Raw genomic sequence first — 576,716 nt, forward strand, 5'->3', positions numbered from 1 at the left:
ATTGCTCAACCTTGAGACTGTTTCTCCCTATATAAACAAAGTGGATTACTAATACATCTCTCAGCAAAGTATTTTGCTTACAAAGTATCTGGTGTGGAATATCAACCTGTCTAATATTGATTTTAACTCTTTATCTTTGGGGAGACGTCCCCTTGTTTTAGCTTAAAATTGATTTGTGGTTGTATAAATAAAATATATTTTATATATGAATTAGGCTGCAAGTAATTTTTAGACGATTTTCCTAGTAATCTTCAGACGATTTTCCTAATATTTTTTGATATCTAGTTTATATTAACAGTGTATATTATTAATGTTTTTTGCACTACAGTTATACACATTGTTTATGCTTAACACTTTCGCTAGAAAGTAACTATATATATTCACTTCTTAGTATCACAGTATATTTTTTCACTAATATATTGCAACACTGCTATTAGTCACATAATTTCACATATATTTTTTCTTTTAGAATAGAACACATTTGATAGACCGCCTAATTTTTAATATCCCACAGTAGGAATCTCAACACCAGTATATCTTTTCACGAACATTGGTCCAATTTCATAGATTCCATCCTCCCCCCCGCCCTTTTTTTATTGTCAATAGGATTGCGGAACCTTTATCACACATATAATATCCTGGATATGTCTAACTATTTATAATATATACTATATATACCTAATAATTGTTTTCTTATTTAGGATACCTTTAGCTTCTTTTAGCGCACTTACTACCACCTCCTAGCCAGCATACTAACCCTGATGATTGAAATGCATTTATAAAGCTGAAGAAACTGTATTTATTTAACAGTCGGATGCAATTACCTTCTTACAAAATTTGCACACTAATCTCATCTGCTTTGCATTACCTATGTTTTTTGCTTAAACAGGACTATTACTCTATTTATTATACAGAGTACTGACCTAATCCTACAGGGAGTGCAGAATTATTAGGCAAGTTGTATTTTTGAGGATTAATTTTATTATTGAACAACAACCATGTTCTCAATGAACCCAAAAAACTCATTAATATCAAAGCTGAATAGTTTTGGAAGTAGTTTTTAGTTTGTTTTTAGTTATAGCTATTTTAGGGGGATATCTGTGTGTGCAGGTGACTATTACTGTGCATAATTATTAGGCAACTTAACAAAAAACAAATATATACCCATTTCAATTATTTATTTTTACCAGTGAAACCAATATAACATCTCAACATTCACAAATATACATTTGACATTCAAAAACAAAACAAAAACAAATCAGTGACCAATATAGCCACCTTTCTTTGCAAGGACACTCAAAAGCCTGCCATCCATGGATTCTGTCAGTGTTTTGATCTGTTCACCATCAACATTGCGTGCAGCAGCAATCACAGCCTCCCAGACACTGTTCAGAGAGGTGTACTGTTTTCCCTCCTTGTAAATCTCACATTTGATGATGGACCACAGGCTCTCAATGGGGTTCAGATCAGGTGAACAAGGAGGCCATGTCATTAGATTTTCTTCTTTTATACCCTTTCTTGCCAGCCACACTGTGGAGTACTTGGACGCGGTTGATGAAGCATTGTCCTGCATGAAAATCATGTTTTTCTTGAAGGATGCAGACTTCTTCCTGTACCACTGCTTGAAGAAGGTGTCTTCCAGAAACTGGCAGTAGGACTGGGAGTTGAGCTTGACTCCATCCTCAACCCGAAAAGGCCCCACAAGCTCATCTTTGATGATACCAGCCCAAACCAGTACTCCACCTCCACCTTGCTGGCGTCTGAGTCGGACTGGAGCTCTCTGCCCTTTACCAATCCAGCCACGGGCCCATCCATCTGGCCCATCAAGACTCACTCTCATTTCATCAGTCCATAAAACCTTAGAAAAATCAGTCTTGAGATATTTCTTGGCCCAGTCTTGACGTTTCAGCTTGTGTGTCTTGTTCAGTGGTGGTCGTCTTTCATCCTTTCTTACCTTGGCCATGTCTCTGAGTATTGCACACCTTGTGCTTTTGGGCACTCCAGTGATGTTGCAGCTCTGAAATATGGCCAAACTGGTGGCAAGTGGCATCTTGGCAGCTGCACGCTTGACTTTTCTCAATTCATGGGCAGTTATTTTGCGCCTTGGTTTTTCCACACGCTTCTTGCGACCCTGTTGACTATTTTGAATGAAACGCTTGATTGTTCGATGATCACGCTTCAGAAGCTTTGCAATTTTAAGAGTGCTGCATCCCTCTGCAAGATATCTCACTATTTTTGACTTTTCTGAGCCTGTAAAGTCCTTCTTTTGACCCATTTTGCCAAAGGAAAGGAAGTTGCCTAATAATTATGCACACCTGATATAGGGTGTTGATGTCATTAGACCACACCCCTTCTCATTACAGAGATGCACATCACCTAATATGCTTAATTGGTAGTAGGCTTTCAAGCCTATACAGCTTGGAGTAAGACAACATGCATAAAGAGGATGATGTGGTCAAAATACTCATTTGCCTAATAATTCTGCACTCCCTGTATGTAAGGATTTTCCCAATATATCTAAAAAAAGCCATTTGCTCTACAAGTTGTTTGCTTTACAGATGAAAATTCTTCTCTATGAGGACTAATGGTCTTTGATTTAATTGAGACTGGGGACATCCAGTCTTTATATTTTTAATATTAGATGCACTTTAGTTTGTGTATTTAGTGACACTATAATAAAATTGTTTCATATTTTTGCATTATACATATCTTGCATATTTCTTTGAGTGAGGGGATATTTAATGAGATATATATATATATATATATATATATATATATATATATATATATATATATATATATATATATATATATATACAGGTAGCCCTCAGTTTACACCGGGGTTAGGTTCCAGGAGGAATGGTTGTAAATCAAAACCATTGCAAATTGAAACCCCGTTTATAATGTAAGTCAATGGGAAGTGAGGGGGTTAGGTTCCAGGCGCCTCTTAAAATTGTCATAAGTAACACCTAATACATTACTTTTAAAGCTTTGAAATGAAGACTTTAAATGCTAAACAGCATTATAAACCTAATAATTTAGATTGTATCATCATCAAACTAAGTTTAGTGAACAAAAACATTTGCTAACAGCACCTATTTAAATAATCACACAACAGACTGCATCATCATCAAACTAAGTTTAATGAACAAAAACGTTTTTTACTTGCATTTTTCTGCAATCAGTTCTCTGCATTGTTAGCATGTTAGATAATATTGGGTCTGCACCTATTCTATGCATTTCAATCTGCAGTGATTAATAAGCAAGAATAAGTTAGGCACCCTCACCTCAAGCAGCTGGACAAGAAGATAATAGGGAAGTGGCTGCTAAAACTTGTTGCTCGATAGCTAATGTCTGCTCTGTGTACGAAGATCAATTTCAGGCTGTTAAGTTGCATAACTTTGCTGCAAAACAAGCGGACAGCTCCACCTACTGGCTATTTTAATTAGTGCACTTTGCTTTCCAAAGCTTTTCAATGGCAGTCACATGACTGAAAAAAAGGTTGTTATTCTGAAACGGCGCAAATTGAATCGGCGTAAACTGAGGGCAACCTGTATATATACTGTATATATATATTTGTGTGTGTGTGTTTTACGGGTAAAGTCCGATCTAATATAATTCCCCCATCTACACTATTTTTTTTTTTTACTCTGCCTGGGGGGTTCAAGGAAGGCTCCCTGCCGATCCTATGGCATCCAGCCCAAGTGAACCTTGGGGAATGAGGTTTACAAGGGGGGCTTCACCCCAGACGGGGGCAAAAAAATTGTGAAGATGTGTGAATTACAGTGCATTGTATATATGTTTGATGCAGTGACTCGATGCACTCTAAAAAGATTTATCATGCTACATCGGGCTTTACCCACAGCCGCTTGGGTAATGTCAGGATTACCCAATGTAAAATAAATATCTGTACCTATATATCTATAGAAATAGATATACAGGTATAGGTATATACAGATACATATAGAAATATGTATTTACAATAAAAAAATAATATTGTCCTGTAATTTTACATTTTAAATGTATGTACAGTATGTTGTGTTTAGTGCAACTTTTTTAAAGCACTACACTCTATGAAAGGTTTTCTGTTGCGCTAATGTGACAAGCATAAAATGCGATTGTACTTTCATGACCGTGTTTCCTTTATACTTGTAATGCGCTTGGTCTTTCCGTCGCTGGTAAAAAGACGATATTGCTCACGAGCAACAATTAGCGCGCCACTTGCAATCAAGCTCATAGTAGGATTTTGAAAAAAAGCAACTGGATGGATTTTACTGGTACTGTGGTCTCTTTGAGATAAGATTGCTCCTGCACCCACATCAGAGGCATCAGCTTCAAGAACAAATTGAAGATCTGGGTTAGGATGTCTATAAATAAGTGCAGAAATGAAAGCGTATTTTAAATGATAGTCATATTTAATAAAGTGTTTCACTATGTATGTACTGTACTGTCACTTTTCAATGTTCTTCACATAGGGAAATATGTTCTATTTATTTATAAATAGAAATATACAGTATATATATAACCAAAAAAGATCATATATATATATATATATATATATATATATATATATATATTTTTAAATATATATATTTAAGAATAAATAGAACATATTCTTCTATGTGAAGAACATTGGAATGTGAAATATTAATATTTCCTGTCGGGTTAGCGAGCTTGAGAATATGCGATTGGTTTTGCACGCGAGTAAGGGTGTTGTTAGCTTTTTCTCACTTTTAACGCTCCTTTGAAGTCTATGGGGGAATACGTTATTCACACTTCGTTTTTTTGATGCCGCCGGATTAGTGCGCTCATAAATTTTTTTACTTTTAACTTCTAGTACACAAGCTCCTGGCTGCACACAAAAAAACTAATTCTAGCAGAGTTAATGAACGAGCTGGAGCGCTTCACTCGTAATATAGACCTTTGTAATTACATGACATTTTTGTTGTGTTGCTATAGAATAATATATCAGCCAAGTCTTTTTTAAAACAATACTAATTTCCTTTTTACTGCAATTATTTATAAATAGCCAAACCCCCCCCCCCCCCTACCATTTGCCTTATTTGGAGGAGCCAATCTGGGCTTTAGTCCTCAGACAAGAAGGCTAGTCCTGGATATAATGTTAGTATATAGAGTGCATTGTTTTGCAGTTGTTATCAGTTAAAGCCAATTAGGGACAGACCAATAGCAGAGTTAACCTTGAGAAGTTAGTATGGTGCAGTTTAAGTTCTGGTAATTAGAAATTGCTCAATGTTCAAAGCTAAATTAAATGAAAAGGGGCAAAATAAATAATGAAAGTATATTGCAAGGTTGTTTCATTATGCAAAACTAAAAATGTTAAATACAAATCTCAAGGTGTTTACTGTCTCTTTAAAGATGTAGAGATTGTGGAAATCAATGTATAAACCACCAGCAATAATTTCACAAGCCTAGAAAATGTTGAAGACCTTTAAGAGTGGTTGGTTACGCCACTGAAGTACTACAGTCAGTTTCTCTGTGTCCATTTAAACACTTTCAGAAGAAATAATATACCCAAAAACTTTATTCAGGTGAAGGTAATTTTTTCCAATTTTGCATATAAATAATGTTCTGAAGTGCTGAATAACTAACTTAGCAGCTTGCACATAGTCCCAAAATACATTTTTCACAAAACACTAAAACACTGCTGGATTACATAAACCGAAGAGCATTACTTGATATTCATAGGGGGATATCTATCAAGCCATCAAATTTGTTGAATTTGACGGCACCAATACGCTCGCCTAACATTGCGGCTGCGGATGTGAATACGATCACCATATTTGTAAAAAAAAAGCAGGCAAAAAAGATGCGCACCAAGTATGGGGCGATGACCATCGGACTGTTGTTAACTTACAGTCATCGTTCTCGCGTCTATTCGGCTTTTTACCAACTTTATACCCTGTCACTAAACGCCGCCACTATACTAAAATGTTTAACCCCTATCCCGCCGCTCCCAGACCCCGCCGCCACTAAATAAAGTTATTAACCCCTATCCCGCCGCTCCCGGACCCCGCCGCCACTAAATAAACGTATTAACCCCTAAAACTCTGGCCTCCCTCATCACTGCCACTAGCTAATCCTATTAACCCCTAAACCGCCAGCCCCCCACATCGCCATAAACTAAATTAAGCTATTAACCCCTAAACCTAACAACCCGCTAACTTAAATAAATTTAAACTTAGCTGTAGAATTAAAATAAACTACTCTTAAATTATTAACCTACCCTAACTATTATCCTACAATTAAATTAAACTACTAATTAAATTAACTAAATTACATATTACATATTATTTAAATATACTATATAACCTTATTAAAAATTACTAAATTACAAAAAAAAAAACATTATAAAAAAAAAGAATTACACCTAATCTAATAGCCCTATCAAAATAAAAAAGCCACCCCAAAATAAACCCCCCTTAGCCTACAATTAACTACCAATGGCACTTAAAAGGGCCTTTTGTGGGGCATTGCTCTTTTACCTGTAAAAAACAAACACCCCCCAACAATAAAACCCACCCCCCAACCAACACCCCCAAATAAAAACCCTATCTAAAATAACCTAAGCTCCCCACAAATGCCCATTTCAGGGCAATGGGGAGCTTAGGTTATTTTAGATTTTTTTTATTTGGGGGGGTTGGTTGGGTGGTGGGTTTTACTGTTGGCGGGTCTATGTATTTTTTTTTACAGGTAAAAGAGCTGATTTATTTGGGGCAATGCCTCACAAAAGGCCCTTTTAAGGGCCATTGGTAGTCTATTGTAGGCTAGGGGGGTATTTTTGGGGGGCTTTTTTATTTTGATAGGGCTATTAGATTATGTGTAATTCTTTTTTTTTTTTTTTTTTATAATGGTTGTTTTTTTTCCGTAATTTAGTGTTTTTTATTTTTTGTAACTTAGCGTTTATTTTTTTTGTAATTTAGTAATTTTTAATACGGTTATATAGTATATTTAAATAATTTGAGTAGGTTTAGGTTTTTTTAATATGTAATTTAGTTAATTTAATTGGTAGTTTAATTTAATTGTAGGATAATAGTTAGGGTAGGTTAATTAATAATTTAAAAATAATTTATTTTAATTCTACAGATAAGTTTAAATTTATTTGAAGATAGGGATGTTGTAATTTTAATTTAAAGTTAGCGAGTTGTTAGGTTTAGGGGTTAATAGCTTAATTTAGTTTATGGCGATGTGGGGGCTGGCGGTTTAGGGTTTAATAGGTTTAGTTAGTAGAAGTGATGTGGGAGGCCAGAGGTTTAGGGGTTAATACGTTTATTTAGTGGCGGCGGGGTCCGGGAGCGGCGGGATAGGGGTTAATACTTTTATTTAGGTTGCGGCAGGGTCGGGGAGCGGCAGAATAGAGGTTAATAAATCTTATTTAGGTTGTGGCGATGTTGGGGCGGCAGATTAGGGGTGTTTATACTCTGGGTTTATGTTAGGGTGTTAGGTGTAAACGTTACATGTTTTCTACCATAGAAATCAATGGGATATCTGGCAGCACCGAACATAAGCTTTCGCTGCTTTCAGACTCCCATTGATTCCTATGGAATCTGCGGCCTCCAGGGTGGCGGATTGAAAACGAGGTACGCTAGGCCGGAATAGCCGCGAGTGTACCTGTTAGCTATTTGATAACTTTGAAAAAGTGTCAAATAGAGCCGAATCTGTATTTGGACCATCTGTAATGACATAAGCATCGATCTGCGTCGGATTGAGACCGGTGGATTGTATGTTACGTTACAGATTTCAACTTTTGCCTGTCTGTAGGCTTTGATAACTAGGTCGGATCAAGCTTCCAACAATTATGCTGCAGAATTCCAGCATATTTGCGGTTGACGGCTTGATAAATATCCCCCATAGTGTCCATACCTAATGTTTAATGCAGTCTTCTATTCATCGCCCTGTTTAATACAAATTAAATAGTACACTGCACAGAAGTCTAATTTTGTAAACATACTTGATACCTTTAAACAATCAAAGGGTTTTAAAATTAAGGGTAATGAATAGTTTTCTCTGATTGTAATTCCGTTTAGGTTTCTATAGTTGATCCATGGCTGCAAACCTCCATCTTTGTCTTCAAAGAAGAAGAATCCGGCTCCTATAGAAGAAGATGGCCTGATAAATCCTCTAGCCAAGTTCCATTTAATGTATTCTTCAGGGGTCTCAGTCTCTGGTCTAGACAAAGGAAATGTTCTGTCTTTAGGAATGTTCATGTCAGTTTAGGAAATGTCCAGAAGAAGACCTAAATGCTAGGGTGAACTTAAACAACACCCTTGCACTCTGAGTTTAATCCAGGACGTGACCCCACGCCAACCTCTAAAATACAATGTACTCACGATATGGAGCTAGCCTGAGTCCAAAGTAATTCAAGATAACAGCCAAATAGACTTCTGAGTAAGGAACTGGTTTCAGGAAATGTTTTCCACAGAATCAGGAGAGCAGGGATAGTCCACTTATACTCAGACAGTGGAAGGGTAAAACAAGAAACAGTTAATAATGCAAGAGTAGGTAACTTGTTATCAGGAAGTTTGAGGGTTAACACTGTGTAGTTAGTCCATGCAGAGTTTGGCAACAGGTTATCAGGCAATTTGAAGGTTAATACTGAATAGTCAGTACTTGCAGAGTTAGACCACAGAATATCAGGTAGTTTGAGGTTTAACACTGTGTAGTCAGTCCTTGCAGAGTTTGGCAACAGGTTATCAGGCAGTTTGAAGGTTAATACTGAATAGTCAGTACTTGCAGAGTAAGACAACAGGATATCAGGTAGTTTGAAGGTTAACACAGATTAATCAGTGCTTGCAGAGATTGGCAACAGGTAAACATGCAGTTTGAGAGTTTCACAGAATAAACAGTACTTGCAGTGTTTGGCAACAGGATATCAAGCAGTTTGAAGGTTACACTGAATAAACAGTACTTGAAGAGTTTGGCAACATGTTAACATGCAGTTTGAAAGATTCACAGAATAAACAGTACTTGCAGTGTTTGGCAACAGGTTATCTGGAAGTTTGAGGGTTAACCCAGCATAGTCAGTCTTTGCAGAGTTTGGCAACAGAAAATCAGCAGTTAGAGAGTTTCCACAGTCCTCACAGGAGCCACAAAGAGAAACAACAAACACACGGGTACTGAAGAAACAGGAAGCCCGGAATAAAAAGCCTGGTAGTGACATCATCAGGAAGGGGCGCTCAGACTACCTGCCAATCAAGCACACAGAGAGGACCGCCGGAGCTTCCCAGCGGCCGAGCGTGACAGTGCCCCCTCCTCAAGGACCCCTCCGGGGGACCAGACCGGGCCTGGCAGGGTATTTCTTGTGAAAAGACTTGACAAGAGCTGGAGCATGAACATGAGAGGCTGGTTCCCAAGATCGTTCAGAGATAGGATAACCCTTCCAATGGACCAGTTAGTACAGTCGATTGCCCCATAGCTTGGAATCCAAAATCTGGCTGACTTCAAACTCAGAAGTTCCCTCTACGGAAAGTGGAGGAGGTGGTTTACTCTGGATGGATCTTGAGAGTCTTGGGTAAAGCCAGGCGGTATGCAGAAGAACAAACTTTGGAAACAATTCGAAAAGGTCCAATGTACTTAGGACCCAACTTAGTACAAGGTTGTTTTATACCTATGAATCTGGTGGATAAAAATACTCTGTCTCCAGTACGAAGTAAAGGAGCCTTACACCTTCTGCAATCAGCATATCTCTTGTGTCTTAAGGAAGAGGAAAGTAGATTTTGACGAATGAGTTGCCAGTGGTTACTGAGATTTTTCACAATACGATCTGCTCCAGGGACTTAAGTAGAACTGGTAATCATAGGAAAGGTTCTAGGTTCAAAACCATAAGCTGCCTTAAAGGGAGAGGTCTGTAATGAGGCATTATAGCGTGAGTTGTGAGCTAATTCCGTCAAAGGCAATAACTGAGACCAGTTGGAGTGGTGATGGTCTACATAATGTCTAAGAAAAGATTCCAAGGCTTGATTTACATGCTCAGTCTGTCAGGTGGATTGAGGATGATGTGCAGTAGTTTGAGATATGTTGATTCCGAAGTGCTTACAAAAAGACCTCCAAAACTTGGAAATAAATTGAACTCCGCATTCTGAGACTATGTCAGTGGGAAAACCATGTAAACTAGATATATGTAGAACAAAGAGTTCAGAAAGTCTTTGAGCTGAAGGCAAGCCTGGAAGAGGTATGAAGTGAGCAGACTTGGAGAACCGATCCACCACTACCCAAATGGTTGTATTTCCAGCAGAAACAGGAAGATCTGTAATGAAGTCCATGGATAAGTGAGACCAAGGGTAATGAGGAATAGGAAGAGGGTGTAATAGACCAAACGGTCGATGAGAAGATTGTTTGTTTGAAGCACAAGAACTACAAGCAGCAATATAATCCTTAACATCCCTCCTCATAGTGGGCCACCAAACATGCTGTTTCAGTTTCCACAAAGTATTGGTTACTCCAGGATGACCTGCTGAAATGTTGTCGTGAGCCCAACGTAGAAGCTTAAGACGTAATCCTTTGGGTACATACAGGATACCAGAAGGTAGTTTGCAAGAAGATGGTACCCGGACTTGAGCAGCATGTAAAGCCTGTACTGGAAAAGAGGATACTTGAGCCAAAACTTTGACTGGACGTAGTATAGGTTCAGAATCCAAAGGAGAAGGCTCAGAAGATTGGAACTGCCTAGATAAAGCATCTGCCTTGGAATTTTTTGAACCAGGAACATAGGAAAGTACAAAATTAAACCTGGAGAAGAACAAGGCCCACCGAGCTTGACGAGGATTGAGATGAGTAGCTTTATGGAGGTATAAAAGATTCTTATGATCTGTCAGAATGAAAAAAGGTTTACTGGTACCCTCTAACCAATGCCTCCATTCATCTAAAGCTAATTTTATAGCCAAAAGCTCCTTATTGCTCACATCATAATTTAACTTGGCAGGATTGAATTTTTTCGAAAAGAACGCCACAGGATGTAACTTGCTGGTAGTCGGATCACGTTGGGAGAGAACAGCTTCAGCTGCTATAGAAGAAGCGTCAACCTCCAAAATAAACTGGAGATCAGGAAGATGTGCAGAAGAAAATGCTGATTTTAGCATTTCAAAAGCCTGTACTGCCGAAGTGGACCAGTTCTTACAATTTTGCCCTTTCTTAGTAAGAGAAGTGAGCGGAGACGTGATGTCAGCAAAGTTCCTAATAAACTTTCTATAGTAATTGGCAAAGCCAAGAAACCTCTGCAGGGATTTGAGAGTAGTTGGTCTGGGCCAGTCCTTGATAGCCGACAGTTTAGCAGGATCCATCTCAAAACCTGATTCTGAAATGATATAACCCAAAAAGGGAATGGAACTCTGATGAAAAGAGCATTTCTCCAATTTAGCGAACAGGGAATTGTCTCGTAACCTCTGAAGTACCAGTCTTACATTATGTACATGTTCCTGTAATGTTTTGGAATAGATCAGAATGTCATCGAGATAAATGATAACAAATTGATTTAGATCATCTCTGAAGATTTTGTTAACAAAGTGCTGAAATATTGCTGGTGCATTGCACAATCCGAATGGCATTACTAGATACTCGTAGTGACCAAATCTAGTGTTAAATTCCGTCTTCCATTCGGCTCCTTTACGGATTCTGACCAAATTGTAGGCCCCATGGAGATCTAACTTGGCAAAATAGAAGCACCTTGAAGATGATCAAATAACTCAGGAATGAGCGGCAGAGTATAGCTGTTTTTGACAGTAATCTGATTCAAGGCCCGATAATCGATACAGGGACAGAGACCTCCATCTTTTTTCCCAATGAAGAAAAAACCCGCACCCACAGGTGATGAGGAAGGACGAATAAATCCTCTGGCTAAGTTGTCCTTTATGTATTCCTCAAGAGAGACATTTTCTTGACGAGAGAGGGGATAGGTCCTTCCCTTAGGTAGAGGAGCCCCTGAAAACAATTTGATAGGACAGTCAAATATCCGGTGTGGAGGTAACGTCTCAGCCTCCTTTTTAGAAAACACATCACTAAAGGCATGATAGTAATTAGGCAATGAATCAGTAACTTCCACCGTAGCTACGACAGGACAAGATGGTTTTGAGGGATTTTGCAAGCAATGTTTGAAACAGGTAGTTCCCCAGGAAATAAGTTCTCCTTTAGACTATGAGAAGACTGGATCATGAAGCTGCAACCAAGGTAACCCCAGAATCAACGGTATGTGGGGAGAAGTGATGACGTCAAAACGAATAATTTCAGAATTGAGTATGCCCACAGACAAAAGAAGAGGAATGGTAGAATTTTGTATGATACCAGAACCTAGAGGCTGTCCACTAACAGTGGTTACCTTAATTAACTGTTTCTTGGCTTGAAGAGGAATCCTGAGAGAGTTAGCAAAGCTCGAAACTTGGTGTTTCCAAAAGTGATCGTTACAGGAACAAAACGTTTAGAATTGAGGGAAGACATGGGATTCTGGCTTAACTATGTCCTTCTATCAAAAGTTAAGCCTTGGCTTTTACTGGCCGGATAGGACAGGTCTTCAGTAAATGTCCTTTGGTACCACAATGCAGACATAATCCAAGAGTACGCCTTCTATGGCGTTCAGCTTCTGACAATTTAATAGCTCCTACTTCCATGGGTTCCACAGACTCAGGAGATTGGGAATTATTATTAGACAGACTTGAGGTTTGAATAGGAGGACGAAAAGAAGATTTAACAAAGGATCTCCGATTCCTTTCTCTCTCCTGAAGACGTTCAGAATGCCGGGCGTCAAGAGTAATACACAAATTGATAAGACCCTCCAATGAATCGGGGAGTTCCCGAAATACAAGTTCATCCTTAAGGCGTTTGCAAAGTCCCTTGCGAAAGGCTGCCCGTAAGGCTCCATGGTTCCAATCAGTTTCTGTGGCTAAAGTCCTAAATTCAATTGCATATTGAGCTACCAAAAGGTATCCCTGTCTCAGATCCAACAATCCTGCCTATGCAGCTGCAGATCTCCCAGGCTTGTCAAAAACAGAAGAACAAATGGACACAAATAATTCCACATCCTGTAGTAAAGGATCATTCTTCTCTAAAAGAGGAGACACCCAGGCTAGAGCCTTACCCTTCATGAGGGATATAATAAAGGTGATTTTAGAAGTAGAATTGGAAAAACTTGAGGATTGTTTCTGAAGTGTAAACGACATTGATTAAGGAATCCATGGCATTCTTCAGGATTACCATCATATTTATCTGGAAGTGGGATTCGTGGTATATACTGTCCAACAGGTTGAGGTGGGTTAAAGACAGTATTGGAGCTAGCAGCAGCTGCAGCAGGAGTCGCCGTGGCTTGAGAAGGAGCGGAGACGTTATGTAGCAGAGCAGTAATCTGGTCAAGCTTGGAATCCAAATATTGCAAATGAGCAGAATGATTTCCTAGAAGTTGCCCTTGTAGAGCCACAGCCCTGGATAATTCATCAGGGTCCATATTATGGCCCGTTTGTACTGTCAGGTTAGGAAATGTCCAGAAGAAGACCCAAATGCTAGGGCGAACTTAAACAACACCCTTGCACTCTGAGTTTAATCCAGGACATGACCCCCCGACAACCTCTAAAAAACAATGTACTCACGATATGGAGCAAAGTTAGCCTGAGTCCAAAGTAATTCAAGATAGCAGCCAAATAGACTTCTGAGTAAGGAACTGGTTTCAGGAAATGTTTTCCACAGAATCAGGAGAGCAGGGATAGTCCACTAATACTCAGACAGAGGAAGGGTAAAACAAGAAACAGTTAATAATGCAGGAGTAGGTAACTTGTTATCAGGCAGTTTGAGGGTTAACACTGTGTAGTCAGTCCATGCAGAGTTTGGCAACAGGTTATCAGGCAGTTTGAAGGTTAATACTGAATAGTCAGTACTTGCAGAGTTAGACAACAGGATATCAGGTAGTTTGAGGGTTAACACTGTGTAGTCAGTCCTTGCAGAGTTTGGCAACAGGTTATCAGGCAGTTTGAGGGTTAATACTGAATAGTCAGTACTTGCAGAGTTAAACAACAGGATATCAGGTAGTTTAAAGGTTAACACAGATTAATCAGTACTTGCAGAGATTGGCAACAGGTTATCATGCAGTTTGAGAGTTTACACTGAATAAACAGTACTTGCAGAGTTTGGCAACAGGTAAACATGCAGTTTGAGAGTTTCACAGAATAAACAGTACTTGCAGTGTTTGGCAACAGGATATCAAGCAGTTTGAAGGTTACACTGAATAAACAGTACTTGAAGAGTTTGGCAACAGGTTAACATGCAGTTTGAAAGATTCACAGAATAAACAGTACTTGCAGTAATTGGCAACAGGTTATCAGGAAGTTTGAGGGTTAACCCAGCATAGTCAGTCTTTGCAGAGTTTGGCAACAGAAAATCAGCAGTTAGAGAGTTTCCACAGCAAAGTCCTCACAGGAGCCACAAAGAGAAACAACAAACAAACAGGCACTGAAGAAACAGGAAGCCCGGAATAAAAAGCCTGGTAGTGACATCATCAGGAAGGGTGGCTCAGACTACCTGCCAATCAAGCACACAGAGAGGACCGTCGGAGCTTCCCAGCGGCCGAGCATGACAGTTCACTCCAAGTAAGAAATTAATTTGACAGTCATAAAGTCTATGAGGCAACACTTCAGAATTCTTCTTAGAAAAGACATCAGCAAAACTTTAATATTCAAATTCAGAATTCTTGTCTATAGAGGCAAATTCCTTCTAATCACTTGAGTTCTAATGCAGTTGTTAACACAATCCTTACTTCAGGATCCCAGTTCTCCTAGCGACCAGGAAAATACTGGTTCATGCTACTGTAGCCAAGGTAATTTTAGGATAAGAGGTAAAGATCGAGTAGGAATAAAGTCAAAAGTAATAATTTCAGTGTGTAGGACTCCCAAGTAATAGAAAAAGACTAATATTCTATGAGTCCTGATCTGAGTGGTTGTCCACCGAATGTAGTAACTCAGAGGAAACTCTTTTTTTAACAAAAGATATCCCCAATTTTCTTTTGATAGAAAGATGTCCATGTATACACCTTCAGCCCATAAGTCGACAAAAGCTTCAGTACTATATTTCAGAGACTGTAAAGATCATTTTATAGGAAGGTAAAGTTGAGTAAGTTTGGAGCTCTGGGAAATATGTAGGTTTAACTCAACATCACCAAGAAGAGTTAAGCATTGCCTTTTCCTGCCTGGGTAAGGCAATCTTACTTTTTTTATTTCTGTTAAGGCTGAAATACAAACATAGACCTAAAGAACGTTGTCCTAATTTCATTGCCCTAGACAGACAAATATGGCTGAATTACAATGGTTCTTCTGAAGGCACAGTGGATTCAGGAAAACTATTAGATAAAGGGAATATGACAGCTAAGTGTATGTCAAGATTATGAGTTTTCATTGATCTGTCTTCTTCTAACTGCCTATTAGCATGCCTAGTGTCCAACTTAATGCATAGCTCAATGAAAGATTCTAAAGTGTCTGGAATTTCTCTGTACACTAATTCATCTTTCATCCAATCAGACAACCCATTATGAAAGGTAGCTCTAAAAGGCTCTACTATTCCAGTCGGTCTCTGCTGCTAAGGTGAGAAATTAAATGGTCTGAGCCATAGAAGAAGACTGGTGTGTGCAGTCAAATAGTGAAGCTTACGCTGCTGCAGCTCTGAAAGTTTTATAAAAAACAGCTTGGATAACAGACATGAAAAGCATCCTTAAGCATTTGAACTTCCTTTTCCAAGAATGGAGACTCACAATTGAGAACCTTGCCTTTCAGAAGGAATATTATAAAAGTCACTTGAGCTGACGATGAAGAAAAAGCTGCTGGATCTGTACTGAAAATTAATCAACATTAGCTTAAAAAAACTCTACATTTCTTAGGTTTACATCAAAATTTACTGGAATAGGTAACCTAGGAGCTCAATTTAGCCAAGCTACTTGTTCTGACATTTTCTAGGAGCTCATTTTAGAGAGGCAATATAAGTAATATGAATATTAACAACAGCAGAAGAGTGTGACACTTGCAAATAAGTCTTAAACAATTGAACTCTGGAGATAGGGCACATGTGCACCCATAGGCCCCTATTTAACCAGGTCTGGCAGATCAGGTCCGCAAGACCTCGCTGAATACGGAGAGCAATACGCTCTCCGTATTCAGCATTGCACCAGCAGCTCACAAGAGCTGGGCTGCCAGCAGGGGGGATGTCAATCAACCCGATCGTACTCGATCGGGTTGATTTCCGGCGATGTCTCTCCGCCTGCTCAGAGCAGGCGGACAGGTTATGGAGCAGCGGTCTTTGTGACCGCTGCTTCATAACTGCTGTTTCTGGCGAGTCTGAAGACTCACCAGAAACACGGGCCGTCAAGCTCCTTTCGGAGCTTGATAGATAGGCCCCAGTAGCTTTACTCTGATGTGTTACCACAGTAGTCACTTCTGTGGGGTCCATAATATAGCCCATATATACTATCAAAGATGTAAATGTCTGTCCAGGTAAGGACACAGAGGCTGAGAAGTGAAAGAAGTAACACTGCCTCTACACACTGGGTGAAACCCAGGATATGGCCACTAGATTCCGGTCACATGTATAGCAGAGAAGTATCTGAAGGTGGCAGCAGAGAAGAGACTTCACAAGAGTCAGGAGACTGTAGAAAGTTCAGGCAAGCCAGAGGTCAAAACCACACAAGCAGAGCCAAATCAGGAACAAGGAGAGCAGTCAGGGTAGTCAATGGTCCTCAAGCAGCAGGCAGAAGAATCATAAGAGAACAAGCAGAGGTTGGCAGCAAGTATCAAGGAGAACCAATGGTAATACAAAGTTCAGTAACAATACAATAGCACTCCCAGAACACAGTTCAATGTAAAGGCCAAGATGCCTGGCAAATGCGGCAATAATTAGATACTAACCCTGAACAAGAACATGATGATGATGCAAAAATAGATGCAATACAGCAGCAAAAAAAATTTGCCAGCAAAAGAAATGCCATGACAATATACTCCTGTAATCAATGTGCAGGCAAATTGTACATGCCGCAAATGAAATACAAATGTCCTAATACAAATTAAGATATACAATTACATTATTACATATTTGTATTTGGGAAAGACGTTAGCTTTGTAGATGAGAAAAAGCTAGTTTCCTCCTCTCTACTACAAAATCAAATAAATAGACTAAGACAAAATCATAAATGGTGGATTATTGTTAAAATTTGTAACCCTAGGATGAGGAGTTTTCAAAAGCATGATGTATCTACGTTAATTACTTTTTTATTATACAGTCATTTTTAGAAATAGCTATCTACATTATCCTTTGGTTGGCAACACAATCATTAAAATAAAATGCTACTAGTACAGCATATTTAAATAGACATTGTGCCAATCTTTTCCATGTCACCTAAAAGAGGGTGTTTAAAATTTGACAGTTTTGTTTTGCTGTTTTTTTGCTAATATTCCATTGTTGAATAAACCTATTTTTTCTGTCAACTAATACTACTGAGGGAAATATCTGTTTGTAACTTAACCCTCCACTATTTGTGTGTGTGTAGGAACCACTGGGAAAACACTTAACTTAATAGAATTTCACCATATTAGAGTATTGTATTGGCTACAATTTATTTACATTGTCCTTAAGATCCACAAGATGGCAGCAACATACATACACATACTGTAGATGGATGCTAAAATGTTAGTGCTAAATTACTAATATAATATTCTTGTAGCTCCGTCAAATGTAAAACTAATAATCTGTCAAAACAAAAAAAAAAATGATGCAGCATGGTTTGATAATAAATCAGATAAAAAAAAAGCAAAGTCAAACATATTTTTCTTTGAGCAGAATTTTAAAGAGCAGCAACCGAATAATTAAGCAAAGAGAAAACATATGTTCTACAGTTCATAATTCTTTTTAAATCTCACAACATCACAACACTAAAGCCTTGGCTGGAACTTCTAATAAAAATGGCCAAGGTGGTGGATGTGGGTTAAACAACCAAGCTGATGCACTCACCCAGTTCTGGCATAATACTCGAAATCCTTCATATGTTTCAGGGTTTGGTTACTTTGATGTTAGGTTGATCTTTAGTAGCCTATCAGGTAGATTAATTATCTTCATTCTGTATCAGCTGGTAATAATATATGTCACACCCAGCTTCCATGCCTGTCACAACATTCCTCTTTGCAGCTCTTTAAAGTGTCAGAGCTCCCATGACTGCCCCTAAAAACGTAGGGCAAAAGAAAGATGAATCTCCTTGAATTTTAAATGCAGCCAAATGCTTTTTTACTCAGCCTGCTTGTCTACCACATTACTTAAAGGGACACTGAACCCAATTTTTTTCATTTGTGATTCAGATAGAGCATGCAATTTTAAGCAACTTTCTAATTTACTTATCACTTTTTCTTCATTTCCTTTGTATCTTTATTTGAAATGCAAGAATGTAAGTTTAGATGCCGGCCCATTTTTGGTGAACAACCTGGGTTCATCCACCAATAATAAAGTGCTGTCCACAGTGCTGAACCAAAAAAAAAACAGCTTAGATGCCTTCTTTTTCAAATAAACATACCACAAGAATGAAGAAAAATTGATAATAGGAGTAAATTAGAAAGTTGCTTAAAATTGCATGCTTTATCTAAATCACAAATGAAAACATTTGGGTTCAGTGTCCCTTTAACCTGTGTCTAATACCCCAAATGTAATGGGCTTCATGCTTACTCAGTCTGCTTGTTCAAGCACTTTGTTATACAGGTGGTATACGCAACATTTCTAAAAATGTAACTTTTAGCATCACAATAAGAGTAACAGTGGCATCAATTATTCAGGTTTCAAAACACAATAAATAAATAAATAAATCTACCATGCTTTAATATTGTATACAAATGCACAGAACCTCCAAACTGGGAACATATTAGCAGAACCACAATGATATATAATTACATCAGACACCAGTATGTCAAGATGGGGGGGGGGTTACAATACAATATTAATTTCCCCAAGGTCTAAATTAAGCTACCAGCACAAGTTCAGGCTACCTATCAGTATCACAGAGCTGAGAGTATTTAGCAATTAAAGGTCACAGTATCATACAAATACAAAGGAGGTATACAGTCTTCAATTAATGGAGGAGATAAACTGCCAATAATCAGGAATCCTAGAAATTTATTGTATGGTCTCAAAAACAAAGAACCTGAGTGCACATGCAAAGGATTCTTTTAACTCACAATAAAGCTTATATATATTCCCACTGCTTTTAAAGTGCCAGTTGTTTGCAAGATTCACATAAACAAGGCAATAATAGTGATAATCCTGAATTATTGGCCATGAAGCTTGTGGGTTAGTTACTAAAGATCAGCAAAGAAAGCCTTGAATGTTCCTCTTTGCACGTGTGTCAAACCAGGGTCCTCTTAAGCAGTGTTCTCAACCACGGTCCTCAAGTACCCCCAACAGACAAGGTTTTCATTATAGCTGAACCAGTGCACAGGTGAAATAATCAGCTGATGGGTGAGAGCAGGTTAGTAACCATGGTTACTGATCAGCTGGTTATTTCACCTGTGCTCTAGTTCAGCTATAATGAAAACATGGGTTGTTGGGGGTTATTGAGGGCTGTTTTTGAGAAACCCTGCTCTAAAACATGAAGGCATTCATAAGCTACATCCGATTGTCTGGCACGCCAGTAGCAAAATATGAAGAAACAGAATTTGTCTGATTAAGTACCTGAAATGTTAGTTAAAAAAACATCCACCTCCTCTACACATCATGGAATATGAGATGTATTTTATATTATTCATCCTCAGACATCTTTTGAAATTGCATAAAAGCTCACACAACAAGGGTCCAGTACATCCTGGGCTACAGAAACATCAATCTCAATGGACCACTATTAGTCTGCAATTCGGTCATAACCTCATATGTTTCTGAAACACTAGACGTTAAAGCCTCAGCTTAAGCACAATTTGGACTATCAGCTGTCTCCCAAAACTAATAACCATTTTTGCTTGTTTTTATGCACCCGCTCTAATTGTTTTGTACTGCTTTCCAAGTGTGCACTTGTTAGTGCTATAGGAGGGTATGAAGAAGACTAGACCTTTAACTTTCCTTATCTTGCTTCCAGCCTCATAAAACAATCCTGAAATGGTATATATTGATAAGAAGCTAGATAGATAATTTCCGGATTTCCTGCATCACATTAGTTTCTCACCAAATAATTGTAGGCAATGTCCTGCTTCAACATAATATTATTGACTGTTAGAGAACTTTACACAGGATTCAGCATGAATAAATATATTTCTCTACAGTTTTTTTGTGCATATTGTGTTAGATTACATAATGATTAGTAAAGTCAGACTGTGTCAGATTAATAGTGGAAATATCATTATAGAGTCTTCTGCATTTTATAACAAAGATCAAGGCCACTTAATCCATCATACCTTAAAATGTATACTATACCCCAAAAAGAAAGATACAATTTAACATTAAATGAGGGGCAATATTAGTTCTATGACCAACACTTTAAATGTGTGTGCGGATAATACGGTTTTTTTTTTATTTGGGGATGGACTACACTACACTTTCATGCAGGACTGGAGTGACTACACATCCTATGTCATTGGCAAAACTCACAGCCCTAGCTGTTCATCTGGCAGTCAAAGAATGCTGGGTTTACATTCCAGACAAGCCTGGGTGCAAAGTCCAATAGAAGAGATTAAATAAAAAAAACACAACACAGAGGATAACATTGACTGCAATATGAAATTTAGATCTCTTAAATAATGGGGAACAATGAGAAAAAGTATCTGTATTTATATTATATTGCATAACAGACCTGTGTGAGGAAGTTATGTGAAGAGCGCTGATTTTCAAACCTGTCCTCAGGCCTCCCCAACAGGCCAGATTTTCAGGATCACCTTGGGTGAGAGCAGGTGAAATCACTACGTTTAATAATCAGCTGATTATTTCCCCTGTGCTCTAGTTCAGATATTCTGAAAATCTGGCCGGTTAGGGAAGCCTGGGGACAGGTTTGAAAACCAGTGGTGTAGAGTTATGTATGGAGTAATGTGTCAGTGATAGAAAGATATATACTTAAAGGGACACTGTACCCAAAAAATTTATTTCGTGATTCAGATTGAGCATGAAATTTTAAGCAACTTTCTAATTTACTCCTATTATCAAATTTTCTTCATTCTCTTGGTATCTTTATTTGAAATGCAAGAATGTAAGTTTAGTTTCCGGCCCATTTTTGGTGAACAACCTGAGTTGTCCTTGCTGATTGGTTTATAAATTCATCCACCAATAAAAAAGTGCTGTCCAGAGTTCTGAAACCAAAAAAAAAGCTTAGATGCCTTCTTTTTCAAATAATGATAGCAAGAGAACGAAGAAAAATTGATAATAGGAGTAAATTAGAAAGTTGCTTAAAATTGCATGCTCTTTCTGAATTACAAAAGAAAAAATTTGGGTTCAGTGTCCCTTTAAGCCTTGCAATGCTGCAGATTTTGGAATTAGATTATGTTGGCCCCATCTGAGCTGGTGGAGTTATTGTATGGTCTTTTGGTCTTAACAGTTTTAGTCCCAGTGTATTGTGCATGCTCACTTTTATAGAATAAATCTCATATGTAAATGTTAAGACACACTTGTATATGAGTATATGTGTGATAGGTTGCTTGTAACCATATTATTGTTCATATTTCAGATGGAGAATACAATTAAAAAAACTAAAATATTTTCAGTTTACTTATCTTATAAAATATACCTCTTTTTCCTTGCTACCCAGTGTTGAAACTTTTTGAATCCGTGCATACTGAGGTAGGATAGAGAGTATTCATGTCTTGAACTTTATAGGTATTGTTACAAACACTGTGGCCATATAGTGCTGAGGACAAGTGTACTCTTATGTGCTCTGATGGACAGGATCTACATTTTAACAAAAGATACAAATAGAAAGAGGTACATTTGATAATAGAAATAGGGGCCGATTTATCAAGCTCCGTATGTTAGCGAGTCTTCAGGCTCGCCGGAAACAGCAGTTATGAAGCAGCGGTCTAAAGACCGCTGCTCCATAACTTGTCCGCCTGCTCTGAGGCCGCGGACAGAAATCAACCGCTAGCGGCCGATTGGCTGCGGATCTGCAGGGGGCGGCATTGCAATAATTAATGCCGAATTGCCAACAGCGTATGCTGTCGGCATTTATAGATGTGCAGCAGACATGATACGCTACATTGTAATCATGTCTGCTCGCACTATGATAAATCTACCCCATAAACTGGATTTATTTTAAATGTATTCTGTATCTGAATAATCAATAATCAATAAGTCAAAATTAAAAATGTATGATTCAGATAGGGGATGCAATTTAAATAATACTTTGCAGCTTACTTTTATAATCAAATTCGCTTTGTTCTCTTGACATTCTTTTTTGAAAGCTAAACCTAGGCAGGCTCAAACTGATTTCTAAACTGTTAAAGGCCGCCTCTTATTTCAGAGCATTTTAACAGTTTTTCACAGACAGTGCTAGTTCATGTGTGTCATAGATAACATTGTACTCACTCCTGTGGAGTTATTTATGAGTCAGCACTAATTGACTGAAATGCAAGTCTGTCAAAAGAACTGAGATAAGGGGCAGTCTTCAGATGCATAGGCCCCTATTTAAGAAAGTTTGGCGGACCTAATCCGACAGTGCGGATCAGGTCTGCCAGACCTCGCTGAATACGGCGAGCAATACGCTCGCCGTATTCAGCATTGCACCAGCAGCTCACAAGAGCTGCTGGTGCAACGCCGCCCCCTGCAGACTCACGGCCAATGGGCCGCCAGCAGGGGGGTGTCAATCAACCCGATCGTACTCAATCAGGTTTATTTCCAGTGATTTGTCTGTCCACCTGCTCAGAGCAGGCGGACAGGTTATGGAGCAGCGGTCTTTGTAAACGCTGCTTCATAACTGCTGTTTCTGGCGAGCCTGCAGGCTCGCCAGAAACACGGGGCATCAAGCTCCATTCAGAGCTTGATAGATAGGCCCCATAGATACAAGGTAATTACAGAGGTAAAAAGTGTATTAATATAACTGTGTTGGTTACGTAAAACTGGGGAACTGTTAATAAAGGGATTATCTATCTTTTTAAACAATAAAAATATTCAAGTAGACTGTCCCTTTAATTTTTATTGCCATGTCTCAAAGACCCTTTGAAACATTTCATACAAATACTTTTTATTTCTAAGTCAGGATTTATTTTATATTTTGTCATATAATCACAGTTTTATTACTGAACAAATTAGTTCATGTTTCTAAAATGAAGTAGCAGGCAGCAGCCCCAAAGGCTTTGTTTACTTGATACAATCTGTAGAACACACATCTTTCCATCTCTAGGAACTTAGCATGGAAGAGAAGATAGCATCTGCTTCTTCAGTCAAAAGCAAATGCACACATCTTAACAACCCTCTATCAGACCTATTGCTTTGTTCTCCTGGTATCATTTGTATCTTCTTTATTAAAAATCATACTTAGGCAGGCTCAGGAGCAGAAATGCACTACTAGGAGCTAGCCACTGATTGAGACCGGCGGATCGTATGTTACGTCACAGATTTCAACTTTTGCCTGCCTGTAGGCTTTGATAACTAGGTCGGATCAAGCTTGCAACAATTATGCTGCAGAATTCCAGCATATTTGCGGTTGACGGCTTGATAAATATCCCCCATAGTGTCCATAGCTAATGTTTAATGCAGTCTTCCATTCATCGCCCTGTTTAATACAAATTCAATAGTACACTGAACAGAAGTCTAATTTTGTAAACATACTTGATACCTTTAAACAATCAAAGGGTTTTAAAATTAAGGGTAATGAATAGTTATCTCTGATTGTAATTCGGTTTAGGTTTCTATAGTTGATCCATGGCTGCAAACCTCCATCTTTGTCTTCAAAGAAGAATCCGGCTCCTATAGAAGAAGATGGCCTGATAAATCCTCTAGCCAAGTTCCATTTAATATATTCTTCAGGGGTTTCAGTCTCTGGTCTTGACAAAGGAAATGTTCTGTCTTTAGGAATGTTCACTCCAAGTAAGAAATTAATTTGACAGTCATAAAGCCTATGAGGCAACACTTCAGAATTCTTCTTAGAAAAGACATCAGCAAAACTTTAATATTCAAAGGGCAATTCAGAAGTCTTGTCTATAGAGGCAAGAGGCAAATTCCTTCTAATCACTTGGGTCTTAATTCAGTTGTTAACACAATCCTTACTTCAGGATCCCAGTTCCCCTAGCGACCAGGAAAATACTGGTTCATGCTACTGTAGCCAAGGTAATTTTAGGATAAGAGGTAAAGATCGAGTAGGAATAAAGTCAAAAGTAATAATTTCAGTGTGTAGGACTCCCAAGTAATAGAAAAAGACTAATATTCTATGAGTCCTGATCTGAGCGGTTGTCCACCGAATGTAGTAACTCAGAGGACACTCTTTTTTAACAAAAGATATCCCCAATTTTTTTTTTTTTATTTTTTTTTTAAACAAGGTTTTTATTGAGGGGAAAAAACAAACAGAGCAGGAACAATGCACCTGGAATACATTAGTCAAACATCACATGTTCAGTAAAAAGAAAAGCCTGTTATACATCACACATATTAGGAAATTATCATTACATCAGAACAAATTATAAGACAGAACCAATGTGAATAATGGTAGGTAGAATGCTCTCCAGTGAACCTTATTTCGAGACTGATCATACCCTCGTATTTTTAATTTTCTACCCCCATCATGGGGGGACTGGGAGTACAATTATTTATGAAAAATTGAAAAAGGAAGTCGTGCTGACTTAGCGAATTGTATCTATGTCTCCCCGGCCTGCGACACAGAAAAAACAGAAGAAAAACAAAAATATCAGTGAATCGATATGGCTGTACAGTTACCAAGAAAACAGATTATCAAAGTTCGTAGATTTGGAAGAGGAAGGGGGTGAGAGGAAAAAATGAAAAGGATAAGGAAAAAGACGGAAGGGAGAGAATAAAAAAAAAGAAAAAAAAAAAAGGGCTTTTCTCCACATATAGCTCTCCTTCCATAACTGAATCTGAATCCAGTCAGTCCAGATCTCCCAGTAATTATCAATGCGGTCAAGTGAACTATACACAAATTTTTCCATTGTCGCCAAGTATTGCACTACTTCGCAAACGTCCGCCAGCGAAGGCGGTTCAGTTTGCTTCCGTGCTCTAGCGATACACAGTTTAGCTGCAGAGACGATGTATATCAATAGTTGTTTAGTACATTTAGGTATCCCAGCATCAAACACATGAAAAACAACACATTGAGGGGTCAGAGTTACGGTCAGATTCATTGAGTTGAGCAAAGTTTCGACGTCTCGCCAAAGGGGTACTAGTTTCGGGCACGTCCACCATGTGTGGAGGTCAGAGCCCTCCTCTCTGCATTGTCACCAACACAGTGGAGATGCCCCCGCAAACATCTTGGACAATTTTGTGGGAACTCTATACCATTTCAATAGTAGTTTAATATAACCTTCGAAGACAGTCACACAATGTAGCGTCTTTTTCGTTAGGGTTATTGCCTTACCGATATCAGATTCAGTAAGTGTCGAATTCAGGTCCCTACACCTAGATTTAATCTGCCAAGGGAGTCCTTGAGAGTGGTCACTAAGGAGAGCCCCATAGTGAAAAGTGAGTGGTTTATAAACCCCTAATCCTCCTCGCCATCTATGTTCCCATTTAGAGGGCTGTCTGAGATTCCGCTTTGGAAAGTCCCACTATTTTATCAAGCTTAATAATCTGTAGCTTTCAAATCTCAACCACAAGTGGGAGTCGTCAATTAAATTAATAATTTGTGAAGCAGACATCAAACCACCATTTGAGTAAAAATGTTCAGTCACCATAATTTGCCTAGTATCCCAGAACTCTGAGTGAATATTAGGTAGATTCCATGTCAAGCCTCTCAGCTGATGTATAGGAGAAGGATGTGGAGCAATCTCCGAATAATGATGGAGACCATGCCACAAACAGATGTTTTGTTGGACTATAGGGTTTTCGATTTGTTTGGCTACAGATTTATAGTTTGGAACCCAAATGGCGTCCGACAGGTTTAAGCCTTGTGGCATGGACATTTCCTCCAACTCATACCAGCCCGGCTGCTCTACACGTGGGCCCCAGGCCGATATGTGTGACAGTCTCGTTGCTTCATAGTACAGAAAAATATTTGGGAAGGATACCCCACCGCTATCATATTCCCTCTGCATAGTCTTGTGACCGATCCTAGGTGTTTTACTCCCCCAAACATATTTGGTAAATATCTGAAGAATCTGTTGAAGTATGCTATGAGGGATGTTCAATGGGATGCATCTGACGATGTATAAGGCCTTTGGAAGTAAAGACATCTTAATAGTGGCCACACGCCCTAACCAGCATATCTCTCTGAAATCCCATCTGTGGATTAAAGCTTGTAGCTCTGCCAGCAATGCATCAAAATTGAGTTTAATCACAGAGCCTATATCAGCACTGAGCTTTTTACCTAAGTGTGTGAGGGAGGAAATAGACCATTGAAAATCATATCTACCTTGTAGAGTACTAAACTGTTCTTTAGGGATGTTAATGCAATATGCTTCTGTTTTAGACAAATTTATTTTATAATAACTAAGCATGCCAAATTGTTCCAGCAATGAGAAGACTGAATTAATCGAGGAAATGGGGTCAGTAAGAAGAATTGTGACATTGTCTGCATATAACACGATTTTTTCTTCTCGAGCACCATATGGGGCACCTCGAATCCGTGGTGAATCCCGAATTGCCTGTGCCAGTGGTTCCCCCAATTTTTTTTTTATAGAAAGATGTCCATGTATACACCTTCAGCCCATAAGTCGACAAAAGCTTCAGTACTATATTTCAGAGACTGTAAAGATCATTTTATAGGAAGGTAAAGTTGAGTAAGTTTGGAGGTCTGGGAAATATGTAGGTTTAACTCAACATCGCCAAGAAGAGTTAAGCATTGCCTTTTCCTGCCTAGGTAAGGCAATCTTACTTTTTTTCTTTCTGTTAAGGCTGAAATACAAACATAGACCTAAAGAACATTGTCCTAATTTCATTGCCCTAGACAGACAAATATGGCTGAATTACAATGGTTCTTCTGAAGGCACAGTGGATTCAGGAAAACTATTAGATAAAGGGAATATGACAGCTAAGTGTATGTCAGGATTATGAGTTTTCATTGATCTGTCTTCTTCTAACTGCCTATCAGCATGCCTAGTGTCCAACTTAATGCATAGCTCAATGAAAGATTCTAAAGTGTCTGGAATTTCTCTGTACACTAATTCATATTTTATCCAATCAGACAACCCATTATGAAAGGTAGCTTTTAAAGGGACAGTATACACTCATTTTCATATAACTGCATGTAATAGACACTACTATAAAGAATAAGATGCACAGATACTGATAGAAAAATCCAGTATAAAACTGTTTAAAAACTTACTTAGAAGCTGCCAGTTTAGCTCTGTTGAAAATGTAGCTGGAAAGCCCACTGCAAGTGGCAAATAAGACCCCCCCCTTCTTTTGCATATGAAAAGACCCTTTACACAAACAGGAGCAAGCTGGAGAAGGTAGCTGACCGTATTCACATAAAACTGTTGGGCTTGGTTAGGAGTCTGAAAATCAGAGCAATGTTATTTAAAAATAAGCAAAACTATACATTTATTTAAAAAAAACAACTTTATGGGCTATATAAATAGATCATCTACAAAACATTTATGCAAAGAAAAAATGAGTGTATAATGTCCCTTTAAGGCTCTACTATTCCAGTCGGTCTTTGCTGCTAAGGTGAGAAATTAAATGGTCTGAGCCATGGAAGAAGATCCCTGGTGTGTGGAGTCAAATAGTGAAGCTTACGCTGCTGCAGCTCTGAAAGTTTTATAAAACACAGCTTGGATAACAGACATGAAAAGCATCCTTAAGCATTTGATCTTCCTTTTCCAAGACTGGAGACTCACAATTGAGAACCTTGCCTTTCAGAAGGAATATTATAAAAGTCACTTGAGCTGATGATGAAGAAAAAGCTGCTGGATCTTTACTGAAATTTAATCAACATTAGCTTAAAAAAACTCTACATTCCTTAGGTTTACATCAAAATGTACTGGAATAGGTAACCTAGGAGCTCAATGTAGCCAAGCTACTTGTTCTGACATTTTCTAGGAGCTCATTTTAGAGAGGCAATATAAGTAATATGAATATTAACAACAGCAGAAGAGTGTGACACTTGCAAATAAGTCTTAAACAATTCAACTCTGGAGATAGGGCACATGTGCACCCATAAGCTTTACTCTGATGTGTTACCACAGTAGTCTGCAGGGTCCATAATATAGCCCATATATACTATCACAGATGTAAATGTCTGTCCAGGTAAGGACACAGAGGCTGAGAAGTGAAAGAAGTAACACTGCCTCTACACACTGGGTGAAACCCAGGATATGGCCACTAGATTCCGGTCACATGTATAGCAGAGAAGTATCTGAAGGTGGCAGCAGAGAAGAGACTTCACAAGAGTCAGGAGACTGTAGAAAGTCCAGGCAAGCCAGAGGTCAAAACCACACAAGCAGAGCCAAATCAGGAACAAGGAGAGCAGTCAGGGTAGTCAATGGTCCTCAAGCAGCAGGCAGAAGAATCATAAGAGAACAAGCAGAGGTTGGCAGCAAGTATCAAGGAGAACCAATGGTAATACAAAGTTCAGGAACAATACAATAGCACTCCCTGAACACAGTTCAATGTAAAGGCCAAGATGCCTGGCAAATGCGGCAATATTTAGATACTAACCCTGAACAAGAACATGATGATGATGCAAAAATAGACGCAATACAGCAGCAAAAAAAATTTGCCAGCAAAAGAAATGCCATGACAATATACTCCTGTAATCAATGTACAGGCAAATTGTACATGCCGCAAATGAAATACAAATGTCCTAATACAAATTAAGATATACAATTACATTATTACATATTTGTATTTGGGAAAGACATTAGCTTTGTAGATGAGAAAAAGCTAGTTTCCTCCTCTCTACTACAAAATCAAATAAATAGACTAAGACGAAATCATAAATGGTGGATTATTGGTAAAATTTGTAACCCTAGGATGAGGAGTTTTCAAAAGCATGATGTATCTACGTTAATTACTTTTTTATTATACAGGCTCTTTATGTCATTTTTAGAAATAGCTATCTACATTATCCTTTGGTTGGCAACACAATCATTAAAATAAAATGCTACTAGTACAGCATATTTAAATAGACATTGTGCCAATCTTTTCCATGTCACCTAAAAGAGGGTGTTTAAAATTTGACAGTTTTGTTTTGCTGTTTTTTTGCTAATATTCCATTGTTGAATAAACCTATTTTTTCTGTCAACTAATACTACTGAGGGAAATATCTGTTTGTAACTTAACCCTCCACTATTTGTGTGTGTGTAGGAACCACTGGGAAAACACTTAACTTAATAGAATTTCACCATATTACAGTATTGTATTGGCTACAATGTATTTACATTGTCCTTAAGATCCACAAGATGGCAGCAACATACATACACATACTGTAGAGCAGTGGTTCTCAACCAAAGTGACCTCAAGGCCCGGTAAATTTTAGCTAGACATGTCCGGGGCCCAGTAGTATATATATATATATATATATATATATATATATATATATATATATATATATACACACATATATATATATATATATATATATATATATATATATATATATATATATATATATATATATAGTGAGCAGCAGGGATGGGCTGATCAGCCAGGCAAATAGGGACGAGGGACCAGCAAGTAGGGGGGCCCACAAATGGTATCTCCACGGATCTTGGTGCATTCCTTAAGCTGGAGTTTTCAGTTGCCCTATCAGTAACTAAGCAAATAAGTGTGGGTTTAGTGGGGGCCCTGGCAGGGGTCTGTCGCTGTGAGGGCCATGGAGTGTGGGGTCTGGCCCTGGAGGTTGGGTGCCCTATCTCTGGCCCTTAATGTTGGGGGTCCTGGCTCTGGAGGATGAGGGGCCTGTTGGGGGCAGGAAGGCTACCATGTTCATTTGCATACAATTTAATACTTTTTGGTCAGTGTGAGACAGTGTTCCTGGGGCCTTGATTGGTCTCAGTCTGCACCTGGTTTGCAGTGGGGTAAGAGTGTGCAGTGGGGGCATGACAGGTCAGGGCCCACCAGCAGGGCTATCATGGCCCAGTACTGGGCCACGGCCCGGCTGTTGAGAAACCAGGCTGTAGAGGATGCTAAAATGTTAGTGCTAAATTACTAATATAATATTCTTGTAGCTCTGTCAAATGTCAAACTAATAATCTGTCAAAACAAAAAAAAAATGATGCAGCATGGTTTGATAATAAATCAGATAAAAAAAAGCAAAGTCAAACATATTTTTCTTTGAGCAGAATTTAAAAGAGCAGCAACTGAATAATTAAGCAAAGAGAAAACATATGTTCTACAGTTCATAATTCTTTTTAAATCTCACAACATCACAACACTAAAGCCTTGGATGGAACTTCTAATAAAAATGGCCTCTGATACCACTTAGCAAGGTGGTGGATGTGGGTTAAACAACCAAGCTGATGCACTCACCCAGTTCTGGCATAATACTCGAAATCCTTCATATGTTTCAGGGTTTGGTTACTTTGATGTTAGGTTGATCTTTAGTAGCCTATCAGGTAGATTAATTATCTTCATTCTGTATCAGCTGGTAATAATATATGTCACACCCAGCTTCCATGCCTGTCACAACATTCCTCTTTGCAGCTCTTTATGTCAGAGCTCCCATGACTGCCCCTAAAAACGTAGGGCAAAAGAAAGATGAATCTCCTTGAATTTTAAATGCAGTCAAATGCTTTTTTACTCAGCCTGGTTGTCTACCACATTACTTAAAGGGACACTGAACCCAATTTTTTTCATTTGTGATTCAGATAGAGCATGCAATTTTAAGCAACTTTCTAATTTACTTATATTATCACTTTTTCTTCATTTTCTTGGTATCTTTATTTGAAATGCAAGAATGTAAGTTTAGATGCTGGCCCATTTTTGGTGAACAACCTGGGTTTATCCACCAATAATAAAGTGCTGTCCACAGTGCTAAACCAAAAAAAAAAAAGCTTAGATGCCTTCTTTTTCAAATAAACATACCACAAGAATGAAGAAAAATTGATAATAGGAGTAAATTAGAAAGTTGCTTAAAATTGCATGCTCTATCTGAATCATGAAAGAAAAAATTTGGGTAAAATGTAATGGGCTTCATGCTTACTCAGTCTGCTTGTTCAAGCACTTTGTTATACAGGTGGTATACGCAACATTTCTAAAAATGTAACTTTTAGCATCAAAATAAGAGTAACAGTGACATCAATTATTCAGGTTTCAAAACACAATAAATAAATAAATAAATAAATCTACCATGCTTTAATATTGTATACAAATGCACAGAACCTTCAAACTGGGAACATATTAGCAGAACCACAATGATATATAATTACATCAGACACCAGTATGTCAAGATGGGGGGGGGGGTTACAATACAATATTAATCTCCCCAAGGCTTAATTAAGCTACCAGCACAAGTTCAGGCTACCTATCAGTATCACAGAGCTGAGAGTATTTAGCAATTAAAGGTCACAGTATCATACAAATACAAAGGAGGTATACAGTCTTCAATTAATGGAGGAGATAAACTGCCAATAATCAGGAATCCTAGAAATTTATTCTATGGTCTCAAAAACAAAGAACCTGAGTGCACATGCAAAGGATTCTTTTAACTCACAATAAAGCTTATATATATTCCCACTGCTTTTAAAGTGCCAGTTGTTTGCAAGATTCACATAAACAAGGCAATAATAGTGATAATCCTGAATTATTGGCCATGAAGCTTGTGGGTTAGTTACTAAAGATCAGCAAAGAAAGCCTTGAATGTTCCTCTTTGCACAAGTGTGTCAAACCAGGGTCCTCTTAAGCAGTGTTCTGAACCCCGGTCCTCAAGTACCCCCAACAGGCAAGGTTTTCATTATAGCTGAACCAGTGCACAGGTGAAATAATCAGCTGATGGGTGAGAGCAGATTAGTAACCATGGTTACTGATCAGCTGGTTATTTCACCTGTGCTCTAGTTCAGCTATAATGAAAACATGGGCTGTTGGGGGTAATTGAGGGATATTTTTGAGAAACCCTGCTCTAAAGCATGAAGGCATTCATAAGCTACATCCGATTGTCTGGCACGCCAGTAGCAAAATATGAAGAAACAGAATTTGTCTGATTAAGTACCTGAAATGTTAGTTAAAAAAACATCCACCTCCTCTACACATCGTGGAATATGAGATGCATTTTATATTATTCATCCTCAGACATCTTTTGAAATTGCATAAAAGCTCACACAACAAGGGTCCAGTACATCCTGGGCTACAGAAACATCAATCTCCATGGACCACTATTAGTCTGCAATTCGGTCATAACCTCATATGTTTCTGAAACACTAGACGTTAAAGCCTCAGCTTAAGCACAATTTGCACTATCAGCTGTCTCCCAAAACTAATAACCATTTTTGCTTGTTTTTATGCACCCGCTCTAATTGTTTTGTACTGCTTTCCAAGTGTGCACTTGTTAGTGCTATAGGAGGGTATGAAGAAGACTAGACCTTTAACTTTCCTTATCTTGCTTCCAGCCTCATAAAAAAATCCTGAAATGGTATATATTGATAAGAAGCTAGATAGATCATTTCCGGATTTTCTGCATCACATTAGTTTCTCACCAAATAATTGTAGGCAATTTCCTGCTTCAACATAATATTATTGACTGTTAGAGAACTTTACACAGGATTCAGCATGAATAAATATATTTCTCTACAGTTTTTTGTGTGCATATTGTGTTAGATTACATAATGATTAGTAAATTGTATTACCTTTGTAATCTGCCAAAATGTATAGACTTACTAAGTCAGACTGTAATACTGGAAATATCATTATAGAGTCTTCTGCATTTTATAACAAAGGTCAAGGCCCCTTAATCCATCATACCTTAAAATGTATACTATACCCCAAAAACAATTTAACATTAAATGAGGGGCAATATTAGTTCTATGACCAACACTTTAAATGTGTGTGCGGATAATATGTTGTTTTTTTTTTATTTGGGGATGGACTACACTTTCATTTAGGACTGGAGTGACTGCACATCCTATGTCATTGGCAAAACTCACAGCCCTGGCTGTTCATCTGGCAGTCAAAGAATGCTGGGTTTACATTCCAGACAAGCCTGGGTGCAAAGTCCAATAGAAGAGATGAAATAAAAAAAACACAACACAGAGGATAACATTGACTGCAATATGAAATTTAGATACTTTATAAATCACATCTCTCAAATAATGGGGAACAATGAAAAAAGTATCTGTATTTATATTATATTGCATAACAGACCTGTGTGAGGAAGTTATGTGAAGAGCGCTGATTTTCAAACCTGTCTTCAGGCCTCCCTAACAGGCCAGATTTTCAGGATCACCTTGGGTGAGAGCAGGTGAAATCACTACGTTTAATAATATGCTGATTATTTCCCCTGTGCTCTAGTTCAGATATTCTGAAAATCTGGCCGGTTAGGGAAGCCTGGGGACAGGTTTGAAAACCAGTGGTGTAGAGTTATGTATGGAGTAATGTATCAGTGATAGAAAGATATATACTTAAGCCTTGCAATGCTGCATATTTTGGAATTAGATTATGTTGGCCCCAACTGAGCTGGTGGAGTTATTGTGTGGTCTTTTGGTCTTAACAGTTTTAGTCCCAGTGTATTGTGCATACTCACTTTTATAGACTAAATCTCATATGTAAATGTTAAGACACACTTGTATATGAGTATATGTGTGATAGGTTGCTTGTAACCATATTATTGTTCATATTTCAGATGGAGCATACAATTAAAAAAACTAAAATATTTTCAGTTTACTTATCTTATAAAATATACCTCTTTTTTCTTGCTACCCAGTGTTGAAACTTTTTGAATCCGTGCATACTGAGGTAGGATAGAGAGTATTCATGTCTTGAACTTTATAGGTATTGTTACAAACACTGTGGCCATATAGTGCTGAGGAAAAGTGTACTCTTATGTGCTCTGATGGACAGGATCTACATTTTAACAAAGGATACAAATAGAAAGAGGTACATTTGATAATAGAAATAGGGGCCGATTTATCAAGCTCCGTATGTTTCCGAGTCTTCAGGCTCGCCGGAAACAGCAGTTATGAAGCAGCGGTCTAAAGACCACTTCTCTATAACTTGTCCGCCTGCAATGAGGCCGCGGACATAAATCAACCGCTAGCGGCCAATTGGCCGCGAATCTGCAGGGGGCGGCATTGCACCAGCAGTTCACAAGAACTGCTGGTGCAATGATTAATGCCGAATTGCCAACAGCGTATGCTGTCGGCATTTATCGATGTGCAACGGACATGATACGCTACATTGTATCATGTCTGCTCGCACTATGATAAATCTACCCCATAAACTGGATTTATTTTAAATGTATTCTGTATCTGAATAATCAATCAATAATCAATAAGTCAAAATTAAAATGTATGATTCAGATAGGGGATGCAATTTAAACAATACTTTGCAGTTTACTTTTATAATAAAATTTGCTTTGTTCTCTTGACATTATTTTTTGAAAGCTAAACCTAGGCAGGCTCAAACTAATTTCTAAACTGTTAAAGGCCGCCTCTTATCAGTTTTTTTAACAGTTTTTCACAGTTAGACAGTGCTAGTCCATGTGTGTCATAGATAACATTGTACTCACTCCTATGGATTTAGCACTGATTGGCTGAAATGCAAGTCTGTCAAAAGAACTGAGATAAGGGGCAGTCTTCAGATGCATAGATACAAGGTAATTACAGAGGTAAAAAGTGTATTAATATAACTTTGTTGGTTATGTAAAACTGGGGAACTGTTAATAAAGGGATTATCTATCTTTTTAAACAATAAAAATATTCAAATAGACTGTCCCTTTAATTTTTATTTCCATGTCTCAAAGACCCTTTGAAACATTTCATACAAATACTTTTTATTTCTAAGTATTGGATACATCAGGATTTATTTTATATTTTGTCATGTAATCACAGTTTTATTACTGAACAAATTAGTTCATGTTTCTAAAATGAAGTAGCAGACAGCAGCCCCAGAGGCTTTATATACTTGATACAATCTGTAGAACACACATCTTTCCATCTCTAGGAACTTAGCATGGAAGAGAGGATAGCATCTGCTTCTTCAGTCAAAAGCAAATGCACACATCTTAACAATCCTCTATCAGACCTATTGCTTTGTTCTCCTGGTATCAATTGTATCTTCTTTACTAAAAATCATACCTAGGCAGGCTCAGGAGCAGAATGCACTACTAGGAGCTATCCTCTAATTGGGTAGTGCATTGCTGCTCTCTAGGGGTCAAGTCCTACAAAAAAAAGTGTGGGAACTCACCAAGACTAACACCCTTCCTCACAATTAATGTTTTATTTATTTATATCATAGCTGAGTTAGTGCTAAGTTTAGCCATTTTTATATTTTATATTTTTTCACTATGTATGAGGTTTGTTTTGACACTACTGTTAACAGTGATTACCAGCCTTTTGCGGCGCTACGTGTTCACTACTCTACGCCGCTGTGATGATGTGTTCATTCATCACAGGAGGTGGGGATATGTAAATTAGCCATGCGGCTGCTCCCCTCGTACATCCTTGTCGGCGTTAGTGACGTAATGTACCCGCACCGGTTTGGTAATACCGGAAGTGAAGAGCATGCTTAGGGGTTTAAATAGAGGGATAAGGGTGGCGGGTAGTTAGATTGTTTGCCGGAGAATTGGAAGCAGACCCATTGAGAAAGGTGCCAGAGGCGCACCGAAACGTCTGCGGGTATTTGTGTTATGGACTCTGTCATTTGTATACAATAAAGAAACATTTTTCTACAAGACCGGTGAGTGCAGCATTATTTTACTCAGAAGGAGTGAGAGCTGGAAATGATATATATATATAACCTGGACTGTTAGAGAGGCCTAAGGACAGGTTTGAAAACCAGTGCCCTAAACTAAGGTGCCATTTATATATATATAAAGAAAATAACATCCACAGCTTAAATCCACGAAGTGGAATACTACAAGTTATCATTGAGTGTCTGTTACATACCTCATATGTTTGAGGATTGAACATGTGAGTGGCCATTTGTCTTTTTTATACAATTGTTTTTACTTTAATAAAACGATTTTACGCTATGTATCTCTCTTCTGCCTTTATTTCTGCATAATACTGCGGGGAACTTGGAGACTCTCCATCATCAGCATACAGATTCCATACTCTGAGAGGAGAAGGCAAGATAAAGAACACAGAATCCATACTCTGAGAGGAGAAGAAAAGATACAGAATACAGAATCCATACTCTGAGAGGAGAAGAAAAGATACAGAATACAGAATCCATACTCTGAGAGGAGAAGAAAAGATACAGAATACAGAATCCATACTCTGAGAGGAGAAGAAAAGATACAGAATACAGAATCCATACTCTGAGAGGAGAAGGCAAGATAAAGAATACAGAATCCATACTCTGAGAGGAGAAGACAAAAGACACACGGCCTGGCATCTACCTACACCTTTTCCGGAAGTTTCTCACTTACAAGAGGCGGCAACTTACCTCATACGATTGAGGTTTGTTCTAGTAAGTGCAATACCTACTGGATAAAGTGTGATAAGCATCTTTTTACTTGCAATATTTCCTTTTCACATTTTATTTGTGGCTGGACTTGTTTCTTTTATTGTGTTTCTAACTATACGCAGTAATACATGTATGGAACATATGTGAAAACATAGAATTGAGTGCACCTATCACAACTGGTAACCAGCATTATACCTTATCCTATCATTTACTCAATATATCCTATACTACTCTGTTGATGATTTTTCAACAACGGATACACATATTTGTATACTAATATATATAGGGAATGTGGGAATAGATCTCTATAGAGGCGCTTTTCTCAAAACCCACTACACCCTATATATATATATATGTGTGTGTGTGTGAAAAGAGAAAGAGAACAGCACTTCTGAGATAGAACAAAAGCTAGAATAACTTCCCTGCCTGTTCATTTATATTTGCAACTCAGGGTGCAGGTTCTTTTAGCACACTAAGATATATATATATATATATATATATATATATATATATATATATATACTGTATATATATTTACACTTTAGTTAATGAAAGCAAATTAAATCCAATACAATGAAGAGTTGAATGGTTGCCTTTGGGCCTGAGAATCCTCCTCTGTCACAGAGTCTCACCCATTTAAGGTGCAATAGTCCTATTTCTGCTGAGGGGAGCTAAATAACCACAGAGCAAGCCACGCAGAAATATAAGAACCATGTGTAATAAAAGATAATAAATATAATATTCAGAACATGGGTGATAATACAGCAGGACCGTTAACAGTTTTACATTTAGTGAATTGTAGGAAGTGTTACTGCCCATTACTAGATGATCTCACTATTCCTCTAACCAGACTGTGCTCCATCTCCTCCCACCAACAGCAGCAGTGTTTAATGAAGTGTTTCTGTTCTCTGTCCAGAGGAAACTTAGTGCCCCCTGCAAAAATAGTGCAGGAACTCCATTCCCATGCGTTCCCGCTCGACTTGACCCCTGCTGCTCTCTCAACAAAGGATACCAAGAAAATTACACATTTGATAATAGTACAGTAAACTGGAACATTGTTTAAAATAATATGTTCTATCTCAATTATGAAAAAAACGGGTTTCATGTCCCACAATGGGTTTCATGTCCCTATATATATATATATATATATATATATATATATATATTCCTCGTTTGCAAGAAGGCACTCACTGGTCTTAATAAAAAACAACTTTTAATTCATATATTTAAAAAGCAAGTACATCCATAACGTTTCGATGTCGTTGTGACATCTTTGTCAAATGTTCTGCTAACATCAATAAAGGACAATCATGCTCCCAAAGTAGAAAATCGCTAACAACTTACATCTATATACAACCTTATATACACATCCATATTCACATCTTCCCGCTCCGCAGTTCCTCCATCTCCCCCCTGACGTCATCACGCTCAAACCTGGGCGTGAGCGTAAGACGTCATTCGGTTCCGATTGGCTATGTGTCTCCATGGCAACCGTTTGTATACACACATTACGGTATGTCATTTCTAGCCGCTCCTACTACTGTCATCACGCAATAGCGTGCTTGGGACCCTATCATGTAGGCTGAACAGCAGGCGGTTGTCATGGGAACCCACAGCCAGGGAAAATAAAAACACCAACAAACTGTGTAAGTCCTAATATAAGGCGTATGTGTTCAGATTGGCATCGAGCGATATGACAACTTGAGGATGAAGATAAACTTCATATGAAGCACAACAGTGCTCTTCAATTAAAGATCCACAAGTGGTTTAACCTCGATCTATACCATCCCCACACATAACAGCCCCAAAAAATAAAAGGACACTTTAAACATAAATAAAATTAAAAACAATGTGACAGTTTGGCAGATATCCCCTATGCTATTAGTTTGCAATCCCTGTATGACATAGTTAACACTATATTTCTTTATTAATCATACACTTTAATATGTACACTTGGCCCTTATTTTATATATACTTTTGATAAATAGCCATCTCCTTCATGCCTGATTGGAATAGATAGAAACCAGTGTGTACCCACTAGAATGAAGATTCATGTAGGTTCCTGGAATATATTCCTACACATTGGGATGGTGAATCAGAGTCTGTGTCCATGTTCAATTTGTGGGTTATTTTGTGTAGAATGGTCCAAAATCCAGATTAGTATTTAATCCCTTTGGTATGACCGTGTCCAGCATGTGAATCCATTTAGTTTCTCTCTGGAGCAATCTATTTGCTCTGTTGCCACCTCTTGGTAGTGGTGGAATGTGGTCAATGACCATTGTTTTCATACTTGAGACACTATGCCTGTGTTGTACAAAGTGGTGTGCTACAGGCTGATCTGAATCACGCGATTTTAACGCTTCGCGTATGGCACATCGATGGTTTGCCATCATATCTCTGAAACTCGTGACCGTTTTCCCAATGTACACCAGGGAACATGGGCAAATCAGCATGTAGATGACATGTGTGCTGGTGCAGGTCAGTCGATGACGAATAGTGTAACGTTTGTTCGTATGTGGGTGTTGAAAGGTCTTCCCTCTTATCATGCCATTGCACGTCGTACAGCCACCACAGGTGTAACAGCCTTTACTTGAGGGCTTCAGCCATGTGTCTTTCTGGTAACAGCTGACTGGATCAGTCTTCACTAATAGATCACGTAGGTTATCAGCCCGTCTATGTACCATACGTGGTGGCCTGGTACCATAGAAAGGGAGCGTCATATCTGTTTCCAGGATTGGCCAGTGTTGACGTACAGATCTGGTCAGTTTCATACTCATAGGAGTATAAGTGCTGATAAAGTTCTGTTGAGTTGTGGTAATGTGTTTTGGTTTATTCACATTGGTGGCCGTGCCATCCAATAACTCCACTCTTATGTTATGGACCATTCTACTATCATAACCCCTCTTTGATAGCTTATCTTCCATCTCATCCAGTTGTTTTAGCATCGTGGGTACATCACTGTTGTTACGGATGACCCTAGTGAGTTGTGATTTTATAAGCCCTGTTTTTTGGTGCCTAGGGTGAAAGCTGTTGGCTTCCAACAAAGAGTTACGGTCAGTCTCCTTAGTATACAATGATGTACCAAATACACATTGTTCATCATCAGATACCTTAATTATATTAAGGTCCAAAAAATGTACCATAGTGTCACTGTACTCAAGTTTAAATCTGATGGGACAGTCCATGGAGTTCAAACCTGACACCCATTGCTCCAATTCAATCGCATCCCCTCTCCACACCAGGAACACGTCATCAATGTAACGTACGTAGTACCTGATGTGGGGATGGGTATAAGGTTTCATGGCCTGCTGTTCGTACCATGCCATGTACAAATTAGCATATGAGGGTGCCATGTTTGAACCCATGGCTGTCCCAGAGATTTGTAAGTAGTAGTCACGTTCGAACCTGAAATAATTCTTATCCAAACATAACATGACTAGTTCGCACAAAAATTCCACAGGTGGCCCTTCATACAGAGGATTGCCAGTCACCATGGATTTGACAGCCCCCACTCCCCCCTCATGAGGGATGGAAGTGTATAGACTGTCAACATCCATGGTGACCAACAAATCATCTGCATTTAAATCTGTGTAACTCCTAAGAGTTTGTATCAAACTTGCTGAATCCTGTAGATATGCAGGGATGCCTTTAACTACAGGTTGTAGATGGAAATCAATAAACATAGATAGACTGGATAATAGAGAATAACACTGGGATCTTTGGATGATCAGTAATTAAAAAATCAGTTTTAAGTATACCCCTGTGTCTGAAAGTTGACGTAGAGCTTCCGCCCTGTAGTTAGTATAATCCTGTATGACTATAGAGCCACTTTTATCCGCTGGGCGGATGATGATTGAATTATCATCTCTCACTTTTACTTAATTCTCGAGCTAAGATTAAAGATGATATTTACTTTTTCTTTATTACTTTTTTTCTCTTTCTTTTGTATCCCTCTGACCTGGTAACATCGGTTTTGTTGTGAAGTCCCTTTTGCATTGGCCCCTGAACTCTCAGGGGCCAATGCAAAAGGGACTTCACAACAGCAGTCTTTTTCTGGGGTGGCCACGAGATCCACGGCAAAACCGCCATTACCAGGTCAGAGGGATACAAAAGAAAGAGAAGACCACATAATAGGCGAGGGAGACACACGCAAAAAAGTAATAAAGAAAAAGTAAATATCATCTTTAATCTTAGCTCAAGAGAATTAAGTAAAAGTGAAATCTCTGTCCTTAATCGAGGTCTCTCCTTTATACCTACCCCTAAGTGTGACACTTTCAACACTATGGTAGATATTCATAAGTTTCAGAGACAACTAAAACTAAAGGAGTTCTTTAAGAATGAGACCATGGGACCTATGCCCACATTCAGGAAACCATCATCCTTTGAACCCCCTGGTACACATCATTCTATCAGGGGATTCACAAGAATGATTTGCCATGACATCAATAGCTCTAAGACAGATACTGTGTATCCTAATCTAAATGCTGAGGAAAGATTAGCAATTAAATCATTGAGAGATGATAATTCAATCATCATCCGCCCAGCGGATAAAGGTGGCTCTATAGTCATACAGGATTATACTAACTACAGGGCGGAAGCTCTACGTCAACTTTCAGACACAGGGGTATACTTAAAACTTAAGGGTAATCCTACAGCCATGTATAAAAGAGTTATAGACCAACAGATACGTATGGGTCTAGAATCAGGGATACTCTCTGAACAGGAAACTGATTTTTTAATTACTGATCATCCAAAGATCCCAGTGTTATACTTGTTGCCAAAAGTGCACAAGACCCTTGAAAATCCCCCTGGCAGACCAATTGTGCTTGCCAGGGATTCTCTATTATCCAGTCTATCTATGTTTATTGATTTCCATCTACAACCTGTAGTTAAAGGCATCCCTGCATATCTACAGGATTCAGCAAGTTTGATACAAACTCTTAGGAGTTACACATATTTAAATGCAGATGATTTGTTGGTCACCATGGATGTTGACAGTCTATACACTTCCATCCCTCATGAGGGGGGAGTGGGGGCTGTCAAATCCATGGTGACTGGCAATCCTCTGTATGAAGGGCCACCTGTGGAATTTTTGTGCGAACTAGTCATGTTATGTTTGGATAAGAATTATTTCAGGTTCGAACGTGACTACTACTTACAAATCTCTGGGACAGCCATGGGTTCAAACATGGCACCCTCATATGCTAATTTGTACATGGCATGGTACGAACAGCAGGCCATGAAACCTTATACCCATCCCCACATCAGGTACAAGGAACGTTACATTGATGACGTGTTCCTGGTGTGGAGAGGGGATGCGATTGAATTGGAGCAATGGGTGTCAGGTTTGAACTCCATGGACTGTCCCATCAGATTTAAACTTGAGTACAGTGACACTATGGTACATTTTTTGGACCTTAATATAATTAAGGTATCTGATGATGAACAATGTGTATTTGGTACATCATTGTATACTAAGGAGACTGACCGTAACTCTTTGTTGGAAGCTAACAGCTTTCACCCTAGGCACCAAAAAACAGGGCTTATAAAATCACAACTCACTAGGGTCATCCGTAACAACAGTGATGTACCCACGATGTTAAAACAACTGGATGAGATGGAAGATAAGCTATCAAAGAGGGGTTATGATAGTAGAATGGTCCATAACATAAGAGTGGAGTTATTGGATGGCACGGCCACCAATGTGAATAAACCAAAACACATTACCACAACTCAACAGAACTTTATCAGCACTTATACTCCTATGAGTATGAAACTGACCAGATCTGTACGTCAACACTGGCCAATCCTGGAAACAGATATGACGCTCCCTTTCTATGGTACCAAGCCACCACCTATGGTACATAGACGGGCTGATAACCTACGTGATCTATTAGTGAAGACTGATCCAGTCAGCTGTTACCAGAAAGACACATGGCTGAAGCCCTCAAGTAAAGGCTGTTACACCTGTGGTGGCTGTACGACGTGCAATGGCATGATAAGAGGGAAGACCTTTCAACACCCACATACGAACAAACGTTACACTATTCGTCATCGACTGACCTGCACCAGCACGCATGTCATCTACATGCTGATTTGTCCATTTTCCCTGGTGTACATTGGGAAAACGGTCACGAGTTTCAGAGATAGGATGGCAAACCATCGATGTGCCATACGCGAAGCGTTAAAATCGGGTGATTCAGATCAGCCTGTAGCACGCCACTTTGTACAACACAGGCATAGTGTCTCAAGTATGAAAACAATGGTCATTGACCACATTCCACCACTACCAAGAGGTGGCAACAGAGCAAATAGATTGCTCCAGAGAGAAACTAAATGGATTCACATGCTGGACACGGTCATACCAAAGGGATTAAATACTAATCTGGATTTTGGACCATTCTACACAAAATAACCCACAAATTGAACATGGACACAGACTCTGATTCACCATCCCAATGTGTAGGAATATATTCCAGGAACCTACATGAATCTTCATTCTAGTGGGTACACACTGGTTTCTATCTATTCCAATCAGGCATGAAGGAGATGGCTATTTATCAAAAGTATATATAAAATAAGGGCCAAGTGTACATATTAAAGTGTATGATTAATAAAGAAATATAGTGTTAACTATGTCATACAGGGATTGCAAACTATTAGCATAGGGGATATCTGCCAAACTGTCACATTGTTTATAATTTTATTTATGTTTAAAGTGACCTTTTATTTTTTTGGGGCTGTTATGTGTGGGGATGGTATAGATCGAGGTTAAACCACTTGTGGATCTTTAATTGAAGAGCACTGTTGTGCTTCATATGAAGTTTATCTTCATCCTCAAGTTGTCATATCGCTCGATGCCAATCTGAACACATACGCCTTATATTAGGACTTACACAGTTTGTTGGTGTTTTTATTTTCCCTGGCTGTGGGTTCCCATGACAACCGCCTGCTGTTCAGCCTACATGATAGGGTCCCAAGCACGCTATTGCGTGATGACAGTAGTAGGAGCGGCTAGAAATGACATACCGTAATGTGTGTATACAAACGGTTGCCATGGAGACACATAGCCAATAGGAACCGAATGACGTCTTACGCTCACGCCCACGTTTGAGCGTGATGACGTCAGGGGGGAGATGGAGGAACTGCGGAGCGGGAAGATGTGAATATGGATGTGTATATAAGGTTGTATATAGATGTAAGTTGTTAGCGATTTTCTACTTTGGGAGCATGATTGTCCTTTATTGATGTTAGCAGAACATTTGACAAAGATGTCACAACGACATCGAAACGTTATGGATGTACTTGCTTTTTAAATATATGAATTAAAAGTTGTTTTTTATTAAGACCAGTGAGTGCCTTCTTGCAAACGAGGAATGGATACAATTTATTTGAAGTGCACCCTGGCAGTTGTGGTAATGTAAGACTGTGCTTATCTCTTCTTGGAGGATATATATATATATATATATATATATATATATACACAGTATATATACACAGTATATATACACAGTATATATATATATATATATATATATATATATATATATATATACTGTATATATATATATAAGACACAGAGAAAGTCCAGCACTTACTCACTCACTTACAAGCTCTCAGCTAAGCTCTCAGCTAAGATTAAAAGCAAAAATGGAAGGGTTAGTTACCGCATTTGGCCTAGATGGGACAAGCCCAGGAACCACGTCAAGGTCCCTTCCAAAAACCTGGGACCCTAAAACAGCCACACAATGCAAGTTCTCAATCCAACAAAGTGGGACCAAGTAAAGGGTGCACAGGCTTATGTTATCACCCCAGGCATATACAAAATACAGAAGGGGACTGCACTCTCAGACTGGACCGGGTACACATCTCATGACCCTGCAACATGCTCAGCCCTGGGTGCTCACTGGAACTCACAGGAAGCTGTGCTGTTCCCAGAGTCACCATAGAACCATAGGGTAAATTACAAAACAAATTAATACAACACACAGAGAAAGTCCAGCACTCACTTACAAGCTCTCAGCTAAGATTAAAAGCAAAAATGGAAGGGTTAGTTACCGCATCTGGCCAAATGGGACATGCCCAGGTACCACATCAAGGTCCCTTCCAAAATCCTGGGACCCTAAAACAGCCACACAATGCAAGCTCTCAATCCAATAAACTGGGAACAAGTGAGGGGTGCACAGGCTTATGTAATCACCCCAGACATATACAAAACACGGAAGGGGACTGCTCTCAGACCGGACCGGGTACACATCCCATGACCCTGCAACATGCTCAGCCCTGGGTGCTCACTGGAACTCACAGGAAGCTGTGCTGTCCCCAGAGTCACAGGCAGTTAACCCCAGACAGGTCTGGGTGCAAGTACCATAGGGAAAATTACAAAACAAATTAATACAACACACAGAAAAAAGCTCAGCACTCACCTACAAGCTCTCTGCTAAAAGCAAAAAATGGAAGGGTTAGTTTTGTAATTTTCCCTATGGTTTTTGCACCCAGATCTGTCTGGGGTTAACTGCCTGTGACTCTGGGTACAGCACAGCTTCCTGTGAGTGCCAGTGAGCACCCAGGGCTGAGCATGTTGCAGGATCATGGGATGTGTACCCGTTCTGGTCTGAGAGTGCAGTCCCCTTCTGTGTTTTGTATATGTCTGGGGTGATTACAAAAACCTGTGCACCCTTCACTTGTTCCAACTTTGTTGGATCGAGAGCTTGCATTGTGTGGCTGTTTTAGGGTCCCAGGTTTTTGGAAGGGACCTTGACGTGGTACCTGGGCTTGTCCCATTTCGCCAAATGCAGAAACTAACCCTTCCATTTTTGCTTTTAATCTTAGCTGAGAGCTTGTGAGTGCTGGACTTTCTCTGTGTGTTGTATTAATTTGTTTTATAATTTTCCCTATGGTTCTTGCACCCAGACCTGTCTGGGGTTAACTGCCTGTGACTCTGGGGACAGCACATCATGGGATGTGTACCCGGTCCGGTCTGAGAGTGTAGTCCCCTTCCATGTTTTGTGTATATATATATATATATATATATATATATAATAAAGAAGAAAAGGAGTGGATGGATGGTAATATCCTGGTCAGCGCTAGTATTAAGGGGGAGTTAAAACCAAACCAAATGCTGCTAGAGACTTGCATTCTATGAGCCTCTAAACATAGAAAGAAGATCAAAATAGCAAAAAAAAGAGTGTATCCAGCGTAAAAGGCTTGTTGCAAATAAAATAATGTAAGGGATAAATAAGTTAATGTATCGGTTAAATAAAATATAAAAATCTCCAAACACAAAAGACAAATAAACAAAACAATGTATCTAAAAGTTCAGCTGTATCGCTTCCGTGGTGTTCAAAAACACACACAGTCTTAAATGTATGTGGTATCAGGGTTACGACAGAAACCTGTTGAAAGTAGCAGGTAGGGCCCACACCGGGACTTTGGATTATATCCTCCAAATGGATGGTCCACTTATCGCCACCTTCCTTGCAGCTAAAAACTCCACTTCTCGTTCCCCAATTTTTGGGTCTTTGTCCTCCATTATATCTCCGATTTTGTAGAAGGTCACCACAATAGTGAAATAACATTTTAATATTGGACACACAAGCGCAAGAAATAAGTTACACTTACAGGATAAGACCTCAATCCAAAATAAGGTAAGTACACAGCCAAAAAGAACAATAGCATAAGGCCTCACGCCAAATGCTCAGAGCACGAATACAGAAGTATGTAACACCGGGAGACCTGCTCAAGTGGGTCTCCCGGTGTACCATACTTCTGCATTCGTGCTCTGAGCATTTGGCGTGACCATACACACACAATGTACCCATATACTCACACACACTTTTAAGCCTATAGGAAATCCTTTTGTATTACCCCAATATCCTTATATAAAATCCAGCATAAATGCCTTAGTAAGCTCTGCCATTTAAAAGGATACTAAACCCACATTTGTTCTTTCATAATTCAGATAGAGCATGCAATTTTAAGCAACTTTCTAATTTACTCCTATTATTAATTTTTATTTGTTCTCTTGTTATCTTTACTTAAAAAGTAACAACCAATGCTCAAACAGCACCTTGATTTCTTTGTACCCTTAATAGGGTTCCCTGGTGACCGGTGGTGCAGAGGGGACTGCAATCCTCTCTCATATATCAATATAATGGAATTCCACAGCACCCAGGATTCATAATAAAAAGAAGAAATTTATTGAGGTACAAACAGTAGCAACGTTTTGGGAATATTTCCCTTAATCATGCATAGCATCAACAGGTGATTACAGAGCTTATATAGGGAAAATTTTAATCCTTCACATTTCTTACCACCATATATCAAACACCTTATGTTAAAAATAGCGCCATCTAGTGAAAATGACAATAATATGACTTTAATCTTAATTAAACACTACCTTATAATTAAAATAAAAACATGTATTTCAACCTGTTAATCTAATAAAAAACAATACTTAAACAGAGATTTTATAAGTTATACTTAATTAGTTATACTTTATTGTAATTTATTATTACAAAAACACTGCTAGATCAAACTCCCTATTTAAACCCATAGGGGTCATTGCATTTAATTTGTGGATCCAAAAGGATTCCTTTTGTTTTAGCAGTTGTTCCCTATTGCCTCCTCTACGTAGTTTACCTACACTGTCAATGACCTGCCATCTTAGTTGGCTGATACTGTGTCCAGCCTCTAAAAAGTGACTGGACACAGGGGCATTGATATCTCCACATCTGATATTAGACTTGTGTTGACTCATCCTATCTCTCACCTTTCTAGTTGTCTCACCTAGATAAATCCTGGAACACGGACACTTAATAAGGTAAATGACATAGGATGAGTCACACGTGTAGACGCACAAGGCTCTGACTCATCAAGTGGATCAAGTTTTTTAGAGTCAAGCGACGAAGCGGTGATGTCATCAGTCGAGGCCACATTGGGGCCGCAAGCATCGGAAAAGCCACAGCACGTCGCAGACAACCGGCGAGGGAAACCAACAAGAAGAAGATACCATAAAGCAAGTAAATAACGTTATTAACGTATCTGACTTTACATTGACTGAAAGTGAACTTGCTCTACTGAATAAGGGATTAACATTCTGCCCTGTTAAAAATATTGACCTATTTGAGCTTGATAAAGATATGTTTAAATTCTTTAGGAGTTTAAAATTGAAAGCCTTCTTCTCTAATAATGATCTAATGCATGTAAAAAACTCCTCTGTTGATAATGCAAGTAATATATTAAAACTTAAGGGCACTGGTTTGTTTAAAAAGAGCACTTTTATTCCACCAGAAGTCAATGGCAGCGTTGAAACCTTTGTAAAATTGGTAAATACTGACCTAGAAAAATTGAAAGAGCAAGTAAAATATAGGTCAAAAATATGTAAATCTAATTTACTGAGGGATTAACGGGCTGCCATTGAGGGTTTGAAATCTAAAGAAGTTACTATTCGTAGAGCTGATAAGGGTGGCGCCACTGTCTTATTAAAAAATTATTTGTACGTAACAGAAATAGAGGGTCAGCTCAAAGATAATACCACATATAGAAAGTTAAACAATAATCCTGTTTTTAACATCCAGAAGGAAATTAAATCTGTTATAAATAGAGCTATGGCAAGAAACATAATTGATAAATCATTGTATACCTATTTATTCATTGAATGGCCAAAAACCCCTATTCTGTATACAGTACCTAAGGTACATAAAAATATTGAAAGACCTCCAGGTCGCCCCATTGTGGCAGGAGTCAACTCTGTATTTACTAACATTGCCACATATTTAGACAAAATACTTCAGCCAGAGGTATTAAAGTTGACCTCATATATCAGAGATACCAGTGACTTCTTAATCAAACTTAAAAATCTATCTGTACAGAATACTAAGTATATATTATTTACTTTAGACGTGTGTAGTCTATATACAGTTATAAACCATGAAAGTGGAATTAAATCAAGTATGTATACTCTTAAAAACACAGGTCTATATACTATGTCCCAATTAGCATTTCTAGAGGAATTACTAAGGATTGTGTTATATCACAATTACTTTCTGTTTGCAGACCAATGGTATGAACAGGTAAGAGGGACAGCAATGGGTTCCAATGTCGCCCCATCATACGCCAACCTTTTTATGGGACAAATAGAACAAAGATTTGTCTATGAGAATTCACTTTTTAAACTCTATGGAGCAGCCTGGTGGCGCTTCATAGATGATGTGTTTGGCGTGTGGTGGGGTATCATTGGAACCCTCCTCTCCTTTGTTGAAGAGTTGAACAATGCAGTTAATGGTGTTAAATTCACCTTATCCTTCAGTGAGGAAAGTATAGTCTTCCTTGACACTGTGGTTTACAGGAATATTGATGGTCTTCTGAATGTGGACATTCATAAAAAACCAACAGACAGAAACACATTATTGGCTTTTGATAGCTATCACCCTAACCAATTAAAAAATTCCCTCCCACGTAGCCAAATGCTAAGAGTCAAGAGAATAGTGACAGACAGGTCTGATTGATGAAATGGCAGTCAGGTTTAAAGAAAGGGGTTATCCGGATCCTTTAATCAATAAAGAAAGGGAGAGGATCCTGGAAGAGAGACCAATCACTATTGGGAAAGAAAAACCCCCACAGCGTATGGTCTGTGTAACTCAATTTAACCCCTATAGCAAGGATATCTCCAAGATCATCTATAAGCATTGGAATGTATTGAGAAACTTTAATCCTGATATTGATGCTTTTAGGGAACCCCCAATGATGGCCTACAAAAGGGTACCTAATTTGAGAGACAAGCTAGTGAGGAGTGATGTAGGAGCAAGGAAGACAATGAACCAAAAGTATATAACAACTAAGAAAACTGGCACATATCCTTGTCTTGGATGTGCTAGCTGTAATGCAGTAATTAAAGGCAAGTTTTTTGTACATCCCCTAACAGGCAAGAAATTCAAGATCAGGGATTTCTACACGTGTGACTCATCCTATGTCATTTACCTTATTAAGTGTCCGTGTTCCAGGATTTATCTAGGTGAGACAACTAGAAAGGTAAGAGATAGGATGAGTCAACACAAGTCTAATATCAGATGTGGAGATATCAATGCCCCTGTGTCCAGTCACTTTTTAGAGGCTGGACACAGTATCAGCCAACTAAGATGGCAGGTCATTGACAGTGTAGGTAAACTACGTAGAGGAGGCAATAGGGAACAACTGCTAAAACAAAAGGAATCCTTTTGGATCCACAAATTAAATGCAATGACCCCTATGGGTTTAAATAGGGAGCTTGATCTAGCAGTGTTTTTGTAACAATAAATTACAATAAAGTATAACTAATTAAGTATAACTTATAAAATCTCTGTTTAAGTATTGTTTTTTATTAGATTAACAGGTTGAAATACATGTTTTTATTTTAATTATAAGGTAGTGTTTAATTAAGATTAAAGTCATATTATTATGTCATTTTCACTAGATGGCGCTATTTTTAACATAAGGTGTTTGATATATGGTGGTAAGAAATGTGAAGGGTTAAAATTTCATGAAAGAAAAAAATTTTGGGTTTAGTATCCCTTTAAGCTGATCTACAGTATTCATCTGTCATAATGAAAGCAAGCAGTGACTGCATATCAATGAGTTTCCATTTCACATCTCTTCCATACTTTCACACTTCGAGGCCTATTTATCAAGCCGTCAATCACAAATACGCTGGAATTCCGCAGCGTAACTGTGGCGAGCTTGATTCGCCTCATTTATCAAAGCCTACAGACCGGCAAAAGTTGAAATTTGTGACGTAACATACGATCTGCCGGTCTCAATCGGACACAGATTGATGCTTACGTCATTACAGATGTTCCAGATACAAATTCGGCACTATCTGAAAACTTTTGCTAGTTATCAAATTTCTAACAGGTAAGCTCGCCACTATTCCGGCCCAGCGTACCTGGTTTTCAATCCGCCACCCTGGAGGCTGCGGATGCCATAGGAATCAATGGGAGTCTGAAAGCAGCGAAAGCTTATATTCGATGCTGCCAGATATCCCATTGATTTCTATGCTAGAATAAAAGTAACGTTTACACCTAACACCCTATCATAAGCCCCACCCCTAATCTGCATCCCCGACATCGCCGCCACTAAATAAAATATATTAACCCCTATCCCGCCGCTCCCCGACATCGCCGCAACCTACATAATGTTATTAACCCCTATCCCGCTGCTCCCGGACCCCGCCGCCACCTAAATAAATATATTAACCCCTATCCTGCCGCTCTCAGAGCCCACCACAACTAAATAAAGTTATCAACCCCTAATCCCCTGGCCTCCAACATCACTACCACTTACTAAACCTATTAACCCCTAAACCGCCAGCCCCCCCACATCGCCATAAACTAAATTAAGCTATTAACCCCTTAACCTAACAACCCGCTAACTTTACATTAAATATTAACTCATTCCTATCTTATAATAAATTTAAACTTACCTTTAGAATTAAAATAAACTATATTAAACTAATAATTAATCTACCCTAACTATTATACTAAAATTACATTAAACTACAAATTAAATTTACTATATTATATAGTTAAATACCTAACCCTACTCAAATAATTTAAATCTACTATTAAAAATGACAAAGTTACAAAAAACTAACAACTAAGTTACACAAAATAACAAACACTAAGTTACAACCCCCCCCCCCCACTAAGTTACACAAAATAAAAAAATAAATTATCAAATATTTAAATTAATTACACCTAATCTAAGAACCCTATGAAAATAAAAAAGCCCCCCAAAATAAAAAAAAAACCTAGCCTACAATAAACTACCAATGGCCCTTAAAAGGGCCTTTTGCGGGGCATTGCCCCAAAGAAATCAGCTCTTTTACCTGTAAATAAAAATACAAACACCCCCCAACAGTAAAACCCACAACCCACATAACCAACCCCCCCAAATAAAAACCTAATCTAAAAAACTTAAGCTCCCCATTGCCCTGAAAAGGGCATTTGGATGGGCATTGCCCTTAAAAGGGCATTCTGCACTTTTTCTGCCAAACCCTAATCTAAAAATAAAACCCACCCAATAAACCCTTAAAAAAACCTAACACTAACCCCCGAAGATCCACTTACAGTTTTGAAGACCGGACATCCATCCTCAACGAAGCGGCAGAAGTCCTCAGCGAAGCCTGCGCGGAGCATCCTTTTCTTCCAACGTCTTCTTTACAATGAGGTTTCCCTTTAAATGACGTCATCCAAGATGGTGTCCCTTAGATTCAAATTGGCTAATAGAATTCTATCAGCCAATCGTAATTAAGGTTGAAAAAATCCTATTGGCTGTTGCAATCAACCAATAGGATTGAGCTTTCATCCTATTGGCTGATCCAATCAGCCAATAGGATTGAGCTTGCATCCAATCAGCCAATAGAATGCAAGCTCAATCCTTTTAGCTGATTGCAACAGCCAATAGGATTTTTTCAAACTTAATTCCGATTGGCTGATAGAATTCTATCAGGCAATCAGAATCTAAGGGACGCCATCTTGGATGACGTCATTTAAAGGGAAACTTCGGCCCGCTTGGATGAAGACTTCTGCCGGCTTCGCTGAGGACTTCTGCAGCTTCGTTGAGGATGGATGTCGGGTCTTCAAAAACTGTAAGTGGATCTTCGGGGGTTAGTCTTAAGTTTTTTTAAGGGTTTATTGGGTGGGTTTTATTTTTAGATTAGGGTTTGGGCAGAAATAGAGCTGAATGCCCATTTAAGGGCAATGCCCATCCAAATGCCCTTTTAAGGGCAATGGGGAGCTTAGGTTTTTTAGATAGAATTTTATTTGGGGGGTTTGGTTGTGTGGGTGGTGGGTTTTACTGTTGGGGGGGGGTATTTGTATTTTTTTTTTTTTACAGGTAAAAGAGCTGATTTCTTTGGGGCAATGCCCACAAAAGGCCCTTTTAAGGGCCATTGGTAGTTTATTGTAGGCTAGGGTTTTGGGTTTTTTTTATTGGGGGGGGGGGGGTATTTTCATAGGGCTCCTAGATTAGGTGTAATTAGTTTAAATATTTGATAATTTATTTTTTATTTTGTGTAACTTAGTGTTTATTTTTTTTGTAACTTAGTGTTTGTTATTTTGTGTAACTTAGTGTTTTTTAATAGTAGATTTAAATTATTTGAGTAGGGTTAGGTTTTTAACTATATAATATAGTTAATTTAATTTGTAGTTTAATGTAATTTTAGTATAATACACCAAGATTACGAGTTTTGCGGTAACAGGGGTGCATTGCTAACGAGCAGTTTCTTTTCGCCGCTCACTTAAGACAACGCTGGTATTACAGGTTTTTTAAACCTGGCGCTAGCCGCAAAAAGGTGAGCGTAGAGCAAAATTTAGCTCCACATCTCACCTCAATACCAGCGTTGCTTACAGTAGCGGTGAGCTGGCAAAACGTGCTTGTGCACGATTTCCCCATAGGAATCAATGGGGCAGAATCGGCTGAAAAAAACCTAACATCTGCAAAAAAGCAGCGTTCAGCTTCTAACGCAGCCCCATTGATTCCTATGGGGAAACAAACGTTATGTCTACACCTAACACCCTAACATGAACCCCGAGTCTAAACACCCCTAATATTACATTTATTAACCCCTAATCTGCCGCCCCCGACATCGCCGACACCTGCATAATATTATTAACCCCTAATCTGCCGATCCGGACACCGCCGCCACCTACATTATCCCTATAAACCCCTAATTTGCGGCCCCCAACATCGCCGACACCTACTTTTTATTTATTTATTAACCCCTACTCTGTCGCCCCCAATGTCGACGCCACCTAACTACACTTATTAACCCCTAATCTGCTGCCTCCAACGTCGCCGCCACTATAATAAAGTTATTAACCCCTAAATCTATGTCTAACCCTAACCCCACCTAACTTAAATATAATTTAAAATAATCTAAATAAAATTACTACAATTAAATAAATTATTCCTCTTTAAAACTAAATACTTACCTATAAAATAAACCATAAGATAGCTACAATATAACTAATAGTTACATTGTAGCTAGCTTAAGGTTTATTTTTATTTTACAGGCAACTTTGTATTTATTTTAACTAGGTACAATAGTTATTAAATAGTTATTAACTATTTAATAACTTCCTAGTTAAAATAAGTACAAATTTACATGTAAAATAAACCCTAACCTAAGTTACAATTACACCTAACACTACACGATCATTAAATTAATTTACTAAATTACCTACAATTAACTACAATTAAATAAAATAAACTAAAGTACAGAAAAAAAATAATTACAAGAATTTTAAACTAATTACACCTAATCTAATCCCCCTAATAAAATAAAAAAGCCCCCCAAAATAATAAAAATCCCTACCCTATACTAAATTACAAATAGCCCTTAAAAGGGCTTTTGCGGGGCATTGCCCCCCAAAAAAATACAATACCCCCCAACATTAAAACCCACCACCCACACACCCAACCCTACTCTAAAACCCACCCAATCCCCCCTTAATAAAACCTAACACTACCCCCTTGAAGATCACCCTACCGTGAGACGTCTTCACCCAGCTGGGCACAAGTGGTCCTCCAGAGGGGCAGAAGTCTTCATCCGATCCGGGCAGAAGAGGACCTCCAGATGGGCAGAAGTCTTCATCCAGGCAGCATCTTCTATCTACATCCATCCGGAGCGGAGCGGGTCCATCTTGAAGCCAGCCAACGCGGAACATCCATCCAGACCGACGACTACACGACGAATGACGGTTCCTTTAAATGACGTCATCCAAGATGGTGTCCCTTGAATTCCGATTGGCTGTTAGGATTCTATCAGCCAATCGGAATTAAGGTAGGAAAAATCCTATTGGCTGATCCAATCAGCCAATAGCATTGAGCTTGCATTCTATTGGCTGATTGGAACAGCCAATAGAATGCGAGCTCAATCCTATTGGCTGATTAGATCAGCCAATAGGATTGTCGGCGATGTTAGGGACGGCAGATTAGGGGTTAATAAATGTAGGTAGGTGTCGGCGATGTTAGGGACGGCAGATTAGGGGTTAATAAAATTTAACTAGTGTTTGCGAGGCGGGAGTGCGGCGGTTTAGGGGTTAATATATTTATTAAAGTGGCGGCAATGTCGGCAGATTAGGGGTTAAAAACTTTATTTAAGTGTTTCCGATGTGGGGGGGCCTCGGCTTAGGGGTTAATAGGTAGTTTATGGGTGTTAGTGTACTGTTTAGCACTTAAGAGTTTTCTGTTACAGCGTTAGCCCATAAAACTCTTAACTACTGACTTTTAAATGCAGTAGGAGCCTTGACAGGAGAGGGTCTACCGCTCACTTCTTCCAAGACTCGTAATACCGGCGTTAGGCAAGTCCCATTGAAAAGATAGGATACGCAATTTACGTAAGGGGATTTGTGGTAAGCTCGAGTCACGGAAGAAAAGTGAGCGGTACACCTGTACCTGCCAGACTCGTAATACCAGTAGGCGTTAAAAGGCAGCTTTGGGACCTTAATATAGTTTAATGTAATTTTAGTATAACAGTTAGGGTAGCTTAATTAATAGTTTAATATAGTTTAATGTAATTTTAGTATAACAGTTAGGGTAGGTTAATTAATAGTTTAATATAGTTTAATTTAAATCTAAAGGTAAGTTTAAATTTTTTATAAGATAGGGATGTTGTAATTTTAATGTATAGTTAGTGGGTTGTTAGGTTTAGGGGTTAATAGGTTAATTTAGTTTATGTCGATGTGGGGGGCTGGTGGTTTAGGGGTTAATATGTTTAGTAAGTGGTAGTGATGTGGGAGGCCAGGGGTTTAGGGGTTTATACGTTTATTTAGTTGTGGTGGGCTCCGGGAGCGGAGGGATAGGGGTTAATATATTGTTAGTTGCGGAGCGGCAGAATAGGGGTTAATAACTTTATTAGAGTTGCGGCGGGGTCTGGGAGCGGCGGGATAGGGGTTAATAACTTTATTAACATTGCGGCGGGGTCCGGGAGTGGCGGGATAGGGGTTAAACATTTTAGTATAGTGGCGGTGTTTAGTGACAAGGTATATATAAAGTTGGGAAAAAGCCGAATAGCAGCGAGATCGATGACTGTTAGTTGACAACAGTCCGCTGCTCATCGCCCCGTACTTGGTGCGCGGCTTTTTGACAACTTTTTATATAAATATGAAGAGCGTATTCAAGTCCGCGGCTGCGATGTTAGGCGATGTCAGGCGAGCGAATTGGTGCCAGCGAATGCAGCACAGTTGACGGCTTGATAAGTAGGCCTCTTCAGCTATAATTGTTTTGCACCTCCCAGATGTGTGTGATATGAGATCATTTTGCTGACTGTCCCTCCCCATACAGGATTTGGGACTATGGGAGAACAAGTGCACAGCGCCTGCTCACTGCTGTAAAGTACATCAGAACAACAGGCTAAAATTTACATAAACTCCCAAATTATGATATGAAAGAAATTATAGTTAAAAAATGTATAACTTGAATCACAGAACAAAACAGCACACATTAAAGGCAAATGTTATTTCAAATTTGGGTGCAGAAAAACACAAACACAGAGAACATCCATTCCAGCAGTTTGCTACATATAATATTCTCCATGTGTCCTGTACTATAGGGGGTTTCCATATTATAAGGTGCTTCACTTTCCTTTGTTACAGTGAATTTTAAAATAATATAAATGTTTATTCATGAAAAAAAACAGGATTGTAACATTTGTATCTGCAGCTGGCTGTAAATGTGTAAATCAGTAAATGCACATAATATTAGACTATGGGGCCGATTTATCAATGTCTGGTGGACATGATCCGCTGTAGCGGATCATGTCCGCCAGACATCGCTGCATGCCGACAGCATATGCTGTCAGCATTAAACATTGCACAAGCAGTTCTGGTAAACTGCTTGTGCAATGCCACCCCCTGTAGATTAGCGACCAATCGGCTGCTAGTCAATCAACCCGATTGTACACGATCGGGCAGATTGCAGACCGCAGCCTCAGAGGAGGCGTATGAATTAAGAAGCAGCGGTCCTAAGACCCCTGCTTCTTAACTCCTGTTTCCGGCGAGCCTGAAGGCTCACGCGGAAACAGCTGCATTGGGGCCAATTTGTGCCATGATAAATCAGCCCCTTCGCATCAAAAACATTGAGCCCACTGATTCTTGTGGGGGAAATGTGCTCTTATTCTGACCCTGCTGTCCTGACTTTACAGAGGAGCAACTTAGACAGCAATGTTAAAGGGACATTATACACTAGATTTTTATTTGCATAAGTGTTTTAGAAGTATACTGATGTATACCTACTCCAGCTTGCTCCTGTTTGTGTAAAAGTATTTTCATATGCAGAGGAAGGGGGAGGGGGGGGGAGTGTGTAATCTCTTTGGTATACAACCACTTTCAGTGGGGTATTCCAGCTTATGTTTTCAACAGAGCTTAACTGAGTGCTTCTAAGTAAGTTTTTAATATGGTTTTATACTGGATTTTTATATCAGTATCTGTGCATATTATTCTTTATAGTAGTGTATATTACATGCAGTTATATGAAAATTGATGTATACTGTCCCTTTAATAGGTTAGTTTTTTTGTTTACTTCAACAGAATTCCATGATCTAAAAGGAATTATGAGAATCCCTCCATTTTGCATAGATAAGCTACTGTCTCTAGTACCATTTATATGGAAATCTGAGCAGTCCCTAGCCAGTTTCTCGCAATGACTTGGCTGGTTGTCATAGTCTCTCTAACCCAAAATGGAGGAGGGCAGTGTCAGCTGTTAATTTCTAACCTAATCCTAATTGTTTTAGGATCTCAGGAACTTGGACCCACACCTTCCTTAATTTGTTACAACTCCACCAAATATGAATATCAGACCCCATCTGTACATACCCTCTCCAGCATGTAGCTGGTTTTTGGGGAAATCTTATTTAGCTTTACTGAGACCCTTTGTCAGCGTAACAGTAATTTGATAAAAAGTTTGTATAAGGTGACACAGCAGACTGCAGTATTCGTTACTTGAATAGTTTTTTGCCATTCAATCTCTGTGTGAACAAGCCCTATCTCTTTTTCCCATTCTTGAGCATGGAAAGATTTAACAAAAGCATCAGAATTCAAAATGGTGAAATAGTGTATAGTTAGTGCCTTGCGGAGGGGTGTACCTGAGACCCAACTCTGTTCCCAGTGCATTAATTATTTCAAGTTCTCTTTTGGGAACCCCCAAGCTAGATCCATGGAGATCAATCTAAGATACTGAAAATTAAATTTCTTGGGTATATCACAGTTAGAGTGGGCCATGGCTGAAAGTGCCAGACCTCCCATCACAAATAGATCCTGAATCTTACCAAACCCCCAAGAGTGCCAACCTTGTGGGTGAGAATCAGGAAGGCAAAATAGCAAAGCTTTAATAGAATGGGCCAGGGAAGGGTGCAGTGCAATTTGTGTCATGTGTCTTAGCTGTCTCCAATTCTTAAGGCACACTTGTATTACAGGGTTAACAACCCCATGTAGGGCATCTGCAGGTTGTGGGATCCAGATCAAGTCATCTAGGTTTAAGTTTGTAGTAATATTGCCTGCTCAAGTTGTAGCCATCTTGTATCTTTCAGTAGTTGCCCACCAGGCCGCAATGTGAGAAAACATTGCAGCTTTATAATAAAGAAGTACTTTGGGAGAAGCAAGACTCCCACTACGAATGGACTTCTGCAATTGTTGCATTGATATCCTCTGAGGTTTTCCATGCCAAATAAAATGATTAAATATAGATTGAAAGTGGTTTAACATGTAAGCGGGGACCGGGAGAGGTATGTATAGAAAGAAGTATGTCATCTTAGGAAGTAGCATCATTTTCAATGACTGAATCCTCCCTATCCACGCCAACTCAAATCTTGACCATTTAGTGGGTAGCTCCTTACATTATCGCAATAGTGGATCATAATTCGCCTGAATAACTGTTTTAGAATCTGCAGATAGGATGACTCCCAAAAGTTTCAGCTAACTAGTGGACCAATTAAGGGATAAGATTTTTTTAGACAAGATAATTAAGTCAGTGACAAATTCAAAGCCAGAGCTTCAGTCTTAGTATAATTTAGTTTATAGTGTGTCAATTTGCCAAAGTTGTCAAGAATCTTGAACACCTCTGGGAGGAAGTGTTCATCGGGATCTGTAATGAATAGAGTGATGTTGTCTGCGAACGAGGCAATTTTTTATAAGCTATCATGAATCAATAGGCCATGCACCTCAGCACTTTGTCGGATCTTAGCTGCAAGCAGCTCTATAACCAAAGTAAAAAGGAGAGGGGATAGTTGGCAGCCCTGCCTGGTCCCATTCATAATATGGAAAGATCGCAAGCAGAACCCTTCCCTCTAACCCTAGCAGAAGGAGCCGAATAAAGAGCCATAATAGTCTCAATAAAAGGAGCTGGGGACCCAAATGATCGCAATACCTCCACCATGTTGTCCCACTGCACCCTGTCAAAATCTTTCTCAGAGTCTAGTGACAGGGTGGCCAGTGGGAGATCAAGAGATGCCGACTCAGTGAAAATATTTAACAGTCTGCGGGTACTATCTAAACCTTGATGACCCAAAGTAAATCCCACTAGTGATGTCTCGAATTGTTCGCCGGCGAATAGTTCCCGGCGAACATAGCTTGTTCGCGTTCGCAACGGCGGGCAAACATATGCGATGTTCGATCCACCCCCTATTCGTCATCATTGAGTAAACTTTGACCCTGTATCTCACAGTCTGCAGACACATTCCAGCCAATCAGCAGCAGACCCTCCCTCCCAGACCCTCCCAGCTCCTGGACAGCAGCCATTTTAGATTCATTCGGAAGCTGCTTTTTTACGCCTAGATTTAGAGTTCTGCGTTAGCAGTCAAAACCAGCGTTAGGGGGTCCTAACCCTGGATTTTACCGCCCGCTGGTATTTAGAGTCAGTCAGGAAAGGGTCTAACGCTCACTTTCCAGCCGCGACTTTTCCATACCGCAGATCCCCCTACGCCAATTGCATATCCTATCTTTTCAATGGGATCTTTCTAACGCCGGTATTTAGAGTCTTGGCTGAAGTGAGCGTTAGAAATCTAACAACAAGACTCCAGCCGCAGAGAAAAGCCAGGAGTTAAGAGCTTTCTGGGCTAACGCCAGTTCATAAAGCTCTTAACTACAGTGCTCTAAGGTACACTAACACCCATAAACTACCTATGCACCCCTAAACCGAGGTCCCCTCACATCGCCGCCACTCTAATAATTTTTTTAACCCATAATCTGCCGACCGCACACCGCCGCCACCTACATTATCCCTATGTACCCCTAATCTGCTGCCCCTAACATCGCCGACCCCTACATAATATTTATTAACCCCTAATCTGCCCCCCCAACGTCGCCGCTACCTACCTACAATTATTAACCCCTAATCTGCCGACCGGACCTCACCGCTACTATAATAAAGATATTAACCCCTAATCCACCTCACTCCCGCCTCAAAAACCCTATAATAGTATTAATGACTAATCTGCCCTCCCTAACATCGCCGACACCTAACTTCAAGTATTAACCCCTAATCTGCCGACCGGACCTCGCCGCTACTCTAATAAATGTATTAACACCCAAAAGCTAAATCTAACCCTAACCCTAACACCCCCCTAAGTTAAATATAATTTAAATCTAACGAAATAAAATAAATCTTATTAAATAAATTATTCCTATTTAAAGCTAAATACTTACCTGTAAAATAAACCCTAATATAGCTACAATATAAATAATAATTACATTGTAGCTATTTTAGGATTAATATTTATTTTACAGGCAACTTTGTATTTATTTTAACCAGGTACAATAGCGAATAAATAACTATTTAATAGTTACCTAGTTAAAATAATTACAAAATTACCTGTAAAATAAATCCTAACCTAAGTTACAATTAAACCTTTTGAGGCGGGAGTGAGGCGGATTAGGGGTTAATAACTTGCCCAGTGCCACCACTCATATCTGGTGTAGCAGTAGTGTAAATTTAAAAAAAAAAAAAAACTTTTTTGACTGTGAAACATCAGTCTGCTTGTGTAATCTAATTGCAGTTGCCTGCCTGCCAGCGTGTGTGCCAGGCTCACAGCGTATACTGTGCCCACTTGCCCAGTGCCACCACTCATATCTGTTGTAACAGTAGTGTAAATTTAAAAAAAAAAAACTTTTTTGACTGTGAAACATCAGTCTGCTAGTGTAATCTAATTGCAGTTGCCTGCCTGCCAGAGTGTGTGCCAGGCTCACAGCGTATACTGTGCCCACTTGCCCAGTGCCACCACTCATATCTGTTGTAACAGTAGTGTAAATTTAAAAAAAAAAACTTTTTTGACTGTGAAACATCAGTCTGCTAGTGTAATCTAATTGCAGTTGCCTGCCTGCCAGCGTGTGTGCCAAGCCCACTTGCCCTGTGCCACCACTCATATCTGTTGTAACAGTAGTGTAAATTAAAAAAAAAAAACTTTTTTGACTGTGAAAAATCAGTCTGCTAGTGTAATCTAATTGCAGTTGCCTGCCTGCCAGCGTGTGTGCCAGGCTCACAGTGTATACTGTGACCACTTGCCCAGTGCCACCACTCATATCTGTTGTAACAGTAGTGTAAATTAAAAAAAAAAAAACTTTTTTGACTGTGAAACATCAGTCTGCTTGTGTAATCTAATTGCAGTTGCCTGCCTGCCAGCGTGTGTGCCAGGCCCACTTGCCCAGTGACTGTGAAACATCAGTCTGCTTGTGTAATCTAATTGCAGTTGCCTACCTGCCAGCGTGTGTGCCAGGCTCACAGCGTATACTGTGCCCACTTGCCCAGTGCCACCACTCATATCTGTTGTAACAGTAGTGTAAATTTAAAAAAAAAAAAAACTTTTTTGACTGTGAAACATGTTTGCTAGTGTAATCTAACTGCAGTTGCCTGCCTGCCAGCGTGTGTACCAGGCTCACAGCGTATACTGTGCTCACTTGCCCAGTGCCACCACTCATATCTGTTGTAACAGTAGTGTAAATTTAAAAAAAAAAACTTTTTTGACTGTGAAACATCAGTCTGCTTGTGTAATCTAATTGCAGTTGCCTGCCTGCCAGCGTGTGTGCCAGGCTCACAGCGTATACTGTGCTCACTTGCCCAGTGCCACCACTCATATCTGTTGTAACAGTAGTGTAAATTTAAAAAACATCAGTCTGCTAGTGTAATCTAATTGCAGTTGCCTGCCTGCCAGCGTGTGTGCCAGGCCCACTTGCCCAGTGCCACCACTCATATATGGTGTAACAGTAGTGTAAATTTAAAAAAAACTTTTTTGACAGTGAAATATCAGTCTGCTTGTGTAATCTAATTGCAGTTGCCTACCTGCCAGCGTGTGTGCCAGGCTCACAGCATATACTGCGCCCACTTGCCAAGTGCCACCACTCATATCTGTTGTAACAGTAGTGTAAATTTAAAAAAAAAAACTTTTTTGACTGTGAAACATCAGTCTGCTAGTGTAATCTAATTGCAGTTGCCTGCCTGCCAGCGTGTGTGCCAGGCCCACTTGCCCAGTGCCACCACTCATATCTGGTGTAACAGTAGTGTAAATTTAAAAAAAAAACTTTTTTGACTGTGAAACATCAGTCTGCTTGTGTAATCTAATTGCAGTTGCCTACCTGCCAGCGTGTGTGCCAGGCTCACAGCGTATACTGTGCCCACTTGCCCAGTGCCACCACTCATATCTGTTATAACAGTAGTGTAAATTAAAAAAAACAAAACTTTTTTGACTGTGAAACATCAGTCTGCTTGTGTAATCTAATTGCAGTTGCCTGCCTGCCAGCGTGTGTGCCAGGCCCACTTGCCCAGTGCCACCACTCATATCTGTTATAACAGTAGTGTAAATTAAAAAAAACAAAACTTTTTTGACTGTGAAACATCAGTCTGCTTGTGTAATCTAATTGTAGTTGCCTGCCTGCCAGCGTGTGTGCCAGGCTCACAGCGTATACTGTGCTCACTTGCCCAGTGCCACCACTCATATCTGTTGTAACAGTAGTGTAAATTTAAAAAAAAAAAACTTTTTTGACTGTGAAACATCAGTTTGCTTGTGTAATCTAATTGCAGTTGCCTGCCTGCCAGCGTGTGTGCCAGGCTCACAGCGTATACTGTGCCCACTTGCCCAGTGCCACCACTCATATCTGGTGTAACAGTAGTGTAAATTAAAAAAAACAAAACTTTTTTGACTGTGAAACATCAGTCTGCTTGTGTAATCTAATTGCAGTTGCCTGCCTGCCAGCGTGTGTGCCAGGCCCACTTGCCCAGTGCCACCACTCATATCTGGTGTAACAGTAGTGTAAATTTTTAAAAAAAACTTTTTTGACTGTGAAACATCAGTCTGCTAGTGTAATCTAATTGCAGTTGCCTGCCTGCCAGCATGTGTGCCAGGCCCACTTGCCCAGTGCCACCACTCATATCTGGTGTAACAGTAGTGTAAATTTAAAATAAAAACTTTTTTGACTGTGAAACATCAGTCTGCTTGTGTAATCTAATTGCAGTTGCCTGCCTGCCAGCGTGTGTGCCAGGCTCACAGCATATACTGTGCTCACTTGCCCAGTGCCACCACTCATATCTGTTGTAACAGTACTGTAAATTTAAAAAAAAAAACTTTTTTGACTGTGAAACATCAGTCTGCTTGTGTAATCTAATTGCAGTTGCCTGCCTGCCTGCCAGCGTGTCTGCCAGGCCCACTTGCCCAGTGCCACCACTCATATCTGGTGTAACAGTAGTGTAAATTTAAAAAATAAAACATTTTTGACTGTGAAACATCAGTCTGCTTGTGTAATCTAATTGCAGTTGCCTGCCTGCCAGCGTGTGTGCCAGGCTCACAGCGTATACTGTGCCCACTTGCCCAGTGCCACCACTTATATCTGGTGTAACAGTAGTGTAAATTTAAAAAAAAAAACTTTTTTGACTGAGAAACATCAGTCTGCTTGTGTAATCTAATTGCAGTTGCATGCCTGCCAGCGTGTGTGCCAGGAGCACTTGCCCAGTGCCACCACTCATATCTGTTGTAACAGTAGTGTAAATTAAAAAAAAAAAACTTTTTTGACTGTGAAACATCAGTCTGCTTGTGTAATCTAATTGCAGTTGCCTACCTGCCAGCGTGTGTGCCAGGCTCACAGCGTATACTGTGCACACTTGCCCAGTGCCACCACTCATATCTGGTGTAACAGTAGTGTAAATTTAAAAAAAAAAACTTTTTTGACTGAGAAACATCAGTCTGCTTGTGTAATCTAATTGCAGTTGCCTGCCTGCCAGCGTGTGTGCCAGGCCCACTTGCCCAGTGCCACCACTCATATCTGTTGTAACAGTAGTGTAAATTAAAAAAAAAAAACTTTTTTGACTGTGAAACATCAGTCTGCTTGTGTAATCTAATTGCAGTTGCCTGCCTGCCAGCGTGTGTGCCAGGCTCACAGCGTATACTGCTCCCACTTGCCCAGTGCCACCACTCATATCTGTTCTAACAGTAGTGTAAATTTAAAAAAAAAACTTTTTTGACTGTGAAACATCAGTCTGCTAGTGTAATCTAATTGCAGTTGCCTGCCTGCCAGCGTGTGTGCCAGGCCCACTTGCCCAGTGCCACCACTCATATCTGGTGTAACAGTAGTGTAAATTTAAAAAAAAAAAATTTTGACTGAGAAACATCAGTCTGCTTGTGTAATCTAATTGCAGTTGCATGCCTGCCAGCGTGTGTGCCAGGAGCACTTGCCCAGTGCCACCACTCATATCTGTTGTAACAGTAGTGTAAATTAAAAAAAAAAAACTTTTTTGACTGTGAAACATCAGTCTGCTTGTGTAATCTAATTGCAGTTGCCTGCCTGCCAGCGTGTGTGCCAGGCTCACAGCGTATACTGTGCTCACTTGCCCAGTGCCACCACTCATATCTGTTGTAACAGTAGTGTAAATTTAAAAAAAAAAAACTTTTTTGACTGTGAAACATCAGTCTGCTTGTGTAATCTAATTGCAGTTGCCTGCTTGCCAGCGTGTGTGCCAGGCTCACAGCGTATACTGTGCTCACTTGCCCAGTGCCTCCACTCATATCTGTTGTAACAGTAGTGTAGATTTAAAAAAAAATCTTTTTTGACTGCGAAACATCAGTCTGCTTGTGTAATCTAATTGTAGTTGCCTGCCTGCCAGCGTGTGTGCCAGGCTCACAGCGTATACTGTGCTCACTTGCCCAGTGCCACCACTCATATCTGTTGTAACAGTAGTGTAAATTTAAAAAAAAAAACTTTTTTGACTGTGAAACATCAGTCTGCTAGTGTAATCTAATTGCAGTTGCCTGCCTGCCAGCGTGTGTGCCAGGCCCACTTGCCCAGTGCCACCACTCATATCTGGTGTAACAGTAGTGTAAATTTAAAAAAAAAACTTTTTTGACTGTGAAACATCAGTCTGCTTGTGTAATATAATTGCAGTTGCCTGCCTGCCAGCGTGTGTGCCAGGCTCACAGCACATACTGCGCCCACTTGCCCAGTGCCACCACTCATATCTGTTGTAACAGTAGTGTAAATGTAAAAAAAAAACTTTTTTGACTGTGAAACATCAGTCTGCTTGTGTAATCTAATTGCAGTTGCCTGCCTGCCAGCGTGTGTGCCAGGCTCACAGCGTATACCGCCCACTTGCCCAGTGCCACCACTCCTATCTTGTTTAATAGTAGTGTAAGTGTACAATTAAAACAAAAAAAACTTTTTGGACTGTGAAACATCAGTCTGCTTTTTTGTGTCAGGCTCACAGCGTATACTGTGCCCACTTGCCCAGTGCCACCACTCATATCTTATTTAATAGTAGTGTAAGTGTACATTTAAAACAAAAAAAACTTTTTGGACTATGAAACATCAGTCTGCTTTTTTGTGTCAGGCTCACAGCGTATACTGTGCCCACTTGCCCAGTGCCACCACTCATATCTTGTTTAATAGTAGTGTAAGTGTAAATTTAAAAAAAATTAAACTTTTTGGACTGTGAAACATCAGTCTGCTTTTTTGTGTCAGACTCACAGCGGATACTGTGCCCACTTGCCCAGTGGCACCACTCATATCTTGTTTAATAGTAGTGTAAGTGTACATTTAAAAAAAAATGACAGGCAGAGGCAGGCCACCCCACAGGTGCTGTCGTGGTGCTGTGATTCCCTTTGGCACTAGAATAATGCCCAGTATTCAGAGGCCACGTACCATGAACTCGAAAAGTTCTGAGAACATAGTTGACTTTTTAACACAGGACACCCAATCTTCTATAGCTTCCGCTCCGAACCTTGACGCACCATCCTCCTCCAGCTTATCTTCGGGCACCTCTCAAGTTACCACTCGCCCGCCTGCCGCCACCACCAACACTAGCACCACAGCCGCTTCACTTGATCTGTCAGAGAAGTTATTTACACATCATTTGGAAGAAATGAGTGATGCGCAACCATCATTGACAGAGGATGTAGATAACAGTGATATGTCTCAGTCAGGCAGCATTACAGACATGGACGTCCGGTGTGATGATGATGATGTTGTACCCGCTGCTGCTTCCTTTGTTGATTTGTTAGATACAAGTGAAGCGGTTGATGATGACGATGCGTCCGTGGATGTCACGTGGGTGCCCGCTAGAAGAGAAGAAGAACAGGGGAAAAGTTCAGATGGGGAGACAGAGAGGAGGAGGAGACGAGTTGGAAGCAGGGGGAGGTCATTGCAAGGAGCTAGTGGCACAGTCAGACAGCATGCATCGGCACCCGGGGTCAGCCAGACATCACGCCAATCAATGCATGCTGTTGCCACCACCAGAATGCCGTCATCGCAGAGCTCAGCAGTGTGGCATTTTTTTTGTGTGTCTGCCTCTGACAACAGTGATGCCATTTGCAACCTGTGCCAAAAGAAACTGAGTCGTGGGAAGTCCAACACCCACCTAGGTACAACTGCTTTGCGAAGGCACATGATCGCACATCACAAACGCCTATGGGATCAACACATGAGTGCAAGCAGCACACAAACTCAAAGTCGCCATCCTCCTCCTGGTCCAGCATCTTCAGCCACGTCAACCACTGCTGTCCTCCTTGCCCCCTCTCAACCATCCGCCACTCCGTCTCTCTTCCGGAGCATTTCCTACTCATCTGCCCACAGTCAGGTGTCTGTCAAAGACATGTTTGAGCGTAAAAAGCCAATGTCACAAAGTCACCCCCTTGCCCGGTGTCTGACAGCTGGCTTATCTGAACTTTTAGCCCGCCAGCTTTTACCATACAAGCTGGTGGAGTCTGAGGCGTTCCAAAAATTTGTAGCTATTGGGACACCACAGTGGAAGGTACCCGGCTGAAATTTCTTTTCACAAAAGGCAATCCCCAACCTGTACTCGATTGTGCGAAAGGAAGTAATGGCATGTCTGGCACACAGTGTTGGGGCAAGGGTCCATCTGACCACTGATAGCTGGTCTGCAAAGCATGGTCAGGGCAGGTATATCACCTACACTGCGCATTGGGTAAACCTGCTGACGGCTGACAACCATGGAATGCGTGGCTCTGCAGAGTTGGTGACACCGCCACGACTTGCAGGCAGGCCTGCTGCCACCTCCTCTACTCCTCCTACTCCATCCTCTTCCATAACCTCCTCGGCTGAGTCCTCTTCTGCTGCTGTGTCTTGCTCCACATCAACGGCACCCCCCCCAGCTCCCCAGGTACTATTCCACATCCCGGATACGGCAGTGTCACGCCGTCTTGGGGTTGACTTGCCTGAAAGCAGAGAGTCACACAGGACCAGCACTCCTGTCCGCCCTGAACAGGTGGATCAGTGGCTGACTCCGCACCAACTGGCTATCGGCAAAGTGGTTTCTGACAACGGAAGTAATTTGGTGGCGGCATTGAAATTAGGCAAATTGACCCATGTGCCGTGCATGGCACATGTGTGTAATCTGATCGTACAACACTTTATGCATAAATACCCAGGCTTACAGGACGTCCTGAAGCAGGCCAGGAAGGTGTGTGGCCATTTCAGGCATTCCTACACGACCATGGCGCACTTTTCAGATATCCAGCGGCGAAACAACATGCCAGTGAGGCGCTTGATTTGCGACAGCCCGACACGTTGGAATTCAACACACCTAATGTTCGACCGCCTGCTCCAACAAGAAAAAGCCGTTAACGAGTATTTGTATGACCGGGGTGCTAGGACAGCCTCTGCGGAGCTGGGAATTTTTTTGCCACGTTACTGGACGCTCATGCGCAATGCCTGTAGGATCATGCGTCCTTTTGAGGAGGTGACAAACCTAGTCAGTCGCACCGAAGGCACCATCAGCGACATCATACCATTTGTTTTCTTCCTGGAGCGTGCCCTGTGATGAGTGCTGGATCAGGCCGTAGATGAGCGTGAAGAGGAAGAGTTGTGGTCACCATCACCACCAGAAACAGCCTTATCAGCATCGCTTGCTGGACCAGCGGCAATGCTGGAAGAGGATTGTGAGGAAGAGGAGTCAGAGGAGGAATGTGGCTTTGAGGAGGAGGAGGAGGAAGACCAACCACAACAGGCATCCCAGGGTGCTCGTTGTCACCTATCTGGTACCCATGGTGTTGTACGTGGCTGGGGGGAAGAAGATACCTTCAGTGAGATCACTGAGGACGAGGAACGGGACATGAGTAGCTCGGCATCCAACCTTGTGCAAATGGGGTCTTTCATGCTGTCGTGCCTGTTGAGGGACCCTCGTATAAAAAAGCTGAAGGAGAACGACCTGTACTGGGTGTCCACGCTACTAGACCCCCGGTATAAGCATAAAGTGCCTGAAATGTTACAGAATTACCGCAAGTCGGAAAGGATGCAGCAGTTCCAAAATAAATTAAAAAGTATGCTTTACACAGCGTATAAGGGTGATGTCACAGCACAACGGGAATCTAACAGGGGAAGAGGTGAAAGTAATCCTCCGACTCCCACGACCACGCCGGCAAGAAAAGGACGCTTTACAGACGTGTTGTTGATGGAGGACATGCGGAGCTTTTTAAGTCCTATGCATCGCCACAGCCTTTTGGGGTCTACCCTCAGAGAACGTCTCGACCGACAGGTAGCAGACTACCTCGCCTTAACTGCAGATCTCGACACTCTGAGGAGCGATGAACCCCTTGACTACTGGGTGTGCAGGCTTGACCTGTGGCCTGAGCTATCCCAATTTGCGATAGAACTTCTGGCCTGCCCCGCTTCAAGTGTCCTGTCAGAAAGGACCTTCAGTGCAGCAGGAGGTATTGTCACTGAGAAGAGAAGTCGCCTAGGTCAAAAAAGTCTAGATTACCTCACCTTTATTAAGATGAATGAGGGATGGATCCCGAAGGGACTGACATTGGGCGATACATTCGACTAAAAAAGGCCTGATGAGATGAGCTGCCTTGGGCTAAAAATGGTCCACACGCTGTTGTATTTTATCTTCGAATGCCGGATGACTTGCGTGACTTATCCGCCACCAACTAGGGTTCAAGCCGCAATGTTTTAGGGCACTTTCTGCCTGGGAAACAGCAGCGGCTGCAAAAATACCTGATTTTTCAGGCATGTGTACATGCCAAATTTTTCTGGCCTCTGGCGCTGCACTGTGGCTTCAAAAACCACACCACTCATATCTGGTGGCACAGTAGATATCACGCGCAGTGCCCCAAATTTGAAGTAGGAGGACCGACCAAGCATCTTTTTCCATCTCCCGGTTCCTAAAATCCATGCCATATACACGTCCCCTGATAGGGGACGTAACAGGGATTAAACTGATCAGAATAGTACTACTTAACACACCACTCATATCTGGTGGCACAGTAGATTGCACGCGCAGTGCCCCAAATTTGAAGTAGGAGGACCGACCAAGCATCTTTTTCCATCTCCCGGTTCCTAAAATCCATGCCATATACACTTCCCCTGATAGGGGACGTAACAGGGATTAAACTGATCAGAATAGTACTACTTAACACACCACTCATATCTGGTGGCACAGTAGATTGCACGCGCAGTGCCCCAAATTTGAAGTAGGAGGACCGACCAAGCATCTTTTTCCATCTCCCGGTTCCTAAAACCCATGCCATATACACGTCCCCTGATAGGGGACGTAACAGGGATTAAACTGATCAGAATAGTACTACTTAACACACCACTCATATCTGGTGGCACAGTAGATTGCACGTGCAGTGCCCCAAATTTGAAGTAGGAGGACCGACCAAGCATCTTTTTCCCTCTCCCGGTTCCTAAAATCCATGCCATATACACGTCCCCTGATAGGGGACGTAACAGGGATTAAACTGATCAGAATAGTACTACTTAACACACCACTCATATCTGGTGGCACAGTAGATTGCACGCGCAGTGCCCCAAATTTGAAGTAGGAGGACCGACCAAGCATCTTTTTCCATCTCCCGGTTCCTAAAATCCATGCCATATACACGTCCCCTGATAGGGGACGTAACAGGGATTAAACTGATCAGAATAGTACTACTTAACACACCACTCATATCTGGTGGCACAGTAGATTGCACGCGCAGTGCCCCAAATTTGAAGTAGGAGGACCGACCAAGCATCTTTTTCCATCTCCCGGTTCCTAAAATCCATGCCATATACACATCCCCTGATAGGGGACGTAACAGGGATTAAACTGATCAAAATAGTACTACTTAACACACCACTCATATCTGGTGGCACAGTAGATTGCACGCGGTGCGCTGACAAAATGCAGAAGGACATTTGGCAGACGGACATTTGGCCGACAGACAGAAAGCTAAATAATGTTCCGATTTCGACCGACCAAGCATCTTTTTCCATCTCCCGGTTCCTAAAATCCATGCCATATACACATCCCCTGATAGGGGACGTAACAGGGATTAAACTGATCAGAATAGTACTACTTAACACACCACTCATATCTGGTGGCACAGTAGATTGCACGTGCAGTGCCCCAAATTTGAAGTAGGAGGACCGACCAAGCATCTTTTTCCATCTCCCGGTTCCTAAAATCCATGCCATATACACGTCCCCTGATAGGGGACGTAACAGGGATTAAACTGATCAGAATAGTACTACTTAACACACCACTCATATCTGGTGGCACAGTAGATTGCACGCGCAGTGCCCCAAATTTGAAGTAGGAGGACCGACCAAGCATCTTTTTCCATCTCCCGGTTCCTAAAATCCATGCCATATACACGTCCCCTGATAGGGGACGTAACAGGGATTAAACTGATCAGAATAGTACTACTTAACACACCACTCATATCTGGTGGCACAGTAGATTGCACGCGCAGTGCCCCAAATTTGAAGTAGGAGGACCGACCAAGCATCTTTTTCCATCTCCCGGTTCCTAAAATCCATGCCATATACACATCCCCTGATAGGGGACGTAACAGGGATTAAACTGATCAAAATAGTACTACTTAACACACCACTCATATCTGGTGGCACAGTAGATTGCACTCGGTGCGCTGACAAAATGCAGAAGGACATTTGGCAGACGGACATTTGGCCGACAGACAGAAAGCTAAATAATGTTCCGATTTCGGCCGAGGGCAGATACGTTCCAGAGTGCTCTGTTCTAATCAGAGCCTCGGGCGCCGCAACTGCCCCTGGGAACCTTACCATGGGTCCCAGACCGCACGTCTTGTAATTCTCTGTCTTGGAAATTATCTATCTATCAAATCTATCTATTTATCTATCAAATCTATCTATCTATCTATCAAATGTATCTATTGCATCTATTGATCTATCTATCTAATCTATGTATCTATCTATCTATCTATCTATCTATCTATCTATCAAATCTATCTATCTCGTGGCCGGACTGTTATCTGACAGCCACTTGTGTTTCGGCCATGCCATATACATATCCATGCCATATACACGTCCCCTGATAGGGGACGTAACAGGGATTAAACTGATCAGAATAGTACTACTTAACACACCACTCATATCTGGTGGCACAGTAGATTGCACGCGCAGTGCCCCTAATTTGAAGTAGGAGGACCGACCAAGCATCTTTTTCCATCTCCCGGTTCCTAAAATCCATGCCATATACACGTCCCCTGATAGGGGACGTAACAGGGATTAAACTGATCAGAATAGTACTACTTAACACACCACTCATATCTGGTGGCACAGTAGATTGCATGCGGTGCTCTGACAAAATGCAGAAGGACATTTGGCAGACGGACATTTGGTAGACGGACATTTGGCAGACGGACATTTGGCCGACAGACAGAAAGCTAAAGAATGTTCCGATTTGGGCCGAGGGCAGATACGTTCCAGAGTGCTCTGTTCTAATCAGAGCCTCGGGCGCCGCAACTACCTCTGGGAACCTTACCATGGGTCGCAGCCCGCACGTCTTGTAATTCTCTGTCTGGGAAATTATCTATCTATCAAATCTATCTATTTATCTATCAAATCTATCTATCTATCTATTGTATATATCAAATGTATCTATTGCATCTATTGATCTATCTATCTAATCTATGTATCTATCTATCTATCTATCTCGTGGCCGGACTGTTCTGACAGCCACTTGTGTTTTGGCCATGCCATATAAATATCCATGCCATATACACGTCCCCTGATAGGGGACGTAACAGGGATTAAACTGATCAGAATAGTACTACTTAACACACCACTAATATCTGGTGGCACAGTAGATTGCACGGGCAGTGCCACAAATTTGAAGTAGGAGGACTGACCAAGCATCTTTTTCCATCTCCCGGTCCCTAAAATCCCTGCCATATACACGTCCCCTGATAGGGGACCTAACAGGGATTACACTGATAGGAATAGTAATACTTAACACACCTTATAATAACGCAGAGAGAGGAGTCTGAAGAAGAGGAGTCAGAGGAGGAAGGTGGCTTTGAGGAGGTGGAAGACCAAACACAGCAGGCGTCCCAGGGGGCTTGTTGTCACCTTTCGGGGACCCTTGGTGTTGTACGTGGCTGGGTGGAGGAAGAGACCATCAATGACATCAGTGAGGACAAGGAACGGGACATGGCTAGCTTGGTATCCAACCTTGTGCAAATGGGGAGTTTGCGGTTGTGCAAATGGACTGTTTGCGGTTGTTTGCGGTTGTTTGCGGTGCGTTAAAGGGACAGTCTAGGCCAAAATAAACTTTCATGATTCAGATAGAGCATGTAATTTTAAACAATTTTCCAATTTACTTTTATCACCAATTTTGCTTTATTCTCTTGGTATTCTTAGTTGAAAGCTTAATCTAGGAGGTTCATATGCTAATTTCTTAGACCTTGAAGCCCACCTCTTTCAGATTGCATTTTAACAGTTTTTCACCACTAGAGGGTGTTAGTTCACGTATTTCATATAGATAACACTGTGCACGAGAAGTTATCTGGGAGCAGGCATTGATTGGCTAGGCTGCAAGTCTGTCAAAAGAACTGAAAAAAGGGGCAGTTTGCAGAGGCTTAGATACAAGATAATCACAGAGGTTAAAAGTATATTATTATAAATGTGTTAGTTATGAAAAACTGGGAAATGGGTAATGAAGGGATTATCTATCTTTTAAAACAATAAAAATTCTGGTGTAGACTGTCCCTTTAAATGGGGAGTTTGGTCTGTCACTGTGAAGCGGGCGTAACCCTTACACTACCTGATCAATACAACATCATACCTGATGTTTTAAAGCACGTTATTCCAAACAATTTAGCAATGTTAGGTGATTTATGCCCTTTATGGCTTAAAAACAGACTCTGCATCAACTATGTAATTTTCCATGGGAGTTTTGCCATGGATCCCCTTCCGGCATGCCACAGTCCAGGTGTTAGTACCCTTGAAACAACTTTTCCATCACTATTGTGGCCAGAAAGAGTCCCTGTGGGTTTTAAAATTCACCTGCCTATTGAAGTCAATGGCGGTTCGCCTGGTTCGCCCGTTCGCGAACAGTTGCGGAAGTTCGTGTCCGCCGTTCGCGAACGCAAATTTTTAGGTTCGCAACATCACTAAATCCCACCTGGTCTAGATGAGTAGGTAGTGGGAGTACCTTATTCAACCTATTAGCTATGATTTTAGAATAGATTTTTACGTCTATATTAATTAGTGAGATCGGTTTATAACTTTCACACAGGCTCGGGTCCCTTCCCTGCTTAGGAATAGTAATAATCTTAGCTTTTAGAAACTCTCTAGGGAAATGACCAGACTCAAAAGCCTGGTTGAAGACCTTCACCAAAATAGGACATAGTGCAGCCGACAATCTTTTGTAGAATATAGATGAAAAGCCGTCTAGCCCTGGTACCTTATGCAATTTTAGTTCCTTAACCGAGTTTACGACTTCCTCTAGAGAAATTGGAAGGCACAAGGACTCTCTAACCTCCTCTGGTGGGACTTTTGGTAACTTAAAGGGACACTGAACCCAATTTTTTTCTTTTGTAATTCAGAAAGAGCATGCAATTTTAAGCAACTTTCTAATTTACTAATATTATCAATTTTTATTCATTCTCTTGCTATCATTATTTGAAAAACAAGACATCTAAGCTTTTTTTGGTTTCAGTACTCTGGACAGCACTTTTTATTGGTGGATGAATTTATCCACCAATCAGCAAGGACAACCCAGGTTGTTCACCAAAAATGGGCCGGCATCTAAACTTACATTCTTGCAATTCAAATAAAGATACCAAGAGAATGAAGAAAATATGATAATAGGAGTAAATTAGAAAGTTGCTTAAAATTTCATACTCAATCTGAATCACGAAAGATTTTTTTTGGGTACAGTGTCCCTTTAAGATCAGATAAGAAAATCATAATATCTTCCCTAGAGGCTATATTCCTATGCTCAGAAAGAGCAATTTGGTAAAGATGGCTGTAATATTCAACAAAATCTGATCCAATGTCATTGGGGGAATAATATTCTTCTTATTAAGGCACTCTGACGTCATTTATTGGCTAGCAAGCGATCTGCCTTATTTCCTTTGTGATATAACTTTAGCTTTAGGTACTTAAGGCTCTTCTGAACTCTTCTCAATTTCTAGTTGCTGAATGTGTTTTTTAAGATTTTGCAGATCAGCAGCATCTGAGGAAAGGGGGTACTTTTTATGGCGTTCTCTAAGGTTGGTATATTTACCGTACAGTTGTGCTAGAGTTTGACATCTACTGTTTCAATCTTGGCATTCTCTTTTGATAAAAATGCCTCTCATTTAGGCTTTAAGGGCTGACCAAACTGTCATCATGAACACCTCACTGCATCATTAAACCACAAGAGGTCAGTAATTTCCCTATTCCACTCAGTTAAGTGAATTTTCTTGCAGCCGATAGTCCGACATACGCCACCTCCCTGACCTACTCTGGGCTGCAGTCTGGTCAATGTGTACAATGACTGTGTCATGGTCTGACCACATACATGGCATAATTGTAGAGCTACAGATTATCTGCAGAGTCCATGGGTCACAAAAAGCATAATCTATTCTAGAGAAAGATGAGTGTTGGGCTAAGTAAAAGGTGTGGTCACACGCATCAGGATGTAAGGCTCTCCAAATGTCATAGAGGCAAAACTGAGACATGAGATTCCGATTTGACAGACTGTCTCGGTTCCCATCTTTATTTTTAACCTCAGTTCCTCTCCTATCTCTCAGGGGGTCCCATATCATATTGTAGTCTCCTCCCATCAGAACATGCCCTTGCTTAACCTTATCAACCTTTCCAAGTAATTTTCTGAGGAAGCTAACTTTATTTGTATTAGGCAGATATACCGCTACTATAGTATTATCAGCAATTTTTTATTTGTTTTGCACTTAAGAGGATTTTCTATAAGCGACTAGGATATACCTGGTAATCAGAATATAATAAAGCTTGTATATGTGTCAGAGGTGCTATCTCACATCAGCTGATGATAAGTTAACCCCTCTGAAGTTATTATGTGCCAAAGAGAGAGTTCAGGATCAGACACAAAGTCAGTTTTAACTCAATAGGCAGGATATAAGTATAACACAAAGATTTGTAAGATATGGTTCAGAGAAACAATGTCAATGCTTTGCAAAAGAAATCGTAAATAACAGCTTTGGCCCTGCATACAACCTGGCTCCTAGTTCCAGCATAAGTGTGTAGACGGTTCCTGCAGAGATAGGCTAACTGTAGAGGCTTGACCGTGAGCAGAGATCAGACATACAGCGTGTCTGTGTGATGTGGGCTGAAGCGGCTCTTCCCTCTGAGCTGAGAGCGGCAATAGCTGATGACGTCAGCGAGTGAGACACAGGCAGCGTCTCACTCGATGTGAAGCACAGAACTGACAGGGAGAATGTGCAGAGCGTCAGGTTACAACGGTGGTGAGTTTGGAGCCGGATTGGCTCATAGGATACACAAGGGGTTGTGTATTCAATAATCCAGCAATAAGGAATGGTAGTTCAGGATGTTAAATAGGGTAGAGAGGATGTAAGGGGCCAATAGGAAGGAGGGAAAAGAGGATCTGACACATCCCCCCCCCCAAGGAAACCCACAGCGAGGGTTTAAGGACTAGGGCGATCCGGATTCCAGCGATGAAACAGTGAAACACACCGAGGTGCAGAAACAGAGGATGCAGGTTCCCAAGAATCCTCAGCATGATCATACCCTTTCCAATGGATCAAATACTCCAAGTGACCTCCACGGCGTCTGGAGTCCAAAATAGACTGGACTTCATATTCCACATCCTGGGAAACATCATGTGAAACGGCATTAGACGGTAAATGGGCAGAAAGACATGGCTTGATCAGGGAGACATGGAAAGTGGGATGAATCTTGTATGAGTCAGGGAGTCGAAGGGTGACCGTTGCTGGGTTTCTGATTGCCAGAATTGGGAATGGACCAATGTAGAGTTTACTTAACTTCCGCGATGGGGTATGCAAGCGAAGGTTTTTGGTAGACAACCAGACTAGCTGACCAACCTGGTACTGAGGTTGAGGTGTGTGTCGCAAATCATAGAACTTTTTATGGGATGCTTGAGCATGTTTGATATTGTTCTGGGCAACAGCAAAGGTTTCTGAAATATCATTGACAGTATCGTTCACTGTCGGATTTGGTGACGGCAAGTAGGGTAGGTAGCTAATTCTAGGGTGGATACCATGATTGATAAAAAACAGACTGAACCCAGTTGATGAATTAGTGGCATTATTGTAGGCAAATTCTGCCAATGCAAGATGGTCGGCCCAAGAATCCTGTTGATTGGAACAGAAACAGCGGAGATACTGTTCCAACCACTGATTCGTGCGCTTAGCTTGCCCATTAGTCTGGGGGTGATAAGAAGTAGTGAGTTTTTGAGAAATTTGTAAAGTCCTACAAAGTAGTCTCCAAAAGCGGGAAGTGAACTGAGATCCTCTATCGGTTAAAATGACCAAGGGTAGGCCATGTAAGCGGACTCTTTGATGAACATGTCACTCGTTTGTTGTGCGGTGGGTGTGCCAACCGCCGGTAAGAAATGAGCCATTTTTGACAGGAGATCAACAACTACAAGTATGGAGGTGTAGGAGGACGATTTTGGAAGATCGACAATGAAATCCATTGCGAGGTGAGACCAGGGAGTGTTCGGGACTGGGTAAGGCTGTAGAAGGCCAACTGGGAAAGTATGAGACGGTTTGGTAGACGCACAAGTGGTACAATGAGTGATGTATTCGTGTACTGACGTGGTCATAGCAGGCCACCAGTAGTGTCGTCTAAGAAGATTCAGAGTTTTCCATTCTCCAAGGTGTCCAGTAAGAGGAGAGTCATGATGAGTATGGAGTAGAGTGGTCCTGTAGGTTGGCGGAATATAAAGCTGATTACCATGGAAGTAAAGACCATTTAGTTTCTTGTGAAGCAGATGGAAAGGTTTCGTGGGATCCTCAAGCTGAGATTTCTGGAAGGCTGGATCCGAGTTCACAATCATGCCTAAGAATTTTGAACTAGGGATGATACAGGTTGGGTTATCAGTTAAAGGTGGTCTAGTGTCTCTTCTGGATAAGGCGTCAGCCTTGCCATTACGGATCCCAGGGCGGTACATGATGATAAAATCGAAGCGAGAGAAGTACAAGTTCCACCGGAGTTGTCTGGCAGACAACGTCCTGTTTTGTTGCAAATATTGCAAATTCTTATGGTCTGTTATAATGATAGTGGGAAATTTGGCACCTTCCAAGAGGTGTCTCCACTGGTCAAATGCTGATTTTATTGCTAGCAGTTCTTTCTCCCCAACTGGATAATTTCGTTCAGCTGCAAGCATGAGCCTGGACAAGTAGGCAACAGGATGCATAGAGTCAGTGAGCGATTGTTTTTGTGACAACACTGCCCCCAGAGCGTAATCTGAAGCATCGACCTCTACAATATATTGCAAATCTGCATCAGGGAATGTAAGTATAGGTGCGGTGGTGAAATCAGTTTTCAATTTCTGAAAAACCTTTTGACAGTCCGAAGTCCAGTTGAATGGTTGAGTATGTTTTGTTAAGTCAGTAAGGGGTCTGGCAGTATGAGCGAAATTTTTAATAAATTTACGATAAAAATTAGCAAAACCGAGGAATCTTTGCACCTCTTTTCTGGTTTTTGGGGTAGGCCATTGAGTAATGGCTTGGATTTTAGAGTCATCCATCTTAATGCCTTTATTAGATATGACATAACCTAAAAATGCGACTTGCGAGCTGTTAAACTCACATTTTTCTAATTTCGCATACAATCTGTGTTCACGGAGTCGTGCTAGTACAGTTCTTACATGTGTGATATGTTCTTGTTGGTTGTCAGAGAATATAAGTATATCATCAAGATATACAACGATGAAATTGTCTAGAATTAAGCTCCCTATAATCAATGATTGGTCTAAGTGACAGGTCTTTGTTCTTTACAAAAAAGATACCAGCCCCGGCTGGAGAAGTGGAAGGTCTTATAAAACCCTTTGCAAGATTTTCTTGCAAATAAAGTTTTAAATGATCTAATTCGGGTTTGGAGAGTGGATATATGTGTCCTACAGGTATTGTTGCCCCTGGCAATAGGTCGATAGGGCAGTCATACGGCCTATGTGGGGGGAGTGTTTGTGCATCAACCTTGTTAAAGACATCTTGAAAGTCAGAATAATCGTCTGGTAATGTGTTAGTGGTTGAGAGTAATATGTTATTAATGGGGTAGCATGTTTGTGAACAATATGATGAAGATAAAATAACAGTCATATGCTCCCAATCAAAGTCAGGTTTATGTATTTGTAACCAGGAGAGCCCAAGGATAATAGGATAAAGGGGACTTGGTATAATGTTAAAGCTAATTGACTCCCGGTGTCCAGTGTTAGTGTGCATAAGCAAAGGTATGGTTTCTAAAGTTATGGGCCCTGTTGAAAGAGTAGAGCCATCCACCAAATTAATAGAGACAGGAGACTGTTTTGCTTGTGAAGGTATTTTATTACTATTTACAAGGTCAAAATCTATATAATTCCCTGAGGCGCCAGTATCGATAACTGCGTCAATCTTTATACTGTGTTGATCCCACTGTAAGGTAAGAGGTATAGATATATGAGGTCGTGTTAGCTTTGTTAAAGATAAAGTAAGTGAATTTGTAATATTCTTACCTAATTTCGTCTTCTTTAACAAAGGACAGGCATTCACATCATGCTCTGGGGCAGCGCAGTACATGCACAATCTATGTGCTCTTCTTCTTCCTTTTTCCTCTGCTGAGAGGGGGCCTCTAATGAAGCCAATATCCATGGGAGATTCAGACTCCTTAGGAAGACTTGAGGGAGGATTATAGCGTCTGTAAGAAGCTGGTGGGTTATTTGCCCTTTCTTGTTTGCGTTCGCGCAACCTTCTGTCAATAGTGGTATAGTGGATGAATAAATCTTCCAATCTCTCTGGGACACCTGTGCGTGACAGTTCGTCCTTGATGTCCTCAGAGAGTCCAGCTCTAAATTGGTGTTTAAGTGAAGGTTCATTCCACTTAGAGTCAATTGCATATATTTTAAACTGTGAGATGTAATTCTCAACTGGTTGTCTGCCTTGTCGCAGGGCCCTTAGGGAGGTTTCTGCAGACTCCTGCTTGAATGGATCATCATAGAGCAAAGAAAATGCTGTTAAGAATTCCTGTATGGAATTTAGTATGGGGTTTTGTGTTTCAAACAGGCTGTCCGCCCAAGCACGGGGCTCAGCCCTCAATTAAGAAATTGTTGTTAGAACCTTTATTCTGTCATTGTTATATGTTCTTGGTTTAAGTTCAAACAATAAAAGGCAAGCGTTTCTAAACTCTTTAAATGTAGCTCTATTACCAGTGAATTTGTCTGGTAATGAAACCTGAGGCTCAGGGAGTACTTCTGTATGTGCAGGTTTAGCTGTATAGAACTCTCTAAAACAATCTTTCAGTACCTGGTTTTCAGTTTGTATCTCCCTGAGTGTTTGAGTGATAGTATCCATACGTTGTGAAAGAGTGGTAACCTGATTTGCTAAATCATTCACATCCATAATTGCTTATAACCTCTAGATACAGGCTGGATTATTATATCAGCAAATTTTTTATTTGTTTTGCACTTAAGAGGATTTTCTATAAGCGACTAGGATATACCTGGTAATCAGAATATAATAAAGCTTGTATATGTGTCAGAGGTGCTATCTCACATCAGCTGATGATAAGTTAACCCCTCTGAAGTTATTATGTGCCAAAGAGAGAGTTCAGGATCAGACACAAAGTCAGTTTTAACTCAATAGGCAGGATATAAGTATAACACAAAGATTTGTAAGATATGGTTCAGAGAAACAATGTCAATGCTTTGCAAAAGAAATCGTAAATAACAGCTTTGGCCCTGCATACAACCTGGCTCTTAGTTCCAGCATAAGTGTGTAGACGGTTCCTGCAGAGATAGGCTAACTGTAGAGGCTTGACCGTGAGCAGAGATCAGACATACAGCGTGTCTGTGAGATGTGGGCTGAAGCGGCTCTTCCCTCTGAGCTGAGAGCGGCAATAGCTGATGACGTCAGCGAGTGAGACACAGGCAGCGTCTCACTCGATGTGAAGCACAGAACTGACAGGGAGAATGTGCAGAGTGTCAGGTTACAACGGTGGTGAGTTTGGAGCCGGATTGGCTCATAGGATACACAAGGGGTTGTGTATTCAATAATCCAGCAATAAGGAATGGTAGTTCAGGATGTTAAATAGGGTAGAGAGGATGTAAGGGGCCAATAGGAAGGAGGCAAAAGAGGATCTGACAAGTATACAGTACACAATTCAGACGGCACACACATATAATATAACGCCCAGCTGGGTCACTTTTCGTGTATATATTATCATATGCTACCTGATTGCTAATTAGAATAGACACCCCTCTCGCTTTCTTATGAAATGTGGATGAAATGGAAACAGGTTATGAGCGTGCTCCAAACTTAGTCGTACCGTCTCCTGTACAATGTGTCTCCTGTAAATATGCAATGTCAATATTGTGTGTCCCAATGCACTTTAGTAATATTTTTTTTTAGTAGGGGAGTTCAGTCCTTTTACATTCAAAGCATAGAATTTCATGGTGGAGAGGGGAAGAGAAGAAAAAAATGGGGGGGGGGGAGAGGGTGGGGTAGGGCTAGGGAGACATAAGGGGAAGATAGGGAAAGGTAAGGGAATCTCTGGTGCCTTGGTTATGGCAAAGACTCTGACTGGGAATGCAGAGGGCTTGTTAGAACCCCTAGTCGCAAATAAGGGTAGTGGGGGGGAGTTAGTGCAAGGACAGTTCCCTCCCAATCAGAATGAGAGAAAACAAAATGTATGCTTACCTGATAAATGTCTTTCTTTCAGGACATGGAGAGTCCACAACGTAATTCCAATTACTAGTGGAAGAGGAGGCAAAGAGCACCACAGCAAAGCTGTAAAGTGTCACTTTCCTTACTCATAACAGTCATTCATCCGAAGGAAAATGGAAAAAGAAGATAACACAAAGGTGTAGAGGTGCCTGAGGTTAAGTAAAAATTACTGTCTAATCTAAACGGTGTGGTCGTGGTCTCTCCATGCCTGGAAATAAATAAATTTATCAGGTAAGCATAAATTTTGTTTTCTTTCCTAAGACATGGAGAGTTCACAACGTCATTCCAATTACTAGTGGGAACCAATACCCAAGCTAGAGGACACGGAATAAATAGGGAGGGAGAATAAGACAGGCAGACCTAAACATAAGGCACCACCGCTTGAAGAACATTTCTCCAAAAAGAAGCCTCAGCTGAGGCAAAGATATCAAAATTGTAGAATTTGAAAAAAGTATACAGAGAGGACCAAGTTGCAGCCTTGCAAATCTGTTCCACAGAAGCTTCATTTTTGAAAGCCCAAGAAGAGGAGACAGCCCTAGTGGAATGAGCTGTAAGTCTCTCAGGAGGTTGCTTTCCAGCAGTCTCATAAGCAAAATGAATCATACTTCTCAACCAGAGGGACAGAAAAGTAGAAGTAGCCTTCTGACCCTCACGCTTTCCAGAGAAACAAACAAACATGGCAGAAGACTGGCGAAAATCCTTAGTAGCCTGTAGGTAGAATTTTAGAGCATGCACCACATCCAAGTTGTGCAACAGACATTCCTTATGAGAGGAAGGATTAGGACAGAGAGAAGGAACAACAATTCCTGATTAATATTTCTATCCGAAACCACCTTAGGCAGAAACCCCAATTTAGTATGAAGGATCGCCTTATCCGCATGAAAAATAAGGTAAGGAGAATCGTACTGCAAAGCTGAGAGCTCAGAAACGCTCAGAGCAGAAGAAATAGCAATAAGAAACAAAACCTTCCAAGATAACAGCTTAATATCTAGGGAATGCATTGGCTCAAATGGAGCCTGCTGCAAAACTCTAAGAACTAGGTTAAGGCTCCAAAGAGGAGCAACCGGTTTAAATACAGGCCTGATTCTAACCAGGGCCTGACAAAAGGATTGAACATCTTGCACATCCGCCAGACACTTATGTAAAAGAATAGATAATGCAGAAATCTGACCTTTCAAAGAACTGACTGACAACCGTCTTTCTCCAGACCATCCTGGAGAAAAGACAAAATTCTAGGAATCCTCCAAGAATAGCCCTTTGAGTCACACCAATAAAAGTATTTATGCATTAACTTATGGTAAATCTTACGAGTAACAGGTTTACAAGCCTGAATCATAGTATCAATGACAGACTCAGAAAACCCACGCTTAGCCAGAACTAAGCATTCAATCTTTAAGCAGTCAGCTTCAGAGAAACAAGATTTGGATGGAGGAAAGGACCCTGAGTTAGAAGGTCCTTCCTCAGAGGTAACCTCCAAGGTGGAAGAGATGACATCTTCACTAGGTCCGCAAACCAGATCCTGCGAGGCAATGCAGGAGCTATTAGAATTACAGACGCTCTCTAGTGTTTGATACGAGCAATGACTCGTGGAGGAAGAGCAAAAGGAGGAAACAGGTATGCTAGACTGAGATCCCAAGGAACCGCCAGAGCATCTATCAGGGCGGCCTGAGGATCTCTTGACCTTGAACCGTACCTTGGAAGCTTGGCGTTCTGACGAGATGCCATCAGATCCAACTCTGGCACCCCCTACTTGAGGGTTAACCTGGAGAACACTTCCGGATGGAGAGCCCACTCCCCGGGATGAAAAGTCTTTCTGCTTAGAAAATCCGTCTCCCAGTTGTCCACTCCTGGAATGTGGATGGCAGATAGAAGACAATTGTGAGCTTCTTCCCACTGCAGAATGCGAGTCACCTACTTCATGGCCAAGGAACTCCAAGTTCCTCCCTGGTGGTTGATGTAAGCCACTGAGGTGATATTGTCAGATTTTAACATGATAAACTGGGCTAAGGACAACTGAGGTTAGGCCATCAGAGCATTGAAGATCGCTCTCAACTCCAAGATGTTTATTGGGAGAGAAGACTCCTCCCGAGACCCTAGGCCCTGAGCCTTTAACGAGTCCCAGACTGCTCCCCAGCCTAGCAAGCTGGCATCCATGGTCACAATCACCCAGTAGGGTCTCCGGCAGCATGTGCCCTGAGACAGATGATCCTGAGAAATCCACCACGAGAGAGAGTCTCTTGTCAACTGGTCCAGATCTATCCTCTGAGACAGATCCAAATGGTCTCCGTTCCATTGTCTGAGCATGCATAACTGCAGAGCTCTCAAATGGAATCGAGCAAAGGGAATGTTGTACGATGGTAATAACAGAAAACAAACCAATTGGTCCCAGCATGAGTCCCAGATCAGGTATAAATGCCAGTCCTTCCATTCTTTTAACAGATGCCTGAGGAAACAGCTAGACAAGCTGAGAAACACGTTGCAATCTGTTAGTTCAATTGTTTTTAAAATTTTTGGGTGTATGTAATACTCTTTGTTTTTATACTATTTTTAAATAAATAATTGTTGTACCTTATGGAAGCCTGAGCCTGGTTTGCTTATCCCCCAACTTGGAGTTCCTGTATTCCTGCTATCTGGCTGCTGGATCAGTGTTGCTGGGCCACTGTGAGTCCCCAGCCTGCTTCATTTAGCACATATGGTGCTGCCATCCTTGTGAGTATCATATCATTACAAGATTTGCTTTCCTATTTTACCATCGCAATATTGCACTAGGAGGTGCCCCATTGTTTATGATTTTTTTTCACAGTTACAGTGGGGCAAAAAAATATTTAGTCAGCGACCAATTGTGCAAGTTCTCCCACTTAAGAAGATGAGAGAGGCCTGTAATTTTCATCATACAGGGAGTGCATAATTATTAGGCAAGTTGTATTTTTGAGGATTAATTTTATTATTGAACAACAACCATGTTCTCAATGAACCCAAAAAACTCATTAATATCAAAGCTGAATAGTTTTGGAAGTAGTTTTTAGTTTGTTTTTAGTTATAGCTATTTTAGGGGGATATCTGTGTGTGCAGGTGACTATTACTGTGCATAATTATTAGGCAACTTAACAAAAAACAAATATATACCCATTTCAATTATTTATTTTTACCAGTGAAACCAATATAACATCTCAACATTCACAAATATACATTTCTGACATTCAAAAACAAAACAAAAACAAATCAGTGACCAATATAGCCACCTTTCTTTGCAAGGACACTCAAAAGCCTGCCATCCATGGATTCTGTCAGTGTTTTGATCTGTTCACCATCAACATTGCGTGCAGCAGCAACCACAGCCTCCCAGACACTGTTCAGAGAGGTGTACTGTTTTCCCTCCTTGTAAATCTCACATTTGATGATGGACCACAGGTTCTCAATGGGGTTCAGATCAGGTGAACAAGGAGGCCACGTCATTAGATTTTCTTCTTTTATAGCCTTTCTTGTCAGCCACGCTGTAGAGTACTTGAACGCGTGTGATGGAGCATTGTCCTGCATGAAAATCATGTTTTTCTTGAAGGATGCAGACTTCTTCCTGTACCACTGCTTGAAGAAGGTGTCTTCCAGAAACTGGCAGTAGGACTGGGAGTTGAGCTTGACTCCATCCTCAACCCGAAAAGGCCCCACAAGCTCATCTTTGATGATACCAGCCCAAACCAGTACTCCACCTCCACCTTGCTGGCGTCTGAGTCGGACTGGAGCTCTCTGCCCTTTACCAATCCAGCCACGGGCCCATCCATCTGGCCCATCAAGACTCACTCTCATTTCATCAGTCCATAAAACCTTAGAAAAATCAGTCTTGAGATATTTCTTGGCCCAGTCTTGACGTTTCAGCTTGTGTGTCTTGTTCAGTGGTGGTCGTCTTTCAGCCTTTCTTACCTTGGCCATGTCTCTGAGTATTGCACACCTTGTGCTTTTGGGCACTCCAGTGATGTTGCAGCTCTGAAATATGGCCAAACTGGTGGCAAGTGGCATCTTGGCAGCTGCACGCTTGACTTTTCTCAGTTCATGGGCAGTTATTTTGCGCCTTGGTTTTTCCACACGCTTCTTGCGACCCTGTTGACTATTTTGAATGAAACGCTTGATTGTTCGATGATCACGCTTCAGAAGCTTTGCAATTTTAAGAGTGCTGCATCCCTCTGCAAGATATCTCACTATTTTTGACTTTTCTGAGCCTGTCAAGTCCTTCTTTTGACCCATTTTGCCAAAGGAAAGGAAGTTGCCTAATAATTATGCAAACCTGATATAGGGTGTTGATGTCATTAGACCACACCCCTTCTCATTACAGAGATGCACATCACCTAATATGCTTAATTGGTAGTAGGCTTTCGAGCCTATACAGCTTGGAGTAAGACAACATGCATAAAGAGGATGATGTGGTCAAAATACTCATTTGCCTGGGGGGCGGAGCCAGCAACGCATTAGAGTGGACGCACATTTCTACAGCTCCAGCTACTATCGCTTACAAATTGATTTAAAAAGCTTTTCACAGTAACCTACTTCCTCTAATTATCGGAGAACAGATAATAAGACTTCTGCTTACTATTTGGTGAAGGGCCTGATATGGCATTGATACAGCTGATCCCAGTTAGGACCGGAGGCCTACTCTGGGGCTGAGCGGATGGCGGCCATTTTCTTATCCACATGGTGAGGAAGATATCCTCTACAGATTAACCTATATTTTCCTAGGTGACATGAGACATTTCTTACTATTACCCCAATCTTCTGCATATGAGATGGTGGACGCTCATTGGATCCTAGCCGAGCTAAGCAAGCTTCTAGAGTCCTATAGACCTACTTTTACCACAGTCCCGGTCGGAGTCTCTGTTTCTGTGAATACCGGTGAAGTACAGGAGGAAGTTTGCCTATGCCTGACCGGTTGTGAAAGTGCAAGTGTGAGCGGGGATGCTTTGGGGCCCCAGCATCTACCGCATACCCCAGAACCTCTAACGAAGCTGCCTGAGTCCTTAAAAGCTGCTGCTTTTGAGAGCTGGTCACCCGATCAGCTCATGTCCTGTGAAACAGGAGTTGAACTCAGCGCTCTCTCTACATACCTGCCTTGGCCAGCGAACAGAGCTCCTGCGTGTGAGCTGCTTTGCTTTTCCCATGCTCAAGCATCTGGACTGTGCTTGGCTCCTTATGGAGGTCTCAGACGAGTAGACGCGATGCTGGTTAGGTTTGTGCCGGCTCCTCTTACCGTTGGAGGTCTTGATGTGCAGAGATGGCATGGCGGTGGACTCCTGCTTTCCCACTGTTTGATGCATTACTTCTCCGCATCACCTTTCAGACAGACATATCCCAGGAGTGGTATGGGTTAAATAAATGTTGGGACTGGACTGTTAATAATAATTGCACTTATTATTTGAAGGACCCCATCACACTTTCCCTGGTATAAGCGTCATATACCATATTGTGGACACACACCTTTTATATGTTTATAGTTTATCACTGATGTTAAGTTAAGATGCATATCCTACTGTTTGTCTCTCCTGCTTTGATACTAATTGTGCTTTGCAAATAAGGAGGGACAAATATGCTAACACTGATATTATTGTTTCATATTAAGTGCTGAACATTTCCAGGATCTTTCAATGTACTGTTGGACTTTCATCTATCATTGTGGGTCACATATGTTTGTTTTAAAGCTCATGCTACCTTATTAGAGTTCATTGTTGCAGGGTATCCTTTTCCATAGTTCTTTGGTTATTGTCCATTTCTATTTAGAGTTTTAGGGCGCAAACTCGCGGATTTGCTGATATGGCTACTACTGATGAGGGGTAGTATGTAGTGATGCAGCCAGATTTTTGTTAAAGTTACTAGAGTGGGCTGGACCCACATTGATAATACTATTTTGGACCTCCCTGCATTTTACATACATTAGCCCTATGCATGTAGTCCTTCTCTACGTTTACAATTACTGCTTACTGTATTATGTCCCCCTGTACACCTCTTACACATATTACTGAGCCTAAGTGATTTTAAATATCTTCTCATGGAACAGTCATCCTGGCACACATAATACACCATTTGGATTGCCCGCACTTTCTGGCCAGACTTTATTTTACCAGCCCTGATACCTACCCATGGTCTTTGTAGAGCCCCTATGTTTATTTATGTGTGTTGACCCTGATAGGTTCCAAATGTGTTGTCAATGTACCACCCTTTGTAGCTTTACACAACCTCTCAGGGTCGATAACTGTGGGTTTTAACCCCTCACCTTTTTTCACTTATTATGAGATATATGGGGGTTTAATGTACACGAATAAGCCTGGTCTTAAATTGATGTTTTCATAGTAACTACCGAATGTTTTAACCATCAATATAAGCAATTTACTTGTTATATTTCGCCTCACATGTACCAGCTCTACATTTATAGTTTACTGACTGCTAAACTGGTTCCTTATGTTTGAGATATGCTTTATCTTCCTCAAGCTAGTTCACCATGGTTTGACAGTTTCACAAGTAATATACTGTAGTTCGAATAAGTCTGGTCTTAAATTGATGTTTTCATAGTAACTACCGAATGTTTTAACCATCAATATAAGCAATTTACTTGTTATATTTCGCCTCACATGTACCAGCTCTACATTTATAGTTTACTGACTGCTAAACTGGTTCCTTATGTTTGAGATATGCTTTATCTTCCTCAAGCTAGTTCACCATGGTTTGACAGTTTCACAAGTAATATACTGTAGTTATTGTATTTAATTTACCACCTCCCCCCCCCCACCCCTTCATAATATACCTCCTACCCTTGGAGGGTTAACTATGTGGCTTCTCTTGCCTATGCCGCAACCAAATTGTTGTTTCTACATATTTTACCATACTATTTACACAGTGGAGTAATACTCCAATAATATCCCTTTTGTTTCTATATACCATGTTAATTGCTAACTTACTTTAAGCTTACCAACCCAGAAGTGACCATTCACACTATTCATTTTAATTTATAAAAAGAGGTTCCAATCTTTTCTATAAGATTATACATATTAAAAATTGCACTCTTCTACTTATATAGAAAATATCAAACTGTAATGTACTATTTCTACTTGTTTTTATGTTGTGTTGTTTCATATATGTTGTAACACTTTTGCACAACCTCAATAAAAAAAAAAAAAAAAAAAAAAAAAAAATACTCATTTGCCTAATAATTCTGCACTGCCTGTAGGTATATCTCAACTATGAGAGACAAAATGTGGAAACAAATCCAGACAATCACATTGTCTGATTTGGAAAGAATTTATTTGCAAATTATGGTGGAAAATAAGTATTTGGTCAATATCAAAAGTTCATCTCAATACTTTGTTATATATCCTTTGTTGGCAATGACAGAGGTCAAACGTTTTCTGTAAGTCATCACAAGGTTGTCACACACTGTTGCTGGTATGTTGGCCCATTCCTGCATGCAGATCTCCTCTAGAGCAGTGATGTTTTGGGGCTGTCGCTGGGCAACACAGACTTTCAACTCCCTCCAAAGGTTTTCTATGGGGATGAGATCTGGAGACTGGCTAGGCATCTCCAGGACCTTGAAATGCTTCTTACGAAGCCACTCCTTCGTTGCCCAGCGGTGTGTTTGGGATCATTGTCATGCTGAAAGACCCAGCCACGTTTTAACTTCAATGCCCTTGCTGATGGAAGGAGGTTTGCACTCAAAATCTCACGATACATGGCCCCATTCATTCCTTCATGTACACAGATCAGTTGTCCTGTTCCCTTTGCAGAGAAACAGCCCCAAAGCATGATGTTGCCACCCCCATGCTTCACAGTAGGTATGGTGTTCTTTGGTTGCAACTCAGCATTCTCTCTCCTCCAAACACGACGAGTTGTGTTTCTACCAAACAGTTCTACTTTGGTTTCATCTGACCATATGACATTCTCCCAATCCGCTTCAGGATCATCCAAATGCTCTCTAGCATACTTCAGATGGGCCCGGACATGTACTAGCTTAAGCAGGGGGACACGTCTGGCACTGCAGGATCTGAGTCCCTGGCGGAGTAGTGTGTTACTGATGGTAGCCTTTGTTACGTTGGTCCCAGCTCTCTGCAGGTCATTCACTAGGCCCCCCTGTGTGGTTCTGGGATGTTTGCTCACCGTTCTTGTGATCATTTTGACCCCATGGGGTGAGATCTTGTGTGGAGCCCCAGATCGAGGGAGTTTATCAGTGGTCTTGTATGTCTTCCATTTTCTAATTATTGCTCCCACAGTTGATTTCTTCACACCAAGCTGCTTGCCTATTGCAGATTCAGGCTTCCCAGCCTGGTGCAGGGCTACAATTTTGCTTCTGGTGTCCTTCGACAGCTCTTTGGTCTTCACCATAGTGGAGTTTGGAGTGTGACTGTTTGAGGTTGTGGACAGGTGTCTTTTATACTGATAACAAGTTCAAACAGGTGCCATTAATACAGGTAATGAGTGGAGGACAGAGGAGCCTCTTAAAGAAGAAGATACAGGTCTGTGAGAGCCAGAAATCTTGCTTGTTTGTAGGTGACCAAATACTTATTTTCCACCATAATATGCAAATAAATTCTTTCCAAATCAGACAATGTGATAGTCTGGATTTGTTTCCACATTTTGTCTCTCATAGTTGAGGTATACCTATGATGAAAATTACAGGCCTCTCTCATCTTCTTAAGTGGGAGAACTTGCACAATTGGTGGCTGACTAAATACTTTTTTGCCCCACTGTACCTGGATTTTTATCCGGTTGCCATATCAGTGTCGCAGGGCCACTGCGAGTCCCCAGCTTGCTTCATTTAGCACACTGGGTGCTGCTATCCTTGTGAGTATTATTTCATTACAAGACTTGTTTTCTGTTATTACCATCGCAATATTGCACTAGGAGGCGCCCTCTTTTTTGTGATCTTTTTCACAGATACCTGGATTGTGTTCGTTATTCTATGAGAGGAGCTGCCAGTTTGAACTGGCATTTCTACTACAGATGAATAAACCCCTTTTGGATGTCCTGCAATAGCTGGACTTTTGACAATAATCTCCTACTAAGACTCAGATAAGATATGGATTGATGATTGTATATGCATATGTATTCTTTTTTATTTTGCTTACCCAGTATTGCCATATATGACACGAATCACACTTGATATCCATATCCGGTAGATTTTTAATCCTATATCTTTGTACCATATTCTGTTATAGCGCCCCCTTGAGCTTGATATTTAGGTATCATAGTAGTATTTTTACCTCCATACATTGAGCCACTGATGGCCGAACAGTAGACTGTAGAGAGAGGCAAGAAGAGAGAAGTTTGGATCTTCTGACCGCCGTCAGAAAAATCTTCATAGATAGGGAATCGATGATGGTCCCTAAGAAAACCACCCTTGTAGCTAGTACAAGGAAACTCTTCTCTAGATTCACTTTCCATCCGTGGGAACGTAGAAAAGACAACAAGATCTCTGAATGAGAGTTTGCTTGTTGAAAAGATGGCTCCTAAACCAATATGTCGTCCAGGTAAAGCGCCACAGCAATTCCCTGAGACTTGACCACTGCCAAGAGAGCCCCCAGAACCTTTGAGAAGATTCTGGGAGCTGTGGCAAGGCCAAACGGAAGAGCCACAAACTGAAAGTGCTTGTCTACAAAAGCGAATCTCAGGAACTGGTGATGATCCCTGTGGATGGGAACATAAAGATACGCGTCCTTAAGGTCTATGGTCGTCATGAACTGACCCTCTTGGACCAAAGGAAGAATGGAACGTATGGTTTCCATTTTGAAGGACGGAACCCTGAGAAACTTGGTGAGACACTTGAGGTTGGAATTGGGTTGAAAAGTTCCTTCTTTTTTGGGAACCACAAACAGATTTGAATAAAATCCTAGACCCTGTTCTCTTACTTGAACTGGAACAAACACTCCCAGGGAGGATAGGTCGTGAACACACTTTAAGAATGCCTTCCTTTTTAACCTGATCCGCAGATAACCATGAGAGGAAAAATCTGCCCTTGGGAGGACAAGATTTGAATTCCATTTTGTACCCCTGAGATACTATGTCCACAGCCCAAGGATCTGGGACATCTCAAATCCATGCTAGGTGAAACAAGGAAAGACTTCCCCTCACTAGATCCGAATCTGGACCGGGGGCAGACTCTTCATGCTGATTTAGTCTCAGCAGAGGGCTTCTTTGATTGCTTTCCCTTGTTCCAAGACTGATTGAGTTTCCAAGAAGACTTGGACTGCTCCTGCTTAGAGGAAGGAGAGGAAGACTTTTGACCTTTGAAGTCATGAAAGCAACGAAAATTACTTTGACGTCCTTTAGGCCTATTCTTCTTGTCTTGCGGTAGAAAGGATTCTTTCCACCCGTAATTTCAGAAATTATCTCCGCCAGACCAGGACCAAACAGGGTCTTACCCTTGTAAGCTAATGATAGGAGCTTGGACTTGGAGGTAACGTCAGCCGACCAAGATTTCAGCCACAGAGCCCTGCGGGCTAGAACAGTGAAACCAGACATCTTGGCTCCCAGTCTAATGACTTGTATGTTAGCATCAGAGATAAAGGAATTTGCGAGTTTGAGAGCCTTAATCCTATCTTGGATCTCCTCCAACGGAGTCTCCTCTAAAATCAGATCTGATAAGGCATTGCACCAATAAGATGCTGCACTAGCTACTGTGGCAATACAAACATCGGGTTGCCATTGTAGACCCTGATGAATATACATCTTTTTTAAATAAGCCTCCAACTTTTTGTCCATGGAATCCTTAAAATGAACAGCTATCCTCAATAGGAATCATGGTTATCTTAGCCAGAGTAGAAATAGCCCCGTCTACCTTAGGCGCTGTGCGCCATGAGTCTCGAATGGAGTCAGCAACAGGAAACATCTTTTTAAAAATGGGAGATGGGGAGAAAGGTATCCCTGGCTTATCCCATTCCTGTGCAATGATCTCTGACACACGGTCTGGAACAGGAAATACTTCCACAGCGGAAGTAACATCATAGTATTTGTTAAGTTTACTAGATTTCTTAGGGTTGACAGCGACAGAAGCGTTGGAGTCGTCGAAAGTAGCTAAAACCTCCTTTAGCAGTAAGCGGAGGTGATCAAGCTAAAATCTGAAGTTTACCTCTTCAGAATCAGACAAAGGAATTATACTACCGAGGTATCCTCCTCATCAGACATGAGGAATGTCCACCTTCACGGCAGAAGATGGGACAGACACCTTACCATCTGACAAATGTTTGGATTTCCTCTTGCGTTTTCCCAACGTAGAAAAAGCAAATAATTCTGCAGATACCGCAGAGGATATCTGTGCAGCAAAATCTGAAAGCAAATAAACTCCTCCAGGAGGCTGAGAGGAACTGCAGGGCACTGTATGTGACACCATAGCGGCTTGGGACGTTTGAGGAGAAAGCTGTGGCATTGCCTGAACAGCATCATCCTGAGAGACATTTGGCACAGAGGGCAATAATTTATCTTTACACTCTAGCATTCTAGCTAAACATGTAGCACAAAATTGCATAGGCAAAACAATTTGGGCCTCAAGACATAATAAGCATTTATCAAAGGAAACAGATTATTGTTCCATGTCCATAGCTTACAAAATAAAAAATTCTCCCAACGTAAGGGAAAAATTAAAATAAAGACTACTGTCACTTTAGAAAAAGTATTTAATTTCTCAGAGCAATACACGCTAAAATAACTGATTGACAATCTGGAAAAAAACACACTCAGGACCTCTATACCTCAGATGTACTGAGGTGCCCTACCGTATTCCAGAGGCTCCACAATTAGAGACACAGAGGCAGCTCACAACCGACTCCTTCAACGAACCATGCTGAGGAGAAATGACACTGCTTTACTTCACAGGAACTGCTCAGCAAGTAAAAGCGCACGTTCCAAGGAAAAAACTGCTGAGTAAGATTAAGAGCCACTCTAATCTACAAGAAGTTACAATAAAAGCCTCCTCATCAGACTTATGTCCAAAAAATTTTGAGTCAAACTTTTCTTATGCATATTCTGACTAAATTCCCCATGAAAACACTCCACACTACAAGAGTGATTAAAAATAAAGGTGCCACAGAGTAGACATCCCCCATATGAAGGGAAAATTAACCCCTTAGTCTCCACATACTTATGTGCCTGAACACTGCCTCAGAAAATCCTATCTATAAACGATTTAATTTGTCCCAATATTGCTGCAGAGTTAACTAAGTTACTGAAGTGCAAGTCTCCAATACATAGAAGACAAAAAGCACTTACCTGCAATCTAGCTGTCCGGCAGGAAGACAGCTCGCAAGGCGTGAAAGGACACATACTCCTTACAGAGACCTGTAGATAAAAGAAAGAACAGAGTAACCAACTCTGGCTTTCTATGACTAGGGCAGCAATATGTTAGGAAAACAAAGTAAGAACCACCTCACCACTTCCTAACTGCTTAAAACCCCCCACTACTCTTACTCAAGAGATTGACGTGGACACAGATAAACCCAAATCCTTGCTTGCAGGGAAAAGTACCCCAAAAAAGGAATAATATCTTCAGACACCAAACTTCACTTCCTCTATTGACAGAGGCAAAGAGAATGACTGGGGGTTATGGGTAAGGGAAGCGACACTTAACAGCTTTGCTGTGGTGCTCTTTGCCTCCTCCTGCTGGCCAGGAGTGAATATCCCACTAGTAATTTGAATGACATTGTGGACTCTCCATGTCTTAGGAAATAAATATATACTATGCACATTGGCCAAGTTAAAGTGAAAGTAAATTTTGCAATACCCCAAGCCAGTTATAGATTCTCCTACTTGCATATATTACAGTCGCTAACTTTATATTTCCTAAAAATGTTCAGAAAAGAATATATTTTATTATGTGCACCTTTTCATGGCTTCCTCCGCTCCCTGCTCGATACCAGGTTTCTTACTGTTACACCTAAGAGCAGTCCCACCCGCTCTATACGTCATTAGCCAAGCTCGTTCTCGTGAGCCCAATTTTTTGCGCATGCGCAAGAATACGAGCTATGCTACGATACTAAACATTGTATCACTGGATTCATTGTTTAGTATCATAGTGAGGATCGTATAAGCAGTTTGCACGTAGTGCATTCCCCGACGACTCTAACGAGCAATGAGTAATTAGTATAAAAATATATCTTATCATTTCCTTAAATTTAGAACAATCAAGTTGTGCCTTCCTATGCGCATGCGGCTGTTGTGAACGCGCATCCGATACTGGATTAAAATTCAAGGATTGCCACATGCGCATAGCAACATGTGGGCGTGAAACTAACAGTTTTAGACGCCCATGGGGGACCAATTAGATTTAGGCAACAGTAAATCGTCACAACGAACAGAATTTTTTTTATAATGCGGGAGGAGAGTCGGCTAATAAGACAGATGGGTTTCATTAGAATAAACAGGTCTATAATTTAATTGGAAAAAAAATGATGAATGAAAGTGATATTAATTTTTAATGATTTATATCAACATATATTGCAGTCTACTTAAGTTTACTTTCACTTTAACTAAGTTTAATGGAAAGTGTGTATGATTGTCTCTAAAAAAATCTTTTATGGGCTGTCTCTCCATACCCCCCTATGCAATTTAACACTGAGCTCAGTTTGCTCACAAATGACATTAGGGAGTTTAAAGCACAAGTATGCACTCCGGTGCTCCCTGACTCACCTCATATATTGTCAGTAAGACTCTAAATGTAGTATCTAAATCTAAACATAGATAACTTGCACTTAAAGACAGATATGGGCGTCACTCGCCTACTTAAGATGGACCTAATGTCAGAATGGGCTGGTGTTATGTTTAAAAAAGGAAAAGAAAAATATATTTAAATACATAGTAAGTTCAACCCCAGAAGAAACCAGGTTAGAGAGAAACCATCTGGAACATAGAAACATAACATCAAGAACTAAAACTTAACAAGCGCTATCCAGGGTTCTGAAGCAAAAATGGGCCGGCTCATAAGCTTTCATTCCTGCTTTTTTAAATAAAGATACCAAGAGAACAAAGAAAAAATAAAAATAGAAGTAAATTAGAAAGTGGCTTAAAAGTGCATGCTGTTTATGAATCATGAAAGAAAAAAAATTTGGGTTCAGTATCCCATTAAGTCATTAAAGTTTAAAATTTAAAATTACGCTTCTTTTTAAAAATACTTACCATTTTGTTACTCTAAACAGACCACCGATACTCCTCCCGCATCTCCTGAAGTAATGAGCAGATCTATGACAAATCCAGGTTCCTCCAATCGTTGCGCGCCTCATGAGCTGGATGCCAAAGCTGGATTCGTCATCGATCTGCTCAATACGTAGGAGATGCGGGCGGAGGATCGGCGGTCTGTTTACAGTAACAAAATGGTAAGTATTTTAAAAAAGAAGCCTCATTGTAAACTTTAATGACTTAAAGTGCCCCTGTTTTTAAGAGTATTTTTAAAATACTGGGATTTAAATCATTAAACTTTACAATCATTTTAACACTGATAATTAAAGGGACACTGAACCCAAATGTTTTTCTTTCATGATTCAGATAAAGCATGAAATTTTAATCAACGTTCTAATTTACTCCTATTATCAATTTTTCTTTGTTCTCTTGCTATCTTTATTTTAAAAGCAGGAATGTAAATCTTAGCAGCCAGCCCATTTTAGGTTCAGCACCATGGATAGTGCTTGCTTATTGGAGGCTTACATTAACCCACCAATAAGCAAGCATAACCCAGGTTCTCAACCAAAAATGGGTTGAGAACATTCCTGCTTTTTAAATAAAGATAGCAAGAGAACTAAGAAAAAATTATAATAGGAGTAAATGAGAAAGTTAGTTAAAATTGCATGCTCTATCTGAAGCATGAAAGAAAAAATTTGGGTTTAGTGTCCCTTTAAGAGTGTTCCAATTCTGAGATTTAGGATTTTTCGTGGTAGGCTTCACAAGTTAAACTCTGCCAAATATATGTTCCTAATTGAAACGACAAGAATATAGGAACTGCAAAGCAATGTTACCTTTGTTTATTATGGTAGCAAGTCCTGATTGACTCCTCCAAATAAGACTAGTAGTGGGTTAAAGGGACATGAAATCCAACGTTTTTCTTTCATGATTCAAATAGAACATATGATTTTAAACAAATATAAAATGTACTTCTATTATCAAAATATCTTTGTTCTCTTGGTATCTTTAAAAGCAAGAAAGTAAGCTCAGGAGTGTACATGTGTCTAGAAAACTATAAGGCAGCAATTTTGCAAGAATGTTATCTATTTACAAGACCTCTAGATGGCAGCACTAATTCCTGCCATGTAGTGATCTAAACACCTACCTAGATATCTCTTTAACAAAGAATACAACAAGAACAAAGCAAATTTGATAATAGAAGTAAATTGGAAACTTTCTAAAAAGTGTATGCTCTGTCTGAATCAATAAAACAATTACAGCAAACTGTTTTAATGCATTCTTATTTTACTCTAATCTTGTATGTTAATTTATTGCAAGACTGCAGAAAAATATTATAAGCACAAGGTGTTTAATGTCCCTTTTCCTACAGCACTTAAAAAGACCTTTAGACAAAATATATGATTTAAAAATATCCAAAACTGTATTTTTGTTTGCAAATTTTACATTGGTTTGCAGTGCAAAGGGCACACCAATTGTTTATCTTAAAGTGAAGGTAAACTTGAGTGTACTCGCTCAAGTCATAGGTTATAATTTAAAAAATGAGTGAGACTTTCATTCTTGAAATCTGTAATTTATCCTTATCTTCTTAGATTTTTACATTTCAATGCTGGAACGATAAGTGCCGTTCCTCCGCCCGCCATAGTCCTCGGTTGATTGAAAAATGACTCATCTGCAATCCACTAATCGTTGTTTCCCCTCCCCAGGGGCGTGACGTTTGTGCAGAGGGGCTGAACACCCCGGGTGGGAAATGATCATTGCAAAGTTTTTTCACTATGCATAATTTAACCTTGAAGTTAGAGTTGTATGCCTCTTTAAAGGGACATCAAACACTTTGAGATGGTAATATAAAATGATAAGTTATATGTATATATATATATATAAATATAAACTCTGCAATATACTTTCATTATTTATTTTGTCCTCTTTTCCTGTAATTCCATTCTGAAATTGTGAGCTTTTCAGTTCCTGTTAGAAAATGGAAGTGCAGAGCAATGTTATATTCCACACAGCCATTGGCTGTACACTCTAGTGACCTATTTATAACGGTCCCTAATTGGCCACAGCAGAGAAAGTAATCTAAGTTACAGCAGTTCCAATTGTTTTATAGACACTAAAACGTTACACTTCATTTGTCAATATTTAAACAGCTAATTAAACATAAAAAATACATCTACTTTATTTTCATGCGTTCCTCAAGTCAGATCTTTACATTAAACATTAATATATGATCCGCATGATATATAAACTACTACAATTTACCAGGCAAGACATGACATTATATATTAAAGCGCTTTTACACCTACACATAGCTGTCTCAGAGGGAGAGCGCTCAGAATTAGTGACTGTCTCTCTGAAATAGAGACAGTTAGGATGTCTGCACCTATACCATAACTAAAATAAATCGGCTTTAAATATTCGAAGAACCCTCCGAAATATATAATAACACGTGATCGATGACTGTAGAGTTTTAAAGACAGCAGCTCCTGACACGTCACTAAAATTAAAAGGTACGTGGCGCACGGGCTGCTGGGATCAGTAGTTTGTTTCACTACCTTGTCTGCCCTGTAATTTTAATGAATGCAGCTAACTCCGCATTGAATGCTGGGAGATGTAGTTTGCAGTATTTCTCTGCTGTAGCTGTGTTTGGGCCTTAGGTTCCATCTCCCCGGTATATTATCGGCCATGGCTAGCTGCTGTGAAAAGTAGCCCACAGGTAAAGACGGAGATTTCCAGTGACAGCTTCCGTTTAACATTTCGCATGTTGTAGATGAATGACTTGTATATGTAGCAATTAAATCTGGTGAAATAGGAACAGATAAGATAAATATATTTGGCCCCACAGCTAAATGTCAGGTTATAAACTCATTACTTCCTAGTACAGTATTTGAGTTATTGTTCTTGAAAGCGTAAACTGTTTACTACATGTAATAAGTTTAATAATAGCTATTTCCAGTCAAGTGAAGATATGCCAATGCCATTGTTTTTAGCATTCTATCATAGGAGATCAGTATGTATTTTTGTTAAAGGGACAGTCTAGTCAAAATGAAACTTTTATGATTCAGATAGGGCATGCAATTTTAAACAACTTTCCAATGTACTTTTATCATCAAATTTGCTTTCTTCTTTTGGTATTCTTTGTTGAAAGCTAAACCTAAGTAGGCTCATTTGCTAATGTCTAAGCCCTAAGGCCGCCTGTTAATTCAGGTCATTTTGACAGTTTTCACAGCTAGAGGTCATTAGTTTATGTGTGCCATATAGATAACATTGTGCTCACGCATGTGGAGTTACCTAGGAGTCAGCACTGATTGGCTAAATTGCATGTCTGTCAAAAGAACTAAAATAAGGGGGCAGTTTGCAGAGGCTTAGATACAAGGTAATCACGGAGGTAAAAAGTATATTAATACCGTGTTGGTTATGGAAAATTGGGGAATGAGTAATGAAGGGATTATCTATCTTTTAAAACAATAAAAATTCTGGAGTAGACTGTCCCTTTAAACATTTTGACTCCTTGTTTACTATCAGCAAGCTTAACCAGAGGATGTTTACTTTTTAAAATCATAAACAGTTACATTTGTTTAGTGTAAACATTCCCCAGTGCAGAGTAGGAGATCTGTCTGTTAATGATGCATTCATATTAAAGTCTTATTAATTGTGTGCATTTCAGAATTAGGCAGGAACAATGGACGCTCCATGGCGTCAAGCTGGCAGAGGAAGAGGCAGAGGACGTGGTACATCTGTTAACGGGGCATACTCCCAAACCCCAGGACCTGCTCCAGCATCAGCCAGAAATGCAGCATACCCAAGGGGAGGCCAAGCGGATGGAAATGGTGCCCCCAAACCTGGAGCTAGATATGAGAATGCATCCTATGCCTCAGTTAGCAAATTAACGGGTAAAGGAAACCTCCAAACTGGGTCCAGTGGTAAGAAAGTATTACAGTACCTATAAGTCCCAAAGAACAATTCTGTCCAAGGCAAACTGTACACTGTCTTCTTGTATGTAATATACATACAAATTACAACATGTATACGCTAATTAGAAACTGTAGTATTCTAGCATTAAGCATGTGTCTATATATAATAAAGAGGCATTAAAACAAACATATTGTGGTCTTAGGGACAACAGAAAATATACAGGCACTTAAAGGGCCATTATAGTAGAAAAATGACATGCTTAGAATAGTGGTTCTCAAATGGTCTGTCACAAACTGAAGTGAGACAATGGTGGGATTGATAGTCCTATCCAAGATCTGCACAAGTGATTAAAAGTTGACTCTGAGTCTAGGCTATTCTGCTTTCTATTTCTGTTTAATTAAACCACTAGTTTAAAAAAAAATGTTAAAATATTTTTTTTTTTAAATTTTGTCTGCAAAGTGCATCGGGAAATTTTCTAAATGTTTTACAGTACACCACTAATTAATAAAGAACCACTGCCTTAGAGCATGTCATTTTAAGACTAGTGATACCGTAGAAGAACTAGTCTGGACCCACAGAGCACTGCTGGTTCTGAGCGGCAAATGCTAGTTGCATGACCCAGCTGTGTAACTAGCATTGCTAATTGGATCAGCTACGGTTTCTGCTCGCGACCATTAGTGTTTGCAGGGGTTAAACACAAAACTGTACAGGTTCACTACACGTTCTAATGAATTAGAGCATCTCATTTTTAGACTATAATGGGCCTTTAGTATGTTTTAAATATAACAATAGTTTTTCTGTTTTTACATTAAATATAATAAATGTGCATTAAAAATGTGTAGAAAAACAGCATATAACCTTTTACTTACTTAATATGAAATATAGGAAAATTTTCATCTTTTTAGACTATGGTGCTTCAATTGTAACTATAGTGATTGCTAGTTCATTTGATAAGTTATTGGTATGACTAGTTTTTGTAATTGTTTCAACAACTATTAAAGAACATTGCTAGATTCCAAATGATTTAAATCTTTTGTGTATCAAGTAAATATTCTCTCAGCAGAAACATCTAAAAAGAAATTTGAAGAAATCCAAAAAGCTAATCAGGCTGCGGTTAAAAAGTTTGCTGAAGATCACTACAGTTCCTCATCAGATGACGAAGAGGGTAATGAAGATGCAGAAGGAAAACAGAAGAAGATATTAGCTTTAACATTTACAACATACACTAATCAAACAGGTAAGTATCCACTCATGTTCAAGGGACATTGTTATTGTTAATCCCTTTATTACCCATTCCCCAGTTTTGCATAACCAACACTGTTATATTAATATACTTTTTTACCTCTGTGTTTGCAGACTGCCCCCTTATCTCAGTGCTCTTTACAAACTTGCATTTTAGCTAATTTAAAAAAAAAAAAAACTCTACAGGAGTGAGCACAATGTTATCTATATGGCACACATGGACTAGCACTGTCTAACTGTGAAAAACTATTAAAATGCACTGTGATAAGAGGCGGCCTACAGGGGATTGGAAACAGGCAGAGATTTAGAGGTTATAAAATAAATTAATATAACAATGTTGGTTGTGCAAAGCTTGGGAATGGGTAGTAAAGGTTTTATCTTTTTAAAAAATCAAGCAGACTGACCTTTTAAATCCATATTGACTGAATATGTAAGCAAACAAGGATGCAATAAAGCTAGTAATATTACCTTTTACTCAGTGCTCACTTTGGCAGAGCATGCAATTGATTCTATGTAAAAGCAGCTGACATATTTATTTTGCTTACATGATGAATAAGTAGAAGTTCTATTCTGTGGACTTTATACAATACCTGGTTAAGTACAATATAGATTTATAATGCATGTGTAGGATGCAAATTAGTTCTCCATCTTGTTTTATGCTGCCCATAATGCTCTGAATCAATTAGGGAGGCTATAACATAACACTGCATGTGAGTCCTTCGTTTTGCATACTACCCTATTTATCACACGTGGGTCTTCCTGATCTAGCCTGATCTGTTAAAGTAATGTTTGTAATCCCAGTAAGTAGGTTTTAAACTATATTTGTATATACATGTTGCAGATGGGGATACCAGTGAATTAGCACGTACCAAACAATATATGAGTGATGCTTTCCAGTCAGGAGCAGTTACGTGCTTGATCTGCATAGCTTCAGTCAAGAGAAACCAGGCTGTAAGTACTATGCTCTGTAAGTCTTAAAGGGTTTTATGGATGGTCTTAAGAGAGGAGATATGTAGTCTTGTGCTCCTTTGGAAATGTAATGTTTGGAATTCTATAAAAAATGTTTTAAGTAGGTCAGTGAAGGTTTGGGGTTAACCCCTGCCCTTCTGCTATTACTTAGCTTAGTATGCATTGTTGTCTTATTCTAATGTATGGATGGATTTATTTATTTAGCCAAAGTGCCCATGTGAGATGAATAACTTTATTCTGACTGTAGGTCTGGAGTTGCTGTGGTTGCTTTTGCATATTTCACATGCCGTGCATCCAGAAGTGGGCCAAGGACAGTGTATTCCTTGTTTCTTCTCCACTGACAGATGATGACTTTGAAAAAAAAGATTACCCGTGGCCTTGGTAAGCTATGTATAATGACAGAGAAAACATTTTGTTTATACATTTATGTTTAGAAGCCTCCAGCGCAGTTCATTGATTTAATTCAGGAATGGAAAAAACCCTGAAAGGTTTAACCACTTAATGACATGTCGGCAGTCATTTACATACCCCCATAGATGAGCCATAGATAGCGCAGGTCTTGCCGATGTGTATCTGCATGCTTCCGGAAGGAGGATTACTCAAGGTGGCCTGACAAAAATGGAAAAATTAGAGAAAAATAATATTTTGCCGTTTTTCTTTTTTTCCAAAGCGAAACAAATGTACTTTTACAGTGATAAACAATATGTTTGACATGTTAATGTATTTATGTTGAAATATTTTTTTATTGGGTTTTTTTCAGTATACACAGTCATACAAAAATACTTTAATCAAAACAAGTAGCAATTAGATATTTCTATTTTGTATCCTTCTGAGAAGCGAACAAGAAAAAGACAGAGTATATTTCAAAATTAATAATAGATCATTTAACTCTCTAACAGAACAGTAGTAATCAAAGTATTTTAAACCTACATTTCATAATGTCACCCTACATGTAGACTGTACATAGTAGACGATAACTTAGTGAGCCAAACTGTAATTATGACTTCTAACTCCAAAAGGAATATTTGCTTCAGAGAGCAATGATCCATTAGTGTTGCACTTGTGCAATGAAATAGAAGGGAAGGAATAGACAGAAAAAAAAGAAGAAAATAGGAAACAATAGAATGGTCACTCGTGGATATTTGTATAATAGAGCATGGTAGTAAATAAATTTGGCTGTCCTGAAGACTACGTTTGTTTGGAAGTCTTTCTGTATCCCCCCAGGTATTTATATATTCTGTCCTATTATATATTAAAGTTGAGGCTATATTAGCCATTTGGTGTTAGTACTTAATTTTATTTAGGACTATTTAGAAATTCGGGATCCTAGTTTTCCAATGTTTTGCTATAACAGTTTTAACCGCTGTACAAATAATCCCTATGAGTTTCATTGATGATTTATTAAGGCTCTCAATTGAAAAATTAAGTAGTGCCTGTTCTTTAGTGAGTCTGATTTGTTTACTGAAAATCTTGCTTATTGATTCGGAGGTTGAATCCCAGAGTCACTTAATTTTTGGACGTGTCCACCACAGCATATGACCCTTCTTCAGAGCAACCTCTGTAACAGGTGCGCAGAAGATTGGTTCCTGAAGCTGGGTTATTTATTTTGAATCTACTAGGATATAAATACCATCTATAGACAACTTTAATATAATTTTATTTAATATTCGCACTATAAGAGCAAGATAAACCTTTTTTTAATTATGTCTGCCCATTCTTTATTATCTTTGTTGAATTTTCCTTCTTCTTCCCTTTTTTTTATTATAAATTTTAGCTTCCTGTGGTCTTTGAATCATGACATTAACTGTAAATAATGAAACCAGGAATTTAGGAGGATAGGTGGAATATCCCGATATTAATCGAACTATAGGAGTTTGCCTTCTCTATAGACATTCGCAATACGATAAAGGCACTTATTAGCCCAAATGTTACTTATAGGGTTTCTTAGTTGTCGTAGTTATTAGGGGGGTAGCTAATGATTTGTTAGATATTAAATTTGTGGTGTAGTGTATCCCATATCTTGATAGAATTTGCAATTTAAATATATGTTGTCCATTTCTGTAATCTGTGCTTCTTTGGGACCCAGAGAAGCTGATATATTGGTGTGAGCTCTATCATTTCACTTTCTAATTGAACCCAGGCCAACTCCTGAACATTATGATTCCATAAAGCCGTTTGGGCTAGTCTTGCTGTGTTAAAGTAAGCTAGTAGATCAGGAATCCCCAAACCCCCTGTTTTCTGCTTCTCAACAAGGTGTTTCTATTAATTCTTGCCAGTTTATAGGACCAAATAAAATCTAATATGTGTTTTTGCAAGTCCTGTATGTCTTTTTTTTTTAGTACTTCTATAGGGAGTGATCTAAAGAGATATTAAATCTAAGGTAGTATTGCCATTTTACTGACTACCATTTTTCCATAAAATTATATTTGGTATCTAAATGTTTGGGGATGAATACACCTAGGTATTTTAACGCTTCAGGTGCCCATTTAAAGTCAAAATTAATCTATAGTAAAAATTTTTGTGTGGTCAGGTAAATGAACTTCTATTGCTTCACATTTTTCATTATTAATTTTTTTAACCAGACAGCACTCCAAATTTTGATAATAGATCATATAGTGGCGGTAGGGATAGCAAAGGCTTGGTTATTGTTAGTATCACGTCATCAGCAAACAAAGATAACTTATGTGTTGTTCTACCTACTTGAATTCCTGAAATGTCCTGATTATTTCTTATGCTTGCAGCTAAAAGTTCTATACTCAGTGCAAAGAGCAGGGGGGAGAGTGGGTATTCCATTGTGGATCTTTATCCTCTGCGATTGATATCCTGCTAGCTTCAGAAATGCTGTTGGAGATGTGTAGATCGCTCTTATTGCTTTTAGAAAACTACCTTCTATTCCAAAGTGGCTCAGGGTCCTAAACATGCAATCCCATAATACCCTATCAAATGCCTTCTCTGCATCCAAGGAAAGAAACAGAGAAGGCACCTTTTCCCTTGTGGTATAGTCAATCAAGTCAATAACCTTTCTAATATTGTCTCGGGCTTCCCTACCTTTAATAAATCCCACTTGATCATTAGATATCAAAGTCTTCATGTGAGGATTTAGTCTAGTTGTTAATATTTTGGTTAGAAGTTTAAGATCCAAATTGATCAGTGAGATGGGCCTGTAATTTTTACAGTGGAATTTATTTTTTCCTGGTTTAGGCACCACACTAATTCTGGCTGCTAACAAGTCTGGCAGTATTGTTCCTCTCTTTAGGGTATAATTAAAAGAGACTACTAGTTGTGGAATTAACTCCGGGGAGAATTTTTTATAATAACCACCTGAAAAGCCACCAGGGCCCGTAGCTTTTGAGCTTTTTGTTTGTTTGATAGCTATGGCCACCTCTGTATTTTAAACCTCCAATATTTCTAAAACTATATAACATTTAGAACTTTATGTAAACTCTCAAATCATTGCAATTCCTATACTCTGAAGACCAGCAAATTCTGATATACAACGCAAATATTAAGAAAATACTGATGGTACAATTCTCAAAGACAAGATAAATATGCATTTCAGTCTCTATGGTCACTGCAAGATAAAAAAGGTTTCAGCTTATTTTACTAGTGGGCTCCATATTCTTGGTATAGTTGGCCACTGCATCTCTATGAGAAAACTTACATAGAGTGGAAGCCCCCTGGCTGTCGGCTTCACAGCCAGGGGGATTTTCTTATCTCATTTTTCTTCTAGTACCTCCTCTTGAAACTTTCACTAAGGGTGACTTCTTAAAGGGACATTATACACTCAAAAAAATATGAGTTATTTAAATAAAGCACTCAAAGAAGATAAAGTTTGTAATTGACATGTATTATCAATTTTGCTTCTAAAGTGCCTAAAAATGATGATACAGTTTACATTGCTCTGACTATATTTGAATACGTCCGTAATACCAATACAGACAAAGGCTTTTTTCCTCCGTCCCTAGCTAGTCCTTACAGCCAGCCCCCATGCTGAAGCTGTCTGTGTAATGTTCAATCCCTTTACCTCTCACTTTACAAACACAGTAATCACAACAGTATGTATGTAAACAGAATGAACTGCATATGCCAGTACTAAGCAGTTTATAAAATATATTTATATATATATATATATATAAAAATCTCATTTACATAACATATATTCCAGCCAACCATCCAGAGTTGTCCATCCCTCAAACATCCCAGTAAAACGTTGGCATCAAGTACTCTAATTAGAAGAAAAAAATGAAGTAAATATTCAATAGCGAGCAGCGGTCTACCTTCAGTGCCGCTGACCCGCTGTCAATTACAATCAGATCCAGAGTGAGAGGACAGACAGTCACTGGTGCGGCAGTCTATAAGTGTGATAGACCGCGTAGCAGCATAAAGGAGCAAGCGGCGTCTGCCTTCACTGATTATGCAGCTGAGCCTGTCACACCGGGTGTAAGTGGTGGGGGGTGCTATGTTGAGAACGCCAGCTACATACAGAGACCGGAGGTGCTGCTATCTACAATGGAGTTTTTTCCATACTATTGTACTGATGGGGCTAAACTTCCACTTGACCCACTCCCTTTACAGACATCACCGATCCAGCTTGTCTTTACAACCACTCTGGAAGTTTAGCCCTATTAGTACAATAGTATGGAAAAAAACTCCATTGTAGATAGCAGCACCTCCGGTCTCTGTATGTAGCTGGCGTTCTCAACATAGCACCCCCCACCACTTACACCCGGTGTGACAGGCTCAGCTGCATAATCAGTGAAGGCAGACGCCGCTTGCTCCTTTATGCTGCTACGCGGTCTATAACACTTATAGACTGCCGCACCAGTGACTGTCTGTCCTCTCACTCTGGATCTGATTGTAATTGACAGCGGGTCAGCGGCACTGAAGGTAGACCGCTGCTCGCTATTGAATCTTTGCTTCTTTTTTTTTTTTCTAATTAGAGTACTTGATGCCAACGTTTTACTGCCTTGTTTGAGGGATGGACAACTGTGCATGGTTGGCTGGAATATATGTTATGTAAATGAGATTTTTATATATATATATAATAAACTGCTTAGTACTGGCATATGCAGTTCATTCTGTTTACATACATACTATTGTGATTACTGTGTTTGTAAAGTGAGAGGTAAAGGGATTGAACATTACACAGACAGCTTCAGCATGGGGGCTGGCTGTAAGGACTAGCTAGGGACGGAGGAAAAAAGCCTTTGTCTGTAGCTAGTGGGTATTACGGACGTATTCAAATATAGTCAGAGCAATGTAAACTTTATCATAATTTTTAGGCACTTTAGAAGCAAAATTGATAATACATGTCAATTACAAACTTTATCTTCTTTGAGTGCTTTATTTAAATAGCCCATATTTTTTGGGGTGTATAATGTCCCTTTTAACACCCCTAAAGCACTTCAGCAAGCCCATGCTTGATGCGTTTAAAATTCAACTTGTAAGATTTCTGTGTCGAAATCCATGCATTATTTTTTACATTAGTTGCAACAAAAAAAACCCTTAGCTTATTTTCATGCTTTAATTTTGGGGCATTATGAGTTTTTAGGAATAGTGTATGCAGAGAATATAGAAATGTTTATACATTTTTTTTTTTTTTGCAATTAACATTATGTAATTAATAAAAATTACATATTTTTATTAATAGTACTGAATCCCATTAGTTGAATTTGTATCTTATTTGGATCATATCTTTATTTCCTTGCATTTATGAAATTGATTAGTTGTAATTTCTTTGTCATTTATGAGTAAATACTAGAAAATGTAATCAGTTTTACTTATGTTATATTCTCTTACACAGAAGCCTTAGCAGCATTACTTAACACAACACAGAATTTTATTTTCATGATTTTTAACTATTAATAACTTTTTTAGTTGTTACTTTCAAATGACTATAAAAGTGCAAAAGAAAATGCTATAATGTTTGTATGTAGCAACCAATCAGTAGCTGGCTCCCAGAAGTGCATTGCTGCTCCTGATCAACCTAGTTATGCTTTTCAACAAAGACTGCTAAGAGAACTAAGTACATATGATCATAAACTAAATTGAAAAGTCTCTTACAATTGTATGCTCCATCTGAACCATGAAAGTTTAACTCTGACTTTCATGTCATTTTTATTTGAATTGATTTATAACATTTGTTGCTAACTGTGGAAAAAACAGTAGGTAAGAACATATTGCTGTTACATAGATGTCATTAAAACTTAAAGGGACATGAAACCCACATTTTTTTTTAATGCTTTAGAAAGAGCATGTAATTTTAAACAACTTTCCAATTTACTTCTATTATCTAATTTGTATTCATTCTCTTTATATCCTTTGTTGAAAACGCATATCTAAATAGGTTAATTTGCTTCTGATTGGTGGCTGCACATAGATGCCTTGTGTGATTGGCTCACCCATGTGCATTGCTATTTCTTCAACAAGGATAGCTAAATAATGAAGCAAATTAGATAATAGAAGTAAATTGGAATGTTGTTTAAAATTGTATTCTCTATCTAAATTATGAAAGATTTTTTTTTTTTAGTTTCATGTCCCTTTAAGTGTCTTAGAAACCACTTATACAAACATGTATAGATTGTGTTCTATGGAAAATGTGATGTATGAAATTTTTGTTATTTAAACTGTGTGTTTCTCCCCCCCCCCCCATCCTTTTAGCCCAAAGTGCCGATATGAATATAAGCGTTCACAGACACCTTGTAGATATTATTGTTACTGTGGTAAAGTGGAAGACCCCCCTTTGGATCCATGGCTTGTACCTCATTCTTGTGGACAAGTATGCGAACGACAATTTAAACCTTCTTGCGGACATAAATGTTTACTCTTGTGCCATCCAGGTAAATCACTATGACAATGCAAACAAGCCTTACCTGACAATAAGAATTGTAGAAAGGATTTAATCGTGCCATGTTTTATTATATTGTTTAATATTATTTCTTAGCAAACTCAAACTGTAAGAAATGTTTTTTTTCTTAAAAAATGAAAATTTGCTTGTGATATATTTTTTTTCAAATTAAATTTATTGGCCCAGATTACAAGTAGTGTGCTAATGCTAGCATGGGCCACAATATCAGTATCACTGGACCATGCTAAAATTAGCATGTAAATTGATATTACAAGTCTATGATAAAAGATTTACCAGAGAAGGCTTAGCGTGGCCAGTTACTTCAATGGATATGGTGACCTCACTAAATATTGCTGATATTACACATTGTAAGCAGTGTTCCATCTAATGCACTGGTTTTCAAACCTGTTCAGACCTCCCTAACAGGCCACATTTTGTGAATATCTGAACTAGAGCACAGGTGAAATAATTAGCTGATTAGTAACCATGGTTATTTTACCTGCTCTCATCCAAGGTAATCCTGAAAACCTGGCCTGTTGGGGAGGCCTGAAAACATTTTTAAAGTGACCAGTGACCTAAGGCAAGTTTTTTTAAGCGGCCCAGCAGTGAAACAGTTAATTATAGCAATTGGCAACACTATACAATGCAGACTGTAAGGTGTGGTTCCCTTATTAACTGTTTTACTGCTGGGCTGCACACAAAACTGGCCTTAGAGGGAACACTGGTTGTAAGTTGTTATTTCTTGCACTTGAGGAAAAGCCGAAATAATGCTAGAATATGTAGTGTGACCTGAGACCTGAAGTAAAGTGTAAGTGTTAAAATAAAAGTTTCACAAAACACATGTAAAACATATCAAAATACAGTATTACACTGACAGTTTCAACAAAAAATGTTTTGTAGTAAGAAAAGTGTTTTAAAGGATTTAAGGAGGGATGTGGTGTGTTTGTTTACGTATGTAAAGAGAGAGAGAGAGGTGTGTGTGTGTAAATATACACCTTGAAATATGCAATATCATTTTTAATCAATCTTAACGTTTTTATGTTTCTTAAAGTGAATGTAAACTTTGATGCTAAAGTGCCCGGTTTTTAAAAATTCGATTAAAAACAGGGGCACTTTTATTCATCAAAATTTAAATTTCACTCCTGTTGTGAAAAAAAACTTACCTTTTAATCTTAACAGATTACATTGTTGGGACCAGACAATGAATAAGGAGCTAGAACACTGACATAGCTATTGGATATATTTTATATACTTTTGTGTGGTGGGTGATACAGTATTGCCTCCTTGTACGCTGAAATGAAGAGGGACCAATAGTAATGTTTTTGCATAATGGGGAATTACCCAAAGCAGAGGTTTTTTTTTTGTTTGTTATTGTTGAGGACAGTGGCTCCTATTTTATATTCAATGAATTCAATACCAGCTTGCTATTATGCCCATTATCCAAAAAAGGTTATTACCTTCTAATGTGTTTATTCATATATTTAGAATCCTGTTTTTGCAAAGGCATGAGTTAATTAACATGACTTGTTTGGTACTCTTTAATTTTGAATTATAAAGTAACTGATTTTATCCATTTAAGAAGTACTGATCATTTTCTTCCAATTTGTTACAGTAGCTCCTGTATCTCTTTCCCAAAGAACATGATTTAAAAAAAATAAATGTAATTAACATGGTCCTTATAATGGTCATTTAATGTATTACAAATGAGTTTCCAAGCCTTTAAAATCTGCAGGTCTCTTTCTTGCCAATAAATAAATATTAGCTGTTAATTTTAATCTCTTTGAAAGTTCTTTCAACTGGAACAAATACTTTATCACCCGCAATACGATTTGCTGTGTTAAATAAAAATGAAGTATACAAGTTACAAATTGCCGTTCTATGCAAGATTGTACAGTAGTTGACACTAATGGGATAATTGAAGTATATAACTGAATACTGACAAATTGGGACACTGGTGTAGAACGATTAAAACAAGACTAAACAAGTAGTAATAAATAGGGCATTAAAATAGGTTGTCATTATTGACTAATTCCTATGCATTTCTTGTTGCTTAAAATAATGCAGTTCTTTAAAAATAACACAAAGTAACATATTAACACAAACATTTCTAAAAATACCTGCAGTGTAAAAAGTAGTATAGCAGATAATTGGCTCTTGGGATATTTTTTAAGACAAGAAAATGTTCACCAAATTTGACAGTTATCATTTATTGAAATAAATCTAATATAAATGTATAACACACATTTGCATGCGAAGACTTCTAGCCGGTTTGCCGCTGATACGGACTATGTTTGGGACAGTTATTTATTACAGAGTAACAGTTGTTTATTATGTTCAGTTTTTGGTGTCTTTTCCTTAAAGTGGTACAATTTGATTATGAACTAATCAGCAAGGCAACATCTTGGTTATACATTTATATTAGATTTATTTCAATAAATGATAACTGTCAAATTTGTACTGTCCACCGTTTTCTGTGTCCAACTTTGACCTGCATACTTCACCAGGGGCAATTTATATTTTGGGTCACGAGTTAGTGCCGGAATAAGGGTATTTCTTTCTTTTCTCTTTTTTTATTAATATTGCACATACTATTACTCCCGTGCACCAGAGTCGCAATAGTCATTTTTTGCCTCTCTGATACTCAGCCATTTTAACTATTTTCCAAATGCAGCTGGACCAACTTCTTATATATATATATATATATATATATATATATATATATATATATATAAAGTGTAGAATGATAATGCAGGCCCTATTTCCTGATATACTGTGTAACAAATATAAAAAAAATTTTTTAACGGAATTGTACTGTTCATTGCTGCTTCATAGGTCCATGCCCGCCGTGTCCGAAGATGGTCATAACGACGTGCTATTGTAAAAAGGCAAAGCCAGTTCCTCGCCGATGCAGTGCTAAAGATTGGGCTTGCCAGCAGCCTTGTGGGAGGAAACTATTGTGTCGACAGCACAAGTGTGAAGACCCCTGTCATAAAGGTAATATAATGGATGCACGTGCAGCTGCTGATCAGATTCACACGTTACCTTTAGCTGCTTTACTTATACGTTGAAATGCCAGTTCCTATGTGTTTTTTTTAAAAGGTTTTGACATTATAACAATTATACCAGATAAGTTAAAATGATATAAAACTATCAAACTGGTTTATTTTATTTTTAAAGCAAAGACAGATGGGTCTACAATCAGGGATGTCCAAACTCTGCACATCTAAGGGCCAATTAATGCTAATCCCCCCCTCACCCCTGCACATCTAAGGGCCAATACATTTGAGTAATTATATTATTCAAAACAACTACAAAAACACTTCTATTCTGAGTGTGTATTTAAAGTAACTGTAAAGTCAAAATACAACTTTTGTGATTCAGAGAGAGCATGGGATGTTAAACAACTTTCTAATTTTACTTGTATTATCCAGTTTGCTTTGTTCTTTGGTGTCCTTTGTTAATAAGCATACCTAGTTAGACTAAGGAGAATCGACGCACTACTGGGAGCTAGCTGCTTACTGGTGGCTGCATAAATATGCTTCTTGACATTGGCTCAGCAATTTATTTATTTTAGTCATGTATATTATTCTTTTTTTATATAAATTATATTTTTAAACTTGATAACAGCTTTTTTTTTAATTTAGTATCCCCCACATGTTTTGATCTCCATCTGGTTTTATACTGATGAATTAGCTTTTAAAATCAAAGTGAAGGGTCAGTGGAAAGAAATGTGGCATTTACTTCAAAGACTGTTAATTTTTCCAACAGCTGATATCCATGTAATAACCGGAGTGTTGTGTAATGGTAATGTTTCTCTCGTTCATCACATATTCTCATTATTCCTGTAAAGTCTTCTGATGTTCAGCGCAAGCAATGCTAAATATTAGGGAGACTGAAATTCAGATGTAGTTACGCTCTTATTATTTTGACACTTGGTGACATTTAGTCACTTCCCTATTATTCAAGAAGGATTGTTTTTCTTTTAATGTTTCTTCACCAACAAAACTGAATGTGAACATCTGAGCTCATAGTTCCAGGAACTCATCTTATATCACGCTGGTGTATTTTAGACACTGGGGTAAAAAGTGTCTCACCATGTACTGTATGTTCATATTGTTGGTGCAATCTGCTTTAGTTTGTTCTCGCTCTCTTCCTTCTCTTCCTTCTCTTTTTCTCACTTTTTCTTTCTTTCTCTCCCTCTGTCACATACTAGGACCCTCTTTTTTCCCACAAGTTTTAATCTCTGACACACTTCCTCCATATTGTCTCTCTCCTTTCCTCCCTCAATTAATCAATACATTAACTTTGAACCATTAAACATTGTCCTGCTAAATCTGTTGCTTTACCCCATCATGTATTTGTCAATGCTGCTCTCCATTGCGTTTTCTCTGGATGGCTTGCCCTATATTTTTCTCGGTACTTCCATATTCAAATGAATCCCCCAGTCTGTTATTCAATGCCTCTAGCCTCTTCACGATAATGAAAGTGATGGTAAACTCTCCCCTTTTTAAAATCAGATCTGGAATGTAAGCGCTATTTTAGATGGAGTTTAATTCATTAGCTGTAATGAAGATGCAGTATAACATGCTTTTTATTATAGATATGAAATTCAAATACTGCATGCTCCTCCGCCCACTTCAAAAGTAAAATTTTCTGTGAGCTAACAGATTGAATTGTTGTCCAATCAGCGCTCTCCCCATATGGCACTTTTTTTGTAGCTAGAGCATTGATTGGAGAGTAATTCAATCATTTAGCTGACAGGAAAATTTACTTTTGAAGTGGGTGGTGTAACGTGGGATATTTGAATTTCATAGCTATATTAATAACTAAGTTATAGTGCATCTTCATTGCACATGATGAATAAAACCCCATCTAAAATAGCGCTTACATTCCAGATCTGATTTTAAAAAGGGGAGAGTTTACCATCACTTGAATTCCTTCACACATGTACTGAAAGGTGTTCTAACTGTAGTTTTTACTGTCTTTTTGCAACTATAGATCTCTTTTTTCAACCTGTGAGATTATATGATCGAATAGCTGTTCTTGCACAGATGGCAGTGTATTATTGCCCTCACCTCTCTTCAGTGGATTACATTGTCCTAACTGAACTGAAGCTTAATTTATGTTGCTCATCCTCCCCAATGATTAAATGAATACCCTATACCCTACCGAATTGCCTCCCCTTATGTTTTATAAAGTCATTTATTTTATAGCTATTAAAATCTCCTCTAATCACAATTTATCTAGCATTTTAAAAGGTTAAAACCATGAGTAATCTTTTAGTAGACCTCTAAGCAGGTATGAGTGGTTAATTGCTCAGATTTAAATGTAATAGGGACTCTCTTCATTAACTCAAATGTAAATCATCATGACTAGTGTAGTTAAAGGACATACAAATCAAAACTGAAATTTATGTAACTCTGTTTCAGCTTAAAATAGAAGCATGATTGCTATATAGATACTTCAATTATACATTTTACTGTGTGTGTGTGGAGCATATGTACATATGCCCCAAGCATGCATTCAAACACCACGCCTACTCAGCATATTGCATTTATGGCGGTTCAGTTGCATCATTGCATACAAATATGTCACCGCTGACTTTCTGAGCATGTGGGTTGTTTAAGGATGCACAGGGCCTATGTACAAAAGTTTCCTATTTTACTTAGTTTTCTTGTGTAAATACGTGAAGAAAGAACTTTTGAAAGATCCAGTTTTAGCAGCACATTTTTATTGGAAATGTAGTTACTTTTTCATGACCATAAATAAAGGATGAGCTCTGACCCATAGATAAATAATATCAATACTTTTGCATTATAGGAGATTGCAGGCCTTGCCCACGAGTCAGTAAGCAAAAATGCTTATGTGGGAGGAAGATAGCGGAAAGGCTTTGTGCAAGCCCATCCTGGCAGTGTGAGCAGGTGAGTACTTTCAACTTAAATTCCTTACTTTGTCTATACATATAAGTGTGAGTACGAGCTAGCTTACAGCGAGCCTCAACTTGAGTGCCAACTACTTCTTCATACCAGTTTTACATTGTTACAATAGCTGTGAAAAGTTATAACAAACAAATGGAATGTGAAATTGTGTTTATTTCATTGTAAATTGCAGTCTCAGCTAGTGAACAGTGAGAGCATAAGAATGGAACTTTTTTTTTTCTATTTAGGTTGAGCAAATTCATTTTTCAAAAACATGTTATACATTATAAAATGTACTCTTTAATATACTTCAAAAATGAGATTAGTTGTTCTTTAAATCTTAGATAACATTTACTGTCTCATATCTTGTATCCTATAGGTCTGTGGAAAGACATTGCCTTGTAATAACCACACGTGCGAGAAGATTTGTCATGCTGGCCCATGTGGGGAATGCCCTCGGGCAGGGAATCGCTTATGTCCATGTGGAAAATCAAGTAAGCTTGTCTGAACTGTTTAGATGTGATAGCGTTCTTTTTATATTCATAAGAAAATTGCTGTTTTAATTATTAAAAAAACGTATTATGGGTTTTAAGTGGAATCTTCCTCCAAAAATAAATTCACTGAACTCTCCTGTTATGAGATACATAATGTTGACTTTTTAACTTAATGTATATTGTTGGCACTGTATCCAGCTGAAGATTTTACTAATATACACAATGTAAGGAAATCATCCACAAAACTATTGACATATGTATAAAAGTGCAGGGCTTGATATTTTTTTTTCAGCTGTCTTTTTTAAGCACAATTGTGCCATTCACAGATGGTGACTTCCTTGAAGAGCATGTGAGCTCTTTATGATCGTTACAAAGAACAAGATATTTAGCTGTTTGGCTTCTCAGATTACTACCTTTCTTTTGTAAAAATTCCAATTATCCCAATTTTTTTGTTCCCTTTTCAGTAACATATTTAATAAGTTGGCCTTTTTTACCCATTGTGATATTGGGCCCCATGTATTAAAGTGCATGCGGACAAGGTTCTCATCTTGAGAACTTTTCTGCATGGCTTCACGGCATACGGGCATCTAACCCTGTTTGTCCGCTGCTTGTATGTACCATTACCCGCTCAAGCGAGCATGTAAAGCTCGCCCCTTCGTCTTGTGTGAGAGAAGGACCTGTCAATCACCCCAAGCGAGTGAGTTCAGGGTGTTTTATCTCCGCCAACTCAGAGGTGGCAGAGACTGTAAGAAGCAGTGGTCTAATAACCGCTGCTTCTTACATTGGGGGAAACATGCTCGCATGTGCAAACCCTCCAAAGTAGCTTGCGCTGCTTAGTACATAGAGCCCATTCTCCTTATGCTTTTTGAGTTTGGTATTTCTACCCATCTGTTTTTCCTTTGCAGGAAACAGTGAGCCAATCAGCAGTGGCACTCACACAACTCTGCCAATCACCAGTTTGGGAGCGTCAGTGTTTATGGCTTCTGAGTGGGACTTTACCTTTGTGTTTGACCAGTTTGTGGTGGTCAGATACTTAAAGTTCCACAATGGCAATGCAAATATTACTTGCACTACAGTGTTTCTATAAATATATAATATCCATAAATATGAATTCTCTTACCTTAAACAAAGTAGCACAAAGACTCTGCTGCTTCCATAGATCACTCAGATAGAGGCTCTGGACGGTAAAGTAGTTTCCTGTATTACATGCGATGTGCCTTAAATTTCCTAGCAGAATGTCTTCACATAACCATGTAATTGTAAGAGTTTGCTGCCTGTTTTTCTTAACAACAAATTATTGTACAACTCTGAACTATTCTATTGTATTCTGTCATTCCAGAGTACACGTTACCTTGTACAGAAGATGTCCCTACATGTGGTGACAATTGTGACAAAGCTCTGGAGTGTGGAATCCACAAGTGCTCTCAGCGCTGTCACCGTGGACCCTGTGAAACCTGCAGACAGGTTAGGAAATGTTTTATTGTTTTTAGTTGTTCTGTATTAGTGCAATACACAGATTTTACATGAATACAACTATCGACAGTATTATTCGCAGGCAGGGTCGGTTCAAGAACTTGTGCTGCCTGGGTTCAAGAATCAAAGGTGGCCCAAAAGCTCTCCGTCCACTACAGTATAAACCTAAACATATGTTACAAATACAAATTGCTGACTGTTGTGCAAAAAAATTGCTTAAGTCCTAAAACTATATTTATAAAAACAAAAGTGTTTTTTATACCATGAAATATATGCAGACGCACTTCAATTCGATATTAGTACAATAAAGGGATACTAAAGCCACATTTTTCCTTTCATGATTCAGATTGTGCATGCAATGTTAAGCAACGTTCTAATTTACTCCTAATATAATTTTTTCTTTGTTTTCTTGCTATCTTTATTTGAAAAGCAGGAATGTAAAGCTTAGGAGCCGGCCCATTTTAGGTTTAGCACCCTGGATAGCGCTTGCTGATTGCATACTCTATCTGAATCATTAAAGAAAAAAATGTGGGTTTAGTATCCCTTTAAATATGGAGTCCTGTAATTCAAGATTTTGAAATGATCCTGGAGTGCCACAGTCTGCCCTTTCTCAGGGAAATGTTTTATAAGATTCATATCTTTATAAAGTGCGTAGGCATAGAATTCATAAGAAAAAAAAAAACACTTGTTTTTATAAATATCATTTGAGGATCATTTTTTGTTTAAGGGGCTCCTTTTTTAGATTGTTGCTTAATCCAAGGAGCGAGTGTTTGGGTATTTGTGTTTTTATAAACCTAAACATAGCAGTCTCAAATATTAAAATTCAACATTAAAAATTCTCACAAAAGGGTACAATATTAGATGATGGAAATCATATGACTCTTTAAAAAAACAAACAAACAACTATTATCTGGAATATGCTCTGCCTAAGTCCCATGGTCATACCATGTCTCCAGTTATATGGCCGGCAAACTGCATTGTCCATAATTAAAATACTTATATAAATAGTTATAATATATTAATAGTTATAAATTAACTATTATAGTATCTAATTTGTTTCATTTTCTTTGTATCCTTTGTTGAAAGGTATACCTAGGTAGACTCAGAAGCTGCTGATTGGTGGCTGCACATATATGCCTCTTGTCATTGGCTTTCAGCTACCTCCTAGTAGTGCATTACTGATTCTTTAACAAAGGATACCAAGAAAATTAAGCAAATTAGGTATTAGGAGTAAATTGGAAAGTTGTTAAAATTGTATGTTTTATCTGAACCATGAAAAAAGGGGTTTCATGCCCCTTTAAATTGGCTTTGCTAACCTTCAGTAAATGTAAGTGTGATTACATTTAAATTTGATGCTTTTTTTGTTTTTTTGCTAAGGCGAGTTTTTTTTTTTTTTTTTTTTTTTTTAAACTTTTTTTAAACCAATTAGTCATAATTCTGATCTGTGTGTGAGGATTTTGGCAAACCCCAGGTGCTAGGAATCTGTTTTAATATTTTTAAGTGACCTGCCCTGCACATAACCTAATATGGAGAGACGTACAGGTATAATTGTAACATGAGAGAAACAGATAGCAGAATAAAGAAACTTGCAAAGGTATGAGTGGTCTAGTGAGTTGTACAACTAAACTAAATGGCATGTATACGTTTATGGGTAATGTAGCAGAACAAAGGGCATATTCTAATCTGCTATAAAGTATTATCAAATTACTTATCTAGAGAAATTCACACACACGCTTATGATTCATTTTGTACAACAAAGACTTTATTAACTTTTCTAAGGGATTAAAATACGTCCCTGAAACTGAGAGCATAAATTGTGAAGCCACACAATGACCTGCTGAGATCTGTTCTTATCACGCTATCAATTAGTAAAATTTTTACTGTGAAATTAAAAATTATGAGCACTCGGCTCTGAAATATGTAGCGAGTTTATATTTATCTCTAACATCTAATGTAGTTGTCATATGTTATTGAAATAGACCCAACTTTTTTCTTTCATGATTCACAATTTTAAACATCCATCCTATGTACTTCTATTTTCTAATTTGCTTAGTTTTCTTGGCATCTTTTGATTAAAAGCATACCTAAGTAGGCTCAGGGGCTGGAATTAGCTGCTGATTGGTGGCTGCACATATATCCCTTTTGACATTGGCTTACTAATGTGTTCAGCTAGTTCCCAGTAGTGCGTTGCTGCTCCTTCAATAAAGGATGCAAAGAGAATGAAGCAAAATTGATCATTAGAAGTAAATTGGAAAGTTGTTTAAAATTGTGTACTCTATTTGAATCATATCCCTTAAAATAGCCATACTAAAATTAGATTTCATAAAATAAAAAAAAATTATATATAGTGTGTGTGTGTATGTATATAAAAAGGCTTTATTTTGTGATGTTCTGGGACCAGATACTGTCCCTTCCTCTGACAGTATTTGGTCCTGAAATGTCACAAAATAAAGCCTTTTTTGTCACTGATGTCTGAAGACCAGCGAGTGCTTAATTCCACAATTCTTATCCGATTACTACTATAGCACCCTGGCGTATAAAGTCTGATAGTGGAAGTGCATACACACTACTACTAATATATATATATATATATATATATATATATATATATATATATATATATATATATATATATATATATATACAATTGTATGCAAAAGTTTAGGCACCCCTGACAATTTCCATGATTTTCATTTATAAATAATTGGGTGTTTGGATCAGCAATTCCATTTTGATCTATAAAATAACTGAAGGACACAGTAATATTTCAGTAGTGAAATTAGGTTTATTGGATTAACAGAAAATGTGCAATATGCATCCAAACGAAATTAGACAGGTGCATAAATTTAGGCACCGTGTCATTTTGTTCATTTGAATACCTGTAATTACCTAGCACTGATTAATTGGAACACACAATTGGTTTGGTGAGCCCATTAATCCTTGAACTTCATAGACAGGTGCATCCAATCATGAGAAAAGGTATTTAAGGTGGCCAATTGCAAGTTGTTGTTCTCTTTGACTCTCCTCTGAAGAGTGGCAACATGGGGGCCTCAAAACAACTCTCAAATGACCTGAAAATAAAGATTGTTCAATATTATGGTTTATGGAAAGGCTACAAAAAGCTATCACATAGATATAAGCTGTCAGTGTCCACCGTGAGGAAATGGAAGACCACAGGCACAGTTCTTGTTAAGGCCAGAAGTGGCAGGCCAAGTAAAATATCGGAGAGGCAAAGGATGGTGAGAACGGTCTAAAACAGCCCACAGACCATCTCCAAAGACCTACAACATCATCTTGCTGCAGATGGTGTCACTGTGCATCGTTCAACAATTCAGCGCACTTTGAACAAGGAGAAGCTGTATGGGAGAGTGATGCGGAAGAAGCCTTTTCTGCACACACGCCACAAACAGAGTCCCCCGAGGTATGCAAACCCACATTTGGACAGCCAGCTTCATTTTGGAAGAAGGTGCTGTGGACTGATGAAACAAAGATTGAGTTATTTGGTCATAACAAGGGGCGTTATGCATGGCGGCAAAAAAAAACACAGGGTTCCAAGACAAACACTTGCTACCCACAGTCAAATTTGGTGGATGTTCCATCATGCTGTGGTACTGTGTGGCCAGTGCCGATACTGGGAATCTTGTTAAAGTTGAGGGTCGCATGAATTCCACTCAATATCAGAAGATGCTTGAGAATAATGTTGAGGAATCAGTCACAAAGTTGAAGTTATGCCGGGGCGGAATATTTCCACAAGACAACGACCCAAAACACTGCTCAAAATCTACTCTGACATTTATGCAGGGGAACAAGTACAGTGTTTCGGGAATGGCCATCCCAGTCCCCAGACCTAAATATAATTGAAAATCTGTGGGGTAATTTGAAGCAGGCTGTCCATGCTCGGCAACCATCAAACCTAAGTGAACTGGAGATGTTTTGCAAGGAGGAATGGTCCAAATTACCTTCATCCAGAATCCAGATACTCATTACAGGCTATAGGAAGCGTCTAGAGGCTGTTATTTCTGCTAAAGGAGGCTCTACTAAATATTGATGCAATATTTCTGTTGGGGTGCCCAAATTTATGCACCTGTCTACTTTCGTTTGGATGCATATTGCACATTTTCTGTTAATCCAATAAACCACATTTCACTACTGAAATATTACTGTGTCCTTCAGTTATTTGATAGATCAAAATGAAATTGCTGATCCAAACACCCAATTATTTATAAATGGAAATTGTCAGGGGTGCCTAAACTTTTGCATACGACTGTATATGTGTGTATATATATATATATATATATATATATATATATATATATATATATATATATATATTTACAATTAATTCGTAATGAAATGTTACAATTTTTAAGATATTAAAAATTGGTTTTGTGTTTTGTAGTTAGTTTTTGTTATATACCTAAAAGAGTGAGGAAAAAATGTTTAAATTATTGTAGGTGACTTTCCTTGACATTACCATACATGCAATGTTGTTTTCATAGTTAGAAAAAGGATTCAAATAGTAGTTACCTGAAATATAATTAAAATATATATATATATATATATATATATATATATATATATATATATATATATATATATATATATATATATATAAACCATATATATGTATTTATGTGCATTGTTTCTTCTGTTTTTACTGTCAAATGTATAACCACAAGAGGTCAGCTTATTGTCATCAGAAATCCTATTTGTCTGTATATTGTATCACAATGATTTTCATTTATCACTGTGCTCAGTTATTATAATGTGATTTTGAATATATATAAAGGCTTAGTAGTTTGGCTGTTTTTTTTTTCTTCAGCAATTAAATTGTTTATTGAACTATATTACACTTGTAAATTGTGAAAATATTTCAATATTAACTTTTGCTCTTTCTCCAATTTCTATCTAAAGGAAGTTGAAAAACAGTGTCGCTGTGGAAAACATACAAAACAAATGCCATGTCATAAGCCTTATCTCTGTGAAACCAAATGCATTAAAATAAGAGATTGCCAAAGGCACCAGTGCAAAAGAAAGGTATGTTCTTATAGAGTCATATACTATTGTTTTAAGACATCAAGATTTAGGGAAAGGGCACCAGGAAATGGCATGGAACAATGCATTGAAGGACCACAATACTGAAACCCAATCATTTTCTACTGTGATTCAGACAGAGCATACAATTTAAAAAAAAGCTTCCAATTGACTTATATTATCAAATTTTTTCTGTTCCCATGATATTCTTTGTTGAAGAGATACCTAGGCAGGTGTCTGGAGCACTACATGGCAGGAAATAGTGCAGTCATCTAGCACTCTTGCAAATGAATAACATTCTTGCATAACTGTTGCCATATAGTGCACCAGACATGTGCACTCTCCTGAGTTTACGCCCCTGCTTTTCAATAAAACATACCAAGACAGTGAAAGTAAATTCAAATTTTCTTCTTAAAAGGGAAGAATCCACAGCTGCATTCATTACTTTTGGGAATTCAGAACATGGCCACCAGGAGGAGGCAAAGACACCCCAGCCAAAGGCTTAAATACCACCCCCACTTCCCTCATCCCCCCAGTCATTCTTTGCCTTTCATCACTGGAGATTGGCAGAGAAGTGTAAAGAAGTTCGAGAGAGTCTCTTATGGAGGGTAGTACTCTTCGCAATGGGACTGGAGTTTTAATTAATCATGTCAGCCTCTCAGTGAGAGCATGGGTGAAAGTTAGAGTCCAGAGATGCAGGGAGAATTTTCCTGCGAACCCATCCCGACTCATATTAACAGCTCCTTGGTAATCAGTGTTGACGAGTTTCGCTGCCTACCTTTCTTCACTCAAGTCCATGTCAGAAGCGAGGCTACTATCTGTCGCACTTTAAGGGCCGTTTTCCTGTTCCACGGCGTAGATTCCGGTAAGATCATTTCATTTTATTTCAATACGAGATGTATTGTTAAAGAAACAAGGTAGGGTCCCAGTGGAACTCCTTTTATCTTAAATGGAATCATGGGTTAACATCTCCTGAAGGGGGTTATTGAACAGGGGGGACTTTAATCATGTTTATGTGGTTCTATCTGCAATGTGTAGCTATACTTAGGCTCTCGGCCTTTACGGAAGATAATGGCCTTCTTTTAGTACACAATCTCTCAAGATTGCACGCCCTTTTTGTGACTGGCAAGGTGTACCTCATGACGGGTGCGGTTACATTGTTTTTTTCACTTCCGTATGCTGACTGTGTGTGACCAAGAGAGTCTTGCTCTTGGGTTGTCTGATTCACAGGAGGTGGTGAGTGCCCCAGCCATTGGGGGTGTCAAAGTGTGCCAGTTAGTTTTGTCTTTTTGTATTACCAAGATTACAGAGGATTCTGATATGCGCAACACGGATGCCTCCGATACGGAGGATGTGTCTTGTGATGAATATGAAATGGCCCGGGAAATTAATGCCCATCAGTTATGTTCCGGGTGCTGTTCTAGAGTACTCTCTTCTCCTGAGTCTGGGAGCTTAGAGTGCGTTGAGCCATCCGCCTCAGAGGTTTCCATGACCTGTGAGGTGCGTGCCCAAGACGCTTTCCCGGCTACGCACGCAGGTGTCCCTATGGCCTTCACTCCTCTGGAACCTGGCTTGTTTCCGCCAGAGCTTACGGCACGGTTCCGCATGGCCATTTCTATGGCGCTGTCTCATTTATATCTCCCAAGTGAAGTATTTCTCCGATACTGTCCATGCTCCGTTAACCTAGGTCCATTGAGCGTTGGATTGCCCGATTCAGTTCGGCCTCCTGGGGAAACGTTGGCCCCTGAGGCTTCAGGGGCCCCAATCTCGGAGCCGAGGTCTTCAGCAGATTCGGCGAGGGATGATTTTGCCTTCCATTATAGGCTGGCTTGCCTTAGGGTTCTTTTAAGACATGTTTTGGCAATGTTAGAGGATCCCAGTCCTAGTGGGCAGAGGGATCCGTGGCCTTAGAAGTTGGATGGCAAAATGGATATGACATTAGGGGATGAAGCCAATCTCCTTATTGTCTTCATTTTATTTTTTATTTATGTTTTTCGGTTCCATTTCTGAGCTTGGGTGAAAGGGGCCTCTACTCGGCTGGTCCTGTTGTCTTTCTCATTAACCTTGGGCGTTCCCCCGATGGGTGCTGCCTTTCATTTTATTTTTTGATTCGGATGGATGAGTTTAATTTGTTTTTCCTTAAGCTCAGGTCTGTTAGATTTCGTTTTTATGAATGTTCTTCTCTGGAACCGATACGTGCAACTCGTGGTCACGTGGGCACTCCCTCGGGGTTGTGCACTTGTTGAATATTAGAATTTTCATTTCTAGTTAATTTATCGATCCTTCGGGACAAATTTTCTTGGACCTGGAACAGTTCCAGAGTGCTCTTATACCAGGCTTTTACTGGTTGGGTGCTTTTTCAGCCGTTACCAGGGTTCATGTCACCTTTGTGGTGCTGAGGATGCCTCTAGGCCTATTCTATGGACTCCGGGCTCAGATCTCACTGAAGTATGAGGCCTGTGGTTTATATGCAACTTCTCCGGACTGAGGGTTGTGCGTACCACTCTAAGGGTGGTCGGTTTGGGCTACTCTCCTGGGCTATGATTCCGCTTTCTACAGACGACTCTAGGTTCTTCAGGTCCCCAAGACTTAGAACCGTTATTTCCATTAAATGGAAGTTGGGACTTGTTTGGTCTGATGTGCCGGGTGATTAACGTTTTGGTTTTCACTCGAGGTTCTTCCGGATGCTGACTCTTTAGCCTAGTACGCTCTTTCTGTGATGGTGGAGCATCATCCTTCCCTACTTTTGGGGGTATAGTCTGGTCGGGTGTGCGGGCATGTTTTTTTTCTGTTCCGAGTCGTGTTACTCTGGGAGATGGTGTGCAGGGGTTCCCTGCCTTCTGTGGGAGTTGCAGCTCCAACGTTTGCCTGCTCAAGGTAGTTTTCCTTGAATAATAGCTTTTTCAAGCTCTCTGACTGTCGTCTATTCCAGCTAATACCCTCGGTCAGACTACGGTCTTTGCCATTCGGGTGTGTTGTGTCCTCAATGTTATGCTAGCCTGGAAGCTTGTCAGTAGAGGTGTCAAGGTTGGGTACGGAGGGCCGCCCTTCAAGGGTCAGGCAGTTGTCCTTTTATCCTCGATACTCCGTTTGGAGTTTTGTCGGCGCGTTGCCGTGCGTTACTTCTCTGAGATGGTGAGCAGGGCCCTGGGTTATAATTTTCATTCAGGTATTGATGTTACCCTGTCTGTGTGTGTGTCACATGTTGCTGCTTGCCTACAAGATTACTTGTGATCCATTGCACTGGGTGCTGATTCTCACACTGTTCAGGAGTCCCTCGTGACTCTTGGGTTTAAGGCTATTTAGATCGCCAAGTCTACGGACTTTAGAGGTGCGCTCCTCCTTGGAGGAGGCAGTTTAGGGTTCTCTGAGATTGGATCTTTTCATCGTCCATTGTTGAGAACCCTGGCCTTGGTCCACGTCTCTACATGGATGGGTGTGGACAGTTCAGTTCACACTTGAAGTTGTGGTCCCATGAGCCCCCTTCGTGAGAGATGCCTTTGTGACTGTAGCTCAGGCTTTAGGCCTTTCTGACCGTTCCCTACCTGTCTTCTGGTGCATTTACGATGTTCCTGTAGACTCCAAGTGCTTTTCAACTGGGTCGGCGATGTGGCCAAGGGCTCTCACTCCTATGGTAGTTTTTTTTTTTTTTTTTCCGTTGTTCATTCCCTTCTCTTCCAGAGTAGGGTTTGTCTTCTCCGGGTTCGGAGTTACCTTAGTATTGTGGAGTCCTGGGGGTCCTTGGTCCTGCCTTGCAGGGGTGTTTTCCCTTCCTGTTTTTCAGATTCCTGGGAGGGGAGCTGTGATGTAGTCTCTGGTTCCTCCGTTCCTGCAGCAGGAGGCTGAGGGTTTTGCTCCCGTGGGGGCTTCCACTATGTGTATCCAATATATGGATGCTGAGGTTTTTGGGGGACTTCTTCAATTGGGAAGTGTGCCCTTCTTTTTTTGCCCACGACTGCGTGTAGGGGGTCTCGTACCCGAGCACAATGTTTCTCCTGACTCACAGTAGCATGCCATTTGTAGCAGCGGTCTAACATGGGATTTTGTTCCTCGTTGATCCTTTTTTGTAGTCTGGGACTCTTGTTTTCGGTCTTTTAAATAGCCTTTGGGCTGGGACCGTTATCCCGAAGGGAAGGTTAGGGATCGGTTACTCTACGTAGTGTTGACCGTTCTGCTGTTGGCCCTTCCTTGAGGGAGGTCTTTGAATGTCCTCCTTTCTACCGGCGTCTGGTGCCGAGAGGGGGCGCTTCTTGGAGCCGCTATTTGGTGGGCTGTACACCCTTGGTGGTTTACAGTTGGAACCATCCACAGCGATTTGATTAGTGATGGTGTATCCAGTTATAGCTACTTGCTTTGTCTGGGAGCTGACTAGCTTGACGCGCATTTAGGAGGTTTGAGTTAGCGATGGGGTTAGCCTTCCTTTTGGAGGCTGGTCTTTGAGAGTTCCTGTTCAGATGGTTTGAGTTTCTCTGGGAGAGCTCTGTTCTAGCAGCTGGGATATTTATCCTGTTCCTGCTGTATTTGCCTATCTAGCCTACAGATCTAGATATGTTATGGAGCATCAGGGGACCCATGAATTTCCTGGAGTACCTTAGGGTATGGTATGGGCCATGAGGATTTCCTCAAGTCCTTTTGAGGACAGGTTCCCTGTGTTTGGATCCTTCTTTTGGGTCCTTGTGTTCTAGGGAGTTTGTCTCCCTGGGCGTTGCCTTTGTAAAGACAACCATGGGTTGCTTTCTAGGTGTTGAGTGGGAAAAGTTCCTTTGAATTTCCTGGTCGCAGGTTTCCTTTTGGGGGCAGATGCGGTCCTTTATCTTTTAGCCGGGTACCTTCTTGGGTGTCGTGTCCCATGGGGCAGACGCTTCAGAGGTTGTATGGACCTGACGGACTCTAGGTCTGAGTGGTCTCTAGTTCGGCTTTGCCGGTGGTGTAACTGATGTGCAGTTACCTGGCCTCGGGTTATTTCAGGCTGTGGTGCCTTTCGAAGGGGCGGCCTTTTTGTACCCACCCGTTATTTGCATTCAGTGTCTCCTAGCTTGGGTATTGTTTTCCCAATAGTAATGAATGCAGCTGTGGACTCTTCCCTTTTTAAGAAGAAAAACATAAATTATGCTTACCTGATAATTTCATTTTCTTCTGAAGGGAAAAATCCACAGCTCCCGCTCGTGTTTTTATCTATGAGGCAGTGGTACTTTTTTTTTTTTTTTTTTTTCTTCTGGCACCTTTTTTTTTTTTACCTCAATATTTCTCCTACTGTTCCTTGTTCCCTTGGCAGAATGACTGGGGGATGAGGGAAGTGGGGGAGGTATTAAATCCTTTGGGTGGGGTGTCTTTTTGCCTCCTCCTGGTGGCCAGGTTCTGAATTCCCAAAAGTAATGAATGCAGCTGTGGACTCTTCCCTTCAGAAGAAAATGAAATGATCAGGTAAGCATAATTTATGGGGGTTTTTTAAATTCCCTTGTTCTATATAAATCATGAAAAGAAAATTTGGGGGTTTCATGTCTCTTTTAAAGGTAGATAAATAGGGAAGCCGAAAACATAATACTTCAAAACCTTGTACAATTCTGCAAAGAATTGTGTCTTGAAAACCACATGCTTAGGTTGTTGGACAATAATACACCTAGTGCGAGCATGCGAGTGGCGCACTAATTCTGACTTTTTGCAGGCAATGAAAATAGTGAGCGTATTATGAGTTAAAAGTAAATGCATTCGCTCTAGTGCAATCAAATGTAGTAATGTGCTTTGGGTTCAGTGCGACTTGAGAGCTCACGTAAAGGGTAGGGGAAGAAAAAAAGTATATGTATATGTGCATTGGTACCCTTTGAAGTCAAATACCTACAAACATGAAAAATAATTTTGATTCAATATTAATATTTAATAATGGTTTTAGCTTTATATTTACTATAAATACTTCACATATTTACTATAAATACTTCACATATTCACATATTTACTATAAATACTTCACATTCTATTGTTTTTCAAATAGTGGAATATGTAAGTATTTTTAAATAGATAGATATATTCTATTTCATGTTGGGTATAGTGCTCTTAAAGGGACACTGCACCCAAATTTTTTCTTTTGTGATTCAGATAGAGCATGACATTTTAAGCAACTTTCTAATTTACTCCTATTATCAAATTTTCTTCATTATCTTGGAATCTTTATTTGAAATGCAAGAATGTAAGTTTAGATGCCGGCCCATTTTTAATGAACAACCTGGGTTGTTCTTGCTGATTAGTGGATAAATTCATCCACCAATAAATAAGTGCTGTCCAGAGGTTTGAACCACAAAAAAAAGCTTAGATGCCTTCTTTTTCAAATAAAGATAGCACGAGAACGAAGAAAAATTGATAATAGGAGTAAATTAGAAAGTTGCTTAAAATTGCTTACTCTATCTGAATCATGAAAGAAAAAAATTTGGGTTCAGTGTCCCTGTAAATAAACGCGGTTGGGTTAGCGCCTGAGTATGTGAGTTTTTGTTTTTTTCCATTTCGCAAGCTCCATTGCGCAGTTTTGATATTCGAAGTTCAACTTTTTGTGCGCCTCGGGTTTTCAATAACTCTTTACTTTCAACTTGTAATACATAGAAACATAGATATTGACTGCAGATAAGAGCCATAGGCCCAGCAAGTCTGCCCGATATTACCTAACAGTATAAACTTATTTAGTTTGTAGGATAGCTTTATGCTTATCCCATGCATTTTTAAAGTCCCCCACCGTGTTTGTCGCTGCTACCTCTTGAGGAAGTTTATTACATAAATCAATCACTCTTTCTGTAAAGAAGTGCTTCCTCAAATTACTCCTGAATCTACTACCCTTTAGCTTGAGATCATGACCCCTTGTTCTTGAATTTTCCATTTTATGGAAAATACCCACAGCCTCAGTTTTACTAAGCCCTTTAACGTACTTGAAAGTTGCTATCATATCACCTCTTTCCCTTCTCTCCTCTAAGCTATACATATTTAGGTCATTGAGCATATCCTGGTAAGTTTTATTTTTTAGACCATGTACCATTTTGGTAGCCCTCCTTTGCACAGATTCAAGTTTGTTAATATCCTTCTGAAGATATGGCCTCCAGAACTGCACACAATACTCAAGATGAGGCCTAACTAATGATCTATAAAGTGGCATACGAATCTTACTATTTCTGCTGCAAATATCTCTACCAATACATTCAAGCATTCTGCTAGCCTTACTCGCTGTATTACTACATTGTTTACTAAGTTTTAAATCATCTGAAATAATAATTCCCAAGTCCTGTTCCTCATCTGTAACAGTCAGTAAAGTGTCATTGAGTCTGTAATTAACATTTGGATTTTTCTTCCCTAAATGCATTATTTTACACTTTGCTGTGTTAAACTTTAGATCCCAGTCATTTGTCCAATCCTCCAATTGTTTTATATCACTTCTCATTTTGTCTACCCCCCCCCCCCCCTGGAACATCCACTCTGTTACAAATTTTTGTATCATTTGCAAACAGACATACTTTCCCCTGTAGCCCTTTGCTGATATCACAGATAAATATGTTAAACAAAACAGGTCCCAGAACTGACCCCTGAGGAACACCACTAGTAACAGCCCCCTCTGCTGAATGAACTCCATTTACTAAGACACTTTGTTTTCTGTCCTTAAGCCAGCATTCCACCCAGTTCACAATTTTTTAATCTAGACCAAGGAGATACAGTTTGTGAATTAGTTTATTGCATGGGACGGTGTCAAATGTTTTGCTGAAATCTAGATATGCTACATCAACTGCTCCACCCTTGTCGAATACTTTTATTACATAATCAAAGAAGTCAATTAGATTAGTCCGACATGATCTCCCTGAAGTAAAACCATGCTGACTTTGGTCCTCTAAATTGTTTGTCTTTATGTAAGTCATAATTCTTTGTTTTAAGAAGCTTTCCATTAACTTCCCTACTACTGAAGTTAAACTAACTGGCCTGTAGTTACCAGATTCTTCTCTACTGCCCTTTTTATGAAGGGGTATTACATTTGCTATTCTCCAATCATCTGGGATAGCTCCTGTTAATAGTGACTGATTAAACAGATCAGTTAATGGAACAGTTAGCACTGATCGAAGTTCTTTTAAAACCCTTGGATGAATATTATCAGGACCCACTGCCTTTTTAAAATTTATTTTTGATAATGCTAACAAAACCTCATCCTCTGTAAAAAGATTACTGTTAAGCTTGTTTCTATTTTTGGTAGCATCCCTTAATGTAGACATTCTATCTTCACAATCCTTTGTGAAAACAGAACAGAAGTAATCATTGAGACAGTCTGCAATCTGTTTATCTCCTATTATTCTACCACCAACTGATTTCAATTTTACTATTCCTTCCTTATTTTTTTCTTCTTTCATTGATATATCTACAGAATGTTTTGTCCCCATGTTTTACTGACTGTGCTATCTTCTCTTCTGCATGAGCTTTAACCTTCCTAATTAACTGCTTAGTCTTTTTTTGTTGGAGTCTCCATATTTTCATATCATCATCTGCTTGTGTGTGTCTAATTTTTATAAGCTATCTTTTTTGTCTTTACAGCATGTGCTACTTCTTTGGAAAACCAAATTGTTTTCCGCTTTCTTTTACTTTTACAGACATGTCTAATACAGTGTGCGGTTGCATCTAAAATGGCACCTTTCACAAATTCCCACTGTTCTTGAACCCCTGTAATAAGAGTTTTCACTTTTAAATAGTTTTTTAGGTATTCTCCCATTAATGAAAAATCTGCCTTCCTAAAGTCTAAAACTTTTGTTTTAGTCTGGGTGCACAGTTCCTGCACATGAATACTAAACCAAACAGATTGATCACTGGATCCTAAGTTCTCACCTACAGACACATCTGAAACTGTATCACCGTTTGTATTAGATCTAATATAGCTTCCTTACGAGTTGGTTCCTTAACTAATTGCTTAAGTGAATCCCCTAGCAGAGATTCAAGAATATACCTGCTTCTAGCTGATCTAGCAGAAGGAATCTTCCAGTCTATTTCTGGCAAATTAAAGTCCCCCAGTACTATAACCTTACCCATCATGGTCATTTTGGTTATTTCTTCTAATAACAGATTGTCCAGTTTTTCATCCTGCAATGGAGGCCTATATACAACCCCTATTCTAAACACATTTTTATCTCCAATTTCCAAAGTCACCCAAATACGTTCCACCTCATCATTTGTTCCTACAATTTCAGTAACCTTTATATTTTCATTTACATACAGAGCAACTCCTCCACTTTTCTTTCCTACTCTGTTCTTTTTAAATAACCTGTATCCAGGTATGACTATGTCCCAGTCATGCAAATCATTGTACCATGTTTCTGTTATAGCTACTAAATCCAAGTTGTCCCTAGTCTTTTTATTGAAATTAGTTCAGGTAATTTATTTCCTAAGCTGCGAGCATTTGTGCTCATGGCACAAATAATTTTTCTACTAGAAATTCTAGAGTGCAACCCAATGTGCAAAAAGCCTATGTCTAGTGAAGTTAACACGGGAGCAGAAAATAGTGCTCCACTCGTAATCTAGCCCCTAGTATGGTATTAAATAGGTATCTACCATATGTTAAAAATATACAGGCATAAATGTAACATAAATATTGCAATAATCTTTGTATTTTTTTTAAAGGTGCATTTTTATTTTTTTTCATTTGTCATGAATCCTATATAATAAAAGGCCAAGTGTATTTGTCCGAAGCTGTCATGTGCAGTAGAGACTGCACGCGAGGACAAACACACTTGGCCTACTTCACCTGGCGTGACGTGGGCCGGACCGGGCGTGGCGTGGGCGGGGCCGGATTCACCGTGAGAGATAGAGAGCTCTAAAGAGGGGGGATAGAGAGAGCAGAAGAGGGGGGATAAAGAGAGGGGGGAGAGACAGCAAAAGAGATGGGGGAGACAGCAAAAGAGATGGGGGAGACAGCAAAAGAGAGGGGGGAGAGAGCAAAAGAGGGGCATAGAGAGAGCAAAAGAGGGGGGGAGAGAGAGACCAAAAGAGAGGGAGAGAGAACACAAGGGGAGAGAGAGCACAAAAGAGGAAGAGAGAGAGCACAAAAGAGAGGGGGGAGAGAGAGCGCAAAAAGAGAAGGGGGAGAGAGAGCGCAAAAGAGTGTGGAGAGAGCGCAAAAGAGAAGGGGGGGAGAGAGCGCAAAGAAGGGGAGGGAGAGAGAGAGAGCGAGCAAAAGAGGGGAGAGAGAGCAAAAGAGGGGGGAGAGAGCAGAAGAGGGGCGGGGAAGAGAGAGCGCAAAACAGAGGGGGGATAGAGAGGGAGCAAGGGTTGGAACCGCGGTACTTAAAAAAAAATTGGCCCGTGTACACGGGCTTTAGGACTAGTTGGATTATAAATGACCAATGAAAGAAAACCTTTGCCATATCTCATATTAGGGACTGCTTATATCAGTGTATATATATGTCGTCTTATTGCACATTCTTCAATACCGTATATATTATACTATAGTTCCTACATGTACCAAGCTACTCAAGTGCTAAAATGAACCAGTCTCAGAGGAAAGGAGCTGTTGCTCGGCTTCATATCTACATGGATAGTCAAATGGGAAGAGGTGGTTGAGCCGCGTGGAATCTCAGAAAAGTGTTTCAGTGTAATGTAATTTTGATTAATAACTTTTTAGCTTAGCAAAAACTCGTTTTTAATTTGACATTTTTTTTAACCATATGCACATAATTGTATCCCCTATAACCTGTAATATTTCTGGAATTCATGACACCCAAGTTAATTTACTACCTTTAGTTTGCCAAAACCACAACATTGAGAGATTTTTTTCTAAACACTGTAAGGAAAATTAATCAAGTTGCAGGTGGACAAAGTTTTTAAGCCGATAACCTTTCTGCCCGCAACTGCCAATTGTGATGCAGCATCGTTTGGTAATATTTGAGATTGCCTCAGGGCCTGTTAATTATCCTGAACGAGCAACTCAATACATTTCCCCCTGTGTATCATCTAATTACCTGCAGTTTATTTAGTCGTCGTCCCTGTTTGTTCACAGGGGGTTGGCCACATATTTCTAACATTATACACTGATAACTTTCATATCGCGTCACATCTTGCCTGGCTGTACATTATCTGATGTCAGCTAACATATTTTTACATTGAAAAGAGTTCTCTTATAAAATGCTTTCAAATAAAGTGATAGCATGTGCTGAGCAGTGTTTTATTGATTTTCAAGATGTTTTTTTTTTACATATGGCTACTGTGTTTTTTTCCTCTTTAATAAAGCTGCTCAAACACTTACCTTATACAGAGTGTATGGTCTGCATTATCATTTCCATGATCGGTTTTGAAGTTGCTAGACTCCTATAGTGGACATACTCTAGACTTACAAATCATTATGCTACATTGCCACCTGATGAGGTGTTTACTAAAATGTTACCGTTTGTTCCATTTCCGCTTCAATGCTTTACATGCAATAAAATTCTGAATGTGCTGTTTCCATTATTTCAGTGCAGGGCAATATTAACTTTTTAAGGGATTACATTCCTAGATGGCAAAAAAGTTTTTTTTTTATGTTTTAACTATTTTATGGAAGTTTGTGTGGTTTATAAATTCACAAAAAAAATGTATGTTTAGTATGAGTTTTTTTTATTTTTTTATTATTCTACGTTATTGAATCCTACAGTGACCCAGCACTGTTACAAAATAGGTAGGACAGGACTATTAAGATTTATACAAAAAGGCTTAGTTTATAATTATAATTTATAATATAGATTGCATGTTTGGTGTCATAATTTGAGTTTTATTAGCTGTTTAGAATCCTGTAGTTAGTATCATATGATACATATATTGCATATATAGTAGTGATATAAAAATACACATAGGGAAATCTCTTCTAGAAGATTAAAAATAAAAAGTGCTACATTTTAATTAAGCCGCTGTCTAGGACAGAACTGTTAAATGGCGATTAGCCTATTTTTAAAAAACGAAATCTAGGTGCCCAAAAATAACAATAAACACTTAGTTGCTGGCAGGGTTAATGATGTCAGCTAAAGGCATTTTTTACATTGCAGCTCAATCCCATAGATATCTGCTGCAATTATGTTGTCCTAATGTATTTTAATTATCTTCCAAAACTAGGCAAAATGTCTGTTTATTTTTCCATAAGGGTCTGCAGCTTTTTAAAATGTTAAATGATTATACAGATACCAGAGCAGTCTGTATATTATGTGATCCACTAGCCCTACCTGTCTTCCCTATTATACTTCACCAAACCTCTAACTGCTCTGAACACTAGTAGTAATAATTCCACTGGATCTCATAACCTCTATTTACACTGCCACATCAATCATAATTCACCCTTTAAGAACCAATCACCTTGGCCTTGTTAACCTATATATACCCTAACTGCACTGGAACACCTATCTCCTATTAACCCAATACTCAACCACTGTTATCCATAACCACACTGGTTACCCATTTAATACTATTAACACCACCTCCTTTAACAACATTTAACCCTAACTGCACCTTTTGTTAAAGCCGGTACACATTTAATGACCAGAGCAGACCACCTATCGGCTATTAACACTGACCTTAACAACTCGTTTGTAAATGGCGTATCACTATTTCTTTGCCCTTGGCAAGTGTTGGGGTTCTTATGGGGTTTTAGTATGGGATTAGTGCAGTTGGTGAGGGCAGTAGTATAGGGATAATTGCAGTAGGTAGAGAAAACCTGTAACTTTATAATAATGTAGAATACAAGCAGGGTAAAAAAATTATACCACAGATTGGTGCACTCTCCTTATAGAATTACTGAAACAATTAGCAGGGAAGAGGGGAGACGTAAGGAATTATTTGCACTAAATTCTTCTATAAAAATGACAGCATACCACACACTTTTTTACTTTTACTGAGAGTGACCTTGTTTGTGTTTTGGTATTTTCTTTAACCTGTTTTTTTTTTAAATAGTTCCTGAAGCTTTTTCTGTACTTTACAATATTAATTATTAGGTGTCAAGGCTATATAGTGTTTAGAGCAGTAGTTGATCTGGATGATTTGTGGTTAACTGTGTTAGGGAGATTTCATATATTATAGGATTGATAGCAGCAGAAGGTTGGAGCAATTGGGGGTTAATTGCAGTGGGTGTTCAAAATGTATAAGGTTTATAATTGTAACATGTTTGGGGGTAAAGGGTTAATTAGCGCTGCAGAATCTGTTGGAGCGCTACAAATAACTGGTTATAATAATAATAATAATTGCAGTGTTTTAGCTGTAGTAAATTTGGACAGTGAACTATAGTGGTAGTCTGGTCTGTATGATGATTTCAGCAAAACTAAAACATACCTGCTAATGGTAGATAACAGTATAATAGGACCCTTTACTGCCATCTTGGGGTTCTGATTAAATTCACTTAATATTTATGATGTGATCAGAAGACTTTTCTGGTATTACTGACATATGAAACAGTTACTTATAGTATATCATATTTATATTTAATACAGCACATAATGTTCTCAGTGGGTTGGATTATGTAAGCTTTGTATCTGAAGCTAATATGTTATCTTCCGTAAACAAAACTCATATTACAAGTGAACAAAGAAAGTGGACATGTTCAATGTAATGTTGGTTCTTTTGAACTATACTATTTATCTGGATATATATTATACTGTTTCCAGCACAACAGTGTTTGCTAGAAATGATAAGATTCTGAAGAGCTATTTGCAAATCCTTCTTTTTTTTTTTCTTCTTCTAGTGCTGTCCCGGAAATTGCCCAACTTGTGATCAACAGTGCGGTCGTAGCTTAGGCTGTCGGAATCACAAGTGTCCCTCAGTGTGTCACCGAGGTGAGTTAGTAATCTGGTAGTTAAGATTCTCCTTTTCCACAAATTTGAAATTCTGATTAATTCATAATAAGGAATAAAATGGATATCTAGGTTTAGTTCATCATTTCCTTTTTCAAAACAAAAATGCACATCTTTTGCATGATAAATGTTTAAAATCATTATTATTATCGGTTATTTGTAGAGCGCCAACAGATTCCGCAGCGCTAGAAACATCTGCAGATTCTGCTCAGCGCCTTGTTTGTTTTTGTAACCTGCACAACGATGCTTAGAATTAATACAATATTATTTTATTTGCAAGTGATTTATTTTTTCCATGTTTTATTATTAAATCTTCCTATACTTGGTGGCGCACCGTGTAGCTGTTGAATAAACATACATAAACAAAACATGAATTTGTGTAAAGGCCAAACTGTAATATTAATAATATATTCATTTTTAAAATTCTTTAACCAATACCGCATCTAAAATATGATTGAATTTATTTATAACCCTGTCATGTATTTGTTTGCCACTTTGTATCTTAATCATTTGAAAGGTTACCATGAGCACTGATCTTCTTTATTAGGTTTTGTGGAGTATTTTGGCTTTGATTTGTATTTCATAAAAGGTAAACAAATAGATCAAATAGAAATGTCATAACACAATGCCAGTCCTCTTCCAAAGCCTAGATTATTGTCTGGTGTTTAGTTGGACATTCTACATTTCTTTTTTTGGTTCATTTAATTTACTTAAAGAACACATTTTACACTTAATTTGTTAAAACCGACATTATAGGGATATAAAACCCAAATGTTTTTTATTTCTTGATTTAGATAGAGCATGCAATTTTAAGCAACATTCTAAATGCATCCACCAATCAGCAAGCACTAGTGTGCTGAACCAAAATTGGGCCGGTCTTGTAAGCTTCCTTTCCTGCTTTTTCAAATAAAGATAGCAAGAGAACAAAGAAAAATTGATAATAGGAGTAAATTAGAAAGTTGCTTAAAATTGCATCCTCTATCTGAAAGAAAACATTTGGCTTCAGTTTGCCTTTAAGTGAAGCTTAAATGCACACAAATAGATCTCCATTTTCCAATACACATAATTGATATAGTGCTTCACATAAAGGTTGTCACTGTTTTGTGGATGCTTAGATTATATGTACAGTTGTAAGAAAAATTTGTGAACCCTTTTGAATTACCTGAATTTCTGCATTGATTACTCATAAAATGTGGTCTGATCATCAGCTAAGTCACAAATATAGACAAACATAATTTGACTAAACTAGTAACACACAAACAGTTGTGCTTTTTACATTTTATTGAAGATAGTGAGTAAATAAATGCACACAAAGCCTGGTTACAGACAAATCTCGAAAATGATTAAAGGACAGGACACCTGTGCAACTCTTAATTCCAATCTCATATCCTTAATAGAAATACCTGAGTCTAAATAGCTTTTGGGGAAGTTGTTAACACAGTTTCACTTATTTTTTTCTAGCCTGCACTGTGAATGATTATTCAATGTCCTCAATAAAAATGTAAAAAGTACAACTTTTTGTTAGTGGTGCTCTGAAACCGAAAATTTAGGAAGCACCTGGCCAAAAACCGAAACTGACCTTTTTAAAAAAAAAAAAAAAAAAAAAAAATTCTTGGTATAATTGTATTATATTAGACTTTTTAATTAATGTCATGAAATTAAATGAATATGAATTGAAAAAATACAAGCAAATAAAATAAAATAACCAGACTTTTATGGAAAGTGTGTCTCGCAGGTACAAACCTTCACAGCGACTGTCAGCTGTCTTATGGTTGCTGCAATGTTTTAGACCGTTTTAAACAGTTTAGACCAACTTTCAGAATGCACATATTAGCAGGATGCTTGACATCATGTACTTGCTTGTAATTTAACCGGACCCCAGGCTTATCTGAGGCAGACCACCGCTGCCAACATACTATAATAGTATTAGCAGCTGCCTGCTTTGGACCTTGCTTGCTATGCTCAGACATCTACTGGACTCATCCTCCTTGTGCCAATGCTGCTGTTTTGTCCATTGTCTAGTCTAAGGCTTCTCTCTTGCCTGTATTTATGAGGTTACCATAGACATATCATTTAGCTTCATCAATAAATCATTTATAGCTTTTTTTTCTGATTTTCCGCTCATCTCTGGCCACCATGATTTAAAAAAACTCCATTGTGACACAGCCCTAGGTCACCAGATTTTCACCATCAAACTTGTGATCTGCCTCTGAGAAGCCTGGGGTCTGGTTAAATTAATAGCAAGTACATGATGTCATGCATCCTGCTAATATGTGCATTCTGAAAGTTTGATAATTAAAAATAAATTGGAAAGTTGTTTAAAATTGCATGCCCTGGCATGCCCTGATGCTCTGTTCCGGGGGAGGAGACTGAGTGCAGGACACACTGCGAGCACGCTCTCTCTAGATCTCCACTTTAGCCACTGGCGGTAATTTTCGCGCTCAAACCCTTGTCCAGGGAGGCTACCTATCCAAGGGCAACTGGATCCCGGATCCATAGCGGTGCTTCCACAGGGCACCGCATCTCTTATTGCTTGGCCGTTACCATCATAACCCCAGTCCTCTGCGGACATTAAACAGCAAGTACCGGCTGCTCTCCCTCACCCCTCCCACCGGTGTTGCGTGAGGAGGTGAACGGGATATTGCCTTGCAGCTGGTTGCCTAAGGACTTGGGATTCCTGGAGCCAACCTAAAGAACTCACATTCCTCAAGAAGACACCTGGTCTATCAGCGGCTCAACACACCAATAAAGTGCTGTTCCAACCATTGCCTAATCTTACCGGGTTCCTTCCTGGGCCTGGACGGGACGAAGATTTGCCGCTGCTTTCCGTCCTGTGCCTGGAGAGGTGCACCTGGACCATCAGGGCGCTGACCGGTGACGTAGCTGGGTCGGCGCCGCGCTGCTCATTGGCGTGGTGCGGAAGCGACTGCTGCCTTGTGTTTCCACACACCGATGCTGCTGGTGGATTATTGGCAGCCTCCATCTACAGGTGTCGCTCAGTCATCCTGGGCTGGGAAGTAACTCGGCACTTGAACCACCGAAGAAGGAAGGAAGATATCTCAATGCTGGCTTGATCTGCCTGCCTGGTCGCTGAACGTACAGGATCTGCCAATTCCATTGCACCAAACTGCATGGTATAAGGTACTCTCTTTCTGTTGAGGTGCACACTACATAACTGCTGAATTTTGTCTGTGCACTAGATAAAGAAGTCATCTAACAGAAAGAAATCGCAAAACCCAAAGGGAAGTTTTTTTACTCTGAAAGTCACGGCAGCATAAAAGTAAAAGCACACTTTCCTATCCATTTAAATCCCCATACTTGGACAAGGAAATTAGGTGGACTAAAGTGTGATTTATTTTGCTTTTTTGCCAAGCTGCACAAGTTATTAAACTTCTCCAGTGTCTTGGCTGCATGACTTTCCCTCCTTCTCACTATAAGCTGCCTCAATAAAAAGACTGAACTATCAGAAGAACGTTTTTGATTTCAGTATACTGTCTTACAGACTAACTTTGTCCCAAATATCCCACTGTGTCCACGTTCTATCATATTTCTAACAACATACCTGTTTTGCTTTGTCATTTAAACTTAAATGTGTTGGTATATGCTACAATTTCATTCTACTTTAATCCTCAGCCAATTTTACAGTATCCTCTTTTAGAAAAACTTAGTGTGCTAGGGTCACCTTAGGATTACTAGTAAAATTGGTCCATAGAATATATTATTTTTGCCTATGAATAAATGTTCTACATGCCTTGATTGCAGAGACCCATAAACCTGGGCATAGTTATACGCCCTGCTACTCCGCTGGTAATAATTAAAAAACAGCATATATGTTATAAAAGTTTTATTCCCATCTACTGTATAGTATTGCTGTGCCTGATCTTTTAGTAGGGTGCTTGACAAAATAAGCTATAAAAAGAACCTTTGTATTTTTGAAAATTGAACTAAGGCATAATTATGTCTAGTTGAATAGGGATCTTGTTTTTTTTTTTTTTTTTTTTTTTTTTGTCTCTTTTTTAATACTACTAATGTTAATAGATTGATGTTAGATAAGGTTCTAAAAATAACTGGTAGGAGCTAAGTATTCTGAGACACTACTAAAGAAATAAAAACTTACTATTGATACCATATTATAGAAAGTAGGGCAATACAATAGTCTAGGAGTTTAACTAACTTTGTCTGACCATTCGCTGTTGTAAGGGGGAAAGAAGGAATAACACCCTACTGGAATTCTCATCACTTTTATAATCACTACTCACACAATTCCTTTTTCTTTTCCTAAATTTAATTAGGAACACTTTTTCACTTTTCCCTTGTCACTCCTCCCCCTTTTTTTTTTTTTTTTTTTCTTTCCTCCCCCATAAGCACCGATTATCACTCACTACTAAGATTAAATCCTTAGTTGTGTCATTCACTACTTCACATCACACTCCCACTTGATTCACTCCCCCTTCCCCCCCTTTTTTTTTTTTTTTTTTTCTCTCAACTTCCCCTTCACTACTTATTATAAACCTTCACAAAGCACCCCCTAAAACACATGGATAAGTATTTTCACAATTACCCGAAAAATTCCCCCCCAACAATGGCAGGAAGACAAAGGGACAAAAAAAATAAAGCAAGCTATGAAACTTCAATTGAAGTACAGACACCTTGCACAAATCCATCCGTAGGCGAGTCATTAGACATCCAAAGTATTGTAAGTAAAATCTCTGATGCTTTAGCCCCTAAATTTGAGGCCTTAAGAATAGAGATTAAGCAAGATATAGCATCTTTGACAAATGAAGTGAAACAATTCTCGCATAGACTCTCCGAAGCGGAGCAAAGGATCTCAGACCTAGAGGACACCAATATGACGTACAAAAATAATCTTGAGGTCTTAAATTTAACAGTCTCTAAAATGCAAAGTAAATTAGAAGACCTAGAAAACAGATCCAGAAGGAATAATCTGAGAATCATTGGAGTCCCCGAGGAAAAACAATTTGAGAATCTAGACAAATTCCTCACAGAGACACTACCTAATTTACTGCAATTTCCAGACTCTTTTCCAAAGATTGTAATTGAAAGGGCCCATAGGATAGGTACACCTTTATTAAGTAAAGACAACCCGAGACCAAGGCCCATAATTGCTAAAGTTTTGAACTTTCAGCATAAAGTGGCAATCTTCCAAGCTTTTCGTAAGCATCAACCTATTTTATTAGGCGATGCAAAAATTCTTATCTTTCAAGACTACTCAGTAGAAGTAGCATCCAAAAGAAGGGAGATTGCCCCAATATGCTCGAGGTTCATAAACCAAGGCATACGAGCAACCCTACTATACCCAGCAAAACTAAAAATACAAAGGGAGGGAATTACCTCTTATTTTGACTCGCCACAGGATGCAGCTAAATTCTTTGAGGAGATATTCCCCTCTGGGAAAGGCTAGGAAATAAGTTCTACAAGTCAGGTAGGACGGATACTATAAGTATCATACAATGACTAGAATAACACAAAAAATAGAGCAAAGGGGAAGCTGGGTCAAACTTCCCCTAGCAGGTTGTTTGGATAGGGATAATGTTTTATGTTTAAGTGTGATCTTGTGTTTTTTTTTCTTTTTTTTTTTTTTTTTCTTTCTTTTTCTCCTTCCCTTCCTCCCATATTATTTTTCTACTTTTAAACCCATATGGCTATGGATAATAAATTCAAATTAATTTCCTGGAATATAGGAGGCCTCACCTCCCCCATTAAACGAAAGGCAATATTAACTTTTTTGAGGAAGAATTATGCTGACTTGGCCTTCCTCCAAGAAACTCACTTAAAAGCCGAAGAAGTGTTTAAATTAAAAGCCTCGTGGGTAAAAGAAGTTATATTCTCTCCCTCTACCAATAGAAAAAGCGGGGTGGCTATCCTCCTGGGAAAAAAATTATGCTATGAGATTATACAGGTAGATACGGATCAAGAAGGAAGGTACATTATTGCAAAGTTGAAAATTAACAAAATCCTTTATACATTCTGCAATGTTTATGCCCCAAACGTTTTTAATTCGTCCTTTTGGGACGTTCTTCAAAACAGGCTTATGTTATGTGCAGCAGGATACCTAGTCATTGGTGGCGACTTTAATATGGCCCCAAAGTATCCATTGGACAGACTTAGGCAAAGCTCCCACATTATAAAAACCAAAAGAGACAATCTTGAAATAAAGCTGTTCAACAAAATCTCACATAATTTGAGGGTCACTGACATCTGGAGATTGAAAAATCCAGAGGCCAGAGACTTTACTTGTCACTCAAGGGCTCATAAATCGCTATCACGCATAGATCTGTTTTTGCTAGATGACAGGCTTGTTAATTCCAATATAACGGCAGAAATCTTTCCCATCACTATTTCGGACCATGCGCCCATCTCTTTATATTTTCTGCCAAGTCCTAATCCTCCAAGGAATATGGGCTTTCGGTTTCCCCGGCATCTAGCTACAGATAACAAGTTTAAAAATTGGCTTATAGCTAAATATCGTGATTTCATACTTCTTAATCATGAGCATATCACTAAACCTGCTATTTTCTGGGAGACAGCGAAGGCGGTCTTGCGAGGTGAGATCCTAGCGTACAACATAGCAAGAACAAAGAAACTCAAGGTAAGAGAAATAGAAGTAATGAAATCAGTTATAAATACTTATAATCATTATATTCTACGGAAAACACCGGAGAACTGGTCGAAGTACACAACTGCTTTACGAGAAAGAGATGCACTCCTCCTTTATCAATCATCTCAGAGAGACCTAAAGATGCAGGCAAAACTGTATCGTTTTGGGAGTAAAACTGGGAAGCTCCTGGCGAATCTGGTTAAGCACGATAGGGCCCCTTCACTAATTAGTTCACTACGTCATGAAGGCAATACCTATAAAACAGCTGAAGAAATTCTCGACATCTTCACTGAATACTTTAAATCTATATATGCACATAAGACCTCTGACCTTAAACAAAGGGAGGAATTCTGGGAGAAAATCCAATACCCAAGGTTAACCTCCCAAATGTTGGATCAGATCTGCGCCCCAATAACTGAGTCTGAAGTCTCTGCTTCAATAAAGAAACTCTCTCTTAATAAAACCCCGGGACCAGATGCTCTTCCAAATGAGTTCTACAAGATCCTAATGCCCGAAATAATACCTCATCTAACGTCACTATTTAATGATCTCTACATTAAAGGCAACACCCCCTCCCCTGACTTTGTGGCTTCATTCACCTCCCTTATTCTTAAACAGGGTAAAGACCCAGCTGAAAAAGAGTCTTATAGACCAATTGCCCTTCTTAACACCGACTATAAACTTTTGTCATCAATACTTGCACATAGGCTTCAATCTCATTTGCCCAGCATTATTCACGTGGATCAAGCTGGTTTCTTAAAGAAACGTAATTCCTCAGCTAAAATAAGGGAGGTGTTCCTTGTTGTAGATTATTTTAAATCAGGCGAGGGCCAGCGAGAGGGGGCTAGAGAGGGCACTCCTGACCTGGCAATTATATCAATAGATGCAGGCAAGGCATTCGACTCGGTCTACCACGACCATATAGCCTTTACTTTACAACAATTTGGTTTGACAGGTCACTTTTTGACTTTTTTTAATAATTTATACAAGAACGCTTATACGAGAATAATAGTGAATGGGTCTCCTACGCAGGCCATAAAACTAGAAAAAGGCACGAGGCAGGGCTGCCCTCTCTCGCCGCTTTTGTTCGATCTAGCTATTGAGCCTCTTGCTAATCAGGTTCGCCAGCAGATCGAAGGGATCAAGATTAGAAGAAAAACCTTGCAAATTGCACTTTATGCTGATGATGTGTTAATATATATGTCAAACACACAAAGTAATATTCCCAAACTTCTTTGGATAATTGAAAAATTCGGATCTTTCTCAGGCTATTCCGTCAATTCTGCAAAATCAGAACTCCTTTGGATTAAACAACCTAAAAAATTACCTATATCTATTCCTTTCAAAATTGTTCAGGACTCCTTTAAATATTTAGGTATTTGGATCTCGGACAATCCTCACAATTGGTATTCATTGAATATACTCCCGGTGTTGGCTAGTGTTAAAGAAGTGTTAAAAAACTGGCAGAATCTTCCACTGTCAATGTCGGGTCGTATAGCTTTGTACAAAATGTCCCTTCTCCCTAAAATTCTCTATGTTCTCCAGAATACTCCCTTACTTCTTAAAACAAAAGACATCATTGCATTCAATACTGCTTTACGAGTATTCATTTGGCAGAAGAGAAAACCGAGAATTTCATTAACTAAACTAACCCTACCGAGAGAGTACGGAGGACTGTCTCTTCCTGATCTCCGTCTCTATAATCAAGTATTCCTGGCACGAATTACGGCAGATTGGTTTACTAACAGTAATTACATTACTAACGGGGATTTAGAGAGTAATATGATTCACCCCTACTCATTGGTAGGATTGACTCATTGCAACAGCAGCACGATTCCTACTGGAATAAAAAAGATGAGCTCCATTTATAATTCAATTTCCATTTGGAGAAGGATAGGATTGGCTCTTCATATAAATATTGAAGCCTCAAAACATCTCCCTATATTAAATAATCCTCAGTTTGTAGCAGGTATCCAGTCAGCTGTATTCTCCAAATGGGCATTACTTGGACTGGTAAGACTGGAACAGGTATTGGACTTTGAGAGGAAATGTATCAAGTCCTTTGACTCTCTCAAGCAGGAGTTCGCTATTTCTAACCACGATTTCTTTGCATATTTGCAAGTGAGACATTTTGCTCTTAAGCAGGTCACTGACTATGGCTGGGAGTGGTCTATGGGAGATTTAGAAAAATGGTTGATAATATTTAAGAGTGGGCTTACATCAATTTCATACATTTATCAAACTCTAACAGCTCTTAAAGGCCCTGGTGTTTTGGAGAAACTCTACCTTAAGTGGTCCTCCCTGCTTCAGCAGGACTCTTTGGATCCAGACCTTCTCACTTTCTCGATTCAGGAAACCTGTAGGGTTACTCTTTCGGCTACGTGGAGGGAGTCACATTTAAGACTTCTCCACATGACTTATTTCACTCCTAAGAAAGGCTTTAAATGTGGTAGCTTGGAGTTCAATAAGTGCCCCAAATGTTCATTTCCATCTGCTGACCTGCTGCACATGATCTGGGACTGCCCAAAAATTCATAGTTTTTGGATGAAGGTTCAATTTTGGCTTAATAGAATAGTCAAGGTACCTTCCTTCACATTCTCCCCCAGGAGGATAGTCTTCTTTTCCGAAACTCCTACCCTACCATATCAGATTAGTAAAAGCATAAGCATGGCCATCCTCGCGGTGAGATATTTGATTTTAAAGAAATGGAAGTTAAAAGCCACCCCGAGCTTAACCGAAGTCAAAAATTGCTTAAAAAAGCAGTGTATTATTGAACAACTGGATACTGACTTGCAAAAAGATCAAGACATAAAAAACTTTTTTTCCAAATGGTCACAATTTATCAAAGCCCTCCCTGCTAATGAGATTGAACATATTATTTACCCTTTTAAAGATAGCGAATTAGTGCTATTAGGAGTATGGTAAAATCCAAGCATCAGGGTCCCCGCTGGAAGCGAACATAATCTAACCTCCCCATGTTCCTCTTTCCCCCCCCCCCCCCTTTTTTTTTTTTTTTTTTCCTTTCTTTGTTTGTGTTGTGTTTGTCGTTGTCGTCTTGTGTGTTTCAACCCCAGGGCCGGAAGATCTTTTTGTCCCCTGGCGGTAGCTGTGGCCCGTTTTATCTAAGGATGAAACTCAATAGCACCACAGCTGTTTGTCTAAAAATCAGAAAAACTTTTTTGGTTTCCACTGAGGGGTTAATTGGTCGAGAACTGGTTGTAGGCTTAGGGTATAAGGTTAGGTTTGGTCAAAATTAGAGAGAGATCTATTTCGGCTTAAATATTCCTCCTTTTTTTTTTTTTTTTTTTTTTCTTCTTCCTTTTTTTTATTTTATTATTTTATTTAATTTTTTTTTTTTTTTTTTTTTTTTTTTTTTTTTTTTACATATGAAAGGTCATCATTATGTATATGTATAATCGCATCGAAAGTTGGAACAATGCCTTATACTTTATTTTTTTGGGTTGTTTTTTTTTTTTTTTTTTAATTATTCCTAATCCGAAAGAAAGAAAAGAATAAGGAATAATCCTGTGAGTTTTTCACTTCTCTTTTTGTGTTTGTGTATACTCCTCTATTATGTAAATATTGCCTTTATCCTCATCCTTTTTTTCTTTTTGTACCCCTAAATGGATTACCAATAAAAATTATATTAAAAAAAAAATAAAAAAAAAAATAAAAAAAAAATTGCATGCCCTATCTGAATCACTAAAGTTTAATTCTGTAATTGTGACTTAGATGAAGGTCGGACCACATTTTATAAATAATCAATGCAGAAATCCGGGAAATTCAAAGATTTCACAAACATTTTCTTTCAACTGTACATATGCCCTGTGCACATGAATCAAAACACTTCTTCTGCTCAGAGACACTGTGGCATTTATTCATCGGAGATGATGCAGATTTAATAATGAACAATATAATCTCTCTGAGCATCACAGGTGCAAGGGGCACATGATCATGCGCATGCACAGTAAAAAAAATATCACTGAAAGTCATAGTTTTTACCAAAGCATTTTTGCTAATCTATGTGTATTGCAATAAATAATATATTCAAAATACATTGCAGTTAATTAATTTAATTCTTAAGATAGCCTTCTGCATATCACAGGCATCCTTTACAGTCTCTGTTACCGGTAACTTGCCGCTCCAGTCAACTATTTTTAAGGCTAGTCTAAGGCAATGCAGTTTATGAATTCAGTCAGGAACTTACCTGGTCAACATTTTGAAAGAAGACATACAGAAGTTGACAATCTTGTAGCTAAGAACAAACTATGTCAGAACCTTGAATACAATAGACAAGACAGTCTTGTAGACTGAAACAGGAACCACTTGAAGGAAACCTGCTGAGGAAGACTAACCTACTTTATAGGCGTCTTCCTCAGGAAATACCTTATAATTTATATGGCACAATATGATGTCATGCCTTCCTGTTAGGCCAGGGGTGTCCAAACTTTGCTCTCCAGACGTTTTGGAACTACATTTCCCATGATGCTCAGCTAGATAAAATGCTGGCTGAGCATCATGGGAAATGTAGTTCCAAAACCTCTGGAGAGCAAAGTTTGGACACCCCTGTGTTAGGCAGTCCAAAGACTGCTGTAGATGGCAGTGTGGAACTTGCCATGGAAGTCAGCAGAAAAAAGTTGTTTACCAGACACAAGTTGCTTTATGGCTGTAAGCACCATCTTCTGTAAGTCTGAATTCAGCTGCTGATTTATAAAGGCCTACTGTTAAAATACAAAGCTGGAGTGTCATTGAGATTTCCATAAACCTGATCAAGATGGATGATTGGATGTTTTGTTTTTGACAATTACCATCCTGTTTACAAGTTTTCATGATTTGTAAAATGGTTCTATGCTTTTTACAAATGAAAAATACAATTTAATCAGTGGACTTTGATTTTTATACAAAAATGAAGCATTAATAGGTAAAGGAATTCAGATAGCTGTGACATTACAGCAAGTTTGTATTTATATGTAAACTAACAAATTTGCCCTGTGCGCCAATTAAATTTAAGGAATTGTTTTCCATCATTAGTGAAGGATTACTGAACTCCACAGGATTAAACTATTTGCGAATAATAGCAGAGTGGATTTGCAGAATTATGTAATGACCTTTCAGTTTTTCCTTTTATTTAGTCAGCAGTTGCTGGAACAACAATTAATTGGTGAAATTCAGTAGGCTTTGTACAAATAACATATTTCACTGATAACAGGAATTGTTCATATGTGTTTCCCACATGTAGACAGAAGATGTTCTGATTTAAAAGGCAGAGACAGATTTTGTAATTTATGTTCCTAAGTCATGCTTATATAGAGTTGATTCCTAGTGTAGGTTTGCATGATTAATGTGTGAAAGATTTATTATTACCCTTCTTTATGGGTTTGGCAAGATTTGTTTGAAATGTGTTTTCTTCTGATTGGAAACTTAAAGGGCCATAATACCCAAATGTTTAAACACTTTAAAGTGATGCAGATTAGCTGTAAAAAGCTGACTAGAAAATATCTCCTGAACATCTCTATGTAAAAAAAGAAAGATATTTTACCTCAAAAGTTCCTCAGTAGCCACCTCCCATTGTAAAGGATTTCTAAGCAGCATTTTAGTGTGTCTGTCCTGGGACATCTTAGGGAATGAGCATCGTGCACTCTCATATTATTTCACCAATCAGGTAAGGGAAGCTTACTATGAAATCTCATGAGAGATAAGTCAAATCTCATGAGATCACAGTAAGAGTTCATGACCTCAGCACTGCTGATGCTGATTGGCTGCTGTTCATTTCTTCATTTTTTTTTTTTTTTTTTACCTGCAGCTGGGAGCAGCTGAGTATAACTTTTTACACAGAACTTACTCTGCTGAGCTGAGGAGATTGTGAGGTAAAATATCTTATTTTTTTACATAGAGATGCTCAGGTGATATTTTCCTGTCAGCTTTTTACAGTTATACTGCATCAGTTTCAAGTGATTTAGCATATGAGTATTATGTCCCTTTAAGCAAGCATAAATATTAGTGAAGAAGCTCAAACCATTTTTATTTAGTAATACAGCTGAGTCTTCGATAACATCCAGTGTTGACTCCCCATAGTAATATCTCATCTTCCTCTGCCTCTCATTATAAAATGTTTTTGTTTGTTAGTTTGTCAAATACTGTTGCTGTGGTATTGGCCTCTGTCAATTATTCAGTGCTAGTAAAATTAATAGCAACATAGCTGCTATTAAACAACATAGATTCTAATTAATGCTATTAGATGCTATACAATTATGTGCTATGATTATTTACTTTTATTGTAATGAAATATTATATTGTGTTAAAATATTTTTTTATTAAATTACTCTTCATTGTTATGTGTTTAAAGGGACAGTCTACCATAGAATTGTTATTGTTTAGATAATCCCTTTTTCTTCTGTTAAGTGTGATCAGTCCACGGGTCATCATTACTTCTGGGATATTACTCCTCCCCAACAGGAAGTGCAAGAGGATTCACCCAGCAGAGCTGCATATAGCTCCTCCCCTCTACGTCACTCCCAGTCATTCTCTTGCACCCAACGACTAGATAGGATGTGTGAGAGGACTATGGTGATTATACTTAGTTTTATATCTTCAATCAAAAGTTTGTTATTTTAAAATAGCACCGGAGTGTGTTATTACCTCTCTGGCAGAGTTTGAAGAAGAATCTACCAGAGTTTTTGCTATGATTTTAGCCGGAGTAGTTAAGATCATATTGCTGTTTCTCGGCCATCTGAGGAGAGGTAAACTTCAGATCAGGGGACAGCGGGCAGATGAATCTGCATAGAGGTATGTAGCAGCTTTTATTTTCTGACAATGGAATTGATGAGAAAATCCTGCCATACCGATATAATGTCATGTATGTATACTTTACACTTCAGTATTCTGGGGAATGGTACTTCACTAGAATTACACTGTAAGAAGTACATAAAGCTGTTTAATAACTAGAAATTATGTTTAACGTTTTTGCTGGAATGTAAAATCGTTTTCATTTGCTGAGGTACTGAGTGAATAAATGTTTGGGCACTTTTTTTCCACTTGGCAGTTGCTTAATCTTTTTTCTGACAGTTTCTGTTCTCTCTCACTGCTGTGTGTGAGGGGGAGGGGCCGTTTTTTGGCACTTTTGCTACGCATCAGATATTTCAGTCAGCAGCTCATTGTATTTCCTGCATGATCCGGTTCATCTCTACAGAGCTCAGGGGTCTTCAAAACTTATTTTGAGGGAGGTAATTTCTCTCAGCAGAGCTGTGAGAATTATAGTTGACTGAGATAAAAAACGTTTATTCTGTAATTTGTTTCCTGCTTTCAGAATTTGTTATCTTTGCTAATGGGATTAAACCTTTGCTAAAGTTGTGTTGTTTACAGGGATTGAGGCTATAACTGTTTCAATTTATTAATTTTCAACTGTCATAGATCTTCTGTGCTTCTTAAAGGCACAGTACGTTTTTAATATTATTCTAATTGAATTGTATTCCAAGTTGCAAGTTTATTTGCTAGTGTGTTAAACATGTCTGATTGTGTCATTTGTTGCAATGCCAAAGTGGAGCCCAATAGAAATTTATGTACTAACTGTATTGATGCTACTTTAAATAAAAGTCAATCTGTACAAATTGAACAAATTTCACCAAACAACGAGGGGAGAGTTATGCCGACTAACTCGCCTCACGTGTCAGTACCTGCATCTCCCGATCGGGAGGTGCGTGATATTGTAGCGCCGAGTACATCTGGGCGGCCATTACAAATCACATTACAGGATATGGCTACTGTTATGACTGAAGTTTTGGCTAAATTACCAGAACTAAGAGGTAAGCGTGATCACTCTGGGGTGAGAACAGAGTGCGCTGATAATATTAGGGCCATGTCAGACACTGCGTCACAGGTGGCAGAACATGAGGACGGAGAACTTCATTCTGTGGGTGACGGTTCTGATCCAAACAGACTGGATTCAGATATTTCAAATTTTAAATTTAAACTGGAAAACCTCCGTGTATTACTAGGGGAGGTGTTAGCGGCTCTGAATGATTGTAACACAGTTGCAATACCAGAGAAAATGTGTAGGTTGGATAAATATTTTGCGGTACCGGCGAGTACTGAGGTTTTTCCTATACCTAAGAGACTTACTGAAATTGTTACTAAGGAGTGGGATAGACCCGGTGTGCCGTTCTCACCCCCTCCGATATTTAGAAAAATGTTTCCAATAGACGCCACCACACGGGACTTATGGCAAACGGTCCCTAAGGTGGAGGGAGCAGTTTCTACTTTAGCTAAGCGTACCACTATCCCGGTGGAGGATAGCTGTGCTTTTTCAGATCCAATGGATAAAAAATTAGAGGGTTACCTTAAGAAAATGTTTGTTCAACAAGGTTTTATATTGCAACCCCTTGCATGCATTGCGCCGATCACGGCTGCAGCGGCATTCTGGATTGAGTCTCTGGAAGAGAACATTAGTTCAGCTACTCTGGACGACATTACGGACAGGCTTAGAGTCCTTAAACTAGCTAATTCATTCATTTCGGAGGCCGTAGTACATCTTACTAAACTTACGGCGAAGAATTCAGGATTCGCCATTCAGGCACGCAGGGCGCTGTGGCTAAAATCCTGGTCAGCTGATGTTACTTCTAAGTCTAAATTGCTTAATATACCTTTCAAAGGGCAGACCTTATTCGGGCCCGGGTTGAAAGAGATTATCGCTGACATTACAGGAGGTAAAGGCCATGCCCTGCCTCAGGACAAAGCCAAAGCCAAGACTAGACAGTCTAATTTTCGTTCCTTTCGTAATTTCAAAGCAGGAGCAGCATCAACTTCCTCTGCACCAAAACAGGAAGGAGCTGTTGCTCGCTACAGACAAGGCTGGAAACCTAACCAGTCCTGGAACAAGGGCAAGCAGACCAGGAAACCTGCTGCTGCCCCTAAAACAGCATGAATTGAGGGCCCCCGATCCGGGATCGGATCTAGTGGGGGGCAGACTTTCTCTCTTCGCCCAGGCTTGGGCAAGAGATGTCCAGGATCCCTGGGCGCTAGAGATAATATCTCAGGGATACCTTCTGGACTTCAAATACTCTCCTCCAAGAGAGAGATTTCATCTGTCAAGGTTGTCAACAATCCAGACAAAGAAAGAGGCGTTTCTACGCTGCGTACAAGAGCTCTTGTTAATGGGAGTAATCCATCCAGTTCCACGATCGGAACAGGGACAGGGGTTTTACTCAAATCTGTTTGTGGTTCCCAAAAAAGAGGGAACTTTCAGACCAATCCTGGACTTAAAGATCCTAAACAAATTCCTAAGAGTTCCATCGTTCAAGATGGAGACTATTCGGACAATTTTACCTATGGTCCAAGAGGGTCAGTACATGACCACTGTAGATTTAAAAGATGCTTACCTTCACATACCGATTCACAAGGATCATTACCGGTACCTAAGGTTTGCCTTCCTAGACAGGCATTACCAGTTTGTGGCTCTTCCATTCGGATTGGCTACAGCTCCAAGAATCTTCACAAAGGTTCTGGGTGCTCTTCTGGCGGTACTAAGACCGCGGGGAATCTCGGTAGCTCCATACCTAGACGACATTCTGATACAAGCTTCAAGCTTTCAAACTGCCAAGTCTCATACAGAGTTAGTACTGGCATTTCTAAGGTCACATGGATGGAAGGTGAACGAAAAGAAAAGTTCACTCGTTCCACTCACAAGAGTTCCCTTCCTGGGGACTCTTATAGATTCTGTAGAAATGAAGATTTACCTGACAGAGGACAGGCTAACAAGACTTCAAAGTGCTTGCCGCACCCTTCATTCCATTCAACACCCGTCAGTGGCTCAATGCATGGAGGTAATCGGCTTAATGGTAGCGGCAATGGACATAGTACCCTTTGCACGCTTACACCTCAGACCACTGCAACTGTGCATGCTAAGTCAGTGGAATGGGGATTACTCAGACTTATCCCCTTCTCTGAATCTGGATCAAGAGACCAGAAATTCTCTTCTATGGTGGCTTTCTCGGCCACATCTGTCCAGGGGGATGCCATTCAGCAGACCAGACTGGACAATTGTAACAACAGACGCCAGCCTTCTAGGTTGGGGTGCCGTCTGGAATTCTCTGAAGGCTCAGGGACAATGGAGTCAGGAGGAGAGTCTCCTGCCAATAAACATTCTGGAATTGAGAGCAGTTCTCAATGCCCTCCTGGCTTGGCCCCAGTTGACAACTCGGGGGTTCATCAGTTTTCAGTCGGACAACATCACGACTGTAGCTTACATCAACCATCAGGGAGGGACAAGAAGCTCCCTAGCTATGATGGAAGTATCAAAGATAATTCGCTGGGCAGAGTCTCACTCTTGCCACCTGTCAGCAATCCACATCCCGGGAGTGGAGAACTGGGAGGCGGATTTCTTAAGTCGTCAGACTTTTCATCCGGGGGAGTGGGAACTTCATCCGGAGGTCTTTGCCCAAATACTTCGACGTTGGGGCAAACCAGAGATAGATCTCATGGCGTCTCGACAGAACGCCAAGCTTCCTCGTTACGGGTCCAGATCCAGGGATCCAGGAGCAGTCCTGATAGATGCTCTGACAGCACCTTGGGACTTCAGGATGGCTTACGTGTTTCCACCCTTCCCGTTGCTTCCTCGATTGATTGCCAGAATCAAACAAGAGAGAGCATCAGTGATTCTAATAGCACCTGCGTGGCCACGCAGGACTTGGTATGCAGACCTGGTGGACATGTCATCCTGTCCACCTTGGTCTCTACCTCTGAAACAGGACCTTCTGATACAGGGTCCCTTCAAACATCAAAATCTAACTTCTCTGAAGCTGACTGCTTGGAAATTGAACGCTTGATTTTATCAAGACGTGGGTTTTCTGAGTCAGTTATTGATACCTTAATACAGGCTAGGAAACCTGTTACCAGAAAGATTTACCATAAGATATGGCGTAAATACCTATATTGGTGTGAATCCAAAGGTTACTCTTGGAGTAAGGTTAGGATTCCTAGGATATTGTCTTTTCTACAAGAAGGTTTAGAAAAGGGTTTATCTGCTAGTTCATTAAAGGGACAGATCTCAGCTCTGTCCATTCTGTTACACAAACGTCTGTCAGAAGTTCCTGACGTCCAGGCTTTTTGTCAGGCTTTGGCCAGGATTAAGCCTGTGTTTAAAACTGTTGCTCCACCATGGAGTTTAAACCTTGTTCTTAATGTTTTACAGGGCGTTCCGTTTGAACCCCTTCATTCCATTGATATAAAGTTGTTATCTTGGAAAGTTCTATTTTTAATGGCTATTTCCTCGGCTCGAAGAGTCTCTGAATTATCAGCCTTACATTGTGATTCTCCTTATTTGATTTTTCATTCGGATAAGGTAGTTCTGCGTACTAAACCTGGGTTCTTACCTAAGGTAGTTACTAACAGGAATATCAATCAAGAGATTGTTGTTCCTTCTTTATGCCCAAATCCTTCTTCGAAGAAGGAACGTCTACTGCACAACCTGGATGTAGTCCGTGCTCTAAAATTTTACTTACAGGCAACTAAGGAATTTCGACAAACGTCTTCTCTGTTTGTCGTTTACTCTGGGCAGAGGAGAGGTCAAAAAGCTTCTGCTACCTCTCTTTCTTTTTGGCTTCGTAGCATAATTCGTTTAGCTTATGAGACTGCTGGACAGCAGCCTCCTGAAAGAATTACAGCTCATTCTACTAGAGCTGTGGCTTCCACTTGGGCCTTCAAGAATGAGGCCTCTGTTGAGCAGATTTGCAAGGCTGCAACTTGGTCTTCGCTTCATACTTTTTCCAAATTTTACAAATTTGACACTTTTGCTTCATCGGAGGCTATTTTTGGGAGAAAGGTTCTTCAGGCAGTGGTTCCTTCTGTATAAAGAGCCTGCCTATCCCTCCCGTCATCCGTGTACTTTTGCTTTGGTATTGGTATCCCAGAAGTAATGATGACCCGTGGACTGATCACACTTAACAGAAGAAAACATAATTTATGCTTACCTGATAAATTCCTTTCTTCTGTAGTGTGATCAGTCCACGGCCCGCCCTGTTTTTAAGGCAGGTAAATATTTTTTAATTTATACTCCAGTCACCACTTCACCCTTGGCTTTTCCTTTCTCGTTGGTCCTTGGTCGAATGACTGGGAGTGACGTAGAGGGGAGGAGCTATATGCAGCTCTGCTGGGTGAATCCTCTTGCACTTCCTGTTGGGGAGGAGTAATATCCCAGAAGTAATGATGACCCGTGGACTGATCACACTACAGAAGAAAGGAATTTATCAGGTAAGCATAAATTATGTTATTACCCATTCCCCAGTTTTGCACAACCAACACAGTTATATTAATATACTTTTTACCTCTGTGATTACCTTGTATCTAAGAACCTTCTTCCAGCCCCCTGATCACATGACTGTGACTGTTTATTATCTATTGCAGTGTTTTTCAACCAGTGTGCCGTGAGAGATCCTCAGGTGTGCCCCGGCAGACTGACAACAGTGAGGGGGTGTCCCTCTTTCAAATTTTGAAATATTGGGAGATATGTGACAGGCTCATCAGGCATCATTTACAACCATGACATTGACATTCATTCACAGACAATCATTATGATTGTTTGTGAATGAATGTCAATATGTCATGTATAGTTTGTAGGAGGCATGGCATTACAGCACAGCACATATATATATATCCTGTATTAGGCTACAATGTGTGATTTTCTAAAATTTTGGGATGGTGGTGTGCCGCAGGCAAAAAAAAGGTTGCAAATCACTGAACTATTGTCTTGCAGTTAGCATTGTGTTGGGCTAAATCTTAAATAACTCCATGTGCCTGTACACAGTGTTATCTATATAGCCCATGTGTACTTTGTCTCTTTGTGATAAGAGGCAGCCCTCAAAGGTTTAGAAATTAACATATGAGTCTGCCTAGGTTTAGTTTAAACTAAGAATACTAAGAGAAAAAAGCAAATTTGATGATAAAAGTAAATTGGAAAGTTGATTAAAATTACATGTCCTATCTGAATAATGAAAGTTTAATTTTGACTAGACAGCAGAGCTGTCTATATAGCTCCTCCCTTAGCTCCACCCCCAGTCATTCTCTCTGCCTGCTTAACTGCTACGAAGGGCAAAATGAGTGTGGTGACAAAAATGTTAGTTTTTATTTTCTCAAGCAAAAGTTTGTTATTTTAAATGGTACCGGTGTGTACTATTTACTCTCTGGCAGAAAAGAGATGAAGATTTCTGCAAGGATGATGATGATCTTAGCATTTTGTAACTAAGATCCACTGCTGTTCTCACAAGGGCTGAAGAGTACAGGAAAACTTCAGTTGGGGGAACAGTTTGCAGGCTAAACTGCATTAAGGTATGTTCAGTCTATTTTTTTTCTAGACAGACTGTGTTATTTCTAGAAAAGGCTGGCAATATCCCCATGAGGGAAGGGTAAGCTGTATTCAGTAAAAGAGGAATCCAAGCTTGCATAAAGGGCTCATAGTTACTGGTGACACTAATAGGAAAAAACGTTTTGGTTTAGTTACAAATAAAACGTTTTTTGAGGGACTTTAAGGGGTCTTTGTGGCTTGTTTAACCCTTGTTATTAACCCACATGGCTAGTTTAAGAAACACTCTGTGGTGTTTTTTAGGCCCCATAACATCGAGTGAGGTGGGAGGGGCCTATTTTCAGTTGCCCAGTTTATTTACCTCAGAAGCATCCAGCTACTTCTCCAGAGATTCCTGCTGTATTTGAGGGCTGTAAAGAGGTTTTTTCCCCACAAATCGTTCCTAAAGGGCAGGTAGGCGCCACAGCAAAGCTGTGGCAAGGTGCTGAACGTTATTTTACCAGTTTTGAAGTTCTTTCAATCCGGTTTTTACATTAAGGGGTTAATTGTTTATTTGCATAGTTGTGCAAAGTTACTAAGGCTTTATGATGCTACTATAAACATTTTGTTGTGTTTACTGCTTTTTTACACTGTTTTGCAGAGTTTGTGCAGCTTTTTTTCTCTTAAAGGCACAGTACCGTTTTTGTTTAAAGTGTTATTTACATTGATTAAAGTGTTTTCCAAGCTTGCTTGTTACATTACTAGCCTGTTTAACATGTCTGACACCAAGGAGAATCCTTGTTCTATGTGTTTAGAAGCCATTGTGGAACCCCCTCTTAGAATGTGTCCCACTTGCACTGATATGTCTATAAATTATAAAGAGCATATTTTAGCACTTAAAAATATTGCAATAGATGATTCTCAGTTAGAAGGAAATGAGGGTTTAGCATCTAGCTCTCCCCAAGTGTCACAACCAGTAACGCCCGCACAAGTGACGCCAAGTACCTCTAGTGCGTCTAATTCATTTACTTCAGGGCTTATGGTCTTGGGAGGAATCTCTCTTCCCGATAAACATTCTAGTACTGAGAGCGATATTCAAAGCGCTTCAGGCGTGGCCTCAGCTAGCTGCGGCCAAATTCATCAGATTTCAGTCGGACAACATCACGACTGTAGCCTATATCAATCATCAAGGAGGAACACGGAGTTCCCTAGCGATGATGGAGGTAACCAAAATTATCCGATGGGCGCAGGATCACTCTTGCCATCTCTCAGGAATCCATATCCCAGGGGTAGAGAACTGGGAGGCGGATTTCCTAAGTCGTCAGACTTTTCATCCGGGGGAGTGGGAGCTCCATCCGGAGGTATTTGCCCAGCTGACTTAGCTATGGGGCACACCAGAATTGGATCTGATGGCGTCCCGACAGAACGCCAAACTTCCGCGTTACGGGTCCAGGTCCTGGTCCTTCAATCTGGCTTATGTATTTCCACCGTTTCCTCTCCTCCCACGTCTGGTTGCCAGAATCAAGCAGGAGAGAGCTTCAGTGATTCTGATAGTGCCTGCATGGCCACGCAGGACTTGGTATGCAGACCTGGTTGACATGTCATCTGTTCCACCGTGGACTCTGCCAATGATGCAGGACCTTCTAATCCAAGGTCCGTTCAAGCATCCAAATCTAATTTCTCTGCGTCTGACTGCTTGGAGATTGAACGCCTGATTCTATCAAAGCGTGGTTTCTCTGAGTCGGTCATTGATACACTGATTCAGGCTAGAAAGCCTGTCACCAGGAAAATCTATCATAAGATTTGGCGCAAATATCTTTGTTGGTGTGAATCCAAGGGTTACTCATGGAGTAAGATTAGGATTCCTAGAATTTTGTCTTTTCTCCAAGAAGGATTGGAGAAGGGATTATCAGCTAGTTCCTTAAAGGGACAAATATCTGCTTTGTCTATTCTTTTACACAAACGTCTGGCAGATGTCCCAGACGTTCAAGCGTTTAGTCAGGCCTTGGTCAGGATCAAGCCTGTATTTAAACCTGTTGCTCCGCCATGGAGCCTAAACTTGGTTCTTAATGTTCTTCAAGGGGTTTGAACCTATGCATTCCATAGATATTAAGCTTCTATCTTTGAAAGTTTTGTTTTTAGTAGCTATCTCTTCGTCTCGAAGAGTTTCTGAGTTATCTGCTTTACAGTGTGACTCGCCTTATCTTATTTTCCATGCAGATAAGGTGGTTTTATGTACCAAACCTGGATTCCTTCCTAAGGTTGTTTCTAATAGGAATATCAATCAGGAAATTGTTGTTCCTTTGCTGTGTCCTAATCCTTCTTCAAAGAAGGAAGGTCTGTTGCACAATCTTGATGTGGTTCGTGCTTTAAAGTTCTACTTACAAGCAACCAAAGATTTCCGTCAAACATCTTCATTGTTTGTTGTCTATTCTGGTAAGCGGAGAGGTCAAAAGGCTACGGCTACCTCTCTTTCTTTTTGGCTGCAAAGCATCATCCGTATGGCTTATGAGACTGCTGGCCAGCAGCCTCCTGAAAGAATTACTGCTCATTTTACTAGAGCAGTGGCTTCCACATGGGCTTTTAAAAATGAGGCTTCTGTTGACCAGATTTGTAAGGCGGCGACTTGGTCTTCGCTTCATACTTTTTCCAAATTTTACAAATTCGATTCTTTTGCTTCTTCGAAGGCTATTTTTGGGAGAAAGGTTCTACAAGCAGTGGTGCCTTCCGTTTAAGGAACCTGTCTTGTCCCTCCCTTCATCCGTGTCCTAAAGCTTTGGTATTGGTATCCCACAAGTATGGATGAATCCGATGCATCTTACAAGAGAAAACAGAATTTATGCTTACCTGATAAATTTCTTTCTCTTGTGATGTATCGAGTCCACGGCCCGCCCTGTCTATTTAAGACAGGTAGTATATTTTTATTTAAAAAACTTCAGTAACCACTGCACCCTATAGTTTCTCCTTTTTTTTCCTAGCCTTCGGTCGAATGACTGGGGGGTGGAGCTAAGGGAGGAGCTATATAGGCAGCTCTGCTGTGGGTGCTCTCTCTGCCACTTCCTGTAGGGAAGGAGAATATCCCACAAGTAAGGATGAATCAGTGGACTCGATACATCACAAGAGAGAAATTTATCAGGTAAGCATAAATTCAGTTTTTTTAAAATACTTAGCTTTGCGTTATGGTAAACATAATGCAGATCCTCCGCCCGCAGCTCCTGCTTTCATTAGCTTTCTCCAATCATTGTGCGCTTCAAGAGCTGGACGCCAAAGTGGGCACACAACGATTGGAGAAAGCCGGATTAGTCATCGATCTGCTAAAGAAAGCAGGAGCTGCGGGTGGAAAATCGGCATTATGTTTACCATAACACAAACATATTTTAAAAAATAAGCGTCTTTGTAAAGTTTAATGAACGAAAGTGCTCCTGTTTTTAAGAGTATTTTTAGATACCCGGCACTTATTTATTAAACTTTACAAACAATTTAAAGGGACATGGAGGCTGTACAGTCCTAAAATACTACTGCAAGGCATTTTTATAGGGCAAAGTGTGCTTCTTTTATCAGTTAATGAGTGTCATAGTAACAAACCCTGTGCATGTGCACAATAGCTGGTTGGTAGGTATGCTATGTACCCAGAATCATACTTTCCAGTCAACACCCCTATTACTGCAGAGGTTGTCACCCAATTTGGTATAGGGCAGACCATGTTTTTGCCTCTTTAAACACAATTCAATGAGCATTTATTTAATAATAGTATGCTTTTTAAGGCACTGGGAAGGAGATTGATGTATACTTTACAGATATTTTAATTAAAGGGAAATGCAAGAACATTTTTGTTTATTCATCATCATTATGTATTTGCTGCGTTACAAAAAGCTGCTTACAAAATAAATGTTTTAAAAGCACTTAAATGCATTGTTTTGGAGTTTCTTAAATGTTATTTATCTTACTTTATTTGCTGTGGCCAGTTAGGGAGATACTGTATATAAATTAGCTTCTGCACACAACAACCAATCATTGGGCAGAATGTAGGAGTGTCCAGGTTCTGAATTCCGAGGAATGAACCCTAGCACATTGTTTCTGTAATTAGGTTTTGTTTCTGATCCCAATGTAATGCTACAAACTAACTAAGGTAAAATATCATCAATATCATATTATAGCAATTGGAGAGAAGTTTTTTTAATTAGAGCGTTTACGGATGTTTAGTGAATATAGGGACCTTAAAGGCCCTTGCTTGTCACTGTTATTTGATTAATTATACCTGCATAATACTATGTGCTATACATGAATGCTTTTTCAATATAACAAGAATTGTTACTGCAATTTTCATTGAGACATGACATTGACATTTATATTTTTGTGTTAAATGATCAATTAATAAAGGTCTACATTTCAAGATGGTTTTTTGTTTTGTTTTTTAAATTATAGGCAGTTGTTACCCATGTCCAGAGACTGTTGATGTCAAATGTAACTGCAGTAAAACTGTACTTACTGTACCCTGTGGTAGAGAACGTACCACTAAACCACCCCGGTGCAAGGACGTGTGCAGGTAAATTGTTTACCAGATATAGATAGCTTTTATTTTTTGCATGCACGGTAAAAAATAAATACATTTTACTTTTGCTCAAAATGATCTTGCTGGTTAAAAAGCACTATTAAAAGTACATAATTTGATATGAAACTAAAATGGAGATAGTGCGCAACTTCTTGTGTAGGAGAGACACTCTCTGGCTGATAATAAAATCTTACATAGTTCTGTTGGTGGACAGTATTGTTGAGAATAACAAAGAACAACATATGTTTTCAGCACAGAAACATCCCAAACTGTAATAGCTTTCCATCAAAAAGCAAGGAAATTCCAAACTTAATCTGCCCCACTCCCCCCTTGGGAGCTTTGCATGACATCCTCAATGATATCACACATGACATCGTTGATGACATTGAAGGGAAACTAAACCAAAACATTTTCTTTCATGATTCAGATAGAGCATACAATTTTAAGCAACTTTCTAATTTACTCATATTATTCATTTTTCTTTGTTATCTTGCTATCTTTATCTAAAAAGCAGAAATGTAAAGTTTAGGAGCTGGCCCATTTTTGGTTCAGAACCTGGATTACACTTGCTTATTGGTGGCTAAATGTAGCCACCAATCAGCAAGCGCTATCCAGGCTGCTGCACTTAAAATGGGCTGGCTACTAAGCTTTACATTCCTGCTTTTTAAACAAAGATAGCAAGAGAACGAAGAAAAATTGATAATAAGTAAATTAGAAAGTTGCTTAAAATTGCATGCTCTATCTGAATCATTAACCCCTTAACGACCAACGTCGTACCCTCTACGACGTTGGTCGTTATGCCCTTAAGGACCAGCAACGTACCCTGTACGTCGCTGCAGTCCTGAGCTTCTCTCTGCCGCGATCTCGCTCAAAATAGCGAGATTGCGCTATTTCTGCATGCCCCACGAGTGGGGCACTGCAGAAAAATAATTGCAGAGTTGTCGATGCAGAGAGGGCCACTCTGTGGCCATGGTGCCGATCGTTGATGGATGGGAGCCAATGCAGGGAGGCGGGTGGGCGGTCCATTGCCGGTGCGTGCTCCGGATCCTGTGATGAAAGTGTCCGTGAGCACACAAGGATGCGGGGGGCGGGGCTCGGGAGTGCTCGCACGGCCATTATACTCAAGGGAAGGGGAAAGGGAGAGGGAGGGGGAAAATTGTTTGGAAAGGGATCCGGGATGGGGAGGGGGGTAGTTTATTCAGTTGGGAAGCTATACTACAGAAAAATAGGGTTTTTTATTTTATTTAAAAAAAATAATTATATGGACAACTGAGTATTGGTAAACAGCTACCAGTACCCAAGATGGCGGACAATAAGGTAGAGGGGGTAGGGTTAGAGAGCTGTTGGGGGCTAAGGGGGATCCTAAAATAAATGTTTAAAAATAAATAAATAATAAAAAAATAAAAAAAAGCCTTTTATATTAGTACTGGCAGACTTTCTGCCAGTACTCAAGATGGCGGGACAATTGTGGGATGGGGGAGGGAAGAGAGCTGTTTAGGAGGGATCAGTGGGTGGGATGCGTCAGGTGGGAGGCTGTTCTCTACTCTAAAGCTAAAATTAACCCTACAAGCTACCTAATTAACCCCTTCACTGCTGGGCATAATACACGTGTGGTACGCAGCGGCATTTAGCGGCCTTCTAATTACTCAAAAGCAATGCCAAAGCCAACTTTGTCTGCTATTTCCGGACAAACGGGATCCCAGAGAAGCATTTACAACCATTTGTGCCATGATTATTGCACTAAATGTTTGTAAATAATTTGTGAGAAACCTAATGTTTGTGAAAAAGTGAACAATTTTTTTTTTATTTGGCGGTGAAATGGTGGCATGAAATATACCAAAATGGGCCTAGATCAATACTTTGGGTTGTCTACTAAAAAAATATATACATGTCAAGGGATATTCAGGGCTTCCTGACAGATATCATAAATTTCTAAAAACACACAAAAGCACAGGGTATAATATTCATCTATCTAAAATGTCCAAGTGTATACAAACAGGGACCTCTCCTCTTAAATGGATATATATCTGCAGGATATATGAATATTTTATACCCTGTGCTTTTGTGTGTTTTTAGAAATTTATGTGATAATTTTAACCTGTGTGATATATTTTTATAGGAGCAGTTTGCTCAAATAAATGGATTATTATATTTTTATACTACTATCAGCCTCCAGGTTTCTTTGCTGTTTAGCGCTTTGACTCTACCAGTTTTATTTTGTACTTATATAATCATATATCTATTTGGGAAGAGATATATTGAGACAAAGCTAAAGATGCCTAACTATATCGCTAGTGCTATATCTTTGTCGCCTCGCAGCCACCTAAAAAAATTTCACCTCCTAGTTGCATCTCCATTTTACACACACACATGTACACATAAACACATACGTTCCTTTACCTTTCACTCCCTCATTAGCAACACTCCACATGTACACTACACACACAGAAAAATCAATTATAAAAAGTGCTACACCCCAAAAATCTCCAAAATGTTATGACTGGAAATAATGATCCAATATTCAGTCATAAAATAGATGTTAAGGTTAAAGGGATACTGAACCCACTTTTTTTTCTTTCATGATTCAGATAGAGAATGCAATGTAGCCACCAATCAGCAAGCACTACCCATATAATAGTAGTAAATTAGAAAGTTGCTTAAAATTGCATGCTTTATTTAACCCCTTAACGACCGAGGACGTGCAGGGTACGTCCTCAAAAAAAAAGGCAGTTAACGCCTGAGGACGTACCCTGCACGTCCTCGGTGTGGAAAGCAGCTGGAAGCGATCCTGCTCGCTTCCAGCTGCTTTCCGGTTATTGCAGTGATGCCTCGATATGGAGGCATCCTGCAATAACTCTAGATGGCCATCCGATGCAGAGAGAGCCACTCTGTGGCCCTCTCTGCACCGGACATCGATGGCCGGTATCGTTGTTGGGTGGGAGCCGACTTGGGAGGCGGGTGGGCGGCCATCGATGGGCCGGGTAATGTAGAGGGGGGCAGGGCTGATGGGGGCGCGCGCGCGTGCACGGGGGGCGGCGGGCGGGCGCGTGCACAGGGCGAGAGCGGGTGGGAACGCTACACTACAGAAAATATAAAAGTGTATAAAAGTTTGAGAAAGGGGTATTTTAATTTGAAAAATATAAATCGAAGGTATCTAGGAGGGGGTGCACTACAGAAAAGGGGAAAAATTAAAAAATATCATCAATTTTATTCTAAACTGGATACTGGCAGACAGCTGCCAGTACCCAAGATGGCGGCCATTAAGACAGAGGGGGAGAGTTAGAGAGCTGTTTGGTGGGGGATCAGTCAGGTTGGGGGCTAAAGGGGGGTCCTACAGAGCAGCATATGTAAATATGCCTTTTCTTTAAAAAAAAAAAAAAAAGCCCAAATATAGCTTTTATTTCTCCAACATAGGTGTGTCCGGTCCACGGCGTCATCCTTACTTGTGGGATATTCTCTTCCCCAACAGGAAATGGCAAAGAGCCCAGCAAAGCTGGTCACATGATCCCTCCTAGGCTCCGCCTACCCCAGTCATTCTCTTTGCCGTTGTACAGGCAACATCTCCACGGAGATGGCTTAGAGTTTTTTAGTGTTTAACTGTAGTTTTTATTATTCAATCAAGAGTTTGTTATTTTAAAATAGTGCTGGTATGTACTATTTACTCTGAAACAGAAAAGAGATGAAGATTTCTGTTTGTAAGAGGAAAATGATTTTAGCAACCGTTACTAAAATCGATGGCTGTTCCACACAGGACTGTTGAGAGGAATTAACTTCAGTTGGGGGAACAGTGAGCAGACTTTTGCTGCTTGAGGTATGACACATTCTAACAAGACGATGTAATGCTGGAAGCTGTCATTTTCCCTATGGGATCCGGTAAGCCATTTTTATTACAGAGTAAATAAGGGCTTCACAAGGGCTTGTTAAGACTGTAGACATTTTCTGGGCTAAATCGATTCATATATAACATATTTAGCCTTGAGGAATCATTTAATATGGGTATTTTTGTAAAATAATATCGGCAGGCACTGTTTTAGACACCTTATTCTCTAGGGGCTTTCCCTAATCATAGGCAGAGCCTCATTTTCGCGCCGGTATTGCGCACTTGTTTTTGAGAAGCATGACATGCAGTCGCATGTGTGAGGAGCTCTGATACATAAAAAAGACTTTCTGAAGGCGTCATTTGGTATCGTATTCCCCTTTGGGCTTGGTTGGGTCTCAGCAAAGCAGATACCAGGGACTGTATTGCATTTGGTGTGCAATACTTTTAAGGCTTTAAGACACTGTGGTGAAATTTTGGTGAATTTTGAACAATTCCTTCATACTTTTTCGCAATTGCAGTAATAAAGTGTGTTCAGTTTAAAATTTAAAGTGACAGTAACGGTTTTATTTTAAAACGTTTTTTGTACTTTGTTATCAAGTTTATGCCTGTTTAACATGTCTGAACTACCAGATAGACTGTGTTCTGAATGTGGGGAAGCCAAGGTTCCTTCTCATTTAAATAGATGTGATTTATGTGACACTGAAAATGATGCCCAAGATGATTCCTCAAGTGAGGGGAGTAAGCATGGTACTGCATCATTCCCTCCTTCGTCTACACCAGTCTTGCCCACTCAGGAGGCCCCTAGTACATCTAGCGCGCCAATACTCCTTACTATGCAACAATTAACGGCTGTAATGGATAATTCTATCAAAAACATTTTAGCCAAAATGCCCACTTATCAGCGTAAGCGCGACTGCTCTGTTTTAGATACTGAAGAGCATGAGGACGCTGATGATAATGGTTCTGATATGCCCCTACACCAGTCTGAGGGGGCCAGGGAGGTTTTGTCTGAGGGAGAAATTTCAGATTCAGGGAAAATTTCTCAACAAGCTGAACCCGATGTGATTACATTTAAATTTAAGTTGGAACATCTCCGCGCTCTGCTTAAGGAGGTGTTATCCACTCTGGATGATTGTGAGAATTTGATCATCCCAGAGAAACTATGTAAAATGGACAAGTTCCTAGAGGTCCCGGGGCCTCCAGAAGCTTTTCCTATACCCAAGCGGGTGGCGGACATTGTAAATAAAGAATGGGAAAGGCCCGGTATACCTTTCGTCCCTCCCCCCATATTTAAAAAATTGTTTCCCATGGTCGACCCCAGAAAGGACTTATGGCAGACAGTCCCCAAGGTCGAGGGGGCGGTTTCTACTTTAAACAAACGCACCACTATACCCATAGAAGATAGTTGTGCTTTCAAAGATCCTATGGATAAAAAATTAGAAGGTTTGCTTAAAAAGATGTTTGTTCAGCAAGGTTACCTTCTACAACCAATTTCATGCATTGTCCCTGTCACTACAGCCGCATGTTTCTGGTTCGATGAGCTAGAAAAGGCGATCGATAGTGATTCTCCTCCTTATGAGGAGATTATGGACAGAATCCGTGCTCTCAAATTGGCTAATTCTTTCACCCTAGACGCCACTTTGCAATTGGCTAGGTTAGCGGCGAAAAATTCTGGGTTTGCTATTGTGGCGCGCAGAGCGCTTTGGTTGAAATCTTGGTCAGCGGATGCGTCTTCCAAGAACAAATTGCTTAACATTCCTTTCAAGGGGAAAACGCTGTTTGGCCCTGACTTGAAAGAGATTATCTCTGATATCACTGGGGGTAAGGGCCACGCCCTTCCTCAGGATAGGTCTTTCAAGGCCAAAAATAAACCTAATTTTCGTCCCTTTCGTAGAAACGGACCAGCCCCAAGTGCTACGTCCTCTAAGCAAGAGGGTAATACTTCTCAAGCCAAGCCAGCCTGGAGACCAATGCAAGGCTGGAACAAGGGAAAGCAGGCCAAGAAGCCTGCCACTGCTACCAAGACAGCATGAAATGTTGGCCCCCGATCCGGGACCGGATCTGGTGGGGGGCAGACTCTCTCTCTTCGCTCAGGCTTGGGCAAGAGATGTTCTGGATCCTTGGGCACTAGAAATAGTCTCCCAAGGTTATCTTCTGGAATTCAAGGGGCCTCCCCCAAGGGGGAGGTTCCACAGGTCTCAATTGTCTTCAGACCACATAAAGAGACAGGCATTCTTACATTGTGTAGAAGACCTGTTAAAAATGGGAGTGATTCATCCTGTTCCATTAGGAGAACAAGGGATGGGGTTCTACTCCAATCTGTTCGTAGTTCCCAAAAAAGAGGGAACGTTCAGACCAATCTTGGATCTCAAGATCCTAAACAAGTTTCTCAAGGTTCCATCGTTCAAAATGGAAACTATTCGAACAATTCTTCCTTCCATCCAGGAAGGTCAATTCATGACCACGGTGGATTTAAAGGATGCGTATCTACATATTCCTATCCACAAGGAACATCATCGGTTCCTAAGGTTCGCATTCCTGGACAAGCATTACCAGTTCGTGGCACTTCCTTTCGGATTAGCCACTGCTCCAAGGATTTTCACAAAGGTACTAGGGTCCCTTCTAGCGGTACTAAGACCAAGGGGCATTGCAGTAGTACCTTACTTGGACGACATTCTGATTCAAGCGTCGTCCCTTCCTCAAGCAAAGGCTCACACGGACATAGTCCTGGCCTTTCTCAGATCTCACGGATGGAAAGTGAACGTAGAAAAGAGTTCTCTATCTCCGTCAACAAGGGTTCCCTTCTTGGGAACAATAATAGACTCCTTAGAAATGAGGATTTTTCTGACAGAGGCCAGAAAAACAAAACTTCTAAACTCTTGTCAAACACTTCATTCCGTTCCTCTTCCTTCCATAGCGCAGTGCATGGAAGTAATAGGTTTGATGGTAGCGGCAATGGACATAGTTCCTTTTGCGCGCATTCATCTAAGACCATTACAACTGTGCATGCTCAGTCAGTGGAATGGGGACTATACAGACTTGTCTCCGACGATTCAAGTAAATCAGAGGACCAGAGACTCACTCCGTTGGTGGCTGTCCCTGGACAACCTGTCACAAGGGATGACCTTCCGCAGACCAGAGTGGGTCATTGTCACGACCGACGCCAGTCTGATGGGCTGGGGCGCGGTCTGGGGACCCCTGAAAGCTCAGGGTCTTTGGTCTCGGGAAGAATCTCTTCTACCGATAAATATTCTGGAACTGAGAGCGATATTCAATGCTCTCAAGGCTTGGCCTCAGCTAGCAAAGGCCAAGTTCATACGGTTTCAATCAGACAACATGACGACTGTTGCGTACATCAACCATCAGGGGGGAACAAGGAGTTCCCTGGCGATGGAAGAAGTGACCAAAATCATTCAATGGGCGGAGACTCACTCCTGCCACCTGTCTGCAATCCACATTCCAGGAGTGGAAAATTGGGAAGCGGATTTTCTGAGTCGTCAGACATTACATCCGGGGGAGTGGGAACTCCATCCGGAAATCTTTGCCCAAATTACTCAATTGTGGGGCATTCCAGACATGGATCTGATGGCCTCTCGTCAGAACTTCAAGGTTCCTTGCTACGGGTCCAGATCCAGGGATCCCAAGGCGACTCTAGTAGATGCACTAGTAGCACCTTGGACCTTCAAACTAGCTTATGTATTCCCGCCGTTTCCTCTCATCCCCAGGCTGGTAGCCAGGATCAATCAGGAGAGGGCGTCGGTGATCTTGATAGCTCCTGCGTGGCCACGCAGGACTTGGTATGCAGATCTGGTGAATATGTCATCGGCTCCACCATGGAAGCTACCTTTGAGACGAGACCTTCTTGTTCAAGGTCCGTTCGAACATCCGAATCTGGTCTCACTCCAGCTGACTGCTTGGAGATTGAACGCTTGATCTTATCAAAACGAGGGTTCTCAGATTCTGTTATTGATACTCTTGTTCAGGCCAGAAAGCCTGTAACTAGAAAAATTTACCACAAAATATGGTGTGAATCTAAAGGATTCCCTTGGAACAAGGTAAAGATTCCTAAGATTCTATCCTTTCTTCAAGAAGGATTGGAGAAAGGATTATCGGCAAGTTCCTTGAAGGGACAGATTTCTGCCTTGTCTGTGTTACTTCACAAAAAGCTGGCAGCTGTGCCAGATGTTCAAGCCTTTGTTCAGGCTCTGGTTAGAATCAAGCCGGTTTACAAACCTTTGACTCCTCCTTGGAGTCTCAACTTAGTTCTTTCAGTTCTTCAGGGGGTTCCGTTTGAACCCTTGCATTCCGTTGATATTAAGTTATTATCTTGGAAAGTTTTGTTTTTGGTTGCAATTTCTTCTGCTAGAAGAGTTTCAGAATTATCTGCTCTGCAGTGTTCTCCTCCTTATCTGGTTTTCCATGCAGATAAGGTGGTTTTACGTACTAAACCTGGTTTTCTTCCGAAAGTTGTTTCTAACAAAAACATTAACCAGGAGATAGTCGTGCCTTCTTTGTGTCCGAATCCAGTTTCAAAGAAGGAACGTTTGTTGCACAATTTGGATGTTGTTCGCGCTCTAAAATTCTATTTAGATGCTACAAAGGATTTTAGACAAACATCTTCCTTGTTTGTTGTTTATTCTGGTAAAAGGAGAGGTCAAAAAGCAACTTCTACCTCTCTCTCTTTTTGGATTAAAAGCATCATCAGATTGGCTTATGAGACTGCCGGACGGCAGCCTCCTGAAAGAATCACAGCTCATTCCACTAGGGCTGTGGCTTCCACATGGGCCTTCAAGAACGAGGCTTCTGTTGATCAGATATGTAGGGCAGCGACTTGGTCTTCACTGCACACTTTTACCAAATTTTACAAGTTTGATACTTTTGCTTCTTCTGAGGCTATTTTTGGGAGAAAGGTTTTGCAAACCGTGGTGCCTTCCATTTAGGTGACCTGATTTGCTCCCTCCCTTCATCCGTGTCCTAAAGCTTTGGTATTGGTTCCCACAAGTAAGGATGACGCCGTGGACCGGACACACCTATGTTGGAGAAAACAGAATTTATGTTTACCTGATAAATTACTTTCTCCAACGGTGTGTCCGGTCCACGGCCCGCCCTGGTTTTTTAATCAGGTCTGATAATTTATTTTCTTTAACTACAGTCACCACGGTATCATATGGTTTCTCCTATGCAAATATTCCTCCTTTACGTCGGTCGAATGACTGGGGTAGGCGGAGCCTAGGAGGGATCATGTGACCAGCTTTGCTGGGCTCTTTGCCATTTCCTGTTGGGGAAGAGAATATCCCACAAGTAAGGATGACGCCGTGGACCGGACACACCGTTGGAGAAAGTAATTTATCAGGTAAACATAAATTCTGTTTTTAGTACTGGCAGTTTCTGCCAGTACTTAAGATGGCGGGGACAATTGTGGGGTGGGGGAGGGAAGAGAGCTGTTTGGGAGGGATCAGGGGGTCTGATGTTTCAGGTGGGAGGCTAAGCTCTACACTAAAGCTAAAATTAACCCTGCAAGCTCCCTACAAGCTACCTAATTAACCCCTTCACTGCTAGCCATAATACATGTGATGCGCATTTAGCGGCCTAAGTACCAAAATGCAACGCCAAAGCCATATATGTCTGCTATTTCTGAACAAAGGGGATCACAGAGAAAAATTTACAACCATTTATGCCATAATTGCACAAGCTGTTTGTAAATAATTTCAGTGAGAAACAAAAAGTTTGTGAAAAAGGGAACTTTTTTTTTTAATTTGATCGCATTTGGCGGTGAAATGGTGGCATGAAATATACCAAAATGTGCCTAGATCAATACTTTGGGTTGTCTGCTACACTAGACTAAAGCTAAAATTAACCCTACAAGCTCCCTACAAGCTCCCTAATTAACCCCTGCACTGCTGGGCATAATACACGTGTGGTGCGCAGCAGCATTTAGCGGCCTTCTAATTACCAAAAAGCAATGCCAAAGCCATATATGTCTGCTATTTCTGAACAAAGGGGATCCCAGAGAAAAATTTACAACCATTTGTGCCATAATTGCACATGCTGTTTGTAAATAATTTCAGTGAGAAACCGAAAGTTTGTGAAAAAGTGAACGATTTTTTGTATTTGATCGCATTTGGCGGTGAAATGGTGGCATGAAATATACCAAAATTGGCCTAGGTCAATACTTTGGGATGTCTTCTAAAAAAATATATACATGTCAAGGGATATTCAGGGATTCCTGAAAGATATCAGTGTCCCAATGTAACTAGCGCTAATCTTGAATAAAATGTTTTGGAAATAGCAAAGTGCTACTTGTATTTATTGCCCTATAACTTGCACAAAAAGCAAAGAAGATGTAAACATTGGGTATTTCTAAACTCAGGACAAAATTTAGAAAATATTTAGCATGGGTGTTTTTTGGTGGTTGTAGATGTGTAACAGATTTTGGGGGTCAAAGTTAGAAAAAGTGTGTTTTTTTCCATTTTTTTCTCATATTTTATAATTTTTTTTTATAATAAATTATAAGATATGATGAAAATAATGGTATCTTTGGAAAGTCCATTTAATGGCGAGAAAAACGGTATATAATATGTGTGGGTACAGTAAATGAGCAAGAGGAAAATTACAGCTAAACACAAACACCGCAAAAATGTAAAAATAGCCTTGGTCCCAAACGGACAGAAAATGAAAAAGTGCTGTGGTCATTAAGGGGTTAAATCATGAAAGAAAAAATTTGGGTTCAGTGTCCCTTTGAACTCAAATTCATCAATCCCCGTAGTAATAAAGAAGTTCCCAGTTGTTGCAGCTTGTACTTCACTCAATCGTTTCTGAAATCAGTGCATACTTTAACTTTATCCTACAAAACACAAAGAGCAGCGCGTCTTTAGCTCAAGGGTGATTTATTACATAAAAACAAGTGCAAGGCAAACAAAATGCACTTACTAGAAAAAAAAACAAATCGACTTCTCATCACATATAAAAGTCTGTTCGCCAGGTCTCCGGCCTTTCCGGGTGTTCCCCTGTACAGTGGCGCCCTTGGCTTCTGTTGCAGCTCCTAGTGCTGGGAACAATGTACTGCTCTTGGCTATGCAGTCTCTTGCTGTCTTTAGTTGCACTCGAATCTGCTCACTGAATTTTGCTCACCCACTGGACCGAGAGACCTCCTACCTCTATGCGTTTCATTCGCGTAATGTGCAAACTTTTTCAAGAAGAAAAAGCTTGCACATTAAGTGAACAAAATGGATGAGCATATTGGAGTGCAGCTACGGACACCAGGAGACTGCATAGCCGAGAGCAGTGCATTGTTTCCCGCAATAGTAGCTGCAACAGAAGCTGAGGACGCCACTGTATAGAGGAACACCCTGAGAGAACAGAAATCTAAGGGAAGGACTTTTATATGTGATGAAAAGCTGATTTGTTTTTATTCCTAGTAAGTGCATTTTGTTTGCCTTGCACTTGTGTTTATGTAATAAATCACCCTTGAGTTGTAGATGCGCTGTTCTTTGTGTGTTGTACTACATACACAGACATTTTATACATTAGGCAACTATACAGACACACTACACCCATTCACTGTATAAAATATACACTATAACACACTACACACATGCGCACACACTACAACCATATACTACAAAACTATACACACACTACACATATACTCTATACACTTATATACACACACACACTATACAAACATACACTAGAAACTCACTACACTCATACACTGTACAATCACACACACAACATACATATACTAAACCCATACACTATGCAAACACAGTGCACTCATACACACACTAAACCTATGCACACATATATTATTCACACACACACACACACACACACACACAAAACGCATACTACTTCTATACAAACACACATACACTATACACAGACACCTATACATCATACAGGCACATACAAATTCATATTACAATAAACCCCTACACTATATAGCTATATAGCCCCTAAACTACCAAAAACCCTATCGCAATAAACCCTATACACTATTAACAACTAAGACCCCCCCCCCCCAAGTTAAAAAACAAAACAAAACAGTATACTGTTAAAAAAGGCCCCTGAAATATACCCTCCATAGAGAAAGCATTCAGTGGCTTTGTGTGGTGCAGAAAACCCCCTAGGATTAACAGAAAAGTAATGCAAACTCCAAGACTTCAGAGTGGGCTGGGAATACCCAATATAGCATTATACAGACAAGCCATCTTCCTACAATGAGTAGTTGACTGGCACATACATCACAATCATATACGTTGAGTACAACTGGAACACTCCATCGCTGACACACCACACTGTGGAGAATATGCTGGAGTGTAGAGAAATCAACGAATGCGTTGGCATATACTTCACCATTGATAAAAGAAACATACAATACATGGGAACTAATATTAGCCAGAAACACAAATTTAACGTCTAGAGCCTCCCCCCTAACACCACTCATAGAAAATGGGCAATTCTCTTTAGACTCCAATGCCATACCAGAAACACCAGATAAGTCTATACGAGACATCACAATTCATATGATCACCTCGGGTGAAAAGATCATTCCACAGTCAGCACTCATTGAAAAGGGACTTGCATGTTTAAAAAGTTGGTTCACCTACCACCGAACGCATCACTATATCTCCCAACATGTACACAGCAGGAACATGGTCAGACCACTGACAAATTACTAAACTTTGTGCGTTAGACAGCCACCAATAACTCACACTCTTTCATCAATCTATAAAATCCTAACCATTAATCCCCTTGGGTATATACCTCTATATCTAGAGAGATGGGAAGATGACCTAGGAATAATTATTCTACCCCAGACAAATGTCTCCATTTTCCAAAACTTAACGAAGATATCCATATCCTTAATAGAAATTAACCTAAAACTCTTACACAGATGGTACCTGACCCCCAAGAAACTCCATCGCCTCTACCATAGCAAATCTGACCAATGCTGGAGGTGTGGTCATAAAGGAAGTAATATGGCTCACATGTGGTGGTGGTGCAATTCGATCCAAAACCTTTGGAGATTGACCTTTGCAGAAATAGAAACAATACTAGACACTCCTTTCACCTTGACCCTCTGATATGGCCAAAAAACAAACCCCCTAGGATTAAACACAAACATCATGTTAAACTATTTTATATCATGACAAACAGTATCAAATATTTAAAGGGACACTGTACCCAAAAAAAATATTTTGTGATTCAGATTGAGCATGAAATTTTAAGCAACTTTCTAATTTACTCCTATTATCAAATTTTCTTCATTCTCTTGTTATCTTTATTTAAAATGCAAGAATGTAAGTTTAGATGCCGGCCCATTTTTGGTGAACAACCTGGGTTGTCCTTGCTGATTGGTGGATAAATTCATCCTCCAATAAAAAAGTGCTGTCCAGAGTACCGAAACAAAAAAAAGCTTAGATGCCTTCTTTTTCAAATAATGATAGCAAGAGAATGAAGAAAAATTGATAATAGGAGTAAATTAGAAAGTTGCTTAAAATTGCATGCTCTTTCTGAATTACAAAAGAAAAAATTTGGGTACAGTGTCCCTTTAAAAACTGGAATAGTAAGAAAGCCCCAAACCTAAACATGTGGACACTACGAGTTTCCGAATTCCTAGAATTAGGGGAATATAGTTATATGAAAAACCCCTAAATGGATGTCTATGCTGACATACTAGATACTTGGGAAAAATATCTTAAAAGAAAAACCCCCAAACACGTGAATTTGACACAAACCTCATAACAAACATTAATAACTAACCTTATGGTCCTGTGAGTTACAAAGCAATGTTAACCACTAGAAAACGAATATGCATGCATGCGGCTGGATCGAACCAAATCAACAACCTAGTAGGACAACATAGTCCTACAACTTAAACACATTTAGCGTCCATTGAGTAGCTAGGAAGCAGCCTGCATTATCTGATTTCCTACAACAGAAGGTATATGTCTTCCTCCTAAACATCTCTGTTTTATCATTACCTTGTAAAACCAGCTGACAAAATGTTTTGTATTTCGGGGAGCTGCGTCTCCCACGCTGTACTTTTTTCGAATTTTCTAAATAAAGTCAGTTACCTAAAAAAAAAAAAAGGCCCCTAAAAAATTAAAAAGCTCCTCAAAAAACCTATTCTAAAACTAAATTAGGGTAAAAAAAATTATCTTGCCTAAAAACCCCTATCCTAAAACTAAACTAAAAAATAACAAACCCTATGTTAAAACTAAAGCCCCCCAAAAACACTAAACTGAACCCCAAGTTTTATTACTCACCATCCAAAGTCTTCTATTCTTTTCTTGATCCAACGTAATCCATATGGTAAATGGTAAATTGGTCCTCTTCTTGATCCAATGCAAATTCCAATCCAAATAAGCAAAAAGGATCCTCTTCTTTTTTTGCTCTGATAGGCAAAGGGGTCTGTAGGCAGATCTTTCTCTTCTTCTTTGTTCCTCCGTCTTCATGCTGTCCCCACAGCACACTAATTCTTGGCTGCCTGTTTCCCCCTTTTTTATAGGGGTGTCCTGGCAGTTCTATTGGCTGTTTTTAAATTAAATTTCAAATCAGCCAATAGACAGAACTTTTAAAAAAAAAATAGCCAGTTCGGAAAAAAAAACTAATTCCATTGGCGAATTTGAATTTAAAAAAAAACTTGTTTTTTCCATCTGAAATATTTCAAAAGCACTTATTCAAATGACTTTAAATTTTCCAGTTTTTTAGTGATTCCCAGTCAAATATAACTTCCACATTTCCGCCAGATATGTTATTCCAGACCAAAGCTATGGTCATCTGAAAAATCTAATTTAAAGTGGAAAACACTGACAAACTTAAACTATAATATAAGTGTACGATTACATTTTGTTTTGCTTCAGAGGCACTGCCTACTGAGAGAGACATCGTACAGTGCTTAATGATTTGATGTGCTAACTGTGGTTCTACTAACGGGCTGGGCTGTACTGGTAAAGGTGCCATGAATCTGCTTCATAAGAATTCATTTTATTTATTTAGAAGATAGCATTTTAAAACTATTTTCAGTTAAATTGATAGAAATGTTCAAACTTGAATTGTGCATAGGTGTATTTCAATTTTAAATAGAAGGATTTTTCCAATATACTTCCATTAGCAAAAATGCCAGTGTACCAGTATTCAGGCTTAGAGAGTGAAGAGTTTGTTTCATACAAGTCAATGCAGACAGTGGTGTTTGCTGGTGTAAGGGGCTCTCATAGCATATGTATGCATGCTGCTGAAAAACAGTAATAACCTTTTTAGAAACAATTTTGCTAATAGATACAATTGGGATACTGAACCCAAATTTGATGCAATTTTAAGCAACTTTCCAATTTACTCCTATTATCAATTTTTCTTCGTTCTCCTGGTATATGAAAAAGCAGGAACCTGGCCCATTTTTGGTTCAGACCCTGGATAGCGCTTGCTGATTGGTGGCTACATTTAGCCACCAATCAGCAAGTGCAACCCAGGTGCTGAACCATAGATGGGCCGGCTTGTAAGCTTACATTCCTGCTTTTTCAAATAAAGATTCTAAGAGAACAAAGACAAAATGATAATAGGAGTATATTAGAAAGTTGATTAAAATTGCATACTCTATTTGAATCGTGAAAGAAAAAATTTGGGTTCAGTATCCCTTTAAGATTTATTTGAGATAACAAATATGTACTTCAGAGAACATGAGTATCTTTATTCTCTCCTTGAAATATTATAAAGAAAGAAGCGTGTGTATGTTTATTAATGGATAGCATATACCACTAACAGAAAATATATTTTCTTTCTTTCCAAAACATTTAAATTCGCTTTCCTCCATAGTCGGCCTCCTACTTGTCATCATGAAGTCCGGGAACGTCACAAATGTCACTTTGGACCTTGCCCTCCATGTAGGCAAATATGCCAGAAATCCTTGAAAAAGTGTTGCCATTTATGCCCCATTCCTTGTCATGATGAAGCTCTAGTAAAGCAAAAAGGCCTGGTAAGATGTTAGTCTTTGGTAATTTATATGTATTTAGTCTTTTTATTTGTGTAATTGTCAAGATCCATAATACCTATTTCTTTCATAAGGTGGTGAGAGTCCACATGCCATTACTCCTGGTTAATAGGAGGAGGCAAAGATTCCCAAACTCCAAGAGTACTTCATCCCTCCCACCTCTCTGGTATACTAGTATTATATTTGCTTCTACAGGAGGAAGGTGAAGAATTGAGGTGCTCCAGGGTTCCTCAGACCAATTTTAGTCCCATTTCCCCTCAGAGAGCTGCTACTGAGAGACCGAAAGGAGATTGGAGTATGGATCTGTGACAGAATCACTCCCAGTGATGGAGTAAGTCACAAGACTGTCACAGGTGTCACATTGACCAGTTAATTAGCCTCCTCCTGCTGGGTTGTCAATATATTTCTTACAAAGATCCTCTGCTGTGACATACACAGCACTGGATGGGCTGTCTACTAGAAGCAGTCTAATTCTCCAGCTATGAGTAAGCACGGTAAAATGGGTGCATTCCAGGTAAGTAACTGACATATTTCACACTCACATGGTTAGACATACAGTCTAGCAGTATATGGGAGACTGTTTATTTTCAGCTTTTGAATCCACTTAGTGAAGTACTTTTTATTAAAAATCAAAGTATATCATTCTGCTTAGCACATTATTACCTTATGTATGGCTCAATTTATTTCAATATGTTTATATATTTAATGCTACTGTTGTTGTGCAACGCTAAAGAGGTGCACGCCCAATTCAGTTTAGCGTGCTCCCCTAATATATTTAAATAATTGGAGCAGATAGTTTATTTGCCGTTAATTTTATAAATCTGCATATGGCTAATGTTATTGTGCACGCTCCTTTACTATCTATAGCACGCACTGACTCTTTATATTTCTTACAATGCTAGAGAGGTGAGCATCCGGCTTTTAACAAACCACTTCAATGTTTTATGTTGAAAGGGTTAATACTTTTTCGGAGAGCCTGTATTTTTTACATACATACTTCTTTGATGTTTTTCTTGTATTCATCATTATGAAATCCATTAAGAGGGGTTTTAAAGTAAAATTGCTCATATTTACCACTTGCTATTTTGGGGGTCCTGTTGCTCAGGACCCTGATTATTTTATCTCTCTCTTCCGTCATTGTTTTTATATTTCACAATAAATATAGTATAGTGGTTATTTGTCTTTGTACACCGTCTGTATTTAATCCCTTTAGTAGGTAGATCCTCTGTTTCCTTATATTCCCAATTTGTAACTGTGAACATCTCCAGCTCAGTTTTGCATTTTTTGTAAGGATCACTTTATGCTAAACACATTTACGCTGCTCTTGCCTCTAAAGGAATCTGTCATCCCCTTGTTTGTACTTTACAAGGGAGTTATTCAGATTTTGCTCCAGGGTTTAATTTTTTTTTTTGTTCACTCAAAATTCTTCAGAGATGTTAGTGGTTATGGTCCTTCCAAGTAAATGCAATGAGTCTCTGACAAGCAACCTACAGTTGTTTTATCTAACCATTCTGAATCTCTAATGATCAGATCTGCTATCCGTTTGAAACTTCTTAGATCAGTAAATGCCTTTATCTGTGATGCTATTATTGACATAATTTGAATCAATTCTGAAAATATGGCTTTATCAGTTTTGACCAGAAGAGCTTAGGGACTCTAATAATCGTCAGATGGCATGGTTACTGAATATAAACTTTTTTTCCTATTTTTTCTGCAAACATTTTTTTGGTCCAGGTGTAGAAGCCTTTCTCTCCACTGTAACTAGAGGAAAAATAGTTTTCTCCCTCAGAACAAGAAGTTAAAGGGACACTAAACCCAATTTTTTTTCTTTCATGATTCAGATAGAGCATGCAATTTTAAGCAACTTTCTTATTTACTCCTAATATCAATTTGTATTCATTTTCTTGCTATCTTTATTTGAAAAGCAAGAATATAAGTTTAGAAGCCGGCCGTTTTTGGTTTACAACCTGGGTTGTCCTTGCTGATTGGACAGCACCAATAAACAAGTGCTGTCTATCGTCTGAACCAAAAATGGTCTGCACCTTAGCTTAGATGCTTAGATGCCTTCTTTTTCAAATAAAGATAGCAAGAGAATCCATTAAAGAATATAATTTGGATTTAGTGTCCCTTTGCATTTTTTTTAATTTAAAATTTCTCTTTTATTGAGGTTATAGGACGATAAAACATAACAAAATATAATTGTCAGCATAAAACAACATCAATGTTAGATTTACAGAATGTTTTCCATACATTACTGAAATATATATTTTCCATGAATACCTTAAGGATATAGTCTACCAGGTAGTACCTTAAGTCAAATGAATAGCTTACCTTCGTAGCACATTGTAAAATTATCTGTGCTGGTATTAATTATACTACTAAGGCAATACAATTCTGAAAAGATGGTAGACAGAAATCATTATCAGAAGGCAAAGGAGATGGTATATCTGCATTAAAAGTGTACTGACAGAAATGAAACCTCATTTTTAAATGTTATACAGTCCTCCCTATGATTAGTGGGTCACTTTTGGACCCCAGAATTCTTATATAAACTGGAGGATGAAAACTGCTAAAACTTAAAGGCCACTTTTTGATCTGAATGGTCAATATAGTTAGAGCATATCAATGTTATTTATATGGTATCTCAGCTGATCGTTAATAAGACTAATAACTCAGCATGTGTAGGTTGGTAAATTATCTTAGCGGGCAGTTTACACGCCTGGAAAAGGATAATAGCGTGACTTAGATTGTAGTTTTCATTGGGAGGGAATACACTTGACCGTTGTGGGTGATATATCTTTTCCTAGTTCATTGATGCTATCTATTTAACCTTAAAAGGTGGAGATGGACTTAGGTAAGCGATAAAAGAAAAAAAGAACCAATAAAATATGTGCTGGGATGTATTAAAGAATCTACACTTTTACGCCCATGTAAGCTAACATACAGGAAGTCGTATGTATAGAGTGGACAACAAGGTCCCTCACTAAAAATAAGAGATTAATAAGGTTAGGTGACCCTATGTCATACACATATGTATATATAAAGGTAATTGTTCCCTCCTATCAAATTAAAGGCGGAGCATGCTTATGTAATGATTATTTAGGCTTATTCTAAGAGGTTGCTATGACCTAAGAATCATATGGGCCTAGAAAAAGTGCTTACTCCCCAGGAATAGAGGATCATTTGGTAAGCTTATCAGTACCCCATGTGTAAGTTAGATCCAGAAGACGAAGGCTGTCACACCACACTGTCTCGGCCCCAAACAGAGCGGTGGGCCCTAGAGGTTATTAGATTAGTATACACATTCAACTGAGAGATTAGCACAATCTATTTCTCTTAGTACCTTCTGATAACAGGGTAACACTTTACATAAATAACATCCCAATCTACATTATTATTACGTGGTGGAAAAGTCCAATAAAAAAGAGTCTCTTAAATGCGGGCAAGTAGACAGCATAGCAGTTATAGGGCTATTACAACAAAGGCTGAGTTAAGTAGTGAATAGTTGTATTAGCAAGGCACCTATCCCAAATCTATTTCTCATAGCTTCCCCTGAAAAATAGGATAAAATTGTAAATGGATGATGTCCCAGTTTGTATCATTGTCCAATGCTGAGAGAGCCCAATAATAATAATAAGTCTCTTAAATGTGAATAACTAGGTAACAGAATACTAAACAAAAATTTGCATAAACAGATTATACATTCTAATGATCCAAAGTTTTTTATTATTTATTTATAACCAACAAGTGGTATTATAGGAAAAGAGAAAAAGACAACATAATAACAAAGACACCACGCAGGGTGTAATAACATGAAATACAATTGGTAAAATTGTAAGATACCACAGCATACAACAATGCACATTGCCCAGTACTATATCAGTTTATAATGAGCATGTTTGTATTTGGATCTATACAACACTTTTATCATTTGCATTAAATACTCTTCTACAAAATAAATGCTTTATTAATACCACCTGGGATTTTTTTTTATCATTGTTTGAAATAAAAAAAACAAAAAAACAAAAAGGAAACAAAACAACTCAGAGGGAGAAAAAAAAAAAAAAAAAAGGGGGAAATGATAAACCAAATAAACTGAATACCATGGAGCTCCCTTCCTCAGTCCCACCTACTAATGATCCAAAGTTAAACTTTAATGTTCAAACTCAAAGTCAGTGGGACAGCAAGTGTGCGGTTTAAAAGAGAGCCTTTGGACATCCACTACTCGCCACCTTAGGTATAGTTAAAAGTTATCAGTCATCCCACACCGGATCTCAAAAATAGATGGTGATTTTAATATATTTAGCCATAAGGCACATGCAGGAGTAAGTTTGTCCATAAAAGGCTATGTGTCTTCATGGAGTGTGTATCCATTCACCATTGACTCCCGGCATATAACTGCTCAGATGAGATGGGACCGGAGCTAATAACCCGACCGAGTCGCGTGTTCTCCATTTAGCCTCCAGCGTCAGCCCAGTGGGCACCATGCTCCGGATCTCAGGGCCTATTGAGGTTTTCCTGGGATTAGTAGGCCATGCGGGACTTGGAAGATCAGGAATCTCCATGCGGAACCACTCAGTCACAAAGTAATAGCATACCATACACTGCTTGAAACTGAGGTAGCCAGAATGCTATAATTGACTCTACTTTTACTGAGTGTACATAAATATTCATATTCAAAGGGGAGCTTAGCTTATAGGAACACCTCGACATGGGTGATATAACGGCTTAAATACTAGGCATCTATAGTTTAAAGTGTTGGCTAGTTACCTCATATACAGGTCAAAAACTAAACCAATATTAGCTTCAGCAATGGCTAGGTTTTATAAAAGATATATCAAGACCCATGTTAAATAAAAAAGAACAAATGTAGAGATACATAGACTGCTCATAGATAGAACTTTTAATAGAAGGGGGCGTCTAATATCAAATAGGTTTGGGAACTGATAAGTTTAGTGGTCCTCCTAGAAAAGTAGTATTCATGTCCCACCATTTAAAGAACAATTTATAGCTGGGGGTATGTGGGGTTTATATTGTAAGAGAGATTCTCATATTGGAACTGAAACATATCGCTGGAGTTTAACTGTGGTTTCACTGTATATAAAGCGCCAGAAGATGTAATATAACTATAAAAACACTGGTTTGTAAGGTGTATGGACATAGAAGCTACTAAATACTGTGTAAGCTGTATTGAACATATCAGCAATAACTAAAGAATCTTGACATACGTATATTCTACTCAAATACTTATAAATAAATTCCATAAGGAAGATTCTTATACTGGAGCTAGTACATATTGCTGGAGTGTAAATGGAGTTGCTCACACATCAAACAATAATTATATAAAGTACTAGAAAACAGAGTATATATGTAGAAGAAACTGTTCTGTCAAATATTGGAGTAAATAAGCAATTAGACACTGTGTAAACTGCATTGAAGTAAATACTAAATGTTAGTAATTAGCAAATTGAAAGTAATAAACTAGGATAAAAGCATATGTCTTATGGGTGAGCAGGCATAACACAGATGAGGACTTCCAGAATAAGGAGTCTGTGAGAGTAATGTACCTGTATTGCTCTCAGTAAAAGATGATTCAGCAGTCTCCTTGATATTTCTTCACCCGGTAAACTGAAGGGGGGGGAGGGTGTAAGATAGATGACAGTTATGTGCTAGGCCATTGTCAAATATTTATCTGCCCGGTCCAGCCTCTTCCAAATGATCTATGGCAGACAAATATATTTATCCATGCTCAGGATCTCCTCATATAACCAAACATATAACTTGTGATCGTGGATGTTAGGGAAATCCAATATTTTTTAGATTAGCTTATCCATTCTCAGAGCTACTGGATTTTCAGTCTATCATGGTTGCCAGTTGGACACGCCCCCCTGTTCCTTTTTAATAGTCTAGGAATCAAAAGTCAACCTCCTCTTTACAAAAACAAGTTTGTTCCAGTTCTTCCTTGAAGTCTAATTCTAAGTGGAACACCACCAAAAAATAGTCTTTTTCCTCTACAAAGACAGAATGAAAGTACTGTCCTCAATGCAGATATCCTTCTTGTAGGGGAAATATTTTGCCTTTTCGGAAGGCAGGGTCTCAAGCTGTTTAAGGGCCTTGGATTCTAAACATATTTTCTCAGGGATACAGATTAGGTTCTTCTGTTGCATGTTCCGTATGACCTTGTCTTCTGGATCTAGAACTTTTGGGAATGGTAGTTCCTGTTCTTATCTCAGAACTAGGCCAGGGTTTTGATTCCAGCCTTTTTATTGGTCCAGGAAACAAGGAGCCTTCAGGCCTATTCTAGTTTTGAAAACTTTAAACAAGTTTTCTCAAGATTCCTACTTTCAATTGGAAACAATTTATGTCTTCGATAGATTTGAATGATACTTTTCTAAATATTCCTATCCTCATAGACCATCCCCAGTTTCTACGGTTTGCCTTCCTGGGTATCTAGTTGGTTAGTTCACTTTTTTAGTCAAGCTACTGCTCCCTGTGGGGGTTTTTTGTGGGGTTTTTTTTTTTATTAAAGTTCTGGAATATTTCTGGTTAGTAATAATAGGTCATGGTATTTAAATGTCTCCATACCTGGTTGATATTTTGGTTACAAAATACAATCTATACCTTTAACAGAAGCTATTAACAAAAAAGTTCTCTTTTTCCTCAGTCCAGAGTCTTTCCTCTGAGTCATTATATACTCTATATCAAGGAGACTATCTTTTACAGTTCAAAGGAGATCGAAGTCTCAGACAACAAATATAAGATATCAGTTGATTTCAAATCCTTCAGGAGCAGCACAGAGCTTACTTGGAGGTGGCCAGTCTCCCCCAAAATTGCTTTACAGCTCATTCTATTAGTTCAGATGTCATTTCATTGACTTGGTTTCTCATGAGACCTTCTTTTTTATTTTTGTATGCTAAGTCAATAGTGTAAGGTCTAAACTCAGTTTCCTCTTAGGATCCTTTTGGGATTCCACAACAAAGCAATTTCTACCCTGGTGGAAAGCTCACCAGTTCTTCTCTGCTGGCATCCTTTGCCTATTCAACTAGGACATTAAACTTTTAAGACGCAAATCTCTCAGGTTGTGCTCCTCCTAGTGGCCAGCAGTTGAATCCCAGGAGTAATGGCTCGTGGTCTTTAACCACCATGAAAGAAATTATTTTATCAGAGAAACATACGTTTTCTTTTTAAACAAAACCTCAAAAAGTTTTGCATATGAAGAGGACCACTAACTGTAAATAAACATAAAAAATACTCGATACTTGTTACAGATGACTAAGTTGTGCTCCATTAGTTGTCCTTGGTGCATTGTCTAATCGTTAACAGTGATCATAAGCTCTGCCATAAAGTTTTCCCGAGTTAAAAGAAGTGCAGATTTTTTATTAAACCACAGTTTTGTAATATTGCATAAATAATGTATATTTTTTTTTTTTTTTTAGTAGGGACTATCTTTCTGTGTTTAATAAAAGTAACCATGTTTTCTCTTTCTTTTGCTAGCCTCAGCCAGCAGGTCCATGGGAACAGCCTTCTGAGCCAGCATTTATTCAGACCGCTTTACCTTGCCCCCCTTGCCAGGTTCCGATACCAATGTAAGTATTATGTTACCATGCATATTTGTTCTGTATATAGCCCCTATAGCACTACCTTTTTTTCTAAATCATTCTCTCCCTCTGTCTTTTTTATTTATTTGACAAACTTTGCTACATAAGGCCTGGAAAATAATACTTCTTTCTCCAACATAGGTGTGTCCGGTCCACGGCGTCATCCTTACTTGTGGGATATTCTCTTCCCCAACAGGAAATGGCAAAGAGCCCAGCAAAGCTGGTCACATGATCCCTCCTAGGCTCCGCCTACCCCAGTCATTCTCTTTGCCGTTGTACAGGCAACATCTCCACGGAGATGGCTTAGAGTTTTTTAGTGTTTAACTGTAGTTTTTATTATTCAATCAAGAGTTTGTTATTTTAAAATAGTGCTGGTATGTACTATTTACTCTGAAACAGAAAAGAGATGAAGATTTCTGTTTGTAAGAGGAAAATGATTTTAGCAACCGTTACTAAAATCGATGGCTGTTCCACACAGGACTGTTGAGAGGAATTAACTTCAGTTGAGGGAACAGTGAGCAGAATTTTACTGCTTGAGGTATGACACATTCTAACAAGACGATGTAATGCTGGAAGCTGTCATTTTCCCTATGGGATCCGGTAAGCCATTTTTATTACAGACAATAAATAAGGGCTTCACAAGGGCTTTTTAAGACTGTAGACATTTTCTGGGCTAAATCGATTCATATATAAACATATTTAGCCTTGAGGAATCATTTTAATCTGGGTATTTTGTAAAATAATATCGGCAGGCACTGTTTTGGACACCTTATTCTCTAGGGGCTTTCCCTAATCATAGGCAGAGTCTCATTTTCGCGCCGGTATTGCGCACTTGTTTTTGAGAAGCATGACATGCAGTCGCATGTGTGAGGAGCTCTGATACATAGAAAAGACTTTCTGAAGGCGTCATTTGGTATCGTATTCCCCTTTGGGCTTGGTTGGGTCTCAGCAAAGCAGATACCAGGGACTGTAAAGGGGTTAAAGATAAAAACGGCTCCGGTTCCGTTATTTTAAGGGTTAAAGCTTCCAAATTTGGTGTGCAATACTTTTAAGGCTTTAAGACACTGTGGTGAAATTTTGGTGAATTTTGAACAATTCCTTCATACTTTTTCGCAATTGCAGTAATAAAGTGTGTTCAGTTTAAAATTTAAAGTGACAGTAACGGTTTTATTTTAAAACGTTTTTTGTACTTTGTTATCAAGTTTATGCCTGTTTAACATGTCTGAACTACCAGATAGACTGTGTTCTGAATGTGGGGAAGCCAAGGTTCCTTCTCATTTAAATAGATGTGATTTATGTGACACAAAATTTAGAGAAAATGATGCCCAAGATGATTCCTCAAGTGAGGGGAGTAAGCATGGTACTGCATCATCCCCTCCTTCGTCTACACCAGTCTTGCCCACTCAGGAGGCCCCTAGTACATCTAGCGCGCCAATACTCCTTACTATGCAACAATTAACGGCTGTAATGGATAATTCTATCAAAAACATTTTAGCCAAAATGCCCACTTATCAGCGTAAGCGCGACTGCTCTGTTTTAGATAATACTGAAGAGCATGAGGACGCTGATGATATTGTTTCTGAAGGGCCCCTACACCAGTCTGAGGGGGCCAGGGAGGTTTTGTCTGAGGGAGAAATTTCAGATTCAGGGAAAATTTCTCAACAAGCTGAACCTGATGTGATTACATTTAAATTTAAGTTGGAACATCTCCGCGCTCTGCTTAAGGAGGTGTTATCCACTCTGGATGATTGTGAGAATTTGATCATCCCAGAGAAACTATGTAAAATGGACAAGTTCCTAGAGGTCCCGGGCCCCCAGAAGCTTTTCCTATACCCAAGCGGGTGGCGGACATTGTAAATAAAGAATGGGAAAGGCCCGGTATACCTTTCGTCCCTCCCCCCATATTTAAAAAATTGTTTCCTATGGTCGACCCCAGAAAGGACTTATGGCAGACAGTCCCCAAGGTCGAGGGGGCGGTTTCTACTTTAAACAAACGCACCACTATACCCATAGAAGATAGTTGTGCTTTCAAAGATCCTATGGATAAAAAATTAGAAGGTTTGCTTAAAAAGATGTTTGTTCAGCAAGGTTACCTTCTACAACCAATTTCATGCATTGTCCCTGTCACTACAGCCGCGTGTTTCTGGTTCGATGAGCTAGAAAAGGCGATCACTAGTGATTCTCCTCCTTATGAGGAGATTATGGACAGAATCCGTGCTCTCAAATTGGCTAATTCTTTCACCCTAGACGCCACTTTGCAATTGGCTAGGTTAGCGGCGAAAAATTCTGGGTTTGCTATTGTGGCGCGCAGAGCGCTTTGGTTGAAATCTTGGTCAGCGGATGCGTCTTCCAAGAACAAATTGCTTAACATTCCTTTCAAGGGGAAAACGCTGTTTGGCCCTGACTTGAAAGAGATTATCTCTGATATCACTGGGGGTAAGGGCCACGCCCTTCCTCAGGATAGGTCTTTCAAGGCCAAAAATAAACCTAATTTTCGTCCCTTTCGTAGAAACGGACCAGCCCCAAGTGCTACGTCCTCTAAGCAAGAGGGTAATACTTCTCAAGCCAAGCCAGCCTGGAGACCAATGCAAGGCTGGAACAAGGGAAAGCAGGCCAAGAAACCTGCCACTGCTACCAAGACAGCATGAAATGTTGGCCCCCGATCCGGGACCGGATCTGGTGGGGGGCAGACTCTCTCTCTTCGCTCAGGCTTGGGCAAGAGATGTTCTGGATCCTTGGGCACTAGAAATAGTCTCCCAAGGTTATCTTCTGGAATTCAAGGGGCTTCCCCCAAGGGGGAGGTTCCACAGGTCTCAATTGTCTTCAGACCACATAAAAAAACAGGCATTCTTACATTGTGTAGAAGACCTGTTAAAAATGGGAGTGATTCATCCTGTTCCATTAGGGGAACAAGGGATGGGGTTCTACTCCAATCTGTTCGTAGTTCCCAAAAAAGAGGGAACGTTCAGACCAATCTTAGATCTCAAGATCCTAAACAAGTTTCTCAAGGTTCCATCGTTCAAAATGGAAACCATTCGAACAATTCTTCCTTCCATCCAGGAAGGTCAATTCATGACCACGGTGGATTTAAAGGATGCGTATCTACATATTCCTATCCACAAGGAACATCATCGGTTCCTAAGGTTCGCATTCCTGGACAAGCATTACCAGTTCGTGGCACTTCCTTTCGGATTAGCCACTGCTCCAAGGATTTTCACAAAGGTACTAGGGTCCCTTCTAGCGGTGCTAAGACCAAGGGGCATTGCAGTAGTACCTTACTTGGACGACATTCTGATTCAAGCGTCGTCCCTTCCTCAAGCAAAGGCTCACACGGACATAGTCCTGGCCTTTCTCAGATCTCACGGATGGAAAGTGAACGTAGAAAAGAGTTCTCTATCTCCGTCAACAAGGGTTCCCTTCTTGGGAACAATAATAGACTCCTTAGAAATGAGGATTTTTCTGACAGAGGCCAGAAAAACAAAACTTCTAAACTCTTGTCAAATACTTCATTCCGTTCCTCTTCCTTCCATAGCGCAGTGCATGGAAGTAATAGGTTTGATGGTAGCGGCAATGGACATAGTTCCTTTTGCGCGCATTCATCTAAGACCATTACAACTGTGCATGCTCAGTCAGTGGAATGGGGACTATACAGACTTGTCTCCGACGATACAAGTAAATCAGAGGACCAGAGATTCACTCCGTTGGTGGCTGTCCCTGGACAACCTGTCACAAGGGATGAACTTCCGCAGGCCAGAGTGGGTCATTGTCACGACCGACGCCAGTCTGATGGGCTGGGGCGCGGTCTGGGGACCCCTGAAAGCTCAGGGTCTTTGGTCTCGGGAAGAATCTCTTCTACCGATAAATATTCTGGAACTGAGAGCGATACTCAATGCTCTCAAGGCTTGGCCTCAGCTAGCAAAGGCCAAGTTCATACGGTTTCAATCAGACAACATGACGACTGTTGCGTACATCAACCATCAGGGGGGAACAAGGAGTTCCCTGGCGATGGAAGAAGTGACCAAAATCATTCAATGGGCGGAGACTCACTCCTGCCACCTGTCTGCAATCCACATCCCAGGAGTGGAAAATTGGGAAGCGGATTTTCTGAGTCATCAGACATTACATCCGGGGGAGTGGGAACTCCATCCGGAAATCTTTGCCCAAATTACTCAACTGTGGGGCATTCCAGACATGGATCTGATGGCCTCTCGTCAGAACTTCAAGGTTCCTTGCTACGGGTCCAGATCCAGGGATCCCAAGGCGACTCTAGTAGATGCACTAGTAGCACCTTGGACCTTCAAACTAGCTTATGTATTCCCGCCGTTTCCTCTCATCCCCAGGCTGGTAGCCAGGATCAATCAGGAGAGGGCATCGGTGATCTTGATAGCTCCTGCGTGGCCACGCAGGACTTGGTATGCAGATCTGGTGAATATGTCATCGGCTCCACCATGGAAGCTACCTTTGAGACGAGACCTTCTTGTTCAAGGTCCGTTCGAACATCCGAATCTGGTCTCACTCCAACTGACTGCTTGGAGATTGAACGCTTGATCTTATCAAAACGAGGGTTCTCAGATTCTGTTATTGATACTCTTGTTCAGGCCAGAAAGCCTGTAACTAGAAAAATTTACCACAAAATATGGAAAAAATATATCTGTTGGTGTGAATCTAAAGGATTCCCTTGGGACAAGGTAAAAATTTCTAAGATTCTATCCTTTCTTCAAGAAGGATTGGAGAAAGGATTATCTGCAAGTTCCTTGAAGGGACAGATTTCTGCCTTGTCTGTGTTACTTCACAAAAAGCTGGCCGCTGTGCCAGATGTTCAAGCCTTTGTTCAGGCTCTGGTTAGAATCAAGCCTGTTTACAAACCTTTGACTCCTCCTTGGAGTCTCAACTTAGTTCTTTCAGTTCTTCAGGGGGTTCCGTTTGAACCCTTACATTCCGTTGATATTAAGTTATTATCTTGGAAAGTTTTGTTTTTGGTTGCAATTTCTTCTGCTAGAAGAGTTTCAGAATTATCTGCTCTGCAGTGTTCTCCTCCTTATCTGGTGTTCCATGCAGATAAGGTGGTTTTACGTACTAAACCTGGTTTTCTTCCGAAAGTTGTTTCTAACAAAAACATTAACCAGGAGATAGTCGTGCCTTCTTTGTGTCCGAATCCAGTTTCAAAGAAGGAACGTTTGTTGCACAATTTGGATGTTGTTCGCGCTCTAAAATTCTTTTTAGATGCTACAAAGGATTTTAGACAAACATCTTCCTTGTTTGTTGTTTATTCTGGTAAAAGGAGAGGTCAAAAAGCAACTTCTACCTCTCTCTCTTTTTGGATTAAAAGCATCATCAGATTGGCTTATGAGACTGCCGGACGGCAGCCTCCTGAAAGAATCACAGCTCATTCCACTAGGGCTGTGGCTTCCACATGGGCCTTCAAGAACGAGGCTTCTGTTGATCAGCTATGTCGGGCAGCGACTTGGTCTTCACTGCACACTTTTACCAAATTTTACAAGTTTGATACTTTTGCTTCTTCTGAGGCTATTTTTGGGAGAAAGGTTTTGCAAGCCGTGGTGCCTTCCATTTAGGTGACCTGATTTGCTCCCTCCCTTCATCCGTGTCCTAAAGCTTTGGTATTGGTTCCCACAAGTAAGGATGACGCCGTGGACCGGACACACCTATGTTGGAGAAAACAGAATTTATGTTTACCTGATAAATTACTTTCTCCAACGGTGTGTCCGGTCCACGGCCCGCCCTGGTTTTTTAATCAGGTCTGATAATTTATTTTCTTTAACTACAGTCACCACGGTATCATATGGTTTCTCCTATGCAAATATTCCTCCTTTACGTCGGTCGAATGACTGGGGTAGGCGGAGCCTAGGAGGGATCATGTGACCAGCTTTGCTGGGCTCTTTGCCATTTCCTGTTGGGGAAGAGAATATCCCACAAGTAAGGATGACGCCGTGGACCGGACACACCGTTGGAGAAAGTAATTTATCAGGTAAACATAAATTCTGTTTTTTTTATTTTAATCTTCTTCTCTTCATTTTTATTTAAAAAAAAAAAAAAAAGACGAGACCTTATTTCTAAAAAAATGGATCTAAAGCAACTCTTTCAGATTTTTGAAATGGGAATAATAATTATCTTTGCACATTTACCCCTCCACCCCCATTTTAATAAATCTTTTGATACCCTTTTCAGAGTTAATTTAAACCTTTCCATCATTTACAAGTGCTTTTAATGTTGGTTCTTTTTTAGATTTCCAGTGTCTAAAGATTAGATTCCTTCCTAATAAAATGACTTATTAATAAATCCCCCCCTCGCCCATAAACCTTTCCTATCTTTAAAAAAAGAAGAAAAAAAAGAATAGTAATGTTTCGGTTTTGTTGTATTTACTCGGCCAATATTTTATATTTGTAGTTTTGAATATTGATATAAATGTCTGTGTGTCTGCACATATAGAGATAGAATTATTGGGCAATTAGCACATCTATGCAAGTATCCCCACTTGTATTTCCCTAGTAGTACTCTGTATACATTGTCACCAATGCACCTGGGTAAGATATGCAAATTAGATATACAATAGCTTTATATGTATTTCTCTGTGTGTGTATGTATATATATATATATATATATATGTATATGTGTGTATATATATATATATATAATATAATATATATATATATATATATATATATATATATATATATATATATATATATATATTCTGTGTATAAATAAAGTATTGTTGTTCCTGCATCCTCACTTTTACATTTGACAGTTATATGAATATGTGAGAAAGCATTGAAGATATACTATTCAAATTAAATTTAAAATTTGAAATCTTATAAAAGTTTGGTGAGGGTAATCTGGATATTTGGAACAAAAAGGAAGTAAGGATCTATATAAACTAGTTATGGAATTGAATCCTTGTAGACTTTGCTCAAACTTCTGGAACGCGATTGTGCCCAAAATCTAATAATTTGTGACAATAATACCAAAACCGTGATTACACACAATTATATAGTGATGTTACACACAACTACCACTTTCATTGTGGCCTTAATTGCATCTATTACACATTCATGTCACAAAACCAGATGTTTACAAACAATGCCATTTCTAGTTTTCTATCTCTGAGCATCTCTATCTGAGCCTCTATGTCTCTGAGCATCTCTATATTTTTGTCTCTCTATTTATATATATATATATATATATATATATATATATATATATATATATATTTATATATATATATATATATATATATATTCTCTTTCTTTCTTTCTTTCTCTCTTTCTCTCTTTCTTTCTTTCTTTCTTTCTTTCTCTCTTTCTTTCTTTCTCTCTTTCTTTCTCTTTCTTTTTCTCTTTCTTTCTCTCTTTCTTTCTCTCTTTCTCTCTTTCTTTCGCTCTTTCTCTCTTTCTTTCTTTCTTTCTCTTTCTTTCTCTCTTTCTTTCTCTCTCTTTCTCTCTTTCTTTCTCTTTCTTTCTTTCTTTCTTTCTTTCTTTCTTTCTTTCTTTCTTTCTTTCTTTCTTTCTTTTTCTTTCTCTCTCTCTCTCTCTCTCTCTCTCTCTATCTATCTATCTATCTATCTATCTATACATACATACATACACACACACATACGTTTGTGTTTCTGAACATGAATTTCCTGGTGGTCTTACATTACACAGACTAGTTTCCCTTTGTAATCTCTCTGGATTTAGTACTGTAGTTAAGAGTACATTTTAAAATCTGTTTTTGTGCTTCTGTGTTTCTTTGATACCTTTTGTCAGTTTGTACAATTGCACCATCTGGGAGTCTCAGACCACATTGTGTAAGTGATGTAAAACAATACATATTTGGTCAATACACAGCATGTACATAGTATATGCAAGTAATGCATCATTTTTATACGCTTCTCTATATTATTTGCTTTGAGGTTTTTTGCTGGCTAATTTAGTCTGGTGTGGAGAATACATTTAAAATGCCCTTTTGTGCTTCAGTTTCTTTGAATAATTAATATCTCAATTACAACAGTTGCTCCATCCGAGTTTCTCAATCTACAGTTTACTATGTCAGCTTTTTCTTCTGCATTTGTAAATATTTTTTTAAACATTTTAGTTGTATCCTTTTCATTTAGTCAGGATATACACCTGGGCATTAATGCAGTGCCAAAATCACGGTAAGCTACAACAATATGCTCTCTACTGCTCATGTGTCCATATAGCTTCTCATTTTACAACCACCCATTCTCATTTTTCTATGTTCTTTGCATTATAGTATGGAATGGGAATTGAATTTAATAGACTTAGGTTCAGGTTACCTTAATATCCTCTCAGTGTTTTTATTACTTCCTATTGAGAAGGATGTTTTATGATGATGAGATGTCTGGGCTTTTGTTTTTGACATGCGGAACATTACACCGCTCATTTCAGGCAAGGCGGCTGTTTAATATATCCAGGTGCAGTCTGGATGTGGTTTATGGAGAAGATTTCTTAGATAGTTTATATATGTTTTATCTCATTCATTCATTCCTAGCTCTCGTGTCCTTAGTTTATTTTAAACATTTTTATTAGTGTTCCATAAAACATATTTACATTAAAAACCTTTTTTTATTTGATTAAAAGACATAATTATCCGTTAAAGTTTAAAATTTTAGGTTGCATTATTTTATATAGTTTATAAGATTATTAAAAGAGCAAAATTATTTTCTATACTTCCTTAATAATATATATAAAAAAACAAATATGCATTACTTGGTTTAAAAGGCAAATCTACTCCACAGTAGCTTGACAAATTTTCCTTAAAATTGAGATTTATATAAGTGACCGATTTTTTTGTTGTTTTTTTTTTGTTTAAACTCCCCATTAAAAACACATTGGGCTCGATTTATCAAACTTTGTTCAAGATCGCCGTTCCGTTCTCCGACAAGTACTCTGCATATCGCCATCGGATAGGCGCACATGTGCGCCATTATTTATCATAAAAGGGGTCGTATTTCTACGTTACTTTCCAAAGGCGAGATGTGGCGTGATATTGATAAATCTCGCCGTTATTCATATATTTGCGCCATATTTATTATTAAAAATGTGTTAAATTAAAGCGCATATGAGAAATAAATGTGAATTCTCATTGATTACTTTTTAATTTTTATTGTTCAGTTATCAATGTTACAAATTCGATGTATATATCTATATTGCTTTTCAATAAACACAAACTTTATTTATATTTCCGATAATCGCTAAAAATGTATTAAAAATTTGAATATAATAATTGTGATCATATTATCAAATTCTCTCACATATAAATCTTTGAAGGGATAGAAGTTAAATGGTAAGATTAAAATTTAATGCTGAAAATAACACAATTTTTTTATATCTACTTTATTATTTGTTGTATCAATATTTATATTATTTAAGAAAGCACATCAAGATCTCATTCCAAATTGTATTACAAATTTTATCTTTGTATTAACTTTTGAACTACTTATCTAAACATGAGCTTATGTATTTCAAAGATATAACCCAACTCTTTGATCTAACCCAACTCTTATATTTATATCCACCTCCCCCCTCAGCATTAATATAGGTTTTTTTTTTGTTTTTTTTTACAATAAAATAATTCAATGTTTTGGATTAAATAAACACACACACACCTTTAAATTGTAAAATATATGGATTTATTGAAACCCAAAATAAATGTTATTTTCACATCCTAATAATTTTTTTTATTTCAAAATGTAAAGAAATAATGTTTTGCTTTATTGTTCCTAATTAAAACGATTGATATTTTTCTCTTAAGTTTTGCACTTTTATGTATGTCCTCATCAAATTATTTTCAACTTCCAGCAGGGTATCCAAAATTTCTTTTTTGTTGATAGTTATTTCTTGATCTTCAGGCACTATACCAATGAGAAATAGAAAAATAGTTATGTCATGAATTGAATACATTTCAGTTCAGTATTACAAGATAAATAGTGTTTTATCTAATGCTAACAAGAAACACAGACAAAAGACTAATATCTTGTTAGAAGGTTTTATCTACACCTCTGTTGTTATTTAAAAGCATGTCATCTTGATAATACTGTGTACACGCACATGCATCTTTTGTTCCACACAATACTGAAAGCTAAAGATTGTTATGATACAAAAGAACTCACTCCAATCATAAAATTCCGTTACATTGGATGAATTTGATTGCAGTTCTTCTTCATGTTCAAGGTTCTGTCCTTCATCTTGAATAGCTGAAAGACATACAAAATAATTAGAACAGGAATACTTATGTAATAGAACAATGCTGATTGAAATCCATATCTCTTTTGAATAATTATTCACTAAAACAAAAGTTCTATTTTATTACAAATAATGACATATAAGGAGTGACTGAATAGACATATGAACCTACATATATTATTGTCTTGTTGTTGCTCGCTATTTGGTGAATCTTGAATCATATTATTATTTTCCTCTTCAACAATTATATCTTCAATGGCATTTTGGTTTGTATCTTCTTCAATCATGTCTATAATTAATATGATTATAGTCATTAAATAGAATAATTTTATTTATTTGTAAGATATATGTGAATTAAATCTACCTTCATTGTCACATTCATCATCAATGATGGGCATTGGCCTTCTGCGACGTTGTCGCCTCTTTTTTTTTTTTTTTTCCCTTTTTGTAAAAATTTTGAATATATAAATGTTAATATCAATGATGAGTTATCTTAATATTATACATTTTAGTAACTATATTCATACCTGTTGTAATTATAGCCTCAGACTCCAGAAAAACAGTCGGTAGTGGATCACAATCAGCTTCTGGACTGGATGGATTCCATTTTATTGGGCGCAGATAACGGGGCCTTTTTCTATTTTTGACTGTAAAAAAGTGAAATACAATTGTATTTATTTTGGTAATCGATTTTACAGTACAACATCAGACTGAAACAATTACATTGTTAATACTGTTTCACAAACCGCAATAAAGCTGAAATGGATACAAAATTTGCAATTATATTTTTGTACAAAGTTCAAGATTATGTAAAAAAGTAACAATTAATGACAGATTACAAGGTTACAAAATTGATACACAACTATTACATCAATACTTACATTTCATAACATAGCTTCTTATTAGGGTCCTTAATTTAGATTGTCTCCGGATTAGATCATTATAACGCTTCAGGCACTGTTTTCTAGTCCTATTATGGGCAGACAGACGTCTGACCCGTCGCACCATCTCTGATAAAATTGGATTTCTTTTATCCTGTTCCAATGTGAATATCCCCTTCCTTTTTTTCGGAAAATACTTTTCCATTGTATAGGTGATTATCAGTAATTCACTAATGGAAAACTTCTTGGAACGATTCATCTTCAAATGTATGTATGTATCTCTCTAACCATAAAACTCCACCCAATAACGGAACTAATTGTTATTGTAATTGCGCATTAAAATATACCCATTTTAAAAATGATTTATGTTTAAAAGAAATAAGTAATCGAGTAGAAACTTATTTATTGATCAATATTAAAGAAAAACTATTAAACTAGTGTCATCTTTTTGTATAAATATAGATTACATTTAAGTTGTTACAAAGTGCGCAATAACGTGCACTATATTTCTACAGTCGATACAAGATAACTGGCAATTGTTACAATGCGCAATAACTGTGACGATATTTCTACAGTCGATACATTTGTTTTCATAGGTTAAATTTATTTTTAGGGCTATGTTCGTTGTTACTTCAATTGATACATACAAATAGTTTCGAATTTTAAAAAAGAATGTATATAAAAATAAAGACACATCAATTTGAAAAAAATACACATTTGACCAATAGGAATAAAGTAAATTCTAATTGTGCAATCAAATTACAGTTACTAATTTTATTTAAATTATTCATTAATCTATTCATATAACGCCCCATTTCTGTAACGTTCTGGAACAAAAGTTGTTAGTGATAATTGTTCATTACTTTATTCTGACTTCGAACGAAGACACTATTCTTATTAGCGCCATTTTTTGATCTAAATTTGCGATGGCTACTGGACTAGCTGGAAAGACGAAAAGTGGCCGAAGTGTGATGTTTAGTCATCGACAGAACTGTATTTTAGTTGAAGTTGTCATCGAACATTATGATGTTATTATCGGCTATCAAACAAAATCTGTCAACCCTCAAAGAAAAAAGGCAATTTGGGAACAAATTAGTCGTGCTGTCTCAGCAGAGGGTAGTTTTCCGAAAGACGTCAGGGCCTGTCGGAAGCGGGTGAATGATTTTCGTAAGAATATTAAAAGAAAAGTATGTAAGGAAAAGCAGTTATCAAAAGGAACTGGTGGAGGCCCCGCATATAGGGCTGAACTGCTCGACTATGAACAGATGCTGTATGCCAGGATGGGGGATGCCGTCGTGGTGGGACTTGATGTCCCATCAGATACCATGGATTTTCGAGGTAAATATCTAATTGATTGCTATTAAACGAATAGTATAGTATATTCTTAACTTATATTTCATGATTCAGACAGAGCATACCCTGGTAATACATTTTTTATATTAATATTTTATATTTTTTTATTTTAATATGTATTTAACAAAGTTTGCTTGTAAGCTTGGAAGCAGGACCATTTTTGGATGAGGACCTGGATACCGCTTGTTAATTGGATGGCTACATTTAAAAAGAAACCAATCCTCAAGCGCTAAACAGGTGTCACACCCAAAAATGGCCACGCTTCTAAACTTAGATTATTTTTTTTTGGAAATGAAAGATAATCCAAAAATAAGAAAATATAAAAATTATAATAGTATTGAATTATAAAATTTTTTGGAAATTCCATGCTCTATCAGAATAATGAAAGAATAATTTACACTATACTGTTTCTTTAACATGTATTTTGTATATTCAGTTTTTCTATTTTTAATTTTAATTATTTTTTATTTTGTTTATATGTACTATAGAAGAACATGAACAGGCGTTTGAAAATGAAATAGAAAATGCCCAGGTGGACCTACCATCCAAGTCTGAGTTGACTAGTGAACATCAACAACCCTCAACATCTTCATCTGGTATAACATGCAGGGAAGAAACTACCAGTAAGTAAAAGTATATTACAAAAATGTTAATATCATTTGTATTAATGAAAAGAATGGACAATGAAATGTAATTAATATGTATTAATACGTTTCTTACTTTTCTCCTGAAAATTCTGTTTATGTAAAGAAATTTTGTTTAAAAACATATATATGAATATCAATGTATTTATTGTTACAGGTGTCAGGGGATTACTGCAAACAATGCAGGATTCGTCAATTACATTATTTGATGGTAATTATTGACCTTTTTTTTTATTTTTTTTTATTTTTTTTTATTTTTTTTATTTTTTTTATTTACATTCATAGATGAAGTAGAAATCACATTACAACCACTTGTGACTGACACAGTTTGTCAGGAGGATGATGATGATGAGACACAAATAGAGGGACAAACATCAACACAACTTGAAACACCACATGTAGAGGAATCAGAATGTGAGGAAGAGATTGAGGATGCAGAACAATGTCAGATAGATGAACCGGAGAGACCAAATGAAGTTGAAAGATTAACAGATATGGCATTGTCTTTCAGAAATGAACAAAATTAATTTTTTAAACAAATGATAGAATTAGAAAAACAGAGAAATAATATACTTCAAGAACAGTTAACTGTGCAAAAGGAGTATTATCACAAAAAGTTAGAGTTCTTGAATAGACGACATCCTGATTTATAATTCTATTGTTCATATATACCTTCAAGTTATGGGTTCTAAAATATTTAACGCAATTATAACCTTAGTTAATGTTTATTCGAGTTCACTGTTTTGATGTTAATTTTTGGTGTTTAATAAAGTTTTTTATATTATGAAAAAAAATTTTTTTATTCAAAGTAAATAACGAAACTTTTTTTTTTTTCAAAGTATTCATTTTTTATTCAAAAATAGAAAAAGATATATATAACTCTATTTTATATATATATATATATATATATATATATATATATATATATATATATATATATATATATATATATATATATATATATATACAGGGAGTGCAGAATTATTAGGCAAATGAGTATTTTGACCACATCATCCTCTTTATGCATGTTGTCTTACTCCAAGCTGTATAGGCTCGAAAGCCTACTACCAATTAAGCATATTAGGTGATGTGCATCTCTGTAATGAGAAGGGGTGTGGTCTAATGACATCAACACCCTATATCAGGTGTGCATAATTATTAGGCAACTTCCTTTCCTTTGGCAAAATGGGTCAAAAGAAGGACTTGACAGGCTCAGAAAAGTAAAAAATAGTGAGATATCTTGCAGAGGGATGCAGCACTCTTAAAATTGCAAAGCTTCTGAAGCGTGATCATCGAACAATCAAGCGTTTCATTCAAAATAGTCAACAGGGTCGCAAGAAGCGTGTGGAAAAACCAAGGCGCAAAATAACTGCCCATGAACTGAGAAAAGTCAAGCGTGCAGCTGCCAAGATGCCACTTGCCACCAGTTTGGCCATATTTCAGAGCTGCAACATCACTGGAGTGCCCAAAAGCACAAGGTGTGCAATACTCAGAGACATGGCCAAGGTAAGAAAGGCTGAAAGACGACCACCACTGAACAAGACACACAAGCTGAAACGTCAAGACTGGGCCAAGAAATATCTCAAGACTGATTTTTCTAAGGTTTTATGGACTGATGAAATGAGAGTGAGTCTTGATGGGCCAGATGGATGGGCCCGTGGCTGGATTGGTAAAGGGCAGAGAGCTCCAGTCCGACTCAGATGCCAGCAAGGTGGAGGTGGAGTACTGGTTTGGGCTGGTATCATCAAAGATGAGCTTGTGGGGCCTTTTCGGGTTGAGGATGGAGTCAAGCTCAACTCCCAGTCCTACTGCCTGTTTCTGGAAGACACCTTCTTCAAGCAGTGGTACAGGAAGAAGTCTGCATCCTTCAAGAAAAACATGATTTTCATGCAGGACAATGCTCCATCACACGCGTCCAAGTACTCCACAGCGTGGCTGGCAAGAAAGGGTATAAAAGAAGAAAATCTAATGACATGGCCTCCTTGTTCACCTGATCTGAACCCCATTGAGAACCTGTGGTCCATCATCAAATGTGAGATTTACAAGGAGGGAAAACAGTACACCTCTCTGAACAGTGTCTGGGAGGCTGTGGTTGCTGCTGCACGCAATGTTGATGGTGAACAGATCAAAACACTGACAGAATCCATGGATGGCAGGCTTTTGAGTGTCCTTGCAAAGAAAGGTGGCTATATTGGTCACTGATTTGTTTTTGTTTTGTTTTTGAATGTCAGAAATGTATATTTGTGAATGTTGAGATGTTATATTGGTTTCACTGGTAAAAATAAATAATTGAAATGGGTATATATTTGTTTTTTGTTAAGTTGCCTAATAATTATGCACAGTAATAGTCACCTGCACACACAGATATCCCCCTAAAATAGCTAAAACTAAAAACTACTTCCAAAAATATTCAGCTTTGATATTAATGAGTTTTTTGGGTTCATTGAGAACATGGTTGTTGTTCAATAATAAAATTAATCCTCAAAAATACAACTTGCCTAATAATTCTGCACTCCCTATATATATATATATATATATATATATATATATATATATATATATATGTATAAATAACACAACACAACTTTGGTAACAAACTATATAAATTCTATTTAAAAAAATAATAAAAATATATGTATATATATATATATATATATATATATATATATGTATAAATAACACAACACAACTTTGGTATCAATCTAATTACTATATACAATTCTATCTATTTTAATTATTAAAAAAACCAAGGTATTTGAATCCAATCAGAAAATTTCCTGAAAAAAAGAAAAAAGGTGTAATTAATAATATAGAACAAACAATATTAACATGTTAATACAATTTTATTAAGTAGACTTACATCTAAAAAATCGTTCAATAATTTCAAGACGATTTTCCACTCCAGCTCTTGTGGTATGTCTTGTGACAATTTCCTGAGGAACATAAACATCTTCTGGCACATCCTCCAGACACACCTCATCTATATTTATTTGGGAAATAGCTATATTATGCAGTATGCATGACACCAGAATTATGTCATTACATTTCTCTGGGGAATATTGTAGATCACCACCAGAACGGTCCAACACCCGAAATCTCATTTTCAGTACCCCGAATGTACGCTCAATAGCACTCCTTGTCAACCTGTGAGATTTGTTGAACTTGATTTCTGACCGTGTATGAGGTATTGGTACAGGTGTCAAGAGCCAAGGCCTACAGGGGTACCCGCTGTCACCTTCAAAAATATAATACAATTACAAATTAGCGACATGTAACAACAGGTTTATGAGGTTCAAATATGACATTTTATAAATAAATATAAAAAAAATTATATTCACCTAATAGCCAACCGTGTGGCATCTCTCCACGTTCAAATGCTGCAAATAAAGCAGACTGCTTTAATATGTGATAATCGTGGCATGACCCTGGAAAACCTGATCTTACTGCCCAAAACCGAAGGTTAGAGTCACATACTGCTTGAACATTGAGAGAGTGGAAGTGTTTACGATTTCGATATTGCTCCTCCCTGGTGGTCGAATTGCAATATGTGTGCAATCTATTGCACCTAGGACATTTGGAATGCCGGCAACTTGATAAAAACCAGATTTTACTTGGTGCCATTCATGTACATTCCTTGGCACATATATAAATTTATTTAGATGCTTCAAAATCGCTTTTAAGACAGTCCTCAAATGTCTACAAAAAGAAGGCTGACTCATGCCAACCACTGCACTGGACACAGCCTGAAAAGAGCCCGTGGCTAGGAAATGCAAAACTGCCAATAACTTGAGCATTCCAGGTATTGCCCTTGTTCTTCTGGTCTGTGGCTCTAGATCATTCTGTATTAGAACATATAGATTTTGTATGCTCTTCCTGTTTAGGCGAAATCTTTTTTTTATCTGATAATCAGATAATGCCTGTAGTCCACAACGAGGTAGAAAAACTCGTGGAACTCTGCAAAATCTGTTCAATTCGTCGATTTTCATGGCCCCTTGCTAAAGAAATTGCAGACAAAATCAGGAAATAATCCATCTTCTTGCGCTGAAAATATGGAGTAAATTAGATGTTCTCCTATCTCTTCATGGAGAACATTAGTAGTCGTATTAGGAGGAGAACTTTAGGCTCTCCAATGGCGCAAAATAATGATAAATATATATTTTGGAGAGAAGTAGGTCGTATTCTTGAATATACACCCTGAAAAGGGCGTTTTAAAGCTTTATTTTGCGCAAATGTGCGCCTAGGCGAGGGACATTGAAGGGCGAGAATTTTGCAGTCGTATTTCCACATTTTTCGGAGTATTTCTGATTAATAAATAGGAGATATATTACGACGGCGTGAATTAAGGCGCAAATTAAGGAGAATATGTTTGATAAATCGAGCCCATTGTTATGGTGTCAGTGAACATTAAAATACAAATTAAATGTAAGCATATGTATAATTTATACCATTCGGGTCACATTACTGGGCATATTGTTCTTTATACAATAACCTAGTCACAACTTTTAGCTAACCCTGTTTTACCACATAAATTTAAAAAAAATATTGGCTATTCAATTTCCAAACAGTGTGAATTTTAGTTCTTTGCCAACTAGGGCACTTACATTTAAACATGTTTCATGCTGTATTGTAGATTCTTCTGTTGGCTCTTCAAATGCACCCACCTTTATCTGCAGACCACCAATGTTAGGTCCCTGTACACTCACTTCTTTCAGATACAAAGCCGGCCACATTCACAACTAAATTAAGCTGGGTGGAGGGCAGTGGGCCTAATGGTGGTAGTTAAGGATAGGAATAATGATAGGAACCCTAAAATTTAGGTTACATTGCCTTAAGGTGCCCAGGCACCCTGAATGTTCATATACTGCCATGAAAGAATGTTTTCTAAAAGTGCACGTTTTGCAACGTATATATATCTAAAGTAGGTCTTCATTCATAGAAATACATGTCCAAGGGTGATTTCAAAAAGAAACTTTTTTTTATTTATTTTTTACATAAGAAATCTTTCATATTCTTTCATGACGTAATATTAAATATAGAAAATAAACTAATTCTTAAAGAAGGAGTAGTAAAAGAAAGGGATATTTGACACATGAAACATGGTATATCTCCTGTGGAGATATATAGTCCTATAAGCCAGGGGAATAATCAAAACATAACTTTTATTAGGACACAAAAAATCTAAAATAGTAGTAAACACTTTAAAACATACATAAAAAGTTACACACCCAAAAGGTGATACATCAGAGGAGATACCGGGGGTGTATGTATATGTTTATATATATATATATATATATATATATATATATATATATATATATATATATATATATATGTAATATCAGTATATGCGTATAAAATGGTATTTTGCTATCCTTATCCTCCCGCCTGGGGAACACATACCATCCCACTTAAATACTATGATTTCATGATATCCACAAGGGAGGAGATACAAGTGGTTTTCTTTCATGTAATTAGCAAGAGTCCATGAGCTAGTGACGTATGGGATATACATTCCTACCAGGAGGGGCAAAGTTTCCTAAACCTCAAAATGCCTATAAATACACCTCTCACCACACCCACAAATCAGTTTTACAAACTTTGCCTCCCGTGGAGGTGGTGAAGCAAGTTTGTGCTAGATTCTACGTTGATATGCGCTCCGCAGCAGGTTGGAGCCCGGTTTTCCTCTCAGCGTGCAGTGAATGTCAGAGGGATGTGAGGAGAGTATTGCCTATTTGAATTCAATGATCTCCTTCTACGGGGTCTATTTCATAGGTTCTCTGTTATCGGTTGTAGGGATTCATCTCTTACCTCCCTTTTCAGATCGACGATATACTCTTATATACCATTACCTCTACTGATTCTCGTTTCAGTACTGGTTTGGCTTTCTACTACATGTAGATGAGTGTCCTGGGGTAAGTAAGTCTTATTTTTGTGACACTCTAAGCTATGGTTGGGCGCTTTTATATAAAGTTCTAAATATTTGTGTTTAAACATTTATTTGCCTTGATTCAGGATGTTCAATATTCCTTATTTCAGACAGTCAGTTTCATTATTTGGGATAATGCATTTGAATAATCAAATTTTTTTCTTACCTTAAAATTTGACTTTTTTCCCTGTGGGCTGTTAGGCTCGCGGGGGCGGAAAATGCTTAATTTTATTGCGTCATTCTTGGCGCTGACTTTTTTTGGCGCAAAAAAATTTCTAAGTTATTTCCGGCGTCGTATTTGTCACCGGAAGTTGCGTCATTTTTGACGTTTTTGCGCCAAAAGTGTCGGCGTTACCGGATGTGGCGTCATTTTTGGCGCTAAAAGCATTTAGGCGCCAAATAATGTGGGCGTCTTTTTTGGCGCTAAAAAATATGGGCGTCATTATTGTCTCCACATTATTTAAGTCTCATTGTTTATTGCTTCTGGTTGCTAGAAGCTTGTTCATTGGCATTTTTTTCCCATTCCTGAAACTGTCATTTAAGGAATTTGATCAATTTTGCTTTATATGTTGTTTTTTCTATTACATATTGCAAGATATCTCAGATTGACCCTGGATTAAAGTACATTTGTTCTTTGTTGAAAAGGTGTTGATTATTTTGGATATTAAGGTAACTAGTTCTTTAAGACTAGCTGACACTATTTCTGCTTATTTATTCTTCTGTGTTTTCAGAAGTTTTTCTTTCCAATTCCTCATACTAGGGAATGGAATAGGCTGAGAATTTTCTTTTATTCCTTCTTCAAAGGTTTTAAACTATATTCTTTGCCAGCAGTTAAATTCAATTTTGAGGGTTCTCCAATTTATTGGGCCTATCTCTACTCCTACTAATTATGCTATTGTTTCTATAGCAAAATACTATTTATTTTCCTTTAGATGGTTGTATCTTATTTATGGAAAATTATTTAGTATCAGGTACTTTTCTTGGTCCTGTGATTTATTTGGATGTTGCAATTGCTTCATTTTTGTTCTGTTTACTTTAAGATCAAGTATCAGATTATGATTTATTTTAGCATTCTTAAGGGACAACATTTACTAGACTAGGTGCTGTTGCATTTGTCTTGTTGTTTTGCATTTATTGATTATGCAAGTCCACTATATTGACTGTTCCTTTAACTGGTCTATCATGCCAATAATTTCATTTGTGTCTTCATTTTATTGAATATTTTCGCAAATGAGGGTTAATCTATGTCTTTAGCTATTTTAGCTAGAAGAATTTTGTGATTTAAAAAAATAAATAAATCCATATTTCTTTTGTTCTAAGATAATCAATTATTTGTTTTATAATTGGATTCAATTCTTAACTGTTACTCTGGGCTTCAAGATTGAGTTCTAAGACTAAAACTTTAAGCTTATACTAGTTTGGTTGTTCTTATTAAGGAACGAATTCCTGAATTCTTTCCCAAGTAACATGTTTATACAGGGAGTGCAGAATTATTAGGCAAATTAGTATTTTGACCACATCATCCTCTTTATGCATGTTGTCTTACTCCAAGCTGTATAGGCTCGAAAGCCTACTACCAATTAAGCATATTAGGTGATGTGCATCTCTGTAATGAGAAGGGGTGTGGTCTAATGACATCAACACCCTATATCAGGTGTGCATAATTATTAGGCAACTTCCTTTCCTTTGGCAAAATGGGTCAAAAGAAGGACTTGACAGGCTCAGAAAAGTAAAAAATAGTGAGATATCTTGCAGAGGGATGCAGCACTCTTAAAATTGCAAAGCTTCTGAAGCGTGATCATCGAACAATCAAGCGTTTCATTCAAAATAGTCAACAGGGTCGCAAGAAGCGTGTGGAAAAACCAAGGCGCAAAATAACTGCCCATGAACTGAGAAAAGTCAAGCGTGCAGCTGCCAAAATGCCACTTGCCACCAGTTTGGCCATATTTCAGAGCTGCAACATCACTGGAGTGCCCAAAAGCACAAGGTGTGCAATACTCAGAGACATGGCCAAGGTAAGAAAGGCTGAAAGACGACCACCACTGAACAAGACACACAAGCTGAAACGTCAAGACTGGGCCAAGAAATATCTCAAGACTGATTTTTCTAAGGTTTTATGGACTGATGAAATGAGAGTGAGTCTTGATGGGCCAGATGGATGGGCCCGTGGCTGGATTGGTAAAGGGCAGAGAGCTCCAGTCCGACTCAGATGCCAGCAAGGTGGAGGTGGAGTACTGGTTTGGGCTGGTATCATCAAAGATGAGCTTGTGGGGCCTTTTCGGGTTGAGGATGGAGTCAAGCTCAACTCCCAGTCCTACTGCCAGTTTCTGGAAGACACCTTCTTCAAGCAGTGGTACAGGAAGAAGTCTGCATCCTTCAAGAAAAACATGATTTTCATGCAGGACAATGCTCCATCACACGCGTCCAAGTACTCCACAGCGTGGCTGGCAAGAAAGGGTATAAAAGAAGAAAATCTAATGACATGGCCTCCTTGTTCACCTGATCTGAACCCCATTGAGAACCTGTGGTCCATCATCAAATGTGAGATTTACAAGGAGGGAAAACAGTACACCTCTCTGAACAGTGTCTGGGAGGCTGTGGTTGCTGCTGCACGCAATGTTGATGGTGAACAGATCAAAACACTGACAGAATCCATGGATGGCAGGCTTTTGAGTGTCCTTGCAAAGAAAGGTGGCTATATTGGTCACTGATTTGTTTTTGTTTTATTTTTGAATGTATATTTGTGAATGTTGAGATGTTATATTGGTTTCACTGGTAAAAATAAATAATTGAAATGGGTATATATTTGTTTTTTGTTAAGTTGCCTAATAATTATGCACAGTAATAGTCACCTGCACACACAGATATCCCCCTAAAATAGCTATAACTAAAAACAAACTAAAAACTACTTCCAAAACTATTCAGCTTTGATATTAATGAGTTTTTTGGGTTCATTGAGAACATGGTTGTTGTTCAATAATAAAATTAATCCTCAAAAATACAACTTGCCTAATAATTCTGCACTCCCTGTAATTGGAAATTTTTCAGTTCAAAATCAGCTCCCTAATATTGCGATGTACGTGCCGTATTCCAGCTTGGCTGGCAAGGGGCAGGTTAAGACTTCTTTGAAATTTATTTGGTTCTATTCAGTCCAAATTTCTTTGATTTTATTCCAGTAAGGCTAACACTCTCTTTAAGTGTGTTTGGGTCCTATATATTTTGGGTTCTGTTGAAGCATGGCTGGGCACCCATGGGGTTCAAGTGCTGCTCAGACCTGGAATCTTCTGGGGTATTTCTTCCAGTTCCATTTTTAGGAAATGGGTTTTGGAGTTTTATTCAAACTATTCTGCCTTTTTTTGGTCAGTGATAGCATTATTTGTTTTCATTAGATACTAGGGGGGGTAGTTATCAAGCCGTCTACTTTTCTGGCTTCGCCGGCCCAATACGTCCGCCTAAGCTCGCCTACCTTCGCCGCCGCGGACCTTGAATACGTTCGCCTAAGTTATCAAATAAAGCTGTCAAAAAGCCGCGGGGCGATGAGCAGCGGACTGTGAGAGTTATCACTCATCCGATCTCGCTGCCCTTCGGCTTTTTCCCAGCTTTATTGCTAGCCTGTCACTAAGCACCCACACTAAACTGCACTGTTCTACCCCCTATACCGTCACCCCCGGAGCCCCCTGCAACTAAATAAAGTTACTAACCCCTAAACCGCCGCTCCTAGACCCTGCCGCAACTCTTATAAATGTATTAACCCCTAAACCGCCGCTCCCGGACACCGCTGCCCCCTACATTATACCTAGTAACCCCTATCCTGCCCCCCCTATACCGTCGCCCTCTATTATAAAATTATTAACCCCTATCCTGCTGATTCCGCACCTCTCCGCAACTAAATAAATAGTTTAACCCCTAAACCGCCGCTCCATGAACCCGCCGCAACCTATATTAAACCTATTAACCCCTATCCTGCCCCCCCTACACCGTCGCCACCTATAATAAATTTATTAACCCCTAATCTGCCCCCCCTACACCGTCGCCACCTATAATAAATTTATTAACCCCTATCCTGCCCCCCACTACGCCGCCGCCACTGTAATAAAATGATTAACCCCTAAACCTAAGTCTAACCCTAACGCCCCCCTAACTTAAATATTAATTAAATAAATCTAAATAAATTAACTCTTATTAACTAAATGAATCCTATTTAAAACTAAATACTTACCTTTAAAATAAACCCTAATATAGCTACAATATAAATAATAATTATATTCTAGCTATCTTAGGATTTATATTTATTTTACAGGTAACTTTGTATTTATTTTAGCTAGTTAGAATAGTTATTAAATAGTTATTAATAACTTAATAGTTATTAAGGTTGGAAAAATCTGATTGGCTGATGGAATCAGCCAATCAGATTGAGCTCGCATTCTATTGGCTGTTCCGATCAGCCAATAGAATGCGAGCTCAATCTGATTGGCTGATTGGATCAGCCAATCGGATTGAACTTGAATCTGATTGGCTGATTCCATCAGCCAATCAGATTTTCCTACCTTAATTCCGATTGGCTGATAGAATCCTATCAGCCAATCGGAATTGAGGGGACGCCATCTTGGATGACGTCCCTTAAAGGAGCCGTCATTCGTCGTAGTCCGTCGGTGAAGAAGGTGGTTCCGCGTCGGCGGAAGGAAGATTCAAGACCCGGCTTGGAAGATGACTTCGCCCGGATAGAAGACCTCTTCAGCGCCGCCTGGATGATGACTTCATCGGATGGAAGATTTCTTCAGCGCCGCTTGGAGGATTAACTTCTTCCGCTCCGGATGTCCTCTTCAGTTCCATCGGTGGCTCGGCTGAGTGAAGACGACTCAAGGTAGGATGATCTTCAGGGGATTAGTGTTAGGTTTTTGTAAGGGGGGTTTGGGTTAGATTAGGGGTATGTGGGTGGTGGGTTTTAATGTTGGGGGGGTTGTATTTTTCTTTTACAGGCAAAAGAGCTGAACTTTTTGGGGCATGCCCCCACAAATGGCCCTTTTAAGGGCTGGTAAGGTAAAAGAGCTTTGAAATTTATTTAATTTAGAATAGGGTAGGGATTTTTTTTATTTTGGGGGGGGGGGGTTGTTATTTTATTAGGGGGCTTAGATTAGGTGTAAGTAGCTTAAAATTGTTGTAATATTTTTAACATGTTTGTAACTTAATTTTTTATTTTTTGTAACTTAGCTTTTTTTATTTTTTGTACTTTAGTTAGTTTATGTAATTGTATTTAATTGTAGTTATTTGTAGGTAGTTTATTTAGTTAATTTAATGATAGTGTAGTATTAGGTTTAATTGTAACTTAGGTTAGGATTTATTTTACAGGTAATTTTGTATTTCTTTTAGCTAGGTAGTTATTAAATAGTTAATAACTATTTAATAACTATTCTAACTAGCTAAAATAAATACAAAGTTACCTGTAAAATAAATATAAATCCTAAGATAGCTATAATATAATTATTAATTACATTGTAGCTATCTTAGGGTTTATTTTACAGGTAAGTATTTAGTTTTAAATAGGAATAATTTATTAAAGTATAGTGTAGTGTTAGGTGTAATTGTAACTTAGGTTAGGATTTATTTCACAGGTACATTTCTCTTTATTTTAGCTAGGTAAGCTATTAAATAGTTAATAACTATTTAATAGTTATTGTACATGGTTAAAATAAATTGAAAGTTACCTGTAAAATAAATATAAATCCTAAGATAGCTAGAATATAATTATTATTTATATTGTAGCTATATTAGGGTTTATTTTAAAGGTAAGTATTTAGTTTTAAATAGGATTCATTTAGTTAATAAGAGTTAATTTATTTAGATTTATTTAATTAATATTTAAGTTAGGGGGGCGTTAGGGTTAGGGTTAGACTTAGGTTTAGGGGTTAATCATTTTATTACAGTGGCGGCAGCGTAGTGGGGGGCAGGATAGGGGTTAATAAATTTATTATAGGTGGCGACGGTGTAGGGGGGGCAGATTAGGGGTTAATAGATTTATTATAGGTGGCGACGGTGTAGGGGGGGCAGATTAGGGGTTAATAAGTTTAATATAGGTGGCGACGGTGTAGGGGGGCAGGATAGGGGTTAATAGGTTTAATATAGGTTGCGGCGGGTTCAGGGAGCAGCGGTTTAGGGGTTAATACATTTATTATAGTTGCGGTGGGCTCCGGGAGCGGCGGTTTAGGGGGTAATAACTTTATTTAGTTGCGGCGGTGTAGGGGGGGTCAGATTAGTGGTGTTTAGACTCGGGGTACATGTTAGGGTGTTAGTTGTAGACAGCTCCCATAGAAATCAATGGGATGTCTGTCAGCAGCGAACTTGTACTTTTGCTATGGTCAGACTCCCATTGATTCCTATGGGATCCGCCGCCTCCAGGGGTGGCGGATTGAAAACCAGGTACGCTGGGCCGTAAAAGTGCCGAGCGTACCTGCTAGTTTTCTGATAGCTAGCAAAAGTAGTGAGAATGTGCCGCACTTGTGTGCGGAACATCTGGAGTGACGTAAGAATCGATCTGTGTCGGACTGAGTCCGGCGGATCGATGCTTACGTCACAAAATTCTACTTTTGCCGGTCTCGAGCCTTTGATAACTAAGGCGAATCAGCCTCGCCACAAATACGCTGCGGAATTCCAGCGTATTTGAGGTTGACGGCTTGATAACTATCCCCCCATAAATGCATATTTTCATTTTTCTGTTTTCATTCAGATTATTTTCTGAGGATGCGGAATCTCATATGAATCACTTGCTCTTCAGGACATAGTTAGAGGTTCTTTTTTTCCAAAAGCTCTTGATTCCTCACACAAGGGTCACCTTTTTTAGGTTTCCAGATAGTTTGTGTCACTGTCTTTGTCTCTATCAGACAAGGGACAATTTTATTGTGTTCCGTTTGTCGGTACCTTTAGTCTCTATTATTTCCTTCAGTTGCTATATATGCATAGAAGTTTTAGGTCTTATGGCTACAGCATTGGATTTAATTCCGTTTGCTCATTTTCAATAGAACCTTTTCCAGTCTTTTATGCTGAATTATGGTGCAGGGATTCTAGGATTTCACATTTTAAATCTTCGAATCCTAATATTTATCTTGATTTGATGGTTAAGATCACCATCATTTAGTTCTACAGGTCTCTTCGTTTCTTTCAACCTGGACCATGATCTCTACAGATGCGAGTCTTTTTGGTTGGGAGGCTGTCTGAGGATCTCTGTCAGCACAAGGGGTTTGGAAATCTCAGGAGGCGAGATTACCATTTGATATTTTAGAACTCTGTGTTTTCTCAGAATTTTTCAGTTAGTTTCTTTTTGAAGAAGAGACGTTTAATGTTTTTCAAACAATATCACTACTATGGTGTATGTCAATCATCAGAGTAGGACTATCAGTCCTTAGGTTGTGACAGAAGTGTCTCGGATATCAGCTTGGGCTAAATCCAGCTCCTATCTAAATTCTGTGATTTTTTTTCCCAGGTATAGATATTTGGGAAGCGGATTATCTCTGTTAATCCAGCTTTTCCTCCGGGAGAATGGTCTCTCTTACCCAGATATGTTTTTCATCTCATCTGAATAAAGAACTTCCCAGGGGCCTATTAAGGTCCGGGAATCTTCAGGCGGAAGTAGTGTATGCATTGACATTTCTTTGGAATTATCTTTTTGCCTATTTCTTTCCGCCTCTAGTTCTTCTTCCAAAATTCTTATGGAGTATTTGTTTGTTATGCTGGTAGTTCCAGCATGGCCTCTCAGGTTTTGGTTTACGAATCTCATTCGGATGGCCAGTTGCCAACGTTGGACACCTCCGTTTAAACCAGACCTTTTCTTTCTCAAGGCCATTTTTTTCCATCAGGATCTCAAATCATTAAATTTGAAGGGATGGAGATTGAACGCTTGGTTTTTAGTCATAGTGGTTTTTCTGACTCATTGATTAATACTATGTTTCAGGCTCATAAAACTGTCTCTAGAAAGATTTATATTGAGTCTGGAAGACCTACTTTTCTTGGCATTCTTTTAAAATTCATAGAATTTTATTATTTTTTCAGGTTGGTTTGGATAAGATTTTGTCTTCAGTTCTTTGTAAAGGACAAATCTCTACTCTTTCTGTTCTTTTTATTACAGAAAAGATTGCTAATCATCCTGATATTCATTGTATTGTGCAGGCTTTGGTCCATATCACGCCTGTCATTAATTCAATCTCTCCTCTTTGGAGTCTCAATTTGGGCTTTACATGCTCCTCCGTTTGAAACTATGCATTTTCTAAACATTAAATTACTTTCTTGGAAAAGTATTGTTCCTTTTGGTTATTTCTTCTACTAGAAGAATTTTTGAGTTATCTGCTCCTTTTTTTGTGAATATCCTTTTCTGATTTTTTTATCAGGATAAGGCAGTGTTACTTCCTGATATTTATCACTTTTTTCAGGTTTTGATTTGTATCAAACCTGTCATTAAGCCAATTTCTTAAAGGACCAGTCAACACAGTAGATTTGCATAATCAACAAATGCAAGATAACAAGACAATGCAATAGCACTTAGTCTGAACTTCAAATGAGTAGTACATTTTTTTCTGACAATTTTAAAAGTTAGGCCTTTTTCCACTCCCCCTGTACCATGTGACAGCCATCAGCCATTCACAAATGCATACACGTACCATGTGACAGCCATCAGCCATTCACAAATGCATACACACTTATTCTTACACATGCTCAGTAGGAGCTGGTGACTCAAAAAGTTTAAATATAAAAAGAATGTGCACATTTTGTTAATGGAAGTAAATCGGAAAGTTGTTTAAAATGGCATGCTCTATCTGAATAATGAAAGTTTAATTTTGATTGAGTGTCCCTTTAATTGGCTTAATTTTCTTAATTGGGTTCTGAAGGTTTTTCAGGTTCTTCTATTTTGAGCATATGCTTGCTCTGGAAATTGTGGTTCCTTCATTGTGTCCTAATCCTAAGAATTCTAAGGAAAGATCGTTGCATTTTTTGGATGTATTTAGAGCTTTGAAATATTATGTTGAAGCTACTAAAGATTTCCGAAAGACTTCTAGTCTATTTGTTATCTTTTCCGGTTCTAGGAAAGGTCAGAAGGCCTCTGCCATTTCTTTGGCGTCTTGGTTAAAGTCTTTGATTCATCATGCTTATGTCGAGTCGGGTAAAACTCCGCCTCAAAGGATTACAGATCATTCTACTAGGTCAGTTTCTGCTTCCTGGGCGTTTAGGAATGAAGCTTCGGTTGATCAGATTTGCAAAGCAGCAACTTGGTCTTCTTTGCATACTTTTACTAAATTCTACCATTTTGTTGTGTTTTCTTCTTCTGAAGCAGTTTTTGGTAGAAAAGTACTTCAGGCAGCGGTTTCAGTTTGATTCTTCTGCTTATAATTTCAGTTTTTTTTTCATTATAAGATTTAAACTTTGTTTTGGGTGTGGATTATTTTCAGCGGAATTTATTTTATCCCTCCCTCTCTAGTGACTCTTGCGTGGAAGATCCACATCTTGGGTATTCATTATCCCATACGTCACTAGCTCATGGACTCTTGCTAATTACATGAAAGAAAACATAATTTATGTAAGAACTTACCTGATAAATTCATTTCTTTCATATTAGCAAGAGTCCATGAGGCCCACCCTTTTTTGTGGTGGTAATGTTTTTTTTTATAAAGCACAATTATTCCAATTCCTTATTTTTTATGCTTTCGCACTTTTTTCTTATCACCCCACTTCTTGGCTATGCGTTAAACTGATTTGTGGGTGTGGTGAGGGGTGTATTTATAGGCATTTTGAGGTTTGGGAAACTTTGCCCCTCCTGGTAGGAATGTATATCCCATACGTCACTAGCTCATGGACTCTTGCTAATATGAAAGAAATGAATTTATCAGGTAAGTTCTTACATAAATTATGTTTTTATCACTAGGGAAGATAAAAGTAGCAAAATAAATACAAAAAATTAGTAATCATATTCTAGTATAATTATCTACTTCCATTATAGACAGACTAAGTAAGCATCTAAAAATGAGGTACTATGACCTTGTGAGATTGCCCCTGAAGGGCGTTTCACATAACTCTTCCTCAGAGGAATACGCGCCAGCCGGAGTTGGTGGTTAATATTGCGGTAGTATGCCCGCCTCTTGGCAGTGATTGGATACTGATTTGAAATTTGCTGGATCATGATACATCGTTGAGTTTGTCACTCAAATTTGATTGACTAATAAGATTCGACATAATAATAATTATGTTGAATCTTATTGGTCAATCAAATATTAACCACCAACTCCGGCCGGCGTGCATCCCTCCGAGGAAGCGTTATGTGAAACGTTCGTCAGGGGCACTCTCATGAGGTCATAGTACCTCGTTTTTAGATGCTTGATATCGCTTGAAGTAATTTAATAAACTAGGTAAACCTATGTATTCATGATAATATAGCTGCAACTCCAGCAGGTGTGTTTCTTGCAATCTAAGCATATAACACCTTATGAGAGGTTGATAACCACAATGCTGGGTATAACAAGCAAGACCTTATGAGAGGTTGATATTGCCATCTAATAGCAGTTATAATTGATACTGTTACCCTGACTTATTATATTCATTGTCATTATCCCATTAACATTATTAACACACTGAGTTTAAGCTACTTTTAACCGTGTGTGTGTACAGTCCGGTTGGACTTTATTTATTATTTTTCATAATAAAGTTATCTTGTATGAATGTTTGAAATCTTGCAACCAATTTCCATCTTAATGGGAGGAGAGTCCACTGCTTCATTCATTACTTAATACAACCAGAAATAAGAGGGGGCGCTCTCTAACAAAAACAGAACAGTGGACTGAAGCCTGTACAACAAACAAGCTGCAATAAAGATACAGCAGTTACGTATACAGCATCACAATATCATAATGCAATCAGATACAAAATTGATAACAATAGTAGAGTAATAAAATGTCTCAAAAAGGTGGGGTAGTGCTATGCACTGGCCACAAACATGTGTGGTATCCAAACAGAAGGCACAGGATGGACGGCTGCTCTTCTCCTCTCAGATCAATCCAGATCAGGCACTAGAAATAAACACAAAACAGCCCCCTGTATGCAATGCGTTTCTCGGCTTCTAAAATATTGCAGTTTCATCAGGCATGATGAAGCCAGGACAAGGGTTAGCTAATACACCCTGAGTTATCATCCTGCAACTACCAACACATAAGGGTGCTATTGCTACATGTAAGTACCCATTTGGCATCTATGGATGTTTTTTTGCTGGTGACATTTTTCATTCATTACTTGTGGGAAATAAGATTCTGGCCACCAGGAGGAGGCAAAGACACCCCAGCCAAAGGCTTAAATACCTCCCCCACTCCCCTCATTCCACAGACATTCTTTGCCTTTCGTCACAGGAGGTTGGCAGAGCAGTGTCGGAACATTCGGAGTAGTCTCTTATGGAGGGTAGTACTCTTCAAAATGGGACTGGAGTTTTAAGTAATCCTGTCAGCCTCTCAGTGAGAGCATGAATGAAAGTTAAGAGTCCGAAGATGCAGGGAGTGCCGTCTCTGCAAAACCATCCCGACTCATGTTAACAGATTCTTGGCAATCAGCGTTGATGAGTTTCGCTGCCTGCCTTTATTCACTCAAGTCCATGTCAGGAGCGTTGCTACTAACCTGTCACACTTGAAAGGCCGTGTTCCTGTTCCATGGCGTAGATTCTGGTAAGATCGTTTCATTTATACACATATGATAACGCAAAAAGACAGGGTCACAGTGTGTCTCCTTTTATCTGTATAGAATCAAGGGTTAATATCCCTGGAAAGGGGATTATTGAACAGGGGGGGGGGATTTATGCATAATATCTTGTGTTATTGCTACGCCATGTGTGAGATGAGGCTCTAGCAATGTGCGAACAGTCAGGTGAAGATCGGCGCAGCCTTTTTTGCGCATTTTCTCTATAGTGCAGGGCCGGTCCTGCATGGTACTCCATGTGACTGGGTGTGGCCTCTCAACTTCCTCTTTCCTGATCGGTGCTTGCGGGCGACGTAATGGTTTCTCCGTGGTCCGGGTAATAGGAGGTGGTGAGTATCCCGGCCATTGGTGTATAACGGTGCCATTTAATCTATCTCAGTCCATATTAAAGGCGCAAGCTATGGAGGACTCTGAAATGTTAGAGGATACTCCCTCTTTAATTAAATCTAATACCTGTGTTTATTGTTCGGATGTACAGGTTAATTCGCCTGCTCAACTGTATTCCACATGCTTTGATAAGATTGCAATATCTAAAAAGAATAAGATATTTAGTACTACTGAGCAGTCTACCTCTGAGGGTTCTCTGTCCCGCGAGGTGCGTTCCCAACATTCATCTCCGATTACACATGTAGCTACCCAAGGCCCTACTAATCCTCCCGCGGGAGGGGCCTTGTGGCCTCCAGGTTTCGCTGCCCAGTTGCAAGAGGCGGTTTCTGTGGCCTTCCATGCCCTAGCACGCCCTGTGAAGGGAAAGACATAGCCTTCTGTCCCAGGGTCATCTACTCTGTTGGATGTCTCTGAGAAATTATCCGATGAGGAGGACGCCTCCGACTCGTTGGAGGGTGCTCTCTCTGGGACGGAATCAGTGTCTTCTAGACCTCCGGCTATGGAGGAGCCAGATTTTAAGTTTAAAATGGAGCATTTGCGCTTTTTACTCAAAGAAGTGCTTGCTACGTTGGAGGTTCCGGAACCTAAACTTCCGCAAGAACCTTCAATCCCTAAGCTAGAAAGGGTTTACAAGGACAGGGTGGTGCCTCAGATCTTCCCAGTTCTCGTGAAGATGGCTACGATTATTAAGAATGAGTGGGAGAAACTAGGCTCGCCCTTTTCTCCCTCTACCTCTTTTAAAAAGCTGTTTCCCATTCCAGACTCTCAGCTTGAGCTATGGGGGGCCATTCCTAAGGTGGATGGAGCTATCTGTACGACTATTCCCCTCGAGGATAGTTCGTCGTTCAAAGAGCCCATGGATAAAAAGTTAGAATCCATGTTGAGAAAGATGTTCAAACTCATGGGGTTTGTTTTCCAACAGGCAGCAGCGATCCCTACAGTGGCTGGAGCAGCTACCTATTGGTGTGACGTACTGTCAGCTATGGTTGAGTTGGAGACTCCCTTTGAGGAGATACAGGAAAAGATTAAGGCCTTAAGGGTGGCTAATTCTTTTATCTGTGATTCAAACATGCAGGTTATTTGCCTGAATGCCAAGACATCAGGTTCTTTGTTCTAGCCCGCAGGGCTCTATGGTTAAAGTTGTGGTCTGCTGACATGACTTCCAAGTCTAGATTACTATCCCTTCCATTTCAGGGGAAAGCTCTTTTTGGTCCAGGCCTTATATCCACGGTCACGGGAGGCAAGGGTGCTTTCCTTCCGCAGGATAAGAAGAATAAGCCTAAGGGCTCTACTTTTTGTCCCTTTCGTTCGGCCAAATCTCAGCGCCAACATTCTGCTGCGAAAACCGAGCAGTCCAAGGGATCTTGGAAGCCAGCTCAATCTTAGAACAAGTCCAAGCAGAGCAAGAAGCCCGCCGAGACAAAGTCGGCATGAAGGGGCGGGTCCCGATCCGTCGCTGGATCACATAGGGGACAGACTATCTCTGTTTGCAGAGGCTTGGATGAGAGACGTACAGGATCCTTAGGTTCTGGAGGTTACAACCCAGGGTTACAGGATAGGGTTCAAGACTCATCTGCCCAGGGGCAGATTCCTCCTGTCAAACCTATCCTCAAGTCCGGAGAAGAGAGACGCCTTTCTAGAGTGCGTGAGGGATCTCTCATCTCTCGGAGTAATCGTTCCAGTACCTCTAGCAGAAAGGGGTCTAGGGTACTATTCAAACCTTTTCATAGTCCCAAAGAAGGAGGGCATGTTCTGCCCAATTCTGGACCTTAAGTGCCTAAACAAGTTTCTGGCAGTCCCATCGTTCAAAATGTACACGATCAGATCGATCCTGCCCCTAGATCAAGAGTGGCAATTTATGACGATAATAGACTTGAAGGATGCCTACCTTCACGTGCCAATCCACAAGGACCACGTCAGGTTCCTAAGATTTGCATTTCTGGACCAACAGAGTCTTTATGAAGGTTCTGGGGGCGCTACTCGTGGTAGTGAGAGCCAGAGGTATTGCGGTGGCTCCTTATCTGGACAATATTCTGGTCCAGGCTCTGTCCTGCAGTCTCACGGAGGACCACTCGAGGGCTCTTCTTCTTCTTTGATCCCATGGATGGAATATAAACAAAGGAAAGAATTCTCTGGTTCCCAGCAACAAGGTGGAGTTCCTGGGTACGATAATAGATTCCATATCTATGAAGATATTCTTGACAGATCAGAGACGTTCCAAGATTACGTCCAGCTGTCTTGCCCTTCAGACCTCCTCAAGGCCATCAGTGGCCAGTTGTATGGAGGTGATTGGGCTCATGGTATCCAGCATAGATGTCATTCCATTCGCCAGGTTCCATCTCAGAACTCTTCAGTTATGCATGTTGAGACAATGGAACGGCGATCACTCAGATCTATCCCAATAGATCTCTCTGTGCAACCGAGTGAGGGAATCCCTCTCTTGGTGGATCCTTCTGTGACAGCTGGCCCAGGGGACATCCTTCTTGAGGCCATCCTGGGAGATTGTGACCACGGACACAAGTCTATCAGGATGGGGAGCTGTTTGGGGTGCCCGAAGGGTACAGGGCAGGTGGACTCGAGAGGAGTCAACTCTATGAATAAATATTCTGGAACTTTGAGCGATATTCAACGCTCTGAGGGCTTGGACAACATTACCTCGGTGGCTTATATAAACCATCCGTGGGGAACGAGAAGCTCCCTAGCTATCAGGGAAGTATCTCAGATTCTGAAATGGGCAAAGACTCACAGCTGTTCGCTCTCGGCGATCCACATTCCGGGTGTGGACAACTAGGAAGCCGACTTTCTCAGCAGACTATAGTTTCATCCGAGGGAATGGTCTCTCCATCCCGAGGTGTTTGCAGAGATCTGCAACAGATGGGGGACGCCGGAGATAGACCTCTAGATTCAACTTCAAGCTACCCAGATGCAGGTTGCGGTCCAGGGACCCACAGGCAGAGCTGATAGATGCCTTAGCAGTGCCTTGGGAATTCAACCTAATTTACATTTTTCCACCGTTGCCACTTCTTCCTTGAGTGGTGGCCGACATCAAACAAGAGCAAGCGTCGACCATTCTGATTACTCTTTTGTGGCCGCGGAGGACGTGGTTTGCAGATCAGCTGGGGATGTCATCGTCTCCTCCATGGAGGTTACCCTGTCAAAGAGATCTGCTGATTTAGGGTCCCTTTCTTCACCAAAATCTTGCTTCTCTGAGGCTGACTGCGTGGAGATTGAACGCCTAGTCTTGGCTAAGAGAGGGTTTTCTGAGAGAGTAATTGATACTCTCATCCAGGCCAGGAAGCCGGTCACTTGTCGCATCTATCATAAGTTGTGGATGACCTACTTATCCTGGTGTGAGGAACGTGGATATCCCTGGCACAAGGTTAAGGTATTCAGTATTCTGGCCTTTCTCCCGGATGGACTGGATTAGTGTCTTGCCTCCAGTTCCTTAAAGGGACAGATTTCGGCATTATCGGTGCTGTTACACAAGAAGCTAGTGGAGCTTCCTGATATTTAGTCCATTGTTCAGGCTCTGTCTAGGATCAGACCTGTCTCTAGGAATTCTGCTCCTCCTTGAAGCTTAAACTTGGTCCTTAAGGTTTTGCAGAGGGCTGCGTTTGAGCCTATGCATGCGCTTGACATTAAGATTCTTTCCTGGAAGGTTCTATTTCTTCTGGCTTTTGCATCGGCTTGCAGGGTCTCTGAGTTAGCGACCTTGCAATCTGAGCCCCCTTACCTGGTTTTTCACACTGATAAGGCTGTGCTTCACACTGGGTTGGGTTTTCTTCCCAAGGTGGTGTCAGATTGTAACATCAATCAGGAGATAGCAGTTTCTTCTTTGTGTCCTAACCCTTCCTCATCTAATGAGAGGTTACTGTATAACTTGGATGTGGTTCGAGCCTTGAAGTTTTATCTTCAGGCCACAAAAGATTTCAGACAGACTTCATCCTTATTTGTGGTGTATTCAGGGAAGAGTAGAGGGCCTCTCCCACTTCTCTCTTTTTGATTGAGGAGCATTATCCGTTTGGCCTATGAGACAGCGGGACATAAGCCTCCTCAGATGATTACGGCTCACTGAACTAGAGCTGTGGCCTCTTGGCCTCTGTGGAGCAGATTTGTAAGGCGGTCCTTCTTACATACTTTTAGAAATTGTGTGTTTTTGCTTCAGCAGAAGCTGTGTTTGGGAGAAAGGTTCTGCAGGCTATGGTGCCCTCAGTATAGGGTCCGCCTCCTTTTACCCTCCCGTTTTTGTTTATTCAGTGTCCACTAGAGCTTGGGTATTTGTTCGCACAAGTAATGAATGAAGCAGTGGACTCTCCTCCCATTAAGATGGAAAACATAAATTATGCTTACCTGATAATTTCATTTCCATCTGTGGGAGTAAAGTCCACTGCTCCCGCCCGTTTGCTCCGGTGGGCGGACCTAAATTTAATATTATTCTTCTGTAACCATTTATACCCTGATATTTCTCCTACTGTTCCTTGTTCCCTTGGCAGAATGACTGAGGGGAGTGGGGGAGGTATTTAAGCCTTTGACTGTGGTGTCTTTGCCTCCTACTGGTGGCCAGGTTCTTATTTCCCACAAGTAATGAATGAAGCAGTGGACTCTCCTTCCACAGATGGAAATGAAATTTTCAGGTACGCATAATTTTTTTTTTTTTTTTATATTTTACCTTTATGCTAAAAAACTCTAGAGTTTGGCAATCTGCCCTATATGCAACCCTTGTTGCATTTTTGCACACAAATTTGTATATTATTGCTGAAAACTCGAAACATTCAGGGGATAGAGAATGTAAGCACTAATATTAAACCACTTGAATTGGTGGGCCAATAACAAGAGGTATATGTACATAGCCACCAATCTCAAGCTAGATGCTAATAGTGCATTTCTGCTTCTTAGTCTACCTATGTATGCTTTTCAAAAATTTATATCATGGGAACAAAGTTAATTTGATAATAGAAGTATAATTTAAAGTCTCTTAAATTGACATGTTCTTTCTGAAACATGAAAGTTTAATTCTGACTTTCATCTCAAAACATTTGCAGCATGAATTAACAGGAACTACATATACAAAAACTATGTTCAGTCGATTGTAAATGAAAGGGCTGCGGGAGTGAGTTTGGCTTAAAGAGGGCACATCCACAAGAGAGTTGTGTTTAATTGTTTGGATTGAGGCCCAGACTGTACAAAAGGAAAAATAAGAGAACGATTACTTTGTGTAGCCAAAATGAAATTAACAGGTGTATGAAATGTGAGAGTGACAAAGCGTTTTGAGGAATCTAGTTACAGTGCAAAGTGTACCAAATTGAATGAATGGAATTAATAACTGTTTAAGAAAAGCTGAAAATATTTTTGTATAGCATGAATATCATGCGTGATTGAGACAATATGATCAATAAACATTGTGCTAAAACAGGACTCATCAGTATGGGGATCTGTTCTACACATGCAGCGGACCCCATGTAAATTGTGTAAAAAACATTGACACGAGGAGGGGCACTTTAGCCAAAACTGCTTTAGCGTGCAGCGAAACAAACAGTGACACAGAAAGGAAGAGGATGGGGTCATAAGGGTACAGTACATATGCAGGAAGAAGTCTGTACGAAGTTCACAAATTACACAAAGCCAGCAAAGGTACAAACTGGCAGGACAATCAACTAACTCAGGCAACTTTATATTTTTAAAACCGATAAAATCATGAATTTTGGAATGCAGAAATATTGTGTTTTCTAGTAAGTACTCCTTTAAGTTTGGTTTAACAATGAACACTGATTGCTGATATATAAAGGATTAAAGATGCCTTATTTTAACATATTTCTAACAAACTCAGTAGAAGCAAACTGCTTAAAAATTAAATAAAGACATGTTCACTATCAATTTGGTACATGGTGTAAAAAAAAAACCCTAAATACCGGGATTGTGACTAAAACCTGTCTGGCTTTTCCTTTAACAATAAACTATGTTTATGAGATTAATACATTTCACTTACACATAATATTTAAATGTGGTAAATTTAATAAACAATTGGCAATTATATTTAAGAGTAAGAAGCGTCTAACATACAAGGCTCTTATCCTCTAACCTATCTACACTATAGACTTATGCCTGTGGGTGGGTGGGTGCATGAAAAGAAAGATGAAGTCTGTCTATTACCTTGGTGTTATTTTTTTCCTTTCTACCTGTCTGTTCTTTAAACAGCATATTTAAAGCAATATAGCCCCACCTTGATTGTCTTGACCAATCAAACTGCTTAAATGTCCAGTTGATAAATCCCAGAAAAAGTAGCCAGCTACCTGTAGGTGTCACCCTTGTCTATGGAGTTCTTTCAAATGACATTTGACAGGACTCCAGGGCATAAGCTGTTAGCCTCCTTTGATGTTGGACAATGCTGTTTATTACCCTTGTATAAGGACATGGGCTTTATACGTCCTTTGAAGTTCCAGGAATGATATAAAGTTGGTCAGTGGTACTGACCCTCCCAAGGACTTCATAAGCTTTTAGCTTCATTTAATGACTCTGTGATAAAGACATCCTTTGAAGTTCTGTTCAGAGAAATACCATCTCTAGTTAGTTTCACTTGTCCCAAGAAACTGGTTTAGATATTAAAGGGACATTAAACACTTTGAGTTGGTAGTATAAAATGATAAATTGTATATATAAAACAGCTCTGCAATATACTTTCATTATTTATTTTGTCCTCTTTGCCTGTAATTCCATTCTGAAATTGTGAGCTTTTCAGTTCCTGTTAGAAATGGAAGTGCAGAACTCTGTTAAATCCAGCACAACCATTGGCTGCACACTCTAGTGACCTATTTATAACTGTCTCTAACTGGCCACAGCAGAGAAGGTAACACAAGTTATAACATGGCAGCTCCCAGTGTTTTATAGACACAACTAATGAAACTTTAAAAAATACATCTACATGTTACTCATGGACTAATCTTTTCTTTGAATGTATCATTCTATCTAGCATGTATTTAGTGTTTAATGATCCAAAATTATACTTATTACCCATGGGCTTTATAATAGTTGTTAGAACAGTTATTGTTCTTGTATGCGCTATACCCTGTAAGGCATAGTATGTGTGAATGCAGACCAGATTTTTACTGTCATTTTCATTAAATTAAAGAATGTTCTTTATTAAACAATTTTTGTTTTGGGGGACAGAGTTTATAATTTTAATTAAATGTTAGAAAGATTAGAATTTAAGAAATTAAACTCCACTCACAGAATTTCATTATTTTATAATCTATTTCTTTCATAAAAGTGGTGAGAGTCAAGGATTCATGATTCCTGGGAATTATACTCCTGGCCACTAGGAGGAGGCAAAGATCCCAAAATTCCCAGAGCCCTTAAAACACCTTCCACCTTACAGGAAACTAGTCTTGTCTTGGCCTTTGGAGGAAAGTGAAGAAGGAAGGTGCTCCAAGTGTTTGTGAGTATGGTGCTCAGAGCAATTTGAGGCCCAATTTTCCCCTCCAGAGAACTACTTTTTGGACAGATGTATGTCTTTGGAGTATGGGTAGTGACACAAGAACACCCTAGGGGAGTTAGTTACAGGCCTACCACAGTTGTCGCAAGGACTTGTCCCTAGCCTCCTCCTGTTAGTTCTACGTTATATTTCGATCCTCTGTTGTCTTGCGTACAGCACTGGATTGGCTATGTACTGGAAGCAGTTTCTGCTACTTATAGTAAGTCCAGTAGTATGGGTGCCTTTCAGGTAAGTGTGGGGTTAAAAAAAATAAAAAGTAGCTGGCACCTCTTTAGCCTGCGCACCGTAGATGGAACATTGTTCTCTATTCAAACCTCTTTATTGTTCCCAAGAAGGAAGGAACTTACAGACCTGTTCTTGATTTGAAAACTTTAAACAAGTTTCTCAGGGTTCCTTCTTTCAAGATAGAAACCATTCGGCCTACCACAGTTGTCGCAAGGACCGCTCCCTAGCCTCCTCCTGTTCTACGTTATATTTCGATCCTCTGTTGTCATGCGTACAGCACTGGATTTACTATGTACTGGAAGCAGTTTCTGATACATATAGTAAGTCCAGTAGTATGGGTGCCTTTCAGGTAAGTGTGGGGTTGTAAAAAAAAAAAAAACGAAGGAAGTAACTTACAGACCTGTTCTTGATTTGAAAACTTTAAACAAGTTTCTCAGGATTCCTTCTTTCAAGATATAAACCATTCACACTTTCCTTCCTCTTGTTCAAAAGGGACAACTCCTGTCCTCTATAGATCTGAAGAATGCTTATCTTCATATCCCTGCTCTCAGCGATTATCATCAAATTTTAAGCTTTTTTTTTAATTTTATATATTTTACCCTGATGCTTAGGTTGTTTGCAGGAGCCCAAGTGGAACAAGGCCACCTCCGGGGATCTATACAGGGGATCCCTGATCTAGAAAGTATGGTGAAGCAAGTGTTTCAAAAGCGGCTTAAGTTTCGGGCAGCCCAACCAAATATGTGTCATATCACCTATGTGGTCACAGTTTCTCCAGCATTTAGGAGTAGCGGTAGGGAATAATTTAGCTATTCTAGCTGGGACATAATACCAATGTGTGAGTAGTTTAAAATATGTCTCATATATGGTAATACAGTGTATAGCCTTTTTAGTTAATAGAAGCGTACGCTGCCAGACCTGGGTAGGTATAGAAATATTCAGTTTCTCCAACATAGGTGTGTCCGGTCCACGGCGTCATCCTTACTTGTGGGATATTCTCTTCCCCAACAGGAAATGGCAAAGAGCCCAGCAAAGCTGGTCACATGATCCCTCCTAGGCTCCGCCTACCCCAGTCATTCTCTTTGCCGTTGTACAGGCAACATCTCCACGGAGATGGCTTAGAGTTTTTTAGTGTTTAACTGTAGTTTTTCATTATTCAATCAAGAGTTTGTTATTTTCAAATAGTGCTGGTACGTACTATTTACTCAGAAACAGAAAAGGGATGAAGAATTCTGTTTGTATGAGGAAAATGATTTTAGCAACCGTAACTAAAATCCATGGCTGTTCCACACAGGACTGTTGAGAGCAATTAACTTCAGTTGGGGGAACAGTTTGCAGTCTCTTGCTGCTTGAGGTATGACACATTCTAACAAGACGATGTAATGCTGGAAGCTGTCATTTTCCCTATGGGATCCGGTAAGCCATGTTTATTACGATTGTAAATAAGGGCTTCACAAGGGCTTATTTAAACTGTAGACTTTTTTTGGGCTAAATCGATTGATATTAACACTTATTTAGCCTTGAGGAATCATTTATTCTGGGTATTTTGATTTAATAATATCGGCAGGCACTGTTTTAGACACCTTATTCTTTAGGGGCTTTCCCAAAGCATAGGCAGAGTCTCATTTTCGCGCCGGTGTTGCGCACTTGTTTTTGAGAGGCATGGCATGCAGTCGCATGTGAGAGGAGCTCTGATACTTATAAAAGACTTCTGAAGGCGTCATTTGGTATCGTATTCCCCTTTGGGTTTGGTTGGGTCTCAGCAAAGCAGATACCAGGGACTGTAAAGGGGTTTAAAGCTTAAAACGGCTCCGGTTCCGTTATTTTAAGGGTTAAAGCTTCCAAAATTGGTGTGCAATATTTTCAAGGCTTTAAGACGCTGTGGTGAAAATTTGGTGAATTTTGAACAATTCCTTCATGTTTTTTCGCAATTGCAGTAATAAAGTGTGTTCAGTTTAAAATTTAAAGTGACAGTAACGGTTTTATTTTAAAACGTTTTTTGTACTTTCTGATCAAGTTTATGCCTGTTTAACATGTCTGAACTACCAGATAGACTGTGTTCTGAATGTGGGGAAGCCAGAATTCCTATTCATTTAAATAAATGTGATTTATGTGATAATGACAATGATGCCCAAGATGATTCCTCAAGTGAGGGGAGTAAGCATGGTACTGCATCATTCCCTCCTTCGTCTACACGAGTCTTGCCCACTCAGGAGGCCCCTAGTACATCTAGCGCGCCAATACTCCTTAATATGCAACAATTAACGGCTGTAATGGATAATTCTGTCAAAAACATTTTAGCCAAAATGAACCCTTGTCAGCGTAAGCGTGGCTGCTCTGTTTTAGTTACTGAAGAGCATGACGACGCTGATATTAATATCTCTGAAGGGCCCCTAACCCAATCTGAGGGGGCCAGGGAGGTTTTGTCTGAGGGAGAAATTACTGATTTAGGGAACATTTCTCAGCAGGCTGAATCTGATGTGATTACATTTAAATTTAAATTGGAACATCTCCGCATTTTGCTTAAGGAGGTATTATCCACTCTGGATGATTGTGAAAATTTAGTCATCCCAGAGAAACTATGTAAATATCTTGGAAAGTTTTGTTTTTAGTTGCGATTTCTTCTGCTAGAAGAGTCTCAGAATTATCTGCTCTGCAGTGTTCTCCTCCTTATCTGGTGTTCCATGCAGATAAGGTGGTTTTACGTACTAAACCTGGTTTTCTTCCAAAAGTTGTTTCTAACAAAAACATTAACCAGGAGATTATCGTACCTTCTCTGTGTCCAAAACCAGTTTCAAAGAAGGAACGTTTGTTGCACAATTTGGATGTTGTTCGCGCTCTAAAATTCTATTTAGATGCTACAAAGGATTTTAGACAAACATCTTCCTTGTTTGTTGTTTATTCAGGTAAAAGGAGAGGTCAAAAAGCAACTTCTACCTCTCTCTCTTTTTGGATTAAAAGCATCATCAGATTGGCTTACGAGACTGCCGGACGGCAGCCTCCCGAAAGAATCACAGCTCATTCCACTAGGGCTGTGGCTTCCACATGGGCCTTCAAGAACGAGGCTTCTGTTGATCAGATATGTAGGGCAGCGACTTGGTCTTCACTGCACACTTTTACCAAATTTTACAAGTTTGATACTTTTGCTTCTTCTGAGGCTATTTTTGGGAGAAAGGTTTTGCAAGCCGTGGTGCCTTCCATTTAGGTGACCTGATTTGCTCCCTCCCTTCATCCGTGTCCTAAAGCTTTGGTATTGGTTCCCACAAGTAAGGATGACGCCGTGGACCGGACACACCTATGTTGGAGAAAACAGAATTTATGTTTACCTGATAAATTTCTTTCTCCAACGGTGTGTCCGGTCCACGGCCCGCCCTGGTTTTTTTTTTTTAATCAGGTCTGATATTTTATTTTCTTTAACTACAGTCACCACGGTACCATATGGTTTCTCCTATGCAAATATTCCTCCTTAACGTCGGTCGAATGACTGGGGTAGGCGGAGCCTAGGAGGGATCATGTGACCAGCTTTGCTGGGCTCTTTGCCATTTCCTGTTGGGGAAGAGAATATCCCACAAGTAAGGATGACGCCGTGGACCGGACACACCGTTGGAGAAAGAAATTTATCAGGTAAACATAAATTCTGTTTTTTGCTCCCATTTCATTATGTGCGGGGCTTCATCAGTAGGTGACGCCCCTTCCATTAGGCAATAGTGGATTGACATAGGTTTCCAGGTGTTTGTGAGTATGGCGCTCAGAGCAATTTGAGGCCCAATTTTCCCTCCAGAGAACTACTTTTTGGACAGATGTCTTTGGAGTATGGGTAGTGACACAAGAACACCCTAGGGGAGTTAGAGGCCTACCATAGTTGTTGCACGGACCGGTCCCTAGCCTCCTCCTGTTAGTTCTACGTTATATTTCGATCCTCTGTTGTCATGCGTACAGCACTGGATTGGCTATGTACTGGAAGCAGTTTCTGCTACTTATAGTAAGTCCAGTAGTATGGGTGCCTTTCAGTGTGCTGTTGTAAAAAAAAAAAAAAAGTACCTGGCACCTGTTTAGCCTGCGCACCATAGATGGAACATTGTTCTGTATTAAAACCTCTTTATTGTTCCCAAGAAGGAAGGAACTTACAGACCTGTTCTTGATTTGAAAACTTTAAACAAGTTTCTCAGGGTTCCTTCTTTCAAGATTGAAACCATTCGGACTTTCCTTCCTCTTGTTCAACAGGGACAAATCCTGTCCTCTATAGATCGGAAGAATGCTTATCTTCATATCCCTGTTCTCAGCGATTATCATCAAATTTTAAGCTTTTTTATTTTTAGGTGACCATGCAACGAAGTTGCAGGACAACCTATTGTTATTGTCAGGATTATTATTATTAGGTGGCCAAGCAACAAAGTTGCAGGACAACCTATTGTTATTGTCAGGATTATTATTATTATTATTCCGCCAAACTTATACTATTGCCCATAACTCTTGAACTGCTAATGCAAAGCTCTTGAAATCAGGTATGCTGGTACAGCCTATTTATCTGCTACATCTCATGCAATATTGAACTCATAGGTCATAAGGTTACGCAGCCATATTGTTTTTTGCGACAAATTTCGAAAACTGCTTAATAATCTTTATCTCTGGAACTGCTTATGTTACAGCTTTGAAACTTGCTGTGCTCAGTGCTGCTATGACCTAGATTTGCCATTGCTCAACAAAAGTGCTTAGGTCACATGATGTAGCAGCCATCTTGCATTTTGCGAAAATCTTTAAACATCTTCTCTTAAACTTCTTAGTGCATTAAAGCGCAATTTTGCACATATGCTCCTTACAAGGTCCTCTACCAAGTTTGTTCAAATTGCGATTTTTCCATAATCAACATGGCTGCTGCGAGACATTAGCCTTTTTATCGCCATTTAATTGCGTAATTTTGCACTTTATACATTAGTTTTACAATATTTAACAATATTACAGTGTAATAGACACATGATTACACACAGCCATTACCCTTAAAGACAATATTGCAGTTAAATTTCGCATTGCGCAATTGCCTTCGTGAAATAAAACATTTGCAAATTTTCATGAAACTTCTGCAAATTGTAGAGGTCTATAGTGAGCATTAGTATGTGCAGTTTGAAAGCCATACATTGCATAGCTTGGCGGCCATTTTGTTTTGTATGCGCCATTTTTAAAAACTATAAAAATCTTCTCCGAAACCACTTATGAGACAGACTTGAAATTTTGTTTATAGAGTTATCTTATGACTAAAATTCAGATTTGTTCACGAGAAGTTGATACGTCATGTGGTTTGGCAGCCATTTTGAATTGTTCAAAATTGCTTAACGATATAACATAATTTATGTAAGAACTTACCTGATAAATTCATTTCTTTCATATTAGCAAGAGTCCATGAGCTAGTGACGTATGGGATATACATTCCTACCAGGAGGGGCAAAGTTTCCCAAACCTCAAAATGCCTATAAATACACCCCTCACCACACCCACAAATCAGTTTAACGAATAGCCAAGAAGTGGGGTGATAAGAAAAAAGTGCAAAAGCATAAAAAATAAGGAATTGGAATAATTGTGCTTTATACAAAAAAATCATAACCACCACAAAAAAGGGTGGGCCTCATGGACTCTTGCTAATATGAAAGAAATGAATTTATCAGGTAAGTTCTTACATAAATTATGTTTTCTTTCATGTAATTAGCAAGAGTCCATGAGCTAGTGACGTATGGGATAATGACTACCCAAGATGTGGATCTGTCCACGCAAGAGTCACTAGAGAGGGAGGGATAAAATAAAGACAGCCAATTCCTGCTGAAAATAATCCACACCCAAAATAAAGTTTAAATGAAAACATAAGCAGAAGATTCAAACTGAAACAGCTGCAATGTACTTTTCTACCAAAAACTGCTTCAGAAGAAGAAAACACATCAAAATGGTAGAATTTAGAAAAAGTATGCAAAGAAGACCAAGTTGCTGCTTTGCAAATTTGATCAACCGAAGCTTCATTCCTAAACGCCCAGGAAGTAGAAACTGACCTAGTAGAATGAGCTGTAATCCTCTGAGGCGGAGTTTTACCCGACTCAACATAGGCATGATGAATTAAAGATTTCAACCAAGATGCCAAAGAAATGGCAGAAGCTTTCTGGCCTTTTCTAGAACCAGAAAAGATGACAAATAGACTAGAAGTCTTTCGGAAAGTCTTAGTAGCTTCAACATAATATTTCAAAGCTCTAACAACATCCAAAGAATGCAATGATTTCTCCTTAGAATTCTTAGGATTAGGGCATAATGAAGGAACTACAATTTCTCTACTAATGTTATTGGAATTCACAACCTTAGGTAAAAAATTCAAAAGAAGTTCGCAACACTGCCTTATCCTGATGAAAAATCAGAAAAGGAGACTCACAAGAAAGAGCAGACAATTCAGAGACTCTTCTGGCAGAAGAGATGGCCAAAAGGAACAAAACTTTCCAAGAAAGTAATTTAATGTCCAATGAATGCATAGGTTCAAACGGAGGAGCTTGAAGAGCCCCCAGAACCAAATTCAAACTCCAAGGAGGAGAAATTGACTCAATGACAGGTTTAATACGAACCAAGGCTTGTACAAAACAATGAATATCAGGAAGATTAGCAATCTTTCTGTGAAAAAGAACAGAAAGAGCAGAGATTTGACCTTTCAAGGAACTTGCGGACAAACCTTTATCTAAACCATCCTGAAGAAACTGTAAAATTCTCGGAATTCTAAAAGAATGCCAGGAAAAATGATGAGAAAGACACCAAGAAATATAAGTCTTCCAGACTCTATAATATATCTCTCTAGATACAGAATTACGAGCCTGTAACATAGTATTAATCACAGAGTCAGAGAAACCTTTTTGACCAAGAATCAAGCGTTCAATCTCCATACCTTTAAATTTAAGGATTTGAGATCCTGATGGAAAAAAGGACCTTGCGACAGAAGGTCTGGTCTTAACGGAAGAGTCCACGGTTGGCAAGAGGCCATCCAGACAAGATCCGCATACCAAAACCTGTGAGGCCATGCTGGAGCTACCAGCAGAACAAACAAGCATTCCTTCAGAATCTTGGAGATTACTCTTGGAAGAAGAACTAGAGGCGGAAAGATATAGGCAGGATGATACTTCCAAGGAAGTGATAATGCATCCACTGCCTCCGCCTGAGGATTCCGGGATCTGGACAGATACCTGGGAAGTTTCTTGTTTAGATGAGAAGCCATCAGATCTATTTCTGGAAGTTCCCACATTTGAACAATCTGAAGAAATACCTCTGGGTGAAGAGACCATTCGCCCGGATGCAACGTTTGGCGACTGAGATAATCCGCTTCCCAATTGTCTATTCCTGGAATATGAACCGCAGAGATTAGACAGGAGCTGGATTCCGCCCAAACCAGAATTCGAGATACTTCTTTCATAGCCAGAGGACTGTGAGTCCCTCCTTGATGATTGATGTATGCCACAGTTGTGACATTGTCTGTCTGAAAACAAATGAACGATTCTCTCTTCAGAAGAGGCCAAGACTGAAGAGCTCTGAAAAATTGCACGGAGTTCCAAAATATTGATCGGTAATCTCACCTCCTGAGATTCCCAAACCCCTTGTGCTGTCAGAGACCCCCACACAGCTCCCCAACCTGTAAGACTTGCATCTGTTGAAATTACAGTCCAGGTCGGAAGAACAAAAGAAGCCCCCTGAACTAAACGATGGTGATCTGTCCACCATGTCAGAGAGTGTCGTACAATCGGTTTTAAAGATATTAATTGAGATATCTTTGTGTAATCCCTGCACCACTGGTTCAGCATACAGAGCTGAAGAGGCCGCATGTGAAAACGAGCAAAGGGGATCGCGTCCGATGCCGCAGTCATAAGACCTAGAATTTCCATGCATAAGGCTACCGAAGGGAAAGATTGTGACTGAAGGTTTCGACAAGCTGATATCAACTTTAGATGTCTCATGTCTATCAAAGATAGAGTCATGGATACTGAATCTATCTGAAAACCTAAAAAGGTTACCTAAGTCTGAGGAATCAATGAACTTTTTGGTAAATTGATCCTCCAACCATGATGTTGAAGAAACAACACAAGTCGATTCGAATGAAATTCTGCTAAATATGAAGACTGAGCAAGTACCAAGATATCGTCCAAATAAGGAATACCACAATACCCTGTTCTCTGATTACAGACAGAAGGGCACCGAGAACCTTCGTAAAAAATTCTTGGAGCTGTAGCTAGGCCAAACGGCAGAGCCACAAACTGGTAATGCTTATCTAGGAAAGAGAATCTCAGAAACTGATAGTGATCTGGATGAATCGGAATATGCAGATATGCATCCTGTAAAACTATAGTAGACATATAATGCCCTTGTTGAACAAAAGGCAGGATAGTCCTTACAGTTACCATTTTGAATGTTGGTATCCTTACATAACGATTCAATATTTTTAGATCCAGAACTGGTCTGAAGGAATTTTCCTTCTTTTGTATAATGAAGAGATTTGAATAAAAACCTCAGTCCCTGTTCCAGAACTGGAGCTGGCAAAATTACTCCAGTCAACTCTAGATCTGAAACATATTTCAGAAATGCTTGAGCCTTCGCTGGGTTTACTGGGACACGGGAAAGAAAAAATCTCTTTGCAGGAGGCCTTATCTTGAAGACAATTCTGTACCCTTCTGAAACAATGTTCTGAATGCAAAGATTGTGAACGGAATTGATCCAAATTTCTTAGAAAAAACGTAATCTGCCCCCTACCAGCTGAGCTGGAATGAGGGCCGCACCTTCATGTGGACTTAGGAGCTGGCTTTGATTTTCTAAAAGGCTTGGATTTATTCCAGACTGGAGATGGTTTCCAAACTGATACCGCTCCTGAGGATGAAGGATCAGGTTTTTGTTCCTTGTTGTGACAAAAGGAATGAAAACGATCATTACCCTGGAAAGAAAGGGAAAGCAGAGTAGACTTAGAAGACATAACAGCATTCCAAGTCTTAACCCATAAAGCTCTTCTAGCTAAAATAGCTAGAGACATATACCTGACATCAACTCTAATGATATCAAAGATGGCATTACAAATAAAATTATTAGCATGTTGAAGAATAAAAATGCTATGAGAATTATGATCTGTTACTTGTTGCGCTAAAGCTTCTAACCAAAAGATGAAGCTGCAGCAACATCCGCTAAAGATATAGCAGGTCTAAGAAGATTACCTGAACACAAGTAAGCTTTTCTTAGAAAGGATTCAATTTTCCTATCTAAAGGATCCTTAAGGAAGTACCATCTGCCGTAGGAATAGTACGCTTAACAAGAGTAGAGACAGCCCCATCAACTTTAGGGATTTTGTCCCAAAACTCTAATCTGTCAGATGGCACAGGATATAATTGCTTAAAACGTTTAGAAGGAGTAAATGAATTACCCAAATTATTCCATTCCCTGGAAATTACTTCAGAAATAGCACTAGGGACAGGAAAAAACTTCTGGAATAACTACAGGAGATTTAAAAACCTTATCTAAACGTTTAGATTTAGTATCAAGAGGACCAGAATCCTCAATTTCTAATGCAATTAGGACTTCTTTAAGTAAAGAACGAATAAATTTCATTTTAAATAAATATGAAGATTTATCAGCATCAACCTCTGAGACAGAATCCTCTGAACCAGAAGAACCATTATCAGAATCAGAATGATGATGTTCATTTAAAAATTAATCTGAAAAATTAGAAGTTTTAAGAGACTTTTTATATTTACTAGAAGGAGGAATAACAGACATAGCCTTCTTAATGGATTTTAAAAACAAAATCTCTTATGTTATCAGGAACACTCTGAGTATTAGATGTTGACAGAACAGCAACAGGTAATGTAACAGTACTTAAAGGAAATATTATCTGCATAAACAGTTTGTCATGACGAAACAGTACAAACAACAGCTGGAGGAACAGATACCATAAGTTTACAGTAGATACACTTAGCTTTGGTAGCTCCAGCCCCAGGCAGGGATATTCCAGAAGTATCTTCTGACTCAGCTTCAACGTGGGACATCTTGCAATATGTAATAGAAAAAAACAACATATAAAGCAAAATTGATCAAATTCCTTAAATGACAGTTTCAGGAATGGGAAAAAAATGCCAGAGAATAAGCTTCTAGCAACCAGAAGCAAAAAATCAATGAGACTTAAATAATGTGGAGACAAAAGTGACGCCCATATTTTTTCGCGCCAAAAAAGACGCCCACATTATTTGGCGCCTAAATGCTTTTGGCGCCAAAAATGACGCCACATCCGGAACGCCGACACTTTTGGCGCAAAATAACGTCAAAAATGACGCAACTTCCGGCGACACGTATGACGACGGAAACAGAAAATAATTTTTGCGCCAAAAAAGTCCGCGCCAAGAATGACGCAATAAAATGAAGCATTTTCAGCCCCCGCGAGCCTAACAGCCCACAGGGAAAGTCAAATTTTTAAGGTAAGAAAAAAATGAATTATTCATATGCATTATCCCAAATATGAAACTGACTGTCTGAAATAAGGAATGTTGAACATCCTGAGTCAAGGCAAATAAATGTTTGAATACATATATTTAGAACTTTATATAAAAAGTGCCCAACCATAGCTTAGAGTGTCACAGAAAATAAGACTTACTTACCCCAGGACACTCATCTACATGTAGTAGAAAGCCAAACCAGTACTGAAACGAGAATCAGTAGAGGAAATGGTATATATAAGAGTATATCGTCGATCTGAAAAGGGAGGTAATAGATGAATCTCTACGACCGATAACAGAGAACCTATGAAATAGACCCCGTAGAAGGAGATCACTGCATTCAAATAGGCAATACTCTCCTCACATCCCTCTGACATTCACTGCACGCTGAGAGGAAAACCGGGCTCCAACCTGCTGCGGAGCGCATATCAACGTAGAATCTAGCACAAACTTACTTCACCACCTCCATAGGAGGCAAAGTTTGTATAACTGATTTGTGGGTGTGGTGAGGGGTGTATTTATAGGCATTTTGAGGTTTGGGAAACTTTGCCCCTCCTGGTAGGAATGTATATCCCATACGTCACTAGCTCATGAACTCTTGCTAATTACATGAAAGAAATTTAAATTAATAATAAAACAAAAACTGTTTTACAAAAATGCTTTAATTTTGCTATGTTGATTGACATCTATAGTGAGCACTATTGTGCGTAATATGGGGGCTGTATATCTTACGATCGGGCAGCCATCTTGGTTTACGCGAAAATTTCAAAAGTCTATTTTCTCTGCAACCGCTTATGTAAGAACTGTGAAATTTGCTGTACAGTCTTATATTGTGACCTAGATTCACAATTGCTCATTAGGAGAGAATCAGTCACATGATGCGGCAGCAATATCGGTTTTATATTTATCGTAATTATTTGTAATTCAATACTGCCTCTTTTGAGTCAATTGCTCACAAAACACAAATTACTTATGCTAAATTCTTGAAATCAGGTATGCTGATACAGCCTATTGCCCTGCTACATCTCATGCAATATTGAACTCATAGGTCATAAGGTTACGCAGCCATATTGTTTTTTGCAACAAATTTCGAGAGCTGCTTAATAATCTTTAGCTCTGGAACTGCTTATGTTACAACTTTGAAACTTGCTGTGCTTAGTGCTGCTGTGACTTAGATTTGCCATTGCTCAACAGAAGTGCCTTGGTCACATGATGCAGCAGCCATCTTGCATTTTGCAAAAATATTTAAACATCTTCTCTTAAACCGCTTAGTGCAATAAAGCGCAATTTTGCACATATGCTCCTTGCAAGGTTCTCTACCAAGTTTGTTAAAATTGCAATTTTTCCATAATCAACATGGCTGCTGTGAGACATTAACCTTTTTATCGCCATTTAATTGCGCAATTTTGCACTTTATACATTAGTTTTACAATATTTAACAATATTACAGTGTAATAGACACATGATTACACATAGCCATTACCCTTAAAGACAATATTGCAGTTAAAATTCGCATTGCGCAATCGCCTTCGTGAAATAAAACATTTGCAAATTTTCATGAAACTTCTGCAAATTGTAGAGGTCTATAGTGAGCATTAGTATGTGCAATTTAAAAGCCATACATTGCATAGCTTGGCGGCCATTTTGTTTTGTATGCGCCATTTTTAAAAACTATAAAAATCTTCTTCTCCGAAACCGTTTATGGCACAGACTTGAAATTTTGTTTATAGAGTTATCTTATGACTAACATTCAGATTTGTTCAAGAGAAGTTGATAGGTCATGTGATTTGGCAGACATTTTGAGTTGTTCAAAAATGCTTAACAGTTTTTTTAAATTAATAATAAAACAAAAACTGTTTTACAAAAATGCTTTATTTTTGCCATGTGTATTGACATCTATGGTAAGAACTATTATGCATAATATGGAGGCTGTATATCATATGATTAGGCAGCCATTTTGTTTTGCGTAAAAAATTCGAAAATCTATTTTCTCTGCAACCGCTTATGTTAGAACTGTGAAATTAGCTAAGTAACCTTATATTGTGACCTAGAATCACAGTTGTTCATGTTAAAGGAATTGTTCACAAGCTGTGGCAGCCATATTGGTTTACGCAAAAATTTCGAAAATGTGTTTTCTTTGCAACCGCTTATGTTAAAGCTGTGAAATTTGCTGTAAAACAATATCTTGTGACCTAGAGTTACATCTAATCGTGATGAATGTATTAGTCATATGGCAGGGCAGCCATCTTGAAAAACGCAAAATTTTCGAAAATGTTTTTTTTCCAACTGCTAATGTTAGAATTTTAAAAAATTCTATAAAGCTTTATATTGTGACTTAGCTGCTTGTATGCCATTGCAAAGTCAATGCGCATGCCCACCTCTATCGCTGCTTGCAGCTATATTTATTATTATTTTTTATTATTATTATTCCACCACTTTTTCAATTGCTTATAAAAACAGCATAACTCAAAAATGCTAGAGATCTATGCTGTTCATAATCCTGTGCAATATAAATCTTATAGGTCATGTGATCTAGCAGCCATATTGCTTTTTGCGACAAATTTCGACAACCGCCTGAAAATCATCTTCTCCAGAACCGCTTATGTTACAGCTGTGAAACTTGCTGTGTGTACTGCTGTACTGACCTAGAATAAAGTTTGTTCAAGAGAAGTGATTTAGTCACATGACCTAGCTGCCATTTTGAAATGTGTGAAAATATTTAAACATCTTCTCTGAAACCGCTAAGTGCAATGAAGCGCAATTTTGCACATCTGCTCCTTGCAAGGTCCTCTACTAAGTTTGTTCAAACTGTGAATTTTCCATAATCAACATGGCTGCTATGAGCCATTATCCTTTTTATTGCTGTTTAATTGCGTAAATTTGCACTTTATGCATTATGTTTACACTATTTAACTATATTACATTGTACCAGACACATGAGTACACATAGTCATGATCCCTAAAGGCAATATTGCAGTAAAAATTCGCACTGCGCAGTCTCCTTCGTGAAATAAAACATTTGCAAATTTTCATAAAACTTCTGCAAATTGTAGAGGTCTATAGTGAGCATTAGCTTGTACAATTTGAAAGCCATACAATACATAGCTTGGCGGCCATTTTGTTTCGTATGCGCTTTTTTTTAAAAACGATAAAAATCTTCTTCTTCTTCAAAACCGCTTAAGGCACACACTTGAAATTTTGTTTACAGAGTTATCTTACGACTAACATTCAGTTTTGTTGATAGGTCATGTGGTTTGGCAGCCATTTTGAATTGATCAAAAACGCTTAACGATATTTTTAAATTAATAATAAAACAAAAAACGTTTTACCAAAATGCTTTATTTTTGCCATGTTTATTGACATCTATGGTGACAATTATTGTGCATAATATGGAGGCTGTATATCATATGATCTGGCAGCCATTTTGCTTTATGCAAATATTTCAAAAATCTATTTTCTCTGCAACTGCTTATGTTAGAACTGTGAAACTTACTGCATAACCTTATATTGTGACCTAGAGTAACAGTTGTTCATGTTGAAGGAATTGGTTACACGCTGTGGCAGCTATATTGGTTTATGCGAAAATTTCGAAAATGTGTTTTCTTTCAAACCACTTATGTTAAAGCTGTGAAATTTGCTGTAAAACTAACTCTTGTGACCTAGAGTTACATCTGATCGTGAGGAAAGTATTGGTCATATGGTGGGGCAGCCATCTTGAAAAACGCAAAAATTTCGAAAATGTCTTTTCTTTCCAACTGCTAATGTTATAATTGTAAAAACTTCTGTAAAGCTTTATATTGTGACTTAGCTGCTTGTATGCCATTGCAATGTCGATGCGCATGGCCACCTCTATAGCTGTTTGCAGCTATATTTATATATTTTATTTTCTATTGAATTTTCAAAATAAAGATACAACAGTGTGCCGTTGAGCACACAACAGTTAAAAAAACACAAAAACATAAATATAATAACTGAAGAACATTCAGGACTCATATAGATCAATTCCCTTAGGGAGTTACACATAAACATATTAGATCAATTATGCTGAACCAAAAGGGAGGTGGGGAGGGTGGAGAACAAATGCGGGCAGAGTAATGGATCATTAATACTGCGTACATATGTTGTAAGTTCTGAAATAAAGGTGCTATTAATATAGGAGTTAGTGAAAGGAGGAGGGGCAGTGCAAGAGATGGGGAAAGCCAAAAGTATCAAGGCTAGAAAGCCAATGGGTGTTAAACATGGTTTTCCAATCGGACCAGATCAAAGAGGTATGAGTTTTCTAAGGAGTAAAATACATTTTTTTCCATGGAATATATATATATGCCATGACTTTAACAATTTCAGTCCAGGAGGGGGGGTTAATGTTTTCAATGATCTGGCAATGGAAAGTTTTATAGCTGAGAAGAGGTATATGCAAAGGTAACCCTGATGCTTAGGTAGTTTGCAGGAGCCCAAGTGGAACAAGGCCACCTCCGGGGATCTAGAGAAGGTATGGTGAAGCAAGTGTTTCAAAAGTGGCTTAAGTTTCGGGCAGCCCCACCAAATATGTGACATATCACCTATGTGGTTGCAGTTTCTCCAGCATTTAGGAGTAACGGTAGGGAATAATTTAGCTAATCTAGCTGGGACATAATACCAATGTGTGAGTAGTTTAAAATATGTCTCATATAAGGTAATACAGTGTATAGCCATTTTAGTTAATAGAAGTGTACGCTGCCAGACTTGGGTAGGTATAGAAATATTCAGTTTTTGCTCCCAGAGAAGGATGAAGTTTCCCTCAGCTTGTGTAAATCTTTAGTCAGTTCCTTCTACTTCTGTAGCTCTTTGTAAGGAAGTCTTAGGTATGATAATAGCAGCCTCAGATGCAATTCCATTTGTTGTTTAACATAAAGCTTTTGCAGCTTTGCATGCTTCGTCAGTGGTGCAAAAGAAGCCAATCCCTTTCCTGGAGAATCAATCATTGATACATTGTTCTGGGGGCATGCTTTGTCCTTCCAAATTGGACTGTGATCTCAACACGTTAGTCTTTCAGATTGAGGTGCAGTCTGGGGATTCCAGAGTGCACAGGGAGTTTGGGTTCTTCAGGAGGCGAAGTTGTCCATAATTATTTGGAATTTCAGGGCCCTTCAGTTTTGGCCTCTCTTGAAGAGAGAGACTTATCTATGTTTCTAGTCAGACAAATGTCACAGCAGTGGCTTACATCAATCATTAGTTGGGAAATCTCAGTTCCCTGGCAATGAGGAGGTTTTCCCGAATTCTGACTTGGGCAGAAAGCAATTCCTGTCTGATTTCTGCAGTTTATATTCCAGGGGGTTGCAATTGGAAAGCAGATTTCATCAGTGGTCAATGCCTTCACCCAGAGAAATGGTCTTTTCTCCAACATAGGTGTGTCCGGTCCACGGCGTCATCCTTACTTGTGGGATATTCTCTTCCCCAACAGGAAATGGCAAAGAGCCCAGCAAAGCTGGTCACATGATCCCTCCTAGGCTCCGCCTACCCCAGTCATTCTCTTTGCCGTTGTACAGGCAACATCTCCACGGAGATGGCTTAGAGTTTTTTAGTGTTTAACTGTAGTTTTTATTATTCAATCAAGAGTTTGTTATTTTAAAATAGTGCTGGTATGTACTATTTACTCTGAAACAGAAAAGAGATGAAGATTTCTGTTTGTATGAGGAAAATGATTTTAGCAACCGTTACTAAAATCCATGGCTGTTCCACACAGGACTGTTGAGAGGAATTAACTTCAGTTGGGGGAACAGTGAGCAGTCTTTTGCTGCTTGAGGTATGACAAATTCTAACAAGACGATGTAATGCTGGAAGCTGTCATTTTCCCTATGGGATCCGGTAAGCCATTTTTATTCAGACAGTAAATAAGGGCTTCAGAAGGGCTTATTAAGACTGTAGACATTTTCTGGGCTAAATCGATTCATATATTACACATATTTAGCCTTGAGGAATCATTTAATCTGGGTATTTTTGTTAAATAATATCGGCAGGCACTGTTTTAGACACCTTATTCTCTAGGGGCTTTCCCTAATCATAGGCAGAGCCTCATTTTCGCGCCGGTATTGCGCACTTGTTTTTGAGAAGCATGACATGCAGTCGCATGTGTGAGGAGCTCTGATACATAGAAAAGACTTTCTGAAGGCGTCATTTGGTATCGTATTCCCCTTTGGGCTTGGTTGGGTCTCAGCAAAGCAGATACCAGGGACTGTAAAGGGGTTAAAGTTAAAAACGGCTCCGGTTCCGTTATTTTAAGGGTTAAAGCTTCCAAATTTGGTGTGCAATACTTTTAAGGCTTTAAGACACTGTGGTGAAAATTTGGTGAATTTTGAACAATTCCTTCATACTTTTTCGCAATTGCAGTAATAAAGTGTGTTCAGTTTAAAATTTAAAGTGACAGTAACGGTTTTATTTTAAAACGTTTTTTGTACTTTGTTATCAAGTTTATGCCTGTTTAACATGTCTGAACTACCAGATAGACTGTGTTCTGAATGTGGGGAAGCCAAGGTTCCTTCTCAATTAAATAAATGTGATTTATGTGACACTGAAAATGATGCCCAAGATGATTCCTCAAGTGAGGGGAGTAAGCATGGTACTGCATCATTCCCTCCTTCGTCTACACGAGTCTTGCCCACTCAGGAGGCCCCTAGTACATCTAGCGCGCCAATACTCCTTACTATGCAACAATTAACGGCTGTAATGGATAATTCTATCAAAAACATTTTAGCCAAAATGCCCACTTATCAGCGTAAGCACGACTGCTCTGTTTTAGATACTGAAGAGCATGAGGACGCTGATGATAATGGTTCTGAAATGCCCCTACACCAGTCTGAGGGGGCCAGGGAGGTTTTGTCTGAGGGAGAAATTTCAGATTCAGGGAAAATTTCTCAACAAGCTGAACCCGATGTGATTACATTTAAATTTAAGTTGGAACATCTCCGCGCTCTGCTTAAGGAGGTATTATCCACTCTGGATGATTGTGAGAATTTGATCATCCCAGAGAAACTATGTAAAATGGACAAGTTCTTAGAGGTCCCGGGGCTCCCAGAAGCTTTTCCTATACCCAAGCGGGTGGCGGACATTGTAAATAAAGAATGGGAAAGGCCCGGTATACCTTTCGTCCCTCCCCCCATATTTAAAAAATTGTTTCCTATGGTCGACCCTAGAAAGGACTTATGGCAGACTGTCCCCAAGGTCGAGGGAGCGGTTTCTACTTTAAACAAACGCACCACTATACCCATAGAAGATAGTTGTGCTTTCAAAGATCCTATGGATAAAAAATTAGAAGGTTTGCTTAAAAAAATGTTTGTTCAGCAAGGTTACCTTCTACAACCAATTTCATGCATTGTCCCTGTCACTACAGCCGCGTGTTTCTGGTTCGATGAGCTAGTAAAGGCGATCAATAGTGATTCTCCTCCTTATGAGGAGATTATGGACAGAATCCGTGCTCTCAAATTGGCTAATTCTTTCACCCTAGACGCCACTTTGCAATTGGCTAGGTTAGCGGCGAAGAATTCTGGGTTTGCTATTGTGGCGCGTAGAGCGCTTTGGTTGAAATCTTGGTCAGCGGATGCGTCTTCCAAGAACAAACTCCTTAACATTCCTTTCAAGGGGAAAACGCTGTTTGGCCCTGACTTGAAAGAGATTATCTCTGATATCACTGGGGGTAAGGGCCACGCCCTTCCTCAGGATAGGTCTTTCAAGGCCAAAAATAAACCTAATTTTCGTCCCTTTCGTAGAAACGGACCAGCCCCAAGTGCTACGTCCTCTAAGCAAGAGGGTAATACTTCTCAAGCCAAGCCAGCCTGGAGACCAATGCAAGGCTGGAACAAGGGAAAGCAGGCCAAGAAACCTGCCACTGCTACCAAGACAGCATGAAATGTTGGCCCCCGATCCGGGACCGGATCTGGTGGGGGGCAGACTCTCTCTCTTCGCTCAGGCTTGGGCAAGAGATGTTCTGGATCCTTGGGCACTAGAAATAGTGTCCCAAGGTTATCTTCTGGAATTCAAGGGGCTTCCCCCAAGGGGGAGGTTCCACAGGTCTCAATTGTCTTCAGACCACATAAAGAGACAGGCATTCTTACATTGTGTAGAAGACCTGTTAAAAATGGGAGTGATTCATCCTGTTCCATTAGGAGAACAAGGGATGGGGTTCTACTCCAATCTGTTCATAGTTCCCAAAAAAGAGGGAACGTTCAGACCAATCTTAGATCTCAAGATCTTAAACAAGTTTCTCAAGGTTCCATCGTTCAAAATGGAAACCATTCGAACAATTCTTCCTTCCATCCAGGAAGGTCAATTCATGACCACGGTGGATTTAAAGGATGCGTATCTACATATTCCTATCCACAAGGAACATCATCGGTTCCTAAGGTTCGCATTCCTGGACAAGCATTACCAGTTCGTGGCGCTTCCTTTCGGATTAGCCACTGCTCCAAGGATTTTCACAAAGGTACTAGGGTCCCTTCTAGCGGTGCTAAGACCAAGGGGCATTGCAGTAGTACCTTACTTGGACGACATTCTGATTCAAGCGTCGTCCCTTCCTCAAGCAAAGGCTCACACGGACATAGTCCTGGCCTTTCTCAGATCTCACGGATGGAAAGTGAACGTGGAAAAGAGTTCTCTATCTCCGTCAACAAGGGTTCCCTTCTTGGGAACAATAATAGACTCCTTAGAAATGAGGATTTTTCTGACAGAGGCCAGAAAAACAAAACTTCTAAACTCTTGTCAAACACTTCATTCCGTTCCTCTTCCTTCCATAGCGCAGTGCATGGAAGTAATAGGTTTGATGGTAGCGGCAATGGACATAGTTCCTTTTGCGCGCATTCATCTAAGACCATTACAACTGTGCATGCTCAGTCAGTGGAATGGGGACTATACAGACTTGTCTCCGAAGATACAAGTAAATCAGAGGACCAGAGACTCACTCCGTTGGTGGCTGTCCCTGGACAACCTGTCACAAGGGATGACCTTCCGCAGACCAGAGTGGGTCATTGTCACGACCGACGCCAGTCTGATGGGCTGGGGCGCGGTCTGGGGATCCCTGAAAGCTCAGGGTCTTTGGTCTCGGGAAGAATCTCTTCTACCGATAAATATTCTGGAACTGAGAGCGATATTCAATGCTCTCAAGGCTTGGCCTCAGCTAGCAAAGGCCAAGTTCATACGGTTTCAATCAGACAACATGACGACTGTTGCGTACATCAACCATCAGGGGGGAACAAGGAGTTCCCTGGCGATGGAAGAAGTGACCAAAATCATTCAATGGGCGGAGACTCACTCCTGCCACCTGTCTGCAATCCACATCCCAGGAGTGGAAAATTGGGAAGCGGATTTTCTGAGTCGTCAGACATTACATCCGGGGGAGTGGGAACTCCATCCGGAAATCTTTGCCCAAATTACTCAACTGTGGGGCATTCCAGACATGGATCTGATGGCCTCTCGTCAGAACTTCAAGGTTCCTTGCTACGGGTCCAGATCCAGGGATCCCAAGGCGACTCTAGTAGATGCACTAGTAGCACCTTGGACCTTCAAACTAGCTTATGTATTCCCGCCGTTTCCTCTCATCCCCAGGCTGGTAGCCAGGATCAATCAGGAGAGGGCGTCGGTGATCTTGATAGCTCCTGCGTGGCCACGCAGGACTTGGTATGCAGATCTGGTGAATATGTCATCGGCTCCACCATGGAAGCTACCTTTGAGACGAGACCTTCTTGTTCAAGGTCCGTTCGAACATCCGAATCTGGTCTCACTCCAGCTGACTGCTTGGAGATTGAACGCTTGATCTTATCAAAACGAGGGTTCTCAGATTCTGTTATTGATACTCTTGTTCAGGCCAGAAAGCCTGTAACTAGAAAAATTTACCACAAAATATGGAAAAAATATATCTGTTGGTGTGAATCTAAAGGATTCCCTTGGGACAAGGTAAAGATTCCTAAGATTCTATCCTTTCTTCAAGAAGGATTGGAGAAAGGATTATCTGCAAGTTCCTTGAAGGGACAGATTTCTGCCTTGTCTGTGTTACTTCACAAAAAACTGGCAGCTGTGCCAGATGTTCAAGCCTTTGTTCAGGCTCTGGTTAGAATCAAGCCTGTTTACGAACCTTTGACTCCTCCTTGGAGTCTCAACTTAGTTCTTTCAGTTCTTCAGGGGGTTCCGTTTGAACCCTTACATTCCGTTGATATTAAGTTATTATCTTGGAAAGTTTTGTTTTTGGTTGCAATTTCTTCTGCTAGAAGAGTTTCAGAATTATCTGCTCTGCAGTGTTCTCCTCCTTATCTGGTGTTCCATGCAGATAAGGTGGTTTTACGTACTAAACCTGGTTTTCTTCCAAAAGTTGTTTCTAACAAAAACATTAACCAGGAGATAGTCGTGCCTTCTTTGTGTCCGAAACCAGTTTCGAAGAAGGAACGTTTGTTGCACAATTTGGATGTTGTTCGCGCTCTAAAATTCTATTTAGATGCTACAAAGGATTTTAGACAAACATCTTCCTTGTTTGTTGTTTATTCTGGTAAAAGGAGAGGTCAAAAAGCAACTTCTACCTCTCTCTCTTTTTGGATTAAAAGCATCATCAGATTGGCTTACGAGACTGCCGGACGGCAGCCTCCTGAAAGAATCACAGCTCATTCCACTAGGGCTGTGGCTTCCACATGGGGCCTTCAAGAACGAGGCTTCTGTTGATCAGATATGTAGGGCAGCGACTTGGTCTTCACTGCACACTTTTACCAAATTTTACAAGTTTGATACTTTTGCTTCTTCTGAGGCTATTTTTGGGAGAAAGGTTTTGCAAGCCGTGGTGCCTTCCATTTAGGTGACCTGATTTGCTCCCTCCCTTCATCCGTGTCCTAAAGCTTTGGTATTGGTTCCCACAAGTAAGGATGACGCCGTGGACCGGACACACCTATGTTGGAGAAAACAGAATTTATGTTTACCTGATAAATTACTTTCTCCAACGGTGTGTCCGGTCCACGGCCCGCCCTGGTTTTTTAATCAGGTCTGATAATTTATTTTCTTTAACTACAGTCAACACGGTATCATATGGTTTCTCCTATGCAAATATTCCTCCTTAACGTCGGTCGAATGACTGGGGTAGGCGGAGCCTAGGAGGGATCATGTGACCAGCTTTGCTGGGCTCTTTGCCATTTCCTGTTGGGGAAGAGAATATCCCACAAGTAAGGATGACGCCGTGGACCGGACACACCGTTGGAGAAAGTAATTTATCAGGTAAACATAAATTCTGTTTTTATTTGGAAATCTTTAGTCAGATTCTAGACCTATGGGGAAGTCGATCTGATGGCTTCTCCTTTTTACAAAGTATTCCCCAGATGTTTTGTAAAGGCCAGGGAAGTAGCTCTGTTTTTTTCATCTGGCTTTTTTCCACCCCTTGTTCTGTTACCAAGAGTAATAGCCAGGATCAAGCAGGAGGGATCATCACTAATCCTGATTGCTCCATCTTGGCTTCCCAGGACTTGGTTTGCAAGATGTCCAGTTGTCCTTCACTGCTTCTTCTCTGCTTTGTGACCTTCATTTTCAAGTTCTGTTTTTGTTCTTTAGGATGGTTTGGCTAAGGGTTTATCCGCCAGTTCCTTAAAGGGTCGGATCTCTGTTCTTTCTATCTTGTTTCACAAGAAGTTTGGTGAATATTCAGAAGTTAGTTATGATTAAGACTGTGATTTACCAATTTCTCCTCCTGGAATTTTATTTGGTTTTCAGAGTTTCGCAGGTTGCTTCTTTTTGAACTTATGCATGTTTTGGATATTCAGTTTTTGTCCTTGAAGGTTTTGTTTCTTTTGTCCATTTCTTCTGCTAGAAGAGTTTCTGTTTTGTCTGCTCTTTGTGGCGAGCATCCTTATCTTGTTCTTTCTTCAGAATAAGACAGTTTTGAGAACTATGTTTTACCTTTTCCCTAAGGTGGTTACTTATGTTAACATCAATTGTGAGATTGTTGTTCTCTCTTTTTGTCCTAATCCAAAGAATTTGAAGGAGATTCTCCATTATTTGGATGTGGTCAGAGCTTTGACGTTCTATTGTTCTTGTTTGTTTTTTTAGTTCTCGAAAAGGTCAGATGGCTAATGCCGTTTCATTAACCTCTTGGTTAAAGCTTTTCTTCATAAAGCTTACTTGGAGGAGGTCAGTTTCCTTCTAAATGGGTTACTGCCCATTCTATCAGTTCAGCTGCTACTTCATGGGTCTTTAAGAATGAGGCCTCTGTTGATTTAACTTGTAAGGCAGTTTTCTTACATTATTTATTTTCTAATTCTACCATTTGTATGTTTTTCCTTCTTTTGAAGCAGCTTTTGGCGGGTAAGTCCTTCAGGCAAGTGTTTCTGGGCGTTTATTATTCTTGTATGTATATTTTTTCTGCATGGAAAATATTTGGAATAGTATGTCTGGTTCCATCCAGATAACTTGTGCTCTCCATAACTTGGGTATTATTGGAGTAATGGATCATGGACTCAGGAGTCCATGAGTCCCACCCAATTCTATTGGGATTGTTTTTTTCGGGCGGCAGTTTGAGTATGCACCTCTCTTTTCTCTGTTCTTTTTTATTGTGCTTATTTTCTTTTCCTTCGTTCTTCTTTTCTAGCTTAGCTATACGTTATACTAGCTTCCAGTAAGGTGGGAGGGGTTTTAAAGGGCTCTTGTAATTTTAGGATGTTTGCTTCCTCCTAGTGGCCAAGAGTATAATTCTGAGGAGTAATGGATCATGGACTCTCATCACCATGAAAGAAATTAATTTGTCAGGTAATCATAAGATTTTGAAATGTAGTAAATCAAGTATATTTCAATTTTAACATTTAGTATTGTGTGTGTGTATATGTATGTATAAGTGTGTGTGTATGTATATGTGTGTATGTATGTATGTATGTATATACAGTATATAAATATATATATAATGTGTGTGTGTATATATATATGTATATATATATATATATATATATATATATATTTTTTTTTTTTCTTCCTTCATGTAATTAGCAAGAGTCCATGAGCTAGTGACGTATGGGATATACATTCCTACCAGGAGGGGCAAAGTTTCCCAAACCTTAAAATGCCTATAAATACACCCCTCACCACACCCACAATTCAGTTTTACAAACTTTGCCTCCCGTGGAGGTGGTGAAGTAAGTTTGTGCTAGATTCTACGTTGATATGCGCTTCACAGCAGGCTGGAGCCCGGTTTTCCTCTCAGAGTGCAGTGAATGTCAGAGGGATGTGAAGAGAGTATTGCCTATTTGAATTCAATGGTCTCCTTTTACGGGATCTATTTCATAGGTTCTCTGTTATCGGTCGTAGAGATTCATCTCTTACCTCCCTTTTCAGATCGACGATATACTCTTATATACCATTACCTCTACTGATTCTCGTTTCAGTACTGGTTTGGCTATCTGCTATATGTAGATGAGTGTCCTGGGGTAAGTCTTATTTTTTGTGACACTCTAAGCTATGGTTGGGCACTTTATACGTAAAGTTCTAAATATATGTCTTTAAACTTATATTTGCCATGATTCAGGATAATCCGTATTCCTTCTTTCAGACTGTCAGTTTCATTATTTGGGAAAATACATATGAATAAAATATTTTTTCTTACCTTAAAGAAAGTTTCTAATTGACTTTTTTTCCTTGCGGGCTGTTAGGCTCGCGGGGGCAGAAAATGCTTCAATTTATTGCGTCATTCTTGGCGCAAACTTTTTTGGCGCAAAATTTTGTCATTTCCGGCGCCATAGTTGACGCCAGAAGTTTACACGTGGTTGCGTCATTTTTGACGCGTGTGTTACAGACTTTTTTGCGCCAAAACGTCTGGCGCCAAAAAATGTGGGCGCCATACTTGTCGCCACTTTTTTTCACATTATTTAAGTCTCACTTTTTTGTTGCTTCTGGTTGCTAGAGGCTTGTTTGTTTTGCATTTTTCCCCATTACTGAAACTGTCATTTAAGGAATTTGATAATTTTGCTTTATATGTTGTTTTTTTCTATTACATATTGCAAGATTTTCCATAAATTATTCCTGGATCAGAACATACTGAGGGATTCCTGTTGACTAAGAAGTCCTACCAAAGCTAAGTTCATTTATTTTAAATGTTATGAATCTTTATCTTTAGCTATGGTTTGTAATAAGTTATCATGATAAACTTTTACATGCAGAATCCATTAGTATTTATGCTTTATGTATTGCTTTTCTTTTTACATCTTATGTACAAGATATACTTAGAAAATTTATAAGAATATTTTTCTGATTCTAGGTTAAGGCTTTGTCTGACTTTGCGCCTTCTATTAAAACCTTTTTAGGTCTTTTTCAAACTTCTTTTTGATGAAGTTTCAAATGACCAACAACATATACTGAATTATCCTTCTCTGATGATGTTTTTTCTCTTTCAGAACTTTTCTTCATCAGATATTGACACTAACAAATCTACTTTTCTCCTACATTGGTGTGTCCGGTCCACGGCTTCATCCTTACTTGTGGGATATTCTCTTCCCCTACAGGAAATGGCAAAGAGAGCACACAGCAAGAGCTGTCCATATAGCCCCCCCTCTGGCTCCGCCCCCCAGTCATTCTCTTTGCCGCTCTGAACAAGTAGCATCTCCACGAGGATGGTAAAGAGTATGTGGTGTTAGTTGTAGTTTTATTTCTTCTATCAAGAGTTTGTTATTTTAAAATAGTGCCGGTTTGTACTATTTACTCTACAACAGAAAGTGATGAAGAGTTCTGTTAAAAGAGAAGTATGATTTTAGCACCAGTAACTAAAATCCATTGCTGTTCCCACGCAGGACTGTTGAAACCAGAGAACTTCAGTTGGGGGGAACAGTTTGCAGACTTTTCTGCTCCAGGTATGACCAGTCTATTTTTTTAACAAGACATAGTAATGCTAGAAGACTGTCAGTTTTCCCTTATGGGATCGGGAAGCCATTTTCTTAGACTCATAACAGAATTAAGGCTTATAAAATGGGCTCTATGCTGGTTGACACTATTGTGGGCTAAATCGATTGGTTTATATCATATTTATATGTCATTTGGAGTGTTTTGTGTATTTGAAAACACTTTTGGGAACGTTTTTATTTCGCCTGGCAGTTGTTTAGACGCCTAATCTAGTCAGGAAGGCCCCTTCACTCTGGTATGCAGAGGGAGGAGGCCTCATTTTCGCGCCTCAGTTGCGAAGTTACTTCTAGAGGCAGTGCATGCAGCTTCATGTGAGAGGGTCCTGTGGCTAAAAAACGGACTCAGGAAGGCTTATTTCTGTGGTGAATAACCCCTAAGGAAGGTAAAAGCCGCAGCAAAGTCTGTGGCAGGGACTGTAGTGTGTTTAAACTGGTAAATTGAACAAATAGCTCCGGTTTGCTCATTTAAGGGTTTAGAGACTTGAAATTTGGTGTGCAATACTTTCAAAGCATTAAGACACTGGGGTGTAAATTTTGTAAAGATTGGATATTTCCTTCATAGTTTTTCAAACATTCAGAAATAAAGTGTGCTCTTTTTATTATTTAAAGAGACAGTAACGGTTTTGTTTAAAAACGTTTTTATTGCATTAATAGCCTGCCAAATTCTGTCTAACATGTCTGTACCTTCAGATAGCATATGTTCTGTGTGTATGGAGGCCAAGGTGGTTCCCCCTTTAAATGTATGTACAAATTGTGCCATGGCGTCCAAACAAAGTAAGGACAGTACTGTCACATTTAATAAGGTTGCCCAAGATGATTCTTCAAATGAAGGTAGTGGGGATAGCTCATCATCCTCTCCTTCTGTGTCAACACCAGTTTTGCCCGCGCAGGCGATTCCTAGTACATCTAGCGCGCCAATGCTTGTTACTATGCAGCAATTAACTGCAGTAATGGATAATTCTATAGCAAATCTTTTATCCAAACTGCCAGCATTTCCCAGAAAGCGTGATTGCTCAGTTTTAAACACAGAGGATGAGCAAGCTGACGATAATTTATCTGTTATACCCTCACATCAATCTGAATTGGCAGTGTGGGAGGGTCTGTCCAGAGAAGTTGTGCAAAATGGACAAATTCTTAGAGATCCCAGTGCACACTGATGCCTTTCCGATACCCAAGAGGGTGGCGGACATAGTGACTAAGGAGTGGGAGAAGCCAGGTATACCTTTTTGTTCCACCTCCTATATTTAAGAAAATGTTCCCCATTGTCGACCCCAGAAGGGACGCATGGCAAACGGTCCCTAAGTTTGAGGGGGCAGTTTCAACGTTAGCCAAGCGCACAACTATTCCTATTGAGGACAGTTGCGCTTTCAAAGATCCTATGGATAAAAATTGGAAGGATTGCTTAAAAAGATATTTGTTCAGCAAGGTTTCCTTCTTCAACCAATTTCGTGCATTATTCCTGTCACCACGGCAGCGTCTTTTTGGTTCGAGGAACTAGAAAATTCGCTCCAAAAGGAGACTCCATATGATGAAGTCATGGACAGAATTCACGCACTAAAGTTGGCTAATTCCTTTATTTTGGATGCTGCTTTTCAATTGGCTAAGTTAGCGGCGAAAAATTCAGGTTCTGCAATAGTGGCGCGCAGAGCTCTTTGGCTAAAATCTTGGTCGGCGGATGTGTCGTCCAAAACAAAATTGCTTAATATTCGTTTCAAGGGTAAGACCCTTTTCGGCCCGGAATTGAAAGAGATTATTTCAGACATTACTGGGGGAAAGGGCCATGCCCTCCCACAGGATAGGCCTTTCAAGGCTAAGAACAAATCTAATTTTCGTTCCTTTCGCAATTTCAGGAACGGACCGACTCCTAACTCTGCAGCCTCTAGACAAGAGGGTAACGCTTCCCAGCCTAAACCAGCATGGAAACCATTGCAAGGCTGGAACAAGGGTAAACAGGCCAAGAAGCCTGCTGCTGCTTCCAAGACAGCATGAAGGGGTAGCCCCCGATCCGGGACCGGATCTAGTAGGGGGCAGACTTTCTCTCTTTGCTCAGGCTTGGGCAAGAGATGTTCCGGATCCCTGGGCACTAGAAATAGTCTCTCAGGGGTATCTTCTAGAGTTCAAGTAACTTCCTCCAAGGGGAAGGTTCCACATGTCTCGCTTATCTTCAGACCAGATAAAGAGACAGGCATTCTTTCATTGCGTAGGAGACCTATTAAAGATGGGAGTGATACACCCAGTTCCAACAGCGGAACAAGGTCTGGGTTTTTACTCAAACCTGTTTGTAGTTCCCAAAAAAGAGGGAAATTTCAGGCCAATTCTGGATCTAAAAATTCTAAACAAATTCCTCAGAGTTCCATCATTCAAAATGGAAACCATTCGGATGATTTTACCAACAATCCAGGAGGGTCAATATATGACTACCGTGGACTTAAAGGATGCGTACCTGCATATTCCTATCCACAAAGATCATCATCAGTTCCTGAGGTTCGCCTTTCTGGACAAACATTACCAGTTCGTGGCTCTTCCATTCGGTTTAGCCACTGCTCCCAGAATTTTCACAAAGGTGCTAGGGTCCCTTCTAGCGGTTCTAAGACGAGGGGCATTGCTGTAGCACCTTACCTAGACGACATTCTAATCCAAGCGTCGTCCCTTTCCAAAGCAAGGGCTCATACAGACATTGTTTTAGCCTTTCTCAGGTCTCAAGGGTGGAAGGTGAACGTAGAAAAGAGTTCCCTGTCCCCGTCCACAAGGGTTCCCTTTCTGGGAACAATAATAGATTCTGTAGAAATGAAGATTTTCCTGACAGAGGTCAGAAAATTAAAGCTTCTAAACGCTTGTCAAGTTCTTCAATCTATTCCTCAGCCTTCCATAGCTCAGTGCATGGAGGTAATAGGATTAATGGTTGCAGCAATTGACGTGGTTCCTTTTGCTCAAATTCATCTAAGACCATTACAACTGTGCATGCTTAAACAGTGGAATGGGGATTATACAGACTTGTCTCCCCAGCTTCAAGTAGACCAGGTAACCAGAGACTCACTCCGCTGGTGGTTGACTAAGGATCACCTGTCTCAGGGAATGAGTTTCCGCAGACCAGAGTGGGTCATCGTCGCGACCGACGCCAGTCTCTTAGGCTGGGGCGCGGTCTGGGACTCCCTGAAAGCTCAGGGTTTTTGGTCTCGGGAAGAGTCTCTCCTCCCGATAAACATTTTGGAACTGAGAGCGATATTCAATGCGCTCCTGGCCTGGCCTCACCTAGCGAAGGCCAGATTCATAAGATTTCAGTCGGACAACATGACGACTGTAGCGTACATCAATCATCAGGGGGAAACAAAGAGTTCCTTGGCGATGAGAGAGGTATCCAAGATCATCAAATGGGCGGAGGATCACTCCTGCCACCTATCTGCAATTCACATCCCAGGAGTAGACAACTGGGAGGCGGATTATTTAAGTTGTCAGACTTTCCATCCGGGGGAGTGGGAACTCCACCCGGAGGTCTTTGCCCAGTTAACTCAACTATGGGGCACTCCAGATCTGATGGCGTCTCGTCAGAACTCCAAGGTTCCTCGCTACGGGTCCAGATCCAGGGATCCCAAGGCGACACTAGTGGATGCATTGGTGGCGCCTTGGTCGTTCATTCTAGCTTATGTGTTTCCACCATTCCCTCTCCTTCCCAGGCTGGTAGCCAGGATCAAACAGGAGAAGGCCTCGGTGATTCTAATAGCTCCTGCATGGCCACGCAGGACTTGGTATGCAGACCTGGTGAATATGTCATCGGCTCCACCATGGAAGCTACCTTTGAGACAGGATCTTCTAGTACAAGGTCCATTCGAACATCCAAATCTAGTCTCTCTGCAACTGACTGCTTGGAAATTGAACGCTTGATTCTATCTAAGCGCGGGTTTTCAGATTCAGTTATAGATTCTCTGGTTCAAGCCAGAAAACCTGTAACTAGGAAAATTTACCATAAGATATGGCAAAAATATATCCGTTGGTGTGAATCCAAGGGATTCTCTTGGAGTAAAATTAAAATTCCTAGGATACTTTCCTTTCTCCAAGAGGGTTTGGATAAAGGTTTGTCAGCTAGTTCCTTAAAGGGACAGATATCTGCTCTGTCTGTTTTGTTACACAAACGTCTGGCAGCCGTGCCAGATGTACAGGCGTTTGTACAGGCGTTAGAATCAAGCCTGTCTACAGACCCATGACTCCTCCTTGGAGTCTAAATTTAGTTCTTTCAGTTCTTCAGGGAGTTCCGTTTGAACCCATGCATTCCATAGATATTAAGTTACTATCTTGGAAAGTTCTGTTTTTGGTTGCTATATCTTCTGCTAGAAGAGTTTCTGAATTATCTGCTTTGCAGTGTACTTCTCCCTATCTGGTGTTCCATACAGATAAGGTAGTTTTACGTACCAAGCCTGGTTTTCTTCCAAAAGTGGTTTCCAACAGGAATATTAACCAGGAAATAGTTGTTCCTTCTCTGTGTCCGAATCCAGTTTCAAAGAAGGAACGTTTGTTACACAACCTAGATGTGGTCCGTGCTTTAAAATTCTATTTAGAAGCAACAAAGGATTTCAGACAGACATCATCCTTGTTTGTCGTTTATTCTGGTAAGAGGAGAGGGCAGAAAGCTACTGCTACCTCTCTTTCTTTTTGGATGAAAAGCATCATCCGATTGGCTTATGAGACTCCCGGACGGCAGCCTCCTGAACGAATTACAGCTCACTCTACTAGAGCTGTGGCTTCCACATGGGCCTTCAAGAACGAGGCTTCTGTTGATCAGATCTGTAAGGCAGCGACTTGGTCTTCTCTGCATACTTTTGCCAAATTTTACAAATTCGATACTTATGCTTCTTCGGAGGCTGTTTTTGGGAGAAAGGTTTTGCAAGCTGTGGTGCCTTAGGTTTAGGTAATCTGACTTGCTCCCTCCCTTCATCCGTGTCCTAAAGCTTTGGTATTGGTTCCCACAAGTAAGGATGAAGCCGTGGACCGGACACACCAATGTAGGATAAAACAGAATTTATGTTTACCTGATAAATTTCTTTCTCCTACGGTGTGTCCGGTCCACGGCCCGCCCTGGCTTTTAGTCAGGTTTAAAAAAAATGTATTCCATACACTACAGTCACCACGGCACCCTATAGTTTCTCCTTTTTCTCCTAACCGTCGGTCGAATGACTGGGGGGCGGAGCCAGAGGGGGGGCTATATGGACAGCTCTTGCTGTGTGCTCTCTTTGCCATTTCCTGTAGGGGAAGAGAATATCCCACAAGTAAGGATGAAGCCGTGGACCGGACACACCGTAGGAGAAAGAAATTTATCAGGTAAACATAAATTCTGTTTTTTATTTTTTATTAGAGTACATTTGTTTTTGGTTGAAAAGGTGTTGATTATTTTGGATATTGAGGTAACTAGTTCTTTTTCAAAACTAGCTAACATTTTATTTCTGCTTATTTTATCTTCTGTCTTCAGAGGTTTTTTTCCATTCCTTCATACTAGGGAATGGAATAGGCTGACAATTTTCTTCAAAGGTTTTAAATTATATTCTTTGCTGGCAGTTAAATTCAATTTTGAGGGTTCTCCAATTTAATGGGGCTATCTCTACTTCTGCTAAATTATGCTATTGTTTCTATAGCAAAATAGTATTTATTTTCTTTTTAAATGGTTGTATCCTATTTAAGGAAAACATTTTATTTTCAGGTACTTTTCTTGGACCTGTACTTTATTTGGATGATGTTGCTTTTGCTCCATTTTTTCTGTTTACTTTAAAGATCAAGTATCAGATTATGTATTATTTAGCATTGTTAAGGGACAAAGTCTACTGCTCATTTGAGGTTCAGACTGGGTGCTGTTGCATTTGTCTTGTTGTCTTGCATTTTTGTTTATGCAAGTCCGTTGTGTTCTGGTCCCTTAACTGGATTAACATGCTAATAATTTTATTTGTTTCTTCATTTTTATTGAATATTTTCACAAATGAGGTTTAATCTATGTCTTTAGCTGTTTTAAGCTAGAACATTTTTTGTGATTTCTAAAAAAATCCTTTTTTTTTTTTTCCAAGATAATCAATTATTTGATTCATATTGGATTCAATTCTTAACTGTTACTCTGGGCTTCAAGATTAAGTTCTTAGACTAAAACTTTAAGCTTATTTTAGTTTGGTTGTTCTTACTAAAGAACAAAATTCTAAATTCTTACCCAAGTAACATGTTTTTATTTAGAAGTTTTTTTGGTTCTATTCGGTCCAAAATAAAATTTGAAGTAAAACCGTCTGTGAGAAGTCTTTTTCTCTCTATTATATTCTAGCTATTCCAGTAAGGCTAACACTTTCCTTAATGTGTTTCAGTCCCATATATTTTGGGTAATGTTGAAGTGCGGTTGATCACCTGTTGAGGATCAAGCGCTGCTCAGATCTGGAATCTTCTGGGGTATTTATTCCAGTTCCATTTTTAGGATCTGGGTTTTGGGGTTTTATTCAAACTATTCATTGTTCCAAAGATAGAAAATCTTTTTATTATATAAATGTACCATCTTTTAGATTGGTATTTATATGGTCTATTCTGACTTTTTTTGGTCAGTGATAGCATTATTTGTTTTCATTAGATACAATAGATGCATATCTTCATTTCTGTTTTCATTCAGATTATTTTTATTTTCTGAGACTACGGAATCTCATATGATTCAATTTTGTTTTTTCAAGACATGGTTAGAGGATCTTTTTATCAAAAGCTCTTGATTCCTCACACAAGGGTCATCTTTTTTAGGTTCCCAGATAGATTGAGTCACTGTCTTTGTCTCCAACAGATAAGTGATTTTTTTCTTATTGGGTTCCGTCTGTCGGTACCTTCAGTCTCTATTATTTCCTTCAGTTGCTATATATGCATGGAAATTTAGGTCTTATGGCTGCAGCATTGGATTCATTTTCCTTTGCTCATTTTCATAGAAAACCTTTCCAGTTTTTTATGCTGCATAATGGTGCAGGGATTCTAGGATTTCACTTTTTAAATCTTCGAATTCTATGTTTATCTATCTTTGATTCGCTGGTTAAGATCACCATCATTTAGTTCTACAGGTCTCTTCGATTCTTTCAACCTGGACCATGATCTCTATAGATGCGAGTCTTTTAGGTTGGGAGGCTGTCTGAGGTTCTCTGTCAGCACAAGGGGTTTGGAAATCTCAGGAGGCGAGATTACCATTTGATATTTTGGAACTCCGTGCATTCCCAGAGTTCTTCAATTGGTTTCTTTTGAAGAAGAGACGTTTATTGTTTTTTTCAGACATTATCACATCTGTGGTGTATGTCAATCATCAGGGTGTGACTATCAGTCTTTAGACTGTGACAAAGTATCTCGGATATTTGCTTGGGCTAAATCCAGCTCTTATCTAAATTCTGGGGTCCTTTTCCCAGGTATCGACGTTTGGGAAGCGGATTATCTCTGTTAATCAAGCTTTACATCCGGGAGAATGGTCTTTACCCAGATATGTTTTTCAATTTTTCAGATATGAGGGCTTCCAGAAATAGATCTGTTGGCCTCTCGTCTTAACAAGGAATTTCCCAGGGGCCTATTTCAGGTCCGGGGATCCTCAGGCGGAAGTAGCGTATGCATTGACACTTCCTTGGAATTATCATTCTGTCTATATCTTCCGCCTCTAGTTCTTCAAAAATTCTAATGGAGCGTTCGTTTGTACTGCTGGTGGTTCCAGCATGGCCTCACAAGTTTTGGTATGCGGATCTCATTCGGATGGCCAGTTGCCAACCTTGGACATTTCCGTTAAGACCAGACCTTTTATCTCAAGGCCCATTTTTCCATCAGGATCTCAAATCATTTAATTTGAAGATATGGAGATTAAACGTTTGATTCTTAGTCATAGAGGTTTCTCTGACTCAGTGATTAATACTATGTTACAGGTTTGTAAATCTGTCTCTAGAAAGATTTATTATCGAGTTTGGAAGACTTTCATTTCTTGGTGTTCTTCTCATAAATTCTTTTGGCATTCTTTTAGAATTCCTAGAATTTTACAATTTTTCAGGTTGGTTTTGTCTGCAAGTTATTTGAAAGGACAAATCTCTACTCTTTCTGTTCTTTTTCACAGAAAGATTGCTATTCATTCTGATATTCATTGTTTGGTACAGGCTTTGGTTTGTATCAAGCCTGTCATTAAGTCAATATCTCCTCCTTGGAGTCTCAATTTGGTACTGAGGGCTTTACAGGCTCCTCCGTTTGAACCTTTGCGTTCTCTGGACATTGAAATTACTTTCTTGGAAAGTATTGTTCCTTTTGGTTATTTCTTCTGCTAGAAGAGTTTCTGAGTTTTCTGCTCTTTCTTGTGGATCTCCTTTTCTGATTTTTCATTAGGGTAAGGTAGTGTTCCTTCCTGTTATTCATTATTTTGTTCAGGCTTTGGTTCTTATCAAACCTGTCATTAAGCCAATTTCTCCTCCTTGGAGTTTTAATTTGGTTCTAAAGGCTTTACAGGCTCTTCTATTTGAGCATATGTTTTCTCTAGACATTATTTACTTTCATGGAAAGTATTGTTCTTTTTAGACATCTCTTCAGCTAGAACAATTTTTAATTATCTGTTCTTTCTTGTGAGTCTCCTTTTTCTGATTTTTTTCATCAGGATAAGGTGGTTTTTGCTATCCTCATTTAAATTTTTACCTAAAGTTGTGATTTCTATCAACATTAGGGAGGAATTATTGTCTTTTACTAAGACTTCTTTGGTAAGATTCTTACATTCTTTGGATATGGTAAGAGTTTTGTAATCTTATGTTGAAGCTATTCAGATTTCAGATAGTCTTCTAGTCTATTTGTTATCTTTTCTGGTGTAAGGAAGGTCAAAAGGCTTCTGCCATTTATTTGGCATCTTGCTTAAACTTTTGATTCATCATGCTTATTTGGAGTCGGGTGGATTCCCGCCTCGGAGGATTATGGCTCATTCTACTAGGTAAGTTTCTACTTCCTGGGCTTTTTAAGAATGAAGCTTCTGTTGATCAGATTTGCAAAGCAATGACTTGGTCTTCTTTGCATACTTTTACTATGTTCTACCATTTTGATGTTTTCTCTTCTTTAGAAGCAGTTTTGGTAGAATGGTACTTCAGGCAGCTGTTTCAGTTTGATTCTTCTGCTTATATTTTCAGTTTTTTTCATTATAAAAATTGAAACTTTTTTGATTTGGGTAGTGGATTAATTTTTCAGCGGAATTGGCTGTCTTTATTTTATCCCTCCCTCTCTAGTGACTCTTGCGTGGAAGTTCCACATCTTGTTTATTTTATTATCCCATACGTCACTAGCTCATGGACTCTTGCTAATTACATGAAAGAAAACATAATTTATGTAAGAACTTACCTGATAAATTTATTTCTTTCATATTAGCAAGAGTCCATGAGGCCCACCCTTTTTTGTGGTGGTTATGATTTTTTGTATAAAGTACAATTATTCCAATTCCTTATTTTTTTGATGCTTTCGCTCCTTTTTTATCACCCCACTTCTTGGCTATTCGTTAAACTGAATTGTGGGTGTGGTGAGGGGTGTATTTATAGGCATTTTAAGGTTTGGGAAACTTTGCCCCCCTGGTAGGAATGTATATCCCATACGTCACTAGCTCATGGACTCTTGCTAATATGAAAGAAATGAATTTATCAGGTAAGTTCTTACATAAATTATGTTTTATATATATATATATATATATATATATATATATACATATATATATATATATATATATGTGTGTGTGTGTGTATGATTAACTATTTTATTACTATTTTTTTACTGCTGTCTGTGTGGCAGCTCACTAGCTGAAGTTACTGCTTGCTATGCCTGTGAGGCAGAATGCCATGCGCAGGCAAGACACTTGGAAGGTCTTAGGGTAAAAGTAACCGGGGCCATGGATCTTGTGTGGGTTCAGCTTTGGGTTTATACCTAGTAAAAATTTTGTACAGCTGTTACATGTCTGGTGTGGAATAAACTGTGGAATTCTAACTGCATAAAGGGGGTGCTGGTGACTGTTAATAAGTGTTTCTGGCAGCCATGACTTATATGAACACATTTGTCAGGCTTTGACTTACAGCTTATTTTATATAAGTAATTGAACATGCCCTTTGTCAAGCATTATGTTGTAAAATACATTTTATACAAGCTATTTGTTGCTTCTGCTAGCGCGCTAACTGCACTCAACTTTAGCTTTTTGCGCGCGTCGGGTACTGTGCATATTACAAGTTGAAAGCTAAATTTTATAGCTTGTGCGCTAACCCGATGCATGCAAATATCTGAAGTTGGGTAATCTCCCATAAGAAAAAAAAACAACTAACACCCAACAAGTCGTGCAAATCTGATCGCGTTCTCTCAAGTGCACTAACCCAACATGAAATATTAATTTCACATTCCAATGTTCTTCACATAGAAGAATATGTTCTATTTATTCATAAATACATATACATATATATATATATATATACAGTATATATTATATATATATATATATATATGTATCGATATATACAGATATATATATATATATATAATAACTATTTAAAAAAACTTAGGCCCTGATATTCTCCAACTTGTAGAGAAATTTTAGTTCAGACTGAAAAGTAAAAGGGCAGAACTCTCCAGCACTGAGATTTTTCATTTATGTATGAGAAGGAAAGATAAGCATAGCACTGCATGAAATGAGAGTTTAGTTACACTTACACATTGTGCATTGTATTTTATATTACTTTACACTTTAGATTGGGTACTTTCATTATTATTGCATTTAAGTTTTGCACTTTAAATTTTAATCTAGCAGGGATTTTACACATTCGGATTATGCCTTGAAAGTTTCTGTGTTACTTTAATAACTTAGGATCATACTTTGTATATTTTACAAGTACATTGCACTTTGTATTTTTGACAGTTTCAAAAAGTGGGAGGGGTAGGGGTACCCACAGTATCTCTGAAGCTCTCGCACAAGTATAGTGAAAATCTCTAAGCATTTTAAACAAGCTGATCTCACTGATTTGTCTCACCAGCTGTGTGCAGGTGTATTCACTCAAAATTCATAATTTTAACAAACAAAAAAGTTATATATACTAAAATATAGACAACAGCAAGTTAACTTGTAGTGAAAATATTTCAGCTTAATTTGAAATTGATGCAAATGGAACCTTTATAACCTTTATATCAGCCCCATGGTTTCTAGAGGTACATTCTCTCTCCCATGTTAAATTTTGTATCTCAGAGAGCTTCATTACTTTCTATGGAAGGCATCTCTCATCTCTCTGGGATTTTCAGTTTCCTCCCATTTTCCTAGAAAATTCATTGAGTTCTGGACTTGGGAAGTCAGCACTATATTCTCTCTCCAAAATAGAGAATGTTTGATTATCTAGCCCATAGAAAGTAATGACACTCTCTGGGAAACTGAAGCTGACATTTTTTTAGTTTTATTTTAAATAAAAGACATGCAAAGTGCAATCTAATTTGTTTTATATACACACAGGGGTTGAAAAACCCATTCGTTCGGTGGTCCGGGACGACTACAAAGTAAGTCCGGGCGACTTGGGCACAAGAAAGACTTTTTTTTATGTTTATTTAAAATTAAATTTGTTTTGCTCAGTGTGCTCCCGGTATAGTGTAGGCAGCAAACCTCTCCAAAACTGGGCTAAGAAGGTGAGGAACAGGCACATAGAGCAGACAGTTTTTAGTCACTGGTGCTGGAAGTGGAAGGGACAAATGTGAGCACCACATACATCACGTCCCCAGCTGATCTGAAGAAGATGTTAGGCATTAAGCTGCCGTTCACTCTACATAGAGATGCTGAGAGTTTACTTCTCAGACCACCTGTATTATGAAGATGAGGTTCCATCTGAGTTTAAGCTGTACCTTCTTGTGCAGAACAAGGCAAAGCAATGAGAAGACGATTCCCTGTAGCTCTTCTATAATCTTATTAAAAAGTATTTTATATATAAGAAAAGGGAATTCATAGAAGCAAGAGGGCACAGTTGCTGTAAGTATAATTTTCCCTACTGTGTAAATCATATTGCACTACACAGCCATAAGCCCTATGTGTGAGTATTGTGAATATCAGACACAATCACACTGACATGTGTAGGATTTTATTCCATGTATCACTGTCTGATACACTCAGCTCCCCTCCTTCCAATCATACCTGCACTGACTCATACTTGGCTTTGTACACCTTAAAAATAAGTATTTCACTTGTGCAAGTTGTAATAAAATTAACCAGCTCCTCTCTGGTTTTCTTGCATCTTGTTATCTTGCTGAGGAATGCAGGAGCCATGCCCTAAACGTAGAACCTTCTACCAACTTGTTTATGGCATAACTACAAGGAGACTATAAGCTGCACTGTGCTCTGATAGTAACAGAGAGCCTGTCACAGGGTTATGGTGAGATAAAATGGATGTAATTATATTGTATATTTATATAATTATTTATTTTTTGATTTATTGAGCCAAAGGTGACCCTGCAGCAAAAAGGGCCACAGTTACAACCTGTGTTTTAAGCAAGATAATGAATTATGAAATGATGTAGAAATGAGGAATGAAAGTCTGTCTGATTAACCTCTTAACCGCCAAAATTACTTTTTGCAGCCAATGAGTTAAAGGGAAAGTCAACACCAAAATTGTTCTTGTTTTAAAAGATAGATAATCCCTTTATTACCCATTGCCCAGTTTTGCATAACCAAGACAGTTATAATAATACATGTTTTACCTCTGTGATTACCTTGTATCTAAGCCTCAGCAGACTGCCCCCTTATTTCAGTTCTTTTGACAGACTTTCCTTTTATCCAATCAGTGCTCACTCCTCGGTAAATTTGCGTGCATGAGCTCAATGTTATCTATATGAAACACACGAACTGACGCCCTCTAGTGGTGAAAAACTGTCAAAATGCATTAAGATTAGAGGTGGCCTTCAAGGTCTTAGAAATTAGCATATGAACCTCCTAGGTTTAGCTTTCAACTAAGAATACCAAGAAAACAAAGCAAAATTGGTGATAAAAGTAAATTGGAAAGTTATTTAAAATTGTACGCCCTATTTGAATCATGAAAGTTTTTTTGGACTTGACTGTCCATTTAAACTCTACAAGTATTTGTAAACAGCACTATTCATCTGAGTGATGCTACTGCATAGGAGATTTTGTCCATGCAGCGGTGTATTTAGTCTGTGTGCTACCCCACCTTTCAAAATATCATCTTTAGTGAAAGAAGGGAACCCCATTAGAGTAAATAATTTACTAGGGTGAACACTTCCTTATGTTGTACTGTTAAAGGGATACTAAACCCACATTTTTATCTCTAATGATTCAGATAGAGCATGCAATTTTAAGAAACTTTCTAATTTACTCCTTTTTATCAATTATTTTTTTTCTTTCTCTTGCTATCTTTAAAAAAAAAAAAGCAAGAATGTAAAGCTTAGTAGCCGGCCCATTTTTGGTTCAGAACCTAGGTTACGCTTGCTTATTGGTTGGCTGATTGTATTCACCAATAAGCAAGTGCTATCCAGGGTTGGCCGGCTCCTAAGCTTTACATTCCTGCTTTTTAAGTAAAGATAGTAAATTATAAATAAAGAGAACAGAGAAAAATTGATAATAGGAGTAATTTAGAAAGTTGCTTAAAACTGCATGCTCTAGCTGAATCATGAAAGAAAAAAAATTAGGGCCTAGATTTGGAGTTTGGCGGTAGCCGTGAAAACCAGCATTAGAGGCTCCTAACGCTGGTTTTAGGCTACCTCCGGTATTTGGAGTCACTCAAAAAAGGGTCTAACGCTCACTTTTCAGCCGCAACTTTTCCATACCGCAGATCCCCTTACGTCAATTGCGTATCCTATCTTTTCAATGGGATTTTTCTAACTCCGGTATTTAGAGTCGTGTCTGAAGTGAGCGTTAGAATTCTAACGACAAAACTCCAGCCGCAGAAAAAAGTCAGTAGTTAAGAGCTTTCTGGGCTAACGCTGGTTCATAAAGCTCTTAACTACTGTGCTCTAAAGTACACTAACACCCATAAACTACCTATGTACCCCTAAACCGAGGTCCCCCCACATCGGCGCCACTCGATGAAATTTTTTTAACCCCTAATCTGCCGACCGCCACCTAGGCTATACTTATGTACCCCTAATCTGCTGCCCCTAACACCGCCGACCCCTATATTATATTTATTAACCCCTAATCTGCCGACCGGAGCTCACCGCTATTCTAATAAATGTATTAACCCCTAAAGCTAAGTCTAACCCTAACACTAACACCCCCCTAAGTTAAATATAATTTTAATCTAACGAAATTAATTAACTCTTAAATAAATTATTCCTATTTAAAGCTAAATACTTACCTGTAAAATAAATCCTAATATAGCTACAATACAAATTATAATTACATTGTAGCTATTTTAGGATTAATATTTATTTTACAGGCAACTTTGTAATTATTTTAACCAGGTACAATAGCTATTAAATAGTTAAGAACACTATCAGCCAATAGAATGCGAGCTCAATCTGATTGGCTGATTGGATCAGCCAATCAGATTGAACTTGATTCTGATTGGCTGATTCCATCAGCCAATCAGAATATTCCTACCTTAATTCCGATTGGCTGATAGAATCCTATCAGCCAATCGGAATTCGAGGGACGCCATCTTGGATGACGTCCCTTAAAGGAACCGTCATTCTTCAGTTGGACGTCGCCGGAAGAAGATGGGTCCGCAGTGGAGGTCTTCAGGATGGAGCCGGTCGTCATCGGATGAAGATAGAAGATGCCGCTTGGATCAAGATGGTTGCCGGTCCGGATCGCCTCTTCTTCCCGGATAGGATGAAGACTTTGGAGCCTCTTCTGGACCTCTTCAGCCACCGGATGATGGATCGCCAGCCTCCGCTTGGGTTGGATGAAGATTTTGGAGCCAGGACGGATCGGTGATACCTGGTGAGGTGAAGACAAGGTAGGATGATCTTCAGGGGCTTAGTATTAGGTTTATTTAAGGGGGGTTTGGGTTAGATTAGGGGTATGTGGGTGGTGGGTTGTAATGTTGGGGGGGGGGGGTATTGTATGTTTTCTTTTACAGGCAAAAGAGCTGAACTTCTTGGGGCATGCCCCGCAAAGGGCCCTGTTCAGGGCTGGTAAGGTAAAAGAGCTTTGAACTTTCTTAATTTAGAATAGGGTAGGGCATTTTTTATTTTGGGGGGCTTTGTTATTTTATTAGGGGGCTTAGAGTAGGTGTAATTAGTTTAAAATTGTTGTAATATTTTTCTTATGTTTGTAAATATTTTTTTATTTTTTGTAACTTAGTTCTTTTTTATTTTTTGTACTTTAGTTAGTTTATTTCATTGTAGTTATTTGTAGATATTGTATTTAATTAATGTATTGATAGTGTAGTGTTAGGTTTAATTGTAGGTAATTGTAGGTATTTTATTTAATTAATTTAATGATAGTATAGTGTTAGGTTTAATTGTAACTTAGGTTAGGATTTATTTTACAGGTAATTTTGTAATTATTTTAACTATTTTAGCTATTAAATAGTTCTTAACTATTCAATAGCTATTGTACCTGGTTAAAATAAATACAAAGTTGCCTGTAAAATAAATATTAATCCTAAAATAGCTATAATATAATTATAATTTATATTGTAGCTATATTAGGATTTATTTTACAGGTAAGTATTTAGCTTTAAATAGGAATAATTTATTTAATAAGAGTTAATTAATTTCGTTAGATTAAAATTATATTTAACTTAGGGGGGTGTTAGTGCTAGGGTTAGACTTAGCTTTAGGGGTTAATACATTTATTAGAATAGCGGTGAGCTCCGGTCGGCAGATTAGGGGTTAATAATTGAAGTTAGGTGTCGGCGATGTTAGGGAGGGCAGACTAGGGGTTAATACTATTTATTATAGGGTTAGTGAGGCGGATTAGGGGTTAATAACTTTATTATAGTAGCGGTGCGGTCCGCTCGGCAGATTAGGGGTTAATAAGTGTAGGCAGGTGGGGGCGACGTTGTGGGCGGCAGATTAGGGGTTAATAAATATAATATAGGGGTCGGCGGTGTTAGGGGCAGCAGATTAGGGGTACATAGGGATAATGTAAGTAGCGGCGGTTTACGGAGCGGCAGATTAGGGGTTAATAATAATATGCAGGGGTCAGCGATAGCGGGGGCGGCAGATTAGGGGTTAATAAGTGTAAGGTTAGGGGTGTTTAGACTCGGGGTACATGTTAGAGTGTTAGGTGCAGACGTAGGAAGTGTTTCCGCATTGCAAACAATGGGGCTGTGTTAGGAGCTGAACGCGGCTTTTGTGCAGGTGTTAGGTTTTTTTTCAGCTCAAACAGCCCCATTGTTTCCTATGGGGGAATCGTGCACGAGCACGTTTTTGAGGCTGGCCGCGTCCGTAAGCAACTCTGGTATCGAGAGTTGAAGCTGCGTTAAATATGCTCTACGCTCCTTTTTTGGAGACTAACGCAGCCTTTATGTGGACTCTCAATACCAGAGTTTTTTTTATGGTGCGGCCAGAAAAAAGCCAGCGTTAGCTTTTCGGGTCGTTACCGACAAAACTCCAAATCTAGCCGTTGGTTTGCTATCCCTTTAAGGAGGCTTAGTTTTAAAGAGTGTTTGCATTCAGACTTGTGTGCGTGTGTCTGTATATCCCTGACTGACTGTGTCTCTATCTATTCCATCTTGATGGCATCTTAAGAAGAAAAATCTCTTTAGGTAACAGAATAAATTTATATTATTATGTTTATAACTATATACACATTGTTTTATTCTTAATACAAATGTGTAATACAAACGTATATAATCAAATGTACATTTTGAACATTCGCTGACGCGAAAATAGGAAGTTAAAAAAGCGGACTATTAAGAAATTCCATGGGACCACTTTCTTTTGGGCAAATTTTTCGACCCCTGTATGTATGTATGACACAAATGCTATGTATGTATGACACAAATGCTATGTATGTATGTATGACACAAATGCTATGTATGTATGACACAAATTCTATGTATATATGTATGTATGTATGACACAAATGCTATGTATGTATGTATGTATGACACAAATGCTATGTATGTATGACACAAATGCTATGTATGTATGTATGACACAAATGCTATGTATGTATGTATGACACAAATGTTATGTATGTATGTATGACACAAATGCTATGTATGTATGTATGACACAAATGCTATGTATGTATGACACAAATGCTATGTATGTATGTATGTATGTATGACACAAATGCTATGTATGTATGTATGTATGACACAAATGTTATGTATGTATGTATGTATGACACAAATGCTATGTATGTATGTATGACACAAATGCTATGTATGTATGTATGTATGACACAAATGCTATGTATGTATGACACAAATGCTATGTATGTATGTATGTATGACACAAATGCTATGTATGTATGTATGTATGACACAAATGCTATGTATGTATGTATGACACAAATGCTATGTATGTATGTATGACACAAATGCTATGTATGTATGACACAAATGCTATGTATGTATGTATGACACATGCTATGTATGTATGTATGACACAAATGCTATGTATGTATGTATGACACAAATGCTATGTATGTATGTATGACACAAATGCTATGTATGTATGTATCTATGACACAAATGCTATGTATGTATGTATGACACAAATGCTATGTATGTATGTATGACACAAATGCTATGTATGTATGTATGACACAAATGCTATGTATGTATGTATGTATGTATGACACAAATGCTATGTATGTATGTATGACACAAATGCTATGTATGTATGTATGTATGACACATATTCTATGTATGTATGTATGACACAAATGCTATGTATGTATGTATGACACAAATGCTATGTATGTATGTATGACACAAATGCTATGTATGTATGTATGACACAAATGCTATGTATGTATGTATGTATGACACAAATGCTATGTATGTATGTATGACACAAATGCTATGTATGTATGTATGTATGACACATATTCTATGTATGTATGTATGTATGTATGACACAAATGCTATGTATGTATGTATGACACAAATGCTATGTATGTATGTATGACACAAATGCTATGTATGTATGTATGACACAAATGCTATGTATGTATGTATGACACAAATGCTATGTATGTATGTATGTATGACACAAATGCTATGTATGTATGTATGTATGACACAAATTCTATGTATGTATGTATGTATGTATGACACAAATGATATGTATGTATGTATGTATGTATGACACAAATGCTATGTATGTATGTATGACACAAATGCTATGTATGTATGTATGACACAAATGCTATGTATGTATGTATGACACTAATGCTATGTATGTATGTATGACACAAATGCTATGTATGTATGTATGACACAAATGCTATGTATGTATGTATGACACAAATGCTATGTATGTATGTATGACACAAATGCTATGTATGTATGTATGACACAAATGCTATGTATGTATGTATGACACAAATGCTATGCATGTATGTATGTATGACACAAATGCTATGTATGTATGACACAAATGCTATGTATGTATGTATGACACAAATGCTATGTATGTATGTATGACACAAATGCTATCTATGTATGTATGTATGACACAAATGCTATGTATGTATGACACAAATGCTATGTATGTATGTATGACACAAATGCTATGTATGTATGTATGACACAAATGCTATGTATGTATGTATGTATGACACAAATGTTATGTATGTATGTATGTATGACACAAATGCTATGTATGTATGTATGTATGACACAAATGCTATGTATGTATGTATGTATGACACAAATGCTATGTATGTATGTATGACACAAATGCTATGTATGTATGACACAAATTCTATGTATGTATGTATGACACAAATGCTATGTATGTATGTATGACACAAATGCTATGTATGTATGTATGTATGACACAAATGCTATGTATGTATGTATGTATGACACAAATGCTATGCATGTATGTATGTATGACACAAATGCTATGTATGTATGTATGACACAAATGCTATGTATGTATGTATGACACAAATGCTATGTATGTATGTATGTATGACACAAATGCTATGTATGTATGTATGACACAAATGCTATGTATGTATGTATGTATGACACAAATGTTATGTATGTATGTATGTATGACACAAATGCTATATATGTATGTATGTATGACACAAATGCTATGTATGTATGTATGTATGACACAAATGCTATGTATGTATGTATGACACAAATGCTATGTATGTATGACACAAATGCTATGTATGTATGTATGTATGACACAAATGCTATGTATGTATGTATGACACAAATGCTATGTATGTATGACACAAATGCTATGTATGTATGTGACACAAATGCTATGTATGTATGTATGACACAAATGCTATGTATGTATGTATGACACAAATGCTATGTATGTATGTATGACACAAATGCTATGTATGTATGTATGACACAAATGCTATGTATGTATGTATCTAGACAAATGCTATGTATGTATGTATGTATGTATGACACAAATGCTATGTATGTATGTGACACAAATGCTATGTATGTATGTATGACACAAATGCTATGTATGTATGTATGACACAAATGCTATGTATGTATGTATGTATGACACATATGCTATGTATGTATGTATGTATGACACAAATGCTATGTATGTATGTGACACAAATGCTATGTATGTATGTATGTATGACACAAATGCTATGTATGTATGTATGACACAAATGCTATGTATGTATGTATGACACAAATGCTATGTATGTATGTATGTATGACACAAATGCTATGTATGTATGTATGTATGACACAAATGCTATGTATGTATGTATGACACAAATGCTATGTATGTATGTATGTATGACACAAATGCTATGTATGTATGTATGACACAAATGCTATGTATGTATGTATGACACAAATGCTATGTATGTATGACACAAATGCTATGTATGTATGTATGACACAAATGCTATGTATGTATGTATGACACAAATGCTATGTATGTATGTATGACACAAATGCTATGTATGTATGTATGACACAAATGCTATGTATGTATGTATCTATGACACAAATGCTATGTATGTATGTATGTATGACACAAATGCTATGTATGTATGTGACACAAATGCTATGTATGTATGTATGACACAAATGCTATGTATGTATGTATGTATGACACATATGCTATGTATGTATGTATGACACAAATGCTATGTATGTATGTATGTATGTATGACACAAATGCTATGTATGTATGTATGTATGACACAAATGCTATGTATGTATGTATGACACAAATGCTATGTATGTATGTATGTATGACACATATTCTATGTATGTATGTATGACACAAATGCTATGTATGTATGTATGACACAAATGCTATGTATGTATGTATGACACAAATGCTATGTATGTATGTATGACACAAATGCTATGTATAGTATGTATGTATGTATGACACAAATGCTAGATGTATGTATGTATGACACAAATGCTAGTATGTATGTATGTATGACACATATTCTATGTATGTATGTATGACACAATTGCTATGTATGTATGTATGACACAAATGCTATGTATGTATGTATGACACAAATGCTATGTATGTATGTATGTATGACACAAATGCTATGTATGTATGTATGACACAAATGCTATGTATGTATGTATGTATGACACAAATGCTATGTATGTATGTATGTATGACACAAATTCTATGTATGTATGTATGTATGTATGTATGACACAAATGATATGTATGTATGTATGTATGACACAAATGCTATCTATGTATGTATGTATGACACAAATGCTATGTATGTATGTATGACACAAATGCTATGTATGTAAGTATGACACAAATGCTATGTATGTATGTATGTATGACACAAATGCTATGTATGTATGTATGACACAAATGCTATGTATGTATGTATCTATGACACAAATGCTATGTATGTATCTATGACACAAATGCTATGTATGTATGTATGACACAAATGCTATGCATGTATGTATGTATGACACAAATGCTATGTATGTATGTATGACACAAATGCTATGTATGTATGTATGTATGACACAAATGCTATCTATGTATGTATGTATGACACAAATGCTATGTATGTATGACACAAATGCTATGTATGTATGACACAAATGCTATGTATGTATGTATGACACAAATGCTATGTATGTATGTATGTATGACACAAATGCTATGTATGTATGACACAAATGCTATGTATGTATGTATGTATGATACAAATGCTATGTATGTATGTATGTATGACACAAATGCTATGTATGTATGTATGTATGACACAAATGCTATGTATGTATGTATGTATGACACAAATGCTATGTATGTATGACACAAATTCTATGTATGTATGACACAAATGTTATGTATGTATGTATGACACAAATGCTATGTATGTATGTATGTATGACACAAATGCTATGTATGTATGTATGTATGTATGACACAAATGCTTGTATGTATGACACAAATGCTATGCATGTATGTATGTATGACACAAATGCTATGTATGTATGTATGACACAAATGCTATGTATGTATGTATGTATGTATGACACAAATGCTATGTATGTATGTATGTATGACACAAATGCTATATATGTATGTATGTATGACACAAATGCTATGTATGTATGTATGTATGACACAAATGCTATGTATGTATGTATGTATGTATGACACAAATGCTATGTATGTATGTATGACACAAATGCTATGTATGTATGTATGTATGACACAAATGCTATGTATGTATGTATGACACAAATGCTATGTATGTATGACACAAATGCTATGTATGTATGACACAAATGCTATGTATGTATGACACAAATGCTATGTATGTATGTATGACACAAATGCTATTTATGTATGACACAAATGCTAATGTATGTATGTATGACACAAATGCTATGTATGTATGTATCTATGACACAAATGCTATGTAGGTATGTATGTATGTATGACACAAATGCTATGTATGTATGTGACACAAATGCTATGTATGTATGTATGACACAAATGCTATGTATGTATGTATGACACAAATGCTATGTATGTATGTATGACACAAATGCTATGTATGTATGTATGTATGACACAAATGCTATGATAGTATGAACACAAATGCTATGTATGTATGTATGTATGACACATATTCTATGTATGTATGTTATGACACAAATGCTATGTATGTATGTATGACACAAATGCTATGTATGTATTATTATGACACAAATGCTATGTATGTATGTATGACCAAATGTTAATGTATGTATGTATGACACAAATGCTATGTATGTATGTATGTATGACACAAATGCTATGTATGTATGTATGTATGACACATATGCTATGTATGTATGTATGACACAAATGCTATGTATGTATGTATGACACAAATGCTGTGTATGTATGACACAAATGCTATGTATTGTATGACACAAATGCTATGTAAGTGTATGTATGACACAAATGCTATGTATGTATGTATGACACAAATGCTATGTATGTATGTATGACACAAATGCTATGTATGTATGTATCTATGACACAAATGCTATGTATGATGTATGTATGACACAAATGCTATGTATGTATGTGACACAAATGCTATGTAATGTATGTATGAGATGTATGACACAAAATGCTATGTATGTATGTATGACACAAATGCTATGTATGTATGTATGTATGACACATATGCTATGTATGTATGTATGTATGTATGACACAAATGCTATGTATGTATGTATGTATGACACAAATGCTATGTATGTATGTATGACACAAATGCTATGTATGTATGACACAAATGCTAGTGTATGTATGTATGACACAAATGCTATGATGTATGTATGTAGTGACACAAATGCTATGTATGTATGTATGACACAAATGCTATGTATGTATGTATGACACAAATGCTATGTATGTATTGTATTACACAAATTGCTATGTATGTATGACACAAATGCGTATGTATGTATGTATGACACAAATGCTATGTATGTTATGTATGACACAAATGCTATGTATGTATGTATGACACAAATGCTATGTATGTATGTATGACACAAAATGCTATGTAGGTATGTATGTATGACACAAATGCTAATGTATGTATGTGACACAAATGCTATGTATGTATGTATGACACAAATGCTATGTATGTATGTATGTATGACACATATGCTATGTATGTATGTATGACACAAATGCTATGTATGTATGTATGACACAAATGCTATGTATGTATGTATGTATGACACAAATGCTATGTATGTATGTATGACACAAATGCTATGTATGTATGTATGTATGACACATATTCTATGTATGTATGTATGTATGACACAAATGCTATGTATGTATGTATGACACAAATGCTATGTATGTATGTATGTATGTATGACACAAATGCTATGTATGTATGTATGACACAAATGCTATGTATGTATGTATGTATGTATGACACAAATGCTATGTATGTATGTATGACACAAATGCTATGTATGTATGTATGTATGACACATATTCTATGTATGTATGTATATATGTATGACACAAATGCTATGTATGTATGTATGACACAAATGCTATGTATGTATGTATGACACAAATGCTATGTATGTATGTATGACACAAATGCTATGTATGTATGTATGACACAAATGCTATGTATGTATGTATGTATGACACAAATGCTATGTATGTATGTATGTATGACACAAATTCTATGTATGTATGTATGTATGTATGTATGACACAAATGATATGTATGTATGTATGTAATGTATGTATGACACAAATGCTATCTATGTATGTATGTATGACACAAATGCTATGTATGTATGTATGACACAAATGCTATGTATGTATGTAAGGACACAAATGCTATGTATGAATTGTATGTATGACACAAATGCTATGTATGTATGTATGACACAATTGCTATGTATGTATGTATCTATGACACAAATGCTATGTATGTATCTATGACACAAATGCTATGTATGTATGTATGTATGACACAAATGCTATGCATGTATGTATGTATGACACAAATGCTATGTATGTATGTATGACACAAATGCTATGTATGTATGTATGTATGACACAAATGCTATCTATGTATGTATGTATGACACAAATGCTATGTATGTATGTGACACAAATGCTATGTATGTATGTGTGACACAAATGCTATGTATGTATGTATGACACAAATGCTATGTATGTATGTATGACACAAATGCTATGTATGTATGACACAAATGCTATGTATGTATGTATGTATGACACAAATGCTATGTATGTATGTATGTATGACACAAATGCTATGTATGTATGTATGTATGTATGACACAAATGCTATGTATGTATGTATGTATGACACAAATGTCTATGTATGTATGACACAAATTCTATGTATGTATGTTATGTATGACACAAATGCTATGTATGTATGTATGACACAAATGCTATGTAGTATGTATGTATGACACACATGCTATGTATGTATGATGTATGACACAAATGCTATGTATGTATGTATGACACAAATGCTATGCATGTATGTATGTATGACACAAATGCTATGTATGTATGTATGACACAAATGCTATGTATGTATGTATGACACAAATGCTATGTATGTAGTGTATGTATGACACAAATGCTATGTATGTATGTATGACACAAATGCATGTTGTATGTATGTAGTGACACAAATGTTATGTATGTATTGTATGTATGACACAAATGCTATATAATGTATGTATGTATGACACAAATGCTATGTATGTATGTAAGTATGACACAAATGCTATGTAATGTATGTATGTATGACACAAATGCTATGTATGTATGTATGACACAAATGCTATGTATGTATGTATGACACAAATGCTATGTATGTATGTACTGACCCAAATGCTATGTAAGGTAATGTATGACACAAATGCTATGTATGTATGACACAAATGCTATGTATGTATGACACAAATGCTAGTATGTATGTATGACACAAATGCTATGTAGTATGTATGACACAAATGCAATGTATGTTATGTATCTAAGACACAAATGCTATGTATGTATGTATGTAAGTTTGACTACAAATGCTATGTTATGTATGAGACACAAATGCTATGTATGTATGTATGTATGACACAGAAGTGCTACTGTATGTATTGTATGACACAAATGCTATGTTGTATGTATGATATGACACAACAGTGCTATGTATTATGTATGTATGACACAAATGCTATGTATGTATGTATGACTACAAATTGCTATGCAGTATGTTATGTATGACACAAATTCTATGTATGTATGTATGTATGTACACAAATGCTTATGTTATAGGTATGTATGAAACAAACTGCTATGTATGTCATGTATGTTATGACACATATGCTATGTATGTATGTATGACACAAATTGCTTATGTTGTATTATGACACAAATGATATGTATGTTATGGTATGACACAAATGGCTTATGTATGGTATGTATGACACAAATGCGTATGTTATGTATGTATGTATGACACAAATGCTATGTATGTATTATGACACAAATGCTTATGTATGTATGTATGACACAAATGCTATGTATGTATGTAGGTTTATGACACAAATGCTATGTATGTATGTATGTATATGTTGACACAAATTGCTATGTATGTATGTATGACACAAATGCTATGTATGTATGATGTATGACACATATTCTATGTATGTATGTATGACACAAATGCTATGTATGTATGTCATGACCCAAATGCTATGTATGTATGTATGACACACAAATGCTAATGTATGATGTATGTATGACACAAATGCTATGTATGTATGTATTGTATGACACAAATGCTATGTATGTATGTATGACACAAATGCTATGTATGTATTGTATGACACAAATGCTATGTATGTATGTATGACACAAATGCTATTATGTATGTATGACACAAATGCTATGTATGTATGTATGTATGACACAAATGCTATGTATGTATGTATGACACAAATGCTATGTATGTATGTATGACACAAATGCTATGTATGTATGAATGACACAAATGCTATGTATGTATGTATGACACAAATGCTATGCATGTATGTATGTATGACACAAATGCTATGTATGTATGACACAAATGCTATGTATGTATGTATGACACAAATGCTATGTATGTATGACACAAATGCTATCTATGTATGTATGTATGACACAAATGCTATGTATGTATGACACAAATGCTATGTATGTATGTATGACACAAATGCTATGTATGTATGTATGACACAAATGCTATGTATGTATGTATGTATGACACAAATGTTATGTATGTATGTATGTATGACACAAATGCTATGTATGTATGTATGTATGACACAAATGCTATGTATGTATGTATGTATGACACAAATGCTATGTATGTATGTATGACACAAATGCTATGTATGTATGTATGACACAAATTCTATGTATGTATGTATGACACAAATGCTATGTATGTATGTATGACACAAATGCTATGTATGTATGTATGTATGACACAAATGCTATGTATGTATGTATGTATGACACAAATGCTATGCATGTATGTATGTATGACACAAATGCTATGTATGTATGTATGACACAAATGCTATGTATGTATGTATGACACAAATGCTATGTATGTATGTATGTATGACACAAATGCTATGTATGTATGTATGACACAAATGCTATGTATGTATGTATGTATGACACAAATGTTATGTATGTATGTATGTATGACACAAATGCTATATATGTATGTATGTATGACACAAATGCTATGTATGTATGTATGTATGACACAAATGCTATGTATGTATGTATGACACAAATGCTATGTATGTATGTATGACACAAATGCTATGTATGTATGTATGTATGACACAAATGCTATGTATGTATGTATGACACAAATGCTATGTATGTATGTATGACACAAATGCTATGTATGTATGACACAAATGCTATGTATGTATGTATGACACAAATGCTATGTATGTATGTATGACACAAATGCTATGTATGTATGTATGACACAAATGCTATGTATGTATGTATCTATGACACAAATGCTATGTATGTATGTATGTATGACACAAATGCTATGTATGTATGTGACACAAATGCTATGTATGTATGTATGACACAAATGCTATGTATGTATGTATGACACAAATGCTATGTATGTATGTATGTATGACACATATGCTATGTATGTATGTATGTATGACACAAATGCTATGTATGTATGTGACACAAATGCTATGTATGTATGTATGTATGACACAAATGCTATGTATGTATGTATGACACAAATGCTATGTATGTATGTATGACACATATGCTATGTATGTATGTATGTATGACACAAATGCTATGTATGTATGTATGTATGACACAAATGCTATGTATGTATGTATGACACAAATGCTATGTATGTATGTATGGAATGACACAAATGCTATGTATTGTATGTATGACACAAATGCTATGTATGTATGACACAGAATGCTATGTATGTATGACACAAATGCTATGTATTGTATGTATTGACACAAATGCTATGTATGTTATGTATGACACATAATGCTATGTATGTATGTATGACACAAATGCTATGTATGTATGTATGACACAAATGCTATGTATGTATGTATCTATGACACAAATGCTATGTATGTATGTATGTATGTATGACACAAATGCTATGTATGTATGTATGTATGTATGTATGACACAAATGCTATGTATGTATGTATGTATGTATGACACATATGCTGATGTATGTATGTATGACACAAATGCTATGTATGTATGTATGTATGTAGACACAAATGCTATGTATGTATGTATGTATGACACAAATGCTATGTATGTATGTATGACACAAATGCTATGTATGTATGTATGTATGTATGACACATATTCTATGTATGTATGTATGACACAAATGCTATGTATGTATGTATGACACAAATGCTATGTATGTATGTATGACACAAATGCTATGTATGTATGTATGACACAAATGCTATGTATGTATGTATGTATGTATGACACAAATGCTATGTATGTATGTATGACACAAATGCTATGTATGTATGTATGTATGACACATATTCTATGTATGTATGTATGACACAAATGCTATGTATGTATGTATGACACAAATGCTATGTATGTATGTATGACACAAATGCTATGTATGTATGTATGTATGACACAAATGCTATGTATGTATGTATGACACAAATGCTATGTATGTATGTATGTATGACACAAATGCTATGTATGTATGTATGTATGACACAAATTCTATGTATGTATGTATGTATGTATGTATGACACAAATGATATGTATGTATGTATGTATGTATGACACAAATGCTATCTATGTATGTATGTATGACACAAATGCTATGTATGTATGTATGACACAAATGCTATGTATGTATGTATGACACAAATGCTATGTATGTATGTATGTATGACACAAATGCTATGTATGTATGTATGACACAAATGCTATGTATGTATGTATCTATGACACAAATGCTATGTATGTATCTATGACACAAATGCTATGTATGTATGTATGACACAAATGCTATGCATGTATGTATGTATGACACAAATGCTATGTATGTATGTATGACACAAATGCTATGTATGTATGTATGTATGACACAAATGCTATCTATGTATGTATGTATGACACAAATGCTATGTATGTATGACACAAATGCTATGTATGTATGTATGACACAAATGCTATGTATGTATGTATGACACAAATGCTATGTATGTATGTATGTATGACACAAATGCTATGTATGTATGACACAAATGCTATGTATGTATGTATGTATGTATGATACAAATGCTATGTATGTATGTATGTATGACACAAATGCTATGTATGTATGTATGTATGACACAAATGCTATGTATGTATGTATGTATGACACAAATGCTATGTATGTATGACACAAATTCTATGTATGTATGACACAAATGATATGTATGTATGTATGACACAAATGCTATGTATGTATGTATGTATGACACACATGCTATGTATGTATGTATGTATGTATGACACAAATGCTATGTATGTATGACACAAATGCTATGCATGTATGTATGTATGACACAAATGCTATGTATGTATGTATGACACAAATGCTATGTATGTATGTATGACACAAATGCTATGTATGTATGTATGTATGACACAAATGTTATGTATGTATGTATGTATGACACAAATGCTATATATGTATGTATGTATGACACAAATGCTATGTATGTATGTATGTATGACACAAATGCTATGTATGTATGTATGTATGACACAAATGCTATGTATGTATGTATGACACAAATGCTATGTATGTATGTATGTATGACACAAATGCTATGTATGTATGTATGACACAAATGCTATGTATGTATGTATGACACAAATGCTATGTATGTATGACACAAATGCTATGTATGTATGACACAAATGCTATGTATGTATGTATGACACAAATGCTATGTATGTATGACACAAATGCTATGTATGTATGTATGACACAAATGCTATGTATGTATGTATCTATGACACAAATGCTATGTATGTATGTATGTATGTATGACACAAATGCTATGTATGTATGTGACACAAATGCTATGTATGTATGTATGACACAAATGCTATGTATGTATGTATGACACAAATGCTATGTATGTATGTATGACACAAATGCTATGTATGTATGTATGTATGACACAAATGCTATGTATGTATGACACAAATGCTATGTATGTATGTATGTATGACACATATTCTATGTATGTATGTATGACACAAATGCTATGTATGTATGTATGACACAAATGCTATGTATGTATGTATGTATGACACAAATGCTATGTATGTATGTATGACAAATGTTATGTATGTATGTATGACACAAATGCTATGTATGTATGTATGTATGACACAAATGCTATGTATGTATGTATGTATGACACAAATGCTATGTATGTATGTATGACACAAATGCTATGTATGTATGTATGACACAAATGCTGTGTATGTATGACACAAATGCTATGTATGTATGACACAAATGCTATGTATGTATGTATGACACAAATGCTATGTATGTATGTATGACACAAATGCTATGTATGTATGTATGACACAAATGCTATGTATGTATGTATCTATGACACAAATGCTATGTATGTATGTATGTATGACACAAATGCTATGTATGTATGTGACACAAATGCTATGTATGTATGTATGTATGTATGACACAAATGCTATGTATGTATGTATGACACAAATGCTATGTATGTATGTATGTATGACACATATGCTATGTATGTATGTATGTATGTATGACACAAATGCTATGTATGTATGTATGTATGACACAAATGCTATGTATGTATGTATGTATGACACAAATGCTATGTATGTATGACACAAATGCTATGTATGTATGTATGACACAAATGCTATGTATGTATGTATGTATGACACAAATGCTATGTATGTATGTATGACACAAATGCTATGTATGTATGTATGACACAAATGCTATGTATGTATGTATGACACAAATGCTATGTATGTATGACACAAATGCTATGTATGTATGTATGACACAAATGCTATGTATGTATGTATGACACAAATGCTATGTATGTATGTATGACACAAATGCTATGTATGTATGTATGACACAAATGCTATGTATGTATGTATGACACAAATGCTATGTATGTATGTATGTATGACACAAATGCTATGTATGTATGTGACACAAATGCTATGTATGTATGTATGACACAAATGCTATGTATGTATGTATGTATGACACATATGCTATGTATGTATGTATGACACAAATGCTATGTATGTATGTATGACACAAATGCTATGTATGTATGTATGTATGACACAAATGCTATGTATGTATGTATGACACAAATGCTATGTATGTATGTATGTATGACACATATTCTATGTATGTATGTATGACACAAATGCTATGTATGTATGTATGACACAAATGCTATGTATGTATGTATGTATGTATGACACAAATGCTATGTATGTATGTATGACACAAATGCTATGTATGTATGTATGTATGTATGACACAAATGCTATGTATGTATGTATGACACAAATGCTATGTATGTATGTATGTATGACACATATTCTATGTATGTATGTATATATGTATGACACAAATGCTATGTATGTATGTATGACACAAATGCTATGTATGTATGTATGACACAAATGCTATGTATGTATGTATGTATGACACAAATGCTATGTATGTATGTATGACACAAATGCTATGTATGTATGTATGTATGACACAAATGCTATGTATGTATGTATGTATGACACAAATTCTATGTATGTATGTATGTATGTATGTATGACACAAATGATATGTATGTATGTATGTATGTATGTATGACACAAATGCTATCTATGTATGTATGTATGACACAAATGCTATGTATGTATGTATGACACAAATGCTATGTATGTATGTATGACACAAATGCTATGTATGTATGTATGTATGACACAAATGCTATGTATGTATGTATGACACAAATGCTATGTATGTATGTATCTATGACACAAATGCTATGTATGTATCTATGACACAAATGCTATGTATGTATGTATGACACAAATGCTATGCATGTATGTATGTATGACACAAATGCTATGTATGTATGTATGACACAAATGCTATGTATGTATGTATGTATGACACAAATGCTATCTATGTATGTATGTATGACACAAATGCTATGTATGTATGACACAAATGCTATGTATGTATGTATGACACAAATGCTATGTATGTATGTATGACACAAATGCTATGTATGTATGTATGACACAAATGCTATGTATGTATGACACAAATGCTATGTATGTATGTATGTATGATACAAATGCTATGTATGTATGTATGTATGACACAAATGCTATGTATGTATGTATGTATGTATGACACAAATGCTATGTATGTATGTATGTATGACACAAATGCTATGTATGTATGACACAAATTCTATGTATGTATGTATGTATGACACAAATGCTATGTATGTATGTATGACACAAATGCTATGTATGTATGTATGTATGACACACATGCTATGTATGTATGTATGTATGACACAAATGCTATGTATGTATGTATGACACAAATGCTATGCATGTATGTATGTATGACACAAATGCTATGTATGTATGTATGACACAAATGCTATGTATGTATGTATGACACAAATGCTATGTATGTATGTATGTATGACACAAATGCTATGTATGTATGTATGACACAAATGCTATGTATGTATGTATGACACAAATGTTATGTATGTATGTATGACACAAATGCTATATATGTATGTATGTATGACACAAATGCTATGTATGTATGTATGTATGACACAAATGCTATGTATGTATGTATGTATGACACAAATGCTATGTATGTATGTATGACACAAATGCTATGTATGTATGTATGACACAAATGCTATGTATGTATGTATGACACAAATGCTATGTATGTATGTATGACACAAATGCTATGTATGTATGACACAAATGCTATGTATGTATGACACAAATGCTATGTATGTATGTATGACACAAATGCTATGTATGTATGTATGACACAAATGCTATGTATGTATGTATCTATGACACAAATGCTATGTATGTATGTATGTATGTATGACACAAATGCTATGTATGTATGTGACACAAATGCTATGTATGTATGTATGACACAAATGCTATGTATGTATGTATGACACAAATGCTATGTATGTATGTATGACACAAATGCTATGTATGTATGTATGTATGACACAAATGCTATGTATGTATGACACAAATGCTATGTATGTATGTATGTATGACACATATTCTATGTATGTATGTATGACACAAATGCTATGTATGTATGTATGTATGTATGACACAAATGCTATGTATGTATGACACAAATGCTATGTATGTATGTATGACACAAATGCTATGTATGTATGTATGACACAAATGCTATGTATTTATGTATGTATGTATGAGACAAATGCTATGTATGTATGTATGACACAAATGCTATGTATGTATGTATGTATGACACAAATGCTATGTATGTATGTATGTATGTATGACACAAATGCTATGTATGTATGTATGACACAAATGCTATGTATGTATGACACAAATGCTATGTATGTATGTATGACACAAATGCTATGTATGTATGTATGACACAAATGCTATGTATGTATGTATGTATGACACAAATGCTATGTATGTATGTATGACACAAATGCTATGTATGTATGACACAAATGCTATGTATGTATGTATGACACAAATGCTATGTATGTATGACACAAATGCTATGTATGTATGTATGTATGACAGAAATGCTATGTATGTATGTATGACACAAATGCTGTTAAGTATGTTATTGAACGGTTAATTTGGAAGTTTCCATAATTGGAATCAATTCCAATTCATTTTGTCAACTCCACAATAACCCATTTATCTAATGGTTTTCAAAAGTGTTTGGCCTATGTAAATGCTTTCTGTACCATGCATTTTATTTGTTGGCTTTTTTACCTGTTTCCATTACTCGCTTACTTATTTTTTCATTTATTGGAACCATATTGAACTATAAACACCTCAGCTACTTTACAATATTTACTAGTTGTTAAAAAAAAGAGATTAATATCCAGGTCTGTCTACAACTGGGTTCCACACAGACCATTTGTTTATTTGAACTATTTAAAAATATGTAGTAGAGAATCAAGGATCCAGTTGGCTTTGCTAAATGTTTACCATGCTTAAAACCTTGGGTTGAAAAAGTTTTGAATAAATGAAAAAACATTTGAGATTGCAAGAAATATTATTCTGGTGGCCAAATTTTGTTAAAACCCCCCCAAACATTTGGTACAGAAATGTAAAAGGGTTGCAGGTTGGTTGGGCAGTAAGTTTAAGTTCCTTATTTTTTACTTTTAAATTGAAAACTTCTGTTCTATAAAGCTTCAAAGGATAATGGTTTGTAGTAGAGAGCATTCTGCCTGGAAAAATGCTCTGATAATATAATTTGAATATGGCATGCACATGTGTAAACGTATATGAAAGCAGAAAGCATTGCGGGCTGTGTTTAGTTAATGATCCCTTGACAAATGTTATAATTTTTTTTGTTTGCAGAAAACAATTTTCTTCTCATTCTCCCCCCCCCCCCATCCTATTCATGTCAAACTTTTTTCAGTTTTTCTTTTTAAACCTCTCTTTTCACTCAAATTTTGTTTGATCTATCTTGATTTATTTTTCTTATTTACTTTCTTTCTTCCTTCCGTCTGTACTGCCATAATAAACTTGTTTAACTTCAGGCCGCTTTGTTTTGGGGACTTTATCTATCATTGTGAACTTCTACTTGTTTCAAAAAATTCCACCATATAAAGAGAACTCATTTTTATGTTGTATGTTATTTAAAGGGACATAAAACCCAATTTTTTTCTTTTATCATTTAAATAGAGCATGTAATTCTAAACAACTTTCTAGTTTTCTTCTTTTATCACATTTTCTTTGTTTTCTTGGTATCTTTTGTTGAAGAGCAGGGACATAAGCTCAGAAGCGTGCACATGTCTGGAGCACTATATGATAACAGTTAATATGCATTAAGTGTATACTATGAGGCCTATTTACTAAAGGTCTTGCGGATCAGGTCCACAAGACCTCGCTGAATGCGGAGAGCAATACGCTCTACGTATTCAGCATTGCACCAGCAGCTCACAAGAGCTGCTGGTGCAACACCGCCCCCTGTAGACTTGTGGCCAATGGGCTGCCAGCAGGGGGTGTCAATCAACCAGATCGTACTCGATCGGGTGGAATTCCGGCGATTCCTGTCCGCCTGCTCAGAGCAGACGAACAGGGTTATGGAGCAGCGGTCTTTGTGACCGCTGCTTCATAACTGCTGTTTCTGGTGAGTCTTTCCTTACGGAGCTTGATAAATGGGCCACTATGTATAAATGCTACATTTTAAATTTATGTGTACATTGCACATTGTACATTTTGGTATGAGACTATATTTTACTGTACAGCACTACTAATTCACATTGCATTGGCACATGTTAATGATTAATTGTTTTTACCTTCTTTTTTGTCTTAAAGGGAATGCCTTGGAAAACATGAGGTAAGTCTACAGATATATTTCAGCATGTGTAAATATATATTTGTGTGTGTGTATGTATGTACGTCCTATGTGTGTGTATGTATGTACGTCCTATGTGTGTGTATGTATGTACGTCCTATGTGTGTGTATGTATGTATGTCCTATGTGTCTGTATGTATGTACGTCCTATGTGTCTGTATGTATGTACGTCCTATGTGTCTGTATGTATGCACGTCCTATGTGTCTGTATGTATGTACGTCCTATGTGTCTGTATGTATGCACGTCCTATGTGTCTGTATGTATGTACGTCCTATGTGTCTGTATGTATGCACGTCCTATGTGTCTGTATGTATGTACGTCCTATGTGTCTGTATGTATGCACGTCCTATGTGTCTGTATGTATGTACGTCCTATGTGTCTGTATGTATGCACGTCCTATGTGTCTGTATGTATGTACGTCCTATGTGTCTGTATGTATGCACGTCCTATGTGTCTGTATGTATGTACGTCCTATGTGTCTGTATGTATGTACGTCCTATGTGTGTGTATGTATGTACGTCCTATGTGTCTGTATGTATGTGCGTCCTATGTGTCTGTATGTATGCACGTCCTATGTGTCTGTATGTATGTACGTCCTATGTGTCTGTATGTATGTACGTCCTATGTGTCTGTATGTATGTACGTCCTATGTGTCTGTATGTATATATGTGTGTGTGTGTATATGTGTATATATATATATATATATATATATATATAATGTCTGTGTGTGTGTGTATATCTTTGTGTGTGTATGTATATCTATATATGTGTGTGTGTGTATGTGTATGTATATACTGTGTGTGTGTATGTATGCACGTCCTATGTGTCTGTATGTATGTACGTCCTATGTGTCTGTATGTATGCACGTCCTATGTGTCTGTATGTATGTACGTCCTATGTGTCTGTATGTATATATGTGTGTGTGTGTGTATGTGTGTATATATATATATATATATATATATATATATATATATATGTATGTATATATATATATATATATATATATATATAATGTCTGTGTGTGTGTATATCTTTGTGTGTGTATGTATATCTATATATGTATGTGTATATATATATGTGTGTGTGTGTATGTATATACTGTGTGTGTGTGTGTGTGTGTGTGTGTATGTATGTGTGTGTGTGTATATATATATATATATATATATATATATATACTCAAAAATGTAACATCTTGAAAGACACTCACAGGTCTTGATTAAAAAATACAAAAATCTATAAATATAAAAAATATCCATAAAAGGCAAATCTCGATGTTTCAGCTTAAACTGAACCCTTTGTCCAGACATTTGCCTTTTATGGATATTTATTAAAGGGATATAAAACCCAATTTTTTTCTTTCATGATTCAGATAGAGCATTCGGTTTTAAGCAACTTTTTAATTTGCTCCAATTTATCTTCATTCTCTTGGTATGGGCCAGCTCCTAAGCTTACATTACTGCTTTTTCAAATAAAGATACCAAGAAAATGAAGAAAAATTGATAATAGGAGTAAATTAGAAAGAAAAAATTGGGGTTTCATATCCCTTTTAATTAGGGTTGCACCAATACCATTTTTTTAAAACCGAGTACAAGTACAGATACTTTTTTCAAATACTCATCGATACCAATTACCAATACTTTTTTTTTTTTATGTCATGACAGTTTACCAAGCACAATACAAACTAATGATTTAAGATCGCTTCTTTATAATTATGAAATGTATCTCAAAAGACATTTTGAAATAATAAAACAGTTTTATGTGCTTGTTGTCACAAAGTTCATAGAACATGTTTATAAATAAAAATATTTCAATAACATATTAATAATAACAACAATAAATAACAGCTGCAGTAGCAGCTGGAACTGGATAGCTACATTTTAAAGGGGTGATTACTGGATGCAATTGGGTTGTAGGGTGTCTATTTAACTCAATCTGACATTTGTACTTAAAGGGACAGTGAACCTTAAAAATAATGTTATATAATTCAAACATTTATAAAACATAATTTCCCCTATTAATTTAAAAAAAAAAACCCCGCTGTTTCACAGACCCGCTCTCTGCTGAGCGGGTCTGTTATATTTACTCAGCGCATCGGGCCAGCTGTATAGTCACAGCCCGGCCCGACCGCGCCATAAGACTAAGTGCAGCTCACTCCTGTGGCAGGAGCGAGCTGCACCTAGTCTTATGGCGCGGTCGGGCCGGGCTGTGCCTATACAGCTGGCCCGATGCGCTGAGTAAATATAAAAGACCCGCTCAGCAGAGAGCAGAGAGCGGGTCTGTGAAACAGCGTTTTTTTTTTTTTTTTAATTAATAGGGGAAATTTTGTTTTATAAATGTTTGGCTAATATAATGTTATATAATTCTGCACTATGTGCAGAATTATATAACATTATTTTTAAAGTTTACTGACACTTTAATACAAAGTAATATAATTTAATTCTGAAAATAATATTGGGGAAGGAGTGTCCCAGTAATCCCATTTGAGAAAAAATGGGGCATTTGCATTCTACTGACTCAACAGAAAATAGGGCTGGTCTTCATATTTTTACAGGGCTGCTTTTTATTCCCAGTCCAGCCCTGGCTAAGGATGTTCCTCAGAGTACAGTATGTTTTGAGCATAATTGTGCAAGATAAGAACTAGCTTTATCTAGCAATTAGAATAGTTTTTCAAAAGTTAGTGTCAAGTTCTTATTAAGGAACAGAAGCATCTCTGCATGTTCAGCTATAAGTCGGTTTCTGCTATCATTAAGGACTTTTGACGCTAAGCAGAACAGTCTCACTTTTCACACTACTGCATGGGTCAGAAAGATATTTTTGGGCCATTAAATCTGTTTATTAACTGCCCAGTACTTCAGGGGTTTGTTTGAATGAGGTACAGTGATCTCTCCGCAGGTAAGCTTCCAGCTGTAAAGTCGCAGCTTTTGGAGCACTGCTCTGACCTACAATAATACAAATAACAGCAATTTGTATTGGCAGAACAGAAGTGAACAATTTTTAGTTAAGTCTCCACTCCAGCTTAAAATGAAATGGGAACATGCAGTTTGAAAATCGTCAGGAGGTATCGGTGCATTTGCACGAGTACAAGTACTCATGCAAATACTTGGTATCGGCACCGATACTAGTATCAGTATCGGTGCAACTCTACTTTTAATAAACTTTTTTGGTAATTTTTAAGCAAGACCTGTGGGTGTCTTTAAAGACGTTAAGTTGTTCCTTATTACCAAAACATTTAACCACAAATAAAGGTTTAAAGTGTAATGAATACAAGATGTAATAAGTGCCGTTTATTTATATCAGGTGGCACTCATCTGTGGAACACTTTCCCAGGTGCTTACTGCTTAGGAATATTTCATATGTGCTTAAAAGTTAGCAAAACATAAACAGCACACATTATAAAATAAAAAAGTGCCTTGTAAAACAATAATGCATTTCTCACATGTAGCTTTGGACCAGTATTGTTGAAGTTGTGTGTCCATGTAGTATGTTTATTTTAGTTTTTAAAAAAGATCTTATAAGGACATTAAATACTAAATAAATGCTAGGTTGAATGATGCATTCAAATAAAAGATTAGTCTGAGAATAACATGCAGATATATTTTTTAAAGTTTCATTAGCTGTTTAAATATATTGACAAAATAAGTGTAAAGTTTTAGTGTCTAAAAAACAATGGGAGCTGTCATGTTGCAACTTAGGCTAGCTTCTCTGCTGTGGCCAATTAGGGACAGTTAAAAATAGGTCACTAGAATATGCAGCAAGTGGCTGTTTAGAACAGTGTTCTGCATTTCTATTTCTAACAGGAACTGAAAAGCTCACAATTTCAGAATGGAATTACAGGAAAAGGGGGAAAAATAAATAATGAAAGTATATTGTAGAGTATTTTTTATTTATATGATTTATCATTTTATATCACCATCTCAAAGTGCTTAAAGGGACAGTAAATACCAGAATTTTTGTTGTTTAAAAAGGTAGATAATCCCTTTATTACCCATTCCCCAATTTTGCATAACCAACACAGTTATAATAATATACTTTTTACCTCTGTGATTACCTTGTATATATGGCTCTGCAAACTGCCCCCTTATTTCAGTTCTTTTGACAGACTTGCATTTTTAGCCAATCAGTGCTTGCTCTTAGGAACTTCACGTGCCTGAGCTCAATGTTATCTATATGAAACACATGAACTAACGCCCTCTAGTGGTGAAAAACTGTCAAAAAGCTTTCAGATTAGAGGTGGCCTTCAAGGTCTACGAAATTAGCATATATACCTCGTAGATTTAGCTTTCAACTAATAATACCAAGAGAACAAAGCAACATTGGTAATAAAAGTAAATTGGAAAGTTGTTTAAAATTACATGCCCTATTTAAATCATGAAAGTTTTTTTTTTTACTTGACTGTCCTTTTAATGTTCCTTTGATTGATTTGATTCCGGTTCAATATGGAAAAAGTCATCTATTTCTCTTGCATAGCTTAAAGGGACACTGTACCCAAAATTTTTATTTTGTGATTCAGATTGAGCATGAAATTTTAAGCAACTTTCTAATTTACTCCTATTATCAAATTTTCTTCATTCTCTTGGTATCTTTATTTGAAATGCAAGAATGTAAGTTTAGATGCCGGCCCATTTTTGGTGAACAACCTGGGTTGTCCTTGCTGATTGGTGGATACATTCATCCACCAATAAAAAAGTGCTGTCCAGAGTACTGAAAGCAAAAAAAAGCTTAGATGCCTTCTTTTTCAAATAATGATAGCAAGAGAACGAAGAAAAATTGAAAATAGGAGTAAATTAGAAAGTTGCTTAAAATTGCATGCTCTTTCTGAATTACAAAAGAAAACATTTGGGTACAGTGTCCCTTTAAACTCAGTTTGCACATTCCAAATCATTTGCATTTAATCAGGCAGCATATGCAAATCTCTGAATTCTTTAATGTTGTGAAGTCCTAAATAGGCTGAATGTGTGAATATTCAAATACTTCTAAAAAGGTGGTCATTTATAAAACATTAAACCTTTTGACTGATCGCTGTCCCTGAAGTATTTTTTAAAGGACAGAAAGATTTGGAAATGCCAGAGGAACTATTTGTCATTCTAGCCTAAAAGGTCAGGGAGATTAAGAATCACTTTGTAAAAAATGTGCTATAAAAGATAACAATTTTATAGCAAAATATGAATAACAAAAACATACAGACACTCTAATTTACTGATTATTTTACAGACTGTTTATGTATTTATGTTATGTAATTTAAAGTGAAAGTAAAGTTAGCTGCTTCGATATCCGCAGTACATGTAAAAATAATAGGACTTTCATTCATGTATTTTTACAAAGTTAGATGTAAATACAGTTTTAGCCGCAATTAAAGTATATTTTTTTCTACTTACAATTCAACCCATTTTTTATTTTACTTTCTGATCATGTTTTTTGATCTATCAATTGACTTTCTGGCTGTTGCGGCCGTGAAGCAACGTCATCCGCCTATTTATTGATTTGCGCATGTGGCAAATATTTTTTTGGCATCATGTTGGACACGCGTTCCCGATTCGCGCATGAACATACCTTTTTTTTGGCAACTGAGCCGAGAACCTCATCTGTTTAGACTGCGTCTCGGCAACATTGGACCACATCGCATTACTAGCGATCAATAAGTATAAGTAAGTATATAAGTGCTTTAGCAAGTAATCATAACATCAAAGAGATGCTCGTTGGACACCGGCTGTTTAAAGAATCACATGCGCATTGAAGGATCGATCGACGATTCGTGCATGCGCAATGCGATTGGCGCTTCTGAATGCGCATTTGAGCTACGTATAGAGCGGGTGGGACCGCTCTATACGTGAACACACAGAAAGATAGGAAGTGGAAGATGGGCGGAGCATGCATAATAACGGTGTGAAATTTAAAAGTTAAAATAAAAAGGATAATTAAAATAATTTAAATACATATATATATATATATATATATATATATATATATATATAACGATCTTAATATGTTAATGATATACAATACTTGGATGTGTTGTTAAGCTAGAAAATTTACTTTCACTTTATCCAAGGGACAGTTAGGGCAAAATTAAACTTAAATGGATTGGATCCGATAGAGCATGCAATTTTAAACAACATTCCAATATACTTCTATTATCAAATTTGATTTGTTCTCCTGGTATTCATTGTTAAAGAGTAATATAAGGTGAGCTCAGGACTGTGCATGTGTCTTTAGTTACTTGGCAGCAGTGTTTGCAAAAATGCTTATAGAAATGTTATACATAGTTACAAATACTACCGCCATTGAATGCTAAAGACACGCTCCTAAGGAGTCCCTGTCCTCCTACTAAGGTTTTCCTTTAGACACATAAAATTAAAAAAAAAAAAATATTCTAAATTGGCTGTAATATAAAATAATATTCCTAGGGGGATATTTATCAAAGGTCTGGCGGAGCTTATCCGACATGCGGATCAGGTCCGCCAGACCTCGCTGAATGCGGAGAGCAATACGCTCTCCGTATTCAGCATTGCACCAGCAGATTCGCGGCCAATCATACTCATTTGGGTTGAATTGCCGCAATGTCTTTCCGCCTCCTCAGAGCAGGCGGACAGGTTATGGAGCAGCGGTCTTTAGACCGCTGCTTCATAACTGCTGTTTCTGGCGAGCCTGCAGGCTTGCCAGATACACGGGGCATCAAGCTCCATCCGGAGCTTGATAAATGGGCCCCTAATATTAATTCTAGAGGATTTTGGTTTATAAGGAAACTGATTTTTATAGCACTATGATTAGCTTGATCCAAGTGGATTAGTCTAGAATTCCTACAAATCAGGTATTCTAGGAATGCTTTGATACAGCCAATCAGTCAACTTCCTGTTAAAAAAAAAATGCTAACACATGAATTCAATGGAAGAATTAGTACTTTAATTTATTAGCAACTAAATGTTAGGACCCAATGTTAATCCGCTAATTATAACCATATTCTTCATATAGTAGGAAAACAGTAATTGGGCTGAAACTGCATTAAAGGGATAGCCTAGTCAAAATTAAACCTTTAAACTGGAAAAAAAGTTTAAAGGGATACGAAAAACTTTTTTTTTTTTCTTTCATGATTCAGATAGAGCAACAATTTTAAGCAACTATCTAATTTACTCCTATTATCAATTTGTCTTTGTTCTTTTGGTATCTACTGTATTTGAAAAGCAGGAATATTAGCTTAGGAGCCGGCCCATTTTGGTTCAGCACATGGGTAGCACTTGCTGATTGGTGGCTAAATGAAGCCACCATCAGCAAGCGCTACCCAGGTTTCTGAACCAAAAATGGGCCGGCTTCTAAGCTAATATTCCTGCTATTTCAAATAAAGATATCAGAAGAATGAACAAAATTTGAAAATAGGAGTAAGTTAGAATATTGCTTAAAATTGCTGCTCTATCTGAATCATAAAAGAAAAAAAATAGTTTTTCGTATCCCTTTAAACTTTGTTTTTCCAGTTTAACAGTCGGTGTTGCTCAGTATAAATATTAAGCATGTTCTTTTTGCTGTATTTCAGATTAGTCCCTTGCCTTGTCATGCCACTGGTCCTTTCTCCTGTAAAAGACCCTGTGGCCGGCTGCTTGCATGTGGCAATCACAAATGCTCAAGAGAGTGTCATAAAGTCACAGATGTCAATGGGGACAAAGAAAAGGTAAGAAGATATATTCCTGATATGAACAGGGTGTCTATATTGTAAGAGATCCATCTTGCTGTTCTTGTAAAGTAAAACATGACCTGCAAGGTCAGTTAACATCCTACTGTTTCTGTATGTGGGTTCTAAACTATTCAGAGACTATCAGGAACCTTTCCAGAAATGGTAAATTGATTATTAAAGGGCCATAATACCCAAATGTTTAAACACTTGAAAGTGATGCAGGATAGCTGTAAAAAGCTGATTAGAAAATATCACCTGAACATCTCTATGTAAAAAAGAAAGATATTTTACCTCAAAAGTTCCTCAGTAGCCACATCCCATTGTAAAGGATTTCTAAGCAGCATTTTAGTGTGTTTGTCCTGGGACATCTGAAGGGACTAGCATCGTGCACTCTCATATTATTTCACCAATCAGGTAAAGGAAGCTTACTATGAAATCTCATGAGAGTTAAGTCAAATCTCATGAGATCACAGTAAGAGTTCATGACTTCAGCACTGCTGATGCTGATTGGCTGCTGTTCATTTCTTCATTTTATTAAATTTTTTTACCTGCAGCTGGGAGCAGCTGAGTATAACTTTTTACACAGAACTTACTCTGCTGAGCTGAGGAGATTGTAAGGTAAAATATCTTCCTTTTTTACATAGAGATGCTCAGGTGATATTTTCCTGTCAGTGATTTAGCATATGAGTATTATGTCCCTTTAATATTCTATTATAAAGATTTCTGTAAAAAAAAAAATTTAATTAAGAAAATGTTAGTTATTTTCTTAGAGTTCTGCAATTAACCCTGTAGCTTGTCACCTATATGTTACTAATGTATATCTTCCTTTACTTTTGCTTATTCCATAAAGCTTGAAGATTTGGAGATACTGATTAACAAATTATGTTTGACGAACCTTAGATATAACGTCTTAGAGGATTTTATGATTCCACAGTTGCCTGCAAATGAGTTAAACACCAAGTTAAAGCCAGCTCTAGAGCAGCAGAGCACTACTGTGACGTAGCTGAGAACACCTGTAGCCGCCAATCACCATCTAGCTCCCAGTATAGCATTGTTGCAACTGAGCCTACCTAGGTATGCTTTTCAACAATCGATACAAAGAGATAATAGAAGTACATTTTAAAGTCTTAAAATCACATGCTGTATCTGAAACATAAAAGTTTCATTTGGCTTTAATGTCGAAACATTTGCAGCCTGAATTCACAGGAACTACATGTACAACAAATATGTTCAAGAGAATGAGGTCAATCTAAATAATAAAGTAAATTGCATTTAATTCTAATTTGCACGCCTCTCTAACTCATATAAGTTGCTTAAAAGGACAGTAAACATGTTTTAACAGAATACAACAGATTGTAATTTGACAATAACCCTGTGACGCAGTTAAAAAAAATGTTTTTAAAAAATACTGCGCCAGACAGAACAGCTGTACAAAAGGACTTTTTGCAAAGAACAATTCCCATTTAAAAGGATTGTGCTTATTAATTGTGCACATACTGCACAATTATGTAAAAAAATGTTTACTTCCCTTTAATGTTTTTTATTTTATTAATACAAACATTCTACATTAAAATACAAATTGGGTAAAAGAACACATTTAAACTGAGGGTTAGTGGTTCCTTGGCCTAGTGGGTCTCTGCAAACAGGAGTTACCTGAGTTGTTTTGTTAAAATATGTCTCTTGTAAACAATGTCCTATAAACTGATGGAATCAGATCCAGCTTAATCAGTAATAGATATATTATTTAACTTCAGATGCATCGTACATAGCACAGGAATGTAGAACATTTGTCTGGTTGCTTTCATCACTGTTTGAGCACTAGCTCTGTAAAAGATACGATGGTCTTCATATGGAAGGGCAAGAAGACATAAAGGGCTCGATTTATCAATCATTTGGGGAATTCTCCTTTCTTTTCTATCAGTTCTCCACAGCTCACTTTTGGAGAGGCGCACCTGTGCGCCCATATTTGTCATAACAAAGTTGTTTTTTCTTTACGCTTCTCCATTGGAGAGCTAAGGAGAACTAAAGATAAATTTCTCTAGTCGGATTATTATCTGCACCTTATTTATCACTGAAAATAAGCAACTATTCTACATGTCAGTCATATATAAACTAACCAATAGAAATATTTATTTCCACAGCGTCGTCATTTACTGTTGGAAATATCACTCCTGGCCAGCAGGAGGAGGCAAAGAGTACCACAGTCAAACTGTTAAGTATCACTTCCCTTCCCACAAACCTCAGTCATTTTCTTTGCCTTGGTGCATGGAGGAGGTGAAGTTTTAGTGTCTACAGAAAATTGTTTTGTTTTTTTGTTTTTTTTTACTTCAAGCAAGATTTTTGAAAGCCAGAGTAGGTTTACTCTGATCTTTCCCTTTCAAGATTGGGTCTAGCCGTACTTCACGTCAGTCTCTTCAGTAGGGTAGTGGTGGCTTTTAAGCAGTTAGGAACTTGTGAAGTGGGCCTCCTAACATGTTGCTGCCCTTGTATAGAAAACCAGAGTAGGTTTACTCTGTTCTTTCTTTTTTTCACAGGTCCCTGTAAGGAGTGGCATCCTTTCATACCGGGTGAGCTGTCCTCCTGCCGGACTGCTAGATGTGCAGGTAAGTGCCTTTTTTTTTTCTTCTGGGGCTAGGAGGTTGGCACTGAAGGGGTTAACCTTAACTCTGCAACTACTGGGGACTAGAATCCTGGTAAAGGATATTTGAAGGCAGATAACAGGCACTCTGTTATGTCAATGAGACAGAGGTTAATCTCCTTTAAGGATAATAAGGGGTTACCTCATAATATTGGCTCAGATTTATTAAATGTTAAACTAACAATATGTAAAGACTTGAGTGAGACAGTGTTTATTGAATGTTTGGCATAATTTATTTCAAAGTTCCTTATATTTTGTGGCAGTATGTATTAAGGGCACTTTGTATCGCATATGCAATCTTCAGCCAATGTAGCAAGTCGCTACAGGATACGGCTTCATTTTTACTTTCATCTCTGAGAGCGGTGGCGCAGCTTCAAAGCTTGGTCATGTGATCTGTGAGTTGTGCTCCTTGAAGCAGTGCGGAGCGATCGCAACTGCTGGAATCCTTGCCTTCTGGTGCACAAACAGTATAGAGCATCGAGGGGGCAGGTAGGCACCTCAGTCATTAACTGAGGTGTAGTGAGTGCGTGAGGGTACTGGAATTGGTTAAATCTTTGAATTAACAGCAAGAGACTTATTCTGTCTATACTGAGACTCAGGACACCTTAACCCTGTTTTTCTTGTGGGAGTTTTTTACCGCAATCCCATTTAAAGAGACAGTACCTTTTAAAAAATAAAGAATTTAATTTATTTTTTTTTTAAAATGTTTTCCTACACAATGGATCAGGACCCTGCTCCTATGGACAGGTGTATCCTTTGTTTGGATAGCCAAGTTGTGCCACCCTTGCAGTTTTGTTCCTCTTGCATAGAGAGAACATTAAAAAACAAAGACAAGCTTTTTGTTTCTGCGCCAAATGTCCAAAGCCTTAAAGGGACAGTCAACACTTACTTTAACATGTTTTTATATTGAAAATAACAAAACGGAGGTCCGCCTACACTATACCCCTCCTGCCTTGCCGCCTTGCTTCTGTCCTAATCAGCGGCGCTAACTACTCTAATACCCGGTAAATATGGATGCCGGACTCCCCCCACCATTACGTAGCTGCCTTCTTCTTCAACTGATAAGCAAATCAGAATCCAGTCCTCGGACTGAAATTGCACGCGCTTGCAATTTCTGTCCGATGCCTGGATTCTGATTTGCTTATCAGTTGAAGAAGAAGGCAGCTACGTAATGGTGGGGGGAGTCCGGCATCCATATTTACTGGGTATTAGAGTAGTTAGCGCCGCTGATTAGGACAGAAGCAAGGCAGGAGGGGTATAGTGTAGGCGGACCTCCGTTTTGTTATTTTCAATATAAAAACATGTTAAAGTAAGTGTTGACTGTCCCTTTAATGGTGTCACATGCAGTGCCCCGCGGTTCCTCTCAATCTTCTGGAGGAGTTTATTTGCAAGCAGAAATTGCTGCCCAGGTATCCTCTGTGGTATCTGTGGCATTAGCTGCCATTCCCTTGCTACAGGGTAAACGCAAGAGGAACATTAAAGACTCAGATTGTAAGGTTTCTGCTCCAGTTTCGGCTACCCAAGTTGCCCTTTCTCATAAGTCGGATGAGGAAGATACATCGGTAGCTTTAGAGGGTAAAATCTCAGATTCAGACAGTATAATTCCTTCATCTGATGCTGAAGTTGTATCCTTCAGATTTAAGCTTGAATACCTCTGTGTACTTTTAAAGGAGGTTTTAGCTAACTTGGACGACTCCGATAACTCTGTCGTTGTCTACCCTAAGAAGTCTAGTAAACTTAATAAATACTTTGATGTTCCTACCTTTGTGGAGGTTTTTCCTGTGCCAGACCGTGCCACAGAGATTATAGCACAGGAGTGGGAGAGGCTGGGGATTCCTTTCTCCCTGTCTCCTGTCTTTAAGAAGATGTTTCCTGTTGTTGACTCCATTAAAGAGTCGTGGCAAACGGTTCCTAAAGTAGAAGGTGCCATTTTTACTCTGGCTAAGAGAACTACTATCCCTATTGGGGATAGCTGCTTCTCTAAGGATCAAATGGACAAGAAGCTGGAGGCTTATTTGAATAAAATATATGTTCATCAAGGTCTCCAATGGCAACCTGCAGTGTGTATTGCCACGGTGACAAGTGCGGAAGCCTATTGGTTTGACGCATTGTGTGAATCTCTTCAGGTAGAAACTTCCTTAGAAGAGATCCAAGACAGGATTAGGGCTTTTAAGCTAGCCAATTCCTTTATTACTGACACTTCCCTGCAAGTTATTAGATTGGGAGCCAAAATATCTGACTTTGCTATGCTGGCGCGCAGAACTATGTGGCTGAAGTCTTTATCAGCCGATGTTTAGTCTAAATCCAAGCTTCTGGTGATTCCTTACAAGAGTAAGACCTTGTTTGGACCTGGTCTCATAGTCAAAAATTGTCTTTTCTTCAACAAGACAAGAAAAATAGACCAAAAGGATGTCAGAGTAATTTTCGTTCTTTCCATTCTTCCAAGCAGGAACAGTCCAAGTCGTCTTAAAAACCCAGTCAGTCTTGGAACAAGGGGAAGCAATCAAAGAAACTCGCAGCTGACTCTAAATCAGCATGAAGGGTTTGCTCACGATCCGGGATTGGATCAAGTGGGGGGCAGACTTTCTCAGTTCTCTCAAGCCTGGATACGAGATGTCCCAGATCCCTTTCTCAAGCCTGGATATGAGATGTCCCAGATCTCTTTTTTTCTATTTTATCTCTTCTTATATATCTTATTTTTATGCTTCAATAGATGTTATATATATTATATATGTTTTCTCTTGTAAGATGTATCGAGTCCACAGATTCATCCTTTACTTGTGGGATATTCTCCTTCCCAACAGGAAGTGGCAAAGAGAGCACACAGCAGAGCTGTCCATATAGCTCCCCCTCCAGCTCCACCCCCCAGTCATTCTCTTTGCCGGCTCTAAGCAATCGGAAGGGTAAAGTGAATGTGGTAAAAAAAATGTAGTTTTTATTTTCTACAAGCAAGATTTTGTTATTTTAAATGGTACCGGTGTGTACTATTTACTCTCTAGCAGAAAGGAGACAATGATTTCTGCAGGGAGGAAGATGATTTTAGCATGTTGTAACTAAAATCCACTGCTGTTCCCACAAAGGACTGAGGAGTGCAAAAAAACTTCAGTTGGGGGGAACGGTTTGCAGGTTAGGCTGCAATAAGGTATGTTCAGTCTTTTTTTTTTTCTAGACAAGACTGTGATAATGCTAGAGAAGACTGATAATATCCCCATGAGGGAAGGGTAAGCTGTATTCAGAGACTAAGTATGGAATTTCAAGCTTACATAACAGGGCTAGTTTATGCTGGTTGACACTACTTTCAAGGCAAACGGTTTTTATTGAAAATATCGTTTTTTTTTTTGTTTGTTTGTTTTTTGTTTTTTTTTTTGTTTAATAAATTTTTATTGAGGTTAGAGATGTGTGATAACAAGCATATTGAAGTACAAAAATCACATACAGAAATAAATAAAATATCTGTTGCTACACAGGTATGCAGATGGTGCTAAAGATAAACCTCACATTTTCTGTTTGATTAAATAGAGAATGATTGCACCTCCATTATTTAAAGGGGCCACTCATGGGCCCATACATATTAAAAGACTCAGGGAGGTGCTCTAATGTTCAACATGGTCACTCTTGGACCTGAATAAGTAAAAATAATAAAACAAGGAAAAATATAGCAGGCTAAACAGCTTATGGAAACGTAGAGTCTAGAAAGCACTGCAATATCCCACTTAAAGATTTTCAAAAAGCATAAATGGTATTCTTTCTAGTTTAGCAATAGTTATTGGTGCAAGCATTAAGTAATAACAACGGATAAAAAAGATATACAATTCAATCCTCCATTTTTATAACATGTTCTATGCTGAATTCCTCCGAAGACTCTAAAGGTCACTCTTGAACCTAGTTGTATGCTTATAGTAGGGAGGAGAAAGAATAACATATAAATGAGTCACTGCTGGACCTAGGTATATTAGGAAGAACTTTAAACACTAACAAATAGTGGACACAAATATATATGAAAACATCAAGATAAAGTTAAACATAATGCACTAACAACAAGCTTCAAGAATAGCTAGTCATAAAAATCATATATGGCAACAGGGATGTTGAGAGAACCCACTAATAGGGAATACCATAAGGGCCACATAAACTATAAGTGGTCTAAAATCTCCATTATGCAGACAGGAAGGCTCTGTATTTATTTTAAAAGAGTGGCGTCATTCTAATGGTATTGAGCATTGTAATTACAAAAATTCTAGACCACTATATACCATTACATCAACTTATAGTTATAAAAGGATAAATAAAAACAACATATGGAGTTTCCTGGCATGCTAACCACAATCGCCAATTAGTAATGTAAAATATCTGGGTTATGAGAGAGTGCAATATAGTATATATACATGTTTAATTTGTAGAATTCACTCCCCTGTGCCTCCCTATAGATCTTGGCTAAATAGAGCTGATATCTTATAAGTTACTTTGTGTGGAAGGGACAATCAATGACTATATCATATCACACAATGTCTTCACTTTCTGAGTCACTGGTAGGATAGATATGTGATGGAGACTTATTGTCCAGCATAGAAATGTCCTTAAAGTGTAAAGTTCAGTCCACTCTGGGGTATATGTAGAGAGAACCAATAGAAAACCTTGCAGGGTACACCACTGAGTATGAGACCGAACTGTCCACTTCAAAGGCAGTGTTATGGCCTTAGAGCAGCCACCTACCTCTGCACAAGTAAAATTCAGCCCACTCCAGCCTTGACTCTTGTTATATGCTGCGATCCAGTCCTAGAGAACCCCTTTCTAGGTGATGCCGCAACAGAAATCAGGTGTCTCAGAGCTGTACCCGGCTCAACCAGTGTGAACCAGCAAAGAGTGGATGTGTCCACAGGGCCGTTATGAAGGGTTGGGATACGCACACCAGCAGGCCGCCTCTCAGGGAAGCCAAAGGTAAACACAGCTCCCTCCATGAGAAGTGCGGGTCTCCGTGAGTCTGAGCCACCCACATCAAGCTGCAGGGGACTCCGCTGCATTATGAAGTCACTGCCGATATTTCCCAGGTTAGGCATATCCCACCGCTGGGGGCTCTGAACAATCTTCCCCATGTGCTGGGGAGCAACACTGCATTCCTCCGTATCCCTGCTCCTAAATTCACGTGTGCCATCATAAGCAGAGTAGAGTGGTGCAGACTCTTCCGAGACCAAGTCAATTAGAGACTCCATATCTCTTTCAGCAGAAGCCTTGAGTTCTCGGTCGCCATCTTGGGTGTCACGTGGGGATGAGCACCTTGCAAAACTCTGCGCAATTAGGTAACGCAGTCCAGCAAAGTGTTCGTTTAGAATCTTAGAAATAATATCTTCTGTTCCCCTTGTATCGACATCCATAATGTGTAGTCAAGTAGGACCACTTGTAACTCAGTCGCCTGGGGGGGAAATGTGCGGTAGCTTAAAACACCGCGGCCTGTCAGACAGTGTCGCTTAGTTTGGCTAAACAGCATAGGCTAAAGAACCAACTTAGATAGACTCATACTCCACAGCGATCTTGCAAAGTTATAATCACCAAAGGATCTGAAATATCCCTTAGGAACCTAAAAAAGGCTCAAATATGCTGCATGTAGAACAGGAGCTCCTCCAAGATGCGTCCTGCCGGTTCAGCTCGTCGCTCCGCCCCCCCTCGAAAATATCGTTTTTTTGAGACACTTTGAAGGTTCCTTTGGGTTTCTTTCAGGGATTGTTACCCACATGGCTAATATTAAAACACTTTGGAGTGTTTCTTTAGGCCTCACAAGCACCGTAGTGAGGTGGGAGGGGCCTAATTTTGCGCCTCAGATGAGCAGTTATATTTGACTAGAAGTTCAGGCTGTTTCACATGGAGGGTCCTGCTGCAGTTTGAGGGCCTATAAGAAGCTTTTTCCCCACAAATCTGGTTCCTAAGGGCAGGTAGGGCCACAGCAGAGCTGTGGCAAGGTGCTGAACGTTTTTTAACCGTTTTTTTGGCTTACTGTCGATCCGGTTTGGGCATTAAGGGGTTAATCGTTTTTATTGCTAGTGGTGCAATCTTACTAATGCTTTAGGTACATACTGTAAAAATTTCGAAATGTTTGCTGCATTTTTTCACTGTTTTGCAAAATTGTGTGACTTTTTTTTATCTCTTAACCCCTTAACGACCAAGGACGTGCCAGGCACGTCCTCCATTGGAGGTCACTTAACGACCAAGGACGTGCCTGGCACGTCCTCTGGGGTTTGAAGCTCTGGAAGCGATCCTGATCGCTTCCAGCAGCTTCTAAGGTATTGCAGTGATGCCTCAATATTGAGGCATCACTGCAATACCTTTTTTAGCACACCGATGCAGAGAGGGCCACTCTGTGGCCCTCTCTGCATCGGCCAGCGATGGTGCCGATCGTTGGTGGGTGGGAGCAGCTACAGGGAGGTGGGTGGGCGGCTCATCGCTGGCAGTCTCTTCCGGCCAACAGTCAGGAAAGATCGCGTGCGCGTGCACACGTGCCCCGTGCGTGCACGAGCATGCGCGTGCACGCACACGTGCACGCCCGCGATCTGGGCTAAAAAGTTAAAGTGGTGGGACAGGGTGGTGGGTGGCGGTTTTGGGTGGAAGAGGAGGAGGGAAATAATTTTATAAATGAGGATCTAGGAGGGGGAGGGGGTAGGGTATGCAGGGGGGCAGCTACACTACAGAAAAAAAATAAACTATATAAAAAAAAAACACATTTAAGTGCAAAGTGGGTACTGGCAGACAGCTGCCAGTACCCAAAATGGTGGGAAATAGTGTGGGGTGTGTTAGAGAGCTGTTTGGGGGGGGGGGATCAGGGAGGTTGGGGGCTAAGGGGGGATCCTACAGAGCAGCATATGTAAATATGCTTTAAAAATTTTTTTTTATCAAAGATAGCTTTTATTTTAGTACTGGCAGACTTTCTGCCAGTACTTAAGATGGCGGGGACAATTGTGGGGTGGGGGAGGGATGAGAGCTGTTTGAGAGGGATCATGGGGTGGGATGTGTCAGGTGGGAGGCTGATCTCTACATTAAAGCTAAAATTAACCCTTCAAGCTTCCTACAAGCTACCTAATTAACCCTGTCACTGCTGGGCATATTACAAGTGTGGTGAGCAGCGGCATTTAGCGGCCTTCTAATTACCAAAAAGCAACGCCAAAGCCATATATGTCTGCTATTTCTGAACAAAGTGGATCCCAGAACAGCATTTACAACCATTTGTACAATAATTGCACAAGCTGTTTGTAAATAATTTCAGTGAGAAACCCAAAGTTAGTGAAAAAGTTAACGATTTTTTTTATTTGATCGAATTTGGCGGTGAAATGGTGGCATGAAATATATCAAAATGGGCCCAGATCAATTCTTTGGGTTGTCTACTATACTACACTAAAGCTAAAATTAACCCTACATGCTCCCTGCAAGTTACCTAATTAACCCCTTCACTGCTGGGCATAACACAAGTGTGGTGCGCAGCAGCATTTAGCGTCCTTCTAATTACCAAAAAGTAATGCCACAGCCATAAATGTCTGCTATTTCTGAACAAAGGGGATCCCAGAGAAGCATTTACAACCATTTATGCCACAATTGCATAAGTTGTTTGTAAATAATTTCAGTTAGAAACCTAACATTTGTGAAAAAGTTTGTGAAAAAGTGAACAATTTTTTTTATTTGATCGAATTTGGCAGTGAAATGGTGGCTTGAAATATACCAAAATGGGCCTAGATCAATACTTTGGGTTGTCTTCTTAAAAAAAAAATATACATGTCAAGGAATATTCAGAGATTCCTGAAAGATATCAGTGTTCTAATGTAACTAGCGCTAATTTTGAAAAAAAGTGGTTTTGAAATAGCAAAGTGCTACTTGTATTTATGGCCCTATAACTTGCAAAAAAAGCTAAGAACATGTAAACATTGGGTATTTCTAAACTCAGGACAAAATTTAGAAACTATTTAGCACAGTGTTTTTTGGTGGTTGTAGATATGTAACAGATTTTGGGGGTCAAAGTTAGAAAAAATGTGTTTTTTTCCATTTTTTCATTATATTTTATAATTTTTTTTATAGTAAATTATATGATATGATCAAAATAATGATATTTTTAGAAAGTCCATTTAATGGCGAGAAAAACGGTATATAATATGTGTGGGTACAGTAAATGAGTAAGAGGAAAATTACAGCTAAACGCAAACACTGCAGAAATGTAAAAATAGCCTTGGTCCCAAACGGTCAGAAAATGGAAAAGTGCTGTGGTCACTAAGGGGTTAAAGGCACAGTAATGTTTTTTTTTAAAAGTGTGTTTTTACTTGATTAAAGTGATTTCCAAGCCTGCTTGTTTTACTACTAGTCTGTTAAACATGTCGGACACCAAGGAAAATCCTTGTTCAATGTGTTTAGAAGCCATGGTGGAACCCCCTCTCAGAATGTGTCCCACTTGTACTGATATGTCTATACACTTTAAAGAACATATTGTTACACTTAAAAATGTGGCCCAAGATGATTCTCAGACAGAAGGTAACGAGGTTAGCCCGTCAACCTCTCCCCAAGTGTCCCAACCAGTTACGCCCGCGCAAACGACGCCTAGCACCTCTAGTGCGTCTAACTCTTTTACCTTGCAAGACTTGGCAGCAGTTATGAATAATACCCTCTCAGAGTTCTTATCTAAACTGCCCGTGTTACCTGCAAAGCGTGATAGCTCTGTTTTAAGAACAGATAATGAGCATTCTGACGCTTTAGTAGCCTTATCCGATATACCCTCACAACACTCTGAAGTTGGAGTGAGGGATGTGCTGTCTGAGGGAGAAATTTCCGATTCAGGAAAGGTTTCTCCTCAGACAGATTCAGATATATTGGCTTTTAAATTTAAACTAGAACACCTCCGCTTATTGCTCAGGGAGGTATTAGTTACTCTGGATGACTGCGACCCTATGGTGGTTCCAGAGAAATTGTGTAAAATGGACAAATACCTGGAAGTTCCTGTTTACACTAATGTGTTCCCGGTCCCTAAGAGGATTGCGGATATCGTTACTAGGGAGTGGGATAGACCAGGTATTCCCTTTGTTCCCCCTCCTGTTTTTAAGAAAATGTTCCCCATATCTGACCCCATGCGGGACTCGTGGCAGACGGTCCCTAAGGTGGAGGGGGCTATTTCTTCACTTGCTAAATGCACAACCATACCAATTGAAGACAGTTGTGCTTTCAAAGACCCTATGGATAAAAAATTAAAGGGTTTACTTAAGAAAAATTTTTTTCTTCTCCAACCTATTGCGTGCATTGTTCCTGTAACTACTGCAGCTGCTTTCTGGTTCGAGGCGCTGGAAGATGCGCTCCAGACGGAGACCTCATATGAGGACATTATGGACAGAATTAAGGCTCTTAAGCTGGCTAATTCTTTTATCACAGATGCCGCTTTCCAACTAGCTAAGTTGTTAGCGGCAAAGAATTCAGGTTTCGCAATTTTAGCGCACAGGGCGCTATGGCTAAAGTCCTGGTCGGCCGATGTGTCGTCAAAATCCAAACTCTTGAACATCCCATTCAAAGGAAAGACCCTCTTCGGGCCTGAATTGAAAGAGATTATTTTAGAAATCACTGGGGGAAAAGGCCATGCTCTCCCTTAAGACAAGTCCTTCAAGATAAAGAACAAACAAAATAATTTTCGTTCCTTTTGGAATTTCAGAAGCGGTCTCGCTTCATCCTCCCCTGCTGCAAAGCAAGAGGGTAACGCTTCCCAACCCAGGTCAGCCTGGAAACCTTACCAGGGCTGGAACAAGGGTAAACAGGCCAAGAAGCCTGCAGCTGCCTCCAAGACAGCATGAAGGGGTAGCCCCAGATCCGGAACCGGATCTAGTAGGGGGCAGACTCTCTTCGCTCAGGCCTGGGCAAGAGATGTACTCGATCCCTGGGCCTTAGAGATTGTATCCCAGGGATATCTTCTAGAATGCAAGGACTCCCCTCCAAGGGGAAGGTTCCACATTTCTCGTCTGTCTACAGACCAGACAAAGAAAGAGGCGTTCTTACGCTGTGTAGAAGACCTACATACAATGGGAGTGATCCACCCAGTTCCAATTGCGGAATAAGGGCTGGGTTTTTACTCAAACCTGTTTGTGGTTCCCAAGAAAGAAGGAACTTTCAGACCAATCCTGGATCTCAAAATTCTAAACAAATTCCTCAGAGTCACATCATTCAAGATGGAGACCATTCGGACAATCTTACCAATGATCCAGGAGGGTCAATATATGACCACCATGGATTTAAAGGATGCGTATCTGCACATTCCTATCCACAAAGATCATCACCAGTTTCTCAGGTTTGCCTTTCTGGACAAGCATTACCAGTTTGTGGCTCTTCCTTTCGAGTGGCCACTGCTCCCAGAATTTTCACAAAGGTGCTAGGGTCCCTCCTGGCGGTTCTAAGACCGCGGGGCATAGCAGTGGCGCCTTATCTAGACCACATCTTAATTCAGGCGTCGACTTTCCAAAGAGCCAAGTCTCACACGGAAATTGTATTGGCCTTTCTGAGGTCTCACGGGTGGAAGGTGAACATCAAAAAGAGTTCTCTCTCCCCCCTCACAAGAGTTTCCTTCCTAGGAACTCTGATAGACTCGGTAGAAATGAAAATATTTCTGACGGAGGTCAGAAAGTTAAAACTCTTAACCACTTGCCGAGCCCTTCATTCCATTCCTCGGCCATCTGTAGCTCAGTGCATGGAGACAATCGGATTAATGGTAGCGGCAATGGACATAGTCCCTTTTGCACGGATACACCTCAGACCACTGCAACTATGCATGCTCAAACAGTGGAATGGGGATTATGCAGATTTGTCTCCTCAAATACAGCTGGACCAGGGGACCAGAGATTCTCTTCTCTGGTGGTTGTCTCAGGATCACCTGTCTCAGGGAATGCGTTTCCCCAGATCAGAGTGGATCATCGTAACGACCAATGCCAGTCTGTTGGGCTGGTGTGCAGTCTGGGACTCCCTGAAAGCTCAGGGCTTATGGTCTCGGGAAGAAGCTCTTCTCCCGATAAACATTCTGTAACTGAGGGCGATATTCAACGCGCTTCAGGCATGGCCTCAGCTAGCCGCGGCCAAATTCATCAGATTTCTGTCGGACAACATCACGACTGTAGCTTACGTCAATCATCAAGGAGGAACAAGGAGTTACCTAGCAATGACGGAAGTAACCAAAATAATCAGGTGGGCGGAGGATAACTCCTGCCATCTCTCAGCAATTCACATCCCAGGAGTAGACAACTGGGAGGCGGATTTTCTAAGTCGTCAGACTTTTCACCCAGGGGGAGTGGGAACTCCACCCGGAGGTATTTGCCCAGCTGACTCAGCTATGGGGCACTCCAGAATTGGATCTGATGGCGTCCCGTCAGAACACCAAACTTCCTCTTTACGGGTCCAGGTCCCGGGATCCCCAGGCGGTGCTGATAGATGCTCTAGCAGCGCCTTGGTCCTTCAATCTGGCCTATGTTTTTCCACCGTTTCCTCTCCTCACTCGTCTGGTTGCCACAATCAAGCAGGAGAGGGCTTCGGTGATTATGATAGCGCCTGCGTGGCCATGCAGGACTTGGTATGCAGACCTAGTGGACATGTCATCTGTCCCACCATGGACACTACCAATGAGGCAGGACCTTCTAATACAAGGTCCTTTCAAGCATCCAAATCTAATTTCTCTGCGTCTGACTGCTTGGAGATTGAACGCCTAATTCTATCAAAGCGTGGTTTCTCTGAGTCGGTTATCGATACCCTGATTCAGGCTAGAAAGCCTGTCACCAAGAAAATCTACCATAAGATTTGGCGAAAATATCTTTTTTGGTGTGAATCCAAGGGTTACTCATGGAGTAAGATTAGGATTCCCAGGATATTGTCCTTTCTCCAAGAAGGATTGGAGAAAGGATTATCAGCTAGTTCCTTAAAAGGACAGATATCTGCTTTGTCTATTCTTTTACACAAACGTCTGGCAGAGGTACCAGATGTTCAAGCGTTTAGTCAGTCTGTTTATAGACCTGTGGCTCCGCCATGGAGTCTGAATTTAGTTCTTTCAGTTCTGCAAGGGGTTCCGTTTGAACCTTTACATTCCATAGATATTAAGCTTTTATCTTGTAAAGTTTTGTTTTTGGTAGCTATCTCTTCTGCTCGAAGAGTTTCAGAGTTATCTGCTTTACAGTGTGATTCACCTTACCTGGTTTTCCATGCAGATAAGGTAGTTTTGCGTACCAAACCGGTTTTCTTCTTAAGATTGTGTCTAATAAGAATATTAACCAGGAAATAGTTGTTCCTTCTCTGTGTCCTAATCCTTCTTCGAAGAAGGAACGTCTGTTACACAATCTTGATGTGGTTCGTGCTTTAAAGTTCTATTTACAAGCAACTAAGGATTTCAGACAAACACCTTCATTGTTTGTTATCTATTCTGGTATGAGGAGAGGTCAGAAGGCGACTGCTACCTCTCTTTCCTTTTGGCTGAAAAGCATCATCTGTTTGGCCTATGAGACTGCTGGCCAGCAGCCTCCCGAAACAATTACTGCTCATTCTACCAGAGCAGTGGCTTCCACATGGGCTTTTGAAAATGAGGCTTCTGTTGAACAGATTTGTAAGGCAGCGACTTGGTCTTCGCTGCATACTTTTTCCAAATTTTACAAATTCGATACTTTTGCTTCTTCGGAGGCTATTTTTGGGAGAAAGGTTTTACAAGCAGTGGTGCCTTCCGTTTAAGGTACCTGTCTTGTTCCCTCCCTTCATCCGTGTCCTAAAGCTTTGGTATTGGTATCCCACAAGTAAAGTATGAATCCGTGGACTTGATACATCTTACAAGAGAAAACAGAATTTATGCTTACCTGATAAATTACTTTCTCTTGTGATGTATCGAGTACACGGCCCACCCTGGCTATTAAGTCAGGTAGCTTTTTTGTTTAAACTACAGTCACCACTGCACCCTATGGTTTCTCCTTTTTCTTCCTAACCTTCGGTCGAATGACGGGGGGGTGGAGCTGGAGGGGGAGCTATATGGACAGCTCTGCTGTGTGCTCTCTTTGCCACTTCCTGTTGGGAAGGAGAATATCCCACAAGTAAAGGATGAATCCGTGGACTCGATACATCACAAGAGAAAGTAATTTATCAGGTAAGCATAAATTCTGTTTTTATCACCCCAATATAAATGATTATTGTGCTCCAATAAACATTATTATTGCGCTTTGTTATAGATCATTTTTGCACCTTGTAGAGACCCTTTTTTTGTAACATTGCAACTGATAGAGAATAGATTTCTAATGCTGTTCTCCACAGACATGGGGAACTTTAATGCAGGAACTTGCAGGAGAACTGTTAGTCCTCTATTGGAAAATATCAATGATAAATTTGTTACTAGGGGAATTAATGAGGAGAACTATATGAAATATGACTAAAAGGACCTAATTTAACCCTTTTTTTTGGAGAACATGTTCTCCAAGGAGAACGGTAACTGAGTAGGAGAATTTTACAGTAAATTTTTTGAATGATAAATAGGGGCATTATTTCTCATTAGAACTTTTAGGAGAAAATATAGGAGAATATGAATGATAAATCGAGCCCTAAGTATTGTTTTATTTGAATTGTTTGTAAGCTGCTTAGTGAAAACCCTCTTGTAATGCTGAAAACAAGTCAGCAACCTACTGCAAAAGTGTTATTTGTGGCCCTCAAAGTAATATTTCAATGGCCTTTAGTGTGCTGCACAGAGGAGCGTCAAGGTTCCTCTCACACTTCTGCTTAGCTTTCTGACAGTGTGGTAACCAGGCCTAACACTTTCCTTCTCGTACTTCACTCTTTGTGGACACCTCACCATATATATATATATATATATATATATATATATATATATATATATATATATATATATATATATATATATATATATATGTATATATATGTATATGTATGTATATGTGTGTGTGTACATATATATATATATATATATATATATATATATGTATGTGTAGTTACAGTATATACATACCAGTGATCACCACAGAAAGCCGGGTGGCATTATGAAGTAGCCGGTTGGAGACAGTGCAATAATTTGCAATATTATATTTCCTGGGTTTTATAAATGTTACTAATTTAACATAAATAAACGTAATCATAATTAAAACCTATGCTGAGTTAAAAATGGTTTCTTTAGACTCCATGCCAATATCTGCACTAACACTGACATGGGTACTGAAAGAAGTCACTGATGAGAGATATATAGAGATATATAGACAGACAGATAGATAGATGCTCGGGCTTTATAGCTCTAACATACTGTTGACTTTTATAATCCTTTAATTTGAATAAATTATATGATGGATAATTATGTCACATTAAAGGGACAGACTACTCCAAAATGTTTATTTTTTAAAAAGACAGATAATCCCTCTATTACCCATTCCCCAGTTTTGCATAACCAACACTGTTATATTAATACACTTTTTACCTCTGTGATTACCTTGTATCTAAGCCTCTGCAGACTGCCAGCTTATTTCATTTTTTTTGATAGACATGCATTTTAGCCAATCAGTGCTGACTCCTCGGTAACTCCATGTGCGTGAGCACAATGTTATCTATATGGGAGAAACATGAACTAACGCCCTTTAGCTGTGAAAAACTGTCAAAATGCCCTGAGATAAGAGGCGGCCATCAAGGGCTAAGAAATTAGCATATGAGTTTACCTAGGTTTAGCTTTCAACAAAGAATACCAAGAAAATTTGGTGATAAAAGTAAATTGGAAAGTTGTTTTAGATTCCATGCCCTACCTGAATCATGAAAGTTTAATTTTGACTAGACTGTCCATTTAACTATCTTATCTGTCTACTTTCAGTGTGGCCCTGAATGTTGTGCGTGCGAGGAAGGCTGTACCAAGCCCCGGCCACCTGGATGTCCTCATCATTGTAGTCTGCCTTGTCATCCTGGGGATTGTCCACCATGTGGGCAGATGATACGAACTAAATGTCACTGCAAGATCAGTAATCTTTACATTGACTGCTTGTAAGTAGACGTTCATGGAATTGTGCATTTTAGTTTTGTTAAAAAAGAAAAATGTTCAGAGAAGACAAAATATGTTTACTTTCCTAAGATATGGAGAGTCCACAACGTCATTCCAATTACTAGTGTGAATATCACTCCTGGCCAGCAGGAGGAGGCAAAGAGCACCACAGCAAAACTCTTAAAGGACCAGTCAACACTGTAGATTTGCATAATCAACAAATGCAAGATAACAAGACAATGAAATAGCACTTAGTCTGAGCTTCAAATGAGTAGTAGATTTTTTTTCTGACAATTTTAAGTTATGTCTTTTTCCACTCCCCCTGTACCATGTGACAGCCATCAGCCAATAATAAATGCATACACGTACCATGTGACAGCAATCAGCCATTCACAAATGCATACACACTTATTCTTGCACATGCTCAGTAGGAGCTGGTGACTTAAAAAGTTTAAATATAAAAAGATTGTGCACATTTTGTTAATGGAAGTAAATTAGAAAGTTGTTTAAAATCGCATGCTCTATCTGAATAATGAAAGTTTAATCTTGATTGAGTGTCCCTTTAAGTATCACTCCCCTACCCATAATCACCAGTCATTCTCTTTGCCTCTGTCAATGGAGGAGGTGAAGTTTAGTTTCTGAAGCAATGAATTCCTTTTTTGGGTAATTTTCCCTGCAAGCAAGGATTTGGGGTTTAGTTGAGTCCACGTCAATCTCTTCAGTAAAATAGTGGTTGCTTTTAAGCAGCTAGGAAGTTGTGAGGTAGTACTTACTTTGTTTCTTAACATATTGCTGCCCTAGCTATAGAAATCCAGAGTTGGCTACTCTGTTCTTTCTTTTTTTCTACAGGTCTCTGTAAGGAGTATGTGTCCTTTCATGCCTTTTGAGCTGTCTTCCTGCCGGAAAGCTAGACTGCATGTAAGTGCTTTTTGTCTTCTAGGTACTGAATACTTGCACTTCAGAGGACTATAGCTGCAGTATTATTGGGACATTTTTATATATAATCCATTATGCTGGACTTAATAAAGAGCAGGGTGCAGGCACTGAAGTTGGGAGACTAGGGGTTCATTTTCCATTTATGTATGGAATATTCCTCCTATGTGGCTCGTTATGTTTAATGTGTGCAAACTGCATTTATCTTTTATTGGGATAGAATCATGCTGCTTAAGTATCGTGTACTTACACTGTGCTTTTTTTTCACTAACGTGTGGCAGTTTCTCAGTTAGCCGGGTTTGTATAGACTCCGGTTTTCTGACTGAGCTAAGGAACGCGCTTTTAGTATTGCACAGTTTCCCTTCTCTAAAGATCATGTGACTTCCTGCTCTCTGTGTAAAGTCGGAGACGGAGCGGCATCACTTTTCTTCAGATTCTCCTGTGTCGATACAATCGCTGAAGGAGATTTTCGGCTACCTATTGTTATTTCATTTGCTTCTTGCTGTGGAAGAGTTACGGTAGGAGCACCTCAGTGAGGTTTAGAGGTTCAAAACTTTTTTGCCTTATGTTTAACTGCCTTAATTAGAGTTTTTAACTCTAGATACTCCTGCATAGCCTATGTTATGTTAGATGTGACCGCCTTGACTAGAGTACTAGCTATTGATATTCACCCTCGAACATGGTCTGACCACTCAATGCTCACCTATAAACTAAAGTGGGATAATACAGTACTTCCTTCATATACCTGGCCGGCTAGACAATATTCTACTAGATGATGCTCTCATATCCCAAAAGGTTGAAAAACAAATCCATGACTACTTTGCCCACAGATCCATGACTACTTTTGACCGATCACAGAACACTGTGGGATGCACACAAGAGCGTTATTAGGGGCGAACTCATAAGCCTTAAAGCTTACCAGATGAAACAACAAAGAACATATCTTAATAACTCCCTTAATAAACTAAAGGAACTAGAGGAGATACACAAATTAGATACCTCGAATGAGATCATAGCAGTAGAAATTGAAAAGTGCGGGCAAATTGTTGCCTCAATATTAGATAAGGAGAATAAAAAAATGGAACTAAATCTCCAACAACAATATTATGAAGGGGATAATAAATGCAGCTCCTTATTTGCTAGGAAACTAAAGAGCAAGGCTCACAAGTCTTTTCTCCTCAATATTAAAGACCACAAGAACAAAACGCACTATACCACAGAGGGAATTGCAGAGGCTATTAGAAAATACTATGAATCCCTATACAATTTATCAGACAAACCCTTAACAGAATGTTCAGCCAATAGGGTTACTAAATTTCAGAAAATAGAACAATATCTAGTGGATATCTCCCTCCCTACACTGGATGACAAACAAAAGGACAAACTCAATAGCCCATTCACATTAGAAGAAATAACAGATGTTATCAAAAATCTACCACAAAATAAGTCCCCAGGGCCAGATGGGCCAACAAATTATTATTATAATAAATTCCCATATATTCTATTACCCCACTTGCTGGACCTCTTCAATGGTATTTCTGAAACCACTCCATTCTCCAATGAGGCACTTGAGTCACATGTCACCATTTTGCCAAAGCCACGCAAGGAAGCAGATAGAGTCGAGAGCTTTTAGGCCAATATCACAGTTAAATACAGACGTTAAATTATTTGCCAAGCTTTTGGCTAACAGACTTAGCGGAATGATGCCAGACATAATTAGCAGAGATCAAGTGGGCTTTATGTATACGAGAGATTCAAAAGATAACACTGTCAGAGCATTACATCTTATAAACCATGCAGCTCACACAAAATCCCTGTTAGCAATTATATCAACCGAGGCGGAAAAACCGTTTGACCGCGTTTGTTGGCTTTTTCTTAGATCTGTTCTCCATCAGTTTCAAATGGGTCAGGAATATATTTCTAAAATATTTGCTTTATACTCCAATCCTGCTAAGGTTAGGGTTAACAACACATTATCAGGACCTTTTCGAATAACAAATGGCAATAGACAGGGTTGTCCCCTCTCCCACCTCCTATTTGCATGCATGGTAGAGGCATTCGCAAATTCTAAAGCCTCAATAGAGGGTATTACTATTGGGAATACTATCCATAAAACCCTCCTTTATGTAGATGACATACTAATTTTTACCTCCAATCCATTAGTCTCTATTCAAATTCTTATGTTAGAACTGGATACATTTAAAGGGGTCTCTAATTTCTTAGTCAATAACTCTAAATCGGAGATGTTAACAATTAACATCCATACAGAACAAAGACAGAAAATTAAGCAGATTTGTGCCTTTCGGATTCAAGAAAAATCACTAAAATATTTAGGGATACACCTCACTCCTTCCATAACGGATATATTTGAGGCAAATTATATACCTCTCCAAAAAAATATAATAGCAGACCTATAATCATGGAGATCTAAAAATACTTCATGACTTGGCAGGGTAGCTATATTCAAAATGAATACCTTACCTGGAATTTTATATATACTACAGGCACTGTCAATTCCTCTGCCGCCTACTTTTCTTTTTAACCTAAAAAAACGCATTAATTAATTTATTTGGAATCGTAATCCAGCACGTATAAACAAAAACATGTGTATGCTACAACAGAGGGGAGGTTTGGGAGTCCCCAACCTATCTAGTTATAGCCAGGCGATTTTCCTACAAAGAATACTAGACTGGTTTACTAATTATGACCTTAAGGCCTAGGTTCAGCTGGAACATGATTTAACAGACAGTACACACCTTGGTACTAACTGTTGGAAAACACGTAGAAAAAAAAAATAGGCGACAGTAAACAAAATACAATTCTTACTGAGACATATACAGTATGGGATAAGGTACTTAGTCCCACATATATCATCCAGATTCCACTGACACCCCTAATGGATAATTCAGAATTTAAACCTGGGTGGGGACATATGATAGATCAGGTTAAGTCTTCTAAAAGAGTATTACTAGTGCACAACTTGGGCAATGAAACTCTTTTACTTACTCAAAATGAATTAATTGATCAAGGCTGGGAAATATTCAAAAACTGTTTTTTCCTTCACCAATGCCAATCATATATCGCAAGACATCCTAAAAAGCTAAATCTACTCAGACCGTTATCAAACTTTGAGAAGTTATGCTTGTCAAGTTCCTCTATACGGAGATCAATGTCCCTAATTTATAAAATGCTGCAACAAGGACTTCCTGGACAATGTCCTTATTACATAGATAGATGGAGAAATGAACTGGATAAACCACTAACACAAAACTATTTAAACCACATCTTCTCCAACATATCTATGGTGTCGAATTTGAGTAAATATATAGAGCTTTACATCAAAATTTTACATAGATGGTACCTCACACCATGTTGAATAAAAAAACATTTACAAGACCAGCAGTGACAGATGTTGGCGATGCAAGATAGAAAGGGGTCATATGTCTCATGAAATTAAGTTATTTTGGTCTTTGGTGGCAGAGGAAACATCAAAACTCATAGATGTTATATTACCTGCAGATCCCTTAATATGGATATTTTTATAAGGTACCTACAAAACTCCCTAGTTTTTTTTTTTTTTTTAAATATTGTTTTTATGGCTAGTAATCGTGCAAAATACCTTATTTCCTGTAATTGGGAAAAAATACAGCAACTCCCACAATTACACGGTGGAGACAGCAACTTTATCATACTATTAACTTAGAAGAATATGGGTACCTCAGAGCACGGAAACTCCCAATATATGTTATGATGAAACGCTCTTAAGACATACAATTTGTAATTTCTCTGGCATATATGTACCTCTCCAGACTGTTCTAGTACCTACGGGTTTTCATCTTTTGCATTTAATTCTTTGTTCAATGATTCTTTTCTTGTTTTGTTTTCTTTTTGTCTTTGTTTTTTCTTATGTTCTTAATAATTACATTTATTGTTATAGTAGAAGTAACAACATTTTAATCAGCATATATAATAACGTACTTTGTACATTTTATTTTGTCATCTTAATAAAGCTGATTTTAAAATATAAAAAAAAAAATTAAAGTGACAATAGTCATTTTATTAATTTGGAATTTTTTTTTCTGGTAGGACATGGATTGGGAAGCTGTTTCTGTTGACAGATGCTTACTATGTCTTGAGGCACAAATTGTTTTGCCTATGCAATATTGTGCTCCATGTTTAGCTAGAACCATAGAGTGTTAAAAGAAGATTTTGCCCGCTGAGCTAAATGTCTCTCAGGATGATGCTATTCAGTCTATGCCACAGCTTTCTCCTCAAACGTGCCAAGCCTCAATGGCGTCACATACAGTGCCCTGCCGTTCCTCTCAGCCTCCTGGAGGAGTTTATTTACCTGCAGATTTTGTGGCACAGGTATCTTCTGCGGTAACTGCAGCATTATCTGCTTTTCCTATGCTGGGATAATAAGGTTTCTGTCCCATCTACTGCTACACAGGTTGCCCTCCCTCATAAGTCTAATGAGAAGGATATGTCGGTAGCCTCTGAGGGTGAAATCTCAGATTCGGACAGTAACATTCCTGAATCTGATACTGAAGAAGTAAACTTTAGATTTATGCTTGAACACCTTTATGTATTGTTAAAGAAAGTATTGGCTACTTTGGACGACTCTGATACTTCTGTCATTGTCAACCCTAAGATGTCTAGTAAACTTAATAAATACTATGATGTTGCTTCCTCTGTGGAAATGTTTCCTGTTCCAGACCATGTGACGGACATTATTTCACAGGAATGGGAGAAGCCAGGTATACCTTTCTTCCCGTCTCCTGTCTTTTTTTAAAAAAATGTTTCCTGTTGCTGACTCCATTAAAGATTCATGGCACACGGTGCCTAAAGTAGGATGGGCTATTTCTACTCTGGCTAAGAGAACTACGATTCCTATAGAGGATTGCTGCTCTTTTAAGGATCCATGGACAAAAAACTGGAGCCTTATTTGAAAAAGATGTATGTTCATCAAGGTCTTCAATGACAACCTGCAGTTTGTATTGCCACAGCAGCAAGTGCGGCATCTTATTGGTGCAATGCCTTGTCTGAATCAATTTTAGTAGAGATTCAGTTGGAGGATTAAGGCTCTCAAACTAGCCAATTCCTTTATTTCTGAAGCTAACATACAAGTTATCAGACTGGGAACCAAGATGTCTGGCTTCACTGTCTTAGCCCGCAGGGCTTTGTGGCTAAAATCTTGTTCAGCTGATGTTACAAGTCCAAGCTCCTGGCACTTCCTTATAAGGGTAAGACCTTGTTTGGACCTGGGCTGGCAGAAATAATTTCTGATATTACGGGTGGAAAAGGGTCTTTTCTACCACAAGACAAAAACAACAGACCTAAAGGACTTCAAAGTAATTTTCGTTCCTTTTGTAACTTCAAAGGTCAAAAGTCTTTCTCTCCCTCTTCCAAGCAGGAGCAGCCCAAGTCCTCTTGGAAGCCCAATCAGTCTTGGAACAAGGGGAAGCAATCAAAGAAACCCTCAGCTGAGTTTAAGTCAGCATGAAGGGTCGGCCCCCGGTCCGGGATCGGATCAAGTGGGGGGCAGACTTTCCCTGTTTTGGCAAGCATGGATATGAGATGTCCCAGATCCTTGGGCTGTGGACATAGTATCTCAGGGTTACAAAATAGAATTCAAAACTTTTCCTCCCAGGGGCAGATTCCATCTCTCAAGATTATCTGCAGACCAGGTAAAAAGAGAGGCATCCTTGAACTGCGTTCAGGACCTCTCCTTCTTGGGAGTGTTTGTTCCAGTAAGGGAACAGGGTATAGGATTCTATTAAAATCTGTTCATGGTTCCCAAAAAAGAGGGAACTTTTTGACTCATTTTAGACCTAAAGTGTCTCAACAAGTTTCTCAGGGTACCATCCTTCAAAATGGAAACCATTCGTTCCATTCTTCCATTGGTTCAGGAGGGTCAGTTCATGACGACCATAGACCTGAAGGACGCGTATGTTCATGTTCCCATCCACAGGGATCATCACCAGTTCCTGAGATTCACCTTTTTAGACAAACACTTTCCGTTTGTGGCTCTTCCGTTTGGCCTTGCCACAGCTCCCAGAATTTTCTCAAAGGTTCTGGGAGCTTTCTTGACAGTGATCAGGTCTCGGGCAATTGCAGTGGCGCCCTACCTGGACAACATATTGGTTCAGGCGCCATCTTTTCAACAAGTAAACTCTCATACAGAGATCTTGTTGTTTTTTCTATGTTCCTTTCTATGTTCCCACGGATGGAAAGTGAATCTGGAAAAGAGTTCCCTTGTTCCAGCTACAAGGGTGGTTTTCTTAGGGACCATAATAGATTCCCTATCTATGAAAATGTTTCTAACTGTCATATCAGAGTTTGTTAGCAGTAGTTGTTAGAGTGGAATCATTGACAAGAGATCACACCAGAGGAAACTGCAGATTGATTTAAATATCAGTAGCAGTATGAGTCTGAGAATGAAGGCAAGACTGCTAGCAATAGCTGGTTAATTAAGGGTTAACATTGCTGGCTAGCAGCTGATACTAATGTTGTAGGCAGATGTAAAAACTTTATCTGAACAGAGGGGCAGCCAGAAGATTAATGGAAATAAACAATCTCTGCTTTAGATTAGTAGTTCATAAATAGCAGTAAGAGACAAAGTTAGTTTGTTAATTGCAGTCCATTTAAGCAACAGGCTATATCAAGTTGATGATTAGTGTGTGCTGTTAGCAAAAAGGAGAACTAGTAAGATTTGTTGTATTACAGATTATAGCAAGCACAGACTTTGTGAGAGCAAATGAGAAGCAGACATAAGCATATATTGTAAGGGAAACAACTTATGCTCAGACAATGGAATGGAGACCATTCGGATCTGTCTCAGAGGATATATCTAGACCAGTCGACAAGAGACTCTCTCACGTGGTGGCTTTCTCTGGACCATCTGTCTCAGGGCACATGCTTCCGGAGACCTTCCTGGGTGATTGTGACCACGGATGCCAGTCTGCTAGGCTGTGGAGCAGTCTCGGACTTGTAAAAGGCGCAGATACTATGGACTCGGGAGGAGTCTGCTTTCCCTATAAACATCTTGCAGTTGAGAGCAATTTATAATGCCTGATGGCTTGGCCTCAATTGTCTTTAGCCCGGTTTATCAGGTTCCAATCGGACAATGTCACCTCAGTGGCTTACATCAACCACCAGAGAGGAACTCGGAGTTCCTTAGCCATGATGGAGGTGGCACGGATTATTCAGTGGGTGGAAGCTCACAATTGTCTATCTGCCATCCACATTCCAGGAGTGGACAACTAGGAAGCAGATTTCCTAAGCAGACAGACATTTCATCCCGGGGAATGGGCTCTCCATCCGGAGGTGTTCTCCAGGTTAACCCTCAAGTGGGGGGGTGCCTGAGTTTGATCTGATAGCGTCTCGGCAGAACAACAAGCTTCCAAGGTACAGTTCAAGGTCAAGAGATCATCAGGCCGCTCTGATAGATGCTCTGGCGGTTCCTTGGGATTTCGGTCTAGCATATCTGTTTCCTCCGTTTGCACTCCTTCCATGAGTCATTGCTCGTATCAAACAGGAGAGAGCATCGGTAATTCTTATAGCTCCTGCATCACCTCGCAGGATCTGATATGCAGACCTAGTGAAGATGTCATCTCTGCCACCTTAGAGGTTTCCTCTGAGGAAGGACCTTCTAACTCAGGGTCCATTCCTCCATCCAAATCTCGTTTCTGTGAAACTGACTGCTTGAAGATTAAATTCTTAGTTCTGGCTAAGCGTGGGTTTTCTGAATCTGTCATTGAGACTATGCTATAGGCTCGCAAGCCTGTTGCTCGTCAAATTTACCATAAGGTATGGCGTAAATACCTTTATTGGTGTTACTACAAAGGCTACTCTTGGAGTAGAGTCAGGATTCCTAGGATTCTGTCCTTTCTCCAGAAAGATCTGGGAAAGGGTTTGTCAGTCAGTTCTCTGAAAGGTCAGATTTGTGCTTTATCTATTCTTTTACATAAGCATCTGGCAGATGTGCCAGATGTTCAATCTTTTTGTCAGGCCCTGGTCAGAATCAGGCCTGTGTTTAAAAATGTTGCTCCTCCTTGGAGCCTTAACCTTGTTCTTAAAGTTTTGCAGAAGGCTCCATTTGTGCCTATGCATTCTATAGATATTAAGTTGTTGGCCTGGAAGGTTTTGTTTCTTATGCCTATCACTTCTGCTCGGAGAGTTTCGGAACTCTGGGCCATGCAGTGGGATTCGCCTTACCTTATCTTTCATGCCGATAAGGCGGTTCTTCGTACTAAATTGGGTTTTCTTCTGAAAGTGGTTTCGGATAGAAATATTAATCAGGAAATTGTTGTTCCTTCTCTCTGTCCTAATCCTTCTTCTCATAAGTAACGTCTATTGCACAACTTGGATGTGATAAAAAACTATACCTTCAGGCGACTAAGGATTTTTGCCAGTCTTCTGCCCTGTTTGTTTGTTTCTCTGGAAAGCGTAAGGGTCAGAAGGCTACTGCTACTTCTCTTTCCCTCTGATTGAGAAGTATAATTCATTTTGCTTATGAGACTGCTGGTCAGCAGCCTCCTGAGTGAATTACAGCTCATTCCACTAGGGCTGTTTCCTCTTACAGCTCATTCTACTAGGGCTGTCTCCTCTTCTTGGGCTTTCAAAAATGAAGCTTCTGTGGAACAGATTTGCAAGGCTGCAACTTGGTCCTCTCTGCATACTTTTTCCAAATTTTATACTTTTGCCTCGGCTGAGGCCTCTTTTGGGAGAAAGGTTCTTCAAGCAGTGGTGCCTTCTGTTTAGGTCTGCCTGTCTTGTTCTCCCTCCCTATTCATTCCGTGCCCTCTAGCTTGGGTATTGGTTCCCACTAGTAATTGGAATGACGTTGTGGACTCTCCATATCTTAGGAAAGAAAACAAAATGTATGCTTACCTGATAAATTTCTTTGTTTCCGGATATGGAGAGTCCACAACCCCACCCTTAATTAAGACAGCTATTTTTGACTGAACCTCAGACACCTCTCTACACCTTTCTGTTATTCCTTTTTCCATTTCCCTTCGGTCAAATGACTGGGGATTATGGGTAGGGGAGTGACACTTAACAGCTTTGCGCCTCCTCCTGCTGACCAGGAGTGATATTCCCACTAGTAATTGGAATGACATTGTGGACTCTCCATATCCAGAAAGAAAGAAATTTATCAGGTAAGCAAAAATTTTGTTTTTATCAATTTGGTAGTATTGTTTCCGAGCTCCCAGCTGCACGGTACATTACAAAAAAATTAGTATTTTTCACTCTTTCTTGTTTTCTTTTGCAACTGAAACTTTATTCACTAGTAGAAGTAAGAAGAAATCTATGTAGACTTTTGTTGTTACTTCCAGGCAGTAATGTTTACAACTGCAATATAATCTAGCCCATTGTTGTTTTGCAGGGATTGCTAAATGGTTATTACATTACAACAATTACATTGTACACAAGATTTCCCTGCACTTTGATTACATACAGTGGAATTACATAATCAACAAGTGCATAATAAGAAGACAACGCAATAACACTTAAATGAGCAATAGATTTTTTTTTTCTGACAGATTTCAAAATGTGCTTCAATTTGCCTGATATGACAGCCATCAGCCAATCACAGACTCCTATATGTATATAATTTGAACTCTTGCACGTAGTAACAACCGGTGCCTCATTAACTGTACATATAGAAAAACTGCGCACAATTTGATATTGGAAGTAAATTGGAAAGTTTCTTAAAGGGACAGTCTACTCCAAAAAAAAATCATTTTTAAAAAGATAATACCTTTACTACCCATTCCCCAGCTTTGCACAACCAACATTGTTATATTAATTTACTTTATAACCTTTAAACTTCTAAATTTATTCTTGTCTCTAAGCCACCACAGAGCACATCTTATCTCAGTACATTTGTATAGCTTTTCATAGAAAGACACTTCTAGTTCATGTGTGCAATATAGATAACATTGCGCTTACTCCCATGGAGTTATTCATGAGTCAGCAGTATTTGGCTAAACTACAAGTCTGTAAGACTGAGATAAGGGGGCAGTCTGCAGAGGTTTAGATACAATGTAATCACAGAGGTAAAAAGTGTATTAAAGGGACACTGAACCCAAATTAGTTTTTTCGTAATTCAGATAGAGCATGCAATTTTAAGCAACTTTCTAATTTACTTCTATTATCAATTTTTCTTTGTTCTCTTGCTATTGTTATTTGAAAAAGAAGGCATCTAAGCTAAGGAGCCAGCCAATTTTTGGTTTAGTACTCTGAACAGCAATTATTTATTGGTGGGTGAATTTATCTACCAATCAGCAAGAACAACCCAAGTTGTTCACCAAAAATGGGCCAGCATCTAAACTTACATTCTTGCTTTTCCAATAAAGATACCAAGTGAATGAAGAAAATGTAAAAATAGTATTAAATTAGAAAGTTGCTTAAAATTGTATGCTCTAGCTGAATCACGAAAAAAAAAAAATGGGTTCAGTGTCCCTTTAACCCTTTGAGTGCTAAGCACTTTCCCACCTGGGTGCTAAGCTGTTCAAATGGATTTTTTTTTTTTTTTAACTTTTTTTCCTTCTTTTTCCAGATCCCCAAGACTTACACTGTTGGAAAGGTTAGGCGATTACCTTTCCAACGATGGGTCTTGGGGGGTCTGTAGCTGAGATACAGGCTTCTAAGCAGCATGCCCCATTTTCCTATACTTAACATTGTTAAGTTTAAATAAAGTTGCGCGGTGACGTCATCACATTATTGCATGTGACGTCACCATGCATAACGTGAAGCCCCGGCATTGCCTGTCACTATACAGGCCCGATCGCTGGGGTAGGAGTGGGGGGGAGCCCCCAGATCTCCCTCAGGGTGGGAAAGTGCTAGCGACGGCTCTGTGCCGTCGTTAGCACCTGAGTGGGAAACTCTGCGACGGCTCAGAGCCGTCGTTGGCACTCAAGGGGTTAATATAACAGTGTTGGTTATGCAAAACTGGGGAATGGGTAATAAAGGAATTATCTCTTTTTAAACAGTAAACATTTTGGATTAGACTCCCTTTAAAGCTGTGTGCTCTACCAAAATCATTAAAGTTTTATCTTGTGTCCCTTTAATCCACTAGTTTTCAAACCTGTCCTCAAGCCTCTCCAGCAGGCCAGGTTTTTAGGATTACCTTTGATGAGAGCAGGTAAAATAACCATGTTTACTAATCAGCTAATTATTTCACCTGTGCTCCAGTTCAGATAACCTCAAAATGGGGCTTGTTATGGAGGCCTGAGGACAGGTTTGAAAATCAGTGCTTTAATCCCTTTAATGTGGGTCATATTAGTTGTATTAAGCTGTGTAGCATAAGCTTCAGCATAAGACTTAGTTATTTTACACCCAGTTTTAGTTTTGGAAAGAATGCTGAAGACATTTTGATGATAACATTAGAAGATCAGATCGCATGGGAATTTTATGCAATTAAAGATGTGTGGTTTAATTAAGTTACACCAAAAACACAAATTATTGAAGTAAGATTCTGTTAGTAACACAATCATCAGCTGCTTTTTTTTTTAATCATCATCATGTTTTATCAATAAAATGTGAGGCTGGAAATATTAGAGTCAGATATCAAAGCTACAAAATTCTGATTATCCTAATTTGTGAAGGTATAATCTAGATTTTATTAAAGACACAGAGACGAATATTTTGCATTACTTATTTTTACTACTCAGAATGCAGCACTTTAAAGAATAACAAGCATTGTCAATAAAATGATATTAAAACAGAACAGAAAATAAAGAACAATAAGTAGCTAAGGTTAGATCTAAAAAAAAGTGACCAATCAGAGTAGGAGTAGTGACCATAAACAGACCAATACGCAGCCAAGCCTCCTCTTTCTTGTCTGATGCTCACAATGGAGGAACTTGAAAGAACAATAAAAAGTCCAAACAGTCCCAAACAACATAGTATAAAACATGTGAATAAGAAACTGAAGATCCGATTGGAGAACATCTTGGAAAAGAAAAACTTGCTTGAAGAATAAATTCTTGTCTGGGATCTACTTGAGGAAAGACAGTCCTCTTGTGAAGAAGGAAGAAATCTGGAGATGAGAAAAGGATTCCGTTCAGTTGGAAACTGTCAAAACTAAATTCATTACTAATATATAACCATAAAAGGGTGGGTAAAAAAAACATTTGAGTTGGGAAAATACTCGTCTCTGTGTCTTTAATAAAATCTAGATTATACCTTCACAAACTAGAATAATCGGAATTTTATTACAAGACCTGAGACTCCTATTTTGCAAGTTTAAAGCAATTAAGATGTTGAATGGGTCTGAAATAAAACTGTTTAAAAATAGAGTCCGAAGGCCAATCTGCAGCATTCTGTTGGAGAGAAGCAGACTTTAATGAGCTGAAGTTGGTTATCAGAAGGTTTTCTGAAAGGCAAAGTTCTTGATTCATAAGATTTCAAACATTCAACCACACATAGAAAAGGTTCAGAAGGAAGATAGGGGTAGAAAATAGAAGTAGAAAGAGTCTTAGTTCTACGGGTCAGAAAAAAAGATAACTCCCTCTGGAGAAAATGTTTAGAATTCCAATCTAAGGCTTTAACATCAGAAACTCTTCATAAAGATATTAAACAAAGAAGAGTAGCGTGCTTAGTCGAAAGTTGTTTTATGGACAAAGAAACATTATCGGGCCAAGACTTAAAAAGAGAAAAAAATTAGATGCACATCCCAGAAAAACTCATGTTTAGGGACCGGAGGACGTTTTAATCTAATGGCCTTAAGCACCCTACAAACTAAACAGTGTTTACCGACAGATTATTAATCAAATTGTGTTTGGCAGAAATAGCCGAACGATGAACGTTGATGGTTGTATAATCTAGACTTGAATCGAAAAGATGAGACAGGTAATTGATATCAGTCAGATCTGAAGAAAAGGGATCCAAGTTTCTACGCAAGCACCAGCTAGTCCATTTAGATCAGCCGGCGAAGTAGCATCTACGAGTACCTGGGGCCCAAGACTCTTGAATTTTGGACTTAGCTCCATTTAAAAGGCCTCGGTGAGTCCATGGTCCCTTGAGATCGTCCATGCCACCAGGAGAAGAGAGCCCTGGAGAATCAGATTGTGACAACTGCCTTCCGGATCCGTGAGAAGATGGGGAAGAAGAGGAAACAGAATTGGAAGATTGATAGACATCTCCAATAGGAAGGGATACCATGACTGAGTCGGCCAAAGGGGGGGGGGTCAAAATCGTTAAAGATAGAAGATCCCTGCCAACAGTGGAAATTGTCCTCGGAATCATCAATAAGGGAGGAAAAGTGTAAACTCCCTGGAAAGGCCAAGGATGAAGGAAGGCATCTATGGCCGCTGCCTCCAGGTCTGGACGCCAGCAGAAATAAGGAAAGATCTGATAATTGGTCCTGGATGCAAAAAGATTCAAACAAAATGGACCCCTGAGAGATTGGAAAGAGAGAAAAAGGTTCCTGTCCAATTTCCAGTCGCTGAAATCCGTCAGATGACGAGATCCCCAATCCGCTGCTTAATTTGATTGACCTGGAATATATTCTGCCTTGACCAAGATATTCCTGTCCAAACAAAGATGAATAAAATCTTTGGTAATATTGGAGAGATCCCTGGGTTTGGTGCCTCCCAAACGATTGAGATACTGCTCTGCAGAGATATTGTCCATTCGTAGGAAAATAGAAACTGGAGAACTTGCAAAACTCTTGACTGCAAACGAGCCAGCCAATAATTCCAAACAATTGATATGAAAACATTTCTCTTCCAGAGTCCATTTCCCACCAGTAATGAAGGGACCTCAACAAGCTCCCCAGCCTGAAAGACTGGCGTCGGATTCTATGATAAAATCGAGAGTCTTGCCGAAAATGGCTCTCCCATTCCAGGCTTCTAAATGAGAAAGCCATCAAGAAAGTTCTTCTTTGGCTTCTGGAGATATGAGAATAAGAAAAACCTTTCCACAGATGAAGAATCTTTAATCTCTGAAGTCACAATAATGTAAAGGGACAAGAAATATAGCCTGAGTAGAGGATGATAGTAAACCTACTATTCTGGCTATAGTTCTGATAGGAACTGAATCTTTGGATAAAGTATTGGAAATTTCTTTCTTGATGTTCTTCACCTTGTTTGAAGGGGACTCAAGGTAGAAAGAACCATATCTATCTGAAAACCCAAGAAAACCAAAGATCTGGTCGGAGAAAGGATCGATTTCTGTTTGTTCACAATAAAACCTAGGGATTCCAATAAAATAATTGTGGAAGACAAATGATTCTGAAACGAGAGAAAACTCTGGCCCAAGATTAGGATGTCGTCCAAATAAATTATTAGACGAACACCCCAAAATCTCAACCAAGCCACCACAGGTTTGAGTAATTTGGTGAAAATCCAAGGGGCAGAGGACAGACCGAAAGGAAGGCAGGTGAAATTCCAAAATTGATCTTCCCACCGGAACGTAAAAAATTTCCAATGGTCTTGGGCTATGGGAACAGTTAAGTTGGCGTCTCTAAGGTCTAGACGAACCAACCAATCGTTTTCTCTTAAACATTCTCTCAGCAAATGAATACCTTCCATTTTGAAATGGTGGTATGCAACATAAGCATTTAGGGATTTTAAATTTATAACGGGTCTGAACTGATAGTTTTTCTTTTTTACCAGAAATAAGTTGCTTAAATAGATAGGCTGAGGTACGGGGAGAATTGCTTTTTTTGGAAAAAAGGGTAGAGATTTATTTTTGGACCAGAATCTTGTCCTCTTGATAAAATTGAATGGGATGAGGAGGCTTTATTTGAACTGGAAGGGAAATAAAGTCTATGTGAATACCTGAGACTGTTTGCAGAACTCAGGGATCCGCAGTAATTGAAGCCCAATTTTGAGCAAACAATGCGATTCCACCACCAGTTCTGTCTGGGAAAGAAAGAACATGGAAAGGAAATAACATATTTACCTGGAGCTTGTCTTGACCTTGCTCTGCCTCTGAAACCTCTTTGATTCCATGGTCGGGCTAGAGATGGAAAGCAGGAAGAGGTTGAGGGTTCTTGAAAGTTTCTTTGGAACTGGTATTGATTTTGGTTATATTGGTTTTGATTTTGAGATTGGTATTATTGAGACCTTGATAAGAAGAAACCTTGTTTAAATTAGAAAACGTGTTCACATGTTGATTTAAATCTTTAAGGTTGGAATCGCCAAAAAGGAGACAGTTACTGTCTGAAGCAAGGTTGTTGGAGGCGAAATCTGCAATCTTTGGGTCAATTTTATGTAATATATTACGACGCCTTTCTAAAGACATCGCAGTATTGGTGTTTCCTACAAAGCACAAAAGTCTTTGAACCCATTCTCGGACAATAAATGGGTCTAAAAGAGCATTTTCTGCAACAGCTTGTTTAGACATTTTGAAAAGTTTAGTGATAGGGCCCACAGAATTGAATAACTTATCCTGACAGATCTTCCACGATCTGTTAACGCCTTTTTTAATTTTATAGCCTGGTGCGGCAATACATTTTAAAATTTTGGGGTCTACTTCAGGTGTAACCGAAGCATTTTTTGGGAGTAAAGCACGGGGACACTCCACTCTCATTTTATTGTGAGTCTGTTTTTTAAGTGTTTTTTTAAGCTGAAAATCAATAAATTTGGTAATATCAATTGATGGGCACCATTCTCCGGACCTAGGATGATGTAACTCGTCAGGCTTAAACCTAGGGTTACCTAAACAATCAACAAATTCAATATCATCCTCATCATCTTTTGTCTTCTTTGACAATTTCTTATATTTCTTTGCCACAGGAAAATAGTCTGAATCATCATAATTACCATTAAATTCATCAGAATTAATATCTGTATATTCAAAAAGGCTTATGAAAATAAAATGGAAAAAGGAAGAAACATAGGAAAATAACATATAAATCAAAGTCACCATGCAATAAAACGATGGCTAACTAAAATAAATAAATACAAAAATAAACACTTGTCATAAAAAAAGTTTTAGAAACTTTTTTCACAACTTATCTCAGAGATGAGCAACAAAAGAAAGAGGTTTCACTGTGTATTGGTCTGTTTATGGTCACTACTACTACTCTGATTGGTCACTTTTTTCCTGGAGTTATGTTAGCTCTAACCTTAGCTACTTATTGTTGTTCTTTATTTTCTGTTCTGTTTTGATATCATTGTATTGATGATGCTTGTTATTCTTTAATGTGCTGCATTCTGAATAGTAAAAGAAAGTAATGCAAAATAGGAGTCTCTGGTCTTGTAATAAAATCCTGAAGCACAGCCCAAAAGGCAGTTCTTTCACCAGGCACAAAAAAACAAAAGACGAGTACACATCTAATCTAATCTATTCTATATTCTTTAGGAAACCCCTATTTTCCCACACATATAACCAAATTAAAGGCATGATTTGTGAAGAGGTCTCTAGAAAGAAGTATCTTAAACATCAGACAACCTTGAAAGACTTAATCTTAGAATTCCAAGAAGATCCCCAGTGTAAGCTACTATGAAAAACAAGTAGCTGCTGATACTAACAGAGCCTAGGACTTTCATATGTATATTAGCGGAAGATATCCCAGCTTTGCATCCGTAATATTTTAAATAAGTATACCCAGAGGGTTCAATATTCCATTGCCTGTTTAAAGGGACAATAAAGTCAAAATTAAACTTTCACGGTTCACATAGAAAATACAATTTTTTAGCAACTTTCCAATTTACTGCTGATATCTAATTTGCTTTGTTTTTTTGGTATCCTTTGTTGAAAAGCATACATGGGTAGGCTCAGGAGCAGCAGCACACTACTGGGAAGTAGCTGCTGATTGGTGTCTGCACATATATTTCTCTTATCATTGGTTCACTTAATGTGTTAAGCTATCTCCTATTAATGCATTGCTGCTTCTTCAACAATGGATACCAAGACAATGAAACAAATTTGATTTATCTGAATCATGAAAGAAAAATGTTGGGTTTTATGTACCTTTAACTATAAAGACCTTTGACCATGGACAGTAAACACTCTTGTTTTAGCAGATAAATTCTGAATATTTTGAAAAAAAAACAATTGCTTTATGAAATCTACCCACACACACCCCAGCAACTGTAAGCAGCATTTATAGAAAGGTTTTACAGACTGTAGTCCCTAAGACCTAGATAGAGGCTGCCTTCCCACTCTTGCCTTCATATACTTTAGCTTTGGTACTGACCCACCAGTATAGATATGTTTCTAAGGGCCTGATTATCTAACGGTCTCTGGGCTTGTATCTCGCTAAGGGGCGTACACTGCATTTTCGTATGGGAAGGAGATGCATACATTACAAAAGTGGAAAATTAAAATCGTAATATAAAAATCATAAGAATTGAATAACTAAACAATTCTCACAAACATACTAAAAAAAATTGTATTGTTAAGGTGCTTCAAAAATCGTAACAATATAGTTCACCAAATATGTAAAATTTGTATGTAAATTACACAGGAATAAATCATGTTAAATATGCACCGCGTAAATTGTAATTTAAGTACACTGAATGTGCAAAAAACACACAGACATTTGAACTTAAAAGTACAAAATACAAATTGTAGCTGTTTTATCATAAAATGGACTGAACATGGGCGTGTCTCTCAAATCCAATCGTAATTATCTAAACAATTCTGCCCCACAGATCTCACTGTATTTTCTCGCAAATTTGAAGGGACACAATACTCATATGCTATGTCACTTGAAACTGATGCAGTATAACTGTAAAAAGCTGACAGGAAAATATCACCTGAACATCTGAACAAAGGAAGATATTTTGCCTTAAAATTTCCTCAGCTCACCAGAATAAGTTCTTTGTAAAAAGTTATAATTCAGTTACTGTCCAGCTGCAGGTAAAAAAAAAATGAAGAAAAGAACAGCAGCCAATCAGCATCAGCAGTGCTGAGGTCATGAACTCTTACTGTGATCTCATGAGATTTCATAGTAAACTTCCTTAAACTGAATAGGGAAATGAGTGTGCACGAAGCTCACTCCCTTGCCTGTCCTGGGACAGACATACTGATTTACTGCTTAAAGTCTTTTGCAATGGGGTTTGAATACTTAGGACATTTTGAGGTAAAATATCTTTCTTTTTTTACATAGAGATGTTCAGGTGATATTTTCTAGTCCGCTTTTTACAGCTATGCTGCATCACTTTCAAGTGTTTCAACATTTGGGTGTCATGGCCCTTTAAAGGTTGTGACAAAATACGTAATACCCTAATAGAAAATCACATACATATGAAAATAGATGTGATTTGTACCCTTTAAAACAACCACTGGACATACCCTTTGAAAAACAACTGGATCACAATGTTTCTCAACCCATTCCTCAAGTACCCGTAACAGGCCAGATTTTCATGATAACCTAATTAGAGCAGTTGAAATAATCAGGTAAAATATCTTTCTTTTTTACATAGAGATGTTCAGGTGATATTTTCCAGTCCGCTTTTTACAGCTATGCTGCATCACTTTCAAGTATTTAAACATTTGGGTATCATGGCCCTTTAAAGGTTGTGACAAAATACATAATACCCTAATAGAAAAACACATGCATATGAAAATAGATGCGATTTGTACCCTTTGTAACAACCACTGGAGTTAGTTTATCACAATTTTTCTCAACTCCAGTCCTCAAGTACTCGTAACAGGCCAGATTTTCATGATAACCTAATTAAAGCACAGTTGAAATAATTAGCTGATCAGTAACCATGGTTATTACACTGTTCTCACCGATCAGATTATTATTTCAACTGTGTTCTAGTTCAGATATTTTGAAAATCTGGCCTGTTAGGGGTCCCTGAGGACAGGAGTTGAGAAACAATAGTTTATCAGATCTCCTTTGCTGCAACCTGTTAAGAGACCAGATGTAACTGAGTTTCTATAATGATCTAAGCAGTCACTGCATAGTTTGTATTAAGATCTGATAAACTGTAATATATCGGTCATATGCACTGCAGCTTCTTTGTGGGATAGTAGAACAATAACACAATATGCTGAGGTAAATTGTAAAAAAATAACACAATATGCTGAGGTAAATTGTAAAAAAATAACACAATATGCTGAGGTAAATTGTAAAAAAATAATACAATATGCTGAGGTAAATTGTAAAAAAATAACACAATATGCTGAGGTAAATTGTAAAACAATGACACAATATGCTGAGGTAAATTGTAAAACAATGACACAATATGCTGCGGTAAATTGTAAAACAATGACACAATATGCTGAGGTAAATTGTAAAACAATGACACAATATGCTGAGGTAAATTGTAAAACAATGACACAATATGCTGAGGTAAATTGTAAAACACAATATGCTGAGGTAAATTGTAAAACACAATATGCTGAAGTAAATTGTAAAACACAATATGCTGAGGTAAATTGTAAAACACAATATGCTGAGGTAAATTGTAAAACACAATATGCTGAGGTAAATTGTAAAACAATGACACAATATGCTGAGGTAAATTGTAAAACACAATATGCTGAGGTAAATTGTAAAACACAATATGCTGAGGTAAATTGTAAAACAATAACACAATATGCTGAGGTAAATTGTAAAACAATAACACAATATGCTGAGGTAAATTGAAGTGGAAAGCAAGTAAAATTAATAAGGAATGTGTTTTCCATGTGTTTCTTTTTACTTGTGAGTTTAATAGACCTTAATTTTACTGAGTTTTCATAAAAGTGAAAGACAACATTTTTGCAATGTTAAAGGAACACAGAAGTCAAATTTAAACTTTCATATTTTAGATTGTACTTACAGTTTAAACAAAAATCGCTTTCGAATTATACATATATTATCAAATATAACTAATTCTCTTTGTATCAATTTTTATTAGTTCTCTTGCAAACTTTTGTTGAAAAGCAGGGACGTATGCTTAGGAGCACTGTATGGCAGCAGTTTTGCAAGAATGTTATCCATTTGCAAGAGCACTAGATGGCAGCTCTATTTCCTGACGTGTAGTGCCTACCTAGGTATCTCTTCAACACAGAATATCATGGGAACCAAGCAAATTTGATAATAAAAGTAAATTGGAAACTTTTTAAAATGGTATGCTCACAAAAGAAAATTTTGGGGTTTCATATCCCTTTAATTTATATAGGAAAATAAATTGTTCCATAAATTAAAATCAGTTCTGCATTACCATAGAATGTTGAAGTGTTATTATGCTGTCATATAATATTATTGGGTCCATACATTCTAAGGGCCAAACTCAGCTTATAGGATATTGGATAAAATAAATATCTCTCTTTGCTGAATTGATCAATTTATTATAATTTTTAGAAAACTTACTGCTGCTGATAGCAAAGAAAAGAATGATCTGACCTCATGCAAGAACCAGTGCCCAAAAGAGGTAAGTAGTCTCTGTTAATACCGGTCATTAATACTCTGCCTGTGTAAGATGGGCACTAGTGACACTAGTGAAATAGCACACTCACCTCACGCTTGCTGTTAAAGCCCTGGAAGACCATTGGCAACACCCAAAATACAGGGTTAGTAAAAGGGACAGTATACTTAAAAATTGTTATTGTTTAAAGATATAGATAATCCCTTTATTACCCGTTCCCCAGTTTTGCATAGCCAACACTGTTATATTAATATTCTTTTTACCTCTTTGATTACCTTGTAGCTAAGCCTCTGCAGACTGTTCCTTATCGTAGTGCTTTTTGCAATCTTGCATTTTAGCCAATCAGTGCTGGTTCTTGTATAACCATTGTGAACACAATGTTATCTATATGACACACATAAACTAGCACTCTCTAGCTGTTGTACAATATTTAAAAAGCACCGAGGGGGCTGACTGAGGCTTAGAAACAGGCAATCTTAGGTTATGCAAAGCTGGAAAATGGATAGTAAAGGTGTTATCTATCTTTTTAAACAATAACACAAATCAAGTAGACTTCCCCTTTAAAGGGGTTAAACATAGTTATATGTAACAGAGCATTTTCTTTTTGCACTTTTATGTCTCTTTAATACAATTCACCAAATATAGTTGATTTTAATAAAAAATAAAATACATATTTTGCAAATGTTACTTTTTGCAAATCCAAAGCTGTCAAAGCTCCAATCTCTGGGGGGTTTAATTTAATGTATGATATGCGATTTATTTTCAGGAAATATTGTAGATTGTAAGTTTATAATGTTTAAACTATTGCACTTTATTGGCTGTGTTTGAGAACATGTAATCATAATGTGCTGTTTTGCTTAGCTTGGTCTATTTCCTTTTATTATATGCAATTGTATGTTGAGCAGAATTTTTTTTTTATTGGTGTAGAATCCTTTAAATTTGATGCAAAACATATTCATTGACCATGAAGTACATTAGATAGCTTACATATTCAATATATTTTCAAGTAAAATGAAATTCTGTTACCATAAGCACATAATTATAGATTACAGTATGCCAGTATGCACGCTGAGTGCTACTAAACTAGACTTTTGGTAGATCATACTCTCATAAACTAGTGTTTCACAATATGTTCACCGGAAAGTTCCATTTATAAGTATTATAATATTTTTCCCGAATACTAATATGCACAACACGTACATATGAAATAAGTTTTGGTGTCTGAAAAAGATTGGAATTATTTCACTTCAATCAAGATTTTATTATTTTGAAAGTCAGAGTAGGTTTGCTCTGATCTTTCCTTTCAAGATTGGGTCTAGCCGTACTCCACGTTAGTCTCTTCAGTAGGGCAGTGGTGACTTTTAAGCAGTTAGGAACTTGTGAAGTGGGCTTCGCTGCGTTTTCCTAACAAGTTGCTGCCCTGGTATAGAAAAGCCTCAGTAGGTTTACTCTGTTCTTTCTTTTTTCCACAGGTCTCTGTAGGGAGTTGCGTCCCTTCATACCGGGTGAGCTGTCCTCCTACCGGACAGCTAGATGCAGGTAAGTGCCTTTTGTCTTCTGGGGTTAGGAGGCTGGCACTGAAGGGGTTAAGACTCTCTGCAACGAATGTGGGACAAGACATCCTTAATAGAGGATAGTTAATGGCAGTGAGCAGGCTCTACAATTATATGTGACTTTGGAGACTTAGAGGTTAACTTCCTTCACGGCCAGGAAGGGGTTAACTCTGTAACCAGGACTCATGTTTATTAGAGGATAATTCTATCCTAAATCTTTTATACCCTTTTTAAGACGTATCTAGTAGATAGTTTTCCTGTTTACTTTCATTAGGGGTTAATCCTTCTTTAATTTGTTAATCTATTTTATGCTTTTAAAGTGTTAGGTGCAGGTCTTTTGTCAGGAGTTTGGCAGCTCTTCCAGACCTTACGTAGTAAAAAAAAATCTTTTTAGTACACTGAGTCTGTTAGGAGAGGGCGATCTTTGTGGCGCATTTCCTATGGGGCTGGTCAAGTGTTTTTCTTTCTGTTTTTAGAAGCGGAACGATGCCTAGTTATATATTTCTCCAACATAGGTGTGTCCGGTCCACGGCGTCATCCTTACTTGTGGGATATTCTCTTCCCCAACAGGAAATGGCAAAGAGCCCAGCAAAGCTGGTCACATGATCCCTCCTAGGCTCCGCCTTCCCCAGTCATTCTCTTTGCCGTTGCACAGGCAACATCTCCACGGAGATGGCTTAGAGTTTTTTGGTGTTTAAATGTAGTTTTATTCTTCAATCAAGAGTTTGTTATTTTAAAATAGTGCTGGTATGTACTATTTACTCTGAAACAGAAAAGAGATGAAGATTTCTGTTTGTAAGAGGAAGATGATTTTAGCAACCGTTACTAAAATCGATGGCTGTTTCCACACAGGACTGTTGAGATGAAGTAACTTCAGTTGGGGGAAACAGTGGGCAGACTTTGCTGCTTGAGGTATGACACATTTCTAACAAGACTTGGTAATGCTGGAAGCTGTCATTTTCCCTATGGGATCCGGTAAGCCATTTTCTTAGTTTAAATATAAGAATAAAGGGCTTCACAAGGGCTTTAAAGACTGGTAGACATTTTTCTGGGCTAAAACGATTACTTTATAAGCATATTTAATGGATTATAACTTTGAAGAGTTATTTTAATCTTGGGAATTGTATTAAAAAAACGTCAGGCACTGTATTGGACACCTTTTTCACTGGGGGCCTTTTCTAGTCATAGGCAGAGCCTCATTTTCGCGCCACTAATGCGCAGTTGTTTTTGGAAAGCAAGGCATGCAGATGCATGTGTGAGGAGCTCAGATCCACTGAAAAAGCTTATTGAAGGCGTCATTTGGTATCGTATTCCCCTCTGGGCTTGGTTGGGTCTCAGCAAAGCAGATACCAGGGACTGTATAGGGGTTAAATGTAAAAACGGCTCCGGTTCCGTTATTTTAAGAGTTAAAGCTTTCAAATTTGGTGTGCAATACTTTTAAGGCTTTAAGACACTGTGGTGAAATTTTGGTGAATTTTGAACAATTCCTTCATACTTTTTCACATATTCAGTAATAAAGTGTGTTCAGTTTAAAATTTAAAGTGACAGTAACGGTTTTATTTTAAAACGTTTTTTGTGCTTTGTTATCAAGTTTATGCCTATTAACATGTCTGAACCATCAGATAGACGATGTTCTGTATGTTCGGAAGCCAAGGTTCCTCTCCATTTAAATATATGTGATGAATGTGATAAACAAAGTAGGGACAATGATGCCTCTGATAATAATGTTGCCCAAAATGATTCCTTAAGTGAGGGGAGTAAGCATGGTACTGCATCATCTCCTTCTATGTCTACCCAAGTCTTGCCCACTCAGGAGGTCCCTAGTTCATCTAGTGCGCCAATCCTCCTTACTATGCAACAATTAACGGCTGTAATGGATAATTCTATTAAAAACATTTTAGCCAAAATGCCCACTTATCAGCGAAAGCGCGACTGCTCTGTTTTAGATCCTGAAGAGCATGAGGACGCTGATGATAATGGTTCTGACATGCCCTTACACCAGTCTGAAGGGGCCAGGGAGGTTTTGTCTGAGGGAGAAATTTCAGATTCAGGAAAAATTTCTCAACAAGCTGAACCTGACGTTATTACATTCAAATTTAAATTGGAACATCTCCGCGCTCTGCTTAAGGAGGTGTTATCTACTCTGGACGATTGTGACAATTTGGTCATTCCAGAGAAATTATGTAAGATGGACAAGTTCCTAGAGGTCCCGGTGCCCCCCGAAGCTTTTCCTATACCCAAGCGGGTGGCGGACATTGTAAATAAAGAATGGGAAAGGCCCGGCATACCTTTTGTCCCTCCCCCTATATTTAAGAAATTATTTCCTATGGTCGACCCCAGGAAGGACTTATGGCAGACAGTCCCCAAGGTCGAGGGGGCGGTTTCTACTCTAAACAAACGCACTACTATCCCTATAGAAGATAGTTGTGCTTTCAAAGATCCTATGGATAAGAAATTAGAGGGTTTGCTTAAAAAGATGTTTGTTCAGCAAGGTTACCTTCTACAACCAATTTCATGCATTGTTCCTGTCACTACAGCAGCGTGTTTCTGGTTCGAAGAACTAGAAAAGTCGCTCAATAAAGAATCTTCTTATGAGGAGGTTATGGACAGAGTTCAAGCACTTAAATTGGCTAACTCTTTTACCTTAGACGCCACTTTGCAATTAGCTAGATTAGCGGCGAAAAATTCAGGTTTTGCTATCGTGGCGCGCAGAGCGCTTTGGCTAAAGTCTTGGTCAGCGGATGTGTCCTCCAAGAACAAATTGCTTAACATCCCTTTCAAGGGGAAAACGCTGTTTGGCCCTGACTTGAAAGAGATTATTTCAGACATCACTGGGGGAAAGGGCCACGCCCTTCCTCAGGATAGGTCTTTTAAGGCTAAAAACAAACCAAATTTTCGTCCCTTTCGCAGAAACGGACCAGCCTCAAATTCTACATCCTCTAAGCAAGAGGGTAATACTTCTCAAACCAAGCCAGCCTGGAGACCGATGCAAGGCTGGAACAAAGGTAAGCAGGCCAAAAAGCCTGCTACCGCTACTAAGACAGCATGAGATGTTGGCCCCCGATCCGGGACCGGATCTGGTGGGGGGCAGACTCTCTCTCTTCGCTCAGGCTTGGGCAAGAGATGTTCAGGATCCTTGGGCGCTAGAAATAGTTTCTCAAGGTTATCTCCTGGAATTCAAGGAACTACCCCCAAGGGGAAGGTTCCACAGGTCTCAATTGTCTTCAGACCAAATAAAAAGACAGGCATTCTTACATTGTGTAGAAGACCTGTTAAAAATGGGAGTGATTCATCCTGTTCCATTAGGAGAACAAGGGATGGGGTTTTACTCCAATCTGTTCATAGTTCCCAAAAAAGAGGGAACATTCAGACCAATTTTAGATCTCAAGATTCTAAACAAATTTCTCAGGGTTCCATCGTTCAAAATGCAAACCATTCGGACAATTCTTCCTACCATCCAGGAAGGTCAATTCATGACCACGGTGGATTTAAAGGATGCGTATCTACATATTCCTATCCACAAGGAACATCATCGGTTCCTAAGGTTCGCCTTTCTGGACAAGCATTACCAGTTTGTGGCACTTCCATTCGGATTAGCCACTGCTCCAAGAATTTTCACAAAGGTACTAGGGTCCCTTCTAGCGGTGCTAAGACCAAGGGGCATTGCAGTAGTACCTTACTTGGACGACATACTGATTCAAGCGTCGTCTCTGCCACAAGCAAAGGCTCATACGGACATTGTCCTAGCCTTTCTCAGATCTCACGGGTGGAAAGTGAACGTAGAAAAAAGTTCTCTATCCCCGTCAACAAGAGTTCCCTTCTTGGGAACAATATTAGACTCCTTAGAAATGAAGATTTTTCTGACAGAGGCCAGAAAATCAAAACTTCTAAGCTCTTGTCAAGTACTTCATTCTGTTCTTCTTCCTTCCATAGGTTTGATGGTTGCGGCAATGGACATAGTTCCTTTTGCGCGAATTCATCTAAGACCATTACAACTGTGCATGCTCAGACAGTGGAATGGGGATTATACAGACTTGTCTCCGACGATCCAAGTAGATCAGAGGACCAGAGATTCACTCCGTTGGTGGCTGACCCTGGACAACCTGTCACAAGGGATGAGCTTCCGCAGACCAGAGTGGGTCATTGTCACGACCGACGCCAGTCTGGTGGGCTGGGGCGCGGTCTGGGAACCCCTGAAAGCTCAGGGTCTATGGTCTCGGGAAGAATCTCTTCTCCCGATAAACATTCTGGAACTGAGAGCGATATTCAATGCTCTCAAGGCTTGGCCTCAACTAGCAAAGGCCAAATTCATAAGGTTTCAATCAGACAACATGACGACTGTTGCATATATCAACCATCAAGGGGGAACAAGGAGTTCCCTGGCGATGGAAGAAGTGACCAAAATAATTCAATGGGCGGAGATTCACTCTTGCCACTTGTCTGCAATCCACATCCCAGGAGTGGAAAATTGGGAAGCGGATTTTCTGAGTCGTCAGACATTTCATCCGGGGGAGTGGGAACTCCATCCGGAAATCTTTGCCCAAATAACTCAATTATGGGGCATTCCAGACATGGATCTGATGGCGTCTCGTCAGAACTTCAAGGTTCCTTGCTACGGGTCCAGATCCAGGGATCCCAAGGCGACTCTAGTAGATGCACTAGTAGCGCCCTGGACCTTCAACCTAGCTTATGTATTCCCACCGTTTCCTCTCATTCCCAGGCTGGTAGCCAGGATCAATCAGGAGAGGGCTTCGGTGATCTTGATAGCTCCTGCGTGGCCACGCAGAACTTGGTATGCAGACCTGGTGAATATGTCATCGGCTCCACCATGGAAGCTACCTTTGAGACAGGACCTTCTTGTTCAAGGTCCGTTCGAACATCCGAATCTGGCCTCACTCCAACTGACTGCTTGGAGATTGAACGCTTGATTTTATCAAAGCGTGGGTTCTCAGATTCTGTCATTGATACTCTTATTCAGGCTAGAAAGCCTGTAACTAGAAAAATTTACCATAAGATATGGAAAAAATATATCTGTTGGTGCGAATCTAAAGGATTCCCATGGAACAAGATTAAAATTCCTAAGATTCTATCCTTTCTACAAGAGGGTTTGGAGAAAGGATTATCTGCAAGTTCTTTGAAGGGACAGATTTCTGCTTTATCTGTTTTACTTCACAAAAAGCTGGCGGCTGTGCCAGATGTTCAAACTTTTGTTCAGGCTCTGGTTAGAATCAAGCCTGTTTACAAACCTTTGACTCCTCCTTGGAGTCTCAATTTAGTTCTTTCAGTTCTTCAAGGGGTTCCGTTTGAACCCTTACATTCCGTAGATATTAAGTTATTATCTTGGAAAGTTTTGTTTTTGGTTGCAATTTCTTCTGCTAGAAGAGTTTCAGAGTTATCTGCTCTGCAGTGTTCTCCTCCTTATCTGGTGTTCCATGCAGATAAGGTGGTTTTGCGTACTAAACCTGGTTTTCTTCCGAAAGTTGTTTCTAACAAAAATATTAACCAGGAGATAGTTGTGCCTTCTTTGTGTCCGAATCCAGTTTCAAAGAAGGAACGTTTGTTGCACAATTTGGATGTAGTTCGTGCTCTAAAATTCTATTTAGAGGCTACAAAGGATTTCAGACAAACATCTTCCTTGTTTGTTGTTTATTCTGGTAAAAGGAGAGGTCAAAAAGCGACTTCTACCTCTCTTTCCTTTTGGCTTAAAAGCATTATCCGATTGGCTTATGAGACTGCCGGACGGCAGCCTCCTGAAAGAATCACAGCTCACTCCACTAGGGCTGTGGCTTCCACATGGGCCTTCAAGAACGAGGCTTCTGTTGATCAGATATGTAAGGCAGCGACTTGGTCTTCACTGCACACTTTTACCAAATTTTACAAATTTGATACTTTTGCTTCTTCGGAGGCTATTTTTGGGAGAAAGGTTTTGCAAGCCGTGGTGCCTTCTATCTAGGTGACCTGATTTGCTCCCTCCCATCATCCGTGTCCTAAAGCTTTGGTATTGGTTCCCACAAGTAAGGATGACGCCGTGGACCGGACACACCTATGTTGGAGAAAACAGAATTTATGCTTACCTGATAAATTACTTTCTCCAACGGTGTGTCCGGTCCACGGCCCGCCCTGGTTTTTTAATCAGGTCTGATTAATTATTTTCTCTAACTACAGTCACCACGGTATCATATGGTTTCTCCTATGCATATTCCTCCTTTACGTCGGTCGAATGACTGGGGAAGGCGGAGCCTAGGAGGGATCATGTGACCAGCTTTGCTGGGCTCTTTGCCATTTCCTGTTGGGGAAGAGAATATCCCACAAGTAAGGATGACGCCGTGGACCGGACACACCGTTGGAGAAAGTAATTTATCAGGTAAGCATAAATTCTGTTTTCAAACAAAACTCCTTGTGGCAAAACACAAGAGGATGATCTCTGGGTTGTTTTCATCAGCAGAATGGAGTGTTTTCATTCAATGTCGATTCGATGGCCCCTGCCTCCTTCCTCCTTGATATCGGAGCGGCTCCATTTTAAGTCCTATCTTCAGCCCGGCTATGTGAAATCGCTCTCCTGCTGAGAACTGAGCAGGTGCTGGCTCTACATGTTTTCTCTAAGTGTTAAGATTAACAGCTTTAGAGACTTTTGCCTGCACTATGGTGATGAGAGAATTTAATTTCCTCTGTTATTAACGGTGTTTATCCTGGTTGGATTGTTTGTACATCCAGGATAAGATGTATTAACTAATTTTTAAATGAAGTGTTTGTTTCATTTGTTCAGGGTCTTGGAGTAACAGTTTGTACCCAGGAACAAATGATTATTAAGGCTCTTGAGGTTTTAAAAAAAATAAGATATTCTTTGTTTTGAGCTTCTCTTCTCTAAGGAAAAATTTAGACGGTTTGTCTAGGCAATTTAATTTTTCTTCTGAACCTCATGTCTCCCAGGATGATGCTGTTAAGGGAGTGCCACAGCTTTCTCCTTAAACGTCCCAAGCCTCTGTGGCATCACATGCAGTGCTCTGCGGTTCCTCTCAATCTCCTGGAGGAGCGTATTTGCCTGCAGATTGCAGCTCAGGCATCCTCTGCAGTATCTGCAGCTTTATCTGTGTTTCCTTTCCTACAGGGAAAACGGGAGAGGACATTTAAGGATTCAGATAGTAAGGCTTCTGCTCCATGTTCTGCTACACAGGTTGCTCTCCTATGTCCGGTAAGGACGATTTGCCCGTAGCTTCTAAGGGTGAAATCTCAGATTCGGAAAGTTTAATTCCTTTATCTGATGCTGAAGTGGTCTCCTCCAGATGTATGCTTCAAGACCTTGTGTACTGTTAAAGAAGGGTTTAGCTACTTGGACGACATTGATACCCTTGTCGTTTTAAACCTTTTGAAAGTTTTGTGAACTTTATCATTTTTTTGATTTCCCTTCCTATGAGGAAGTGTGTCTAGACGTAGAGAAAAAAAAGAAAGTCCATAAAACCTTATTGTAAAAGTAACAACCTTTATTGCACTCAATTTAAATAGAACACAGGAGGTGGCGAATGTATCTAAAAAGGCCAAACAAAAAACGTCTGACTGGTTTCCGTAATCATAGACATAAATGTAATGCAGCTGTCAAAGACCTAAATAGTACACAGCTCATTCTAATTGGATAAAACACAAAGGAAATAGTTGGCCTCAAGATAACCCTTTACATACCTGGAATATTATACAATGATAAAGATGATTTAGTATATGCACACAGCAATTAGCCTCCTAATCTCATTATCTGTTTAGAAATACTTTTAAGGGATAATTATATATAAATATATATATATATATATATATATATATATATAAAATTTTTGAGCATCTATATATATATATATATATATATATATATATATATATATATATATATCTTTTATTTAGGAAGCAACATTATTAAGACCCACAAACAACCGCTTATTTACTTTTGTTAATATTATTAATATAACTAATATGACAGTTATATAATGGTCATATTAATATATTTATATAACTAATATGATTGTTCATTGGTGTAGGAAGAAAAAAATTTCAACATGAAATGGGTATAAATTTAAACCCTTGATTCTTAAAACTACACACTTCCATGAACGATAATTTAGATTTATAGAAATAATTCATCTTTACAGTGGCTGAAATTTTCGTCAGCTGAGAAGCCTACCTGTGGCTTAGGGGTTCAGCTTGGGCTTTATAGTTCTGCAGTTGCGGGTTCAATATTTTTTCTTTCCTCCAAATCCACGCTTCTGGCGTTTACTTTCAAGGATGAGACCTTGCTTGGACTTGGTCTGGCACAATTATCATCTGACTTTTTGGGTGGGAAAAGGGTTTTTCTACCACACGTCAAGAGAGTGAGACTAAAGCAAAGTTTCCCTTTTCTGCAGGGTCAGTCATGCCTTTTGGAGTCTAATCTAAGATTGCCTCTCAGGGGCAGAGTTCTCTTTCTAGAGTATCTGCAATCCAGGTATGATGAGAGGCATATCTTGAACTGGGTTCAGGACCTTCCTCTCCGAGAGTGGTAGTTCCAGTCCCAGTCTGGGAACGGGATCAGGGTATTTACCTCAAGTTTTCTCAGTTTCTGTCCTTCAATATAGTATCCATTCTCCTTTGGTTCAAGAAGGCCCTGTTCATGACGAATATAGACCTGAAGGATGTGTATTTTCTGTTCTCATGATCGAGATCTTATACAATATATACTTCAGGGGTCATCCTCCCTTCAAGCATTCTCTCTTTCATGAGATCTTGTCCAATCCAATTTCCCAGGGATGGGAAATGAATCTGGAGAATAGTTCCCTTGTCCCATCTACAAGGGTGAATTATTTGTGTCTACCGCCACAATGTCCTGAATGCACCCAATTCAGTCTGATCTGGGAAGTTAAGCAGGGCCAGGCCTGGTCAGTACCTAAATGGGAGACAACCTGGGAACACCAGGTGCGGTAATTGTGTACCTTATTCTCTATTTAGGAGAAGATATTTAACAGATGTCAGATAATTAAGGATGTATTTCTTTTCCTCTCTCTGCAGTCTTCTGTCCAGCCAACAGCAAGTTCTGGTGGACCGGTAGATTTGGGAGTTTGGATCTAGCTGCAGTTGTTTTTTTCTGCACTTTTCGGTGACTATGTAGTTTGGCTTATGATCCTGAGAGAATTATGGCGCATAGAGGGATTGGTCTGATGGTTTCCATGCACATCATTCCCTTTACTATTTCTTTCATGTAATTAGCAAGAGTCCATGAGCTAGTGACGTATGGGATATACATTCCTACCAGGAGGGGCAAAGTTTCCCAAACCTCAAAATGCCTACAAATACACCCCTCACCACACCCACAAATCAGTTTTACAAACTTTGCCTCCTATGGAGGTGGTGAAGTAAGTTTGTGCTAGATTCTACGTTGATATGCGCTCCGCAGCAGGTTGGAGCCCGGTTTTCCTCTCAGCGTGCAGTGAATGTCAGAGGGATGTGAGGAGAGTATTGCCTATTTGAATTCAATGATCTCCTTCTACGGGGTCTATTTCATAGGTTCTCTGTTATCGGTCGTAGAGATTCATCTCTTACCTCCCTTTTCAGATCGACGATATACTCTTATATATATATATATATACCATTACCTCTACTGATTTTCGTTTCAGTACTGGTTTGGCTTTCTACAACATGTAGATGAGTGTCCTGGGGTAAGTAAGTCTTATTTTCTGTGACACTCTAAGCTATGGTTGGGCACTTTTTTATAAAGTTCTAAATATATGTATTCAAACATTTATTTGCCTTGACTCAGGATGATCAACATTCCTTATTTTCAGACAGTCAGTTTCATATTTGGGATAATGCATTTGAATCAATCTTTTTTTTTTTTCTTACCTTAAAATTTGACTTTTTCCCTGTGGGCTGTTAGGCTCGCGGGGGCTGAAAATGCTTCATTTTATTGCGTCATTCTTGGCGCAGACTTTTTTGGTGCAAATTTTTTTTCTGTTTCCGGCGTCATATGTGTCGCCGGAAGTTGCGTCATTTTTTACGTTCTTTTGCGCCAAAAGTGTCGGTGTTCCGGATGTGGCGTCATTTTTGGCGCCAAAAGCATTTAGGCGCCAAATAATGTGGGCGTCTTATTTGGCGCTAAAAAAATATGGGCGTCACTTTCGTCTCCACATTATTTAAGTCTCATTATTTATTGCTTCTGGTTGCTAGAAGCTTGTTCACTGGCATTTTTTCCCATTCCTGAAACTGTCATTTAAGGAATTTGATTAATTTTGCTTTATATGTTGTTTTTTCTATTACATATTGCAAGATGTCCCACGTTGCAACTGAGTCAGAAGATACTTCTGGAAAATCGCTGCCTGGTGCTGGAGCTGCCAAAGCTAAGTGTATCTGCTGTAAACTTTTGGTAGCTGTTCCTCCAGCTGTTGTTTGTATTGAATGTCATGACAAACTTGTTAATGCAGATAATATTTCCTTTAGTAAAGTTCCATTACCTGTTGCTGTTCCGTCAACATCTAATACTCAGAGTGTTCCTGATAACATAAGAGATTTTGTTTCTAAATCCATTATGAAGGCTATGTCTGTTATTCCTCTTTCTAGTAAACATAAAAAGTCTTTTAAAACTTCTCATTGTTCAGATTAATTTTTAAATGAACATCATCATTCTGATTCTGATAGTGGTTCTTCTGGTTCAGAGGATTCTGTCTCAGAGGTTGATGCTGATAAATCTTCATATTTATTTAAAATGGAATTTATTCGTTCTTTACTTAAAGAAGTCCTAATTGCATTAGAAATTGAGGATTCTGGTCCTCTTGATACTAAATCTAAACGTTTAGATAAGGTTTTTAAATCTCCTGTAGTTATTCCAGAAGTTTTTCCTGTTCCTGGTGCTATTTCTGAAGTAATTTCCAGGGAATGGAATAATTTGGGCAATTCATTTACTCCTTCTAAACGTTTTAAGCAATTATATCCTGTGCCATCTGACAGATTAGAGTTTTGGGACAAAATCCCTAAGGTTGATGGGGCTGTCTCTACTCTTGCTAAGCGTACTACTATTCCTACGGCAGATGGTACTTCCTTTAAGGATCCTTTAGATAGGAAAATTGAATCCTTTCTAAGAAAAGCTTATTTGTGTTCAGGTAATCTTCTTAGACCTGCTATATCTTTAGCGGATGTTGCTGCAGCTTCAAATTTTTGGTTGGAAGCTTTAGCGCAACAAGTTACAGATCATAATTCTCATAGCATTATTATTCTGCTTCAACATGCTAATAATTTTATTTGTGATGCCGTCTTTGATATCATTAGAGTTGATGTCTGGTATATGTCTCTAGCTATTTTAGCTAGAAGAGCTTTATGGCTTAAAACTTGGAATGCTGATATGTCTTCTAAGTCTACTTTGCTTTCCCTTTCTTTCCAGGGTAATAAATTATTTGGTTCTCAGTTGGATTCTATTATCTCAACTGTTACTGGAGGGAAAGGAGCTTTTTTACCTCAGGATAAAAAATCTAAAGGTAAATTCAGGTCAAATAATCGTTTTCGTTCCTTTCGTCACAACAAGGAACAAAAGCCTGATCCTTCATCCTCAGGAGCGGTATCAGTTTGGAAACCATCTCCAGTCTGGAATAAATCCAAGCCTTTTAGAAAATCAAAGCCAGCTCCTAAGTCCACATGAAGGTGCGGCCCTCATTCCAGCTCAGCTGGTAGGGGGCAGATTACGTTTTTTCAAAGAAATTTGGATCAATTCCGTTCACAATCTTTGGATTCAGAGCATTGTTTCAGAAGGGTACAGAATTGGTTTCAAGATAAGACCTCCTGCAAAGAGATTTTTTCTTTCCCGTGTCCCAGTAAATCCAGCGAAGGCTCAAGCATTTCTGAAATGTGTTTCAGATCTAGAGTTGGCTGGAGTAATTATGCCAGTTCCAGTTCTGGAACAGGGGCAGAGGTTTTATTCAAATCTCTTCATTGTACCAAAGAAGGAGAATTCCTTCAGACCAGTTCTGGATCTAAAAATATTGAATCGTTATGTAAGGATACCAACATTCAAAATGGTAACTGTAAGGACTATCCTGCCTTTTGTTCAGCAAGGGCATTATATGTCTACAATAGATTTACAGGATGCATATCTGCATATTCCGATTCATCCAGATCACTATCAGTTTCTGAGATTCTCTTTCCTAGACAAGCATTACCAGTTTGTGGCTCTGCCGTTTGGCCTAGCAACAGCTCCAAGAATTTTTACAAAGGTTCTCGGTGCCCTTCTGTCTGTAATCAGAGAACAGGGTATTGTGGTATTTCCTTATTTGGACGATATCTTGGTACTTGCTCAGTCTTCACATTTAGCAGAATCTCATACGAATCGACTTGTGTTGTTTCTGCAAGATCATGGTTGGAGGATCAATTTACTAAAAAGTTCATTGATTCCTCAGACAAGGGTAACCTTTTTGGGTTTCCAGATAGATTCAGTGTCCATGACTCTATCTTTGACAGACAAGAGACGTCTAAAATTGATATCAGCTTGTCGAAACCTTCAGTCACAATCATTCCCTTCGGTAGCAAATTCTAGGTCTTATGACTGCTGCATCGGACGCGATCCCCTTTGCTCGTTTTCACATGCGACCTCTTCAGCTCTGTATGCTGAACCAATGGTGCAGGGATTGCACGAAGATATCTCAATTAATATCTTTAAAACCGATTGTACGACACTCTGACGTGGTGGACAGTTCACCATCGTTTAGTTCAGGGTGCTTCTTTTGTTCTTCCGACCTGGACTGTAATTTCAACAGATGCAAGTCTTACAGGTTGGGGAGCTGTGTGTGGGTCTCTGACGGCACAAGGGGTTTGGGAATCTCAGGAGGTGAGATTACCGATCAATATTTTGGAACTCCGTGCAATTTTCAGAGCTCTTCAGTCTTGGCCTCTTCTAAAGAGAAAATCGTTCATTTGTTTTCAGACGGACAATGTCACATCTGTGGCTTACATCAATCATCAAGGAGGGACTCACAGTCCTCTAGCTATGAAAGAAGTATCTCGAATTCTGGTTTGGGCGGAATCCAGCTCCTGTCTAGTTTCTGCGGTTCATATCCCAGGTATAGACAATTGGGAAGCGGATTATCTCAGTCGCCAAACGTTGCATCCGGGCGAATGGTCTCTTCACCCAGAGGTATTTCTTCAGATTGTTCAAATGTGGGGACTTCCAGAAATAGATCTGATGGCCTCTCATCTAAACAAGAAACTTCCCAGGTATCTGTCCAGATCCAGGGATCCTCAAGCGGAAGCAGTGGATGCATTGTCACTTCCTTGGAAGTATCATCCTGCTTATATCTTTCCGCCTCTAGTTCTTCTTCCAAGAGTGATCTCCAAGATTCTGAAGGAATGCTCGTTTGTTCTGCTGGTAGCTCCAGCATGGCCTCACAGGTTTTGGTATGCGGATCTTGTCCGGATGGCCTCTTGCCAACCGTGGACTCTTCCGTTAAGACCAGACCTTCTGTCGCAAGGTCCTTTTTTCCATCAGGATCTCAAATCCTTAAATTTAAAGGTATGGAGATTGAACGCTTGATTCTTAGTCAAAGAGGTTTCTCTGACTCTGTGATTAATACTATGTTACAGGCTCGTAAATCTGTATCTAGGGAGCTATATTATAGTTTGGAAGACTTATATTTCTTGGTGTCTTTCTCATCATTTTTCCTGGCATTCTTTTAGAATTCCAAGAATTTTACAGTTTCTTCAGGATGGTTTGGAGAAAGGTTTGTCTGCAAGTTCCTTGAAAGGACAAATCTCTGCTCTTTCTGTTCTTTTTCACAGAAAGATTGCTAATCTTCCTGATATTCATTGTTTTGTACAAGCTTTGGTTCGTATAAAACCTGTCATTAAGTCAATTTCTCCTCCCTGGAGTTTGAATTTGGTTCTGGGGGCTCTTCAAGCTCCTCCGTTTGAACCTATGCATTCATTGGACATTAAATTACTTTCTTGGAAAGTTTTGTTCCTTTTGGCCATCTCTTCTGCCAGAAGAGTTTCTGAATTATCTGCTCTTTCTTGTGAGTCTCCTTTTCTAAATTTTTCATCAGGATAAGGCGGTGTTGCGAACTTCTTTTGAATTTTTACCTAAGGTTGTGAATTCCAACAACATTAGTAGAGAAATTGTGGTTCCTTCATTATGTCCTAATCCTAAGAATTCTAAGGAGAAATCATTGCATTCTTTGGATGTAGTTAGAGCTTTGAAATATTATGTTGAAACTACTAAGAATTTCCGAAAGTCTTCTAGTCTATTTGTTATCTTTTCCGGTTCTAGGAAAGGTCAGAAGGCCTCTGCCATTTCTTTGGCATCTTGGTTGAAATCTTTAATTCATCATGCTTATGTCGAGTCGGGTAAAACTCCGCCTCAAAAGATTACAGCTCATTCTACTAGGTCAGTTTCTACTTCCTGGGCGTTTAAGAATGATGCTTCGGTTGATCAGATTTGCAAAGCAGCAACTTGGTCTTCTTTGCATACTTTTACTAAATTCTACCATTTTGATGTGTTTTCTTCTTCTGAAGCTGTTTTTTGTAGAAAAGTACTTCAGGCAGTTGTTTCAGTTTGAATCTTCTGCTTATGTTTTCAGTTTTTTTCATTATAAAATTTAAACTTTATTTTGGGTGTGGATTATTTTTCAGCGGAATTGGTTGTCTTTATTTTATCCCTCCCTCTCTAGTGACTCTTGCGTGGAAAGATCCACATCTTGGGTAGTCATTATCCCATACGTCACTAGCTCATGGACTCTTGCTAATTACATGAAAGAAAACATAATTTATGTAAGAACTTACCTGATAAATTCATTTCTTTCATATTAGCAAGAGTCCATGAGGCCCACCCTTTTTTGTGGTGGTTATGATTTTTTTGTATAAAGCACAATTATTCCAATTCCTTATTTTTTATGCTTTCGTACTTTTTTTCTTATCACCCCACTTCTTGGCTATTCGTTAAACTGATTTGTGGGTGTGGTGAGGGGTGTATTTGTAGGCATTTTGAGGTTTGGGAAACTTTACCCCTCCTGGTAGGAATGTATATCCCATACGTCACTAGCTCATGGACTCTTGCTAATATGAAAGAAATGAATTTATCAGGTAAGTTCTTACATAAATTATGTTTTTTCTTAAAATGGTGAACATTCGGATCTGTATCAGAGGATAGATCTAGATCAGTTGACAATAGCCTATCTCCTGTAGTGTTTTTTTTTTAGGAGTATTTATCACAGGGCGCGTGCTTCTGGAGACATTCCTGGGTGATGTGACCATGGACACCAATCTGCTGGGTTGGTAAGCAGTCTGTGTCTTGTTTAGGCACAGGGTTATGTTCTTAGAAGTATCTGCTCTCCTCTTTAACATCTTGGAGTTGAGTGATTTTCAATGTCTGATGGCTTGGCCTCAGTCGCCTTTGGCTCGGTTCCAGTCGAACTATATCACCTCAGTGGTTTATATCAACCTCCAGGGAGGAACTCGGCGTTCCTTAGCCGTGAAGGAGGTGGCTCAGATTATTCAGTGAGCAGAGCTCACAATTGCTGTCTATCTGCCATCCACATTTCAGGAGTGGACATCTGGGAAGCAGATTTTCTGAGCAGACAGATTTTTCATTCCGCAGAGTGGGAACTCCATCTGGAGGTGTTCTCTAGCTTAACCCTCTGATGGGGGGGGTGGCGGAGCTGGATCTAATGGCGTTTCTGCAGATTGTCAAGCTTCCAAGGTACGGTTCAAGGTCAAGGGATCCACTGGCCGCTCTGATAGGTGCCCTGGCGGTTCCTTGGGATTTTAGGCATCTGTTTGCTCTCCTTTCACAAGTCATGGCTCGTATCAAATAGGAGAGAGCGTCTGTGATTCTAATAGCCCCTGCATGGCTTTGCAGGATCTGGTATGCAGACATAGGGAAGATGTCGTCTCTCCCACCTTGGAGACTGCCTCTGAGGAAGGGCCTTTTAATCAAGGTCCATTTTTTCAACAAATCTTGTTTTTCTGAAGCTGTCTGCTTTGAGATTGAATGTTTAGTTCTGTCTAAGCATGGCTTTTCCGAGTTGGTCATTGAGACCATGATTCAGGCTCACAAGCCTGTTTCTAGAAAGAATTACCATAAGGTATGGTGTAATACCTTTATTGGTGTGAATCCAAGGGCTACTCTTGGAGTAGGGTTAGGATTCCTAGGATCAGTATTTTCTCCAGGAAGGCCTGGTGAAGGGATTAGCAGTTAGTACTCTGAAAGGTCGGATTTCTGCTTTATCCGTTTTGTTTCTCAAATGTCTGGCAGATGTGCCAGATGTTCAATCCTTTTGTCAGGCCTTGGTCAGAATCAGGCCTGTGTTTAAGTCAGTTGCTCTTCCTTGAAGCCTTAACCTTGTTCTTAGTTTTGCAGCAGGCTCTGTTTGAGCCATTGCATTCCATAGATATTAAGTTGTTATCTTGGAAGGTTTTGTTTCTTATTGCTATCTCTTCTGCTCTGGGAGTGTCGGAACTCTCAGCTTTGCAGTGTGATTCGTCTTATCTTATTTTTTCATTCTGAGTTCTGAGTTAGGTTTTCTTTCTAAAGTGGTTTTGGACAGAAATATTAATCAGGAAATTGTTGTCCCTTCTCTTCGTCCTAGTCTTTCTTCTCATAAAGAATGTTTGTTGCACAACTTGGATGTTGTGCGTGCTTTAAAATTTTATTTACAGGCGACTACGGATTTTCGCCATTCTTCTGCCCTGTTTGTTTCTCTGGGAAACGTATAGGTCAGAAAGCTTCTGCTACTTCTCTTTCTCTCAGGTTGAGAAGTATATTTCGTTTTGCTTATGAGACTGCTGGTCAGCAGCCTCCTGGGAGAATTACGGCTCATTCCACAAGAGCTGTCTCCTCTACTTGGGCTTTCAAAATGAAGCTTCTGTGGAAGAGATTTGCAAGGCAGCAACTTGTTTTTTTTGCATACTTTTTACAAATTTGATACTTTTGCCTCGGCTGAGGCCTCTTTTGAGAGTGTGGTCAGTCAAGCGGTGGTGCCTTCTGTTTAGGTCTACTTGTCTTGTCCCTCCCGGTTCATCTGTGTCCTTGGGTATTGATTCCCAACAGTAATTGATGAAACCGTGGACTCACCATATCTTAGGAAAGAAAACAAGCTTCATGCTTACCTAATAAAACTATTTCTATTTCTTTCCGGATATGGTGAGTCCACGGCCCACCCTTGATTTCAGTTATTTTTTTTGTCTAAACCTCAGGCACCTTTACACCTTGTGTTGCTCCTTTTTTCTCCATTTCCCATTGGTCGAATGACTGGGGGTTGTGGGAAGGAAAGTAATACTTAAAGGGACAGTCTACCATAGAATTGTTATTGTTTTAAAAGATAGATAATCCCTTTATTACCCATTCTCCAGTTTTGCATAACCAACACAGTTATATTAATATACTTTTTACCTCTGTGATTACCTTGTATCTAGGAACCTTCTTCCAGCCCCCTGATCACATGACTGTGACTGTTTATTATCGATTGTCTTGTTTTGTGCTAAATCTTAAATAACCCCCTGTGCCTGAACACAGTGTTATCTATATGGCCCACGTGTACTTTCTGTCTCTTTGTGTTGAAAAGAGATTTAAAAAGCATGTGATAAGAGGCAGCCCTCAAAGGCTTAGAAATTAGCATATGAGCCTACCTATGTTTAGTTTAAACTAAGAATACCAAGAGAAAAAAGCAAATTTGATGATAAAAGTAAATTGGAAAGTTGATTAAAATTTAAAGTCCTAGCTGAATGAAAGTTTAATTTATACTAGACTGTCCCTTTAAGAGCTTTGCTGTGGTGCTCTTTGCCTCCTCCTGCTGGCCAGGAGTGATATTCCCAACCGTAATTGATGAAAACGTGGACTCAAGATATTTGGAAAGAAATAGATTTATCAGATAAGCATACATCTTGTTTTTTAAATTCATATATGTGTGTGTGTGTATGCCAATAATAATGAATAAACCTGGAAGAGGATATGAATAAACCTGGGAGAGGACGTGTCTCTATATTGTCTCAACACACTGTGAAGAGGATGGTTCGAGTGGCCAAAATATTTCCAAGGATCACAGCAGGAGAATTGCAGAAGTTAGTTGTTTCTTGGGGTCCGAAAGTCTCCAAAACTACAATCCAACGTTACCTACATCACCTCGAATTGTTTAGAAGGGTTTCAAGAAAAAAAAGCCTCTACTCGCATCCAAAAACAAACTCAGGTGTCTTCAGTTTGCCAGACACTACTGGAACTTCAAATATTTTTATTTTGTATGTTAGTTTTAGCTCCTTACCGCTCCTTCCTCTGCCCCTTTCAATTCCCTAGTTTATCGATTCTGTGACGTAGAGAGCGGTCCCACCTGCTCTCTACGTAGGCATCCAAGGTCGCTACTGAAATCAGGAGTGGTGCGCATGCGCAATGCTCTTCTATATGCAAGGAATCAGAAGAAATATAAAGCGCATGCGCGGTGGATCAAAAGGGCGTTTTGTGTGGGGAGTTGGCCGCCTAACGGCCAGAAAATCAATTGGCAGATGAGGAAACGTCACCCAAAGAAAAAAGTAGTATATCAGCGTCGGGAGGAGAAGGGGTATGTGAAAATCGGATCTATTATCTATAATAAAACTTTTATTTTAAAATAAAAATAAAATTCATGAATGAAAGTGGGGTTTCATTTGTATACTATTTACATTGATATGTTCCATACCGATCAAGTTCACCATCACTTTAAAATAACACCTGACTGCCTCTGCTAGAGAGCTTAAACTGGGCCATTGATGGATATTCCAGCAGGACAATGATCTAAAACATACATTAAAATCCACACAAAAATGGTTTACTGACCACAAAATCAAGGTCCTGCCATGGCCACCCCAATTCCCTGACTTGAACCCCATAGAAAACCTGTGGGGTGAACTGAAGTGGAGAGTCCATCAGCGTCGACTTTGAAATTTGAAGGATCTGGAGTGATTCTGTATGGAGAAATGGGCTCAGATCCCTTGCCATGTATTCTCCAACCTCATCAGGTATTTTAGGAGAAGACTCAAGAGCTATTATCTTGATAAAAGCGAGATAGCACAAAGTATTGACTAAAAGAGAGCCAATAATTGTGCCGCACATATATTTAACAGTTTTTTTTATATATATATAAACCTGTGTTGTGTTTGCAATTGTTTGATATCCATGAGAGCAGAGTATTTTTGTGTATTTTTTGAACAAAAGATAAAAAGGTTAAACAATAAAGACAATTTTGCATAGCCTTCTTTGCTCATATTTACCAAGGGTGCCAATATTAATGGAGGACACCGTGTGTGTGTGTATGTTTGTATATATGTGTGTGTGTGTATATATATATATGTGTGTGTGTGTATGTATGTATGTGTGTGTGTGTGTGTGTATATATATATATATATATATATATATATATATATATATATATATACATACACACACACACATACCGTATATACAGTATCTCACAAAAGTGAGTACACCCCTCACATTTTTGTAAATATTTTATTATATCTCTTCATGTGACAACACTGAAGAAATTACACTTTGCTACAATGTAAAGTAGTGAGTGTACAGCCTGTATAACAGTGTACATTTGCTGTCCCCTCAAACTAACTCAACACACAGCCATTAATGTCTTAACCGTTGGCAACAAAAGTGAGTACACCCCTAAGTGAAAATGTCCAAATTGGGCCCAAAGTGTCAATATTTTGTGTGGCCATCATTATTTTCCAGCACTGCATTAACCCTCTTGGGCATGGAGTTCACCAGAGCTTCACAGGTTGCCACTGGAGTCCTCTTCCACTCCTCCATGACAACATCAGCTGATGGATGTTAGAGACCTTGCGCTCCCCCACCTTCCTTTTGAGGATGCCCCACAGATGCTCAATAGGGTTTAGGTCTAGAGACATGCTTGGTCAGTCCATTACCTTTACCCTCAGCTTCTTTAGCAAGGTAGTGTTCGTCTGCCCTGCGGCCCAGTCTCCGAAGAGAGGGGATCATGCTCTGCTTCAGTATGTCACAGTACATGTTGGCATTCATGGTTGTCTTTGTACTCCTCACCTGGTTGCCGCCACACATGCTTGACACCATCTGAACCAAATAAATTTATCTTGGTCTCATTGAACCACAGGACATGGTTCCAGTAATCCATCTCCTTAGTCTGCTTGACTTCAGCAAACTGTTCACAGGCTTTCTTGTGCATCATCTTTAGAAGAGGCTTTCTTCTGGGACGACAGCCATGCAGACCAATTTGATGCAGTGTGTGGCGTATGGTCTGAGCACTGACAGGCTGACCTCCCCACCCAATCAACCTCTGCAGCAATGCTGGCAGCACTAATACGTATATTTCCCAAAGACAACCTCTGGATATGATGCTCAGCACATGCACTCAACTTCTTTGGTCGACCATTGTGAGGCCTGTTCTGAGTGGAACCTGTCCTGTGAAACCGCTGTATAGTCTTGCCCACCATGCTGCAGCTCAGTTTCAGGGTCTTGGCAATCTTCTTATAGCCTAGGCCATCTTTATGAAGAGCAACAATTCTTTTTTTCAGATCCTCTGAGTTCTTTTCCATAAGGTGCCATGTTGAACTTCCAGTGGACCAGTATGAGAGAGTGTGAGAGCAATAACACCAAATTTAACACACCTGCTCCCCATTCACACCTGAGACCTTGTAACACTAACGAGTCACATGACACTGGGAGGGAAAATGGTTAATTGGGCACAATTTGGACATTTTCACTAAGGGGTGTACTCACTTTTGTTGCCAACGGTTTAGACATTGTGTGTTGAGTTATTTTGAGGGGACAGCAAATTTACACTGTTATACAGGCTGTTGACTCACTACTTTTCACGTCTGGATTCCCGCATCACACTTAGGGATACTTCCCTAAGTGTCATAATTTGCATAATTAAAAAGAGAGAAACGCTCAACCTGGGAACAAACAATAGCATAATGGCTTGTTCTATTGCTTGTTACCACCCAAGAAGCAGACTATTTTTGCTTAAGATGTGCCTTTCACAGAGAAGAACTTTCTTGAAGTATATCAGTCTGATCCTGACTTCACAGTACAGTTCAGCCCTGAAATACCAGGCAATCCCTCTCTGAATGAGAGAAACAGCAAAACCCCAGAAGTACGTTTCGTCCTATTGTGGGCCTCGTCAATGAGGTGCAGCCATATCTCTCTAGGCACACTGAGCAACGGGTCCACGTCTGGATTCCCACATCACGCAAGTTATGACTCTTAGGGAAGTCTCACTAAGTGTGATGCAGGAATCCAGACATTGGCCCGTTGTTCAGTGTTCCTAGAGGGATATGGCTGCACCTCACTGACGAGGCCCACACTAGGCCGAAACATACGTCTGAGGTTTTTCTGTTTCCCTTGTTCAGAGAGGGATTACCTGGTATTTCAGGGCTGGACTATACTGTTAAGTCAGGATCAGACTGATATGTTACAGGAAAGTTTTTCTCTGTGAAAGGCACATGTTAAGCAAAAAGTGGCTACTTCTTGGGTGGTAACTAGCCATAAAACAAGCTATTATGCTATTGTTCGTTCGCAGGTTGAGCGCTTCTCTCTTTTAATGTGTGTGTGTGTGTATATATATATATATGTGTGTATGTATATATATATATGTGTGTGTGTGTGTGTATATATATATGTGTGTATATATATATACAGGGAGTGCAGAATTATTAGGCAAGTTGTATTTTTGAGGATTAATTTTATTATTGAACAACAACCATGTTCTCAATGAACCCAAAAAACTCATTAATATCAAAGCTGAATAGTTTTGGAAGTAGTTTTTAGTTTGTTTTTAGTTATAGCTATTTTAGGGGGATATCTGTGTGTGCAGGTGACTATTACTGTGCATAATTATTAGGCAACTTAACAAAAAACAAATATATACCCATTTCAATTATTTATTTTTACCAGTGAAACCAATATAACATCTCAACATTCACAAATATACATTTCTGACATTCAAAAACAAAACAAAAACAAATCAGTGACCAATATAGCCACCTTTCTTTGCAAGGACACTCAAAAGCCGGCCATCCATGGATTCTGTCAGTGTTTTGATCTGTTCACCATCAACATTGCGTGCAGCAGCAACCACAGCCTCCCAGACACTGTTCAGAGAGGTGTACTGTTTTCCCTCCTTGTAAATCTCACATTTGATGATGGACCACAGGTTCTCAATGGGGTTCAGATCAGGTGAACAAGGAGGCCATGTCATTAGATTTTCTTCTTTTATACCCTTTCTTGCCAGCCATGCTGTGGAGTACTCGGACGCGTGTGATGGAGCATTGTCCTGCATGAAAATCATGTTTTTCTTGAAGGATGCAGACTTTTTCCTGTACCACTGCTTGATGAAGGTGTCTTCCAGAAACTGGCAGTAGGACTGGGAGTTGAGCTTGACTCCATCCTCAACCCGAAAAGGCTCCACAAGCTCATCTTTGATGATACCAGCCCAAACCAGTACTCCACCTTGCTGGCGTCTGAGTCGGACTGGAGCTCTCTGCCCTTTACCAATCCAGCCACGGGCCCATCCATCTGGCCCATCAAGACTCACTCTCATTTCATCAGTCCATAAAACCTTAGAAAAATCAGTCTTGAGATATTTCTTGGCCCAGTCTTGACATTTCAGCTTGTGTGTCTTGTTCGGTGGTGGTCGTCTTTCAGCCTTTCTTACCTTGGCCATGTCTCTGAGTATTGCACACCTTGTGCTTTTGGGCACTCCAGTGATGTTGCAGCTCTTGAAATATGGCCAAACTGGTGGCAAGTGGCATCTTGGCAGCTGCACGCTTGACTTTTCTCAGTTCATGGGCAGTTATTTTGCTCCTTGGTTTTTCCACACGCTTCTTGCGACCCTGTTGACTATTTTGAATGAAACGCTTGATTGTTCGATGATCACGCTTCAGAAGCTTTGCAATTTTAAGAGTGCTGCATCCCTCTGCAAGATATCTCACTATTTTTGACTTTTCTGAGCCTGTCAAGTCCTTCTTTTGACCCATTTTGCCAAAGGAAAGGAAGTTGCCTAATAATTATGCACACCTGATATAGGGTGTTGATGTCATTAGACCACACCCCTTCTCATTACAGAGATGCACATCACCTAATATGCTTAATTGGTAGTAGGCTTTCGAGCCTATACAGCTTGGAGTAAGACAACATGCATAAAGAGGATGATGTGGTCAAAATACTAATTTGCCTAATAATTCTGCACTCCCTGTATATATGTATGTGTGTATATAAACAAAAGAAAAGATATTCAGAGTCTGTGTATGCTCGTTAAAGGAGCAAACAGGAGAGTAATGCCTTTGTGAACAAAGTTCAGGATGCGGTAGCTCGGTAATCCAATACTGGTAGTGATATGGGGCACAAACGCTCAAACTCCTTGTAGGAGATAGCATAAACTAACACTCACGGAAATAACAGGAGTAAAATGAAGGGGGGACCTTCTCTCACCACACGCTCTTCCAGATCAGCACCGCCACACTCCAGGAAGACAGGGGGAATGGATCCGCCTCATTCTCACTCCATCTGAGTGTCGTAGTAACAAGCCCAGCACGTCTTTGACATGATCGATACCTCTCCGCCAACCTGAAATGATGTTAGTGCTCCGGCAATGTAGAAGCTGTGATTAGCGCATTGAACAATTGTAAATGTATACAAATACTGTTCCTTAGCAGCAACTCAGCTTTTTTGAAAAGGGGAAAATGAATAACAATCTCAAGGAACAAAAGCCTTCAGTGCTGTGAAGTTAAAAAGTCCAACTTTAATGGTCAAGTTTAAAACTACAACAGAATTAGTAACAAGCGTCTTGTTACTAATTCTGTTGTACTTTTAAAGGGATATTAAACCCAATATTTTTCATTCATTATTCAGATAGATAATATAATTTTAAGCAACATTCCAATTTACTTCTATTATCTAATTTGCTTCATTCTTTAGATATCCTTTGTAGAAAAATAGCAATGCACATGGGTGAGCCAATTACACGAGGCCTCTATGTGCAGCCACCAATCAGCAGCTACTGAGCCTATCTAGATATGATTTTGAGCAAAGAATATCAAGATAATAAAGCAAATTAGATAATAGAAGTAAATTAGAAAGCTGCTTAAAATTGCATGCTCTTTCTAAATCATGAAAGAAAAATGTTGGGTTTTATGTCCCTTTAAACTTGACCATAAAAGTTGGACTTTTTAACTTCACAGCACTGGAGGCAGTTCCTTGAGATTGTTAGAAGTAATTGGAATGTTTAAAATTGTATGCTCTATCTGAATCATAAAAGAAAAAAAATGATTTTCCTGTCCCTTTAATCTTTATTATTACTCTATTGGAAATCTCACATTTTCTATCTTAAAAAAAAACGAAAAACAACAACTTTCTGTCTCTCCACTATCTCGTTATATTCTCCCTCTCTGTTCTCTCATCCTTATTTTGTATAACTCTTACTCCTCAATTTTCCCTGCATTGTCTGGACTCCTTTCTTCACCTTCTTGCTCCGCACTTAAACCCTTAGGGCTCTACAGGTAAAATTACATTTTAACTATTTTATATTGGCCATGTTTCCACATGATAATCTAACATTTTTGCCCTACCCAATATTGGGCTCTGGATCAGCAATTGCTCCTAAGGACACGTGTACCACAGTTTATTATTGGTCATTATATATTCTTTAACAGGAACCAATAATATGGCCTGGGTTTGCTACAATTTATTTGTGATTTGCACATTCTTGCCTGACTAGGTAGTTTGCACTTTTTTGGGCTCCCATGAACTAGTAAATGCAAGTTTTTTAACCTGGTCTGAGTATCAAGTAGCAAGGAGTTTTAACTGGAGTTCCTTGTTAATTCTACTAATTCTGATTTGTACTGATATGGGTATGTGCATTTCCGATTCTGCAATCTGTTTTGTTGAAGGAGTGTGCTCTAGCTTGAGGTTTTACTATTGCTTGAGAATTTTGTTCTTCAACTATGTCTTTTAGATTATTTAATTTTCAAGGCTGTACATTTTTGTGTCTTTCTGTTTGACGTGATGAGATTTATAGCTAGGGCGCTTCTTTGTTACTCCTTATCTGGTTTTCATTAAGCTAAGGTCGTTTTCCCCATCAGGTTAAAGCAGTTTATTAGGACTCATTAGAAATCATTTTTAGCAAGATTAATTGTCTTTAGATGTTTTGTAACTTTGAACTCAAGGGCAAGAAGTGGTTCTAATTAAAGTATGAAGAAATGGATTAGTAAATATACATCAAGCTTTCATAGTCCTTTTATGATAGTTGGAGTTTCTTTTTAAAGGGACAAAACTAACACCACTCAAAGCCTTCAATTAACTTCCTAGTGCTCTAATGGAAGAGAGTTTCAATAAATGATAACAAGCAAAAGGTAAATGTGATAATACAAGTATATTGAAAAGGGTTTGTTTTCTTCTGTTAAGTGTGATCAGTCCACGGGTCATCATTACTTCTGGGATATTACTCCTCCCCAACAGGAAGTGCAAGAGGATTCACCCAGCAGAGCTGCATATAGCTCCTCCCCTCTACGTCACTCCCAGTCATTCTCTTGCACCCAACGACTAGATAGGATGTGTGAGAGGACTATGGTGATTATACTTAGTTTTATATCTTCAATCAAAAGTTTGTTATTTTAAAATAGCACCGGAGTGTGTTATTACCTCTCTGGCAGAGTTTGAAGAAGAATCTACCAGAGTTTTGCTATGATTTTAGCCGGAGTAGTTAAGATCATATTGCTGTTCTCGGCCATCTGAGGAGTGAGGTAAACTTCAGATCAGGGGACAGCGGGCAGATGAATCTGCATAGAGGTATGTAGCAGTTTTTATTTTCTGACAATGGAATTGATGAGAAAATCCTGCCATACCGATATAATGTCATGTATGTATACTTTACACTTCAGTATTCTGGGGAATGGTACTTCACTAGAATTACACTGTAAGAAATACATAAAGCTGTTTAATAACTAGAGATTATGTTTAACGTTTTTGCTGGAATGTAAAATCGTTTTCATTTGCTGAGGTACTGTGTGAATAAATGTTTGGGCACTATTTTTCCACTTGGCAGTTGCTTAATCTGTTTTTCTGACAGTTTCTGTTCTCCCTCACTGCTGTGTGTGAGGGGGAGGGGCCGTTTTTTGGCGCTTTTACTATGCATCAAATATTTCAGTCAGCAACTCATTGTATTCCCTGCATGATCCGGTTCATCTCTACAGAGCTCAGGGGTCTTCAAAACTTATTTTGAGGGAGGTAATTTCTCTCAGCAGAGCTGTGAGAATTATAGTTTGACTGAGATAAAAAACGTTTATTCTGTAATTTGTAAAAAAAAAAAAGTTGTGTTGTTTACAAGGATTGAGGCTATAACTGTTTCAATTTATTAATTTTCAACTGTCATAGATCTTCTGTGCTTCTTAAAGGCACAGTACGTTTTAATATTATTCTAATTGAATTGTATTTCCAAGTTGCAAGTTTATTTGCTAGTGTGTTAAACATGTCTGATTCAGAGGATGATACCTGTGTCATTTGTTGCAATGCCAAAGTGGAGCCCAATAGAAATTTATGTACTAACTGTATTGATGCTACTTTAAATAAAAGTCAATCTGTACAAATTGAACAAATTTCACCAAACAACGAGGGGAGAGTTATGCCGACTAACTCGCCTCACGTGTCAGTACCTACATCTCCCGCTCAGAGGGAGGTGCGTGATATTGTAGCGCCGAGTACATCTGGGCGGCCATTACAAATCACATTACAGGATATGGCTACTGTTATGACTGAGGTTTTGGCTAAATTACCAGAACTAAGAGGTAAGCGTGATCACTCTGGGGTGAGAACAGAGTGCGCTGATAATATTAGGGCCATGTCAGACACTGCGTCACAGGTGGCAGAACATGAGGACGGAGAACTTCATTCTGTGGGTGACGGTTCTGATCCAAACAGACTGGATTCAGATATTTCAAATTTTAAATTTAAACTGGAAAACCTCCGTGTATTACTAGGGGAGGTGTTAGCGGCTCTGAATGATTGTAACACAGTTGCAATACCAGGGAAAATGTGTAGGTTGGATAAATATTTTGCGGTACCGACGAGTACTGAGGTTTTTCCTATACCTAAGAGACTTACTGAAATTGTTACTAAGGAGTGGGATAGACCCGGTGTGCCGTTCTCACCCCCTCCGATATTTAGAAAAATGTTTCCAATAGACGCCACCACAAGGGACTTATGGCAAACGGTCCCTAAGGTGGAGGGAGCAGTTTCTACCTTAGCTAAGCGTACCACTATCCCGGTGGAGGATAGCTGTGCTTTTTCAGATCCAATGGATAAAAAGTTAGAGGGTTACCTTAAGAAAATGTTTGTTCAACAAGGTTTTATATTGCAACCCCTTGCATGCATTGCGCCGATCACGGCTGCAGCGGCATTCTGGATTGAGTCTCTGGAAGAGAACATTGGTTCAGCTACTCTGGACGACATTACGGACAGGCTTAGAGTCCTTAAACTAGCTAATTCATTCATTTCGGAGGCCGTAGTACATCTTACTAAACTTACGGCGAAGAATTCAGGATTCGCCATTCAGGCACGCAGGGCGCTGTGGCTAAAATCCTGGTCAGCTGATGTTACTTCTAAGTCTAAATTGCTTAATATACCTTTCAAAGGGCAGACCTTATTCGGGCCCGGGTTGAAAGAGATTATCGCTGACATTACAGGAGGTAAAGGCCATGCCCTGCCTCAGGACAAAGCCAAAGCCAAGACTAGACAGTCTAATTTTCGTTCCTTTCGTAATTTCAAAGCAGGAGCAGCATCAACTTCCTCTGCACCAAAACAGGAAGGAGCTGTTGCTCGCTACAGACAAGGCTGGAAACCTAACCAGTCCTGGAACAAGGGCAAGCAGACTAGGAAACCTGCTGCTGCCCCTAAAACAGCATGAATTGAGGGCCCCCGATCCGGGATCGGATCTAGTGGGGGGCAGACTTTCTCTCTTCGCCCAGGCTTGGGCAAGAGATGTTCAGGATCCCTGGGCGCTAGAGATAATATCTCAGGGATACCTTCTGGACTTCAAATACTCTCCTCCAAGAGAGAGATTTCATCTGTCAAGATTGTCAACAATCCAGACAAAGAAAGAGGCGTTTCTACGCTGCGTACAAGAGCTCTTGTTAATGGGAGTAATCCATCCAGTTCCACGATCGGAACAGGGACAGGGGTTTTACTCAAATCTGTTTGTGGTTCCCAAAAAAGAGGGAACTTTCAGACCAATCCTGGACTTAAAGATCCTAAACAAATTCCTAAGAGTTCCATCGTTCAAGATGGAGACTATTCGGACAATTTTACCTATGATCCAAGAGGGTCAATACATGACCACTGTAGATTTAAAAGATGCTTACCTTCACATACCGATTCACAAAGATCATTATCGGTACCTAAGGTTTGCCTTCCTAGACAGGCATTACCAGTTTGTGGCTCTTCCATTCGGATTGGCTACAGCTCCAAGAATCTTCACAAAGGTTCTGGGTGCTCTTCTGGCGGTACTAAGACCGCGGGGAATCTCGGTAGCTCCATACCTAGACGACATTCTGATACAAGCTTCAAGCTTTCAAACTGCCAAGTCTCATACAGAGTTAGTGCTGGCATTTCTAAGGTCACATGGATGGAAGGTGAACGAAAAGAAAAGTTCACTCGTTCCACTCACAAGAGTTCCCTTCCTGGGGACTCTTATAGATTCTGTAGAAATGAAGATTTACCTGACAGAGGACAGGCTAACAAGACTTCAAAGTGCTTGCCGCACCCTTCATTCCATTCAACACCCGTCAGTGGCTCAATGCATGGAGGTAATCGGCTTAATGGTAGCGGCAATGGACATAGTACCCTTTGCACGCTTACACCTCAGACCACTGCAACTGTGCATGCTAAGTCAGTGGAATGGGGATTACTCAGACTTATCCCCTTCTCTGAATCTGGATCAAGAGACCAGAAATTCTCTTCTATGGTGGCTTTCTCGGCCACATCTGTCCAGGGGGATGCCATTCAGCAGACCAGACTGGACAATTGTAACAACAGACGCCAGCCGTCTAGGTTGGGGTGCCGTCTGGAATTCTCTGAAGGCTCAGGGACAATGGAGTCAGGAGGAGAGTCTCCTGCCAATAAACATTCTGGAATTGAGAGCAGTTCTCAATGCCCTCCTGGCTTGGCCCCAGTTGACAACTCGGGGGTTCATCAGGTTTCAGTCGGACAACATCACGACTGTAGCTTACATCAACCATCAGGGAGGGACAAGAAGCTCCCTAGCTATGATGGAAGTATCAAAGATAATTTGCTGGGCAGAGTCTCACTCTTGCCACCTGTCAGCAATCCACATCCCGGGAGTGGAGAACTGGGAGGCGGATTTCTTAAGTCGTCAGACTTTTCATCCGGGGGAGTGGGAACTTCATCCGGAGGTCTTTGCCCAAATACTTCGACGTTGGGGCAAACCAGAGATAGATCTCATGGCGTCTCGACAGAACGCCAAGCTTCCTCGTTACGGGTCCAGATCCAGGGATCCAGGAGCAGTCCTGATAGATGCCCTGACAGCACCTTGGGACTTCAGGATGGCTTACGTGTTTCCACCCTTCCCGTTGCTTCCTCGATTGATTGCCAGAATCAAACAAGAGAGAGCATCAGTGATTCTAATAGCACCTGCGTGGCCACGCAGGACTTCCTGTCCACCTTGGTCTCTACCTCTGAAACAGGACCTTCTGATACAGGGTCCCTTCAAACATCAAAATCTAACTTCTCTGAAGCTGACTGCTTGGAAATTGAACGCTTGATTTTATCAAGACGTGGATTTTCTGAGTCAGTTATTGATACCTTAATACAGGCTAGGAAACCTGTTACCAGAAAGATTTACCATAAGATATGGCGTAAATACCTATATTGGTGTGAATCCAAAGGTTACTCTTGGAGTAAGCTTAGGATTCCTAGGATATTGTCTTTTCTACAAGAAGGTTTAGAAAAGGGTTTATCTGCTAGTTCATTAAAGGGACAGATCTCAGCTCTGTCCATTCTGTTACACAAACGTCTGTCAGAAGTTCCTGACGTCCAGGCTTTTTGTCAGGCTTTGGCCAGAATTAAGCCTGTGTTTAAAACTGTTGCTCCACCATGGAGTTTAAACCTTGTTCTTAATGTTTTACAGGGCGTTCCGTTTGAACCCCTTCATTCCATTGATATAAAGTTGTTATCTTGGAAAGTTCTATTTTTAATGGCTATTTCCTCGGCTCGAAGAGTCTCTGAATTATCAGCCTTACATTGTGATTCTCCTTATTTGATTTTTCATTCGGATAAGGTAGTCCTGCGTACTAAACCTGGGTTCTTACCTAAGGTAGTTACTAACAGGAATATCAATCAAGAGATTGTTGTTCCTTCTTTATGCCCAAATCCTTCTTCAAAGAAGGAACGTCTACTGCACAACCTGGATGTAGTCCGTGCTCTAAAATTTTACTTACAGGCAACTAAGGAATTTCGACAAACGTCTTCTCTGTTTGTCATTTACTCTGGGCAGAGGAGAGGTCAAAAAGCTTCCGCTACCTCTCTTTCTTTTTGGCTTCGTAGCATAATTCGTTTAGCTTATGAGACTGCTGGACAGCAGCCTCCTGAAAGAATTACAGCTCATTCTACTAGAGCTGTGGCTTCCACTTGGGCCTTCAAGAATGAGGCCTCTGTTGAACAGATTTGCAAGGCTGCAACTTGGTCTTCGCTTCATACTTTTTCCAAATTTTACAAATTTGACACTTTTGCTTCATCGGAGGCTATTTTTGGGAGAAAGGTTCTTCAGGCAGTGGTTCCTTCTGTATAAAGAGCCTGCCTATCCCTCCCGTCATCCGTGTACTTTTGCTTTGGTATTGGTATCCCAGAAGTAATGATGACCCGTGGACTGATCACACTTAACAGAAGAAAACATAATTTATGCTTACCTGATAAATTCCTTTCTTCTGTAGTGTGATCAGTCCACGGCCCGCCCTGTTTTTAAGGCAGGTAAATATTTTTTAATTTATACTCCAGTCACCACTTCAACCTTGGCTTTTCCTTTCTCGTTGGTCCTTGGTCGAATGACTGGGAGTGACGTAGAGGGGAGGAGCTATATGCAGCTCTGCTGGGTGAATCCTCTTGCACTTCCTGTTGGGGAGGAGTAATATCCCAGAAGTAATGATGACCCGTGGACTGATCACACTACAGAAGAAAGGAATTTATCAGGTAAGCATAAATTATGTTTTTTTAAATTGTAGGGTCTAGCATAATCACAAACATTTATTATTTCTCCAACATTGGTGTGTCCTGTCCACGGCGTCATCCTTACTTGTGGGAAATATCTCTTCCCCAACAGGAAATGGCAAAGAGTCCCAGCAAAGCTGGCCATATAGTCCCTCCTAGGCTCCGCCCACCCCAGTCATTCTCTTTGCCGTTGCACAGGCAACATCTCCACGGAGATGGTTAAGAGTTTTTTGGTGTTTAAATGTAGTTTTTTATTCTTCTATCAAGTGTTTGTTATTTTAAAATAGTGCTGGTATGTACTATTTACTCTGAAACAGAAAAGGATGAAGATTTCTGTTTGTGAGAGGAAGATGATTTTAGCAGACAGTAACTAAAATCGATTGCTGTTTCCACATAGGACTGTTGAGATTAAGTAACTTCAGTTGGGGGAAACAGTTAGCAGACTTTTCTGCTTAAGGTATGACTAGCCATATTTCTAACAAGACCATGTAATGCTGGAAGGCTGTCATTTCCCCTCATGGGGATTGGTAAGCCATTTTCTTAGTCAAGCAAACAGAATAAAGGGCTTAATATGGGCTATAAAACTGGTAGACACTTTTATGGGCTAAATCGATTGCTTTATTTGGGCATTTTATACATGTTTATGCTGATAATTCACATTTATAAACTTGGGGAACGTTTTTTAACGGCAGGCACTATGTTAGACACCTTTTCCAGTCAGGAGGGCCTTCCCAGTTGTAGGCTGAGCCTCATTTCTTCTGTTAAGTGTGATCAGTCCACGGGTCATCATTACTTCTGGGATATTACTCCTCCCCAACAGGAAGTGCAAGAGGATTCACCCAGCAGAGCTGCATATAGCTCCTCCCCTCTACGTCACTCCCAGTCATTCTCTTGCACCCAACGACTAGATAGGATGTGTGAGAGGACTATGGTGATTATACTTAGTTTTATATCTTCAATCAAAAGTTTGTTATTTTAAAATAGCACCGGAGTGTGTTATTACCTCTCTGGCAGAGTTTGAAGAAGAATCTACCAGAGTTTTGCTATGATTTTAGCCGGAGTAGTTAAGATCATATTGCTGTTCTCGGCCATTTGAGGAGTGAGGTAAACTTCAGATCAGGGGACAGCGGGCAGATGAATCTGCATAGAGGTATGTAGCAGTTTTTATTTTCTGACAATGGAATTGATGAGAAAATCCTGCCATACCGATATAATGTCATGTATGTATACTTTACACTTCAGTATTCTGGGGAATGGTACTTCACTAGAATTACACTGTAAGAAATACATAAAGCTGTTTAATAACTAGAGATTATGTTTAACGTTTTTGCTGGAATGTAAAATCGTTTTCATTTGCTGAGGTACTGTGTGAATAAATGTTTGGGCACTATTTTTCCACTTGGCAGTTGCTTAATCTGTTTTTCTGACAGTTTCTGTTCTCCCTCACTGCTGTGTGTGAGGGGGAGGGGCCGTTTTTTGGCGCTTTTTCTATGCATCAAATATTTCAGTCAGCAACTCATTGTATTCCCTGCATGATCCGGATCATCTCTACAGAGCTCAGGGGTCTTCAAAACTTATTTTGAGGGAGGTAATTTCTCTCAGCAGAGCTGTGAGAATTATAGTTTGACTGAGATAAAAAACGTTTATTCTGTAATTTGTTTCCTGCTTTCAGAATTTGTTATCTTTGCTAATGGGATTAAACCTTTGCTAAAGTTGTGTTGTTTACAAGGATTGAGGCTATAACTGTTTCAATTTATTAATTTTCAACTGTCATAGATCTTCTGTGCTTCTTAAAGGCGCAGTACATTTTAATATTATTCTAATTGAATTGTATTTCCAAGTTGCAAGTTTATTTGCTAGTGTGTTAAACATGTCTGATTCAGAGGATGATACCTGTGTCATTTGTTGCAATGCCAAAGTGGAGCCCAATAGAAATTTATGTACTAACTGTATTGATGCTACTTTAAATAAAAGTCAATCTGTACAAATTGAACAAATTTCACCAAACAACGAGGGGAGAGTTATGCCGACTAACTCGCCTCACGTGTCAGTACCTACATCTCCCGCTCAGAGGGAGGTGCGTGATATTGTAGCGCCGAGTACATCTGGGCGGCCATTACAAATCACATTACAGGATATGGCTACTATTATGACTGAGGTTTTGGCTAAATTACCAGAACTAAGAGGTAAGCGTGATCACTCTGGGGTGAGAACAGAGTGCGCTGATAATATTAGGGCCATGTCAGACACTGCGTCACAGGTGGCAGAACATGAGGACGGAGAACTTCATTCTGTGGGTGACGGTTCTGATCCAAACAGACTGGATTCAGATATTTCAAATTTTAAATTTAAACTGGAAAACCTCCGTGTATTACTAGGGGAGGTGTTAGCGGCTCTGAATGATTGTAACACAGTTGCAATACCAGAGAAATTGTGTAGGTTGGATAAATATTTTGCGGTACCGACGAGTACTGAGGTTTTTCCTATACCTAAGAGACTTACTGAAATTGTTACTAAGGAGTGGGATAGACCCGGTGTGCCGTTCTCACCCCCTCCGATATTTAGAAAAATGTTTCCAATAGACGCCACCACAAGGGACTTATGGCAAACGGTCCCTAAGGTGGAGGGAGCAGTTTCTACCTTAGCTAAGCGTACCACTATCCCGGTGGAGGATAGCTGTGCTTTTTCAGATCCAATGGATAAAAAGTTAGAGGGTTACCTTAAGAAAATGTTTGTTCAACAAGGTTTTATATTGCAACCCCTTGCATGCATTGCGCCGATCACGGCTGCAGCGGCATTCTGGATTGAGTCTCTGGAAGAGAACATTGGTTCAGCTACTCTGGACGACATTACGGACAGGCTTAGAGTCCTTAAACTAGCTAATTCATTCATTTCGGAGGCCGTAGTACATCTTACTAAACTTACGGCGAAGAATGCAGGATTCGCCATTCAGGCACGCAGGGCGCTGTGGCTAAAATCCTGGTCAGCTGATGTTACTTCTAAGTCTAAATTGCTTAATATACCTTTCAAAGGGCAGACCTTATTCGGGCCCGGGTTGAAAGAGATTATCGCTGACATTACAGGAGGTAAAGGCCATGCCCTGCCTCAGGACAAAGCCAAAGCCAAGACTAGACAGTCTAATTTTCGTTCCTTTCGTAATTTCAAAGCAGGAGCAGCATCAACTTCCTCTGCACCAAAACAGGAAGGAGCTGTTGCTCGCTACAGACAAGGCTGGAAACCTAACCAGTCCTGGAACAAGGGCAAGCAGACTAGGAAACCTGCTGCTGCCCCTAAAACAGCATGAATTGAGGGCCCCCGATCCGGGATCGGATCTAGTGGGGGGCAGACTTTCTCTCTTCGCCCAGGCTTGGGCAAGAGATGTTCAGGATCCCTGGGCGCTAGAGATAATATCTCAGGGATACCTTCTGGACTTCAAATACTCTCCTCCAAGAGAGAGATTTCATCTGTCAAGATTGTCAACAATCCAGACAAAGAAAGAGGCGTTTCTACGCTGCGTACAAGAGCTCTTGTTAATGGGAGTAATCCATCCAGTTCCACGATCGGAACAGGGACAGGGGTTTTACTCAAATCTGTTTGTGGTTCCCAAAAAAGAGGGAACTTTCAGACCAATCCTGGACTTAAAGATCCTAAACAAATTCCTAAGAGTTCCATCGTTCAAGATGGAGACTATTCGGACAATTTTACCTATGATCCAAGAGGGTCAATACATGACCACTGTAGATTTAAAAGATGCTTACCTTCACATACCGATTCACAAAGATCATTATCGGTACCTAAGGTTTGCCTTCCTAGACAGGCATTACCAGTTTGTGGCTCTTCCATTCGGATTGGCTACAGCTCCAAGAATCTTCACAAAGGTTCTGGGTGCTCTTCTGGCGGTACTAAGACCGCGGGGAATCTCGGTAGCTCCATACCTAGACGACATTCTGATACAAGCTTCAAGCTTTCAAACTGCCAAGTCTCATACAGAGTTAGTGCTGGCATTTCTAAGGTCACATGGATGGAAGGTGAACGAAAAGAAAAGTTCACTCGTTCCACTCACAAGAGTTCCCTTCCTGGGGACTCTTATAGATTCTGTAGAAATGAAGATTTACCTGACAGAGGACAGGCTAACAAGACTTCAAAGTGCTTGCCGCACCCTTCATTCCATTCAACACCCGTCAGTGGCTCAATGCATGGAGGTAATCGGCTTAATGGTAGCGGCAATGGACATAGTACCCTTTGCACGCTTACACCTCAGACCACTGCAACTGTGCATGCTAAGTCAGTGGAATGGGGATTACTCAGACTTATCCCCTTCTCTGAATCTGGATCAAGAGACCAGAAATTCTCTTCTATGGTGGCTTTCTCGGCCACATCTGTCCAGGGGGATGCCATTCAGCAGACCAGACTGGACAATTGTAACAACAGACGCCAGCCTTCTAGGTTGGGGTGCCGTCTGGAATTCTCTGAAGGCTCAGGGACAATGGAGTCAGGAGGAGAGTCTCCTGCCAATAAACATTCTGGAATTGAGAGCAGTTCTCAATGCCCTCCTGGCTTGGCCCCAGTTGACAACTCGGGGGTTCATCAGGTTTCAGTCGGACAACATCACGACTGTAGCTTACATCAATCATCAGGGAGGGACAAGAAGCTCCCTAGCTATGATGGAAGTATCAAAGATAATTTGCTGGGCAGAGTCTCACTCTTGCCACCTGTCAGCAATCCACATCCCGGGAGTGGAGAACTGGGAGGCGGATTTCTTAAGTCGTCAGACTTTTCATCCGGGGGAGTGGGAACTTCATCCGGAGGTCTTTGCCCAAATACTTCGACGTTGGGGCAAACCAGAGATAGATCTCATGGCGTCTCGACAGAACGCCAAGCTTCCTCGTTACGGGTCCAGATCCAGGGATCCAGGAGCAGTCCTGATAGATGCTCTGACAGCACCTTGGGACTTCAGGATGGCTTACGTGTTTCCACCCTTCCCGTTGCTTCCTCGATTGATTGCCAGAATCAAACAAGAGAGAGCATCAGTGATTCTAATAGCACCTGCGTGGCCACGCAGGACTTGGTATGCAGACCTGGTGGACATGTCGTCCTGTCCACCTTGGTCTCTACCTCTGAAACAGGACCTTCTGATACAGGGTCCCTTCAAACATCAAAATCTAACTTCTCTGAAGCTGACTGCTTGGAAATTGAACGCTTGATTTTATCAAGACGTGGATTTTCTGAGTCAGTTATTGATACCTTAATACAGGCTAGGAAACCTGTTACCAGAAAGATTTACCATAAGATATGGCGTAAATACCTATATTGGTGTGAATCCAAAGGTTACTCTTGGAGTAAGGTTAGGATTCCTAGGATATTGTCTTTTCTACAAGAAGGTTTAGAAAAGGGTTTATCTGCTAGTTCATTAAAGGGACAGATCTCAGCTCTGTCCATTCTGTTACACAAATGTCTGTCAGAAGTTCCTGACGTCCAGGCTTTTTGTCAGGCTTTGGCCAGAATTAAGCCTGTGTTTAAAACTGTTGCTCCACCATGGAGTTTAAACCTTGTTCTTAATGTTTTACAGGGCGTTCCGTTTGAACCCCTTCATTCCATTGATATAAAGTTGTTATCTTGGAAAGTTCTATTTTTAATGGCTATTTCCTCGGCTCGAAGAGTCTCTGAATTATCAGCCTTACATTGTGATTCTCCTTATTTGATTTTTCATTCGGATAAGGTAGTCCTGCGTACTAAACCTGGGTTCTTACCTAAGGTAGTTACTAACAGGAATATCAATCAAGAGATTGTTGTTCCTTCTTTATGCCCAAATCCTTCTTCAAAGAAGGAACGTCTACTGCACAACCTGGATGTAGTCCGTGCTCTAAAATTTTACTTACAGGCAACTAAGGAATTTCGACAAACGTCTTCTCTGTTTGTCATTTACTCTGGGCAGAGGAGAGGTCAAAAAGCTTCCGCTACCTCTCTTTCTTTTTGGCTTCGTAGCATAATTCGTTTAGCTTATGAGACTGCTGGACAGCAGCCTCCTGAAAGAATTACAGCTCATTCTACTAGAGCTGTGGCTTCCACTTGGGCCTTCAAGAATGAGGCCTCTGTTGAACAGATTTGCAAGGCTGCAACTTGGTCTTCGCTTCATACTTTTTCCAAATTTTACAAATTTGACACTTTTGCTTCATCGGAGGCTATTTTTGGGAGAAAGGTTCTTCAGGCAGTGGTTCCTTCTGTATAAAGAGCCTGCCTATCCCTCCCGTCATCCGTGTACTTTTGCTTTGGTATTGGTATCCCAGAAGTAATGATGACCCGTGGACTGATCACACTTAACAGAAGAAAACATAATTTATGCTTACCTGATAAATTCCTTTCTTCTGTAGTGTGATCAGTCCACGGCCCGCCCTGTTTTTAAGGCAGGTAAATATTTTTTAATTTATACTCCAGTCACCACTTCACCCTTGGCTTTTCCTTTCTCGTTGGTCCTTGGTCGAATGACTGGGAGTGACGTAGAGGGGAGGAGCTATATGCAGCTCTGCTGGGTGAATCCTCTTGCACTTCCTGTTGGGGAGGAGTAATATCCCAGAAGTAATGATGACCCGTGGACTGATCACACTACAGAAGAAAGGAATTTATCAGGTAAGCATAAATTATGTTTTTCGCGCCATTACTGCGCAGTTGTTTTTGAGAGCAAGACATGCAGATGCATGTGTGAGGATCTGAAAGTAGCTGGAAAAGTTTCTAGAAGGCGTCACTTGGTATCGTATTCCCCTCTGGGCTTGGTTAGGTCACAGCAAAGGCTATAGCTGGGACTGTATAGGGGTTAAATTTGTAAACGGCTCCGGTTCCGTTATATTAGGGGTTAAAGCTCTGAAAATTGGTGTGCAATACTCTTAATGCTTTAAGACACTATGGTGAAATTTTGGGAATTTTTGAACAATTCCTTCATACTTTTTCACATATTCAGTAATAAAGTGTTTTCTGTTTAGAATTTAAAGAGACAGTAACGGTTTTGTTTTAAAATGTTTTTTTGTGCTTTATTGACAAGTTTAAGCCTGTTTAACATGTCTGTGCTTTCGGATAAGCTATGTTCTATATGTATGAAAGCCAATGTGTCGCCCCATTTAAATTTGTGTGATAATTGTGCCATAGCGTCCAAACAAAGTAAGGACAGTACTGCCACAGATAATGAAATTGCCCAAGATGATTCCTCAGATGAGGGGAGTAAACATGATACTACATCATCTCCTACTGTGTCTACACCAGTTTTGCCCACGCAGGAGGCCCCTAGTACATCTAGCGCGCCAATGCTTATTACCATGCAACAATTGACGGCTGTAATGGATAACTCCATAGCAAATATTTTATCCAAAATGCCTACATATCAGAGAAAGCGCGATTGCTCTGTTTTAAACACTGAAGAGCAGGAGGGCGCTGATGATAATTGTTCTGTCATACCCTCACACCAATCTGAAGTGGCCATGAGGGAGGTTTTGTCAGATGGGGAAATTTCAGATTCAGAAAAAAACAAGAAAACAAGCTGAACCTGATGTTGTGACATTTAAATTTAAATTAGAACATCTCCGCGCGCTGCTTAAAGAGGTGTTATCTACTCTGGATGATTGTGACAACTTGGTCATTCCAGAGAAATTATGTAAGATGGACAAGTTCCTAGAGGTTCCGGTGCACCCCGACGCTTTTCCTATTCCCAAGCGGGTGGCGGACATAGTGAATAAGGAGTGGGAAAAGCCCGGCATACCCTTTGTCCCCCCCCCCTATATTTAAGAAATGATTTCCTATGGTCGACCCCAGAAAGGACTTATGGCAGACAGTCCCTAAGGTTGATGGGGCAGTTTCTACTCTAAACAAGCGCACTACTATTCCTATCGAGGATAGTTGTGCTTTCAAAGATCCTATGGATAAAAAATTGGAGGGTTTGCTTAAAAAGATTTTTGTACAGCAAGGTTACCTTCTACAACCCATTTCGTGCATTGTTCCTGTCACTACAGCAGCGTGGTTCTGGTTCGAGGAACTAGAAAAGTCGCTCAGTAGAGAGACTCCATATGAGGAGGTTATGGACAGAGTTCACGCACTTAAGTTGGCTAACTCTTTTATTTTAGATGCCGCTTTGCAATTAGCTAGATTAGCGGCGAAAAATTCAGGGTTTGCAATCGTGGCGCGCAGAGCGCTTTGGCTAAAGTCTTGGTCAGCGGATGTGTCATCCAAGACAAAATTGCTTAACATCCCTTTCAAAGGTAAAACTCTAATTGGACCAGAATTGAAAGAGATTATCTCAGACATCACTGGGGGAAAGGGCCACGCCCTTCCACAAGATAGGCCTTTCAAGGCCAAGAATAAGTCTAATTTTCGTTCCTTTCGCAATTTCAGGAAAGGACCGGCCTCTAATTCTGCATCCTCTAAGCAAGAGGGTAATGCCTCACAACCCAAACCAGCCTGGAAACCGATGCAAGGCTGGAACAAGGGTAAGCAGGCCAAGAAGAGTCTCTTCTCCCGATAAACATTCTGGAACTAAGAGCCATCTTCAATGCTCTCAGGGTTTGGCCTCAGCTAGCAAAGGCCAGATTCATAAGATTCCAATCAGACAACATGACGACCGTTGCGTATATCAATCATCAGGGGGGAACAAGGAGTTCCCTGGCGATGAAAGCAGTGACCAAAATAATTCAATGGGCGGAGGATCACTCCTGCCACCTATCTGCGATCCACATCCCAGGTGTGGAAAACTGGGAAGCGGATTATCTGAGTCATCAGACATTCCATCCGGGGGAGTGGGAACTCCACCCGGAGATCTTTGCCCAACTAACTCAATTATGGGGCATTCCGGACATGGATCTGATGGCGTCTCGTCAGAACTTCAAGGTTCCTTGCTACGGGTCCAGATCCAGGGATCCCAAGGCGACTCTAGTAGATGCACTAGTAGCACCTTGGACCTTCAACCTAGCTTATGTATTTCCACCGTTTCCTCTCATTCCCAGGCTGGTAGCCAGGATTAAACAGGAGAGGGCCTCGGTGATCTTGATAGCTCCTGCGTGGCCACGCAGGACTTGGTATGCAGACCTGGTGAATATGTCATCGGTTCCACCATGGAAGCAACCTTTGAGACAGGACCTTCTTGTTCAGGGTCCATTCGAACATCCACATCTGGTCTCCCTCCAGCTAACGGCTTGGAGATTGAACGCTTGATTCTATCAAAGCGTGGGTTTTCAGATTCTGTGATAGATACTCTGGTTCAGGCCAGAAAACCGGTAACTAGAAAGATTTACCATAAAATATGGAAAAGATATATCTGTTGGTGTGAATCCAAAGGATTCCCATGGAATAAGATAAAAATTCCTAAGATTCTCTCCTTTCTACAAGAAGGTTTGGAGAAAGGATTATCTGCAAGTTCTCTAAAGGGACAGATATCTGCTTTATCTGTCTTACTACACAAAAGACTGGCAGCTGTGCCAGATGTTCAAGCATTTGTTCAGGCTCTGGTTAGGATCAAGCCTGTTTACAGACCTTTGACTCCTCCCTGGAGTCTAAATCTAGTTCTTTCAGTTCTTCAATGGGTTCCGTTTGAACCTCTACATTCCATAGATATTAAGTTACTATCTTGGAAAGTTTTGTTTTTGGTTGCTATTTCTTCTGCTAGAAGAGTTTCAGAGTTATCTGCTCTGCAGTGTTCTCCGCCCTATCTGGTGTTCCATGCAGATAAGGTAGTTTTGCGTACTAAGCCTGGTTTTCTTCCAAAGGTTGTTTCTAACAAGAATATTAACCAGGAGATAGTTGTACCTTCTTTATGTCCGAATCCAGTTTCAAAGAAGGAACGTTTGTTACACAATTTGGACGTAGTCCGTGCTCTAAAATTCTATTTAGAGGCTACAAAAGATTTCAGATAAACATCTTCTTTGTTTGTTGTTTATTCTGGTAAAAGGAGAGGTCAAAAAGCGACTTCTACCTCTCTTTCCTTTTGGCTTAAAAGCATCATCCGATTGGCTTATGAGACTGCCGGACGGCAGCCTCCTGAAAGAATCACAGCTCACTCCACTAGGGCTGTGGCTTCCACATGGGCCTTCAAGAACGAGGCTTCTGTTGACCAGATATGTAAGGCAGTGACTTGGTCTTCACTGCACACTTTTGCCAAATTTTACAAATTTGATACTTTTGCTTCTTCGGAGGCTATTTTTGGGAGAAAGGTTTTGCAAGCCGTGGTGCCTTCCGTTTAGGTAACCTGATTTGCTCCCTCCCTTCATCCGTGTCCTAAAGCTTTGGTATTGGTTCCCACAAGTAAGAACAACACGGAAGGGGCGCCAATGGTGCAGATCAATGAGGGTTTCTGAAGATGTACCAATGTACAGTGATAACAGGGCCTGAGGAAACAGTCTATCTGAGAAACGCGTCGCATGTAATCTTTATGTTTAAGATATATGTTTTAACACTGAGATGAGTGGTATTGTTATATATATATTTTTTATATTTTTTAAATAAATTTACTTTTTACCAAATCCACTCTAAGTGTTTTAACTACCACTTTTTGCTGCTATGCTACTATAGAGTACCAATACTCTAATACCCACCCATCTGCTACCACACCTTGGAACAGCTAGCTGGACTGCTGTGAAATCCAGCCTGTCTCTATGGGCAAGATTGATTGCCTTCACTACATGTGAGTATCCTGTGCATATTGGGGTGTTATTGTGCCTTATACCACCATTGATCTGCACCATTGGCGCCTCTGTACTTTGTTTCAGTTCCCACAAGTAAGGATGACACCGTGGACCGGACACACCAATGTTGGAGAAAACAGAATTTATGCTTACCTGATAAATTACTTTCTCCAATTGTGTGTCCGGTCCACGGCCCGCCCTGGTTTTTTAATCAGGTCTGATTAATTATTTTCTCTAACTACAGTCACCACGGTACCATATGGTTTCTCCTATATTTTTCCTCCTGTCCGTCGGTCGAATGACTGGGGTGGGCGGAGCCTAGGAGGGACTATATGGCCAGCTTTGCTGGGACTCTTTGCCATTTCCTGTTGGGGAAGAGATATTTCCCACAAGTAAGGATGACGCCGTGGACCGGACACACCGTTGGAGAAAGTAATTTATCAGGTAAGCATAAATTCTGTTTTTGCCTTTCATGTCCATTTGTGGTCTTCCGAACTGCAGTTTTCATTCAAGTTTAACGGCATGGTGACAGACAATGGGTAATTCTTTATCTGTCCAAAGAAAACAATAAAATAGCATCTGCTTGAAGCTTATAATTCCATAAAATAAATAAATATATAAAATGTGTTTACTAGTATACGTTTGTGTGTTTAAAGTTCTGCACAAACTCCCATGATGATTAGAAATTAAAATCTTCTTTTGACATTGAGGGTTTACACTTTATTACATACTCAACAAATTTGTATAAAATCTAGTAGCCAACCCATAAATTTAGGAGCCAAAAACTTTTTTTATTTTATATATGTATATCTTGGATTTTTGTTTCACAGCTGCAAGGCCTAGAAAAAAAAACAATTTTGGGGCCTTATTATAAGGCGCCTGGGTTTGTCAAGCCCTGATATACTTTATATTTTTAAATGATTTTAATATGCTTGGTTTAAATCACCTTTAGGCGTTGAATAGATCTTAATCTCCACAGTTTGGAAATATTGGAAATATTTGCAATTTGAAAATAAAGCTGTTTTCTTTTAGATCCATTTTTATCAGATTTCGTAGGTTTTTCAAATATCTTTCAGTATCATTATTTGGAAGATACAAAGCATGAACATGTTTAAATGTACTATTACCTGTTTATGGTGACTTTGATATTTACTTTGTGTAAGCAGCTAATTAAATAATGATCTTTTTAAAGATTCTGTCAAGTTTGGACTGTCTTGCATGGATCTTCTGGCAGATGTTTAGCGGCTGACCTTCTTGTTTTACTTGACATATTTTCAGAGAATCAATATAAATACGTTTACTGCAGTCAGAATAGCTTAAGCCAAAGCAAGCACTAATGCATAAAAGAAATTTTAAAAGCTGCCTGCCAATTATACATCCATTATCTTTACTCCTTTTCCTGTTGACATATTGGGAAATGTATTTTTAGTTAACATTGTGAAATTTCTTAAAGGACAGTGTAAGTGCAGTCAGAGAAACATAGTAATAGAGTATGGCAAAATGGCAACTAATCATTCATTTAATTATATACGGTGGTTTGAGTTATTTTTACAAATGGTAACTTTTTTCTTTTTTGCCCTGCTCCAGCTGATAGTAGTTGTAGTTTCCATGGATCCGGAGGGTAGTATTTGTTTAAGTGGTTGGTTTAATCTGCACACTCACGTATCAGAAGTTCACACAGGCTGCACTGCCCAGTTGCAGTTGATTGCTATGCTGTTGCGAAGGTGAGGATGTGCAAAGAATAGGATAGCAGGAAACTTGTCATAGCTTGTCAGCCATGTGCCCAAGGGTAACAGTACTTTTGAGTGCTGAAACCTGCTAACTGACCTTGTTTGCTGTATAATACCCCAGGTGATACTCATCTGTGTGAGTGATATTTGCATGTGCCTGATGTCCTCTACATGCTTTAAGGAAAATTATTTCATAATTTAATCTCCCCATAAAATGTTTAAGGACAGTAAACCATTTCACTATACATACATCATTTATTCTGCTTTTGCGTTGAAATACCAGTGAATATTGATTTACATCCGTCCCAAATTAGCTTAAAGGGACACTGTACCCAAAATATTTCTTTCGTGATTCAGATTGAGCATGAAATTTTAAGCAATTTTCTAATTTACTCCTATTATCAATTTTTCTTCATTCTCTTGCTATCATTATTTGAAAAAGAAGGCATCTAAGCTTTTTTTTTTTTTGTTTCAGTACTCTGGACAGCACTTTTTTATTGGTGGATGAATTTATCCACCAATCAGCAAAGACAACCCAGGTTGTTCACCAAAAATGGGCCGGCATTTGAACTTACATTCTTGCATTTCAAATAAATATACCAAGAGAATGAAGACAATTTGATAATAGGAGTAAATTAGAAAGTTGCTTAAAATTTCATGCTCAATCTGAATCCTGAAAGAAATTTTTTGGGTACAGTGTCCCTTTAAGCAAAGGAGGCCAGGAACATGGAATTCAGTAGGCTTTTCCAGAAGTGAATCCCTTGGCTGCTTTTGATTTGCAAAACCTTGTAAACTGTGCTAACAAAAGAAATGTGTTAAATAATTTAAAAACATTTATGGCTGGATTACAAGCAGAGCGCTATCATTAGCGCTATGAGCATAAACGCAATTGCGAGATTGTGATGTTCTTTACACTCAAATCCATATTACAAGTAGCGCGCTGTTTGTTTCAAGGTGATCCTTCTTCATCCATCTTCTTATTCGGCGGCGATCCATCGTCTTATCTTCATCTCGGTGGCAGCATTCTTCATCTTCTCATTTTAAACTCGGAGGTCCACTTCATTCGGACCCCAGCCGCACATTGAATTCTAAATGTGAGGTACCCTTACATTCCTATTGACTGATTTGAATATTCAAAATCAATTTGGCCAATAGAATGAAAGCTTTCCTTTCATTCTATTGGCCGATTTGAAATTTGTTTGCACTTATTTTGCTCCATTGACTTCTATGGGGCAGTAGGTTATCGTGCGATCGACAAGTCTGGCTTTTTGCGAGAGTTGGGTTAACGCTAGAGCGATACATTTTTATTTTTAACATGTAATACCAGCGCAACCCAACTTTTGCTAAAGGTTAACTGCAAGGGCAGTTAGTGCTCTAGCAAAAGCACTAGTTAGCGCTCTGCTTGTAATCTAGCCCTTATTTTGCAGTATAGAAACATAGAATTTGACGGATAAGACCTAAAAAAGGCCCATCAAGTCTACCCATTTTACATGCTACTTATTTCTTAGGATATCCTGTGTGTCCCAAACATTTTTTAATTCTTTTACAGCAGTCCTTGTATTTACCACCTTTATTGGAAGGTTTATGCCAGTACTAGGAGTTTAATGCCCCATCTTACTTTTTAAATATAAGTAGAATAAAATAATCAGAAACAAATTCTAGTCCTTATTTATTAAAGTCAGAATTAAACTCAAGATTCAGATAGAGCGTCCAATAAAAAAAAAAGCTTTCCAGTTTACCTTTGTCATCAAATTTACTTTGCTTTCTTGGTATCCTTTTTTTTTTTAAAACCATATCTAGATATGCTCAACATTGTGCACATCTCAGCAATGTTTGTAACATATATTATTTTACATATAGTGCTCAGGTCATGTGCAGCTTATTGACCAGATTTAAATTTCAACAATGAAAACATGCTCTATCTGAGTCAAGAATTTATTGGAATAGTTGTGTTAGTCTAGTGATTTCTTATTTTGAAGCCTAAGCATAGGATCTATAAATTCAAAACAAAATATGCCTGGATAAACTTTAAACACAATACCAGCTCCTCTCTATTGACTCTGAGACATTTTAAGCAGTAAATTATAATTCTGCTGTCAGAATAAATAAGATATAGAACCAATATTAAAAGAAAGAGTACCTTAGCCTCAACCCTCTATCTCAACAATCCTTACAATCTGTAAATGCAACTCCCCATAAAATTTAATAGTTCCTAGCTAAACTAACACCAATAATTTCACTATCTTTGGTGCTGCCCCATCTGTGCAGCCCTTGAAATTTGTACCCACCAAGAGCAAGATCAGCACCTGGAAGCACCACCACCCATAATTCCCACTCATCATCTATTAATGTTCTTCTCAACAAACTTTAGCACCAATATTAGTCCCCTAAATGCCACCAGTCTGCCCACAGATCACATGGAAACCAAGGGACCCTCCCCTGTTACTCCCATGCAAGGGCATCCTCCCAAAAATATAATTCCAAGAATACAAATAACACATTATATGTAACCAATACTAGCACTAGATCACCACACCAAAAGTATATTTTACTGTTATATTCGTCAATTCAGCTGTGTCTTTTATTTTTATTGCCCAATTTACTTATCCTTTGGCCTCTTCTGGCTGATGTTCGAATTTTTATAAAAAAAAACTCAGGAGGCTCCACAAAAATAATCCTATTTGCAATGCGCCTCAGCACTAAATGATGACCAAAAAGAAAAAAATTCCTAACTTTTTTTTTTTTAGAGTTTTTTTTATTATTTATTATTATTTATTTAATTAGTCAAGTAAGCATGTGATTTAAACATTATATTTTATGTACTTTATATTACCATTTGAATAGAATTTGAGATATGCGCTAACTTCAGCATTCATGAAACTATGGTGATACAATCTTGGCTGTGTTCTCCAAAGTTTTGCCACTTCAGTGTTTTCTTGATAGCAAGCAGCATTTGTGTGAAAGTTCTTGCAAACAGTACTATCTGAGAAGTAGGCATATGTAACACTTCTGTACCTTCTGTTACTTTGGTACACACTCACCATTTACAACTATATGGGTCAATAACAATCTATCAGGGATTTGCTCCCAAAATGGATTTTCACTTTCCAGCTTAATTTGTTTTTGAGTTTATCAATTGATCACAATGCAGAATCATTTTGTTTGTTGAAAGCCCCGCAGCCATGAATGCCTTTTTAAAAAGAAAAGCTCCTGAAAAAGCTATTTTGGCGTGTTAAGTATCTGTACTCAAAAAACAAACAAACTGTAAGGTCACCTGGAACTGACTCATACAATAACCCATTCACACCTCTTAAGGTTACAGTAAAGGTCTATTCGTGTAACCCCTTTGTTCACTGAGCAAAGCAAATACTCATTTACATTTGTGACATTAACCTATTGTAATCCAAATACATCCACAACATTGATTAATGATATGAATGCCATAGGTATCATAGCATGGTGGACACACTTCTGGACATAAATATCTACAAATGGCTTTGGGTTTTAAAAGGGGATTGAGCCATTGCAACTTTCATAGGAACTTATTGTAATCTGTTTCCATCCACACCACTAAATCATCTGATTGCATCTTTTATGTTATCAGGATGGGCAGACTGTGCACTATTTTTCTATCACTATGTGGTCTTTTTTAAACTTATCTTATTGTTGAGACCCTCAAACTCACGGTAACAAATTTGTGTTCCAGTTTGGAAGTTCAGTAATGTAGGCACTAGCACTTTTAAGCGCAGACCATGAAGACACGTCCCCTATAAAAACCTGGTCACCAAGTCTCATTTATGAATTGTTCTGTGACTTCTTAATTATAGCTCTGGAAAAAAATTAAGAGACCACTACAAAATGATCAGTTTCTCTGGTTTTTCTATTTATAGGTATGGCTTTGAGTAAAATTAACATTTTTGTTTAATTCTATAAACTACTGATAACATTTCTACCATATTCCAAATAAAAATATTGTCATGTAGAGCATTTATTTGCAGAAAATGACAACTTATCAAAATAACAAAAGATGCAGTCTTATCAGACATCAAATAATGCAAAGAAAACAAGTTCACATTCATTTTTATACATCACAATACTAATGTTTTAACATAGCAAGAGTTCAGAAATCAATATTTGGTGTAATAATGCTCTCCACCAGTCTTTCACATTACTGTTGGGTGACTTTATGCCACTCTTTGCACAAAAATTCAAGCAGCTCAGCTTTGTTTGATGGCTTGTGATCATCCATCTTCCTCTTGATCACATTCCAGAGGTTTTCAATGGGGTTCAGGTCTTGATCTGGTGGCCATCCATTCACGCCTTGATTGATCTGGCTATATGGCATGGAGGATTGTCCTGCTAGAAAAAAAATCCTCAGATTCAGGCAACATTGTAAGAGCAGAAGGAAGCTAGTTTTCTTCCAGGATAACCTTTTACGTGGTTTGATTCATGCGTTCACAAAGATAAATCTGCCCGATTCCAACCCCCCAGATCATCACTGATCCTCCACTGAATTTCACAGTGGGTACGAGACACTGGCTTGTAGGCCTATCCAGATGTCTGTCTAACCAATAGACGACCAGGTATTGGGCAAAGCTGATAATTGGACTTATCAGAGAAGATGACCTTATTCCAGTCCTCTACAGTCCAGTCCTTATGGTGTTTTGCAAACCTCAACCTGGCTCTTCTTTTCTTCTCATTAATGAAGGGCTTTTTTTTCTAGCTTTGTGCAACTTCAGCCCTGCCACTAGGAACCGTTTTCAAACGTTACTTGCAGTGCACTTCACCACAGCTGCCATTTGCCATTCTTTTTGTAGGTCACTTGATGTCATCCTACGGTGGCTGTTGCTTTAATGTCTGCTGCTTGATCTTGTTCTTATGAACCGCCATCTTTGAAATGTTAAGGATAGAAGCAACCTGATGCTCACTGTATCCCTCTGTCAGTAAAGCCAGAATTAAACCCTTCTTTTCCCCACTCAAAACTTTTCTTTTCAATTCTTATCACATTTTTATTCCAATTACTTTTGAGGTACTACTAGCACTGTTTTTTTGCATTCAGCTGGTCCTATTGCAAGTGGTTAGTGATGACTATAGTAGTGTTTTTTTTGTTGGTTTTTTTTACATTTCCTCATTACATAAGATTTGGTTCAGGTGATAACCTAATCAGTACCTCATTAAGTATAATGAGGTGTGCCTATGTTGGAATTTAACAGACACTGGAATGGAATGACTGCCATACATGTAGAGATGCTGATTTAAGAATAAAATTGGAGTGGTCTCTTAATTTTTTCCAGCACTGTATGTACACTGTATATACATGTACACGTTTCTGCTCTTTAACCCTTTTCCATTTTCTGTCCGTTTGGGACCAAGGCTATTTTTAAATTTTTGCGGTGTTTGTGTTTAGCTGTAATTTTCCTCTTACTCATTTAGTGTACCCACACATATTATATACCGTTTTTCTTGCCATTAAATGGACTTTCCAAAGATACTATTATTTTCATCATATCTTATAATTTACTATAAAAAATTTTTATAAAATATGAGGAATAAAAATGGAAAAAAACGAACACTCAAACCTAAGTATATATTTGTTCTCTGTTTAGTTGTGATATGAAGCTAACTATTCAGTATTAACCTAGAAGAGAGAATCTAGATGATAGTAGAATCTGAAAGCATCGACCGAAAAGTTTGATATGTTATGTTATTTTTGTTTATTTTGTATAAGGTTTTGTTTTATTGGTATTGATTCATCATCACTAGAAATGAGATGAATGTTGGTAGATTGAGTCGAAGAATGTACAAAACCATAGAGACTGTATTGATATCTTATTACTTGCATTCTTGTAATTTGAAAAACTCAATAAAACATCAATAAATAAAAAAAAATAAAAAAATGGAAAAAAACACACTTTTTCTAACTTTGACCCCCAAAATCTGTTACGCATCTACAACCACCAAAAACATCCCATGCTAAATAGTTTGTAAATTTTGTCCTGAGTTTAGAAATACCAAATGTTTACATGTTCTTTTCTTTTTATAGGTCCATAAATACAAGTAGCACTTTGCTATTTCCAAACCACTTTTTTTTCAAAATTAGCGCTAGTTACATTGGAACACTAATATCTTTCAGGAATCCCTGAATATCCATTGACATGTATATATTTTTTTTAGAAGACATCCCAAAGTATTGATCTAGGCCAATTTTGGTATATTTCATGCCACCATTTCACCGCCAAATGCGATCAAATAAAAAAAATTGTTCACTTTTTCACAAATTTTTTCACAAACTTTAGGTTTCTCACTGAAATTATTTACAAACAACTTATGCAATTATAGCATAAATGGTTGTAAATGCTTCTCTGGGATCCCCTTTGATCATAAATAGCAGACATATATGGCTTTGGCTTTGCTTTTTGGTAATTAGAAGGCTGCTAAATGCCACTGCGCACCACACGTGTATTAAGCTCAGCAGTGAAGGGGTTAATTAGGGAGCATGTAGGGAGCTTCTAGGGTTAATTTTAGACTTAATGTAGTAGGCAACCCCAAGTATTGATCTAGGCCCATTTTGGTGTATTTCATGCCACCATTTCACCGCCAAATGCTATCAAATTTAAAAAAAAACGCTAAATTTTTCACAATTTTAGGTTTCTCACTGAAATTATTTACAAAGAGCTTGTGCAATTATGGCACAAATAGTTGTAAATGCTTCTCTGGGATCCCCTTTGTTCAGAAATAGCAGACATATATGACTTTGGCGTTTCTTTTTGGTAATTAGAAGGCCGCTAAATACTGCTGCGCATCACACGTGTATTATGTCTAGCAAGCAGTGAAGGGGTTAATTAGGTAGTTTGTAGGGAGCTTGCAGGGTTAATTTTAGCTTTAGTGTAGAGATCAGCCTCCCACCTGACACATCCCACCCCCTGATCCCTCCCAAACAGCTCCCTTCCCTCCCCCACCCCACAATTGTCCCCGCCATCTTAAGTACTGGCAGAAAGTCTGCTAGTACTAAAATAATTTTTTTTTTTTTTTTTAAATTTCTATAGCATATTTACATATGCTGCTGTGTAGGATCCCCCCTTAGCCCCCAACCTCCCTGATCCCCCCAAAACAGCTCTCTAACCCTACCCCTCTGCATTATTGGGGGCCATCTTGTGTACAGTACCCAGTTTGCAGAAAAAAATGTTTTTTGTTTTTGTTTTTTTTCTGTAGTGTAGCTTCCCCCCCCCCCCACAGACCAACCCCCACACCTTGATTGATTTATTTTTTTAAAACTCTTATTCCCCTTTTTGTAGAACTTTTATTAAACTTTTTTCTGTAGTGTAGCGGTTCCCACCCACTCCCTCCTCGTGCACGCGCCCGCCCTCGCGCGCGCCCCCGTCATCCCCGCCCACGATCCCGCCCCCCGCCACATCACCAGGGCCAACGATGGCCGCCACCCGCCTCCCACACCGGCTCCCACCTACCAACGAAATAAGCCACCGATCTAGGTGTCTTGGAGAAATGTAGCCAGAAAATTATACACACTGAGAGTTTTATATATTTTTCTGAATTTTCTTTGCCTTTGAAAAAATATATTTATGAGTATCTTCAACTAATATAAAATTATTTTTCAGCTGTAAAAATACTGTCTGCAGACTTAAAAAAAAAAAGTGATCACGTGTTTTACCTCCCCAGGTTAAAAAAAAAATCCGTTTACAGTGTATTAAAATGTGTGTTAGCACAACTTGTGAATAGATAATGTTTTGTGGGTTTAGATTTACAACATAAAATATTTTAAATAAATAGTTTATATGAATAATGTAAAATATAAAGCAAGGAGTTGTGTACAAAAATATTGTATGAAGGAGATAGAAAATTATAGAAGTAATACAATTACTTAATTAAATAGGTCATGATTTATATAAAGTTCAGCAAGCTTAGAAGAAAAGAAAGATCATCTGTATTTCAAATATACCAAGCCCCTATTAATTTTCTTCTATAATCCTGTTAAACTCATTATTAGAGATAAGTGACAACTTGACTATGTATTTCCCTTTGAATATGCTTCCCACAGAGGAGTGTGGAAAAGCCAGAGAATACTTGATACTGTAATTCCTAATGAAAGAATAGGTTGTCTTCAGGAAAAACAAATAGCAAACCCATTGAGCATAAGAAGGAGTAATTTGAAGACAGATCAGTCGTTTGCAATTATATTTCCTATTCACTTGGCATTCATGTAATCACACATTAATGATGCAGTGTTATTTTTCACTTGAAGGATGTACAAGTTGTTGTTGCACTTTACCAGACATTGTCTATTTATCTTGGCTGAAGCAAAGTGTTCTGTGGTTTGACAGAAGTGTTAGTTCTTAACCTTAGTTTTACATTTCCCTCATGTTTATGAACAGCAGTGTCTTTTATATAGTTACATATGCTGACTGCCAGGTCTGTAAACATTTAAATTGTGCTTTTATTTTTTTATATAGTGTAATTTGATGGTAGCAGCCAGACTTCCTGTGGAAGGAAACTGAAATGTAGATATAAGACTGTATTAATCTAATGACATGTACAATATACCACATTTCCATCTGGGTTTGGTACTTCATAAACATATGGTTATAATATCAATTAAGCACGATTTTATATGAAGTCTCAAATGTCTTTTGTGCCTATAAATGTCATTTTCATTTCTTTATATTTTGTGCGATCAGCGCATGACATGAAAAACTAGACATGCAAATATCCATCTACATAACCAGCTATATACTGTATATATCTCATCCCAGTGTATATATTTTTAATTTTAGTCAGAAATAGCACACATCATCCTGACGTATTACTACGGTATTTGTGTGACTATATTATAGTATTATAGTAACAGATTTAAACATAATTACAGAATTGCCTTAGTTCCTCCCACTGCTTACTTACAAGGCTCGTGAGCTACAGCTGGAGATCTTGATGCATAAGTGTTACGTACAATATAACTTAATCTGCACTTACCCACCAGTTTTCACTATATGCTCTACTTTAATATGTATACTTTGGGCCAGATTACAAGTGGAGCGCTAAATAACACTTTCTTAAAAGCAATATTTGCGCTCCACTGTGTAATACCAGCTCATGCTAATGTGCTAAAGTTCACAGCTCGCGAGAGTGCGCTTCGATAGGCTCCTATGGGACGGCATCAGAACATTGCGCAGCAAATATAAAATATACATGTATATTCTGATATACATATATATTTGTGTTAAATGGGTATTAAGCCAACATTTTTTCTTGCACAATTTAGATGCAGCATGCAATTTTAAGCAACTTTCAAATTTACTCCTATTATCAATTTTTCTTCGTTCTCTTGGTATGCTTTGTTGAATGAGCAGCAATGCACTACTGGTTGCAAACTGAACACATGGGTGAGCCAATGACAAGCAGTTTAAATATGCAGCAACTAATCAGCAGCTAGAACCTAGGTTCTTTGCTGCTCCTGAGCTTTCCTAGATAAACCTTTTGAGCAAAGGATAACAAAAGAAGGAAGCAAATTAAATAATAGAAGTAAATTGGAAAGTTGTTTAAAATTGTATTCTCTATCTCAGACCTGTCCTCAGGCCACATTTTGTGGTTACCTGAACTGGAGCACAGGTCAAATAATCAGCTGATTAATAAACATGGTTATTTTACCTGCTCTCATCCTAGGTAATTATGAAAACCTGGCCTGTTGGGGAGGCTTGAGGACAGGTTTAAAAACCAGTGCTCTATCTGAATTGTAAAAGAAACATTTGGGGTTTCATGTCCCTTTAATATGTGTATATACACATATTAACACATAAATATATATGTATAGAAGCATATACATATATATTTACTGGGAACACACATATACCGGTGTGTAAAGGCACTTTTCATTGACGTTTCTTTTTAACACCCCACTCCCGCCAACTTTACCCCCAAAATACTTCTTAGTGCACTTATTTTATTAAAAAAATAATGCTATCTTTATTTTTTTTTAATAAAATACACTAGACAGTATTTTGGGGGCATTTGGGGCACATTTATAAAATGAACTAGAGATCTGAACTCTTCGAGCTCGCGGTAGCAATAACCAGCCACTTGTAATGGATGAATAATTATCACGCGCCCGCAAAAATTTGCCTGTTTGCAGGCGTACGATAATTTAGTGCTACACTTGTAATTTAGCCCTTAATCTTTAATGATTTATTAGAGAGACAAGGTAGGTTTTGTGAATATATACGTTACGCCACTGGTGTTCAGTACCTTTTTATTTATCTTTATTCTTTATTTATTTTATGTTTTTTCACTAAAGATACTGATTTTGGGGTTAATTTGAATGCATGTCTGTAAAATATATGATAATATTGTTTTGTATTTTTTGCAGCTGCCCTGCGGTCACAGATGCAAAGAGCTATGTCACCAAGGGAACTGTTCAAATTATTGTGTTCAGAAGGTTAAACTGAGATGTCCTTGCAGGAGAATTAAAAAGGTATTTTTTTTAAATATAAAATAAGCATCAAAGTTCATCTAGTTGGCAGATTTTGTCCTGTTAATATATCTAGTTTTTTATTTTATTTTTTATATATTTTAACAAATTCCCTTATTGTCCATGTGTTTATCAATTCCTTCTAAAGTAAAGGACATGAAGTTTGAAACGCCCTCATTTTGCAACAGATGAGGATATGCGCACATGTATGCTATTCTCAAACCAGCTGTGTCTTCCACTTTAGTGGCAATAGAGCATAACTTTGATTATGTATTTAATGTCTTTGCATGGATTAAAAACAGACTAAACGAGTGGGGTTTGTTTAAAAATGAAATACTTAACAAAATAAAACATTCTATTTTTAGATTGTCCCTTTTATAACACCAAGGGGGATCCCAGCTAAGAAGTCTGGACGCTCGTTATCTAGTGCCTAAAGTAGCCATCTCAAAATATATGTTAAACTGAAGAGTTTAAAACTTTATATTGAAATTTGCTCTTCCATTGCCTTGCCTGCCTTTTTTGTCCTCTTTTGTCTTTTTTTAATACATGCACTAATCCCCAAATCTGGAATTCCAAAATTATTCACAAATCCAGACTTTTCATTATTTATTTTTTTCTTCTCTGTCTGAGTCTTTAGCATTTGCCTTTTAGAACACAAAAACCAAAGCAGTCTGTTTATTTAAAGCAACAACTATTAAAGGAACACTAAAGTAAAAAATAAAGTTTCAGGATTCAGATAGAACAGACTATTTTACCTAACGTTCAAATTCACTTCCATTATCTAAATGTGCATAATCTTTTTATATGCACACTTCCGAGGCACCAGCTCCTACTGTGCATGTGCAAGATTCACAGAACATACGTATTTGCATTTTGTGATTGGCTGATGGCTGTCACATGATGCAGGGGCAAGGAAAACAGAACTAACTTAAAAATGTGTCGGAAATCTACTACTCATTTGAAATTCAAACTAAGTGCTTTTGCATTGTCAATTTATTATGCATTTATTGATTATGCATTTTTACTGTGTTTAGTGGCCCTTTAACTATCTGATTGACTGTGCTATCTTTCTGAGGGTACTATGTATACAAAAGTATTAAATCTGATACAACACTTCCTTTAGGTTACACGTATAAGCTGTATTATAACATGTAAATATTGCCTAAATTACATACAATTTTGCTATTTACACTCGGTCCCATCCCTCTCTCCAAACTGTCCCATTTTACAGTTGCAAATATACAAATATTAAGAAATCCAAACCTTTTCCATTGCCAAGCAGTTTGGATAAAGGGTTTTATACCTGTACTTTTCTCATTATTGTTTCATTTTAAGTTACAAAAATCATAGCTTTAACGTAGCAAGTGTAGAACTACTGTAAAGAGCAATGTATTTTCCAGACCCAGCATGAGCTTTGATATCCTGAACAAGTAATCTAAGGTATTTTGTGGGTCTGACTGGGGTTCAGTATTTTGGAACGATATACAAAATAAACAGTCCAATGATTTGGAAGTTTAATGAACATACATGGTAAATTGCAGACTTTCTTGGCATTATTATTCCCATCAAGTTTCTACTGTTATTTCAGATCACACAGTACCCAAAACAGATGCTTTTACAAGGGCAGGTGGAAGTTTTAATGAATAATTCAGTTTCTCTTGTATCTTATATGCTACATTTTTTTTTTATTTTTTTTTAACTATCTGTTTAAACGGATTATTTTATTCAGGCATTCAAATGCTGCTACAAAATGACAATTTAAATGGACTTGAAATCCCACATTTTTATTTCATGATTTAGATAGAGCCGAGGTTGTCACAAGATAGACAAAACCAAATGTCAACTCAAGGGGGTAAACACATAGAGTAGTCCATAGCCAGGATTCAGTTCAATACTAGAGAAGTCCGTCAGGAACCAAACATCACAGCAAATGGAGAGGGTAAAAGAATAGTCAAAAGTTCTGGTTAGTAGCCAGTAAATCAGTCCTTAGATCAGGATACAGACAGGGATGAGGCTTGAGGAGTCAATCAGGACAAGAGCTGGGGTTAAAACCAGGAAAGCTATGTATAGGCAAGAACGCCAGGATTTCCATAGAATAACCAAGCACCAAACTGGTGTCAGTAAGGACCTTTTAGCTCCTCCTCTATAGGTCATGGGGACAAAACCACCGTGAGTTGACTTCCAACATCCAGGTCACAAGTAGTGCTACCTTTAGCTCAGTTATCACAGTTAGACAATTAAATGGAAGAAACTTGCAGCTCAACTTGCGTGTGTTAAACCTAGCGTGCCCCTCCAGAAACTCTTCAGGCATTGAGATGCCATATCACACTCCCGCTAAGCTTCCTTTCATTAGCGCAGCCCTAGCTCTGGTTGCACTAATAATCTTAACATCGTGATTCCCCTACCGTGCTTAGTTGAGAGCCTGATGAACCTTACAGTTGCCTGCAGTCTCAAGCCCGGATTGGCTCCTCCAAGTAATTGTTTTACAATCCTTTAGACTTGGCTGATATGTCTAGCAACACAATAGACATGTCTTGTAATTACTAGGTACAAGAGATGTTTTTTTATAGCCAGTTAAGCTGCATTTTTAGCTTATACAGCTGCTGTTATGATAAAGCAGATTTCTCATAACCTTAAAGGTTTCTCCCTAGTACTCTTGGGGGTCAAGGTCCTGTAGCAATATTTCTGAGTTTACAACCTTTATCGTGTTCATTTTATAGAAAATACTGCCAACATTAATTGATAGGTCTCCTAATTTTTGCTCCAGAAAGCTCAAGTCTAAATCCAAGCATACTGATACTTATGCTGTTATCCTCTCTGGTAGTGTAATTCAGGCCCTTCTCCTTCAAGATTCAGGAGAAAAAACATGCAGGTATTGTCTGTTTTTCAGATTAAGCAAAAAAAAAAAAAAATCTAGGTCTAATGTGAAAAAGTTTTTCACATTTTATTTGATGTTTTTAGTTAACATGAAAAATTATTTGGGCCTGCTCAGATATTTGATGTATTTCTTCTAGATTTGATTCTGTATATCCCTTTGCTGAATATTCAAGAATAGTCTGCTTTTAAAATTAGTGTTCACTCTGCTGAGTCTTATTTTAGGCCATACATTGATGCTTGCTTATATAACATATGAGCTGATTCAGTTAGAGTTTTTTGTTTGATCTAATTAAGCTGATTTAATTTCCTTCCTAAGATAGGGAGAGTTCATGGCTTCATTCCTTACTGTTGGGAAATACAACACCTGACCACCAAGAGGAGGCAAAGACACCCCAGCCAAAGGCTTAAATATCCCTCCCACTTCCTCATTACCCCAGTCATTATTTGCCTTTCGTCACGTTAGGAGGTGGCAGAGAAGTGTCAGAAGATTTGGAGAGTCCTGAAAAAGGGTATCTGCCCTTCGAGATAGGACTGGAGTTTTAAGTAGTCATGTCAACAACTCAGTGAGAGTATTGATGAAAGTTAGAGTCTGGAGATGCAGGGAAAGTTTTTCTGGGAAACCATCCAGACTACTGCTAACAGCTCCTAAGCAATCAGTGTTGAAGAGTTTCACTGCCTGCTTTCTCTCACTAAAGTCCATGTCAGGAGCCCTGCTATAAGACTGTCACACTTGAGAGGCTGTGATCTGTCCCACTGCATGGATCCTGGAGGTAAGATTGTTTCAATTTTTACACATAAAATGCTTTAACAGGGTCACAGTGTGGCTCTTTTATACCTTGATAGGATCCAGGGTTAATATCCTCTGAAGGTTTTTTTTTTAACAGTTGGGGTTAATTAATCAGTGTATTCATTATTTATATGCTGCTTTGTGTTATTTATTTTTTTCTGGACTGATAGACTGTGTGTTTTTGGCTGGAACAAACAAGTTTCACTTCCGCTTTTGAAAGTGTTGCACAGCTCCTATTACTTGCTGTACTTGTAATAACAGGAGAAGTACTGTCTTGCACTCCATGTGACCAGGTGTGGTCCATGTTCATTTCCTCCATTCCGGCTGAGACTTGAACCTGAGGAGAGCGTTTCCTCTGTTAACTGTCTGGGTCTAGGAGGTAGTGAGTGCCCCAGCCATTGGGAGTATAAAGGTGCTGTTTCCTATAATCTATTTTTTTTTATTTGTGTCTTCCTGTGGGTATAACCTGAGCTATGGAGGACTCTGACATGTTAGAAGAATCATACCTGTTTATATTGTGAGGAGGCTGTGGTTTTCCCGCCCACTCAATTATGTCCCACATGCCTTAACACCGTTATAAAGTCTAAGAAGGGAGACAAGCCTGCTAAGGCTCTTAGTCCCTCTGAGCCGTCTACCTTTCAGGGCTCGGTGTCCTGTGAGATTACTACCCTTGCTACATTATCCACTCCACATCCAGTTCCATGAGTGTATGAGAATATCATCTAAGTACACCACAACACATTATTGCAACATATCTCGTAGAACATCATTAATAAATTCCTAGAAAACAGCTGGAGCATTACATAGGCCAAAGGGCATTACAAGATATTCATAATGCCTGCTCCTGGTGTTAAATGCAGTTTTCCATTCGTGGCCCTCCTTAATCCTAACAAGATTGTATGCTCCACTCAAATCAAGTTTAGAAAAGACCGTAGCTCCCTTGAGGTGGTCAAAGTGTTCCGAAATGAGCGAAATAGGGTAAGCATTCTTAATGGTAAGACGATTAAGACCCCTATATTCGATGCATGGTCTTAACTCGCAACCCTTTTTCTTCATGAAGGAGAAGCCAGCCCCTGCATGGATTTGCGGATGATTCCCCGTGACAGAGCATCAGCATCATACTCCTCCATAGCACAATTCTCTGCAATCGAGAGAGGGTAAACTCGGCCCGAGGAGGAATGGCTCTGGGTTGCAGGTCTATGGCACAATCGTAAGACCGGTGAGGAGGCAACGTAAAGGCACGCACCTTGTCAAAAAGTCTTGGAACTCTCGATACTCCTCAGGCAATTGAGATACCGAAGAAGTGCACAGGACTTTGACTGGTTTCCGAAGACAAGTAGAAATACATTGCAGAGACCACGACAAAATTTCGGACCTTTGCCAGTCGAGACTGGGATTGTGCTTTTGAAACCAGGGATAACCCAGAACAACCGGAAACTGCGGAGAGTTTATCACCTGGAACTGTAGGGTTTCAAAATGGAGAGCCCCAACAGCCATGGTCAACGGAGTGGTTTCGTGAGTAACGAGTGCAGGCTGAAGAGGCCTTCCATCAATGGCCTCAATAGCAAGCAGAACGGACTGAGGCAATGCAGAAATGGAGTGCTGTGATACAAAAGCTCTGTCAATGAAATAGCCCGAAGCACCGGAGTCAACAAGAGCCTGGGTGACTATGGTGGAGTTCAACCAGGAAAGGACAACCGTGACCAAAGGTTTCTCCTTTAGCGGTTCCGGGGATGAGTATAAGCCACCCAGGGTCTGCCCCCCGACAGGACCCTAGGTGCGAGCGTTTAACCGGCCGTGTAGGACAAAACTTTAAAAGGTGGCCCTGTAACCCGCAATAGAGTCAGAGCCCCTCCCTCCTCCTAAAGGCCCTCTCAGCCTTGGAGAGACGCATAAATCCCAACTGCATCGGCACCGCAGTATTTGGTGACTCGGGACCAGGAGACATGGGAGGAGAGGGAGGCATGGGTGGGAACGACAATGTAGGAGACAACAGTACAGGATGCTTCCTCAAGCGTTTCTCTCTCTGAGTCTGATGTGAATAAGGATTAAAAAAAGACACCTTTAATTGCATCAAAAAGCCCATGAAAGAAGGCAGCCAACCAACCTCTGCGGCAAGTGTACGGAACTCAATGGCATACTGAGCAACAAATCTCGTACCTTGCTGAATGGACATGAGTCGTTTGGCAGCAGAGGAGGAGCGAGCTGGAACATCAAATACATTTCGTAAGGAGGCCACAAATTCAGGGTAATTAGAAATCACAGGTTTATTAGTCTCCCACAAGGGATTAGCCCAGGCAAATACTGCGGTGCCGATGCAGTTGGGATTTATGCGTCTCTCCAAGGTGATACAGTTTCAGATGTGTCTGTAGGTGAGAACTTAGGATCCAGTGATCATCAATCTGTTTGGTTTAGTATTCATGTTCAGGAACTGTCCACCCAGACTAAAACAAAAGTTTTAGACTTTAGGACGGCAGATTTTTCATTAATGGGAGAATACCTAAAGAACTATTTAAAGGGGAAAACTCTTATTACAGGGGTTCAAGAACAGTGGGAATTTGTGAAAGGTGCCATTTTAGATGCAACCGCACACTGTATTAGACATGTCTGTAAAAGTAAAAGAAAGCGGAAACCAATTTGGTTTTCCAAAGAAGTAGCACATGCTGTAAAGACAAAAAAGATAGCTTATAAAAATTACAGACACACACAAGCAGATGATGATATGAAAATATGGAGACTCCAACAAAAAAAGACTAAGCAGTTAATTAGGAAGGTTAAAGCTCATGCAGAAGAGAAGATAGCACAGTCAGTAAAACATGGGGACAAAACATTCTTTAGATATATCAGTGAAAGAAGAAAAAATAAGGTAGGAATAGTAAAATTGAAATCAGTTGATGGTAGAATAATAGAAGGAGATAAGCAGATTGCAGACTGTCTCAATGATTACTTCTGTTCTGTTTTCACTAAAGATTGTGAAGATACAATGTCTACATTAAGGGATGCTACGCAAAATAGAAACAAGCTTAACAGTAATCTTTTTACAGAGGATGAGGTTTTGTTAGCATTATCAAAAATAAATGTTACAAAGGCAGTGGGTCCTGATAATATTCATCCAAGGGTTTTAAAAGAACTTCGATCAGTGCTAACTGTCCCATTAACTGATCTGTTTAATCAGTCACTATTAATAGGAGCTGTCCCAGATGATTGGAGAATAGCAAATGTAATACCCCTTCATAAAAAGGGCAGTAGAGAAGAATCTGGCAACTACAGGCCAGTTAGTTTAACTTCAGTAGTAGGGAAATTAATGGAAAGCCTCTTAAAAGAAAGAATTATGACTTACATAAAGACAAACAATTTAGAGGACCAAAATCAGCATGGTTTTACTTCAGGGAGATCATGTCAGACTAATCTAATTGACTTCTTTGATTATGTAACAAAAGTATTAGACAAGGGAGGAGCAGTTGATGTAGCATATCTAGATTTCAGCAAAGCATTTGACACCGTCCCACACAATAAACTTATTCACAAACTATATCTCCTTGGTCTAGATTCAAAAATTGTGAACTGGGTGGAATGCTGGCTTAAGGACAGAAAACAAAGTGTCTTAGTAAATGGAGTTCATTCAGCAGAGGGGGCTGTTACTAGTGGTGTTCCTCAGGGGTCAGTTCTGGGGCCTGTTTTGTTTAACATATTTATCTGCGATATCAGCAAAGGGCTACAGGGGAAAGTATGTCTCTTTGCAGATGATACAAAAATTTGCAACAGAGTGGATGTTCCAGGGGGGGTAGACAAAATGAGAAGTGATATACAACAATTGGAGGATTGGACAAACGACTGGGGTCTAAAGTTTAACACAGCAAAGTGTAAAATAATGCATTTAGGGAAGAAAAATCCAAATGTTAATTACAGACTCAATGACACTTTACTGACTGTTACAGACGAGGAACAGGACTTGGGAATTATTATTTCAGATGATTTAAAACTTAGTAAACAATGTAGTAATGCAGCGAGTAAGGCAAGCAGAATGCTTGGATGTATTGGTAGAGGTATTTGCAGCAGAAATAGTAAGGTTCTTATGCCACTTTATAGATCATTAGTTAGGCCTCATCTTGAGTATTGTGTGCAGTTCTGGAGACCATATCTTCAGAAGGATATTAACAAACTTGAATCTGTGCAAAGGAGGGCTACCAAAATGGTACATGGTCTAAAAAATAAAACTTACCAGGATAGGCTCATTGACCTAAATATGTATAGCTTAGAGGAGAGAAGGGAAAGAGGTGATACGATAGCAACTTTCAAGTACATTAAAGGGTTTAGTAAAACTGAGGCTGTGGGTATTTTACATAAAATGGAAAATTCAAGAACAAGGGGTCATGAGCTCAAGCTAAAGGGTAGTAGATTCAGAAGTAATTTGAGGAAGCACTTCTTTACAGAAAGAGTGATTGATTTATGGAATAAACTTCCTCAAGAGGTAGTAGCAACAAACACTGTGGGGGACTTTAAAAATGCATGGGACAAGCATAGGGCTATCCTACGAACTAGATAAGTTTATACTGTTAGGTAAGGTCGGGCAGACTTGCTGGGCCTATGGCTCTTATCTGCCGTCAATATCTATGTTTCTATGTTTCTATGTGTCAGAGTAAAGAGATGAGAAATCCCACCTTAGCTCTGTCAGAGGGAAACGCCTGAGGTAACATCTCAAAGTAAATGCCCACCTGGTTCAAAAAACCCCTGCACTGATTAGGATCGCCTCCATAACGCTGAGGTAGAGTTGCAGAACCGGACATGCTCCTGGTAGGACTAGGTGCAGCAGCGGAAACAGGAGCAGTCATAACTTGTGGGACACTCTGGTCCAAATGTGCAGTGCGAGTCAGAAGGGTTTTCAGGGCTAGTACAAATTGATCCAAGCGGTGATCCTGTTCATCAATCCTGGAAATTATTGTAGGTAAAGGTGGATTATTAGCTCCATCAGGATTCATGGCCCTTGCGTAATGTCAGGGTGCCAGGAATCAGACTGACAAGAAGTGCAAACATAATCACACCTTTATTAATAACAAACATAATAAAAACTCCACAAGTCAAATAACAAGCCAGGAGTCAAAACCAGAGCTGGTAGTCAGACGAGCCGAGTCAGGACCCAAAGCGAGTAGTTAGACGAGCCAGAATCAGGAACAAGGAGAACAGCAAAGTCAGGAACAAGCCAGGGATCAGGAACCAGAAGAAACGTCACACTAGCCAGGTAATACACAGGAACTGGAACACAGGAACTCACAAACAGGTCTGAGACAATGCAAGGACAAAGCATACTGAACAGAGGCCCTTTAAATAATAAGTGATGACATCACAATTCTGAGACTGCAACCTGTCTCACACGGATGATGTACAACCCGTCTGGCCATAAGAGGGCGTGCAGGAAATGAGCAGCAACACACACTCTGAACCAGATTCAGCAAGAAAGGTGAGTAAAATGGCTGCCAGCAGCACATGGCAAACAAAGCAGGTAAAGGAGTGGGTATCAGTAATCCTGATTGCTCCATCGTGGGCGCGAAGGACGTGGTTCACGGATCTAGTGGGGATGTCCTCTTCTCCTCCAGAGACCTGCTGATACAAGGTCCATTTGTTCATCAAAATCTAGATTCTCTGAGGCTGACTGCGTGGTGATTGAATGCTTACTCTTAGCCAAGAGAGGTTTCTCTGAGAGTGTCATTGATACTCTTATTCAAGCTCGTAAACCAGTTACTTGTCGTATCTACCGCAAGGTGGGGAGGACCTAATTATTCTGGTGTGAAGAGCGTGTTTTTCTCCAACATAGGTGTGTCCGGTCCACGGCGTCATCCTTACTTGTGGGATATTCTCTTCCCCAACAGGAAATGGCAAAGAGCCCAGCAAAGCTGGTCATATGATCCCTCCTAGGCTCCGCCTACCCCAGTCATTCTCTTTGCCGTTGCACAGGCAACATCTCCACGGAGATGGCTAAGAGTTTTTTGGTGTTTAAATGTAGTTTTTATTCTTCAATCAAGAGTTTGTTATTTTAAAATAGTGCTGGTATGTACTATTTACTCTGAAACAGAAAGGAGATGAAGATTTCTGTTTGTAAGAGGAAAATGATTTTAGCAACCGTTACTAAAATCGATGGCTGTTTCCACACAGGACTGTTGAGATGAATTAACTTCAGTTGGGGGAAACAGTGAGCAGACTTTTGCTGCTTGAGGTATGACACATTTCTAACAAGACTTGGTAATGCTGGAAGCTGTCATTTTCCCTATGGGATCCGGTAAGCCATTTTCTTAATTTTTAATATAAGAATAAAGGGCTTCACAAGGGCTTTAAAGACTGGTAGACATTTTTCTGGGCTAAAACGATTACTTTATAAGCATATTTAATGGTTTATAACTTTGGAGAGTTATTTTAATCTTGGGAATTCTGTTAAAAAAACGGCAGGCACTGTATTGGACACCTTTTTCACTGGGGGCCTTTTCTAGTCATAGGCAGAGCCTCATTTTCGCGCCACTAATGCGCAGTTGTTTTTGAGAAGCAAGGCATGCAGATGCATGTGTGAGGAGCTCAGATCCACTGAAAAAGCTTATTGAAGGCGTCATTTGGTATCGTATTCCCCTCTGGGCTTGGTTGGGTCTCAGCAAAGCAGATACCAGGGACTGTATAGGGGTTAAATGTAAAAACGGCTCCGGTTCCGTTATTTTAAGAGTTAAAGCTTTCAAATTTGGTGTGCAATACTTTTAAGGCTTTAAGACACTGTGGTGAAATTTTGGTGAATTTTGAACAATTCCTTCATACTTTTTCGCATATTCAGTAATAAAGTGTGTTCAGTTTAAAATTTAAAGAGACAGTAACGGTTTTATTTTAAAACGTTTTTTGTGCTTTGTTATCAAGTTTATGCCTATTAACATGTCTGAACTAGCAGATAGACGATGTTCTGTATGTTCGGAAGCCAAGGTTCCTCTCCATTTAAATATATGTGATGAATGTGACAAACAAAGTAGGGACAATGATGCCACTGATAATAATGTTGCCCAAACTGATTCCTTAAGTGAGGGGAGTAAGCATGGTACTGCATCATCTCCTTCCATGTCTACACCAGTCTTGCCCACTCAGGAGGTCCCTAGTGCATCTAGTGCGCCAATCCTCCTTACTATGCAACAATTAACGGCTGTAATGGATAATTCTATTAAAAACATTTTAGCCAAAATGCCCACTTATCAGCGAAAGCGTGACTGCTCTGTTTTAGATACTGAAGAGCATGAGGACGCTGATGATAATGGTTCTGACATGCCCTTACACCAGTCTGATGGGGCCAGGGAGGTTTTGTCTGAGGGAGAAATTTCAGATTCAGGAAAAATTTCTCAACAAGCTGAACCTGACGTTATTACATTCAAATTTAAATTGGAACATCTCCGCGCTCTGCTTAAGGAGGTGTTATCTACTCTGGATGATTGTGACAATTTGGTCATTCCAGAGAAATTATGTAAGATGGACAAGTTCCTAGAGGTCCCGTTGCCCCCCGAAGCTTTTCCTATACCCAAGCGGGTGGCGGACATTGTAAATAAAGAATGGGAAAGGCCCGGCATACCTTTTTGTCCCTCCCCCTATATTTAAGAAATTATTTCCTATGGTCGACCCCAGGAAGGACTTATGGCAGACAGTCCCCAAGGTCGAGGGGGCGGTTTCTACTCTAAACAAACGCACCACTATCCCTATAGAAGATAGTTGTGCTTTCAAAGATCCTATGGATAAAAAATTAGAGGGTTTGCTTAAAAAGATGTTTGTTCAGCAAGGTTACCTTCTACAACCAATTTCATGCATTGTTCCTGTCACTACAGCAGCGTGTTTCTGGTTCGAAGAACTAGAAAAGTCGCTCAATAAAGCATCTTCTTATGAGGAGGTTATGGACAGAGTTCAAGCACTTAAATTGGCTAACTCTTTTACCTTAGACGCCACTTTGCAATTAGCTAGATTAGCGGCGAAAAATTCAGGTTTTGCTATTGTGGCGCGCAGAGCGCTTTGGCTAAAGTCTTGGTCAGCGGATGTGTCCTCCAAGAACAAATTGCTTAACATCCCTTTCAAGGGGAAAACGCTGTTTGGCCCTGACTTGAAAGAGATTATTTCAGACATCACTGGGGGAAAGGGCCACGCCCTTCCTCAGGATAGGTCTTTTAAGGCTAAAAATAAAACAAATTTTCGTCCCTTTCGCAGAAACGGACCAGCCTCAAACTCTACATCCTCTAAGCAAGAGGGTAATTCTTCTCAAACCAAGCCAGCCTGGAGACCGATGCAAGGCTGGAACAAAGGTAAACAGGCCAAGAAGCCTGCTACCGCTACCAAGACAGCATGAGATGCTGGCCCCCGATCCGGGACCGGATCTGGTGGGGGGCAGACTCTCTCTTCGCTCAGGCTTGGGCAAGAGATGTTCAGGATCCTTGGGCGCTAGAAATAGTTTCTCAAGGTTATCTCCTGGAATTCAAGGAACTACCCCCAAGGGGAAGGTTCCCCAGGTCTCAATTGTCTTCAGACCAAATAAAAAGACAGGCATTCTTACATTGTGTAGAAGACCTGTTAAAAATGGGAGTGATTCATCCTGTTCCATTAGGAGAACAAGGGATGGGGTTTTACTCCAATCTGTTCATAGTTCCCAAAAAAGAGGGAACATTCAGGCCAATTTTGGATCTCAAGATCCTAAACAAATTTCTCAGGGTTCCATCGTTCAAAATGGAAACCATTCGGACAATTCTTCCTACCATCCAGGAAGGTCAATTCATGACCACGGTGGATTTAAAGGATGCGTATCTACATATTCCTATCCACAAGGAACATCATCGGTTCCTAAGATTCGCCTTTCTGGACAGGCATTACCAGTTTGTGGCACTTCCATTCGGATTAGCCACTGCTCCAAGAATTTTCACAAAGGTACTAGGGTCCCTTCTAGCGGTGCTAAGGCCAAGGGGCATTGCAGTAGTACCTTACTTGGACGACATTCTAATTCAAGCGTCGTCTCTGCCACAAGCAAAGGCTCATACGGACATTATCCTAGCCTTTCTCAGATCTCACGGGTGGAAAGTGAACGTAGAAAAAAGTTTTCTATTCCCGTCAACAAGAGTTCCCTTCTTGGGAACAATAATAGACTCCTTAGAAATGAAGATTTTTCTGACAGAGGCCAGAAAATCAAAACTTCTAAGCTCTTGTCAAGTACTTCATTCTGTTCTTCTTCCTTCCATAGCGCAGTGCATGGAAGTAATAGGTTTGATGGTTGCGGCAATGGACATAGTTCCTTTTGCGCGGATTCATCTAAGACCATTACAACTGTGCATGCTCAGACAGTGGAATGGGAATTATACAGAATTGTCCCCGACGATCCAAGTAGATCAGAGGACCAGAGATTCACTCCGTTGGTGGCTGGCCCTGGACAACCTGTCTCAAGGGATGAGCTTCCGCAGACCAGAGTGGGTCATTGTCACGACCGACGCCAGCCTGGTGGGCTGGGGCGCGGTCTGGAACTCCCTGAAAGCTCAGGGTCTATGGTCTCGGGAAGAATCTCTTCTCCCGATAAACATTCTGGAACTGAGAGCGATATTCAATGCTCTCAAGGCTTGGCCTCAACTAGCAAAGGCCAAATTCATAAGGTTTCAATCAGACAACATGACGACTGTTGCATATATCAACCATCAGGGGGGAACAAGGAGTTCCCTGGCGATGGAAGAAGTGACCAAAGTAATTCAATGGGCGGAGATTCACTCCTGCCACTTGTCTGCAATCCACATCCCAGGAGTGGAAAATTGGGAAGCGGATTTTCTGAGTCGTCAGACATTTCATCCGGGGGAGTGGGAACTCCATCCGGAAATCTTTGCCCACATAACTCAATTATGGGGCATTCCAGACATGGATCTGATGGCGTCTCGTCAGAACTTCAAGGTTCCTTGCTACGGGTCCAGATCCAGGGATCCCAAGGCGACTCTAGTAGATGCACTAGTAGCACCTTGGACCTTCTACCTAGCCTATGTATTCCCACCGTTTCCTCTCATTCCCAGGCTGGTAGCCAGGATCAATCAGGAGAGGGCTTCGGTGATCCTGATAGCTCCTGCGTGGCCACGCAGAACTTGGTATGCAGACCTGGTGAATATGTCATCGGCTCCACCATGGAAGCTACCTTTGAGACGGGACCTTCTTGTTCAAGGTCCGTTCGAACATCCGAATCTGGCCTCACTCCAACTGACTGCTTGGAGATTGAACGCTTGATTTTATCAAAGCGTGGGTTCTCAGATTCTGTCATTGATACTCTTATTCAGGCTAGAAAGCCTGTAACTAGAAAAATTTACCATAAAGTATGGAAGAAATATATCTGTTGGTGCGAATCGAAAGGATTCCCATGGAACAGGGTAAAAATTCCTAAAATTCTATCCTTTCTACAAGAGGGTTTGGAGAAAGGATTATCTGCAAGTTCTTTGAAGGGACAGATTTCTGCTTTATCTGTTTTACTTCACAAAAAGCTGGCGGCTGTGCCAGATGTTCAAGCTTTTGTTCAGGCTCTGGTTAGAATCAAGCCTGTTTACAAACCTTTGACTCCTCCTTGGAGTCTCAATTTAGTTCTTTCAGTTCTTCAAGGGGTTCCGTTTGAACCCTTACATTCCGTAGATATTAAGTTATTATCTTGGAAAGTCTTGTTTTTGGTTGCAATTTCTTCTTCTAGAAGAGTTTCAGAGTTATCTGCTCTGCAGTGTTCTCCTCCTTATCTGGTGTTCCATGCAGATAAGGTGGTTTTGCGTACTAAACCTGGTTTTCTTCCGAAAGTTGTTTCTAACAAAAATATTAACCAGGAGATAGTTGTGCCTTCTTTGTGTCCGAATCCAGTTTCAAAGAAGGAACGTTTGTTGCACAATTTGGATGTAGTTCGTGCTCTAAAATTCTATTTAGAGGCTACAAAGGATTTCAGACAAACATCTTCCTTGTTTGTTGTTTATTCTGGTAAAAGGAGAGGTCAAAAAGCAACTTCTACCTCTCTCTCTTTTTGGCTTAAAAGCATCATCCGATTGGCTTATGAGACTGCCGGACGGCAGCCTCCTGAAAGAATCACAGCTCACTCCACTAGGGCTGTGGCTTCCACATGGGCCTTCAAGAACGAGGCTTCTGTTGATCAGATATGTAAGGCAGCGACTTGGTCTTCACTGCACACTGTTACAAAATTTTACAAATTTGATACTTTTGCTTCTTCCGAGGCTATTTTTGGGAGAAAGGTTTTGCAAGCCGTGGTGCCTTCCATCTAGGTGACCTGATTTGCTCCCTCCCATCATCCGTGTCCTAAAGCTTTGGTATTGGTTCCCACAAGTAAGGATGACGCCGTGGACCGGACACACCTATGTTGGAGAAAACAGAATTTATGCTTACCTGATAAATTACTTTCTCCAACGGTGTGTCCGGTCCACGGCCCGCCCTGGTTTTTTTAATCAGGTCTGATGAATTATTTTCTCTAACTACAGTCACCACGGTATCATATGGTTTCTCCTATGCATATTTCCTCCTGTACGTCGGTCGAATGACTGGGGTAGGCGGAGCCTAGGAGGGATCATATGACCAGCTTTGCTGGGCTCTTTGCCATTTCCTGTTGGGGAAGAGAATATCCCACAAGTAAGGATGACGCCGTGGACCGGACACACCGTTGGAGAAAGTAATTTATCAGGTAAGCATAAATTCTGTTTTTTCTGGCACAGAGGTAAGGTTGCCAGGATCTTATCTTTCTCCAGGATGGGCTGGAGAATGACCTTTCTGCTAGTTCCCTGAGGGGACAGATTTCGGTCCTGTGATTTTTATTGCACAAGAGACTGGCTGAGCTTCCAGACGTGCAGTCCTTTGTTAATGCTCTGATTAGGATCAGACCTGTGTTTACATCTGGGGCTCCTCCTTGGAGCCTAAATCTTGTTCTTCAGGTTTTGCAACAGGTTCCATTTGAGCCTCTGCATTCCATTGACATTAAATTGTTATCTTGGAAGGTTCTCTTTTTATTCGCTATCGTCTCTGCATGCAGAGTTTCTGAGATTTCTGCTTTGCAATGTGAGCCCCCTTATCTGATTTTTCATGCAGATAAGGCAGTTTTACGTACTAAATTAGGTTTCCTTCCTAAGTTTGTGTCAGATCGCAACATCAATCAGGAGATTGTGGTTCCTTCCTTGTGTCCTAATCCTTCTTCATCGAAGGAACGTTTACTTCACAATTTGGATGTGTTTCGTGCCCTTGAAGTTCTATCTTCAGGCTACTAAGGAGTTTAGACAATCTTCCTCTTTGTTTGTTGTCTATTCGGGGAAGCGTAAGAGGCAGAAGGGACATCGTCCTCCTGAGAGGATAACGGCTCATTCCACTAGAGCAGTGGCTTCTTCTTGGGCCTTAAAGAACAAGGCCTCTATGGATCAGATTTGTAAGTTGGCTACCTGGTCCTGCCTACATACATTTTCAAGATTTTAGAAGTTTGATGCTTTTGCTTCGGCTGAAGCAGCTTTCGGGAGAAAAGTTTTGCAGGCTGTGGTGCCCTCAAAATAAAGTCTGCCTCTTTCTTTTTGTTTCCTCCCGTTATTCATTCAGTGTCCTCTGGCGCTTGGGTATAGTTTTCCCAACAGTATGGAATGAAGCCATGGACTCTCCCTATCTTAGGAAGGATAACATAATTTATGTTTACCAGATAAATTCCTTTCTTTCCAGATAGGGAGAGTCACGTTTTTTTTTCTTGTCTATGGGCGGTCCCCTATTATTTATTTTATTCTTCTGGCACCATTTATACCCTAATGTTTCTCCTACTTTTCCTTGATCCCTCGGCAGAATGACTGGGGTAATGAGGAAGTGGGAGGGATATTTAAGCCTTTGGCTGGGGTGTTTTTGCCTACTCCTGGTGGCCAGGTGTTGTATTTCCCAATAAGGAATGAAGCAGTGGACTCTCGCTATCCGGAAGTTAAGGAATTTATATGGTAAGCATAAATTATGTTTTCCAATCCATCCAAATTGTTCAAAATCCTCTGTTTTGGTGTGGAATATTTTCATTTTTCTCCAAGGATTCTCACCAATGTGCTGGCAAGATCTTTGGTAATATTAGGTCACAGGGAATGTATATGACTACTCATTTGGACAATAAATTTGTCAAGGCACACACAGGATAGCTGGTAGCTTTTCACAAATCCAATGTGATTCAGGCCCAGGTTGGTAAATTAACCTTTTGATTTGCTCTCCAGCACCATTTGGTCATTTTAATATTCAGAGGATTATTCTGGATACAAGTATATGGTTGTGTTTTTCCTTCTAAAACCAAAGATCGTATAAGTTGTCGGGCATTTCAAGTACATGTATTGTCCCTGTGTAAGGGGTTTACATTGTGGTCCTTGGTTTATATATAGTTCTGTTTTCTTTCTTAAGAAATGGTGAGTCCACGGAATCATCAATTACTGTTGGGAATATCACTCCTGGCCAGCAGGAGGAGGCAAAGAGCACCACAGCAAAGCTGTTAAGTATCACTTCCCTTCCCACAACGCCCAGTCATTCTCTTTGCCTCTAGTGCATGGAGGAGGTGAAGTTTTTAGTGTCTGAAGAAATTTGATTTATTTATCTTCATTCACAAGTTTGTTATTTTGAAAGCCAGAGTAGGTTTACTCTGATCTTTCCCCTTTTCAAGGATTGGGTCTAGCCGTACTTCACGTCAGTCTCTTCAGCAGGGCAGTGGTGGCTTTAAAGCAGTTAGGAACTTGTAAGGTGGGTCTTGCTGCGTTTTCCTAACATTGTGCTACCCTAGTATAGAAAGCAGGAGTAGGTTTACTCTGGCCTTTCTTTTCTACACAGGTCTCTGTGAGGAGCGGCGTCCTATCATACCGGGGGTTCCGTCCCCCTGCCGGACGGCTAGATGCAGGTAAGTGCGTGGGTCTGCTATGTCTTGGGGACTTGTTCTTAATGGTATTATCTGCAACAATATTTGGGACTTTTATACTCGTTAATGGGATATTTCAGGCAGGATGCAGGTATTGTGTGACATTAACTGTGGGTGGAAACACCTGTATCCCTCTTTGTTCCACAGAGGATAAGTCTGTACTTAAGACTAGTGGTAATATTGTAATTTCTCCAACATAGGTGTGTCCGGTCCACGGCGTCATCCTTACTTGTGGGATATTCTCTTCCCCAACAGGAAATGGCAAAGAGCCCAGCAAAGCTGGTCACATGATCCCTCCTAGGCTCCGCCTACCCCAGTCATTCTCTTTGCCGTTGTACAGGCAACATCTCCACGGAGATGGCTTAGAGTTTTTTAGTGTTTAACTGTAGTTTTTATTATTCAATCAAGAGTTTGTTATTTTAAAATAGTGCTGGTATGTACTATTTACTCAGAAACAGAAAAGAGATGAAGATTTCTGTTTGTATGAGGAAAATGATTTTAGCACCGTAACTAAAATCCATGGCTGTTCCACACAGGACTGTTGAGAGCAATTAACTTCAGTTGGGGGAACAGTGTGCAGTCTCTTACTGCTTGAGGTATGACACATTCTAACAAGACGATGTAATGCTGGAAGCTGTCATTTTCCCTATGGGATCCGGTAAGCCATGTTTATTAAGATAGTAAATAAGGGCTTCACAAGGGCTTATTAAGACTGTAGACTTTTTCTGGGCTAAATCGATTCATTATTAACACATATTTAGCCTTGAGGAATCATTTATTCTGGGTATTTTGATATGATTATCTCGGCAGACACCTTATTCTTTAGGGGCTTTCCCTAATCATAGTCAGAGCCTCATTTTCGCGCCGGTATGGCGCACTTGTTTTTGAGGACAGCATGGCATGCAGCTGCATGTGTGTGGAGCTCTGATACATAGAAAAGTCTTTCTGAAGGCATCATTTGGTATCGTATTCCCCTTTGGGCTTGGTTGGGTCTCAGCAAAGCAGATTCCAGGGACTGTAAAGGGGTTAAATATAAAAACGGCTCCGGTTCCGTTATTTTAAGGGTTAAAGCTTCCAAATTTGGTGTGCAATACTTTTAAGGCTTTAAGACACTGTGGTGAAATTTTGGTGAATTTTGAACAATTCCTTCATACTTTTTCGCAATTGCAGTAATAAAGTGTGTTTAGTTTAAAATTTAAAGTGACAGTAACGGTTTTATTTTAAAACGTTTTTTTGTGCTTTGTTATCAAGTTTATGCCTGTTTAACATGTCTGAACTACCAGATAGATTGTGTTCTGACTGTGGGGAAACCAAGGTTCCTTCTCATTTAACTATATGTATTTTATGTCATAAAAAAATTTAGTAAAAATGATGCCCAAGATGATTCCTCAAGTGAGGGGAGTAAGCATGGTACTGCATCATCCCCTCCTTCGTCTACACCAGTCTTGCCCATACAGGAGGCCCCTAGTACATCTAGTGCGCCAATACTCCTTACTATGCAACATTTAACGGCTGTAATGGATAATTCTATCAAAAACATTTTAGCCAATATGCCCACTTATCAGCGAAAGCGCGACTGCTCTGTTTTAGAAAATTCTGTAGAGCATGAGAACGCTGATGATATGGTTTCTGAAGGGCCCCTACACCAGTCTGAGGGGGCCAGGGAGGTTTTGTCTGAGGGAGAAATTTCAGATTCAGGAAACATTTCTCAACAAGCTGAACCTGATGTGATTACTTTTAAATTTAAGTTGGAACATCTCCGCGCTCTGCTTAAGGAGGTGTTATCCAATTTGGATGATTGTGATTATCTGGTCATTCCAGAACCACTATGTAAAATGGAAAAGTTCTTAGAGGCCCCGGGGCCCCCCGAAGCTTTTCCTATATCCAAGCGGGTGGCGTACATTGTTAGTAAAGAATGGGACAGGCCCGGTATACCTTTAGTACCTCCCCCCATATTTATAAAATTGTTTTCCTATAGTCGACCCCAGAAAGGACTGATGGCAGACAGTCCCCAAGGTCGAGGGGGCGGTTTCTACTCTACACAAGCGCGCCACTATACCCATAGAAGATAGTTGTGCTTTCCAAGATCCTATGGATAAAAAATTAGAAGGTCTGCTAAAGATGTTTGTTCAGCAAGGTTCCCTTCTACAACCAATTGCATGCATTGTCCCTGTCACTGCAGCCGCGTGTTTCTAGTTTGATGAGCTAGGAAAGGCGATTATTAGTAATTCTTCTTCTTATGAGGAGATTAGGGACAGAATTCGTGCTCTTAAATTGGCTAATTCTTTCACCCTAGACGCCACCTTGCAATTGGCTAGGTTAGCGGCGAAAAAAATTCTGGGTTTGCTATTGTGGCGCAGAGCGCTTTGGTTAAAATCTTGGGCAGCGGATACGTCTTCCAAGAACAAATTGCTTGACATTCCTTTCAAGGGGAAAACACTCTTTGGCCCTGACTTGAAAGAGATTATCTCTGATATCACTGGGGGCAAGGGCCACGCCCTTCCTCAGGATAGGTCTTTTCAAGACCAAAAATAAACCTAAGTTTCGTCCCTTTCGCAGAAACGGATCAGCCCCAAGGGCTACGTCCTCTAAGCAGGAAGGTAATACTTCTCAAGCCAATCCAGCCTGGAGACCTATGCAAGGCTGGAACAAAGGAAAGCAGGCCAGGAAGCCTGCCACTGCTACCAAGACAGCATGAAATGCGGGCCCCCGATCCGGGACCGGATCTGGTGGGGGGCAGACTCTCTCTCTTCGCTCAGGCTGGGGCAAGAGATGTTCTGGATCCTTGGGCGCTAGAAATAGTCTCCCAAGGTTATTCTCTGGAGTTCAAGGGGCTTCCTCCAAGGGGGAGGTTCCACAGGTCTCAGTTGTCTTCAGACCACATAAGAAGACAGGCATTCTTACATTGGGTAGAAGACCTGCTAAAAATGGGAGTGATTCATCCTGTTCCATTAGGAGAACAAGGGATGGGGTTCTACTCCAATCTGTTCATAGTTCCCAAAAAAGAGGGAACGTTCAGACCAATCTTAGATCTCAAGATCTTGAACAAGTTTCTCAAGGTTCCATCGTTCAAGATGGAAACCATTCGAACACTTCTTCCTTCCATCCAGGAAGGTCAATTCATGACCAAGGTGGATTTCAAGGATGCGTATCTACATATTCCTATCCACAAGGAACATCATCGGTTCCTAAGGTTTGAATTCCTGGACAAGCATTTCCAGTTCGTGGCGTTTTCTTTCGGATTAGCCACTGCTCCTAGGATTTTCTCATAGGTACTAGGGTCCCTTCTGGCGGTGCTAAGACCAAGGGGCATTGCTGTAGTACCTTACTTGGACGACATTCTGATTCGAGCGTCGTCCCTTCCTCAAGTAAAGGCTCACACGGACATTGTCCTGGCCTTTCTCAGATCTCACGGATGGAAAGTGAACGTGGAAAAGAGTTCTCTATCTCCGTCAACGAGGGTTCCCTTCTTGGGAACTATAATAGACTCCTTAGAAATGAGGATTTTTCTGACAGAAGCCAGAAAAACAAAACTTCTAGACTCTTGTCGGATACTTCATTCCGTTCCTCTTCCTTCCATAGCGCAGTGCATGGAAGTGATAGGTTTGATGGTAGCGGCAATGGACATAGTTCCTTTTGTGCGCATTCATCTAAGACCATTACAACTGTTCATGCTCAGTCAGTGGAATGGGGACTATTCAGACTTGTCTCCGAAGATACAAGTAAATCAGAGGACCAGAGACTCATTCCGTTGGTGGCTGTCCCTGGACAACCTGTCACAAGGGATGACCTTCCGCAGACCAGAGTGGGTCATTGTCACGACCGACGCCAGTCTGATGGGCTGGGGTGCGGTCTGGGGATCCCTGAAAGCTCAGGGTCTTTGGTCTCGGGTAGAATCTCTTCTACCGATAAATATTCTGGAACTGAGAGCGATATTCAATGCTCTCAAAGCTTGGCCTCAGCTAGCGAGGGCCAAGTTCATACATCAACCATCAGGGGGGAACAAGGAGTTCCCTAGCGATGGAAGAAGTGACCAAAATCATTCTATGGGCGGAGTCTCACTCCTGCCACCTGTCTGCTATCCACATCCCAGGAGTGGAAAATTGGGAAGCGGATTTTCTGAGTCGTCAGACATTGCATCCGGGGGAGTGGGAACTCCATCCGGAAATCTTTGCCCAAGTCACTCAACCGTGGGGCATTCCAGACATGGATCTGATGGCCTCTCGTCAGAACTTCAGAGTTCCTTACTACGGGTACAGATCCAGGGATCCCAAGGCGGCTCTAGTGGATGCACTAGTAGCACCTTGGACCTTCAAACTAGCTTATGTGTTCCCGCCGTTTCCTCTCATCCCCAGGCTGGTAGCCAGGATCAATCAGGAGAGGGCGTCGGTGATTTTGATAGCTCCTGCGTGGCCACGCAGGACTTGGTATGCAGATCTGGTGAATATGTCATCGGCTCCACCATGGAAGCTACCTTTGAGACGAGACCTTCTTGTTCTAGGTCCGTTCGACCCACTCCAGCTGACTGCTTGGAGATTGAACGCTTGATCTTATCAAAGCGAGGGTTCTCAGATTCTGTTATTAATACTCTTGTTCAGGCCTGAAAGCCTGTAACCAGAAAAATTACCACATAATTTGGTATATCTGTTGGTGTGAATCTGCAGGATTCCCTTGGGACAAGGTTAAGATTCCTAAGAGTCTATCCTTCCTTCGAGAAGGATTGGAAAAAGGATTATCTGCAAGTTCCTTGATGGGACAGATTTCTGCCTTGTCTGTGTTACTTCACAAAAAGCTGGCAGCTGTGCCAGATGTTCTAGCCTTTGTTCAGGCTCTGGTTAGAATCAAGCCTGTTTACAAAATTTTGACTCCTCCTTGGAGTCTCAACCTAGTTCTTTCAGTTCTTCAGGGGGTTCCGTTTGAACCCTTACATTCCGTTGATATTAAGTTATTATCTTGGAAAGTTTTGTTTTTGGTTGCAATTTCTTCTGCTAGAAGAGTTTCAGAATTATCTGCTCTGCAGTGTTCTTCTCCTTATCTGGTGTTCCATGCAGATAAGGTGGTTTTGCGTACTAAACCTGGTTTTCTTCCAAAAGTTGTTTCTAACAGAAACATTAACCAGGAGATAGTTGTGCCTTCTTTGTGTCCTAATCCAGTTTCAAAGAAGGAACGTTTGTTGCACAACTTGGATGTAGTTCGTGCTCTCAAATTTTACTTAGCAGCTACTAAGGATTTCAGACAAACTTTGTCTTTGTTTGTTGTTTATTCTGGTAAACGGAGAGGTCAAAAAGCAACTTCTACCTCTCTCTCCTTCTGGATTAAAAGCATTATCCGATTGGCTTATGAGACTGCCGGACGGCAGCCTCCTGAAAGAATCACAGCTCACTCCACTAGGGCTGTGGCTTCCACATGGGCCTTCAAGAACGAGGCTTCTGTTGATCAGATATGTAAGGCAGCGACTTGGTCTTCACTGCACACTTTTTCTAAATTTTACAAATTTGATACTTTTGCTTCTTCTGAGGCTATTTTTGGGAGAAAGGTTTTGCAAGCCGTGGTGCCTTCCATTTAGGTGACCTGATTTGCTCCCTCCCTTCATCCGTGTCCTAAAGCTTTGGTATTGGTTCCCACAAGTAAGGATGACGCCGTGGACCGGACACACCTATGTTGGAGAAAACAGAATTTATGTTTACCTGATAAATTACTTTCTCCAACGGTGTGTCCGGTCCACGGCCCGCCCTGGTTTTTTTAATCAGGTCTGATAATTTATTTTCTTTAACTACAGTCACCACGGTAACATATGGTTTCTCCTATGCAAATATTCCTCCTTAACGTCGGTCGAATGACTGGGGTAGGCGGAGCCTAGGAGGGATCATGTGACCAGCTTTGCTGGGCTCTTTGCCATTTCCTGTTGGGGAAGAGAATATCCCACAAGTAAGGATGACGCCGTGGACCGGACACACCGTTGGAGAAAGTAATTTATCAGGTAAACATAAATTCTGTTTTTGTATGTAAAGCGCTGCTTTCTATTTTCTTTTTCTTCGATTGTGTGACAGGAGACAAGTTACAGCTTCAGGGGTTAATACCTTTAATAATAGGATTTATTATTGGCATTATAGTAGCGATTGAGGAGTTAAGTATTACTCTAGCTTGGTATTGCAATTTTATGAATTTCAGTGGTGCTGTGTTATGTCCAGGTAAACTCTTTTACTTACACAGTACATTTTTTTTTCCTTTTATTTTAATTCTGTTCTTAGGAGCGCATTATCTGCGCTTTGGTTGGGACTCTTAATGAGTCGCCTCCTCCGTTTTTCTTCAAACTCTAATGGAGCGGCGCAATTTGTGTCACTTTCAAGAAGGAAAATGCAAGAGGCCATGAGAGTGGTACGCAATTCCAAATCTTGCTGAGTGTTAAGAATGAAGCGCAATGTTCAGAACCTTTCGCGCCTCATTTGTTTGATGTGCCTAGTCTCCGCCTCCTTCACCGTGAAGGAGAGTGGCGCCATTTTGGCTATAGTTGGCTCCGTTCATGTGACCCGCCTTTTCTTAATTGCTCCATCAGAGATCGGAGCAGCGTTGGACTCGCTCTGTAATCAGAGAGCTCTGGTCAGAGTACTGGTGGATGTATAGGAGTCCTTATAACATTCTTTAGTAATTAGAGGAATGTTTCAGAGACCAAGAGTTTTGAATTGCTGGCTTATGTGAAACAAAATGTTACACTGCCTTTCCTAATAAATCAACGTTTTCTTTATTCCGTTACTGTGTATGCCATGGAATATATTATGAGTATTCTATTGAGTTAGTACCTCTGTAAATAGGGGTAGACATCCTGGATGGGGGAGTTGTTCCAGACTAGAAGTTTGGTTCCCCCTAAAGCAAGTGTTATGTTCTTAAAGTGATAGTACTTTTTACTTAATATTTCACTTGTAGTATTTGTGTCATTTGATCATGGTTTTGGATTGAATGTCTGTACCTTAGGAACAAATGTTTATTAATAGGCTCTTGAGGTCCAATTTGTTTATTTTTTCTGACCCTCTCATTTAGGATTAATTTTTTTAGAATTAAGATATTCTTTTTGAGCATTTTATCTCTAAGGATTATTTGAACCTCATGTCTCCCAGGATGATGCTGTTCAGGCAATGCCACAGTTTTCTCCTTAAACGTCCCAAGACTCACATGCAGTGCCCTGCGGTTCCTCTCAATCTCCTGGAGGAGTGTATTTGCCTACAGAATTGCAGCTCAGGTACACTCTGCGGCTTTGTCTGTTTTTTCCTTATCTACAGGGAAAATGCAAGAGGACATTTACATTTTCAGATAGTAAGGTTTCTGCTCCATATTCTACTACACAGGTCGCTCTCCCTCCTGAGTCTGGGGTGGAGGATTCGCTGCTAGTTTCTGAGGGTCAAATCTTAGATATGGACAGTATAATCCTTTCATCTAAAGCTGAAGTTATATCCTTCAGATGTATGCTTGCACACCTTGTTTACTGTTAAAGAAGGCTTTAGCTGCTTGGACGACACAGGTAATCCTGTCGTCGTCAACCCTTGGAGTTTTTGTAAACTTTTCATTTCTAGGATATTTTCCTTCCTTTGAGGAAGAGTTTCCACTTCTGCTGTGGACATTTTCGCAGGAATAGGGGACAATAGGGATACTCTTCTCCCTATCTTCCGTACTTAAAGGATTCTCCTGTCGTTGGCTCCATTTCAATGCATGGTGCCTTAAGTAGAAGGGAGCTTTTCTACTTTGGCTCAGAGAACTTTGATCCCTATAGAGGATAGATGCTCCTTTACGGATCCATGGATAAGAAGCTGGAGCTTTGATTATCTAGAGTGATGTTTTTGTCTAATTAGACTTTCTGCGCTAGTCAGTGGGGTGTTGTGACTGCAATCTCAGTCAGCTGAGAAGCCTACCTGGGGATTAGTGGCACAGCCTAAGCTTTTTAACTCTGCAGATGCAGGTTCAATATCCATTTTGGACAAGCTTTTGGCCTTTCCTTACAAGGGTGAGACCTTGTTTGGACCGGGATTGTCAGACTTCACAGTGGACTTGCGAGTGGAAAAAAGGTTTTTCTATCACTCATCAAGTGGAAAAGACTTAAGGACAGTTTTCATTCCTCTCTTTCTGTGGGGTCAGTCCAGTCTTTTGGAATCCTGTTTGAGGTCAACAAGTCTGGGTCCAGGGGATAGCATCTAGGAATTCCTCCCAGAGGCAGATTTTTCCTTTCTAGAGTATTTGCAACCCTGTTCTGATGAGAGGTATTCTTGAATTTTTTTAAGGTCCGTCCTCTTGGGGAGTGATAGCTCCAGTTCCAGTTAGGGAACGGGACCTAGGTTTTTCCTTTAGTTTTTCAGAGTAAAGTCCTTCAAAGTAGTACCCATGCTCCTTTTGATTAGAAGGGGTCTGTTCATGTCGAACATAGACCTAAAGGATATGTCTCTTATTGTTACCATTATCCGGAATCTTCTCAAGTTTCTGAGATTCGTCATCCTAGGAAGACTATTTTGGTCTTTGGTATTTGCAAGGGTTCCATTCTGGACAATATATAGTTCAGGTGTCATCCTTCCTTGGAGTATTTTCTCTTTTTAGACATCTTGTCCCCTTTAAGTTCCCATGGATGGGAAATGTATCTTGGGAAGCTTACCTTGTTTCATTTACAAGGGTATTTATGTTTAGGGATTTTAATGGATTCTCTATCTATGAGAATATCTCTCTCAAGAGGTCAGATTTTCAATGATTTCTTCCTCTTACTTTTCTCTACAGTGTACTGTTCGGGCCATTTGCTTCCTGAGGATTGGGATTTTAAATCCAGCTGTTGCTGATTTTCCCTTCTCTTCTGTGGCTCTTTGTATGGAGGTTATTGGCCTGAGGGTCCCAGAGATATCATCCTTTTTTCTCGAGTCCATTTGAGAGCTCTGCAGTTTTGCAAGCTCAGTCAATGGAGCGGTGAACCCTCGGATCTCTCTCAAAAGATAGCTCTGGTTCAGCTTTTAAGAGTTTCTGCTGTGCTGGTGTACAGTCTGGAGCTCGTTACAGGCACAAGGCCTTGAACTCAACAGGGGTTTGTTCTCCCCATCAACATCTTGTAGTGGGGAGCGATTTTTAATGCTCTGAGGGCTTGGCTTCAGTTGTCCTAGCCGGTTTATCAGGTTCCTGTTGGTCGTTTCTCTTCAGTGGCTTGGGGAGGAACTCAGGGTTCCTTAGCCATGAAGGAGGTGGCTCGGCTTTGTTCATGGACGTTGGATATGATGGCAGTTTGCCAAACGTTTTGGTTACAGTTTAAGGTCAAGAGATCTGCAGACTGCTCTGTTAAGTTCTCTGACGATCTCTTGGGATTTCAGTCTGACGTACCTGTTCCTCAGTTTGCTCTCCTTCCACTAGTCTTGGCTCGTTTCTAAAAGGAGTGAGCATCGGTATTTTTAATAGTTCCTGCATAGGTTCGCAAGATCTGGATACAGGCCTAGCGGGGATGTATCTCTCCCACCTTGGCGGTTGTTCCTGAGGGAGGACCTTCTAATTCAGAGTCCATTCCTTCGTTTCTCTGAAGCCTTCTGCTTGGAGATTGAACACTTAGTTCTATCTAAGCGTGGTTTTTTTCTGAGTCGGTCATTGAGACCGTGGTTCGGGCTTGCAAGCCTGTTATTCGAAATATTTGTCATAGGATATGGCGCTTATATCCTTATTAGTGTGAATCCAGGGCTACTCTTGGAGTAGGGTCAGGATTCCTAGGATTTTGTCTTTTCTCCAGAAAGTCTGGAGAAGGGTTTATCTGTCAGTACCCTGTAGGGTTACTTTCTTTTTTTGCTCTTAAGCGTCTGGCGGACGTTCCAGTAATGCTTTCTTTTTGTCAGGCCTTGGTCAGGAACAGGTCTGTGTTTAAGCTGATGCTCCTCGTGGAACTTTAATTTGTTCTTAAGTTTGGCAGCTGGCTCTGTTTTGAGCCTTTGCATTCCATAGATATTAATTTGATTTCTTGGAAATGTTTATTTCTTTTTGCTATCTCTTCTGCTCGACCATATCGGAACTCTCAGCTTTGCAGTGTGATTCGCTTTATCTTATTTGTCATGCTGATAAGGTGGTTCTTCGTTCTAAGTTGGGAATTTGTTGTTCCTTCTCTATGTCCTAATCCTTCTTCTCATAAGGATTGTTTGTTGCACAATTTAGCTGTTGTGTGTGCTCTTAATCTATCTACAGGTGACTACATTTTTTTGCCAGTTTTCTGCCCTGTTGTTTATTTCTCTAGGGAAACGTAAAAGTCAGAGAGCTACTGCTACTTCTCTTCCTTTCTGAGGAGAAGTATATTTCGTTTTGCTTAAGAGCCTGCTGGGCAGCAGACTCCTGAGAGATTTACAGCTCGTTTCTCTAGGGCTGTCTCTTCTTCTTGGATTTCAATAATGACGCTTCTATGGAACAGATTCTCAAGGCCGAATCTTGGGCCTCCTTTCCTTAATTTTTCCAAATTTGATACTTTTGCCTCGGCTGGGTTTTCTTTTGGGAGAAAGGTTCTGCAAGTAGTGGTGCCTTCTGTTTAGGTTACCTGTCTTGTCCTCCCTAATCACCTGTGTCCTCTAGCTTGGGTATTGATTCCCAACAGTAATTGATGATTCCGTGGACTCGCCGTGTCTTAAGAAAGAAAACAAAATTTATGCTTACCTCATAAATTTATTTATTTCTCGACACAGTGAGTCCACGGCCCGCCCTGTTTTCAGACATTTTTTTTATATAAACCTCAGGCACCTCTGCACCTTGTGTTATTTCCTTTCTCTCCTTTTCCTTTGGTCGAATGACTGGGGGTTGTGGGAAGGGAAGTGATACTTAACAGCTTTGCTGTGGTGCTCTTTGCCTCCTCCTGCTGGCCAGGAGTGATATTCAAAACAGTAATTGATGATTCCGTGGACTCACTGTGTCAAGAAATAAATACATTTATCAGGTAAGCATAAATTTAGTTTTTTTCCGTTTTTATATGAGGATATTGCAGATAAACTTTTACTACCATTGGAACCACAATCTCATAGACTTGTCTCAGAGAATTCATCTCTCTCATCATGAAAGAGTGTCCATCAATTCTAATCTGATAAATATACTCTGTGGGTGCAAGTTTTCATTGTAGTGTTTATATTCATTCAGATAACATGACAGTCATTAAAGGGCAATGATACCCAAATGTTGAAACACTTAAAAGTGATGCAGCATAGCTGTAAAAAGCTGACTAGAAAATATCACCGGAACATCTCTATGTAAAAAAGAAAGATATTTTTACCTCAAAAGTTCCTCAGTAGCCACATCCCATTGTAAAGGACTTCTAAGCAGCAAATCAGTATGTCTGTCCCAGGACAGGAAAAGAAGCGAGCTTCATGAACATTCATCTTATTTCCCTATTCAGTTTAAGGAAGTTGACCATGAAATCTCATGAGATCACAGTAAAAGAGTTCATGACCTCAGCATTGTTGATGCTGATTGGCTGCTGTTCATTTCTTTCTTTATTTATTTATTTCTTTACCTGCAGCTGGGCAGCAGCTGAATTATAACTTTTTACACAGAACTTACTCTGGTGAGCTAAGGAAATTGTGAGGTAAAATATCTTCCTTTTTTACATAGAGATGCTCAGGTGATATTTTCCTGTCAGCTTTTTACAGTTATACTGCATCAGTTTCAAGTGATTTAGCATATGAGTATTATGTCCCTTTAAGGGTAGATCACAGCAGACTTGTAGTGCAAGAGTTTGCAGGAATGGTGAAAATCATATTTCAAATAGGTTGAAACCTTCTGAATTTCTGGGTCGACAGACTATTCATCCCTGAAAGTAGTCTCTCAACAATTATATTTTACTGGAAATTTCCCATAAAAACTTGTGTCTTTGCTTTAGATTCTAGAGATAACTAGTGATTTAAACTAATTTATCGCCACCAATATTTTGCCTTGCACAAGATATATTTTTTATTATATTATTCAGACATGACAAATTTAATGGCTTCTTAGTCAAGTTTCCTTTGAGCCATTTTTGGTAAATATTGTGAATACTAAAATGTTATTTTTGAATTCTATGCATATCTGATCATCAGGGTTTTTTATTTGCACCAAAATGCATGGAGATAGGTTTATCCATTTATTTTATGAAAGTTTAGGTTTCTGTACTTTCATTTCTTTTACAAAGAGATATTCAATTTCATCTTGATTTTTTTAACATTCTTTGAGGCTCTGGAAAGAATTTGTCCTGTCATTTAAGTATCCCATTTCTCACTGGGATTTTAAACTAGTTCTACAGAAAACCTTTGCACAAGGTATTTTTCTTAAGGGACATTAAACACTAACGGCTAGATTTAGAGTTCTGCGGCCAAAGGGGTGCGTTAGCTACGCATGCTTTTTTTCCCCCCGCACCTTTTAAATACCGCTGGTATTTAGAGTTCACAGATGGGCTGCGTTAGGCTCCAAAAAAGGGAGCGTAGAGCATATTTACCGCCACTGCAACTCTAAATACCAGCGTTGCTTACGGACGCGGCCAGCTTCAAAAACGTGCTTGTGCACGATTCCCCCATAGAAAACAATGGGGCTGTTTGAGCTGAAAAAAAACCTAACACCTGCAAAAAAGCAGCGTTAAGCTCCTAACGCAGCCCCATTGTTTCCTAACACCCTAACATGAACCCTAAGTCTAAACACCCCTAACCTTGCACTTATTAACCCCTAATCGCTATCGCTGACCCCTGCATACACCGCCGCAACCTATGTTATCCCTATGTGCCCCTAATCTGCTGCCCCTAACACCGCCGACCCCATGTCATATTTATTAACCCCTAATCTGCCGCCCCCGCTATCGCTGACCCCTGCATATTATTATTAACCCCTAATCTGCCGCTCCGTACACCGCCGCAACCTACGTTATCCCTATGTACCCCTAAACTGCTGCCCCTAACACCGCCGACCCCTATATTATATTTATTAACCCCTAATCTGCCGCCCCCAACGTCGCCTCCACCTACCTACAATAATTAACCCCTAATCTGCCGACCGGATCTCACCGCTACTATAATAAATGTATTAACCCCTAAAGCTAAGTCTAACCCTAACACCCCCCTAAGTTAAATATAATTTAAATCTAACGAAATAAATTAACTCTTATTAAATAAATTATTCCTATTTAAAGCTAAATACTTACCTGTAAAATAAACCCTAATATAGCTACAATATAAATTATAATTATATTGTAGCTATTTTAGGATTAATATTTATTTTACAGGCAACTTTGTAATTATTTTAACCAGGTACAATAGCTATTAAATAGTTAATAACTAATAGTTACCTAGTTAAAATATTTACAAAATTACCTGTAAAATAAATCCTAACCTAAATTACAATTAAACCTAACACTACACTATCAATAAATTAATTAAATACAATACCTACAAATAAATACAATGAAATAAACTAACTAAAGTACAAAAAATAAAAAAGAACTAAGTTACAAAAAATAAAAAAATATTTACAAACATTAGAAAAATATTACAACAATGTTAAACTAATTACACCTACTCTAAGCCCCCTAATAAAATAAGAAAGACCCCCAAAATAAAAAAATGCCCTACCCTATTCTAAAATTAAAATAGAAAAGCTCTTTTACCTTACCAGCCCTGAAAAGGGCCCTTTGCGGGGCATGCCCCAAAGAATTCAGCTCTTTTGCCTGTAAAAAAAACCATACAATACCCCCCCCAACATTACAACCCACCACCCACATACCCCTAATCTAACCCAAGCCCCCTTAAATAAACCTAACACTAAGCCCCTGAAGATCTTCCTACGTTATCTTCACCACGCCGGGTTCACCGATCGATCCAGAAGAGCCTCCGATGTCTTGATCCAAGCCCAAGCGGGGGCTGAAGATGTCCATGATCCGGCTAAAGTCTTCATCCAAGCGGGAGCTGAAGAGGTCCATGATCCGGCTGAAGTCTTCTATCAAGCGGCATCTTCAATCTTCTTTCTTCCGGATCCATGTTCATCCCGCCAACGCGGAACATCATTCTTCACCGACGACTTCCCGACGAATGACGGTTCCTTTAAGGGACGTCATCCAAGATGGCGTCCCTCGAATTCCGATTGGCTGATAGGATTCTATCATCCAATCGGAATTAAGGTAGGAAAATTCTGATTGGCTGATGGAATCAGCCAATCAGAATCAAGTTCAATCCGATTGGCTGATCCGATCAGCCAATCAGATTGAGCTTGCATTCTATTGGCTGTTCCGATCACAATTTCCTTATGTTTGATCCACCTTTTGGTACTATATATGGCTTTACAAGAGTTTGGGAGAAAGCCAGGTTTGTACATGCTGATAAAACTAATTTTTGGTCAAAAGTTCTCGGTGCCCTTCTGTGACGACCAGGATTATCCAACCCTGCGCCAGTCACTTATTTGGCACAGAAAGGGTTATCAGACCCCTTCTACTGTTACTAATATGTCACAATCTAGCCACGCCAGGCAATCTTGTGATTTAGTTCAGTGGGTGCAAGGGTTAACAACACTCTTTAGTCTGTACTAGATATAAAAGAAATGCCCAAAACTCCCCTTTAATGCCACCCACACTAAACTAACTATAATATCTAGCTGTCACCACTTAAGATTATATGATATGGAAAATCTTAAGGAAACCCCTGATTTACACATTAACTCTTAGAATACAATTTAGCCAAAATAACCTAAAATATACAGTTCTAATACTCCAGTCCTTTCAGGACAACACTTAATAAAGGAATTATATTATGCCAAAAATATTATGCACAATGCATTATTAATAAAAAGTTGTTACAAATAAAATTACACACAGCAAACAGATTAAAATAAAATGAAGAAAATAACAGACCTAATACTTTCCTAGCTTATAAGTCTGCCCCAGGGAGATGGGCAAGAGAAGATGGTCACTCACGCTGTAGCAGCCTCCCATGTAGAATGAACAATCTTATTGTTAAAACACAAGATTCTTATACCTATTTTCCAGAGATCAAGTTGCCTGACCACACCCCCTGGGCAGGGGCTAAGAAACCCCTTATCTTTTATGACCTTCAATAAACTAAGTCTTCGCCTGAAATTATAGAACACACTATAATTTCTGCTAGGTAAATCTATTTTCATATAAGCAGGCAGGCACTCTCTTAGTTTCATTGGGAGAATCAATTTGATATCAAATAGGACATGTTTGTCATATTTCCCTTCATTTAATGTCATAACAGTTTTAAACACAGATATACCTTATACCAATGTCCTTTTATTGACCTTATCAGTTTCTGTGACTGAGGCACTGTTTTGCATCATGCCCTCTGCTGACAGCCTGACTGGCTTTATGACTCAATGCATACACAATAACATTTAGTGGAATGGGCCTTCAAAGAAAACACAAACAAACATAGGACACAATTCTTCTTGAAAACAAATCTTTTTTTTAGCTCACAGGCTAAAGAGAATTAACCCCTTAGCAGCTAAATCATGAGGTATTCGTCACACCTCCCCCAATAAGAGATGCAAAAGGGGGTGGCTACAAGCCACTCCCGATGCGTATCAAAGGGGGCTTCCCCTTGCGGTGATAACGCCATTGCCAGACAAATTGCACATAGTAGTTTTGCCATCAGGATGCCCTCCATTTAAAAATGACACACTATTCGCTCTACCCAGCTGATTTAATATATTGCAGGGACCCTCCCATTCAGCCTGTAGTTTGTTCTGTCTCATGGGTGTTAGTACAAGAACATTTTGCACCATCTCATACACTCCCTCTCTGGCAGTAAAATCTTGCAAATGTTTTTGTGGGAATATGGCATCTCTGGGTTTTGCAGGTACCTTCCCCAATAAGGCTTGCATCTTATCCCTGAAAAACACATCATCCCGTTACAGAGGTGTCTGTGGAGCCTAGGGTCTTGCTACATATTGTGTGCTCTCTAAACATATTGTGTGCTGTCAGTTGCTGCTTAACTACCCAGGGCTCTTGCCCTCCCACTGGAGTAGAATTCCTGTACTACTGCACTCTGTTAGGGTTGGTAGGAGGTTAACTAACTGCCCCCCTCTTCTCCACTGTGGACCTAGCTGCTGTGCCTGCTGGGGACTCTAATTCTGCACACCTATCAGTGTATCTGCTGAATGGCACTGTGGGGCTGTGTAAATACACCTCTCTGTACTCCTCCCCCCTGTGTCTGCAGTCTGTTTATAGGTCACATCTGAGGTTACTGGGGTCTCTGTCACCCACAATCATTCACGCTCACTCTGGGGGTCCCTCAAAGAGTATGATGTACCCTCCTCCCCCACACATTCTGAATTCTGGAACTCTGCTGCTTCTGTTATAGAGGGGGCTACATTCTCCCCCTCTCTCTCTCACAGTCAGTCTGCCACTTCACATCTTAACACAGACGTTGGGATCCTTCTGACACTGGTGCGGACAAGCACACATCTTCCTTCTGCCATTTATCCCATATATCCTGACTTTCCACAGGGGACTCAATTGGTTCTGGCACAGACTGGCACACACCATCCAGCAGTCCAGTCACCCAGTCATTCTTTCCCCCGTCAGTCGCACCTCCTTCTATAGAATCCACTGATTCAATCACAGACAGACACTCACCACTCATCTGCCTCCTCTCACAGACAGTTTCTTACTGTACAGTTAAACTCTGTTCAGGCACAGACAGACCCACACAGTCTATCTGCCTTTCTCCCCCGTCAGTCTCTCCTCTTACAGGTTCACATCTCAGCACAGACACCCCCAGTTCAGGCACATGCACTCTGTCCTCCCTCCTGGTCAAAATGTCTCTGAGCATTTTCACACACAGCCCTTTTCACATAAGGGTCTACAACTAACATCACTAGGTCACATGTAGCATTGTCAGGCACATAAAGAGACAACAATCTACCCAGATCAGTACCCAGTAAAACATCATTAGGAATATTTTTCAGATACCCCCACATTTCTTAAACCTCTCCCTGCTCCCCAATCAAGATATACCCGTACCATAGGCACTGAAAGTTTAATTCCCCCAATCCCTTTAACTGCTACAGTCCTGCCAGGAATAATGTCCTTAGAGCTCACCAGCCCTGGACGCTCAAGAGTCACTGTGGCACCTGTGTCCCGAAGCCCAAGTACCTTAGCTCCGACGAGCATAGGTTGCAAGTTCTCTTGGTTGCTTTCCTCTGATTGCATAACAAACAAAACAGATGCGGGTACTTCTGAGGGATTACCCCCTCCAGCTAATTGCTCCAAGTAAATCTCTTCTCTGGGCAAGTGGAGCTGATGTGGCCCACTTTGTTGCAAGCAAAACACCTGCGGGTATCCCCCTGCCCAGGTGTAGCACTCGCCCCTCCTTTCCCAGAGAGAGCAGACACACTAGACAAAGGCACATCAGGTTTTGTGAAGGAGGGTCGTGCAGCAGCAGGTTTCGTTTCAGGTGGATCCCCCCTTAGCAAAGGATTTTCTCCCATTCCCTGGTGACCTGTTGGCTGTGTTAAAATCAGCCAGCTCACCAGCTTCCAATGCTGTTATGGGTTTACGATCCAAAACACATTCTTGAACTTCTGCTGGGCACAGCTGCAAAAATTGCTCCTTCACTATCAGATCTTCCAGCTCCTCCGTAGTGGCAACCTTTAGCCCTCTGACCCACTGTTTAAAGACTGTCATCAGGTTTCCAACAGCTGCAGTATAGCTCTCTGACGTACCTTTCTGCAGAGAATGGAATTTCTTCCTATACACCTCAGGAGTAAGATTGTATCTCCTCTGCAGTGCAGCTTTGATGGAATCATAGTCCTGATCAAACTCTGGGGGTAGTTCAGCAAAAGCCTCCAGTGCAGGACCTTTCAGGCCAGGGGTAAGGTACTTGGCCCACTGCTCCCTTGGCAGCTGGAACTCTCTGCAAACTTTCTCAAAGCTACGCAGGAATACATCCACATTGCCATCTTTCTCCAGAGTGGGAAAATTCTCTGCACGCAATCTGGGAACAGGTGGGTCTCTAGGTTCACTAACAACAGGTGAGACAATCCCTCTCTCCAACCGTACTAATATGTCACAATCTAGCCACGCCAGGCAAGCTTGTGATTTAGTTCAGTGGGTGCAAGGGTTAACAACACTCTTTAGTCGGTACTAGACATAAAAGAAATGCCCAAAACTCCCCTTTAATGCCACCCACACTAAACTAACTATAATATCTAGCTGCCACCACTTAAGATTATATGATATGGGAAATCTTAAGGAAACCCCCCGATTTACACATTAACTCTTAGAATACAATTTAGCCAAAATAACCTAAAATATACAGTTCTAATATTCCAGTCCTTTCAGTAACGTGGTTGAATTATTAGACAAAGGACAACACTTAATAAAGGAATTATATTATGCCAAAAATATTATGCACAATGCATTATTAATAAAAAGTTGTTACAAATAAAATTACACACAGCAAACAGATTAAAATAAAATGAAGAAAATAACAGACCTAATACTTTCCTAGCTTATAAGTCTGCCCCAGGGAGATGGGCAAGAGAAGATGGTCACTCACGCTGTAGCAGCCTCCCATGTAGAATGAACAATCTTATTGTTGAAACACAAGATTCTTATACCTATTTCTTCTGTTAAGTGTGATCAGTCCACGGGTCATCATTACTTCTGGGATATTACTCCTCCCCAACAGGAAGTGCAAGAGGATTCACCCAGCAGAGCTGCATATAGCTCCTCCCCTCTACGTCACTCCCAGTCATTCTCTTGCACCCAACGACTAGATAGGATGTGTGAGAGGACTATGGTGATTATACTTAGTTTTATATCTTCAATCAAAAGTTTGTTATTTTAAAATAGCACCGGAGTGTGTTATTATCTCTCTGGCAGAGTTTGAAGAAGAATCTACCAGAGTTTTTGTTATGATTTTAGCCGGAGTAGTTAAGATCATATTGCTGTTTCTCGGCCATCTGAGGAGAGGTAAACTTCAGATCAGGGGACAGCGGGCAGATGAATCTGCATAGAGGTATGTAGCAGTTTTTATTTTCTGACAATGGAATTGATGAGAAAATCCTGCCATACCGATATAATGTCATGTATGTATACTTTACACTTCAGTATTCTGGGGAATGGTACTTCACTAGAATTACACTGTAAGAAATACATAAAGCTGTTTAATAACTAGAGATTATGTTTAACGTTTTTGCTGGAATGTAAAATCGTTTTCATTTGCTGAGGTACTGAGTGAATAAATGTTTGGGCACTATTTTTCCACTTGGCAGTTGCTTAATCTGTTTTCTGACAGTTTCTGTTCTCCCTCACTGCTGTGTGTGAGGGGGAGGGGCCGTTTTTTGGCGCTTTTACTATGCATCAAATATTTCAGTCAGCAACTCATTGTATTCCCTGCATGATCCAGGTTCATCTCTACAGAGCTCAGGGGTCTTCAAAACTTATTTTGAGGGAGGTAATTTCTCTCAGCAGAGCTGTGAGAATTATAGTTTGACTGAGATAAAAAACGTTTATTCTGTAATTTGTTTCCTGCTTTCAGAATTTGTTATCTTTGCTAATGGGATTAAACCTTTGCTAAAGTTGTGTTGTTTACAAGGATTGAGGCTATAACTGTTTCAATTTATTAATTTTCAACTGTCATAGATCTTCTGTGCTTCTTAAAGGCACAGTACGTTTTAATATTATTCTAATTGAATTGTATTTCCAAGTTGCAAGTTTATTTGCTAGTGTGTTAAACATGTCTGATTCAGAGGATGATACCTGTGTCATTTGTTGCAATGCCAAAGTGGAGCCCAATAGAAATTTATGTACTAACTGTATTGATGCTACTTTAAATAAAAATCAATCTGTACAAATTGAACAAATTTCACCAAACAACGAGGGGAGAGTTATGCCGACTAACTCGCCTCACGTGTCAGTACCTACATCTCCCGCTCAGAGGGAGGTGCGTGATATTGTAGCGCCGAGTACATCTGGGCGGCCATTACAAATCACATTACAGGATATGGCTACTGTTATGACTGAGGTTTTGGCTAAATTACCAGAACTAAGAGGTAAGCGTGATCACTCTGGGGTGAGAACAGAGTGCGCTGATAATATTAGGGCCATGTCAGACACTGCGTCACAGGTGGCAGAACATGAGGATGGAGAACTTCATTCTGTGGGTGACGGTTCTGATCCAAACAGACTGGATTCAGATATTTCAAATTTTAAATTTAAACTGGAAAACCTCCGTGTATTACTAGGGGAGGTGTTAGCGGCTCTGAATGATTGTAACACAGTTGCAATACCAGAGAAAATGTGTAGGTTGGATAAATATTTTGCGGTACCGACGAGTACTGAGGTTTTTCCTATACCTAAGAGACTTACTGAAATTGTTACTAAGGAGTGGGATAGACCCGGTGTGCCGTTCTCACCCCCTCCGATATTTAGAAAAATGTTTCCAATAGACGCCACCACAAGGGACTTATGGCAAACGGTCCCTAAGGTGGAGGGAGCAGTTTCTACCTTAGCTAAGCGTACCACTATCCCGGTGGAGGATAGCTGTGCTTTTTCAGATCCAATGGATAAAAAGTTAGAGGGTTACCTTAAGAAAATGTTTGTTCAACAAGGTTTTATATTGCAACCCCTTGCATGCATTGCGCCGATCACGGCTGCAGCGGCATTCTGGATTGAGTCTCTGGAAGAGAACATTGGTTCAGCTACTCTGGACGACATTACGGACAGGCTTAGAGTCCTTAAACTAGCTAATTCATTCATTTCGGAGGCCGTAGTACATCTTACTAAACTTACAGCGAAGAATTCAGGATTCGCCATTCAGGCACGCAGGGCGCTGTGGCTAAAATCCTGATCAGCTGATGTTACTTCTAAGTCTAAATTGCTTAATATACCTTTCAAAGGGCAGACCTTATTCGGGCCCGGGTTGAAAGAGATTATCGCTGACATTACAGGAGGTAAAGGCCATGCCCTGCCTCAGGACAAAGCCAAAGCCAAGACTAGACAGTCTAATTTTCGTTCCTTTCGTAATTTCAAAGCAGGAGCAGCATCAACTTCCTCTGCACCAAAACAGGAAGGAGCTGTTGCTCGCTACAGACAAGGCTGGAAACCTAACCAGTCCTAGAACAAGGGCAAGCAGACTAGGAAACCTGCTGCTGCCCCTAAAACAGCATGAATTGAGGGCCCCCGATCCGGGATCGGATCTAGTGGGGGGCAGACTTTCTCTCTTCGCCCAGGCTTGGGCAAGAGATGTTCAGGATCCCTGGGCGCTAGAGATAATATCTCAGGGATACCTTCTGGACTTCAAATACTCTCCTCCAAGAGAGAGATTTCATCTGTCAAGATTGTCAACAATCCAGACAAAGAAAGAGGCGTTTCTACGCTGCGTACAAGAGCTCTTGTTAATGGGAGTAATCCATCCAGTTCCACGATCAGAACAGGGACAGGGGTTTTACTCAAATCTGTTTGTGGTTCCCAAAAAAGAGGGAACTTTCAGACCAATCCTGGACTTAAAGATCCTAAACAAATTCCTAAGAGTTCCATCGTTCAAGATGGAGACTATTCGGACAATTTTACCTATGATCCAAGAAGGTCAGTACATGACCACTGTAGATTTAAAAGATGCTTACCTTCACATACCGATTCACAAAGATCATTATCGGTACCTAAGGTTTGCCTTCCTAGACAGGCATTACCAGTTTGTGGCTCTTCCATTCGGATTGGCTACAGCTCCAAGAATCTTCACAAAGGTTCTGGGTGCTCTTCTGGCGGTACTAAGACCGCGGGGAATCTCGGTAGCTCCATACCTAGACGACATTCTGATACAAGCTTCAAGCTTTCAAACTGCCAAGTCTCATACAGAGTTAGTGCTGGCATTTCTAAGGTCACATGGATGGAAGGTGAACGAAAAGAAAAGTTCACTCGTTCCACTCACAAGAGTTCCCTTCCTGGGGACTCTTATAGATTCTGTAGAAATGAAGATTTACCTGACAGAGGACAGGCTAACAAGACTTCAAAGTGCTTGCCGCACCCTTCATTCCATTCAACACCCGTCAGTGGCTCAATGCATGGAGGTAATCGGCTTAATGGTAGCGGCAATGGACATAGTACCCTTTGCACGCTTACACCTCAGACCACTGCAACTGTGCATGCTAAGTCAGTGGAATGGGGATTACTCAGACTTATCCCCTTCTCTGAATCTGGATCAAGAGACCAGAAATTCTCTTCTATGGTGGCTTTCTCGGCCACATCTGTCCAGGGGGATGCCATTCAGCAGACCAGACTGGACAATTGTAACAACAGACGCCAGCCTTCTAGGTTGGGGTGCCGTCTGGAATTCTCTGAAGGCTCAGGGACAATGGAGTCAGGAGGAGAGTCTCCTGCCAATAAACATTCTGGAATTGAGAGCAGTTCTCAATGCCCTCCTGGCTTGGCCCCAGTTGACAACTCGGGGGTTCATCAGGTTTCAGTCGGACAACATCACGACTGTAGCTTACATCAACCATCAGGGAGGGACAAGAAGCTCCCTAGCTATGATGGAAGTATCAAAGATAATTCGCTGGGCAGAGTCTCACTCTTGCCACCTGTCAGCAATCCACATCCCGGGAGTGGAGAACTGGGAGGCGGATTTCTTAAGTCGTCAGACTTTTCATCCGGGGGAGTGGGAACTTCATCCGGAGGTCTTTGCCCAAATACTTCGACGTTGGGGCAAACCAGAGATAGATCTCATGGCGTCTCGACAGAACGCCAAGCTTCCTCGTTACGGGTCCAGATCCAGGGATCCAGGAGCAGTCCTGATAGATGCTCTGACAGCACCTTGGGACTTCAGGATGGCTTACGTGTTTCCACCCTTCCCGTTGCTTCCTCGATTGATTGCCAGAATCAAACAAGAGAGAGCATCAGTGATTCTAATAGCACCTGCGTGGCCACGCAGGACTTGGTATGCAGACCTGGTGGACATGTCATCCTGTCCACCTTGGTCTCTACCTCTGAAACAGGACCTTCTGATACAGGGTCCCTTCAAACATCAAAATCTAACTTCTCTGAAGCTGACTGCTTGGAAATTGAACGCTTGATTTTATCAAGACGTGGGTTTTCTGAGTCAGTTATTGATACCTTAATACAGGCTAGGAAACCTGTTACCAGAAAGATTTACCATAAGATATGGCGTAAATACCTATATTGGTGTGAATCCAAAGGTTACTCTTGGAGTAAGGTTAGCATTCCTAGGATATTGTCTTTTCTACAAGAAGGTTTAGAAAAGGGTTTATCTGCTAGTTCTTTAAAGGGACAGATCTCAGCTCTGTCCATTCTGTTACACAAACGTCTGTCAGAAGTTCCTGACGTCCAGGCTTTTTGTCAGGCTTTGGCCAGGATTAAGCCTGTGTTTAAAACTGTTGCTCCACCATGGAGTTTAAACCTTGTTCTTAATGTTTTACAGGGCGTTCCGTTCGAACCCCTTCATTCCATTGATATAAAGTTGTTATCTTGGAAAGTTCTATTTTTAATGGCTATTTCCTCGGCTCGAAGAGTCTCTGAATTATCAGCCTTACATTGTGATTCTCCTTATTTGATTTTTCATTCGGATAAGGTAGTCCTGCGTACTAAACCTGGGTTCTTACCTAAGGTAGTTACTAACAGGAATATCAATCAAGAGATTGTTGTTCCTTCTTTATGCCCAAATCCTTCTTCAAAGAAGGAACGTCTACTGCACAACCTGGATGTAGTCCGTGCTCTAAAATTTTACTTACAGGCAACTAAGGAATTTCGACAAACGTCTTCTCTGTTTGTCATTTACTCTGGGCAGAGGAGAGGTCAAAAAGCTTCCGCTACCTCTCTTTCTTTTTGGCTTCGTAGCATAATTCGTTTAGCTTATGAGACTGCTGGACAGCAGCCTCCTGAAAGAATTACAGCTCATTCTACTAGAGCTGTGGCTTCCACTTGGGCCTTCAAGAATGAGGCCTCTGTTGAACAGATTTGCAAGGCTGCAACTTGGTCTTCGCTTCATACTTTTTCCAAATTTTACAAATTTGACACTTTTGCTTCATCGGAGGCTATTTTTGGGAGAAAGGTTCTTCAGGCAGTGGTTCCTTCTGTATAAAGAGCCTGCCTATCCCTCCCGTCATCCGTGTACTTTTGCTTTGGTATTGGTATCCCAGAAGTAATGATGACCCGTGGACTGATCACACTTAACAGAAGAAAACATAATTTATGCTTACCTGATAAATTCCTTTCTTCTGTAGTGTGATCAGTCCACGGCCCGCCCTGTTTTTAAGGCAGGTAAATATTTTTTAATTTATACTCCAGTCACCACTTCACCCTTGGCTTTTCCTTTCTCGTTGGTCCTTGGTCGAATGACTGGGAGTGACGTAGAGGGGAGGAGCTATATGCAGCTCTGCTGGGTGAATCCTCTTGCACTTCCTGTTGGGGAGGAGTAATATCCCAGAAGTAATGATGACCCGTGGACTGATCACACTACAGAAGAAAGGAATTTATCAGGTAAGCATAAATTATGTTTTTCCAGAGATCAAGTTGCCTGACCACACCCCCCTGGGCAGTGGCTAAGAAACCCCTTATCTTTTATGACCTTCAATAAACTAAGTTTTTGCCTGAAATTATAGAACACACTATAATTTCTGCTAGGTAAATCTATTTTCATATAAGCAGGCAGGCACTCTCTTAGTTTCATTGGGAGAATCAATTTGATATCAAATAGGACATGGTTGTCATATTTCCCTTCATTTAATGTCATAACAGTTTTAAACACAGATATACCTTATACCAATGTCCTTTTATTGACCTTATCAGTTTCTGTGACTCAGGTACTGTTTTGCATCATGCCCTCTGCTGACAGCCTGACTGGCTTTATGACTCAATGCATACACAATAACATTTGGTGGATGGAATGGACTTTATAAACTATTTATGAGGCTCCTGGCACTTCAAAGAAAACACAAACAAACATAGGACACAATTTGTCTTGAAAACAAATCTTTTTTAGCTCACAGGCTAAAGAGAATTAACAGTGAAAATAGCGACCGCTCCAAACTCATCTGTCGGCGTCCAGTGACCGGGTCAAACGGATGACGTCATAGATGCCTCCGTAGCAGCAACTTCATACCTTAACACACACAGTGACATGGTGGTAGTCTCTGATGAAGCGCCACTAGGGGGCGTGAAACACGTCAGACGTTCATTCCATGTTGTACCTGTGTGCCTTGTATGAGGAATAAAGCTTACTTATTTTACTGCTGTGCTGCTGGACCCCTTTCTTTCGTAAAGAGAATTAACCCCTTTGCAGCTAAATCACACCTTCTATCTGTAATCAGAGAGCAGGGTATTGCGGTGTTTCCTTATTTGGACGATATCTTGTTACTAGCTCAATCTTTTAATTTAGCAGAATCTCACACAAAATAACTAGTGTGGTTTCTTCAAAGACATGGTTGGAGGATCAATTTACAAAAAAAGTTTCTTGATTCCTCAGACAAGAGTCATCTCTAGGTTTCCAGATAGATTCAGTGTCCATGACTCTTTCTGTGACAAGCAAGAGACGAATGAAGTTAGTTTTAGCTTGTCTTAACCGTCTCTATCATTCCCTCCAGTGGCTATGTGCATGGAAGTTTTAGGTCTCATAACTGCAGCATCGGACGCGATCCTCTTTGCTCGTTTTCATTTGATTGTAATGCTTTTTTTTTTTTTTTTTTTTTTTTTTTTTTTTTTAGTTTTCAAAAAAAGCTTTATTGGCGAAATGTGAAAAATACAGAGCATTAATATGAATACAATACAATGTCAGTTGTACATAATTGCAAACATCTGTACCATTAAAGTTTGTTTGTATCATTTCGCAGATAGGAATTAGTTCAATTCAAACAGCATAAAAAACTTCGTCGGATACTGCAGAAATGTGTACCGACTATATTACACAAACATCCAACATCAACTGTTTAGTGATACCAGTTATATTAACAGAGAAGACATAGGAAGAAAATAAAGGTGTAAATCCTCGGGTACAGATCATACGGTATTTATAGCTTTTTAGCAGCTTACACCCATTACACAGCTGCTTATAATACTGCACTCGGTTTAAAGATAATGCTCTAGGAAGAAAGAAGTAGTAGAATAGGGCTACAGGGCATAAAGAAAGGAGGGGGAGAAGGAAGGGGGAGAAAGGAAGAGAAGAAAAAGAAAAAAAAAGGGTTGGGTGGAAATGAACCTCTCTCTCTGCAACCGCGTCTCAAAACCGATCGCTTCAGCATGCTATTAACTCACAGTCCTCGTCCCTCCCAGGTCAGCAGCATCATCTCGTGTATGCCCAGTTTTCCAATTTTAAGGTAATGATATCTTTCAAGTCTCAGCAGGTCTGCCACTTTAGTTTTCCACTCCTGAACACTCGGGGTGGCCTGTTTTTTCCAATACACGGGAATCAGGCTTTTTGCTCCATTGAGCATCACCAGAAAAAGCCTAGATTTATCTTCCCTTGTGATCTTAGGTAGTTGATGGTATAGTAAGTAACTTGGATTAGGAGGAATGATCACCTCAAGAACCCTACTCATTTCGGCCATTATATCATTCCAATAAGGTGTTAGTAGGGGACAGGTCCACCAAATATGCAATAGGGTGCCATTTTCTCCGCATCCTCTCCAGCATCCCCCATTTGTGTGGGGGTATATGTGTTTTAACCTTTGGGGGGTCAGATACCACCTGCTCAGCAGTTTATATTGTGTTTCCTGAACTCTAGCCGAGATTGAGGCTCTCCTTGTCTTGTCAAATATCTTGTTCCATTCTTTGGGTCCAATTTCTAGGCCCAGCTCATTTTGCCATGTCTGTGTGTAACCCGGAAGGTAGTCGTCCCCGCCTTGTTGTAACAATCTATAAATCTGGGATATCAAATGAGATGGAGGCGCGGTCATTGTGCACAGGGTTTCAAAGTATGTTCTGCGTCTAGTCAAGTCTGGTTTGGCTTTATGAGTGTCAAGGTAGTGCAGTGTCTGTGTCACTGTGAACCATGAGGCAAAAGCCCCCCTGTTCCACTCAACTAATGCCGCTTGTGTCTTCAATTTACCTTGACAGAGTATATTATACATTGCAGAGTCGCCAAGGCTGTAAGTCTTGTTCGGGAAATTGAGTCTTGACAGAAATTCCATATCAGGGTTTTCTCTGATAGATGTGATTGGTGAGGATTGCGTCGATACGTAGGCGGCTGTTTTAATCAGTTTATCCCAAATCGAGAATACTTCCTCGAACATTGGGTAGAGTCTGACCGCAGAAGGTCTGTCCTTAGAGGGGGTCCACGCGAGAGCTCCCACGTTGCCCCTCTTCAGAAGCACGCCATCGATCTGAACCCAGGCCTTTTGGGCCGAGTTATGACACCATTCCACCAATCGTTGAAGGGATATTGCCGTATGATACGTTCTCAGGTCTGGTATACCTAACCCGCCTCTATTCCGAGGAAGGAAGGTAGTTTTCCTGTTGATTCTCGGCTTCAGATCCCTCCAAATATAGGACTCTAGAGCAGACTGCATTTGATGAATAATGTGCGAGGCCGCCGATAGAGGGATAGTCTGCATGACATATAACACTCGTGGCAGCACATTCATCTTGACCACTCCGATGCGGCCCAGCCAAGAAATGGTTTTATTTCTCCAAGACGATAGGTCTTTAAGGATCTCGTCTCTAATGCCCTTATAGTTCATGTCTACTGTCTCCTTTATGCATGGAGTTAAGTGAATACCCAGATATTTTAGTTTGCCATGTGCTATTTTTATCGGGCATGCACCTTCCAGAGTCTGAAAGTCGATGTGGGGGATCGAGATATTCATAATCTCTGACTTGGAAGGGTTTAAGAGAAAGTTCGATACTGTGCCAAAGAGTTTGAACTCCTCTAGGGCCGCCGTCAAAGACCCTTTCACATCCGATATCATAAGTAAGACATCATCTGCGTACATGGCAAGTTTGTGTTCATCACTTCCCACAGGGATACCATGTACTTCTGGGTTTGTCCGGATCCTACTCGCTAAGACTTCAATTGTCAATGCGAATAAGAGCGGAGACAGGGGACATCCCTGCCTGGTCCCATTACGAATTGTAAAGGCGTCAGAGAGTACTCCATTCACCCTAACTCTAGCGTTCGGCGACGAGTACAAGGACATGATCTTATTTATAAATTTAGAACCCAGACCAAATTTCTCCAGGGTGTGTCGCATAAACTCCCAACTGACCCGGTCAAACGCTTTTTCTGTGTCTGTGGAGACCAGGGCCAGTGGGGTTGCAGTGTTATGGGCATGTGTTATAATCTGGAGCACCTTTAGGGTATTATCCCTTGCCTCACGTTTCGGAATAAAACCCACTTGATCAGTAGAGATCAGTTGTGGTAAGTATTTGTTGAGGCGGTTAGCTATAACTTTCGCCAGAATCTTGATATCCGAGTTTAGTAACGATATAGGACGGTAGTTCTCTGGTCTATTGTCTGGTTTGTTGGGTTTAGGGATCACTGTGATATGTGCTTCGAGCATCGAATGAGGCAGGACCGGAGAGTCGGACAGCCGATTAAAAAGAATCAACATTTCTGGTGCCAAAATGTCACAGAATGTTTTATAGTATTTAGTTCCAAATCCATCCGGACCTGGGCTTTTCCCTGTTGCTAGATCTTTAATGGCTTGTTTAATTTCTGATAGTGTGATCGGAGACTCCAACGCCTCAGAGTCTTGGTCAGAGAGCTTAGGGACCTCCACCCCTTCTAGATATTCCAATATCTGTTGAATTTCTCGTGCCCGAGAGGGGAGCTCATCTCTTACATCATCTATTCTCTGTATGTTATATAGGCTCTCATAGTAAGATCCGAAGATCTCAGCAATTGATTTACCATCTTCTTTCGATCCCCCGTCTGGGTGAATCATGCTATATACATAATGTTTGGGTTTTTTCCTCGCTATTGCTCTGGCTAGTAGACGTCCAGCTTTATCTCCTTGTTCGTAAAATTGTTGCCTCAAGATTAAGGCAGCTTTTTGATAGTCTACTTGAAGGAACTTCATGAGTTCCGATCTCGCTTGAGCCAATCTCTTGGTTAATGTAATATCAGCTGGTATTCTTTTATGTGCTTGTTCCGCTAATTCTACATCAGCGAGCAAGCTGCGATATTTCTCTCTCCTTCCCCTGATTAGTCCAGCCTTTCACTTGAGAAAGAGGCCTCTGATTGTACATTTATGAGCCTCCCAGACCACTGAGGCCTGGGAATCCGAGTCTTTGTGTATTTGGAAATATTCCATTAGTGCCCTTTCTATTTCCAGTTTAAATACTGGATCCTCTAGGAGGAGGTCGTCCATCTTCCAGATGTATGGTGTGGCTGGTACATTAGACCACAATACGGTGCAAGTGACCGGAGCATGATCTGACCATGTAATGGGGAGTATGTTACTGTTCGTGGAGCGTGTGAGTCCGACCGTGTCCGTAAACCAGTAATCAATTCTGGAGTATTTTCTATGCGGGTGAGAGTAAAATGTGTAATTCTTAGATGCGGGGTGATGCAACCGCCAAACATCATGTAGTGCTGTGTCCCTGAGGGTGGTTAGTATGCGTTTAAGCGATTTATGAGGGACGCTGGAGAGGCCATCGGAGGTATCCAGGGCTTGGTCCAAGGAGGCATTTAGATCACCACCCAAGAACAGAATACCAGATTGGATCTCGTGCATTTTGTGAATTACCTTCTGAAAGAAGACCTGCTGAGATTGATTAGGGGAATAAACATTAACTAATGTTATAGGTCTATTGTATAGTGAACCTGTGAGGATCAGGTATCTACCCTCTGGGTCTCTATATATTTCTGCAAGTTTGAATGGTAAATCTGCACTGAAAAGGACACCCACCCCGTTTTTTTTCTGGGGACCTGAGGCAAAGAAGGCCAGTGGGTACTGACGGCTATACCAACGGGGTTCATGGCCTATAGCAAAGTGTGTTTCTTGTAGGTAGATGATGTTACCTCCCTGTCTATGTAAGTCTCTCAGTACCATAGATCGTTTAGCTGGGCTATTCAGGCCTTTTGCATTTATCGAAATTAATTCTATGGGGCGGGACACAATTCCCAAGCGTGGGTTCGTCATGTTTACCTTATTATTTTTGAGAAGAGAAAAAAAAAAAAGGGGGGGGGGAAGGGGTGCAAAGGGAGGGAAGGGGTAGCGGGGGATAGAAAAAGAGTAGAAGAGAATAGATGAAAGTTAGGAAAACAAAGAAATACTTGCGGGAGATAGGGGAGAATGAGTCACGTCACAGTGAGGAAAGCTTAAATGTGAAGCACTCTGTGTAACAGAGTCTTTGTTATAGGAAGAAACTGTAACTGATATTGTGCAGAAACTAATCCGTCTAGAAAAGAACAGATAACAATAATAAACAACAAAAGCAGGGGTAGTGTTCCCCGCCTACTTACGCTACATATATTTTCCTTTGAAAAAATAAACAACAGTAATAAGTGCATAGAAAAAGGTGCATTTTTCCCGACCTACCCTCCATATGTTTCTGAGAGAGCTCCTGTGATAAACCTCTTTCCAAATTCCAGGGGAAAACCTAATATGGGGACGTTAGTCTATATGATACGAGGGTCCTTGCCCCTTATGATACTTGATAAATTTAGTGATTGCTTTTAGGTGTTCTCTGTACCTGTGGCCAATAAGGTTGTTATCCACCACTTATATGCTTATTAGGTGTTTTCTGCCTCAGTTGGGTAAGGGAAGACCCCTATTAGGATCAATACAAGGTTATCCAGAAAGAGGAAGGCCTGACGGTTATAGATCCTCTGTTCGTTCCTAATTGGTCCTATGGGTTTAACAACATTATTTATTCTAAAATATTCTCTTCTTATACACTAGTCAATAAGTCTAGGGATCGTCTATATAATATTTTCCTTTATCCCACAGCTCTTGGTTATTATTAAATCAAGCATAACTATTGCTCTACCTATTTAGTAAGGGGCTTAGATTAAGGGCTTCTGGAATTTACTCCAGAAGAATAGAACTGTGGGACCGGAAACTCATGTCTCAGAGTTTTTATCTTAACAGTGTTCCCTCTATTTGCCTCATACTTGCTAGGGTACCCCCATCTGACTGTGTGTAATAAACTAGCTGAGTCAGATGAGCCATAACTCATTCAGATCTTAATAACATACAGGGATATTGTGGTGGTAACTATAGGATCAAGCTCTGGTCCGTAAGGCAATAACATATAAGTAATCAAACATGTGTAAACACAACAGAACATCATTAGTACTGTAATTACATACATACATCTGGTGCTGCTACCAATATTATTCTATGGATTGACCATAGGGATTATTATCAGTCAAGAATTGTAACAATTTTAAACACTATTAGGTTATAACTTATCTGAGGTGGTTCTCAATGTCCAGGAGGTTAAAGCCCAGTTTCGGGGCTACTGCTAGGGAAGGTAGGTCACAACATCCAAGTAATGAGAGAAAAATGTTCCTTATGTTCAGTCTGGAAGGTGTTGCAGGCCGCTAGGTTCCCCTTCTGCTGGACCCTCCGGGGCTACAGGGGCCCTTACAGGGAGTCTTATATTGAGGCCCAGTGCCTGATTGAAGGACGGGAGATCTGTTGGTGTCTTGAGAACATGTGTAACATTATTTTTAGTGACCATGAGGCTGGTAGGAAAACCCCATCTATATGGGATTCTATTGGCTTTTAAAGCAGAGGTGACAAACCTGAGGTCTCTCCTCTTTTGGAGAGTAGTTGGACTCAGATCCGAATATACTTGCAGTTCAACACCTCTAAATTCTATCTGTTGTTTGTTTCTAGCCAGTTGAAGCACTTCTTCTTTTTATTTGAAGGATAGTAGCTTTAAAATGATGTCTCTAAGTGGGGCCCGTCCTGGAGGTTTAGGGCGCAGCGCCCTGTGTGCCCTTTCAATCTGGATCTCAGGACCCACAATTTCATTTCTGAGATACTTGACAAAATCTTGAATATATTCCTGTATAGCAGAGGGTTCGATTGACTCTGGAACTCCTCGCAGTCTGAGGTTGTTCCTCCTACTGCGGTTTTCAAGGTCTTCGATTCTGTCTAGCAACGTATGTACTGTGCTCTCTTGCGCCTGTAGAAAGCTGGCTTGGTGTTGGAGGTCAGAGCTGAGTGCCTCATGCTTTTCCTCTACCTGGGTTACCCTGCGGTCTACAGCTGAAATATCTTGCTTAAGTTCATGAAACATAGATTTAAAATCTCTCATGGCCTCTTTTATATCTGCTTTGGATGAGAGAAGCTTTATATCTTCTTTGGTCACACAACTTTGGTGGGTGTGCATTGTTTCAGGATTATGAATCTGTGCAGCTACTCCTTTCTGCTGTGTCTCAGGCCTCCCCAAAGGAGCTGCAGGTTCATTTGCAATTAAAAAATTGTCCATCACTGTGGTTTGAGAATTCTTAGGGAGTCTAGCCTGTCTTTTACTGGACATTACATAAACACCACCAGTCTGAGCTGTATGAACTGAAAGCAGTGTAACAGGCCCAATGACAAGAGTTTACTAAAAATTATGTCTCTGTAAGGTAGTAGTGGTAACGTGCATGTAGCCTTTATTATACTATAAGAAGTTAGATTTCTCTTAAGGGAACTGAGGCACTGAAATTGTTGGAGCAGTCTAATGGATAAGGCACTGTTCTGTATCGTGTATAGCTTAACAGATTTGCTTTGCATGCAGTGCACTTATCAGTTTTGCGGCCTATTCAGTTGTGGCTGTGAAAACTCCACTGATTTCTTATAATAAGCCTCCCACACAGAGCCCACTAGGAGATCCTCAGATTTAGTGCTGGTAAGGGGTATAAGAGTTCAGTACCTTATAAGTGGTAGATGGAGAGTGACAGTCCCGTTCGCCACGTGGCCCCTTATATGGGTCTGATGTTGCGGTCCTGTTTGGGCCTGCTCCACTCCCAGTCCGCTACGCTGTCTGCACAGGCTGTTAGGATTCACCGTGATGGAGGCCGGTGTCCGGTTTAGAGTTCCCCTTGATCGCAACTTGCAAATAGCCTCAACCGGTGCAGCCGTTGGACTCCACGTTATGTACGCCACAGCGCACAAGCTCACCTTAGTGCAGGACGGCTCCGGAGGTGTACCAGTGTAGTTTGTTCCCGGTGCTATAATGCACCGCTCGTGATCCTCCACCTAGTCGGTAAAGTCTTTTGTGGATCGGAGGTACTTGAGTGCGGTCACCCCCTCCGGGCGCGTTCAGGCCCAGTGATGGCGGTGTTGTTTTCAAGTGTAGCTGCGGTTTTTTAAGCAGCCGCTGAGTTGTAAAAAGTGTCTGAGATTAGAGGATCAACGTTAGGATGTTCGAAAATGCTATATTCTGCTCAAAATTATTTGGTATATGCACTTATTTTAGCGTAAGCTCAGCAGGGACATCAGAGCTTTTCTAGAAAGCAGCCATGTTCAGCTATGGTTAGGCTCCGCCCCTCTGTAATGCCTTTTTTATTTAATTTTTTTTTTATTTTTTTTAAAGAAAACTTATTTGGATTTAATTTCTCAGCGGATTTAGCTGTTGTTATTTTATCCCTCCCTCTCTAGTGAATTTCCACATCTTGGGTATTATATCCCATACGTCACTAGCTCATGGACTCTTGCCACTTACATGAAAGAAAACATCATTTTTGTAAGAACTTACCTGATAAATTCATTTATTTCATAGTGGCAAGAGTCCATGAGACCCACCCTATTTTTTTTTGTGGTTATAATTTTTTGTATAAAGCACTTTATATTTTCCAGTTCCTCTTTTTGTATGCTTTTTACTCCTCACTTCTTGGCTACATGTTAAACTAAGGTATGAGTGAGGTAGGAGGTGTATTTATAGGCATTTTGAGGTTTGGGAAACTTTGCCCCCTCCTGGTAGGAATGTATATCACATACGTCACTAGCTCATGGACTCTTGTCACTATGAGAGGAATGAATTTATCAGGTAAGTTCTTACATAAATTATGTCTTATCGGTCAAAAAAATACATTTCACTCCAGTCCTACCACTACTCGAGTAATTGAATTTGTATCTTATACATGCTTTGCCATTAAAAGTCTTTATTCACAGTAGAACAGCATTGTGGTGAGAACAAATTTAACTTCCCAATGGTAATATTGAGCACTGGTAAAGTTACATTTACATGTTGGTTTCTTATGAATGCCATATTCAGTTAAGATAAAAAACAAACCAAACCCATGAGTGTCATCCCACCACAAACATCTAAATGAAAATCAACCCCTTTTGCCCAAAAGACGCCCCACTTGTAACCAACCTTACACTGACACCTCCTAGTGCACCCAAAAGTAATTTTATAACTTTGTCCTCATTCTAGAGACATCCTTTTGCTTCTTCATCCTTTCTTGAAGCCATGTTCAGTATATTAATTTCCCTATATTCATGAAAGCCCTTGATCCTGATCCTTATCCTTATCTCTCTTTACAATATATTTTTTTCATCATGAATAGCCGTGATGGAAGAATACACCTGCATTTTAAATACCATTAGAAGCACTACTGATTAAGTACTAGGATGTATGCATATACATTTGCACACTGTCACCCATAATGTCACATGTGAAGTCCAACTGCATGTGGCCTATAACCATACTGGCAGCAGGCAAGGTAGACATTACAGTGATTGGTGCAGCGGTGATACATTTTAACATAAACATTTGTGATAACAGAACTATATTACAAAAACTGATAATGGTATTTCTTGCATGCCATTGTATACACCCTTTATTTGCTGTGTATTTGTTTATTTGTTGTACCAATCATTGCATTTTTCATGAAAGTGATGTTGAAATGAAAAAGATTTATGTATCTTTCCTGTTTATACACAGTCTAAACTTTTATAACGTGACTTTATAGAAGTATCTCAGATTTTGTTTTCTCCTTTATTTTAGGAGCTGCCTTGCAACACTGTGCATGAGGGTCAGATTTCACTACAGTGTGACTCACTGTGCCTGGAAATGAAAAAGAAAGTAGTGGAGGTAAATTCTCAATAATTTATGTATACCAGCCTCATAACCTTCTTACAAGCATTCTGTAAACCAGCCTCATAACCTTCTTACAAGCATTCTGTACACCAGCCTCATAACCTTACAAGCATTCTGTACACCAGCCTTATAACCTTCTTACAAGCATTCTGTAAACCAACCTCATAACCTTACAAGCATTCTGTACACCAGCCTCATAACCTTCTTACAAGCATTCTGTACACCAGCCTCATAACCTTCTTACAAGCATTCTGTACACCAGCCTTATAACCTTCTTACAAGCATTCTGTAAACCAACCTCATAACCTTACAAGCATTCTGTACACCAGCCTCATAACCTTCTTACAAGCATTCTGTACACCAGCCTCATAACCTTCTTACAAGCATTCTGTACACCAGCCTCATAACCTTCTTACAAGCATTCTGTAAACCAGCCTCATAACCTTCTTACAAGCATTCTGTACACCAGCCTCATAACCTTACAAGCATTCTGTACACCAGCCTTATAACCTTCTTACAAGCATTCTGTACACCAGCCTCATAACCTTCTTACAAGCATTCTGTGCACCAGCCTCATAACCTTCTTACAAGCATTCTGTACACCAGCTTCATAACCTTACAAGCATTCTGTACACCAGCCTCATAACCTTCTTACAAGCATTCTGTAAACCAACCTCATAACCTTACAAGCATTCTGTACACCAGCCTCATAACCTTCTTACAAGCATTCTGTGCACCAGCCTCATAACCTTCTTACAAGCATTCTATACATCAGCCTCATATCCTTACAAGCATTCTGTGCACCAGCCTCATAACCTTCTTACAAGCATTCTGTAAACCAGCCTCATAACCTTCTTACAAGCATTCTGTACACCAGCCTCATAACCTTACAAGCATTCTGTACACCAGCCTTATAACCTTCTTACAAGCATTCTGTACACCAGCCTCATAACCTTCTTACAAGCATTCTGTGCACCAGCCTCATAACCTTCTTACAAGCATTCTGTACACCAGCTTCATAACCTTACAAGCATTCTGTACACCAGCCTCATAACCTTCTTACAAGCATTCTGTAAACCAACCTCATAACCTTACAAGCATTCTGTACACCAGCCTCATAACCTTCTTACAAGCATTCTGTGCACCAGCCTCATAACCTTCTTACAAGCATTCTATACATCAGCCTCATATCCTTACAAGCATTCTGGACACCAGCCTCATAACCTTACAAGCATTCTGTACACCAGCCTCATAACCTTCTTACAAGCATTCTGTAAACCAGCCTCATAACCTTACAAGCATTCTGTACACCAGCCTCATAACCTTCTTACAAGCATTCTGTACACCAGCCTCATAACCTTCTTACAAGCATTCTGTACACCAGCCTCATAACCTTCTTACAAGTATTCTGTGCACCAGCCTCATAACCTTCTTACAAGCATTCTGTACACCAGCCTCATAACCTTCTTACAAGCATTCTGTACACCAGCCTCATAACCTTCTTGCAAGAATTCTGTACACCAGCCTCATAACCTTCTTACAAGCATTCTGTACACCACCCTCATAACCTTACAAGCATTATGTACACCAGCCTCATAACCTTCTTACAAGCATTCTGTACACCAGCCTCATAACCTTCTTACAAGCCTTCTGTGCACCAGCCTCATAACCTTCTTACAAGCATTATGTGCACCAGCCTCATACAACCTCTTACTAGCATTCTGTGCACCAGCCTCATACAACCTCTTACTAGCATTCTGTGCACCAGCCTCATACAACCTTTTACTAGCATTCTGTGCACCAGCCTCATACAACTTCTTACTAGCATTCTGTACACCTGCCTCATACAACTTCTTACACACATTCTGTACATAAGTCTCATACAACTTCTTACTAGCATTCTGTACACCAGCCTCATACAACCTCTTACAAGCATTCTATACACCAGCCTCATACAACCTCTTACTAGCATTCTGTACACCTGCCTCATACAACCTCTTGCAAGCATTCTGTACACCTGCCTCATACAACCTCTTACAAGCATTCTGTACATCAGCCTCATACAACCTCTTACTAGCATTCTGTACACCTGCCTCATACAACCTCTTACAAGCATTCTGTACACCTGCCTCATACAACCTCTTCCTAGCATTCTGTACATCAGCCTCATACAACCTCTTACACACATTCTGTACACCAGTCTCATACATCCTCTTACTAGCATTCTGTACATCAGCCTCATATAACCTCTTACAAGCATTCTGTACATCAGTCTCATACATCCTCTTACTAGCATTCTGTACACCAGCCTCATATACCCTCTTACTAGCATTCTGTACACCATCCTCATACAACCTCTTACTAGCATTCTGTACATCAGTCTCATACATCCTCTTACTAGCATTCTGTACACCAGCCTCATACAACCTCATACTAGCATTCTGTACACCAGCCTCATACACCCTCTTAAACACATTCTGTACATCAGCCTCATACATCCTCTTACACACATTCTGTACACCATCCTCATACAACCTCTTACTAGCATTCTGTACACCAGCCTCATATAACCTCTTACAAGCATTCTGTACACCATCCCCATACACCCTCTTACTAGCATTCTGTACACCAGCCTCATATAACCTCTTACAAGCATTCTATACACCAGCCTCATATAACCTCTTACAAGCATTCTATACACCAGCCTCATACAACCTCTTACTAGCATTCTGTACACCTGCCTCATACAACCTCTTGCAAGCATTCTGTACACCTGCCTCATACAACCTCTTACTAGCATTCTGTACACCAGCCTCATACACCCTCTCTTACTAGCATTCTGTACACCAGCCTCTTACAACCTCTTACTAGCATTCTGTACACCAGCCTCTTACTAGCATTCTGTACACCAGCCTCTTACAACCTCTTACTAGCATTCTGTACATCAGCCTCATACAACCTCTTACAAGCATTCTGTACACCATCCTCATACAACCTCTTACTAGCATTCTGTACACCAGCCTCATATAACCTCTTACAAGCATTCTGTACACCATCCCCATACACCCTCTTACTAGCATTCTGTACACCAGCCTCATATAACCTCTTACAAGCATTCTATACACCAGCCTCATATAACCTCTTACAAGCATTCTATACACCATCGTCATACAACCTCTTACTAGCATTCTGTACACCAGCCTCATACACCCTCTTACACACATTCTGTACACCATCCTCATACAACCTCTTACTAGCATTCTGTACATCAGCCTCATACAACCTCTTACTAGCATTCTGTACACCAGCCTCATACTCCCTCTTACACACATTCTGTACACCAGCCTCATACTCCCTCTTACACACATTCTGTACACCAGCCTCATACTCCCTCTTACACACATTCTGTACACCAGCCTCATACTCCCTCTTACACACATTCTGTACACCAGCCTCATACAACCTCTTACTAGCATTTTGTACACCAGCCTCTTACAAGTATTCAAGTAAAATCCAACAAGATAACATATTTAATGTGCACCGTTTATTTTTCAACTAAATTACATTTTCCTATTTCATAAAGTGACAGTGAAGTCAAAATAGAGCAGGCAATTTTCTTCTTAAACGGGGAGAGTCCAAAGCTGCATTCATTACTTTTGGGATCTCAGAACCTGGCCACCAGGAGGAGGCAAAGACACCAAAGCCAAAGGCTTAAATACCTCTTACTAGCATTCTGTTGTTCCTTGTTCCCTTGGCAGAATGACTGGGGGATGAGGGAAGTGGGGGAGGTATTTAAGCCTTTGGCTAGGGTGTCTTTGTCTCCTCCTGGTGGCCAGGTTCTGAATTCCCAAAAGTAATGAATGCAGCTGTGGACTCTCCCCATCAGAAGAAAAGAAATTATGCTTACCTGATAATTTTAAGTTTTTAAACAACTTTACAATTTTCTTCTATTATAAAATTTGCTTTGTTCTCTTGGTATCTCTTGTTGAAATGCATACTTAGGTACATTAGGCACACTACTGTGAGCTAGCTGCTGATTGGTGGCTAAATATATATGCCTCTTGTCATTGGCTCACCCGACTGTAATTTAGCTAGCTCCCAGTAGTGCATTACTGCTTCCTCAACAAAAGATACCAAGAGAATAAAGCAAATTAGAATATAAAAGTTAATTGGACAAGGGGGCGTGTCCAAACCGTGATCTTGCATGGTCACACTTTCCCTGAGCTCCTGCTGAGCACTCTACAATCTGCCTATTACAGGAGAGATCCCACAGCGCAATTACATAATCTGCTATCTGCAGGAATATTCAGCCTTGCAGAACTATAACCTTTGAAAGATTATGCTGTATTTTTGAAGTTTGAGCCTGGCATCGGACGATAGAGGCCTAGAGCGGAGGCTCATATATAGGCAGCAACACCCCCCTCGAGCAATCGAGGGTTTTCTCCAACATAGGTGTGTCCGGTCCACGGCGTCATCCTTACTTGTGGGATATTCTCCTCCCCAACAGGAAATGGCAAAGAGCCCAGCAAAGCTGGCCATATAGTCCCTCCTAGGCTCCGCCTACCCCAGTCATTCTCTTTGCCGTTGCACAGGCAACATCTCCACGGAGATGGCTTAGAGTTTTTTGGTGTTTAAATGTAGTTTTTGTTCTTCAATCAAGAGTTTGTTATTTTAAAATAGTGCTGGTATGTACTATTTACTCTGAAACAGAAAAGAGATGAAGATTTCTGTTTGTAAGAGGAAAATGATTTTAGCAACCGTTACTAAAATCGATAGCTGTTTCCACACAGGACTGTTGAGATGAAGTAACTTCAGTTGGGGGAAACAGTGGGCAGACTTTGCTGCTTGAGGTATGACACATTTCTAACAAGACTCGGTAATGCTGGAAGCTGTCATTTTCCCTATGGGAACCGGTAAGCCATTTTCTTAGTTTAAGTAAAAGAATAAAGGGCTTCATTAGGGCTTAAAAAACTGGTAGACATTTTTCTGGGCTAAAACGATTACTTTACTAAGTATATTTGGCAGATTATTACTTTTAATAGTTGTTAAATCTTGGGGATTGTTTTAATAAAAACGGCAGGCACTGTATTGGACACCTTTTTCACTGGGGGCCTTTTCTAGTCATAGACAGAGCCTCATTTTCGCGCCTCTAATGCGCAGTTGTTTTTGGAAAGCATGGCATGCAGATGCATGTGTGAGGAGCTAAGAACCACTGAAAAAGCTTATAGAAGGCATCATTTGGTATCGTATTCCCCTCTGGGCTTGGTTGGGTCTCAGCAAAGCAGATACCTGGGACTGTATAGGGGTTAAATGTAAAAACGGCTCCGGTTCCGTTATTTTAAGGGTTAAAGCTTTCAAATTTGGTGTGCAATACTTTTAAGGCTTTAAGTTACTGTGGTGAAATTTTGGTGAATTTTGAACAATTCCTTCATACTTTTTCACATATTCAGTAATAAAGTGTGTTCAGTTTAAAATTTAAAGGGACAGTAACGGTTTTATTGTAAAACGTTTTTTGTGCTTTGTTGACAAGTTTAAGCCTGTTTAACATGTCTGAACCATCAGATAACGATGTTCTATATGTATGAAAGCCAATGTGTCTCCCCATTTAAATATATGTGATATATTTGTGTCATAATGTCCAAACAAAGTAGGGATAATAATGCCATAGATATGATATTGCCCAAGATGATTCCTCTAATGAGGGGAGTAAGCATGGTACTGCATCATCCCCTTCTGTGTCTACACCAGTTTTGCCCACACAAGAGGCCCCTAGTACATCTAGTGCGCCAATACTTATTACCATACAACGATTAATGGCTGTAATGGATAATTCTATTGCATGCATTTTTTCCAAAATGCCTACTTATCAGAGAAAGCGTGATTGCTCTGTTTTAAACACTGAAGAGCAAAAGGACGCTGATGATATCTGTTCTGACATACCCTCACACCTATCTGAAGGGGCCAGGAGGGAGGTTTTGTCTGAGGGAGAAATTTCAGATTCAGGGAAAATTTCTCAACAAGCAGAACCTGATATTGTAACTTTTAAATTTAAATTACAACATCTCCACGCACTACTTAAGGAGGTATTATCTACTCTGGATGATTGTGACAATTTGGTCATTCCAGAGAAATTAGGTAAGATGGACAAGTTCCTAGAGGTTCCGGTGCCCCCCGATGTTTTTCCTATACCCAAGCGGGTGGCGGACATAGTAAATAAGGAGTGGGAAAGGCCCGGCATACCTTTTGTCCTCCCCCTATATTTAAGAAATTCTTTCCTATAGTCGACCCCAGAAAGGACTTATAGCATACAGTCCCCAAGGTCGAGGGGGCGGTTTCTACTCTAAACAAACGCACTTCTATTCCTATAGAAGATAGTTGTGCTTTCAAGATCCTATGGATTAAAGGTTAGAGGGTTTGCTTAAAAAGATGTTTGTTCAGCAAGGTTACCTTCTACAACCAATTTCATGCATTGTTCCTGTCACTACAGCTGCGTGTTTCTGGTTCGAAGAACTAGAAAAGTCGCTCAATAAAGAATCTTCGTACGAGGAGGTTTTGGACAGAGTTCAAGCTCTTAAATTGGCTCTTTTATTTTAGATGCCGCTTTGCAATTAGCTAAATTAGCGGCGAATAATTCAGGGTTTGCTATCGTGGCGCGCAGAGTGCTTTTGCTTAACATCCCTTTCAAGGGTAAAACACTGTTTGGCCCTGACTTGAAAGAGATTATTTCAGACATCACTGGGGGAAAGGGCCACGCCCTTCCTCTGGATAGGTCTTTTAAGGCTAAAAATAAGCCAAATTTTCGTCCCTTTCGCAGAAACGGACCAGCCTCAAATTCTACACCCTCTAAGCAAGAGGGTAATACTTCTCAAACCAAGCCAGCCTGGAGGCCGATGCAAGGCTGGAACAAGGGTAAGCAGGCCAAGTCACCTGCCACTGCTACCAAAACAGCATGAAGTGTTGGCCCCCGATCTGGGAAGGATCTGGTGGGGGGCAGACTTTCTCTCTTTGCTCAGGCTGGGGCAAGAGATGTTCAGGATCCTTGGGCGCTAGAAATAGTTTCTCAAGGTTATCTCCTGGAATTCAGGGAACTACCCCCAAGGGGAAGGTTCCACGGGTCTCAATTATCTTCGAATAGGCATTCTTACACTGTGTAGAAGATCTGTTAAGCATGGGAGTGATTCATCCTGTTCCATTAGGAGAACAAGGGATGGGTTTTTACTCCAACCTGTTCATAATTCCCAAAAAAGAGGGAACATTCAGACCTATTTTAGATCTCAAGATTCTAAACAAGTTTCTAAGGGTTTCATCGTTCAAAATGGAAACCATTCGAACGATCCTTCCTACCATCCAGGAAGGTCAATTCATGACCACGGTGGACTTAAAGGATGCGTACCTACGTATTCCTATCCACAAGGAACATTTTCGGTTCCTAAGGTTCGCCTTTCTGGACAAGCATTACCAGTTTGTGGCACTTCCATTCGGATTAGCCACTGCTCCAAGGATTTTCACAAGGGTACTAGGGTCCCTTCTAGCGGTGCTAAGACCAAGGGGCATTGCAGTAGTACCTTACTTGGACGACATCCTGATTCAAGTGTCGTCTCTGTCAAAAGCAAGGGCTCATACGGACATTGTCCTAGCCTTTCTCAGATCTCACAGGTGGAAAGTGAACATAGAAAAAAGTTCTCTGTCCCCGTCAACAAGAGTTCCCTTCTTGGGAACAATAATAGTTTCCTTAGAAATGAAGGTTTTTCTGACAGAGGCCAGAAAATCAAAACTTCTAAGCTCTTGTCAGGTACTTCATTCTGTTCTTCTTCCTTCCATAGCGCAGTGCATGGAAGTAATAGGTTTGATGGTTGCGGCAATGGACATAGTTCCTTTTGCACAAATTCATCTAAGACCATTACACCTGTGCATGCTCAGACAGTGGAATGGGGATTATACAGACTTGTCTCCGACGATACAAGTAGATCAAATAACCAGAGATTCACTCCGTTGGTGGCTGACCCTGGACAACCTGTCACAGGGAATGAGCTTCCGCAGACCAGAGTAGGTCATTGTCACGACCAACGCCAGTCTGGTGGGCTGGGGCGCGGTCTGGGAACCCCTGAAAGCTCAGGGTCTATGGTTTCGGGAAGACTCTCTTCTCCCGATAAACATGATGGAACTGAGAGCGATATTCAATGCTCTCAAGGCTTGGCCTCGACTAGCAAAGGCCAAATTCATAAGGTTTCAATCAGACATCATGACGACTGTTACATATATCAACCATCAGGGGGTAACAAGGAGTTCCCTGGCGATGGAGGAGCATCCGGGGGAGTGGGAACTCCATCTGGTAATCTTTGCCCAAATAACTCAATTATGGGGCATTCCAGACATGGTTCTGATGGCCTCTCGTCAGAACTTCATGGTCCCTTGTTACGGGTTCAAATCCAGGGATCCCAAGGTGACTCTATTGGATACAATAGTAGCACCTTGGATCTTCAACCTAGCTTATGTATTCCCACCGTTTCCTCTCATTCCCAGGCTGGTAGCCAGGATCAATCTGGAGAGGGCTTCGGTGATCTTGATAGTTCCTGTGTGGCCACGCAGGACTTGGTATGCAGACCTGGTGAATGTGTCATCGGCTCCACCATGGAAGCTACCTTTGAGACAGGACCTTCTTATTCAGGGTCCATTCGAACATCCGAATCTGGTTTTCCTCCAACTGACTGCTTGGAGTTTGAACGCTTGATTTTATCAAAGCGTGGGTTTTCAGATTCTGTAATAGATACTCTTATTCAGGCTAGAAAGCCTGTAACTAGAAAAATTTACCATAATATATGGAAAAAATATATCTGTTGGTGTGAATCTAAAGGATTCCCATGGAACAAGATAAAAATTCCTAAGTTTCTTTCCTTTCTACAAGAAGGTTTGGAGAAAGGATTTTCTGCGAGTTCTCTGAAGGGACAGATCTCTGCTTTATCTGTTTTACTTCACAAAAGGCTGGCAGCTGTGCCAGACGTTTAAGCGTTTGTTCAGGCTCTGGTTAGAATCAAGCCTGTTTACAGACCTTTGACTCTTCCCTGGAGTCTTAATCTAGTTCTTTCAGTTCTTCAAGGGGTTCCGTTTGAACCCTTACATTCCGTAGATATTAAGTTATTATCTTGGAAAGTTTTGTTTTAGGTTGCAATTTCTTCCGCTAGAAGAGTTTCTGAGTTATCTGCTCTGCAGTGTTCTCCGCCCTATCTGGTCCATGCAGATAAGGTGGTTTTACGTACTGAGCCTGGTTTTCTTCCGGAGTTTGTTTCCAACAAAAATATTAACCAGGAGATAGTTGTACCTTCTTTGTGTCTGAATCCAGTTTCATAGAAGGAACGTTTGTTACACAATTTGGACGTTGTCCGTGCTCTAAAATTCTATTTAGAGGCTACTGAAGATTTTAGACAAACATCTTCTTTGTTTGTTGTTTATTCTGGTTAAAGGAGAGGTAAAAAAGCAACTTCTACCTCTCTTTCCTTTTGGTTTAAAAGCATCATCAGATTGGCTTTTGAGACTGCCGGACGGCAGCCTCCTGAAAGTATCACAGCTCACTCCACTAGGGCTGTGGCTTCCACATGGGCCTTCAAGAATGAGGTTCCTGTTGACCAAATTTTTTAAATTATATACTTTTGCTTCTTCGGAGGCTATTTTTGGGAGAAAGGTTTTGCAAGCCGTGGTGCCTTCCGTTTGGGTGACCTGATTTGCTCCCTCCCTTCATCCGTGTCCTAAAGCTTTGGTATTGGTTCCCACAAGTAAGGATGACGCCGTGGACCGGACACACCTATGTTGGAGAAAACAGAATTTATGCTTACCTGATAAATTACTTTCTCCAACGGTGTGTCCGGTCCACGGCCCGCCCTGGTTTTTTAATCAGGTCTGATGAATTATTTTCTCTAACTACAGTCACCACGTTACCATATGGTTTCTCCTATATATATTTCCTCCTGTCCGTCGGTCGAATGACTGGGGTAGGCGGAGCCTAGGAGGGACTATATGGCCAGCTTTGCTGGGCTCTTTGCCATTTCCTGTTGGGGAGGAGAATATCCCACAAGTAAGGATGACGCCGTGGACCGGACACACCGTTGGAGAAAGTAATTTATCAGGTAAGCATAAATTCTGTTTTTGTCTAAATTTGACAAAGCATCGCCTCTGTACCGACATCCCTAGACTTAAATATTAAAGCCGTCAATATACATGCAACAAGAAATTATCCAACGTACTATACCCCTGAAAAGAAAGACCTCAATATAAAATGGCTGCCGCAGAGAATATGGAACCACCAGCGTATCTCAACATACAATATGCGAGTGCGAGCACCACCCCACAAACAACTGCCGAGATAGATCTGGACCGCAACACGCAGGAAGACGACAGAACAATTGCGAGCACGGTAACAAAAATCAACACATAGCAGACTCTCGCACCATCTACCAACACCACTTCCCGGACCCAGGAATTACATTGCATAAAGAGACTCCTGCTAAACTTACCTACACTACCCAGCAGACAAGCCAACACCTTTACATCACATTTATTGGGAAACCCCTATCAAGAAATTTTACCGCATCTGGTACCAAGCAACAAACAACAACAATTTTTTCAGGCAGACAAGATCTTGGCGCAAATTGAGCCTCTAAAGGGGATCGGGGGAGACCACTGGACAAATTCAAGTGATAAGGCGCCAAGCCTACTGCACAGAAGCACCTCATCAGATACACACTACGGGACACCTAATGTAAAACCCAAAAACCCGGATGAGCTATATGGTACAGCAATGCCCAAAGTTTATATGGACCCACAAAAAACTAAAGTGACTGCTAATTCTCTGAACCGTCAGACACAGCCCGGCAAGCCTTCTCAGGAAGCCCTTCTAATTGCTTACGTTATCTGCTATGGACAGATGGATATGGGAGGTTGATACCTGCCGAACGAACTCTCAGCATATGCTGTCTCACAGCAAACCCATAATCCATTGCATTTCGTGGCTCAGTTTTATGTTTGGTTTATGCTTTAGATAGTTTACAAGTTATTCTTTTTGTAGAATTATAGCAATTTGACTGATATAATGAAAATATTAAATATTGAACTGGCAAATGTTACAACATATGAATGGCATCTTGATATATTAAAAAATGTAAACGTCTCTTGTGCGGATTGCGGCCAGAATCGCAGAGGGGAAAACAGCAAGATATAATTTTCTAGAAATTTGGATGTCATATACTGTATGTTGAATTAATTTTGATAGCAGATTTTCTATATTGTGTATGAGAGCACAATTTTTCTGTTAAATCTGAATGGGCGATAATGTTTTAGCAGCAGTCCACAGTTACCTCATATTACATAAAGTCACATTTAAATAAAATAAACCATATATCCAAGGATATTATAATTTTAACATATACTGGATATTTATAGCCCTTTTTCTATAGGTACACAGCTATTTCACAACCAAGCACCTGCATTTACAAAATGGTACATTGGTGAATCCTTTATAACAAATAATTGGTCACTCAATGTAGATCTTTGTGTTTTTTGTGATATGTTTTATCTACCTGTACTCAGTTATTTTCCTCAAAGTTTCTGTTTTGTTTGTGGGAAAAACCCCAATTGTCGAATCTATTATTACAGCAGGACCAAAAGCGTTCAATCTCAACAAGGGGATAAAAATGAGGACTACATATTTTTGAATACGAACTTATCTTGCAAATATGATGAATATATCTGTATAACTGTATTCTACATTACTAATGTATTTTTTTTATTTCTGTAATGTCCTCAACAACAACAAAAAAAAAGTTAATTGGACAGTTACTGAAAATTGTATTCTCTGTCTGAATCAAAGACAACTTTTGTGTTTCATGCCCCTTTAACTATTCATTTTAACTTACTTAGACATAAAATACATGATAAGCAGGTAAAATAAATAATGAAAGTACATTGCAAATGTTGAATTTTTTTGTTTAGTTTTTTTGCTACGCACAAATATTTCATGGGTATTATATTTTTTGTTCCTTTTTGCTTCTATTTAAAGCATGTGTGTAATTGGATTTCTCCGATGGCCTCAGTGTGTTATCATAGTGCATATTGCTCTATACTTGGGTATTTCCTGTAGAATTATATTTAGCAACTATACATACTTAAAGGACCAGTCAACACATTAGATTTGCATAATCAACAAATGCAAGATAACAAGACAATGCAATAGCACTTAGTCTGAACTTCAAATAAGTAGTAGATTTTTTTTATAACAAATTTCGAAGTTATGTATATTTCCACTCCCCTTGTACCATGTGATAGCAATCAGCCAATCACAAATGCAAATACGTATAGTCTGTGAATTCTTGCACATGCTCAGTAGGATCTGGTGATTCAAAAATTGTAAATATAAAAGACTGTGCACATTTTTTTTAATGGAAGTAAATTGGAAAGTTGTTTAAAATTACATGCTGTATCTTAATCATGAAAATTTAATTTAACCTGAGTGTCCCTATAAATATTTTTATTTTATTTTTTTGTATGCCAATAGTTTATAGCTTTCATCACCTTCCCATATGATGTTTGTACATGGTTAGTTATATGCTATACTACAGAGGACATATCATGTATATTATCATTTTTGTATTATTATTTTTTATTTTTTTTAACAGATAAAAGCAGAAGAGGAAAAGGCTGCAATGGAGGAAGAAAAGCGTAGACAGCAGGTATAACAAATTAACAAAATACCCATAACATTTTATTCACAAATAATATAAAACTGATAGCTTATGGTAGATAGATAATAAAGCAAATATTAACCATTTCTAACAACCTTCAGCCAAACTTCCTGCTATAATCATATTTATCTACCAATGTTCAATAAGTAATGACTGAAAGGAGAAATGTCTTCTTTTTAAATGTTATATGTAATAAAATAATAATAAAAACACATTTAAATGAATATAAAAAGTGCCCCTTTAGTAAAATATGTTAAGTCAAAGTAGACGTAAAAAGAAGCAGATTGTGTTGGGGGGGGAGAAAACAAAATAAAAAAACAACTTCTTATCTTGCAAAATGGGCAGTGACGTGCTTGAACATAAGTTCTCTTTTGTAATCCTGACACATGATTTTTATAGCAAAAGTCCTATAATGAACATGGGCAACAAATGTACTTTATACAATCAATCACACACACTATATGTCCAAAAGTAAGTGGACACATGTCTATTACACCTATATGAGCTTGGTTGAAATCCCATTCCAAAACCATGAACATAAATATGGAGTTGCCCTCCCTTGTGGCTATAACAGCCGTCACTCTTTTGGGAAGACTTTCCACAAGATTTTGAAGTGCGCTTGTAGGAGTTTGTGCCCATTCAACCAATGTGGCATTTGTGAGGTCAGGCACTGATGTTAGACGAGAACGTCTGGCTTGCAATCAGTGACCCAATACATCTCAATGATGTTCAAAGGAGTTGAGGTCAGGGCTTTGTACAGGCCACTCAAGTTCCTCCACACAAAACTTGTCAAATCATGTCTTTATGGACCTTGGTTTGTGCACAGGGAACAGTCATGCTGGAAAAGGAAAGAGCCTTCCATAAACTTGCCACAAATTTGGAAGCACCCAATTGTCTAAAGTATCTTTGTATCCTGTAGCATTAAGATGACTCTTCACTGGAACTAAGGGGCCTAGCCCAAACCCTGAAGAGTAGCCCCAAACCATTAACCCTCCGCCTCCAAAATTATCAGTAGGCGCTATTTATTCTAGTAGGTAGCATTCTCCTTGTATCCTCCACAACCAGTTTCTTCCATCAGACTGACAGATACTGAAGTGAGATTCAATACTCCAGAGAACATTTTGCATTAAACCACTCCAGCCAATGCATGTTATTGCATATGTTCATGTAAGGCTTGTGTATAGCACCTTGGCCATGGAGTCCAAATTCATAAAGCTCCCAACGCACAATTAATGTGCTGATGTTTCTTACAGAGGCAATTTGGAACTCTGTGAGTGATACAAAAGTTGAAAGTCGATTGTTATATGATACTTGATTCAGCACACAGCAGCCCCCTCTCTGAGTTTTCGTGGTCTACTAAGTGTCTGGGCTGTTGTTGCTCCTTGAGACATCCACTTCACAATAATACTACTTACAGTTGACTGGGGCAGATCTAGCTGGGTAGAAATTTCAGAATCTGATTTGTAGTAAAGATGGCATCCTATGACAGTGTCACATTTAAAGTCACTGAGATGTTCAGTAACACCCATTGTACTGCCAGTACAGATTTTATAGCGATGTGCTGGATTTTTTGCACCTGTTACGCACTGTTCCTGTTCCAATCTATAAGTTATATTTATTTATTATATAAGAAGGTGTGTGTGTTTTGTGTATGTATATGCATGTATATTCAACAACAAGAAGCTGTGACAAAAAAGTTTTGGTTCCCAGGATTTGCATGCGAGAACCCAACTGTACAGAGGAATTTGACATAATACCTTGTTATTGCAAAAGTGTATGCATAGGTATAGAGAAAATTTATCTCAAACATAGTAGCCGTAAAATCTTTTTAGTAGCCCAGAAATAGCATAAACAACAAATGAAGCATACTCAGATCTATGGAGAATTGCACAAATAGTATATAAAATACTTCTATGCCATATAATTTTATGGACATACTTGAAAATGAGAGAAATCTCAATGTATCCTTCTTGGTAAAATATTTTATAAATAAATATATTTGTATGTGTGTGTGTGTGTGTATATATTTTTTTTATATATATATATATATATATATATATATATATATATATATATATATATATATATATATATATACATACACTGTATGACATAAATTATTACTTTTTAATTTTCCCTTAATAAAAAAGATGCCAGGTAGGTTATGTAGGGATGTAGCTCCTTTTGCAAGCAAAATGTTGCAGAGCAAGTGTTAAATGCCTACAAATCAGTGTCTTGAGAATGAAAGATTTGCCAGTATAGATGCTTAGCACTCATGCACAACATTGCGCCTCTTTTTAAAAGTGGTCATAAACAGGACATTAGTACGCACGTGTGCTCATACTTATTGTCAATGGTTACTATGGAAACTTTGTAACTCAACAGAGCACACACTATTTCACTACCCTCTGCAGGGAAGTGACTAGAATTTACAAGCATTTAGAAGTCAGAATACTAATAGTTTTAAAGTTTTTGTTGTTTGTGTGTGTGTTTTGTGCTGTACAGTATTTTGCGGTTTTTAAAAATTAACACTAATTAACCGTTTCATGTTTAAGGATTTATAGCTGAATAAATGTCAGAAATACAGTTTGAGTTGCACTAAGCTCTGTATTTTACTATATATATATATATATATATATATATATATATATTATATATTATATATATGTGTGTGTGTATGTTTGTGTGTGTATATATATATATATATATCAAAATAACAAGAGTATTGCAATATGCAGTAATACCTTTTTTTCATAAAGGTGGTAAGAGTCCACAATCCATTACTCCTAGGAATTAAATTCCCTATCACTAGGAGAAGGCAGAGATTCCCAAACCTCAAGAGCTCTATATAACCCCCTCCCACCTAAAATTTGTATTTTCTTCCTAAGGTTTTGTCCTCGGAAAATCGAAGAAGGGATGTTGTTGTCCCTTCTCTGTGTCCTAATCCTAAAAATTCTTCAGAGAGGCTTCTTCACAATCTGGATGTGGTTAGAAGCTTGAAGTATTATATCAATGTTACTAAGGATTTCAGACAAACTTCAGCTTTTCCTTCTATAAGGCAGGGAGAGTCCACAACTTCATTCCTTACTGTTTGGAAATACAACACCTGGCCACCAGGAGGAGGTAAAGACACCCCAACCAAAGGCTTAAATATCTCTTTCCCTATCCCTCAGTCATTCTTTGCCTTTCGTCACTATAGAAGGTGGCAGAGAAGTGTCAGAAGATTTGGATAGTCCTGTAATGGGTATGTTCCCTTCAAGAAAGGACTGGAGTTTTAAGTAATCATGTCAACCTCTCAGTGAGAGTATTGATGAAAGTTAGAGTCTGGAGATGCAGGGAAAGTTTTTCTGCGAACCCATTCAGACTGTCGCTAACAGCTCCTGAGCAATCAGTGTTGACGAGTTTCACTGCTTGCTGTTACACACTCAAGTCCATGTCAGAAGCGCTGCTGCAATACTGTCATACTTGAGAGGCTGTGCCTGTTCCACCGCATGGATCCTGGAGGGTAAGACCATTTTTATAGATACACTTTAAAACGCTATACAGGGTCACAGTGTGGCTCCTTTATACCTCGATAGGATCAAGGATTAATATCTCCTTCAGGGAGATTATTTGAACGGCTTGGGGATTTATATCTGCTTAATGTGAAAGGTTTTTTTGGGGGGCGGGGCTCATAGACTTGTGTTTTTTGGCTTGGAATAAACAGGTTTCACTTTTGTTTTTGAAGTGTTGCGCAGCTCAAAATAGCTTAGCACCCTTTTTCATAGCAGGGAAAGTCCTGTCTTACGCACCACGTGACCGAGGGCGGTCTCTTTAATTTCCTAAGATCCTGCTGCAGACGTCATTCCTGAGGAGAGCGGTTTCACTGTTAGCTGTCTTGGTCTAGGAGGTGGTGAGTGCCCCAGCCGTTGGGAGTATTAAGGTGCCGTTTTTAAAATAAAAGCATTTCTTTTTGTTTGTCGTCCTGTGGGTATATACAATATACTATGGAGGATTCTGATACTACATTAGAAGGTTCCGCTCCTTCTGTACTGATTAATAATTCCTGTTTATATTGTAAGGAGGCTGTGGTTTGCCCACCTGCTCAATTCTGTTCTATTTGCCTAAACACTGTTCTAAAGTCTAAGAAGGGAGACAAGCCTGCTAATACTCATAGCGCTATTAGCCATTCTTAGCCATCTACTTCTAAGGAATCTGGGTCCCGAGAAATTACTACCCTTTCTACAATACCCGATCCACATGCAGTTCCCCGCAGCTCAACTAATCCTCTATCTGGAGGGGGCCTTTTTCCAGCTGACTTTACCGCACAATTACAATCAACTGTGTTTGCGGCCCTGAGTGCCTTACCTCGCTCTAACAAACGCAAGAGAAAGGATAAACACAGTTCTCCGGACCTAGAGTCATCTAACTAACTATCTGTTGGATTTAGCTACTATAGCCCAGCTATCCGAGTATGAGTTAACCTCTGTAGCTTCAGAGGGTGAACTTTCTGAACGGGAGACTTCAGTTTCTAAACATCCTTTAGCGGAGGAACCTTTCTTTAGATTTAAGATTGGGCATCTGCGTTTTTTATTAAAGAAGGTTCTGTCTACACTAGAGGTTCCAGATGCTACACTCCCTGAGGAATCTAAGATCCCTAAATTAGAAAGGGTTTATGAAGATAGGAAGGTCCCTCTAACTTTTCCTGTGCCAGTTAAGATGGCGAACATTCTTAGTAACGAATGGGAAAGAGTAGGAACTTATCTATCCCCCTCGTCTACTTTTAAAAAAATATTCAGGTTCCTGACTCTCAGTTAGATTTGTGGGGCTCCATCCCTTAGGTGTATGGTGCTATCTCTACGCTGGCTAAGCATACTACTATCCCTCTGGAGGATAGTTCTTCTTTTAGAGAGCCTATAGATAGGAAAATGGAAACTTTTCTGAGGAAGATGTTTCAACATACAGGCTTTTTATTTTAACCAGCGGCAGCTGTAGCCGTGGTTGCTGGAGCAGCTACCTACTGGTGCTACACTCTGTCGGAGCTCATAGAAGTGGAGACTCCCCTCGAGGATATTCAGGAGAGAAAGCACTGAGAGTTGCTAACTCCTTCAGCTGTGATGCAAATCTGCAGATTATTCGCATAAATGCAAAGGCTGCTGGTTTTGTGGTTCTAACCCACCGGGCTCTCTAGTTGAAGTCTTGGTCTGCGGATATGACTTCTAAATCCAGACTCCTTTCACTTCCCTTAAGGGGGACTGGACTCCATTATCTCTACGGTTACCAGAGGGAAGGGAGCCTTCCTAACGCAGGATAAGAAGAATTGTTATAAGGGAAGGCAACTGTCTAATTTTCGTTCCTTTTGTGCTGACAAGTCACAATGACAGCCGTCCTCTTCCAAGTCCGAGCAGCCCAAGAGTACTTGGAAGCTGGCTCACTCCTGGGATAAGTCTAATCAGACTAGGAAGCCCACCGAGAAAAAATCGGAATGAAGGGGCGGCCCACGATCCGTAATCGGATCGAGTAGGGGGCAGACTGCCTCTTCAGACGCTTGGTTCCAGAACGTACAGGACCCTTGGGTCCTGGAGGTTGTATCTCAAGGATACAGAAGAGGATTCAAGTCTCATTCGCCCAGGGGCAGATTCCTACTCTCCAGTCTGTCTACAAGACCAGAAAAGAGGGCTGCCTTCTTAGGTTGTGTACGTGATTTCTCCTCTCCAGGAGTAATTGTCCGGGTACCTACAGCAGAAAGAGGTTTGGGGTTTTATTTAAACCTTTTCGTGGTTCCAAAGGAGGAGGGAACTTTTCGTCCAATTCTGGACCTAAAGTGCCTAAACAAGTTTCTCAGTGTTCCCTCTTTTAAGATGGAGACAATACGGTCAATCCTTCCTCTGGTTAAGGAAGGACAATTTATGACCACAATAGACCTGAAGGATACATACCTTCACGTCCCGATTCACAGGGAACATTTTCAGTTCCTGAGGTTTGCTTTTCTAGACCAGTACTTCCAGTTTATAGCTCTTCCGTTTGGCCTAGCTACTGCTCTAAAGATATCTTGAAAGGTTCTGGGGGCTCTTCTAGCCGTTGCCAGAACACAAGGTATTGCAGTAGCACCTTACCTGGACGATATCTTGGTACAGGCACCATCTTTTCGTCTAGCGGAAGAACATTTGGAGTGCCTTCTCAATCTTCTTCGATCATATGGATGGAAGATAAAACTTGGAAAAGAGTTCTCTTGCTTCAAGTACAAGGGATTTCTGAAAGTGATTTCTGCTTTGCAATGTGATCCCCCTTATCTGGTTTTTCTTATGAGACAGTGGGACGACAGCCTCCTGAGAAGATAACGGCTCATTCCACTAAAGCAGTGGCTTCCTCTTGGGCTTTTAAGAACGAAGCCTCAATGGATCAGATTTGTAAGGTCCTCCTTACACACTTTTTTCTAAATTTTACAAGTTTGATGTGTTTGCTTCGGCTGAAGCAGCTTTCGGGAGTAAAGTTTTGCAGGCTGTGGTGCCCTCAGAATAGGGTCCGCCTCTTTTTTCTGTTCCCTCCCGTTAATCATTCAGTGTCCTCAGGAGCTTGGGTATAGTTTTTCCAACAGTAAGGAATTAAGTCGTGGACTCTCCACGACCCCGTCCGCAATGTATTTATTTTTGATCGGCGGCTCCCTTTTTATATTATTTCTTCTGACACCTTTTATACCCTGATGTTTCTCCTACTTTTCCTTGTTCCCTCGGCAGAATGGAATGAAGTTGTGGACTCTCCCTGAAAGGAAGGAAAGGAATTTTTCTGTTAAGCATAAATTATGTTTTTTGGTTCTAAACAAGGTAGGAAAGCTTCTGCTGTTTCTTTGGCACCTTGGTTAAAGCTTTTGATTTGTGAAGCTTACTTAAAGGTGGGTCAGACTCCTAATCGGATTACTGCCCACTCTACTAGATCAGTAGCTATGTCTTGGGCTTTCAAGAATGAAGCTTCTGTTGATCAAATTTGAAACTGTTTTCGCTTCTTTTGAGGCAGCTTTTGGTAGAAACGTCCTTCAGTCTGTAGTTTCTGTGTAATTTTAACTGTTGGTTGTTTTTAAGTGCATGAAAAAAAATAAAATGTATGTAGGGTTTTAGGGTTGTGGATTTCTTTACCTTATGGAAAAAAATATTTCTTATCCCACCCTATCTTTTTATTACTCGTGGACTCTCCACAGTTTTGGTATTGGTTCCCAAGAGTAATGGATCGTGGACTCTTACCACCTTTATGAAGGAAAACTTAATTTATGCTTATCTGATAAATTAATTTATTTCATGGTGGTTAGAGTCCACAAGACCCCACCCTGTTTTTGGTGATGGTATTTTATTTAATGGCACATCTTTTTTCCTGGCTTCTTAAATTTTTCGCTCTTTATTAAATTTCCTAAAAAAATTTTTAGCTATATGTCAGACTAACTACGATAGAGGTGAGAGCGGTTATATAGAGCTCTTGGGGTTTGGGAATCTTAGCCTCCCCTAGTGGTAGGAAAGGTAATTATTTACCACCATGACAGAAATTATCAGGTAAGCATAAATTATGTTTTTATTGGACTAATATTACATAATGTTGTGTAATGTTATGTGATAATAATATTATGTAATGTTAGTCCCATTTATATAGTGCATCTGGGAGTGTTTTTTGTAAAAATGTATAGTTTTATTGATCATCTACAAACATTTATGCAAAGAAAAATCTAGTATACTCTGTCCCTTTAATATATATTCATGTATAATAGATGTGATTGCTTTTAAACTTGTGTAAGTAAAAAACTGGTATATTTTACCTTATTAGTCTTAATCATTATAATCATTATTTTATTTTTTGAATAGTTAAACTTGATCGTTACCTGAATTTGTTTTCAATCAATGTTCCCAAGTGTTACGCTTTTAAGTTTTTTGTTTCCTTTTGCTGTGAAAACTGTGAGATAAATATTAATGGAAGAATGTGATAAGGTTAGGAAACTATTGCTTTGGATCACAATATTGACTCTAGCTTTGCTGCCTTGGAATCTATTAGAATGTGCTTGATAACGCATCAGTGGAACATTCCTCACTGCTAAGCTGCTGTGTTGCCTTCTCCTCTTTTTTCTTTGTAAACAAATCTGCTTTTTCAAACCTTAGAGGGACATAAAACCCACATTTTTTCTTTCATGATTCAGATAAAACATAAAATGTTAAACAACTGTCTCTTGCTTTATTCTCTTGGTATCTATTATTGAAAAGTATCTAGTTATGCTCAGTAGCAGCTATGCAGTAGTGGGAGCTATCTGGTGATCACTGACTACACACAAATGCCTTTTGTCATTGGCTCACCCAATGTGTTCAACTGGGTACCAGTAGTGCATTGTATCATGTCAGCAATTAACAAGCATCTTAAGTTCTCTGAGCAAATGATGTGTTCAAAATGCTGGTGCATGGCGCTTACTTAAATATACTTTTGAAAAAGCTATAACTTTTATTAGAAGCATTTTTGCTAATACATATATATTAAAAAAATGCTTCTATTCAAAACTGAAATGCATCCTTGTGGATTTCAGTTTTGACTGGAATGTCCCTTTACATAACTCCACGGACGTGAGCACAATGTTATCTATATGGCACACAGGAACTAAAGCCCTCTAGTTGTGAGTAAAATATGTCAAAATGCATTCAGATAAGAGGCGGCCTTCAAGGGCTTATAAATTAGCATATGAGCCTACCTAGGTTTAGCTTTCAACTAAGAATACCAAGAGAAAAAACTAATTTGATGATAAAGGTAAATTGGAAAGTTATTTAAAATTACATATCCTATTTGAATCATGAAAGTGTAATTTGGACTTTACTGTCCCTTTAAGTATGAAGTAGAAAAGAACCCACATACAAAATTAATGTGTTTATTAAAGCATTTAAAATTGCCATTTAATTAGAATTTTAAGAAACTACTTAAAAACTCTAGGTGTATATGGGTTTGCCCAGTGCTCTGAGCACTCACTGTCAGATACAGGGGCAGCAAACCTTTTTTAGACTCTGAGCCCAAATTGGCAATAAACATCTAAAAACAAATGTAGATTTCATTTTTTTTTTTTAACATCAAAGTTACATTTTCTTTTAAACCCATAATATATATCAGCCTTTTAAGTGTAATTGCTAATATAGAGCATAGATTCATAGCAAAACATAATTTTTGAATATTCCCTCAGTTATTTTGTTTGTGTGATGCTCTTTTTGAAACTGTTAAATAAAATTAAAAAAATAAACATAAGAAATTCAAAAAATGAAATAGTGTCATCTATATAATGAGTATGATTTCCTCCTGTGTTTCTGTTTTCAGGGGTTGTAAATAGGGACCCACCTGATCTGCAGCATAGAGATACAATAGAAAGTCACTATTTCTGGCTGTTGTAGCACTGCAGGCCATTTCTTCTACATGACAATATTACTGTGATGCTGTCTTCTTTGTTTTAGGCTGAACTAGAAGCTTTTGAAAACAGACTGAAAGGAAAACGCAGAAAGAACAAGAGGAAAGATGAAGTGGAAGTACAGCCATCTGCATGGCAGAAATACAAAAAGTATATTCTAATGCCTGTTTGTGGAGTTGCTCTTGCTGTGTTTACCCTGTATCTCACACAGGTTAATATCTGAAATGGTCATTTGTTATATAGTATGTAAGCTTTCTTAAATGGACAGCAAACACCTTGTAATTATAAGACATTTCTATTGTGCTGCTATAGAATAACATATCAGCCAAGTCTAAACATTTTCAAAACAAATTAACATCCTTTTTATTTCAGTTGTTATTCAATAGCCAAACTACACCCACTATTTGCATTATTGGGAGAAGCCAACCTGGGCTTTAGTCTGCAAATAACAAGGCTAGCCGCAATCATTACGTTAGTAAAAAGTACATCGTTTTACAGTTGTTATCAGTTAAAACCAATTAGGGAAAGACATGTAGCAGGGTTCGCCATGAATAGTTGAGAGGGTTTGTTTCAAGTTATCTTTTTCTTCTTAAATGGGAAGAGTCCGCAGCTGCATTCATTACTTTTGGGAAATACAGAACCTGGCCACCAGGAGGAGGCAAAAACACTTGAGCCAGAGGCTTAAATACCTCTCCCACTTCCCTTATCCCCCAGTCATTCTTTGCCTTTCGTCACAGGAGGTTGGCAGAGAAGTGTCAGAAGTTCGAGATAGTCTCTTATGGAGGGTAGTACTCTTCGAAATGGGACTGGAGTTTTAAGTAATCCTATCAGCCGCTCAGTGAGAGCATGGATGAATGTTAGAGTTTGGAGATGCAGGGAGAGTTTTCCTGCAAAATCATCCCGACTCATATTAACAGCTCCTTGGCAATCAGCGTTGACTAGTTTCGCTGCCTGCCTTTATTCACTCAAGTCCATGTCAGAAGCGAGGCTACTATCTATCACACTTGAAGGGCCGTGTCCCTGTTCCACAGCGTAGATTCCGGTAAGATCGTTTCATTTTATTTCGATATGTGAATGTAATGTTAACGAAACAAGGTAGGGTCCCAGTGGGACTCCTTTTATCTTAATAAGGAATCATAGGTTAATATCTCCTAAGGGGGGTTATTGAACTGGGGGACTTTACTCATGTTTTTATATGGTTCTACCTGCTAATGTGTAGCAATAACTAGGCTCATGGTTTTTATGGAACATAACTGCCTTATCTTAATGACGCAATCTCTTGAGATTGCGCACCCTTTTTGTGATTGGCACGGTGCACCTTGTGATGGGTGCGGTTACGTTGTTTCTCACTTCCGTATACTGACTGTGTGGCGGCAGAGAGAGCCTAGCTCGTGGGTTGTCTGGTTCACAGGAGGTAGTGAGTGCCCCAGCTATTGGTGGTGTAAAAGCGGTGCCATTTAGTATTAATCTTTTTTTGTAATCCCAAGATAATGGAGGATTCTGATATCTTAGTCATGGATGTCTCCAATACGGAGAATGCGTCTTGTGATGAATATGAAATGGCCCGGGTAATCAATGCCCATCAGTTATGTTCCGATTGCCATTCTAGAGTACTCTCTTCTCCCGACTCAAGGAGTTTAGAGTGCGTTGAGCTATCCGCCTCCATGTCCAGGTTTCCATGTCCCGTGAGGCGCGTGCCCCAGACCATTTCTCAGTTATGCAAGCAGGTGTCCCTGTGGCCTTTACTCCTCGGGAGGGTGGCTTGTTTCCTCCCAAGTTTCCTCCCAAGTGAAATATTTCTAAGATACTGTCCATGTTCTGTTAACCAGGGCCCGTCGGACGTGAGATCGCCTGATTCAGTTCGGCCTTCTCGGGAAGCGTTGGCCTCTGAGGCTTCAGGGGCCCCAACCTCGGGGCCAGGGTCTTTCGTTGATCCGGCGAGGGATGATTTTGCCTTCCGTTATAGGCTGGCACGTCTTCGTGTTCTTTTAAGACATGTTTTGGAGATGTTAGAGGATCTCAGTCCTAGTGGACCGAGGGATCCGAGGCCTTAGATGCTGGATGGCAAATTGGATATGATGTTTGGGGATGAAGCTAATCTCCTTAACGTCTCAGTTTTACTTTCTTTTATGTTTCGTTTCCAGTTCTGAGCTTGGGTGAATGGGGTCTCTGATCGGCTGGTCCCGTTGGCATTCTCATTCACCTTGGGCGTTCACCTGCGGGTGCTGCCTTCCTTTTATTTTGATCCGGTTGGATGTGTTTGATTTGTTTTGTCTGATAGATTTCCGTTTTGAAAACGTTCGTATCTGGAACCGATACTTGCGATTTTGTGGTCACGTGGGCACTTCCACGGAAGTTGCACTCTATTTGAATAACAGAATTATGTTTTCTAGTTCACTTATTGAACCTTCGGGTCGAATTTTCTTGGACCTTGGACAGTTCTGGAGTGTCCTTGTACCAGACAGGTACTGGTTGGACACTTTCTGCTGTTACCTGGGTTCATGTCACCCTCATGGTGCTGATTTAATCCTGTTGGATTCTGAATGTCACTTGGCCTATTGATAGGGACTCCGGGCTCTGATCCTATTTTGAAGTATTAGGTCTAGTGTATAGATACAACATTTCTGAATGGAGGGTTGTGAGTGCCGATATAAGGTTGGCTTTTTCTGGCTACTCGCCTGGGATACAGATATTTCTTTTCAGACGTCATCATGGTTCTTACAGGTCCCTGGGGACTCAGAACCGTAGTTTCCATTCCTGTGGAGTTGGGAGAGGTGAGTGACCTATGTGGTCTAATGTTCCAAATAGTGAACGATTTGCGTCTTCACTTGAAGTTCTTCTGGATGCTCTTTAGCCTCATAAACATTTTCTTGCGGGGCCGGAGTCTGCTTCCTTCCCGCCTTGGGTGGGTCATCTGGTCTGAAAGAACGGACATGTCCTTCCTTTGCTCAGAGTTGCGTTTACTCTAAGAGGTGGAGGGCAGGGGTTTCCCTGCCTTCTGTGGGGAACTGTGAAGCTTCCAGCTTTTACCCTGTTAACAGGGTTTTTTGGTCTGACCATGGTCTTCGACGTTTGGGTGTTATCTGCGTACTTGTTGCAAATCTAGCCTTGGGGCTTAACAGTGAAGAGCCGAGGTCGGTTACAGGCGGTCACCCTTCTGGGGTCAGGTAGTTGACCATTTATTCTCGATGCTCCGTTGGGGCTTCGTGGAGGGTGGTTTAAGTCTAACTCACTGGGATGGCAAGCAAGGTCCAGGGTTCACATCCACCTTTGGGTGTTGCTTGTTACCTTGCCAGCATGTGTAACACGTGGTTAAGCTTGTCTTTGAGATTTTCCCTTGCGATCCAGGAGCACTGGGTGCCGAATTCTTAAACTATTCAGGAGTTCTTTCAGACTCTTGGGTTTGAGGCTGTTGCTAGATCGCCTAGTCTTCGGACTTTAGATGGTGCACTCCTAATCATAGGAGGCTTCTTAGGGTTCCTCAGGAAGTTAGATCTTTCGATCAATTCTGTTTTTTGAGAACTCAGGCCTAGGACCATGTCTCTCCCTGGATCGGGTATGGACGGTTTGGTCTCACCTTAGGTGTTTGTGGTCCTGCGTGTCCTATCCCCCTGTGGCTTAGATTTTAGGTCTCTGACGGGTCCCTACCGGTCTTCTGGTGCATTTGATGTTCCTTGTAGACTCCAGGTGTCTTTTCAACTGGGTTGGCGATATGGCAGAGGCATCTCGCCTCTGTGGTAGGGTGTTTTTCTATTGCTTTAAGTCTCCTCTCCAATAGAGTTTGGTTCGGTTCGGAGTTACCTCAGTGTCTGTGGCGACCTGTGGGTCCTTGTTTTCTTGCCCTGTAAGGGTCCTTCCCTTCTTGCGTTTTCAGAATCCTGGAAAGGGAGATGTGGAGTAGTAACTGGTTCCATCGTTCCTGCTGCAGGAGGCTGGGGGTTTGAGCTCTGATATTGGGCTCCTGTTCAATGTTGGATTCTGATATTTAGATGCTGGGGGTCTGAAAACCTACTTCCCTTGGGAAGTGTTCCCCTTTAGGGAAGACAGCAGTGTAGGGGGTCTCGAACCTGGTAGTGGTCAGAGTTCTACTCGGGGGCTTGCACCTCGTAGATCCATCCTTTTTTCTTCCATGGGTCTGAAACTCTTGTCTTTGGTCTTTGACTAACCTTTGGGCTGGGACCATTACCCTGGAGGGAAGGTCGGGGATCGGTTACTCTATTCAGTGTTGACCATTTTCTTCTAGAGTCTGTCCTCCCCTTCGGTGGGAGGACTTTTGATGTCCTCCTCTTTTCTACCAGCGTCTGGTGATGGGAGGGGATGCTACTTGGAGCCCGGTATTCGGAAGGCTGTTGTTGAGTTTTATAAAGGTTTACAGTTTGAAACCAGCTGCAGCTATTTGCACCTTGAATGTGTGCTAGCAAGCTGTAAATCGCCTCTCGGTGGTTTGGGTTCCACGATGGCTGAGTCGGCTTCCTACCTGGGAGCTGGTCATTCTGAGTTCCTGTTCAGACGGATTGGTGTTTTCTTGGAGAGCTCTTTGCTAACTGCTGGGATAGTTATCCTATTTCTGCTGTCTATGCTTGCCTAGTCTGCAGGTTTCTGATACGAGGCAACAGGGAACTCAAGTTTTTCTGGAGTACCTTATGGTATGGTACTGTGTCAGAGATATGAGGGTGACCCTCGAGTCCTCTTTTGGGACGTGTTTCACTGAGTATGGATTTTTTTCAGGTCCTTGTGTTTCTAGGGAGTTCATCTCCCTGTACCCTACTATCGTAAGATAACCTTGGATTGTTCTATGTTTGTTGAGCCGTGTGGAATGATCCTTGGATTTCTTCTGGAAATCTGTTTTTCCTTTCGGAGGCAGGTAGTGGTCCTTGTCTTTCGGCCGGGTACTCTTCATGGGAGTCAAGAGCCGCAGGGCTGACTCTTTGGAGGCTATTTGTGCTCGACAGACTCTGGGACTGAGTGGTCTCTATCTCGGCTTTGCTGGTTGTGTAACTACTGTGCAGTTACCTGGGCTTCGTTTTTTTTTTTTTTTACCCGTATCGTCTATATTTTTAGGCTGTGGTGCCTTTCGATGGGGCCACCTTTTTGTATCCACCCTTTGTTTACATTCAGTGTCCTTTAGCTTGGGTTTTATTTTCCCAAAAGTAATGAATGCAGCTTTGGACTCTTCCCGTTTTAGAAGAAAAACATAAACTATGCTTACCTGATCATTTTCTTTTCTTCTGACGGGAAGAGTCCACAGCTCCCGCCCGGTTTTTGTCTATGAGGCTGAAGTAATTTTTTGTTCTTCTGGCACCTTTTTTCACCCTGATATTTCTCCTACTGTTCCTTGTTCCCTTGGCAGAATGACTGGGGGATGAGGAAAGTGTGGGGGAGGTATTTAAGCCTTTGGCTGGGGTGTCTTTGCCTACTCCTGGTGGCCAGGTTCTGTATTTCCCAAAAGTAATGAAAGTAGCTGTGGACTCTTCCCATCAGAAGAAAAGAAAATTATCAGGTAAGCATAATTAGTTTTTTTAGAGCTAAATTACATAACAAAGGGGCAAAATAAATAATGTATATTGCAAAATTGTTTGATTACAAATAAGAAATTATTTAATATAAAATTCTCAAGGTGTTTACTGTCACTTTAGTTACATGCTTTTCTGTTTATATATATATATATATATATATATATATATATATATATATATATATATATATATATATATATATATATATATATATATATATATAATCTGTAGTATAAGTTATTCTTAATTATTTTTTTTTAAAAAGCAGTTACAAAAATAATGGATTTTTTTTCCAAACAAAATATGCATTATAGAAATGGATGGTGAAATTATTTAATGGACTAAGGAATTTTAAGTGATTTATTATTACATTATATATATTCTAAGGATAATTTCCTATTATACATTAGTGTTTTTAAACATTGCATTTAACATCCTTAAATGGACAAAAAGGACAGAACTTAAATATGCAGGGATGCATTTCAGTTTTAAATAGAAGTATTTTTGCAATACACTTCCATTAGCAAAAATGCTTCTAGCAAAATATCTTACTTTATTCCTGTTTTAGCAGCATAGGCACATATGCTTTTAAACGCAGTGCCTGCACAGAGAGCTGGCAGTAGTGTGTATTGCATCAGTGCAAACTTAATTTGTGTTATACATGTCACGGCTAACTCTCTGAGAAAGTATGGTTTTTGAATGTTGGTGCATGGGATATTCCCCGCATATGTGCGTATGCTACTGAAAAACAGTAATGACTTTTTACTAGACGTATTTTTGCTTATGGAAGTAAATTGCAAAAATTGAAATACACCCATGCACATATTAATGTTGACCTTTCTATACCTTTAAGCAACAGCCAGTTACAATAAGTGAATTTAGTATATAAATAAACAGCTAATGAAAAAGTGAATTTAGTATATTGTATAAAAGTTAGTATATATTCATGATTTTTATCTGATAATACACTGTAAAATTATGTTAAGACATATCATTTGAGTCTTATGTATCTAGATATGTTAAGCCATTAATTCTATTTATATTAGCTTGTCAGAAATATTTACTATGTTGCCACATTTGAAATCCATGTAATCTATGAAAAGGTATTACAGATACATTTCTGTACCATATTAAGTGGGGTTTCAATTAAAAAAAAAACAGCAAGTGGATTTTGTCTCAACTGTATTATTTTGTAACATCATAAATTAAAGTGCAAATATTACCATGTCTCTCTGGTAAAATATTTTATAAATAAAATTTGACACTAGAAATGTGCACAGAAAAAAAAATGTTTCAGATGAATCATTCACCATGAAATTTTTTTTATTTTTTTTTTGCCCAGGATTAGTTCCTAGGTTCATTACATTTGGAAAATTTTTGACGAAGTTACTTAAATTTGTCCACAAACCTTTTTCTTTCATGTAATTGGCAAGAGTCCATGAGCTAGTGACGTATGGGATATACAATCCTACTAGGAGGAGCAAAGTTTCCCAAACCTCAAAATGCCTATAAATACACCCCTCACAACACCCACAATTCAGTTTTACAACTTTGCCTCCTATGGAGGTGGTGAAGTAAGTTTGTGCTAAGATTTCTACGTTGACATGCACTTCTCAGCATTTTGAAGCTCGATTCCTCTCACAGTACAGCGAATGTCAGAGGGACGTGGAGAGTATCACCTATTGAATGCAATGATTTTCCTAACGGGGGTCTTTTTCATAGGTTCTGTGTTATCGGTCGTAGAGATTCATCTACTACCTCCGTTTTCAGATCGACGATATACTCTCAATTTTCCATTACCTCTACTGATAACTGTTTCAGTACTGGTTTGGCTATCTGCTATATGTGGATGGGTGTCTGTTAGTAAAGTATGTTTTTATTTTTTAAGACACCTCAGCTATGGTTTGGCACTTTATGCATTTATATAAAGTTCTAAATATATGTATTGTACTTATATTTGCCATGAGTCAGGTTCATGTATTTCTTTTGCAGATTGTCAGTTTCATATTTGGGGAAAGTTAATATTAAGAAACATTTTTCTTACCTGGGGTTTAGTCTTTTTTTTCAATAGACTACTTTGTTTCAAATTTCAGGCTGACTTAGGCTCGCAGGTGCACCAAATGCTACACTTTATTGCATCATTCTTGGCGCGAGAATGTTTTGGCGCGAAAGGCACGTCCGTTGACGCAAATTTTTAATTTACCTTGTGCGTCATACTTGGCGCCAAACTTTTTTCATTATTTATTGCCCCATTGATTTTGCCTCTTGCCTTTTTCTATGTCAGAGGGCTATGCTATTTGCATTTTTTTCCCATTCCTGAAACTGTCATATAAGGAAATTGATCATTTTGCTTTATATGTTGTTTTTTCTTTTACATTTTGCAAGATGTCTCAATCTGATCCTGCCTCAGAAGTATCTGTTGGAACTTTGCTGCCTGACATCGGTTCTACCAAAGCTAAGTGCATTTGTTGTAAAATTGTGGAGATTATATCTCCTAATGTCATTTGTATTAGTTGTCATGATAAACTTTTACATGCAGATAGTGTGTCCATCAGTAATAGTACATTGCCGATTGCAGTTCCTTCAACTTCTAATGTACATGATATACCTATGAATTTTAAAGAATTTGTTACTGATTCTATTCAGAAGTCTTTGTCTGCATTTCCACCTTCTAATAAGCATAAGAGGTCTTTAAAAACTTCTCATAAAGTTGATGAAATTTCAAATGACCGACAACATAATGAATTATCCACCTCTGATGAGGATCTATCTGATTCAGAAGATCCTTCCTCAGAGATTGACACTGACAAATCTACTTATTTAAAATGGAGTATATGCGTTCTTTGTTAAAATAAGTGTTAATTGGGGGTGTGTCCAACAGCGACTCTGAACGGTCGCATATTTCTAGAGCTCCGGGTGATGAGCTTATAATTTGCCGGTTATTGCTTAATATCTACAGCAACGAGGGCTCTCACGACTGGTCTCGTGAACATACAAGATTACTCATGCTATAAACTTTAAGATTGCTGTATTAAGGATCCCAGGGCTGGAAAAGGACTCTTGAGGCCTGTAGTGACGGCGTATCTACAGGCAGTGCCTCCCCCCCCCGGACTCTTCTGGGGTGTATGGCCAGAGCTGTTTGTACTTTTGATTAGTATCGACACTAAATTGCCTGCAACTTTCTACAACGTTGACGCTGATAGCGGACTCCTATGCAGCACGATAAAAATTAAGATGCTAAACTCTACAGCCATAATGCGAGGTAAACCTCTTCTTGACAGATTGGACATGATTCTCACCAGGCTGGAAGAACTCTTTCAACCTCTAATAGAGAAGGCGCTGTCTGAGAGCGTGCTACTTTTCCTTATAACCAGACTACCTGGAGCTACAGACTCAGTGCAATTTACACAGCAAACCATGGGCCAGAGATCCGAATTATACACGGAGCCCACGAGGGTTACCGTTCCCAACACACAGATAAACGGAGAGCCCCTGCAGCAGGATAATATCCTACTACCTCTACCCATACTAGCGGACTAGATCGGGTTGACAGATGGCGTCTCCCGGAACAGCCCAAGTACAGCATATACTCTCCCAGCACAGAGGGACAAGCTACAACAGCGCAACTATCAAACAAAGATGGCGCTCGGAAAAATGGATGCAATGAGACGCAGCAGTAAAGGCCATAAAGGAGGTGCAAAGGAAACTTATGGTCATAGCCTGGAGATAGCAAGTCTGCTTTGCCAGAGCGGACTCAAACCGGAATCGGCGGAACTGCCTTGGAGCTCCGGGGGGACCACGATCTCTGAGGTATAAAGTTTCCTGAGCTTTAGCGATCTTCCAGAAATCCTCTTGAGTAGACATGGATTCCATAAAACAGAGCAGAAGACGACTCAGCCCATCTCTGACCGCGCCACGATCAAAATTAAGATGGGACTCCCACCACGGGTGTTTGCTGTTGACTAGCAAACGCCGTGCAGATTAAACAGAGTGGAGATTATTGGGACTTTAGCTGAGTATTTTAGTCCTGGCAGAGTTTAAGCATAAAAGTTTTGTTCTGTCTTAGAATATTGATACATATGCACATGGGGATCAGGGGTTGTTCGGGTGGCAATGTTTTATTATATGCAATGTTTTATTATATATTGTTTATTTTAAATCCTCTGTACACAGACTCACTATAGTTCCTTATACACAACAGAAGGGTGGAGAAAAGTACTATTTCCATTAAGGTGCTTACAATTCAGGCAATTATATTGGTTGAAGTTATAACCTAGCATGTATATATAGTTGTATAGCAATGTGCCCTCGTTCTCCTTTATATTTGACAGATAGATGTGTGCTCTGGGAGTTAGAGGGGGCCCTTGTGCAAAACATTACTCTAATTACACAGAAGGTGGGCCATCAGAACCTAGGGTAAGTCAAATTAGGCGGTGGTGAAGATACACTTAAGTTGTCTTGTCTAGTGGTCTGCGGCCGGGACCATGGGATAGACATAACATATACACTATACTGCACCTAGGTCATTAATGCCATCCTTAGACATATATATAACTTATTAGCATAGCTACTTACCTATAGTTAATCACCCTTTTCCTTTTAGCTTCCCTTGTAAATATGAAAATTCAGCTTATGCCTCCGGACTGAGTCTGTAGATTAACCAGCATGAATGTGAATATGCATTACTCATTTAGAAAAGAAGAAAAAATCTATATGCGTAGTTTGTTATTTTATGTTATTTCTTTACAGCAGAGAGTTGTATTATTATATACTACAAATGTTCCATTGTTAATGGTTTGTGTCGATACGTTTTGTGTATATACTGTTTTTAGCTCTGGTCTCAGCATCTGGATTACAATTTGTTTATATCACATCTGCAACGTTCTCATTTTAGTAGGATGCTGATTTCCTTTGTTCTGGTATTATAACATCCCCTGGACTTTATCAAAATCACTTGAAAAGGTCCAAGAGTGACCTAATATATCAAATTGGGGGAAGAAAAACGAGGACTCTAATTCAACATATTTACTCTTGTTAAGACTGATGGATACTATTTTGTATTATGTCTATATATATATATATTGTATGCTCTTTGTCCTCAATAAAAATATTATTAAAAAAAATAAAAATAAAAAGAAGTGTTAATTACTTTGGATATTGAGGAAGCTAGTCCTCTTGATATTAAAACCAGTAAACATTTAAATTCTGTTTTTAAACCTCCTTTGGTTACTCCAGAGGGTTTTCCTATTCCTGATGCTATTTCTGATATGATTTCTAAGGAATGGAATAAGCCGGGTACTCCTTTTAATCCTTCTGCAAGGTTTAAAATATTGTATCCTTTACCAGCAATTTTAATAGAGTTTTGGGAAAAGATCCCCAAAGTTGATGGGGCTATTTCTACTCTTGCTAAACGAACCACTATTCCTATGGAAGATAGTACTTCCTTTAAAGATCCTTTAGATAGGAAGCTTGAATCTTATCTAAGGAAAGCCTATTTATATTCAGGTCATCTTCTTAGGCCTGCAATTACTTTGGCTGATGTTGAAGCTGCTTCAACTTTATGGTTGGAGAATTTAGCGCAACAAGAATTGGATTCTGACTTATATAGCATTGTTCGTTTACTGCAACATGCTAATCATTTTATTTGTGATGCTATTTTTTATATTATCAAAACTGATGTTAGATCCATGTCTTTAGCTATTTTAGCTAGAAGAGCTTTGTGGCTTAAATCTTGGAATGCTGATATGACATCTAAGTCTAGATTACTATCTCTTTCTTTCCAAGGTAATAATTTATTTAGTTCTCAGTTGGATTCTATTATTTCAACTGTTACTGGGGGGAAGGGAGTTTTTTGCCTCAGGATAAAAAACCTAAGGTTAAATCTAAGGCTTCTAATCGTTTTCATTCCTTTCGTCAAAATAAGGAACAAAAACCTAATCCTTCCCCCAAGGAACCTGTTTCCAATTGGAAGCCTTCCTCAAATTGGAATAAATTCAAGCCTTTTAAGAAACCAAAGTCAGCCCCTAAGTCCGCAAAGGTGCGGCCCTCATTTCAGCTCAGATTAAGGTTTTTCAAGGATGTTTGGGCAAATTCTGTCGAAAATCAATGGATTCAGAGCATTGTCTATCAGGGGTACCGAATAGGATTCAGAGTAAGACCTCCTGTGAGATGATTTTTTCTCTCACGGATCCCAGTGAATCCAGTAAAAGCCCAGGCTTTCCTGAAGTGTGTTTCAGACCTGGAGGTTTCAGGGATAATCATGCCGGTTCCTTTTCAGGAACAAGGTCTGGGGTTTTATTCAAATCTATTCATTGTCCCAAAGAAAGAAAATTCATTCAGACCAGTTCTTGATCTGAAAATTTTGAATCGTTATGTAAGAGTACCAAATTTGAAGATGGTGACTATAAGGACTATTCTGCCTTTTGTTCAGCAAGGACATTATATGTCTACAATAGACTTGCAGGATGCTTACCTTCATATTCCGATTCATCCAGAACATTATCAGTTCCTGAGATTCTCTTTTCTAGACGAGCATTACCAATTTGTTGCTCTTCCATTTGGCCTAGCAACAGCTCCAATAATCTTTTCAAAGGTTCTAGGTGCCCTACTCTCTGTAATCAGAGAACAGGGTATTGCGGTGTTTCCTTAATTGGACGATATCTTGGTACTAGCTCAGTCTTTACGTTCTGCAGAATCTCACACGAATCAACTAGTGTTGTTTCTTCGAAAAACATGGTTGGAGGATCAATTTACCAAAAAGTTTTTTGATTCCTCAGACAAGGGTCACCTTTTTAGGTTTCCAGATAGATTCAGTGTCCATGACTCTGTCTCTAACAGACAAGAGACGTTTGAAATTGGTTGCAGCATGTCGGCACCTTCAGTCTCAGTCATTCCCTTCAGTGGCTATGTACAGTTTTAGGCCTCATGACTGCAGCATCGGACGCGATTCCTTTTGCTCGTTTTCACATGAGACCTCTCCAGCTTTGCATGCTGAATCAATGGTGCCGGGATTATACAAATATATCACAATTAATATCCTTAAATCCCAATTTTCAACACTCTCTGAAGTGGTGGTTAAATCACCAGCGTTTAGTTCAAGGGGCCTCTTTTGTTCGGCCAACCTGGACTGTGATCACAACAGATGCGAGTCTTTCAGGTTGGGGAGCTGTCTGGGGATCTCTAACAGCACAAGGGGTGTGGAAATCTCAAGAGGCGAGTTTACTCATCAATATTTCTCTTGTTAAGTGTATTCAGGATAAAAAACCTAAGGTTAAATCTAAGTCTTCTAATCGTTTTCATTCCTTTCGTCAAAATAAGGAACAAAAACCTAATCCTTCCCCCAAGGAACCTGTTTCCAATTGGAAGCCTTCCTCAAATTGGAATAAATTCAAGCCTTTTAAGAAACCAAAGTCAGCCCCTAAGTCCGCAAAGGTGCGGCCCTCATTTCAGCTCAGATTAAGGTTTTTCAAGGATGTTTGGGCAAATTCTGTCGAAAATCAATGGATTCAGAGCATTGTCTCTAAGGGGTACCGAATAGGATTCAGAGTAAGACCTCCTGTGAGATGATTTTTTCTCTCACGCATCCCAGTGAATCCAGTAAAAGCCCATGCTTTCCTGAAGTGTGTTTCAGACCTGGAGGTTTCAGGGATAATCATGCCGGTTCCTTTTCAGGAACAAGGTCTGGGGTTTTATTCAAATCTATTCATTGTCCCAAAGAAAGAAAATTCATTCAGACCAGTTCTTGATCTGAAAATTTTGAATCGTTATGTAAGAGTACCAAATTTGAAGATGGTGACTATAAGGACTATTCTGCCTTTTGTTCAGCAAGGACATTATATGTCTACAATAGACTTGCAGGATGCTTACCTTCATATTCCGATTCATCCAGAACATTATCAGTTCCTGAGATTCTCTTTTCTAGACGAGCATTACCAATTTGTTGCTCTTGCATTTGGCCTAGCAACAGCTCCAATAATCTTTTCAAAGGTTCTAGGTGCCCTACTCTCTGTAATCAGAGAACAGGGTATTGCGGTGTTTCCTTAATTGGACGATATCTTGGTACTAGCTCAGTCTTTACGTTCTGCAGAATCTCACACGAATCAACTAGTGTTGTTTCTTCGAAAAACATGGTTGGAGGATCAATTTACCAAAATGTTTTTTGATTCCTCAGACAAGGGTCACCTTTTTAGGTTTCCAGATAGATTCAGTGTCCATGACTCTGTCTCTAACAGACAAGAGACGTTTGAAATTGGTTGCAGCATGTCGGCACCTTCAGTCTCAGTCATTCCCTTCAGTGGCTATGTACAGTTTTAGGCCTCATGACTGCAGCATCGGACGCGATTCCTTTTGCTCGTTTTCACATGAGACCTCTCCAGCTTTGCATGCTGAATCAATGGTGCCGGGATTATACAAATATATCACAATTAATATCCTTAAATCCCAATTTTCAACACTCTCTGAAGTGGTGGTTAAATCACCAGCGTTTAGTTCAAGGGGCCTCTTTTGTTCGGCCAACCTGGACTGTGATCACAACAGATGCGAGTCTTTCAGGTTGGGGAGCTGTCTGGGGATCTCTAACAGCACAAGGGGTGTGGAAATCTCAAGAGGCGAGATTACTAATCAATATTTCTCTTGTTAAGTGTATTCAGTCCACGGGTCATCCATTACTTATGGGATTATATCTCCTTCCCAACAGGAAGTTGCAAGAGGATCACCCAAGCAGAGCTGCTATATAGCTCCTCCCCTCACATGTCATACCCAGTCATTCTCTTGCAACTCAACTAGATAGGTCGTTGTGAGAGGTCTGTGGTGTTTTTATACTTAGTTTATTTCTTCAATCAAAAGTTTGTTATTTTAAATGGCACCGGAGTGTGCTGTTTGTTCTCAGGCAGTATTTAGAAGAAGAATCTGCCTGCGTTTTCTATGATCTTAGCAGAAGTAACTAAGATCCACTGGCTGTTCTCGCACATTCTGAGGAGTGGGGTAACTTTCAGAAAGGGAATAGCATGTGGGGAATCCTGCAAACGAGGTATGTGCAGTAAATTATTTTTCTAAGGAATGGAATTGACTAAGAAAATACTGCTGATACCGATGTAATGTAAGTACAGCCTTAAATGCAGCAGCGACTGGTATCAGGCTGATGAATGTATGTACAATAAGTAATTTTCTAAGGAATGGAATTTGACCAAGAAAATACTGTTAATACCGAAGTATTGTATAAGCCTTAACTGCAGTAGAAGCGACTGGTAGCAGGCTTATTAATAACACTATCTAACTTTTAAAGTGTATGTTTAAAACGTTTACTAGAATGTTATTCGTTTTTTTGTGAGGTACTTTGGTGATAAATCTTTTGGGGCATGAAATTTTCCACATGGCTGTTGTTTATTTCTATATAGAAACGATTAACTGAGGTTTCCCACTGTTGTAATAGGAGTGGAAGGAGTCTATTTTAGCGCTTTTTTGCGCAGTAAAAATTCAGTTTCAGTCTTCCTGCTTCTTCCTCCTTGATCCAGGACGTCTCTAGAGAGCTCAGGGGTCTTCAAAAGTCATTTTGAGGGAGGTAATCGGTCACAGCAGACCTGTGACAGTGTGTTTGACTGTGATAAAAACGTTAATTGTTAAATTGATTATCCGTTTTTGGGTATTAAGGGGTTAATCATCCATTTGCTAGTGGGTGCAATACTTTTCTAACTTAATACATTTACTGTGAAAATTTGGTTGCTATAACTGATTTGGTTCATTGTTATTTCAACTGTGACGTTTTTTTTGGACTTCTTAAAGGCGCAGTAGCGTTTTTTATATTGCTTGTAAATTTATCTGAAAGGTTTTTCCAAGCTTGGTAGTCTCATTGCGAGTCTGTTTAAACATGTCTGACACAGATGAATCTGTTTGTTCACTATGTTTGAAGGCCAATGTGGAGCCCCACAGAAATATGTGTACTAAATGTATTGATGTCACTTTGAATAAAAGTCAATCTATATCTGTAAAGAAATTATCACCAGACAACGAGGGGGAAGTTATGCCGACTAACTCTCCTCACGTGTCAGTACCTTCGCCTCCCGCTCAGGGAGCGCGTGATATTGTGGCGCCAAGTGCATCAGAGAGGCCCATACAAATCACTTTGCAAGACATGGCTGCTGTTATGACAGAGGCATTATCTAAATTGCCTGAATTAAGAGGCAAGCACGATAGCTCTGGGTTAAGGACAGAGCGCGCTGATGATGTGAGAGCCATGTCTGATACTGCGTCACAATTTGCAGAACATGAGGACGGAGAGCTTCATTCTGTGGGTGACTGATCTGATCCAGGGAGACCGGATTCAGAGATTTCTAATTTTAAATTTAAGCTTGAGAACCTCCGCGTATTGCTAGGGAAGGTATTAGCGGCTCTGAATGATTGTAACACGGTTGCAATTCCAGAGAAAGTATGTAGGTTGGATAGATACTTTGCGGTACCGGTGTGTACTGACGTTTTTCCTATATTTAAAAGGCTTACAGAAATTATTAGCAAGGAGTGGGATAGACCCGGTGTGCCCTTTTCCCCACCTCCGATATTTAGAAAAATGTTTCCGATAGACGCCACCACACGAGACTTATGGCAGACGGTCCCTAAGGTGGAGGGAGCAGTTTCTATTTTAGCTAAGCGTACCACTATCCCGGTGGAGGATAGTTGTGCTTTTTCGGATCCATTGGATAAAAAATTAGAAGGTTACCTTAAGAAAATGTTTGTTCAACAAGGTTTTATCTTACAGCCCCTGCGCTATGGCTTAAATCCTGGTCAGCTGACGTGACTTCTAAATTTAAATTGCTTAATATTCCTTTCAAAGGGCAGACCTTATTCGGGCCCGGCTTGAAAGAAATTATTGCTGACATTACTGGGGGTTAGGGTCATACTCTTCCTCAGGACAGGGCCAAGTCAAAGGCAGGAGCAGCATCAACTTCCTCCGCTCCAAAACAGGAAGGACCTGTTGCTCGTTACAGACAGGGCTGGAAAACTAACCAGTCTTGGAACAAGGGCAAGCAGGCCAGAAAGCCTTCTTCTGCCCCTAAGACAGCATGAAGAGAGGGCCCCCTATCCGGAAACGGATCTAGTGGGGGGCAGACTATCTCTCTTCGCCCAGGCTTGGGCAAGAGATGTCCAGGATCCCTGGGCGTTGGAGATCATATCTCAGGGATATCTTCTGGACATCAAAGCATCTCCTCCACAAGGGAGATTTCATCTTTCAAGGTTATCAGCAAACCAAATAAAGAAAGAGGCATTTCTACGCTGTGTGCAAGACCTCTTAGTATTGGGGGTGATCCACCCAGTTCCGCGGACGGAACAAGGGCAAGGGTTTTACTCGAATCTGTTTGTGGTTCCCAAGAAAGAGGGAACCTTCAGACCAATCTTGGACCTAAAAATCTTAAACAAATTCCTAAGAGTTCCATCATTCAAAATGGAAACTATTCGAACCATCCTACCCATGATCCAAGAGGGTCAATACATGACCACGGTAGACTTAAAGGATGCCTACCTTCATATACCGATTCACAAAGATCATTATCGGTACCTAAGATTTGCCTTTCTAGACAGGCATTACCAGTTTGTAGCTCTTCCCTTCGGGTTGACTACGGCCCCGAGAATCTTTACAAAGGTTCTGGGCTCACTTCTGGCGGTTCTAAGACCGCGAGGCATAGCGGTGGCTCCGTATCTAGACGACATCCTGATACAGGCGTCAAGCTTTCAAATGGCCAAGTCTCATACAGAGATAGTTCTGGCATTTCTGAGGTCGCATGGGTGGAAAGTGAACGTGGAAAAGAGTTCTCTATCACCACTCACAAGGGTCTCCTTTCTAGGGACTCTGACAGATTCTGTAGAGATGAAAATTTACCTGACGGAGTCCAGGTTATCAAAGCTTCTAAATGCTTGCCGTGTCTTTCATTCCGTTCCACGCCCGTCAGTGGCTCAGTGCATGGAAGTAATCGGCTTAATGGTAGCGGCAATGGACATAGTGCCATTTGCGCGCCTGCATCTCAGACCACTGCAATTATGCATGCTAAGTCAGTGGAATGGGGATTATTCAGATTTGTCCCCTCTGCTAAATCTGGACCAAGAGACCAGAGATTCTCTTCTCTGGTGGCTTTCTCGGGTCCATCTGTCCAAGGGTATGACCTTTCGCAGGCCAGATTGGACGATTGTAACAACAGATGCCAGCCTTCTAGGTTGGGGCGCAGTCTGGAACTCCCTGAAGGCTCAGGGATTATGGACTCAGGAGGAGAAACTCCTCCCAATAAATATTCTGGAGTTGAGAGCAATACTCAATGCTCTTCTGGCTTGGCCTCAGTTAGCAACTCTGAGGTTCATCAGATTTCAGTCGGACAACATCACGACTGTGGCTTACATCAACCATCAAGGGGGAACCAGGAGTTCCCTAGCAATGTTGGAAGTCTCAAAGATAATTCGCTGGGCAGAGTCTCACTCTTGCCATCTGTCAGCGATCTACATCCCAGGCGTGGAGAACTGGGAGGCGGATTTTCTAAGTCGCCAGACTTTTCATCCGGGGGAGTGGGAACTTCACCCGGGGTTCTTCACTCAACTGATTCATCGTTGGGGCAAACCAGATGTGGATCTCATGGCGTCTCGCCAGAACGCCAAGCTTCCTTGTTACGGATCCAGGTCCAGGGACCCGGGAGCGGTGCTGATAGATGCTCTGACAGCCCCTTGGGTCTTCAACATGGCTTATGTGTTTCCACCATTCCCGATGCTTCCTCGACTGATTGCCAGGATCAAACAGGAAAGAGCATCAGTGATTCTGATAGCGCCTGCGTGGCCACGCAGGACCTGGTATGCAGACCTAGTGGACATGTCGTCCTGTCCACCATGGTCTCTGCCTCTGAGGCAGGACCTTCTAATTCAGGGTCCTTTCAATCATCCAAATCTAATTTCTCTGAGACTGACTGCATGGAGATTGAACGCTTGATTCTATCAAAGCGTGGCTTCTCGGAGTCGGTTATTGATACCTTAATACAGGCTCGGAAACCTGTTACCAGAAAAATTTACCATAAGATATGGCGTAAATATTTATACTGGTGCGAATCCAAGAGTTACTCATGGAGTAAGGTTAGAATTCCTAGGATATTGTCTTTTCTACAAGAGGGTTAAGAAAAGGGCTTATCTGCTAGTTCGTTAAAGGGACAGATTTCTGCTCTGTCTATTCTTCTACACAAACGTCTGGCAGAAGTTCCAGACGTTCAGGCCTTTTGTCAGGCTTTGGCTAGGATTAGGCCTGTGTTTAAGACTGTTGCTCCGCCGTGGAGTTTAAACTTAGTTCTTAAAGTTCTTCAAGGTGTCCCGTTTGAACCCCTTCATTCCATTGATATTAAGCTGTTATCTTGGAAAGTTCTGTTTTTGATGGCTATTTCCTCGGCTCGAAGAGTCTCTGAGTTATCTGCCTTACATTGTGATTCTACTTATCTGATATTCCATTCAGACAAGGTAGTTCTGCGTACTAAACCTGGGTTCTTACCTAAGGTAGTTTCTAACAGGAATATCAATCAAGAGATTGTTGTTCCATCACTGTGTCCTAACCCTTCTTCAAAGAAGGAACGACTCTTGCATAATCTGGACGTAGTCCGTGCCCTGAAGTTCTATTTGCAGGCAACTAAAGATTTTCGTCAAACTTCTTCCCTGTTTGTCGTTTACTCTGGACAGAGGAGAGGTCAAAAAGCTTCGGTTACCTCTCTCTCCTTTTGGCTTCGTAGCATAATACGCTTAGCCTATGAGACTGCTGGACAGCAGCCTCCTGAAAAAGTTACAGCTCATTCCACTAGAGCTGTGGCTTCCACCTGGGCCTTTAAGAATGAGGCCTCTGTTGAACAGATTTGCAAGGCTGCAACTTGGTCTTCACTTCACACTTTTTCAAAATTTTACAAATTTGACACTTTTGCTTCTTCGGAGGCTGTTTTTGGGAGAAAGGTTTTACAGGCAGTGGTTCCTTCCGTTTAAAGTTCCTGCCTTGTCCCTCCCATCATCCGTGTACTTTAGCTTTGGTATTGGTATCCCATAAGTAATGGATGACCCGTGGACTGAATACACTTAACAAGAGAAAACATAATTTATGCTTACCTGATAAATTTATTTCTCTTGTAGTGTATTCAGTCCACGGCCCGCCCTGTCTTTTAAGGCAGATCTAAATTTTCAATTCAAACTACAGTCACCACTGCACCCTATGGTTTCTCCTTTCTTGTCTTGTTTCGGTCGAATGACTGGATATGACGTGAGGGGAGGAGCTATATAGCAGCTCTGCTTGGGTGATCCTCTTGCAACTTCCTGTTGGGAAGGAGATATAATCCCATAAGTAATGGATGACCCGTGGACTGAATACCCTACAAGAGAAATAAATTTATCAGGTAAGCATAAATTATGTTTTTAGAACTCTGTGCAATTCTCAGAGCTCTTCAGTTTTGGCCTCTGTTGAAGAGAGAACCGTTCATTTGTTTTCAGACAGACAATATCACAACAGTGGCATATGTCAATCATCAGGGTGGGACTCACAGTCCCCAAGCTATGAAAGAAGTATCTCGGATACTTGTTTGGGCAGAATCCAGCTCCTGTCTAATTTCTGCGGTTCATTTCCCAGGTGTAGACAATTGGGAGGCGGATTATTTCAGCCGTCAGACTTTACATCCAGGGGAGTGGTCTCTCCATCCAGGGATTCTCAGGTAGAAGCAGTAGATGCACTGACACTTCCTTGGTGTTATCAACCTGCTTATATCTTCCCGCCTCTAGTTCTTCCAAGAGTGATCTCCAAGATCATCATGGAACAATCATTTGTGTTGCTGGTGGCTCCAGCATGGCCTCACAGGTTTTGGTATGTGGATCTTCTTCGGATGTCCAGTTGCCAACCTTGGCCACTTCCGTTAAGGCCGGACCTACTGTCTCAAGGTCCGTTTTTCCATCAGGATCTCAAATCATTAAATTTGAAGGTATGGAAATTGAACGCTTAGTACTAAGTCATAGAGGTTTCTCAGACTCAGTAATTAATACTATGTTACAAGCTCGTAAATCTGTCTCTAGGAAGATTTATTATCGAGATTGGAAGACTTACATTTCATGGTGTTCTTCTCTTAAATTCTCTTGACATTCTTTTAGAATTCCTTGAATTTTACAGTTTCTCCAGGATGGTTTGGATAGGGGTTTGTGTAATAATCCAAGTAGATTATTTTCTGAAAAAAGGAGATGCAGACAACTCAGCTGCTGAACAAACTCAGGCCGAAGTAAAAAAGGTGTGTAACAGTAGCTTTTAACCATAAACCACAACTTAGGTCATAGTATTTAAGCGCTGTGTTTATTTTAATAAAGGATTTGCTAAAAAAATGAGTAAATGTCTTAATTCTCAATGCAATTGTTTAAACCCTTTATATAACATAACAAAACTGAGTACCCTGATATAGTAAAAATAAATATGCATAATAGAAAAAGTAAGAGCTCTAATGTGATGCAAAATAATCCTTAATAGAATAAACAAAGTTATGCACAAAAAATACCTTTGAGTAGAATATCACTGAGTTTACAGGTCCGTTATCACAGCAAGTAGAACTTAAGAAAAAATGAGAGAGCAGGGATTACTCTCAAAGTTTGCAGAGCAGGAGTGAGCAGGAAGTGTGTTTACAGAGCTGAAGGAGAGAAGCCACACCCGGCTGCAGCTGATTGTTTAATCTTAGTTTATATAAGGAGATCAAGCACAGGTCTTCATAACTGTAAACTTTATTAAGAATGCTATACACACACACACTATGCAAGAGGCACTTCCTGACTCTACCATTGTGCACATAACAACAGGTTGATATGGTTCATACCAACTGATAATCTCAATATCACACATTTCCCTTTTTCTTTTCTTTTTAAACAACAGAAAACTTAAAGTACATTTTTTTTAATTGTAGTCTATGTGAATAAACTTCAGTCCCTTTAACATTGTTCAATTAGACGATTAGGTTTTTTGATATATCGACCTGACCTTGTTTGCATTGCATCACTGGCAGGCAAGTCAGTCGAGCTTTGCAAAGTTTCTCTGGCATCTTCATTCTCCAGCTGCAATGGAGTGTTCAATGTATCCTCACAGGTTTCCTTCACTGCCGAATTGTTGTGAACTGATGGAATAGCCATCAAATGTCTACGATTCCTACGTAAACATTGCCCATCATTGGTTTGAACTACATACGATCTTGGAGAATATTGCTGGATAACTGTCCCTTCAGTATTCCAGCTGTTTGAACCTTGTACTCGCACAGGAGTTTGTACCTGAAGATTCTCCAAAGGCTTTGCAGCTCGGTCATAGTATTCATTCCTTTTTTCTCTGAGTTTCAATTTGGTTTCTATTACATGTTTTTGTGGGAACCTTTTCCAAGGTTTCACAACTGGTACTCGTGTGACCAGCTGTCTGCCAAACAATAATTCTGCCGGTGACTTCCCACATTTTAAAGGAGTAGCTCTATAGCTAAGAAGAGCCAGACATGGATCCTCGCCTGCATCTGTTGCTTTACGAAGTATGTTTTTCACTATTTTTACTCCAGCTTCTGCTAATCCATTTGCTTGTGGATATCCTGGGCTGGATGTTCGATGTTCAAATTCATAGTTACTGGCAAAAACCCTAAACTCTCTACAATTGAATTGAGGACCATTGTCTGATATTATTACTCTTGGAATGCCATGTCTCGCCAAAATTGCTTTTACTTTTTTGATCACTGTACATGCTGACTCATCTTCCAATAATGCTATCTCTGGGTAATTAGAGAAGTAATCCATTACTAAGATATAATGCTGATTTTTGAAAACAAACAAGTCCATTCCTAACTTTTCCCAGCGTATCCAGTATAGGATCTTTAGGTAACTGAGGTCTGAATTTTTGGCAAGTCCGGCATTGAGTGATCATTGTCTCAATGTTTTCATTCATATTTGGCCAGTACAAGATGTCTCTAGCTCGTCTTTTTGTCTTTTCTATACCTGAATGACCTTCATGTAGTCTTTTCAGTATTTGACTTTGCAAACTCGCTGGTACAATTATCTTTTGTCCTTTCAAAAGTACCCCTTTTATCAAAGAAATTTCAGAAATGTATGGTCTATACAGTGATGGCAGTAGTGTCTTAGATTTGCCACTAGAAACTGCTTTCTTCACTTGACTTAAAAGAGCATATGTTTCTGTAGCCTGTTCTATTGCTGCCCACATTGCATGACTAAACGGGGCTGTCTTCAAGATCAGATTGACGTGAACAGTCACCTCTTTCTGCAACTGTAAGTCCTCATTGTTAAATGGTAAGTAAGCTCGTGACAGAGCATCCGCTACCACCAACTCCTTGCCAGGTATAAAATCCAAGGTGAAGTCATACCTTTGAAGTCTCAGCAACAAACGTTGAATTCTTGGAGGTGCATCTATCAAGCTCTTTTGGTAGATGTGAATCAAAGGTTTGTGATCAGTTTCTGCTGAAAATACTCTTCCATACAAATAAACATGAAATTGTTCACATCCGTAAACTAGTCCCAGTGTTTCCTTTTCAATTTGAGCATATGATTTTTCAGTATCTGACAATGCCCTAGATGCATAAGCCACAGGCATCCATCCCGAGCCTTGATTTTGAAATAGAACTGCTCCCAACCCATTTTGTGAAGCATCAGTTGACAACTTTGTTTTTGCTGTTGGATCAAAGAATTGCAGAGTTAGTGCAGTAGTAAGCATGTCCTTCAAAAACTTCCATTCTTTCTGGTGATTCTCTGACCATTCTGACCAATCTCAATATCACACATTTCCCTTTTTCTTTTCTTTTTAAACAACAGAAAACTTAAAGTACATTTTTTTTAATTGTAGTCTATGTGAATAAACTTCAGTCCCTTTAACATTGTTCAATTAGACGATTAGGTTTTTTGATATATCGACCTGACCTTGTTTGCATTGCATCACTGGCAGGCAAGTCAGTCGAGCTTTGCAAAGTTTCTCTGGCATCTTCATTCTCCAGCTGCAATGGAGTGTTCAATGTATCCTCACAGGTTTCCTTCACTGCCGAATTGTTGTGAACTGATGGAATAGCCATCAAATGTCTACGATTCCTACGTAAACATTGCCCATCATTGGTTTGAACTACATACGATCTTGGAGAATATTGCTGGATAACTGTCCCTTCAGTATTCCAGCTGTTTGAACCTTGTACTCGCACAGGAGTTTGTACCTGAAGATTCTCCAAAGGCTTTGCAGCTCGGTCATAGTATTCATTCCTTTTTTCTCTGAGTTTCAATTTGGTTTCTATTACATGTTTTTGTGGGAACCTTTTCCAAGGTTTCACAACTGGTACTCGTGTGACCAGCTGTCTGCCAAACAATAATTCTGCCGGTGACTTCCCACATTTTAAAGGAGTAGCTCTATAGCTAAGAAGAGCCAGACATGGATCCTCGCCTGCATCTGTTGCTTTACGAAGTATGTTTTTCACTATTTTTACTCCAGCTTCTGCTAATCCATTTGCTTGTGGATATCCTGGGCTGGATGTTCGATGTTCAAATTCATAGTTACTGGCAAAAACCCTAAACTCTCTACAATTGAATTGAGGACCATTGTCTGATATTATTACTCTTGGAATGCCATGTCTCGCCAAAATTGCTTTTACTTTTTTGATCACTGTACATGCTGACTCATCTTCCAATAATGCTATCTCTGGGTAATTAGAGAAGTAATCCATTACTAAGATATAATGCTGATTTTTGAAAACAAACAAGTCCATTCCTAACTTTTCCCAGCGTATCCAGTATAGGATCTTTAGGTAACTGAGGTCTGAATTTTTGGCAAGTCCGGCATTGAGTGATCATTGTCTCAATGTTTTCATTCATATTTGGCCAGTACAAGATGTCTCTAGCTCGTCTTTTTGTCTTTTCTATACCTGAATGACCTTCATGTAGTCTTTTCAGTATTTGACTTTGCAAACTCGCTGGTACAATTATCTTTTGTCCTTTCAAAAGTACCCCTTTTATCAAAGAAATTTCAGAAATGTATGGTCTATACAGTGATGGCAGTAGTGTCTTAGATTTGCCACTAGAAACTGCTTTCTTCACTTGACTTAAAAGAGCATATGTTTCTGTAGCCTGTTCTATTGCTGCCCACATTGCATGACTAAACGGGGCTGTCTTCAAGATCAGATTGACGTGAACAGTCACCTCTTTCTGCAACTGTAAGTCCTCATTGTTAAATGGTAAGTAAGCTCGTGACAGAGCATCCGCTACCACCAACTCCTTGCCAGGTATAAAATCCAAGGTGAAGTCATACCTTTGAAGTCTCAGCAACAAACGTTGAATTCTTGGAGGTGCATCTATCAAGCTCTTTTGGTAGATGTGAATCAAAGGTTTGTGATCAGTTTCTGCTGAAAATACTCTTCCATACAAATAAACATGAAATTGTTCACATCCGTAAACTAGTCCCAGTGTTTCCTTTTCAATTTGAGCATATGATTTTTCAGTATCTGACAATGCCCTAGATGCATAAGCCACAGGCATCCATCCCGAGCCTTGATTTTGAAATAGAACTGCTCCCAACCCATTTTGTGAAGCATCAGTTGACAACTTTGTTTTTGCTGTTGGATCAAAGAATTGCAGAGTTAGTGCAGTAGTAAGCATGTCCTTCAAAAACTTCCATTCTTTCTGGTGATTCTCTGACCATTCCCAGGCATAGTTTTTTCTGAGTAGTTGTCGCATTAGTACAGTTTTGTCTGGTAAATTAGGTATGAACTTGCCAAGGTAATTCACCATTCCTAGTAAGCGTTGTATATCTTGCTTATTTTCTGGCTGTGGCATTTCTGTAATTGCCTTAATCTTTTTCATGTCTGGTAAAACACCACCTCCCGTGAGTTGTTCACCCAAATATTGAATTGAAGTTTTTCTGAATTGACACTTTGTCTTATTGAACTTCAAATTATTCTCCTTAGCAACATCTAAGACCATCTTTAGCCTTTCATCATGTTCTTGCTTGGTTTTACCCCAGATCAGAATATCATCAATGAATACGGTTGTGCCTGGTATTCGTTCAAGAAGTTGCTGCATGGTACTATGAAACACTTCTGGTGCTGAACACAAGCCGAAGGGCAATCGTTTGTAACAGTACCTCCCATAAGGAGTATTAAAAGTGAAGAGTTTCATGCTTTCCTCCTCCAGTGGAATTTGCCAAAATCCTGAGGATGCATCCAGTTTACTGAATACAGTTTCTCCACTTAGCTCCCCAAGCAATTCTGGTTTTGTTGGTAAATGGAAGTGTTCTCTTAAGATGCTTTTATTCAGTTCCTTGGGATCAATACAGATTCTGAGACCCCCATCCGGTTTTTCCACCAACACCATAGAATGAACCCATTCAGTAGGTGTCTTGATTTTCTTTATAATACCTTTATCCTCCATCCTGGCAAGTTCCCGTTTAAGACGATCCCTTAGAGCAGAGCTTTCCAAACTTTTCATGTTGGTGACACACTTTGTAGACCTACATCATTTTGCGACACAGTAATTCAGTTGTACTAGCAAAAAGGAGATTAAACTAACTTGTTTTAAAAGATACGGACACATACATAAATTATATAATAACAAAATGTATTTACAAGTAACAGTATGTATGTGCAAGAATTAAAAAAAGTTTAATAACACCAATAGCTACTTACTATTTTAATGGGATGTATGAGGTTGATGGGATGAACACAGTTTCTGAATATTTGGTGGAATATTGGATAAAGACAAGCACATTTCATCATTAAGCATTTTTAAGCTTCCACTTCCTATCTATATATAAAGAGCAGGAGCAGCAATGCACTACTGGGAGATAGTTGCAAAAAAATCCCACTGACTTGCAGTCACGAGCCAATTAAGGAGACTACACGTGCAGTCAGGAGCCAATGTGCCGCCAAATCCGCCAATGGGAATAGTTTCAGTTCCCACTGAGCTGTGCCAATTGGTTAAGATGATCTGTGACCCACTAGGTATCAATCACGTGTCAACCATGTGATATGCGTAGCAGGCAGGCAGGCAGAAAGTCAGAAAACAAAAAACAATTAAAAAAAAAAAATGTAAATTTAAAAAAAATTGTGCTGAAGCAGGGACACACCTACACACTGCTGCCGACACACTAGTGTGTCCCGACACACAGTTTGGAAAGCACTGCCTTAGAGCAACTGGAACATTTCGCATGGCATGCACTACTGGACGAGAACCTTCTTTTAGTTGTATTTTATGTTGCATTGGAAGACATCCTATTCCTTCAAATACTGCAGCATAGTCTGTTAATAAATGTTCTATGTCCTCTTCTTTATTAGTTCCATCAATGGCATTTACCCTTTTATTCAGTCCTAAAGTTTCACACATTTGAAGACCCAGTAGAGCTGGTTTGTTTCCTGGAACTACCAGAATGTTCATTTTATGCGTTTGATTTCCATATTCCAGGAACACACTGCACTTGCCAAGCACTGGGATAAAATCCCCATTATATGTCTTTAGTTTAACTGAGCTTTTCAGAAGTTCTGGTTTGTTCTTCAATTGGTGATACTTGCTCTCAGGCATCAAATTAGCTTGTGCACCTGTATCTACTGTGTAAGCAATATTAGTGCCATTTGTAATAGCTTCAATGACCCACTCCTTATCTGTAGCTTTGGTTAAGTCAAGTATTCCAATAAAGAATTCTTCTGATTCCTCACTTTCTGATTGGTCAACAATGTGAACCGTTTTTTAAGCTTTACACATCTTTTGAAAGTGATTCCTTTTTCCACATTTTCTGCAGATTTGCCCATAAGCCTGACATTGTCTTATGCCATGCTGCTTTCCACATCTGGTACATAGCCAGTCTGATTCAGGCTGAGAATTTGCTGTTTGTGTGATAAAACTTTTTCCTTTCATTTTATTTTCATAATGTGGATGCACTTTGTTTTTCCCCACTGTAACTGACATTACTGGTGTTGCTGCTGTACTGTGGCAGAGTGTGCGCACTTGTTCCTGTGCTGCCTCTGAACTTTGACAAATTTCTACTGCCTTTTCCAGTGTTAAATCTTTCTCTCTGAGCAAGCGTTCTTCAACCCTTATATTTCTGCTGCCCATGACTAACTGGTCTCTGATTAATGAGTTACACATTGCTCCATAATTACATGATCTACTCTTCAGTTTTAAGTCTGTTACATACTCCTCAATAGTCTCTGTTTCATTCTGCATTCTACATCTGAAAAGATACCTTTCATAGGTTTCATTGCGTCTAGGTACACAGTACTGTTCAAATTTGTCTAGAACAACCTGATAAACATCCCTTTCTTCATCTGTAAATGTGAAGGTGTTGTATACATCTATTGCTGCTGATCCTGCTACAGTCAGAAAAAGTGCAATCTTTTGTTCATCATCTTGCTCCTGAGCTCCTATAGCTCTAACATATATCTGGAATCTTTGCTTAAACCTCTGCCATGCATCTTCCATATTTCCAGTCATTTTCAATTCTGGTGGAGGATTTAACTTTTCCATCTTAAATGTTCTGAATTATGCAGTATTAATATAAAAATCTGTAGTGCTGTTAGAATCAGTCAATGGTACAAGTTATGATGCACTTACTCAGTTCATAAGAAGAAGCTGTAGTCACTCTGCCAGAGCCTTGACTCTCACACTTTCAATTTGCTGCAAAGATTTCTAATGGATTCCTCAGAGTCCTTGCTTGTCAGTTCAGATGGAAGCAGGGAACTCCTTATTCTGACACCATGTTTAATCTTAGTTTATATAAGGAGATCAAGCACAGGACTTTATAACTGTAAACTTTATTAAGAATGCTATACACACACACACACTATGCAAGAGGCACTTCCTGACTCTACCATTGTGCACATAACAACAGGTTGATATGGTTCATACCAACTGATAATCTCAATATCACACACTGATGATGTCAGAAGTGTCTCAATAGAAGGCCTGTCAGATTTCACAGCACATCAGAGCAATAGAAGAATGAGGAATTCAAAATAACAAGCAATGACAGGAAGACACAGGTCATTATTTATAGGGTGTCAGAATGAGCAGCCATAAGGGGTGGTAATATGACAGTTTGTCTGCAAGTTCCTTGAAGGGACAAATCTCTTTGAAATGTTATGTTGAAGCTACTAAAGATTTCACGAAGACTTCTAGTCTATTTGTTATATTTTCTGGTCCTAGGAAAGGTCAGACGGCCTCTGCTATTTCCTTGGCCTCTTGGTTAAAGCTTTTGATTCATCAAGGTTATTTGGAGTCGGGTCAAGCCCCGCCTCAGAGAATTACAGCTCATTCTACTAGATCAGTCTCCACTTCGTGGGCTTTTAAGAATGAAGCTTCAGTTGATCAGATTTGCAAACCAGCGACTTGGTCCTCTTTGCATACATTTACTAAATTCTACCGTTTTGATGTAATTGCTTCCTCTGAAGCAGTTTTTGGTAGAAAAGGTCTTCAGGCAGCTGTTTCAGTTTGATTCTTCTGCTGATGTTTTAAGTTTTTCTTTTCTTCATGAGAATAATTTATATTTTGGGTTGTGGATTATTTTTCCAGCATTTGGCTTTTGTTTATTGTTATCCCTCCCTCTCTAGTGACTCTTGCGTGGAGTTCCACATCTTGGGTATTTGATATCCCATACGTCACTAGCTCATGGACTCTTGCCAATTACATGAAAGAAAATATAATTTATGTAAGAACTTACCTGATAAATTCATTTCTTTCATATTGGCAAGAGTCCATGAGGACCACCCTTTTTATGGTGGTTATGATTTTTTTGTATAGAGCACAATTATTTCCAAATTCCTTTGTTGATGCTTTTTACTCCTTTCTTTATCACCCCACTACTTGGCTATTCGTTAAAACTGATTTGTGGGTGTGGTGAGGGGTGTATTTATAGGCATTTTGAGGTTTGGGAAACTTTGCCCCTCCTGGTAGGATTGTATATCCCATAAGTCACTAGCTCATGGACTCTTGCCAATATGAAAGAAATTAATTTATTAGGTAAGTTCTTACATAAATTATGTTTTTTTGTTTGTTTGTACAATGTAGTTTCATTCTCTCCTTAATCACATACTGGCATGATTGAAGTAAATAAATAGCATATTATTTATAGCTTGGGGAGAGCAAAAAAGAACATTTTTCAAATATATTAAAATAGATACTGCTCAGGAGAAGAGTGTATTACACTACTAGAGAAAATGTACAAGTCAAGATATAAGACTGGAAGATGGCAGGGTCAAGATTAATTTGTTTAAAGGGATATTCCGGTCAAAATTTAAATGCGCATAGATGAATTACATCTTTGAATAGAAACATATTTGCATTATTCATGTATTGGCAAAAATGCTTCTATTAAAAGTTATAACTGTTTTAGTGTTAACATAGCTAGATATTCCCAGTGCACCAGATTTTTAAATGCTGCAGCTGCTCATAGCACCAGTGGGGCTTGTATCATGTCAGCAATTAACAAATTGAGTAATTACCAGATAGTACAAGCACCTTAGGATCTCTGAGCAAGTATTGTGTTTAAAATGCTGGTGCATGGTTGAAACGGCTATAGCTTTTATTAGAAGCATGTTTGCTAATATGTGTACTGAATATAAAAGAAGTCCTGACTGACTGATTCATCAACGCCCAGCTCAAACTGTTTAACCTAGGAATGTGAAATTTGAAAGTTACGTTATTATGACGTAGGCACCCACTAAGGAAGGATTTTTGGAAATTACGTCCCTAAAGGGGTAAAAAGGGGGGGGGGGAATGTTTTTATGAGGATACCTATATCTCAAAAACCGACAATGTTACAGACGTGAAAATTGGTATTTATATTCTCCTTAAAAAATAAACACGTGTTTTACCATTTTCCCAAAATCCACTTAAGGGGATCAAAAGAGGGAGGGGGGCTGATTTATGAGGATACCTATATCTCAAAAACTGACAATGGTACAGACGTGACAATTGGTATTTAGATTCTCCTTGAAAAATAAAGAAACAAGTGTTTTACCATTTCCCCAAAATCCACTTAAAGGGACACTATACCCAAACATTTTCTTTCATGATTAAGGTAGAGAATATAATTTTAAACAACATTCCAATTTACTTCTATTACCTAATTTGCTTTATTCTTTAGATATACTTTAATGAAGAAATAGCAAAGCACACAGTGAACACAGGAGGCATCTATGTGCAGCTACCAATCAGCAGCTACTAAGCATATCTATATATGCTTTTCGGCAAAGAATATCAAGAGAATGAAGCAAAATAGATAATAGAAGTAAATTAGAAAGTTGTTTATAATTGTATGCTCTTTCTAAATCATGAAATAAAAAATTTGGGTTTCATGTCCCTTTAACCCCTTAACGACCGAGGACGTGCAGGGTACGTCCTCAAAAAAAAGGCAGTTAATGCCTGAGGACGTACCCTGCACGTCCTCGGTGTGGAAAGCAGCTGGAAGCGATCCTGCTCGCTTCCAGCTGCTTTCCGGTTATTGCAGTGATGCCTCGATATCGAGGCATCCTGCAATAACCATTTTTAGCCATCCGGTGCAAAGAGAGCCACTCTGTGGCCCTCTCTGCACCGGACATTAACGGCTACGTTCGTTGGTGGGTGGGAGCCGGTGTGGAAGGCGGGTGGCGGCCATCGATGGCCTTTGTGATGCGGAGGGGGGCGGGATCGGGGGCGGGGACGACCGGGGGGGGGGCGCGCGCGCGCGTGCACGGGGAGGGAGCGGGTGGGAACCACTACGCTACAGAAAATTTTTAGTTAGAAGTGGGGATCAAAGGGGTAGTTATATTTATTTAGTGATCGGTTTGGCTGGTGGGATATTGGACTGTGGGGGGGAAGCTACACTACAGAAACAAATAACAAATAATAAAAAAAAAAAACATTTTTATTTGCAAACTGGGTACTGGCAGACAGCTGCCAGTACCCAAGATGGCCCCAATAAGGCAGAGGGGGAGGGTTAGGGAGCTATTTTGGGGGGATCAGGGAGGTTGGGGGCTAAGGGGGGACCCTACATAGCAGCATATGTAAATATGCTTAAAAAATGTATTTATTTTTTTTAATACCTTTTATTTTAGTACTGGCAGACTTTCTGCCAGTACTTAAGATGGCGGGGACAATTGTGGGGTGGGGGAGGGAAGAGAGCTGTTTGGGAGGGATCAGGGGGTGGCATGTGTCAGGTGGGAGTCTGATCTCTACACTAAAGCTAAAATTAACCCTGCAAGCTCCCTACAAACTACCTAATTAACCCCTTCACTGCTGGCCATAATACACATGTGATGCGCAGCAGCATTTAGCGGCCTTCTAATTACCAAAAAGCAACGCCAAAGCCATATATGTCTGCTATTTCTGAACAAAGGGGATCCCAGAGAAGCATTTACAACCATTTGTGCAATAATTGCACAAGCTGTTTGTAAATAATTTTAGTGAGAAACCTAAAGTTTGAAAAAGTGAACAATTTTGTTTTTATTTGATTGCTTTTGGCGGTGAAATGGTGGCATGAAATATACCAAAATGGGCCTAGATCAATACTTGGGGTTGTCTACTACACTACACTAGAGCTAAAATTAACCCTAGAAGCTCCCTACATGCTCCCTAATTAACCCATTCACTGCTGGGCATAATACACGTGTGGTGCGCAGTGGCATTTAGCAGCCTTCTAATTACCAAAAAGCAAAGCCAAAGCCATATATGTCTGCTATTTATGAACAAAGGGGATCCCAGAGAAGCATTTACAACCATTTATGCCATAATTTCATGAGTTGTTTGTAAATAATTTCAGTGAAAAACCTAAAGTTTGTGAAAAAATTTGTGAAAAAGTGAAAAAAAAAAATTATTTGATCGCATTCGGCGGTGAAATGGTGGCATGAAATATACCAAAATGGGCCTAGATCAATACTTTGGGATGTCTTCTAAAAAAAAATATATACATGTCAATGGATATTTAGAGATTCCTGAAAGATATTAGTGTTCTAATGTAACTAGCGCTAATTTTGAAAAAAAGTGGTTTGGAAATGGAAAAGTGCTACTTGTATTTATTGCCCTATAACTTGCAAAAAAAGCAAAGAAAATGTAAACATTGGGTATTTCTAAACTCAGGACAAAATTTAGAAACTATTTAGCATGGGTGTTTTTTGGTGGTTGTAGATGTGTAACAGATTTTGGGGGTCAAAGTTAGAAAAAGTGTGTTTTTTTCCATTTTTTCCTTATATTTTATAAAAATTTTTATAGTAAATTATAAGATATGATGAAAATAATGGTATATTTTGAAAGTTCATTTAATGGCGAGAAAAACGGTATATAATATGTGTGGGTACAGTAAATGAGTAAGAGGAAAATTTCAGCTAAACACAAACACCGCAAAAGTGTAAAAATAGCCTTGGTCCCAAACGGACAGAAAATGGAAAAGTGCTGTGGTCATTAAAGGGTTAAGGGGGGTCAAAAGGGGGGGTCAAAAGAGGGGGGCTGATTTATGAGGATACCTATATCTCAAAAAAACAAAGATGTTACAGACACAAAAATTGGTATTTAGATTACAAGAAACACAGAGAATTAACAAAAACTCAAGACGTTCATGTCAGCGAGTGTGCAACCCGAACGGGCACACACGTAAGGGCACGTCGTTGCTGCGAATGGTCACTTTTTTTTTTTTTTTTTTTAACAAATCCATACGAGCGAAGACGCGGGCAACAGCTAGTACATATATATTACAAAAATGCCTCTATTCGAAATTTAAATGCATCCATGTGGATTTCAATTTTGTCTGTAATGTCCCTTTGAGCACTTCTTTATATACATGGGATAAACTTCCATCGTCATTGGTGAAGAAAATTGCATTGATGGATGTGACGGCCAAGGTTAACCAACCCTGCGCCAGTCACTTGTTTGGCACAGAAAGAGTTTTCAGACCCCTTCTACTGTCACTAATCTGTCACAATCTAGCCACGCCAGGCAAGCTTGTGACTTAGTTCAGTGGGTGCAACAACACTCTCTAGTCTGTACTAGATGTAAAATAAATGCCCAAAACTCCCCTTTAATGCCACAAACATTAAGCTAAAACTATAACTTGCTGCCACCACTTAAGATTATATGATATGGGAGATCTTAAGGAAACCCCAGATTACAATTTAGCAAAAAAAATAACATAAAATCACAGTGCTAATACTACTACTCTTAATACTACCAGTCTCTTTCAGTAACGTGGTTAAAATATTAGACAAAGGCCAAAGCTTAATAAATGAATTATTTATTATGCCAAAAATATTATTCACAATGCATTATTAATAAAAAGTTGTTATAAGTAAAATTACACACAAGCAAACCGTTTTTAAAATAAAAATGAGAAATAGCAGATTTTATACTTTACTAGTCCTAATATCTGTGCCAGGGAGATGGCATGAAGCAATGGGTCCTTACCAGTGGCGTCACTAGGGTTGGTGTCACCCGGTGCGGTAAGTTATGGTGTCACCCCCCACCCCTCAGCAAGCAGACAAACACAAAAACACAGGCACACACAGATACAAACACTCAGACACACACTTAAAAACACTCAGATGGAGGGGGCGTGTCCGTACAGCGTACCTGACAGGACGCACTTTCTGGGAGCTCTGATAGAATCTTCACTAATCCGTCGATTTTGGAGACATTACAGTGATTCATATACCAGCTCACTACAAGATATAACTGCTTCATCTTCGGTGGTTATATCTTAGCTCAAATCTGCTGTTTTAATGAAATTGGAGCTACAGATCGGAAATATAGGGCCTAAGGTCGGCGGCCTACTATTAAGCCTCAACCCCCCCCCCCGGCTACACCGGGTTACCAGTGCTGGCGGATAATATCTGCCTTACTGAACTTTTTATCTACAGCGCAGGATCAGGGAGCATACTGATAACAGATCAACAGACCAACAATCCAGATCTTTCCCCTTTCTTAAAACCGGAAAGTATCAATATGACGACCGCATGGGAGACAAGTTCGCTGCAAACATTGGATCAGCGTTTTGCCAAAATAGAGCACCTATTACACAACCTTTATCAAAAATCCTTACCTAGAGATTTCCTGGAGAACGCTGTACCCTGGACACAAAAGTCACTGGAAAGGGAACTCGAGCTGGATATGCCAAACGGGAACGACCAGCATGCACAACTTGATTTAAGGAAGGCACTTTCTCTCCCTCACAACCCATCTACTGAACCTGATGACCGGGAAAGCATTGCAGGCATTCAGGACAACCACACTGTGCAAGCTACCCAGCTGTCTCACTATTTGGGACCCTTGACCCCAAGCCTTGCAATGCAGTTCGAGCCCAGCTCCATATTAAAGGCTACTAATATACTACCACAGCATATATATGAAGGGAATCGAGATGACTTGTGCGACAAATTCACATATCCAGCTGAGTCAAAGCCTAGCTCTTTAACTACCACAACAGACTCGCAAGGTATCGACAGTATACCAGAAATAAGGATACACGCTGTGAAAAAAAAAACCCTCGAACTTCTTCACTTATGCCCATGACCAAATACTCTTTGAATGGTTAAATCTGCAGAACCAGCAGGGCCTCCCTCTCACTATCGCTTATGTATCACAAAGCCTACATACCACTAAGAGACAACTACAAACAAAGCTGTCCACCACTTTAAAAATTACAACGATTGCACAGAAACGGTTCTTTCAGCAAATGGGAACAATAGCTGACAGGTCGGTGAGACCACATTGTGCGCTCCTCAGGATCTGTGTAAGTTATGAAGACACATCACTTTGGGGACTTGGCTGTGAAGAAGATGGGGCTTCCGGCATCTTCTATATAACTTTGCTTATTGTCCCCATTCTATTGTATTTTGCCATATGGATAGCTGACAGAGAGGGCTTAGGATAACGATACAAATACAGATCACCAGTTTGCTCTTTTCCTCTCTCTGTATTTGGACTGCCACTTCTAAATGGTTAATATACTCTAATAGCTAAGGTGCTTATGTTTTTAATGTTCACAAGTTTAATTGTATATATGTATGTCATCCCCCTTTATTAGACACTGCCTCCCGAATCAAACACCTATTTAAAATATTAATAGGACATTCAGCGGCATGTTATAAAGATATTTAGCAGCTTTGCTTTATGCATTCCATGTTTCCCTCTTGTTTCTAGCAAACATAATACCGCTAGTACAATTATCATATATATGTTTATGTTTGCCTTATGAAACTAGCTCTAATAGGACAGAAGCAAAAGTTTTGCTGTCAATCATAATATATACTAATAGGAAAATTTAGGGTATTGTGACATGCTCATCGCAGCTTATGGGGCGCGATGTGATAATGCCGTACATGTAATGCTTCTGATGTCTAGATTCACACCATACTGATTTATTTTGCTCCTCTGGTGAGCGGCCGTAGTCACGGGAGGAAACAACAAGAAACAGCTTCAGATACAAGGCAGCACATAACAGGTCGTGAGTAACAGCAATAAATCTTAAACGCACAGCACTAGCAAAAATACCAATAGCTCTTATCTCAATCAGCTTGACATGATATATGGAGATTTTTAACGCACCACATAATTATATGTCCCTTCTGTGTAGGGGATAGGAACGACATAGCACATTTAGATACAATATAACTGTTCTTTTTTGTTTCAGCTTGTTCACTAGTTAAGCCCTTTATTATTATTATACCTAAACATAGGGACCCAAGAGTGGTCCATATTGTCAGTATTTTTCTGGTATTGAAATGACCCATATGAGGCTCAGATATATAAACATTTTTCTTTGTTTTGCTAAAGCCTATTGTAATATATGTTAAAAGTTTGGTAATATAGGGTCTGTGATTTATCATGTGCATCACCCCTACTCTATAGAGAATCTTTTTAGTAAAGGTCCAAGAGTGACCTTTTTTACAGCCTACAAGGGGACTTTAAATACGGAAAAATGAAATTTGGGACTCAACTCACTGCTTATTTATGAAAGTTCAATGAGCATTTATGACTGTTCATCTGTTTGAATACTTATGCTTTATAGACATGACATGTATATCTGATGTAACTTTTTCTATCTTATTTTGTGTATATGTCAACTTGAGTCCTCAATAAAAATATTATTATAAAAAAAAAAAAAAAAAAAAAAAACACTCAGATGTACACAAAAACACTCGGAAACACACATAGACACACACACAAAAACACACACACACAAAAACACTCAGGCACACACACACACAAAAACACTCAGACACACACACAAAATATGTAAACTGCATTAATTCTAAAGCTCATGCCTAGAGCTGCTCCCTGGCTCAGCAGTGCATCAAATGAAAGATAAACAGTGCACTCTAAAAATAAATCACTAAAGAAAAGGTTTAGGTGCGCAAACTATGAAAATTCTACTCTCTGACTCTGTTCCAAGTCTGTCAGTGCACAGCCCCGGGCCGCGTGCCTACCGCTTCTTATGGCCAATCACCTCTGCACTCTGCCCACCTCCAGACCCCCGCCCACCCTCCCCTCCTACCTCTTCACTGTGCACTTAGTGTACCGTAACCGTACCGGTCTGGTGGGCATCATACATGGCTCCTTCACTTTAGAGACAGTGTCAGACAGTTATGCGGTCAGGTGCCAGGCATCCCCCTCACGATTTCCCGGTTCCCGTTTAGAGAGACAGTACAGCAGTGAGTGACTCCACTTCTCCACACGTCAGTGAGCAGAGATAGGCAGGCAGGTTTAGGCTAGCAGCTCAACTTCGCAAGCCCCACGGCACGCCCACAACATTCATAGTGAAATTGGGCAGGGGAGGAGCAAAGTACAAACAAGCAAAAGCAGCCGGGAAAACTATTTGTGGAAATTGCAGCTCTGGCTCAAGGGGCAAAAAAATTAAGTGTGTCTACATTTTCCCCAGTCCCACTAATGTTCACAAATGTTGGCCCCTCTAATAATCTATGCATTTCTACATTGTATTTCTTTTTTTTTTTTTTGGTGGTGTCACCCCGGTGTCATCTGGGTGCGGCCTGCACCCCCCTAGTGACGCCACTGGTCCTTACTCTGTTAGAACAGCTTCCCTTGTAAGAATTACAATTTCACCTAACACACAGCACACCGTTCTTCCTAAAAACAAACAACTGTTTTTAGCTCACAAACTATAGCAAATTAACCCCTTGGCAGCTAAATCATGAGGTATTCGTGACAATGGAATTCAAGAACACCTCAGAGGTTTATGGTTATGCTGAGGACTAACAGCTATCTGGGTTTTATTTTTGACAATATTGTATTTCTATTTACAAGAGTAGAACCTCATGCAGTTTAAGAAAGAAGCTGCACCTTGGGTAAGGCTGGAGACAATCTCAATGACACAGGAGCAAACTGTGCCAAGGTAATAAAACCGAGCCTTGTATTTTGAAAAGCAAATAGTTGAGAGAAAATATTTTTAGCACCCTTAATAATAAATGTAATACTGTATTTGTAGCTGTGATTAAGGGGCCTATTTATCAAAGCACCAACTATGTTGCATTCGCCGGCGTCAATACGCTCTCCAAACATTGCTGCCGCAAATCTGAATACGTTCCCCTCATTTATCAAAAAAGCTGTCAAAAACATGCGCGTCAAGTACGGTGCGAAGAGCATCGGACTGGTGTTTACTAACAGTCATTGATGTCGCTGTTATTTGGGTTTTTCCCAACTTTATACCATTTCATTACTGTTCACGAACAAGCACATTTCTCTAAAGCTACTGTATATATATGTGTGTGTTATGTCAGAAATCTTTGGCAAACATATTTACATGTCTCTAAGTTCCTTTTTTTGTTCTAAACAATGTTGTCTGTCATATCTCTGTGTTTATTTATACCACTATATATACTGTATATAGTGTAAATGTATTATTATTCTGAGCAGGAATAATTGCGAATATAACATGTAATCAGAGTATCATGTATTTATTTGCAATCAATGGATATTTTAAATGGATAGGAAAGTAAACATTTAAGTTGCATGATTCAGATAGAGCATGTCATTTTAAAACACTTTAAAATTCACTTCTATTTTCAAATGTGCTTTGTTCTCTTGGTATCCCTTGTTGGAAAAGAATACGCACATATCCTACACTAATGGAACCTAGCTGCTAATTGATGCCTGCACACATTTGTCTCTTGTTACTAAATAGATGTGTTCAGCTATCTGCCAGTAGTGCAATGCTGTTCCTTCAGCAAAGGATAACTAGAGAATGAAGCAAATTTGATAATAGAAGTAAATTGGAAAGTTGTTTAAAATTGTATGTTCTATCCAAATCATGAAAGAATATTTTGGGGTTTCCTGTCCCTTTAAGAGCTGGGACAATTTTCTCTCTGCACCTGTCTAACCCCTCCTGATTGCAATTTATTTTTAAAAACCACCCCTACACAGGTGTTATAAGATGGGCTGGTATATAAGATGACATTTCTTACTGAAAAAGAAATATAGCATGACATTAAAGAGGTGATTTTAATGTCTGCTGTATCTGAATCATGACAGTTTAACGTTAGGTGGGCTATCACTTTGAGTTATCAGCTTAAGATTCTATTGAATCAAACACCAATTCGAATTTTAAAATCCTTGTCTAAAATATTACAATGTGTGTCCTAATGTCAGCATCAATGTTTATCTTTAATACTAATTTCACATATACATACTTTCAAAGTTCTGATGAGTGATCAATGACACAAGTATTGAGCTTTTTTTTTTTTTTTTAAATACTTTTTTATTGAGGACAAAAAAAATTGACAAACATAAGTATCGAGCATTTTGATTCGTTAGTGATAGTTTATAATGTATATTTGAATCAGATTGGCATATGTCATAAATCATGTGATTATGCATATTCCAATCAAAAGTGGTGGAAAAATTCACTAGTGTGTGGGTTGTTTAGGGGTTTGCGTCATAATTGGTGTGAAAAGTGTTGAGTCAAATATGGCGCAAAGTGGGACTTATAATAATAATAATATAATAATAATTTGCGATTTATATAGCGCTTTTCTCCCTGTGAGACTCAAAGCACTTTAAAAATATACCAACATAAAGACATAAAAGTTAGGAGTTTCTGACTTGTATTACATGGCTTAATCATGGTGCACATAGATTTTTCCAACAAATAAAAATGAAGTTAGCTACATGTTGTGTATTTATTTCATTTTTATCTCTATATCTATTAGTGCAACAAGTTTGGTGCAAAACTTTTCACCAAATTTGTATAAATATTGTCCCCTTGCTTTGTAATGAGAGACAAAGTTGTAGCATCAGCCATAAGTAGTAATGTATTTCTCTTGTTAAGTGTATCCAGTCCACGGATCATCCATTACTTATGGAATATATTCTCCTTCCCAACAGGAAGTTGCAAGAGTCCACCCACAGCAAAGCTGCTATATAGCTCCTCCCCTAACTGCCATATTCAGTCATTCTCTTGCAAGCCTCAACATAGATAGGAGGTCGTGAGAGTCTGTGGTGATTTATACTTAGTTTATTCTTCAATCAAAAGTTTGTTATTTTTAAATGGCACCGGAGTGTGCTGTTTTTCTCAGGCAGTATTTGGAAGAAGAATCTGCCTGCGTTTTTCTATGATCTTAGCAGACGTAACTGAGATCCATTTGCTGTTCTCACACATTCTGAGGAGTGAGGTACTTCAGAGGGGGAATGGCGTGCAGGTTTTCCTGCAGATAAGGTATGTGCAGTAAAATATTTTTCTAGGAATGGAATTGACTAAGAAAATACTGCTGATACCGAAGTAATGTAAGTAAAGCCTTAAATGCAGCGATAGCGACTGGTATCAGGCTTATTAATAGAGATACATACTCTTATAAAAATGTGTTTTAAAACGTTTGCTGGCATGTTTAATCGTTTTTTAACGTACATTGGTGATAACACTGTAATGTTGGTATAGCCTTAAATGCAGTAAAAGCGACTGGTATCAGGCTTATTAATAGAGATACATACTCTTGTAAAAATGTGTTTTAAAACGTTTGCTGGCATGTTTAATCATTTTTAACATATGTTTGGTGATAAAACTTATTGGGGCCTAAGTTTTTTCCACATGGCTGGCTTAAATTTTGCATAGAAACAGTTAACTGAAGCTTCCCACTGTTGTAATATGAGTGGGAGGGGCCTAATTTAGCGCTTTTTTTGCGCAGTTAAAATTACAAAATGAATCATCCAGATTCCCTCAGCAGTCCCATGAATACTACAGGACATTTCTAAAGGGCTAAAAAGACTTCCAAAATCGTTTATAGGGAAGGTAATCCACAGCTCTGCTGTGGCAGTTTTGTTGTGTCTGTTTTTAAAAAAACGTCTGTCGTTTTTTGTATCTGTTTTTTTGCATTAGGGGGTTAATCATCCATTTGCAAGTGGGTGCAATGCTCTGTTACCTTATTACATGTACTGTAAAAATTTCGTTTGTTTTACTGCCTTTTTTCACTGTTTTTCAAATTTTGACAAAATTTGTTTCTCTTAAAGGCACAGTAACGTTTTATATATTTGCTTGTTAACTTGATTTAAAGTGTTTTCCAAGCTTATTAGTCTCATTATTAGTCTGTTCTAACATGTCTGACATAGAGGAAGCTCTGTGTTCATTATGTTTTAAAGCCATGGTGGAACCCCATCTTAGAATGTGTACCAGATGTACTGATTTCATGTTAAACAATAAAGATCATTTTTTGTCTTTAAAAACATTATCACCAGAGGATTCTGTCGTGGGGGTAGTTATGCCGACTAACTCTCCCCACGTGTCAGACCTTTTGACTCCCGCTTTAGGGACTCACGCTCAAATGGCGCCAAGTACATCAAGGGCACCCATAGCGTTTATTTTACCAGGGGATTCTGTCGAGGGGAAAGTTATGCCGATTAACTCTCCCCACGTGTCAGACCCTTCGACTCCCGCTTCAGGGACTCACGCTCAAATGGCGCCAAGTACATCAAGGGCGTCCATAGCGTTTATTTTACAAGACATGGCAAAGGTGGTGAATAATACTCTGGCAGCAGTATTAGTCAGACTACCTGAAATTAAAGGAAAGCAGATAGCTCTGGGGGTAGATACAGAGCATACAGACGCTTTAAGAACCATGTATGATACTACCTCACAATATGCTTAGTCTGTGGGTGATTTTTTTGACTCAGGGAAGATGATTTAACCTGATTCTGATATTTCTACATTTAAAATTTATGCTTGAGAACCTCCACTTGTTGCTCAGGGAGGCTTTGGCTGCTCTGAATGAATGTGTACAATCGCAGGGCCAGAGAAATTGTGTAGACTGGATAAATAATATGCAGTGCCGGTGTGTACTGATTATTTTCCAATACCTAAAGAGGTTTACTAAAAAATTTTTTAATAAGGAATGGGATAGACCAGGTGTGCCTTTCTCTTCCCCTCCTATTTTTTAGAAGAATGTTTTCTAATAGTTACCACCACCTGGGACTTCTGGCAGACAGTTCCTAAGGTGGAGAGAAGAGTTTCTACTCTAGCTAAGCGTACCACTACCTCTGGCGAGGACAGTTGTGCTTTTTAGATCCAATGGATAAAAAATGTTTATTCAACAGGGTTTTATCCTGCAGCCCCTTGCATACATTGCTTCTGTCACTGCTGCGGCGTTCTGGGTTGAGTTTCTTGAGGAGGCTTTACAGTTAGCGACTCCATTGGATGAATATATTTGACAAGCTTATGCTAGCCAATTCCTTTGTTCTCTGATGCCTTTGTTCATTTGACTAGACTAACGGCTAAGAATTCTGTTTTTTACTATACTGGCGCGCAGAGCGCTATGGCTTATATCATGGTCAGCTGTCGTGACTTTAATAAATAAGCTACTTAACTTACCTTCAAGGGGCAGACCCTATTCGGGCCTGGTTTGAGGGAGATTATTGCTTATATCACTGGAGGAAAAGGTCATGCCCTTCCTCAGGATAGGAATCAAGGGCCAAAAAAGGTCTAATTTTCGTGCCTTTTAAAACTTCAGGGCAGGTGTGGCATCCACTTCCTCTAAGGCAAAACAAGAGGGAATTTTTGCTCAGTCCAAGGCGGTCTGGAGACAATTGGACCTGGAACAAAGATAAGCAGGCCAAGGAGCCTGCTGCTGCCTCTAAGGCAGCATGAAGGAACGGACCCCTATCCGGTAACGGATCCTATAGGGGGCAGACTTTCATTCTTCGCCCGGGCGTGGGCAAGAGATGCCCAGGATCCCTAGGCATTGGAATTTATATCCCAGAGATATCTTCTAGATTTCAAAGATTCCCCCCCAAAAAAAGGGTAGATTTCACCTTTCACAATTATCTGCAAACCAGATAAAGAAGGAGGCATTCTTACATTGTGTACGAGATCCATCCAGTTCCAAGAGAGGAACAGGGACAGAGTTTTTACTCAAATCTGTTTGTGGTTCCCAAGGTGAGGGAACCTTCAGACCTATTTTGGATCTAAAGATCTTAAACAAATTCCTCAGAATTCCGTCATTTACGATGGAAACTATTCGTACCATCTTAACTATGATCCAGGAGAGTCAATAGAGGACTACAATGGATTTGAAGGATGCTTATCCTCACATTGTGATGCATAAAGATCACCTTCGTTTTTCAGGTTTGCCTTTCTAGACAGGCATTACCAGTTTGTAGCTCTTTCCTTTGGGATATCTACAGCCCCAAGAATCTTTATGGAGGTTCTGGGGTCGCTTTGGCGGTCCTTAGGCCGCGGGGCATAGAAGTGGCCCCTTAGTTAGACGACATTCTGATACAGGCGTCAAACATCCAAATTGCCAAGTCTCATACGGACGTAGTACTGGCATTTCTGAGATCACATGGGTGGAAAGTGAACAAGGAAAGAGTTCTCTATCCCCAATCTCAAGGGTTTCCCTCCTAGGGACTCTGATAGATTCTGTAGAAATGAAAATTTACCTGACGGAGTCCAGGTTGTCTAAGTTTCTAAATTTCTGCCGTGTTTTTCATCCCATCCACGCCCTTCGGTGGCTCAGTACATGAATGAAATCGGCTTAATAGGTAGCGGCAAGGGACATAGTACCGTTTGCACGTCTACATTTCAGACCGCTGCAACTATGCATGCTCAGTCAGAGGAACGGGGATTACACAGATTTGTCCCCCTGTTGAACCTGGACCAAGAGACCAGAGATTCTCTTCTCTGGTGACTATGTCGGGTCCATCTGTCCAAGGGTATGACCTTCCGCAGGTCAGATGGGACAATTGTTATAATGGATGCCAATCTTTTAGGTTGGGATGCAGTCTGGAACTCCCTGAAGGCTCAGGGATAGTGGACTTAGGAGGAGACCCTCCTTCTAATAAATATTCTGGGAGTGATATTCCATGCTCTTCAGACTTGGCCTCAGTTAGCAACTCTGAGGTACATCATACTCAGTCGGACAATATACACGACTGTGGCTTACATCAGCCATCAAGGGGGAACAGAAGTTCCCTAGTGATGTTAGAAGTCTTACAATAATTCACTGGACAGAGACTCACTCTTGTCTATCAGCTATCCATATCCCAGGTGTTGAGAACTGGGAGGTGGATTTTCTAAGTCGTCAGACTTTTCTTCCGGGGGAGTGGGATTTCCTTCGGAGGTCAAGACCAAGCAGGAGAGGGCTTTGGTGTTTTTGACAGCGCCTGCGTAGCCACGCAGGACCTGGTATGCAGATCTGGTGGACATGTCATCCTTTCCATCACGGTCTCTGCTTCTGAGACAGGTCCCTCTACCTCAGGGTCCTTTCAACCATCTAAATAGAATCAATCTGAGATGGACTGCCTGGAGACTGAACGCTTGATGTTATCAAAGCATGGCTTCTCCGAGTCAGTCATTTATACCTTAATACAGACATGAAAGCCTGTCTCTAGGAAAATTGAACATAGATATGGTGTAAATATCTGATTGTTATGAATCCAAGGGTTACTCATGGAGTAAAGCCTGGATTCCCAGGATATTATCTTTTCTCCAAGATGTTTTTGAGAAAAGGGTTGTCAGCTAATTCCTTAAAAGGGACAGATTTTTACTCTGTCTATTTTTTTGCACCAGCGTCTGGCAGGTATTCTAGACGTTCAGGCATTTGGTCAGGCTTTGGTTAGATCCAAGCCTGTGTTTAAAACTGTTGCTCCACCATGGAGCTTAAACCTGGTTCTTAAGGCTCTTCAAGAAGTTCCGTTTGAACCTTTTTTGTTCCATAGATATCAATCTTTATCTTGGAAAGTTCCTTTTGGGTAGCTATTTCCTCGACTCGTAGAGTCTCCAAGTTATCTGTGTTACAATGTGATTCTCCTTATCTGGTCCTTCGTACGTATAAGGTAGTCCTGCGTACCAACCTGGGTTTTTTCCTAAGGTGGTATCTAACAAGAACATCACTCAAGAGATAGTTCTTCCATGCTTGTATCCTAATCCTTCCTCAAAGAAGGAACGTCTATTACACAATATTGGATGTGGTTTGTGCTTTAAAGTTTTACTTACAAGCTACTACAGTTTTCATCAAACGTTCACCTTGTTTGTTGTCTATTCTGGACAGACGAGAGGTCAAAAGACTTCAGCAGCCTCTCTGTCTTTTTGGTTAAAAAGCATAATTCATTTAGCTTATGAGACTGCTGGACAGCAGCCTCCTGAAGGGATTGCAGCTCATTCTACTAGAGCTGTGGTTTTCACTTGGGCCTTTTTTAAATGTGGCTTCTGTTGAACAGATTTACAAGACGGAGTCTTGCAGGCCCATTTATCAAAGGGCTTGCGGACCTGATCCGACACTGCGGATCAGGTCCGCAAGACCTCGCTAAATGCGGAGAGCAATACGCTCTCCGCATTTAACATTGCACCAGCAGCTCACAAGAGCTGCTGGTGCAACGCCGCCCCCTGCTGACTCGCGGCCAATCGGCCGCCAGCAGGGAGCTGTCAATCAACCCGATCGTATTCGATCGGGTTGATGTCCGGCGATTCCTGTCCGCCTGTTCAGAGCAGGCGGACAGGGTTATGGAGCAGCGGTCTTTAGACCGCTGCTTCATAAGTTGTGTTTCTGGCGAGTCTGAAGACTCGCCAGAAACACGGCCCTTCAAGCTCCGTACGGAGCTTGATAAATGGGCCTGTTGGTCTGCGCTTCATACTTTTTCAAATTTAACAAATTTGATACCTTGCTTCTTCGGAGGCTATTTTTGGGAGAAAGGGTTTTTTTACAGGCAGTGGTAACTTCCGTTTAAGTACCTGCCTTGTCCCTCCCATCATCCGTGTACTTTAGCTTTGGTATTGGTATTCCATAAGTAATGGATGATCCGTGGACTGGATACACTTAACAAGAGAAAACATAATTTATGCTTACCTGATAAATTTATTTCTCTTGTAGGGTATCCAGTCCACGGCCTGCCCTGTCACTTTAAGGCAGGTAATTTTTTTCATTTGAACTACAGTCACCACTGCACCCTATGGTTTTTCCTTTCTCTGCATGTTTTCGGTCGAATGACTGAATATGGCAGTTAGGGGAGGAGCTATATAGCAGCTTTGCTGTGGGTGGACTCTTGCAACTTCCTGTTGGGAAGGAGAATATATTCCATAAGTAATGGATGATCCGTGGACTGGATACACTACAAGAGAAATAAATTTATCAGGTAAGCATAAATTATGTTTTTTCATTTTTGTCCTTATATCTGCTAGTGCACCAAAGTGTAGCAATAATATTGTTTGATTTAGAAAGGGTATACAAATTTAATAAAGTTTCTAATTTACTTTTATCATTTAATATACTTCATTCTCTTGCAGCATCGAACATAAGCTTTCTGTGTTTTCAGACTCCCATTGACGTCTATGGCATCCACGACCTCAAGGGTGGCGGATTGAAAACTAGGTACGCTGAGTAAAAAAAGATGCAAGCGTAAATGTAGAATTTTGATAACTTCGTGAGAGCTTCAAATAGTGTCGATTAGGAGGGCGAATGAACACGATTCCGCTCGAATACCACGGTTTTCAACTCGCAGCGATCTGTGTCGGATTGAGATTGCGGGATCGTATTTTACGTCACAAATTTCAACATTTGCCGATCTTGATGCTTTGATAACTATGGCAGATCAATCTCGCGTCAATTACGACGTGGAATTCAAGCGTATTTTCAGTTGACGCTTTGATAAATAGGCCCCTAAGCCTCAAATCTTACCATGCAACTTCTCTGTCATCCGTATGCCCACATCAGACTTTAGAACACTTGGCCTGCAGCCCCTCTGTCAGCCTCATATCCACATCAGACCTCAGAACAATTGGCCTGCAACCCCTCTATCATCCCCATATCCACATCAGACCTCAGAACACTTGGTCTGCAGCCCCTCTATCAGCCTCATATCCACATCAGACCTCAGCACACTTGGTCTGCAGCCCCTCTATCAGCCTCATATCCATATAAGACCTCAGAACACTTGGCCTGCAGCCCCTTTGTCAGTCTCATATCCACATCAGACCTCAGAACACTTGGCCTGCAGCCCCTTTTTCAGTCCCATATCCACATCATTTCTGATAACACTTGGTTTGCAGCCCCTCTGTCAGCCCCATATCAACATCAGACCTCGGAAGTATTTGAGGTATCAAGCAATAACAATCAGCACATAAATAGGTCACATTTATTACAAGGTAAATGATAATGATATGAGGCCTATTTATGAGTTCTAGAGGTCTGAAAATAAAGAATCCTGCTTTATGGAAGTGTTTTGAATTACAAACTAGGATTCAGTGGAGAGTGACCATATTTTTTCTTCAACTATTTGGCAGGAGGGATAGCAGTTGTGCATGTTGCTGGATACTTGAAGGTCCTTGCACTAGTATATTTTCAGAAGAAAATGGTAGAGCACTAGTAGGGGGGTTTGTGACTTTGCTAAATAAGGGGCTGATTTCAAGATATCATTTAATAATTATCAGCATGTTAACAGAGGCTAACGAACCATTACCAATGTTGATACAATCACAATCAGGTCCTATACCCAACATGTACCAGTCCTATTTCTTTCATGTAATTGGCAAGAGTCCATGAGCTAGTGACGTATGGGATATACATTCCTACCAGGAGGGGCAAAGTTTCCCAAACCTCAAAATACCTATAAATACACCCCTCACCACACCCACAATTTAGTTTTACAAACTTTGCCTCCCATGGAGGTGGTGAAGTAAGTTTATGCTAGATTTCTACGTTGATATGCGCTTCGCAGCAGGCTGAAGCCCGGTTTTCCTCTCAGAGTGCAGTGAATGTCAGAGGGATGTGAAGAGAGTATTGCCTATTTGAATACCATGGTCTTCCTCTAGGGGATCTATTTCATAGGTTCTCTGTTATCGGTCCTAGAGATTTCTTCTCCTACCTCCCTTTTCAGATCGACGATATACTCTTATATACCATTACCTCTACTGATTCTCGTTTCAGTACTGGTTTGGCTATCTACTTTATGTAGATGAGTGTCTTTGGGTAAGTCTTATTTTATTTATGACACTCTCAGCTATGGTTTGGCACTTTATATGTAAAGTTCTAAATATATGTTTTATACTTATATTTGCCATGATTCAGGTCAATCAGTTTATTTTCCTTCTTTCAGACTGTCAGTTTCATTTTTTGGAAAAATGCATATGAATGAAATATTTTTCTTACCTAAAATTTTCAATTGACTTTTTTCCTTTAAACTGCGGGCTGTTAGGCTCGTGGGTGCAAAAAATGCTAGAATTTATTGCGTTATTTTTGGCGCGAGATTGACGTTTGTCAATGACGTCATTTCCGGCGTCGTAGTTGACGCCGGAAATTTTCACGTAGTTGCGTCATTTTTTACTCTCGTGTTTGTTAGACGTTTTTGCGCCAAAAAATATGTGAGCGTCATATTTAGCGCCAGTTTTTTTACATTATTTAAGTCTCACTTTTTAGTTGCTTCTGGTTTCTAGAGGCTTGTTCTGTTTGCATTTTTTCCCATTCCTGAAACTGTCATTTAAGGAATTTGATCATTTTGCTTTATATGTTGTTTTTCTATTACATATTGCAAGATATTCCAAAAACTGTTCCTGTATCAGAAAATACTGTTGGATTCCTGATGACTGATATCAGTCCTACCAAAGCTAAGTTAATTTATTTTAATGTTATGAATTTTATCTTTAGCTATGGTTTCTAATAAGTTATCATGATAAACTTTTACATGCAGAGTCCATTAGTATTTATGCATTATCTATTGCTATTCTTTTTACATCTAATGTACAAGATATACCTAGGAATCTATGAGAATGTTTTTCTGATTCTATCCTAAAGGCTTTGTCTGACATCCCGCCTTCTAATAAAATTTATAGGTCTTTTTTAAACTTCTCATTTAGTTGATGAATTTTCAAATGACCAACAAAATACTAAATTATCCTTCTCTGATGATGTTTTTTCTCATTTAGAATATGCTTCATCAGATATTTGACACTAACAAATCTACTTTTTTATTTTTAAATAGAGTACATTCGTTGTTGAAAAGGTGTTGATTATATTGGATATTGAGGAGTCTAGTTCTTTTGATTTAAGACTAGCTAACATTTAAATTCTGCTCATTAACCTCCTGTGGTTTCTTCATAGGTTTTTGTCCCAGTTCATGATACTAGGGAATGGAATAGGCCTGGGACTTCTTTTATTCCTTCTTTAAGGTTTTTAAATTGTATCCTTTGCCGGCAGTTAGTTTAAAAGTTTTGAGGAAAGATCCCCAAAGTTAATGGGGCTATCTCTACTCTTGCTAAACATACTACTATTCCTATAGAAAATAGTATTTATTTTTTCCTTCAGATGGGAAACTTGCATCTTATTTAAGGAAAAATATTTTATTTCAGGTCCTTTTCTTAGGCCTGCAATTTATTTGGCTGATGTTGCAAATGCTTCAACTTTCTGGTTGGATACTTTAGTGCAACAAGTATCGGATTATGATTTGTTTTAGCATTGTTAAATTGATCAACATGCTAATAATTTCATTTGTGTTGTCATTTTTTTTTATATTTTCACAATTGAGGTTAAATCTATGTCTTTAGCTATTTTTAGCTAGAAGAACTTTGTGACTTAATCTTGGAATGCTAATTTGATTTCTAAAATCCATATTTCTTTTTTACCAAGGTAATCAATTATTTGGTTCACAATTGGATTCAATTTTTTCAAACTGTTACTCTGGGGAAGGGAGTTTTTTGTTGCTTCAAGATTGAGTTCTAAGAGTAAATCTTAAGCTTATATTAGTTTGTTCTTAATAAGGAACGGAATCCTAATTCTTCCCCAAGTAACATGTTTATAATTGGAAGCTTTCTTCAACATGGAATGAATTTAAGCTATTTTAAAGATCAAAGTCAGCCCCCCAAATTTGCATGTAGGTGCGGTTTTTTATTCCAGCTTAGCTGGTAAGGGGCAGGTTAAGACTTTTTTAAATTTGTTTGGTTCAATTCAGTCCAAACTTCTGAGATTGGGGTACTGAATAGGATTCAGAGTAAAATCGCCTGTGAGAAGTTTTTTTACTCTCTAGCATATTCCAGCTATTCCAGTAAAGGCTCTCACTTTTCTGAAGTATGTTTCAGATCTGTATGTGTTGGGTACTTGTGAGGCGCGGCTGGTTACCCGTTGGGGTCTCAAGGTGCTGCTCAGACCTGGAGTTATCTGGGGTATTCATACCAGTTCCATTTCAGGAACAGGGTTTGGGGTTTTGTTAAAAACTATTCATTGTCCCAAAGGTAGAAAATCTTTTTGATTTGTCATATAAGAGTTCCTTCTTTCAGAATGGTGTTTATATGGTCTATTCTGCCTTTTTGGTCAGTAAGGGCATTATTTGTTTACAATAGATACAATAGATGCATATCTTCTTCTGTTTTCATTCTGATTATTTTCATTTTCTGAGATTCTCTTTTCTCTTGTTAAGTGTATTCAGTCCACGGGTCATCCATTACTTATGGGATTATATCTCCTTCCCAACAGGAAGTTGCAAGAGGATCACCCAAGCAGAGCTGCTATATAGCTCCTCCCCTCACATGTCATATCCAGTCATTCTCTTGCAACTCAACTAGATAGGTCGTTGTGAGAGGTCTGTGGTGTTTTTATACTTAGTTTATTTCTTCAATCAAAAGTTTGTTATTTTAAATGGCACCGGAGTGTGCTGTTTGTTCTCAGGCAGTATTTAGAAGAAGAATCTGCCTGCGTTTTCTATGATCTTAGCAGAAGTAACTAAGATCCACTGGCTGTTCTCGCACATTCTGAGGAGTGGGGTAACTTTCAGAAAGGGAATAGCATGCGGGGAATCCTGCAAACGAGGTATGTGCAGTAAATTATTTTTCTAAGGAATGGAATTGACTAAGAAAATACTGCTGATACCGATGTAATGTAAGTACAGCCTTAAATGCAGCAGCGACTGGTATCAGGCTGATGAATGTATGTACAATAAGTAATTTTCTAAGGAATGGAATTTGACTAAGAAAATACTGTTAATAACGAAGTATTGTATAAGCCTTAACTGCAGTAGAAGCGACTGGTAGCAGGCTTATTAATAACACTATCTAACTTTTAAAGTGTATGTTTAAAACTTTACTGGCATGTTATCGTTTTTTGTGAGGTACTTTGGTGATAAATCTTTTGGGGCATGAAATTTTCCACATGGCTGTTGTTTATTTCTATATAGAAACGATTAACTGAGGTTTCCCACTGTTGTAATAGGAGTGGGAGGAGCCTATTTTAGCGCTTTTTTGCGCAGTAAAAATTCAGTTTCAGTCTTCCTGCTTCTTCCTCCTTGATCCAGGACGTCTCTAGAGAGCTCAGGGGTCTTCAAAAGTCATTTTGAGGGAGGTAATCACACTGACCTGTGACAGTGTGTTTGACTGTGATAAAAAACGTTAATTGTTAAATTGATTATCCGTTTTTGGGTATTAAGGGGTTAATCATCCATTTGCTAGTGGGTGCAATACTTTTCTAACTTAATACATTTACTGTGAAGATTTGGTTGCTATAACTGATTTGGTTAATTGTTATTTCAACTGTGACGTTTTTTTGTGCTTCTTAAAGGCGCAGTAGCGTTTTTTATATTGCTTGTAAATTTACTTGAAAGGTTTTTCCAAGCTTGCTAGTCTCATTGCGAGTCTGTTTAAACATGTCTGACACAGATGAATCTGTTTGTTCATTATGTTTGAAGGCCAATGTGGAGCCCCACAGAAATATGTGTACTAAATGTATTGATGTCACTTTGAATAAAAGTCAATCTATATCTGTAAAGAAATTATCACCAGACAACGAGGGGGAAGTTATGCCGACTAACTCTCCTCACGTGTCAGTACCTTCACCTCCCGCTCAGGGGGCGCGTGATATTGTGGCGCCAAGTGCATCCGAGAGGCCCATACAAATCACTTTGCAAGACATGGCTGCTGTTATGACAGAGGTATTATCTAAATTGCCTGAATTAAGAGGCAAGAGCGATAGCTCTGGGTTAAGGACAGAGCGCGCTGATGATGTGAGAGCCATGTCTGATACTGCGTCACAATTTGCAGAACATGAGGATGGAGAGCTTCATTCTGTGGGTGACAGATCTGATCCAGGGAGACCGGATTCAGAGATTTCTAATTTTAAATTTAAGCTTGAGAACCTCCGCGTATTGCTAGGGGAGGTATTAGCGGCTCTGAATGATTGTAACACGGTTGCAATTCCAGAGAAAGTATGTAGGTTGGATAGATACTTTGCGGTACCGGTGTGTACTGACGTTTTTCCTATACCTAAAAGGCTTACAGAAATTATTAGCAAGGAGTGGGATAGACCCGGTGTGCCCTTTTCCCCACCTCCGATGTTTAGAAAAATGTTCTCGATAGAGGCCACCACACAAGACTTATGGCAGACGGTCCCTAAGGTGGAGGGAGCAGTTTCTACTTTAGCTAAGCGTACCACTATCCCGGTGGAGGATAGTTGTGCTTTTTCGGATCCAATGGATAAAAAATTAGAAGGTTACCTTAAGAAAATGTTTGTTCAACAAGGTTTTATCTTACAGCCCCTTGCATGCATTGCGCCTGTCACTGCGGCTGCGGCATTCTGGTTTGAGTCTCTGGAAGAGGCCATTCGCACAGCTCCATTGGATGAGATTATGGCCAAGCTTAAAGCACTTAAGCTAGATAATGCATTTGTTTCTGATGCCGTTGTACATTTAACCAAACTAATGGCTAAGAACTCCGGATTCGCCATCCAGGCGCGCAGAGCGCTATGGCTTAAATCCTGGTAAGCTGACGTGACTTCTAAATCTAAATTGCTTAATATTCCTTTCAAAGGGCAGACCTTATTCGGGCCCAGCTTGAAAGAAATTATTGCGGACATTACTGGGGGTAAGGGTCATACTCTTCCTCAGGACAGGGCCAAGTCAAAGGCCAAACAGTCTAATTTTCGTGCCTTTCGTAATTTCAAGGCAGGAGCAGCATCAACTTCCTCCGCTCCAAAACAGGAAGGACCTGTTGCTCGTTACAGACAGGGCTGGAAAACTAACCAGTCTTGGAACAAGGGCAAGCAGGCCAGAAAGCCTTCTTCTGCCCCTAAGACAGCATGAAGAGAGGGCCCCCTATCCGGAAACGGATCTAGTGGGGGGCAGACTATCTCTCTTCGCCCAGGCTTGGGCAAGAGATGTCCAGGATCCCTGGGCGTTGGAGATCATATCTCAGGGATATCTTCTGGACTTCAAAGCATCTCCTCCACAAGGGAGATTTCATCTTTCAAGGTTATCGGCAAACCAAATAAAGAAAGAGGCATTTCTACGCTGTGTGCAAGACCTCTTAGTATTGGGGGTGATCCCACCCAGTTCCGCGGACGGAACAAGGGCAAGGGTTTTACTCGAATCTGTTTGTGGTTCCCAAGAACGAGGGAACCTTCAGACCAATCTTGGACCTCAAAATCTTAAACAAATTCCTAAGAGTTCCATCATTCAAAATGGAAACTATTCGAACCATCCTACCCATGATCCAAGAGGGTCAATACATGACCACGGTAGACTTAAAGGATGCCTACCTTCATATACCGATTCACAAAGATCATTATCGGTACCTAAGATTTGCCTTTCTAGACAGGCATTACCAGTTTGTAGCTCTTCCCTTCGGGTTGGCTACGGCCCCAAGAATCTTTACAAAGGTTCTGGGCTCACTTCTGGCGGTTCTAAGACCGCGAGGCATAGCAGTGGCTCCGTATCTAGACGACATCCTGATACAGGCGTCAAGTTTTCAAATGGCCAAGTCTCATACAGAGATAGTTCTGGCATTTCTGAGGTCACATGGGTGGAAGGTGAACGTGGAAAAGAGTTCTCTATCACCACTCACAAGAATCTCCTTCCTAGGGACTCTTATAGATTCTGTAGAGATGAAAATTTACCTGACGGAGTCCAGGTTATCAAAACTTCTAAATGCTTGCAGTGTCCTTCATTCCATTCCACGCCCGTCAGTGGCTCAGTGCATGGAAGTAATCGGCTTAATGGTAGCGGCAATGGACATAGTGCCATTTGCGCGCCTGCATCTCAGACCGCTGCAATTATGCATGCTAAGTCAGTGGAATGGGGATTACTCAGATTTGTCCCCTCTACTAAATCTGGATCAAGAGACCAGAGATTCTCTTCTCTGGTGGCTTTCTCGTGTCCATCTGTCCAAGGGTATGACCTTTCGCAGGCCAGATTGGACGATTGTAACAACAGATGCCAGCCTTCTAGGTTGGGGCGCAGTCTGGAACTCCCTGAAGGCTCAGGGATCGTGGACTCAGGAGGAGAAACTCCTCCCAATAAATATTCTAGAGTTAAGAGCAATATTCAATGCTCTTCTAGCTTGGCCTCAGTTAGCAACACTGAGGTTCATCAGATTTCAGTCGGACAACATCACGACTGTGGCTTACATCAACCATCAAGGGGGAACCAGGAGTTCCCTAGCGATGTTAGAAGTCTCAAAGATAATTCGCTGGGCAGAGTCTCACTCTTGCCACCTGTCAGCGATCCACATCCCAGGCGTAGAGAACTGGGAGGCGTATTTTCTAAGTCGTCAGACTTTTCATCCGGGGGAGTGGGAACTCCATCCGGAGGTGTTTACTCAACTGGTCTATCGTTGGAGCAAACCAGAACTGGATCTCATGGCGTCTCGCCAGAACCCCAAGCTTCCTTGTTACGGATCCAGGTCCAGGGACCCGGGAGCAGTGCTGATAGATGCTCTGACAGCCCGTTGGGTCTTCAACATGGCTTATGTGTTTCCACCATTCCCGATGCTTCCTCGACTGATTGCCAGGATCAAACAGGAAAGAGCATCGGTGATTCTGATAGCGCCTGCATGGCCACGCAGGACCTGGTATGCAGACCTAGTGGACATGTCGTCCTGTCCACCATGGTCTATGCCTATGAGGCAGGACCTTCTAATTCAGGGTCCTTTCAATCATCCAAATCTAATTTCTCTGAGACTGACTGCATGGAGATTGAACGCTTGATTCTATCGGAGTCGGTTATTGATACCTTAATACAGGCTCGGAAACCTGTTACCAGAAAAATTTACCATAAGATATGGCGTAAATATTTATACTGGTGCGAATCCAAGAGTTACTCATGGAGTAAGGCTAGGATTCCTAGGATATTGTCTTTTCTACAAGAGGGTTTAGAAAAGGGCTTATCTGCTAGTTCGTTAAAGGGACAGATTTCTGCTCTGTCTATTCTTCTACACAAACGTCTGGCAGAAGTTCCAGACGTTCAGGCCTTTTGTCAGGCTTTGGCTAGGATTAGGCCTGTGTTTAAGACTGTTGCTCCGCCGTGGAGTTTAAACTTAGTTCTTAAGGTTCTTCAAGGTGTTCCGTTTGAACCCCTTCATTCCATTGATATTAAGCTGTTATCTTGGAAAGTTCTGTTTTTGATGGCTATTTCCTCGACTCGAAGAGTCTCTGAGTTATCTGCCTTACATTGTGATTCTCCTTATCTGATTTTCCATTCAGACAAGGTAGTTCTGCGTACTAAACCTGGGTTCTTACCTAAGGTAGTTTCTAACAGGAATATCAATCAAGAGATTGTTGTTCCATCACTGTGTCCTAACCCTTCTTCAAAGAAGGAACGACTCTTGCATAATCTGGACGTAGTCCGTGCCCTGAAGTTCTATTTGCAGGCAACTAAAGATTTTTATCAAACTTCTTCCCTGTTTGTCGTTTACTCTGGACAGAGGAGAGGTCAAAAAGCTTCGGCTACCTCTCTCTCCTTTTGGCTTCGTAGCATAATACGCTTAGCCTATGAGACTGCTGGACAGCAGCCTCCTGAAAAAGTTACAGCTCATTCCACTAGAGCTGTGGCTTCCACCTGGGCCTTTAAGAATGAGGCCTCTGTTGAACAGATTTGCAAGGCTGCAACTTGGTCTTCACTTCACACTTTTTCAAAATTTTACAAATTTGACACTTTTGCTTCTTCGGAGGCTGTTTTTGGGAGAAAGGTTATACAGGCAGTGGTTCCTTCCGTTTAAAGTTCCTGCCTTGTCCCTCCCATCATCCGTGTACTTTAGCTTTGGTAATGGTATCCCATAAGTAATGGATGACCCGTGGACTGAATACACTTAACAAGAGAAAACATAATTTATGCTTACCTGATAAATTTATTTCTCTTGTAGTGTATTCAGTCCACGGCCCGCCCTGTCTTTTAAGGCAGATCTAAATTTTTAATTCAAACTACAGTCACCACTGCACCCTATGGTTTCTCCTTTCTTGTCTTGTTTCGGTCGAATGACTGGATATGACATGTGAGGGGAGGAGCTATATAGCAGCTCTGCTTGGGTGATCCTCTTGCAACTTCCTGTTGGGAAGGAGATATAATCCCATAAGTAATGGATGACCCGTGGACTGAATACACTACAAGAGAAATAAATTTATCAGGTAAGCATAAATTATGTTTTTTTGACAAGCATTACCAATTTGTTGCTTTTCCTTCTGGTCTAGCGACAGCTCTGAGAATCTTTTCAAGGTTCTCAGTGTTTCCTTATTTGGACGATCTTGTGGTACTGGCTCAGTCTTTTTGTTCTCCAGAATCTCATACGATTCAACTTTTGTTGTTTCTTCTAAGACATGGTTGGAGGATCTTTTTATCAAAAGATCCTTGGTTGCTCAGACAAGGGTCACCTTTTTTAGGTTTCCAGATAGATTGTGTCAATTTCTTTGTCTCTAACAGACAGGACACAATTATATTGGGTTCAGTTTGTCGGAACCTTCAGTCTCTATTATTTCCTTCAGTAGCTATATGCATGGAAGTTTTAGGTCTCATGGCTGCAGCATTGGATTCGATTCCCTTTGCTCATTTTCATATGAAACCTTTCCAGTTTTTTATGCTGAATTAATGGTGCAGGGATTCTAGGATATCATTTTTAATATATTTGAATTCCAATGTTCAACTATCTTTGACTTGGTGGTTAGATCACCATCATATAGTTCTTAGGGTCTCTTCAATTAATCCAACCTGGACCTTGATCACTACAGATGCGAGTCTTTTAGGTTGGGAGGCTATCTTGGGATCTCTGTCAGCACAAAGGGTTTGGAAATCTCAGGAGGCGAGATTACCATTCAATATTTTGGAACTCTGTGCATTCTCAGAGTTCGTCAGTTTTGGCTTCTTTTTGAAGAGAGACCTGTTATTGTTTTTCAGACAGACAATGTTACAACTGTGGCGTATGTCAATCATCAGGGTGGGACTCTCAGTCCTTAGGCTGTGAAAGAAGTATCTCGGATACTTGCTTGGGCTAAATCCAGCTCCTGTCTAATTTCTGCGGTCCATATCCCAGGTTTAGACAATTGGGAAGCGGATTATCTCTGTCAATCAAGCTTTACATCCGGGAGAATGGTCTCTTTACCCAGATGTGTTTTTTCAAATTGTTCAGATGTGAGGGTTTCCAGTATTAGTTCTGATGGCATCTCATCTAAACAAGAAAACTTCCCAGGTACCTATTCAGGTCCAGGGATCCTCAGGCGGAAGCAGTGTATGCATTGACACTTCCTTGGAGTTATCAATCTGCCTATATTTTTGCTCCTTCTGGTTCTTCTTTTTAAGAGTGATTTTTCAAAATCATCATGGAGCAATCGTTTGTGCTGCTGGTGGCTCCAGCATGTCCGCTCAGGTTTTGGTATATGGTTCTTGTTCGGATGTCCAGTTGCCAACCTTGGTCACTTCCATTTAGGCCAGACCTTAAGATTCTTTTTTTTTTCCGTCAGGAAATCAAATTATTAAATTTGATGGTATGGAAATTAAAACGCTTAGTGCTTAGTCATAGAGGTTTCTCTGACTCAGTGATTAATACTATGTTGCAGGTTCGTAAATCTGTGTCTAGAAAGATTTATTATCGAGTTTGGAAGACTTACATCTTATGATGCTCTTCTCATAATTTCTCTTGCCATTCTTTTAGAATTCCTAGGATTTTATAGTTTCTTCATAAGGTTTTGTCTGCAAGTTCCTTGAAAGGACAAATCTCTGCTCTTTCTGTGCTGTTTCACAGAAAAAAATTGCTAATCTTTCTGATATTCATTGTTTTGTTCAGGCTTTGGTTCGTATCAAGCCTGTCATTAAGCCAATTTCTCCTCCTTGGAGTCTTAATTTGGTTCTGAGGGCTTAACAGGATCTTCCGTTTGAGCATATGCATTCTTTGGACATTAAATGACTTTCATGGAAAGTATTGTTCCTTTTGGCCATCTCTTCTGCTAGAAGAGTTTTTGAATCTGCTCTTTCTTGTGAGTCTCCTTTTCTGATTTTTCATCAGGATAAGGCGGTTTTTGCTGTCTTTATTTAAATTTTTATCTCAAGTTGTGAATTCTAACAACATTAATAGAGGAATTATTGTTCCTTCCTTGTGTCCTAAATCCTAAGAATTCTTTGGAAATATCCTTACATTCTTTGGATGTGGTCAGAGTTTTGAAATATTATGTTGAAGCTACTAAGATTTCAGCAAGACTTCTAGTCTATTTGTTATCTTTTCTGGTTTTAGGAAAGGCCAGAAGGCTTCTGCCATTTCTTTGGCGTCTTGGTTAAAGCTTTTGATTCATCATGCTTATGTGGAGTTGGGTAAATCCCCGCCTCAAAGGATTACGGCTCATTCTACTAGGTCAGTTTCTACTTCCTGGGCTTTTAAGAATGAAGCTTCTGTTGATCAGATTTGCAAAGCAGCAACTTGGTCTTCTTTGCATACTTTTACTAAATTCTACCATTTTAATGTTTTTTCTTCTTCAGAAGCAGTTTTTGGTAGAAAAGTACTTCAGGCAGCTGTTTCAGTCTGATTCTTCTGCTTATAATTTCAGTTTTTTCATTATAAAGATTAAAACTTTTGATTTGGGTTGTGGATTGTTTTTTCAGCGGAATTGGCTGTCTTTATTTTATCCCTCCCTCTCTAGTGACTCTTGCATGGAGTTCCACATCTTGGGTATTTGCTATCCCATACGTCACTAGCTCATGGACTCTTGCCAATTACATGAAAGAAAACATAATTTATGTAAGAACTTACATGATAAATTCATTTCTTTCATATTGGCAAGAGTCCATGAGACCCACCCTTTTTTGTGGTGGTTATGATTTTTTTGTATAAAGCACAATTATTCCAATTCCTTGTTGATGCTTTCACTCCTTTCTTATCACCCCACTTCTTGGCTATTCGTTAAACTAAATTGTGGGTGTGGTGAGGGGTGTATTTATAGGCATTTTGAGGTTTGGGAAACTTTGCCCCTCCTGGTAGGAATGTATATCCCATACGTCACTAGCTCATGGACTCTTGCCAATATGAAAGAAATGAATTTATCAGGTAAGTTCTTACATAAATTATGTTTTTCCTAATCAAAATTCAAATGCTTGATGCTTAACACATTTATGTAACAAATTTTCACTTTTAAACAGAGCTTGATAAACCCCAAGCAACACTTAGCAAGTACTCCAAAATGTTTTCAAATGTAACATTGGAAAAACATACTGAAATTACCTCTGTCATATTGCGTGATATAAGGAAGCAATGCCACCAAATAGATACAAGCACTACCTGCTCAATCAGAGTTAAGAAAATGATAATAAACAGTTTTATCCTAATAAAAATGAACCATAATGAGACTTGTATAACAGATTATCTTTCACCATTCCTCTTCCCACAAGGAGATTGTCCTCTTCCACTAAACTACAAAATACCTGCTACATGGTATATCATTCCAATACATCTTAAACGTTTGTATCCAGGTACTTCTGGGAAACATTTTGAGGGGATGCAGGGAAATAGGTACAATGGTATATATTTGACAGAGTTGCCCTGTTTTCCTTCCTTTTTGGTCCTAGGCACAGGTTTTTTGTATGAATCTTCATGGGACCAGAATTTACCCTAGACCCTTTCACAGTGATACTGAATTTATCACCTAAAATCCTGTGTAAATTTTGTCTCCATCACAAATGTATTAATTGCTTGCATGTGGAAACAGAATATAATCCTGACAATGAAAATGTGGTTATCTTATTGCAGGGACCTTGACCCATGAAGAATACAGCCATTTAAGAATAAACTGAATACTTTTCTTAGCATAAAATTATATTGGGTAACAGCAAGACATTCCTTTGCTATGGCAAAAGCGGGCCAAGACCTCAAACTTAGGTATCCAAGGTTAATGAGATGACATTTAAAAAGGGAGAACAATAACAGTAAAATCAACCATTTGGTTCCACACCTGGCCCTCCCCCTTTTTTCTTGACTCTCTCAGGCCTCCGCTTACTCTATCCTTGCACTCGCTCTCCACTTCTATCCTCCCTCTACCCAAAGCTCTCTACAAAAGCTAATATGGGTTTATCACTTTTTGCAAGTATTTCTTCTGTTTAGAATAATAACTAGAATGGCATCAGTTTGCTAATCATTGGGCAATTAAGCCACAAACGTTTGAGTCTCTTGGATTTATTATCTATTTAGAACCACATAGCAATATAGCGAATAGACTTTCTTTCAGACCTCACAGTAAAAGGGATGTGACTAGGAGGTTACTAATAGGACTTGGGCATTCAATGATATAACTATGTTTATTGTTTTTTACTGGTTTAGTTGACCTTAGTTTTTTATGGAGTAACAGATTTAACATATTCTGAATGTATATCATCCATATCCATTTTATTGTCACCTAATATTGTTTAAAATTTTGAAAATAATTTAATAAATAAATAAATAAAATTAGCCATAACAATAACCCAACAAACAACATGCCCACTATCCATATAATGCCCCCTCCCTGTTTAAATCCCTTACAAATATATAAAGACATATACACATATCTTTAGGGGTTTGGAGAACAACTGGTTAAATGCCACATCACCTTTTAGCATTATTACACAATATTAAAAGGAATTAATCAACATACAGGCCCTTCAACGTGTAATATAATTGCTAAACCCACAAAATCGACATTTAATTTTTGGATTATGAAATCAGGAGATTAATGATAAAAATACATTTTAAGGTGCTTTTGGAAGGTAACAATTCCAGGGTTATTATTTGGAATAAGCATTTTGGGATTGCGATCACTGCTTTGCTGCTTATTCTAGCCGGTGAGAACCCGAGACTTTTAGATTGCACCTAATTAGACTGAGAGGTGAGGAATGGTGAAAATTGCCCCTCCCAGCTGCTGTCCCTTGGCTAGCCACACCCTGAGCTACCTATCCATACTTCCTGATTACCCAAATCTACACACGACAAGTCCAGCTCTGCCCATAGAACACTGACAACTAGGATGTTCGTTCCTCTAATTCAGCCCGCCAGTGGCATTTGGTTTTTTTCAGAGCCAGATTTTTTCTTCTGAAAGTGCTGCACACTAAGACCTGGGTTTGCACAGCTGAATACCCCTGGCAGCCACCATATACTGCATTTGTTTACTGCCGAATTAGATGAATGCACATCCCTATTCACAACTCAATCCAACCTGATGCCATTCTCTAAACACCTGTGACACCAACCACAGACCATCCTCATTAAGTCATCAACATCCTGTTCCCAAACGCCCCTTCCTCACATTCTCGTTAACATTATTAAACTGCCCCGGTTTTGACACATTGCTTAAGAGTTATGCAGTAAATGAGTTGCAAAAAAAGTTAAATGTAATATTTATATATGTGTACCTGTGAAGAGAAGTGTTAAACAGAAGACAGTTTTTATGATGTTTTCTTTTGTTTTTGCATTTTTTTATTTTTTGTTTCAAAAAATGATGCGTCCTCTATATCCACACCCACCTATCAATAACTGCCACCTGTGAAATGGAGTCCTGTATGTCCTGCTTGTTTAGCTACCAGTCCTATTTTATGTTTGAAAGCTTTTTACAATCACAAAAATCTATGCCCTGGAGTTATAAAGAGGATATATACTTTTTTATTATATAGTGGATCCTGTCACCCTTGTAGAAGAAGCAGTACTAGGAGTGTTATCCCCTTTACATTATATATATATATATATATATATATATATATATATATATATATATATATATATATACGAAAAATTAGAATATTGTGCAAAAGTTCATTATTTTACTAATGCAACTTAAAAGGTGAAACTAATATATGAGAAAGACTCATTACATGCAAAGCAAGATAGTTCAAGTCGTGATTTGTCATAATTGTGATGATTATGGCTTACACCTCATGAGTACTGAAAATGTTAAGGGGAGACCAATAGTTGCAGGAATTGGGTCCTTGTTAGAACCATTATCAAAATGGGTTGATCAATTTTTACAGCCAATAGTGAAATTAATACCTAGCTATGTGAGAGATACTACCCATGTCCTGCAACTATTGGATAACATTACATGGCAAAAAGGATTCAGCTGGTTGACTATAGACTTATGTGTATTATAGTTCTGGATTTAAAACATCAACACTTGTTTAAGATTTTTTCCAATAGTTGGTGGATTTACTATTAAGACATATAAAATGGATAACACTCAGGATTTAGAAACTATGTATTCTTTTAATGACATCGATGAGGACAATTTAGACCTTTTAGAATTAGAAGATGTGTTTAATTGTGATTCCCCTAAAACAAAATTGGGTGACTTATTTCAAGATTATGAACATTTAAAATTAAAGGAACAGAAACTTAAATGGGATAAGTGGATATTATCTAAATATTTGTCTCTAAAAATGATCCCTAGAGGCCTCAGAATCAACAAGTTCCCAACATATGATATAAAAGATCTATCCTTTGTTGAAAGATAGAACAAAGCACTAACTGAGTGTTCCCTCACACCTATAACTCTTCTTATTGAATACAAAGACTATCTTTTAAATGATATCAAGAGTAAGATTGCACAACTAGAAACTGATATGAGTAAATTCAATCAGTGTGACATATTTTTTAAATTTGATAAAATTTTCAAAGAAACAATGGAAGAGTCGAAAAAATTAGTCATTCAGGTGAAACACAGCAAATTCTTGCGTGACCAGAAAGACTATTCACAAGGCTCAGTATACATCTGGCGACGTCGCCAGAGAAACAAGTCTTGGTACGATAAGGATGAGTTAGACGAACCTCAAACTAATAAGAAAAATAAAAGGAGAAGGTTTTTCAATAGGAGATATAAGAAAGCTAAGACAAACCCCACTGAGTCAAATAAAAAAGTTACATTCTCCACATCAGAAAGTGACAACACTGATGAGGAAAGGTTTGCCTCTAGCTTTGAGGGCACATCAGGAGAGGAGGGAGGTTCTGAAGGAGATGATCAATGTACACTACTTACTGTGAATGTCAATAAGGGTATATTGAAAAACACTCTACCTTTAGGCACAAAACCTAAAGTAATTAGCAGCAATGTAAACATAGTGGATAATGGTAATAAGAATAAAACCAATAAACAACACAACAAACCCATCACTGAGGGACAGGTTTTTCAAGGGGCGACAAAACAATTCCAGGGAGGAGTCAAAACAGTAACAGACAACACACAGGATGTGGACAATCAGAGATATACACTGAGGGGGAAACAACCAAAAACAAAAAAATACCATTAAATATGGTAATAAATCTATCAACATATTTATTATCTGATGTTGAGATTAAACTTCTTAACTATGGGCTAGGCTTTGTCCCTTCTAGAAAGTTTAACCTCTTTGAAACAATCTTAGACGTTAACAAATTAGTCAGGGATTTAACTCTAAAAAGGTTTTTCATGACTGTGATTATCAACAATGTGATGACAACATTACCAACAAAGGCCCTGAAGTGGGAGGACAAAATTTAAATCTAAATTTTGATGATGCTTGTGCCATCATCACACTTGAAGATCTTAGTCATGAAGGCTCTGCTGATCCTGAGACCAGCTTATACATTGAATAAATTTAAACCTAAAAATAAATCAGATTTTTATCCTATACATGCTAGGGGTAAACTCTTAGAAACATTCCATCAGAGAGTTTTAGAGGATCTTTCAATGTTGGCCGATCAAACGGATGACCATACCTATAATCTATCATTTAAGGATAGTCATCAGGCAATCTGACAAGGGGGGGAGTGTGGTGGTTTTGGACAGGGTTGATTACCTTGCTGAAGCCACCAGACAATTGAATGACAGTGAAACTTACCTTGTCCTGTCAGGGGATCCCACTGCCAGATTTAAAAAGGAATTATCCCACCTTCTTGATGAAATTGTGGAAGAGGGTTTGATGGATGGGGCCACAGCAGATCATCTTTTGGTTGATCAACCTGTGACCCCAATTTTCCATCATCTCCCGAAAGTCCATAAGAGTACTGAAAATGTTAAGGGGAGACCAATAGTTGCAGGAATTGGGTCCTTGTTGGAACCATTATCAAAATGGGTTGATCAATTTTTACAGCCAATAGTGAAATTAATACCTAGCTATGTGAGAGATACTACCCATGTCCTGCAACTATTGGATAACATTACATGGCAAAAAGGATTCAGCTGGTTGACTATAGACGTCACCTCCTTATACTCCTCAAACCCTCACCAATATGGCCTTACTGCAATTGACTACTATCTAAGGCTATATTCAGACCTTACTGATTAAAAACGATTGTTGTTCATCAAAGTAGTCAGAATCTTATTGGAACACAACTTCTTTGTGTTTTAAGACACATATTACCTCCAGAGACGTGGGACCGCCATGGGGGCAAAGTTTGCCCCCTCCTACACCAACCTATTTATGGGTTGGTGGGAGCGGTCCCACGTCTATGGAGATAATATATGGAGATAATATTGATCACATTGTATTATATCAGCGGTTCATTGATGACCTGCTTATCATCTGGTCATCTGATGAATCAGAAGCAAGTAATTTTGTATCATATATTAATATCAATTATGTTGGTCTAGCATTCACTGCTGAATGGAACAGGGACAGGATTAACTTTTTAGATGTTACCTTGTTTGGCGATGTGGGGAGTGGAAAAATTGTTTCCACTCTCTATAGAAAGCCCATCTCAGGCAACAGTCTTTTACATGCTCACTCCAGTCACCCTGAACATGTATTTAAAGGCATTGCTAAGAGCCAGTTCTTACGAGCTAAGCGAAACTGTTCCCTTGAAAGTGATTTTTTATCTGAAAGTAAACAACTTAGAGATAGAATGATTGTTAGGGGATATCCCAAACAAACAATTAACAAGGCTTTTTTTGAGACTAAAGGGTTAAAACGTTATGTTTTACTTACAACAAAGGAGAAACAGAACAAAACAAACCAAATAGATGATAGCAAACCTAAATTCATTACTTCTTTTTCCAATCAATATGATGCAGTTTGTACCATAGTCAAGAAAAATCTTCCTATCCTTATGGGAGATAAGTCTCTCAGACACACCATAGATAAGGGTTGTATGTTTGTCCCTCGTAGAAATGTCACCTTGGGAAATATATTAGCACCAAGTATGCTGAGAAGTGACAAACAAGTGATCAGTTCTTGGTTACATCACAATGGGACATTCAAATGTGGTAGAAAGAACTGTGGCTCCTGCGATCATATTCGTAGCAGTGAAATATTCCAATCTACTGTTACCGGACAAACTTTTCCTACTAAAGGATGTGTAAATTGTAGAAGTACATACATCATTTATTTGGTGGAATGTAATCTTTGCCAGAAACAGTACGTAGGAAGAACTACTAGGAAAGTTGGTAAACGCATTAAAGAACAGTTATCTTACATATCCAATAAGGTCACCTGTTCAGCACTATCTAAACATTTCATTGAAATATATGGTCAAAATACCAAAACATTGAGATGGCAAGCCATTGAACAGATTAGGAAACCTCCAAGAGGTGGAGATAAATTTCCAATTTTGTGCAAACAGGAGACTTATTGGATATTTAAGATGAAGAGTTTGTTACCCTTAGGTTTTAACTCTGAGTTCGATATCATTAATTATTGGCAAAGATGATTAAGCACTATCTCAGGAGTACTTCATTACCTAGTTTCTTGGAGATAAACATTTTTTTAATATTGCTTTATCTTAATGTACGTTTCGAGAGTAATATGTAAAATAAAAAAATGTATCCAATGAATGGTAAAATATTGCCACTAATATGATTTAATGTCTATCGATTTTTCTATACTTCCCATACGATTTATTCTTATTTTAGGGGATTAGATATAGATCAACACATCATTTTCAGCATTAATATATATTCTTGCTTTAACCAAGTACAAGCATGAATATAAATAATTGTATTTGCTTGAATATATTTTTATTTCCCATTTTACAAATTTCTGTGTTCCATATGAGAAGAAATATACATATATATATATATATATATATATATATATATATATATATATATATATCTTTTGTAAATAAACTAATTACATCTGTGCACAATCTGTATGTAATGATATGGCATTTGCTTAAAGGGTCTATTACTGTCCTCTATATCACCCTTTGTTCATATGGTTTAACAACTTTATATGTATATCCATTCAACAAGTGTGAATCATTGGTGTCAGTACATATGTAGTTAAAATTTCTGATTGTTTTGTTTATAGCCAATCAGGATAAGTTACATGCTATTTAAATGTATGTTGCACATGTTTTGAATCAGTCTATGATTACGGTCAGGGAGACCGAAACCGGTCAGACTTTGTTCTGAAATTTTACTGCTTGTCCTGTTTTATCCTGGAATAAAGCATTACATCTTTTTTGATACACTCTTGGCTGACTGCTGAACGTTCTTTATTTTATTCCATATATATATATATATATATATATATATATCACTGTGATGTTTATTATATAATTTTAAATTTGAATAAAACATGAATCAAACATAAATTAAATGATAGATCAAATAGTTATTGCTCCCATAAGACAGTACTTCTAAAACCTGCTCACTTTTCAGCCACCTACATCAGACGCCTTACAGTGCAGAGTTCCCTTTTATTTTATGAAATGTTGTGAGTGCATAATAACTATCCCTATTATTCAGTGTTTGATAGCACTGCACTATCTTTTGTTTTCTGCCTTATCTCCTCCTTTTTTGTTTTCCGTGTTTCACCTTGTGCCACTTTTTACACGCTTAAATGGTAGAAAAATAATGCAGGCAATGCTCAAAGTGAATAATACATGGTAACCTGCACCAACAATTTCCCATGTTGTACTTACTTAAAGGGCTATAATACCCAAATGTTTAAACACTTGAAAGTGATGCAGCATAGCTGTAAAAAGCTGACTAGAAAATATCACCTGAACATCTCTATGTAAAAAATATATTTTACCTCAAAAGTTCCTCAGTAGCCACATCCCATTGTAAAGGATTTCTAAGCAGCATATTAGTATGTCTGTCCTGGGACAGCTGAAAGGATGAGCCTCGTGCACTCTCATATTATTTCCCTATTCAGATTAGGGAAGTTTACAATGAAATCTCATGAGAGTTAAGTCAAATCTCATGAGATCACAGTAAAAGAGTTCATGACCTCAGCACTGCTAATGCTGATTGGCTGCTGTTCATTTCTTCATTTTTTTTTTTTTACCTGCAGCTGGTAGCAGCTGAGTATAACTTTTTACACAGAACTTACTCTGCTGAGCTGAAGAGATTTTGAGGTAAAATATCTTCCTTTTTTACATAGAGATTCTCAGGTGATATTTTCCTGTCAGCTTTTTACAGTTATACTGCATCAGTTTCAAGTGATTTAGCATATGAGTATTATGTCCCTTTAAAATGGAGAGTTCTCTATACCAGGTGTTTTCCTGTTAACTCATTTTGCACCTGCAAGTTGCTGTTTTCTTGAGTGCCCCATCAGTTTGTATAAGTAACATTTTGCAGCTCAAAGAGAATTGAAGGTTTCGCTCTTTTTCTTAATTATTTCAGCTATTTCTATTGAGAGAAGATTGTAGACTTTGTAAGCTTTAATGCATCTAGATCTAGAGTCTTTTCATGTAAGTGTATCTGAGTCTGTGTGTACGTTTGCCAGTTAGTGAGTGGTTTCATGTCAAGGAGGCATATGAGAAATATCTGATTTGTAGAGAATGGTCTTGCTACCAAATTTAGAGGCAAAGCAGTAGATTGATTTCCAAAGATTATTGTGAGGTTCTGTTCCTGAGTGAGGAAGCAAAATGTTATGCAACACACACCAATTCTAAACTATTAGGGGAACATCAGATATCACAGATTTGTGATTCCTTGTCCTCTATAATCCACCTCTATAAGCCCAATGGGTGTTTGCTATAGTGCATGTGCATAAATTGTTTTAGGAATTGCACCATACTCCTTTACTGTAGCATTCTTATTACTGTGCAGCAGCTGTTTTTAAGCCATCACTGCTGATAGTTAGCTTTCAAATGAATTTAATTAGATAAAACATATGGGACCACAAGAAATCAAAGTGATTTATATTCTTTCTGCAGCTGATGATACCCTACTTTATGTTAAAAGAAATTCTTTGAGTTTTTGGACTATCTGAGGTTGGCCCTTGTCATTTGGCACTAAAACGCTATTGTCTGGTACTGTATCTATTCATCCAAGAAAAAAAAAAGTATAGGTCTTTTCTCTGAATCATCAGGTCAAGTTGTTTGTTTCATTAGCTCTTGTATATAGTTTCACCATACTTCATAGTCCTATGTAGATACAGCACTGATGACATTTAAACGCTTAAATTAATACAGACATTCCAATTTAACTATGTAATGTGACTTGCTAATGTATATTGCTATTCTCTTAAACTGTTTTATATGAAAAAACAGATGGTATTCATATGGCATTAAATAAATGGTTATATACATTAAAGATGTGCATTTGTTTCATAACGAAGGCAAAAAAATATATTTGTTATTTTCATTAATATGGGATTAAGAATATCGATGAACGAATATTTGTTCAACTAATTATTTTTTTCATTTGTATTTCCATAATAGTCTGCAGTTGTGATACAAGCAGGCTGTTATCCAATAAAACAAATTAGAATACACAGACCAGGAGACAGTACATAACAACTGTAGGCACGAAATCCTGGAACTGCCAATTCCAATGCCTAGACCAATGAGGTAGTGGAATCCAGCCTCTGTTGTAACAATGCAAACTATTATTGTCACCACATTAGGGTGAAATAGACATTTCAGGGCATCTATTAGCCCTTAGTCATGTCATGGCTATGATCCAATTAAACAAAACCAGGAAGAAAAGGCAAATAGATTGACAGCATACGTTGTCGGCATTTATCATTGCACCAGCAGTTCTTGTGAACAGCTGGTGCAATGCCGCCCCCTGCAGATTGGCAGCCAATCAGCCGCTAGCAGGGGGTGTCAATTGGACAATTCTGTCCGCGGCCTCAGAGCAGACGGACAAGTTATAGAGCAGTGATCTTTAGATCGCTGCTTCATAACTTCTGATTCCGGCGAGCCTGAAGGCTCGCACGGAAACACGGGCATCAAGCTCCATGCAGAGCTTGATAAATCGGCCCCTGAGAGTTAGAGATTTTGGAGAGATTTAGCTTTGCCTTGGATTGCTCATTTCTGCTTTAGAGAATAATATACAGCACCTGTTGTATTTTTTCTCTAACTTTTTTTTATCTTAAAAAAGAGACTTTGTGCTGCAGATTTGAATATTTAAAAGAAAATTACACTTTAACAGCTAAACTAGAGATAGACTTCTAGTACTTAGAATAAGTTTAGTTGGCTTTGCTGTAGCTTAACATAGTATTTTAGAAAAGACATTAAAAAAGCAAATAGTTTAATTTATTATTTAAAGTTAACCTATTGTTGCGTTACTGATCTTAAAGGGACACTAAACCCACATTTTTTCTTTCATGATTCAGATAGAGCATGCAATTTTAAGCAAATTTCTAATTTACTCCTATTATCAATTTTTCTTCATTCTCTTGCTATCTTTACTTGAAACAGCAGGAATGTAAGCTTAAGAGTGGGCCCATTTTTGGTTTAGCATCTGAGTAGTGCTTCCTGATTGGTGGCTAAATGTAGCAAACCAATCAGCAATCACCCTAGGTGCTGAACCAAAAATGGGCTGGCTCCTTACCTTACATTCCAGCATTTTCAAATAAAGATATCACGGGAACAAAGAAAAATTGATAATAGGACAAAACTAGAAAGGTGCTTAAAATTGCATGCTCTATCTGAATCATGAAAGAAAAAATGTGGGTTTATTATCCCTTTAAACGCACATGAAACATAATTTCTTTCTTTCATGATTCAGATAGAGAATACGTCAAACAACTTTAAAATTTACTTCTATTATTTAATTTGCTTCATTCTCTTGGTATCCTTTTTTAAGGAAAAACTTTTTTTGGTTTTATTATATTTTTTAATGTATTGATATATGTAATATTTAGTGATGCTTAGGCATAGGGCTAGCTGGAAGTTAAGAGATATGTGCTTGATTATATTGTTATATGTAAATATATATTGATATTTAAATAACATGTTTATGGTGGAAAACACGCCATCGGAAAGTGTAGATAAGCGTAATGCCTTCCAACAGCATTTTTCTGTCATAAAGTAAGAATAAGTAAACTTATATTAATTTAATATATTAGAATTTAAAGTGTAGTTCATTTAATTTTAACATAATACTTTGTTAGTAGGCACAATTCTTTTTTCTAAAACTAAAAGGGACATGAAACTCAAAACTGTTTATTTTATGATTCAGATAGAAAATACAATTTTAAGCAAAATTCCAATTTACTTCTTCAAATGTGCTTAATTATCTTGGTATCCTTTGTTAAAGATGCTGCAATGTATAACTGGGAGCTAGCTAAACACATTGAGGCCCATTTATCAAGCTCCGTATGGAGCTTGTGGGCCTGTGTTTCTGGTGAGCCTTCAGACTCGCCAGAAACAGCAGTTATGAAGCAGCGGTCTAAAGACCGCTGCTTCATAACCCTGTCTGCCTGCTCTGAGCAGGCGGACAGACAAATCGCCACAATTCAACCCGATCGAGTACGATCGGGTTGATTGACACCTCCCTGCTGGCGGCCCATTGGCTGCGAGTCTGCAGGGGGCGGCATTGCACCAGCAGCTCTTGTGAGCTGCTGGTGCAATGCTGAATACGGAGAGCGTATTGCTCTCCGCATTCAGCGAGGTCTTGCGGACCTGATCTGCAGTGTTGTTAAATAGGCCTCATAGTGTAAACAAATGACATCAGCAGCTAGCTCTCAGTAGTGCATTTCTTCAAAGCATACCTAGGTATGGTTTTCAACAAATGATACCAAGTGAACAAAGCAAATTAAATAATAGAAGTAAAGTTGTTCAAATGACATGCTCTGTGTGAATCACAAAATAAAATGTTACGCCCCTTTTAAGTGTTACAGTGCTTTTGCTTTAGTTTGCTTTAGTTAAATTAACTAACTTGTAATAGAGACAAGAGTAAAATAATCTATTTTGTTAGTTAAAGTCAATATAAAACAATTTTATAGAGCAGCAGAATTAAATAATTAGATTTCTGTAATAAAATCTATCTGCACACCAGTGTACTACTAGCAGTAGTGTTATTGTGTGCATTAATTATAATAAATACATATATAAAGCTTAGTGTAGACTAGAGAGAATAATACTTTATTTTATTTTTTTCTTCAGAAAATGATTACATTTTAATTTATATAAAAGAACTATTATTGTGGGGGGCGTGCCTAGGCAGCGACCACGATCGGTCGCATAATCGGAGGCTCTGGCAGAGAACCAAATAATCCACCGATTATCTTATGGTCTTCTCAGCATCATATATTCCCAACAGAGCTATTAGGTGGCTTAATATAAGCTACTCAGTTTGCTATAATTTTTGCTTAGTTCATGATCGCCTAACTTAGACCTGGGCCAATTGGACTTTAGGTGGCGGCCTTCCACGAGTACCACCCCCCCCCCCCCCCCATTGAGTGTGGTAGGGTCAGATCCTAGCACGTCTACTAGTATCCAGATAACAGCAAACACACCTGAGAGGGAACAACCGCTAATGGAGACCCTAACTGACGACTCACATTTAGCCATGGTGAGGAACATCGATCAAGCCTTACAGAGAGATCTACCCATGGCAGTTTTCTGGGGAGGTAAGGCCGGCACCCCGGAGAGTTGCCGAAATCTCCTATTGCCACATTTCATTACATCAGCTGCTGATTTGGGGCCAATAGTGGAAACAAACCTTGATATTAAAGAGCGTGCTTCGATATTTCCCTTTAGACCTTTGCTTGTGCTTAAGCCTTTGGAGATGCCTGATGAAACAGCTTGCACAGCTGTGAAATGCGTTTAAATCTGTTTTACTTATTGCTTTTATATACTTTGGGTGGCTGTTTGCAACCTCAGTTTTTTTGTTAGTATTTTAATAAACATCAATTATTTCACTTATTGGAAGCCTGAGCTTTTTTCCTGTCCTGAGCTGACACTAGGAACCTGTGGGAGGAATATCCCTCTTTACCAAGGATCAGTGAGCTGGGACACCGAGAGATCCCAGTCTGCTCTACTAAGCACAAAAGGGTGCTGACACATTTGTAAGTATAACCACAACACAAGACATCTATACATTCCACCGTAATCACAGAATTACACTAGGAAGCACCCTCTGTTTGTGATCTTCTTTTTCACTGAATTTTGCCTTGGATTTGTAACATTTCAAGAGGAGCAGCCCAGACCAAGAGTCATATATTCCATGGATGTTGTCTGGAACTTTACTTCTAACTGACCACATTTATGGTCTCTATTTGGACACAGATAAGATCTTGCACTATTGATTTGTTGCCTTTGATTCACATTTGATTTTATATTTGTATGCTAGACCTTATATTATAATCATTGTGATTGCTATTGTTATAGCTATTATTTATAATAGCATTTGTCATACTTATTACTTTTGTATGCGCCCCCTAGAGTTGAATGCGATTGTGTTTTCAACTGTTTTTGGTTTTCAGCCTTTGGGTATGGTTGTCACGGATTCCCCGGAGCCAGCAATTTTCGGGAACTTTCCTGGATTGAATGCTATGTCACCCTTACTCTGGACAGCTGTATGGCTTGAGCAGGCGAATATACAAGGTTTTTTGTTACATGTGGTGTAGGCTGAGGAGGGGATTTTCTGTTTCTTTTCTGTTTTCCTTAGGGTGTTTGAAGACTGATCTACATAATTTGCTACCTGTTTTTGTTGCTGTTTCCTAATTTCTGTTAACGCTGTTAAATTAGTTACACCCTCCACATATAGGAAACAGATCAATCTTAATGAAGACTCTCTTGAAATGTTTGACATGAAGCTTGATCCTGTTCCAGATAATCCTCTATAATTTTTTTAGATACCACCAAGAGTTTATACCTAGGAGTGTCTAACATGATGTCACTTTATTGAGATCTACAATACTATTCCTTTAGTAATACAGTTAACTCTTATTAACTCCAAATTCACTCCAGTCAGCTCCAATGTATATATTCTGTTTGGTTACCCTAGCTCTCATATATGTGTGTTAGTAGGAAACTCACTAAAGTATATCTTCTACAATCAGGATTTTGTTTTTAATATAGGAATATCCTGATCTAATGCATTAATCCGGGGTGCCCCTGTACCCATAGTATATATGCTTTCAATTATAGAATTACACTAATGTGCAGGCATGCTTTATTATATTTCTCAAAATTTAGCCAATAAGGCAGGAGCTCATAAAATATGAGACAATTTTTTAGACCATGTATTTGTCATGAATTGGATCTGCTCATTGCCGTGTCGCCGCGGCTCACAGATCCCCTCTGTATCACGTCACGTTGCCTAGCAACGTGACGCGGTATCTGGCTCTCCTCCTGACGTCAGAGTCTCCCTGCCTTCAAATCTCGGCGGGAGATCTGAATTGGCGCCCGTTTGTTTTGTCTGTTCATTCTCCCGGACCGGACCTGTGTGAGTAATTCTTTTTGTCTCCCTTGCCTGAATCCTTGCCTGAATACTCTCTGCCAGTTTGCCTAACCTGCTAATAAGGATTTTATGTTTGTTTACTAACCTGCATACAAGGACATTTGCTTTATCTAACCTGCTTAAAGGAACATTTGCTTTATTCAAACCTGATAAAAGGAATCTCTGTTTGTTTGCTAACCTGCTTAAAGGGACATTTACTTTATCCAAACCTGCAAAAAGGAACCTCAGTTTGTTTACTAAACCTGCTTAAAGGGACATTTGCTTTATCCAAACCTGCTAAAAGGAATCTTTGTTTATTTACTAACCTGCTTAAAGGGACATTTGCTTTATCCAAACCTGCTAAAAGGAATCTTTGTTTATTTACTAACCTGCTTAAAGGGACATTTACTTTATCCAAACCTGCAAAAAGGAACCTCAGTTTGTTTACTAAACCTGCTTAAAGGGACATTTACTTTATCCAAACCTGCTAAAAGGAATCTCAGTTTGTTTACTAAACCTGCTTAAAGGGACACTTGCTTATCCAAACCTGCTAAAAGGAATCCTTGTTTATTTACTAACCTGCTTAAAGGGACATTTGCTTTATTACTTGCTAAAAGAATTTCACTTAGTTTATTTATCTTCTTAAAAGGACATTTGCTTTCTTCAATCCTGAGTGGGTCACGTCCAGGATATTTCTCAGTGTGCTAGCGTGTGTTTTTTACTTTTCACGCTAGCAGTTGGGTTGAATCCTGAGCTGGTCCTTTACGGCTGACATTACAAACGGGCCATAAAAATGGACCCCACTGAATTATCCATGGCCGTGACCCACCAGGGACAGTTATTGGGATCTCATGCTACCCACTTACAATCCTTGGACGCAAAGTTGGATCAGATAACTATTTTACTTCAGAATATGGCTGCTCCTATACCTCCTAATCCTATTCCTTTGGATCCCTCTCCCCCTACGAATCCTACCAATCAGACACAAGCTCAGCTCAGTCCCAGGATACCTCTTCCGGACAAATATGATGGGAATCCTGAGGATTGTAGGGGTTTTTTGAATCAGTGTCGCCTTAATTTTCGGAATAGTCCAGTTCTCTTTGCAACTCCCTCCTCTAGAATCACTTTCCTTATATCCTTAATGAAAGGTAGAGCCTTAGCCTGGGTATCACCTTTGCTTGAAAAGAATGATCCAATACTCCAGGATGTGGATACATTTCTCTCTGTCTTTTCAAATGTCTTCGATAAGCCAGGGAGGTCTGCCGCGGCTGAAGCTTCTCTTCTAGACTTACGACAAGGTGGTCAACCTGTATCTCAATATGCCATTGAATTTCGCACTCTAGCTTCTGAGACTACCTGGAATCAGGGAGCTCTTAGAGCAGCTTTTCGCAAAGGACTCTCTGAACGTCTCAAAGATGAGTTGGTCTATCGTGAAATCCCAGAATCTCTAGAGGCTCTGATAAATCTTTGTATTTGTCTCGATTCCAGATACCGCGAACGCCAACAAGAAAGAGAGAGAAATCAGAAAGCTTCTAATCGTCCTTTTCGTCTGGTACCTCGTATCTCTAACCCTTTAACTCCCGCTTCTCCACCTTCCGATCAGACTGAACCAATGGAAATTGGCACCATTAGATTAACTGAAACTGAACGTCTGAGGAGACGATCTCTTGGACTGTGTTTATACTGTGGCCTTAAAGGACATTTATTAAAAGATTGTCCTACCAGACCGGTAAAAGCCAGGGCTTAACTTCTGTCCAGGGAACTAAGTTAAGCCAAATAGGATCTCATTCCCTCAATAATAAACTTTTTGTTCCGGTTACTCTTCAAATTGGAGGAGACAGGATTCATACTCAAGCTCTTATTGACTCTGGTGCTGGAGGAGTCTTCATCGATTCCACATTTGTAATTACTCACTCTATTCCATTAAGCAAAAAGGAATATTCTATTCCAGTCTCCACTGTTAGTGGAGATCCTTTGGGTCCCGGACTTATCCAGTTTGCTACTAGACCCATTCTCTTTTCTGTTGGAATTCTTCATTCAGAGACAATATGTTTTGATGTAATCTCGACTCCTCAATTTCCCATAATATTGGGTCTTCCCTGGCTCCAGTTACATAATCCTGTATTCTCCTGGACTCAAGGCGAACTCATTTCCTGGGGATATACTTGTCAAAATAGGTGTCTTCAGATTCCCACGAAAGTGCCTCTCACCATTGCTCTCACTATTGACACCTCTGGGTCGTTACCCACACCTTATCAAGATTACGTTGATGTTTTTTCCAAGAAAGAAGCAGAACGTCTTCCCCCACATCGTACTTTTGATTGCCCCATTGATCTACTTCCTGGGGCAACCTACCCTCGTGGCAAGACGTATCCGCTCTCAAGGCCAGAGAATGTTGCCTTAGAGGAATATATCCAAGATAGTTTGGCTAGAGGTTTTATTCGACCTTCCTCTTCTCCTCTTGGGGCTGGTTTCTTTTTTGTGGGAAAGAAGGATGGAGGACTGCGACCTTGTATTGATTATCGGGGTTTGAATCAAATCACAGTCAAGAATAGTTACCCTCTGCCTCTTATTCCTGAACTGTTCACTTATCTTCAAGGAGCTACAATATTTACCAAACTAGACCTTCGTGGTGCTTATAACCTTATTCACATGCGCAAAGGAGACGAATGGAAGACAGCCTTTAACATCTGGTTATGCCTTTTGGGCTGTGTAATGCCCCTGCTGTTTTTCAACACTTCGTCAATGAGATCTTTCGGGATTTTTTGAACTCCTTCGTCATTATCTACCTTGACGATATTTAAATTTTTTCTCACAATTATCAAGATCATGTACACCATGTCAGGAAGGTTTTGCAACGGTTACGAGACAATCATCTATTCGCCAAATTGGAGAAATGTTAATTTCATCAAAAATCCATACCCTTCTTGGGTTATGTAATATCTGAATCTGGATTTGAAATGGATCCGAATAAACTTTCTTCCATTTTGGATTGGCCTAGACCTGATTCTCTTAAGGCTCTACAACGGTTTCTTGGCTTCGCCAATTATTACAGGAAATTTATCAAAGGATTTGCTACTATTACTTCTCCTCTCACGTCACTCACTAGAAAGGGGCAAGATTGTAAAGAGTGGTCCCCAGAGGCTATTAAGGCCTTTGAGTCTCTCAAAAAGGCCTTTTCTTCTGCACCCATACTCCGTCACCCAAATCCGGATTTTCAATTTATCCTAGAAGTGGATGCTTCTTCTGTTGCTGCTGGGGCTGTTCTTTCCCAACGAATACCTGACACGGGTAAGATTCATCCTGTAGGTTTCTTTTCCAAGAAATTTACTTCTTCTGAATTAAATTATGACGTTGGCAATAAGGAATTATTAGCCATCAAGATGGCTCTGGACGAATGGAGGCATTGGTTGGAGGGTACTACCTTTCCATTTTCCATACTCACGGATCATAAAAATCTTCTTTATCTCCAAACTGCCAAACGATTGAATTCCAGACAAGCTCGTTGGTCTTTATTCTTTTCACGTTTTAATTACAATCTTTCCTATATACCTGGTTCTAAGAATATAAAAGCGGATGCCTTATCCAGGCAGTTTCAATCTACCTCTACTCCAGAATCGGGTACCATACTTCATCCACAAGAAGTCATAGCTCAATTATCAACCTCTTGTTTACAGGAGTTACAGTCTGCTCAAAAGGATCTTCCTTCTTCCTTTAAATCTCCTGACGGTTTATTATTTGTTCCTGAACGTCTCCGTCCTAAGATTCTCCATTGGGCTCATGATAGTCCTCTCTCTGGACATCCTGGCGTCAGTAACACGACTCGGAATCTTAAACAGTATGTCTGGTGGCCTACTCTCTCTCAAGATGTTAAAGATTATGTCTCAGTTTGCACTCAATGTGCTACAAATAAAGCTCCTCGTCAACTCCCTTCTGGTTTACTTCAACCTTTACCCATTCCTCACCAGCCTTGGACCCATCTATCTATGGATTTTATTACAGACCTTCCTCTTTCTGCCGGAAACAACACTATTTTAGTGGTGGTTGACAGGTTTACGAAGTCTGCCCATTTCATTCCTTTGCCTGGTCTTCCATCTGCCAAGGGACTTTCTGAGCTTTTCCTTTTGCATATCGTGAGATTACATGGTTTTCCTTTGGACATCGTCTCCGATAGAGGGGTACAATTTGTTTCTCGGTTCTGGAAATGGCTCTGCAAACATTTTGGCACTACAATCTCTTTATCAACCTCTCATCATCCACAGTCTAATGGTCAAACCGAGAGAGTAAACCAATGTCTGGAGACTTACCTTAGACATTATGTGGACCATCATCATTCTAATTGGACTCGTTATCTTCCTTTAGCGGAGTTGGCCCATAATGCTCGTTACAATTCATCTCTTCAGTCTTCTCCCTTTTTTGCAGCTTATGGATTTCAACCCAGAACATTTCCTCTGTATACTTCCTCTTCTGAAAATCCTGCTTCTGATCAAACTGCTCGGAGATTAACTCGACATTGGCGTAAAATACGTGATCTTCTTTCCAAAGCTTCTAAAAGATACAAGTTTTTTGCTGATCGCAGACGGAAGAAGGCTCCTAATTTTCGTCCTGGAGACAAGGTGTGGATTTCTACTCGTCACCTTCATCTCAAACAACCTTCTATCAAATTGGGGCCTCGATATGTGGGTCCTTTCCGAATACTGGGTCAAGTTTGTTCTACTGCATATCGAGTTGCTCTTCCCAAGACTCTCAAAGCTCACCCTGTGTTCCATGTTTCTCTCCTGAAACCGGTGAAATCTAATAGATTTTCTAAATCTCTGCCCAAACCTCCGCCTCTCTTGGTACAGGGACAGCCTGAGTTTGAGATTGCTCACATTCTGGATTCCAAACTTCGTGGCAAGAAACTATACTATCTCATCCATTGGAAGGGTTATCCGGTCACGGAACGGACTTGGGAACCAGCCCGGCATGTTCACGCCCCTGCTTTGATTAAAGCCTTTCACAAAGCTTATCCTGCTAGGCCTGGTCCTGTCCCCCGGAGGGGTCCTTGAGAGGGGGGTGCTGTCATGAATTGGATCTGCTCATTGCCGTGTCGCCGCGGCTCACAGATCCCCTCTGTATCACGTCACGTTGCCTAGCAACGTGACGCGGTATCTGGCTCTCCTCCTGACGTCAGAGTCTCCCTGCCTTCAAATCTCGGCGGGAGATCTGAATTGGCGCCCGTTTGTTTTCTCTGTTCATTCTCCCGGACCGGACCTGTGTGAGTAATTCTTTTTGTCTCCCTTGCCTGAATCCTTGCCTGAATACTCTCTGCCAGTTTGCCTAACCTGCTAATAAGGATTTTATGTTTGTTTACTAACCTGCATACAAGGACATTTGCTTTATCTAACCTGCTTAAAGGAACATTTGCTTTATTCAAACCTGATAAAAGGAATCTCTGTTTGTTTGCTAACCTGCTTAAAGGGACATTTACTTTATCCAAACCTGCAAAAAGGAACCTCAGTTTGTTTACTAAACCTGCTTAAAGGGACATTTGCTTTATCCAAACCTGCTAAAAGGAATCTTTGTTTATTTACTAACCTGCTTAAAGGGACATTTGCTTTATCCAAACCTGCTAAAAGGAATCTTTGTTTATTTACTAACCTGCTTAAAGGGACATTTACTTTATCCAAACCTGCAAAAAGGAACCTCAGTTTGTTTACTAAACCTGCTTAAAGGGACATTTGCTTTATCCAAACCTGCTAAAAGGAATCTTTGTTTATTTACTAACCTGCTTAAAGGGACATTTACTTTATCCAAACCTGCTAAAAGGAATCTCAGTTTGTTTACTAAACCTGCTTAAAGGGACACTTGCTTATCCAAACCTGCTAAAAGGAATCCTTGTTTATTTACTAACCTGCTTAAAGGGACATTTGCTTTATTACTTGCTAAAAGAATTTCACTTAGTTTATTTATCTTCTTAAAAGGACATTTGCTTTCTTCAATCCTGAGTGGGTCACGTCCAGGATATTTCTCAGTGTGCTAGCGTGTGTTTTTTACTTTTCACGCTAGCAGTTGGGTTGAATCCTGAGCTGGTCCTTTACGGCTGACAGTATTATGTATTATGTATAAGCGAAGTGAACTTTCTTAAGTTAAATTACACACAAATTACCATGAATCCATGTTACAAAACTGGTAAAATAGTTAATATATATAATATATAATATATATATATATATATATATATATATATATGAATATATATGTATTTGATAGCTGTCAAGGTATGATCAATTGAAACCTTATAGATTAGACCTGGTAAAGGATGATACTAATATTAATATGTCCAAAAACCACGTAGTTAGATGCAAAGTCCAAATAACAGGATTGTCTCCTTAAGGTGCACCTGTGAGTGGATATAAGAAGTATTGTGCATTATATCCAATATTGAAAAAAGATAAAACAAGAAAAAATAATTCTGGTGTCCATGAGGGATAGTTTTAAAAGTTGCGCAATAAAAAACTGAAAACTGTGATAAAGAATAGTGATAAAAAATATAAATGTATACAAATATAAGAATAAAAATGTATAAAAATAAAATCAAAACATCAAAAGATTTCAAAAACACAAGAGAAATATCCAAAGTTCAAATCTGTGTGAGTGGAATACTGTGAGTCAGATTGTGAATTAAATAAACTGAAAGGTGGTCATTCCTATGTGAATACTCTTATGTGAAAGTTAAAGTTAGAAAACGTTAGGGAAGATTCAGGTTTAGCCAAAACTTCCCTTGGTGGACTTTGTCCTGATACCTGTGAACAAAAAGTATACAATAGTGGAATATTACTAAAAACAGGTGGAAAATATCAGAATAAAGTTTATCATATATGTCAACACGTTTCGGCCTTTTATTAGGCCTTTATCAAGACTAAAGTATGGTATGTTATGGAAACTTTATTTATACTAATAGGTATCCAATCGTTTTGCCGTTATTTTGGCGCCAAAAACAAGCTATTGCGTATATTAATGCCTTACAGAATACCAGATCCGTGTGTGTTACTAACCGGAAGTGATATCACCTATATAGTGGGACTCCAATCTGGTTACGGGTACATGACGGTGAACCAGAAGTGGCGTATGTCTCTAAACATCACTTCCAGTATCGGAATATTTGCTTGTGCCAAAATTATATTCTATATTCTGCTAATTGGAACCTCAAATATTGATCCCAAGTGCACCGGTACGCCCCCACGGACAACCCGACGATTTAAATGTACCTAGACGTCTACAAATGTTACGTGATGGCAATAAGTAACCGGAAGTACTGTGAATGTAAACAGACATCACTTTCTGTCTACATTTATAGACTCTAACATGTCAATCATCAAATAAAAAATAATGATAAATGGTAAACACAGGGATCTTGGGTCTCCCTAATAAATCCAAACACTAAATATGTGACCTTTGGAATTCCCTAAGGAATAATTCTAATATCTGAATATAATGAACATAAAACTGGAGATCATTTACAATACCAAAAATAATATAAATGTTGTGCTATAGCAATTTTTTTTTTTATTGCGCAACTTTTAAAACTATCCCTCAAGGACACCAGAATTGCTTTTTCTTGTTTTATCTTTTTTCACTATTGGATATAACGTACAATACTTCCTATATCCACTCACAGGTGCACCTTAAGGAGACAATCCTGTTATTTGGACTTTGCATCTAACTACATGGTTTTTGGACATATTAGTGTCATCCTTTAATAAGGTCTAATCTATCAGGTTTTATTTGATCATACATTGACAGCTTTCAAATACATATATATTCATACATATATATATTTAACTATTTTACCAGTTCTGTAACATGGATCCATGGTAATTTGTCTGTTTTTTTTAATAAATGTATATGTTTTAACCTTAAATAGCCATTTGCTCACCTTTGTCTTTTGTTTTAGGCGCTCCTTGTATTTTTTCTGTATTAGTTATCCTTTTTAGGGTCAGCTAGGCACCCTATTTCAAGGAGCCATAAGGAATAACTATATGCAAAGTGCTGGGAGATATATATTGGCTGAATATTGTCATACTTTTTGCTGTGATGTTTCTTTTCTCAACATCATATAGGATTATTAACCCTATTAGAGGGTGAGGTTCCTTCTCTTTCACTTTAAGAATTCCTCCCTAGAGCGGCATTAATACTTGGCTATACCCCTTATATGTGCTATATTAAACAGGTCAACATAATGGAAGGTCACAATGTGCGAGACTAAATAGGATAAGTGAACCTCCTCAATCAGATATAATTTATCCTTTTGCTATATCTCTGAAATGGTCCTTTCACTAATTTTATTTAGCGATATAGCTCTTTAAAGAGGGTGAGTAACCCTTTTTGCGCAGAAAGAAATTTATGTTAGAAACTGTATTATTTATTGTTGAAAGAGAACATGCACTTCAACCTAGCTATAAGTTTCAATATTATGTGCCATTACTACTTTAATAGGTAACTATATCCATATATTTATTATGCTATTTCTTAGTAATAGGTTCCAACTGCAAATGTTGTTGTTCTATTTCATAAGAGTACCTATATTTCATGTTATTTTACCAAGCCCAAGAGTGGCTATATATCAAACTAATTTACATCCATTGAAATAAATCACTACACATAGGTCCAAGAGTAGCCTATTAATACCTTGGGAGGTTCATATAATTATAAAAAAGGAGGTTTCAGTTATTCTCAGCTTATCACCACTTGGTTTTTATGTAATTGAATGAATATGTCAATGTTATGTCATGAAAATTGATCTTATATTTGTTTATCTTGAGACATAGCAAACTCTTTACTTATAATGTCATTCTTTGTAAAAAGAAAAACACGTATGGTTTAAGCACAGTACAACTGCTGTGTTAACCAAAAGGATAACAGAGGTGCGCCAATATATACAATCACATGTGATAATATTAACTTATGAGATGCCAATATCAACGTTTTTGTACTCTATAAGATACAATAGAAAAGATATTATTATTTTGTAAAAGTATATAGATAATTTCCGACAAGATAAGAGGAGAAAAAGAGTCTTAAATACTTAGGATAAGTCCCTCTAGTAGATACTCAGACCAATATTGGTCAATGTGGATAATAAGTTCATCAATCCGATGATGAGCAGCTCTCTCCAAGTTGTATGCAGAGATAATAGATGTCCTAGAAGACAAAAAGAGGCGCTCTTGGTTCAGCAAGTTCCAATCGGTACAACAACCAGAAGTTCGTAAAATAGATGATATACTCAAACAAATATGCACATGCAGTGCAATAGACCGAAACTTTAGAGGCTCCTCAATGGCGACTCTGTCAAGCAGCGCTGACACGCCAGGTAGTGAATGCAGGGATCCGATTCTCCGTGATAACCTCCGTGGTGAGCTGAGGTGATCAGCTATGATGTACACGTAAAATCCACAAACTGCTATGGGTAACAAACGATTTATCCAGAGCAAGGCAGTGTTGTAAAAAGTTCTGTTTTATTAAAACCACTTAAAAGTTGCTTTGCAACGCGTTTCTCGGCTAACAATGCCGTTTCATCAGGCTACAACTGTCGCCATTGAGGAGTCAGCCGAACGGCTCTAAAGCTTCGGTCCGCCCACTATTGCACTGCATGTGCATATTTGTTGGTGAGTATATCATCTATTTTACGAACTTCTGGTTGTTGTGCCGATTGGAACTTGCTGCACCAAGAGCGCCTCTTTTTCTTTTTGTCTTCTAGGACATCTATTTTCTTTGTAAAAACATCAATAAAAGAAATATAAAATAAAAAAGTACTAGTTTTGTAATAATAGAGAGAGAGAAATAGAGTAAGTAAGCCTTAATAAAGGAATAGTCTAGTCAAAATTAAACTTGCATGATTTAGATAGAGCATGCAATTTTAAGGAACTTTCTAATTTACTCCTATTATCAATTTTTCTTCGTTCTCTTGGTATCTTTATTTGAAAAAGGAAGAATGTAAGCATAGGAGCCTGCCCATTTTTGGTTCAGCACTTGGGTAACACTTGCTGATTGGTGTCTAAATGTAGCCACCAATCAGCAAGCGCTGCCCCGGTCCTGAACCATAAATAGGCCAGTTCCTAAGCTTACATTCTTGCTTTTTCAAATAAAGATACCAAGAGAACAAAGATAAATTGATAATAGGAGTAAAGTCGAAAGTTGCTTAAAATTGCCTGCTCTATTCTAAATCATGCAAGTTTAATTTTGACTAGACTATCTCTTTAACACTTTTAGAGTAGTGTAGGGAGGGCTAGTACACGTGTGTGTCTGGTAGTTTACCATCCCAACTTTCCGAATCTTTCAAATCCTTAATTCTTTTCTACCCTAATCCTAAACCCCTAACTCTTATTAAAAAGTAAACTTTTCATTTTTTTCCTCAATAAAGTTAAAAAAGTAAAACTCCAAGCAGTTCACTTCACTACATACTGTGACATATATATCTTGCAGAAACCATTTCTTTTTAGTTTTCCACAAAAACAAAAATGCACAGGAAGAAGGTGCCAACATGGAGCCTGCCTCCTAAAGCACAGTCCTGCTTCTTCCACAGGTACCAAAGCAGCCTCAGTCACAACATCATCTGTGGCAGCCCCCACTACAGCCACAGTAATGAAGTGATACTCTGTCATTGCCAGTACTAGTAGAGGGAATGTTGGCCCACTGGCTGAGACCAGTAGTGGTTGTGTGGTCATCACTCCACCACCCAAAAAGCAACCTTTTTTATGCAGCCACAGCCACCAGCACAGAGTAGTGCAGGGTTCTTCAAACTTATTCTCCCCAAGACCAAGTGGGTCATGCAACCCTATTTCTCCAAAAGAGAAAAGGAAAAAACCTAATACACAACTTAAGTTAACTGATAGAATATCAGACAAATCTGATAGAATTATGAGGCAGAAATATTAATTGCACAACAATCCTTGTAGATATAATATCTCTCAAGATATTAGATTGTCTGATTATATTTATTTTATTTATAAAATATTTTACCAGGAAGGATACATTGAGATTTCTCTCGTTTTCAAGTATGTTCTGGGTCCACAAAATATTGCATTGATACAATGGGGTACAATAAAATACAAAAAGATATTAATACACAATAGATACAAAATTTAACATAGAACAGGTAGGAAATATATAATCAACCATCTGTTTTGAGATATGTAGAGAGGGATCTCTGAAAGGATTTTAGGCTTAGGGAAGGAATGAAAGTGTGCGTGAGGTTGTTCCATAATTGTGGTGCTCTGTAGGAAAGTAGGATTGAGCTGCTTTCTTTTTGTATTGAGGCAGACTAAATAATGTGCTGGTACTGGATCAGAGATTATAGGAGGTGGGAATAGCTGGGGGGAGCATTCTGCTCAGGTAGGCTGGAAAGATGGAGGGTGCGTCTGGATTCCAGCGACAGCTGTCACAATGGTGGGTCCTGTAGTTACATTGTAGCACAAAGCGGCAGAAAGAGTTATACAATGTATTAAGTTTATTAAGGTGAATTTGCGGTGCTGGTGCATATACTACTTTCCCATAATCCATGATCGGCATCAGCATTTGCTGTACAATCTTTTCCTTTACTGTAGGGCTTAGGCAGGATTTGTTTCTGTACAGGGCACCTAGTTTTGGATAGAGTTTAGATGCAAGTTTATCTATATGGAGGCCAAAAGATAGATTGGGGTTTAACAACATACCTAAGTATTTGAAAGTGTGCACTGCGGTCAGTGTGCAATTTGATTTTGTTTTGATGCATAGATGGGAATTTTGTAGTTTATGTAATTTAGGTACTGTTCCAAAGATCATTGTGACAGTTTTGTCAGTGTTTAGGAAGAGTTTGTTTTTTGAGATCCACTTTTCTACCACTGTGAACTGGTCTTGGAGCACTGCCTCAAGCTGCGACAGATCGGATTTGGTTGCATAGATTACCGTGTCATCTGCGTACATGTGTACGGTTGAGGATTTGCAGACATAGGCAGATCATTTATAAATAATGTGAATAGTTGGGGGCAGAGAATGGAACCTTGGGGAACACCACACGTAACTGGGAGAGGGAGGGAGTCGCTCTCAGAAATGGAGACATATTGTGATCGATCCGATACATATGATCGAAACCAGGTTAGCGGACGATCACCAATACCTGAGTTTTTTAGTTTGAGCAGTAGTATGTCGTGGTCTACTGTGTCAAAGGCATTTGCAAAATCAAGGAAAATAGCTCCAGTTAGGTCTCCTTGTTCCATGCCAGTTTGGGTGTCGTTGCAAACTTTTAGGAGGGCAGTTGTAGTGGAGTGGTTCGGGTGAAAACCTGATTGATCAGGGGTCAGATAGTTTGATTGTTGGTAATACTCACATAATTGTGTATGGAAACCAAGGTTATTTCACCACTTTTATGGATATCAGGGTGTTATACTAATATCAGTATATCAGTGTGTTATACTAATATAAGTCACATAGAGGATCACATAAAGCATTGTAGAAGCTCAAATAACCTCCAACACAATAAGTTGGGGTAGCACTAGCACTTGATTTCTAATCGCATTACACATAACAACAAAAGCTAAATAGGTAAACACACCAACAAAATCCTGTTAATACACACTCTAACACTTGTAAGTACAAACACACAAAACGCCAATATCACAATGCATATATTATTTTTAATCAATAACTCAAATGTGATGAGAAGATATCATTGTCTCCAACAGACATGAAATCAGCTCTCAACATACTTCCATTCTCTCCCCCCCCCTCAAATACTCTCACTCAACCACAACCCTCATAACCTGAAACTTAGTTCATTCTCCCCTGTTACTGAGGAAGAAGTTTCGGCACTTATACTGCGCTCTCACCTCACTACCTGTCCCCTTGACCCTATCCCCTCACAGCTACTCCCCTCCCTCTCTGCTACCCTTACCCCTATACTAACACACATTTTCAACCTCTCCCTCAGCACTGGTACATTTCCCTCATCGATGAAACATGCACTGGTCACACCTATCCTCAAAAAACCTTCCCTTGATCCTACCTCCCCATCCAACTACCGCCCTATTTCCCTTCTCCCTCTTGCTTCAAAGCTTCTCGAAAAACTAGTATATGCACGCCTATCCCATTTCCTTACGTTAAACTCCCTTCTTGACCCGCTTGAATCTGGATTTCGTCCCTATCACTCCACAGAGACAGCTATTGTTAAGGTCACCAATGACCCAGAGGCCACTTCTCTCTGCTTATCCTCCTTGATCTGTCCGCAGCCTTTGACACTGTCGACCATCCTCTTTTGCTCCAAACCCTCCAATTCTTCGGCATCTGTGACACAGCCCTTTCGTGGCTCTCTTCCTACCTATCAAACCGTACCTTCAGTGTAGCCTTCTCTGGGGCCTCCTCTGCCCCGTCACCACTTTCTGTCGGAGTACTGCAAGGCTCTGTCCTCGGTCCCCTTCTCTTCTCAATCTATACGTCATCACTAGGTTCCCTAATTAAGTCCTACGGTTTCCAATATCATTTGTATGCCGACGACACCCAAATCTACTTCTCTGCACCAGACCTATCTCCTTCCTTGCTAACCCGTGTCACTAACTGTCTTTCTCACATCTCTTCGTGGATGTCCTCTCACTACCTCAAGCTAAATCTCTCCAAAACTGAGCTCCTCATTTTCCCCCCTTCTTCCAAAATCTCCACCCCCAATATCTCTATAACTGTCGACAACTCCATCATTACCCCTACCCCGCATGCCCGATGTCTCAGGGTCACATTTGACTCAGATCTTTCCTTCACTCCTCACATTCAGTCCTTGGCTAAAGCATGCCGCTTCCACCTTAAAAACATCTCCAAAATTAGATACTTCCTTACACAAGACACAACTAAGCTTTTAATCCACTCTCTCATTCTTTCCCGCCTTGATTACTGCAACTCTGTCCTCTCTGGTCTCCCCACCTGCTGCCTAGCTCCTTTACAATCCATAATGAATGCCTCTGCCAGACTCATCTTCCTTACCCGTCGCTCTTCATCTGCTGCTCCTCTCTGCCAATCCCTTCACTGGCTTCCTCTTGCCTATAGGATCAAACACAAAATTCTCACTCTGACATACAAAGCCCTCAACTGCACTGCTCCCCCCTATATCTCAGACCTTGTCTCCAGATACTCTCCCTCCCGTCCTCTTCGCTGTGCTCATGACCTCCTACTCTCCTCCTCTCTGGTTACCTCATCGCACTCCGGTTTACAGGACTTCTCCAGACTGGCTCCCATCTTGTGGAACTCTCTGCCTCGCCCCACAAGACTCTCCCCTAGTTTTAACAGCTTGAAGCGCTCCCTAAAGACTCTACTGTTCATGGATGCATACAACCTACGCTAACCTTACTTTAAACCAGTTCCACTCCTCCATTGCTATCCCCTGAATCCCCTGAAGTCCAGCTGTTTGTATATCACCTTCTTAAGAGCTAATTACAACAGTGCAACTCTTGACAGGGCTCTACCCATCTGATCCCTTTAATTGTTTTGTTGTACTACCCTCTGTTTACAGCGCTGCGGAATCTATTGGCGCTCTACAAATAACCGATAATAATAATAATAATTGTCAAGACAAACACTTTTTCAAGCAGCTGCTTACACCAAACACCAATCACAAGGTTTTTGCCACGGGTTTTTTCACGTCTTGTTAATAAAGACAAATTTTTATCACTAAGAATATTTTTTCACTACCCCCACAGCACATAAAAAAAAATAAGAATTTTAAGGAAAATATATAAATAGCTGATAAGATATATTAGTATATCTATCAATAATGCAACAAATAACCTACACAGTGATTAAAGTATGCAAAAGGTTTACAATTTTATTGGATCAAGAATTCTGGAAATTATATTGATTACACTCGTAATAAAATATTTCCTATAAAAAGAGGCCAGATAAAATCTTAGTACAATTACATTACAATATCTCTTATATTATGTGTTGATAATAACCACAGATGAAAACAATAATGCAAACAAAAATATAGAAATTCTCATTTCTAAAATAAACCCAGATTAGAAACTTTAATAATAACATATCCAGAACTGCCATTTGAAAAGATTTGATTCTGTACTTTTCAATAAATAAAACTATCATTAATTTTTATTATGGATATAAAGGTCCTATAAAATAAAAGTGATAAAAACAGTTAAGATGCCAATGATACGCTTCAGATTGACTATATCTCGAAATGTCACAATTATGGATCTCACAAGATTTCACAGCCAATAAAATCCTGCATGGCAAGCCTGGATGAGGCCTGAGCCAAACTAGGGAAGATTCTGACAGTGCAGAAGAACTGGCTTGCATGGGGCCCTGGCCCGGCTCCCTCCCTTCTCCACCTCACCAAGCAGGCACTCACAGCCTAGTGCTGCCTGCAGCTGCCCATACACTGCCTGCTTTGTGTCTCCTGGCAGCAGTGCCCCAGCTTCATGTTTCTAAGGAGACAGCAACACCATGTGGGGGGGGGGGGCAGATAAACTGCATCGGCCTGAATATACTGCAATTTAATAGAATGCGATTATCTTAGAGATAAGCTATGAGGAGAGGCTAGCCAAACTGGGTCTGTTTTCTCTAGAAAAATAGGCGCTTGAGAGGTGACATGATCACTTTATATAAATATATTCAAGGCCCATATATAGAGATGGTAAAAGCTCTGTTTATTCCAAGAAAATTGTGGAACTCATTAAATGCTAATACCTTAGATACATTTAAAAATGGTTTAGATACATTTCTGGCTAGAAACAGAATCCAGGGATATGAGTGCTTGTGTTAAATGGGTCACCTTTTTAATGGGATTAATTTAAGCTCAACAGGAGCTTTTATTGTAAGTATATTAAGATTTGTATAGGTTGAACTAGATGAACTTTTTTCAACCTCATCTACTTACTATGGAATGGAGCTTGTGACCCTGTAAACATGGTGTTTGGGTTGTGATCTATGGTTTAAAGAACCCTGGAGAAGTGGAACAACTGGGCATCAGTTGCAATTGTTTGTGTCACGACCTAAGCTCAATGTTTCAGTGCAAGTACCAGCAGCGTTGCTATTGTGCCCAAAATACCGGATTTGTCCATAGCCTCCAAGTTCCTCCACCACTGCCTCCAGTGCCACAGCAAGCAGCAGTCAACTCTTGTTCCAAAGTACTCCATGTTGACAAGAGTGAATTAGGGCAGTTGCCAGCCTTGAGGCTGAAATGGCTACTAGCAGGAGCAGCAGCACTAGGCCAGAGGAGGCTAGTCTTATGTTGAAGCCAGTTTCTAGGCTAATTGTAGATGCCAGTCTTACTCCCACCTCTGCAAGAATATGTAAGAACCTTGCCTTACATGAGGAGGGACTAGATTAATAGACAGAGGAGGGTGACGACTCTAGAAACACTGCCTCTCTTTAGCCATCATCATTATCTCCTCCTGGTAGTCCTTCTGGAGCTATGCCAATTCCAGAACACCATGTTGGCAGCCCAGAAAGAGTTCCTTTGTCCGCAAGTGATAGGCCTAGTGCCTCCATCACTACTACTACTAGCAGCATCAGCAGTGGTTTAGTGCATTGTGGGAAAGTGTGGGAGCATTTTGACAATGTGGGAGTTGTGCTAGGTGGAAATTCTGCAGCAGAGACGTTAGCCGTGGTAAAGTGTTAGGGCACCTTACCAGCTCAGGGAGGAATTAACATGTTCACACCATATGGCTGTTCTTTTTGGTGAGCAGAGGAGCAGCACTGTCACACAAAGCTGCAGCACTACAAAGCTGGCATCAATCTCTAGTGGTAGCAGAACCACATCGTCGGCAGCAGCAGCAACACATCCTTGAACAGTTTGTTGGTTTCCATTCAAGGGGGGTATCAAAACAGAAGTCCAATAAGGTGCCATGGCTTATTGGACAGCTTATCGCTGTAGGAGGTGCTTTCTTTTCAATGATTTAAGGAGAGCCCTTCAAGCAGCTAATAGATTCCCTAGCCCCACAAAAGACAGCAGGAAATGGGCTATCGTTCCTTCCTTCTCCACGCTGAGGTTATGGATCGCAAGCATACCTCAGCACATATATTGTCATCCCTCTAAAAAATGCTGGCACATTGGGTTGGAAAGCAGGCTTAATATGGGCTTTGTATTTAGAGACAAAGCAGGTAACATGGTCACAACACTTAGAGATGGCAAATTTGTTAATGTGCACTGTGCAGCACACATCTTACATGTTGTTGTGAGAGTCTCTCCCCAAACTGAAAATCATAGCAAATTAGCTAACATCATTTAGTGGTGCTGTAAGATTGCTGGACACTTCCACTGTAGTGTAAGGCTAGCCAGATGCTAAGGGAGGAACAAGAGAGGAGAGGTCTGCCCCAGGACTGCCTTCGTCAAGATGTGGCAACACGGTAGAATTCCACTGTGAGAAATGGTGGAGTGGATCTGGGTAGAGAGGGATGGACAACAATCAGACAGGTAGTGACAGTCCTCAAGTCATTCAGAGATGCCACTGAAAACCTAAGTTATGCTACTACAAGCCTGGGTCAGGTATTACCACCAGTGACAGGGCCTTTTTGATGAAGAAGTTGAAGGACTAGTTCAAAACTTGCTTGATAACAGCCAATAGTACATGCTGGCTACCCTGTGTGTTCCAAGGGGGAAGGGTACACCAGCAAACCGTACTAAAAGTATTCTATTTTGAAGGGAGAAGCTTGTGCAAAGGGTGCAAGAGCTTCAAAGAAAAAGTGGTATGTTGAGGGAGGGAGAAGAGCATGAGCATGGGAAAGTTCCTTGCGTCAGCAGCAGCACAACTACACAACTTTCTTCCTCCTCATCTTCCATTGCTCATCTTTACGGATGCAGTGAAACCCAACAGGCTGGAGCAGCAGCATTTTGGGACAAGGCCCTCTGGTCTTTGGTAGATATGTGCGTCTCTAAAAAAATAATTTTGTTTAATTTTCATTAGTTAAATAAATAATTTTGTTTTGGCAAATCAGTTTAGTTAAGTTTAAAAAAAAAATAGTTTCTGCAAATTAGTTAAGTTAATCGTTTTTTCGGATCCGTTCATTTCTTCAGATCCATTCTTTATTCATATGCATTATTCTATTCTGAAGATTAGAAAAGAATAATGCATATAAATAAAGAATGGTATTGAAAAAACGAAAGGATCCGAAAAAACGATTTAATTTAACATAACTAATTTGCCGGAGGTTGCCGAAACAAAATTATTTAAAACTGACGCTGCCACCCACATCGCCGACACTAAATAAAGCTATTAACCCCTAAACCACACACCCCCACATCACCAACACTACTTAAACCTATTAACCCCTAAACCGCACCCCCCCACATCCTCAACACTAACTAAATCATTAATAAAGCTATTAAACAATAAAATGTCATTCCCCGACATCGCCTACACTTACTAAACCTATCAACCCCTAAACAGCACCCCCCCACATCACCAACACTACCTAAACCTATTAACCCCAAAACCCCACCCCACCCCACCCTTACATCGCCAACACTAACTAAACCTATAAACCGCAGTTCCCCGACAACGCCAAAACTAAATAAACATATGAAACCCTAAACCACAGTTCCCAAACGTCACCAACACTAACTAAACCTATTAACCCCCTCTAAAAAATAGCCAACATTAAACCTATTAACCCGTAGACCGCAGTTCTCTGACATCGCTGACACTAACTAAACCTATTAACCCCTAAACCGCTGGCCCCCACATCGCAACAACCTAAATTAAACTATTTTTTTTAAAAATGGAGAGCACCATTGATGCTATGTGAACACTGTGTGTGAATGTGTATAATTAGTGTGAATAAAATTTGTATAAGCAGCTGTTATAAAAAACAAATAAATAACAAATGGTAACAGCGCTAACAAATAATTGTGCAAAACAAGCTGGTGGTTTCAATACTAATGTTTATTTAAATATATAAAACACAATGTGCAAAAAATGCAAACATAGTCGCAACCTCTATACAGAGTGAATAATTAAAGCTTGATTAGCAGTACAAACACTTGAGAATGTGTTACAAACACTTGAGAATGTGTTGCAAGTGAATTGTATCCTAATACATCAATGCCTACTTGCAAACGTATGATGTATCAATACAGTGCAAAGGAACTAGACATGATGTTATAATGTATCACAATAAAAACAAATACATACAAAATAAAAATATATGTCAATAAAAATGAGCAAATGTTAACAGTCACAACCTACTGGTCTGGCCAGACAACTCAAACAATATACTCACTACGCATTTCTGGGTCACGCCCCTTCATCAGGTGTAGAGTGAGTAGGGAGCGACTAGCTGTTAAATGCTCAAAAGGCAACCTATTTCCTGTTTGTTCAACCAATAGATTATCTCCAGTGATTTGGCTGACAAGATACTCTAAAATCGCCATCTTGGAAAAGGGCATCAGGGGAATAGTTCTGGCAATGATACTAAGAACCCTATATGGAAGTGGTGTTTTTATATAACTAAACAAATATATTATCTGACGGTGTGTGCAAAAGATAAAACTTTCATTAAAACATTGTATAACTATAATAAAAACAAAATAAATTAAAAAAAAGGTGATAAATATATAATAATAAAAAATACCTTTAAATAAATAATTCAGTGTGCTTACCACTGTATGTTAAATCTAAAAAGGTATACATGCAGAACAAGGATAGTACAATTACTAACAAATAATAACTAAAAAAAGAAACCACCTAAAGGTTGACATAGATGTGGTAGGTGTGATTACTGTAAATATTCCCCATAGAAGATATTGACATACCAATTTGAAAAAATACAATTGTAAGTTAGAAATTTCATTAATTGTGACTCCACTTTTGAAATATATATTTTGAAATGTAGCTGTAATTTATTTTATGTAGGACTTACGACACATCCTCTCCGTAAAAGAATTTATGAACATCTCTATAATATTGAAACTGGTTTTCTTAAAAAATTCTGTTTCTCGGCATTTCAAACAGGTACATCGAAGTTATAAGCAAGGTCTCATGTTTTTTGGAATTGACTACATTCCTATCGATAGATGTAGAGGTGACCGTGAAATAATTTTGAACCAACGTGAAACTTACTGGATATTTAAAGGGACACTGAACCCAAATTTGTTCTATTGTGATTCAGATAGAGCATTCAATTTTAAGCAACTTTCTAATTTACTCCTATTATCAAATTACTTTCATTCTCTTGGTATCTTTATTTGAAATGTAAGAATGTAAGTTTATATGCCAGCCCATTTTTGGTGAACACACTGTGTTGTTCTTGCTGAATGGTGGGTAAATTCACCTACCAATAAACAAGTGCTTTCCATGGTTCTGAACCCAAAAAATAGCTTAGATGCCTTCTTTTTCAAATAAAGAAAGTAAGAGAACGAAGAAAATTTGATAATAGGAGTAAATTATAGTTGTTAAAAATTGCATGCTCTATCTGATTCACAAAAGTAAAAATTTAGGTTCAGTGTCCCTTTAAATTAAATACATTACAACCATCAGGCTTAAATGAAAATTATGATTTTGTATCTTTTTTGTAAAATATTTTTTGTAAAATATTATTTGCTAAGGTTTTATATAAGTCATTACAATGGTTTTCATTAAATTAATTCATTAAATATTTTTTTATATACATATATAAGTAATTCCAAGAATATACTCATATATATTTTAGTAGATGTTAATCTGGACCCCCTTTTTTTCTCTCCTCCCTCAATGGTCATCTGGTAACCCTAGCCGGCCGGACTATCAGATTTCTGCCTCCTCTCTCCCCCCCCTTTTTTTTTATTCCCATCCCTCAGCCCAGATTGGCAGATTCATACATATACATTATATATTTTTCTAGAACTTATGCCTTCCTTAGTCTAAGTTAACAGATATATGTTTTTTTTAAAGGGAACTTGTAATACTTTGATTTATTGTTTATATAGTAAGGTTTAAACTATGTACTTGATAAAATTTATCAGTTGATGTGTGCAATGAATAGTTCCTTTGCACTGTATTGATACATCATAAGTTTGCAAGTAGGCATTGATGTATTAGGATACAATTCACTTGCAACACATTCTCAAGTGTTTGTTACACATAGTGTTTGTACTGCTAATCAATCTGTGATTAGTCACTGTGTATAGAGGTTGCAACTATGTTTGCATTTTTTGCACATTGTGTTTTATATATTTAAACATCAGTATTGAAACCACCAGGTTGTTTTGCACAATTATTTGTTAGCGATGTTACCATTTGTTATCTAAATTTAACTATATTAACCTCTAAACTTTACACCCCCTAACTTTAACATAATTAAAATAGACCTAAATTAAAGTTACAATTATTAACTAACTACCTATTTAAAAATAAATACAAATTAACCTGTGAAATAAAATGAAAACCTAAGCTTACACTAATTAAACCTAACATTACTAAAAAATAAAAAACCTAACATTTCTAAAAATAAAAAAAACTAAGATTACTAAAAAAAATTAAACTACAATTACAAAAAATAATAAACACTAGAATTCCAAAAAATAAAAAAAAATCCCATAACAAAAATTAGCAAACGAAATTATCCAAAACAATAAAAATTATTCCTACACTAATACCCCGTTTAAAAAAAAAAAAAAAAAACACCCCAAAGTAAAAAAACCCTAATCTATAATAAACTACCAATAACCCTTAAAAGGGCCCTTTGTAGGGCATTGCCCTAAAGTTAACAGCTCTTTTGCTAAAAAATAAAAACAAACACCCCCTAACATTACAAACCCCCCCAAACTCATAAAATAAAAAAAACCTAACTAAAAAAAATGTAATCTACCCATTGCCCTGAAAAAGGCATTTGTATTGGCATTGCCCTTAAAAGGGCATTCAGCTCTTTTGTGAGTATAACCTGTTTGTGCGCCTACCACACTGTTTGAAACTTGCTACATTATTGTGAATCTTTTATCTTGGAGGTGAAAGAAGTCAGGTTAACTCAGAGGACGTGAGCTGTTGGATCCCCTGGGGGTGACACAGTGCCGACATATTCAATATTTCTTGCTTCTATACACGGTCTGGGAGAACCGGGGCTGGCAGCAAGCACCTGAAGTGAAGTGCTAACATTGCTTCATACTTTATATATATATATTGAGAAGTGATTTAGTTAGTGTCGGCGATGTCAGGGAACTGCGATTTAGATTTAGATTAGAACAATGAAAAATTCAGAATATGAATAATGTATCTGAAAATTTAGAAACTGATTTATTAATTTTTGGAATTTTTTGGGATTTTCCAATTCGGATGCATACGAATCTCTGAATCGGTCAAAATTCAGCCGAAAATTAAATACGGCTGAAACGAAATGCACATGTCTAGTCTTTGGTCGGGAGAGCAAGAGTAGTGCTTTTGAAAGGGTGAAAGCCTACCTCGCTGAACCTCCATTGCCCTTCACTTCTGATTCATTAGTATACTGGGATCACTACTGTCTGACATGCCCTCTCTTTAGTTGCCCAGAACACTACTACTCCACCTTTGTTGTTGCTACCTCCCTCAGGAACAGCTCAAATTGTGTGTCCACGGGAACAGGCACACCCTTGGTGTCTTACTGGGTGATCATTTTTGTAATACTATATTGAACTTGCATACTTACATACACACACAAAAAATCTGTAGCTTCAGATAAAGCAAACATAGAAAGAATCTATAATGGGGCGGAGCTTGGCCACGAACGCTGATGGCCGCACACTGAAAGCAGCCTGGCAAACACCAAAAACAACCCTGCTATGCTTAGAAAGCCTATATGTTCCAAACCGGGAACAAAACTAAGCCGCTGCAGGAACACAAAAGACAACACGTGAGGGGAGGCCTGCAGTAAGGGCAGTCGGCGACCGCAGATTACCCCTTCCCGCGCCCTGCTAAACTTTATCCTGGCGGCCTGTCAACGGGGACTACATAAACACCCGCAGAATGCACAGCTGAAGGTCCGGACTACAGCAAGAAACAGACTCAAGTAAGCACATCAACCGGGGGTCTATACCGGAATCTGTCCTGCAGCGACTTGCGGAGCTGAATATTGTGGTGGGGCCTGAACTCCCTCCTGTGACCGGTCCCTTCCCTGCTGGAGAAAATAACAGCATCGGAGGCAGAATTACAGCACAGAGAGGCTGGTGAGGTGAACGGTGAGTTACATCCCTAAACACGCAGCGCACGTGGGCAGGTGATCACATTAGACATTGCTGTTTCTGGGGCACATGAAAGGCCTGGGGCTAAATTGGTACTGGTATGCGCATACCTTATCAGAAGCCTGGCAAACAGATAGCAGCACGCAAGTCACATAAAAGCCTTCATTTTTCTTTTGCACCGTAATATTGGGCTACTTAAAATAGACTGCCACACTGATATCACTGTATACATCTCTATCAGACTACGGGCCCATCACAAACCAGAACACGCTAGTTGTAAGAAGTGTTAATCACAGCAATGTCCACTAAGAGGGGCAATAAGCCGCATAAAAATCTGCACTCCTCAAATATGGATAATTACCTGATACCAACAGACTCAACTCAAAGCTCCCAGAAAGACCCACTGGGCTCTATGGGGCAGCCTGAAGCAGCCTCTTCTCACAGCACAGAGCACAGGCAGTTTGATTATGTCGCCAAAGATGATATAAGACACTTGTCGTCTAAGAATGACATAAAGGATGCCATAATGGAGATGAGGAACATGTTTGGTGAGCTCAAAAAAGACATTGCTAATGTAGACCACAGAGTTACACTAGTTGAGGAATCACAAGAGGCACTACGCTCTGACTTACAGCATAATTCCAACTGTATAGGGTAACAAGAAATAGCTGTTCTGAATCTAACTGAGAGGATTGAGGATCTAGAGAACAGGAGTCGACGGAATAATCTGAGGATAAGAGGTGTTCCTGAGACTGTGACCCCAGCAGAAATAAACCAGTATATACAAAGACTCTTTAAATACATCAATAACAACCCAGAAGCTGAAGATCTACACATTGAAAGAGCCCACAGAGCCTTAAGACCTAAGCCTCCAGCCAGGGCCCCACCAAGGGATATTATTGTTAAGCTTCTCTCATATAGTGATAGGGAAGGTATACTCAGGCATGCCAGAAACAGACAACCCTTATCATACGAAGGAGTGGAAATACAGATCTACACAGACTTATGCCCAGCAACTTTGAAAAAAAGGAGGGAGCTGCGCTTCCTCACATCAGCGCTCAAAGATCAAGCAATCCCGTATAGATGGGGCTTCCCAACCTGTCTGATAGCAACCAAAGACGGAACCACCGCTACATATCGGATACTCTCCGACCTGCCAGCTTTTAATCAAGCTCTGGGAACACAGATTAGACCATTAGGCCCAGCAGCGGAACCTATCCAGGGAGGTGCTGATCACATGGGAGTCGGGAATTTACCTCAGAGAAGGCCACTCTAGGTTTTTGCTCACCTTTTCACAAAGACACACCACTTGTATGCTGAATGGGACATGATTTTTGCTACACCCTACAGTCTACATGTGCTGAACCTGACCTTCACAACATGCAGCTAAGTATATGTATAAATGTATATGTATACTACATTCGGCTCCCAAGCCTAATAGGACATGTTTTTTGTGATAATATTACAGTAACTTACTTGTGTTTGACCTGATATAATTGGACTGCTTCAGAATTTATACAGGACATTGGCCACATGGCCACTACTATGTAAATAATCTTAGCACTGTAACTGTTTATAATAATATGTTCCTTTTGAATGCTCAATTATCCTGTGGGGGAGATGCTGGGATTTCACTGCTGTAACCACCGTTTTGCTTTTTAGGTCGCTGCTCGGCGCACACACACGCCTCCCTTTTTAGTAATAACCCCAGGAAGGCCGAGACATCTAGGCTACCACGCCCTGACTTAGGCTGCTGGCTTGTAGTCCTGCGATAAACATTAAATTAAAAAACTGGACACTGCCCCAAACCCTTCGCCATACATTACAAGACCAGCTCAGTATTAAACAGGGCACAACACACTGATACTATAACAGACAGCAGAGACACTACATTACGAGCAGACACATAACACTACTGTACCCCGAAATAGAACCCCTTCCCACAGCATTACACTGACTTTCTGAGACAGCAATAGACATCTACAATTTGCCTTTTTGCCGTGACTGGGAAATTTGCTGTATAGTCGAACTTACAGAACATAGCAGTTGCGCAGTTATTGTTGCTCTCACTGTATTACTCAATGTTACGCACTATAAATATGTATATGTTATTACTCAATGTTTGGTTCTATCTTTCACTCTGTTAAGAAATGATTGGAAAACATGTGCACTCTAGGCTGTGGTGTTGATCCGGGGGCAGTTGGATATGCTATCATACCCTGACCCGAATAGGAGACCTGACTCACTGACATGAGATTTATTTGGCTCAGGCACAAGCCCCCATTACAAGAAAAATAAGCTCTCCATAAAGACATTCTTTAGACATTAGAAGTGACTTGGGCCTGCCCGATATGGACCGAAGGTCTGCGCTGGCTCTGACTTAGACACAAATTAAGACGCGTAGGAGTAAGCTTGAGATAACACCCGATGGGGTTGTGTCTGATAGACACAAGATGAGCCAGACCCATCTGGTGGCGCTGACTGCTCCCTGGATCTTCACAAAATCACTGAGGATATAGAGAGCATCATTTGAACTGATATCAGCTGGTGTTAAATGCATATGTCATTACTGTTAACTTTATTCTCCTTTAGTTGTGCTTATCTATAAATTATTGAATCAAAGTATATATTTCATTGCTGAGAGCATGAAGGTTACTACCCTTCTGTTTGATTTATTCTTTTTTAAGTAGAGTTAAACTCTACACTCTTACTGTTCTATATTCCTTTATTCCCTATCCTACTCACATCTATATCTGAACGAGGAGTTATTCTTAGCTCCCTAAATCTTGCACTCCCTCCTAACCTCTGTTCCCCTCTGGGAACTGTACCTTACCATACTTTACTTATCCTTTGACTCTACCCTTTCTTACTCTCCCTCCCACCTCCTCCCCCTTTTCCCCTCCCGCCCCCCCCCCCCTTCCACCCACCTTTTTTTTTTTTTTTTTCTCTCCGTCCCCATTTGATCCTCCTAACCCCAGTGAGCCTTTGACGTGAAAGCCTGCAATATGGGGAGCGCTACCGCTCGCTCAATAGACCTTATCACAGTGAATGCAAAGGGTCTTAATAGCCCTGGAAAGAGATCACTGGTCACCAGAGACCTTTGGAGAATGGGCGGGGACATAGTGTACCTCCAGGAGACGCACTTCTCCAGATTCAGAGAGCCAAAATGGTATAACCAAAAATTCCCAGTAGCTTACTTCGCGTCCGGCCCGACCAAAAAAAAATGGAGTGGGAATTCTATTCGGAGCAGACGTGGCCTTCCGAATGGAGCAGATCGTAAGAGACCCAGATGGCAGGTTCCTGATTTTGACTGGCACCTTATACGGCAAGAGAGTAACATTTGTTAATCTCTACTCCCCAAATGTGGCGCAAGATGTCTTCTTAAAAAAACTAGCAAATAGAACTTTGGAAACCCAAAAAGGGATTGTTTTCCTGGGCGGTGACTTCAACATCTCATTTTGCCCTACCTTAGACACGTCGGATGGCTTGTCTAGCACCCCACACAAGGTGATGAAACAAGTCGCCAAACACATGAGGGAAATGGTTCTTCATGACGTCTGGCGCACATTGCATCCGACCGCCAAAAACTACACTTTTTATTCCCATCCTCATGGGAAATATACAAGGATTGACTATATCTTTGCAGACCCAGCAGGGCTCTCAATCACAACTAGCAGTAACATTAGTCAAATCACCTGGTCAGATCACGCACCAGTAAAATGCACCATTAGCTGGCCGGATGCGCCGATCACCCCATTCATGTGGCGACTCGATGAGTCCTTACTGGACGACCAGTTACTTAAAAAGAAACTTAACACCACCATTGAAGAATACTTCCGCCTTAATGCAGGAGGCGCCTTGGCTAACACCACAGTATGGGAGGCACATAAGTGTGTCTTGCGGGGAGTCTTAATTAAGCATACCGCGGCCCTCCGTCGGGAACAACGAGCTCGCTACGACACCCTGCTTCAAAAGGTGGCACAGGCAGAATCTCTGCACAAAGCGCGGCCAGCAGATAACACATTACAAACAGAGCTTGCTGACGCAAGATCGGCTCTATTAAGACATATCCAGACTGAACAACAAACCAAGGCTCTTCGGCTTAGGCAATATTACTTTGAACAAAGTGATAAAGCCGGTAGGCTCCTGGCGAGGGCGTTAGAGCGCCAGAGGCTCAAAACGTATGTATATGAGGTTGATTAATGGTAATAAACACTATGATGGCTTATCTATTGCAGATACATTTAGGTGCTTCTAGGAAAACCCTATACAACCTGCACAATACGCAAGAGGAGAACCCTGATCAGGCATCTGCTGACAACCAGGAGGGTAATATATTAGAATTTTTAAACAAAATAGATATGCCAAAATTAACACAAGAAGAAGCGGGCCAACTTGAAGCCCCATTTACTCTAAAGGAGATCCAGTTGGAGGCAAAAGCCCCGGCCCAGATGGGTTTGGCATGCGATACTATAAAATATTTTCTGACAAGCTGGCCCCTCAGATGCTCCAGATGTTCAATCGCTTACCGGAGGGAGCGGCTTTACCGAGCTCCATGCTGGAAGAGTATCTATCGGTTATCCATAAACCAGGGAAACCTGAAAATCAACCTAGTAGCTATAGGCCGATCTCACTCTTTAACGCGGGATTAAGGGATCAAGCTAAAAAAGGATCAAATAAATAAGGATATTTGAGTTATTTCAGAAAGGTATATAACATTTCTCTTTTAAATTGTTGTTACTTGAGTAGTTTGTACTTTCAGATAATATATTTTGTATTTCTATTAACTTTATATTTTGTTTTTTTATAGGTGGTAGACCTGAACTGTGAATTAGTTTCACTACAGATATTGAATAGTTAAAGGTGGTAGACCTGAAATGTGAATTAGTTTCACTACAGAAATTGAATAGTTAAAGGTTTGAGTTAATTTACATTCTTTTGTATTCTGGTTTTTAGTATTGCAATTAGATAACAATTAGATTGTTTGCATAGGTGAGCAATTAGGAGGGACCCCACCCTATCTTTCTGAGGGTATTTAAAGAGATCTGTTTAGCTCTGCTAAACATTTAGCTCTGCTTCTTAGCAAAGGGATCAAGCTAAAAAAGGATCAAATAAATAAGGATATTTGAGTTATTTCAGAAAGGTATATAACATTTCTCTTTTAAATTGTTGTTACTTGAGTAGTTTGTACTTTCAGATAATATATTTTGTATTTCTATTAACTTTATATTTTGTTTTTTTTATAGGTGGTAGACCTGAACTGTGAATTAGTTTCACTACAGATATTGAATAGTTAAAGGTGGTAGACCTGAACTGTGAATTAGTTTCACTACAGAAATTGAATAGTTAAAGGTTTGAGTTAATTTACATTGTTTTGTATTCTGGTTTTTAGTATTGCAATTAGATAACAATTAGATTGTTTGCATAGGTGAGCAATTAGGAGGGACCCCACCCTATCTTTCTGAGGGTATTTAAAGAGATCTGTTTAGCTCTGCTAAACATTTAGCTCTGTTTCTTAGCAAAGGGATCAAGCTAAAATTGGATCAAATAAATAAGGATATTTGAGTTATTTCAGAAAGGTATATAACATTTCTCTTTTAAATTGTTGTTACTTGAGTAGTTTGTACTTTCAGATAATATATTTTGTATTTCTATTAGCTTCATATTTTGTTTTTTTTATAGGTGGTAGACCTGAACTGTGAATTAGTTTCACTACAGATATTGAATAGTTAAAGGTGGTAGACCTGAACTGTGAATTAGTTTCACTACAGAAATTGAATAGTTAAAGGTTTGAGTTAATTTACATTCTTTTGTATTCTGGTTTTTAGTATTGCAATTAGATAACAATTAGATTGTTTGCATAGGTGAGCAATTAGGAGGGACCCCACCCTATCTTTCTGAGGGTATTTAAAGAGATCTGTTTAGCTCTGCTAAACATTTAGCTCTGCTTCTTAGCAAAGGGATCAAGCTAAAAAAGGATCAAATAAATAATGATATTTGAGTTATTTCAGGAGTTATTCAGGCTTATTCAGTAGTAAATAATACTTATATTTTTCTTATTGTTAAGGTGTTGCATAGTTTAAAATGTCTCAGATACAGTGCAATGGGTGTTTTGCACTTTTTAATTGTGCTACTTTTTGGAAATTTAGGGGCTGTCCTGTTTGTAAGCAGTTTTCCCTGTTAAGGGAGGAAATAGCTAAACTTCAAGCTAAGGTAAGTAACATACCTGTTACCTCTACAAGGCTGCCTCAGAAAGAAGCCCCTCTACCCCAGAGATCAGCAAGGAGAGGCAGATGGATCACTGTAGGCTCTGGAAGAATTAGAACAGTAGACCAGAAGCATTGCCCACAACCTCTGCCATTGCAAAACTCCTATGCTGCTCTTGCCGAATACACTTGTGATGAGGAGATTGCTGTTTCTGAGCCCTCTGAAGCTGTAACAGGTAATTTAAATCTATTGGTACCTGATTCTCCAGGTAACATAACACAGGAAAAAACTGCAGATGTGTTTTTGAGAAAAAGACTGTTAGTGGGTGACTCTATTTTGAGGAATGTGTATTTAGGTGAAAGTAAAGGAGAAACAAGGGAGGTTAGATGTCTTCCAGGAGCTACTGCTCACAGGGATAAGAATCGTATTTTGAGAATTGTTAAGGCAGCAGGAAAGGGAAGTGAGTTAGATGTGATTGTTCATTTAGGAACAAATGATCTGGCTAGTAATCATGTTGCTGCTGTTCAGAAAGAGTTTTGTGACCTAGGTAATCATTTAGAGACTGTGGCATCAACTCTATCATTTTCTGCTATTTTACCTGTGTATGGCCAGGAAGCAGGAAAGATGGAGCGGATAACAACATTTAATTCTTGGTTAGATAAGTGGTACAGGGAACAAGGATTTGGTTTTATTGGCCATTATAGCTCTGTTTGGAACGATACTAGGTTATTTAGGAGAGATGGCTTGCATTTGGATGCTAGAGGAACAGAGTATCTGGGAGAGGAGTTCAAATACTTTATTAGAAATCATTTAAACTAATAAAGGGGGGTAGCATTAATATATCCACCTGCCCCCCACAGCATGCCAAAACTGTTAGTCCAAGTAACAATTCTAGAAATTCTAGTAGAAAAATTCTTCGTGCCATGAGCACAAATGCTCGCAGCTTAGGAAATAAATTACCTGAACTCATTTCAATAATGACTAGGGACAACTTGGATTTAGTAGCTATAACAGAAACATGGTACAATGATTTGCATGACTGGGACATAGTCATACCTGGATACAGGTTATTTAAAAAGAACAGAGTAGGGGGGGCGGAGCTAGCTTGCTTTAGAAATGGACGCAAGCTGAAAGAGCTCCGGTGTGAGGCCGGTTATATCAATTAGTTTAAAGGCTTAGGAACGTATCTATTAATGTGACTACTAGTCACGGAACATGTGCTAATACCCCTGATTGTATAATTGGAGCCTCAACCGACAGCTATCACCGAGGTAGACCAGCACTCTTCACGCAGCGCAGCTGACCACGCGGTCTGAAACAAACTGCTGGTGGCCACTATTTCTTCTAGCCGCAGGCTTGTTCGGCTGAATTGCTGTCCTCTTACCTCATCAGAACACAGGAGACTGCGAGCAGCCACCGAGGATCTATAGGATAACAAAATCCCAATGGCTCCGTTCACTGCAGTGAGTAAAACCGCCAGAACCCCCACGCAAGGCCCAACACATAACACCACTGCAAGGGTGAAACCCGCTCACGCCTGACTGAAAATTACACACAGATAAGTCTGTTAAATACAACATACGGGCACAGCCTAAGGCATTGTAAATACCCCATCTGAAACACGATACTGGGCAATTAACTCCGCCATACTCAGGCCACGTGGGTTCAACACAGAAACTATTTGCAGAGGCACTTCTTCTTATAATCCTCTTCATAACTATCAAGAGTGACCTGTCCCCTCACAGTGGGTAGCAACTTAGCCCACAGCCCAACAGCTGCCTGACCCTGAAAATCACACTTACATCTTGTTTGACACTGCACTTCCATGGCTACTAGGAAAGGGCCCAGAGCTGAAAAATCACTAAAGGGAGCTGGGGCAGTTACACCTAAAGTTCACTCTTTCTTCAAGGCCATGGATAATCCCACTGTACATTCTCCCCCTTCTCCTTCCAAATCTCCCCCTGCACAAGCAGAGACTGACATAACATCGGAAGAAGACAATGTACTTACTAAAGCAGACATATTATCTCTTCCCTCTAAAGAAGATTTCTCCAAATTCATATCACAAGTGAGCTCAATGATCAAATCAAGCCTCTCTGAGGTAAAAAAGGAAATTAGTGAAATAGGCAATAGAATTGCAAACCTGGAAGAAAGCCTAGAAAGCACAGACAGGCTACTTGACCAGCAAATCCAGCACTCTACCTGCAACTCCAACATTATTCAGCAACTACAAGATCAGGTTGAGGACCTGGATAATAGAGGCAGGCGCCACAACATCAGGATACGGGGAGTCCCTGAATCTATTAAAGCTGTAGACCTGTTACCCTTTCTCCAAAAACTGTTTAATGAGCTCATGGGAAACACAAATCAGGAAGGCAAGGGTAAAGAATATATGCTGGACCGTTTCCATCGTGCCTTAAGACCCCTGCCCAAAGACCCTGCACCTCCACGGGACATTATATTGAAATTTACAAATTTTAAAGACAAAGAAGATATCCTATCTGCTGCAAGGCAACAAGCACCTATCACATTTGAGGGCCATGCTTTACAATTCTTTGCAGACCTAAGCCAAATGACTTTAACAAAGAGAAGGGAAGCTAGACCCCTGACGCTGCTTCTGAGAGAACTAAAAATACCATACCGCTGGGGCTTCCCTTTTTGCCTCAGAGTAGTAAAGGACAATATGTCGGCAATCTACAGAAACCCTGAAGACCTAGAGTCATTCTGCGCTGAACTGGGCATTCGGCCCCCTTCTCTACCCTCCACGTCTGACATGCCTCTCCCACCTAAAGATCAGCGATCACGACGGCAAGAATGGACTCAGGTCTCACGCCACAAACGGAACAGAACACAGACCAAAGATCCATCCTCAAACCTGGACGGACTCACTTGAAAGACCTTAAAGCTAACGTATTGAATGTTGAGTTTTGTTTCTTGCTTTTTATTAGACCTATTGCACATGCCTAGAATAAACACCTGGTCCCTAGCCAACTAGAGAAACAGTAGTAACATTATAATCCCAGTTTTATTGTCCCCCTACTTAGTTTTACATATGGTTAAGGAGGTTTGTTGACTATCCTAACTGTCAAAAGTAAGATCAACCTCCCATATGGCTAGTTACACTTACTACCCATTTTTTCTAGGAGACCCACTAGAAGTCAAGTTCCTATAAAATAATTTCAACAGTAAACCGGCCTGCTACCAAACGTAGTAGCAGCCACTTTTTCCCCCCTACTCTACCTATGAGTACTCCTGTGCGATTACTCATGCACTGTTTGTATAATTTTTTGTGTTTTAATATTGATGCTCTGTTCGTAACTGGATTATTAATCACTGTGTTTTATTTTTTTAGATTTTTATCTGTCCTTTGTTTCTTCCCTCTCTTCTCTACACTTCTCCCCTCTCTTTGGTCTGGATGGGGCGGTACACTCTATGAGGAGCTGTGGTTTCAGGTAAGAACTAACTTCCTTATTTTCCCCAGTAAACATGCTAATATCCACCTACATACACTTGAGTCATACAACATAGTCCATTGGATAACCAGTATATCATGACACCGCCATTAGTCTCAATAGTTACACAGAACGTTAAAGGGCTAAACTCTCCTACTAAACGCTCCGTAGCCTTAGCATGGTTCAAAAAGATAAAAGCAGACATAGTTTTCGTGCAGGAGACCCACTTTCCTAAAGACTCCCCCCCCTGTTCTCTAAGAAAGACTACCCGGTGGGATACTTCTCCCATAACACTAGGAAAATAGGAGGAGTAGGGATTCTGTTCCACAGACGTTTACCATTCCAACTGCTAGATGCTATATCTGACCCAGGAGGTAGATGGATAATAGTGACTGGCCTACTATTCAATAGACCGCTAACACTGACTAACATTTATGTCCCTAACACAAAACAGACCAAATTTTTGAAATCAATCAAACGTCATATATTGTCTCATTTGAAGGGACCCCTTATCCTTGCAGGGGACTTTAACTTAGCATTAGATCCTGCCTTAGACTGTTCGACAGGACATAGCAGCGTTCCCTCTAAAACACTTGCTGACACAGTGTCCCTCATTCAAAACCTGACATTACTAGACACATGGAGGTTGAAACATCCCTCCCAACGCACCTATACCTTTTATTCAAACCCCCATAGAAACTACTCACGAAAAGATTACGTTCTAGCTGATCAATCGATATATAGCCATATTCAGAACGCAGAAATCATCCCAACTAGTTGGTCGGATCATGCTATGGTATCTATAAACCTTGAGTGGTCAGAAACTCCCCTATCCCCCTTTGTTTGGAAACTAGATGAGGCATTGCTAAAAAATAAAATACTCTCCAAACACATAGCAGACACTATTGAGGAGTATTTCAGGATTAACAACACAGCTGATATTTCCCCCCACTCACTTTGGGAAGCACATAAATCGGTTCTGCGCGGAGAATTTATCAAACATAAAGCTTTACAGGCGAAACATTTTAGAACGCAATTCTCGACTCTCCTGCATTCCATACGCACCCTAGAGAAACAACACCAAGAAACACCCACTGATCTCTCCCTATCTAACCTCCTGAGACAACACAGAAACAACTTAAATAGGCTACTGTACAGGGAAGCCCAGACTAAGGCGATATACCTCAAAAAGACATCCCTTGCTAGGTCTAACAAAATTGGACCCTCCCTAGCCAGAGCACTTAAAGAACGTAGGCTAAATACTCATATCCACAAGATAGTGAATGGCGCGGGGAATAGCTTAGTAAGCAGCCCCTCAATAGCTGAGGAGTTTAAAAACTTCTATAGCAGTCTCTATAATCTCCAAGCCCCCCCAGCATCTGCAACACCCGCAGCTACTGAACAGTATATAACAGACGCCTCTCTCCCTAGCATCTCTAAAGAATTATCAGAACTTTTAGACAGCCCCATCTCACCTCAAGAAGTAGCAAAAGCCATAAACTCCCTCCCTTTACACAAAAGCCCAGGCCCAGACGGGTTTTCAAACACCTATTATAAACAATTTAAAAATTTGCTCATCCCCCATCTAACAACCCTATTTCAGTCCATAGACAAGGGTATAACATGGTCAGAGTGCTCATTAGAGGCATACATATCAGTTATCCCTAAACCAGACAAAGACACTACTCAGGTGGGCAATTATAGACCAATATCTCTACTTAATACAGATATAAAGCTTTACTCAAAAATTTTAGCGACCAGACTGAACAAAATTTTGCCACAGGTTATTCACACCGACCAATCTGGCTTTATCCCAAAAAGAGAAGCAAGGGATAACACCACAAGGGTCTTACACCTAATTGAGCAGTCCGACCGGTCAAAAACACCTACTATCCTGATTTCAACAGATGCTGAAAAAGCATTTGACCGGCTGGACTGGGCCTTCTTAAGGCACTGCCTGACCGCCATCGGGATAGGACCCATGATGCTTCGGAGGATCTTTAGCCTCTATTCCCACCCGACCGCCAGGGTCAGGGTAAATAACACACTCTCTGACAGCTTTAGAATTCGAAATGGCACGAGACAGGGGTGCCCCCTGTCTCCTCTGCTGTTTGCCGTATCAATTGAGATATTAGCAGCACACATAAGGAACAACGCACTTATCACTGGCCCACAGCGAGGTCCCAACTCGTATAAACTAACCCTGTACGCTGACGACGTTCTCACATTCCTGACACACCCACATAACTCTTTGCCACACTTATTGACAGAATTTGAGAGATTTAGTGCCCATTCTAACTTCTCTATCAATGCTAGAAAATCTGAAATCCTTAATATTAATCTACCAAAAGAAAACTTTGAGAATCTCAAAACCCTATGCTCATATACCCTACTTCAAGATAAAATCAAATACCTTGGAATCTATCTGGCCCCTTCTATTAATAAATTGTTCAAATTTAATTACACACCGCTATTATACAAACTCAGGAAAGATTTTGACTCCTGGCAGGAGAAACCCCTGTCTTGGTGGGGAAGGATCCAGGCAGTTAAAATGACCACCTTGCCCCAGATCCTGTATCTCCTCCAGGCTGCACCAATCCAACTGCCATTAACTTACCTGACAAAACTACAATCCATGATAAACTCCTTTATATGGGGAAAGGTAAAGCCCCGTATCAGTAAAAGGATCTTGACGAAACCCTTGAGTAAGGGAGGTTTGGGGGTACCGTTAATACTACAATACTACAAAGCAGTAGTACTGCAAAAAATCCTAGAGTGGCATGATGTCACACATACAAAAGCCTGGTCCTCCATAGACTCCTTCTTGTTGCGCTCACCCACGATAGGGCCTCTGTGCTGGATTAAACAATCATGTAGACCTATACTATCCAGAACCTCCCCCTCTATGCTCATTACTTCAGCACATGGGATAATATCCGACTTAAGACCAAAGGCCTCACGACATAAATCTCACCAATGACACCAATTCCGATAAACGCGGAATTCCATAAGGGACTTATCCCAAACGAAGCGTACTCCCCAGATAGAGGCCCAACTATACCGTTTACTTACCTGACAGAAGGAGGAAAACTGAAACTGAGATCGCGGCTTACAGATCTGGCCAGCGGAGTCTTCTCACGATGGCTAAAATATGCTCAAATTACATATTTGCTGGGCTCTTCACCCCATAGACAAGATTTGTTGAGGGAATTGACGAAATTTGAACGACTCTGTCTGGAGGGAGTAACGCCCAGAGGCTCACTTTCCATTACAAAAAGACTGTTAGATGACACCCTTACCTTACCCACATCTTCATATGTCTCTCATTGGCAAACCGACTTAGGAATCCCTATACCCAAAGAGCAGTGGGACAATATATGTTACAATACTGCCAAGTCCTCCTCCTCCCCTAGAATATTGGAGCTTAATCACAAAGTTCTGTTTAGATGGTACCTTACCCCAGATAGGCTTAAACGAATATATCCTCAATCTAATGCTACATGTTGGAGAGGTTGTGGGTCCCCGGGCACAATGGCACATATCTGGTGGCATTGCCCGAAATTACTACCATTTTGGGAAGACATTACTCATAGCCTGAAAACCATTATGGGAGAACAATTTGAACTACCCCCAACCACAGCCCTTCTAAATTACAAACCAAAGAAAATATGCAAAATCAAATGGAAACTCCTCCAATATAGCTTAAATGGAGCCAAATTACTTATTGCACGTAAGTGGAAGTCTGCCCAGATTCCAACTCAGCAGGAATGGTTACATAACACATCAGAGCTATTAGAGATTGAAGAATACGCACACCTTAAGAGTGGTAGTCTTAACTTTTATCACAACATTCAATTTTACTGGCAGACTCTCCTACATCTATAGATAACCTAACAGACCCTGCGGCCGTGGGAGGGGCCGCTCCACCTGGACCATGTTTCCCAAATTATCAATCCTCCCCTTTCCTCTTTTCTTCTTCGCCCTTTCCCCCTTCTTTATCCCCACCTCTCGTTTTGTTCCTCTCTCTTCTCTCTCTTTCTCCTATCTTTTCTTATTTATTTTTTTTTGGTTATATAGGCACATGTTTTATAATGTTAAGGTTTTCATGTTGTTTATGTTCGTGAGGAATGCACCTTCCCTGCAAAGATACCAGATGGAGAAGTAAATGGTATATTGAACTGTTGAAAAGCTAGGCAATAGGCGGTATGTATCATCACCAATTTAAACGAACTACCCCTACTCAATACCGTACCTACTAACAGTACCTGACTCTTGGGGAAATTCCCCAATTATTATTATTATCAATAGTTCCCTTGCCATGGACAATTCTCCCCTAATCACCTCCTTAAAACTGTAAAATTACACGAATTGTCTGAGTATCTATATGTACAACGTTATGGTTATTTCCGCTGTAAGTGTATTCTTTTCTTATACAATAAAAATGATTAAAAAAAAAAAAAAAAAAAAAAAAGAACAGAGTAGGAAAGAAAGGTGGAGGAGTTGCTTTGTATGTAAATGAAAATATAAAGGTTACTGAAATTGTAGGAACAAATGATGAGGTGGAAAGTATTTGAGTGACTTTGGAAATTGGAGATTTTAGAATAGGGGTTGTATATAGGCCTCCATTGCAGGATAAAAAACTGGACAATCTGTTATTAGATGAAATAACCAAAATGACCATGAAGGGTAAGGTTATAGTACTGGGGGACTTTAATTTGCCAGATATAGACTGGAAGATTCCTTTCTGCTAGATCGGCTAGAAGCAGGTATATTCTTGAATCTCTGCTAGGGGAATCACTTGAGCAATTAGTCAAGGAACCAACTCGTAAGGAAGCTATATTAGATCTAATACTTACAAACAGTGATACAGTTTCAGATGTGTCTGTAGGTGAGAACTTAGGATCCAGTGATCATCAATCTGTTTGGTTTAGTATTCATGTTCAGGAACTGTCCACCCAGACTAAAACAAAAGTTTTAGACTTTAGGACGGCAGATTTTTCATTAATGGGAGAATACCTAAAAAACTATTTAAAGGGGAAAACTCTTATTACAGGGGTTCAAGAACAGTGGGAATTTGTGAAAGGTGCCATTTTAGATGCAACCGCACACTGTATTAGACATGTCTGTAAAAGTAAAAGAAAGCGGAAACCAATTTGGTTTTCCAAAGAAGTAGCACATACTGTAAAGACAAAAAAGATAGCTTATAAAAATTACAGACACACACAAGCAGATGATGATATGAGAATATGGAGACTCCAACAAAAAAAGACTAAGCAGTTAATTAGGAAGGTTAAAGCTCATGCAGAAGAGAAGATAGCACAGTCAGTAAAACATAGGGACAAAACATTCTTTAGATATATCAGTGAAAGAAGAAAAAATAAGGTAGGAATAGTAAAATTGAAATCAGTTGATGGTAGAATAATAGAAGGAGATAAGCAGATTGCAGACTGTCTCAATGATTACTTCTGTTCTGTTTTCACTAAAGATTGTGAAGATACAATGTCTACATTAAGGGATGCTATGAAAAATAGAAACAAGCTTAACAGTAATCTTTTTACAGAGGATGAGGTTTTGTTAGCATTATCAAAAATAAATGTTACAAAGGCAGTGGGTCCTGATAATATTCATCCAAGGGTTTTAAAAGAACTTCGATCAGTGCTAACTGTCCCATTAACTGATCTGTTTAATCAGTCACTATTAACAGGAGCTGTCCCAGATGATTGGAGAATAGCAAATGTAATACCTCTTCATAAAAAGGGCAGTAGAGAAGAATCTGGCAACTACAGGCCAGTTAGTTTAACTTCAGTAGTAGGGAAATTAATGGAAAGCCTCTTAAAAGAAAGAATTATGACTTACATAAAGACAAACAATTTAGAGGACCAAAATCAGCATGGTTTTACTTCAGGGAGATCATGTCAGACTAATCTAATTGACTTCTTTGATTATGTAACAAAATTATTAGACAAGGGAGGAGCAGTTGATGTAGCATATCTAGATTTCAGCAAAGCATTTGACACCGTCCCACACAATAAACTTATTCACAAACTATATATCCTTGGTCTAGATTCAAAAATTGTGAACTGGGTGGAATGCTGGCTTAAGGACAGAAAACAAAGTGTCTTAGTAAATGGAGTTCATTCAGCAGAGGGGGCTGTTACTAGTGGTGTTCCTCAGGGGTCAGTTCTGGGGCCTGTTTTGTTTAACATATTTATCTGCGATATCAGCAAAGGGCTACAGGGGAAAGTATGTCTCTTTGCAGATGATACAAAAATTTGCAACAGAGTGGATGTTCCAGGGGGGGTAGACAAAATGAGAAGTGATATACAACAATTGGAGGATTGGACAAACGACTGGGATCTAAAGTTTAACACAGCAAAGTGTAAAATAATGCATTTAGGGAAGAAAAATCCAAATGTTAATTACAGACTCAATGACACTTTACTGACTGTTACAGACGAGGAACAGGACTTGGGAATTATTATTTCAGAGATTTAAAACTTAGTAAACAATGTAGTAATGCAGCGAGTAAGGCTAGCAGAATGCTTGGATGTATTGGTAGAGGTATTTGCAGCAGAAATAGTAAGGTTCTTATGCCACTTTATAGATCATTAGTTAGGCCTCATCTTGAGTATTGTGTGCAGTTCTGGAGGCCATATCTTCAGAAGGATATTAACAAACTTGAATCTGTGCAAAGGAGGGCTACCAAAATGGTACATGGTCTAAAAAATAAAACTTACCAGGATAGGCTCAATGACCTAAATATGTATAGCTTAGAGGAGAGAAGGGAAAGAGGTGATATGATAGCAACTTTCAAGTACATTAAAGGGTTTAGTAAAACTGAGGCTGTGGGTATTTTACATAAAATGGAAAATTCAAGAACAAGGGGTCATGAGCTCAAGCTAAAGGGTAGTAGATTCAGGAGTAATTTGAGGAAGCACTTCTTTACAGAAAGAGTGATTGATTTATGGAATAAACTTCCTCAAGAGGTAGTAGCAACAAACACTGTGGGGGACTTTAAAAATGCATGGGACAAGCATAAGGCTATCCTACAAACTAGATAAGTTTATACTGTTAGGTAAGGTCGGGCAGACTTGCTGGGCCTATGGCTCTTATCTGCCGTCAATATCTATGTTAAGGTCCTGGCAAAGGCCATAGCCAATCGCCTCGCCAAACTATTACCAAAGCTGATCAGCACTGATCAGGTGGGATTTGTCCCGGGTAGAGAGGCCCGGGACAATACCACAAGAGTAATACAATTGATTTCTTACGCCCAGAACAACTCGGTGCCATTGGCCTTGGTCTCCACAGACGCCGAAAAGGCTTTTGACCAGGTCAACTGGCTGTTCATGCGACACACTATGCACAAGCTGGGATTTGGTAGCGGTATTGTGAATACAATCTTCTCTTTATACTCTGCACCGAGTGCCAAGGTGAGAGTCAACGGCACACTATCCAAGCCTTTTCAGATAACCAATGGGACGAGACAGGGATGTCCCCTGTCCCCCCTACTATTCACTCTTGTTATGGAGACACTAGCTTGCAAAATACGTAACAACCCCGACATCTCTGGCCTAGTGGTCGGCCGACGGGAACATAAATTGGCCATGTACGCAGATGACGTACTTGTTATGCTGTCTGACGTGTCTACCTCCTTGTCGGCATTGTTGGCGGAGTTTGCAGAATTTGGAAAAGTCTCTGACTTTTTGCTTAACCTATCTAAGTCAGAGATCAGTGGTAGAGGACTTAACCAGATGGAAGAATAAATCCATCTCATGGATGGGCCGAATCCACGCAGTCAAAATGAACATACTGCCCAGGGTCCTTTATGTAATGCAGGCAATACCTCTCCTGTCAGCAACACCCCTTATCCACCAGATTCAATCAGAAATAGAAGCATATATTTGGAACGGCATCCGACCGAGAGTCAACAAAAAACAATGTACCTACCTAGGGACAGGGGGGAGCGGGGGTCCCTTCACTGAAGACATACTTCAGGGCGATAATCGTCCAACGGTTAGTCCACTGGTGCCATAATAAAACAGACAGAGCATGGGTGGAGTTGGATTGCGAGATCCTGCAGAGGGGAAACATTGGTACCCTTGCGTGGATATCAGTTGAGAACCGACCACCCCTACTGCGTAAATATCCTTTACTGGGAGATGTGTTTCGGGAATGGGATGCCCTGGTTAAAATAAATAAACATATTTCCACTGTCCAATCACCAGTGATGCCGGTTTTTGAAAACCCAGACAATGCTCTGGCAAACAAAACTCAATATCCGAGACAACCATATACCCTAGCGGATGCAGCAATCTCAAATGCTTTCCATGAGGGGAAGATTCAGACTCGAGAGTCTGAAACAGTGGGATCACTGGCTATTCTCCTCGTGGTTTAGGGTTACACAGCTCCACGATTACATAAACGGCCACAAAGACACCACATCCTTTACAAGGGGAAAAACTCTCTTTGGATCCATATGCACTATGGCACAGCCGCCTGGTCACTTGATATCCCGGTTATACAAGCTGCTTCTAGTGAGCAGTAAGGAGACACTGCCTTCTTATGTGGATGCCTGGCGGGCAGATTTTGACTCTGACATCACCACAGAGGATTGGCTTGGGATATTCAACAAAGCCAAAAAAACCTCGATCTCCATGAGGCTGCAAGAAATGCATTTTAAGTTCCTAAGCCGGTGGTACTTGACCCCACAGAGGCTCCACAAGATCTACCCGCAAGCATGTGGGGATTGTTAGAGGGGCTGTGGAGAGGAAGGAACAATTATGCACATATGGTGGACTTGTCCACGAATGTGTGTATTCTGGGAAGGAGTGTTTCAGGAATGTAGTCGGCTTCTTGACATTATCCTGCCACCAAACCCGAGATACCTGCTATATCACGACCTCCCCAAGATTGTGGTGGAGGCCAAACATAGGCTTTTCCTGCTGATGCTCAACTGTGCCAAGGGCCTGGTCCCAAAACATTGGAAATCTGTACATGCTCCGAACCTCAGTGAATGGAAGCATGGAGTCCATGATCTGCTCGATCTGGAACGGTATCATTACCTCAAAACTGGGAAATTGGAGACGCATGAACATATGGTTCTGATCTGGGAGGGCAGGGGACTTTACTAGCCCTTTTGGACAAATATTAATCTGGTTAACACGCAGCTATTGCTCCTGGGGGTGCACCTACCCGATGTCCCCTTGAGGGGACCTGGAAAATTGAATATTATAAGAACACTGGAGGTTGGATGTAAGTCGCCTGTAATTTTGTGACCCGCCCCCTTCCCCCCCCCCCTTTTTTTCTCCTTTCCCTCCTTCCCCCTCTCCTTCTCTACCCATATCTCCCCTGTCTCCCCTCTTTTCTTTCTTTCCTTTCTTTCTTGGGTATGAAGTAATACCCGAGCTTTAACAAAATTTACAAGCCTAAATATAATTACACTGTATAACACTATGAGCCTACTTATGAACAATGAGTCAGAAAAGTAAGAAAGAGGCACTGACAAACTACTGTTATTACTAATTACACTATGTTATAACTTGGAAGTATTATTTTGCTCACAGTGTCTGTATTTTTTATGATTGTTCTTGGATTTCTGTATTCTACTCATTCAATAAAGCTTTTTTTTTTAAAAAAAATTACTGAGCATTAGTGGGAAGTACTTATAGATCACTCATCATTAGTAGGAAGTATTTATAGATCACTTGGCATTAGTAGGAAGTACTTATAAAAAAAAAAGAAAGAATCTATAATAAAAACCTAAAATGAACAACATTTTTTAATGAGCTTCGGATTAACCAAATTACGTTAATAATTAATCTTGGACAAAACAATAAATTATAAAAATCGAAAACAAATTATTCGTCTGAAATTATTTTTCTTTTTAATGACACGGTGAGTCCACGGATCATCATCAATTACTGTTGGGAATATTACTCCTGGCCAGCAGCAGGAGGAGGCAAAGAGCAGTGGCGTCACTAGGGGGGTGCGGGGGTGCGGGCCGCACCTGGGTGACACCCTCCAGGGGGTGACACCAAAAAAAAAAACAATGTTGAGATGCATAGATTATTTTATTAGAGGCTGGCATTTGTGAACATTAGTGGGACTGGGGAAGTTGTAGACACACAATTTTTTTGCCCCTTGAGCCAGTGCTGCAATTTCAACAAATAGTTTTCCCGGCTGCTTTTGCATGTTTGTACTTTGCTCCTCCCCTGCCCAATTTCACTATGAATGTTGTGGGTGTGCCGTGGGGCTTGCAAAGTTGCGCTGCTAGCCTAAACCTGCCTGCCTATCTGTGCTCACTGCTCAGTGACATGCGGCCCAGGGCTGTGCACTGACAGACTTGGAACAGAATCAGAGAGCAGAATATTCATAGTTTGCGTGCCTAAACCTTTTCTTCAGTGATTTATTTTAGAGTGCTCTGTTTATCTTTCATTTGATGTTCTGCTGAGCCAGGGAGCAGCTCTAGGCATGAGCTTCATAATTAATGCAGTGCCGTTTACATATTTTGTATGTGTGTGTCTGAGTTTTTGTGTGTCTCAGTGTTTTTGTGTGTGTGTTTTTGTGTGAGTGTCTAAGTGTGTTTCCGAGTGTTTGTGTGTGCATCTGAGTATGTTTTTAAGTGTGTCTGAGTGTTTGTATGTGTGTTTGCCTGTGTTTTTGTGTGTGTCTGCTTTCTGGGGGGGGGGTGACACCATGACTTACCGCACCGGGTGACACCAACCCTAGTGATGCCACTGGCAAAGAGCACCACAGCAAAGCTTTTAAATATCACTCCCTTACCCATAATCCCCC

General features: G+C 39.4%; 1 protein-coding gene across 2 annotated transcripts; it reads left to right on the top strand.

Annotated features, from left to right (window-relative positions):
• Positions 1-98,038: 98,038 nt before the first annotated feature.
• NFXL1 (nuclear transcription factor, X-box binding like 1) lies at positions 98,039-465,024 on the top strand. 2 transcript variants are annotated; one of them, XM_053703989.1, is made up of 23 exons: positions 98,039-98,138; positions 99,090-99,345; positions 100,398-100,574; positions 101,421-101,530; positions 101,796-101,929; positions 108,209-108,387; positions 111,228-111,389; positions 114,216-114,316; positions 114,693-114,807; positions 116,147-116,271; positions 121,195-121,317; positions 135,017-135,107; positions 159,440-159,560; positions 175,207-175,366; positions 182,876-182,967; positions 282,527-282,548; positions 290,093-290,227; positions 307,693-307,859; positions 329,051-329,120; positions 384,644-384,748; positions 437,177-437,263; positions 449,935-449,988; positions 459,441-465,024. In XM_053703989.1, the coding sequence occupies exons 2-23, from the start codon at positions 99,105-99,107 to the stop codon at positions 459,615-459,617; spliced, it is 2,748 nt and encodes a 915-aa protein (XP_053559964.1). In that variant the 5' UTR covers positions 98,039-98,138; positions 99,090-99,104; the 3' UTR covers positions 459,618-465,024. The 2 variants fall into 2 exon arrangements, with proteins under 2 accessions (XP_053559964.1, XP_053559965.1); XM_053703990.1 differs by having other exon boundaries at positions 100,401-100,574.
• The last annotated feature ends 111,692 nt before the right edge of the window (positions 465,025-576,716 follow it).

The sequence above is a fragment of the Bombina bombina genome, chromosome 2, assembly GCF_027579735.1.
Source record: "Bombina bombina isolate aBomBom1 chromosome 2, aBomBom1.pri, whole genome shotgun sequence".
Lineage (NCBI taxonomy): Eukaryota > Metazoa > Chordata > Amphibia > Anura > Bombinatoridae > Bombina > Bombina bombina.

What these genes read in the sequence shown, in the direction of transcription:
- NFXL1 (XM_053703989.1), top strand. Translation starts at nt 99,105, where the DNA reads ATGGACGCTCCATGGCGTCAAGCTGGCAGAGGAAGAGGCAGAGGACGT. An exon ending in CCTGTGAAACCTGCAGACAG is followed by an intron (nt 116,272 to 121,194) that starts GTTAGGAAATGT and finishes TTCTATCTAAAG; the next exon opens with GAAGTTGAAAAACAGTGTCG. An exon ending in AATGCCTTGGAAAACATGAG is followed by an intron (nt 282,549 to 290,092) that starts GTAAGTCTACAG and finishes GCTGTATTTCAG; the next exon opens with ATTAGTCCCTTGCCTTGTCA.